At 42.2% G+C, this 475,026-nt stretch overlaps 8 protein-coding genes, 1 long non-coding RNA gene and 1 pseudogene across 17 annotated transcripts; 4 read left to right on the forward strand and 6 right to left on the reverse strand.

The window, feature by feature from the left end:
* The first annotated feature begins 5,886 nt into the window (after positions 1-5,886).
* On the forward strand, positions 5,887-8,192 carry LOC110532221 (tripartite motif-containing protein 35-like). Its single transcript, XM_021615928.2, has one exon. It carries the CDS (start codon positions 6,097-6,099, stop codon positions 7,375-7,377), a length of 1,281 nt encoding a protein of 426 aa, XP_021471603.2. The 5' UTR covers positions 5,887-6,096; the 3' UTR covers positions 7,378-8,192.
* Positions 8,193-12,154: 3,962 nt separating this feature from the next.
* LOC110532223 (thymocyte selection-associated high mobility group box protein TOX) lies at positions 12,155-144,535 on the reverse strand. Of its 4 annotated transcripts, none has more exons than XM_021615929.2 (9): positions 143,941-144,535; positions 87,989-88,084; positions 67,788-67,847; positions 49,633-49,893; positions 26,856-27,083; positions 16,467-16,547; positions 14,588-14,959; positions 14,087-14,223; positions 12,155-13,662 (listed from the first exon to the last, which is right to left on the reverse strand). In XM_021615929.2, the coding sequence occupies exons 1-9, from the start codon at positions 144,028-144,030 to the stop codon at positions 13,620-13,622; spliced, it is 1,368 nt and encodes a 455-aa protein (XP_021471604.1). In that variant the 5' UTR covers positions 144,031-144,535; the 3' UTR covers positions 12,155-13,619. The 4 variants fall into 4 exon arrangements, with proteins under 4 accessions (XP_021471604.1, XP_021471606.1, XP_036844049.1 ...); XM_021615931.2 differs by lacking the exon at positions 87,989-88,084 and adding an exon at positions 142,936-143,037; XM_036988154.1 differs by lacking the exon at positions 87,989-88,084 and adding an exon at positions 139,830-139,894 and having other exon boundaries at positions 143,941-144,534.
* Positions 144,536-220,867: 76,332 nt separating this feature from the next.
* Positions 220,868-249,722, forward strand: LOC110532224 (balbiani ring protein 3). Its single transcript, XM_036986948.1, has 19 exons — positions 220,868-221,021; positions 221,875-222,012; positions 223,495-223,641; positions 223,940-224,077; positions 224,732-224,878; positions 225,173-225,310; positions 225,981-226,127; positions 226,426-226,569; positions 227,683-227,819; positions 233,215-233,353; positions 234,203-234,340; positions 235,007-235,144; positions 235,825-235,971; positions 236,270-236,407; positions 237,521-237,664; positions 238,335-238,481; positions 247,081-247,224; positions 247,938-248,074; positions 249,349-249,722. Exons 1-19 carry the CDS (start codon positions 220,919-220,921, stop codon positions 249,349-249,351), a joined length of 2,514 nt encoding a protein of 837 aa, XP_036842843.1. The 5' UTR covers positions 220,868-220,918; the 3' UTR covers positions 249,352-249,722.
* Positions 249,723-258,447: 8,725 nt separating this feature from the next.
* LOC110532227 (WAP four-disulfide core domain protein 18) lies at positions 258,448-261,936 on the forward strand. 2 transcript variants are annotated; one of them, XM_036988155.1, is made up of 4 exons: positions 258,448-258,783; positions 259,219-259,365; positions 261,216-261,353; positions 261,707-261,936. In XM_036988155.1, the coding sequence occupies exons 1-4, from the start codon at positions 258,636-258,638 to the stop codon at positions 261,841-261,843; spliced, it is 570 nt and encodes a 189-aa protein (XP_036844050.1). In that variant the 5' UTR covers positions 258,448-258,635; the 3' UTR covers positions 261,844-261,936. The 2 variants fall into 2 exon arrangements, with proteins under 2 accessions (XP_036844050.1, XP_036844051.1); XM_036988156.1 differs by lacking the exon at positions 259,219-259,365 and having other exon boundaries at positions 258,475-258,783.
* A 1,907-nt stretch (positions 261,937-263,843) lies between these two features.
* Positions 263,844-276,027, reverse strand: LOC110531189 (annotated as a pseudogene).
* Positions 276,028-277,040: 1,013 nt separating this feature from the next.
* Positions 277,041-331,095, forward strand: LOC110532228 (phosphatase and actin regulator 3). The gene is made up of 12 exons (XM_021615940.2): positions 277,041-277,434; positions 306,952-307,116; positions 307,745-307,909; positions 312,112-312,327; positions 317,255-317,474; positions 318,081-318,319; positions 318,668-318,821; positions 328,438-328,493; positions 329,073-329,134; positions 329,511-329,651; positions 329,997-330,073; positions 330,464-331,095. The coding sequence occupies exons 1-12, from the start codon at positions 277,323-277,325 to the stop codon at positions 330,477-330,479; spliced, it is 1,623 nt and encodes a 540-aa protein (XP_021471615.1). The 5' UTR covers positions 277,041-277,322; the 3' UTR covers positions 330,480-331,095.
* A 7,520-nt stretch (positions 331,096-338,615) lies between these two features.
* LOC110532229 (synaptonemal complex protein 2) lies at positions 338,616-400,861 on the reverse strand. Its single transcript, XM_021615941.2, has 42 exons — positions 400,732-400,861; positions 400,547-400,571; positions 400,310-400,395; positions 399,920-400,014; positions 399,632-399,666; positions 398,682-398,824; positions 397,808-397,860; positions 397,669-397,714; positions 397,447-397,551; positions 396,922-396,982; positions 396,497-396,642; positions 394,531-394,605; positions 391,780-391,881; positions 391,438-391,546; positions 389,932-390,089; positions 386,264-386,347; positions 384,298-384,364; positions 383,983-384,034; positions 383,771-383,853; positions 375,989-376,539; positions 375,559-375,701; positions 375,191-375,227; positions 373,322-373,395; positions 372,965-373,010; positions 372,568-372,611; positions 372,193-372,250; positions 371,791-371,962; positions 371,250-371,314; positions 370,767-370,949; positions 370,246-370,423; positions 369,175-369,464; positions 358,444-358,758; positions 358,057-358,114; positions 349,111-349,239; positions 348,797-348,955; positions 347,901-348,076; positions 346,438-346,532; positions 345,987-346,086; positions 345,605-345,663; positions 340,413-340,491; positions 339,962-340,018; positions 338,616-339,067 (listed from the first exon to the last, which is right to left on the reverse strand). The coding sequence occupies exons 1-42, from the start codon at positions 400,834-400,836 to the stop codon at positions 338,996-338,998; spliced, it is 4,770 nt and encodes a 1,589-aa protein (XP_021471616.2). The 5' UTR covers positions 400,837-400,861; the 3' UTR covers positions 338,616-338,995.
* On the reverse strand, positions 400,862-402,993 carry LOC110533016. The gene is made up of 4 exons (XR_002474918.2): positions 402,848-402,993; positions 402,427-402,464; positions 402,171-402,305; positions 400,862-401,968 (listed from the first exon to the last, which is right to left on the reverse strand). It is a non-coding gene; the product is annotated as an uncharacterized LOC110533016 (long non-coding RNA).
* Positions 402,994-420,641: 17,648 nt separating this feature from the next.
* Positions 420,642-438,063, reverse strand: prdm2a (PR domain containing 2, with ZNF domain a). 3 transcript variants are annotated; one of them, XM_036988158.1, is made up of 6 exons: positions 437,704-438,062; positions 436,981-437,598; positions 436,356-436,465; positions 434,932-434,992; positions 425,066-429,575; positions 420,642-421,772 (listed from the first exon to the last, which is right to left on the reverse strand). In XM_036988158.1, the coding sequence occupies exons 5-6, from the start codon at positions 429,479-429,481 to the stop codon at positions 421,758-421,760; spliced, it is 4,431 nt and encodes a 1,476-aa protein (XP_036844053.1). In that variant the 5' UTR covers positions 429,482-429,575; positions 434,932-434,992; positions 436,356-436,465; positions 436,981-437,598; positions 437,704-438,062; the 3' UTR covers positions 420,642-421,757. The 3 variants fall into 3 exon arrangements, with proteins under 3 accessions (XP_036844053.1, XP_036844052.1, XP_036844054.1); XM_036988157.1 differs by having other exon boundaries at positions 436,356-436,517; XM_036988159.1 differs by lacking the exon at positions 436,356-436,465 and having other exon boundaries at positions 437,704-438,063.
* Positions 438,064-448,737: 10,674 nt separating this feature from the next.
* Positions 448,738-466,756, reverse strand: LOC110532231 (serine-aspartate repeat-containing protein I). Of its 3 annotated transcripts, XM_036988160.1 has the most exons (6): positions 466,270-466,756; positions 452,193-452,320; positions 451,871-452,162; positions 451,417-451,525; positions 450,783-450,846; positions 448,738-450,169 (listed from the first exon to the last, which is right to left on the reverse strand). In XM_036988160.1, the coding sequence occupies exons 1-6, from the start codon at positions 466,334-466,336 to the stop codon at positions 450,113-450,115; spliced, it is 717 nt and encodes a 238-aa protein (XP_036844055.1). In that variant the 5' UTR covers positions 466,337-466,756; the 3' UTR covers positions 448,738-450,112. The 3 variants fall into 3 exon arrangements, with proteins under 3 accessions (XP_036844055.1, XP_021471621.1, XP_021471622.1); XM_021615946.2 differs by having other exon boundaries at positions 451,871-452,320; positions 466,270-466,755; XM_021615947.2 differs by lacking the exon at positions 450,783-450,846 and having other exon boundaries at positions 451,871-452,320; positions 466,270-466,750.
* Positions 466,757-475,026: the final 8,270 nt, after the last annotated feature.

Below are 475,026 nucleotides of genomic sequence, written 5' to 3' on the forward strand. Positions count from 1 at the left end.
ATACAGGCACATGGAGGCCACACACACCAAATCCAGACCTCCATGGGTCGATAAATTTGATTTCCATTGATCATTTTTGTGTGATTTTGTTGTCAGCACATTCAACTATGTAAAGAAAAAAGTATTTAATAAGAATATTTCATTCATTCAGATCTAGGATGTGTTATTTTAGTGTTCCCTTTATTTTTTTGAGCAGTGTATTAAAAAGAACAAAATACTGCAAAGTTTCCTAAGAGCTAGAAGCACAGCAGTGCTCTCGGTCGGCATCATTTTGATCTTGATAAGGAGCCTGTAGTAGGATTATAGAAAAATCCCGTTGGGAAATTAACGTTTTAGTTTCAAAGAAGGCTTCTAAATGTTCAGTGAATGTGAGTATATTTAAGTGGATTAAATTATTTAAAAACTTTCCTATGAACCTAAATGTTGATGAAGCCAAAATCTTGCCAATCCATTCATTATTCTACTAACTTACTCTACTTATTCTGCATATACAGTGCATTTGGAAATTATTTAGACCCCTTGACTTTTTCCACATTTTGTTACGTTGATTAATAGTTTTTCCCCCTCAAACTACACACAATACCCCATACATTTACACAAGTATTCAGACCCTTTACTCAGTACTTTGTTGAAGAACCTTAGCAATATAGCCTCGAGTCTTCTTGGGTACAATTGGCACACCTGTATTTGGAGAGTTTCTCCCATTCTTCTCTGCAGATCGTCTTAAGCTCTGTCCGGTTGGATGGAGGAGCGTTTTCAGGTCTCTCCAGAGATTTTTAATCACGTTCAAGTCCAGGCTCTGGCTGGGCCACTCAAAGACATTCAGAGACTTGTACCCAAAACTATTCCTGCGTTGTCTTGTCTGTGTACTTAGGGACGTTGTCCTATTGGAAGGTCATCCTTAGCACCAGTCTGAGGTCCTGAGCGCTCTGGATCTCTCTGTACTTTGTTCTGTTCATCTTTCCCTCAACCCTGACTAGTCTCCCAGTCCCTGCCTCTGAAAAACATCCCCACAGCATGCTGCTGCCACCACCATAGGGATGGTGCCAGGTATCCTCCAGATGTGACGCTTGGCATTCAAGTCAAAGGTGCCTTTTGGCAAACTCCAAGCGGCGGTCATGCACCTTTTACGGAGGACTGGCCTCTGTCTGGCCACTCTACCATAAAGGCAAAGGGTCTCATAGCAAAGGGTCTGAATACTTATGTAAATAAGGTCTTTGTTTTTTTATTTGTAATACATTTGCTTTCACTTTGTCCTTATGTGGTATTGTGTGTAGATAGATTTAAACAATTTTTTCAAATCTGTTTTAGAATAAGACTAACATAACAAAATGTGGAAAGACAAAGGGACTGTACATTCAAACAAAGAACACCATCACGAATAGTGTTTCACCATTTATTGATTACGGAGACAATAGCAAAGGTATTTGAAGTATCTAAATATAGTATAACCTACAGTACCAATCAATATATTTCAAGTGCCGGGGAGGGCACAATCTTACAGTCCAGTAATGAGAGCGTTACCATCTATGCCAAAAGCCTGAGCCTCTGAAGGAGACATATCAATGCATCCTTCAGTATTCCTCCTTCTTTGTGTGCTTCGTTGTGTGCTCAGACCCCATAGGCATATCAAATGTATCCCACCCTGGTCAGCGATGTGGAGAGACATTTACATTACAGATTTTTCACCTAGTCGGCTCAGGGATTCAAACCAGCAACCTTTCGATTACTGGCCCAATGATCTTAACCGCTTCGCTACCTGCCACCCTAACACTATGTAAGACAAACCACAAAGAAGAAAAAAACAGGCAAATGCAATGTCTAAATCGTGACGACAGGGCTAGTTCAAACTGCAGGACTTGGTGAATAGATCACAGGAGACAAAAGTGAAAGACAATTAATAAATATCCTCAGACAAGCACATGTATCTGTAATGGGTGTTCTTCAATTCTAAAATGCACCAGACTAAGACAATATGTGGTCCCAATGTATAAATACTGACGGCAGGGTTAGTTCAAACTGCAGTCGGATGGTTCTCACAGGTGAGTGAATCAGCCCATGCTTGGTGAATAGCACTTGGTTGATCTCTGGGAGCAGGACACAGGAGAGCTGAATAGGTCATGTGAGACAAAAGTGAGAGACAAGAATGAATAAAATAAATCACAGCAAAGGAATGTCGTTTGTAGCTCGAAAATGAACATCCTGAAAGCTCTGCAATCATCCTACTCCAACTATTGACAGGGATAATGTGTTATTTCTTATTTGTCAGTATGAATAAAATAAGTGGGTCCTGCCTTGATGACTGTAGTATATTTATACTACTTGTCCTATAGATTTTTGTAGTCCTAAATTATTACTTGGAGTAATCTGAAAGCTAAAACGATCATTGTCCCGGAATGACAAGCTAGCTCGTTATAATGCTTTCTGCTCCTGCTAGCTAGCAACAGATCTACTTGTTGTAACTACAGTAGCTAGCTAACTAGCTACATTACTAAGGTTGCTGTGATCTAAGTTGAGAGTCATTTTACAGCTTGCACTGATGGTATCATGTTTCTAAATAGCTAGTTAAATACAAATTAAATAAGACTTTACCTGATAGCAGTTTGATGAACGGAGATCACCAGTCTACTACCTTAGATGCGGATAACGTGATCAGCAGAGATACTACCATGGATAGTACACAAGTTTGAATTGGTTTACATTTTAGTAGGCGGTGGCGTTTGCCTGTCCATCTAGCGAACATAACATCTGCAAGAATTGACAGTGCCAACAAACTGAAATATTTTCATAATAAATAAATATACACAATATGTAAAAACCAGCTCCTCCGTCCACAGAGATCGATCATCTCGAAAACTTAAGCAGACGGCTTCCTACTGCCAATCACCTAATAGTGAACATAACACCCACATCAAACCCATTGATCAAACCACACCCCCAAGATAACTCCCGTTTGTTTCTTCTTCGATAGGGTTTAACAGCAGTTGGAATCCAATAAATGCTGTATTACCACCAGCTACTAGACTGGAGTATAACTCCCTTATATTTTTCTTTAAAAAATAAAATATATAAACAAATACCCAACCATTTAATTCTACACTCACTAAAACCCACCACCCTACTCCACTGTTTAAGTCAATCTAGTCCTCCCTTAGGCCAACAGCCTGAAAGGACGGGACACCACCACTCAACACAGCTGTAGCTCTTCTGACGTCAAGTCTTGTACACTCAAATACCTCTCTGCAGCTGCCACCACAACTTCAATATTCTGTGATTTTTGTTACATCCCTGCAGTATAGTTGATAACCGTTGCTATAAATGCTAAATATCCAGTCATACTGAAGCATATATCCCTTGTTGGCCTATCCCTCTGTACTGGTACAGATCTACTACTCACATCACTCCTCTCAGGATCCCTCCCCCTTGACCCATCTTCCTTTACTTTCTTCACTGCCTCAGCATACCACAACTTCTGCACTATTCGGTCCCTGGTAACCTCAACCTGCCTCTCTCACACTGGGCATTTCTTCTCCTCAGCTCCATGGGCACCCCTACAATTAACACATACCACTACTTACCCCAATGCTACACATTATTTTGTCTCATGCCCATAAGCTTGACACCTGTAACGACGTAATGTATTCGACACAAAAGCTTGTGCGGGATAACTTCTATATCCTAACATCACTTGGTCAGGCAAAGACTCAACATCAAAACTTGAAAGAACAGACGACTCTTCTGTTTTAACACTCACGCTACCCTGTCTGCGTCGCACCAAAGGACGCGCATCAAACATTAAACACGGGGAATCTTCCGCTTCAGTTGGTAAACTTTCACATTTACTGCTACCCCAGTAATCACTCCTTTCAATGGCACCCTTTTCATGAGAGCAAAACAAAACAAAATCTCTTGTCCCCATGTTTAACGCAGAGCGACTGCTTCCTCTGACCAGCAGAAATACATAACTTTCACAAGACCACTTCTGGTTACCTTCACTGATTCCACAGCACCCAACTCTGTTTTCACCCACCCTGAAAACACAAATGGATCATCTAAAAAGGCAAGGGTCCACTTTTTCCAAAAATGTCACTCCTACCGTCACAGACTCATCTTTTTCCTGACCCTCGGTGCAAGCCACGGACTCTGAGAACTTCACCACACTTACCACCTCTGATACTTCGCCGTCATTCACTTCCATTTCTCCTCCTGTCTTTGATCCGGTGTACAGCTCACTCTGCTTACACTTCCTACCATTCTTCTTTAACAAACCATCTCCCCTTTTTCCAATTGAAGCTCACCCTCTTCATTCCCTCTCTTCGACCTCTGCCTCTCTTTTCCCTCCATTCCTCATCCGTACTCCAAGTATACCTTATATCTCCTTTTAATAATACTCCACTTCTCCTAACATACATCTTGTTCTTGCCCTCTCAAATGGACGCCATTTTCTTAGGCCTAATACCATAGGTAGTAAATTGGTTAAATGTACTTTAGTCAGAAAAAGCCCCAAAACTACCACAACTCAGGATATGACCAAGTTGCAGACACAGGAAACAGAAGGTTCAATACACAGAGTAGTTTATGAAACTACAGGAGATGGGCAAAGGGCAGGTCGAGGACAGGCATAGGTTCGTAACCAGGTCAGAGTTCAACAGGTACAGGGCGGCAGGCAGTCTCATGGGTAGGGCAGGCAGAAGTTCGGAAGCAGGTCAGAGTCAGAAAAGTACAGGACAGCATGCAGGCTCGGGGTCAGGGCAGGCAGAAATGGTCAGAACCGCGACGACTAGTAACTATAGCAATAGGAGTATGGAAAAACATGCTGGTAGGCTTGCCGAGACAACAGACAAACAGAAACGCAGGTATAAATACACAGGGGATAATGGGGAAAATGGGAAACACCTGGAGGGGGGTGGAGACAAGCACAAGACAGGTAAAACAGATCAGGATGTGACAAAGCGTGTGCTATCCGACGGGCAAGTACAAAGGCAAACCTCCCGATTGTTCTGGTGAGGTCTCCAACGAGCGCTACTTAAACTCTAGATTGGCTTCTACTGTAGCATTTCTTAATGTGGGGGTGAAAAAACGAACAAAAATCAGCGAGTTCAGCCCCCTTTAAGGAAGGATCACATAATTCCAACCCCCTGAGCAAACATTTGATAGTTGTAGCTGGCAGTAATTTACTAATCTTGGCTTCATGCCTGTTCAGACAACACACTCTAGGTGGCGGTATGCACCCTTCAGTTTGTCTACCGACTGTCAATAAACTCATAGAACTAGAAGAAGAAGACATTGACTACTGTACTTTAAAATTGAGATTGCCCTCAATGGCACTGCTCATAATGTCACAGGAGCCATAATGGAAAAGATGTGGCATCTATCCAACACTTGGGTACACAACTATATATGGTGCCACACCTTTCGGCCAAAGGTCTTCCTCGGGCAGCATTAGAAGGTTAATGTGTCACTAGGTGGAGCATCAACATTACATGATAACTATAGTATTTTTTAAATGGAATCTTTATTTAACTAGGCAAGTCAGCTAAGAACAAATTCTTATTTACAATGATAGCCTACCAGGGAACAGTGGGTTAACTTCCTTGTTCAGAGACAGAACAACAGATTTTTACCTTGTCAGTTTAGGGATTCAGTTAGTTCAACCTTTCGGTTACTGGCCCAATGCTCTAACCACTAGGCTACCTGCCGCCCCGGTATAGCAACAGTATGTATACATATATAACACAAATAAATAATAGAAAGAAAAAGTGTGTGTGTAAAGGTATGTGCTGCATAAAGGAAAGTAAAGTCAAACATGAAAGTTTAGCACAACCTAGAAGCCCCTCCCACCTATGTCTAACAGGAAGAAAGCTGTCGAAAGTGAAAATAGATTTGTTCCATCAGAAGTCATTACAGAGACTGTTTATAACTTTCACTCTCACTGCGACACACAACTGGAATGTTTCTCCTTACAAATACCAAGAGACTAAACAATTACAAGGACATACCATCTAAACTGTCAATTCTAAGCGCAGCTGTTAAAAGTGAAGGTTGAAAAGTTGATCAAAGTTTATTGACTGTATTTTAGCTTCTGGATAATCTACAATGGCAACTCCTGCTTCTGTCCACGAGCTGCTGCTGGACACTCTGGATAGCTTGGTCTCAAGCGAGCTGAAGAGATTTCAGTATCTACTGACTAAGAACATGTTAGATGGCTGGTTTCCTATTCCTAAGAGCCGTCTGGAGAACGCTGACAGGGAGGACACCGTGGAGAAGATGGTCAGTGCCTACAGCCATGAAGGAGCAGTGAAGATCTCACTGACGATCCTGAGGAAGATGGGCCAGAATGATCTTGCTATGAAGCTGGAAAGAGGCACTCTAGAAGAGGTACCAGCACTGAAAAAGACTGTGTCTCATCAAAAGGAAGAACTGAAATCCAATTTAGAGAGTCTTCGAAAGAATCAAGAAACGTACAAAAGCATGGAGGTCCACATTAAGAAGCAACGTGCGGACGCAGAGAGGCAGATGAGGGAGCAGTTTGAAAAGTTCCACCGGTTTCTGCGAGAGGAAGAAGAGGCCAGACTGGTTGCGCTCAGGGAGGAAGAGGAGCAGAAGGGCAGGGCTATTGCCAGCGAGATGGAGAGAATTCTCAAGCAGATCTCTTCTCTTGAACAGGACCTGCAGAAAGACGACCACACATTCCCTGTGAGCTACAAATACCAGAACAGCACATTGCCGGGTACACAGCAGGTCTCAGGGGTGCTTATCGACATGGCCAAACACCTGGGAAACCTGCAGTTCAGAGTGTGGGAGAAGATGAAGGAGATAGTCCAATTCACTCCTGTGATTCTGAACCCCAACACTGCAAACCGCTGGCTCTCTGTGTCTGATAATCTGACCAGTGTGAGATTTAATAACATAGGTCAGCAAATCATTGACAACCCAGAGAGGTTTGCACAGTATGCCAAGGTTCTGGGCTCAGAGGGCTTCAGCTCAGGGAAGCACATCTGGGAGGTGGAGGTGGGGGACCATCCTGAGTGGAACCTGGGAGTAGCTAAAGAAACCATTGATAGGAAGGGGGAGATTCTTGCTTCACCAGCTTATGGAATCTGGGCTATACTGAACAGGAATGGTGTGTATCAAAGTGGAAAGGGTGAGCCCCTTGCTTTTGAGAAGCTGAAGAGGATCCGAGTGCAGCTGGACTTCACCAGTGGGGAGGTGTCCTTCTACGACCCCAAAGATATGACACACATCTATACTCATAAAGACACGTTTGCTGAGAGACTGTACCCATACTTTCTTGTTGGACTGGCTGGTGGTGCCAACAACCCTGATATACATATCTGCCAATCAGAGGTGTCTCTGACAGTAATGGCATCTCAGTGAGGCATGTGATCACATCTTACAATTGAAACTTATCAAAATGAATTCAAAGGCTAGAATCTTGTGCTGAAAAAAAACCCATTTGGGATAATGATTTGAAATAATGCCTTGAACAGAACAGTAATTTAAGAAAATAAATAAATAACATAATTTATGCTTAGCTAATCCCCGTCTGTGAGACTTGTGATGTTAATCGTAGGGGCTCGATTCAATCCATTTTGCTGAAGTTCAGTGCTATATGAAATCTAAAGGTAATTCCAACTGAGCCGGGATATGCAGCTTTTACCGTGAATGCAGTCTCCGTGACCGCGGAAACATTGCCTTTCACATTTCAATCACTCTATAGAGCTGAACTTCAGCGATACGGATTGAATCAAGCCCGAGTTTTGATGTAAAAAATGTGACCAGAATTCAGACTGCTTGATTGGTTAGTGGCTTTCAGTACGACATGATACACATGCATTCTTGTATATTTTTCCCATTGCTGAATTCTAACCTCAGTGTAATAGCATGTTCGATTTCAGGGCTGTGCTGCTAACCTCAAAACATTTGACCTGGGTCATGTTCATTCGATACCAAATGGAAGGAAACAGACTGAAACAGGAAGGTGAGACCTGGACTTTTAGTTTTCTGTTGCAATAGGGGCCCTGGACATATACCCCAGCACACTTATCACATCCCTTCCAGCAGATGCCATTAGAGTATAACAAATGGAAGACCAATTCAAATGGAAAGGTCAAATCAGTTCACCCCAGGAAATAGTGAGCACCAATTTGCTTTTGTGTTTTCTTCTATTAGATTAAAGAGATCCTCTTGTACTTTTGTATACTTTTAGCCAGTAGTTCTGAAAGTAATGCTCATGAGCCTAAAGTTTCATAGTACGCCACATACACTGTGTATACCAAGGAACACCTTCCTAATATCATCATCATCATTATCGATCACATATCTCCCTGTTACAGAACACTTACTGGAGATGAACCTTGAACAGGTTCCTCCTCTGAGTATGTGTTTTATATAGGGGCTTTGGGTTATATGGAAAATAATGAAAAACACGTTCCACGACTCGCCAGCCCCCTTAGAAAAAGTACTTTTAATAGAAAATGACTCAAGTCAAAGTTAGTCACCCAGTAAAATTCTACTTGAGTAAAAGTATTTGGTTTTAAATATACTTAAGTATCAAAAGTAAATGTAATTGCTAAAATATACTTAAGTATCAAAAGTACAAGTTAAATAGTTACATATTTTTTTTTTGTTGTTACGGACAGCCAGGGGCACACACCAACACTCAGAGATAATTTACAAACAAAGCATTTGTGTTTAGTGAGTCCTCCAGATCAGAGGCAGTAGAGAGGACCAGGGATGTTCTCTTGATAAGTGCGTGAATTGGACCGTTTTCCTGTCCAGCTAAGCATTCGAAATGTAACGAGTACTTTTGAGTGGCAGGGAAAATGTATGGAGTAAAAAGTACATTATTTTCTTTAAGAATGTAATGAAGTAAAAGTTGTCAAAAATAGAAATAGTAAAGTACAGATACCCCCAAAAACTACTTAAGTAGTACTTTAAAGTATTTTCACCTAAGTACTTTACACCACTGATCAGAAACGAATATTCAACAATGCCATGGTATAACTAACAGTAAGGCTGCGATTCAATCCAAGTTATAGAGCAGTCTACTGGACAGCTGACAACTGCCTTTTAAAGGTTATTCATGCCGATGTTCTCAGTGTTTACCATGAGTATGATCCTGGCTAACGCCTGTAAAAGTAAGATTTCCCGTGCGCTGCTCTATGATTGAATAGCACAGGTTTGTCCCAGCCAGGCTGTGTAACCTAGGAGACGGGGTGGTCTGTGTCACACGGCCTGTGTCTTTCCTCTCTACAGAGGCTGAGGAGGTGGAGGAACAGAGCAGGAGGTCATGTCCCTCAGGCTGGTCCAGGCTGGTTTGTTCGTACCCAGAGAACATGGCTTGAGGGAGAGGTATGCCGATATTTTGACGCACCTCTTCCACTCGCAAAGACTCCATGGTCTACTACTCTACACGGAGTCTAAAAGATCAATTGTAACAGACTTACTTGTCAGCGCTGACTCTGTCTCTCAGCCCTCCTATAGCACTTTGAGGTGGACACATCAGATGATTTAACCTTTGCCTGGATCGGAGGATTGGACCACGTTCAGTGCCCATGTATTGTGTCACACCTTGCTGTACAGTAGGTTTGGGAAATGTTAGAACAGAACCACTAAGGCCCTGTACACCACTCTGATGTTCAACACATTGGACACAAAGGTTGTGATTACAACTGATCTCTGTTTTGATACGACATAAAGTTTGGGCTCGATTCAATCCGTATAGCTGAAGTTCAGCGCTGTAGCTTGATTGAGTGTTAAAGGCAATGTTCCCGCGTTCACGGAGACTGCATTCAAGTCAAACGCTGCACATGTTGGCTCAATCGGAAATTACCTTAACATTTTCAAGAACACTATAGTGTTGAAATTCGGCGATACAGATTGAATTGAGCCTTTTTGTCTGTACAGAAATCTTCACTCAACCATTTTGTGATGTCTCCACAAAGCTTGTGTTATTGTCCCCCCCCCCCCCCCCCCCCCCCCCAATCTAGACAGGTCTAGATTGGATTACACTAGCTGGCACACAGGAGAACTCAACAATTACAATGGCACAGAAAGCCTTGTTTCGTGAACGTGGGAGGGACAGTACTGTCATTTGATTCTAATCACTCACCTCATCTTCAAATTCACTTAATTTCAATTGGAGAGGTCATTTTTTTATATCGTTGTTTCCTCGATAGGTGAGAAATGCTGTAATGTTGCAAATTACGAAAACAAATGTTATTCTAAAATAATCTGTTATTCTAAAATAATCTGTTAAATCCTGGGAAATGTAAACTGGAAACAAAACTGAAATGTATGTAGTACATATACCAGATACTCTATATAGTATAATGTTACAGGCTTTGGTAACAATATCCTACATGTCTTTACACTCAGTGCTCTTCAGAATCTTTGTACAGCATCACTGCTCTTGTCTGAACTATATATTGACTCATGACTGAAATACAATGTAAATCTATTTTTTTTCATCAATAGCATTTCATTAATGCTGCCTTTAATGCCAAATGTCATTGATGTAACTGCTAATAAATGCATGATGTATTTTCTGCAAAATGTCCCAAATGTCATTAGATATAAGATTATAAGATTAAAGGGATAGTTCAAAGATTTTACAGTATTAGGTGTTATTGTTTAAAAACATGTCCAAAACTAACACTAGAGGGCACTACATCATCATGTTTTACAGTTTCAGGCTGTGTGTCCAAGAGAAAGAAGAGCAAGAGAGAAAGAGAGAGATTCGGACACATTAGTTTTACCTGTTGACAATATTAGGCATTATTGTTTAAAAATATGTCCAAAGCTAACACTAGAGGGCACTATATTATCATGTTTTAAAGTTATAGGCTGAGAGAGAGAGAGAGAGAGAGAGAGAGAGAGAGATAGAGAGAGCGAGAGAGAGAGCGAGAGAGAGCGAGAGAGAGAGAGAGAGAAGGGAAAATATTTTTGCAGAATTCTGCATGCAGTCTCAATTTGGTTTTTGTCCCATTTTGTAAATTCTTGGTTGGTGAGCGGACCCCAGACTTCACAACCATAAAGGGCAATGGGTTCTATAACTATTTTTTAGCCTGATCCTAGTTCGTATGTCAAATTTTATGTTCCTTTTTGATGGGTAAAAATGTCCTCTGTGTACAACGTAAAACACCAACTATTTGCACATAATATGACATTTGAGATGTCTTTATTCTTTTGGAATTTTTGTGAGTGTAATGTTTACCATACATTTTTTTATTGTTTATTTCACTTTTGTTTGTTATCTATTTCACTTGCTTTGGCAATGTAAACATATGTTTCCCATGCCAATAAAGCCCTTATATTGACAATTGAATTGAGAGAGAGAGAGTGAGAGAGATTTGGACACATATTTTTTTAGGTGTTATTGTTTAAGGTGTTATTGTTTAAAAACATGTCCAAAGCTAACACTAGAGGGCACTATATTATCATGTTTTACGCCTTTATTTTACTAGGCAAGTCAGTTAAGAACAAATTCTTATTTTCAATGACAGCCTAGGAACAGTGGGTTAACTGCCTTGTTCAGGGGCAGAACGACAGATGTGTACCTTGTCAGCTCGGGGGATTCGATCAAACGCTCTAACCACTAGGCTACGCTGCCGCCCTGTCTGTTGAGGTTGAGGTTGAGAGGTAGAGAGGTATAGAGAGAGAGAGAGAGAGAGGTAGAGAGGTAGAGCGGTAGAGAGAGAGAGAGAGAGAGAGAGGAGGGATGATAGATTAAATGTATTTTCTAACTCTAATCCATCTGTGAAATTCATAAGTGAGAGCCTGTGTTTTTTTTCCCCAGCTAGGCCTAGCAGTATCAACTCTTATAGTCGTCTAATCTTCATAGTCTAACCTGATGAAAATGAAAACATGCTAAGTGAACAAAGACATCTACATTGGTTCAGACAACTAGCATCTAAATAACTGATATGTGCACATAACAAAACATACAGGATTGGTATAAGCATTGGTTGGGTGAAGTTCCCACCATTGTAAAATCCTCGCGAGACAGTGTGCAAATGCACACATCTCAGAAGGGTGAAAAATTTGGACTCAACCTATCACGCGAGGCTGCCAAGCCTTGAGAGGCACTAGCCTTTCACTCACTCGCTAGTCTCACCATGTAAATGTGATAAACCTAATAAGAACATGTACATTATAAGCAGAGGCAAACTGTTTATTTTCCACTTAATTTTTTTTATTACACACAAAAGAAAACAAAAGAAGCATTGCAACACACAATGAACCAAATGCTGACAAAAAGTCAATGCACCAGGAAGAAGTGATGTACAAATAATAATTATTCAAATTACCATGGAATTTTAATAATAACAATAATAACAATGCACCCTGATGAAAACAAGCCAAAACTTTACTTCATATCATTCATAAATAGATTAGAAATCTGTCAACCGAATTAAATAGCATTACAACATTGTGAAACATGTTCTGCAACTAAAGGAAATGGGTTCTCTCATCGCTGTCTTTACAAATAAAATAAGTCATTTTTGCAGGTTTGTGCGCAAATGAAATATCTACCTGGCAACCATACCATAGAAACTTAAATTGTGCTACAGTGAAAAACTAAAATGTTTAAAGAATTAAATGCATTATTTATTTATTTCACAACAAATTATAAAGATTAAAATCAACACAATTCTAAAACACCTACTAATGAAACTAGTCAAAAACTTTAAAACCCACTGTTATGTTTTTATCTTTAGTAACATTTCACATTTAGCAAGTGGTGTTGGGGAGTGGGGGGGGCATGGTCCGCTGGACCAGGAGAGGTTTAAACTAAGGGAGAGGTTTCACCTTTGACCTCTTCAGTCCAGTAACATCCTGAGGCCAGTGCAGAGGGTGTCCAAAATGGCTCCCTATTCCTCATCTAGTGCACTACTTTTGACTAGAGTAGTGCCCTAGATAGGGAATAGGGTACCATTTCAGACGCAGACACTCTCTCTCAGAGAGCCCCCAATAACAACTGGGGAACTGAATCATTTGCAGTCTTTGTTTTTCTCTCTTCATTAGAGAGGAGTTAGCCTGGTCCCAGATCTATTTGTGCTGTCTTGTCAATTTATATGGCCATTGTCACCATAGAAGTTGCAAAGACAGCACAAACAGATCTGGGATCAGATTTAGTGTGTATTCCCTCACTGAATCCAGCCCGCACAAACATCACATAACCAGACAAAATAATGTAAAAAGCAAGGGGATTGCGGTTAGATACACACATCTGGGCATAAGGGGCCAGGTTCCATCTTGGTAGATATTTACAATCACTCTGAGAAAAGAAAAATGGGACACTTGTGTTTCTCCCCTCCAGACCAACAACGACCCCTTTGTCAAAACAAAGACAGACATTTTTGGGGGGGGGGTTCGTGTATGGTATGTTGATGTGAGCTTAAAGCTCAACCCCCCCACAAAATGGAACATTCATGGAAAAAATAAGCAAGGCTCCTGTCCAGTCTAAGTGCTTGGCAAAAAGGTGAAGTAGTAGCAGTCTTTGGGATTTAAAAAATCCTTCAGAAAAAAACAAGCTGGAGGAAAAAGATACATTGACGTTGTTAATGAATGTTGGAAAACTCCCTGGAGTCTTGACTTATGGAGGTCCACCAGCTTCAAGTGAGGTAGAGAGGCTTGTCCCGAACTCCCATGCCACTGCTGATGAAGAGAACAAAGAAAATATGCTGTTAAAACAGGCAAATGTTGGTCCAGGAACCAAAGCATCGAATAATAGTCTTAAAACTATTTATTCAATTCTGTATGACTTATTTGGTGGCAAAGTAGTTGTGTGTCACTAGCATAGCAGTGGAAGTGAATGAACAGTGACGCTACATGATCTTGTGCTGGAAGAATGCATGCATGCTCAAATGCCTACATTCCATATAACAATGTGTACTAAGTCAAACAAAGGGAAACTTGATTGGATGTCACACTTTCTCACAGTGTAGGGAAAAGTGTTATTTCACTACTACCGCTTTTGAATAAACAGCACGACTCAGCCTCAAGCCTCACTCATCTGCCAAAGCACTATTGATAAAACTGTTCCTCGTCCCAGTATACTAGGTTATCACGACGTGCTCACCTGCAGTGGTTGGGCCCACAGTCCCGGTTGCAGTACTCGCCATCCCAGTCGGGCTTCTGTCCATGCCCTGGGTTGGGCGCCCCCGGAGACTGAGACCCACCCACACTGTTCTGGTAGTCCTGAATGTGAGAGAACCCCTGGAGCAGAAGAGGAAACAGAAGAGTGCTCTCTTAAAAACCACTACCATTTCAAATGTTCCAATGTGGTTGGAGTGCCCAATAGGAAGAGGTTCACGTCCACAGCAGGCAATGGGGTAATGCTCAATTTACTTTAAGTTCAATTCGAAATGCTTCATTTTGAATTGATCCCTAACCCTGGTGCAGATCTAGGATCAGAATGGATACCATGGTCTTTAAGATTTTTTCCTATTATTAATACTAGTCCAATCACCCGGTGTTATGAGATCCTGAAAGTAAACATTATATCAGTGCTCTATCACCTATTTCAAATGTTTCCACAACACTACAGGGCTGACCACTAAAGAAAAGAGATCAGACTAACCTGTTGGCTGAGAGGAGGTGAGTGCAGAGACCCCTGGAGCCCCATTGAGTGTGACTGGACCTGCTGCATGCGCAGAGAGCTCTGGTGCAGGGCGAGCTGGGAGGGATGAAGGGGCGGGCTGATCTGGAAGGGGGAGGGGGGAGAGGCACTCATGCTGGGCGGCAGCATCTGGGATTGGCTGAGGGTCCGGGTCAGGGCATGGCGGGGCGGCCCGGCGAAGCTCTGCAGGTCTGACAGGGGGAAAGAGCCAGGGCCCAGACCGTAGGGGGAGGAGGGCTGCGGAGGCATGCTGTACAAGGGCTGCTTGGGGGGCAGCATGTGGGAGGGTTGGCTGCTTTGGGCACTTTTTGGTTCGACGGGGTCGTCGTAGGTCTGGAGGGGAGAAACAAAAGAAATAGGAAGTAGGAAGAGTTAGAGAAAGCACAAATAGTTATATGTGTAAATGTGTAAAAAATGTCATGATTTCAAATACTGTTGGAGAGTGGACTCTCCCCCTAAAACTAATCTCTCATCTATGGGATAAATTAGTCAAACAGATTCATTCAACTCTTCCCATTATCTTTGACTACAATGGCCACAGCAGAAAGAGACGAGTTTACAAGCCCTAGCCCCAGTCAGTGTTATTCAGGATTGTATTCATTAGGGCACAACATAGTAAAACATTTTAACATTTTGCGTGATGCAAAATGTGAACCAATGTTTCTTATTGGACAAGTTCAGGTAGTACCTCCCCTGTTTTGGCCTATTTGCTTCCGTATCGTACCCTAATGAATGCAACCCAGAACTGCCAGGTCATGTATCATGCGACTTATAGGCAGGCTCCTTATGTATATTGTGGGTGAATCATTCAGAGCAGGTGCAGCCCTCGTCTCGCCCCCGCCCCCCGCCCCCCAACCCAGACCCTATGATGAGCTGTCAGATTGCTTATCTGCACCTATCAGTGTTGATTACAGGGGTAATGGAGCCCATTTGTATGAATTGTGCCGCCATATAATGATCAGTGGACACCATGACAGTTGGATGGGAATAGAGAGAGGGCGTACACACACACACACACACACATAGAGAGAGGGAAATGAGACTGTGTGCCAGGAGAACAAATGGAATGACAAAAGGAATCTCCCAGACGCTACATTGTGGCCTGTTAACGCGACACGGCACTAAACAATGCAATTCCACCATTCCTTCCTTCCTTCCTGTCCATGTTGCTGCACCGGAGATAGGGCGCCATTACTCATAGGCAAAAAGGAGAAAGCCATAAATCTAAATTAGCAGTGGGGTGTCACGCGGAGAAAATGCAACAAAAACCCAATTATGTGTAGTACTGAATTGGATGCACATTCTTGTATAAGCAGTGAAACAGAAGACATGATGGATGCATCAATAACAAGAATAAACCATTAGTTCCATTCATGTGTCTTGTATGAACAGGCATAGCTCAACTGTAGAGAAACATAGGACTATGTCTCGACAGACCAGATAGAATTAACATTTCATGTAACGACAGACAAAGATATTGGCTCAATGGAATACGGTGTACATATAGGGCATACATACATACATACATACATACATACTGAATACACAGGGCATACATACAGTATGCTTCGCAAGCACTAAAATCACTAAACTCCCTTTCTAACAAAGCTTTATAGCTTCATACCCTTTGGTGCATAAGGGAGAGAATAGTATGACCTTCCTCTATCAGAACAACTGTCCCAACCCCCAACCTATGGAAATAAGGTATTGTCCCCATGGTATACAGTATTGTTGCAACACCCCACCTCCACTCTTCTTTAGCCCCTCCCCCGCCATTAGCCAAGATTTTCCATCCAATCCATCATCACTCTAAGCAAGCCTGGTGTGTCATAAGTGTTACCTTGGAAACCAGACTCGCTCTGTACGTGGCAAGGGCTTTCAGGTACTCTTTCTTGGCCGCCTCGGTTCTCCTCTTGTACGCCTGGAAATCAAAGAAGAAGGAAAATGAGAAGAGGTCTACAGACATACTCACAAATGTCTCCCTTTCCATACATCATTTCAAGAGGTCTTCCTCCACAGTCATTTAGTACACACTCTTATCCAAAGCAATTAGAGTTAAGTGCCTTGCTCAAGGAAACAGATAGATATTTCACCTGTCGGCTCAGGGATTTGAACCAACAATCTTTCAGTTACGGGCCTAACGCTCTTAACCGCGAGGCTACCTGCTGCCCACACATTGTTTATATAGAAGAAAAATTAACTCGAACTCTCCATAATTTTAGCGCTACAATAGACATTGCATCACACACTCAAAAGGTTTGTGCAATTCAAAAAATGCCTTCGTGCTCCAATCAAGTGCATCAGTTATGTTTAAAATAATATTGTGTGTCTGTGTTTGTGTGTTCATGTGCGTGTGGTGTTGTCACACCCTGGTCAAAGTATTTTGTGTTTATCTTTATTTATTTGGTCAGGCCAGGGTGTGGCATGGGTTTTTGTATGTGGTGTGTATGTGTGGGGATTGTAGCTAGTGGGGTGTTCTAGCTAAGTCTATGGCTGTCTGAAGTGGTTCTCAATCAGAGGCAGGTGTTTATCGTTGTCTCTGATTGGGAACCATATTTAGGCAGCCATATTCTTTGAGTTTGTCGTGGGTGATTGTCCTTAGTGTCCTGATGTCATTGTTCTGTGTTAGGATACACAAGTATAGGCTGTTTCGGGTTTTGTTAAGTTTATTGTTTTGGTAGTGTTTGTGTTTAGTGTGTTAATTCATTAAACATGGATTGCAATAGACACGCCGCATTTTGGTCCGACTCTCCTTCTCATAAAGAAAACCGTTACAGAATCACCCACCACAAAGGGACCAAGCAGCGTGTCAACAGGCAAGAACAGCCCAAAGTGGAGTACAGTATGGACTATACTTCTTGGGAGGAGATAGACAGGTGGGCGGTCGACCCAGGGAGAGTGCCGGAGCCCGCCTGGGATTCGATGGAGCAGTGCGCGGAAGGATATAGGAGAATGGAGTTTGCGAAGCAAGCAAGGCGGCGCGGACGGAGGCCTCATAGTCAGCCCCAAAAATTTCTTGGGGGGGGGCTCAGGGAGAGTGTGGCAGAGTCAGGAGCCAGACCTGAGCCAACTCTCCCTGTTTATCGTGAGGAGCCAAGGAGGAGACCAGAGCCAGTGTTGGAGGTGAGCGAAACAGAGACTGTGAAGGAGTTAATGGGGAAATTGGAGGAGAGAGAAATGAGGGAGTTGCTGTGTTGGTGTTTTAAACATGGAATTCGCCCGACGGAGCGTGTCGGGGATTTGATGGCACCTGGGTCAGCGCTCCATACTCGTCCTGAGGTGCGTGTTAGTCGGCTGGTTAAGATGGTGCCAGTCTCACGTACCAGGCCTCCTGTGCACCTCCCTAGCCTTGCACGTCCTGTGCCAGCACCGCTCTCAAGATCTCCAGTACGCCTTCACGGTCTAACCCATCCTGTGCCACCTCCACACCCCAGCCCTCCGGTAGCAGCTCCCCGCACCAGGCTTCCTGTGCGTGTCCTCGGCCCAGTACCACCAGTGCCAGCACCACGCATCAGGCCTACAGTGCGCCTCGCCTGTCCAGCGCTGCCAGAGCCTCCCTCCTCTTCAGCGCTGTCGGAGTCTCCCGCCTGTTTAGCGCTGTCAGAGCTTTCCGCCTCTACAGCGCTGCCGGAGTCTCCCGCCTGTTCAGAACTGCCAGTTAGCATAGAGCTGCCAGTTAGCATAGAGCTGCCAGTTAGCATAGAGCTGCCAGTTAGCATAGAGCTGCCAGTTAGCATAGAGCTGCCAGTCTGCAAGGAGCTGCCAGTCTGCAAGGAGCTGCCAGTCTGCATAGAGCTGCCAGTCTGTAAGGAGCTGCCAGTCTGCAAGGAGCCGCCAGAGCTGCCTGTCTGCAGGATGCCGCCAAAGCTGCCAGTCTGCAAGGAGCCGCCAGAGCTGCCAGTCTGCAAGGAGCCGCCAGAGCTGCCAGTCAGCATGGAGCAGCCAGGGCCGCCAGTCAGCATGGAGCAGCCAGGGCCGCCAGTCAGCATGGAGCAGCCAGGGCCGCCAGTCAGCATGGAGCAGCCAGTCAGCATGGAGCAGCCAGTCAGCATGGAGCAGCCAGTCAGCATGGAGCAGCCAGAGCAGCCAGTCAGCATGGAGCAGCCAGAGCTGCCAGTCAGCATGGAGCAGCCAGTCAGCATGGAGCAGCCAGTCAGCATGGAGCAGCCAGAGCTGCCAGTCAGCATGGAGCAGCCAGTCAGCATGGAGCAGCCAGAGCTGCCAGTCAGCATGGAGCAGCCAGTCAGCATGGAGCAGCCAGAGCTGCCAGTCAGCATGGAGCAGCCAGTCAGCATGGAGCAGCCAGAGCTGCCAGTCATCATGGAGCAGCCAGTCAGCATGGAGCAGCCAGATCTGCCAGTCGACCAGACTCTTCCAGATCTGCCAGTCGACCAGACTCTTCCAGATCTGCCAGTCGACCAGACTCTCCCAGATCTGCCAGTCGACCAGACTCTTCCAGATCTGCCAGTCGACCAGACTCTTCCAGATCTGCCAGTCGACCAGAATCTTCCAGATCCGCCAGTCGACCAGAATCTTCCAGATCCGCCAGTCGACCAGACTCTTCCAGATCTGCCAGTCGACCAGACTCTTCCAGATCTGCCAGTCGACCAGACTCTTCCAGATCTGCCAGTCGACCAGACTCTTCCAGATCTGCCAGTCGACCAGACTCTTCAAGATCTGCCAGTCGACCAGACTCTTCCAGATCTGCCAGTCAGCCAGGATCTGCCAGTCAGCCAGGATCTGCCGAAACCACCAGCCAGCCAGGTAGATTCATCAACCTGCCTGAGCTTCCTCTCACTCCTGAGCTTCCTCTCACTCCTGAGCTTCCCCTCAGTCCCGAGCTGCCTCAGTCCCGAGCTGCCCCTCAGTCCCGATCTGCTCCTCAGTCCAGTGGGGTTCTGGGTGAGGACTACTAGGCCATGGTCGGCGGCGAGGGTGGACTATCCAGGGACGCGAGGAGAAGGGACTAAGACATTGATTGAGTGGGGTCCACGTCCCGCACCGGAGCCGCCACCATGGACAGACGCCCACCCGGACCCTCCCTATTGTTTTGAGGTGCGTTCGGGAGTCCGCACCTTAGGGGGGGGGTTCTGTCACACCCTGGTCAAAGTATTTTGTGTTTATCTTTATTTATTTGGTCAGGCCAGGGTGTGGCATGGGTTTTTGTATGTGGTGTGTATGTGTGGGGATTGTAGCTAGTGGGGTGTTCTAGCTAAGTCTATGGCTGTCTGAAGTGGTTCTCAATCAGAGGCAGGTGTTTATCGTTGTCTCTGATTGGGAACCATATTTAGGCAGCCATATTCTTTGAGTTTGTCGTGGGTGATTGTCCTTAGTGTCCTGATGTCATTGTTCTGTGTTAGGATACACAAGTATAGGCTGTTTCGGGTTTTGTTAAGTTTATTGTTTTGGTAGTGTTTGTGTTTAGTGTGTTAATTCATTAAACATGGATTGCAATAGACACGCCGCATTTTGGTCCGACTCTCCTTCTCATAAAGAAAACCGTTACAGGTGTGCACCCACGTGCGTACACATGCGTGCCAGTGTGTGTACATTTCTGTGTGCTTGCATACATTAAAAACGGTAAAATCTTATGTTTCACCGAGATGTGGCTAAACGACGACACGGATAATATAGAACTGGCTGGCCTCTCCGTGAATCGGCAGGACAGAGCAACTACGTCTGGTAAAACGAGGGGAGGGGGTGTGTGTTTACTTGTCAATAACTGCTGGTGCAGTCTAATATTAAAGAAGTCTCAAGGTATTGCTTGCCTGAGGTAGAATACCTCATGATAAGCTGTAGAACATACTATCTACCAAGAGTGTTCTCATCTATATTATTTGTAGACATCTACAGTATTTACCACCACAAACCGATGCTGTGTAAGGCCATAAGCAAACAAGAAAATGCTCATCCAGAAGCGGCGCTCCTAGTGGCCGGGGAATTTAATGCAGGCAAACTTAAATCCGTTTTACCTCATTTCTACCAGCATGTCACATGTGCAACCTGAGGGGAAAAAAACTCTAGACAACCTTTACTCCACATACAGAGACGCATACAAAGCTCTCCCTTGCCCTCCATTTGTCAAATCTGACCATAATTCTATCGAGTTACTTGATCAATATGGAAGTGGTCAGATGACGCGTATGCTACACTACAGGACTGTTTTGCTAGCACAGACTGGAATATGTTCTGGGATTCATCCAATGGCAATGAGGAGTATACCACCTCAGTCACTGGCTTCATCAATAAGTGCATTGACGACATCATCCCCACAGTGACCGTACGTACATATCCCAACCAGAAACCATGGACTACAGGCAACATCCGCACCCAGCTAAAGGCTAGATCTGCTGCTTTCCAGGAGCGGGACACCAACCCAAACACATAAGAAATCCCGCTATATACCCTCAGATGAACCATCAAACAGGCAAAGTGTCAATACAGGACTAAGACTGAATTCCACTACACCGGCTCTGATGCTCGTCGGATGTCGCAGGGCTTGAAAATTATAACGGACTTTAAAGGGAATCCCAGCCATGAGCTGCCCAGTGACATGAGCCTTCTAAACGAGCTAAATGCCTTTTATGCTTGCTTCGAGGCAAGCAAAACTGAGGCATGCATGAGAGCACCAGCTGTTCCAGACAACTGTGTAATCACACTCTCTGTAGCCGATGTGAGCAAGACCTTTAAACAGGTCAATATTCACAAAGCCGCGGGACCAGGCGGATAACTAGGACGTGTACTCAAAGCATGACTAGCAAATGTCTTCACTGACATTTTCAACCTCTCCCTGACCGAGTCTGTAATACCTACATGTTTCAGACAGACCACCATAGTCCCTGTCCCCAAGAAAGTGAAGGTAACCTGCTTAAATGATTACTGTCCCATAGCACTCATGTCGGTAGCCATGAAGTGCTTTGAAAGGCTGGTGAATGCTCACATCAACACCATCATGACGGAAACCCTAGACTCACTCCAATTCGCATACCACCCCAACAGATTCATTGATGACAAAATCTCAATGGCACTCCACACTGCCCTTTCCCATTCTGGACAAAAGGAACACCTATGTGAGAATGCTGTTTAGTGACTACAGCTCAGCATTCAACACCATAGTACCCACAAAGCTCATCACTAAGCTAAGGACCCTGGGACTAAACACCTCCCTCTGCAACTGGATCCTGGACTTCCTGACGGGCCGCCACCACGTGGTGAGGGTAGGCAACGATTCTCGACACCGGGGCCCCTCATATGGGTGTGTGCTTAGTCCCCTCCTGCACTCCTTGTTCACCCATGACTGCGTTGCCAAGCATGACTCCAACACCATCATTAAGTTTGCTGACGACAACAGTGGTAGGCCTGATCACCGACAACGATGAGACAGCCTATAGGGAGGAGTGTGGTGCCAGGACAACAACCTCTCCCTCAACGTGAGCAAGACAAAGGAGCTGATCGTGGACTATAGGAAAAGGAGGACCGAACAGGCCCCCATTAACATCGACGGGGCTGAAGTGGAGCGGGTCATGAGTTCCTTGGTGTCCACATCAATAACGAACTATAATGGTCCAAACACAACAAGACAGTTGTGAAGAAGGCACGACAACACCTTTTCTCCTTGAGGAGACTGGAAAGATTTAGCCTGGGTCCCCAGATCCTCAAAAGGTTCTACAGCTGCACTATCGAGAACATCCTGACCGGTTGCATCACTGCCTGGCATGGCAACTGCTCAACATCTGACCGCAAGGCACTACAAAGGGTAGTGCGTACGGCCCAGTACATCACTGGGGCCAAGCTTCCTGACATCCAGGACCTATATACAAGGCAGTGTCAGAGGAAGGCCCAAAAAACTGTCAAAGACTCCAGTCACCCTAGTCATAGACTGTTCTCTCTGCTACCGTAGGTACCGGAGTGCCAAGTCTAGGACCAAAAGGCTCCTTAACAGCTTCTACCCCCAAGCCATAAGACTATTGAACAATCAAATGGCCACCCCACCCCCCCTTTGTTTTTTCACTGCTGCTACTCGCTGTTTATTATCTATGCATAGTCACTTTGCAAATTACACCGACTAACCTGTACCCCCGCACATTGATTCGGTACCTCCTGTATATAGCCTCGTTATTGTATATAGCCTCGCTTTTTATTTAAATTTTTCTCCTTTAGTCTTTTTAGTAAATATTTTCTTAACTCCATTTCTTGTACTGCATTGTTGGTTAAGGGCCTGTAAGTAAGCATTTCACGGTATACCTGTTGTATTCGGCGCATGTGACAAATACAATTTGATTTGATTTGATTTACAGTGAATACATCATAATGGATTTAAATTCCAGATGGAGCAGCATGGCAGCATTTTGATTGACAGCTGACTCTACAATGCATACAAATAAACACATACAGCCGGCTCAACAAAAATGAGCTGATTAAGAATTTGAGCTGAAATTATATTGTTACAGTATCGGTGCGAGATATTGTTTTCTAGTCATAGGACATAAAAGAGAGGGAGCTAAACTACAACAAGAATATATTTCATAAGGATCTGATTGCAATTTGTGTTTTAGGGTTATTTTAGCTGTGTGGCCTTAACGTTCAAAGTTGTAAGTGGAAATACACACGCAATGCTTTGGTTGAAAATCTTTTGTTGTAGTGCGCACACATAACAACTTCATTGTCCATGTTACAGCGAACAACGTAAATGTGGTTTCTTCACCGTTGAGACGAGCATAGGTTCAAACTGCAGTGCCCCTGGTTGGAGAGCATATTGTGGTGTTAAAGGTCTTGATCAAGGGCCCAACGGTAGGGGAATGTCTTTAAGATGTGAACCCAGCAGCCCTCCAGTTGCCAGGTCAATTCCTCCCTTTATTCCATGACATGAATGATGCAATATCATTCATAACTACATTCATTCATAACAACTGATGCTTTGAAGACCTTGCCTACATACTTACGGACGGACCTAGAGAGCACCAATGGTAATTTATTTATGCTCAGTTCTATGTAGAATATTTGGCTATGGGTTAATTTGTCACACCTCCCTGATAGTTAGTATTCCTTAATTACATTTTTACACAATAACTATATTACTAAAGACTAACGAGAGCAAATGCATGGTGAAAGGTAACATCTCCATGAAAATCCCTTAAATAAACTTCTTATTTTAGCAATTGCTTTTGAGACTGATGGGTGGAGAAGAAGATTAACGATACAGCTTATTTTCCTTAATAGACTGATACAGATACCGTTCCTTCATGTGGATGTGTTACAGTCTGAATTTTAAATGGATCAAATTTGGATTGAAGTGGAATTATGTTTTTAGAGTCAAAAATATATATACAGTGTATATAAAAATGAAAAGTGAACAGTATTCAACCCCATTGTTATGGCAAGCCTAAATAAGTTCAGGAGTAAAAATGTGCTTAATAAGTCACATAATAAGTTGATGGATTCACTCTGTGTGCAATAATAGTGTTTAAACCCATTTATATACCAATGATCATTTTGCTATTTGATTTAGAAATTTAAGACCCCTTGAAGTATCCCCCCCCCCCGAAATATATATATATATAAAAAAAGAAAAATGTATTTGGCCTTTCTACTATTAGCCCATACAAACACACTGAATAACAGATTCACTACATGGAACAACAGAGTCGCAAAACAAATCAAGAGGAAGTTTGTTCCGAAGAGTCTGTCCTATATCTGAGAGATATAAGAGAGATCAGGAAACATTTGTCATTTTTGGCACTTAACAGTCTCAATATAAAGTGCATTCAGAAACTATTCAGACCCCTTGACTTTTTCCACATTTTGTTTTGTTACAGCCTTATTCTAAAATGGATTAGATCATCCCCCCCAACCCATCAATCTACACATAATACCCCATAATGACAAAGCAAAAACTGTTTATATTTTTCTTGTGCAAATGCATTAAAAAAAAGGAAATATAAAATGTACATAAGTATTCAGACCCTTTACTCAGTACTTTGTTGAAGCACCTTTGGCAGCGATAACAGCCTCGGGTCTTCTTGGGTATGACTCCACAAGCTTGACGCACCTGTATTTAGGGAGTTGCTCTCATTCTTCTCTACAGATCCTCTCAAGCTACGTCAGGTTGGATGGGGAGCGTTGCTGAACAGCTATTTTCAGGTCTCTCCAGAGCTGTTCAATCGGGCTCAAGTCCAGGCTCTGGCTGGACCACTCAAGGACATACAGACACTTGTCCCGAAACAAATGCTGCGTTGTCTTGGCTGTGTGCTTAGGATCGTTCTCCTGTTGGAAGGTGAACCTTGGCCCCCAGTCTGAGGTCCTGATCTCTCTGGAGCAGGTTTTCATCAAGGATCTTCCTGTACTTTAATCCGTTCAGCTTTCACTCGATCTTAACTAGTCTCCCAGTCCCTGTAGCTGAAAAACATCCCCACAGCATGCCGCTGCCACCACCATGCTTCACCGTAGGGATGGTGCCATGTTTCCTCTAGATGTGACGCTTGGCATTCAGGCCAAAGAGTTCAATCTTGGTTTCATCAGACCAGATAATCTTGTTTCTCATGGTCTGAGAGTCTTTAGGTGCCTTTTGACAAACTCCAAGCAGGCTGTCATGTGCCTTTTACTGAGGAGTGGCTTCCGTCTGGCCACTCTACCATAAAGGCCTGATTGGTGGAATGCTGCAGAGATCATTGTTCATCTGGAAGGTTCTCCCATCTCCACAGAGGAACTCTGGTGCTCTGTCAGAGTGATCATTGGGTTCTTAGTCACCTCCCTGACCAAGAAAACCATCGTGTTAGTGAGAGTCTCATCTTTCAATAGAAGGGTCATAATAGTTTGTAGGCCAATTTTGTGAGAAGACCAATTTTCGGGATGTCACATGGTCTGACAAACATCGCTCTAGCTCTGTCAGCTTTCACCACAGATGCGGAAGTGTGACATCGGTGGATGTGGTGGATTGAGACGCATCCAATGATCTCTCAGATCTCTCTTAAACTGACATATTTTTATGTGACTTTTGAATGACTACCTAATCTCTGTACTCCACACAATCAATTTTCTGTAAGGAATTTCAAACACAGATTCAACCACAAAGACCATGGAGGTATTAAAATGCCTTGCAAAGAAGGGACCTATTGGTAGATAAAATACATTTTAAATAGCAGACATTGAATATCCCTTTGAGCAGGGTGAAGATATTAATTACACAACATTGTCATTATTTCACAATACTAACCCATATGACAGATCGAAAAGAAGGAAGCCTGTACATAATAAAACAATTCCAATACATGCATCCTGTTTGCAATAAGGCACTAACGTAAAACTGCAGTAAAAAATAATTTAACTTTATGTCCCGAATACATGTTTGGGGCAAATCCAACACAACACATGACTGAGTACCACTCTTCATATTTTCAAGCATGGCGGTGGGTGCATCATGTTATGTGTATGCTTGTCATTGGCAAGGAACAGGGTGTTTTTTGGATAAAGAAAAAAAAGAATAGAGCTAAGCACAGGCAAAATCCTAGAGGATCTGTATGCTTTCCAACAAACTCTGGTAGACAAATTAATCTTTCAGGAGGACAATGACCTAAAACACAAGGCAAAATATACACAGGTGTTGCTTACCAAGATGACATTGAATGTTCCTGAGTGGCCTAGTTACAGTTTTGACTTAAATCGGCTTGAAAGCTGTGGCAAGACTTGAAAATGTCCCCCATCCCTCCCATCTTTGTATCCTACATAATAAAATGTAGCTTCAACTGTTTTCAATTGAAAATCCAGATGACAACAACTGCTGTGGGTGTCGCTTCAGGCAACTTAGTTAGTACCTTGCCCTACAATACAATATAGGGGAAACGTAATATTCCATTCTAGATTAGAACTCACATGATAGGCTCTGCTCTATATCAGCTGCTGTCAGCACAGTTAGAAGGAGGTACACCATTGCAGTGGGTGTTTTTTCTGTCAAAAACAGGTTTGTCTGTAAAACATCTAACTTAATTTGACTACATCAATTACATTTTCTACTGTTGCTGCTACACATGGAGGCTCTTCTTGTGTTTCCTCTTTGGCTCAATTACATTTTTTAATGAATAAAATACATTTAATGAGAGTCAAGGGACCGGGGATAAACAGACTGATTTTCTTGAGAAAAGAGCAGAACTAGCTCATTAAAGGTGAGTTCTATCTGCTAGTGCACGGGCTCCATCTGCTGGGAACTCAGCAATGTGCGTATGTGTGTGTGTACCTGTTTCTGCTCCTCCCCCAGGCTGTCCCACATGGAGGCCACGATCTTGGACACATCCCCGAAGGTGGCGTTGGGGTTGGAGCCCTTGATGGCCGCCTGGGTGTCCCTGAAGAAGAGGGCGTAGGCTGACACGGGCTTCGACGGCTCGTTGGGGTCCTTTTTCTTCTTCTTCTTCTGCGGTTTGGGCTTGGGCTTCGTCATCTCCGAGGAGGGCCGCTTCTCCCCTATCTGGAAGGGCGAGAGGAAAGGAGAGGGGGGGGGGGGGGGGGCAGAGAGAGGATTGTAAGCAACGACTGACATAAAAGTGCTGATCTCAATAAAAACGGTTTATAGTGGTTAGTCATCCTAAAATGATAACAGATAACTGTGGAAGCTGAGATGTAGATGGTACCTTAATCTTTTGTTTTCTAGGTAAATGGTAGGTAAGGGGGCCTGTCATTGTAAAAGCCCTGTATCGAAATAAACAGAACTTGAACCAATCTTCTCACAATGGTATCCCCAACAAGACAGTGGAAAGACAGGTCAGATATTTCCTTGTAGGGAAAACCTTCGACAAGGAAGGAGAGCAACACTGTCGTATTAATCACAAATACGACATCGATGGAACAAGACTGATCGGTCAGTACCCTTCACAAACACAAAGAACAGATTAGAGAAGGAGGGTTCTGAGAAACCAAGAGCCCCTTCTTCTGAGAAGAGAAAGAAAACAAATCAGTTACTGAGAACGAGTTTGAATGGCGGCTGACATTTCTGGACACCTGAGTCTATCTACCTCCCCAGAGTACGGTTACATTTTAGGACACGACCTGAGGTAGAGAGACTGGGCAGAGTGCCATGGTCTGAAGGAGAGAGGAGGACACTAGGTAGAACCTTATCACAACTAAATGCGGTTTTATACTACTCATTCACACTATATGCTTGACTCTGCATTTGTTTTAAATGTTTTCGTTTCTGGGTGAGGAGAGAGGATAAGTGAGTCAATTGAATGCTTGGGATGGTTAGGTGGCCATGTTATGAGTGCCAGATGAGAATATCAAAAGGATTTGAGCAGACGAATTTCAAACTGCAGCTCTAAATAGTAATTTGCAGGATAAGTAAGACCACATGACACCTTCTTGTAAGAGCTAACCGCTTGTTTCATTAAGAATAATCATAAACAGCCATCATAATATATTTTCCACAGTAAAGTACAGCTTTAGCCTATATTTGACATTGAAGTCTATCAAATGTTTATGAATACATTAGTCACCTGGCACATAAAGCTTCGAAGAAGTCAAATCCAGGTCAACTTAGCCTCGGTTTGATTCTTTATGGAAATTTCATTCCTCCTGATGTGAGTAGAGCCCATCAACCATTTGAGGAGAGGGAGAAAAACATAAAGTGGAGTGAGGCTGTAGCTAATGGAGGATGGAAAGGAGAAGTGACTGTGGCTTGATGTGCCATTAAGAGTCCTGGTGACCATAAAGAAAAATAATCACATTTGATAGCCTACATAATTACCAAATATATAATGATCATCTATGATTGTGTGGATTGAAAAATGCATGCATTCTTAATGTAAGGCTGAACCCATGACTCAAGTGACCATTTTAAGGGCTTTTTTCAGGTAGCATAATCACCGTCATATAAGACTGACTATACAATCTATTTATCTCCAAATGTCATGTTTATGTTACCATTGTGTCAGATTTGACAAAATACAACTACTTTGAAAATGTTCTGTGAAAAAAAACATTGATCCATACTGCTCTAGTATTAACAGGCAATCAGGGACACAAACCATGTGAGATAATTCTGAATGATCACTTAACTAGCAACTATCAAACGGCAACTCTAGGATGTTGAAAGCATTCCCATTTCATACAATCATCATTCCTTTTAACTGCGCTTTCTAAACAGAAATGATTGCCTTTGAAACGGCATTGTTTAAGAAACCATTTGAAACAATATCTTCCACACACAGCATGAAATTAGCTAATCAGAATCGGAGACTCGCAAACGCTTTGGGTATAAAAAAGGGTCACTTGAGTCTAACTTTGGATGTGATGTGGATGCGGAAATTAATGAAGATACCCCATTCAAAGTGAAAATGCACTCATGCCTGTTCTCTCTCTCTCTCTCTCTCTGGTTCGGATAGTATACATTTTTTTCTCCGTGAGTGTGTGGTTTCATAAAAATAAAACAATCTTCCACTTTTATGCAATTAGGCAAAAAAAAAAAGCTTTGAAATGACATCTGTTCCCCTCTGCCTTTGATGTAAAAGCTGAATAAATTGGAGGAGAGCTAATGAAATGACAAACTGAAAAGCAAAATAATCTCCAGGAAAAATCATTTATACTTATAAATGGCAAAGCACAGCAACCCGTCAGAGAGAGAGAAAAAAAAAGGAAATTCTCTCATTGCACCATTTTCTCTCTGTATACAGTATGATAGTTGGCTACACTAGATAGAGAAGAAACAAAACGTCAAAGGAACATCGACTCAGATGGAATAGAATACTGAGGAAATGGAACGGATGAGTATCATTTGTAAAGATGGGTAGCCTATACGTTCAAGTGTCAATGCCGTTGTACAGTAAACGCAGCTAACTGATGGCATAAAAGCAAGATGGTCGTTCAAATGAACTGAACCTGCAGTTATAATATGTGCAGTCTTGTTCACAGATCAAAATAGAAATGGCCACTCTCCAACCACTACACCACACAGTCACAGACTGCTGATTGCACTATACTATAAACATATAACAAAATTGTATATAAATGGTAAATAGATTTTCAGTTCGCAAGTCTAGGCCTGGATTTGAAAGTGTCAGCTCTAGGCCCATACAATCAGCATTGCTGTTGTCAGAAATGTGGAGAGGAAGAGAGGGGAAGAGGACGATGGGGAAGGGGGGAGGGGTTGCTGTAATTCTGCATGGACAGCACTGTGCAGAGAAGATGAGATTAGATTTGACAGCCTGATACCTGCGTCACTGTCAAAACTGGAGAGAGGGGGGAGGGAGAGAGAGGGGGGGGGGGGGGGGGGGAGAGAGAGAGGGGGGAGAGAGAGAGAGAGGGAGCGGTTGTTTAATCAGAGGACCCAGCACATACGTATATTTACACATCAAATGAAAAGCAAAATGGAACCCAGAAAGGGTAAGGTTATCTCTAAAACGTCTCCCAAGGGCTGTGTATCGATTTCAAATGGGTGAGAATGTGTACAGTGCCTTCAGAAAGTACATATTCATACCCCTTGACTTATTCCACATATTTGTTGTGTTACAGTCTGACTTCAAAATTGATTACATTTTTTTTTATTTCTCACACAATACCCAACAATGTAAATGTATTGAAAATGAAATACATAAATATCTAATTTCAATAAGTATTCACACCTCTGAGTCAATACTTTGTAGAAGAACCTTTGGCAGCGATTACAGCTGTGAGTCTTTCTGGTAAGTCTCTAAGTGCTTTCCACACCTGGATTTTGCAACTTTTACACATTAATCTTTTCAAAATTCTTCAAGCTCTGTCCAATTGGTTGTTGATCATTGCCATAGGTCTTGCCATAGATTCCAAGTACATTTATGTCAAAACTGTAACTCAGGAACATTCCCTGTCTTCTTGGTAAGCAAGTCCAGCGTAAATTTAGCCTTGTGTTTTAGGTTATTATCCTGCTGAAAGGTGAATTCACCTCCCTGTGTCTGGTGGAAAGCAGACTGAACCAGCTTTTCATCTAGACTTTTGCCTGTGCTTAGCTCCTTTCCAATTATTTTTTATCCTGAAAAACTCCCTGGGCCTTAACAATTACAAGCACACCCATAACATGATGCAGCCACCACTATGCTTGAAAATATGGAGAGTGGTACTCAGTAATGTGTTGTATTGGATTTGCCCCACACCTAACATGTTGTATTCAGGACAAAACAATAATTGCTTTGCCACATTTTTTTGTAGTATTACTTTAGTGCCTTGTTGCAAACAGGATGCATGTTTTGCAATATGTTATCACTGTGTCAACTAGTTTATTATTGTGGAGTAACTACAATATTGTTGAACCATCCTCAGTTTTCTACTATCACAGCCATTAAATTCTGTCACTGTTTTAAAGTCAAATCAAATCAAATGTTATTTGTCACGTGCCGAATACAACAGGTACAGTGAAATGCTTACTTACAAGCCCTTAACCAACAATGCAGTTATAAGAAAATACTTTAAAAAAAATAAGAGATAAGAAAAAAATAATAATTAAAGAACAGCAGTAAATAAAAATATATACAGGGGGTACCGGTTCAAAGTCAATGTGTCAATGTGCGGGGGGACCGGTGTCGAGGTAATTGAGGTAATTATGTACACGCAGGTAGGGTTATTAAAGTGGCTTTGAAATAGTCTGGGTAGCCATTTGACTAGCTGTTCAGGAGTCTTATGGCTTGGGGATAGAAGCTGTTTAGAAGCCTCTTGGACCTAGACTTGGAGCTCCGGTACTGCTTGCCGTGCGGTAGCAGAGAGAACAGTTTATGACTAGGGTGTCTAATTTTTAGGGCCTTCCTCTGACACCGCCTGGTATAGAGGTCCTGGATGGCAGGAAGCTTGGCCCCAGTGATGTACTGGGCCGTACACACTACCCTCTGTAGTGCCTTGCGGTCGGGGGCCGAGCAGTTGCCATACCAGGCAGTGATGCAACCTGTCAGGATGCTCTTGATGGTGCAGCTGTAAAACCGTTTGAGGATCTGAGAACCCATGCCAAATCGTTTCAGTTTCCTGAGGGAATAGGTTTTGAAGAACCCTCTTTGCGACTGTCTTGATGTGATTGGACCATGTTAGTTTGTTGGTGATGTGGACGCCAACGAACTTGAAGCTCTCAACCTGCTCCAGTACAGCCCCGTCGATGAGAATGGGGGCGTGCTCGGTCCTCCTTTACCTGTAGTCCACAATCATCTCCTTTGTCTTCATCACGTTGAGAGAGAGGTTGTTGTCATTACACCACAGGTCTATGACCTCCTCCCTATAGGCTGTCTCATCGTTGTCAGTGATCAGGCCAACCACTGTTGTGTCATCAGCAAACTTAATGATGGTGTTGGAGTAGTGCCTGGCTGTGCAGTCATGAGTGAATAGGGAGAATAGGAGGGGACTGAGCATGCACCCATGAGGGGCCCCCGTGTTGAGGATCAGCGTGGCGGATGTGTTGTTACTAACCCTTAAAATCTGGAGGCTGCCCGTCAGGAAGTCCAGGATCCAGATGCAGAGGAAGGTGTTTAGTCCCAGCGTCCTTAGTGATGAGCTTTGAGGGCACTGTGGTGTTGAATGCTGAGCTGTAGTCAATGAATAGCATTCTCACATAAGTGTTCCCTTTGTCCAGGTGGGAAAGGGCAGTGTGGAGTGCAATAGAGATTGCATCATCTTTGGAGTTGATGCGGTATGCAAATTGGAGTGGGTCTAGGGTTTCTGGGATAATGGTGTTGATGTGAGCCATGACCAACCTTTCAAAGTATTTAATGGCTACAGACGGGGAGTGCTATGGTTCGGTAGTCATTTAGGAAGGTTACCTTAGTGTTCTTGGGCACAGGGACTATGGTGGTCTGCATGTTGGTATTACAGATTCAGACAGGGAGAGGTTGAAAATGTCAGTGAAGACACTTGCCAGCTGGTCATCTCATGCTCGGAGTACACATCCTGGTAATCCTTCTGTTGACCTGTTTAAAGGTCTTACTCATATTGGCTGCAGAGAGCGTGATCACACAGTCATCTGGACCTGCTTATGCTCTCATGCATGTTTCAGTGTTACTTGCATCGAAGCAAGCGTAGAAGTTACGTAGCTCATCTGGTAGACTCATGTCTCTGGGCAGCTCTCGGGTTGTGCTTTCCTTTGTAGTCTGTAATAGTTTGCAAGCCCTGTTTGCAAGCTCAAATCCAACAAGCGTCAAAGCCGGTGTAGTACGATTCAATCTTAGTCCTGTATTAACGCTTTGACTGTTTGATGGTTCTTCGGAGGGAATAGCGGGATTTCTTATAAGCTTCCTGGTTAGAGTCCCACTCCTTGAAAGCGGCAACTCTAGCCTTTAGCTTGGTGTGAATGTTGCCTGTAATCCATGGCTCCTGGTTGGGGTATGTACGTACAGTCACTGTGGGGACAACGTCCTCGATGCACTTATTGATAAAGCCAGCAACTGATGTGGTGTACTCCTCAATGCCATCAGAAGAATCCCGGAACATGTTCCAGTCTGTGCTAGCAAAACCGTCCTGTTGTTTAGCATCTGCTTCATCTGACCACTTTTTTATAGACATAGTCACTGGTGCTTCCTGCTTTAATTTTTGCTTGTAAGCAAGAATCAGGAGGATAGAATTATGGTCAGATTTTCCAAATGGAGGGCGAGAGACAGCTTTGTATACGTCTCCGTGTGTGGAGTAAAGGTGGTCTAGAATTTGTTCCCATCTGGTTGCACATTTAACATGCTGATAGAAATTCTGTAAAACTGGTTTAGGTTTCCCTGCATTAAAGCCACCGGCCACCAGGGGTGTTTGCCTCTGGATGAGCGTTTTCCTGTTTGCTTATGGAGGAATTACAGCTCATTGAGTGCAGTTTTAGTGCCAAGTTCGCTCTGTGGTGGTATGTTGACAGCTACGGAAAATACAGATGAAAACTCTCTAGGTAGATAGTGTGGTCTACAGCTTATCATGAGATACTCTTCCTCGGGCGAGCAAAACTTTGAGACTTCGTTTGATATCAGGCACCAGCTGTTGTTTACATAAATGCATAGGCCCCCGTCCGTGTCTTACCAGAGGCTGCTGTTCTGTTTTGCTGATAGAGTGTATAACCCGCTAGCTGTATGTTCTTAATGTCGTCGTTCAGCCACGACTCTGTGAAACATAAGATATTACAGTTTTTAATGTCCCGTTGGTATGATATACAGGCTTTCAGTTCATCCCAGTTATTTCACAGCGATTGAACGTTAGCTAGCGGAATGGAAGACATGGGCAGATTAGCCACTTGTCGCCTGATCCTCGCAAGGCACCCTGATCTTTTGCCTCGAAATCTCTGTTTCCTTCTCCGGGGGAATCACGGGGATCGGGGCCTGGTCGGGTGTCTGCAGTATATCACTTGCATCCGACTCATTGAAAAATAACTCCAATTTGAGGTGAGTAATCCCAGTTCTGATGTCCAGAAGCTCTTTTCGGTCATAAGAGATGGTAGCAGCAACAATATGTACAAAACAAGTTCTGAACAACACGAAAAAACTAACAAAATAGGATGATTGGTTGCAAGCCGATAAGACGACAGCCTTACCCTCCAGCTCCATCACCTCATGGTAAAATCCCTGAGCGGTTTCCTTCCTTTCCGGCAACTGAGTTAAGAAGGACACCTGTAGCTTTGTAGTGACTGGGTGCATTGATACACCATCCAAAGTGTAATTAAGAATTTCACCATGCGTAAAGGGATATTCAATGTCAGTTTTTTTTACCTATCTACCAATAGATGCCCTTCTTTGCAAGGCATTGGAAAACCTCTCTGGTCTCTGTGGTTGAATCTGTGTTTGAAATTCACTGTTCGACTGAGGGACCTTACAAATAATTGTATGTGTGGGCTACAGAGATGAGGGTAATAATTCAAATATCATGCTAAACACTATTATTGCACACAGAGTGAGTCCATGCAACTTATTATGTGACTTGTTAAGCACATTTTTACTCCTGAACTTATTTAAGCTTGCCATAACAAAGGTTTTTTTTATTTTTTATTTATTTATTTCACCTTTATTTAACCAGGTAGGCAAGTTGAGAACAAGTTCTCATTTACAATTGCGACCTGGCCAAGATAAAGCAAAGCAGCTCGACACATACAATGACACAGAGTTACACATGGAGTAAAACAAACATTCAGTCAATAATACAGTATAAACAAGTCTATATATGATGTGAGCAAATGAGGTGAGATAAGGGAGGTAAAGGCAAAAAGGCCATGGTGGCAAAGTAAATACAATATAGCAAGTAAAACACTGGAATGGTAGATTTGCAATGGGAGAATGTGCAAAGTAGAAATAAAAATAATGGGGTGCAAAGGAGCAAAATAAATAAATAAATAAAATACAGTAGGGAAAGAGGTAGTTGTTTGGGCTAAATTATAGGTGGGCTATGTACAGGTGCAGTAATCTGTGAGCTGCTCTGACAGTTGGTGCTTAAAGCTAGTGAGGGAGATAAGTGTTTCCAGTTTCAGAGATTTTTGTAGTTCGTTCCAGTCATTGGCAGCAGAGAACTGGAAGGAGAGGCGGCCAAAGAAAGAATTGGTTTTGGGGGTGACTAGAGAGATATACCTGCTGGAGCGTGTGCTACAGGTGGGAGATGCAATGGTGACCAGCGAGCTGAGATAAGGGGGGACTTTACCTAGCAGGGTCTTGTAGATGACATGGAGCCAGTGGGTTTGGCGACGAATATGAAGCGAGGGCCAGCCAACGAGAGCGTACAGGTCGCAATGGTGGGTAGTATATGGGGCTTTGGTGACAAAACGGATTGCACTGTGATAGACTGCATCCAATTTGTTGAGTAGGGTATTGGAGGCTATTTTGTAAATGACATCGCCAAAGTCGAGGATTGGTAGGATGGTCAGTTTTACAAGGGTATGTTTGGCAGCATGAGTGAAGGATGCTTTGTTGCGAAATAGGAAGCCAATTCTAGATTTAACTTTGGATTGGAGATGTTTGATATGGGTCTGGAAGGAGAGTTTACAGTCTAACCAAACACCTAAGTATTTGTAGTTGTCCACGTATTCTAAGTCAGAGCCGTCCAGAGTAGTAATGTTGGACAGGCGGGTAGGTACAGGTAGCGATCGGTTGAAGAGCATGCATTTAGTTTTACTTGTATTTAAGAGCAATTGGAGGCCACGGAAGGAGAGTTGTATGGCATTGAAGCTTGCCTGGAGGGTTGTTAACACAGTGTCCAAAGAAGGGCCAGAAGTATACAGAATGGTGTCGTCTGCGTAGAGGTGGATCAGAGACTCACCAGCAGCAAGAGCGACCTCATTGATGTATACAGAGAAGAGAGTCGGTCCAAGAATTGAACCCTGTGGCACCCCCATAGAGACTGCCAGAGGTCCGGACAGCAGACCCTCCGATTTGACACACTGAACTCTATCAGAGAAGTAGTTGGTGAACCAGGCGAGGCAATCATTTGAGAAACCAAGGCTGTCGAGTCTGCCGATGAGGATGTGGTGATTGACAGAGTCGAAAGCCTTGGCCAGATCAATGAATACGGCTGCACAGTAATGTTTCTTATCGATGGAGGTTAAGATATCATTTGGACCTTGAGCGTGGCTGAGGTGCACCCATGACCAGCTCTGAAACCAGATTGCATAGCAGAGAAGGTATGGTGAGATTCGAAATGGTCGGTAATCTGTTTGTTGACTTGGCTTTCGAAGACCTTAGAAAGGCATGGTAGGATAGATATAGGTCTGTAGCAGTTTGGGTCAAGAGTGTCACCCCCTTTGAAGAGGGGGATGACCGCAGCTGCTTTCCAATCTTTGGGAATCTCAGACGACACGAAAGAGAGGTTGAACAGGCTAGTAATAGGGGTGGCAACAATTTTGGCAGATAATTTTAGAAAGAAAGGGTCCAGATTGTCTAGCCCGGCTGATTTGTAGGGGTCCAGATTTTACAGCTCATTCAGAACATCAGCTGAGCAGATTTGGGAGAAGGAGAAATGGGGAAGGCTTGGGCGAGTTGTTGTGAGGGGTGCAGTGCTGTTGACCGGGGTAGGAGTAGCCAGGTGGAAAGCATGGCCAGCCGTAGAAAAATGCTTATTGAAATTCTCAATTATGGTGGATTTATCAGTGGTGACAGTGTTTCCTATCTTCAGTGCAGTGGGCAGCTGGGAGGAGGTGTTCTTATTCTCCATGGACTTTACAGTGTCCCAGAACTTTTTTGAGTTAGTGTTGCAGGAAGCAAATTTCTGCTTGAAAAAGCTAGCCTTGGCTTTTCTAACTGCCTGTGTATAATGGTTTCTAGCTTCCCTGAACAGCTGCATATCACGGGGGCTGTTCGATGCTAATGCAGAACGCCATAGGATGTTTTTGTGTTGGTTAAGGGCTGTCAGGTCTGGGGAGAACCAAGGGCTATATCTGTTCCTGGTTCTAAATTTCTTGAATGGGGCATGTTTATTTAAGATGGTTAGGAAGGCATTTAAAAAAAATATCCAGGCATCCTCTACTGACGGGATGAGATCAATATCCTTCCAGGATACCCCGGCCAGGTCGATTAGAAAGGCCTGCTCGCTGAAGTGTTTCAGGGAGCGTTTTACAGTGATGAGTGGAGGTCGTTTGACCGCTGACCCATTACGGATGCAGGCAATGAGGCAGTGATCGCTGAGATCTTGGTTGAAAACAGCAGAGGTGTATTTAGAGGGCAAGTTGGTTAGGATGATATCTATGAGGGTGCCCGTGTTTAAGTACCTGGTAGGTTCATTGATAATTTGTGTGAGGTTGAGGGCATCAAGTTTAGATTGTAGGATGGCTGGGGTGTTAAGCATGTTCCAGTTTAGGTCGCCTAGCAGCACAAGCTCTGAAGATAGATGGGGGGCAATCAGTTCACATATGGTGTCCAGAGCACAGCTGGGGGCAGAGGGTGGTCTATAGCAGGCGGCAACGGTGAGAGACTTGTTTTTAGAGAGGTGGATTTTTAAAAGTAGAAGTTCAAATTGTTTGGGTACAGACCTGGATAGTAGGACAGAACTCTGCAGGCTATCTTTGCAGTAGATTGCAACACCGCCCCCTTTGGCAGTTCTATCTTGTCTGAAAATGTTGTAGTTTGGAATTAAAATGTCTGAATTTTTGGTGGTCTTCCTAAGCCAGGATTCAGACACAGCTAGAACATCCGGGTTGGCAGAGTGTGCTAAAGCAGTGAATAGAACAAACTTAGGGAGGAGGCTTCTAATGTTAACATGCATGAAACCAAGGCTATTACGGTTACAGAAGTCGTCAAAAGAGAGCGCCTGGGGAATAGGAGTGGAGCTAGGCACTGCAGGGCCTGGATTCACCTCTACATCGCCAGAGGAACAGAGTAGGAGTAGAATAAGGGTGCGGCTAAAAGCAATAAGAATTGGTTGTTTAGAACGTCTGGAACAGAGAGTAAAAGGAGGTTTCTGGGGGCGATAAAATAGCATCAAGGTATAATGTACAGACAAAGGTAAGGTAGGATGTGAATACAGTGGAGGTAAACCTAGGTATTGAGTGATGAAGAGAGAGATATTGGTTGAGTACTCAAGACAATTCAGCTTTTCATTTTTAATGAATTTGTTAAACAAATATTAAAACATAATTCCACTTTGATTTTAGGGGGTATTGTGTGTAGGCCAGTGACAAACAAGTCTACATTTTATTAATTTTTAACTCTGTAACACAACAAAATGTGGAAAAGGTCAAGGGGTGTGAATACTTTCTGAATGCACTTTACCTGTCATGGGTTTGGTGGATGCCAGGAGAACGCTACCTGCCTGAATGGATAGTTCCAACTGTAAAGTTTGGTGGATGAGGAATAATGGTCTGGGGCTGTTTTCATGGTCTAGGCTCCTTAGTTCCAGTGAAGGGAAATCTTAATGCTACAACATACAATGACATTATAGAGGATTCTGCGTTTCCAACTTTGTGGCAACAGTTTGGGGAAGACCCTATCCTGTTTCAGCAAGACAATGCCCCAGTGCATAAAACAAGGTCAATACATAAATGGTGTGGAAGAACTTGACTGGCCTGCACAGGGCCCTGACCTCAACCCCATCGAACACCTTTGGGATGAATTGGAACGCCGACTGCAAGCCAGGCTTAATCTTTCAACATCAGTGCCCGACCTCACTAATGCTCTTGTGGCTGAATGTAAGCATGTCCCCGCAGCAATGTTCCAACATCTAGTGGAAAGCCTTCCCAGAAGAGTGGAGGCTCTTATAGCAGCAAAGGGTGAAGGGACCAAATCCATATTTTTGCCCATGATTTTGGAATGAGCTCTTCGATGAGCAGGTGTCCACATACTTTTGGTAATGTAATGTAGATGTTCAAGGGGGGGATTCAATGTATTTCGTAAGAAGATACTTTCGAGAGCTGTATTTTTGTATTTGTAGTTTTTAAATACCTTTCTACATCATTTTTTAATGCGGTTCACCATTGTGTGGCCCCCTTTCATCCGGCATTGGTATCAGAATTCTGATGACACTATGGTGTGATAAGAGCGTCTGCTAAATGAACTAAACATACATGTGTAAGTAAGAATAGACCATTACAAAGCATGGTGAGTATTATTCTAATGAGCTCATCCCCGTAACAAGGTTTTGTCTAGAAGGGATACAGCTTTTGTCAAAATTGAATTTTTGTAGCAGGTTTAAGAGAACTAGGTCACGCTGTATGTCATCTAGACATGACCCTGAAACGAGGACAATAATAATACTTGTGCTTTGCAGTTAATTCTGGTATGTTCATTTTCACATATACATTTACTGTACATTTTGGTAATTTAGCAGACACTCTTATCCAGAGTGACTTACCGTCAGTGCATTCAACTATGGTAGGTAAACAACAACATATCACAGCCATAACAAGTAAAACATTTCTGTAACCATTACTGAGAATGTCGTTGCTGTTCGGGCCGGCTACTTGCAAATGCATTTCTGTATTTTAAAATACAAAATACATGTATTTTGATTAAATACATTTCAAAATACAAGTATTGGGTAGTTTATTTTGATACATTGATCTTTATGGTATTTTGTAATTGTAGTTTGCCATTTTATTTTCAAATGTTTGCCCATCCCTGGTTATTGTACCCCCTTAGCTCCCTGGAAAATGGACTCTTCCAACAACTGACTTTTATAAGGAGTGCTTAATGCAGATGTTGTCTATAAGCCTTTGCAGGTTTAGAAAAAGCAAAGTGGGCATGGCTTGAACTGTGGTGACTGGTTATTGGTTTTTCCTGGTTATAGATTGGCAGAGTTTTTCCTAGTCAAGTCACATGGTCATAGCCCTACCTATACCAACAAGAGACTGACGTTTATGCTTTAACTATATACCACACACATCTGGAAACTCATGTCATACTGTTCCTCTGTAAGTAAGTCTGACTGAACGTCATGACCCTGAGTATATCCAGGCATATGTGCAGAGAACCACACAAATCAAAAGGAAATACTGTTCAGACCAAACAATTATGAAGAGGAAGTGTAAATGTATGTGGCACATGATATTTAAGACATGATTATATTGGTTGGAAATTAATATCATAGCCCAGGCTCTTTGGCTTAGGAAATTGCAACCAAGGCAGGCATTCGGCAACGGAAAACCTCAGAACTCTTGATGATTTATGGAAAAGATATTGACATCGTTTTCCCTCAAACATACAGCATACAGACAAAACTTGCACACCAGACATGACATCTACCAATAACCTCCATTTAAAAGGATAACAGATTAGGTTGACATGAACTAAACCTACAAAATATGAATGATGGGTTGTGTGTGGCTCTGTTCAAATCCCACTGTGGCACTGATATAAAAAAGTATGCTCTCAATGTAAGTCTCTATGGATAAAAGCATCTGCTAAATGGCATATATATACACATGGTTGGGTACATTACTTTCTAAATGTTACCTGTCCCAAATTGTAAACAGTAACTGCACTTTTGATTACCCAAACTCAGAAATGTAATTGGATTACTTTCAGTTAGTTTTGGATCCATCAAATGCATTTGGTGTGTAACAGACTCGCTCAGGTGGAACAAACTTAAACTTCTGCCTTTTTTTCAATGCTGAATTGAATGTCAGTGAGAACACAGAAAGGTAACACAACGTATTTTTTTTCCACATACACAATTTCTGAATCTAAAAGTAATCTAAGGAGTAATCCTCTAGTTTAACAAAAAGCATTTGTAATCTGATTACAATATTTTTGCTGGTATTACATGTAACCAAGGATGGAAATGTAGATGGCCAGCTAGCCTGAGGCTAGAACTTTTGTAGTAAAAAATGTTCTCAACTAGCCTGATGGCTAGTGCCCAAAATCCTTAAATTCCATTCCTGCATGTAACTGATTACATTGCAACCAAGGCAGGCATCTCGCAATGTAAAACCTCAGAATTCTTGATGATTTCTGGAAAAGATACTGACATTGTTTTTTACATTTAATCAGTTACTCCCAAACCCTGTATATATAATTATATTATGTACAATGGCACTACTGTCAACCCTAAAGGAGACATTTTTAAAAGCCTTTGCCCAGCGGTGGACCTAACTAAGCATAAATTGCTGAGCCCTCGTATTTGATAATGTGGTGAAAACAGTCCTAAGTGAAAACTAATTACATTAACACTTTGCTAACGAGCTGTTGGAGAGGCCCCTGGAGGTCGGCTCTTCATAAAGAGTGGCAAAGCATCTGCCACGCACTTCCTGACTGCTCACATTCTAATTGGCCCCAGTGGGTTTCTGTACACAACCATGTTATTTAGAGGTGGGGGAATTAAATGCTCATTTTCAATCCAGGTAGGCCTACAGTGGATCTGGAAAGTATTCAGACCCCTTGACTTTTTCCTTATTTTGTTACGTTACAGCCTTATTCTAAAATGGATTGAATTACTTTTTTCAGTCATCAACACACAATACCCCATAATGACAAAGTGAAAATAGGTTTTTATAAATGTTAGCAAATGTATTAAAAAATAAAAATAGAAATAACTTATTTACATTAGTATTCAGACCCTTTGCTATGAGACTCGAAATTGAACTCAGGTGCATCCTGTTTCCATTAATCATCCTTGAGATGTTTCTACAACTTGATTGGAGTCCAGATGTGGTAAATTCAATTAATTGGACATGATTTGGAAAGGCACACACCTGTCTGCAGGGATGTTTTTCAGCGGCAGGGACTGAGAGACTAGAAAAGATGAACGGAGCAAAGTACAGAGAGATCCTTCCAACAGGACCATGACCCTAAGCACACAGCCAAGACAACGCAGGAGTGGCTTCGGGACAAGTCTCTGAATGTCCTTGAGTGGCCCAGCCAGAGCCCGGACTTAAACCCGATCAAACATCTCTGGAGAGACCTGAAAACAGCATTGAGTCCCAAAAAGTAAAAAAACCTTGATTTGGATGATATTTTCTTTGTTTTCTATCTGACATGGCACTCTGAATGGAGCTTTGCAGACCGAGAAGCAATACAAGAAGATAAAACTATTACTCAAACATGAACTATTAATCAAATGCTGCTGGGTTTCCATAGCAATAGCCCGATGGAAAAATGTGGACCCTTTAATGGCCATTTGCTATGTTTCTCTGTAAACATCAGACCAGCAGGAGAGATGTCAGGCAACAGAATGTCAGGCAACAGAGGCATCACAGGGCCACAACCTATTGATATCAATCAAACTTTCATTTTCTATTGAAAAAAGAAAGGAAAAACACTCCATAGCAATATTCTGCTGCATATTGACATGGCATATCTGCCTTAACACTTTAAAGGCACAATATGTAATTTCACCAGCCTGCCCCTGCCACTTTGTTTGGAAAATAGAGGAGTGGGGTTAGGTAACTACTCTTACAGTACCACTGTAACTACCCTTCAATTCAAATGTAACTACTCTTAACTACACTCCATGAGATCAACATGAAGCTATGCATTGTGGTGTCAAGACTCAAATTACATTAAAAACATAAATAAACAATGGCGTACTACAACTATACATTTCAGGTTATGACAGGGTAAGCCAGCTGTACTCAGCCAGTGTTTCCCCTGGGATATTTTTCATCAGCGGTGGCAAAGTTAGCGGGGTAGGGTGGTTATCCAACCAATTTTTTTTTATGTCCTACTCTTGGCCGCAGAGACAATATGTTGTTATTTTAAAGCAAATTGCCTGCAATTCTACACAATTTGCCATGGCTTAGGTCGTGCTCTTATGCTATCTCAGTGACTCAAAATATTATAACAAAATCAATGGTGGCCCCATGCCATGCCATTTTAAAAAATGAATATAGGGGAAACACTGACTAAGCTCATAATGCATTTAAAAGGTTAGATGTCTATAAGTTCATAAAGGGACGCATATTTTTTAGTGAACCATACGTTCCGATAACAATGCAAACGATGAGGTCTCCCGGTATCCCTAATCAACTTGGCTTGGCTTATGGCTGTATAGGAGCTAACTGCTCGCTTCCACCTGCTGCTGTAGAAAGCCTAGCTGCCTTGAGCTGCTGGCGTACCCATTAATTCAAGTCAGGGGTTATTTTCCAACTTCTTTCCGCTCCTGCGACGAGCATAAGTGAGCTTAGTCAAAACTATAATCTCCTCCATGTGCACACCTTATGCAACATGCTCTGCCAGTACGACTCATTCCGCTTTCTCTCTGCACCCCTCAATGAGATGGTACAGAGATGGTGTATAACAACATAACAAATTACTAATTGTCAGGATGGGGAGGGCTGTTGTTGGTGCAACAGGCTTTGTTTGGCTGCTGATGTGCACTGTCTCATACGAAAAGACTAGATGGAAAATGTGTGTCAAATTCACTTGTAGCACAGCACCATTTATTTGGATCCCCTTCAAACACGATTTAAAGAAAGGGAAAAGGAAGACAAGAAAATGAGCAACGCTCCGGGTTCAGGCCTATTATTCTCTATAAACTTCACTTATGCTTTGAAATAACATTCAATCAATTCCACAACAGAAATAACAGTCAAGTAAATTGTGTAGGCCCTATTGTGTTCACGCCCCAAAGGACGACACGCGAGATAATGTAAATATTAACTTGCGGTCGTTGGCATGAAGAAATGGTCATGCACTGAATGTGTTATGAAGTCGTCGTTATGAAGCCCTTTCAAATAAAGTGTTACTGGTTGTACAGTAGTCCTACAGTATGTATGCTACACCCTCTCTTGCTTGTAGGCCTACAGCAGCTGTGTTGAGCGAGCGCTACTGCTGGCGAAAGCAGATAGTAAGGCCTAATCCTGCGAACAGATTGTCTAACCCTAACCACAGTCGCTCCCTGGGTGAGAGTGATGGCTTCCCCGTGCGCGGGGCCGCGGCTGCTATTGTAGAGTCACAGAGCGTTTAATTTAAACAAATGACTATAATAATGGCTTGTTGTGTGCTGGGCTTAATTAGCATTTCAAAGGAAATGGCAAGCCCCTTTTAAGTGGGCTTTGTGTCCCACTGTCTATGTGTACTGTAAGCAGGTTCCCCTCTTCAGACTAGCATGGAAAAGCAACATGTTCAGTCTGTGTAGTCTGTCAGTGCCCTTTCTACTCACTCTCTGGGGTGCGTATCAATTTGGTAAATCGCTTCCTTCCCTCTGCTCTTACTTGCTGGATACTGGTGTTATAATTGTACTAGGTTTACGTTAGTTATACTAAATAGTGAGTATGCTTCTCCCTTTTGTGCTTCTTCTCTCCATGATAAAATCTTACCTTAGAGTACTTTACTGTACTGGAACTAATATGTACTGCAACATGAAAACATATAACTATTTTCATCAGGATAAAAAGTGGTTCTCCAAATTCAATTGTTTACTCAATTATAACATACTCATAATCTCAGAAAGTCAGCTATAATGCAATGTTACAAAAACTCTACGACCATGCTGTTTTAAATATTCATTCGTCTTAACAGTCGCCTAAGGTTATTTGAATTAGCAGCATGAATATTCATGGCTGCAATGAATGCTCATTTGTTTTTGATGTTTAATCCTGTAACACACTTCTTCATTTCTTTACTCTCATCCATGCACAAGCATCCAAAAGCAAAGCTTTACTTCTATTAAACACTGAATCATAGTGCCCTGACTATTATTGAGTTCCTGTGAAAGCGAAACAAGATGTCATATATGTTCCAGTTGAAGGCAACGGTGCAGGCAGGTCATATTAGATGTGTCTCAGGCCTGCCCAGACTGTCTGGAATGGGACTTCATTGCTAACTTCACTTCAAACAGCAGAAATCGTCCATTTTTAGCCCCACATGTAATCATTATTATTCATCCTGAGGTTATGCTGTTTGAATATGACCATTCATGTTTCTAAGATCAGATACTGATTTGTATAATATGTGACTGGCTCATTCTGACCTTGTTAAACATTTGATTCGCCTTCCATGTACTATGATTCTGTCAATAACTGCAGCCATCGATACACTTTTTGTGTTGCTGCTTTTAAAATGGTTGTGTTGTTTTTCACTCGCTGTCTATGCCCCGGTCTATGTCCTAAAGGCCAAGTGATGCAATACACATTTCCTTTAACAGATTAAATTAAGTTAAGCTAACATTCAGTGAGTCTGACTAAAATGTATGCCCGAAAACACACAGAAACAGCCACAGACAGTTTCAAAACTAATACTTTGTGTAGATCTAAAACGGGTTATAAAGAACATCTAGAAGTACCAGTAAAACACCCCACATGATTAAAGTGATAGTTCATCCAAATGTAAGAATTGTTTATTGGTCCCTTACCCTGAACGGAGTCTATGGACAAGGAGACAGTATTCCAAACTTGGGCATGTCATTTAAAACATGTGACATTGAGTACATTGACTTCCATTTAAACACATTTTCTAATAAGGATGAACTATCCATTCAGTGTGTTATTATTGGGTAGCAGCATAGTCAACTATTTTTTATTTTGATAAAGCAAGTATGGCCTTCAACAGTCAATAACATTGGCTTTGCATCACAACAGTAATGCCAACTAGACACTATTCATAGTCTAACAATAACACAAATTTAAAGTATTTAGACAACAAGAGATTCCTGAATACGGGCAGCCTGTGGTCTAATGACAGATGCACCCTGCCAAAAATAGTTACGTAGCTCCACATGTTTAACTAGATTGAACAAATCCCCTAATTCGAATAATGTGAGTTCTACATTAACTTGCAGATTATACTGAGCTTTTGTGGCGGTGGGCAGTTCGCCAAACCACCCTCATTATGCTTGTAAGGAGACGTCGGCTGGCGTTCAGTTTTAATATTTAAACGTCCCGGCGTCCCCCTTGGCACTGTGCCTGTCCCCATCCTCGACACATTGCCGCCTGCCGGAGAATTCCCTCCTCTTTTTCAAATAATTCCCTCCTCTTCTTCTTGCAAACATAAGCCAGACGATCCAGGCTCGGGATCTGGTGGCCAGTCAAACATGACGCCCCCCACAGTAGCACACTGAGAAGAAAGCAACGTTGACAGTGATAGGTCTCCATGCAGGCATAATGAGATCTCCATCAAGCTTAGAAATGAAGTATTGTTCAATGTCCCATTCAAACTTTGTGTTCGTCTGCCCTTAGACAACAGAGTTTTGGGCAGGGGGGTCAGAACGTTTCTTGAACATCACACTTGGGTAAACACCTTACATCCTCCTATAACACTATCCAGCTAGCAAATACCTATCGGACCACTAATGGCTATGAGGCAGTACACCACTGTGAGCTGTTATTGTACCAATGTCGATAGACTTTACTCTATAAGTAGTGTCGGCTACTGCCGTCTGACCACTGGAAAGCACATCAGCCAAATGAGTAGTGGGCCGCTGACTTTACCGATAACAAGCCACCGTAAACTTCTAATTAAGGATAACATATCCGAACCATTCCCGCATGTTTTGGAAACTTATTTTGCTGGCTGTTTAAACGTGTGGTATGTCATTATTGTAATTAGCAACAAAGGCAGAGTTTGTTGTCAGCTACTACATACAAATGCATTGTAGAAAGGCAGGCTAAGATTCAAAGTCTCAGATGAAACATACAGTAGCTTGACGTAAATAGGAATTTCATTTAACTGTCGTAAAAAATACTACTACTTTCATATTCAAGTCAAAAGCTACATATCGTATCAACATTTAGTTGCTTCAGCCCATTTTCCCCCCATCTCCTGCAGATCATCCTGTGAATTAGCAGCTAATTATTTAGCCTTCTGAGCAGTCAGAATGAACTGAGAGGGAGGAGCCTGTCAAAGATGAGATTAATTCATAGAAAAAAAGATTACGTTTCTAAATGAGTGGAAGGGTATTATCATGTGCTCCACCAGTGACCAGAGATTTGGGATATTTGTGCCACTGCTCTCAGTAATAAAAAAAAATCAATTTGAGACATCTATGACAAGAAATGAACAAGTGGGCTTATATGACTATGTCTATTTCTAAAATTATGTTGATGCTCATGGTCAGATCAACTGCTGACAATACTGTAATGCCTTAAATCTGGGATGTTAAACTCATTCCACGGGTTCAGTTATTTTTGTGTCTGTGTTTTTTTTTCTCCTTTCAATTACGCCCTAGATAACCAGGCGAGGGGAGTTCCTCACTAATTAGTGACCTTAATTCACCAATTAAGTACAAGGAAGGAGCGAAAACCCGCAGACCCTGGGCCCTCCGTGGAATGAGTATGACACATGTGCCTTTAAAGGGATAGTTCAGCAAACGTACATATTTAAAAATAGTGGCTAGTTTAACAAAAGCAAAAGGATTGCAGTCACTCCTTGTCCTAAAGACTGCTTTAAAGGTAAGACAACACATATTAAGAGTATGTAATTTCCCTGAACTATCTCTTTAAAACTGTTTGCGATGTGAGACCATGAGGTGCATGGAGAATCCTAAAGCAGAGAGAAGTTTCCTGAGCTTTAGCCTTAGGCTAAATGTTGTACTCAAACCAGCAACATCATCCCCAGAGATGAGCAATGTCTATTGCTTCAGCTGAGCTTGTAGTTCTGTATTTGTAAAGGAGTTTACATACCCTGTAGGATAGTTATCATTGCTGATATGAACAGTATGCTTGAGGCATTGCTGTTGAATCAACTAATTTTCTTATCGGTTACAGTACAGCTACAATGAAAGAAAACACTTGACACTGAATTATAATGTTTCAATTTAATAATAATAATGATCAGCATATGCCTTCATCGAATATTAAGGAAACCTTTATGTTTTGCATTCCCCCACGTTGCCAAAACCGCACTTTCTGCCTTTTTCGACACAGTATGTTCCTAAAACACAAATACTGTGCTGTGGCTATGACAAAAATATGAATTTCATCTGTCAATTATGCCTTTATTGGCATGAAATTAAGGTTCATTGACATCATAGGAAAAACGTCAAATGAAACATCCTCATCTTCAATTCCTTTAAGATATTTCATGCTATACGTTTCCATGCCTCTGCCTGAGAAATAAGCTCCTCTTGTCCCCAGAGATAATAAATGAATTACATTTTTTTCCTTATCAGTTATCTTTTTTTCCCAGAGTAAGCTATTACTTGCTCAGGTTGCTAGGCAACAGGAAATATTAATAGTCACTATTATTAGCCAGGCTCCAGTAGAGTAGTACTAAAATGAGGAAGTGGAAAACATGAATGTGTTACATAAATCTTTGGACCGTTCACGGTGTGTGCAAGTCTCTGTTTGTGCAGTGATTTATGGCGATGACGATTCATTTATGTGAAAAGGGGGTGTGAAATAAGAAAATGGAACATTACCCTGAAGGACTACTTGAAAATAAATTATAGCAAAGGTGAAACAAAAGCTGTTAAAAAACCAGGACTCTCTTTCTCAAAGAAATGTTATTGGCCTAATACACCAAGTAGGAAAGAGAGCAGCTTTCTCCCATACGTAAATGTCTATGTTTGTGCGCGTAGGCACATACGCATGGCATGCACATTAACATGCACCAATGCATGCCTCATTCCAATTGTGTCAATTAATGCGGCCTTTGCTATGACAAATAGTAGCTCGAGCATTTTCTGACCACTGGTATAACTAAAGAAAAAAAAAAAAAACACAATACGTAGCCTACTATATATCACTATACCACCCATATTCAGCTCACTGGTATGTTCAACACAGTGACTTAAGCCCAGTCTGCCACACACATAAAATGTACAACATATGCACTTTGATTCCAAAATCTCATAAGACCTGATTAACCAAGGATAAATGCCACGGATGCTCACATTAAACCATGAATATTTATAACCCAAAAGTTATATTTGTGTCAGATGAAAGTATATAAAACTGAATTATTCACACGCAGGTCATCTATAATTCATCTCGTTCGATTTCGTGATTAAAAAACTTGAATGTGTACGCCAGGGGTGTTTGCATGTTCAGTGTGAACCATGTTTAACACATGAAATAGACGCTTACTGGCGTTGGAATGGAGGTCCTCGGCATCCTTATGAAGGAGAAAAGTAGCTGACAAGGGAGAACCCTTGTCTATTAGAGAGTGAATGAAAATGTGCACCGCACAGCTCGTTGCTCTCTTTCTGTGTTCACTTTGAGCGAATCAAATCCTTTTGAGTTTGACGATTTGAATAGACATCTGTCGCAAAAGTCTGGGAGTTAAAAAGCATCACGTGTAAAGCAAAATTGTTGCATGTGTCTGCTGGGGTCTCCGTAAGCTTTTGTTCCACACTCTGTAATAGGCCTGTTAGACGGTTGCTAATTGAAACGAGCGTGTTTCCCTGTTCTAAAACCAGAACATGTCCCTTATGAAGCCACACTGAAAATATGTGGCAATTAACAAAACATTGAATTGAATCCTACTCTACATTGGCAAACAAATACTGGTTATACCTTCATACCAACCCTAACAACAGTCCAGCGACGACAAAACAACCAATTAAATTATCATACATGCTCATAAACAAGTTGTGCAATGCATTATAACTTCATCCTAATGTGTTATACCTGCAGGTTTTAAGAAAAGTGTTAGCAAACGTTACATGGCGATATACATAAACCAACCTGCAGCTCTGGATGAGTGAGGAGGAGGAAGAGGAAGAGACAGAAGAGGAGAAAGACTGTAACTGGTGAATCTTACCGAGTGCATGTTATGCCCCGAGAGAAGATGGCTATCTTGGCTCAGCATGTTGGACATCATGAGGGCTGCGGGCAGCTCCGGGTAGGAGTAGGGGTTGAGCAGGCCGTTGTGGGGCAGCGAGTGAAAGGTGTAGCCTGACTCGGGGTCCATAAGGTGCAGCAGAGAAGGATCAGCGTGGTTGGGGGGCGTAATGGGGGGGATCTCGTAGTCTTCATCCCCTCCTCCTCCACTGTTGCTTCCTCGGCCCTGACTGGAGTAGTTCTGAGAGGGGAGACAAGGTGATGGGATGAGTTTCAAGTTCAAGGTTCACATTTTCAGTTTATTTTCCATTTGTGATGAACACATTGGGAACCTTGCTAACTCGAGTTCTTACGGTAAAAGGTCGAGTTCTTACGGTAAAAGGAGTGATATGGTGAGAGTGTAGAGCATAGGAGTTGAGATAATGAAATAGAGCATAGGAGTTGAGATAATGAAATAAAAAAATAACAGCAAACGCCATCGTTCATGATGCCACAAATTACAGTCATCTATTAGGAGATTAAACTACCATGAATTCACCTGGAACCACAACTGCACATGCTTTACAAGCATTTCGCTACACTCGCATTAACATCTGCTAACCATGTGTATGTGACAAATAAAATTTGATTTGCTTCTCTACGTAGGAAGACATGAATATACAAATCCTACTTTAATAACCAATACTAATGTGCTCACTCAGCTTTTGAAATCTATCCTAGAGCATGTTATAATGCAGAATGATGTAAAGCTCTCTCTGACTAGGGGGCCTCAGTGTCAGCCCAGAAAGCAGGAGCATGTACAAACAAAGAAATCTGTTTGTGATGATGAAAATAATTTACTTCAATGTCTTTTGAAGATTAATGGCTTACTAATCAAGAAGTCAAACAAATCTTTACTCGTGGAGCACTGGCAACAAACACCAGGGTTGCGGTCAATTACTTTAACTCTTTGAATTAAAGATCCTCACATTGACTAACATTTCTCTATGTTCTGATTAATAATGGGATTTCAATCAAATTCCTGAACTGAATTTGGTTGAGATGGAGTTAACTAAATCCCCATGACAGTCTTGACGTCATGAGTTGTATCTAAGGTGACTAAATACCTCTTCTCTCCCTCTATCAGAACAAGGTGAAAAACATTCTCATGATTCTGCATATGCAAATCAGGTGGTAGAGGAGGAAGCCTCACTGTGGTATCTTCAAGGGCCATCTTGACATAATATTATGCTGAGAAATATGGTTTTGCACTCTCAAAAGCACACTGAGGGTATTCACCAGGGAATGAAAAGCAATTTTGTCAGAGGCAATCTGATGCTGACTCCCTTTATAATGACTGGGGAAAATTAATCATCACAAATGGTATTCCAGTGTCAGCCATTCAAGAGCTTTTTAATAGAATTTTTATGATTCATGTCTCGGGGTACACATCAAGCAGTCCGTTCTGCAACATTTCAGAAATCAATTCAATATCATCTTCGTGTAGGCCGTCACCTCGCCTGCCAGAGCAGCCATTTATCTTGCAAACAAATACTTTTAGCAAACAAATGGAAAGAAATACTGAGGAAAATAAAGCCTGGTCCAACAGGCTGTGTTGGTGCATGGAACCAAGATAAAAGGCTGGGTTTTTTTCTTGATGTTTTCATGACATACACTTTACATGTGTACGGGCTGATAACACAATACTACAATTACTATTGTATTCAACTTCAGTGAGAGCTCGTATTCTCACAAAACAGGTTAATGACAACCCATATTTATTTTCTACTTTGTCCATCGGAATTGCCCTTCTCAAAACACTTTCAAACAGTGCTACTATAGTTTTGTCTAATGAGCGAGATAAATATAGCATATTATTGTAATATATAAGGATTTCTTGAAAAAAAGGCAAATATGTCCACTTAGCAAGTATTTTCAAGTATGTCATTTGGGAACACCATAATTAGACTACTGCAGAAAGTCCTATGAATTTATCCGGCTCTAATCAGTCCTATTATTCTCTGAATGAACCTACCAATGGTATTGAAGGGATACTTTATGGGACTCTGTGTGGTTTGTCATAACTTGGCTATACAGTAATATGAGGTAGTTTACTGTGCATTTGAACATGTGCACAACAATGAAAGAACAGCTGTTATTAAGACACGTTATGACATCAAGTATCAATTAGATACTTGTATATAGGATACATTTATTGACTGTTACACTATATGTACAAAAGTATGTGGACATCGCTTCTAATTAGTGGAATCGGCTATTTCAGCCACACCCGTAAAATCGAGTAAACAGCTATGCAATCTCCAAAGACAAACATTGGCAGTAGAATGACCTTACTGAAGAGCTCAGTGACTTTCAACATGGCACCGTCATAGGATGCCACCTTTCCAACAAGTCAGTTCGTCAAATTGGGAACGTCTCGGAGTGGGAAGTGGGAACGTCTCGGAGTAACAACGGCATGTAGAGTGTAAAAATCGTCTGTCCTCGGTTGAAACACTCACTATCGACTTCCAAACTGCCTCTGGAAGCAACGTCAGCACAAACACTGTCATCGGAAGCTTCGTGAAATGGGTTTCCATGGCCGAGCAGCCGCACACAAGGCTAAGATCACCATGCACAATGCCAAGCATCGGTTTGAGTGGTGTAAAGCTCGCCGTAATTGAATGGGATTTATTTTGAGGAACAGACATATACAACAAAATGTACAACGTAGAACCAGAGGATATCATTTGAAAGTATTAATTAAAATGCTTGTTTTTCCAAAGTGGTCCTCGATGGTAAAAACAATAACACATATAATGACAAAAGGCAAGACAAAATGACAAACAACCATAAATACATTCATTTATATTGACATCCTAAAAAGTGTCACTATTCACTGCACTTCTCCCTAACCTTAAAAATCAACCATATTCATTTCACATTAAAACACTCTATCCATTGCACATCATACAGGTAATTCAAATAAATACTCCTGACCAGCAGTAGGGGGCACAAGGGGCAGTGGAGTGGTTTCTCTTTCTCTTTACAAGACATAACACTAGATCTGGTATTGTAACTGTGTTGGTTATCAAGCATATCAATGTGGTTCTTCATATAACCTGGGGCACGATCATTTAAGATGTCAAACATAATGATTAAGTTTAATTAAGTTGGACTCCAAAGGCAACATGCCCACCTCCCGGAAGTCCTGTACCCCTGTGTGGGTCCTAGGGGGGACATTCAGCATATACCTGATAACATTATTTTGCAGGCCCTGCATATAACTTTTTTGATAGCCCACTATACCAAGCAGAGCAGGCATAATCAAAATGACACGGGATCAAGGTTGAGACAAGCAGTTTCTTAACTTTGATGTTAAAATATCAATAATTTCAATTTATTCGCCATTTTAGAAATAATTTCAGCAGCAATCAGGTCTCCAGAAAGGGATTGATCTAGGGACACACCAAAATAAGTTACACTTGTTTTAGGTTCAATCTCCTTGTCTGCATAGTTTACCCTTATATTGTCAGCCCTAAGCAATCTACGTTTTGTTCCAAACAAAATCACTAAAGTGTTTCCCAAATGTAGCGACATATTGTTGTCAGTCAACCAATCTCTAACAAAATGCAATTCTTTACTCAGGGTTTCCTTTATGTAAACTGTATCCATCCCTGATACCAGTATGGCTGAGTCATCAGCATAAAGCACTTTACTGTACTTGGCATATCATTAACGCATATAAGAAATAAGAGAGGCCCTAAAATTGATACCTGCGGTACTGCACAGGATATTTCTTTGGCCTCTGACAGAACATCGCCAACATTACACACTTGTGTTCTGTTGGTCAGATAAGACCCAAACCAATTCACTGCTACACCATTTAGACCCATGCATTTCAGTTTCATCAGGAGAATATCATGGTCCACTGTGTCAAAAGCTTTCTGCAAGTCTAACATGACCATTCCTGTATAGTTCCCCTTCTCACTTTCCTGCTTGTGCGGTCAAAAAGGTGGATAAGGCAAGTATCATTGGAATGAGCATCTTCTAAAGCCAGATTGGACTCTCGAGCAGTGGAAACGCATTCTCTGGAGTGATGAATCACGCTTCACCATCTGGCAGTTCGACAGACTAATCTGGGTTAGGCGGATGCCTGGAGAACGCTACCTGCCCCAATGCATAGTGCCAACTGTAAAGTTTGGTAGAGGAGGAATTTTGGTCTAGGGCTGTTTTTCATGGTTTGGGCTAGGTCCCTTAATTCCAGTGAAAGGAAATCTTAACGCTACAACATACAATGACATTCTAGACGATTCTGTGCTTCCAACTTTGTGGCAACAGTTTGGGGAAGGCATTTTCCTGTTTCAGCATAACAATGCCCACGTGCACAAAATGAGGTCAATACAGAAATGGTTTGTCGAGATTAGTGTGGAAGAACTTGACTGGCCTGCACAGATCCCTGACCTCAACCCCATCGAACACCTTTGGGATGAATTGGAATGCCGACTGCGAGCCAGGCCCAATCACCCAACATCTGTGCCCGAACTGACTAATGCTCTTGTGGCATTAGTTCCCGCAGCAATGTTCCAACATCTAGTGGAAAGCCTTTCCAGAAGAGTGGAGGCTGTTATAGCAGCAAAGGGAGGATCAACACCATATTAATGTCCATGATTTTGGAATGAGCTATTCAACAAGCAGGTGTCCACATACTTTTGGTAAAGCAGTGTATGTTGCTAAGATGTTACGAAACGCTAGCTTCTTTGCTTGTATGGATTCACCACTTCTTAAATGCTTAAAATGGCTAAAGCTTCCCCTGCATTTCATCCAGCTTTTATCCGAACTACCACAACATGTATTTCAGACAATTCATTCTCCAAGATTAAAGTAAATTGATGTAGGATTCATGTTAGAAGATTTGAATGCTGCAAGAGGCGATTTTACAATCAGGTCTTCCATTCTTTTAACAGCTCTGTTGGATGCCCTTGAGGATAAAATGTGGGACAAGGACATTACAAGTTTAATATGTTCAAATACAGATAAATAATTCATATATCTACTGTCTTTCAGGACATTGCGGCTGCGGAGAAAACAGAAGGGGTCAAAACTAAATGTAAAATTCAACCTCGCTACCCAACCATCATGAACCCATACCCAACCCATGAAAGGTGAAATGTTTTTTTTTTTTTTTGCAGAGAGAAAAATGCTTGTAAAGCTCTGAGGACACTACACAACTCCTCCTCTCTACAATTCCATTCCACATGTAGGCTGTCCACATATGCGATAATCTAACACCGGTGATTATATGGATTAATATCAATGTTGAATAAAAATATTGGATAAATCCACTAGTATTCCACAGCATATATGACAGTTGGATTAGGATCGGCTACTCAAACACAACACAACATAACATTCTAGGACTAGATCCAGCAGCCAAGAAGAGCCTCTTGAGCAGAGAGAGGACAAAAACGACACTCGGCAACGAGAACGAGTGCGTGTTTCAGAACGATGGTTAAAAAGACAAAGGACAGTGCTTTGGGGCACGTGACCTATCCACCAGGCTTTCAATTGACACAAAATTCCATTGGGTTTTATGCATCAGCAGAACCAGCCCTCTACAATAGATGGCAATGGCAATAAATGGCCCTCGATTGAAAAAGAGCAGTTGATGGATTTCAGAGCCGGCTGACTGACAGCCAGGTAGAACTGGGATAAGTAACCTGAAAAGGGGGCGGTTTTCACCATCCAATCCCGTGTCAGGGTCACAGGTGATGTCCTTCAGAAGCCGTGGGGAGGGGGAGTGCGGTATCTTCCATCCTGCTCCCCTCACTGGCAATTCCCTCAAATGTCACACCAAAATAGATCTAATTTAGTTGGGTAAAAGACCCCTCTCCACACTCCATTACAGCTGTGTGTGGCCTATTTGAGCTGAGCTCGATCTCCACCAAAACCACATCAAAATAAATTACATGTGGAAGACTTTTGACCAGAGTGGAAAAAGAAACACACCATAATAAGCTGACAGTCCCCTGAAATCTGGCACTAGAATTACCCCCAATGTTTTTGTATGTTTACATCACTTATTTTCTTGATTTCACACCATTTCAGAAGTCACAAGACAGCCATCCTGGGATAACATCAACGTCCTCTGTCGAATACTCGTGTATTTGCCTTTCTCCGGTGGTCGGCTGCATCATCAGATTCATTTACATTATTGCTTCTTCAAAGGACATTCAGCGTAGTACGTGATGGATGTGTTTTCAGAGAGAGTGGTGAAATCAAGTTCACTGCAACGTTACGTCAAAGATAAAAACATTTATTCAGCTCGACTGCTTCACCGCACAGACGTGGCAACGCAATCGTTGAATTTGTCTCGAGCAGGTGGATCGAAATACAATAAATAAAAAGAATGCGACGTACCACCTTAAACCTAAAATAAGTAACAAAGTCATTTTGTGTGGAAGTCAAACATTTGTTGTACATCGGAGGCAGAGACATTGCATATGCTTTACATCGCCCGTCTCCCCTTGTCTATAGCAGGGACACACGCTGTTTAAATGGCCCAAATGTTGATTTAGACAGTCAAAAGCTGTTATTTTTGTGAACATCACTAATGTCATGATACATTTGGTAAAGTAATAAAGAATGTGAATGATCTTGGGTAGATGTTTCTACAACAGATTATAACTATATATGGACATTTATAAATGTATGAAAAGGCTTTATTCCTTCACATTGTTTAAATATTGATGTATATGTTTTATTATACTTTTATTATGTACTAGATCATATGGGTTGAAAAGTTTTTTATTTTCTCAGACGGGGTAATAAGTGTATGTATAAAGAAATAAAGCTCTGACAGACTCCTACAATTGTTTGAAACATCCAGAAAGCATGATCTTTGTCAGGGGCCAAAAACAGGGATATTTGTGGTGCCCCACATTTCCGTATTTCATCCATTCATTGTGGTTAAAATCACAAGAATAAATAAAAGATGTCAGCCTGTAGTCACTCTTCCCACTAGGGGAATGTGGAAGCCCTGGTAATCACATATGGCACAATAGCCTACCCATAATCCTCATTTATTTTTTATTTCCGTGATGTCATTCTCTTTAAGCCGTGGCAAACGGGGTGGGGGGGGGGGGGGGGGGGGGGGGGGGGGTGATCCCTCATGTTCTTTCTCTATGCCCTCATTCCAGTCAGGGTAATAAGAGAACATTGTGATTTACTTCCACTGAACCGCGAGGAGTGCATCAGAGAGAATCTACTGCGGCAGGGCCATTCATATAGATTTAACTTTCCACAGTATTATACCAGATGTCTACACGTCTATTGTATTTCAGGCATGACCTTGGTCTCCATATGATGAGAAAGATCACTGGGGTGGGGGGGGGGGGGGGGGGGGGGGGGGAGCGAGAGAGAGAGAGAGAGAGAGAGAGAGAGAGAGGGTGGGGGGAGAGAAAAAGCTAAAACTATCTAGTCCTCTCTAAATCCCTCCGCAACAGCAATACTGCATATGGAGTGGAGCTGAAAATAGATCCAAGGTTTCAAGTTCTCATAAAAGAGTGCATGAATCATTCAGTTTACTTCCCCTGCTGATAAGGTGGTTTTAAGATGTTAGCACGATGTACATTTAGATGAGGAGGACCTAGCGAGTCACAGTCAAAGGAGGGCGTTCACTAGATCATCCTCATGCACTTTACTCCAGACCTGGGTTCAAATACTATTTGAAATATTTCAAATGCGCATCTGTCTGGAGTACCAGATCTTTTGCAACTATCCTATTGGTTCCATTGTGCCAGGCAAGCTCAATCAAGCCCAGCTTAAAAGCATTTTTAATTATTTGAAATAGTATTTTTGAAGTCTGCTACAATACTAAAGATATTGGGATAGTCTTGTATCGGTCCTGTTGTCTAGTCTAGTAGAACCTGAAACATAAAGGGAAATCTCAGCTAAAACTGGAACGCACTCGCAGAGATTGTGGTGACCCTAGGCCCATTTCTTCTTTCATTTCTACTCCTTCAGAAGCTGATGATAATTGGATTTATTGGCTGACATAGGCTGACCTACATAAGACGACCCTAACAAATCCTCTCAGCGTGGGTGTGGGCATCCTATTCCCTCAATGCTGTCTCAATGTTGTCTCAATGTTGAAGGATCATATTTTTGGGGTGTAACTGCTTTAGAATAACAGTACACAACAGATAGAGCTAGACGATAAGGCTTTCATCTCCACTCTCTCCATTGTTTTATGCATCGCACAAAGTGTTCTAGTTGGGCTCGGGAAAGAGATGTGCGTCACCCTTTCCACATGATTAGTCATCTACTCATGCAACTTTTCACATTACCAAAAAGGAAAGATGATGAGAAGAGACCTGTATATGCACATCCACTGAAGAGGGAAGGGGAGTGTGTGTGTGTGCGCGCGCGTGTGTGTGTGCGTGCGTGTGTGTCTGTCTGTCTGTTGTGCTCAGACTATAAATGGTACACCATGAGTCACCATTAAGTAACTTTGCTCTCACCTCACCATCACCCACATGTGGTGTATGTGCTACCAGAGTGTCTCTGCTCCCTGCGCTGTGAGTCAGTCAGTGGAGATGTGTGTCGGAACAGCGCAGGGCCAGAGAGGCCAAACAACATCTGCACGGACCCTATGGGCAGCGCACTTGACTGGACGAAGCTGCTGTGTGGTGAGAGGGGAGGGATATTGTGTCTACGTTGAGTGCATTATGTGTGTGTCGGTGAGAGGGGTGAATGAGCGAGAGAGATTGGAGAGAGAGAGAGATAGGGGAGAGATGGAGAGAGACAGAGAATAAGAGAGAAAGGGGAGAGAAAGACAGAAAATGAGAGAAAGGGGACAGAGAGAGAGAGAGAGAGAGAGAGACAGAGAGAGACAGAGAGAGAGAGAGAGAGAGAGAGAGAAAGAGAGAGAGAGAGAGAGAGAGAGGGAGAGAGAGAGAGAGACAGAGAGAGACAGAGAGAGACAGAGAGAGAGAGAGAGAGAGACAGAGAGAGAGGAGCCACTTTATCCAAGTTTCTATTCTAATCTAGACCATCAGCAACAGCTCCCCTGTGGTCGTGACTATATAAGAGCCCCACGTTGTCTTGCATTCTCAACAACAAAAGAAACAAAGGCACAAACACAAACAAGCTAAAACTAGCTGGTTCTTAAAAGACCCTGGGTATCTTTCTACAGCAAGGCAGGTTCGGTACAAAAGTGAAAAACGAGGTAACAGAGAAAATAATTTCTCTATCATTCTTTCTCTCCCTCTACACACCAGATCTGGGTTCCAATTCTATTTGAAATTACACTGAGTGTACAAAACATTAAGAACACCTACTCTGTCCATGACATACAGTGGGGCAAAGAAGTATTTAGTCAGGTTATTTTCCTGACACCACACTCTGAGGGCCCTCACCTCCTCCCTGTAGGCCGTCTCGTCGTTGTTGGTAATCAAGCCTACCACTGCTGTGTCGTCCGCAAACTTGATGATTGAGTTGGAGGCGTGCGTGGCCACGCAGTCGTGGGTGAACAGGGAGTACAGGAGAGGGCTCAGAACGCACCCTTGTGGGGCCCCAGTGTTGAGGATCAGCGGGGTGGAGATGTTGTTACCTACCCTCACCACCTGGGGGCGGCCCGTCAGGAAGTCCAGTACCCAGTTGCACAGGGCGGGGTCGAGACCCAGGGTCTCGAGCTTGATGACGAGTTTGGAGGGTACTATGGTGTTAAATGCTGAGCTGTAGTCGATGAACAGCATTCTCACATAGGTAGTCCTCCTAGTGGGTCTAGGGTGTCAGGTAGGGTGGAGGTGATATGGTCCTTGACTAGTCTCTCAAAGCACTTCATGATGACGGAAGTGAGTGCTAGTAGTAGTAGTCGTTTAGCTCAGTTACCTTAGCTTTCTTGGGAACAGGAACAATGGTGGCCCTCTTGAAGCATGTGGGAAAAGCAGACTGGGATAAGGATTGATTGAATATGTCCGTAAACACACCAGCCAGCTGGTCTGCGCATGCTCTGAGGGCGCGGCTGGGGATGCCGTCTGGGCCTGCAGCCTTGCGAGGGTTAACACGTTTAAATGTTTTACTCACCTCGGCTGCAGTGAAGGAGAGTCCACATGTTTTGGTTGCGGGCCGTGTCAGTGGCACTGTATTGTCCTCAAAGTGGGCAAAAAAGTTATTTAGTCTGCCTGGGAGCAAGACATCCTGGTCCGTGACTATGCTGGTTTTCTTTTTGTAATCCGTGATTGACTGTAGACCCTGCCACATACCTCTTGTGTCTGAGCCGTTGAATTGCGATTCTACTTTGGTCCACCACCCAAAGGGCATCCAGACAACTTGACACAACTGTGGGAAGCATTGGAGTCAACATGGGCCAGCATCCCTGTGGAATGCTTTCGACACCTTGTAGATGTCCATGCCACGACGAATTGAGGCTGTTGTGAGGGCTAATGTTCGGTATACTCAGTGTTTTTTGAATACTGGATCTGTGCTTGATTCAGCCTGTCGCAAAGGAACCAATAGAAAAGTCTCAAAAGTGCTTTATTTAGCCTCCTTGCACTCCAGGTAGCAAACGCAAAATAATTCAAATCGTTTTTTAAAAACTCAGGTCTGCTCTCCTTACACTGATTATAACATAGAGAGGAAGTTATAAATCCAGTCTGTTAAAACCCTATTGTAAATGAAACCCCAGTGGGACAGGGACTGTAAAAACAGAGAGGAGGGCGACAGCAACGTAAACACACACTGGCTCCAGTCTGTAATCACCCAAACGGATCACCCTCACCGCTCATTCCAGACCAGTCCCAATCAAAGCATTTCCTGTCCGTCCCACTGGCCTGATATCCAATCAGCCTGATTATTTGGGGCACCACTGGATTCTCAATGCACTGGGCAGACACAGGCTAGAGCAAGGTTTCCCAAACTTGGTCCTGGGGCCCTCCCTGGGTGCACGTTTTCATTTTTGCCCGAGGATTACACAGCTGATTCAAATCATCAAAGCTTGACGATGAGTTGGATTTTTGAATCAGATGTGTAGTGCTACGACCAAAACTAAAATATGAACCCAGGGGGGGCTCCAGGACCAAGTTTGGGAAACACTGGGCTAGAGGAAGGCTCGTATTAGGACAACTACACTACACTACTACACTACCCATGATGCCACAGGTAATATGGCGACCATGATTGTTGATGTAAATCCACAATATGAACTACATTTATTTTACATGTACAGTGCCTTGCGAAAGTATTCGGCCCCCTTGAACTTTGCGACCTTTTGCCACATTTCAGGCTTCAAACATAAAGATATAAAACTGTATTTTTTTGTGAAGAATCAACAACAAGTGGGACACAATCATGAAGTGGAACGACATTTATTGGATATTTCAAACTTTTTTAACAAATCAAAAACTGAACAATTGGACGTGCAAAATTATTCAGCCCCTTTACTTTCAGTGCAGCAAACTCTCTCCAGAAGTTCAGTGAGGATCTCTGAATGATCCAATGTTGACCTAAATGACTAATGATGATAAATACAATCCACCTGTGTGTAATCAAGTCTCCGTATAAATGCACCTGAACTGTGATAGTCTCAGAGGTCCGTTAAAAGCGCAGAGAGCATCATGAAGAACAAGGAACACACCAGGCAGGTCCGAGATACTGTTGTGAAGAAGTTTAAAGCCGGATTTGGATAGAAAAAGATTTCCCAAGCTTTAAACATCCCAAGGAGCACTGTGCAAGCGATAATATTGAAATGGAAGGAGTATCAGACCACTGCAAATCTACCAAGACCTGGCCGTCCCTCTAAACTTTCAGCTCATACAAGGAGAAGACTGATCAGAGATGCAGCCAAGAGGCCCATGATCACTCTGGATGAACTGCAGAGATCTACAGCTGAGGTGGGAGACTCTGTCCATAGGACAACAATCAGTCGTATATTGCACAAATCTGGCCTTTATGGAAGAGTGGCAAGAAGAAAGCCATTTCTTAAAGATATCCATAAAAAGTGTCGTTTAAAGTTTGCCACAAGCCACCTGGGAGACACACCAAACATGTGGAAGAAGGTGCTCTGGTCAGATGAAACCAAAATGTAACTTTTTGGCAACAATGCTAAACGTTATGTTTGGCGTAAAAGCAACACAGCTGAACACACCATCCCCACTGTCAAACATGGTGGTGGCAGCATCATGGTTTGGGCCTGCTTTTCTTCAGCAGGGACAGGGAAGATGGTTAAAATTGATGGGAAGATGGATGGAGCCAAATACAGGACCATTCTGGAAGAAAACCTGATGGAGTCTGCAAAAGACCTGAGACTGGGACGGAGATTTGTCTTCCAACAAGACAATGATCCAAAACATAAAGCAAAATCTACAATGGAATGGTTCAAAAATAAACATATCCAGGTGTTAGAATGGCCAAGTCAAAGTCCAGACCTGAATCCAATCGAGAATCTGTGGAAAGAACTGAAAACTGCTGTTCACAAATGCTCTCCATCCAACCTCACTGAGCTCGAGCTGTTTTGCAAGGAGGAATGGGAAAAAATGTCAGTCTCTCAATGTGCAAAACTGATAGAGACATACCCCAAGCGACTTACAGCTGTAATCGCAGCAAAAGGTGGCGCTACAAAGTATTAACTTAAGGGGGCTGAATAATTTTGCACGCCCAATTTTTCAGTTTTTGATTTGTTAAAAAAGTTTGAAATATCCAATAAATGTCGTTCCACTTCATGATTGTGTCCCACTTGTTGTTGATTCTTCACAAAAAAATACAGTTTCATATCTTTATGTTTGAAGCCTGAAATGTGGCAAAAGGTCGCAAAGCTCAAGGGGGCCGAATACTTTCGCAAGGCACTGTATGTGTAGCAATTAACATCATTGCACTTGAAGTGTGTGGGTGTGAATAATGTGCATCCAATGATAGATAGGAAGGATCAAATGACAGGTGTGATGCTTTTTCTTGGAACATCTCAATCAGGATCATTGAACGAGCCATTAAAAATCCTGGATTCGAATCAAACGCGGCACACGGACGCGAGTCAATAGGGTGAATTAGTGATATTATGAGTTATACTGGTACAGTATGCAGTAGGAAAACACAGGTAACACTGATCAACAACCATGTCATGTTGATAAACTAAATAGGTCACCCGCAAGAATGTCAACTGGTAAACAAACCAAAAATGACAAAGTCCCTTACATGTACAGTAACATCAAACAAATGAATACCTTTGTGAAAAAGCCACTGAGTGACTAGACCTGTTTCCTAGCTTAGAGTCAATGAAAGCTGTTTTTGTTTAGTGGCTTTCTCTTGAAGGGGCCTGAGATACTGTAATCTCCTGTCTCTGTGTTGAAGGGTGCTACTTAGACACAACAAAAAGCCGTGGACACAGTCACAAAGGCGACTCTGTACTAGACTCCACATTTTGTACACAGACGTAGGACACAACATTGATGGGCCATCAAGAGTAACCCACATTAAGGGCAGAACAACTGTTTTGGATCATTCCCCATCCTTTTAAAATAGGCCATTAGGCATACTATATGTGCTTGAATTTGCCAATGATTCCACCTGAAAAGATCAGGAAAATAAAGGCCCTGATATGACAACAACATATACTTTTAAAATCACCAAAAACTGGAGATGCAATAAACAAAAGAAAACAAGGTGATGACTAAAGGGGTCCTGGCTCATATTGCCACATAACTACATCGGAGCCATTATCACGAGCCCATCCTCCCCAATTCAGGTGCCACCAACCTCCTGTGATGGGTTGGAATAATGGTTCATTGTTTAGCTAGCTAGCTACATGTCTAAACAAAAGACTCCACAGATGATTACATGACCCCTTCTAGTTAGCCAGGTGTGTCTGGAGGTGATTACGGCCATATTTTGTATAATAATGATAAAATATTGTATCTGTATATTTGTATCTGGAATTTGTCTTTCAGCATCAGTAGAACCCGACTGACTCTCCTCCACCAGTCATTCAAGGAGAATGGTCTAATGCCTCCCATCAAAAAGAGAGTCGGCCCAAGCAAGCACAGGTCACACCTGAAGCATGAGGACTTGCAGTGAGTTGTGAACTTCGTCAACAACTATGCAGAGGATAAGGCAACAGTATTACCAGGACGCCACCCAAGACACAAACATTTTGGTGGAAAGCTGCTGCCATCTCATGTGACAAAAGCAGCAGTGTGGCGTCTCCACAAGGAATCGATGACAACACTTGGAATGTAAAGCATAAACAACACGTTTTCATTATTTCATTTACCTCCAACATGATTGGCACTACTTTAATTGATCTCACATTATTGTGTATTTTTCACAGGTACATGTAGTCAGGCTGTCTTCCTTCAGGAATCTGTGGAGAAATTGCTGGTGTGGTCAAGGACAGCACTGTGACCGGGGGTCAACATCCCACAACAGGTTGGACTGCAGAATGGTATGGTGCTGATGGAAAGTTATGGCTGGCAACAAAACATGACTGCGTACTTCAGGCCGCAACCACAGATCAAGTAGTACCAGCACTTCAGGTGAATATCATGTTCATTGCATTGTATGAGGTTATTCTTATTATCTATACTTGGGAGGTGAATTGATGTTATGCAAGGTTGTAATGTCATCTACATTTTTTTTGTCTATTTTCCTGTTTTTTACAGCTTCAATGCTCTGGTGTTGTTGTCTGTCACGACTTCCGCCAAAGTCGGCCCCTCTTGTCACACCCTGACCATAGTTTGCTTTGTATGTTCTATGTTTTGTTTGGTCAGGGTGTGATCTGAGTGGGCATTCTATGTTGGATGTCTTGTTTGTCTGTTTCTGTGTTTGGGCCTGATATGGTTCTCGATCAGAGGCAGGTGTTAGTCATTGTCTCTGATTGGGAGCCATATTTAGGTAGCCTGTTTTGTGTTGGGTTTTGTGGGTGATTGTTCCTGTCTCTGTGTTTGTTTGCTGTTTCGGGTTTTCATATTTATTGTTTTTGTATACTGTTCGTGTTTTCATCTTTATTAAAGATGTATACAAATAACCACGCTGCATTTTGGTCCTCCTCAATTTCGACAGAAGAAAACCTTAACAGAATCACCCACCAAACACTCAAAGAATATGGCTGCCTAAATTTGGTTCCCAATCAGAGACAATGATAAACACCTGCCTCTGATTGAGACCACTCTAGGCAACCATAGACTTACCTAGACAACTATACTATACCACAATCCCATAACCTACAAAAACCCCAAGACAAAACACACCACATAAATAACCCATGTCACACCCTGGCCTGACCAAAATAATAAAGAAAAACACAAAATACTAAGACCAGGGCGTGACACCTCTCCTTGTTCGGGCGGCGTTCGACGTCACCGGCTTTCTAGCCATCGCCGCTCCATTTTTCATTTATCCATTTGTTTTGTCTTGTTCCCTGCACACCTGGTTTTCATTCCCCAATCACACTACATGTATTTATTCCTCTGTTCCCCCTCATGTCCTTGTGTGAGATTGTTTTGTGTTTCGTGTCTATGTTGATGCGCTTTACTGGTATGCGTTTATTCCGTGTTTTATTTCACGAGGTATGTTATTGTGTTTATACAATATTATTGTGACCGTTTGCGCGTTTGTACTTTTGCATTGGCTGGAGGTTTTGACGCAGTGGCGTCCGTCTGTTGGTTTCTCCTGCCTTAATAAAGTGTGCGCCTGTTCACAACTCTCTCCTGCTCTCCTGCACCTGACTCCGCTCCCAGTACGCACGCCATTGACATTGTCGCCAAGGAGCGTTCGGACTCAGTCAGGACCAGGTTTCAGCTGCTGCGCAACGCTGACGTCCTTCCTCCCATAGATGGTCTGACTGGACACAACTAGACAAACCTATCTTTTTTTAGAAGATCAGGGAGTTTTGCACATCACAATCTCCCTACCATCAATTGCACATCTCTAGCCATAGCCACAGAAAAACGATATAGTTAGAATTGGTCCGTAGTTGCATTAGTCAGTTTTTTGTCCAAAATATTGAGTCATTGAAACTGAAACAGTGCATCCCGAATGGTTGAAGGCAGCAAACAATGTACCAGGCCAGCTGTGATTTACAACCTGATAGCAATATTTGCTGGACTACCAAGAAATGTATTGTTGAATTTTATTAATCATGCATTGAGCTGTATCCATCTATTATACCAACAATGCCTTACTCTACGCCATGGAATTTTTTGTCAACTATAACTTATTTTTAAAACCTCTTATAAACTTGGTTTTGTAGCATAAACTGGGAATTTGATATGTATGACTGATATTATGATTGTCTTTTTGTTTCATATCTGCAAAGTAGTTCAAATGCTCTCTGTAACACTTTAAAGTACAGTAGGTGCTGATTGACATATGACCAGTCTGACCGACAATAGTGCCGAACAGTTTACAAGCAACCAATGTGTGTCCTGTGATGTCGTCAGGCAAAAGCACGTAGTCAACACGGTAGACCTTGTGCTTCTGCACTGAGCAACCAATAAGCTGCTAAATCTATCCTTCAACCCCTCATTATACGCAGTCAATCAAGACTTAAAAGAAAATACAAACTTACTAGGAAAGGTGGAGAGGGGCTTTGCCTCATGCTCTCCTTCTCTCCCTCCACCTCTCTCTTTCTCTCTCTCCCTCCCTATTCCCCTCTCCCCACCCTCCTTAGCTTTCTCTCTCTCTTGCGCGCTCTCTCTCTGTGTAGGCAAGTGCTAATTGATGAGTAGTTGGAACCTTGTTATGTTTTGTTTAAACACCAAGGCTTTGCCTCAGTATCAACAAAGCCTGGAAGATCTAAACACTGCCATATGTCAACCAAGACGTTCTAACTCTGGCTGTGAGTACTCTGCTCCCCTCCCTCGGGTCCAAACCGCAGGTTGACGTTTATTGTCATGAATCTTGCCCTGGAGGCAGAACTGAGCGATTTCCGCTAGATGGGCCAGCTGCAATGGGCCAGCTGCAAAAAAAAAAAATGGCTATATTGTAAAAATTCATGAACACAAAAGTGTAAGGTTAGAGTTAGGCATTAGGGTCAGTTGTGTGTTTAAGGTTAGGATTAAGGTTAGGGTGTCACGCCCTGACCTTAGTTATCTTTGTTTTCTTTATTATTTAGGTTAGGTCTGGGTGTGACGAGGGTGGTATGTGTTTTTTGTCTTCTCTAGGGTTTTTTGTATATCTATGGGGTTTTAGTATGTCTAGGTATATGTAGGTCTATGGTGGCCTGAATTGGTTCCCAATCAGAGGCAGCTGTTTATCGTTGTCTCTGATTGGGGATCCTATTTAGGTTGCCATTTGCCATTTTGGTTTTGTGAGTTATTGTCTATGTGTAGTTGCATGTCAGCACGCAGTCTAGATAGAGTCAAGGTTTGTTTAGTGGTCTTTCTTTAAAGAAGAATGTATTCATATCACGCTGCGCCTTGGTCTCCTCTATACGACGAACGTGACATAGGGTTAGCTTTAAAATTGTATGACTTTGTGACTTGTGCTAACTTGTGACCACTCTGTAGAGCGGCCTCCAAGATTCATGACAATAAATGTCAACCTGCATCCAAACCACTGGAGTGAGTGTTGGTCTGCTCCTATCTTACACTCCTGGGCCCGTATTCACAAATTGTGTCAGAGTAGCAGTCCTGATCTAGGATCTGTGGCACTGTGGGGATACGGCCCCTGACCTCCCAACATCCTAGTTAGACACAAATCTAACACCTTCAAATACTGTAAAACCTCACAACACCAAGTCTGCTGGAGGAAGTTTGTGTATGGCCTATGCCCTCCAAGGAGCAAATGGGTTTGAGACAAGTAAGTGAAACCCATTTCGGTAACAACAAATCTACACTTTACCTTACCTGGAGTAGGTCACACAGCTATGGGTTTTGGGAACTACCTAAGAACTACACAATAAATAAGCAGTTAGGGCAACCTTTCGGGTGGCATTATTGGTGTTTAACAAACGTATTGAATGTTTCTAGAAGAGAACTACAGCATGGATGACCCCCAGCGGGGTAGTTGCACTGAATCAGTATCATTCCTTTGTTTGTGCTTTCCATACTTCGCTAATAGATATTTGAATGCTTATGTTAAGTCCCCTAATCACCACAAAGAGAATGTCTCTTGACCATAATGGAGGTATAACCTTTAGGATGAACCTTGGACCGGACTACTCACCTGGCTTGGTGACCGAAACTCCTGGTTATTGTCATTCATGTACATGTTGTCACCATCAAACTGTGAACAGAAAAAGAAAATAAAAACATTGTGTGAATAATAAGCAAGATAGCAGTCCTCCAGAGTGGTGCAGCGGTCTAAGGTACTGCGTCGCAGTGCTAGAGGCGTCACTACAGACCCAGGTTCCATCCCATTCTGTCACAACCGGCCCGTGATCGGGAGTCCCATAGGGTGTCGCACAATTGGCCCAGCATTCGGTCGTCAGTTGAACGTTGTTTCCGCCAACACATTGCTGCGGGTTAAGCGTGCAAGTGTTGAATACGCATGACTTGACCTTTGCCTCCCAAGGGTAAAAAATGATTTTATAAATAAGCAAAGAGAAGTAGTGATGGCTCTACGGGAGGCAAGGAGCGTGAGTCTAATGACTTTGTCACATTCACTAAACCTCGTTGCGGTGGCTTCGGTAATTACTGTTCGTCAGTGGGGCGGTAATTAGTTGAGCCGAGTGAGCCCGTTGGGCTTCCCCTGTGGGGTTGTTCATACCGTGCGCGTGTGTGTGTGTGCGCGCGTGCATGTGTGTACACTGTCTCTGTGTGCGTGCATGTCCGAGTGCTGTTGAAGTTAGGTGATCCATGTCTCTCACAGGTAGGTAATAAGGAGTGTTCTAGTCATGGAGAGAACACTTCCTGCAATGCCAAAACACAACAAGTATGTTTTAATAAAGGATTAATACACAAGGGGGCGTGAGTCATTGTGGTTTTAGAACTGCTGTGCTCATACGAGACAAAGCCAAGGCTTCGCACGCCTCTTGGCCTATCAGATTGCATGGCAGAATGTTATGATATGGCCCTAAATGCCTAAAACTGGTTTTAACTCAGTATGTTGCTATGGTTTGCTTAACTGACTGGTCACTACTTAACAACCCCTGGGAAAGATACTCAGAGGCCCGTTTAAGGGCTCTGGGCCAGATATATCAAGCATCTCAGATTAGGAGTGCTGATTTGGGATCAGTTTAGCATTTTTGTTCAAAATTAATAAGATTACATTGACAGGGAGGACCTGATTCTAGATCAGTACTACTATTAAGTTGGAATCGTCCTGCCTATCTGAGGAAAGATTGATGGTTGTGTGCTCAATCACAAAGGCAGTGGTGGAAAAAGTACCCAATAGTCATACTTGAGTAAATGTAAAGATAACTTAATAGAAAATGACTCAAGTAGAAGTAAAAATCTAAAAGTATTTGGTTTAAAATATACTTAAGTATAAAAAGTAAATGTAATTGCTAAAATATACTTCAGTATCAAAAGTAAAATTCAAAATCATTTTAAATTCCTTATATCAAGCAAAGTAGATGGCACCATTTACATTTTTTTTTTTTTAGGACAGTCAGTGGGACACTCCAACATTCAGACATAATTTACAAACAAAGCATGTGTGTTTAGAAAGTCCGTCAGATCAGAGGCAGTAGCGATGACCAGGGATGTTCTGTGATAAGTGTGTGAATTGGACAATTTAAGCATTCAAAATGTAATGATTACTTTGGGTGTCAAGGAAAATGTATGGAGTAAAAAGTACAATATTTTCATAAGGAATGTAATGAAGTAAAAGTAGTTAAAAATATAAACAGTAAAGTACAGATACCCCCAAAAACTACTTAAGTAGTACTTTAAAGTATGTTTACTTAAGTACTTTACACCAGTGACGATAGTCATCTATAGACTCATCTTTTAAGAATTGGGAAAGTTCACAAAGCCCAAACTGAGAACACTACAAAAGAATAAGATGGTAGCAATTGTGATGGTGAAAAAAGTGTTATTGCCCAACAGAAGGGAATGTAAATATATTCCCTGTGCAACCTTGGACTCTCCATAGCACTCAGCTCTGTAGTGAAGCGGTTTGATAAACCTTGACAGTGACCTCACCGCCCATCGGGTAATACAGAAAGTTCATAGACACATATCAACGCCAGCTCTCAAACTGCTGTGGAAGTGCTGAAAGACATGAAGAAGAGCCAATGTTTTCTTGTTTATTGACAAAAGTAATTCTTTGCATAGCGCATATCACCTAGCGCTGTGTAAAATGGAACAGACAGACCGCAATGAAAACATGATCAAACTAGACAGCATTCCATTTCAAATTCCGGAGATGTGGAGATACATGGCGATTCGGTGTGTGGTATTTTCCGAGCCAGAAGACATGGACTGAAGGTTTACTACCTAGATAAACAGAAGAAAAATATCAGGGAACACAAATGGGCCACTACAATTAGCTAAGAAATGATGTCCTGAGAGCACTAATGGATACAATTCAGGGTGAACGAAAACACCCACAATGGAAGACATTAAAAACTATTTCATAAGAGGGGAGAGTGGTAGATAAAGAGAGAGAGAAAGATGTGATAGATACAGTGCCTTCAGAAAGTATTCACACCCCTTGACTTTTTCCACATTTTGTTGTGTTACAGCCTGAATTTCAATTGATTACATTGAGATTTTTTTCACTGGCCTACACACAATACCCCATAATGTCAAAGTGGAATTAATAAAAAAGGAAAATATGAAATGTCTTCATTCAATAAGTATTCAACCCCATTTGTTATGGCAAGCCTAAACATGTTCAGGATTAAAAATGTGTGTAACAAGTCACAAGTTGCATGGACTCACTCTGTGTGCAATAATAGTGTTTAACATGATTTTTTAATGAATACCTCATCTCTGTAGCCCACACATACAATTATCTGTAAGGTCCCTACAGATTCAAACACAAAGATCAGGGAGGTTTTTCAATGCCTCACAAAGAAGGGCACCTATTGGTTGATGGGTAAAAACACAAAAAGCAGACATTGAATATTCTTTTGAGCGTGGTGAAGTTATTAATTACACTTTGGATGGGGTTTCAATATACCCAGTCACTACAAAGATACAGGCGTCCTTCCTAACTCAGTTACCAGAGAGGAAGGAAACCGCTCAGGGATTTCACCATGTGGTCAATGATGACTTTAAAACATTTACATAGTTTAATGGCTGTGATGGGAGAAAACTAAGGATGGATCAAGAACATTGTAGTTACTCCACAATGCTAACCTAATTGACAGAGTGAAAAGAAGGTAGCCTGTACAGAATTTTTTTTTCTCTAAAACATGCATCCTGTTTGCAACAAGGCACTAAGATAATACTACAAGAAATGTGGCAAAGCAATTCACTTTTTTGTTCTGAATACAAAGTGATATGTTTGGGGTAAATCCAATATAACACATTATTGAGTACCACTCTCCATATTTTCCACCATAGTGGTGGCTGCATCATGTTATGTATATGCTTATAATCGTTAAGGCCTGGGGAGTTTTTCAGGATTGTCACGACTTCTACCGAAGTCGTTGCCTCTCCTTGTTCACTCCATTTGACTCTCCTGCGCCTGACTTCCCTGCCACCTATACACACAACTCTGACAGAATCTCTGACCATAAAAATATGAAGTCAGCAGGAGAGGACACGCTCATGGAGGTGGAGGAATGCGTCCGGGAACAAGCGGAGGAGATTGACTGTTTGAGCTCCGTCATGAATCGCATTGTCAAGAATATGGACCGCTGGAGAGACAGGGAGTTTCTCCAGCGCCTCCACTACCACAACCGGGATCTCCCCTGAACGCTTTTTCCCCTCCTGAACCGAACAAGATCCATTTACCCCTACCCACGGGATACAACGGAGATACTGCCGGCTGCCAGGGTTTCCTCCTTAAACTGAACTTGTTTCTGGCCACGGTCTCCCCAGTACCATCGGACCGTGAGAAGAGTTGCGCCCTCGTCTCATGCCTCACCGGGAAAGCCCTGGAGTGGGCCAGCGCTGTGTGTAGAGAGGAGGATGCGGCGTTGGACCATTTTGAGGAGTTCACCCGCCATTTCCGGATAGTATTCGACCATCCACCCGAAGGCAAAGCGGTGGGCGAGCGCCTCTATCATCTGAGGCAGGAGACGAGGAGTGCACAGGAGTTTGCTTTGGAGTTTAGGACCTTGGCTGCCAGCGCTGGATGGAGCGACAGGGCCCTGATCGACCCTTACCGTTGTAGTCTAAGCGAGGACGTCCGTCGGGAGCTGGCCTGTAGAGACACCACCCTCACATTCGACCAGCTGGTGGACATGTCCATCAGGCTGGCTACTTGTGGACGTCTAGATCGGGGTCTGGTTGTTCCATCCTCCCGCACCCTCTCTCCCGAACCTATGGAATTGGGAGGGCTGGTGCGCAGGGAGACCAGAGGGGGTTCCCGCTCAATCACCATCTATGGTCGCAGAGAGCACACTGCTGGTCGGTACCGGGTTGGTTCCTCTGGGACTAGAGAAGGCAGGCAGGGCACTCTGGCATCACCCCGGGTGAGTAGGCACCATTCTCATCCAGAGCCCTCTGTTGCACTAATGTTTGTCTCTGTCACTTTTCCGGATTTTTCCCTGCATTCCCAGTATAAGGCGCTAGTAGATTCAGGCACGGCTGGGAATTTCATTAATAAAAATTCAGCTCATAGTTTAGTGATCCCTATTGTTTCTGTGGATATGCCTTTCACTATTCATGCCTTAGATAGTCGACCATTAGGGTCAGGGTTTATCAGGGAGGTCACCGCACCTTTGTGTATGATAACGCAGGAGGGTCACAAGGAGAAGATTAGTCTTTCCCCTATTGATTCTCCTACGTATTCTGTGGTGCTAGGCCTACCCTGGTTAGCTTGTCATAACCCCACCCCAACTCTTTGAGTTTCTTTTTTGTGAAAAATAAGGATGGAGTGTGTACAATCTGGTGCGTATTCGGGAATGGTGATGAGTGGAAGACGGCATTTAGCACCACCTCAGGTCATTATGAGTACCTTGTCATGCCATATGGGTTGATTAATGTTCCATCACTCTTCCAATCATTTGTAGATGAGATCTTCAGGGACCTGCACGGGCAGGGTGTAGTGGTGTATATCGATGATATTCTGATATACTCCGCTACACGCGCCGAGCATGTGTCCCTGGTGCACAGGGTGATTGGTCGCCTGTTGGAGCATGATCTATATGTCAAGGCTGAGAAATGTTTGTTCTTCCAACAATCCATCTCCTTCCTAGGGCATCGGATTTCCACTGTGGAAATGGAGAGCGACCGCATTTCAGCCGTGCGTAATTGGCCGACTCCAACTACGGTAAAGGAAGTGCAGCGTTTTTTAGGGTTTGCCAATTACTACCGGAGGTTTATCCAGGGTTTTAGTCAGGTTGCTGCTCCCATTACCTCACTGCTAAAGGGGGGCCCGGTGCACTTGCAGTGGTCGGCTGAGGCGAACAGGGCTTTTGGACACCTGAAGACTCTGTTTAACTTGGTGCCTGTGTTGGCTCATCCGGATCCCTCTTTGCCATTCATAGTGGTGGTGGACGCATCCGAAGCTGGGATAGGAGCAGTGCTCTCTCAGCGTTCGGGTACGCCACTGAAGCTTCGCCCCTGTGCTTTCTTTTCGAAGAAGCTCAGCCCGGCGGAGCGAAACTATGATGTGGGGGACCGGGAGCTGTTAGCTGTCGTAAAAGCCTTGAAGGAGTGGAGGCATTGGCTTGAGGGGGCTAAACACACTTTTCTCATCTGGACTGACCACCGCAATCTGGAGTACATCCAGCAGGCGAAGAGACTGAATCCTCGCCAGGCAAGGTGGGCCATGTTTTTCCACTCGTTTTGTGTTTACTCTTTCTTTCTCTTTCAAGGCAGACGCATTGTCTCAGCTGTATGACACAGAGGAGCAGTCCATGGATCCCACTCCCATACTCCCAGCTTCGTGTTTGGTGGTGCCAGTAGTGTGGGAGCTGGACGCGGACATTGAGCGGGCGTCACGTGCAGAGCCCTCTCCCCCTGAGTGTCCAGCTGGTCGTCTGTACGCTCCGTCTGCTGTCCGCGGCCGATTGATCTATTGGGCTCACACGTCACCCTCCTCTGGTCATCCTGGGATAGGTCGGACGATGCGCTGTCTTGATGGGAGGTACTGGTGACCCACTTTAGCTAAGGACGTGAGGATTTATGTTTCCTCCTGCTCGGTGTGCGCCCAGTGCAAGGCTCCTAGACACCTGCCCAGAGGTAAGCTACAACGTTTACCCGTTCCTCAACGGCTGTGGTCGCACCTGTCGGTGGATTTTTTTGACTGATCTTCCACCTTCACAGGGTTACACCACGATCCTGGTCGTTGTGGATCGGTTTTCGAAGTCCTGTTGTCTCCTCCCTTTGCCCGGTCTCCCTACGGCCTTACAAACTGCAGAGGCCCTGTTTACACACGTTTTCCGGCACTATAGGGTGCCTGACGATATAGTGTCTGATTGGGGTCCCCAGTTCACATCAAGGGTCTGGAAGGCGTTCATGGAACGTCTGGGGATCTTGGTTAGTCTTACCTCAGGTTTTCACCCCGAGAGTAATGGGCAGGTGGAGAGAGTTAACCAGGGTGTGGGTAGGTTTCTGCGGTCTTATTGCCAGGACGTGCCGGGGGAGTGGGCGAAGTTCGTGCCCTGGGCAGAGATGGCCCAGAACTCGCTACGTCACTCCTCCACAAACCTTACCCTAATACACATTGAAAAGGAGTATCAGCCGTTCTGGCTCCTTGGCATCAGAGTCAGACCGAGGCTCCTGCGGTGGGCAATTGGTTTCGGTGCGCTGAGGAAACCTGGGAGGCAGCCCACGTCCATAAGGCGCCAGAAAATTGGCGCAGACCGTCGCCGCAGTGAGACCCCGGTGTTCGCCCCAGGGGACAGGGTCTGGCTCTCGACCTGAAACCTGCCCCTCCGCCTGCTCTGCCGGAAGCTGGGTCCGCGGTTTGTGGGAACGTTTAAAGTCCTGAGGAGAGTGAACGAGGTATGTTACAGTGCCTTGCGAAAGTATTCGGCCCCCTTGAACTTTGCGACCTTTTGCCACATTTCAGGCTTCAAACATAAAGATATAAAACCGTATTTTTTTGTGAAGAATCAACAACAAGTGGGACACAATCATGAAGTGGAACGACATTTATTGGATATTTCAAACTTTTTTAACAAATCAAAAACTGAAAAATTGGGCGTGCAAAATTATTCAGCCCCTTTACTTTTTCACTCTCTCCAGAAGTTCAGTGAGGATCTCTGAATGAATAGGTTACAACTGCCCACTAGTTACCGTATTAACCCCTTGTTCCATGTGTCTCTCCTCAGGCCGGTGGGGCTGGCCCGCTCCAGGAGGCTGAAGTGCGTGATGTTCCTCCGCCTCCTCTAGACATCGAGGGGGTACCGGCGTACTCTGTTTGATCCATTTTGGATTCGAGACGTTGGGCGAGGGGCCTTCAGTACCTCGTGGACTGGGAGGGGTACGGGCCGGAGGAGAGATGCTGGGTTCCGTTGGAACACGTGTTAGATCCTTCCATGTTAAAATAATTCCACCTTCTCCATCCGGATCGCCCTGCACCTCGCCCTCCGGGTCGTCCCCGAGGCAGCTGCTGGAGCCGCGCGTCAGGGGCGTGGTACTGTCACGACTGCCTCTCTTTGTTCGGGCGGTGCTTGGCGTTCGACGTCACCGGTCTTCTAGCCATCATTGATCTATTTTTCATTTTCCATTGGTTTTGTCTTGTCTTCCCACACACCTGTTTTCAATCCCATTCAATACATGTTGTCTATTTAACCCTCTGTTTCCCCTCCTGTCTTTGTCAGAGATTGTTTATTGTCAGTGTTGTGTTTATTGTATAGGTGCGCGACGGCTCCTCGTACCCATGTTTGTTTATATTCATTTCTTATTAGTGTTATGGAGTATTACGTGGACATTCATTAAAAGACTCCATTTTACACTCCGTTTGACTCTCCTGCGCCTGACTTCCCTGCCACCTATACACACGACTCTGACAAGGATAAAAAATAAACTGACTGGAGCTAAGTACTGGCAAAATCCTGGAGGAAAATTTAGTTCAGTCTGCTTTCCACCAAACACTGGGAGATTATTTCACCTTTCAGCAGGACAATAACCTAAAACACAAGGCCAAATCTACACTGGAGTTGCTTACCAAGAAGACAGTGAATGTTCCTGAGTGGCCGAGTTATAGTCTTGACTTAAATCTGCTTGAAAATCTATGGCAAGACCTGAAAATGGTTGCCTTGCAATGATCAACAACCAATTTGACAGAGCTTGAAGAATTTTGAAAAAAAACTATGGGCAAAGGTTGCACAATCCAGGTGTGGAAATCTCTTAGAGACTTACCCAGAAAGACTCACAGCTGTAATCACTACCAATGGAGATTCTAACATGTATTGACCCAGGGGGTTGAATACTTATCTAACTAAGATATATTCATGTTTTATTTGTCTTTTTTTTTTATAAACGTTTTTTTTTAAATCCACTTTGACATTAGAGTATTTTGTGAAGATCGTTGACAGAAAATGGCACTGTAGATACAGTAGATAGATGAGTTACTACAGACAGAGCGATAGAAAGAGAGCGAGAGAGAGAGGGAGAGACGGGTTGTGTTCGAATACCAATACTTGCGTTCTAAATAGTAGGCATTTTTGGGATGCGAAAATATAATGTTTCATAGTGTGTGAAATTTCAAAAAATGTAGTATGTTTTAAATGCCAGGATGTCAAATCAAATCAAAATTTATTTGTCACACATGGTTAGCAGATGTTAATGCGAGTGTAGCGAAATGCTTGTGCTTCTAGTTCCGACAATGCAGTAATAATCAACAAGTAATCTAGCTAACAATTCCAAAACTACTACCTTATAGACATAGACACCAGTGTAAGGGGATAAAGAATATGTACATAAAGATATATGAATGAGTGATGGTACAGAGCGGCATAGGCTAGGGTATGTAAACATTATATTAGGTAGCATTGTTTAAAGTGGCTAGTGATATATTTTACATAATTTCCCATCAATTCCCATTATTAAAGTGGCTGGAGTTGAGTCAGTGTGTTGGCAGCAGCCACTCAATGTTAATGGTGGCTGTTTAACAGTCTGATGGCCTTGAGATAGAAGCTGTTTTTCAGTCTCTTCAGTCTCTCGGGGTGAACAGGCAGTGGCTCGGGTGGATGTTGTCCTTGATGATCTTTATGGCCTTCCTGTGACATCGGGTGGTGTAGGTGTCCTGGAGGGCAGGTAGTTTGCCCCCGGTGATGCGTTGTGCAGACCTCACTACCCTCTGGAGAGCCTTACGGTTGTGGGCGGAGCAGTTGCCGTACCAGGCGGTGATACAGCCCGACAGGATGCTCTCGATTGTGCATCTGTAGAAGTTTGTGAAGTTTGTGCTTTTGGTGACAAGCCGAATTTCTTCATCCTCCTGAGGTTGAAGAGGCGCTGCTGCGCCTTCTTCACGATGCTGTCTGTGTGGGTGGACCAATTCAGTTTGTCTGCGATGTGTACGCCGAGGAACTTAAAACTTACTACCCTCTCTTACTACCCTCCCTCTCTCACTACTGTTCCATCGATGTGGATAGGGGGGTGTTCCCTCTGCTGTTTCCTGAAGTCCACAATCATCTCCTTAGTTTTGTTGACGTTGAGCGTGAGGTTATTTTCCTGACACCACACTCCGAGGGCCCTCACCTCCTCCCTGTAGGCCGTCTCGTCGTTGTTGGTAATCAAGCCTACCACTGTTGTGTCGTCCGCAAACTTGATGATTGAGTTGGAGGCGTGCGTGGCCTCGCAGTCGTGGGTGAACAGGGAGTACAGGAGAGGGCTCAGAACGCACCCATGTGGGGCCCCAGTGTTGAGGATCTGCGGGGTGGAAATGTTGTTGCCTACCCTCACCACCTGGGGGCGGCCCGTCAGGAAGTCCAGTACCCAGTTGCACAGGGCGGGGTTGAGACCCAGGGTCTCGAGCTTGATGACGAGCTTGGAGGGCACTATGGTGTTAAATGCTGAGCTGTAGTCGATGAACAGCATTCTCACATAGGTATTCCTCTTGTCCAGATGGGTTAGGGCAGTGTGCAGTGTGGTTGAGATTGCATCGTCTGTGGACCTATTTGGGCGGTAAGCAAATTGGAGTGGGTCTAGGGTGTTAGGTAGGGTGGAGGTGATATGGTCCTTGACTAGTCTCTCAAAGCACTTCATGATGACGGAAGTGAGTGCTACGGGGCGGTAGTCGTTTAGCTCAGTTACCTTAGCTTTCTTGGGAACAGGAACAATGGTGGCCCTCTTGAAGCATGTGGGAACAACAGACTGGGATAGGGATTGATTGAATATGTCCGTAAACACACCAGCCAGCTGGTCTGCGCATGCTCTGAGGGCGCGGCTGGGGATGCCGTCTGGGCCTGCAGCCTTGCGAGGGTTGACACATTTAAATGTTTTCCTCACGTCGGCTGCAGTGAAGGAGAGTCCGCATGTTTTAGTTGCGGGCCGTGTCACTGGCACTGTATTTTCCTCAAAGCGGGCAAAAAAGTTATTTCGTCTGCCTGGGAGCAAGACATCCTGGTCCGTGACGGGGCCGGTTTTCTTTTTGTAATCCGTGATTGACTGTAGACCCTGCCACATACCTCTTGTGTCTGAGCCGTTGAATTGAGATTCTACTTTGTCTCTATACTGACGCTTAGCTGGTTTGATTGCCTTGCGGAGGGAATCGTTACACTGTTTGTATTCGGTCATGTTTTTGGTCACCTTGCCCTGATTAAAAGCAGTGGTTCGGGCTTTCAGTTTCACGCGAATGCTGCCATCAATCGTTCTAATGAACTCGCTCACCGAATCAGCGTATTCGTCAATGTTGTTGTCTGACGCAATACGAAACATATCCCAGTCCACGTGATTGAAGCAGTCTTGGAGTGTGGAGTCAGATTGGTCGGACCAGCGTTGAACAGACCTCAGCGCAGGAGCTTCTTGTTTTAGTTTCTGTCTGTAGGCAGGGATCAACAAAATTGAGTCGTGGTCAGCTTTTCCGAAAGGAGGGCGGGGCAGGGCCTTATATGCGTCGCGGAAGTTAGAATAGCAGTGATCCAATGTTTTTCCAGCCCTGGTTGCGCAATCGATATGCTGATAAAATTTAGGGAGTCTTGTTTTCAGATTAGCCTTGTTAAAATCCCCAGCTACAATGAATGCAGCCTCCGGATAAATGGATTCCAGTTTGCACAGAGTCAAATAAAGTTTGTTCAGAGCCATCGATGTGTCTGCTTGGGGGGGAATATATACGGCTGTGATTATAATCGAAGAGAATTCCCTTGGTAGATAATGCGGTCGACATTTGATTGTGAGGAATTCTAAATCAGGTGAACAGAACGACTTGAGTACCTGTATGTTGTTATGATCACACCACGTCACGTTAACCATGAAGCATACGCCCCCGCCCCTCTTCTTACCAGAAAGATGTTTGTTTCTGTCTGCGCGATGTGTGGAGAAACCAGCTGGCTGCACCGACTCCGATAGCATCGCTCCAGTGAGCCATGTTTCCGTGAAGCAAAGAACGTTAGTCTCTGATGTCCCTCTGGAATGCTACCCTTGCTCGGATTTCATCAACCTTGTTGTCAAGAGACTGGACATTGGCAAGTAGTATGCTAGGGAGTGGTGCACGATGTGCCCGTCTCCGGAGTCTGACCAGAAGACCGCTCCGTTTCCCCCTTTTACGAAGTCGTTTTTTTTTGGGTCGTCGGCTGGGATCCATTCCGTTGTCCTGGGTGAAAGGCAGAACACAGGATCCGCTTCGCGAAAGTCATATTCTTGGTCGTACTGATGGTGAGTTGACGCTGCTCTTATGTTCAGTAGTTATTCTCGACTGTATGTAATGAAACCCAAGATGACCTGGGGTACCAATGTAAGAAATAACACGTAAAAAAACAAAAAACTGCATAGTTTCCTAGGAACGCGAAGCGAGGCGGCCATCTCTGTCGGCGCCGGAAGTCATACTGTTTCGGTTGTCATCCACTCCAAATTCACTGCATGCTATTGAGGAAGAGAATAATCTATTCATAACCATGATCAGATTAGGGGACGTGCTGTACCAAAATGAATGAATGGCGGGAAACAACGCAATTCCACATTAGATGACGCATGTTGATATTTGTAGCTTACTGCATACAATTTTTTACTAAACAGTGTGTTCTAAATAGTACGTTGTTTGATCAGTACACAATATGCAGTTTTAGTAAGTAGTAGGCAACATGGATTTCAGACACGGCCAGGGAGAATGAAAGATACAGAGAAAAGGAGAGGGAGAGAAAGAGAGGGATTCACAATTTACACCAAATTATTGCTAGTAATGACTGGGAAAGGAGCAGTGGCCCGAAGCAAGGGTTGGTTAATGATGCATCTCAAGGAAACCTTGTGAGGATCGACTTGCTTATTCTAATAAACATTAATATTCGTCCCTATAGATTCACCACCCAGACACATAAATAAGATGTCTTTATGACACCTCAGTTTCTTGTCTCCAATAATATATTTAACACATTTTAGCATGGCACGAAACACAATGATAATTAATTTTGGGGGTCAAAAGTTTGGACACACCTACTCATTCAAGTTAATATTATAATTTTGTATTTATTTAAAAAAAACTATTTTCTACAATGTAGAATAATAATAATAATAATATTGAAAACTATGAAATAACACATATGGAATCATGTAGTAACCAAAAAAGTGTTAAACAAATCAATATATATTTTAGATTCTTCAAAGTAACCACCCTTCCCCTTGATGACAGCTTTGCACACTCTTGGCATTCTCTCAACCAGCTTCATGAGGTAGTCACCTGGAGCACCTTGTTAAAAGTTCATTGCATTTATTATTATTATTGAGCCAGTATACAGAAGATATCCCTATTTGGTAAAAGACCAAGTATATATTATGGCGAGAACAGTTTAAATGCCAAGCACCTATATTCTGTTCACTTTGAATAGGTATGATATGTTCAGACATTTATCTTGGTGAAATTATTGGCCTATCTCCTTTCAAAACTGCACAACATACATTATGTGTACAATACCTTGATCAATGAGCGGTACGGGGTGATATAATTGTTTCATGAAAGCCTCTCCAGTACATCAACATATGAGTTGAATTTCATCTATCAAAAACCACTGTAGTCGGCAGTTACATAAAGAGGTGAGGCTGGAAGAGACTCAGTCTGGTCTCATGTCAGGTCTCATAGTACAGTCAACAAATACAACAATTTTTAGATCCTTTTACCCTCTTCTTTTGAAAAATGGATACAAAATGTAAGTCTTTATCTGTGTAGTCACAGTCTTGTCTTTTCAACACTGACTTGGGACGATATCTGACGTTCAAATTGAATCCAACCGACTACCAATCAACCACCAAAAGGCCCCAATACAACAGAGAAAGGTCAGCCATTTTGTGGTTCAACATGGCTGCACATATATTCCAATGTAAGGATTTTTCTCTGCTCTTCTAGCTCTCCTTGCGCTGCCTCTCTCCCTTTTAAAATGCCAATTTATCCTCGGCAGAATGCTATCAGCGCAGCCATTACTCCACATTCACTGCAGAAACCCCTCTCACTCTCTCTCTCTCCCCCTCCCTCCCGCTCTCTCCCCCTCCCTCCCGCTCTCTCCCCCTCCCTCCCGCTCCCTCCCGCTCTCTCCCCTTCTCTCCCGCTCTCTCCCCCTCCCTCCCGCTCTCTCCCCCTCCCTCCCGCTCTCTCCCACTCCCTCCCTCCCGCTCCCTCCCGCTCTCTCCCCCTCCCTCCCGCTCTCTCCCCCTCCCTCTCCAGTGGGCCCCGGCAGTGCTTCCCCATTTCCGGTCTAATTGTGCATTCGGCTCAGACAAGGGGCTCATTAAGCAGTAATTACACACATGTTTTCGGGAAACATCTCAATTTGGATTGCTTTGCATGGTAATTGTTCAGCAGGGACCGCCACTTGCAATGTTTCCCAGTGTGACATGTGGTGGAGAGAAAAAGAGAGAGAGAGAGAGACAGGGAGAGTGAGGGAGAGCATGTATGAGAGATGGAGTGAGAGAGAAACAGGGAGAGAGATTGCTGTTGGTTGCTGTTATTGCTGTTGGTCCCACCATTTATTTATATATAAATATATATATATTTTATATATTTTATTTTTCGATATGTATACTTGACAATGTAAGTAATAATGAACTTGGCATGTCAATAAAGTCAATTGAATTGAATTGAAATTGAGAGAGAGAGAGAACACCATTGTAAATACAACCCATATTTATGTTTATTTATTTTCCCTTTCGTTAATTTAACTAATTGCACATCATATGACATTTAAAATGTATTTGTAATGAGTGTAATGTTTCCTGTTAATGTTATTGTTTATTTCACTTTTCTTTTTAATCTACTTCACTTGCTTTGGCAATGTTAACAAATGGGGGGAGGGAGGGAGAGAGAGAGAGAGAGCGAAAAGTGGAGGGAGAGCGAAACGGGGGGAGAGAGCGAGAGAGAGATGGGGAGAAAGAGAGAGAGAGGTAGTCAGAACTAGGTCAGGCTTTACCATCATCGATGAGCATGGAGCTTCAAAAATAATGAACTTCAACTTTAACTATTTGCACATAATATGACATTTAAAATGTCTTTATTCTTTTGGAACTTTTGTGAGTGTAATGTTTCCTGTTAATTGTATTGTTTATTTCACTTTTCTTTATAATGTACTTTGCTTTGGCAATGTTAACAAATGGGGAGAGGGAGACGGGGAGGGAGAGAGAGAAACGGGAAAAGTGAGACGGGGAGAGAGAGAAATGGGGAGAGAGAGACGGGAGAGAGACAGAGATGGGGAGAGAGAGAAATAGGGAGAGAGAGACGGGAGAGAGACAGAGATGGGGAGAGAGAGAAATGGGGAGAGAGACAGAGATGGGGAGTGAGAGAAATAGGGAGAGAGAGACGGGAGAGAGACAGAGATGGGGGGAGAGAGAGAAACGGGCTGACAGAGAGAGACGGTGAGAGAGAGAGAGAGACGGGGAGGGAGTGAGAGACGGGGAGGGAGTGAGAGACGGGGAGAAAGAGAAATGGGGAGAGAGCGAGAGAGAGATGGGGAGAAAGAGATGGAACGAACTGGGAAAGAGAGCGAGAGAGATTGGGAAAGAGAGAGAGAAGGGGAGAGAGAGGAAGTCAGAACTAGGTCAGGCCTTGCCATCATCGATGAGCGTGGAGCTTGAAAAATAATGAACTCAGAGGTGGAAGTAATGTTAACTAGCTTATACATGTAATATTTACAGAGATGTAATGGTCGAACACAATGTTGCTGTCTTCTCATCTTGGCTTGCGCGATTGTTCAACGTTATATAATTTCCTCTTGAATATCAACACAACTATCTCATAGATCTGGCTTAAAACTTTATTTACAATCCTTACATATACTTGATCTGGATTTGGTTGAGCTCGCCTGGCGCAATAGAACCAATAGAGTAGATGCAAAAGTGCTAACCCTTGGTACTCCAATCAGGCTAAACTAAACGCTCAAAGTATTTGAAGATTTTAAATAGTACTCAAACCCAGGTCTGCTATCCCACCATGACACCAAAGAATCCATTCCTGTTGGTGGGCTAGCCAAGCGTGAAACACAAACACCTTACATAGCCCTACATTACATGACTTCACATTTTACCTTGCAGCATAGGCCTACTGCTGAATGGCAATAAGAAAACAAATAGGCTGATCGATCAGACCACTCAACTGGGTTGTATTTGAGGCACCAATCAGAAAAAGGACTGAGAAACTGAAGGCGTTATGGCGACACGTTGAATGTGTTACTGAAATCTCAATCACAAGCGAGGTGGCCTCGGAACCATTAACATTGGTGGCTACAATGTGTCGCAGTTTACCATGGAAGAAGGAAAATATTTTGACAGTGATTTATTTTTTGTCAATTTATATAAGACAATCTATAAAGAGCAAGTGTATGATACTTGTGACTTTAAAAGCTTTTGCCAGTACAGTACACTAACTCTCCAAAAATAATTCTCTCACCGAGCGGAATTAACAAGCACTGCTCAGCCATTCTGTGAAGAACGGGGTGCGGTGGAGGGACTCATGCAATATGCATGTCGGTTTGAGCACTCTACTCCTCCATCTTCCTCTTCTCCCCTTCTTTTCCTGTGCAATTAACTGAAGGTCCTCGCCAGCTTCAACCTGAAACAATTCCTGAAACAATGTGTGACTGAATTTTGAGAGGGCCCAACCTGTCACAAAGAAAATAAATAAATAAATAAAAAAGGGTTTATTGCACACACACGAACACACACACACACACACACACATGCACAGACACACACCCATATACCGTAAGCCCATAAAGAGTGCAGCCCGTGGCCATGGCGACACACGCTCTGTTGTCGTTAGATAAGGGGAAACGGGGCCTCTTCCTGGGTCTGACTGCTTGATCCTAACTACACAGACAGAGCTGCACCAGCACTGCTAGGTCAAATCCACCAACAGTGCCTCAAATCCACCTTTTGTTTTCTCCTCTCTACCACACAATTCATTTGCGCATGCAAATATTTATTTCTATACCTAGTACACAGATCTATATTACAGATACATTACATGACCAAAAGTATGTGGAGTTGGTCGCCTCTTTGCTGCTATGACAGCCTCCACTCTTCTGAGAAGGCTTTCCCCTAGACGTTGGAACATTGCTGCTGGGACTTGCATCCATTCCGCTACAAGAGCATTAGTGAGGTCGGGCACTGATGTTGGGAGATTAGGCCTGGCTCGCAGTTGGCGTTCCAATTCATCCCAAAGGTGTTCGATGGGGTTGAGGTCAGGGCTCTGTGCAGGCTAGTCAAGTTCCTCCACACCGATCTCGACAAACCATTTCTGTATGGACCTAGCTTTGTCATTAGGGCAGTGTCATTCTGAAACAGGAAAGGGCCTTCCCCAAACTTGCCACATAATTGGAAGCACAGAATCGTCTAGAATGTCATTTTATGCTGAGGGGCCTAGCCCGAACCATGAAGAACAGCCCCAGACCATTATTCCTCCTTCACCAAACTTTACAGTTGGCACTATACATTCGGGCAGGTAGCGTTCTCTTGGCATCTGCCAAACCCAAATTCATCCGTCGGACTGCCAGATGGTGAAGCGAGCATTACACCACTCCAGCCGACGCTTGGCATTGCGCTTGGTGATCTTAGGCTTGTGTGCGGCTGCTCAGCCATGGAAACCCATTTCATGAAGCTCCCAACGAATAGTTGATGACGTTGCTTCCAGAGGCAGTTTGGAACTGTGTTGCAACCGAAGACAGACAATTTTTACATGCTACACTCTTCAGCACTCGGCAGGCCCGTTCTGTGAGGTTGCGTGGCTTTCCACTTCACGGCTGAGACGTTGTCGCCCCGAGACGTTTCCACTTGACAATAACAGCAATTACAGTTGACCGGGGCAGCTCTAGTAGGGCAGATATTTGACAAACTGACTTGTTGAAAAGGTGGCATCCTATGACTGTGCCACGTTGAAAGTCACTGAGCTCTTCAGTAAGGCCATTCTACTGCCAATGTTTGTCTATGGAAATTGCATGGCCGTGTGCTCGATTATATACACCTGTCAGTAACAGGTGTGGCTGAAATAGCCGAAATCCACTCATTTTAATGGGTGTCCAAATACTTTTTAAAATATAGTGTATGACTGTCTATAATTAGCACTCAACACAAGTTAGTAGGGCGAGTATCAAACTGTGTGGCATTATACCCGAATCCCACAACAATTTCAATGAAAAACTGTTTTAACTAACCTTAGGATCAAACTACTACCAGTAAGCAAGGTTGGCCTAATGCTCCAACAAACTGACTTGAAGACAACAATATTCAACTCTATGACAATAAATACAGAGACTCAAAGAGAATATATTCTGTTGGTAGCATTATTTGGTCGACACATCAATGTAGTGCTAACGCATAAAATAATGTTTTCATTCTAAAATAATGATAATTTAAAGAGCAAAAGAAGGATGACAAACTATGGAGGCATGTTTACACTGCAAATATGTAAAAAGAAAATGGCAGCCAGCTGAGATGGTTGTCATCCATCCACTTGCTGTTGCAGTCGAACCACCACAACACAGCCGAGGTTGAACAATAGAGAGATTGAAAGAGAGATTGAAGAGAAAGGCGCTATGGAATGGGGTTGGGTGGGGTGGCGCTAAATAAGGTCTTGTTTTCACTGTGAGCGCGTACAATAGGATAAAAATCTCCCATTCAAGCAACGCTCACAGGTCAATAGTTGAAAGAAAGATGGAATCAGTTTTGAGAGATGTTTTTTTCTTTTTGCCCGATTTGATTTGGCCACTGTGACCATTTTCAACTCTAAGCTTTTCAACTCACTCCCATTATAAAAAATAATAATTTCACAATACTGGTGGATAGAGTTTGGAGTTAAGACAATAGTAGAGAAAAATATGTTCAAAACACAAGGACTAGACAAGATTGAAGCATAAAGAGTATCTAATTCAAAACTACTGCCATAGTATAACAAAAGGCCTCAACAGCCCACAATAGGGGATATGAAATGTAATAGCTGTATAATAAATACAGTTTATATTCAGTGAGTTCTTGGTCTATGTTTGCAAGTCTTTTATGTGTGTGAGGGTGCATGCATCCGTGTGTGCTTCTTCATGAGCTTGAGTGTCTGTTGCTTTGACAGTCTGAACAAGGATGTGTGTATACATGAGAGAAAGTGAACGTGAGTAAAAGAGCCCTTATAAAACATCCCCCTGAGTCCCCTGGAAAATGTGTTTCACCCAATCTGTCTTTACCCATCCAGCCAATATGGCCTCTGACAGCCCACCTATTAACCTGTGTCGGGGGAAACACTTAGAATTAATGAGCAAAATATAACTAGCCTGCCACTTTAGTCTTAGCATGAACAGGGGATAAGAGGACTTCCTTAGGTTCAACTGTGTTAGCTCATATACTGTAGTGTGGGCTAACCTGTGAACTATCAGAAACCTAAACATGAGCATGCATAGGGTAACAAGTGGAGAGGTAGATAAACACTGAACACAGACACTGAACGCCACACACACACACACACACACACACACACACACACACACACACACACACACTGACACATAACACAAACAATTGGTATATCTACTTCACCCATCCACAGACACACATTCTAATGTAACGTTAAGGTGCAGCCATGGAGGGGGAAGGGGATGGTGTAAGTGTGAGCGGGTGTCTGCCATTTCTTTGTTTGTGTGTGTGTTTGTGGGTGTATGTGTGTGTGCACGTGTGCGTGCATGTTTGTGTGCGCGTGTACACGTGTGTGTGTGTGTGTGTGTGTGTGTGTGCGCGCGCATGTGTGTATGTGTCAGTGAGGTTTCTCTGGCGGGGTAGAGGATGTACAGCAGAACCCACTTTTAACTGAATCTGGCAAACAGCGATGGGGAGATGAAGGGCAGAGTGAATGTCACATTACCCCAGCTCTTTGCCTCTGCTCGCCGCAACATCAGATAGGGGGGGGTACGTTAGTTTTTCTCCAGCATATAATTGGTTATCTGAATGCGATCTACTGCTCTCGTGCCTCCCTGCACCATATGAACGTATGAAAGAGAAAAGGAATAGAAAGAAGAGAGGAAAAAAAGCACAGCTGAAGTTTTGACTGTTCTGGCAGTGACAAAAATAAATCATTACCAGCAAGGGAAGCGTATCAGTCTATTTACATCTCAGGCTTCTTTTCTCCCTGCATGGTTCCGTGTGAAAACAACCGAGAACAACCACGGGGGAAACATAAGGGATGGTTACAATGACTACTAGAGTGTTTGGAGTCTCGATGAGTACGGAGCAGTGTGTGTGTGCTTTAAATATGATTTCCATATTTACTATCAATGGGAACCCTCTAGAATATAAATAATTGGAGCACAAGAACAATATAAACATACTCTCAGTGCAACTTCCAGTGAGATGTCCTATAAAAATTACCCGGCCGTATAAAACGTCACAAAGATCCTTTGAGAAAGCCCTACATGTGTTTATGACCGTGATATCCTATTAAATGTATAATAGACAACAAAAGTAGAACATACAAGAAGAGCATATTAGCTAAACTGCTACTCGTTCTCTATGGTAAATAAATAAATGGTGTGTGTACCTGCCCTGCATATAAGTGCCTCTGGGTTTGCTTGTTGGCATGCTAGAGGACCACTAATGTGCTAACTCTAGAGTCTAGGGAGTGTTAATTCATGGATAACAACCTTCTGAACCTACAAGGGGCTCAGTACCAACCCCTGGGGAACACCCTCTGGGGCTTTAGCATAGAGGTAGGAGGCTAGGGGGGCCTTAGCCATATCTCACCCCAGCAGTGGGCAGTCTTTTCCCAGCTGGGTTGGAGCCTGGGGGTGGGGTACCGTGGAGGAGGTGAACACCTCTTCCACCCGCACCGTACCGGGCCTGTGGTGAGAGAGACAGGAGGTAGAGAGAGAACAGAAGGAGGGGGAGGAAAGGAGAGGGAAGCCCTTTAGATCGGCGTTACAAGCAGGGCATTTTCAAAAGGAATATATCAAGCCCCAAAATATACTCCCCTCTCTCACCCTTCCCTCCCCACGCGTGCAGGGGGAGCTGAGGGGTAATGACATGGGTCTCAAACAGTGGTTCCATACAGTGCCACGCTGCACGGGAAAGAATGGAGCTTAATGAGCTGACATCCTCTGCCACCCCCTTACAGCCCTCTTCCCGGTGCCCCCCCAATTCCCAGAAGAGTCGGGTTGAACACTGACACAGAGCCAAGGCTTTGGAGACTAGGGAAGAGCCATGGAGCTCCCAGGCCTCATAGTAGTGGCTGTCTGACCAAACTAGAGCAGTCTATACGGGTTAGGATGAATGATGGAAAAGAGGGATCACTTTGAACTGTAGAGGGGAGAGCAGAGGATACATAATCAAACATACATACACAAACACACACACACAAACTCACACATGAGAACAGACACCTCACTCACAGGCACACACACACACACACACAGGCACACACACAGGCACACACACACACACACACAGGCACACACACACACACACACACACACACACACACACACACACACACACACACACACACACACACACACACACACACACACACACACACACACACAAAAACACACATGAGAACAAACACTACACACTCACAGACACACACATAGGCCTACAATCACACACACACAACCACCACACAAACACAGACCAACACGTGTCATAATGTATGCACACCTCTGAGCACCACACTTATGCACATCTACCAACACAACACTGCTTTACTGTAAAGTAGTTTGGAACACAATTTGTGAAGCCGAGGCACACATACCGAAACTCGGGCCTCAAAACGTGGTGTGGCTGTGGCCTATCACCTTAAAGGACACTGCAAAATAACCAATTGAGGCATTGACAGCTGCCCCATTTCTCGTTTGTCACATGGTTTGTGGGTGAATAAAATGTTAAATAAAGTCTCAGCGGCCTTTTATGTTGCATCACCGGAAACTGAAGATGCCACCCCCACACTGGTACTGCTGAGACTCAATGCAAAAGTACTCTGGTGATACAAAGAGAGAGAGAATGCGAGAGACAAGAAAAAAAACACGAGGCAAAGAGAGGTGAAACCTTCATAAAACTCATATGGGTTCGCAAACGGTTAAGAAAATAGCCTGGTGTTAGCTAATGTAAACAAACTCCATTTGCGAGATCCTCCCTGAGGTAAAAATTAAAGAAGAAAAAAAGACGCTGATTCACTCAGCGTTGGCAGAGGGTAGATGTGTTTGTTTGCCAGTGAGGCTTCCCCTAGGAGAGCTGGCGCGTGTGAGCCCTGGCTACTTATCTACCGGCCTGTCGCCTGCCTGGCTCAATGAGGAGCTCCATTACCCCCTATTGGGAGAATAAGTGGATCAATCCAAGTGGGTCCCAAAATGGAAATCATTTTTAAGAAACTCTTCAAATACAATTTCTTTGAACCTTTGAAGAAGGTTTTACTTGCAATGTTTGTATGATATGGTTACTTCTCATTATTTGAATGCACTTATTGTAGGTCTCTATGAACAAGAGAGTCTCCTTTAATTACTAAAATATAAATGTTAAAAATAATGGGTGTAGTTAGAAATATAGAAGGCACAGGAGATAAAGGACATACCAAGCTATCCTCTGTACTAGACAAAGACGAGACAGAGGGCAACATCACAATTTATCAATTTGAAACAATATGGAGCTGATTGGGTTGTTTTAAAGGCCCATAGCAAATCATTCTAGTGAGTAATTTGTCAGAGGGCTGTACATTTTTTATAATCCTAACTGGAAAGCCCTAGGAACACAAACTTTATAAAATAATAAGAGGCTAATTTCACCTTGGTGATACACTTTCCAAGCCGCTCAATTATTTACAGTTAATGAATATTGCCTCGGGTTACATTTCTTTCAAAGTATCAAAGATCCCTATGAGACAGTAAATCATCTCTGTAAAATACTTTACTAGATTGGTTCAATTTTCAATTATACCCGGTTTAGCAAATATGACTAACACGAGCGGATGTTCGCTTCCATCTCATCTCTTTTCCATACCAGGCGACATATTGATGCTGGCCTTCTAGGTAGAGGTCTTGTGTCCAGTGTTTGTGTTCTTTTGCCCATCTTAATCTTTTATTTTTATTGGCCAGTCTGAGATTTGGCTTTTTCTTTGCAACTCTCAACTCTGCCTAGAAGGCCAGCATCCCGGAGTCGCCTCTTCACTGTTGATGTTGAGACTGGTGTTTTGCGGGTACTATTTAATGAAGATGCCAGTTGAGGACTTGTGAGGTGTCTGTTTCTCAAACTAGGCACACAAATGTTCATGTCCCCTTACTCAGTTGTGCACCGGGGTCTCCCACTCTTTCTACTATTGTTAGAGCCAGTTTGCGCTGTTCTGTGAAGGGAGTAGTACACAGCGTTGTATGAGATCTTCAGTTTCTTGGCAATTTCTCGCATGGAATGCCCTTCATTTCTCAGAACAAGAATAGACTGAAACGTTTCAGAAGAAAGTCCTTTGTTTCTAGCCATTTTGAGCCTGTAATCGAACCCACAAATGCTGATGCTCCAGATACACAACTAGTATAAAGATTGCCAGTTTTACTGCTTCTTTAATCAGAACAACAGTTTTCAGCTGTGCTAACATAATGGCAAAAGGGTTTTCTAATGATCAATTAGCCTTTTAAAATTATAAACTTGGATTAGCTAACACAATGCCATTGGAATACAGGAGTGATGGTTGCTGATAATGGGCCTCTGTACGCCTAGATATTCCATAAAAAATCTGCTGTTTCCAGCTACAATAGTCATTTACAACATTAACAATGTCTACACTGTATTTCTGATCAATTTGATGTTCCTTTAATGGACAAAAAATGTGCTTTTCTTTCAAAAACAAGGACATTTCTAAGTGACCCCAAACCTTTGAACGGTAGTGTATATATATCACTGAGTTAATAAAGCTGCATATAAACATGGTCTTTTTTTTTGTTGCTTTCTTAAGTAAGGCAGCTCAGGCCAGTGCTTCTGTGGTGGTGGGGCAAGCCAGCAGAAAATACGGAGCGTTGCGCCATGATTGGCTCAGTGTTCTGTCACTCATGGGGAAACTACGTCACCGCAAAGTCTAAGGGGAGACCTCGAGAATTCGAGCCCTTTGGGTATTGACATAGGAATACATTAGAAGTGCCCATCCAAGAAGGCTCAAGGTCATTGGGTACAGATAACATTACGTCAAATCACGTTATATGTACAGTAGCTTCGATTGGACTGATCATGTCAACATCATACATTCAAAATCTTAGCTAGCAGTCAGCATCATGAATCAAGTCGACAATCTACTGGCAAATCCTTTTCAAAACCTCTTGTCATATGAAGAGAAATAATGAAGAGAAATTATAGATAAAACGTATCGGTGCACATCGGCCATTGGACATAAACGTTACACAAGAAGTTGGTAATCGCAAATTCAACAACCAGATCAACAATGAGTTTACACAAGGTGAGTCCAAAAATGTCTTGTATGCTGCTGCATCAATTATGTAATATGCCAGGGAGATATGTATACTGTAGCTAAGAAAGTAATACTAAGCGTATGTGGTGTAGCAAGCTGTTGCCCATGTGCCTCACGCTAATTAATCATTTGGTCCCTTTTCCCCTACTGTTCTGACTTGGTGGTGCACGTGCACCTGTAGCCTATAGCCTGTTTTAGAGAAATGTAATCATTGAATATTGTCTGCTTATATGGCCCGTTATTTATCCTACGGGTCTAACTTGGTGTACAGGGAGAATACTGTAAGAACGGCCCATGTTCTGATTTCGATCGCTGTACATTTAAAAAGTGCTGAACAAATAGTTATATTGACAACGTCCATCCTAGCTCGCTCATTAATGTCTTCATAGAAATGACAGATTGCCTCTTGTCCGCTCGTCATTCCCTTATGCCATAGTTTGCACATTTTACATGTTTTTTTATTTATTTAACTAGGCAAGTCAGTTAAGAACAAATTCTTAATTACAATGACAGTCTACCAGGGAACAGCAGGTGCATCAATACCAGTATACAACCGAGTAGGTTAACTGCCTTGTTCAGGGGCAGAACAACAGATGTTTACCTTGTCAGCTCTGGGATTCAATCCAGCAACCTTTTGGTTACTAGCCCAATGCTCTAACCACTAGGCTACCTACCGCCCAATGGTGGTTTCAAATGTGGTTTCAATTGTCAGTAGAAACCACATTTATTTAAACAAGTCAGCCATATCAGCTATGTTTTTTTAAAGGCAGTACTGTTTCGCTGCCAGACAAGGCTCTGCTGATAGCCAGGTGGAGCAGTGGTAAGGTGTTGGTAGTGCTGTTGGGACAGCTTTATGTAGGCCCTAACAGTTTGTGGGCACCGTTATAGTGCAATTAATGTAATGTTTAGTGTTGTGGCTTTGCTGACATGCATAATTTGTTTTTGCCCCACCAAGATTTACATGCTCAAATCGCCGCTGTTCCTGTCACTCAAACTCTAATTCAAATGCTACAGCCTGTGCAGTGGCCAATTCAATTGCAATTTCAACTCATGGGTTGAATGGGAGTCAATTCCAAAATTCTGAATTAAGCCCAACCCTGGCACACATACTATTTGAAATCATTTCAAATACACTGCTCAAAAAAATAAAGGGAACACTAAAATAACACATCCTAGATCTGAATGAATGTGACCAACAGAACAATCCCAATGACCATAACAACTTCAATTAGAGAGGAATCCAGCCCCTCCTGGACCAATAAAGTGAATGATGCTGTAATGTCTGACAGTATCTTTTCTTACAGCTACTTTTCTTTGTGGACCCTGCTGCTCTCTCCACTGAAGTGTTTGTTATATGTTTGCAATGTGCAAAACGTCATAATAATGAGTGACAAAGTTATGTCAGTAGGACTGGGCGGTATACTGGTATTGATGCAAGGACCGGTTTGAATTTTTACTTTACTTTCTATAACAGTATTTGAATGTTTGGTTTGTTAAATGTGATGTGCCGTGTGTAACATCCATTTTTATAGTTTACTAAGGTACTTGACTCATCTCTCTCCATGCCGCTTTCCACACAGACCTAGCCCCACTCAAGGAGCCCATTTGTTGTTTCTCAACCACGAGACACTTGCGTTCAGTCTGCATGGTCAATGCAGCACATGCAACAACATTGATGACAAGATGCTGTTTTTACTTTGCTTCTTAATATAAGTCCACTAGGATTCTATAATTACACTATTAGTTTGTGTTTCTTACATCTACAAACAGCTAGTTTGGGTCTAAATCTTGTTAGCCGCTAATGCTAATTGCTAGCTAGCTAATAAATGTACTGAGTCAGAGCAAACGTAATTAGCTATACAGCCTGATAATACCAGTGATGGTGTAGACGTAAATCAGCATATTGTTTGTGCAACAGTATCTTTTAATTCAAAGCAAGAAAATGTTCTTCTTCGTCTTCTTCTGTGGGTTTTATGGCAGACTACAACACAAAAAGGTGTATTGCCGCCACCAACTGGACGGGTTGAAAAAACAAGGGGGGAAAAAATCCATACGTGATAGGGAAAAGTTACTTAATCCACCCAAATAAAAAAAGTACATTGACAAAACAAAACTAAACTCCCACTTCTTCCTTCTTTTAAATCTCCATAGCTCCCTTCTCAGGCTCTAGGGCCTGAGAGAGTGGTACGGCTTGTGACAATACTCCATGCAACTCATCCGCCGAGAGATCTTTCAGTCCCAGGAACCACTCCGCCGCATCCACAATGATATCTACCTCAATCTCTTTCACCCTTGTCGGGCATTTCAAAGACATGACTTCATGGGTTCCTACAATTGCAACATGTCACATTTTCAGCACTTTTAAAATACATGACATAGCCTGGTTCCTCTCTAGGTTTCTTCCTAGGTTCTGGCCTTTCTAGGGAGTTTTTCCTAGCCACCGTGCTTCTACACCTGCATTGCTTGCTGTTTGGGGTTTTAGGTTGGGTTTCTGTACAGCACTTTGTAACATCAGCTGTTGTAAGAAGGGCTTTATAAATACATTTGATTTAATGACATGATCTTTCGACAACTTGGACATCTCGGCATCTCCCTTCTGCAAACACTTGAAACATGTCCAAAACCTTTACAGTGATCTTGCTGCATTGGTCTTGGGATAAATGCTTAGACTCTGTAGTTTATATACCCCAACTGCACTTGAGTAGGGAGAGACTCCATATCAAAAAACAAAAGAACTGATAGACTCTTCACTTTTTAATCATTCACAACCAGATTCATCCAACGTGCATCAATCACTCCAGGAATATTTTTCATCTCTTCAACATTGACTTCCTACGAGACGCCAGATATTACCCCCTTGAGGGGTGCCCTGTTCCGAAGAGACACACACGACACATCTAACTTGTCAAATCGGATGAGACACAACACACGTTCCTTCTGATCCTCAGAACTACAAAAGATCTAAACAAGTCGCCTCTCGTGATCCTCACAGCCTTCACTTTTCCCAGCACTCTCTCCACCAGTTTGGATATCTCAAATGGATTCTTCAATCCAATCAGCTGCTCATTAATAAACCGTAGTCCTCAGAAGGTCATTCTGAGGACTATACACTACTTTGCTCCGTTTTCCATTATTTTGGACAATATTCCAATTCTCCTTGATTCTACCGCCATTCGATTCACAATCCACATCAGCGTCCGCTTCAACCATCTTAGATGCATGAAATTGTCGATGGTCAAACAGCGATTGATAAAAATACTCAGCCTTCTTATACGCTACCACAGCTGCAAGCCGATGCAAAATATGTTAGCTACATGAAGTAGCTAAGAGAACATTCAATGTAGCCAAAGATTATAGGGTAGCTGTTTAGTCCCCTTGCTTTTTTCAATCTTTACTAACGACATGCCACTGGCTTTGAGTAAGGCCAGTGTGTCTATGTATGTGGATGACTCAACACTATACACGACAGCTACTACAGCGACTGAAATGACTGCAACACTTAACAAAGAGCTGCAGTTAGTTTCGAAATGGATAGCAAGGAATAAGTTAGTTCTAAATATTTCCAAAACTAAAAAGCATTGTATTTGGGACAAATCATTCACTAAACCATAAACCTCAACTACATCTCGTAATGAATAATGTGGAAATTGAGCAAGTTAAGGTGACTAAACTGCTTGGAGTAACCCTGGATTGTAAACGGTCATGGAAAAAACATATTGATACAACAGTAGCTAAGATGGGGAGATATCTGTCCATAATAAAGCGCTGCTCTGCCTTCTTAACAACACTGGCAGGTCCTACAGGCCCTGGTTTTGTCCCCCGAGACTACTGTTCAGTATGTGGTCAGGTGCCACAAAGAGGGACTGGCCCTAAAAAGGACACTGAGAGCTAACAATATTGATGTGCATGTCAATCTCTCATGGTTCAAAGTGGAAGAGAGACTGACTTCTTCATGACCAGTTTTTGTAGTTGAATGTACCGAGCTGTCCGTTTAAAATACTAGCGCACAGCTCGGACACCCATGCATACCCCACAAGACATGCCACCAGAGGTCTCTTCACATTCCCCAAGTCCAGAACAGACTATGGGAGGCGCACAGTACTACATAGAGCCATGTCTACATGGAACTCTATTCCACATCAGGTAACTGATGCAAGTTGTAGAATCATATTTAAAAAGCAGGTAAAAATTGATTGTAAATTAAAGATAAACATTTTTTCTAAAATAATAATTATATTATTGATTGATTGACTATGACTTTTCAAATCACCCAGTATTGCTATCTGCAGCGTTAGTTCTAGATAAATGTTGCAATTCTTCAGCCATTCCTGGACCTGTGACCAAAAACGAGCTACATATGGACAGTACCAAAATAAATTATCTAATGACTGCCTCCTCACAGCAAAATCTGCAGAGCTGGGAAGATTGTATCCCCATATATATATATATATATATATATATATATATATATATATATATATATATATATATATATATATATTCTATTGGTTGCCAGCATTTTGTATAATAATTTAAATTGAAAACATTGAAGTTTTGAATCTGTCGTTGTTTCATAAATCGTGTGCCATGGAATAGGTACATCGAAAATCTCTTCCCAAATATTTTGCAATTTATTTGGCACAGCTGTCAATTTTTGGGTCCCTAAATTAAATTGGTATATGTTTTTATTTATCACAATTTTCTTTAACCATTTATGGTCTTTAATCCAGGGCCAACAGACAAGTTCCTTACTTTTTCCCCCTTCTACTTGCCTCTTCCATTTTTGTTGCAATGCTGCAATTAGTCAGTTGTAATTTTGGGTAGAGCAGAGATTTCCATATGTCTGTGTTAGCTGCATGTGTGACATAATTCCACCAGTCCTATTTATGATATAATTTTCAAAAAGTATACCTTTTTTAAATATTTAATTGAAAAGTACTTTTTTTTTAATCAATTAGTATTTTTGAGTTTAACCACAATATTTGTGGTATTATTTGTTCTGTCTTTTCAGGTAGATTAAACTGAAATTGCAACAAACTGAAATTACAACAAAGGCTTTTTGTTCTTAAACCACGGATTTCTAATCCCTTAATATTATTATTGGATCTAATTTTATCAGCTAACATTTCGATGGCAATAATAAATAGATATGCCGATAGTGGACAACCTTGTTTTACTACTCTTGATAGTTAAAAAAAATTCTGAGATGTAGCCATTATTTACTATTTTACACCTAGGGTTACTATACATAACTTTAACTAATTTTATAAGAGATTCTCCAAAATGTAAATATTCTAGGCATTTATATACAGTGGGGCAAAAAAGTATTTAGTCAGCCACCAATTGTGCAAGTTCTCCCACTCAAAAAGATGAAAGAAGCCTGTAATTTTCATCATAGGTACACTTCAACTATGACAGACAAAATGAGAAAAAAAAATCCAGAAAATCACATTGTAGGATTTTTATTAATTTATTTGCAAATTATGGTGGAAAATAAGTATTTGGTCACCTACAAACAAGCAAGATTTCTGGCTCTCACAGACCTGTAACTTCTTCTTTAAGAGGCTCCTCTGTCTTCCACTCATTACCTGTATTAATGGCACCTGTTTGAACTTGTTATCAGTATAAAAGACACCTGTCCACAACCTCAAACAATCACACTCCAAACTCCACTATGGCCAAGACCAAAGAGCTGTCAAAGGACACCAGAAACAAAATTGTAGACCTGCACCAGGCTGGGAAGACTGAATCTGCAATAGGTAAGCAGCTTGGTTTGAAGAAATCAACTGTGTGAGCAATTATTAGGAAATGGAAGACATACAAGACCACTGATTTTTGCCCCACTGTATAAACCCCTGTCGTACTTTATCAAAAGCCTTTTCAAAATCAGCTTTGAAAACCAGGCCTGGTGTCCCCGATATTTCATAATATTCTATTGTTTCCAGTACTTGTCTTATATTATCTCCAATGTATCGTCCCTGTAAAAAATAACTGTCTGATTAGGATGAATAATATCTGACAATAAACTTTTAATTCTATGCACCAAGCATTTAGCTCAATTTTTTTTATCACAACACTGAAGTGTAAGACGCCTCCAATTTTTTTAAATGGACTGGATTTTATATATACCACTTGGAACCTGTTTCAGTAATAATGAAATCAGACCTTCTTGTTGGGTGATAATCTACCATTTATATAGGAGTGGTTAAAACATGCTAAAATTGGTCCTCTGAGTATATAAAAAAAAGTTTGGTATACTTCCACTGGAATGCCATCCAGCCCTGGAGTTATCCCAGCCGTAAAGGCTTTAATTGCATCAAGAAGTTCCTCCTCTGTAATTTGTCCTTCACATGAGTCTTTCTGTACAGATGTTAATTTTACATTATTAATAGGGAAAAATCCATACAATTAACTTTGGTTAGTGGAGATGGAGGAGACTGAAACGAAAACATATTTCTAAAGTACTTTACCTCCTCTTTTAAAATATCATTCGGTGAATCATGTGTGACACACTGGAGAATTTCTTGAATAAGTTCCTCCGTGCCTGTTACGTTCGTGCGATGAATTAGACCAAGGTGCAGCGTGGTAGGCGAACATCTTACTTTATTTAAAATTAACACCGAAAAACAACAAAATACAAAATGACCGTAAAGTTCTGCAGGCTACCCAGCACCTATACAAAATCAAGATCCCACAACTAAAGGGGAAAAAAAGGCTGCCTAAGTATGATCCCCAATCAGAGACAACGATAGACAGCTGCCTCTGATTGGGAACCATACCAGGCCAAACAAAGAAATAGGAAAACTAGAATGCCAACCCAAATCACACCCCGACCTAACCAAATAGAGAAATAAAAAGGCTCTCTAAGGTCAGGGCGTGACAATGCCTCTATGGTACAGTTTTTATTTCTATCTAACTGTACTGTTAGTCCATCAACATCCTTTGTACAGATGGACTCTTGATCTTTTGTTTTATAGATGAGTACTGAATTGCATAGCCTCTAAAGGCACATGTAAAAGTGTCCCATACAATAAGGGGATCTGCTGTACCTATGTTATGTCGGAAAAAGTCAGTTAAAAAGTATTCTGTCCTAGTTCTAAACAAGTTATCATCCAGTAGGCTATGATTACATTTCCAATATCCTCGCCCACGTGGAAATTCTGTAAGAGTAATATATATGTCAAATACGTGTTGATCCAACCGCATTCTGTCCCCTAGCAACACTTTTTAAATTTTTGGTGCCAGAGAGAATGACATCAGAAAGTAATTGAGACAACCAGCTTGATTAAGCCTCCGCCACGTATATCTCACTAAGTCAGGGTATTTAAGCTTCCATATACCGTTGAAGTCGGAGGTTTACATACACCGTAGCCAAATATATTTAACTCAGTTTTTCACAATTAATTCTAGTAACAAGACCCTGTCTTAGGTCAGTTAGGATCACCACTTTATTTTAAGAATGTGAAATGTCAGAATAATAGTAGAGAGAATGATTTATTTTAGCTTTTATTTCTTTCATCACATTCCCAGTGGGTCAGAAGTTAACATACACTCAATTAGTATTTGGTAGCATTACCATTAAATTGTTTAACTTAGGTCAAATGTTTCAGGTAGCGTTCCGCAAGCTTCCCACAATAAGTTGGGTGAATATTGGCCGATTCTACCTGACAAAGCTGGTGTAACTGAGTCAGGTTTGTAGGCCTCCTTGCTAGCACACGCTTTTTCAGTTCTGCCCACAAATTTTCTATAGGATTGAGGTCAGGGCTTTGTGATGGCCACTCCAGTACCTTGACTTTGTTGTCCTTAAGCCATTTTGCCACAACTTTGGAAGTATGCTTGGGGTCATTGTCCATTTGGAAGACCCATTTGCGACCAAGCTTTTACCTGACTGATGTCTTGAGATGTTGCTTCAATATATCCACATCATTTTCCTGCCTCACGATGCCATCTATTTTGTGAAGTGCACCAATCCCTCCTGCAGCAAAGCACCCCCACAACATGATGCTGCCACCCCCGTGCTTCATGGTTGGGATGGGGTTCTTCAGCTTGCAAGCCTCCCCCTTTTCCCTCTAAACATAACGATGGTCATTATGGCCAAACAGTTCTATTTTTGTTTCATCAGACCAGAGGACATTTCTCCAAAAAGTAAGATTTTTGTCCCCATGTGCAGACCGTAGTCTGGCTTTTTTATGGCGGTTTTGGAGCAGTGGCTTCTTCCTTGCTGAGCAGCCTTTAAGGTTATGTCGATATATGACTCGTTTTACTGTGGATATAGATACTTTTGTACCTGTTTCTTCCTGCATCTTCACAAGGTCCTTTGTGTTGTTCTGGGATTGATTAGCACTTTTTAAACCAAAGTACGGTCATCTCTAGGAGACAGAACTCGTCTCCTTCCTGAGCGGTATGACGACTGCGTGGTCCCATGGTGTTTATACTTGTGTGCTATTGTTTGTACAGATGAATGTGGTACCTTCAGTCGTTTGGAAATTGTTCCCAAGGATGAACCAGACTTGTGGAGGTCTACAATTGTTTTCTGAGGTCTTGGCTGATTTCTTTTGATTTTCCCACGATGTCAAGCAAAAATGCACTGAATTTAAAGGTACATCTTGAAATACATCCACAGGTACACCTCCAATTGACTCAAATTATGTCAATTAGCCTAACAGAAGCTTCTAAAGCCGTGACATAATTTTTTGGAATTTTCCAAGCTGTTTAAAGGCACAGTCAACTTAGTGTATGTAAACGTCTGACCCACTGGAATTGTGATACAGTGAATTATGAGTGAAATAATCTGTCTGTAAACAATTGTTGGAAATATTACTTGTGTCATGCACAAAGTAGATGTCCTAACCGACTTGCCAAAACTATAGTTTGTTAACAAGAAATGTGTGGAGTGGTTGAAAAACGAGTTTAAATGATTCCAACCTAAGTGTATGTAAACTTCTGACTTCAACTGTATCCATTAATTCCAATATATCTATGACATTCATGATTTCCTTAATTGCCTGAGGGTGATAGTTTGTAGTGTGATTTCCTTTCCGGTCCATAGAGATATTTAATACCGTATTAAAATCCCCCAACATAATAACAGAGTCTAGTGTTGCTTGTAGAGTTGATAAATTCTTACATATATTTTCAAAGAAGCTTGGATCATCATTATTTGGACCATATAGGTTAATAAGCCATATCTATTTATTGTATAATTACATACTTAAAATTATCCATCTACCACCTACCTTGGATCAAAATTACTGTTAATTAATATCAACACACCTTTTGAATTTCTTTGCCCATGGGAGAAATATATTACCCCCCCAGTCCATTTTCCACAAAACTTAATCTAAAATTGTTGAATGAGTTCCCTGTAAACAATATATATTATATTCCTTCTCTTTTAGCCAAGTAAACACTGATTGCTTTTTCTTATTATCTGCTAAGCCATTACAATTATAACTGGCTATACTTATTTCACCACTTACCTTAATGAGACACAAGTTTCAATTCTATTTATCAAAATATATGTTTGTAAACATACCATTAAAAAGTAACATGATGATTGAGTGTCTATATAGCTGTACCATGATATTTGCATTGCTACTAAGTAAATCTCCAATTGGTCCGCACTATTCCACCCGCTAAAAGCCCTCTTCATCCCGAGTTGGGTTGTCATCCCAATGCCCGGAAGACCACTCCCAACCCCCCGGATCCCATGGTCCCGGAGAGACCAGGACCCATCCTTCGAAAAGAGCACACAGTGCCACCCACAGAACAGAAGCAGAACAACCAGCAAATGCATTTTCATCGACCTCACATCGATTTTTAATTATATATAGCCATTAAATAAATATATATATTTTTTAAATCATGTTCATCTTATTTTCCATAATTAGGCATTAATATTTGAAGTAATGTAGGGAATTTATGCAAAGGATTTTTACCTCTCACCAGTCTCGCCATTACCATAATTACATTATGGCAAGCAATTATTATATAAGCAAACAATTATTGTGAATCATCCTATATTTTGTCTCTAAAATATTTTACTCCCTCGCAACAGTTGTGGGATACACACTCATACACACTCAACCCCTTTCCCCCAAAACAACCATAGACTCAGATTCACAACAGTTGCACCATCCCAGAACCCAACTCAAGAAAGGTCTTGATTTACGAATGCATATACAGTTGCAGCTGTATGAGAAGGCCTGCAAAACTGTGCAAAAAATGGGCAGAAATGGGGAGATTTGATTAACCATTGTCACATCCTAGATGATGGAGGTCAGATACACCCACAACATGGCCCCCCGTATTGACCATATTCCCAAGCATCTCCATGCAGTCAGACCTTTGATTTTGTGCCACCAGGGCCACAATAATATGCCCCCTCTCTGAATGTCTGAGTGTGACCCCCTCCCCATGGGTTACTACAGCTAGTGTTGCCAGCACTGCCACTGCCTGGGTGGGGGCACCCCACCGGAATCCCCACCGGCTAGGTACAAGGTCATCAAGGTTCTCATTAGCAGCTTTGAGAATTTCCTTGTATATTATGCTCTCCCCTCAGGGGGCTTTGGTTTTGCAGGACCAAACCTGCCAAGCAGGCTCAGAATCTTGAGGGGGCGGTGCTGCTCTAGGTCTCTGACCGCATTTTGGCTTCATACAGGCGGCTTACAGCAGGCCCATAAAATAGTTAGGGACTAGTATCTGGGTCATTCAGGTGTGTGTCTAGGGTATAGGGTTGTGGACCATTCCATCAATATAGGACCATAAATAAATACATTAGATGTATAATTTATATTAAAAAAAATTAAACGCTGTTCCACCATGATAGGACAATAAATAAATACATAAATAAGTATAATGTATAATTAATTATAAAATGTATAGCCCTCATCTGAACAACATGAAAAGCTCTCTCACAACCCCTGCTCACAGCAAAACTTTGGCTCTGAGATATGCAAACATTTCATTTCCCATTCAACGCCACACTTTCCCAAACACCAAAAAGCACACGCCACACCATCCATCCACACATACTGTGCCTTCTTTTTACTGAGTTTTTATCGTGGTTCCTACCCTGTCACAATACCTCCCTTTTGTTTTCATTCATTTTCATGTCAAACAACACTGTTGTTCACAAAGTGATTTAAATCAAATCAAATTTGATTTGTCACATGCACCAAATACAACAGGTGTGCACCTTACTGTGAAATGCTTACTTCCAAGCCCTTAACCAACTATGCAGTTTTAAGAAAATAAGAGTTAATAAAAGATTGACTAATTAAACTAAAGTTTAAAAAAGCTACACAATAAAATAACAATAATGAGGTTGTATACAGGGGGTACCGGTACCGAGTCAATGTGCGGGGGTACAGGTTAGTCAAGGTAATTGAGGTAATACTGTAGGTAGGGGTAAAATGACCACCTACAGTATAATACTATGAGTGCAAAGAGCTTTTCTCATCGGTTACCTTGGAGTCTATAGAGGATAACTGACACAAGAGACTTGATGTGTGGGCCTCCACCCTGTTTCAATTGAAGGTTCTAAATACAGTACATTTTCTACAGTATCATCACTGTCAAACAACCTTTCCAAAGGTGAATTTATTTGTGTGGGTATAATTTTTTAAACTCTGTAAATACTCAAGATAAAAATAATTCCACAGTATCATCACAACTGTCATTATCATAACCATCATACAACATTTGAAAAAGGAGAATTAATTCAGTATGGTTTTGACCAAACTGGCTCCATTCCATGTTACAGTGATGTAACTATTTGCTTTGCAGTATAACACTGTGCCACAGTGGAATTAAAGTGCAAAGGATCACATTCCTAGACAGCTGGTAGTTGTAAATTCCTATCTGGAAAGGGGGATGGCGTTACTTTGAAGGAAAACATATACTTTTTTCATTTCAAACTGCTTTAGGGATTAGGGATTCAGATCTAGAAAAAAATGCATTAAAATAATCCACCATTTGCACGTTTTACATTCACAATGGAACCCCAAGCCCAGCACCCTCCTCTCACCCCCTCCCCCAAGAACACACACACACACACACACACCAACCTGCAGCCATCTGCTCCGTTTGCTCTCTACAATCCTAGCAGAATACATTATTCACCACAATTACATCCCTTCACATCACAGAGACGCAGTCTCTATGAACAGTGAGAGAGAAGATTCAAGCGTGTTTGATTTGGTTTTTGCGTGAAACAAGGTCGTCAGAGAGGGTTCTACCTGTTATAGCTAGTGGGCAAGATGAAAGTCATTGACAAGAAGGTTACTCTGCGAGTGCCCATAATGCACAACGGATGAAAAAGGTTTACCTGGAGCAGGAGCAGGAGCGTGTGTGTGTGTGTGTGTGTGTGTGTGTGTGTTCTTGACTACATTATTGTCTTGACTTGTTTTGCATCCACCTGTTAGTGAGCCAAACCAAACATTTTCCACTGTCTGCTTGTAGCGCTCCTGCCCTGCCATCAACTCCAGTGCAGAGTGTGTGAATCTGCCCATTGGTGTGTCAGGTGCAACATTCAACGCCCTAGTCTTCCTCTGCACTGAACCACACACGCAACACCTTCATTTCATCACAACAACGCACCAATGAAAACACACACACTCTTAGAAAAAAGGGGGGAACCATAAAGGGTTCTTTGACTGTCTATGTGTAGGAGAACCCTTTTTGGTTCCAGGTAGAACCTTTTCACCAAAAGGGTTCTAAGCAGGCACATGCCCCTTTGTCCTCCCAGTTTTCAAAGTGCCCTTTTGGGTGGTGGTATAATCCCCCCCCCCCCCCCCCCCCCCCAAATACATTTTTAAAAATACATTTTTGTCATTGTTGTTCTGAACCCACTACCCGCAAGTCATCATCAAGTTCACCCCCACCACCCAGTCCGTTGGTTGTGCCCGTTTCCCCCAGTCTACCCTGTATGGAGATTGTGCGCATCCGGTATCCAAACATGCATGGCTTGAGAGATGAGGTCACCCATCGAGTGTGTGTAGCTACCTAGTTTAAATATCAACATTACTGCCACACAGCAGCACAACATTTGATAACACTTGATTTAGCCTACATCATCATCAATATTCTGTCTGGTTGGCTGATATGAGCAGCAGAGAGAGGCAGAAAGACATAGAGGTAAATCACAATCTTACTAGTAGATTTACATCAATCATCAACAATCAGCTGATAGTCCACCCTCATTTGATGAGTGTGTTGTTGCAGAAATAAATAGCATTACGCAACAAACTAAAAAATAACATCGCTACAGAGTCATTTGGTATGTAATCATTTTGGCTATTAAATCCAATGTCAAATGATCAACCAATCATAAACATCACATTTTGTAGTCCCATATCCATCCACTGTGCTGGTATGAGGTTGATTAAAACAACTCTACATGGGACACACATTGCCTCCTTAGCATAGATGGCAATAAGCCTCGGGAGTCCATTGAAGTTCACAGTCATTTGACTGTCTGAGTAACAATTTGAATTGGAGAGAAAGTTGCTGTGTCAGGCGATTCACTTGCTTGGTCCTCCCCTTCCTTCCTTTCCTTTCCTCTCTTCCTCATCTCTCCTTTTTTCCCACCCTCCCTCCCTTTTTACCAGATGCTCTCCTGGCACTGCCTCGTGTTTGGCCTGAGACTGTGAGAGGTCACCGGCTGCCTTGTTCTCACACGTGGAGTGTGTGAGTGGGTCGGGGAGTCGCTAACTCAGTGCCAGGCCTCTCTAATGAGTCTGTCAAGCGCTGTTAGCAATGGCGTGCTCCCCTGGCTCACCTCGCTCCCACAGACAGACTATGATTAGCCGGGCCAAAGGCACACCACTGGGCCAGATTAAACAGTCACTGTGCGCACACATACACACAGCTATCATCTCCAGCATTAGCCTGCTTTGATATAATAACTCACACTTGCCCCCCAGAGTAAGGAAATGATGTCACTGGAGTTATGGTTGGATGTAATATATGCTGGCTAAGGCAGGCAGCGCATGTACAGTACTGAAGCTACTTTGCCTTGCTTACATTGCATAGAAAGCCTGCATAGAAAGACAGGTTAGAAGGCGTCTACTGAGAGCTTAACTTAGCGTACAATATACGTCTATGGGGATCAATGGCCTAAATATATAGTAATCAGGTCAAATGCTGATTTAGGATCAGTTTTTCCTTTTACATCACAAATAATAAGATTAAATGGACAGGGGAGACCTGATCCTAGATCAGCAATCATACTCTGAGACACTTGATACATATGGCCCCTGATGTGCATGCAAAACAAGTAGCCCACGCAGGCTTTAATTAATTCGAGTCATGCCCCGTCTTGCACATCATTCAGAACCTGGACTGCTCCTTCTGGCAGCTCTAAACATCCTCATTAAGAGGAATGATTCACTAATTACAGGTAATTACCCATTAAGGAGGAGCGCAGATGAATGGGAAAACCTGTGGAGATGGAAGTGATCTATGTGGTTGTTTTCCCTGGGGGCTACCTGTTTGACCCTTTTTACATGACCAGAACGTGACCTCTGTGAAACCGTACTCAGATTGGTGTAAATTCATAGGCTGGTTCCAGATCTGTTTGTGCTGTATAGCCCACTCCTATATGGTCGAACAGGCTAAGAGAGTTGCTTAATGTAAACCTTGAAACTACCACACAAGAATATACAGTACGCCACCTTTCCAAAAGAGGGGTTATGAGTAACACTAGGCCCTTGGTAAGCCGAACAACATTCTTGAACAATTTTGGAGACAATAAGACAAAGATGAAAGATTGAACTGAAAGCCCACACAGACACCGAAGGGTTAAGTTTCTTATCTTTGCTCCCCAGAAGAAAGTCCCTGCTAGAAGCCACTGTCCACTAACTTCCTGCCCCTCTCTCCATGCCCTATTTTTACTCTCTGCTTTACTGTGTGCAACTGCCAGGGTGTTCCTTGTCACCGACACGTTTCCTGTCATTTCAGTGTTGGCTCACAGTACAGTAGATGTGCTGACCCAATTCAACCGCTTTTCAAGGAGAGTCTCTCGTTCTCGCTCTTATCATGCCTTTACCTCTCTATATCCACTCTCGTCTCCATGAAGCAAGTTGATTAGTCATCATCTAACAATGACCCATGTGAGGAAATACATTTCTGAAATATGCCCCTGATGGTTCAGTTATTTCCACCTATAGGTACATCCATTTTAAAGGTTGTGTTTTTACTTGCACTGCAGTGAAGGCCAACTTTTGAATGCCCCCGACTGTACTATGAGCAACATACATTGTGGACTAGAGAGTTTGAGTTTCTGCGTTGAGGCAAAATAGAACTTTAACTCACTGCCAGATAGTATTTTTGGATCCATGTTATAATTGTCGCTGATACACTATTTATTTACCACATATCAGCCTTCCCAAACATACCAAGTAATGATCAAATCAAACCAATCGTCAATATTTAAATTCAAACCCTTTTCGTGCCTTTTTGTTTCTCGCAAATATTCACAGTCATTATTTTTCAGTTCACTTCCCTTTAATATAGAAACACTTGAACTGGAATATCTTTTTAAAAATAAGCCATTGTTTACAGTATGTTAATCCAGTCATCACACTATTGTTCATTCAATGTATGCCTTGACAGAGAACCACCACCACCCTCCTCCTCTCAACCATATTGATCATGATGCCACAAAAAACAGTGCCTCTCTTCTCTGCCTGAAATGTGCAAAATGTGATATACGGCACAGCACATTGAGTAATTATGTTTTTCCCTCGAGGGAAAATGACGGGGGAAGGGGGAATAACTGAAGTATGTCTGCATTGCAGCCTCATAGCTGCGTGGAAAATAGTATTGTAGACACATTATGAACTACCTGATTTCTGCACTATAAATTATGTGATGCCAAGAAAATGTTATTGAGTTCCATGGGCTGCTTTTAGTAGCAAATGGGACATCAAGCAATATTACCATATTACTACGGTGACTCTTAATAGACACTTTGCTTTAAAAAATGCAAGTCTATATTGCCACCTCTGAATTTTAAAGGAAGTGTAGCACTTATTTCTCAGTGCCAGAAACACATTTAATAGTTACTTAAACTTCATAAAAAGTGGGATACATTTGTAAGAATGAGGCGGGCGAATTGGGCATCTACTCGTCCATCTGCGGGGCACATTTCATCCTTGAGAACTTCCACCGCTATCAACCATGGAAGGAGTGCTTCAGTAAGAAGTTGCTTCTCAAAGTGGATGCTGTCCCTACCATCAATGTGGCTTCTAAAGCATCTCAAACAGCCAGCAGAGGCAGGGCATTATCATGGGCTTCAGTGAGCATGAAAGTCCACCTGGTAAGTGAAATTCAAAGAGCTAGCTTGCTACCTCTATGCTAACGTTAGCTAGCAATAGCCCATTTAGCTCACGTCTTCCATCTAAACAACACTGATAAAACTAACCAAAATGTAAACATGTCTGCCAGCTGTTGGTAGCTAACTGCAGATGCTGTCGTATAGATATTACAAGCCTATGGTAAAGAGTAGATTTGGCCGCAACGGAGGTCACTGTTACTGTATAGAGCAAGTTTTCAATGTGTTTGTAGGGCTGCGCGTTGCGAGCTAAACTGAAATGCATCACTTCGGCTATCGATCTGATTGAAGATCAGGAGGCATTTTGGAGAAGCCCCAGAGCCACGCTATTAAATATCCTAAACATAGCCAGCTAGATGGCAAGCTAAAACCAGGGAAAGAGGGAGGAGATAATTCACTTTCTGTTTTTTATTTATTTTACCTTTATTTAACTAGACAAGTCAGTTAAGAACAAATTCTTTTTTTTTGTGGTTAACTGCCTGCTCAGGGGAAGAACGACAGATTGTCAGCTTGGGGGTTTGAACTTGCAACCTTCCGGTTACTAGTCCAACACTCTAACCACTAGGCTACCCTGCCACCCCATTTTCTGTTTCATCTGCTGCTGGCTTGCTAATGTTCACTGAAATAAATGTATCACATTATTGATGTAATTGTGTCAATATGTTGTGAATATTGTAGAAAAATCCTCACTTGCCACTTACAGCTTACCAAGTACAGTAGGCTACAAGCAATATGTTCCTCCACCGTGTGAGTCATACAAATTACAATCATGCGTTCCGAGCTTTTCGTCAGTCTTCGTGGTTTTTATATGCGGGGAGCACAATTGTACAATTGTAAACTAACAAATCATTAACAAATCATTTTTGTTATGTATATGAGTTCATATACAGTACCAACTACATAAATATCTATTAGGTTCCATTATCTGCCACGTGGACTTTTAACAATGCGAGCACACACATTATCCCTCTCATTTGCCCCAACACAAATATAAAAAAATAACATGGCCACCTGTATGTCCAAATAGGAACATGTGTCAAAGCTACTCTTTTGGTAAAATAGACCCAGCTGGCACCAGATTCATATCAATCAAGTTGACAGACAGCTATCAATGCCAGCACAGAAAAGTGCTGTTTATTGTGGAAAAAAATAAGAAGGTCTAACTGGTTTCAAAATAAAGCTGTTCCAAAAACAGCTGTGAAGCGATAAAGGTCATAAAACATATTTATATGTCAATAAAATGATCCGGCAAAAAAGAACATAAATAAGAAAACATACAGTAAGAGCTGCCCACCAGTCTTGAACAAACAAAGTGGCAAAAATCTATTTCCTTCCCGACAGGATATCCTCTCATGATAGAATTCTTAATGACCACAGCAGCTGAAAGGTGTAAAAAACCTAGCATGTTTCAACTGAGAAACTATCCATTTAGTTACAAATCTACCTGATCTAAGTGTGGTCCTGTTTAGCTCTGTTTGTAAAGCTGACTGCAATATGTCATCAGAACTTACTATTTAGAATATGTGTTGGACGCTAGGAAGAAAATCTGTAACATCAGACACACACGGTCATATTATCTTATCTTATTAAAGGTGGTAAAATGGTGTATTAAAAAAGCATGCATTTTCTGCAAGTGAAACCCTCTTAAAAAATGTCCCCCTTTCTTAGTTCCTCTAAAACCAATGCCATCACTTTCCTTGAGAGGAACAATCTCATTACCTTGTTTTCCTGGCAAGAGGGAATAAATATTATTTTGAGTGTGGCAATCGGCGGGGGGAAATATTCAATCACACATCGCCGGTTCATTTTCCGTGTAATTAAGTCAGTTAAACGTTATAAAAACATTTAAACTCATCAATGACCTTAATCCATTTGCATTCTTAATCATGCCAGATTAACTGTAATAAACTAGTCAGTGTGTGGCAGTGACAGAGCAGCCTATTGTCTGTCTGTCACAGGCGTTTAATTCTGCCATTACATTCCCTATCCTATTAGGCTAATTGGCTCCTCTTTATTAGGGTTTATTTCTCAATCAACAACCAGCTGAGGCTATTAACTATCCATCTCTGAGAAGTGCACTTTCTGCCTTTAAACATCATTGACTTCATGTCGTTTCACAAAGAGAACAGGGTGTGAGTGGCTCAGTTTGTTTTAATTTTAAGTCACGAATGAAACGAGAAATGCTTTGAAATGTTTTGCAGCAGAAAACAACATTTTCTGTTTCTTATTGGACAAGTCCAGATAAGTCTTTCCTGTTTCAGTCCGTTTTCTTATGTTTGGTGCCTAATGAACACAACCTACACAGCACTCATGTTCCATCATCTTCCCATAGGGGGGAATTAAAGTACCGTTCAAAAGTTTGGGGTCACTTAGAAATGTTCTTGTTCTTGAAAGATAAGCGCATTTTTGTCCATTAAAATAACATCAACTTGATCAGAAATACAGTGTAGACATTGTTAATGTTGTAAATGACTATTGTAGCTGGAAACGGCTGATTTCTTTATGCAATATCGACATAGGAGTACAGAGGCCCATTATCAGCAACCATCACGCCTGTGTTCCAATGGCACGTTGTGTTAGCTAATCCATCATTTTAAAAAGCAAATTAATCATTAGAATACCATTTTTCAATTATGTTAGCACAGCTGAAAACTGTTGTACTGATTAAAGAAACAATAAAACTAGCCTTCATTAGACTAGTTGATTATCTGGAGCATCAGCATTTGTGGGTACGATTACAGGCTCAAAATGGCCAGAAACAAAGAACTTTCTTCTGAAACTCGTCAGTCTATTATTGTTCTGAGAAATGAAGGCTATTCCATGCGAGAAATTTCCAAGAAACTGAAGATCTCATACAACGCTGTGTACTACTCCCTTCACAGAACAGCGCAAACTGGCTCTAACCAGAATAGAAAAAGGAACGGGTACAATATTCATGTAAATTTACACTCTTAGGTTTATACCACATGTACCCGTAGGCTTCCACTCTAAAGAAAAAAAAAACGTACAAAATACATACAGAGAACTGATCATATTTATCACGCAGGATTTTGTAATAATAAAATTGCTATGTAAAGAAAAAGAAACAAAAGGGAGGTGGGCCTACACCGCCAACTCCCCATCCCATTCCCCCCAGCCCAACATGTCTCCATCCCCTTATCAACCTAGGATGCTTTTACATCCACCCTCCCCCAAAAAGAAAACACTGCCCATAACACCCCTTTCCTGTGGGCCTGGAAGCAAAGAAAGTAAAAAATATGAAAATAAGTACAGTACCAGTCAAAAGTTCATCCGTTCACCTACTCTGCGTCTCACAAAGACACGGCGGTTGGAGCCAAAAATCTCACATTTGGACTCATCAGACCAAAGGACGGATTTCCACCGGTCTAATGTCCATTGCTCGTATTTCTTGGCCCAAGCAAGTCTCTTCATCTTGTTGGTGTCCTTAAGTAGTGGTTTATTTTCCGCAATTCAACCATGAAGGCCTGATTCACGCAGTCTCCTCTGAACAGTTGATGTTGAGATGTGTCTGTTACTTGAACCTTATTTCTGAGACTGGTAACGCTAATGAACTTGTCCTCTGCAGCAAAGGTAAGGGTCTTCCTTTCCTGTGGCGGTCCTCAAGAGAGACAGTTTCATCATAGCGCCTGATGGTTTTTGCGACTACACTTGAAGAAACTTTCAAAGTTCTTGACTGACCTTCATATCTTAAAGTAATGATGGACTGTCATTTCTTTTTGCTTATTTGAGCTGTTCTTGCCATAATATGGACTTGGTCTTTTACAAAATAGGGCTATCTTCTGTATACCACTCCTACCTTGTCACAATACAACTGATTGGCTCAAACGCATTCAGAAGAAAATAAATTCCACAAGGCACACTTGTTAATTGAAATGCATTCCAAGTAACTACCTCATGAAGCTGGTTGAGAGAATGCCAAGAGTGTGCAGAGCTGTCATCAAGGCAAAGGATGGCTACTTTGAAGAATCTCAAATATAAAATAGATTTAGATTTATTTTAACACTTTTTGGTTACTACATGATTCCAAATGTGTTATTTTATAGTTTTTATGTCTTCACTACTATTCTACAATGTAGAAAATAGTTTAAAAAATAAATAAAAACCCTTGAATGAGTTGGTGTGTCCAAACTTTTGACTGGTACTGTATATGCACTGAGCATACAAAACATCTTTCCATAACAGACTGAACTGTGTAGATGATGTTAAAGAATGGTTTTTAAGCCTTAAGACAATTGAGACATGGATTGTGTATGTGTGCCATTCAGAGGGTGAGATTCAAGGAGCTGTCAATGCAACGCATTACATTTTAACATTCATGCACTTCAAAATAAATGTTGTAACTTTGTCCTAGAAGCATTTAACTGCAGGGCACTCCCACATCATATGAAGGAATGTGTCTACCTGATTTAGGGAACACAGTGAACAGTTGGGAGCTGGGGCCAACTTCATCTGAAAACGTTTCTTTGTCGTTAAATACAGTCTGTGAACAAACAGGATGCCAAGGTCATATTTTTCCATATTCTGTTCCATTTAAAGGGTTGTTATTCACTTAGATCTGTGGACCATACTTTTTTAATGGCTAGCTCAGAATATGAGCTTTCCAAAAGCTGTTTATATATTATAGAGATCAGTCCTTCTGGGAGCCCAGATAATTTATTTATAAATCCCATCATTGGACAGTTTGGAGTTGCCTGGTAATGTATATGTGTCTTTCAAATCTTGGAATGTTCTCAAACCATTACTGTCCATCATATCGACAATGGTACAGATTCCACATGTGGACCATTGCGGGGGATGCAAAAGGCAGCCCTCCAGATCGCAAGGCATTATAGTGAAATAATGGAGTACAGGCATGCCATTTTGATTCCCAGTTAGATAGCTTTTTTATTTTGAGGCTAATATAAATGTTGTGAGCAATACTAGGACCAAAGAGTAGTTTACATTGATTAAGGCACCTCTTCAGGGCAAAAGAAGACACCAAATTGCTCTCTATACTCAGCCAGGGGGCAGAAGAATCACCTGATGGTCACTCTGATAGAGATCCAGAGTTTATCTGTGGAGATGGGAGAACCTTCCAGAAGGACAACCATCTCTGCAGCACTCCACCAATAAGTCCTTTATGGTAGACTGGCCAGACAGAAGCCACTCCTCTGTAAAAGGCACATGACAGCCCGCTTGGAGTTTGCCTAAAGGCACCTAAAGACTAAGACCAAGAAAACAAGATTCTCTGGTCTGATAAAACCCAGATTGAACTCTTTGGCATGAATGCCAAGCATCAGATCTGGAGGAAACCTGGCACCATCCCTACGGTGAAGCAGGGTGGCGGCAGCTTTATGCTGTGGGGGTGTTTTTCAGAGGTAGGGACTGGGAGACTAGCCAGGATCGAGGGAAAGATGAACGGAGCAAAGTACAGAGAGATCCTTGATAAAAACCTGCTCCAGAGCACTCAGAACCTCAAAATGGGGCGGCGAAGGTTCACCTTCCAACAGGACAATGACCCTAAGCACACAGCCACGACAACGCAGGAGTGGCTTTGCAATACGTCTCTGAATGTCCTTGAGTGGCCAAGCCAGAGCCCAGACTTGAACTCGATTGAACATCTCTGGAGAGACCTAAAAATTGCTGTGCAGCAACGCTCCCCATCCAACCTGACAGAGCTTGAGAAGAACTGCAGAGAAGAATGGGAGAAACTCCCCATATACAGGTATGCCAGACTTGTAGCGTCATATCCAAGACTCGAAGCTGTAATCACTGCCAAAGGTGCTTCAACAAAGTACTGAGTAAGGGGTCTGAATACTTATGTAAATGTAATATTTCTGTACATTTTTTATAAATGAGCAAAAATGTCTTAAAACCTGTTTTTGCTTTGTCATTATGGGGTATTGTGTGTAGATTGATGAGGGAAAAAACAATTTCATACATTTTAGAATACGTCTGTAACGTAACTTAATGTGGAAAAAGTCAAGGAGTCTGAATATTTCCGAATACTCTGTATGACCATTCTAGTCTATCAAAAGCTTTTTCTGCATCAAGAGATAAAAAAGTTGACGATTTTAATAGTCGACGATTATACGACAATAAAAAAAATTTATAAACCCGCTTTGGTCTATGTGGACCTCTTTGGGTAATTAAGTCTCAAGACGGGATGACAACATTTTGGAAAGCAGTTTAATAACGGTGTTTATCAAAGATAGGGGGTGATAATGAGAACAATGGGTGGCATCCTTACCTTTTTTTATAAAAGCAAAAATTGTGCTCTATTCACAACTCTCCCAAATGAGCCTTTGTGAATTGCTGTTCTAATCATTTTAAAACACCTAATTAGTTCCTAAATGTCAAATAGACCTCAGGAGGAATATCTTTATTCACGCTATCCAATGCCCTTTTCAGTTCATTGAAGAAGATTTGGGCTCCCAGCGCGGCGGCTTGCTCAGTTGAGAGAAGAGTAGTTCTTAATTATTTTAGAAAGGACTTAGTCTTGATGTGGATTAGGGCTGGGCGATATATTGAATTCATTCAATTAATTCGAATGTATGTTTTTCCACGATATTCCAAATGCCTGTTTCGCTGTATTTAGTTTTCTTTGTATTTTTCGTTTTTATGAGCGTTTATGTCCTCTTGTTGTCATGTTAACTTTTTGGTCTTGTCTCGTTCGCTCCTTCTGTGCTGTGCTCCTTCCCATTTACACCAGAGATCTGTATATAATAACGAGATGCTCATGTCTCAGCCCTAACAATGGGAGTGGTTGTCCCAAAGGCGGGAAGGCAGGTGACACGCTTAGGTTTAAAATAAGAGCATAGAAACGCATTGGGATTATTTTGGACAGACTTTGGCGAGAGTGAAACCTCTCGCTTCGCCTCCATCTCCTAAGAGATCACTTCTTCCTCTCTGACAAACAGTTTCAACTCGCTATTTGTATTTGAGGTTTGGTGCAACAGAATCGGTCATATGGACACCGAAACACTTGGAGACATTATTTTACTGTAATAGAGGAGAAGCTAACTGTTCAAACCATTTCAGCTCCTCAAATTTCGAGCAGACACTACTAAAGCGGACGTACCAATGAACACTCATTCTGGAAAATGTATGCTCAGTTTGTCGCACGCTCATTCCGGCACCATGTATCGACAGCAGCATTTCAGTCAAATAAAGATCGCTATACTAGCTGTTGAGACTGTGTTTTATAAATGTGCAATAAGCATGAAACAATTATATCAGGAATTGGCAACTTATTCTCATTCTGAGAAATACGGTAGGCCACTTGATTTCAACATCTTAACAAAGTGGACAGGCTAGCACGCTGTTCAAACAGTTGGAGACGGACAGAAGATTGTGTTCATAACAATTAAACCGTTTTGCCTTGTTAGCTGAATTCAGAGCTTGTGAAATTATACCTAGACCTAAGTTGGCTAAACTTGAAATATAAATATTAGCTGACTACTCACTAGCACGTGGGCTTGTGCTTGATAGATTGTTTATGAGACCCGTGTTAATTTTCTATAATGCCTGCAACATTATTATTATTATATGTTTTATTTATTGAACCTTTATTTAACTAGGTAAGTCAGTTAAGAACAAATTCTTATTTACAATGACAGTCTACCAAAAGGCAGAAGGCCTCCTGCGGGGATGGGATAAAAAATAAGAATAGTATGCGGTAGTACGCGTGATGTTCAGACAAGCTCATATGTCAAATTTACATTTTCTCAGGAGAATGTTTAACAGTGCCTTCAGAAAGTATTCATACCTCTTAACGTATTCCACATTTTGTTGTGTTACAGCCTGAATTCAAAATGCATTAAATATTTTTTTCTCACACCCATCTACACTTAATACCCCATAATGAGAAAGTGAAAACATGTTTTGAGAAATGTTTGCAAATCTATTCATAATGGAAAATAGAAATATCTCATTTACATAAGCATTCACACCCCTGAGTCAATACTTTGTAGAAGCACCCTGGCAGTGATTACAGCTTTGAGTCGTCTTGGGTATGTCTTTATCAGCTTTACACATCTGGATTTGGGGATTTTCTCCCATTCTTCCTTGCAGATTTTCACAAGCTCTGTTAAGTTAGATGGGGAGCGCAGGATAACAGCATGGGATTCAAGTCTGGGCTTTTGCTGGACCACTCAAGGACTTTCACATTCTTGTTCTTTAGCCATTCCAGCATTGCTTTGGCTGTATGCTTGGGGTCATTGTCCATTTAGAACATAAATCTTCGCCCCAGTCTAAGGTAGTTTGTACTGAAGCAGGTTCTCATCAAGGATTTGCCTAAATGTGGCTCCATTCTTTGTTCCCTCTATCCTTACCAGTCTTCTAGTCCCTGACACTGAAAAGCATCCCCATAGCATGATGCTGGCACCACCACGCTTAACGGTAGGGACGGGTGATGGGCTGTGCCTGGTTTTCTCCAGACATAGTGCTTTGTATTTAGGCCAAAGACTTAAAGCTCATCAGATCACGGAATGTTTTGCCTTAGGATCTCAGAGTTTTTCACGTGCCTTTTTGTAAACTCCAGGCGTGCTGCCATGTGATTTTTTCTCAGGAGTGCCTTCAGTCTGGCCACTCTCTCACAGACCCCAGATTGATGAAGTGCTGTAGAGACTGTTGTCCTTCTGGAAGGTTCTCCCATCTTAGCCAAGGATCTATGTAGTTCTGCCAGCGTGGTCATTGCGTTCTTGGTCACCTCCCTGACCAAGGTCCTTCTTGCATGGCTGCTCAGTTTAGTCGGACGGCCAGCTCTAGGCAGAGTCTGGGTAGTTTCATATTTTATCAATTTCTAATGATGGAGACCACTGCGTTCTTGTAAACTTTCAACACTCTAGAAATTGTTTTATACCCTTCCCCAGACATATGCCTCATCACAATTCTATCTCAGAGATCTAGGGACAGTTCCTTGGACTTTATGGAATAGTTTTTGACCTGACATGCACTGTCAACTGTGGGACCTTATATAGATAGGTGTGTTTCTTTCTAAATCATGCCCAAACAATGGCCACAGGTGGACTCCAATCAATTTGTAGTGACATCTTAAAGATGATCAAAGGATATTGGATGCACCTGTGTTACAGCCTTAAAAAAATAGAGATTTTGTGTCACTGGCCTACACACAATACCCCATAATGTCAAAGTGGAATGATGTTTTCAGAAATGTTTTTGAAAATGAAAAGCTGAAATGTCTTGTTATGGCAAACCTAAATAGTGTAACAATTTGCTTAACAAGTCACAATATAAGTTGCATGGACTCACTCTATGTGCAATAATAGTGCCTACCTCATCTCTGTACCCCACACATACAATTATCTGAATTTCAAATACAAAGACCAGGGAGGTTTTCCAATGCCTTGCAAAGAAGGGCAACTATTATTAGATTGGTAAAAATAAAAATAAAGCAGACATTTAATATCCCTTTGAGCATGGTGAAGTCATTAATTACACTTTGGCAGATGCATCAATACACCAGTCATTAAAAAGATACAGGCTACCTTCCTAACTCAGTTGCCGGAGAGGAAGGAAACCGCTCAGGGATTTCACCATGAAGCCAACTGTGATCTTAAAACATAGTGGCTGTAATAGGACAAAACAGAGGATGGATCAACAACATTGTAGTTACTCCACAATACCAACCTAAATGACAAAGTGAAAAGAAGGAAGTCTGTACAGAATACAAATATTCCAAATATGAATTAAGTTATATATATATTTTTATTTTTTATTTTACAAATGTTTGAATTTTCCTTCCACTGATATTAAAGTATTTTGGTTAGATCATTGACACAAAACAACAATTAAATCCATTTTAATCCCACCATGTAACACAACAAAATTATGGGAAAAAAATCAAGGGGTGTGAATACTTTCTGAAGGCACTCCACATTGTGAAAAACAAAACAGTGTTTCCCAACTCCAGTTTTTGAGTACCTCAGCAGTCCCAGCCTAAATGAATGCTGCATTTTTAAGTGTCACCACTGTGGCTTGTGCCATGTAACCCTTTTCGGAAGTGGCGTAAAATGTGTGGTTAGGGACATTTTGACCCAAAATATGTGGTATTTCTTAAAATGAGTTGATATTCAACTAGAAATATGTCTATATGAACGGCAATCACAATGTTAAACGGTTCATGTTTTTCAGCAAGGGGTAATCAAAAATAACCATGAACACTAGAGAAAATTAAGCATTTTCAATACAAGTAAGATGAGAAGCATGCACATTTGGATGGAAAATTACTGAGGATAATAGTGGACGATATTGCCACTCCTTTTTGTCATATCTTCAATCTAAGCCTACTAGAAAGTGTGTGCCCTCAGGCCTGGAGGGAAGCAAACACACTACCCAAGAATAGTAAAACAAACTTTACTGGCTTAAATAGCCAACTAATCAGCATGTTACCAACCCTTAGTAAACTTTTGGAAAGAATTGTGTTTGACCAGATACAATGCTATTTTACTGTAAACAAATTGACAACAGACTTTCAGCACGCTTATAGGGCAGGACATTCAACAAGCATGGCACATACAGAAATGACTGATGAATGGGAGAAATTGATGATAAAAAGATTGTGGGAGCTGTTTTGTTAGACTTCAGTGCAGCGTTTTACATTATCGATCATAGTCTGCTGATGGAAAAACACATGTGTTATGGCTTTACACCCCCTGCTATATTGTGAATAAAGAGTTACCTGTCTAATAGAACAGAGGTTGTTCTTTAATGGAAGCCCCTCCAACATAATCCAGGTAGAATCAGGAATTCCCCAGGGCAGCTGTTTTGGCCCCTTACTTTTTTCAATCTTTACTAATGACATGCCACTGGCCTTGAGTAAAGCCAGTGTGTCTATGTATGCGGATGACTCAACCCTATACACGTCAGCTATTACAGAGAGTGGAAACACTGCAATACTTAACAAAAAGCTGCAGTTAGTTTCAGAATGAGTGGCAGGGAATAAGTTCTAAATTTTAAAAAATGAACTAAAAGCATTTGTATTTGAGACAAATCATTCACGAAACCCTAAACCTCAACTAAAACTTGTAATAAAAGATGTGGAAATTGTTGAGGTGGACAAAACATGCTGATGCAAGAGTCGCTAAGATGGGGAGAAGTCTGTCCATAATAAAGCACTGCTCTGCCTTTTTAACAACAACATCAACCAGGCAGGTCCTATAGGCCCTAGTTTTGTCGCACCTGGATTACTGTTCAGTCGTGTGGTTAGGTGCTACAAAGAGAGACCAGCACGGCTGACCCTTAAATGAACACGGAGAGCTAACATTAATAATATGCATGTAAATCTCTCTTGGCTCAAGGTGGAGGAGAGATTGACTTTTTGTAAGAAGTGTTGACATGCTGAATGCACTGAGGTGTCTGTTTAAACAACTAGCACACCGCTCAGACACCCATGCATACCCCACAAGACATGCCACCAAAGGTCTCTTTACAATCCCCAAGTCAAGAACAGACTATGGGAGGCGCACAGTACTACATAGAGCCATGGCTACATGGAACTCTATTCCACTTCAGATAACTGATGCAAGCAGTAGGACCAGATTTTTTTTTAATCTATAAAAATACACCTTATGGAACAGCTGGGACTGTGAAGAGACACACCCACATGCACAGACACACATACACATGATAAGCCATGCACTCTACACACACGTACACATGGATTTTGTATTATAGATATGTGATAGTAGAGTCGTGGCCTGAGGGAACACGCTTAATGTGTTGTGAAAAGTGTTATGAAATGTAATGTCATGTAATATTTTAAATTGTACATAACTGCCTTAATGTTGCCAGATGCCAGGCAGCAGCTAATGGGGATCCTTAATAAATACAAATACAAATAGCTATCTTATTTGGCATATTTTACCACTCTACTCAACATAGATACCACAGTCTAAATGTATCAGTATTTTCACATGAAAATCCTAATTAAAATCTAAATGAAGTTTTTATTGAGATAAAGAACATTCTGAATCTAATCACATACAGTACCAGTCAAAAGTTTGGAAACACCTACTCATTCCATGGTTTTAATACTTTTTTACATTGTAGAATAATAGTGACGACATCAAAACTATAAAATAACACATATAGAAAGAATCATGTAGTAACCAAAAAAGTGTTAAACAAATCAAAATATATTTTATATTTGAGATTCTTCAAAGTAGCCACCTTTGCATTGATTACAGCTTTGCACATTCTCTCAACCAGCTTCATGAGGTAGTTACTTGGAACGCCTTGATAAAAGTTTATTTGTGGAATTTCTTTCCTTCTTAACGTGTTTGAGCCAATCAGTTGTGTTGTGACGAGGTGGGGGTGGTATGGGATGAAGGGGACTGCAGAGTGAAGGAAAAGCAGCCAACAAGTGCTCAGCATATGTGTGAACTCCTTCAAGACTGTTGGAAAAGCATTCCAGGTGAAGCTGGTTGAGAGAATGCTAAGAGCGTGCAAAGGGTGGCTACTTTGAAGAATCTGAAATATAAAATATATTTTGATTTGTTTAACAGTTTTTCGTTTCTACATGATTCCATGTGTGTTATTTCATAGTTTTGATGTTTTCACTATTATTCTACAATGTAGAAAATAGTAAAAAATAAAGAGAAATCCTTCAATGAGTAGGTGTGTCCAAACTATTGACTGGTACTGTAAGTATAAAATCGTTATGAAAGCCCCTTTCTTTGACTTAGTTTTGTGGTCTCTTGTTGCCTTCCCCACTGCAGGGTAGTGGTGCAGTCTTCTCACTCAAAAACCGACCATGAAAACTATTGCTAAATATAGCCTCTGAAAGCAGAAACTTGTCAATGCTGATTCAGCCAGACAGGTACAGGAAAGTGTATTCATTTTCTCGTAAGCCAGGAAAGTGCTTTTCAACGTTTCAATACCCCCCCCACTTTGTTCATATTCTTTTGCATTAGGGGCATTTTCAGAAGTCCCTTGAGGTTTTTGAAAGGGAAATAACCCGAATTTTCAAACACTTAAAAACAACCCCCCCATTGATGGCAAGACAAATATAAGACAACTGTGCACTACTGTATGACCACTATAGTCATTACCCATACATACGACTGCAAAGAGAGCCTCATCATTGACAAGCTCTCAACTCACAAACCTATGCGTATGTTTTCCCTCTTCTTTCAACTCGTACACTAAACTACAGTCACTTGGCTAGTACACAGTCCCTTATACAAACAATTACAGATCTATACTTATAGAGGCCTCGTTTTGTGGCCTGAAGCTATAGCCTCACTATTTACAGTACATATCACTCTATCCATCTCTGTTGACCTCAGTTATAAGTTCCCCCGGATGTAGAGAAAGTGTGAACGTTACTATGGGGACGTGGAGTGTTCCACTGCTCTGTGGCACAGTGAGGCTGTTCCATTGTGGCAAGAAAGAGAGCAAGAGAGAGAGAGAGAGCGAGCAGCTGTCTTTACCTTTGGCAGGCAAACAGGCTCATTAAGGGTGGCCATGTTTGTTTTTGTGCCCGATACCTAGCCCTGAGCAAACATTGCCTATCTTCTCTCTGCAGCCCTCACAGTCTCAACATTTCCTTTCCTATTGTGAGGCACTGGCGGTTCGAAGCCAACCGTGCGTTTCTGTGCAAGTCACATGCGCCGAATACAACAGGTAGACATTACAGTGAAATGCTTACCTTAACCAATAATGCAGTTTTAAGAAGAAAAAATAAATTAAGTAACAAAAAATTAAAGCGCAGCAGGAAAATAACAATAGCGAGGCTATATTCAGGGGGTACCAGTACAGAGTCAATGTGCGGGGGCACCGGTTAGTCGAGGTAATTGAGGTTATATAGACATGTTGGTAGAGTTATTAAAGTGACTTATGCATAGATAATAACAGAGAGTAGCAGCAGCGTAAAAGGGGGGGACAATGCAAGTAGTCTGGGTAGCCATTTGATTAGATGTTCAGTAGTCTTATGGCTTGGGGGTAGAAGCTGTTTAGAAGCCTCTTGGACCTAGACTTGGCGCAGTCCCTTATACAAACAATTAAAGGTCTATACTTATAGAGGCCTCGTTTTGTGGCCTGTACCGCTCGTTTTGTGGCCTGTACCGCTTGCCGTGCGGTAGCGGAGAGAACAGTCTATGACTAGGGTGGCTGGAGTCTTTGACAATTTTTAGGGCCTTCCTCTGACACCGCCTGGTATAGAGGTCTTGGATGCCAGGAAGCTTTGGCCGTACTGGGCCGTACGCACTACCCTCTGTAGTGCCTGTAGTGCCTTGGTATATGATATTGATCCGTCCTTTATCCGATGTACAGTTAGTTAAAGTTTTGAAATGGCTTTTCTTCATTTGCTTGTGTTTGCAGATGACATAGGTCTGTATCTATCTTGATTTGCATGTTTGACCTTCTCTGCACTGCCAATGCTTTTACAAATAAGTTTTGTAATACATTCATGAGAGCGTTCCTGTCAATGCCATTCCCCGTTGATGAACTATAGTACAAGTATATAGACTAATAGCTATTGACTTGACATTATTTGACAGAAATGCATGATGCACTTCTGACTTGTAAAAACCCAACCCCCCCAAGCCCCCTTTTCCCATCATTTCATGTCTTGGGAATATATTTCTCCAGAACGAGCCCTCCCCACTTTTTCATTTATTTAGTCTCTTTCCATCGTTCGTCAAGCAGCCGAGTCACAATGCATTCCGAAATGAGTCCTTAATGTGGAATAATGAGGCTGTCATGGCGGAGCAATCTCTGCTTGTTTGAGTTTGAGTCATGTTGTAGATTCAATTAAAATCAGCCGAAGTCAACCTGGCCTCAGGCCAAATCGGTAATGGATGACCTCATTCAAACAATGCCTCTGACATGTTGAAACAATAAGAGGAAGAGCCTTGAGCCAGTTGCAAACCCGACTCTAGTGCGCACAGTAAATGACATTCACTATAGTCTTTCTAGAATAATTAATTTGATGGTGCAAAAGTATTGCCAGTGGATTTAGATCGGGTTCGGCTTCATGAAGAAATATAACACACAGTATAGGCCAAGTCAATCCTTTTTTCAAAACGTTTTGAATATGCGATAGCAATGGACTAAACAAAATCTAATAAAAAGGCTAAAGCATGTTATGTAAGCTAATGAGATTATATTAACAATTCAATGTTTATTTAACTGCTATCTTTTGTCTTGCCCATTCACCCTCTGAATGCCACACATACACAATCCATGTCTCAATTGTCTCAAGGCTTAAAAATCCTTCTTTAACCTGTCTCCTCCCCTTCATCTAAACTGACTGAAGTGGATTTAACAGGTGACATCAATATGGGATCATAGCTTTCACCTGGATTCACCTGGTCAGTCTGTTATGAAAAGAGCAGGTGTTCATAATGTTTTGTATACACAGTGTTCTGAACGTATCACGGAAAACAATCTAGCATATTTTGTACAGCTGTTACTTGTCTTATTGGAGGTTTATTTTCCCACACAAGTCGAAACGGATTTGTTCCAATGTCAAACTTACCGGAATCTAAATCATTAGACAAACATTCCCAAGGCAATGTAAACACATTCAATGTTACAATCTACATGCATGGTTTCTAGGCAATAACTTTGACGCCTGAGGCAAAGGCACTTTCTCCACTTTACTAAGGCGGAGCGGGCCCACCTCCCTCACCCCGTACCCTTGTTATTACTGTAGCAAAATAAATGATTCAACACGGTTGAAAGGCACAACACCCTAGAACAACTAAGACGTTAGCCTTGGAACAGTCGTAAAGCATTACATTGAAAGGAACTCGGTTATTATCAGTCCATAACTGATAATGGAATACAAGTTCTTGAACACCACAAATCCACCCAGCTAGAAGAATCCGGAAGTCTAATCAAATTTTGACGGATGATGAAGTGATGAAAGCAAACAGTACTCATACAGAGTCAGTTGATCTTTAGCTCTGAAGCAGTTTAACACACACACACACACACACACACACACACAGCATGCACTTCATTAAGCTCTGTTCCCGCTGGTCCTTATTCTATTAGAAATTAAAACTCAGGACAATTAGCTCCAGATTGGTCTCAGCTCGGTGCGCAACTCATGCGCTCAAGGCTCTGAGATGACTTAATTACAGTCTCATGTGGAAATCACACGGGGGGGGGTCCTGTAGGGGTCTGATATGTACAGTTCTAATTGGGAAATCGTATTAACTCTATCGTAACACCTGCTCTAATATAATAGGCCCTAGGCCAGTGTTTCGGTAAGAAAGCACCAGTGGTCTGAAGTCCTATGTGTAAACCAAGGACACACTGTATCAAGTGCCATTGTTTGGGTAAGAGTAAACGCTGAGCACTTGCCCGAACGGATTAGTCATTCCTTTAACAGCCGCAATCTCTGAAGCACGGACACGGCTGTTTGTTTGTTTGTTTTTGGTCTTAAACGGTGCCAGCTTATGGGAAGCATGCAGTTCAATGAAGAGGGAAAGTAGGGAGGTTGATGAGAGAGAAAGGAGGATGGGGAGGAAGGGATTAGATGGGTGTCATTTTCCCCTACAACATGATCTCTAATTTCCCACAAAGCACTGGGTAACCTGAGCCAGAGATTAGCCCACATTATCTTGTTCAATAAAATATGACAACGATCTCTTTGTTGACTCCATTCAGTTTCACTTGATATCACATGACCTGTCGGACCGCAAACATTTGCTCCTGTTTACGACAGGAACCTCTTAGCCCACTTTCAAAAAGCGTCTCAGTGTGGGAGTGCTGATTTAGGATTCGTTTTCCTTTTTTGATCATAATGATTTAAATGGTATGGATAGGGAGGACCTGGGATTATATCCACAAAGTGTCTCAAAGAAAGTGTGCTGGGCTAGGCTCAGTTTTGCCTTTTAGATCACAATGAATATGATTGTATGGTCAGGTCCTAGATCAGCACTCTTACTCAGAGACGCTTTATGCATAAGGGCCCCCGGTGCTTTATTTTCAATGAGAGGGCCCAACGATAGCCCTTATTCTGACAATATAATCGATATTGACCTGCTCTTTCTGATGAAATGAGTCAGACATTCTTATTCCACGGGCCTTGTTTCGGATCATCAGAGCTCTTCATTGAATTATTGATACTCATCAAGCCCAAAACAGGACGGTTATTATGTTTTCATAAGCTCTTTTTAGCCTTGCTGGCATTGTACCCTCAAGCCTCTATACTCTCTATGGGTTTTTACAACAGGGTAAGCAACAGAAAGGGTGAAGAGGTACAATTGACCAGCAGCCTATTTTCGTCTATAATCAGTTAGGCTTGATTGGTGTGTATTTTTAGACCTGTGTAGTGAAGTAAATCCCACCAAATATCGTATTGACCTCAGGCCTCATGGTTGCACTGTTTATGAAGGAAAGGACTCAAGAAAGTAAGTAAGGAGTCAAGCATGTTTTGCCATTTGAGTACTGGGTACCAGTGCATACCCAAAACCTGCTGTTCAGTAAATTCAAATGAGTTGGAGTGTTATCTTCCACATGTTAAATCCATTGATACATGGGCAATTCCATGTTAAACAAACCACACAACTCTATGCAAAATGACTAAAGTTCTCCCTCTTTATGTTTGAGGTACATTTTAAAGTGAAAAAATCTGAGTCTCCACATCACTCTGTTACCTTGGAATTGCCCACATATACTATGCTATTTCAGATATTCAAAGTCACCACGTACATTGGAACGTCACGAATTTAGACAACATGAGGTCCTGCAGGACACTGAGCTGCTGAAGAACAGAGATCTAGCCATTTTAGTAAACAATTCGGGTTTTATTTCAGTTTCATATCCAGGCTGAAAGGAGCAACTGTTCAAATGTTCTCATACATTCCTCTTTCAGCATCTCTGTTTCTCTCTCTTCCCAACACACATACACATGCATGTGCACAAGCGTGCACACACAGGCAGTGTTTTTTTCACTACTGTCTACTGTGTGATTAACAGTTCTATAAAAAAAGATATGCTAAGGGACTCTTTCCTGTGTTTGCGGTGTTAACAACAATTACTAAGTTGTCATGGTGTTGTTTCGACGAAACGGAATCAACTGAGCACAACACGGTGTTACACTTTATTTCCTCTGTATGTTTTTCTTACATCCCTCAACAGGATGGCTTGTCTGGCTGAAACTAAACAGCCGGACAAAACAAAGACAAATAAGGCCTCTCTCTCCGTCTCTCTCCCTCTCTGTTCTGCCACACCACTTCATTACAGAAATGCTGTGAGGAAAAAGACGGCTTCTGCTTGGCTCTGCCATACGCTGTAATGTTTCTCTTTGCCCATTGTGAATTCATCTCATCATTAAGTCTCAATGAAGAAGAATGAGCCACAGATTCGATCTCGCTGTCGCGCTGCCGGCGCCCTCTCCAGTGACTCCATTGGATGGGGCTATCATCACCTCGCACAGGCAATTATATCTGCTAGCTAAATATGTCACACACAATAAATCCGGCATTCCTGACAGACGAGGGACAAGGCAGGAGACACAGCCTCGTATAAGAGAGAGGCACAGTCATTCAGGTCCATCTCCTACCTGACAACCAATGGGATCGATAAGCCCAATGGATTTCTGAAGGAGACTGATACTAAATATAACACACATTCTATGTCATAGTGATGGATTGCATGTATGCCATTTATCAAGGCTGAGGGTAACACACCACGAGCTAAACATATGTTGGATGTACAAGGGATGATGCAACACCGCCATTTTGCAACAGAACAGCGCAACATTACGACAAAACGTATCTTTGGTGTCTAGATTTGAGCCTTTTAAATAACTACTTGAACTGTTAGAACAGTTGGATAAAATGTAAGACTTCCCATATGTTTGTTTGTTTGCATTTGGAGCTAGATCATTAATGAATGTAACCTTTTTCGTTGATACCATCCCTCCAGGCCACAGTGCAAACACAGCATTGACATTCACCCGATAATGTTTGTAAAGGATATTCAGAAAAAACAAGTGTGGGAAAGAGCTTTTAAGCCAGACGAAGAGCTTGCCATTGCTTATACTATTTGTACAGGACATACCTCAGGAGGCTGAGACAACTGTGAATGTTTGTCCAGCTCACAGACTCTTCCATACATACACACAGCCCGAGCAGCTTGCATTCCTCCCCATTCATTAATAAATTCATTAATTTCTCGTATTATCTCCCTCTGTTGGTTGATCACTTTAACTAGTGTCGATGTCCCCGCGGAAATGTAATTAACATAATAAAAAAATCTGTTTGCGTCTCAATCCACCGCATCCACCAATGTCGCACTTCCGCATCTGTGGTGAAAAATGACAAAGCTAAAGCTGTGTTTGTCAGACCGTGAGACATCCCGAAAATTGGTCTTCTTACACAACCGTCTGTAGCGTCCGAACGGTTTGGCCTGCAAACTATTATGGAAAAGATGAGACTCTCACGAACACGATGGTGTCACGCCCTGGCCATAGAGAGGCTTTTATTCTCTATTTTGGTTAGGCTAGGGTGTGACTAGGGTGGGCATTCTATGTTCTTTTTTCTATGTTTTTGTATTTCTTTGTTTTTGGCCGGGTTTGGTTCTCAATCAGGGACAGCTGTCTATTGTTGTCTCTGATTGGGAACCATTCTTAGGCAGCTCTTGCCCACATGGGTTTGGTGGGTAGTTGTTTTCTGTATTATTAGTTTCCTTACAGAACTGTTCATTTTCCTCTTTGTTATTTTTTCTTCTAGGGTTCTGATTTTAAATAAATATCATGAACACGTCTCACACTGCGCTTTGGTCCAGTCATTCACAGGAAGAGGATCGTTACAGACGGTGTTTTCTGTTTTGCTCTACGACCCCCACAAGCGTCTTGGGACTCGTCTGAAGTCGGTACAGACGATATGCCAACTTCTGTCTGTAGCATCTGAACAGTTTGGACTAAGGCCCACAGGCCTTAGAAGACTCGTCTGAATATCCCCAGATAACAGTTTAAAAAATGTATGGAAATATACACTGAATATACCCCCCCCGCCCCCCCCCCCGCCCTCAGAACAGCCTCAATTCGTTGGGGCATGGACTCTACCAGGTGTCGAAAGCGTTCCACAGGGATGCTGGACTATGTTGTTTCCCATGGGTCTTAAAATTCTAAATCAAATAGCTAAACAATTCCATATAGCTTAGTGTACATCTTTGACTTTGAAATCCTCTACATTGCAGCCGGACTGGGCAGAATCACTGATCTAAAAATCATCTAGCCTCAGAAGCCCAGGAATTTCTAACAGAATAGTCATATTCCAATAGTCGTGTTAAAGAGGCACAATTTGTAAGGTTGGCTTTGTGAGACTGCAAAACACCTACATCCCAAATATCTGTTCATTATGTGATCAGGATTATCGGTTTTGTCCCTCACCTTGCTCAAACTGATCCCCTCAAATATTCTACACAACTCAACCCCACACACAAATGGCTGAAGGATCCCAGAAAGGTCTATGAACATGTCAAGGCTAGTAGAACAATAGCTTCCTTGTGATTCTAAGACATCCAAAATGTTTGTCCATGCTTCTGTCCTCATGCAGCAAGAAGTGGAACCAACGTGATGGACATACACTGTTATTAGCGCATCCATTTTAACAACCCCAGCTTTTGACTTCTCGGCGCTCGTAACCATTAACAAACATAATCAACGCTTAACACTACACCCAGGGGCCTAACCCACAGCAGTTTCTTTCTTTTCTGCAGGTAAAATTAGAGTGCCGTAGAGTTGCCCCATGGGAGGCTCGTTCTGACGAAGTCTTACTGGAACAGGCCGGCTGGTCTTAATTATGCCAACAGCCGCTCCGAGGAACAGACTACTCCCCCCTCTCTCTCTTACAACAACAGGCAGCAATCCATGGCTGCCAGTCCCACTAATTAGTGCACGGGTATTCATTTTTCTGTCTCTCTCTCTTTATCGCTTTGAATCTCTCTCTCCCTCTCCCTCACACTATCCAACACACAGAGAGACGCTCAATACAAACACTACATGCACAGTACGGACTAGAGGTCGACCGATTATGATTTTTCAATGCCGATACCGATTATTGGAGGACCAAAAAAAGCTGATACCGATTAATCGGCAGATTTTTAAAATGTATTTGTAATAATGACAATTAGAACAATACTGAATGAACACTTATTTTAACTTAATATAATACATCAATAAACATCCATTTAGCCTCAAATAAATAATAAAACATGTTCAATTTGGTTTAAATAATGCAAAAACAAAGTGTTGGAGAGGAAAGTAAAAGTGCAATATGTGCCATGAACAAAAGCTCCACTCCACTCCTTGTGGAGTGCAATGAGAGGCAGGTGGTTAGAGCGTTGGACTAGTTAACTGTAAGGTTGCAAGATTGAATCCCTGAGCTGACAAGGTAAAAATCTGTCGTTCTGCCCCTGAGCAAGGCAGTTAACCCACTGTTTCTAGGCCGTCATTGAAAATAAGAATGTGTTCTTAACTGACTTGCCTAGTTAAATAAAGGTGTAAAAAAATATATAACTTTTTTTTTTAATCGGCCAAATCGGTGTCCAAAAATACCGATTTCCGATTGTTATGAAAACTTGAAATCGGCCCTAATTAATCAGCCATTCCGATTAATCGGTCGACCTCTAGTACGGACTGATCATTCCTTTGCTCTCTCTTCAGGCTGATTTACATAAGTCCAACTCTTAAATAGGACTAATCCCTGTTCTAAGATGAGCTGCATGGAGCTCTTCTATGCTGTAATTACTCTCTTGACGATATTACAGTTGACAACTAGAGGTGTTTTATTAAAACTTGGCAAAAAAGTTCACAAATTCAAATGGATGTCTTCTTGGAGAATCTAAAGCTTGGGGCAGAACAAAATTCGCTCAGTTTGAGGTTCAAAATGAGATGGGGGCCCGAAGACTTTCTCACATCTAACAAAAATAATCTAGTGAGTCTCCTGTACAAAATATCTGCCCCATGGATGATTTCAAATGGTACAAATTCCCAGTAAAATCTCCTTGAAGCACAAGTGATTTACTGCATGTTGTTTCTCCTGGGCCCTGTGTCATGAGTCCACACTGTGGTATGCATGGCCTTCCCCTTCACAGTCTAGAAAAGCAATTGTGATTGTGATGTCTAAGTCAGCAAAACCAGTGAATGGCTGAGGTCAGAGTGAGAACACACTGGCTGAAATCCAAATGGCACCCTATTCTCTACACAGTGCAATACATCGTATGAGCCCTGGTCAAAAGTAGCTCACTATATAGTGAATAGTGTGCCATTTGAGACACACACACTGTCCACCTGCTGTGTGGCACTGATTATTTCAACCCATTCCACTCGCTCTCCCTTCACCACAATAGGGCTTGTTATTAGCTAATAGCTACATTACTACATTTGCTGCCCTAGGATATAAAACCGTACCGTAGCTTGAATTATTTCCTGGCATCTAATGGAATTAACAATATTACAAATGCTTCAGACCAACAAGTTTTGCATTGGTTTCATGTGTGTGAATATACACTGAACAAAAATATAAACACAACATGTAAAGATAAAATAAAAGATCCCAGAAATGTTCCATAAACACAAAAAGCTTATTTCTCTCATATTTGGTGGACAAATTTGTTTACATCCCTGTCAGTGAGCATTTCTCCATTGCAAAGATAATCCATCCACCTGACAGGTGTGGCAGATCAACAAGATGATTAAACAGCATGATCGTTACACAGGTGCACCTTGCGCCAGGGATAATAAAAGACCGCTCTAAAATGTGCAGTTTTGTCACACAACACAATGCCACAGATGTCTCAAGTTTTGAGGAAGCGTGCAATTGGCATGACGACTGCGGGCATGTCCACCAGAGCTGTTTCCAGAAAATGAAATGTTAATTTCTCTACCAAAAGCCGCCTCCAACGTCGTTTTAGAGAATTTGGTAGTACGTCTAACTGGCCCCACAACCGCAGACCATGTATGGCATCGTGTGGGCGAGCAGTTTGCTGATGTCAACATTGTGAACAGAGTGCCCCATGGTGGTGGTGGGGTTATGGTATGGGCAGGCGTAAGCTACGGACAATGAACACAATTGCATTTTCTTGATGGCAATTTGAATGCACAGAGATACCGGAATGAGATCCTGAGGCCCATTGACATGCCATTCATCCACCGCCATCACCTCATGTTTCAGCATGATAATGCACGGCCCCATGTCGCAAGGACCTTTACACAACTCCTGGAAGCTGAAAATATCCCAGTTCTTCCATGGCCTGCATACTCAATAGAACTATCACCCATCGAGCATGTTTGAGATGCCCGGGATCGACGTGTAGGACAGTGTGTTCCAGTTGCCGCCAATATCCAACAACATCGCACAGCCATTGAAGAGGAGTGGGACAACATTCCACAGGTCATAATCAACAGCCTGACCAACTCTATGTGAAGGAGATGTGTCGTGCTGCATGAGGAAAATGGTGGTCACACCAGATACTGACTGGTTTTCTGATCCTAGCCCCTACTTTTTTTAAAGGCATATGTGACCAACAGATGCATATCTGTATTCCCATTCATGTCAAATCCATATATTAGGGCTTAATGAACATATTTAAATTGACTGATTTCCTTTATACTTTGTGCATGATTCACTGATTCACTTTTATAATTCACTGTATCACAATTCCAGTGGGTCAGAAGTTTACATACACTAAATTGACTGTGCCGCTAAACAGCTTGGAAAATTCCAGATAATTACGTCATGGCTTTAGAAGCTTCTGATAGGCTAATTGACATCATTTGAGTCAATTGGAGGTGTATCTGTGTATTTATTTCAAGGCCTACCTTCAAACTCAGTGCCTCTTTGCTTGACATCATGGGAAAATCAAAAGAAATCAGCCAAGACCTCAGAAAAAAATGGTAGACCTCCACAAGTCTGGTTCATCCTTGAGAGCAATTTCCAAACGCCTGAAGGTACCACATTATTCTGTACAAACAATAGTATGTAAGTATAAACACCATGGGACCACGCATCTGTCATACCTCTCAGGAAGGATATGCGTTCTGTCTCCTAGAGATGAACGTACTTTGGTGTGAAAAGTGCAAATCAATCCCAGAACAACAGCAAAGGACCTTGTGAAGATGCTGGAGGAAACAGGAACAAAAGTATCTTTATCCACAGTAAAAACTAGTCCTATATCGACATAACCTGAAAGGCCGCTCAGCAAGGAATATCCACTGCTCCAAAACCGCCTTTACCTTCTCAAGGGTAGGGGGCAGCATTTGGAATTTTGGATGAAAAGCATGCCCAAAGTAAACTGCCTTCTACTCAGGCCCAGAAGATAGGATATGCATATAATTAGTAGATCTGGATAGAAAACACTCTAAAACTAGAAAATTTCCAAAACTGTTAAAATAATGTCTGTGAGTATAACAGAACTGATTTGGCAGGCGGAAACCAGAGAAAAATCCATTCGGAAGTAGGATTTTTGTTGTTGTTGAAGTTTTCTATTCAATGCCAAATTGCCAAATTGCAGTTCCTATGCCTTCCACTAGATGTCAACAGTCTTTAGAAATTGTTTCAGGCTTGTATTCTGAAAAATGAGGGAGTAAGAGCAATCTGAATAAGTGGACCCTGCCGTGTCACAGAGCTTTTTCATGCACGCGACCGAGAGAGTGCCTTTCTTGTTTACCTTTTATATTGACGACGTTATTGTCCGTTTGAAATATTATTGATTATTTAGGCTAAAAACAACCTGAGGATTGAATGTAAACATCTTTGACATGTTTCTATGAACTTTACGGATACAATTTGGATTTTTTTGTCTGCCTTTTGTGACTGCGTTTGAGCCTGTGGATTACTGAATAAAATGAGCGAACAAATGGAGGTTTTCGACTCTAAAGAGAGACTTTATCAAACAAAAGGAACATTTATGGAATAAATGAATGTCTTCTGAGTGCAAACATATGAAGATCATCAAAGGTAAGTGATTAATTTTATCTCTATTTCTGACTTGTGTAACTCTTCTACTTGGCTGGTTACTGTTTGTAATGATTTGTCTGCTGGGCTATGTTCTCAAATAATTGTAAGGTATGCTTTCGCCGTAAAGCATTTTTTAAATCTGACACCGTGGTTGGACTCACAAGAAGTTCATCTTTAAACCTATGTAAAATTGGTTTATCTTTTCTGAATTTTTACAATGAGTATTTCTGTATTAGAATTTGGCGCTCTGCAATCTCACAGGATGTTGGCCAGGTGGGACGCTAGCCCTAGAGAGGTTAAAAGGCCAGACTACGGTTTGCAACACATTGAGACAAATATTGTACTTTTTGGAGAAATGTCTCCTGGTCTGATGAAACAAAAATAGAACTGTTTGGCCATAATGACCATCGCTATGTTAGGAGGAAAATGGGGGAGGCTTGCAAGCCAAAGAACACCATCCCAACCGTGAAGCACGGGGGTGGCAGCATCATGTTGTGGGGGTGCTTTGCTGCAGGAAGGACTGGGGCACTTCACAAAATAGATGGCATCATGAGTAGGAAAGTTATGTGGATATATTGGCTTAAGGACAACAAAGGCAAGGTATTGGAGTGGCCATCACAAAGCCCTGACCTCAATCCTATAGAAAATGTGTGGGCAGAACTTAAAAAGCGTGTGCGAGCAAGGAGGCCTAAGTACCACCAGCTCTGTCAGGGGGAATGGGACAAAATTCACCCAACTTATTGTGGGAAGCTTGTGGAAGGCTACCAAATATTAATTGAGTGTATGTAAACTTCTGACCCACTGGGAATGTGATGAAAGAAATAAAAGCTGAAATAAATCATTCTCTCTACTATTATTCTGACATTTTAGATTCTTAAAAGAAAGTGGTGATCCTAACTGACCTAAGACAGGGAATTTTACTAGGATTAAATGTCAGGAATTGTGAAAAACTGAGTAGGTGTATGTAAACTTAAATATAATATATATATATATATATATATATATATATCCTACAGACAATGATTTACGCGGCCTTGGCTTGGTATATAAAGCAGGCAGACAGGCAGACAGGCATCCAGATGTCAGTTGTCGGAAAATATAGGACCTGGGTGTGGCCTCCACTTAAAGTGTTCAGCATACTGTAGGACAGAAGGACAGCTGCACTGTCTGATTTAGTTATACAAACAGTGGATTTGCCATTGCGTACCCTTATTTCCCAAAACAAACTGAACGTGCTGGATGACAGAATAGAAGACCATACATAATTACAGCTGAACAAAACATCTAGAAGTGGCAGTAGAAAAAATGTAGTTCAACTCCATTATTTTCTATCGTTTACAGACAACCTATGCAGCAATTACTTGATGTGCTGAAAGCAAAGGTAGAGAACACTAAAACATAGTACTGGTTCATATTCCAAAGTAGCACAAAGACGGCAGTAATTACAACGTTTGATGTTATTTCTAGGCTGCGGGAGCACCACAGAGTAAGAGAGACGTATTATCACAGACATTATTCAGAGTTATTCATGGACATGTGAAAGTCTCAACTCCTTACCAATTCTCTTTTCCTTCTCCAGCAGCCCCTCTCGTGATAATTTCACAGAATTCCATTTGCCCTCAAATGTGCACGGTTCAGCTCCACCAGGTAAAATGGCTAGCTATAGGGTGTTATAGACATTATGGAGGAATTGACATGCAATGCTTTGGAGCCATATAAAAATTAAATCTGAAAAAAAGGCTTTACATTTTCTCTCATCAAGACATTTCAACCAATTATGGAGAGTGCCATGGTCAGTTGAACTGAATCATAGGGTCATTGATTAACCTCTTACTGAAATTAATTTCCTTGAAATACCTTTAAAATATGTAAGAGCAGTCACACTAAAATGAACAGTTGTATGCTAAAACAGACCCACACCATTCTTGATTCTCTGGATGCCTCATAAGCATGCTAATTAGTTACCATAACAAGGTTTGTAACCTATGTGGATTTGAAAGTAAGCAGTAAATTTGCTCTGAAAAAATGCTGGCAAAGAAACATACCTTTTTATCTATACCAGAAAATGTTTTATCGTGTTTTCCAATCAAGCTTTGGTGAGACACGTGAGACTTGTTAATTCAAGACCTATGAAAAGAAAAACGTTTCCTCAGGCTGCAAATTGCTTTTCAGGGGGATAGTAAGAAACAAGAATTGTTTATTCTCCCATATTTTCAGAGATGTGATTCGGCTTGAGGATGGATATTCAAGGGGCATATTGCAGCCAGCAAATCTTTCCGGGACCTTTTTTTAGGCAAATCAACTCACCGTTAAGCCAATCATATTCTCATCTCTCCTCCCAAAATACGTCATAGGTTTAACCAGGGATCACAATGTCTAATTAGGAAGTGTGCAACAAAAAACCTAAAACAGCACCTGTGTAGCTCAGTTGCTAGAGCATGGTGTTAAAAATGGGTTTGACTCCCGCTGTGGCCACCCATATGATCATTTATACACGCACTGCTGGAAGTCGCTTTAAATAAAAGTGTCTGCTAATGGCATATTATCTTGTCATGGAAATGAGCAATCATGAGACTCTCTTGCCTCCTTTCCATCTCTGAAAGGGTATGTGTCAAAATTCCTGAGGATCTCGGCAGCAGAGCCCACCTAAAACGATTAGCTACTGATAGATCAGATATAGATATGGCCTACATTAGAGAGGTTGATGCAACTCTTAAATGAGACAGCCAGTTTGACAACGGTTTGAGGATAAGAAACTGACCCTGTGCACCTTGTTAACATGAGATCAGACGGTTCCAATGGTCTCCGTCTCATTTGTAATGCCAGTGAAGGCAGTTAATGTTACATGTGGGGTGATTGTAATCTCGCCTTGTGAGGGACCTCTCAACCAGAAGCATAGGCCACTTTTAAATATTTCAAATAAATACCTGAGATTCAAGGGACCGAAGACATATTTTGGAGCATTCCATTGTAGCCTATTATAGCCAACTTGATGCGTTCTTTCTTCCTGAGATACTGGCCGTGTCCTACTACCCATAATTGCATCCTAAATAGTAGGCCACTGGAGTATGCGAAAACAAAATCATGTTTAATAGACATTTCAAACACAAAGTATACTTTAAATGCCCAGATGTCACACTCACTTTGGCTTTGACAACAGCTGATCAATTAGATATGGGGATGCACTACAGAAATCAATTTATAGTGGGAAACAACGCAATTGTGCATGACACATTCTCAGTATGTGAAAATAGAAGTATGTGCATCTTTGAAAATCGACTATGCTTTAAATGCCAGGATATTATACTCATTTTGGTTTTTCATCTAGTAGAATTCTCTGCACACTTTTCGGGAATTTCACGGCCACAATACATTGGAAAAGGGAGGGCTGAGCGTTTTGATAGATAGCTTCACGTAAACAGCAAAACAACTTGGAGGATGGCGAATAGCGAACTATTTCATCATAACGTTACATCATTGAAAACAGATCTGCAGCCTGCTGCCTGCCGTGCATTTAGCTGGCTACGTGCTTTAGTAGGACTAAAAGTTATAACTGTTTGAACAGTGATGTTAGCTATAGGTTTACTTTCTTGTTGTTTAGCGATAACTTCATATTTGATATTAACCGAGTTAGCGAGCTACTTGTTGTAAATACCAGGGCTTGTGTTCAAACTGTTACAAGGTCTGATGACAATACAAGGCATTTAATTCAGTAGTGAAATCAGCAGGAGAAATGCCACAAGAAAAGGGTTTGAGTAAGTCATGTGGACATAGTTAGTCCTCTTGCCAATGCACTATGCATTGCCACTAGCTGTGGTGCTGGTCACAGCTCCAAAACTCTAGGTGGCTTTCTGCCCTCTCCCTAAAGTTCACAGCCATTAGCTTTGCCCACGACTGCCTCGTGTGAACTACAATCCCGACTTTTGAGTTTTAACGTTTAAAAACGTCAATAATCATTGTTTGCTATCTCGCTTTTGAAACATATGGCCCTTATCTTTCATCAGCGAGAAAGAAGATACACTTACTGTAGTAGTTTTGAACAGATCCATACAGCTATGGGTGTCTCCGTCTGACGAAACTACACTTCCACTACACTTCCTGAGTTACCCTTACACACAGGAGTTCGGAGCATGCTTGATAGCTAATTAGCACATGTGGCTGCCTCGTCTTCCATCTGTTCTCTGTAAACAAGTGCTACCGCAAGCGATGTGGGAATCTTAACAAAACTCCACCCAACAGAAGACACCTTTGTCCAATGACTCTTATGTGTAATGTAATGGAACCGAGAGTCCTGATCAAGAGATAGCTAGTCCCAACACTTCTCTAATCCCCTAGTTCTCCTGATTTGTCACTGTTTATCTGTGTAGTTTCATTGCACATAAGCTGTTATGGTGAAAGTAATGGTAAAATGCACTCGTTAGTGTTTCACCTTCCAATTTTACAAATTATGTGGCAGTCTAGCTATGTTTTGGTTAATGTTGTACTTCATTTTATGCCTGTTAAGAATATATGTGAAGGAGTGTGAGCTGGAGGGGCAGCTGACACCTGCATGGGTGAAAAAGAAGTGGGAGAACCTTGGTCGAAAGTGTTCCACAGGGATGCTGGCCCATGTTGACCCTAATGCTTCCCACAGTTGTGTCAAGTTGGCTGGATGTCATTTGGGTGATGGACCATTCTTGACACACAAGGGAAACTGTTGAGCGTGAAAAACTCAGCAGCTTTGCAGTTCTTGACACAGTCAAACCAGTGCGCCTGGCACCTGCTACCATACCCCATTCAAAGGCACTTAAATCTTTTGTCTTTCACATTCACCCTCTGAATGGCACACATACACAATCCACGTCTCAATTGTCTCAAGGCCTAAAAATCCTTCTTCAACCTGTCTTCTCCAGTTCATCTACAATAATTGAAGTGGATTTAACAAGTGACATCAATAAGGGATTATAGCATTAACCCGGTCAGTCTATGCAATAGAAAGAGCAGGTGTTCCTAATGTTTTGTACACTCAGTGTTACGTGTTAGAAACGTGCAAGTGTATTCCAGAGAAATGTACTGTAATTGGCATAATACGTTTTACAGGCCTTTACATGTAGTATGTTTGATGACTGAGAGCTATTCTTTTGCATATTTTCCAGGAGTTAAAAGCTCTCCCCACCGGAGTCGGCACGAGGGGAGGGGAGTTCACAGCCGCACACTGGAAGTGGTCCTTTTTTTAAACCAAAAGTGGATTTCTGTTTTCTCATTGAAAAGTGTTTCTTGTGTGTAATTAAATCATTTATTTGATACCGGTACATCTACTGTTGTTGTGTTCCATTTCAACATTCAAAAATGCACTCGCACATCTGAGCTATCTTGTTGCAGGTGCATAACAATGAAATATGTTAAAAGAAAACAAGAAACCCGCGCACTGCTCTTGCTAACATCACTTTTATATTGAAGCTTACGTGTCGGCCTCTTGGCCTTTGTTAGAGCTTTTTGCTTGAATAAACTATATTTGGTATAATAATAATTTGATGACATTTCTATCGCGCTTTTCATAATCTCAAGCACAACAAAAGCAAAAAACTAACAAGCAATAGATCATAAGTAGCCTAGCTATAGTTGGCTAGGTCAACCATACATCCTCCAAAGATGGAGATGAAGTGTCAGAGAACTGAAGCAGTGGGGTGTAAAAAGATGCGTCTCTAAAACCATTTTTGTATTCATCTCACAGTGAGACACCATGATTGGGACTCAGAATCATCAAAGATACGGGCAATATGGACAAATAGCCCATGGCCTATTTTGATCCAACATGCTAATTCATCTGACGGGATAGCCTCTCAGAACGAGAGCAGTAGCCTACCTACCGTACAAGGTGATTGAAAATAATCCAAGAAGGTATGGATTACAGCGGCCCAGAGAGGGTCTCAGACCCCCTGAATGAGACATGAGCCCCCCTAAATTAACGAGACGATAACTGAATGAATAGACCCAGAAAAATACTATAACTAAACAAAGCATTTTTGTAATTTCTGTTGACGGAAACGAAATGTTAACTAAATGTTCTCTGTGACTAAAATCTTACTAGTCAGTGGATTTGACAAGAGTTTTTGGAGACATTGAGAGCTTTTCAGTGTTATTTGTTTGGTCTAATCAAAAGCATGCATGACATGAGCAGGATTGTAAGGCTTTCTCATTAAATTGTTGCAATGCGGTGGAAAATATATACCATGCCCAGGTCATTCACGAGTCACCTCTCTGCCAGGCAACCGTTCTCCAATCTGGCGGCAACAAATCAATCATGTGAATAAAGCATGGCTACTCTCCCAGCATGGCTACTCTCCCTACTCTCCCAGGTACAAGCTCCTGGTAGAAAAAATAGCGACATTTGGAGCCACTTTACGTATAAGGTCGATTCAAACAAGACAAGAATGCAATGATTTCCACGGGAAAAGACAGCGTTTGTTATATCGCTGACAGGGACAGGGAGACAGGTTGACAAGTTGACAAAAATACTACCAACCTCAAAAGACATCGGAAAGCACATCATTCCAATATATACGCTCAGGTAATAACAGATTGATAAGACTAGCTAGTTAGCTTGCTGTAACCACTACTTATGACATAACTTTGATTACAACATAGCTACAGTATGTCAAAGGACAGGGTTCCAGACTGCGACCATTTAGTCGCATTTTGCGACCCTTTGACCCTTTGACCCTTTGACATTTTTAATTGGTCGCATCAGTGCGAGCTGAACATTCATTACATGGTCACCTCACTCAAAAGTTTCAAAAAAACTTTTTTTCTGCTAAAAGCATGATTTGGTCAAACAATAAACTGCATTATCCTCATGATTTCTGTAATGAAAGTGCCTACTGTAGCCCCTTTGCCTGTTTCTCTGGGGCCTGCTTCTGTGATGAGCGAGCCACTTGATGTGCACTCTGGGAGAGGGAAAAAAGGTATCAGTTGTATAACACTTCAAAATTAAATTGTGGGAAATACATAGCTTTGGAAGAAACTACTTTAATAATTACATTTTCATCTCTTAATATTGAGCTCAATAGGAACTATTTTACAACGAAGATATTTGATATGGCTTTAAGATACGAAGCCCGCAACATGACACAATTGCGCATTGGCCATTGTGAGTGTAGCGCCTTGCGGTCGGATGCCAACCAGCTGCCATACCAAGCGGTGATGCAGCCATTCAAGATTAGGGCTGTGGCGGTCATGATTTTTTGTCAGTCGGTGATTGTCAAGCAAATAACTGTCAGTCTCACGGTAATTGACCGTTAATCTCCTAGCTTCCATGCATAGCCTACAAGCCACTGATGCAGACTGTGAGTTGTCCTTATTTTAGGCCCTGATATGGCTACGCCTTATGGCTGTGGCCTACAGTAGTTCATTTATCAGACAAGATTTGCTTAGAATTATGTGGAATTATTTTTTATTATTATAGAGTATGAAGAATACAATTGAATTTAGCTGAATAAAATAGAAAGGATGTGCACATGCGACTATTCTGTGTTGAGCAGTTAACAAAGAAATAGGTCCTTAGTATTTATGCAACTTTAGTTGTGATACAAATGTTGGGTTATATGTTTGGATTTTAATAGATTCTAAAGGTTGCACGATGCGACAGTAATGATTATTTGAAAAAAGTGTTGCATGAAAGTCATGAGCTCTGATTTGTTTCTTGTGCAGGCTGCACACAACTCATCAGTCTCTCATTCACAATTTGACAAGCACTTGATAATATTTTCACCAGGCCTCCAATTTCCCGGCAGCATCCCCCCTGTGTGGCCGTAATTCCCCCTAAAAATGATCTTGCTCAAACTTGAAACTCACTTGCCGCCTATGTATGCCAGTTAGGCTCTACACCAGTTGTGAAGTGGATTAATGTGCTTAATTTTAAGAAGTTATGTAGCCACTTTAGTTGTGATACAAACCTTATCAAAACATATAGGCCTATGGGCTAGGCTACATGAGGTGTGCGACTATAATTGGAAAAAGTCTGGGGAAAAAGGCATGCGCTGTTTCTTGCCTTACTGCACACTATGGGCATCATTCACAAGTGATAATACGTCATTCACAAGTGACAGGCTAATATTTTCACCTATCTGACTATTCTGTATTTAATATTGTCTTCACATATACTAAATAATATATATATGAAATTAGTTTTGATTTAGAATGGACCATTATCATGCACCTGTCTCGGAACAGGGGCATGGGAAAAAAAGGTAATATATGCCCATAAATAGCGAATGTAGGACGCTTGATAGGCTACTAATGACAATCAGCAGCATCAGAGCTTGGATAAGCCTAGTTACCGTGACCGTGAATTAGACTACGGTCATGACTCGTGTCCGCCAGTGTGGCGGTAATACGGTCACCGTAACAGCCCTAGTCAAGATGCTATCAATTGTACAGCTGTAGAACTTTTTGAGGATTTGAGGGCCCATGCCAATTATTTTCAGCCTATTTTTTCACGATTGTGTTGGTGTGTGTGGACCATGTTAATTCCTTAGTGATGTGGACACCGTGGAAGTTGAAGCTCTCGGCCCGCTCCACTACAGCCCTGTCGATGTTGTTGGGGGTGTGCTTGGGCCTCCGTTTCTGTAGTCTACCATCAGCTCCATTGTCTTGCTGATGTTGAGGGAGAGGTTGTTGTCCTGACACCACACTGCCAGGTCACTGACCTCCCTATAGGCTGTCTCATTGTCATCGGGGATCAGGCCTACCACGGTTGTGTCGACAGCAAACTTAATGATGGTGTTGGAATCGTGTGCAGCCACGCAGTCGTGGGTGAACAGGGAGTACAGAAGGGGATTAAGCACGCAGCCCTGAGGGGCCCCCGTGTTGAGGGTCAGTGTGGCTGATGTGTTGTCGCCTACCCTCACCACCTGGGGACAGCCCTTCAGGAAGTCCAGGATCCAGTTGCAGAGGGAGGTGTTTAGTCCAAGGCCTGAGCTTAGTGTTGAGCTTGGAGGGCACTATGGTGTTGCGCACTGATCTGTAGTCAATTAACAGCATTCTCACATAAGTGTTACTCTTGTCCAGATGGCAGAGGGCAGTGCAGAGTGCAATAGAGATTATCTATTGAAGAACAAAATTCTGAAAATTCTGGAGCCCTATTTTAACAGTAAAATATAACAACAATACCCTATTGTCAACTCACAATTCATGACAATCACTGGATTAAGTTGCACATCAACATCTTTAATCATGCATTCCTGCTTGGACATGTTAGATGAAACAACTTATTTATTGAATAGCCTACCATCTCAGTGGTCTATTACAGAGCCTAAAGCCCTGTGAATGTCTTTCTACAGTGATTTAAAAAATAATTGTTTGCGTGACATGGAGGAAAAAAATTGGTGTGACCAAATCATGGGCTGGTGACATGGCACCAACTGAAAAAGTTAGTAGCACCACTTCCACCAGGGGAAATGTTAGTCTGGAGCCCTGTCAAGGGTGTGATTTAAAAAAAAATCTGCAGCAGAGTAATGCGTTCTTCTGCCAATTTGGCTGTTAGGGAGAGAATCATGCGCTAGGATGTTAGGCCGAAAAATATGTCGGCAGGACAAGGCTATGTATGTTTGTGCACATGAAAGTCAGTGATTTATGTTTATTATAGATTAATGAAGCAACACAAATGTGATGTAACTAAAAATGAATGGGCATTTAGTTGACTAAAATGGCCCACTGTTTTTGTCATTTTGACAATAACTGGACTAAATCCTTATTCAAATGACAAAAATGTGACTAAGCTTAACAGTATTTAAGTCAAAATGACTAAGACTAGACTAAATCTAAAAAAGATTGCAAAAATGAAGACTGCCCAAAATGTAAGAAAGCCAAACTTTGGAGGGGGTCTCTAAATAATGATGATTTAACCATTATCCTATTTGTTTAAAATGTAAATCGTATGCCAGCTGCTACAGTGGAAAGCTTATTCCAAATGAAACAACAACCCCACCTCTGTGTCATGGTTAAAAACATGTTTCCCCATGTGGCTGCACTCATCATCCAGAGACCGTCCTGTATTTCAGCCCCTTTTCAGATGTCCCAACTGTTCTTTCTACAAAAAAAAAAGTAATTTTGTCAACAAGACTCAAAAATTAATTCAGGCAACAAGAAAGTAGACCCAATGACAATCGCCGAATGTCATAACAGTTAGGTGTTTTGTTACAGATGTCTCTTTCCATTCATTTAACGACGCGAGTGCATATTACTGTTTGGATGAAATTATTATTTTGGAGTGAACGAACATGAGCAGGTATCCTACTTTTTGAAGTGATATGTTTGACAATAAGACGAAACCATGACTGGCTGTGTTCATGCCAAATTAAAAGATAATAAATAAATTAAAATGTTTACCGTTAAATGACACGTCTTTACTAGTAGGCCCATAAAACATTTTATTGTACACGCAAGCGCGTTCACACAGGAGGTCCAGTGAAAGAAAACAGACCACCGAATGTAATTCGCACTCTGGTTATAAATGTTGGGTAACGTGAAAGTGCATTCATTCATCTGCAAGAGCAATGCATTATGATAACAGCGAGATGGTTTATCAAAAGTAACGTTAGCCTAGACTGATTCTAACAGCAATCATGTAGCCTATATATTGTAGCAGGTATCCAACTTGTGTTAAACATAGCCTAAAGCAAAATAGCTAAATGTTCTAGACTAGAATAGTTATATCATATGCCGAAAATGTTGACTGAATAAGATATGTGGTAGAGAAAAGCGTTGTTTAGGCTATGTGGAGGTGTGGGTTGTCAGGGAACGAACATCATCTCAAAACATACTTTTTGTAGAAGGAAACAAATTAAGCTTTTAAACACCACATTCCATAGCCTACACGTGCATTGCGTAAATGTTGCAGACATGCTGAAGAAGAAGCGGGGGCAGGTGAGAAAACGTGTAGTCTTCAAACTCACGGTACTACCGCACGAGGAGGACTGCACTTTGTATTTACCTTGTTCGCGTGGTAATAGTCCAACGAGCTTAGACAACTTGGATCAGAACCCACACTTGACGGGTGCGTAGGATAAAATCTCACGTCCATGTCAGGGTCTGTGAGACTGACGGCATGAAATCAGTTTCAGTGTCTTTGACTTTGACTCTATTGTTTAGCCAGGAGAGAAAGAAAAGGGGGTTGAGGTTCTCAGTGCACTCTTCCCTCACATCCGTTCGCGGTCGAACTTCTGCACCAACTCGCGTCCCGGTGATGCACAGTCCTTTTTTCGCTAGATTACAAGATGCGTCCACTTTGGAGAGCCAAATGCAGTTATCACTCAACCGTAGAACAAAAGTAACTGCAAATATCCAGATCGGTTATACTATTACGTACTCCAGAACTAATTAAATATCCCCCCTTGGTTTATGTTAAAAATATATATTTTAAAAAGCGTAAGACTCTAATAATGTTGCTTCTTTTTCCCCCGCTGTTCTCATACTCCATAGGCTTTGTCACGGAGGTGCATATTCATACATTGGTTCCAGGACAGAGAAGTGGTTGGACTGTTCTCCATATGCCATGCGACCTCTGCTGATAAACGGGAAAAGGGGGAGGGGATATTGGGGGCTGCCTTGACAACCGCTCTCCTTTCTGCAACTGCGCGATTCTGATTAGCTGGAAATGTAGTAGTGTGCACGGCTGTGCATTATAAAGAACCCACTGCTACTACAAGGTCTACTTCTTTCCAAAGGTTCCATTTGTTTTAGTGTGCCAAGCTGAAAGGAACTCGTTTGGACCCACATTCTGCTGTCAATGCATGGTTTCTTCATGGTTTTTATTTATTTTCATACTTAAACACAAACCTCTTAAAGCACATATTTATGCAAAACCTAGAACCAACCATTTATTTCCAATTTAAATGCAGCTAGCATTTAGATTTGGAACCTGATCAAGAAAAGGGTTCCCTTGAAAATGATAATTTCCCTCAGCGGATTCTTCAGTACTGTACCTCATATATTTGTTACTATATTTATTATTACTATTAACTACTATTACTATGTATTAAAGTATAGCTAATTCAATTTACAATGTTTTTAGTAGGCTTTGCATCCTTTATGCAGATCTAAAGTATATGCTGCATGTTACATCCACTTTAGTAATGCATTTGGAGCTGCATTGCTTTTTTAAATCATTCATGTAACCAAATGTCATCCTACGGGTGGCAAAGGGGTAATGCCACATTTATTAAACCACCAAATTAAAAATGAATAATATCCTTTATGACTTTGTTTATAAATTATTGATAAATGCCCTATAAAGCCTTTATAAATTGAAGTTTGTTTAAAGAACAACTGAAAGGATACAGAATTATTATGCAGACAGACTGGTGTGAGACAATGGGGCATAGTATTATACGAACATGTCTCAGTAAAGACCACCTCAAACTCAACCATTTTTGCACTATTCGTCAACAGCAGTATCGTGAGCTTGATCACATTATCCAGCTTTTACAAATACTATTGTTTTAACCCCAGCCACAATACATTTTATTTTGCATTAAAGCGGGTAGTGTTTTTGTTCCATTAATTGCCATAGAGCATTTAGTAATTAAAGGACAATAAAGCTTTAGAAGTAATTCTATTATCTTGTTTGTTTGCTAGCCCATCAATTGTTCTTTAATAATACTGATCATTAGCATTCAGTGGGCAGTGAAGGCTGCTGGGGAAGGGAGCCCTACACATACAGCACTCCACATTCCATTCCCATGAATCTATGGCACTGGGCCACGGAGTTAACCCTGTGTGGCAAATGGCAAATCTATACAGTCCGGTCCACACGACACAATCAGCATGCACCATATGCTCCAGAATGAATCAGGTCCACAACCAATCATAAGGAACATCCATCGTTTACAAATACATTGTTGTTGTCTCCCGTCAAAATAACATTATCACTCGTACATTACCCTATAAGGGGAACATCTAGAGTTTACAAATAAACTGTTGAAGGCCTATCCTAGCAATATAGCATTATGACATAACCTACTGCAACTAAAAAATGTATTAAGATCCACATTCTTTGTTTTTTGGTTGATAAATGCAAATCACAATCATTCTAAGGACTGGTGTGGAAGGCTTGAATGGAAGAAGTCTGCCCTCTCTATTTGTGAACGCTGCAAGCAACAATATACAGTATGGAACAAATTGGGCACCTGAAATATTTACCTACTTTATATAAACATATAGTGCATTTGGAAAGTATTCAAACCACTTCACTTTTTCCTAATTTTGTTATGCTGCAGCCTTATTCTAAAATGTATTAAATAAATAAAAATCCACATCAATCTACGCATAATGACCAAATGAAAAAATATTTTTAGAAATGTTTGCAAATGTATTAAAAATATTATCATTGAGATGTTTCTTCAACTTGATTGGAGTCCACCTGTGGTAAATTCAATTGATTGGACATGATTGGAAAGGCACACACACCTGTCTACATAAGGTCCCACAGTTGATAGTGCATGTCAGAGCAAAAACCAAGCCATGAGGTCGAAAGAATTGTCCTTAGAGCTCCGAGACAGGATTATGTCGAGGCACAGATCTGGGAAAGGGTACCAAAACATTTCTGAAACATTGAAGGTCCCCAAGAACACAGTGGCCTCCATCATTCTTAAATGAAAGCGGTTTGGAACCACTAAGACTCTTCCTAGAGCTGGCCTACCGGCCAAACTGAGCAATCGGGGGAGAAGGGCCTTGGTCAGGCAGCACTCCACTAATCAGGCCTTTGTGGTAGAGTGGCCAGACGGAAGCCACTCCTCAGTAAAAGGCACATGACTGCCCGTTTGGAGTTTGGCAAAAGCACCTAAGGGACTCTCAGATTGAGAAACAAGATTCTCACGTCTGATGAAACCAAGATTGAACTCATTTGCCTGAATGCCAAGTGTCACGTCTGGAGGAAACCAGGCACCGCTCATCACCTGGCCAAAACCATCCCTACTGTGAAGAGTGGTGGTGGCAGCATCATGCTGTGGGGATGTTTTTCAGCGGCAGGGACTGGGAGACTAGTCAAGTTCGAGGGAAAGATGAACGGAGCAAAGTACAGAGAGATCCTTGATGAAAACCTGCTCCGGAGTGCTCAGGACCTCAGACTGGAGCGAAGGTTCATCTTCCAACAGGACAACGACCCTAAGCACATAGCCAAGACAATGCAGGAGTGGCTTCGGGACAAGTCTCTGAATGTCCTTGAGTAGCCCAGCCAGAGCCTGGACTTGAGCCTGATCGAACATTTCTGGACAGACCTGAAAATAGCTGTGCACCAGCCCACCCCATCCAAGAATGGGAGAAATTCAACAAATACAGGTGTGCCAAGCTTGTAGCGTCATACCCAAGAAGACTCAAGGCTGTAATCTCTGTCAAAGGTGCTTCAAGTACTGAGTAAAGGGTATGAATACTTATGTAAATGTCATATTTCAGGTTTTATTTGTAATAATTTTACAAACATTTCTAAAAACCTGTTTTTGCTCCCTCATTATTGGGTATTATGTGTATATTGATGGGGGGGGATTAATACATGTTATAATAGGCTGTGACAAAACAAAAATAAAAAATAAGAAGTGAAGGGGTCTGAATTCTTTCCAAATGCACTGTATAAGCCATTTTGTGCATGGTGCATGATCTGCTACAGACTAGTGGTATGATAATAACAACACAGCGCTGCAGAGTGTATTCTGTACTTTGCCTTGACATGATTGAAAGACAATGGTCCCATGGATAGGCCATTTCAACATCAATGTGCATGCACATCACAGGAGAAGGGAGCACAATCCATCACATTCAGTGAGCTGTCAAAGAGAGCTAGTTCGCTCAACCTTTCCCTATACATTTACACTCACTTGGCCATATAAGATCCAGCTCCTGTTCATATTTTGCACTCCTTTGAGAATGTACAATATATATCACCTTTCATGGCAGTAATCAGCAACGAGACCTATGCTCTGTTGTATTTATCTTCATAAATGCTCACCATTAAACCTACACCTATCTGTTATTGTTTTGATAAAGGTGGTGCTAATTGTTATACCATGAAATCATCTGCATAAAGGTAAGCAGAATTGGCTAAATATATATATATATACAGTGCCTTGCGAAAGTATTCGGCCCCCTTGAACTTTGCGACCTTTTGCCACATTTCAAGCTTCAAACATAAAGATATAAAACTGTATTTTTTTGTGAAGAATCAACAACAAGTGGGACACAATCATGAAGTGGAACGACATTTATTGGATATTTCAAACTTTTTTAACAAATCAAAAACTGAAAAATTGGGCGTGCAAAATTATTCAGCCCCTTTACTTTCAGTGCAGCAAACTCTCTCCAGAAGTTCAGTGAGGATCTCTGAATGATCCAATGTTGACCTAAATGACTAATGATGATAAATACAATCCACCTGTGTGTAATCAAGTCTCCGTATAAATGCACCTGCACTGTGATAGTCTCAGAGGTCCGTTAAAAGCGCAGAGAGCATCATGAAGAACAAGGAACACACCAGGCAGGTCCGAGATACTGTTGTGAAGAAGTTTAAAGCCGGATTTGGATACAAAAAGATTTCCCAAGCTTTAAACAGCCCAAGGAGCACTGTGCAAGCGATAATATTGAAATGGAAGGAGTATCAGACCACTGCAAATCTACCAAGACCTGGCCGTCCCTCTAAACTTTCAGCTCATACAAGGAGAAGACTGATCAGAGATGCAGCCAAGAGGCCCATGATCACTCTGGATGAACTGCAGAGATCTACAGCTGAGGTGGGAGACTCTGTCCATAGGACAACAATCAGTCGTATATTGCACACATCTGGCCTTTATGGAAGAGTGGCAAGAAGAAAGCCATTTCTTAAAGATATCCATAAAAAGTGTCGTTTAAAGTTTGCCACAAGCCACCTGGGAGACACACCAAACATGTGGAAGAAGGTGCTCTGGTCAGATGAAACCAAAATTGAACTTTTTGGCAACAATGCAAAACGTTATGTTTGGTGTAAAAGCAACACCCTGAACACACCATCCCCACTGTCAAACATGGTGGTGGCAGCATCATGGTTTGGGCCTGCTTTTCTTCAGCAGGGACAGGGAAGATGGTTAAAATTGATGGGAAGATGGATGGAGCCAAATACAGGACCATTCTGGAAGAAAACCTGATGGAGTCTGCAAAAGACCTGAGACTAGGACAGAGATTTGTCTTCCAACAAGACAATGATCCAAAACATAAAGCAAAATCTACAATGGAATGGTTCAAAAATAAACATATCCAGGTGTTAGAATGGCCAAGTCAAAGTCCAGACCTGAATCCAATCGAGAATCTGTGGAAAGAACTGAAAACTGCTGTTCACAAATGCTCTCCATCCAACCTCACTGAGCTCGAGCTGTTTTGCAAGGAGGAATGGGAAAAAATGTCAGTCTCTCAATGTGCAAAACTGATAGAGACATACCCCAAGCGACTTACAGCTGTAATCGCAGCAAAAGGTGGCGCTACAAAGTATTAACTTTAGGGGGCTGAATAATTTTGCACGCCCAATTTTTCAGTTTTTGATTTGTTAAAAAAGTTTGAAATATCCAATAAATGTCGTTCCACTTCATGATTGTGTCCCACTTGTTGTTGATTCTTCACAAAAAAATACAGTTTTATATCTTTATGTTTGAAGCCTGAAATGTGGCAAAATGTCGCAAAGTTCAAGGGGGCCGAATACTTTCGCAAGGCACTGTATTTTTACTTTAAGCTTAGATGAAGCATAATGACAAATGGCAATTTGTATTAGCTTGTACTTTTATAACACTTTTAACTTTCCTCGTTCCAATGTGATGAATTTTGCCATGGTCTTTAACAATTGGTAGCTTCATAATCATTACTAAAATCGGAAAGCATGCAAACCTCATTCCTCATCTGCTTTGTCTGAAAGAACATTGGATGCTTTAAGGCAACATTGTTTTATCTTTCACATTAAAATACTAACAATGCTAAAGAGCTCACTCATCCTTTTGCTGTAATATAAATGGCATGGAATAAGATTACATTGTTGCAGGTTTCATCACAGCTCCGCTCTGTGTCCTTGGAAGTATACGTTTATGTGTAGACCTAATAGAGTGTTGAGGAGGAGGAGAACCATTTGTGTCCAGAAATAATTTAGCCATTCATTCATTGTAGCCTTTGGCTCTTTTGTAGAGTTGTCAAAGAACTCGTGACATTAATGGATTACTCATTCTACTAATAAAGTCAGATTTAATCAACAAATACGATAGTCATTTAAAATAAAGTTTTAAAATAAAGTTTGCCAACACAAGTCACTACATATCCAATCGAGCCAAATGGGAAGTTCCAAGACCAGTCAGAAACGTCCAGCTAACGCTACGCCAATGACGCAGGTGGATCTCAAAGCTGAACATGGATCCGAGTTAAAGTAATGATATCCTTCACCACCGTTGTCTTATGAAATGACAGATAGTTCAAACCAGTTATGACTATTCAACAAAACAATAAATAATTTAAAAGTTTCAGTCCAACAAATGACTTAATTACATGAATGTATAACTAGCAAAGAAGCATTGAAGTTGAGGGTGCAGTATTTTAGATTTTTGTCAATCAGGACGAAAACTAGCCAGCTAGTTTAGCCAGGCAAAACCGGGGAAAGCTAGTTTGGGACAGGATAATCTGGGCGCATATGCACACCAGTCTAATTCAGGACACAGACTGTAGTTTTTATGGCCTGATATCGAAAAGTGGCGAAAAGTTTGTTTAAACAATTCAGAGAGTGAAACGAATACATTAGATGACAAATAGTTAAAGATAGCGAATCGATATACAATCCCAAAACAGCTGTAACTGTCAATAGTAAAACAAAGCTTCAAACGATATTTGAGTGAACCTGAATCCAGAAAATGAATGGTGAAGGTGCATCTGGACACAGCAGACTCCTCCTCCTCACCACTCTGTAACTTCCCAAACCTGCATGTTTATGCAATTCTTGGAATTATATAGTTTAATTCTGTTTTATTTGATTTATTTCACCTATTTAATTTATTTTACCAGGTAAATTGACTGATAACTTGTTCTAATTTACAGCAATGACTTGGGCAATAGTTACAGGGGAGAGGAGGGGGGATGAATGACCCAATTGAAAGCTGGGGATGATTAGGTGACAGTGATGGTATGAGGGCAGATTGGGAATTTAGCCAGGGCACCAGGGTTAACACCCTTACTCTTACGATAAGTGCCATGGGATCTTTAGTGACCACAGAGAGTCAGGACACCCGTTTAACATCCCATCCGAAAGACACCCTACACAGGGCAATGTCCCCAATCACTGCCTTGGGCCGTCGGGATATTTATTTTTTGGGACCAGAGGAAAGAGTGCCTCCTAGTTGCCCTCCAACACCCCTTCCACCAGCATCTGGTCTCCCCTCCAGGACAAACTCTGCTTAGCTTCAGAGTTTCATTATGTTAATGTATTTAGTTTCTTGCACTATGCCTGAGAATGAAAGTGAGATTTGATTTGATGAGGTAGAGTGGTGCTTGGAGCGAGGAGGGAGGACCGCGAGGGAAATATGGCGTCCCTTGAGAGGGCAAGAACGAGATGCACAATGAGCTTCAAAAGTTTGGAGCTCACTGTATGTTAGGAGAAGTGCAATAGTATTATAAGGAGGAATGGAGGGGAAAAGAGAGGCGGAGGAGGTCGAAGAGAGTGAGGGAGGTAGAGGGTGAGCTTGAAACGGTTGACAATGGTGGATAAAAGGGAGATGGTTCGTCGAAGTAGAATGTGTAAGCAGAGTGAGCCGTAAATTGGATCGGGGTCTGGAGGTGAAATGGAAGTGAATTATTGGAAGTGGCAGGTGTGGTGAAGTTCTCGGAACCCAAGGCTTGCACCGATGGTCAGGATAAAGATGTTTCTGTGACGGTAGGAGTGCCATTTTTGGAGAAAGTGGACCCCTGCCTTTTGGCTGATCCATACGTGGTTGCAGGGTGGGTGAAAATGGAGTTGGTAGCTGTGAAATCGGTGAAGATAACCCATAGTGGTCTTGTGATCACTGTTTGTGTTTCTGCCAGTCAGAGGGATAGGGAGCTCCGCTCCACACAGATGAGGACAAGAGCTGTGACCTGTTTTGCGCTCAAGAAAAGGGAGCCATTGAAAGGAGTGATTACTGGTGTAGCGGTAAATGTGAAAGTGGACCAACTGAAGGGGAAGATTCGCAGTGTTTGAGATGCTCTTCGCTTGGTAAGACGCAGACAGGGTGGTGTGAGTTGTGAAACAGAAGAGTCATTGTCTGTTCTTGTGAGTTTTGATGTTGAGCCTTTGCCCAAAAAAGTTATCTGGCAGCTTCATTAAATTGTAAATAGTGCAAAACACCAGTCTCAACGTCAACAGTGAAGAGGCGACTCCGGGATGCTGGCCTTCCAGGCAAAGTTGCAAAGAAAAAGCCATATCTCAGACTGGCCAATAAAAAGGAAAGATTAAGATGGGCAAAATAACACAGACTCTGGACATAGGAACTCTGCCTAGAAGGCCAGCATCCCGGAGTCGCCTCTTCACTGTTGACATTGAAACTGGTGTTTTGCGGATACTACAGTAATAAAAGAAAGTAGCAGCTTAGTGTGGGGGTGGGGGTTGCAAATAGTCTGGGTAGCCATTTGATTAGCTGATCAGGAGTCTTATCGCTATCGCTTGTGGGTAGAAAATGCTTAGAAGCCTCATGGACCTAGACTTGGCGCTCCGGTACCGCTTGCCATGCAGTAGCAGAGAGAACAGTCTATGACTAGGGTGGCTGGAGTCTTTGACAATTTTTAGGGCATTCCTCTGACACCGCCTGGTATAGAGATCCTGGATGGCAGGAAGCTTGGCCCCGGTGATATATTGGGCCCTAGGCACTACCCTCTGTAGTGCCTTGCGGTCGGAGGCTGAGCAGTTGCTATACCAGGCAGTGATGCAACCCGTCAGGATGCTCTCGATGGTGCAGCTGTAAAATCTTTTGAAGATCTGAAGACCCATGCCAAATCTTTTCAGTCTCCTGAGGGGGAATAGGTTTTGTTGTGCCCTCTTCACAACTGTCTTGGTGTGCTTGGACCTTGTTAGTTTGTTGTTGATGTGGACACCAAGGAACTTGAAGCTCTCAACCTCCTCCACTACAGCCCCATTCGATGAGAATGGGGGCGTGCTCGGTCCTCTTTTTCCTATAGTCCACAATCATCTCCTTTGTCTTGATCACGTTGAGGGAGAGGTTGTTGTCCTTGTACCACATAGTCAGGTCTCTGACCTCCTCCCTATAGGCTGTATCATCATTGTTGGTGATCAGGCCTACCACTGTTGTGTCATCAGCCAACTTAATGATGGTGTTGGAGTTGTGCCTGGCCGTGGAGTCATGAGTGAACAGGCAGTACAGGAGGGGACTGAGCACACACACCTGAGGGGCCTCCGTGTTGAGGATCAGCATGGAGGATGTGTTGTTACCTACCCTTACCACCTGGGGGCTGTTTAATCCCAGGGTCGTTAGCTTAGTGAGCTTTAGTGATGTGCTTTGAGGGCACTATGGTGTTGAATGCTGAGCTGTAGTCAATGAATAGCATTCTCACATAGGTGTTCCTTTTGTCCAGGTGTGACAGGGCAGTGTGGAGTGCAATAGATATTGCATCATCTGTGGATCTGTTGGTGCGGTATGCAAATTGGAGTGGGTCTAGGGTTTCTGGGACAATGGTGTTGATGTGAGCCATGACCAGCCTTTCAAAGCATTTCTGACTACTGACGTGAGTGCTTCTGGTCGGTAGTCATTTAGGCAGGTTGCCTTAGTGTTTTTGGGCACAGGGACTATGGTGGTCTGCTTGAAACATGTTGGTATTACAGACTCAGACAGGGAGAGGTTGAAAATGTCAGTGAAGACACTTGCCAGTAGGTCAGCGCCTGCTTGGAGTACATGTCCTGGTAACTCGTCTGGCCCAGCGGCCTTGTGAATGTTGACCTGTTTAAAGGTGTTACTCACATCGGCTGTGGAGAGCATGATCACACAGTCGTCCGGAACAGTTGGTTCTCTCATGCATGTTTCATTGTTACTTGCCTCGAAGCGAGCATCGAAGTTATTTAGCTCATTTTGTAGGCTTGTGTCACTGGGCAGCTCTCGGCCATGCTTCCCTTTGTAGTCTCTAATAGTTTGCAGGCCCTGCAACATCCGACGAGCATCGGAGCCGGTGTAGTACGATTCGATCTTAGTCCTGTATTGATGCTTTGCCTGTTTGATAGTTAGAGTCTCGCTCCTTGAAAGTGGCAGCTCTACCCTTTAACTCAGTGTTGTCTGTAATCCATGGCTGGTTGGGGTATGTAAATACAGTCACTGTGGGGGGGGGAGGGGGGGGGGGGACGTCCTTGATGCACTTATTGATAAAGCCAGTGACTTATGTGGTGTACTCCTCAATGCCATCGGAGGATTCCCGGAACATATTCCAGTCTGTGCTAGTAAAACAGTCCTGTAGTTTAGCATCTGATTCATCTGACCACTTTTTTATAGACCGGGTTACTGGTGCTTCCTGCTTTAATTTTTGCTTGTAAACAGGAATCATGGGGATAAAATTATGGTCAGATTTGCCAAATGTAGGGTGAGGGAGAGCTTTGTACGCGTCTCTATGTGTGTAGTAGAGGTGGTCTAGAGTTGTTTTCCCTCTGGGTGCACATTTAACATGTTGATAGAAATTCGGTAAAACAGATTTAAGTTTCCCTGCATTAAAGTCACAGGCCACTAGGAACGCCGCCTCTGGATGAGCATTTTCCTGTTTGCTTAAGGCAGAATACAGCTAATTTAGTGCGGTCTTAGTTCCAAACTCGCTCTGTGGTGGTATGTAAACAGCTACGAAAAATACACATGAAAACTATCTGGGTACATTGTGTGGTCTACAGGTTATCATAAGATACTCAATCTCAGGCCAGCAAAACTTTGAGACTTCCTTAGATATCGTGTACCAGCTGTTGTTTACATAAATGTATTGGCCCCCGCCCTGTGTCTTACCAGAGGCTGCTGTTCTGTCTTGCCGATGGAGTGTATAACCCGCCAGCTCTATGTTCTTAATGTCATTGTTCATCCTGACTCGGTGAAGCATAAAATATTACAGTTTTAAATGTCCCTTTGGTAGGATATATGTGCTTTCAGTTCCTTCCCATTTATTTTCTAGCGATTGAATGTTAGCTAGCAGGACGGAGGGCAAGGGCAGATTAGCCACACGTCGCCTGGTCCTCACAAGGCACCCTGTTCTTTTGCCTCGAAATCTCTGTTTCCTTCTCCAGCGAATCACGAGGATCGGGGCCTGGTCGGGTGTCAACAGTATATGCCTCGCGTCCGACTCATTGAAGAAAAACCAAAGCTTTATCAGCACTATCTTGCACTGTAAGGACATGTCATTAATTTCCTCATAAAAAAAACATCACTGTGAGAACAATAAATACTTTAATAAAATATTACAATGAGAGGTGTTCAACATTCTTTGGGAACAACAATATCCTTTTAAGAGTCATTTCACTTAACTCCCCTCTCCTTCTCTACCTCCCTCCCTCTCCCTCTCTCCATCACTCTCTCACTCTCTCACTCTCTTACACACACACACATTTTGAAGGGTGATGCCATTTCCACTGAACACAGAAGCTGGGGGGAGGGGGGTAAATCAATCATATTTGATTGCATGGTGATGTAGATCATGTTCTCTCCCACCACAGCTTAGAGAAAAGAGACCACATCACCAATATTCATCATTCTCTACACAACGACCACAGTTTTCACTTATCGAAACCTTTCTCTTTACGTGCATAAAACCCAATGAAATTAATTTAATCATAAAACCCTTCTCTTTGACATTCATATCGGGTTGATTGCAAACCAAATACACATTACTCACACACATCCCTGTTTGCTCAAATATCACACAAACCCATTGAATGCCACGGTGATGTACCACACAGACACGTATGAAAACAAATTATTCCCATACAGAAAATATACATGAACTTAAGGTCTGAAAGCCACAGCTGCTTGGCAAGCGCAAACTCCTTTAGTCTTTTATCTTTTTCTGTAATGTGCACAGGTGCTGCTTAATTCAATTGGAGAACGTTGCCATGGTTTTGCATTAATATATTTCCATGTTACCATTACCACTGTTGTCATGGAAATCATAGGACCTATTTAAACCGAATACAAAGATGGTTTGTATGGGGGTATTGCACTCTCTCTGTCTTCGTGTCAAGTCACATGGTATGCAACCAGATTTAAAGCTTGACTTCACTTGTTGTTTTTTACTGAAGCAAATTCACTGTCGTTGAAACTGAGACTGGAATTCAATCAAACTTTAACTGATGTGCCTTGACAAAAATCATATTGTTCCTCCATCAAGTCATGCGGAAATATGTTTCCCCATGATTAAAAACACACATGGTAGGACTGCAATTATACGACAATGTTTATAATCTCAATGTTCACTCTCATGTCAGTCGAAACAATATTCACAAATCTCCCATATTGGTTCATATTGACTTATTTAATACTGGAATTTTTTGATTGACTGAATGCATTTGGATTCACACTGAACAAGCGACCACAACTACAAATAAACAAAGCTAAAAAGGATTTGCTAAAATTGAATTGATACTTCATAAAATGAAGAATCATTATGGTGATCCTTCTTTATTGTATATACAGTGCCTTGCGAAAGTATTCGGCCCCCTTGAACTTTGCGACCTTTTGCCACATTTCAGGCTTCAAACATAAAGATATGAAACTGTATTTTTTTGTGAAGAATCAACAACAAGTGGGACACAATCATGAAGTGGAACGACATTTATTGGATATTTCAAACTTTTTTAACAAATCAAAAACTGAAAAATTGTGCGTGCAAAATTATTCAGCCCCCTTAAGTTAATACTTTGTAGCGCCACCTTTTGCTGCGATTACAGCTGTAAGTCGCTTGGGGTATGTCTCTATCAGTTTTGCACATCGAGAGACTGAAATTTTTTCCCATTCCTCTTTGCAAAACAGCTCGAGCTCAGTGAGGTTGGATGGAGAGCATTTGTGAACAGCAGTTTTCAGTTCTTTCCACAGATTCTCGATTGGATTCAGGTCTGGACTTTGACTTGGCCATTCTAACACCTGGATATGTTTATTTTTGAACCATTCCATTGTAGATTTTGCTTTATGTTTTGGATCATTGTCTTGTTGGAAGACAAATCTCTGTCCCAGTCTCAGGTCTTTTGCAGACTCCATCAGGTTTTCTTCCAGAATGGTCCTGTATTTGGCTCCATCCATCTTCCCATCAATTTTAACCATCTTCCCTGTCCCTGCTGAAGAAAAGCAGGCCCAAACCATGATGCTGCCACCACCATGTTTGACAGTGGGGATGGTGTGTTCAGCTGTGTTGCTTTTACGCCAAACATAACGTTTTGCATTGTTGCCAAAAAGTTCAATTTTGGTTTCATCTGACCAGAGCACCTTCTTCCACATGTTTGGTGTGTCTCCCAGGTGGCTTGTGGCAAACTTTAAACAACACTTTTTATGGATATCTTTAAGAAATGGCTTTCTTCTTGCCACTCTTCCATAAAGGCCAGATTTGTGCAATATACGACTGATTGTTGTCCTATGGACAGAGTCTCCCACCTCAGCTGTAGATCTCTGCAGTTCATCCAGAGTGATCATGGGCCTCTTGGCTGCATCTCTGATCAGTCTTCTCCTTGTATGAGCTGAAAGTTTAGAGGGACGGCCAGGTCTTGGTAGATTTGCAGTGGTCTGATACTCCTTCCATTTCAATATTATCGCTTGCACAGTGCTCCTTGGGATGTTTAAAGCTTGGGAAATCTTTTTGTATCCAAATCCAGCTTTAAACTTCTTCACAACAGTATCTCGGACCTGCCTGGTGTGTTCCTTGTTCTTCATGATGCTCTCTGCGCTTTTAACGGACCTCTGAGACTATCACAGTGCAGGTGCATTTATACGGAGACTTGATTACACACAGGTGGATTGTATTTATCATCATTAGTCATTTAGGTCAACATTGGATCATTCAGAGATCCTCACTGAACTTCTGGAGAGAGTTTGCTGCACTGAAAGTAAAGGGGCTGAATAATTTTGCACGCCCAATTTTTCAGTTTTTGATTTGTTAAAAAAGTTTGAAATATCCAATAAATGTCATTCCACTTCATGATTGTATCCCACTTGTTGTTGATTCTTCACAAAAAAATACAGTTTTATATCTTTATGTTTGAAGCCTGAAATGTGGCAAAAGGTCGCAAAGTTCAAGGGGGCCGAATACTTTCGCAAGGCACTGTATGTTTTACCATACCTACGGTATGTCACTGTACACAATGAAGACAGATATATTGTTTAGTCAATTAAAGTAATACTCTATTGTTACAAAATCGATACCTCTCCACATAGCTACCATTAATGGTTCTTTCAATGCATGTAATGTATTTTCAGGAACCATGTTGTGTAGGATATAAAAAAAGGAGGTTGATGAATGTTTTTGTCTTTTTGAGTGTGCTCATGGAATATCACCTAAGCTACAGTCAGTCACCTCGTCATCTCTTTATGCTTTGTTCACCATGCACTGCAACCTATTATACTTGTATCTAGAAAAAAAACACAAAGTACGTTTACTTTCTTTTATTTGTATTTTTTACATTTTGGTCATTTAGCAGATGCTCTTATACAGAACGACTTACAATCGAAGTACCCACATACTTTACTCCTTGCTCCAAAATTGGAGTGGAAATACAGCAAGAGTCATAACAGCAAGAGGCAGCAGGTTGGTATCTAGGTTGGTAGCTAGGTTGGCGCTAAAGTAGGACCACGGTTCAAACAGTATAGCATTAACGTGCAGCACAGTATCAATGTTGTTCAGGTAGCGAGGCTGAGACTGGGGCTCAGTCCCATCTATGACTGCCTGTTGATAGGGTAGTGGAGCAACTGAGGCATCCTGCCACATGGCTGGTAGGCTTACAGGGTCGACTGTGTTTAACTTGACAGAACGTGCTCTCACTTTGGAGAGGTGGCTAGCATGTCGGTTTGTAGGTAACTTAACGTAGCAGGCGTGAAATAAATGCATGTGCAGCGTTTGCTTAATTCTGGTCCTGGCGAGAGAAAAACAAATGTCTGGGGAGGTCCTCTTCTCCACTGTTCAACCAATCCAGTAAATGTGGAGGAGGAGTTAAGATGGAGTGTTGCCTTGTTATCACAGAAATACTGGTTAACATCCAAAAAACGAAAGTCGCATCACAGGCAAGTTGGAAAACCTCTTCCCATTTCCCCTGAACACTGGATGCATCCGGTTGTTCCTGACCCGCTAAGGGTGGTCTGAAGGTGGTTGAATTTTGTGCAGATGTAATGAACCCTTTTCCTTCCAAGTGGAGATATAACTCTGGAGGCACAAACTGGGGCTTATTTTCTGTAAAGGATAACCCCAGTGGGCAAAGGGAGTCCATTAAAGCCCACACTTGGACTGTTTATGGGCTTTAGAATAGGCTAGCTTGACTTCCTACAACTAGGATGGGACTTTCAACGTGGGTTAACACTCGATCTGATTGAATCGGGGTCTTAGTGCAGTTTGGTAAGAAGAGGGTAGTAGAATCTTGCCATCCTAAGCTGCCAAGCATTTTGAATATGCTTGCTCTCTTTCCCTCTGTCTTTCTGTCTTTCTCTTACACACACACACACACACACACACACACACACACACACACACACACACACACACACACACAAACTGGACCCAAGCACACTCCAAAAGGCAGACATACCCTAGTGTTTCAGGCTGATATTTATCTCTCTTTCCATCATTTTGCTGATAATGAAAAATCTCTGAAACAAAACTTGACACTCTCTGAAATAGAACACACAGCATTCTGTTATTCTTATACAAACACAATGTGACAAGATGGTTACTCCCCCTCTGCAGTGACAGTTCATTCCGGACTAGGGAAAATGTCAAAAATGTTTAGTCGCGCATGAATGGAGTTAATTACAGTCCTCTAGGCTGCCTCCAACTCTGCCACTAATGGTACTGAGCTACAGATAAAATTCCATTTACAAGAATGTTTTAGCTAAATATCTCATTTACGCAATATTACATATTTACGCTGATGTAATTACATTGCCAGTGTTTATCTTCTAAAAGAAGGGCAATTCTGCTGCTGTTAAGATCACCATTCTCTTAAAATTTATTTTAGATTTGTCATTACAGTTATCCTTATCAATTTCATCAGAATCAGCAGTAGTAATGGGAAATAGCAGTATTGTTGTTGATGATTTTGTTGTAGAAGTGTTTGTAGTACCACTGTAAGCAGAAACAACAGTGATAGTTGCATTGAAAATAAATTGTCGTAGGAGTGGTTCAATTTGTAATTGTTTGAGCTTCTACAATCATGAAGTCAAAGTTCTGCAAGTTTTACTACCAATAGAAACAACCATGCTTTCGCTGTCATAGACTAGAACATAGTAACATAGTAAACAAAAATCTGGGAAATTCAAATTAGTATAATATGTTATGTTTGATATGGTTACCAGTGGTTGTCAGTGCCTTTTAAGATAAGGGAGGACCATTTTTTTTTCATGAGCATGGCCTTATTTCTATTGTAGTTTATTGGATTGCTGTCATTCATAGTCCATTCATGCAGTTCAATGTAACAGTGACAGGTTTAGGCTACTGCATGATGCTCAAATTTCCCAATACCCATCATGAGGTTACTACAACCTAGTCCAACCTATGAATGAAAGTTTACAACGTAGGTGCACACAGGTCGAGAGAAAATGTTTAGGTGACAGACAGTGACACGTTCAACAACGAATTGCACACTCTTGCCTGCATCTAGCTGATCTAGGGTGTAATCATTAGTCCAACAGTTGCAAATGGGAGTTTCTATTAGACAATAGTTTATTTTGTTCTGTTTGATTCTGTTTAAGAAACGTTTTTTTTAACAGAATTGGCTGAATGAATACACCCCTGACCATCGGTATACACAGTTCACTTTCATAGCAGCTGTAACTCCCTCCAGTAACCACGAGCACAACTGTTCCTTGATTTTAACTGGCGGTTATATTCTGTACGTTTAGTCAGAATTATCACCTCTGTGAGAACTATAAAATAAATGAAAATACAGTTAAGCACAATCTTACAACTTTCTTGTCCTGTGAGTGACTTATTAGTTTAAATCTGAAGTGCTTATACAGTTGAAGTCGGAAGTTTACATACACCTTAGCCAAATACATTTAAACTCAGTTTTTCCCAATTCCTGACATTTACTCAGAGTAAAAATGTCCTGTCTTAGGTCAGTTAGGATCAACACTTTATTTTAAGAATGTGAAATGTCAGAATAATAGTAGAGATAATTATTTATTTCAGCTTTTATTTCTTTCATCACATTCCCAGTGGGTCAGAAGTTTACATACACTCAAGAAGTACTTAGTAGCATTGCCTTTAAATTGTTTAACTTGGGTCAAACGTTTCGGGTAGCCTTCCACAAGCTTCACACAATAAGTTGGGTGAATTTTGGCCCATTCCTCCTGACAGAGCTGGTGTAACTGAGTCAAGTTTGTAGGCCTCCTTAATCGCACACGCTTTTTCAATTTTCTATAGGATTGAGGTCAGGGCTTTGTGATGGCCACTCCAATACCTTGACTTTGGAAGTATGCTTGGGGTCATTGTCCATTTGGAAGATCCATTTGCGACCAAGCTTTAACTTCCTGACTGATGCCTTGAGATGTTGCTTCAATATATCCACGTAATTGTCTTTCCTCATGATGCCATCTATTTTGTGAAGTGCACCAGTCCCTCCTACAGCAAAGCACCCCCACAACATGATGCTGCCACCCCCATGCTTCACGCTTGGGATGCTGTGCTTCAGATTGCAAGCCTCCCCCTTTTCCCTCCAAACATAACAATGGTCATTATGGCCAAACAGTTCTATTTTTGTTTCCTCAGACCAGAGGACATTTCTCCAAAAAGTACAATTTTTGTCCCCATGTGCAGTTGCAAACCGTAGTCTGGCTTTTTTTACGGCGGTTTTGGAGCAGTGGCTCATTCCTTGCTGAGCAGCCTTTCAGGTTATGTCGATATAGGTCTCGTTTTACTGTAGATATAGATACTTTTGTACCTGTTTCCTCCTGCATCTTCACAAGGTTCTTTGCTGTTGTTCTGGGATTGATTTGCACTTTTCACACCAAAGTACGTTCATCTCTAGGAGACAGAACGCGTCTCCTTCCTGAGAGGTATGACTGCTGCGTGGTTGTATGGTGTTTATACTTGCGTACTATTGTTTGTACAGATGAACATGGTACCTTCAGGCATTTGGAAATTGCTCCCAAGGATGAACCAGACAATTTTTTATCGGAGGTCTTGGCTGATTTCTTTTGATTTTTCCCACAATGTCAAGCAAAGAGGCACTGAGTTTGAAGGTAGGCCTTGAAATACATCCACAGGTACACCTCCAATTGACTCAAATTATGTCAATTAGCCTATCAGAAGCTGACATGATATAATTTTTAGGAATTTTCCTAGCTGGTTAGAGGCACAGTCAACTTAGTGTATGTAAACTTCTTCTACAGTTGAAGTCGGAAGTCAGTAAAACTAGTTTTTCAACCACTCCACAAATGTATTGTTAACGAACTATAGTTTTGGCAAGTTGGTTAGGACATCTACTTTGTGCATGACACAAGTAATTTTTCCAACAATTGTTTACAGGCAGATTATTTTACTCATAATTCACTGTATCACAATTCCAGTGGGGCAGAAGTTTACATACACTAAGTTGACTGGGTTTTCCAAATGGACAATAACCCCAAGCATACTTCCAAAGTTGTGGCAAAATTACTTAAGGACAACAAAGTCAAGGTATTGGAGTGGCCATCACAAAGCCCTGACCTCAATCCTATAGAAAATGTGTGGGCAGAACTGAAAAAGTGTGTGCGGGCAAGGAGGCCTTACAAACCTGACTCAGTTACACCAGCTCTGTCAGGAGGAATGGGCCAAAATTCACCCAACTTATTGTGTGAAGCTTGTGGAAGTCTACCCGAAACATTTGATCCAAGTTAAACAATCTAAAGGCAATGCTACCAAATACTAATTGAGTGTATGTAAACTTCTGACCCACTGGGAATGGGAATGTGATGAAAGAAATAAAAGCTGAAATAAATATTTCTCTACTATTATTCTGACATTTCACATTCTTAAAATAAAGTGGTGATCCTAACTGACCTAAGACAGGGAATGTTTACTCGGATTACATATCTGGAATTGTGAAAATCTGAGTTCAAATGTATTTGGCTAAGGTGTATGTAAACTTCCGACTTCAGCTGTACCATACCAAATGTAATATATCATACTAATTGGAGTCCAGGTTGGAATTCAGACATACTATGATCCTTGGGTTTCCTAGCTTTTTTCCACTGACAAAGAACTTTATCTTGGGTGTCTGTTTCATGCTCTTCACGTATTTACTGTAACATTTGAACATGTTACATGCATCACTGATAACAGAACCGTGGAGGAGTAGAACGTGTAAGGCATACAACAAGGCATACAACAAGGCACATAAAATAAATATCAGTTGACATTAATGAAAATGTATAGAAACGTGTCTGAACATAGAGCGGAGGCAGTATTATTTATTCTTAGAGTGTGTCTAATTGACTAGCTGTTGACAATGGAGCTATTTTCATATACTGTTTCCATTCAGTTCTCTGTTAACGTTGATTTTGCTACCACTTCACCGTTTGCTTGAGAACAAATCAACTTTGTCCTTGAGGCCAGTTTGTATAAACAGGGATGTCACACTCGCTGTTGTATAATAATGAGTATTACATATTGAGTATAACAGTACTGTGGACAACCACCCTTCACAATGTCATGCTTATGAAGCCTTTACAAATTGCACTTTTATAGTGATTCCATTGTTCGAAAACCAATGCTCCACTTGCATAGAAAAACTTGAGTCTTCCTGGCAGAGCACAGGCTAAATGAGGCAAGTTGGGTAAACAAAGCCACCCAACATCCCTCTAATTTTGTCTGATAGTCGGCCTCCCAGACAAACTGGTCTCTCAATAGAAGCTTAACAGCTTTTTATTCCACATAACATATCCTCACTTCATGAGGTGTACTGTATTTTGATGTGCGTGGGTCCAGTTTGTTGTGTGTGTGTGTGTGTGTGTGTGTGTGTGTGTGTGTGTGTGTGTGTGTGTGTGTGTGTGTGTGAAATAATAATAATTGGGTGGATACTTATATTTGTCCAATTTCACCAGTGTTGGGGAAGCTTCTCTGAAAATGTAGTTTCAGAGTAGTACATAAAAAAAAACATGTTTCAAATGAGCTTTATGCAGGTCTGATGATAAAAAAGAAAGAACATTCTTGCCTACTTCACACATATTTTATTTTTGCAAAATAAAGTTGTGTGTCGTTCCAGTAATTAGCTACATGTCTACAAGGTAAAAACAAACAAACAAATTAACTACTAAAAACAACCACCAACAAATGCATTTCACTACTCCACCAACACTGTTTCACACAGGTACAAGTGTTTGCTCGGGGATTCGACCTAGCCAGCTTTCGTTTACTGGCCCAATGTTCTAGGCCATTGTTGCCCAACCCTGGTCCTTGAGTACCCTCTATAGTACACATTTTTAGTGTAACCCTGGACAAGGACACCCGATTAAACTTGTCAACTAATCATCAAGCCCTCAATGAGTTGAATGAGGTGCGTTTGTCAAGGGCCACAACAAAACTGTGTACTGTTGGGGGTACTGGAGGACCAGGTTTAGGAAACACTGCTCTAGGTTACCTACTGCCCTGTGTGTGTGTACGCTGCTGACCACAAATTACAACTTCTTAAATGTAATATCATTCATTACTATTGTCTTCATTAATGATTCTAGCAGGACGTTGTAATACATACACACATGATTAGATAGAGGACATTTGGAACCTCTGGTCTAAAATAATACATTGCACCACAAGACATCACAATAGCCGTAAAAACCTATCCAAGTTATTTCAACAGAGGCATCTACACACTGTACAGCCTCAATGCTGCACAAGGCGTTGAATGTGAGAAACAATTTTATGAGAAATTATGTTATGATGTTATGATACATGAGAATTGTGGTTGACACTTACTGGCAAATGGTAACCGGTGTGTGTGTGTGTGTGTGTGTGCATGCGTGCGTGTGTGTATTTTATTGCCGGTTCTTACATGGGACCTTGATGATTCCACGCAAGGATAGCCCAGAAAGATTTTTGGTATCTCATGTTGTTTTGCCGATTTTCACTTACAAACTTAATTGGGAAGAAGGATGTTTGACATGCTTTTTACATTTGTATCACAAACCATCTTTGAGAAAAAGGAGGATAATGACACCAAGATGTTGTCTGTACCCAGTACGGTTCACAGATTATAGGGTTTTACAGGAGGCATGTATAGGTCTAAAAAAAAGGCCTCTAAAATGGCCCTTTTCATCACGATTTCCTCCCCCCAAAAATGTGTGTTAGGAATGTAAGAAGCATGTCAAACATTCTTCCTACCAATGACGTTTATATGTGAGAATTGCCAGAACAATCTGAGATACACAAAATATTTTCATGCTGTCCTGGCGTGGAATCTATCACCTTCTCTTTTCACACCACCCACGTTGCAATGTCAATCATGATGGCAGTTTAGCCAGGCTTTGACTATCGGTTGCAAGTGTAAAGCTTCATGGACGATATGGGTGCAATACAAGTCAAGCTTACTTGCAACAAGTTGAGCTAAAATATATTGTAGTATTGAACTTATTGTTATCAAGCCAGCACAGCAGAAGCTGTGACTGACTGACTCCTCACATCACTGAGAATTCTATGTGGAAAACAAACAAGCTGACATCCGCAAGGGAAACACCAGTACCTCTTTCACATCCCTGCTTGCCAATTACAGCTTGCATGATTCCTCCCCTAAATGAAGAATTAGCTGAGATGAAAAATGCTTCTTGGCGTGTTGAGAGAATTCATTAGACAGCGAACAAATGAAAATATAATTAATTTGCGTTTTAATCCACCCTTAAACAGAGAGGAATAAAACGCGCTCACAGACATAATTTGGCATTTGATATATGTCGACAGGAATAGAGGGAGGAAATTGTGTCACAATTAAGGGGCTCAATAAGTATTCATACACACTACGTAGACATTCGAGCAGGATGACACTTGTACAGTAAGCAATGAATATCAATGCTGGGTTTAGATCCTTTCTTTGAAGGTTGCATGCATAAAGCCTTCATAACAATAGATGTAAAAATATGAATAACACATTCGCGAAGGCTTAAGTAACATTCATAAAGACCATCATAGTGCATAATGCGTCTCATATACAGTACATATATACACACTGAGTTTACAATACTGAGCTGCACCCCATTTTGCCCTCAGAACAGCCTTAATTCCTCGGGGCATGGAATCTACAAGGTGTCGAAAGCGTTCCAAAGGGATGCTGGCCCATGTTGACTCCAATGCTTCCCACAGTTATGTCACGTTGGCTGGATGTCCTTTGGGTGGTGGACCATTCTTGATACACACAGGAAACTGTTGAGCGTGAAAAACCCAGCAGCGTTGCAGTTCTTGGCACACTCAAACCAGTGCGCCTGGCATCTACTACCATACCCTGTTCAAAGGCACTTCAATTTTTTGTTTTGCCCATTCACCTTCTGAATGGCACACATACCCAATCCATGTCTCAGATGTCTCAAGGCTTAAAAATCCTTATTTCACCTGTCTTCTCCCCTTCATCTACACTGATTGAAGTGGATTTAACAAGTGACATCAGTAAGAGATCATTGCATTCACCTGGATTCACCTGGTCAGTCTATGTCATGGAAAGAGCATGTGTTCCTAATGTTTTGTTCACTCAGTACAGTATATTCGGAAAGTTTGGCTTTTTCTTTGCAACTTTGCCTGGAAGGCCAGCATCCCGGAGTCACCTCTTCACTGTTGACATTGAAACTGGTGTTTTGCGGGTACTATTTAATGAAGCTGCCAGTTGAGGACTGTTTCTCAAACTAGACACTGTAATGTATTTGTCCTCTTGCTCAGCTGTGCCTCCCACTCCTCTTTCTATTCTGGTTAGAGCCAGTTTGCGCTGTTCTGTGAAGGGAGTAGTACACGGCGTTGTATGAGATCTTCAGTTTCTTGGTAATTTCTTGCATGGAATAGCCTTCTGTTCTCAGAACAAGAATAGACTGACGAGTTTCAGAAGAAAGTTATTTGTTTCTGGCCATTTTGAGCCTGTAATCGAACCCACAAATGCCTCAGCTCCAGATACTCAACTAGTCTAAAGAAGGCCAGTTTTATTGCTTCTTTAATCAGTACGACAGTTTTCAGCTGTGCTAACATAATTGCAAACAGGTTTTCTAATGATCAATTAGCCATTCAAAGGGATAAACTTGGATTAGCTAACACAATGTGCTATTGGAACACAGGAGTGATGGTTGCTTATAATGGGCCTTTGTACGCATATGTACTGTAGATATCCATTAAAAGCTGCCATTTCCAGCCACAATAGTCATTTACAACATTAACAATGTCTACACTGTATTTCTGATCGATTTGATGTTATTTTAATGGACAAAATGTTTTGTTTTTCTTTCAAAAACAAGGACATTTGTAAGTGACTCCTAACTTTTGATCGGTAGTGTACGTATCTACGGGGTACATATGTACCTCAATTAACTCGTACTCCTGCTCATCAACTCAGTACTGGTAACCCATGTACGTAGCCAAGTTATCATTACTCATTGTGTATTTATTCCTTGTGTTATTATCTTTCTATTATCTTTCTCTCTGCATTGTTGGAACGGGCCCATAAGTAAGCATTTAATTGTTATTCTACACCTGTTGTTCACATTGCATCTGACAAATACAATTTGATTTAATATTACATGGTACTACAGCTGAAACAGAGGGGCGGCAGGGTAGCCTAGTGGTTAGTGGCTAGTAACCGGAAGGTTGCAAGTTCAAATCCCCGAGCTGACAAGGGACAAATCTGTCGTTCTGCCCCTGAACAGGCAGTTAACCCACTGTTCCTAGGCCGTCATTGAAAATAAGAATTTGTTCTTAACTGACTTGCCTGGTTAAATAAAGGTAAAAAAAAAAAAGAGCTGTACTTTAAATTAGCAAAAATGTGTCCTTACTCGAACCTAACAGTTATCATCAGCTTCCTTTAAATGAATGACTTAATATGCAGGATTGCACAACACAATTAGATAAACAAATTTTTTAAGGTAACTTAGGATATGTATGTACTCAAAAAAAAAAAATGGAATACCAGTGAAATAACATTACCTTAAGCTTGGTGCAATGCATGCATAATAGATTGTTGATTTCACTGTGCATATGGTAGGAGTTGGATTAGCTTCAAAGTGCACAAATTTGCATGATTCGATTTGAGGGATTCTGGAATTACAGAAAACACCACTACCACCCCCCTTCACTGTGCTACAGAAAGGTTTCACATTCCCACAGATGGTGGAAAGCACTGTGGAAATATTACCATTTAGAAACGAAAGAGTAAACACATGAAATAAAAACACATAGAAGATTTTAAGCACAATTGTCATTTGTTCTAAGAAGGGCAAAGTATGTTTTTAAACCAAATAATTAAATCCTATTTCGTAAAAGTAACTTTAAAATTAAAGGTCTAATGCAGAATTTTTTTCCTCAATATCAAATCCTTTCTGGGTAAGAATTAAGTACCCTACTGTGATTGTTTTCAAATAAAATGGTCAAAATTAACAAAAATAGCTTCTTAGTACAGAGCAATTTCTAAGACTGTCAGGGACTGTCTGGGAGTGGTCTGAGTGGGGAGTGAAAAACTGAAAATTAGCTGTTATTGCCAGAGAGGTTTGGAACTCTTTTTCTTATTGGTCTATTAACTCATTTACAGCATGGTGATGTCACTAGACGTGCCAATACGTCCTACTAAAACAGGTGCACATTTTAGGCAAACTTTTCAGACAGCTCTTGCACTAAAAGGGCATTATCATAATTTTCACAATTTCACAGTATTATTCCAACCTCATAGTATGGAAATATATATATAAAACAAAAGAAAATCACATTTTTGACTGCACATTGCTTTAAATATTGCCAATTTTATTAACATTTGTTTTTAGAGAATATGAATTAGAGTAGAATGCCACAGTAATAATGATCAATGCTTTTGGTCACTCAGTCCTACAATTACATACTTTTCACGTAAATGATGCGTTGATGTCAATGAGAGATTTGCACAAAAACTCAGGGTAGCCTGCACACCCAGATCTCAAGTTTTGGATTCCATCCTTAGAGAACCCATTGCATCAGATATATACTGTATGTTTAGTGTTATGACACCTAAGATGTGTCATTCAAAGCAAAAGCTGCTGAACCTTCTTTCCCGTTTGTTCCAGACAACGGAATAACTAGCATTTCCTAGCATTTCCCCAAAAGCTCTTGTCCCTCTCTATCACAGTCAATGTACTGTTTGTTAATATGATATGGTATCTAAATAAGTGTGACGACCATTCAAGCATAGCTTGACTTACAGTGCAACTAAGTCACAAGAATAACTGGTATAAATACAAAGTGATTTTAAAAAAAAGTAAATGGCAGAAATTCATTTTTATCACATTTTCATGAACGCAGACGGTTTGCTCCTTTCCGTGTGACTATTGTCACCCTCATCTTTTGGTTCCATTGTGATCTAGACTTGGGTGAAGGCATATGTCTCTGCAATGGGATTTTCACAGCAGTGTGTACACATGCTTTCATGCAAATGTCATGCCCGTCAATTCAGAGCTGTCCCTCTTCTCAATGGATAACCAGATTATAATTTAGATCAGGTCACCCATCTGTTTGCACACTCCCACACAGAGCGCTGTGTATGGAGAAGTAGTGCCACCTCATCATTTGCCCAACATCCACCTCAAACAATATGAGAGAACAGCCGTCAAAAGGTTTCTTATGCCTGCCTCTCATGGTAATGCTTTTCATTTACGTATATTTTTTGTTGTTTTTTTTCCAATATGAATGGATTTGTCGCTGAGATGACACTCTGAAAATGATACAGGCACGCAAAAACAATTTTTCTAAAGAAACCATGATAGCCTAAATCCATTTTGTCTCTCCAAATCAATTTAGTTTTCGATATGGATGATGTGCAGCTGTATTCTACGCAGTGTTTGACTGAAAAGTAGCATATTTTTAAAACGTGTCAAAATCAACAAAGGACTATAGAAAGGACAACATAAAGATAAGGAATAGGGATTACATACAGATGGAGGATCTTCATTTGAGCCAGTTTGTTACAGCAGGAAAATAATCCTGCAGCAACAGGAAATGCGAATTATTATGTGGATTATAATTATTGTAAATGTTTCGTTAGGGCACGTCAAGCCTGAAATTCTAAATTGAAATTAGAAGCCTTTTTAAAACTAAAATACACTACAAGTTGGCATTTCAGAAGAGTGATAAAATTAAGATCCTACATCTGTAGGGTATGCTGTCAAAGGACAAGACTTACAGTGCTTGGAATTCTGCCTATGAATTGACTACCAGGGTGCAAAGGTGATGCTATAGCATCTTGAGTTTGCCATTGGTAACACAGTCTATTGAAAACTGTGTAAGCTGTTTCCTTACTTGAGCAATGAACACGTCCAAGCAATGGAGGTGGTGGAGGATCCGAGTTGTGTGAATCATGGATAAATCAGAACATTGGATATACTTTACAAGTCCAGAGCCATACATTTCCAAGTAGAGCTCCTGAAAATGTCAGTTCAATTCATTTGAGGAAATGTGGCCAGTGGTTGCACATTCAGATTGATTGTTTTGATGAAGGAGATATTCTTATTCTCCCTCTGTTGGCTTTTCTCCAAAATTATTTTAGATTGAAGGTATTTTAAATGTAATTCAATGCAATTTAATTCAAAATTGGGTCTGTCTTATAGAGACTGAAGAAATCAAAGTGAGGCAAACTGGCCTGAAGTAATACTAATCAGCAGTCTGTTATCGTGGTTGAATCTTGTGAGTGTCCGTCTGGCCCACTGGTCTTGTGATGTTCCAGTCCAAGTATGTCCGGTGTCTTTTAAATCAGCTGATGATCAGGTGCTTTGCAAGTATTTTTAAGGATGAGGGTTTCCCTCTGTGACAGAGGCATTCATCCTCCTACCTTGGAGCTTCTATCTCTCTCTCTCTCTCTCTCTCTCTCTCTCTCTCTCTCTCTCTCTCTCTCTCCCTCTCTCTCCCTCTGTCTCTGTCTCCCTCTCCCTCTCTCTCCCTCTGTCTCTGTCTCCCTCTCCCTCTGTCTCATTCTCTCGTTCTCGCTCTCTCTCTCGCTTGTTCTCTCTGTCTCATTCTCTCTCTGTCTTTCTTTTTCTCTCTCTCTCTCTCTCTCTCTCTCTCGCTCTCTCTCTCTCTCATTAATTGACATCGCAACAGCCTTGGTAACTAATGAACAGAACATACTGTATCTTCCTTGGTCTCCTCACACATATTGTCAGACCTGGCTTCTCATACCATAATTGAATGTATTCTAATGACTGCTGGCCTTACATGAATAATGCAGTTGCACATTGCTGAATCAGAACAGATTAATTTCCATAATAAATGCCCTTAATTAAATACAAGCAATTAAAATAAAAGCCCTATCAAATAGTGCCTGACTGTCAGTCAACACAGTGGCATGTAACTGAAAATGTCCCCTTTCTTTGCTCTCGGTTCGCTCTGTAATACGAATCCATTTAGAAACAGATCAGGTAGCCAGAACCCATGGGACATAGATTATACTTAATCAACTAATTGACACAACAAAGACCTTTTCTAATGTGTGTGTTCAATAAAAAGCTTATGCAGAATGTAATAACGTCTGGGCATCTTGTGTTAATGCTGAATTATTCAAGAGGAAGACTTGTATGTCCAACTATCCAGAATTTGGCATTTGAGTGTTGTTGATCTTTGGTATTGCTGAAAGAAAGAACTCTTATGGTTGCAAGGGTAAAGGCAACTAATATCCAGAACTATTGTACAATAAAATACATATGTAATGATGTGTTGAAACGTGTCTGCACATTGATTGACAAATCAAACCATGACTGCGGATTACTTTATTTGGATAGTAGTCTATATATGATCTCTAGATAATCAAACTATCAACCAACATAGTTATAGCAACTTAAAGGGACATTACACTTCAAAATAAAACATTTGCCGTTTTCTATACCTCATGTAGTCTAATATCAAGACAAAATCCACATCCCATTCAATCGATTGTGTAGATCCAGCTATGTGCCTCAGCCCCAAATGAATCGAAAGCATAAGCACCATATAAGGTACTTATCGTTTCCATTCATTTAGAATTGTGGCATACAGTTGGATCTACAAAACACACTCGGACGTGGATTTATCTCGACAAGAAACCGCATTCGAGATTTTGGAGTGCAATGTCCAGTTAAACTGGAGTGATGTGCAAAAAATACAACATGTTCAGACAGGCTTGACTGTCCTAGTCTAGAATGACCATGTGATCATTCATTTAGCTTCCCAGAGAACTATTTGCAAACACAGTGCCGGTGTCACGTCCTGAGCAAGTTCCTTTTGTATGTTTTTATTTTAGGTTGGTCAGGGCGTGAGTTGGGGTGGGCATTCTATGTTTTGTTCTCGTGTTTATATTTCTATGTGTTTGGCCTGGTACTGTATGGTTCCCAGTCAGAGGCAGCTGTCAATCGTTGTCTCTAAATGAGAACCATACTTAGGAAGCCTGTTTTCCCACCCTTGTTTGTGGGTGGTTATTTTCCGTTTCAGTGTTTTTCACCTGTTTCGGTTTTTCTTTATTCGCTTGTTCGTTTGTTCTCTGTGTTCTGTGAAATAAATATGACGAACACTTACCACGCTGCATATTGGTCCGATATTTCCTACTCCTCCTCAGAAGAGGAAGACGACAACCATTACAGAACCACCCACCACAACCGTACCAAGCAGTGTGGTAACCAGGAGCAGAGGGTTCTGGACTCCTTGACATGGGAGGAGATTTTGGACGGTAAGGGACCCTGGCCTCAAGCTGGGGAATATCGCCACCCCAGGGAAGAACTGGAGGCAGCCAAAGCAGAGCGGCGGCGATTTGAGGAGTTAGCACGGCAGCGCAACAGGGACGAGAGGCAGCCCCAAAAATATATGGGGTGGGCACACAGGGAGTGTGGCTAAGTCAGGTAGGAGACCCGAGCCAACTCCCCGTGCTTACCGTGGCGAGAGGTGGACCGGGCAGGCACCGTGTTATGCCGTGAGTGCGCAGGCTTAGCCCGGTGCGCTACAACGCAGCTCCTCGTATCGATCGGGCCAGAGTGGGCATCGAGCCAGGAGCAATGAAGCCGGCTCAGCGCATCTGGTCTCCAGTGCGTCTCCTCAGCCCGGGTCAGTCAGGAGCTGCCAGAGCCGCCCGTCAGTCAGGAACTACCAGAGCCGCCCGTCAGTCAGGAGCTGCCAGAGTCGCCCATCACTCCGGCGCTGCCAGAGTCGCCGTCACTCTGGCGCTGCCAGAGTCGCCCGTCACTCCGCCGCTGCCGGAGTCGCCCTTCACTCCGCCGCTGCCGGAATCTTCCGTCTATTCAGTGCCCGCTGCAAGGGTCCTCAGTCCGAGGTCGGCGGTGAGGTTCCCCGCCCTTAAGGCGCCACCCAAGGTGGAGCGGGGTCCACGTCCCGCGCCAGAGCCGCCACCGCGGACAGATGCCCACCCAGACCCTCCCCTATGGGGTTAGGTTTTGCGGCCGGAGTTCGCACCTTTGGGGGAGTGTACTGTCACGTCCTGACCTTAGTTCCTTTTGTATGTTTCTAGTTTAAGTTGGTCAGGGTGTGGTCCGATATTTCCTACTCCTCCTCAGAAGAGGAAGACGACAACCGTTACAACCGGCTACAGTTCTACTCTGTCATTCTACACAACAAAGCAACATAGAAATTGAATATGAATAAAATTGAATGGATTATTGAATGGTGTGTGCAGTATTCACAATCTCTAAAAAGTAGAGATGACATTTAACTCACCAAAGCTTGTCAGTGATGAAGGGAAGAAAAAAAGGGTTGGAGATAGATAGAGAAGGGGGGGGGATATTATACCTCCTTTATTTGACATTGACAAACTCACAAGCTGGAGGAGTAACCATCCTTAGTGCTCGTCCTACTATATAGAATGGGGAGGGACTATTGTCATGTACTGTCATGTTGTGTCTTGTTTCTGTCCTTTCCCTTCACCCTGTCTCCCTCTGCTGGTCGTTGTTAGGTTACCTTTTCTCCCCCTCTTTTCCCCAGCTGTGCCTTGTCTCCTCCTAACTACCTCGTTCACCCCTTTTCCCACCTGTTCCCTTTTTCCCTCTGATTAGGTCCCTATATCTCTCTCTGTTTCTGCTCCTGTCTTTGTCGGATTCTTGTTTGTGTTGTTCATGCCTGAACCAGACTATCGTCATGTTTGCTGCAACCTTGTCCTGTCCTGTCGGAACCTGCCGGTCCATCTGAGCCTACGTTTTGTTTTGTTATTAAAGAAGCTCTGTTTACGTTAATTCGCTTTTGGGTCCTCATTCACGCACCGTAACAGAAGAATCCGACCAAGAATGGACCCAGCGACTTCGGATCCTCTCCACTCAGCCGTCGAGATCCAGGGAGCGATGCTAGGCAGACACAAGCAGGAATTGTCTGCTGCTCGGCATGCCGTTGAGACCCTGGCCACCCAAGTCTCCAACCTCACAGAACAGGTTCACCATCTCCGCCTCGATCCACCGGCCACTTCCAGGGCTTTCGAATCTCCGGAGCCCAGAATCAATAACCCGCCGTGTTACTCTGGGGAGCCCACTGAATGCCGCTCGTTCCTCACCCAGTGTGATATTGTGTTTTCTCTCCAGCCCAACACTTACTCCAGGAGCACTGCTCGTGTCGCCTACGTCATATCTCTCCTTACTGGACGGGCTCGTGAGTGGGGCACGGCAATCTGGGAGGCAAGGGCTGAGTGTACTAACCAGTATCAGGACTTTAAGGAGGAGATGATACGGGTTTTTGATCGATCTGTTTTTGGGGAGGAGGCTTCCAGGGCCCTGTCTTCCCTATGTCAGGGTAATCGATCCATAACAGACTACTCTATTGAGTTTCGCACTCTTGCTGCCTCCAGTGGCTGGAACGAGCCGGCTTTGCTCGCTCGTTTTCTGGAGGGTCTCCGCGCAGAGGTAAAGGATGAGATTCTCTCCCGGGAGGTTCCTTCCAGCGTGGATTCCTTGATTGAACTCGCTATTCGCATTGAGCGACGGGTTGATCTTCGTCACCGAGCTCGTGGAAAGGAGCTCGCGTTCTCCGTTGCCCCCCTCTCCGCATCACTACCATCTTCCTCTGCCGGCTCGGGTGCTGAGCCTATGCAGCTGGGAGGTATCCGCATCTCGACTAAGGAGAGGGAAAGGAGAATCACCAACCGCCTCTGTCTCTATTGCGGTTCTGCTGGTCATTTTGTCACTTCATGTCCAGTAAAAGCCAGAGCTCATCAGTAAGCGGAGGGCTACTGGTGAGCGCTACTACTCCTGTCTCTCCTTCAAGATCCTGCACTACCTTGTCGGTCCATCTACGCTGGACCGGTTCGTCAGCTTCCTGCAGTGCCTTAATAGACTCTGGGGCGGAGGGCTGTTTTATGGACGAGACCTGGGCTCGGGAACATGATATTCCTCTCAGACAGTTAAGGGAGTCCACGGCCTTGTTCGCCCTGGATGGTAGTCCTCTCCCCAGGATTCAGCGTGAGACGCTACCTTTAACCCTCACTGTTTCTGGTAATCATAGCGAAACCATTTCTTTTTTAATTTTTCGTTCACCTTTTACACCTGTTGTTTTGGGCCATCCCTGGCTAGTTTGTCATAATCCTTCCATTAATTGGTCTAGTAATTCTATCCTCTCCTGGAACGTCTCTTGTCATGTGAAATGTTTAATGTCTGCTATCCCTCCTGTTTCCTCTGTCTCTTCTTCACAGGAGGAGCCTGGTGATTTGACAGGGGTGCCGGAGGAATATCACGATCTGCGCACGGTGTTCAGTCGGTCCAGGGCCACCTCTCTTCCTCCACACCGGTCGTATGATTGTAGTATTGATCTCCTTCCGGGAACCACTCCCCCCCGGGGTAGACTATACTCTCTGTCGGCTCCCGAACGTAAGGCTCTCGAAGATTATTTGTCTGTAGCTCTTGACGCCGGTACCATAGTCCCCTCCTCCTCTCCCGCCGGAGCGGGGGTTTTTTTTGTCAAGAAGAAGGACGGGTCTCTGCGCCCCTGCATAGATTATCGAGGGCTGAATGACATAACAGTGAAGAATCGTTATCCGCTTCCTCTTATGTCTTCAGCCTTCGAGATCCTGCAGGGAGCCAGGTTTTTCACTAAGTTGGACCTTCGTAACGCTTACCATCTCGTGCGCATCAGGGAGGGGGACGAGTGGAAGACGGCGTTTAACACTCCGTTAGGGCACTTTGAATACCGGGTTCTTCCTTTCGGCCTCGCTAACGCTCCAGCTGTCTTTCAGGCATTAGTCAATGATGTCCTGAGAGACATGCTGAACATCTTTGTTTTCGTTTACCTTGACGATATCCTGATTTTTTCACCGTCACTCCAGATTCATGTTCAGCACGTTCGACGTGTCCTCCAGCGCCTTTTAGAGAATTGTCTTTTTGTGAAGGCTGAGAAGTGCTCTTTTCATGCCTCCTCCGTCACATTTCTCGGTTCTGTTATTTCCGCTGAAGGCATTAAGATGGATCCCGCTAAGGTCCAAGCTGTCATTGATTGGCCCGTCCCTAAGTCACGCGTCGAGTTGCAGCGCTTTCTCGGCTTCGCGAACTTCTATCGTCGTTTCATCCGTAATTTCGGTCAGGTGGCAGCCCCTCTCACAGCCCTTACTTCTGTCAAGACGTGCTTTAAGTGGTCCGTTTCCGCCCAGGGAGCTTTTGATCTCCTCAAGAATCGTTTTACATCCGCACCTATCCTTGTTACACCTGACGTCTCTAGACAGTTCATTGTCGAGGTTGACGCGTCAGAGGTGGGCGTGGGAGCCATTCTTTCTCAGCGCTCCTTCTCTGACGACAAGGTCCACCCTTGCGCATATTTTTCTCATCGCCTGTCGCCGTCGGAACGTAACTATGATGTGGGAAACCGCGAACTGCTCGCCATCCGCTTAGCCCTAGGCGAATGGCGACAGTGGTTGGAGGGGGCGACCGTTCCTTTTGTCGTTTGGACTGACCATAGGAACCTTGAGTACATCCGTTCTGCCAAACGACTTAATGCGTGTCAGGCGCGCTGGGCGCTGTTTTTCGCTCGTTTCGAGTTCGTGATTTCTTATCGTCCGGGCTCTAAGAACACCAAGCCTGATGCTTTATCTCGTCTCTTCAGTTCTTCAGTAGCCTCCACTGACCCCGAGGGGATTCTCCCTGAGGGGCGTGTTGTCGGGTTGACTGTCTGGGGAATTGAGAGGCAGGTAAAGCAAGCACTCACTCAAACTCCGTCGCCGCGCGCTTGTCCCAGGAACCTTCTTTTCGTTCCCGTTCCTACTCGTCTGGCCGTTCTTCAGTGGGCTCACTCTGCCAAGTTAGCCGGCCACCCTGGCGTTCGGGGTACGCTTGCTTCCATTCGCCAGCGCTTTTGGTGGCCCACCCGGGAGCATGACACGCGTCGCTTCGTGGCTGCTTGTTCGGTCTGCGCGGAGACTAAGTCCGGTAACTCTCCTCCTGCCGGCCGTCTCAGGCCGCTTCCCATTCCCTCTCGACCGTGGTCTCACATCGCCTTAGATTTTGTCACCGGACTGCCTTCGTCAGCGGGGAAGACTGTTATTCTTACGGTTGTCGACAGGTTCTCTAAGGCGGCTCATTTTATTCCCCTTGCTAAGCTTCCTTCTGCTAAAGAGACGGCACAAATCATCATCGAGAATGTTTTCAGAATTCATGGCCTTCCGTCAGACGTCGTTTCGGACAGAGGTCCGCAATTCACGTCTCAATTTTGGAGGGAGTTTTGCCGTTTGATTGGGGCTTCCGTCAGTCTCTCTTCCGGCTTTCACCCCCAGTCTAACGGTCAAGCAGAACGGGCCAATCAGACTATTGGTCGCATCTTACGCAGTCTTTCTTTTCGCAACCCTGCGTCTTGGTCAGAACAGCTCCCCTGGGCAGAATACGCCCACAACTCGCTTCCTTCGTCTGCGACCGGGCTATCTCCTTTTCAGAGTAGCCTCGGGTACCAGCCTCCGCTGTTCTCATCTCAGTTCGCCGAGTCCAGCGTCCCCTCCGCTCAGGCTTTTGTCCAACGTTGCGAGCGCACCTGGAAGAGGGTCAGGTCTGCACTTTGCCGTTATAGGGCGCAGACTGTGAGGGCTGCTAATAAGCGTAGAACTAAGAGTCCTAGATATTGTCGCGGTCAGAGAGTTTGGCTCTCCACTCAGAACCTTCCCCTTAAGACCACTTCTCGCAAGTTGACCCCGCGGTTCATTGGTCCGTTCCGTATTTCTCAGGTCATTAATCCTGTCGCAGTTCGACTTCTTCTTCCGCGATACCTTCGTCGCGTCCACCCGGTCTTCCATGTCTCCTGTATCAAGCCCGTTCTTCGCACCCCCGCTCGTCTCCCCCCCCCCCCCCCCATCCTTGTCGAGGGCGCACCCATCTACAGGGTCCGTAGGATTTTGGACATGCGTCCTCGGGGCCGTGGTCATCAGTACCTAGTAGATTGGGAGGGGTACGGTCCTGAGGAGAGGAGTTGGGTTCCCTCTCGGGACGTGCTGGACCGTGCGCTGATCGATGATTTCCTCCGTTGCCGCCAGGTTTCCTCCTCGAGTGCGCCAGGAGGCGCTCGGTGAGTGGGGGGGTACTGTCATGTACTGTCATGTTGTGTCTTGTTTCTGTCCTTTCCCTTCACCCTGTCTCCCTCTGCTGGTCGTTGTTAGGTTACCTTTTCTCCCCCTCTTTTCCCCAGCTGTGCCTTGTCTCCTCCTAACTACCTCGTTCACCCCTTTTCCCACCTGTTCCCTTTTTCCCTCTGATTAGGTCCCTATATCTCTCTCTGTTTCTGCTCCTGTCTTTGTCGGATTCTTGTTTGTGTTGTTCATTGCTGCAACCTTGTCCTGTCCTGTCGGAACCTGCCGGTCCATCTGAGCCTACGTTTTGTTTTGTTATTAAAGAAGCTCTGTTTACGTTAATTCGCTTTTGGGTCCTCATTCACGCACCGTAACAACTATAGCCTAATGTAGCAACAGGCAATCATTGTTGCCCTACAGATGAACTAATTGGCAATAATTGAGTTAAGGTGGAAAACAAATCATGTCATGAGTGCATGAAGTGGAAGGAGCCAACTGATTTATTTTCAAAACAATATAGCATGCCAGACCAAATCAGCTTTATGAGTGGTTTAGGGGGGTGGGGATAACACCACAGTTTTAATTCCGTTCACTAGAGTGGGATTCAAACCAGGCTGATGGTGCGTCAATGATGATAACAAAATGGCATCACAATAAGACTGTCAAAGCTAGTGACTTTTGGTAATTGGACATTAACTTTGTTTGAACTGAGGGCTGAGTTACTGTGCACCGTGTAATCTGAACTGGGCCCAACATTTTGATCCAAGTAGTACACTGTCGTGAGATGTTATGATATACAGTGGGGAGAGTATTTGATACACTGCCAATTTTGCAGGTTTTCCTACTTACAAAGCATGTAAGGTACACTTCAACTGTGAGAGACGGAATCTAAAACAAAAATCCAGAAAATCACATTGTATGATTTTTAAGTAATTAATTAGCATTTTATTGCATGACATAAGTATTTGATCACCTACCAACCAGTAAGAATTCCGGCTCTCACAGACCTGTTAGTTTTTCTTTAAGAAGCCCTCCTGTTCTCCACTCATTACCTGTATTAACTGCACCCGTTTGAACTCGTTACCTGTATAAAAGACACCTGTCCACACACTCAATCAAACAGACTCCAACCTCTCCACTGTATGTCATGTTACTCTTGTTAAAACGTTTTCTGTGGTTATACCCTATTTTGTAATGTAGAATAACTGTAGAAAAGGCTCTAATTGTTCTTATACTTTTTAGGGAAACTGTCACTTAAATTGCACTTTTTGGTTAACTTTCTCTAACTGTAGGCACCTGTGAGCCATAGAGATGTATAGAGATCACAAGTATCAGTCCTTAATGGTGCTGCCCATGTTAAGAGAGGCTTTTGGCACCTGCAACCAATTCCCTTAATAAATACCTGAGTTCCCTTTGTCTTTTAGTTCAGTACCAAACAACCCATGCAGTTCTCCAGCATGTATCCCTTTTATTTGTATTATCTGTGCATCCAATACCCAACCACACACTTGTGGAAATGAAATGAGTAATTGAAAAGATAAAAGTGAAATCTCTCTCAACTGAAACCCCAAGTCTCTCTCCCTATCCTTGTCCTCTAACTGGGACACCTGCACCTGTATCAGCTTCTACCTCACCCAGTACATTCAGAATAGGCAGTCTGTCTTAACAATTAACAATGTTCTCTAAGGTCACACTTTCCATTTTTCTTCTCTGCATTCTCAATCTGACTACTAGCCACAATATGGCAGTAAACCGTCCCTGTAATTGTTGATGAAAACAGTTAATGACTAATACCATTTCCTGTACAGAAGCTGCACAAATGACTCATTGCGAGAACACCATTATAAATGGGTTGAAGGGCATTTGGAGCCGTTGACATTCAACTGTTAGATATTGATTCACATTTAGATTTAGAAAAAGAGTAGCATGATGAAAGTAACAAAAGTTCTATTGGCTCTTGTCCTTTTTATGGCAAACAACTTCACAGACAATACTAATTGCGCTCAGATGAAAGTGGCCATAATTAATCCCCCCCCCCCCCATAATGGCACAGATGCATCCATTTCAAAGAGAGGCTGCAACTTCAGATGAAATTTACTTGATTAAGTGTAAGTGGAGCGAGTGTGTGTGTGTGTGTGTGTGTGTGTGTGTGTGTGTGTGTGTGTGTGTGTGTGTGTGTGTGTGTGTGTGTGTGTGTGTGTGTGTGTGTGTGTGTGTGTGTGTGTGTGTGTGTGTGTGTGTGTGTGTGTGTGTGTGTGTGTGTGTGCAAATATTCAATCAGTATTTCTCATTGTTAAATATCAGGGCCTTCAAATTATTTCAGATTGCCATTACTATTGGAATTACTCTTAGCTGAATTCAAATTGATTGAGAAGCCCACGCTATGGTCTGCTATACAATTCAACTGTTGGACGATATGGGTCCCTTTATGTCTGGCGAAAACCGAGCCCTGCATTCCACGATAAGAACCTCATACCAATGGTCAAGCATGGTGGTGGTAGTGTGATGGTTTGGGGATGCTTTGCTGCCTCAGGACCTGGACGACTTGCCATTATAGAAGGAACCATGAATTATGTTCTTTATCAGAGAATTCTACAGGAGAATGTCAGGCCATCCGTCTGTGAGCTGAAGCGCAGCTGGGTCATGCAGCAAGACAATGATCCAAAACACACAATCAAGTCTACATGAAAATAGTTTAAAAAAGCAACACATTTGAAGTTTTGGAATGGCCTAGTCAATGTCCAGACCTAATCCCAATTGAGATGTTGTGGCAGGACTTGAAACGAGCAGTTCATGCTTGAAAACCCACAAGTATCGCTGAGTTAAAACATTTCTGCTTCGAAGAGTGGGCCAAAATTCCTCCACAGCGATGTGAGAGACTGATCAACAACTACAGGAAGCATTTGGTTGCAGTCATTGCAGCTAAAGGTGGCACAACCAGTTATTGAGTGTAAAGCGGGAATTACTTTTTTTCACACAGGGTAATTGGGTGTTGTACAACTGTGTTAATTCATTAAATATAATAAGAATACATTTTTTGTGTTATTTGTAAACTCAGGTTCTCTTTATCTAATATTATGTTTTGGTTGAAGATCTGATAACATTCAGTGTCAAAAATATGCACAATAGAGAACATCAGAAAGGGGGGAAATACTTTTTCACGGCACTGAACACTAAGTAATTCACTGAGAATTTACTTGTCATTGTCAAGGATTGTGATTTTCCCTGTCAATTATTTTTAATAGCAGGCCTTGTGTTCCCAGGTGACAGCACATCTGGATGACATTAAAATAGAAGCTTGCATCATGGGAAAGTGTCCCATTTATAGTCTATGGCATCACATGGTGTCACATAGATAAGACATGACAAGGTTACAGTATTTTCCATCTTTGTGTATCTGAGAATCTCTTATGCGCCACTTCTCTTCAAATGAGAACAGACCATGAAATGAATTACAGCTATGGAGTTCGGAGTTTAGAGTACATTTGGTCATCAGCTAGGAAGAACTTGACATTGGCAAATGTGCAAAAGGAAACAGAAACCAAACCACATGTATTTTAGTCAAATATTGTGTTATTAAACTAGGCAGCTAAAGTGGTGCTGCCTCACTGGATATCAAATGAAACACTGAGAACATGTTCTTGCCTTCAGTTCTTGCTAATTCTTAATTGTGTCTTACATGCATGATAACATCACATTAATTTACCTGTCATGTTTTTGCATTTAAGAAAGAACAGAACACACAAATAGATAGAAACATTGTGACTCAGTTGTGGTTTGCAACAGTGTTTTATGTAGCTCGTACCATTCTACCAATTCAACACTTGGCCTCTATTCTTGTGTTTTCTTTATGGGGCAAAGCATGGTGGGAAAAGGAGCGGCCAATGTACTGATTACTTGTTGTGGTAAGCGTTTCTATTGTTCCCTGGAACCCAATTATAGAACAAAGGCATGTCTATTGAAAGCGTTTGAGCTCAGGAAATAGTACAACGCAAAGAAGCACAATGTTAATGTGTGCTGCACTTTCCATTGTATACAGCCTGCATATACACACACCTTACATTTATATAATATGCAAGTGCATACTGTGTGTGTTTGCACTTGAAATACCTTTGGGGAAATGTATTTTCTGTGTCACTGTGAGGGGAAATGCATAGCTTTAGATACATAAATCATGTGTTTTAGTCCCAAATATAGCCAACATTTGCTGTTCAATTTATAGGCTGTTTAACGATGTAAACAGATTATTTTGGTTTTGTTTAGTTGACTGTTACAATAGAAATTGGACTTCTCTGATATACACTGTCGATAAAGGTATAGTTTAGCAAAATGCTTCCTTACCATGAAAGCAGTCTATGGACAAGGAGTGACTGCAATCTACAATTAGATTTTGTTAATAAACTAGCCACTATCAACAGACGCTAATATTAGCATTTTGGGACTTTAACCCCATTTAAGTCAATCTCCCCCATTTAGCATGTTTAAAATGTCATTCCCAAATCATCCCAAAATAATTTAAAATCCATTTAACCTGTTGAGTGTAGGGGGCAGTATTTTGATGTTTGGATGAAAAACATACCCAAATGAAACTGCCTATTTCTCAGGCCCAGAATCTAGAATATGCATATAATTGTCAGATTAGGATAGGAAACACTCTAAAGTTTCCAAACCGGTCAAAATATTGTCTGTGAGTATAACAGAACTGATATTGCAGGCGAAAACATGAGGAAAATCCAACCCGGAAGTGCTGTTTTTCCTGAAAGCTCTCTGTTCCATTGCCTGCCTTCTCTCCATTTAAAGGGATATCAACCAGATTCCTTTTCCTATGGCTTCCCCATGGTGTGAACAGTCTTTATACATAGTTTCAGGCTTTTCTTTTGAAAAATGAGCGAGAAAGATCACATTGCGTCATTGTATGGCTGGGTGCCAGCAGCGTTTTGCATGCGCAACAGCTTGGAGCAGACATTTTCTCTCTTTCTCCTATTGAAGAAGCTACAGTCCCGGTTGAAATATGATCAATTATATATTGTAAAAACAACCTGAGGATTGATTATAAAAAACTTTTGACATGTTTCTACGAACTTTACGGATACTATTTGGAATTTTCGTCTGCCTGGTCGTGACTCCTCGAGCCTGTGGATTTCTGAACATAACGTGCCAACCAAACGGAGGTATTTTGGATATGTGTTCCAGTCGGATGGATGTGTTCCAGTCGAATTTGATGATTTCAAAGTTTTCTCTATGAAAAATGTAGTTCATTTAATCTGAATGTCATAAGGTTCCATGACTTTGTCCACACAGTGCACCTGAACACACAAAATAAATGTTGATGAGTTTCATTACATTTTGGGTGTTTATTTAACTTTGGTGCACCTGTGGTGTTCCCGATCAAGAATGACCGGTCATTAGAAATGAATGGGTGAGACTACAATTAGTATATTCAATTGAGTTCAGGCACATGCCCATTCATCAGCTGGACACACTTCCTCTCCCAGACCCCCACATGGATTAAGCACACAAGAGTAATTCCAATAGTAATGACAATCTGTTATAATTTGAAGGCCCTGATATTTAACAATGAGAAATACTGAGTGATTATTTTCACACACACACACGCACACGCACACACACACACACACACACACACACACACACACACACACACACACACACACACACACCTTCTTGGCTTCCATGGCAACCCCCAAGGGAACCTTTCCCCAATATAATCTTTCCTCAACGGGAACCACACCAGTTGGCATTCTCACAAACAATCGCAACATTGTTTCAATAATGTCTAGAACTTTTCTCGCAACTCTGGTATTAAATGCTTTTTTGAGGCCTTGATCACAATTCATTCTGTGGCAGCTCAATGACCAAACGATATACTGTATGTGAGGCTCTTGATCGTATCTTTGATCATGACACTGGTGAGGAGGAGAGAGTCCTTATTCAACTTTGACACAAAGTAGTCTGTGATAAATATCACAACATGTTTCATATGAGTATTTGTTATAGTCAAAATAATCTATATATTATGCTTTTTTACTAAAAAAAAAAGTTGTATGAGCTCAGGTCAATGAGACCTACAGGCCATAAATAGCAAATAGAAGTTAAAAACTTGTAATGTTCACATTAACTTAAGTTGATAAAAAGATCTAACACCACATTAGGTGATAATATATGTATTGTTATGGATATATAATCAGCTTTAATGGGGGCGGACATTTTGGACTGGGAACACAGAATTAATTAACATGAAATGAACACAACAGGATGGTTAAGCAATCCCTATCTATGCAGCATGAATACAGATGTACAGCGCATTCGGAAAGTATTCAGACCCCTTCCCTTTCTCCACATCTTGTTACATTACAGCCTTATTCTAAAATTGATTAAATTAAAATAAAAATCCTTATCAATCTACACACAATAACCCATAACGACAAAGTGAAAACAGGTTTTTAGAAATTGATCATCCTTGAGATGTTTCTCCAACTTAATTAGAGTCCACCTGTGGTAAATTCAATTGATTGGACATGATTTGGAAAGGCACATACCTGTCTATACAGTGGTTCCTCCTTCAAAAGGGTCATCATACTGCAGCACACCTTGCGGGCTGCAGCAGAATTCTATGGCACGTTATTTAATTGTCAGCCATTGTTACCATTAATGCTAGTTTGACCACCAGAGGGCATCTTTGAGAAGCATTTGATAGCCTTCAAAAGTGTCTGTACTAGATAATTTAAAACCTTGTTTTGTAAGAACATAGGATATGGGATTGATTTTAAGAAATTTTGCTTAAATTAATTTGATTAATATTATGGTGTTTCTATTCCAAGAAAAACTAAACCCTCAGGGTTTCAGTTAGGATGGAACGGAAAATATGGCGCTGTACAACGTGACGGTCGGGAGTAGGCTACAGTACTAAGAGCATAACATTTCCACACTCTAATTGTAGTCTAATCAATACCCAAACAGAGATTCAGTGAAAGTAAAAATCTCATTGAATTATCAAGATCAGTCCCCATGCTTGTCTCAGAGCAGAGCAAAACAGTGCTGAAATAGTTGACCACAGCGGGTAGGCTATTGCTTCAAATCCTATTGCTTTTAACGTCAATGTGCTTTTTAAATAAATAACACCAACACCACTTTTAACAGCACATTACTCAACACTAGTGAGACTCATCTCGCCTACGATAGGCCTACAGTATATTACGTGACTCTCTGCCAATAGTTACATTTAGAGGGTTGGAAGATTCTAAATTAATATCTAAGGGGCATTTTTTGTTAGGGAAAATCTGATATGTGAGAATTTCTAAGGGGCTTTTATATCATTCTAAATGAATTAATAATAATAATTGCTTTTTTTTTTAAATACACAAAAAAACCTGTAGCCTAATGTATTTATTTTACTTTTATTATAGTATATAGGCCTAAATCGGGGATTGGCAACTCCAGTCCTCAGGGGCATGATTGGTGTCACACTTTTGCCCCAGCTAACACACTTGACTAATAATCAACTAATCATGATCTTCAGTTTCGAATGAAATTAGTTCAATCTGTCATGTACTGTCATGTTGTCTTGTCTCTGTCCTTTCCCTTCACCCTGTCTCCCTCTGCTGGTCGTGTTAGGTTACCTTTTCTCCCCCGCTTTCCCCCAGCTGTCCCTTGTCTCCTCTAACTACCCATTCACCCCGTTCCCCACCTGTTCCCTTTTTTCCCTCTGATTAGGTCCCTATATCTCTCTCTGTTTCTGCTCCTGTCCTTGTCGGATTCTTGTTTGTTTGTGTCATTCATGCCTGAACCAGACTGTCGTCATGTTTGCTGTAACCTTGTCCTGTCCTGTCGGAATCTGCCGGTCCATCTGAGCCCACCTATGTTTGGTAATTAAAGAAGCTCTGTTTAAGTTGATTCGCTTTTGGGTCCTCATTCACGCACCGTAACACAATCAGCTGTGTTTGCTAGGGATGAGAAAAAAGTGTTACACTACTCCAGCTCCCGAGGATTGGAGTTGCCATCCCTGGCCTAAATCATAATAATATTGCTGGATAATTCTACATTTTTATGACATGCCTGGTTTATTCCGTCTCCACAACAAATATCAGCCTACCATTTATCCATCGCTTATTTAATAGCCAAGCATGCTCGAAAGTAAGTAGGCCGGTAGTGTCACACCCTGATCTGTTTCACCTGTCTTTGTGATTGTCTCCACCCCCCTCCAGGTGTCGCCATCTTTCTCATTATCCCCTGTGTATTTATACCTCTGTTCTCTGTTTGTCTGTTGCCAGATTGTCTTGTTTATGAAGTCAACCAGCATTTTTGTATTCAACTCCTTTTCCCCAGTCCCCCCTTTTCTCGTCCTCTTGGTTTTGACTCTTGCCTGTCCTGACCCTGTACCCGCCCGCCTGGCCACACTGCTTGCCTGCTGTCCTGTACCTTTGTCCCTTTTGCTGTAATAAACATTGTTACTTCGACACGGTCTGCATCTGAGTCTTATCTTGATTCCTGATAGTACGAACTGGCCATGACTAACCCAGCAGACACGGGCCAGCTGAGCAATGCCATCTCCACCCAGGGAGCCACCATCGGCATGCATGAGGAATTGCTTCGTGGCCTTGTGGAGGGGGTCCAAACGTTGGCTGAACGCAATGATCGGGCATTGGACAGTTTGCTGGAGCAATTCCAAGGATTCTCTGGGAGACCGCCAACCACGGTGGTAATCCCACAGCGACTCAGCGACTCAGCTGCTGGCAGCGCCGTCTCATCGGTCACCGTGCCTTTTCAAGAGCCCCGCTTAACACCTCCGGAATGCATCAATGGAGAGCTGAGCACCTGTCGGCGTTCCTAGCTCAGTGTGTCCTCGTCTTCAGCCCTTCTCCTTCCCATCAGATCGCTCCAAGATAGCTTACCTCATCACGCTGATGTCCCGGAGGGCTCTCACCTGGGCTACTGCCATGTGGGAACAACATGCTCTAGTCTGGAGGGGTTCGTGGGAGAAGTGAGGAAGGTCTTTGATGCCCCGTTCTCTGGGCGAGAGGCCGCACGAAAGCTAATCCAGGTTCGGCTGGACTCCCGCAGTGTAACTGATTATGCGGTGGATTTCCACATGTTGCCAGGGAAGATTGCTTGGAATCAAGAGGCACTGTTTGATATGTTCCTGCACCGCGTCTCGGAGGAGGTCAAGGACGAGCTTGCAGCCCGGGAGTTACCTACGGGGCTCAATTCCCTCATCGCTTTGAACATAGGTATTGATGGGCGATTACAGGAACGACGGAGGGAGAGGAAATTGGATTTTGCTCGCATGCCCAGGGGTCCCACCTTGCCTCTGAGTCATCCCGGAAGCTCCCGCGGTCTCATTACTGAGAGAACCTGAGGCTTCCTGACCTCCCCAAAGGGCTGCTGAAGACATCCGAGTCACCGCTTCCTGAGCCTATGCCACTAGAAAGAGCTGGGCTGTCGCCAGCGGAACAGCAATACAGGATCGACACGAAGAGTTGTCTGTATTGTGGGACTCTTGGTCATTTCTTGTCCTTTAAAGAAACCAGGCTCACCAGTAGGAGCAAGTACTCTGGTGGGCCACATAGAGAACGTTCCTGTTTCCCCTGCTCGCACCCCTTTTCATGCCATTCCGCTGTGGAGAGACCTGTCAAAATCTCTCCGTGTTCTCATTGGCTCTGGGGCCGACGAGAGCTTTTGGACACTACCCTGGCGTCCGAGCTGAACATCCCCACTCAGCCCCTTTCCATTCCCATGGACGTTAGGGTGCTGGACGGGCCACTGTGTTTTCCAAGCTGGATCTATGGAACACCTACCACCTGGTGCGGATACGAGAGGGGGATGAGTAGAAGACCCCCTTCAGCACGACCAGTGGCCACTGGTCATGCCCTTTGGCCTCACCAACACCCCTGCTTTGTTCCAAGCTCTGGTGAATGATGTTCTCCGCAACATGTTGAACCAGTTCATCTTCGTCTACATTGATGACATCCTCGTTTTCTCCCGCTCCCCTAAAGAACACGTGCTCCATGTCTGGCAGGTCCTTCAATGCCACCTGGAGAATCAGCTGTTTGTGCGAGTTCCATTGCTCCACCATTCCTCAAGCTACATCCCTGCGCCTTCATCTCCCATCACCTCAACGCCACGGAAAGGAACTACGATGTGGGGAATCGTGACCTTCTCGCGGTGAAGATGGCGTTGGAGGAATGGAGGCACTGGCTGGAGGGGATGGAATGTCCGTTCGTCGTGTGGACTGACCACAAGAACTTGGAGTATCCCCACACTGCTTAGCGCCTCAACTCCAGGTAAGCCAGATGGGCCCAGCTGTTCACACGGTTCAACTTCTCTCTCTCATACTGGCCGGGATCCAAGAATGTCAAGCCGGATGTCCCGCTATAGCCCCACGACCACTACCACTACCTCGGAACTCAAAACCATCCCACTTTATGCCTGGCGACGGCACTCAGCTGGGGAATAGGGAAGCAGGCCAATGAGGCACAGTGTGTCCTGGATTGAGCCCACTTCTCCAGGCTTGCCTGCCACCCAGGAGCCCATTGGACCCTGGCCTTTGTGCGACAGCGCTTTTGGTGGCCTACTATGGTCCTTGACATGTCCACACTCATCGCTGCTGGCACGGTGTGTGCACAGAACAAGACTCCTCGTCAAGCTCCGGCTGGTCTCCTCCAACCTGTGCCTGTCCCCCACCGTCCCTGGTCTCACATCTCCCTGGACTTTGTCACGGGTCTTCCCCCGTCTGATGGCAACACCGCCATCCTGACCGTGGTGGATCAGTTTTCCAAAGCCGCACACTTCATTCTTCTCCCCAAACTACCCTCTGCCAAAGACGGCCCAGCTCATGGTGCAGCACGTCTTCCAGATCCATGGACTGCCCGTGGACATGGTCTCTGACCGAGGTCCTCAGTTCTCATCCCAGTTCTGGAAGGCGTTCTGCACCCTCATTGGGTCATCGGCCAGCCTGTCCTCCGGGTTCCAACCCCAGTCCAACTGCCAGTCGGAGCGAGCCAACCAGAACCTCGAGACTACCCTGCGCTTCCTGGTCTCCGCCAACCCCACCACCTGGAGCCAGCAGCTTGTGTGGGTTGAATACGCCCGCAACACCCTACCCTGCTCTGCCACCGGCCTATCTCCCTTGGAGTGTTGCCTGGGGTTAGGGTTAGCCCCCGCTCTCCCCTGAGCAGGAAGAGGAGGTCGGCCCAGATGTTTGTCCTCCGCTGTCGTCGTACGTGGAGGAGAGCCCGGTCAGACATGCTCAAGACCACCTCCATGCCCTTTCACACATGGTCAAAAGGAACAATGCTATTCATTGACTACAGCTCAACGTTAAACACCATAGTGCCCTCAAAGCTCATCACTAAGATAAGGACCTTGGGACTAAACACCTCCCTCTGCAACTGGATCCTGGACATCCTGACGGGATGCCCCCAGGTGGTAAGGGTAGGTAACATCATATCTGCCACGCTGATCCTCAACACAGGGTCCCCTCAGGGTTGCATGCTCAGTCCCCTCCTGTACTCCCGATTCACTCATGACTCAATGGCCAGGCACAACTCCCAACACCATCATTAAATTTGCAGATGACACAACAGTGGACCTGATCACCGACAACAACGAGACAGCCTATATGGAGGAGGTCAGAGACCTGACCGTGTGGTGCAAGGACAACAAGGCCTCGCTATTGTTATTTATATATATTTTGTGTGCCTTATTCTAATTTTGTATGATTATGATTTGCTGTGTTTCTTAATTGATTGATTGTGTATTCCTCACACTTTTCTGGTCTCCTCGGAAACGGGAGTTGGCCCAGGTCTGCCACACCTGGGCCTGATTCAGTTAACGAGCTCCATGCTGGTTATAATGGAGCTCCCAACTCACTTCTGGACTGTGGGGGAGAGGAGAGGAGAGGAGAGGAGAGGGGAGGGAATTAAGTAGTGGTGGTGAAGAATTGACTGAAAAGGAAGAGTGTTGAAAATTGAAAGGGATGATAAGTGTATGTTATACAAGGATTAGTTTTTTCTTGCTGTACGTGGATTAGTTTTTTCTTAGTGAGCACCTCCCTATGCATGTACAGTTGAAGTCAGAAGTTACATACACCTTAGCCAATTACATTTAAACACAGTTTTTCACAATTCCTGACATTTAATCCTAGTAAAAATTCCCTGTCTTAGGTCAGTTAGGATGACCACTTTATTTTAAGAATGTGAAATGTCATAATTGTAGAGAGAATGATTTATTTCAGCTTTTATTTATTTCATTACATTCCCAGTGGGTCAGAAGTTTACATACTCAATTAGTATTTGGTAGCATTGCCTTTGAATTGTTTAACATGGGTCGAACATTTCGGGTAGCCTTCCGCAAGCGTTCCACAATATGTTCGGTGAATTTTGGCCCATTCTTCCTGACAGAGCTGGTGTAACTGAGTCAGGTTCATAGGCCTCCTTGCTCACACACGCTTTTGCAGTTCTGCCCACAAATGTTCTATAGGATTGAGGTCAGCGCTTTGTGATGGCCACCCCAATACCTTGCCTTTGTCCTTAAGCCATTTTGCTACAACTTTGGACTTATGCTTGTGGTCATTGTCCATTTGGAAGAACCATTTGTGACCAAGCTTTAATTTCCTGACTGATGTCTTGATGTTGCTTCAATATATCCACAATTTTCCTGCCTCATGATGTCATCTATTTTGTGAAGTGCACCAGTCCCTCCTGCAGCAAAGCACCCCCACAAAATGCTGCTGCCACCCCTGTGCTTCACGGTTGGGATGGTGTTCTTCGGCTTGCAAGCCTCCCCCTTTTTCCTCGAAACATAACAATGGTCATTATGGCCAAACAGTTCTATTTTTGTTTAATCAGAACAGAGGACATTTCTCCAAAAAGTATGATCTTTGTCCCCATGTGCAGTTGCAAACCGTAGTCTGGCTTTTTAATTGCGGTTTTGGAGTAGTGGCTTCTTCCTTGCTGAGCAGCCTTTCAGGTTATGTCGATATAGGACTCGCTTTACTTTGGATACAGAAACATTTGTACCTGTTTCCTCAAGCATTCTTTGCTGTTGTTCTGGGATTGATTTGCACTTTTCACACCAAAGTACGTTCATCTCTAGGAGACAGAACGCATCTCCTTCCTGAGAGGTATGATGGCTGCGTGGTCCCATGGTGTTTATACTTGCATACTATTGTTTGTACAGATGAACGTGGTACCTTCAGGCTTTTGGAAATTGCTCCCAAGGATAAGCCAGATTTGTGGAGGTCTACAATTCTTTTCTGAGGCCTTGGCTGATATCTTTAGATTTTTTTTCCCATGATGTCAAGCGAAGAGACACTGAGTTTGAAGGTAGGACTTGAAATACATCCACAGTTATACCTCCAATTTACTAAATGATGTAAATTTGCCTATCAGAAGCTTCTAAAGCCATGACATTGTTTTCTGGGATTTTCCAAGCTGTTTAGAGGCACAGCCAACTTAGTGTATGTACATTTCTGACCCACTGGAGTTTTGACACAGTGAATTATAAGTTAAATAATCTTTCTGTAAACAATCGTTGGAAAAATTACTTGTCATGCACAAAGTAGATGTCCTAACCGACTTGACAAAACTATAGTCTGTTAACAAGAAATGTGTGGAGGGGTTGAAAAACACTTAGGTTGTAGTCATATGTAAACGAATGTGTAAACTTCTGACTTCAACTGTAAAAGTAGAGTATATTTGGGCATTTGTCCCAAAACCACTATAATGTAGGATTTGGCCATGTTTCAAGTGTGCGCAGACAGGTGGGGTGGGGTGGGGTGGGGGTGGGGTGGGGTGGGGTGGGGGTGGGGGGGGGGGGGGGTGTAGTATATATATGGAAGTTTGGAATGAGAAAAAAATACTTTTTAATTTTGTTTCGACTAGCTTATATATGCTGTTGCCTCATAAAATGACAAGGATATGAAGTGGGAGAAAAATAAACAGCCCTCTCCCTAGACTTTGGTATATATTATTTATTGTGCCTATACTGCTTATTCTTTAGCGGTGTAATAAGTAGGCTCCTTGTCAGGGAGCTCTTGTTTCAATCTGTTGCTTTAAATTACGTTTAAACTACTGAAGAGAATAGATTGTTTAGTGTTGACTATTTCTATACTGATTCTCATCTGTCACAAGACTGTAGATGGCATACCAGTGTGATGGATGTTGCTGTTTTAAAAATAAAAACAATATTTAAAAAATTAAGGTTTTCAGTCATTTTCCGCTTGAGCTCAACCACTGGCATTTCTAACTCGGTTTTTTGGAGCGCTTTGTCTCTGTCACAGTTACAACAGCAGCCCTTAGACTGTGGAGGTAATAGTCAACTTCTCTTTACTTAATAGATATTGGTTGCACAGCCAAACTTAAATGGAGGGACTAGCTGAACCTTTTTGTTTTCTGTTGCAAAACGACACTGCTATGGTGTCCCCTAATGAACGGCGTTCTCTTTTTCTCTAGATCTAATCTACAATGCCACCTTTTATTTATTGGATTCATCTCACATGGCAGTATTTAGATGTTGAGGTCCTATGAAGCTTTCAGGGCAGGGTGAACACAATCTTCAGAGGGAACTATTGTAAACTCAGCAAAAAAAAGAAACGTCCTCACAGTCAACTGCTTTATTTTCAACAAACTTAACATGTAAATATTTGTATGAACATAAGATTCAACAACAGACATACACTGAACAGGTTCCACAGACATGTGATTAACAAAAATGGAATAATGTGTCCCTGAACAAAAGGGGGGTCCCAACAAGTTCCCAGACATTTCTGGGGCGGGGAATGGCCCTAGCCCTCACCCTCTGATCCAACAGGTCCCAGACGTGCTCAATGGGATTGAGATCCGGGCTCTTCGCTGGCCATGGAAGAACACTGACATTCCTGTCTTGCAGGAAATCACGCACAGAACAAGCAGTATGGCTGGTGGCATTGTCAAGCTGGAGGGTCATGTCAGGATGAGCCTGCAGGAAGGGTATCACCTGAGGGAGAAGGATGTCTTCCCTTAACGCACAGCGTTGTGATTGCCTGCAATGGCCTCCCGGGTGGCGCAGTGGTTAAGGGCGCTGTACTGCAGTGCCAGCTGTGCCATCAGAGTCCCTGGGTTCGCGCCCAGGCTCTGTCGTAACCGGCCGCGACCGTGAGGTCCGTGTGGCGACGCACACTTTTCACCAGTCCTGTCTGGTCCAGCGACGGTGTGTTTGTGCCCATAGGCGACGTTGTTGCCGGTGATGTCCCTCAGTCCAGCCTCTCTCAGCCTATTGCGGACAGTCTGAGCACTGACGGAGGGATTTTGCGTTCCTGGTGTAACTCGGGCAGTTGTTGCCATCCTGTACCTGTCCCGCAGGTGTGATGTTCGGATGTACCGATCCTGTGCAGGTGTTGCTACACGTGGTCTGCCACTGCGATGATGACCAGCTGTCTCCCTGTCTTAGGAGTCCCACAGTGCGAACATTGCAATTTATTGCCCTGGCCACATCTGCAGTCCTCATGCCTCCTTGCAGCATGCCTAAGACACGCTAGTGCCTAAGACACGCTAGTCCGCAGATGAGCAGGGACCCTGGGCATCTTTCTTTTGGTGTTTTTCAGAGTCAGTAGAAAGGCCTCTTTAGTGTCCTAAGTTTTCATAACTGTGACCTTAATTGCCTACCGTCTGTAAGCTGTTAGTGTCTTACCGACCGTTCCACAGGTGCATGTTCATTATTTTTTTATGGTTCATTGAACAAGCATGGGAAACAGTGTGTAAACCCTTTACAGTGAAAATCTGTAAAGTTATTTGGCTTTTTACGAATTATCTTTGAAAGACAGGGTCCTGAAAAAGGGACGTTTCTTTTTTTGCTTAGTTTATGTACCAACTTCATGCAGTGACACAACCGACTGAAACATGCACACTTTTTTCTCTCCATGTCTACTAAAAGTTTTTAGTCTTTCTCGCTAACATCCTATCATCAGAGAATATTCCCACTGGTGGTGGTGTGGGTGGAGATAAGATTGTCTTCAAGCCCCTTCTGTCTTACATGCACCCTATATCTGTATGCATGGGGGAGGCGGAGGAGGCCTTTTCCACTTTTTATTTTGATTTAAAGGGGTGGTGGAGAGCATCATCACGGAATCTCTTCATCTTCTTGACTTTATTACACATTTGTTTTCATTTTACTTCCAAGGCTTGGGCTGAATAGATTTGAGATTTCCCAAGGGATCTTGGGATCCTCGCCTATATAGAAGATTATGTGGAGGATTTCTAAAAAGCATTGTTATCATCACCGTTATAATCAGTATTACTTTTGAATATTTATTATCATTAGTAGAAGTGGTTGAAGTTATTGTAGTTGTAGTAATATTGTAGCACAAAAAACTGTAGGCCTACAGTAACTGTAATCTGTTACGATACCAGCTAAAATGTTGTAATCAAATTACAGATGCTTTTGAAGAACTGGATGATTACTTCTAGGATTACTTTTAAATACAGAAAGGATGTTTGCGAGAGAAAAAAATGGACACCTTTCAGTCCTCTCAATGACATTCAAACCAGCATTGACAGAAGTTTAAGTTTGTTCTGCCTGAGTGAGTTTGACAACAAGTCAGAGACCACTATGATGACACACCAAATGCATTTGATGTATCAGGGAAAAGAGCAGGAATAGGCTTTTGTAGGCTACAGTCCAATGGTGCGACTGCTGTCAGCATCCAAAGATTATCCAACATGAATAAATGCTTAGAGTTAAGGATGACAGCAGTGGTGTAGCCTACATGCGATACAAATAACTTACTATTGATATCTACATAGCAGCAGTGCGATTCACATCAATGCGCTATCTCATTTAGCTATTAGGGCCTTCACTGGCGTACTACCAGTGGCGGATTTAGGTATAGGCGACATGGGCCCGGGGTGGCATTTTGCCGAGGGTGGCATGGGCGCCCGCACAAAATCATTCGGAATGGTGACATTTGCTCGATCGGTTTTCTATCGCTCATTTGCACATCACGTCAATGATATCATGTCACTATGTGGGACTGTGGGTCAATTAACCTTGTCGGAGTGGACGCCCTGATTCTAGTTTGTGAGCTAGGCAGGCTACTGCCTAGGAAGGTCTCCCACTGAAAAGTACAACATGGGGAGGGTGGCAGGGGTAGGTTGACCTCAGGTCTCCCCACTGGAAGCCTGAGGTAGGGGGATCGGGGGAATCTATCAAATTGCGCACCTCTAACTCTGTACAGTGCTAATGCAATTAGTAAAATCAGTCACACTACGAAATGCTACCAAATTAACCACAATTCTTTCATAATACTGTGAATATGTCGTTTCACAGACTTATTGTTGCATTTTTTTCTGTTTGTGTGCGAAATTATTAATAATAATATTAAACCAGTCTGCACATCACCAAGGTGAATTGGTTTAGTCTTGACTATTGGTTGACCGTGTTGGGGGGATGGGTAATGTATTGATGCTCCAGTGCCAAATCAAAACAAATGTACTTTATTTTTTATTTTCATACATATTGTTATATTTGTATAGTTTAAATGTTATGATTTAAAAAAAAAATGTTATTCCAAATGTCTGAATAAAAATTACAGTTAGTGCAGAATGGTGCTTCTTATTTTTTGGGTCGGGGGGGTGGCGCTGAAGTGGGGGTTCACCCAGGGAACCATGCAAGCTAGAACACCCACTTCGTACCACACACCACCACAGCCCCCGCATACAAACACAGACCTTGCGGGTACACCACTGTGCGCCTTACAAATGGATTGTGGTTGTTGTGGATGCCTGTTCAAAAATGTATATGTGCATTTTAACCAAATAATGGTTCAATTTAAGAAGTTTAAGCTGCCATTGTTTTTGTCAATAGCCAATGAAAAATGTGCTCTTGCAACAGCTACATAGTGCTGATCACAGCCTGTGGAATAAAAGTTTGAGCCAGTGCCTCCCTTCTAAACTCCTCTGTGGTATCAATCAAAAACGAGTTTAATTTAAGAACAACACAAGTGGAGCTTTTATTGTACATCTAACTCGTGCTGATTAAGTCCAACGGCCTAATGGACACATGCTCCGCAAACCTTTTTCCCATGCAAATAGCACGTTTTGGTAGTGCTCAAAGCATGCCATTCCATGAGAGCAGCCTTGTTTTTCAATTCAAAGCAATGAGCCCAATCAGTTCTCCATTGACAACAAAATCATAAACAACAGAGCAGGCTAATAAATCCTTAGTTTTTGAATTATGCTCAGGTAAAACAATTTGACTAATCTATATTTCCAAATTTCCAAGTATTCTTGAAGATCATGAAGGATTAAATTAATTGGATCGATTGGAAATCTGACATACATATTATTATCTGTAGTTAAAAGCAATGGGTTAGAAGAAGCCTACATAACCAATCCATAAACTAAAATGCAACATCCATTTATGGCCAGCTATGTAAACTCTAACATTGATTTATCCAGCAATCGATGTCGTTCAATTGGTAACGTACATTTTTTGTCTTCTTCTAATACCTCTTAAGGGGAAAGTAATCAGATTACGTTACTGAGTTTGGGGTCATCCAAAAGTCACTGATTAACATTTGACAGGTAACTAGTAACTGTAACGGATTACATTTAGAAAATAACATACCCAACCCTGGTAGTGATCATCATCAGCGGGCGATTCCCTGATCCACCTCTACGCAGACGACACCATTCTATATACTTCCGGCCCGTCCTTGGACACTGTGCTATCTAACCTCCAAACGAGCTTCAATGCCATACAACACTCCATCCGTGGCCTCCAACTGCTCTTAAACGCTAGTAAAACCAAATGCATGCTTTTCAACCGTTCGCTGCCTGCACCCGCACGCCTGACTAGCATCACCACCCTGGATGGTTCCGACCTTGAATATGTGGACATCTATAAGTACCTAGGTGTCTGGCTAGACTGTAAACTCTCCTTCCAGACTCATATCAAACATCTCCAATCGAAAATCAAATCTAGAGTCGGCTTTCTATTCCGCAACAAAGCCTCCTTCACTCACGCCGCCAAACTTACCCTAGTAAAACTGACTATCCTACCGATCCTCGACTTCGGCGATGTCATCTACAAAATTGCTTCCAACACTCTACTCAGCAAACTGAATGCAGTTTATCACAGTGCCATCCGTTTTGACACTAAAGCACCTTATACCACCCACCTCTGCGACCTGTATGCTCTAGTCGGCTGGCACTCGCTACATATTCGTCGCCAGACCCACTGGCTCCAGGTCATCTACAAGTCCATGCTAGGTAAAGCTCCGCCTTATCTCAGTTCACTGGTCACGATGGCAACACCCACCTGTAACACGCGCTACAGCAGGTGTATCTCACTGATCATCCCTAAAGCCAACACCTCATTTGGCCGCCTTTCGTTCCAGTTCTCTGCTGCCTGTGACTGGAACGAATTGCAAAAATCGCTGAAGTTGGAGACTTTTATCTCCCTCACCAACTTCAAACATCTGCTATCTGAGCAGCTAACCGATCGCTGCAGCTGTACATAGTCTATCGGTAAATAGCCCACCCATTTTAACTTACCTCATCCCCATACTGTTTTTGTTTATTTTATTTTCTGCTCTTTTGCACACCAATATCTCTACCTGTACATGCCATCTGATCATTTATCACTCCAGTGTTAATCTGCAAAATTGTAATTATTCACCTACCTCCTCATGCCTTTTGCACACAATGTATATAGACTCTCCTTTTTTCTACTGTATTATTGACTTGTTAATTGTTTACTCCATGTGTAACTCTGTGTTGTCTGTTCACACTGCTATGCTTTATCTTGGCCAGGTCGCAGTTGCAAATGAGAACTTGTTCTCAACTAGCCTACCTGGTTAAATAAAGGTGAAATAAAAATAAATAAATAAAAAATAGTAGAAGAAAACCCGGCAGTCATAGAACTACTAGTAGTAGTTGTCATAGTCTTACACTATAACTATACACAATACATAGTTGCAGTGGCAGTAGGGGCTAGAACAGTATAACTACTCAATGCATTAAAGACACCTGCTCTTTCCATGACATAGACTGACCAGATGAAAGCTATGATCCCTTAGTGATGTCACTTGTTCAATCCACTTCAATCAGTGTAGATGAAGGGGAAGAGACAGGTTAAATAAGGATTGTTAAGCCTTGAGATTATTGAGACATGGATTGTGTATGTGTGTGTTAAGGTGAGTGAATGAGGACCCAAAAGCGAACTAACTTAAACAGAGCTTCTTTAATAACCAAACATAGGTAGGCTCAGATAGACCGGCAGATTCCGACAGGACAGGACAAGGTTACAGCAAACATGACGATAGTCTGGCTCAGGCATGAAACACAAACAAGAATCCGACAAGGACAGGAACAGAAACAGAGAGAGATATAGGGACCTAATCAGAGGGAAAAAGGGAACAGGTGGGAAACGGGGTGAATGGGTAGTTAGAGGAGACAAGGAACAGCTGGGAGAAAGCGGGGGAGAAAAGGTAACCTAACAACGACCAGCAGAGGGAGACAGGGTGAAGGGAAAGGACAGAGACAAGACACAACATGACAGTACCCCCCCACTCACCGAGCGCCTCCTGGCGCACTCGAGGAGGAAACCTGGCGGCAACGGAGGAAATCCTCGATCAGCGCACGGTCCAGCACGTCCCGAGAGGGAACCCAACTCCTCTCCTCAGGACCGTACCCCTCCCAATCGACAAGGTACTGGTGACCACGGCCCCGAGGACGCATGTCCAAAATCCTGCGGACCCTGTAGATGGGTGCGCCCTCGACAAGGATGGGGGGGGGGGGGGGGAGACGAGCGGGGGCGCGAAGAACGGGCTTAATACAGGAGACATGGAAGACCGGGTGGACGCGACGAAGGTATCGCGGAAGAAGAAGTCGAACTGCGACAGGATTAATGACCCGAGAAATACGGAACGGACCAATGAACCGCGGGGTCAACTTGCGAGAAGCCGTCTTAAGGGGAAGGTTCTGAGTGGAGAGCCAAACTCTCTGACCGCGACAATATCTAGGACTCTTAGTTCTACGCTTATTAGCAGCCCTCACAGTCTGCGCCCTATAACGGCAAAGTGCAGACCTGACCCTCTTCCAGGTGCGCTCGCAACGTTGGACAAAAGCCTGAGTGGAGGGGACGCTGGACTCGGCGAACTGAGATGAGAACAGCGGAGGCTGGTACCCGAGGCTACTCTGAAAAGGAGATAGCCCGGTCGCAGACGAAGGAAGCGAGTTGTGGGCGTATTCTGCCCAGGGGAGCTGTTCTGACCAAGACGCAGGGTTGCGAAAAGAAAGACTGCGTAAGATGCGACCAATAGTCTGATTGGCCCGTTCTGCTTGACCGTTAGACTGGGGGTGAAAGCCGGAAGAGAGACTGACGGAAGCCCCAATCAAACGGCAAAACTCCCTCCAAAATTGAGACGTGAATTGCGGACCTCTGTCCGAAACGACGTCTGACGGAAGGCCATGAATTCTGAAAACATTCTCGATGATGATTTGTGCCGTCTCTTTAGCAGAAGGGAGCTTAGCAAGGGGAATGAAATGAGCCGCCTTAGAGAACCTATCGACAACCGTAAGAATAACAGTCTTCCCCGCTGACGAAGGCAGTCCGGTGACAAAATCTAAGGCGATGTGAGACCACGGTCGAGAGGGAATAGGAAGCGGCCTGAGACGGCCGGCAGGAGGAGAGTTACCGGACTTAGTCTGCGCGCAGACCGAACAAGCAGCCACGAAACGACGCGTGTCATGCTCCCGGGTGGGCCACCAAAAACGCTGGCGAATGGAAGCAAGCGTACCCCGAACGCCAGGGTGGCCGGCTAACTTGGCAGAGTGAGCCCACTGAAGAACGGCCAGACGAGTAGGAACGGGAACGAAAAGAAGGTTCCTAGGACAAGCGCGCGGCGACGGAGTGTGAGTGAGCGCTTGTTTTACCTGCCTCTCAATTCCCCAGACAGTCAACCCGACAACACGCCCCTCAGGGAGAATCCCCTCGGGGTCAGTGGAGGCTACTGAAGAACTGAAGAGACGAGACAAAGCATCAGGCTTGGTGTTCTTAGAGCCCGGACGATAAGAAATCACGAACTCGAAACGAGCGAAAAACAGCGCCCAACGCGCCTGACGCGCATTAAGTCGTTTGGCAGAACGGATGTACTCAAGGTTCCTATGGTCAGTCCAAACGACAAAAGGAACGGTCGCCCCCTCCAACCACTGTCGCCATTCGCCTAGGGCTAACCGGATGGCGAGCAGTTCGCGGTTACCCACATCATAGTTACGTTCCGACGGCGACAGGCGATGAGAAAAATACGCGCATGGGTGGACCTTGTCGTCAGAGAGGGAGCGCTGAGAAAGAATGGCTCCCACGCCCACCTCTGACGCGTCAACCTCGACAACGAACTGTCTAGAGACGTCAGGTGTAACAAGGATAGGAGCGGATGTAAAACGATTCTTGAGGAGATCAAAAGCTCCCTGGGCGGAAACGGACCACTTAAAGCACGTCTTGACAGAAGTAAGGGCTGTGAGAGGAGCGGCCACCTGACCGAAATTACGGATGAAACGACGATAGAAGTTCGCGAAGCCGAGAAAGCGCTGCAGCTCGACGCGTGACTTAGGGACGGGCCAATCAATGACAGCTTGGACTTTAGCGGGATCCATCTTAATGCCTTCAGCGGAAATAACAGAACCGAGAAATGTGACGGAGGAGGCATGAAAAGTGCACTTCTCAGCCTTCACAAAAAGACAATTCTCTAAAAGGCGCTGGAGGACACGTCGAACGTGCTGAACATGAATCTGGAGTGACGGTGAAAAAATCAGGATATCGTCAAGGTAAACGAAAACAAAGATGTTCAGCATGTCTCTCAGGACATCATTGACTAATGCCTGAAAGACAGCTGGAGCGTTAGCGAGGCCGAAAGGAAGAACCCGGTATTCAAAGTGCCCTAACGGAGTGTTAAACGCCGTCTTCCACTCGTCCCCCTCCCTGATGCGCACGAGATGGTAAGCGTTACGAAGGTCCAACTTAGTGAAAAACCTGGCTCCCTGCAGGATCTCGAAGGCTGAAGACATAAGAGGAAGCGGATAACGATTCTTAACTGTTATGTCATTCAGCCCTCGATAATCTATGCAGGGGCGCAGAGACCCGTCCTTCTTCTTGACAAAAAAAAACCCCGCTCCGGCGGGAGAGGAGGGGACTATGGTACCGGCGTCAAGAGCTACAGACAAATAATCCTCGAGAGCCTTACGTTCGGGAGCCGACAGAGAGTATAGTCTACCCCGGGGGGGAGTGGTTCCCGGAAGGAGATCAATACTACAATCATACGACCGGTGTGGAGGAAGAGAGGTGGCCCTGGACCGACTGAACACCGTGCGCAGATCGTGATATTCCTCCGGCACCCCTGTCAAATCACCAGGCTCCTCCTGTGAAGAAGAGACAGAGGAAACAGGAGGGATAGCAGACATTAAACATTTCACATGACAAGAGACGTTCCAGGAGAGGATAGAATTACTAGACCAATTAATGGAAGGATTATGACAAACTAGCCAGGGATGGCCCAAAACAACAGGTGTAAAAGGTGAACGAAAAATCAAAAAAGAAATGGTTTCGCTATGATTACCAGAAACAGTGAGGGTTAAAGGTAGCGTCTCACGCTGAATCCTGGGGAGAGGACTACCATCCAGGGCGAACAAGGCCGTGGACTCCCTTAACTGTCTGAGAGGAATGTCATGTTCCCGAGCCCAGGTCTCGTCCATAAAACAGCCCTCCGCCCCAGAGTCTATTAAGGCACTGCAGGAAGCTGACGAACCGGTCCAGCGTAGATGGACCGACAAGGTAGTGCAGGATCTTGAAGGAGAGACAGGAGTAGTAGCGCTCACCAGTAGCCCTCCGCTTACTGATGAGCTCTGGCTTTTACTGGACATGAAGTGACAAAATGACCAGCAGAACCGCAATAGAGACAGAGGCGGTTGGTGATTCTCCGTTCCCTCTCCTTAGTCGAGATGCGGATACCTCCCAGCTGCATGGGCTCAGCTCCCGAGCCGGCAGAGGAAGATGGTAGTGATGCGGAGAGGGGGGCAACGGAGAACGCGAGCTCCTTTCCACGAGCTCGGTGACGCAGATCAACCCGTCGCTCAATGCGAATAGCGAGTTCAATCAGGGAATCCACGCTGGAAGGGACCTCCCGGGAGAGAATCTCATCCTTTACCTCTGCGCGGAGACCCTCCAGAAAACGAGCGAGCAAAGCCGGCTCGTTCCAGCCACTGGAGGCTGCAAGAGTGCGAAACTCAATAGAGTAGTCTGTTATGGATCGATTACCTTGACATAGGGAAGACAGGGCCCTGGAAGCCTCCTCCCCAAAAACAGATCGATCAAAAACCCGTATCATCTCCTCCTTAAAGTCCTGATACTGGTTAGTACACTCAGCCCTTGCCTCCCAGATTGCCGTGCCCCACTCACGAGCCCGTCCAATAAGGAGAGATATGACGTAGGCGACACGAGCAGTGCTCCTGGAGTAAGTGTTGGGCTGGAGAGAAAACACAATATCACACTGGGTGAGGAACGAGCGGCATTCAGTGGGCTCCCCAGAGTAACACGGCGGGTTATTGATTCTGGGCTCCGGAGATTCGAAAGCCCTGGAAGTGGCCGGTGGATCGAGGCGGAGATGGTGAACCTGTTCTGTGAGGTTGGAGACTTGGGTGGCCAGGGTCTCAACGGCATGTCGAGCAGCAGACACTTCCTGCTCGTGTCTGCCTAGCATCGCTCCCTGGATCCCGACGGCTGAGTGGAGAGGATCCGAAGTCGCTGGGTCCATTCTTGGTCGGATTCTTCTGTTAAAGTGAGTGAATGAGGACCCAAAAGCGAACTAACTTAAACAGAGCTTCTTTAATAACCAAACATAGGTAGGCTCAGATAGACCGGCAGATTCCGACAGGACAGGACAAGGTTACAGCAAACATGACGATAGTCTGGCTCAGGCATGAAACACAAACAAGAATCCGACAAGGACAGGAACAGAAACAGAGAGAGATATAGGGACCTAATCAGAGGGAAAAAGGGAACAGGTGGGAAACGGGGTGAATGGGTAGTTAGAGGAGACAAGGAACAGCTGGGAGAAAGCGGGGGAGAAAAGGTAACCTAACAACGACCAGCAGAGGGAGACAGGGTGAAGGGAAAGGACAGAGACAAGACACAACATGACAGTGTGCCATTCGGAGGGTGAATGGGCAAGACAAAAGATTTAAGTGCCTTTAAACTAGGTATGGTAGTAGTTGTCAGGTGCACCGGTTGTGTCCAGAACAGCAACGCTGCTGGGTTTTTCACGCTCAACAGTTTCCTGTGTGTATCAAGAATGGTTCACCACCCAAAAGACATCCAGCCAACTTGACACAACTGTGGGAAGCATTGGAGTCAACATGGGCCAGCATCCCTGTGGAACGCGTTCAACACCTTGTAGTGTCCATGTCCCGATGAACTAAGGTTGTTCTGAGGTCAAAACGGGAGGGGGGTCCTAATGTTTGGTATACTATTTATACATTGTGGCAGCCCAGGGGAGTCAGAGGTGAAACTCACAATAAAATAAGACAACAGGAGACCGTTTTGCAGTGCTCAAAACCAAGTTGTTGTTTAATAAAGGTTGGGGACAATGGGGTGGGGAGAAATACAATTGAAATGTCTCTCAGGTAACTCATTCTATTATCGCATACAGGCCCTGCCACTTGGCCAGGAATTTGCAGTCAGAGGTGGAGATGAGTACTAAGACCAGTGCGCCAGGAGATGGGCCCTCCTGTTGAAGACCCAGGCTTGGACCTGCTGAGCCTGGAGCATGTTTTCCCACATCAGAGGCAAGACTCTCGTCATGCATCTCTTTCATGCATTCAATAACTGACTGGTTAAGGGAGTGTTGTTGCTCCCAGGCATACTTTGCCAGGTCCAGCATTCCCCGGGGCCATCTGCTGTACAGCAGTTTGAAGGGTGAGAATCCTGTGGATTCCTGTGCACCTCTCTCATGGAGGACAGAACAAAGGGTATTAGCTTAGTCCCAATTTATTCCTCCTGCGTCAATGGCTCTCCTTAATATTTGATTCAGGGTTTTGTTAAATCATTCCACAAGCCCATCGGTAGCACACAGAAGTACGTATTTTGCTCACCTTTAACATCCTGCACATTTCTTTCATTATCCGGTACATGAATCATGATACTTGATTGGTCAGGACTTCTTCTGCAATCCCAACCCAACTGAATAGAAGGAACAGGCGCTGGTGGCACATAGTGAGATGGCATCAGAGTAGCAGGTGCCAAAGTCCATGATTACCAAGATGTACCTATGTCCTCGATTGGACTTGGGCAGAGGCCCCTCTATGTCCATGGCTAACCTCTGAAAAGGTGTATTGATTATTGGTAAAGGGATCAACTGATTTTGATAGGTTACCTTTGGGGCTGTTTTCTGGAATTCCTCTCACTGCCGGCAGTAATCCTGGACAGCCCACTTCATTTCAGGCTTCATTTTGGGCCAGGATCCGATCATAGGTTTTCCCCACTCCTAGGTGTGCTCCAAGCAAATGTGAGTGTGGAGATGTAACATTTGGGCACTGGGAGTTGTTCCACCATTTCGTCTCCCACTTTCACAACCCGATAAAATAGATTATTTTTTACCACAAAATGTGGAAAGGAACAATCACTCACCCCCTCTACTGGTTTTCCACCGACAGCTCCCACACTCGTCCTCGCCTGTTCCAGGTTGGGATCGGTGAGTTGGGCAGTGCCAAACTGTCCCGGGGAGGTTCCCTTTCCCTCCTCCGCAAAGGGAAACTCTGAAAACATTTTTCCAGGGGTGTTCTCCTCCCTGGGGTTCTCTTCATCTCTGTCGGTGCCAGGGGGAGCCGTGGGGGGATCAGCTGGGGCCTCCACAGAGTCTGAGGAGGTGGGCGGGGAAGCGACGGCACAGGCTGGTATGACACTTCTATGTCGGGGAACCGTTCTCCTTTGCCCAAAGTAAAGCAACTGTTCTCCTAGGGGCTGTGGCCCCTCTGCTCCAGAATCTCTGGAAAATATGGTATGTGGATGGTGTAAATTCTGCATCTATATATGTAGTGCGTATATTCTGTTTATTGTCTCTATATTCTGTTTATTGTGGCAGCACCATTTCACAGAGTCAAATTCCTGTACATGCGAATAAAGGTGATTCTGAATCTTAGTGTTTGTACGACAATTGAAATGCCCTATTCAAGTTTTTTTCACTGACAAAGGGCCTTACTAGCCATATGACAGGAATGGAGTAATAACAAACAAACACGGTATAAGGCTGCTTTATCCCTCAATAAGCTGCATTTCTCACCTCACAGCAATGGGAACCATGTTTCCTACACAGCCAATCACAGCCAATCCCTTACACCCCCTGCATGTCCTGTATCCCTGAATTCCCAATTCCTGGAGATTGATATGACAAGCCCTTTACCATTCAAGTGCCTAACAGTTGTTTGAAGATGCCTCAGGGCAATCTAGGCTCCAAATCTGATTCCCTCTCTGCAAGATGACTGGAATGAGAAGAACATTAGAGTGCAGATAATATGGCAATTGGATTTAGCATGTGGGTCAAATCCAGGGCATGTACAGTGCTGTAATGTACATAACAGAATATTGTAGTGTGTGTGTGTGTGTGTGGTCAGGGGGGGGCAGGTGCATTCTCAAGAGTCAGAGGTCAAATTAGACTTGTTTTGGGTCTGTCGAAAGACAATGGATTCACAAAGCATTCAATAACAAGGAGCGTTGGTTATTACAAGAATAATATTACATGCAGGGAGTGGAGTATTGGTCTAAGTTGAGTTTACTGAATGGTACCATACTCTTCTTCAACCATATACAGTAGTTGCATCGATATCATTCACATAAATTGACATTTCAATCCTTACTTGTTATTAATTGCTTCACCTTTCCCTTTTTATTTTTTTACAATTCAGTACTGGGTCTTTCTATAAAACTAGGATGGCAGTGAGGATTTCCCATGCTGGACAACTTGTTACAGCTGTTTATAAGTCATAGATAATAATCTGCATTTTTTATATGTCATTACATTAATATATACTGTAAGTGGGGATCATAGCTATATTCAATCAAATTCACCAGTTGATTTTAACCATATGTTTAACTTTATCATGTTTGGTGTCTTGACGGATTTGTCCAAAATCAAGTGACATAAAAATGACTTTTCTATCCTTGCATTTATGGCATATCATATATTAAGCATTAATCAGTTAAATTAGACATTGAAATTGAACCCTGAAGAATCCTGGATCTAGCTGTCGGACAGTGTTTTGTGTAGATTTGTGCCCCAGAAATGCAGTGCAACTACTGTATGTAACATTTCTTGTCTCCTTATGTAAGGGGGTAAAAACTGTTTACATGGCGCACAAATCCAAAATCATGTATTAAATTGTTGCAAAATCGAATGCTTCCCACCAAAGAGTCACCGTACCTTGATACTTAAAACCTAAATCGATACTGTCATTAACGTGATTCTTCAATAATTATGCATAGTACTTGTTGGATGTGCATTTGGTTCCCAGCTGATTAGTTACACTGTGATATTTTCACACATCATCATCTAATCCAGGAAGACATTTTTAAACTAGTGAAGACAGTTGTGCCTGAATCCAAGTTGGATCTAATATCCCTAGCAAATGTATGTTGATAATGTGTTGTAGAGCAGGGACACCGAGTCTACTGTGTACAATTGTATAGACTCCCAATGTTATTCTTGCTAATTATTCTGGATATAATGACAACAAATGACATAGCCCACGGGGCTTATTCATGATAAGATCTGATAATGACAATTACGTTTTACTTTCCATGTTACACCTGAAATTTTAAACAATAGAAAGGGCTTAAGGAGCCTACTTGAATTTGGAACTCAGAAATTCAAGTACTGGAATAGGCATACCTTGAAAATTTGACATTTCCTCAATTTGTAGCCAATTGATAAGTTCTCCTGCTCCCTTGTAATTATCTGTGATTTCTTTTTTTATCCGTTTTTGAGAAATGTGGCCATTTTTGCTTGTTTCCCGCAGCTTCAATTGAAGGGTGTTGCGCTACTCTGTTGCGGTAAAACCATGTGTGATTATTATGGTGAGATTAATGCTACCGTTATTCATGGCTTTATGACTGTCGGCCACATAGGCTACAGAAAAATCCCCATGCATCCAATCTATTTAGTCAGACAATGTCCACATCATTCTCACATTTTTTAGAATGTAATAATCATTTGAATATCAATGCATTGGCAAGGCCTAAAAATGCATTATTCTTAAAGTGGTAATGGCCTTCCTTTTGGAAACTTTTGCCATGCTTTTTTTGGGGGGTTAGGGTTAGGGTTAGGGTTAGGGTTAGGGTTAGGGTTGGGGGGGGGGGGGGCTATATGTACAATTAAGGTCCTCAAAAATTACATTTAAGTGCTTGCATTTGATTTGCCAATGTCTGTATGAACCCTGCTTAAAGGATGAATAGTCTTAGTCCTATGTTGTTGTATAGGAGGAGTTATGGGTCAATTTGCATATATTCACTTTTATTAGTGTAAGTACACATGTGGAACTGCATGAAAATCATTTTTTTTGTTTACAACCAGTCTGAAATTTTGAAACGTCTATCCCAACGTTGATCCCACAGATTGCCCCCATTATTTAGGCTATAGAAAGACCTTAAAGTACACATACAAATGCCATACTTACAGTCCTATAATTTCCCCACTCACATACAGTATATTCAACATCCAAAATGACAAGTGAAAATTATATTACGTCAAGGACATGCAGCGAAGCTGTGTTACATGCATGAAGGCAGAAGGCATTCTGCTTTCCCATGATTGAATTCCCAAGGACAGAGAAAAGAGATGGTGGTGGTGGTTTGGTGGGGGAGGCCAGCTAGGTGTCGGGGTAAACGCAACTCACACGAGATGCAAATATCAATGAGGGGAAGACAATTGTGCATCGGGAGAGTCTGGAATATCATGTAAAAGTGGTGCCCTGGGTTGTATTCATTAGACACCAAACAGAAGAAAACAGACTTAAACAGAGAAGGACTACTTGGACTTGTCCAAAGAGAGACGGAAATATATGTTTTCCGTTGCATGCGCTGATGAATACCAATCAGGCAAACAAGATGGAGGAAATTGGCAATAACACATGAAAGTCCTGGCCTACTTCCTGGTTCAAGTCCCATACTGTTTTCTAATAGGTCATTTAAGATATAACCTATGTAAAATGATATTCGTATTTGTGGATTAATTGACGTTTACTCAAAATGAAGGTTTTTGATGAAAGAAAGAAATGCAATTGAAAACCTTCATGAAAGGCATCAAGTTTAAATGAATTCATCCATAAATATGAATATACAATTTTGCATATCTTAAATGACCACATTTTCATGAATTTGATATTAGCTTGAAGCCCATTCAAAAACAGTACAGGACTTGAACCAGGAAGTAGGCAGACTTTCTTAGCATATACCGAAACCAATGTGTATGGCAGATACTGTAGTCTACATGCAAAATAAAATATGTGCTGTGATGTGTGACTGAGAAGATGATGCTCTTACATAAGGCTCTACAAGAGCTAGTCTTGAACAGACTACAGCCACATTTCCATTGGTTACTGACTGTGCACTCTATAAATGCAGTCCTGCACTTTCTTGGCCTTGCAAATTGCATGGCCTTTCCTTTCTTGGAGATAAATTACTCCTCACTGCACCCTGTATAATAACACTGTGTGAGGGATCTGGGGATAGCTGTCAATCAAAATGAACACAGAGAGCTGCTTTCATTGAGACAGACAGATTGCAGCCACTGGCAGGCTTATACAGCCTTATGGGTTCACATATTGCATGTTAATGATATTTTAGGCATTTCTAATATGTTTTTTTCCTACACTGACTAAAGCTGTAAGATTTCAGAATAAGCCTTTATTTGCTACAGTAAAACCTGCGGAAGAGGTAAAAAGCAATCTGTGGCTCCATGTTCAAGCAAAGACAACCATCTACAGGAAAACGGTGGTACTGCAGTGGAATCAAAACATTGGCTCTTTCTCAAGGTTCTTCAATTCCTTGCATCTTCTCTCCTTGCTTCTTTCTTAAAACGCATTGGAGAAGAAGGTCCAAGGGGAGGGACCTTGGATGTTCTCCTCCAATATGGTTGAGAAAGAGGTGAGGAGGCGAGGAAAGGACGCAAGGAATCATGGAAAGATTGAGTTAGAGACAGTTATCAAGTGCACTCATGCATGTTTATGAAAATGGAGATGCCGTTGTTGATGCAAGCCATGAAAATAATCAGCATTGACTGACTGTTCTGGCTCTAGTTATTGTTCATATTCCTGCCATTGAAGTCAAGTGTCAATACATGTAGCCCTACTCTCTAGAACAGAACCACACACATACAATTTCTTTGCAATTAGCTTACAATTAGCAATAAAAAATACATTTTCACTGTCATTTTCATGACTTGGCTAGTAATCGAACAGATGTAATGTGTCATTGTGTACTTAATATCTGTAGTGGCAGCTTTTGCTGTAATAGAACAATGTAGTGCTAACATAGGGTTTCTCTGCTTCTGGTGCGACAGGCAGACACCACTTTCAATCAAGATAAAGGGTCTGAATCAGAGCGACAGGGCAATCTCAGAGCGGAGAGTCCTATCTTCGTTCTAAATGGTTCCCTATTCCCTATATAGTGCACTTCCGTTGACCATGGCCTGGTCAAAAGAAGTGCACAATATAGGAAATATGGTACCATTTGGTACGTACACAAGCCTGGGTCTCATCTTTGGGAGACGTGCTTGTAAGCCTCTATCGCATATTTGGTGGGAAATAGGGGCAAAGATGTTGGATTCATCTTAATTTCCTCTCTAAGGAACAGACAGATCATCTGGAGTGCCTTCCGAATTTTTTGGGCCCGATGACAAAATGCTCTAATAGGCTACAAGATTGATTTGTGGAGCTTTATTGGACATTCTTATTGATTTATAAGCACATCTAAATTATTGCTTGTACAATTATGTCTATGACATGCAAAATAAAAAAATTAAAATTCTGCCGTATAATTATTATGTATCTTTTTTTTTAAATGAGAGCATTATGGAAACTGGACAAATGTCATGGTATGTCAAATAAATGACAAACGTCTGTGGACTGCTGAATTGGAATAAAACAAGATTTTGAACACCAAGGGATTGATTTAATCCATATCGCTGAAGTTTAGCTTTGTAGCACGCTTGAAATGTAAAGGTTATTTCCAATTGAGCTGACATATGCAGCGTTTACCATTAATGCATTCTCCACTAAATATATTTGGGTAACACTTTTATTAAACGGTAATTATTACATTGTAATTACATGTGTACTTACATTGTAACAAGTATTGTAGTTTACTGTCACGACTCGTAGTTACAATGTAATAAAAACATATACCGGGTAGTAATTGCGGACTGTAATTACAGAAGTGTAACAACGAATACTTGTTACTATACTTGTTACAAATGGGCAGGTTTCCAGTGAATTCATCGACTTAGTGTTTTGCTTCTTCTCAGCTGCATCCGATACATTAACAACTGTGACAAAGGTTAGGATCACTTACGGACGAGCTAGGTGTCTGAGAGATTATGGCCTATACTCAATAGGCTCTATACACTTAACCATGAATTTTCTAAATATATCTCTAGTCAACTGTTGTTGCTACTAGCAATTTCCCCCCAAAATAAAGAGTACCATCTGGGTTAACTTGGTTGAGTTTACGAAAACAGATTCCAGATGAGGATTAAGACATTATTTCAAAGCACATGTAATGTTAGTCTAAGTGCAATGTAATTACTAGTTGTTACACAGTATTTAGCTAGTTAAAATGAACTTGTAACTAATGTGTACTTATACAGTCCATTACCCATCCTGACATTCTGGCCCTCACCACAATTAAAGTGTTAAAAAATATTGTATAATGTATATTATTTACAAACAAAGAATTTGTGTTTAGTGAGTCCGCCAGGTCAGTGGGGATGACCAGTCATCTTCTATTGATAAGTGTGTGAACTGGACCATTTTACTGCCTTGCTACTGTAAGCATTTGAAATGTAATGTGTACTTTTGGGTGTCAGGGAAAATGTGTTGACTAAAAAGTAAATTATTTTTTTCAGAACTGTAGTGGAGGAAAAGTAAAAGATAACCCCAAAAACTACTTAAGTATTATTTGAAATGCACTCTCAAACTTTTGTATACATTCAGCCAGTAGTTTTAATGCCAAAAGTGATGCCCATTTTTTGCGTACTACGTCATCAATTTGTGTACTATGTCATCGATTTCGTATGATATGTTACGCCCCCCCAAAAATGTATAATGTGTGTTCAGTTTGTATGATATGTTACGAATCCAATTTGTACTATATGTTACACATTTGTTGTGCTTAAGATCCTGGAGTGCATCTTTAAGTACCTTAGTTTACACCACTGCTGATAGCATCGGTAACGCACCATATTTCAGAGTGCACAAACCCTGTGATATGTGTTAGCCAACTGAGAACCTATCTTCTCGTTGACACAACTCTGCTTAGATCACCAGGTAGTAAGTTAACTGTGGTTGTTTTGTTTACTGAAATGTGTTATGAAATGTAATGTCATGTAAAAAAAAAAAGTATTATACTGTATATAACTTCTTTATGTTGCTGGACCCCAGGAAGAGTAGCTTCTTAATAAATACATATACAAATAGTAGTTTAGCGAGCTAGCTAACACTGTCGCTGCTGGCAAGTACTGAGTTAGCTTGGCTAGTTAGCTAGTTGGTTAATAATGTTAAGTATACATACCTTCGTAGTCAGCTAAATAGGACCACATGGAGTTTAAAGCCATTCTCCAATTTTCTTTTCGGCACTGACGTTTTGACCTGGGTAATTCAGTGGACATTGTTTATGGTCACTGAAGGCACCGAGAGTAAACCGCCAGATTTGGTGGGTACGGTTTACTAAATACTGTAGTAATGTTAAATTGTTAAGGAAAGTTACTTTAACAATCAATTAAACAATTTTGGACACATTGATGAACAGTTATGGTTCAGATTGTGAGAGTAATTTGTGTTTGCCAAATTGTAAGCTTGGTAGAATAATGGTTTATAAATGCACTTAAAATGGTCATAAGTCAAACTCTTATTTCATCATGTAACCTTGCACTATTGAAGAACATTTTCACTTTTGGATGTGATGCAGTGGTGCAATAATTTTTTTATCCCAGGAATTAAGGCTTAAAAGGATCGGCCCCTTTTTATATTTTCGCCTAAAATGACTATCCCAAATCTAACTGCCTGTAGCTCAGGCCCTGAAGCAAGGATATGCATTTTCTTGGTACCATTTGAAACTAAACACTTTGAAGTTTGTGGAAATGCGAAAGGAATGTAGGAGAATATAACTAATTAAAAACAGGTAAAGGATAACACAAACAAAAAAAACAACCTTTTTTGTATTTATTTTTAACCATCATCTTTTAAATGCAAGAAAAGGCCATAATGTATTATTCCAGCCCAGCTGAAATGTAGATATTGGCCACTAGATGGCAACAGTCTATGTAAAATACAATAAAATCTATGCAAAATACAGTGTATTTTAGACTGATCCAATGAACTATTGCATTTATGTTCCAAATTTAGTATCAAGACTGCCCAATTGTGCCTAATTTGTTTATTAATAACTTTTCATGTTCAAAACCGTGCACTCTCCTCAAGCAATAGCATGGTATTCTTTCCCTGTAATAGCTTCTGTAAATTGGACAGTGCAGTTAGATTAACAAGAAATTAGGCATTCTGACAATATCAGAATGTCAATGTCCTGGGAAATATTCCTGTTACTTACAACCTCATGCTAATCACATTAGCCTATGTTAGCTCAACCGTCCCGCAGGGGACCCACCAATCCTGAAGAAGTTTTAATGTCTGCCAATCTGAGCAACAAGCTCGAAATTACAATGGCCTCAAATGTGTCCCTTTGTAAAATAACGGGATCAAGAAGGTCAGACTGCAAAATCCAGACATGACGGATTGACGCGAAATGAAAGAAGTGTTGTAGACGAGACAAAAACATCAAGACAGGAGAGAGAAAGTAAGTTTTGCATGCAATTTGTTTAATTTTGGGGGGAGGTACATGAATTTTGCTGAAGTATTTAGCATAGGAATTTAGCTATCTAGCTAGCATTTGCAAGATACCTAGCCAAGTGTTGGCTAGCTAGTTAGCAAACGTAGCTAGCTAGGTAGCAATGTTAGCTGGTGTTTTTGTTATGCCTACCAAATAGACTAGATAGCTAAGTATTTACCATAGCACATTCTACAGAATAGACTTTCCATGCAATCTGTTGTGTTTTGTTTGGATTAGCAAGCATGCTAGCTAGCTAGTTTTCTAACCTTGACTAGCTAGCTAGCTAAGTTACTTAACCTAAATATGGAAAATAGCTATGCTATGGTCGTTACTTGCTAGCTAACTATGGAGCGGAATAGAACTGGGCTGACATTTTGATGATTTTGTCATAGATTAAACATTTTATCTCAATGCAGTTTTCTGTTCCCAAAACTAGAATATTTTATGAACAGAGTGGACTCTGCCAAAGTTTCAAAAAAGGAAGAGCAAGGGCAAATTTAGTTATTGCACACACGCACTTCAAACACTAGCATTCCTAATGGAAATATGCAAATACATGCTAGAACGTGCTAAAAAGATAATGCTTGGCTCTGCCCACCTCCTTGCTTGTTCTGCCCACTCGACTCACTAGCTTCCCATTGGAAACAATAGGGAGTGGTCTATCTTGGGTTAGTTATACAAATCTTTGGCGTTACTGTAGCACGCACTTGTATAGCTGGATAACACAAGAACTAGCTAGAAAGCATGATGATGATAACTAGTATAGGGTAACATAGTGTCTAATGTTAAATTGTCATACATTCTTCTTCTCTAACACATATTTCCTCATGGTCTCAGAGTCCAGGAAGGGAAAATGCATACAAGAAAGAAGCATATGAAGACAGAGACAGAGTTGTTGATTTCCATTGTTACTGTACATGTCAATAATCTATCTAGGCCACTCACCATTATATAGCCTACAGATTTGTGTCACCACTAGAATAGTTATTTTTATGTTATAACTTTGTTTAATGTAATTAATCAAGTCATTAATATAACAATACAAATGCGTATTATTTAGTAAGAAATGTAAGGTATTGTTACATGTTTGCAATAACATTGACTAAATTAGAAGCTCATTTATTGTTTGCAGGTATTTTCACTTGGTAATGAGTAGTAGGCCTACACTGTAAATAATTATATAGAAATTGCTCAATTCTGTGTAACACCTAGTAACATTGTATTTATGCCGATGTTACATGGACTCTGTGGTGTGCCAGTGTGTTTATTTCTCACTTGGTTGGCGCTTTCCGAAGCTGACGATTAGATTGTCAGGATGGGTAACGTACTTTGCAGGTACACTATAATCACAAGTCAGTACCCCTCAAGATCAAGTTCATTTTAACTAGATCAATCCTGTGTATAACCTACTAATTACTTATGCAGATATTACATATGCTCTGTGGTGTACTAGTGCTAGCAACAACGTTGACTGGAGATATGTTTTGAACAGAGCACATTCATGGTTAAGTAATTAGAGCCTATTGAGTATAGGATATAATCTTAGACACCCAAAGCATCAACAAGGGATCCCAACTTTTGTCACAGTTGTTAATGATTGGATGCAGCTGAGATTAAGCAAATCACTAAGTTGGTGAATTTAGTGGAAACCTGCCAACTTGTAACAAGCATTCGTTGTTAGACTTCAAATCAAATCTAATCAAATCAAATGTATTTATATAGCTCTTTGTATATCAGCTGATATCTCAAAGTCCTGTACAGAAACCCAGCCTAAAACCCCAAACAGCAAGCAATGCAGGTGTAGAAGCACGGTGGCTAGGAAAAACTCCCTAGAAAGGCCAAAACCTAGGAAGAAACCTAGAGAGGAACCAGGCTATGTGGGGTGGCCAGTCCTCTTCTGGCTGTGCCGGGTGGAGATTACAACAGAACATGGCCAAGATGTTCAAATGTTCATAAATGACCAGCATGGTCCAATAATAATAAGGCAGAACAGTTGAAACTGGAGCAGCAGCACGGCCAGGTGGACTGGGGACAGCAAGGAGTCATCATGTCAGGTAGTCCTGAGGCATGGTCCTAGAGCTCAGGTCCTCTGAGAGAGAGAAAGAAAGAGAGAAAGAGAGAATTAGAGAGAACACACTTAAATTCACACAGGACACTGAATAGGACAGGAGAAGTACTCCAGATATAACAAACTGACCCTAGCCCCCCGACACATAAACTACTGCAGCGTAAATACTGGAGGCTGAGACAGGAGGGGTCAGGAGACACTGTGGCCCCATCCGAGGACACCCCCGGACAGGGCCAAACAGGAAGGATATAACCTCACCCACTTTGCCAAAGCACAGCCCCCACACCACTAGAGGGATATCTTCAACCACCAACTTACCATCCTGAGACAAGGCTGAGTATAGCCCACAAAGATCTCCGCCACGGCACAACCCAAGGGGGGGCGCCAACCCAGACAGGATGATCACATCAGTGACTCAACCCACTCAGGTGACGCACCCCTCCCAGGGACGATATGGGAGAGACCCAGTAAGCCAGAGACTCAGCCCCTGTAATAGGGTTAGAGGCAGAGAATCCCAGTGGAAAGAGGGGAACCGGCCAGGCAGAGACAGCAAGGGCGGTTCGTTGCTCCAGAGCCTTTCCGTTCACCTTCCCATTCCTGGGCCAGACTACACTCAATCATATGACCCACTGAAGAGATGAGTCTTCAGTAAAGACTTAAAGGTTGAGACCGAGTTTGCGTCTCTGACATGGGTAGGCAGACCGTTCCATAAAAATGGAGCTCTATAGGAGAAAGCCCTGCCTCCAGCTGTTTGCTTAGAAATTCTAGGGACAATTAGGAGGCCTGAGTCTTGTGACCGTAGCGTACGTGTAGGTATGTACGGCAGGACCAAATCAGAGAGATAGGTAGGAGCAAGCCCATGTAATGCCTTGTAGGTTAGCAGTACAACCTTGAAATCAGCCCTTGCTTTGACAGGAAGCCAGTGTAGGGAGGCTAGCACTGGAATAATATGATCCATTTTTTTGGTTGGCTGCAAACTGTATTTAGCACTAACTGAAGTTTATTTAGTGCTTTGTCCGGGTAGCCAGAAAGTAGAGCATGGCAGTAGTCTAACCTAGAAGTGACAAAAGCATGGATTAATTTTTCTGCATCATTTTTGGACAGAAAGTTTCTGATATTTGCAATGTTACGTAGATGAAAAAAAGCGGTCCTTGAAATGGTCTTGATATGTTCTTCAAAAGAGAGATCAGGGTCCAGAGTAACGCCGAGGTCCTTCACAGTTTTATTTGAGACGACTGTACAACCATTAAGATTAATTGTCAGATTCAACAGAATATCTCTTTGTTTCTTGGGACCTAGAACAAGCATCTCTGTTTTGTCCGAGTTTAAAAGTAGAAAGTTTGCAGCCATCCACTTCCTTATGTCTGAAACACATGCTTCTAGCGAGGGCAATTTTGGGGCTTCACCATGTTTCATTGAAATGTACAGCTGTGTGTCATCCGCATAGCAGTGAAAGTTAACATTATGTTTTCGAATGACATCCCCAAGAGGTAAAATATATAGTGAAAACAATAGTGGTCCTAAAACGGAACCTTGAGGAACACCGAAATTTACAGTTGATTTGTCAGAGGACAAACCATTCACAGAGACAAACTGATATCTTTCCGACAGATAAGATCTAAACCAGGCCAGAACTTGTCCGTGTAGACCAATTTGGGTTTCCAATCTCTCCAAAAGAATGTGGTGATCGATGGTATCAAAAGCAGCACTAAGGTCTAGGAGCACGAGGATGCCATTAAAAGGTAATTTACCACCTTCACAAGTGCAGTGTCAGTGCTATGATGTGGTCTAAAACCAGACTGAAGCATTTCGTATACATTGTTTGTCTTCAGGAAGGCAGTGAGTTGCTGCGCAACAGCCTTTTCTAAAATTTTTGAGAGGAATGGAAGATCCGATATAGGCCGATAGTGTTTTATATTTTCTGGGTCAAGGTTTGGCTTTTTCAAGAGTGGCTTTATTACTGCCACTTTTAGTGAGTTTGGTACACATCCGGTGGATAGAGAGCCGTTACAGAGACTTCTGTAATTACAGACCGCAATTACTACCAGGTACATGTTGTTATTATACTGTACCTATGAGTTGTTACAGTTAACTACAATACTTGTTAGTGAAAGGACACATGTAATTACACTGTAATAAGTACCCCTTAAATGTAAGTGTAACCATATATATATATATATACAATATATTATGGTGTGTATAAACATTATGGACAGTATATCAATAGAAAAGGCATGTACATCAGTAGTTATATAGGATGAGCCTTGACTAGAATACAGTAGACACTGTACATATGAACTGGGTAAAACAGTTTGTAGACATTATTAAATTGTTGGTGGCCCTTGACAAATTGTCAGCTGAATGTTCTGTGAATTGCTGTGTAGTAAGTAACATATGTTGCTACCCCTCTGAAGTCTCAGCTCGATTTTTACCAAATTCCATTTCCCTGAAAAATGCATTTGTATCACTTTATCAACAACAACATGTTATACACTGACTGAACAAAACATTATGAACACGGACTGATATAGACTGACCAGGTGAAAGCTACGATCCCTTATTGATGTCACTTGTTAAATCCAGTTTTTCACGCTCAACAGTTTCCCATTTGTATCAAGAATGGTCCACCACCCAAAGGACACAACTGTGGCATTGGAGTCAACATGGGCCAGCAAAAAAAAAAAAGAAAGTAAAAATAAACATGGGCCAGCATCCCTGTGGAACGCTTTCAACACCTTGGAATGCCCATGCCCCGACGAATTAAGGGCAAAATAACTCAATATTAGGAAGATGCTCTTAATGTTTTATACACTCAGTCTATACTGTATATTCTTAGTAAGCAATAGCCTATCCTCTCTTAAGCTTTTGTTTAGGCAGCCTATACGTTTGACCTAAGTGGAGTTGTCTCAGTCAGGCATATAGAATGTGATGAGTATAGTCCTACAACGTTATTGTGAGAGAATAATGTTAAGCATTTATTTAGTCCGCCAAATTGTTGTCAGCTCTAAGCCACAAGATGTCAGTGTAGTACAATTATGAACTTGTATAGGTCTGCCATTCACGAGCAAGACAGATGAGAGAAAATATTTGATAGAAATGTAAAAAGTTATTTTGGGACATGTATAGGCCTATTTCTTAAGATGAATTACAAGTAAAAAATCATATATCATGTAAACAGAGCCCAACCGTTGCCCAAAAATCAACCAATCAAGAGTGTTATAGCTCTCCACATACTGTACTTTGACACATTTCGTTATGAATCATTATACATTTTGTATTTTCACCTGCAGTTTAACAGAAATCCAGTCAGTCATTGAACGACAAACTCAGTTGAAGACACACTATGGACGTCTAGTTGTTAATTGTTTACATCAAATTTTGGCTTGAATTTTTTTTTCTCACCATTATTTAAACAGGTAGGCAGGTTTACAATTGCAATTGCGACCTGGCCAAGATAAAGCAAAGCAGTTTGACACATACAACAACACAGGATGGAGTAAAACAAACATACAGTCAATAATACAGTAGAAAAATAAGTCTATATACGATGTGAGCAAATGAGGTGAGATAAGGGAGGTAAAGGCAAAAAAAAGGCCATGGTGACGAAGTAAATACAATATAGCAAGTAAAACACTGGAATGGTAGATTTGCAGTGGAAGAATGTGCAAAGTAGAAATAAAAATAATGGGGTGCAAAGGAGAAAAATAAATAAATAAATAAATACAGTAGGGGAAGAGGTAGTTGTTTGGGCTAAATTATAGATGGGCTATGTACAGGTGCAGTAGTCTGTGAGCTGCTCTGACAGCTGGTGCTTAAAGCTAGTGAGGGAGATGTGTTTCCAGTTTCGTTTCAGTCATTGGCAGCAAAGAACTGGAAGGAGAGGCGTCCAAAGGAAGAATTGGTTTTGGGGGTGACCAGAGAGATATACCTGCTGGAACGCGTGCTACTGATGGGTGCTGCTATGGTGACCAGCGAGCTGAGATAAGGGAGGACTTTACCTAGCAGGGTCTTGTAGATGACTTGGAGCAAGTGGGTTTGGCGACGAGTATGAAGCGAGGGCCAGCCAACGACAGCGTACAGGTCACAGAGGTCGCAGTGAATGTTGGCTGTATAGTTCATATTAATACATTTCTCTTTAAGTTTAGGCTAACAATACACCTATTTGCTTTTGCTCATGGGTTTGGGGTGGTGTGCACCTTTCTGTGCAATGACGAAATTCTGTCCTATTTTCTGAACAATATCACTGTCCATTTGGGGGACCACTTTTGGATCCATATATCCTTCTTAATTATTCTCATTACATGTGACCTAAGCAAGTGTTCGGATCCGAACTCGGAATGTAAATTGAGTGGCATAGGGACCCTACAGGTGCATTGTTCCTTGTGCATTCATCTTTTCTATGGTCTCTCCCCAATGATGTGTATAAACCCTGGATTGCTGGTGCTTTGTAATGGCCAATGAGAGGCTTTGAAGCCACTTGGCACTCTCCAGAAAGAGCAGTCCTCCATAGGAATGAATGGAATTCTACAATATTTCAATAAAATGTTTCAAGGGCACAATTTCATGTATTTAAGTATTTATTTGTTGTGGTGGGGGCAGTAACATTAACACTCTCAAAATATAAAATGTTCATGTTCAGTTCAATTAATATAATTTGCATGTGTGCATTAAGGTGTCTGTAATAGAATAGATTTGTAAAACAACCAATGTAGACATTAATAAATGCATTTCTATAGCTTTTTTTTTTTTTACAATGAAGGAGGAGTACCAAAATGGCTGTGCGATGGCTTCAAAGCAGCGCCCCCCTCTTAGTCATCTAAGGTTAATACATATTATGGTCTCCTCCTCTTCTATTAAATTGATTTGGACTGCATTTGCTCTAACAGTCTTGAAGTCAGCATGGACATGAATTTGTCAGCGCGTTGTGCTTTGGTTCTTTTTCTGTTGGCATTTGTAGATTTGAAAATAGTCTCTGCTGCAGAAACGGGAGGCACATCTACAGGTGAGTTGTTCTAATTAGTCTACTTTGCATTATTTGTCATGAAACAAACTGTGACAATTTGATGATTTATTTTAAGAAGTCTGCTACACTTGACTTAGGTGTTATAGTCTACCTAATTGGTTATAAACAATAGCCTATAATTGTGCATAGCCCCTTTGCAACCTATTTTGTTGCAACCTTACAAAGAAATACAAGCCAGCCATTATGACTTTGAAACAATCCAGGCTACCCTTGGCCATCTTACGCATACACTGTCAAATAAATTCTAGTTGTTTCAACTAATTATTATGAAGTAAGTGGTTCCAAAGCCTTTTTCAGTTTATTCAACTTCTAGATAAAAGTGTTACCTGAACTTAACATTTTTAGTTGGCCCAAACTTAGCTCCAACTTGAGAAAACGAATGCAAAAATTCAGTCAACATATGTGTTTGTCAATTTGTCTCATATGTTCATTTAACTAGAAATGATTATTTCTGCATCTTAATAGCACTGTTTGTGTGTCTGTGTGTAACTAGCTGCACAGCCCATTTTAGTTAACATACAATGTTTTCAACCTACTTATTTGAACCAATAGATTGTGAGTGTTCAGAAGGCTGTCATGCATTTTCATGGGTGTTATGGGGGAAACATTGATGATGGGGGACAAATGTCTCCAAAACTATTAATTAGACAATAAATTACTTGGAGTATGACCTACAAACTTTCCAGAGATGCAAATGCATATTTGTCAAATCCATCTCGACACAAATATGACAGATTTTCATGAATTGGTTCAGTCCAAATGTGTCTATGTTCATGTCTCTTTGTGGAAAGTTGGGTTCCCTGACATCTGCTCAAATTGTGTTGTCCCAAAGCAAAGCCTGGAGTGTGCCCTCGTAGACGATGGGGCACGGGGATATGTGCAGAGTTATGTTCCAATGACAGTGACTGCCCCAATGATGAAAAATGCTGCCACAATGGATGTGGGCATAACTGCATTGCACCTAACACAGGTAAGATATGGTCCCAGAGTGACAGATACACCCATCTATTGCATTCATTATTGCTGCATTACCCTGGAAACAAGAAAGCTGGAGATTGTAATGTACATTTCATACACATAGATCAATATATTTCACTTACACTCTCTATAGAGCTGAGAAACTCAATTAAGAAGTCACATAATAGAAAGACTTCATTGGGAAGAGTCAGTGTAGGCTGACAAGTTGCTACCATAAACCTATTTGTAATGGGGAAATGTAGGATCGCTAAAGATCATATTTAGTTGAGAGTGATCAACAAAACATTTAGCGTATACAGTTTATGTTATACACAATGGTTCCAGTATACTAGTTGTGACATTCAAGATGTGGGTTGATGGTCACTAGACTTGATGCTGAATGTTATGGATTGTTCTCATATCTGTTGATAGTGATTGACGCCAGACTGGAGGTCCCAGTAGAAGGACCGAGGACACACTGATTATTCACTGTTGTATTGTACTGATGACATTCTGTGACCACTGTGTGATTCTGTAGCAGCTAACATTTATCGTAACGATCTCCACACAAATATGACAGATTTTCAGAAAATGGTTCAGTGTAATTGTGTCCATGTTCATGTGTCTTTGTGGTAAGTCGTGTCCCTGACATGTCTGCTCAAATTGTGTTGTCTCAAAGCAAAGCCTGAAGTGTGCCCTCGTAGACCATGGGGCGTAGGGACGTGTGCAGAGTTATGTTCCAATGACAGTGACTGCCCCAATGATGAAAAATGCTGCCACAATGGATGTGGGCATGACTGCATTGCACCGTACACAGGTAGGATATGGTCCCAGAGTGACAGATACACCCATCTATTGCATTCATTATTGCTGCATTACTCTGGAAACAAGAAAGCTGGAGATTGTAATGTACATTTCATACACATAGATCAATATATTTCACATACACTCTCTTTAGAGCTGAGACACTCAATTAAGAAGATTTCTGAGAGCCATGTAGGTATTTAGAGTTTTATATATACATATATATATATATATATATATATATACACCATAAACATTTTGTAATGGGGACATTTAAGACCAGTTAAGCTCATATTTAATTTAGAGTGATCAACACAATGTTTAGTACAGAGCTTCTGTAATACACATGATTTCCATTGTTCCTCTTGTGACATTCAAGGTGTGGGTTGATGGTCACTAGACTTGATGATGAATGTTATGGATTGTTCTCATATCTGTTGATAGTGATTGACGCCAGACAGGAGGTCCCAGTAGAAGGACCGAGGTCACACTGATTATTCACTGTTGTATTGTATTGATGACATTGTGGAACACTGTGTGATTCTGAAGCAGCTGACAATGTCACCGCTTTCTGTTTTGACTTCCTACAAATGCAAATGCCTATTTATCGTAACCATCTCCTCACAAATATGACAGATTTTCAGAAAATGGTTCGGTCCAATTGTTTCCTATTCCTCCTGCTCTCTCACAGTGCCGATCCCCCCGAAGGCAGGTCAGTGCCCGCTGCTTCTGAATGTCGTGCCGTCACACAAGGGATGTGTCCGCGATGAGGACTGTCCTAAAGATGACAAATGCTGCGTCTTTCACTCTGACGCCTTGTGTGTCCCACCTGACTTCAGTAAGAACCTGACTGGTTTACTAACAGTGTTCAGAAGGCTGCCATGCGTTTTCATGGGTGTTATGGGGGAAACATTGATGATGGTGGCCAAATGTCTCCAAAACTAATTAGACACAAAAATATTAAGGGTATACTCTGCAATCTTTTCACAAATAAAAATGCATATTTATCGTAACCATCTACACACAAATATGACAGATTTTCATAATTTGGTTCAGTCCAAATGTGTCCATGTTCATGTCTCTTTGTGGCAATTTGGGTTCCCTGACATGTCTGCTCAAATTGTGTTGTCCCAAAGCAAAGCCTGGAGTGTGCCCTCGTAGACGATGGGGCGTAGGGACGTGTGCAGAGTTATGTTCCAATGACAGTGACTGCCCCAATGATGAAAAATGCTGCCACAATGGATGTGGGCATAACTGCATTGCACCTAACACAGGTAAGATATGGTCCCAGAGTGACAGATACACCCATCTATTGAATTCATTATTGCTGCATTACTCTGGAAACAAGAAAGATGGAGATTGTAATGTACATTTCATACACATAGATCAATATATTTCATATACACTCTCTATAGAGCTGAGACACTCAATTAAGAAGATTTCTGAGAGCCATGTAGGTATTTAGAGTTTTATATATATATACACCATAAACCTTTTGTAATGGGGACATTTAAGACCAGTTAAGCTCATATTTAATTTAGAGGGATCAACACAATGTTTAGTTCAGAGCTTCTGTAATACACATGATTTCCATTGTTCTTCTTGTGACATTCAAGGTGTGGGTTGATGGTCACTAGACTTGATGATCAATGTTATGGATTGTTCTCATATCTGTTTATAGTGATTGACGCCAGACTGGAGGTCCCAGTAGAAGGACCGAGGGCACACTGATTATTCACTGTTGTATTGTATTGATGACATGGTGGAACACTGTGTGATTCTGAAGCAGCTGACAATGTCACCGCTTTCTGTTTTGACTTCCTACAAATGCAAATGCCTATTTATCGTAACCATCTCCTCACAAATATGACAGATTTTCAGAAAATGGTTCGGTCCAATTGTTTCCTATTCCTCCTGCTCTCTCACAGTGCCGATCCCCCCGAAGGCAGGTCAGTGCCCGCTGCTTCTGAATGTCGTGCCGTCACACAAGGGATGTGTCCGCGATGAGGACTGTCCTAAAGATGACAAATGCTGCATATTTGACTCTGACGCCTTGTGTGTCCCACCTGACTTCAGTAAGAACCTGACTGGTTTACTAACAGTGTTCAGAAGGCTGCCATGCGTTTTCATGGGTGTTATGGGGAAAACATTGATGATGGTGGCCAAATGTCTCCAAAACTAATTAGACACAAAAATATTAGGGGTATACTCTGCAATCTTTTCACAAATACAAATTCCTATTTATCGTAACCATCTACACACAAATATGACTGATTTCCAGAAAATGGTTCAGTCCAAATGTGTCTATGTTCATGTCTCTTTGTGGCAATTTGGGATCCCTGACATCTGCTCAAATTGTGCTCACAAAGCAAAGCCTGGAGTGTGCCCTCGTAGACCATGGGGCGTAGGGACGTGTGCAGAGTTATGTTCCAATGACAGTGACTGCCCCAATGATGAAAAATGCTGCCACAATGGATGTGGGCATAACTGCATTGCACCGTACACAGGTAGGATATGGTCCCAGAGTGACAGATACACCCATCTATTGCATTCATTATTGCTGCATTACTCTGGAAACAAGAAAGCTGGAGATTGTAATGTACATTTCATACACATAGATCAATATATTTCACATACACTCTCTATAGAGCTGAGACACTCAATTAAGAATATTTCTGAAAGCCATGTAGGTATTTAGAGTAAAATATTTATATATATATATATATATATACACCATAAACATTTTGGAATGGGGACATTTAAGACCAGTAAAGCTCATATTTAATTTAGAGTGATCAACACAATGTTTAGTATAGAGCTTCTGTAATACACATGATTTCCATTGTTCTTCTTGTGACATTCAAGGTGTGGGTTGATGGTCACTAGACTTGATGATAAATGTTATGGATTGTTCTCATATCTGTTGACAGAGATTGACGCCAAACTGAAGGTCCCATTAGAAGGACCGAGGGCACACTGATTATTCACTGTTGTATTGTATTGATGACATTGTGGAACACTGTGTGATTCTGTAGCAGCTGACAATGTCACCGCTTTCTGTTTTGACTTCCTACAAATGCAAATGCCTATTTATCGCAACCATCTCCTCACAAATATGACAGATCTTCAGAAAATGGTTCGGTCCAATTGTTTCCTATTCCTCCTGCTCTCTCACAGTGCCGATCCCCCCGAAGGCAGGACAGTGCCCGCTGCTTCTGAATGTCGTGCCATCACACAAGGGATGTGTCCGCGATGAGGACTGTCCTAAAGATGACAAATGCTGCGTCTTTCACTCTGACGCCTTGTGTGTCCCACCTGACTTCAGTAAGAACCTGACTGGTTTACTAACAGTGTTCAGAAGGCTGCCATGCGTTTTCATGGGTGTTATGGGGGAAACATTGATGATGGGGGACAAATGTCTCCAAAACTAATTCGCCACAAAAATATTAGGGGTATACTCTGCAATCTTTTCACAAATACAAATTCCTCTTTACCGTAACCATCTCCACACAAATATGACTGATTTCCAGAAAATGGTTCAGTCCAATTTTGTCTGTGTTCATGTCTCTTTGTGGTAAGTCGGGTTCCCTGACATGTCTGCTCAAATTGTGTTGTCCCAAAGCAAAGCCTGGAGTGTGCCCTCGTAGACGATGGGGCTGGGGAGTAGGGACGTGTGCAGAGTTATGTTCCAATGACAGTGACTGCCCCAATAATGAAAAATGCTGCCACAATGGATGTGGGCATAACTGCATTGCACCGTACACAGGTAGGATATGGTCCCAGAGTGACAGATACACCCATCTATTGCATTCATTATTGCTGCATTACTCTGGAAACAAGAAAGCTGGAGATTGTAATGTACATTTCATACACATAGATCAATATATTTCACATACACTCTCTTTAGAGCTGAGACACTCAATTAAGAAGATTTCTGAGAGCCATGTAGGTATTTAGAGTTTTATATATAAATATATATATATATATACACCATAAACCTTTTGTAATGGGGACATATAAGACCAGTAAAGCTCATATTTAATTTAGAGGGATCAACACAATGTTTAGTTCAGAGCTTCTGTAATACACATGATTTCCATTGTTCTTCTTGTGACATTCAAGGTGTGGGTTGATGGTCACTAGACTTGATGATACATTTTATGGATTGTTCTCATATCTGTTGACAGAGATTGACGCCAGACTGGAGGTCCCAGTAGAAGGACCGAGGGCAAACTGATTATTCACTGTTGTATTGTATTGATGACATTGTGGAACACTGTGTGATTCTGAAGCAGCTGACAATGTCACCGCTTTCTGTTTTGACTTCCTACAAATGCAAATGCCTATTTATCGTAACCATCTCCTCACAAATATGACAGATCTTCAGAAAATGGTTCGGTCCAACTGTTTCCAATTCCTCCTGCTCTCTCACAGTGCCGATCCCCCCGAAGGCAGGTCAGTGCCCGCTGCTTCTGAATGTCGTGCCGTCACACAAGGGATGTGTCCGCGATGAGGACTGTCCTAAAGATGACAAATGCTGCGTCTTTCACTCTGACGCCTTGTGTGTCCCACCTGACTTCAGTAAGAACCTGACTGGTTTACTAACAGTGTTCAGAAGGCTGCCATTTGTTTTCATGGGTGTTATGGGAGAAACATTGATGATGGGGGACAAATGTCTCCAAAACTAATTAGACACAAAAATATTAGGGGTATACTCTGCAATCTTTTCACAAATACGAATCCCTCTTTACCGTACCGATCTCCACACAAATATGACTGATTTCCAGAAAATGGTTCAGTCCAATTTTGTCCGTGTTCATGTCTCTTTGTGGTAAGTCGGGTTCCCTGACATGTCTGCTCAAATTGTGTTGTCCCAAAGCAAAGCCTGGAGTGTGCCCTCGTAGACGATGGGGCGTGGGGATGTGTGCGGAGTTATGCTCCAATGACAGTGACTGCCCCAATAATGAAAAATGCTGCCACAATGGATGTGGGCATGACTGCATTGCACCGACACAGGTAGGAATGGTTCCAGAGTGACAGATACACCCATCCACTGCATTCATTATTGCTGTATTACTCAAGCTGAGGCTTGTAACGTACATTTCATACACATAGATATTTTTGAGTTGCACCCCCTTTTGCCCTAAGAAAAGCCTCAATTCATCAGGGCATGGGGTCTACAAGGTGTTTAAAGCGTTCCATAGGGATGCTGGCCCATGTTGACTCCAATGCTTCTCACAGTTGTGTCATGTTGGCTGGATGTCCTTTGGTTGGTGGACCGTTGGCGGCAGGGTAGCCTAGTGGTTAGAGCGTCGGACTAGTAACCGAAAGGTTGCAAGAGCAAATCCCTGAGCTGACAAGGTAAAAATCTGTCGTTAAGAACAAGGCAGTTAACCCACTGTTCCTAGGCCGTCATTGAAAATAAGATTTTTTTTCTTAACTGACTTGCCTAGATAAATGAAAGTAAAATATTTCAGGGAAAAGACCTCAATGGAAAGAATCAGTGTACGGATGATTTCCAGTGTTCTACTTGTGACACTCAAGGTGTGGATTGATGGTCACTAGACTTGATGCTGAATGTTATGGATTGTTCTCATATCTGTTGATAGAGATTAACGCCGGACTTGAGGTACAAGGGCCGAGGACACACTGATTATTCACTGTTATGTTGTATTGATGACATTCTGTGAACACTGTGTGATTCTGTAGCAGCTGACAGCCTGTTTGTTTTGACTTCCTACAAGCCTCTAGAGCTGGTGTTTACAGAACATTTGTTGCTGTCTGATTAGAATGTAAAGGGCATGTCTCCAAGATGCCAGTTAGACATTTTCTATGCTTCTGTGCTGGAAGTGTCTCCCTGTTGCAGCTTGTAATAAACTGGATATAATTTTTTTCTAAATAAAAAATAATTAATATTAACCAATCCACCAGTGTATCAAATACTTGTTCTCCCCTCTGTACATGCACATACATTGTACATATACATTTTACATGTATCGATTTATTATGGATAGATTTGATTGACTTTACCTGCGACTGCTTTTCTCGATTGTTATCTTGGAAATTCCTATTACACTTATGTTTCTACTGTATAACTGACAACTTTTAATTTGTTACCATAGTGAAACCCGGTCGCTGTGTCCTGCCCAACGGGACCTACATGTGTGCCGAGTACTGTTACAAAGATGGCCAGTGCCCCGGGGAACAGATGTGTTTCCGGATATGTTGATTCTATGCCTGCAGTGAGCCATTGAAGCTTTATTGGAAGTTCTTATTAGTTATAAGAAATAAGTACAACATACAAATCATTACATGTACAATTATGTCTATGAAAACTGATGATTTTATGCAATAATAAATATGAAAAATGATCATAGCTTTTATGGAAACTGGACAATTTTCATGGGCAGTATGTGAATTGACAAACTCATGTGGACTGCTGAATTTGAATAAAACAAGATTTTGAACACCTGTGCTTGGTTTTTTAGGGGGTTATTTGATACTTGTGTGGTGCTCATGTGAATATCCTTCATTTTCCGGCTTCAGACCAACTGTTCTCAGTTTAAACATAGTGTTTTGTTTTTAATTTCCATGGTTTTTACACCAGAAGGTGATGGTGCAACCTTATTATAGAACATTATAATTAATCAAAAATGCACAAGGAGGTGTGGTATACGGCCAATATACCATGCTAAGGACTGTTCTTAGCACGTGCCTTGACATACAGCCCTTAGCTGTGGTATATTGGCCATTACCACAAACCCCCGAGGTTCCTTATTGCTATTATAAACTGATTACCAACGTAATTGAAGCTGTAAAAATAAATGTTTTGTCATACCCATGGTATATGGCCTGATATTCCACGGCTGTCAGCCAATCAGCATTCGGGGCACGAACCACCCACTTTATAATATAGTTTAACACATGCTTTCGTTGTGAATCTTCACGATGTTGTACGTTTTATTTATTGATAAGATCCATGCTCATAATCATACTGATCATTGCTCATAGAAAATTGGCGAGAGCAAGGAAACAAAGACTGAAGGAAATATTTGCGATGTGATTACACAATGCAGCTGGCTAGATAGACGACTACACGAGACGGAAATATGGCCGAGCTGTTCCCAGTTGAAGGGTTCTGAAATATTATCTCTCGCCGAGTCGAGTTGTGACCGTGAATATCGTCATCCATCTCGGTGGAAACAACTTGGACACACAAAGGGGACAGCCCTGGTGCGTCAGATGCGAGATGATTTGGAGGTAGTCCGCATGTCCCCTGGGGCAATGGTGAGCTACTCTGACATCAAACAGTGGAAGATTTGCATGTTCCTCCGTGGGAGGCGCATGCCCACAATCCACCACTTTGCATTAAATCACTGTGTCCCTGGGCAGTACCATAGGGCAGGGTTTCCCAAACTCGGTCCTGGGGCTCCTCCTGGGTTCACGTTTTGGTTTTTGCTCTAGCTCTACACAGCTGATGAAAATAATCAAAGCTTGATGATGAGTTGGTTATTTGAATCAGCTGTGTAGTGCTAGGGCAAAACCCCCAAATGCGCGCCCAGTGGTACCCATGTTAACAACCATTCCTGAACCTGACTCCAAAAACAAGCCAACGACGGACAGTACCAAAATAGATACTCTATTGATTTTGTTCAATGCCCCATATACTGAGCATTCTTTTTGTAGCGGGAATCTTATATAATAGCTTAAATTGAAAAGAAAGGATTGATGCTTCAATTGTTACTTTGTATATTACTTCAATAAATCTGATGCCATGGTATTGGGATATAGAAAATCTGTTCCCAACTATCTTGAATTTTATGAATTTTATTTTACTACATGATTCCATATGTGTTATTTCATAGTTTTGATGTCTTCACTATTATTACACAATGTAAAAAATAGTAAAAAATAAATAAAAAAACCTGGAATGACTAGGTGTGTCCAAACTTTTGACTGGTACTGTATGTAAATGAGATATTTCTGTATTTCACTTTCAATAAATTAGCAAACATTTCTAAAATCATGTTTTCACTGTCATTATGAGATATTGTGGGTAGATGGGTGAGATTATTTTTTAATGCTTTGCTGGTGGTGAAATTAGCAAAGGGGGGGTGGGGGGATTGGACTGTGAGGTTACTTTTGCATGGGTTGGAGACTCCCAATTGCTAACATGTATAGAGAGCAATAGTAATGGTGTCTCTTTGTAGGGACTAACTCCATCATGGTTCTTTGAACAAAGCCTATGGGAAAATGTATTGAGTTTTTGTAGGGTTTTTGGATAAACGCTGAAAATACGTTTTGTGGTGAAGACAGGTTTGGGAGATCTTATATGTTTTGTTCTATGAGATCATCTTCATCAGCTAATGTCACTTTTTGCGAATTTTGAAGCATTTATGTAATTGAGAAAAGCATTTATGGACTAAAAACATTATGTTACTCAACATAGAGTTTGTCTGAAGTTACTCATCACAGTATCACAACAGCGTGACCGTTTCGGAATATTGTGTGCTTATTGTTTAGAAAGTATTTAGTATTTATTATGCCTATAGTGAGGAGGTCAGAGACCTGACCGTGTGGTGCAAGGACAACAACACCCACTCAACGTGATCAAGACAAAGGAGATGATTGTGGACTGCAGGAAAAGGAGGACCGAGCACGCCCCATTCTCATTGACGGAGCTGTAGTGGAGCAGGATTCAAGATCCTTGGCGTCCACATCACCAACAAACTAACATGGTCCAAGCACACCAAGACAGTTGTGAAGAGGGCACAACAAAACGTTTTCCCGCTCAGTAGTCTGAAAAGATTTGGCATGGGTCCTCAGATCCTCAAAAGATTTTACAGCTGCACCATCCTGACGGGTTGGTATCACTACCTGGTATGGCAACTACTTGGCCTCTACCTGCAAGGCACTACAGAGGATAGTGCTTACGGCCCAGAACATCACCGGGGACAATCTTCCTGCCACCAAGGACCTCTATACCACGCGGTGTCAGAGGAAGGCCCTAAAAATGGTCAAAGACTCCAGCCACCCTAGTCATAGACTGTTCTCTCTGCTACCGCACAGCAAGCAGTACCGGAGCGCCAAGTCAGTTTAAATAGCTTCTACCCCAAGCCATAAGACTCCTGAACAGTGAATCAAATGGCTAATCACTTTGTCAACCACAACATGTTATAGACTGACTGTACAAAATATTATGAAGATAGACTGATATAGACTGACCAGGTGAAGCTGCAATCCCTTATTAATTTCACCTGTTAAAACCACTTCAATCAGTGTAGATGAAGGGTAGGAGACAGGTTAACAGTCAGTCATATAGAATGTGATGTGTATAGTCCTACAACGTTATTGTGAGAGAATAATGTAAGTCCTCCAAATAGTTGTCCGCTCTAAGCTACAAGATATCAGTGTAAGAAAATGATAAAAGCGTATAGGTCTGCCCATCATGAACAAGACAGATGAGAGAGAACATATTTGATAGAAATTAAAAAAATTATTTTGGGACATGTATAGGCCTATTTCTTAAGATGAAAGCCCAACAGTTGCCCAAAAATCAACCCATCAACAGTGTTATGGCTCTCCACATACTGTACTTTGAAACATTTCGTTATTAATCATTATACATTGTGGATTTTCACCTGCAGTTTAACAGAAATGCATTCAGTCATTGAACTACAAACTCAGTTGAAGACACACTATTGACGTTTAGTTGTGAATTGTTTACATCAAATTTTGACTTAATTTCTGGACAATATTACTGTCCATTTGGGGGACCACTTTTGGATCAAGAACACCCCCAGAGGCACAAGTTCCATATATCCTCTTTAATTATTCTCATTACATGTGACCTAAGCAAGTGTTTGGATCCGAACTCGGAATGTAAATTGATGGGCATAGGGACCCTGCAGATGCATTGTTCCTTGTGCATTCATCTTTTCTATGGTCTCTCAATGATGTGTATAAACCCTGGATTGCTGATGCTTTGTAATGGCCAATGAGAGGCTTTGAAGCCACAAGCCGCCACACTGGCACATCCCAGAAAGAGCAGTCCTCCATAGGAATGAATGGAATTGAATAAATGAATAAAATGTTTCAAGGACACAATTTCATGTATTTAAGTAATTCTTTGTTGTGGTGGGGGCAGTAACATTAACACTCTCAAAATATAAAATGTACATGTTCAGTTAAATTAATGTAATTTGCATGTATGCATTAAGGTGTCTGTAATATAATATATTTGTCAAAAAACAAATGTAGACATTAATAAATGCATTTCTATAGCTTTTTTTTTTTTTACAATGAAGGAGGAGTACCAAAATGGCTGTGCGATGGCTTCAAAGCAGCGCCCCCCTCTTAGTCATCTAAGGTTAATACATATTATGGTCTCCTCCTCTTCTATTAAATTGATTTGGACTGCATTTGCTCTAACAGTCTTGAAGTCAGCATGGACATGAATTTGTCAGCGCGTTGTGCTTTGGTTCTTTTTCTGTTGGCATTTGTAGATTTGAAAATAGTCTCTGCTGCAGAAACGGGAGGCACATCTACAGGTGAGTTGTTCTAATTAGTCTACTTTGCATTATTTGTCATGAAACAAACTGTGACAATTTGATGATTTATTTTAAGAAGTCTGCTACACTTGACTTAGGTGTTATAGTCTACCTAATTGGTTATAAACAATAGCCTATAATTGTGCATAGCCCCTTTGCAACCTATTTTGTTGCAACCTTACAAAGAAATACAAGCCAGCCATTATGACTTTGAAACAATCCAGGCTACCCTTGGCCATCTTACGCATACACTGTCAAATTCTAGTTGTTTCAACTAATTATTATGAAGTAAGTGGTTCCAAAGCCTTTTTCAGTTTATTCAACTTCTAGATAAAAGTGTTACCTGAACTTAACATTTTTAGTTGGCCCAAACTTAGCTCCAACTTGAGAAAACGAATGCAAAAATTCAGTCAACATATGTGTTTGTCAATTTGTCTCATATGTTCATTTAACTAGAAATGATTATTTCTGCATCTTAATAGCACTGTTTGTGTGTCTGTGTGTAACTAGCTGCACAGCCCTTTTTAGTTAACATACAATGTTTTCAACCTACTTATTTGAACCAATAGATTGTGAGTGTTCAGAAGGCTGTCATGCATTTTCATGGGTGTTATGGGGGAAACATTGATGATGGGGGACAAATGTCTCCAAAACTATTAATTAGACAATAAATTACTTGGAGTATGACCTACAAACTTTCCAGAGATGCAAATGCATATTTGTCAAATCCATCTCGACACAAATATGACAGATTTTCATGAATTGGTTCAGTCCAAATGTGTCTATGTTCATGTCTCTTTGTGGCAAGTTGGGTTCCCTGACATCTGCTCAAATTGTGTTGTCCCAAAGCAAAGCCTGGAGTGTGCCCTCGTAGACGATGGGGCACGGGGATATGTGCAGAGTTATGTTCCAATGACAGTGACTGCCCCAATGATGAAAAATGCTGCCACAATGGATGTGGGCATAACTGCATTGCACCTAACACAGGTAAGATATGGTCCCAGAGTGACAGATACACCCATCTATTGCATTCATTATTGCTGCATTACCCTGGAAACAAGAAAGCTGGAGATTGTAATGTACATTTCATACACATAGATCAATATATTTCACTTACACTCTCTATAGAGCTGAGAAACTCAATTAAGAAGTCACATAATAGAAAGACTTCATTGGGAAGAGTCAGTGTAGGCTGACAAGTTGCTACCATAAACCTATTTGTAATGGGGAAATGTAGGATCGCTAAAGATCATATTTAGTTGAGAGTGATCAACAAAACATTTAGCGTATACAGTTTATGTTATACACAATGGTTCCAGTATACTAGTTGTGACATTCAAGATGTGGGTTGATGGTCAATTGACTTGATGCTGAATGTTATGGATTGTTCTCATATCTGTTGATAGTGATTGACGCCAGACTGGAGGTCCCAGTAGAAGGACCGAGGACACACTGATTATTCACTGTTGTATTGTACTGATGACATTCTGTGACCACTGTGTGATTCTGTAGCAGCTAACATTTATCGTAACGATCTCCACACAAATATGACAGATTTTCAGAAAATGGTTCAGTGTAATTGTGTCCATGTTCATGTGTCTTTGTGGTAAGTCGTGTCCCTGACATGTCTGCTCAAATTGTGTTGTCTCAAAGCAAAGCCTGGAGTGTGCCCTCGTAGACCATGGGGCGTAGGGACGTGTGCAGAGTTATGTTCCAATGACAGTGACTGCCCCAATGATGAAAAATGCTGCCACAATGGATGTGGGCATGACTGCATTGCACCGTACACAGGTAGGATATGGTCCCAGAGTGACAGATACACCCATCTATTGCATTCATTATTGCTGCATTACTCTGGAAACAAGAAAGCTGGAGATTGTAATGTACATTTCATACACATAGATCAATATATTTCACATACACTCTCTATAGAGCTGAGACACTCAATTAAGAAGATTTCTGAGAGCCATGTAGGTATTTAGAGTTTTATATATACATATATATATATATATATATATATATATACACCATAAACATTTTGTAATGGGGACATTTAAGACCAGTTAAGCTCATATTTAATTTAGAGTGATCAACACAATGTTTAGTACAGAGCTTCTGTAATACACATGATTTCCATTGTTCCTCTTGTGACATTCAAGGTGTGGGTTGATGGTCACTAGACTTGATGATGAATGTTATGGTTTGTTCTCATATCTGTTGATAGTGATTGACGCCAGACTGGAGGTCCCAGTAGAAGGACCGAGGTCACACTGATTATTCACTGTTGTATTGTATTGATGACATTGTGGAACACTGTGTGATTCTGAAGCAGCTGACAATGTCACCGCTTTCTGTTTTGACTTCCTACAAATGCAAATGCCTATTTATCGTAACCATCTCCTCACAAATATGACAGATTTTCAGAAAATGGTTCGGTCCAATTGTTTCCTATTCCTCCTGCTCTCTCACAGTGCCGATCCCCCCGAAGGCAGGTCAGTGCCCGCTGCTTCTGAATGTCGTGCCGTCACACAAGGGATGTGTCCGCGATGAGGACTGTCCTAAAGATGACAAATGCTGCGTCTTTCACTCTGACGCCTTGTGTGTCCCACCTGACTTCAGTAAGAACCTGACTGGTTTACTAACAGTGTTCAGAAGGCTGCCATGCGTTTTCATGGGTGTTATGGGGAAAACATTGATGATGGTGGCCAAATGTCTCCAAAACTAATTAGACACAAAAATATTAGGGGTATACTCTGCAATCTTTTCACAAATAAAAATGCATATTTATCGTAACCATCTACACACAAATATGACAGATTTTCATAATTTGGTTCAGTCCAAATGTGTCTATGTTCATGTCTCTTTGTGGCAATTTGGGTTCCCTGACATGTCTCCTCAAATTGTGTTGTCCCAAAGCAAAGCCTGGAGTGTGCCCTCGTAGACGATGGGGCGTAGGGACGTGTGCAGAGTTATGTTCCAATGACAGTGACTGCCCCAATGATGAAAAATGCTGCCACAATGGATGTGGGCATAACTGCATTGCACCTAACACAGGTAAGATATGGTCCCAGAGTGACAGATACACCCATCTATTGCATTCATTATTGCTGCATTACTCTGGAAACAAGAAAGATGGAGATTGTAATGTACATTTCATACACATAGATCAATATATTTCATATACACTCTCTTTAGAGCTGAGACACTCAATTAAGAAGATTTCTGAGAGCCATGTAGGTATTTAGAGTTTTATATATAAATATATATATATATATACACCATAAACCTTTTGTAATGGGGACATATAAGACCAGTTAAGCTCATATTTAATTTAGAGGGATCAACACAATGTTTAGTTCAGAGCTTCTGTAATACACATGATTTCCATTGTTCTTCTTGTGACATTCAAGGTGTGGGTTGATGGTCACTAGACTTGATGATCAATGTTATGGATTGTTCTCATATCTGTTTATAGTGATTGACGCCAGACTGGAGGTCCCAGTAGAAGGACCGAGGGCACACTGATTATTCACTGTTGTATTGTATTGATGACATGGTGGAACACTGTGTGATTCTGTAGCAGCTGACAATGTCACCGCTTTCTGTTTTGACTTCCTACAAATGCAAATGCCTATTTATCGCAACCATCTCCTCACAAATATGACAGATCTTCAGAAAATGGTTCGGTCCAATTGTTTCCTATTCCTCCTGCTCTCTCACAGTGCCAATCCCCCCGAAGGCAGGACAGTGCCCGCTGCTTCTGAATGTCGTGCCGTCACACAAGGGATGTGTCCGCGATGAGGACTGTCCTAAAGATGACAAATGCTGCGTCTTTCACTCTGACGCCTTGTGTGTCCCACCTGACTTCAGTAAGAACCTGACTGGTTTACTAACAGTGTTCAGAAGGCTGCCATGCGTTTTCATGGGTGTTATGGGGGAAACATTGATGATGGGGGACAAATGTCTCCAAAACTAATTTGACACAAAAATATTAGGGGTATACTCTGCAATCTTTTCACAAATACAAATTCCTCTTTACCGTAACCATCTCCACACAAATATGACTGATTTCCAGAAAATGGTTCAGTCCAATTTTGTCTGTGTTCATGTCTCTTTGTGGTAAGTCGGGTTCCCTGACATGTCTGCTCAAATTGTGTTGTCCCAAAGCAAAGCCTGGAGTGTGCCCTCGTAGACGATGGGGCTGGGGAGTAGGGACGTGTGCAGAGTTATGTTCCAATGACAGTGACTGCCCCAATGATGAAAAATGCTGCCACAATGGATGTGGGCATGACTGCATTGCACCGTACACAGGTAGGATATGGTCCCAGAGTGACAGATACACCCATCTATTGCATTCATTATTGCTGCATTACTCTGGAAACAAGAAAGCTGGAGATTGTAATGTACATTTCATACACATAGATCAATATATTTCACATACACTCTCTTTAGAGCTGAGACACTCAATTAAGAAGATTTCTGAGAGCCATGTAGGTATTTAGAGTTTTATATATAAATATATATATATATATATACACCATAAACCTTTTGTAATGGGGACATATAAGACCAGTAAAGCTCATATTTAATTTAGAGGGATCAACACAATGTTTAGTTCAGAGCTTCTGTAATACACATGATTTCCATTGTTCTTCTTGTGACATTCAAGGTGTGGGTTGATGGTCACTAGACTTGATGATACATTTTATGGATTGTTCTCATATCTGTTGACAGAGATTGACGCCAGACTGGAGGTCCCAGTAGAAGGACCGAGGGCAAACTGATTATTCACTGTTGTATTGTATTGATGACATTGTGGAACACTGTGTGATTCTGAAGCAGCTGACAATGTCACCGCTTTCTGTTTTGACTTCCTACAAATGCAAATGCCTATTTATCGTAACCATCTCCTCACAAATATGACAGATCTTCAGAAAATGGTTCGGTCCAACTGTTTCCAATTCCTCCTGCTCTCTCACAGTGCCGATCCCCCCGAAGGCAGGTCAGTGCCCGCTGCTTCTGAATGTCGTGCCGTCACACAAGGGATGTGTCCGCGATGAGGACTGTCCTAAAGATGACAAATGCTGCGTCTTTCACTCTGACGCCTTGTGTGTCCCACCTGACTTCAGTAAGAACCTGACTGGTTTACTAACAGTGTTCAGAAGGCTGCCATTTGTTTTCATGGGTGTTATGGGAGAAACATTGATGATGGGGGACAAATGTCTCCAAAACTAATTAGACACAAAAATATTAGGGGTATACTCTGCAATCTTTTCACAAATACGAATCCCTCTTTACCGTACCGATCTCCACACAAATATGACTGATTTCCAGAAAATGGTTCAGTCCAATTTTGTCCGTGTTCATGTCTCTTTGTGGTAAGTCGGGTTCCCTGACATGTCTGCTCAAATTGTGTTGTCCCAAAGCAAAGCCTGGAGTGTGCCCTCGTAGACGATGGGGCGTGGGGATGTGTGCGGAGTTATGCTCCAATGACAGTGACTGCCCCAATAATGAAAAATGCTGCCACAATGGATGTGGGCATGACTGCATTGCACCGACACAGGTAGGAATGGTTCCAGAGTGACAGATACACCCATCCACTGCATTCATTATTGCTGTATTACTCAAGCTGAGGCTTGTAACGTACATTTCATACACATAGATATTTTTGAGTTGCACCCCCTTTTGCCCTATGAAAAGCCTCAATTCATCAGGGCATGGGGTCTACAAGGTGTTTAAAGCGTTCCATAGGGATGCTGGCCCATGTTGACTCCAATGCTTCTCACAGTTGTGTCATGTTGGCTGGATGTCCTTTGGTTGGTGGACCGTTGGCGGCAGGGTAGCCTAGTGGTTAGAGCGTCGGACTAGTAACCGAAAGGTTGCAAGAGCAAATCCCTGAGCTGACAAGGTAAAAATCTGTCGTTAAGAACAAGGCAGTTAACCCACTGTTCCTAGGCCGTCATTGAAAATAAGATTTTTTTCTTAACTGACTTGCCTAGATAAATAAAAGTAAAATATTTCAGGGAAAAGGATTTTGGGAATATCAGGCTGAGACATCAGAGGAGTAGCAACATACGTTTCTTACGATACAGCAATTCACAGAACTTTAAGCTGACAATTTGTCAAGGAACACCAACAAAATTCCAACTCATTGTAATAGTAAGACCTCAATGGAAAGAATCAGTGTACGGATGATTTCCAGTGTTCTACTTGTGACACTCAAGGTGTGGATTGATGGTCACTAGACTTGATGCTGAATGTTATGGATTGTTCTCATATCTGTTGATAGAGGTTCACGCCGGACTTGAGTTACAAGGGCCGAGGACACACTGATTATTCACTGTTATGTTGTATTGATGACATTCTGTGAACACTGTGTGATTCTGTAGCAGCTGACAGCCTGTTTGTTTTGACTTCCTACAAGCCTCTAGAGCTGGTGTTTACAGAACGTTTGTTGCTGTCTGATTAGAATGTAAAGGGCATGTCTCCAAGATGCCAGTCAGACATTTTCTATGCTTCTGTGCTGGAAGTGTCTCCCTGTTGCAGCTTGTAATAAACTGGATATAATTTTTTTCTAAATAAAAAATAATTAATATTAACCAATCCACCTCTTTGGAGGACACAAATATTTTGGAGTTTTACAGCTTTTCTGCTGTATATTCATGTATATACATTTTACATGTACATTTTACATGGATATGGGCAGTGTATCAAATCAAAATCGGCAGTGTATCAAATACTTGTTCTCCCCACTGTACATGCACATACATTGTACATATACATTTTACATGTATCGATTTATTATGGATAGATTTGATTGACTTTACCTGCGACTGCTTTTCTCGATTGTTATCTTGGAAATTCCTATTACACTTATGTTTCTACTGTATAACTGACAACTTTTAATTTGTTACCATAGTGAAACCCGGTCGCTGTGTCCTGCCCAACGGGACCTACATGTGTGCCGAGTACTGTTACAAAGATGGCCAGTGTCCCGGGGAACAGATGTGTTTCCGGATATGTTGATTCTATGCCTGCAGTGAGCCATTGAAGCTTTATTGGAAGTTCTTATTAGTTATAAGAAATAAGTAGAACATACAAATCATTACATGTACAATTATGTCTATGAAAACGGATGATTTTATGCAATAATAAATATGAAAAATGATCATAGCTTTTATGGAAACTGGACAATTTTCATGGGCAGTATGTGAATTGAAAAACGGCAGTATGTGAATTGACAAACTCATGTGGACTGCTGAATTTGAATAAAACAAGATTTTGAACACCTGTGCTTGGTTTTTTAGCGGGTTATTTGAGACTTGTGTGGTGCTCATGTGAATATCCTTCATTTTCCGGCTTCAGACCAATGCCTGTTCTCAGTTTAATCATAGTGTTTTGTTTTTAATTTCCATGGTTTTTACACCGGAAGGTGATCGTGCAACCTTATTATAGAACATTATAATTAAGTAAAAATGCACAAGGAGGTATGCAGGTGTCGTTCTGTCCCTGAACAGGCAGTTAACCCACTGTTCCTAGGCCGTCATTGAAAATAAGAATTTGTTCTTAACTGACTTGCCTAGTTAAATAAAGGTAAAAAAATATATGTAAAAAAATACGGCCAATATACCAGTGTACAGATTCCTGAACCTGACTCCAAAAACAAGCCACCGACTGTTCTTAGCACGTGCCTTGACATACAGGCCTTAGCCGTGGTATATTGGCCATATACCACAAACCCCCGAGGTTCCTTATTGCTATTATAAACTGATTACCAACGTAATTGAAGCTGTAAAAATAAATGTTTTGTCATACCCGTGGTATACAGCCTGATATTCCACGGCTGTCAGCCAATCAGCATTTGGGGCACGAACCACCCACTTTATAATACAGTTTAACACATGCTCACCTTGTGAATCTTCACGATGTTGTACGTTTTATTTATTGATAAGATCCATGCTCATAATCATACTGATCATTGCTCACAGAAAATTGGCGAGAGCAAGGAAACAAAGACTGAAGCAAATATTTGCTATGTGATTACACAATGCAGCTGGCTAAATAGACGACTACACGAGCCGGAAATATGGCCGAGCTGTTCCCAGTTGAAGGGTTCTGAAATATTCTCTCTCGCCGAGTCGAGTTGTGTTCGTGAATATCGTCATCCATCTCGGTGGAAACAACTTGGACACACAAAGGGGACAGCCCTGGTGCGTCAGATGCGAGATGATTTGGAGGTAGTCCTCATGTCCCCTGGGACAATGGTGAGATACTCTGACATCAAACAGTGGAAGATTTGCATGTTCCTCCGTGGCAGGCGCATGCCCACAATCCACCACTTTGCATTAAATCACTGTGTCCCTGGGCAGTACCATAGGGCAGGGTTTCCCAAACTCGGTCCTGGGGCTCCTCCTGGGTTCACGTTTTGGTTTTTGCTCTAGCACTACACAGCTGATGAAAATAATCAAAGCTTGATGATGAGTTGGTTATTTGAATCAGCTGTGTAGTGCTAGGGCAAAACCCCCAAATGTGCGCCCAGTGGCACCCATGTTAACAACCATTCCTGAACCTGACTCCAAAAACAAGCCACAGATGGACAGTACCAAAATAGATACTCTATTGATTCTGTTCAATGCCCCATATACTGAGCATTCTTTTTGTAGCGGGAATCTTATATAATAGCTTAAATTGAAAAGAAATGATTGATGCTTCAGTTGTTACTTTGTATATTACTTCAATAAATCTGATGCCATGGTGTTGGGATATCGAAAATCTGTTCCCAACTATCTTGAATTTTATGCGGTAGAGTTGTCAACCCTCTTGACCATAAGTGAAACTGATACATGTTACGATTTATATTGGTCATTTTAAGCCATTTGCGATTAATTCATTCCTTTCTGTTTTAAGTAATTGCCTATTCCATTTTTGTGGCAGAGCTGCGATGAACTGGTTATCATTTTGTATTGAGCATACATTTCCTTACACCGTGATTAGGACTGTGAGGTCACTTTTGCAAGGGTTGGAGACTCCCAATTGCTAACATGTATAGAGAGTAATAGTAATGATGTCTCTTTGTAGGGACTAACTCCGCCATGGATCTTTGAACAAAGCCTATTGGAAAAGTTTTTGTAGGGTTTTTGGATAAACGCTGAAAATACGTTTTGTGGTGAAGACAGGTTTTGGAGATCTTATACGTTTTATTCTATGAGATAATCTTCATCAGCTAATGTCACTTTTTGCGAATTTTGAAGCATTTATGTAATTAAGAAAAGCATTTGTGGACTAAAAACATTATGTTACTCAACATAGAGTTTGTCTGAAGTTACACATCACCGTATCGCAACAGCGTGACCGTTTCGGAATATTGTATGCTTATTGTTTAGAAAGTATTTAGTATTTATTATGTATAAATAGCCCACACTTTAGATGAGGCCACGCAAAAAGACTTAACTGATGATTAGTAAAGTCGTTTATAAAGACCTATATTACATATCTTATGTAATGGTCTTATGAATATTAGTGTAACGATGTGCGCTGAGAGTTGGGAAGCAAGTTCAGGGAGTGAGTGATTTAATCAATCAACGAAACATAATAGAAAACAAGAAACACAAACAACGCACAGACCAAACTGAAACAGAAACAATGACGCCTGGGGAAGGAACCGAAGCGAGTGACAAATATAGGGCAGGTAATCAGGGAGGTGATGGAGTCCAGGTGAGTGTCACAACGCAGTGATGACCGTAACGATGGTGACAGGGCTGCGCCATAACGAGCAGCCTGGTGACCTAGAAGCCGGAGAGGGAGCACACGTGACAGTTCCCCCTCCTTGACGTGCGACTCCAGACTCAGGGCGCAGACCAAGATGACGATCCCGGGGATCAGGAGCAGACCGGTCACCTCTGCTAAGGAGCCGGAACCCGTCGACCTAGAGCGCCAGAGATCTTATAATAAATCCCGCTGTGCCCTCTGACGACCCATCAAACAGGCAAAGTGCCAACACAGGCCTAATATTAAATCGTACTACACCGGCTCCGACGTTCGTCAAATGTGGCAGGTCCTGCAAACTATTACAGACTACAAAGGGAAGCAGAGCCGCGAGCTGCCCAGTGACACGAGCCTACCAGACGAGCTAAATAACTTCTATGCTCGCTTCGAGGCAAGTAACACTGAAACATGCACGAGAGCATCAGCTGTTCCGGACAACTGTGTGATCACGCTTTCCGCAGCCGATGTGAGTAAGACCTTCAAACAGGTCAACATTCACAAGGCCGCAGGGCCAGACAGACTACCAGGACGTGTTCTCAGAGCATGCGCTGACCAACTGGCAAGTGTCTTCACTGACCTTTTCAACCTCTCCCTGTCTGAGTCTGTAATTCCAACATGTTTCAAGCAGACCACCATAGTCCCTGTGCCCAAGAAAAACTAAGATAGCCTGCCTAAATGACTACCGACCCGTAGTACTCATGTCTGCAGCACTCACCACACCAAAAGATCCACAGACTATGCAACCTCTATTGCACTCCACACTGCCCTGTCACACCTGGACAAAAGGAACACCTATGTGAGAATGCTATTCATTGACTACAGCTCAGTGTTCAACACCATAGTGCCCTCAAAGCTCATCACTAAGATAAGGACCCTTGGACTAAACACCTCCCTCTGTAACTGAATCCTGGATTTCATGATAGGCCACCCCCAGGTGGTAAGGGTAGGGGTGCGTGCTCAGCCCCTTCCTGTACTCCCTGTTCACTCATGACTGCACGACCAGGCACTATTCCAACACCATCATTAAGTTTGCTGATGACACAACAGTGGTAGACCTGATCACTGACAACGATGAGACAGCCTATGGTGAGGAGGTCAGAGACCTGACCATGTGGTGCAAGGACAACAACTCCAACTCAACGTGACCAAGACAAAGGAGATGATTGTGGACTGCAGTAAAAAGGAGGACCGAGCACGCCCCATTCTCATTGATAGGGCTGTAGTGGAGCAGGATTCAAGATCCTTGGCGTCCACATCACCAACAAACTAACATGGTCCAAGCACACCAAGACAGTTGTGAAGAGGGCACGACAAAACCTATTCCCCCTCAGTAGACTGAAAAGATTTGGCATGGGTCCTCAGATCCTCAAAAGATTTTACAGCTGCACCATCGAGAGCATCCTGACGGGTTGGTTCACTGCCTTGTATGGCAACTGCTTGGCCTCTGCCTGCAAGGCACTACAGAGGGTAGTGCTTACGGCCCAGAACATCACCGGGGACAATCTTCCTGCCACCCAGGACCTCTATACCAGGCGGTGTCAGAGGAAGGCCCTAAAAATGGTCAAAGACTCCAGCCACCCTAGTCATAGACTGTTCTCTCTGCTACTGCACGGCAAGCAGTACCGGAGCACCAAGTCTAGGTCCAAGAGGCTCCTAAATATCTTCTACCCCAAGCCATAAGACTCCTGAACGGCGAATCAAATGGCTAATCACTTTGTCAACCACAACATGGACTGACTGTACAAAATATTATGAACATAGACTGATCTAGACTGACCAGGTGAAGCTGCGATCCCTTATTAATTTCACCTGTTAAAACCACTTCAATCAGTGTAGATGAAGGGTAGGAGACAGGTTAACAGTCAGTCATATAGAATGTGATGTGTATAGTCCTACAACGTTATTGTGAGAGAATAATGTAAGAAAATCCAATGTTGAGAATTGATTTAGTCCGCCAAATAGTTGTCCGCTCTAAGCTACAAGATATCAGTGTAATAAAATGATAAAAGCGTATAGGTCTGCCCATCAACAACAAGACAGATGAGAGAGAAAATATTTGATAGAAATTAAAAAAGTTATTTTGGGACATGTATAGGCCTATTTCTTAAGATGAAAGCCCAACAGTTGCCCAAAAATCAACCCATCAACAGTGTTATAGCTCTCCACATACTGTACTTTGAAACATTTCGTTATGAATCATTATACATTGTGGATTTTCACCTGCAGTTTAACAGAAATGCATTCAGTCATTGAACTACAAACTCAGTTGAAGACACACTATTGACGTTTAGTTGTGAATTGTTTACATCAAATTTTGACTTAATTTCTGGACAATATTACTGTCCATTTGGGGGACCACTTTTGGATCAAGAACACCCCCAGAGGCACAAGTTCCATATATCCTCTTTAATTATTCTCATTACATGTGACCTAAGCAAGTGTTCGGATCCGAACTCGGAATGTAAATTGATGGGCATAGGGACCCTGCAGATGCATTGTTCCTTGTGCATTCATCTTTTCTATGGTCTCTCATTGATGTGTATAAACCCTGGATTGCTGATGCTTTGTAATGGCCAATGAGAGGCTTTGAAGCCACAGGCCGCCACATTGGCACATCCCAGAAAGAGCAGTCCTCCATAGGAATGAATGGAATTCTACAATATTTCAATAAAATGTTTCAAGGACACAATTTCATGTATTTAAGTATTTATTTGTTGTGGTGGGGGCAGTAACATTAACACTCTCAAAATATAAAATGTACATGTTCAGTTCAATTAATATAATTTGCATGTATGCATTAAGGTGTCTGTAATAGAATATATTTGTCAAAAAACAAATGTAGACATTAATAAATGCATTTCTATAGCTTTTTTTTTTTACAATGAAGGAGGAGTACCAAAATGGCTGTGCGGTGGCTTCAAAGCAGCGCCCCCCTCTTAGTCATCTAAGGTTAATACATATTATGGTCTCCTCCTCTTCTATTAAATTGATTTGGACTGCATTTGCTCTAACAGTCTTGAAGTCAGCATGGACATGAATTTGTCAGCGCGTTGTGCTTTGGTTCTTTTTCTGTTGGCATTTGTAGATTTGAAAATAGTCTCTGCTGCAGAAACGGGAGGCACATCTACAGGTGAGTTGTTCTAATTAGTCTACTTTGCATTATTTGTCATGAAACAAACTGTGACAATTTGATGATTTATTTTAAGAAGTCTGCTACACTTGACTTAGGTGTTATAGTCTACCTAATTGGTTATAAACAATAGCCTATAATTGTGCATAGCCCCTTTGCAACCTATTTTGTTGCAACCTTACAAAGAAATACAAGCCAGCCATTATGACTTTGAAACAATCCAGGCTACCCTTGTCCATTTTACACATACACTGTCAAATAAATTCTAGTTGTTTCAACTAATTATTATGAAGTAAGTGGTTCCAAAGCCTTTTTCAGTTTATTCAACTTCTAGATAAAAGTGTTACCTGAACTTAACATTTTTAGTTGGCCCAAACTTAGCTCCAACTTGAGAAAACGTATGCAAAAATTCAGTCAACATATGTGTTTGTCAATTTGTCTCATATGTTCATTTAACTAGAAATGATTATTTCTGCATCTTAATAGCACTGTTTGTGTGTCTGTGTGTAACTAGCTGCACAGCCCATTTTAGTTAACATACAATGTTTTCAACCTACTTATTTGAACCAATAGATTGTGAGTGTTCAGAAGGCTGTCATGCGTTTTCATGGGTGTTATGGGGGAAACATTGATGATGGGGGACAAATGTCTCCAAAACTATTAATTAGACACAAAATTACTTGGAGTATGGCCTACAAACTTACCGTAACCATCTACACACAAATATGACTGATTTCCAGAAAATGGTTCAGTCCAATTTTGTCCGTGTTCATGTCTCTTTGTGGTAAGTCGGGTTCCCTGACATGTCTGCTCAAATTGTGTTGTCCCAAAGCAAAGCCTGGAGTGTGCCCTCGTAGACGATGGGGCTGGGGCGTAGGGACGTGTGCTGAGTTATGTTCCAATGACAGTGACTGCCCCAATGATGAAAAATGCTGCCACAATGGATGTGGGCATGACTGCATTGCACCGTACACAGGTAGGATATGGTCCCAGAGTGACAGATACACCCATCTATTGCATTCATTATTGCTGCATTACTCTGGAAACAAGAAAGCTGGAGATTGTAATGTACATTTCATACACATAGATCAATATATTTCACATACACTCTCTTTAGAGCTGAGACACTCAATTAAGAAGATTTCTGAGAGCCATGTAGGTATTTAGAGTTTTATATATAAATATATATATATATATACACCATAAACATTTTGTAATGGGGACATTTAAGACCAGTAAAGCTCATATTTAATTTAGAGGGATCAACACAATGTTTAGTTCAGAGCTTCTGTAATACACATGGTTTCCATTGTTCTTCTTGTGACATTCAAGGTGTGGGTTGATGGTCACTAGACTTGATGATAAATGTTATGGATTGTTCTCATATCTGTTGATAGTGATTGACGCCAGACTGGAGGTCCCAGTAGAAGGACCGAGGACACACTGATTATTCACTGTTGTATTGTATTGATGACATTGTGGAACACTGTGTGATTCTGTAGCAGCTGACAATGTCACCGCTTTCTGTTTTGACTTCCTACAAATACAAATTCCTTTTTATCGTAACCATCTCCACACAAATATGACTGATTTCCAGAAAATGGTTCAGTCCAATTTTGTCCGTGTTCATGTCTCTTTGTGGTAAGTCGGGTTCCCTGACATGTCTGCTCAAATTGTGTTGTCCCAAAGCAAAGCCTGGAGTGTGCCCTCGTAGACGATGGGGCGTGGGGATGTGTGCGGAGTTATGCTCCAATGACAGTGACTGCCCCAATAATGAAAAATGCTGCCACAATGGATGTGGGCATGACTGCATTGCACCGACACAGGTAGGAATGGTTCCAGAGTGACAGATACACCCATCCACTGCATTCATTATTGCTGCATTACTCTGGAAACAAGAAAGCTGAGTCTTGTAATGTACATTTCATACACATAGATATTTTTGAATTGCACCCCTTTTTGCCCTAAGAAAAGCCTCAATTCATCAGGGCATGGGGTCTACAAGGTGTTTAAAGCGTTCCATAGGGATGCTGGCCCATGTTGACTCCAATGCTTCTCACAGTTGTGTCATGTTGGCTGGATGTCCTTTGGTTGGTGGACCGTTGGCGGCAGGGTAGCCTAGTGGTTAGAGCGTCGGACTAGTAACCGAAAGGTTGCAAGAGCAAATCCCTGAGCTGACAAGGTAAAAATCTGTCGTTAAGAACAAGGCAGTTAACCCACTGTTCCTAGGCCGTCATTGAAAATAAGATTTTTTTTCTTAACTGACTTGCCTAGATAAATGAAAGTAAAATATTTCAGGGAAAAGACCTCAATGGAAAGAATCAGTGTACGGATGATTTCCAGTGTTCTACTTGTGACACTCAAGGTGTGGATTGATGGTCACTAGACTTGATGCTGAATGTTATGGATTGTTCTCATATCTGTTGATAGAGATTAACGCCGGACTTGAGGTACAAGGGCCGAGGACACACTGATTATTCACTGTTATGTTGTATTGATGACATTCTGTGAACACTGTGTGATTCTGTAGCAGCTGACAGCCTGTTTGTTTTGACTTCCTACAAGCCTCTAGAGCTGGTGTTTACAGAACATTTGTTGCTGTCTGATTAGAATGTAAAGGGCATGTCTCCAAGATGCCAGTTAGACATTTTCTATGCTTCTGTGCTGGAAGTGTCTCCCTGTTGCAGCTTGTAATAAACTGGATATAATTTTTTTCTAAATAAAAAATAATTAATATTAACCAATCCACCTCTTTGGAGGACACAAATATTTTGGAGTTTTACAGCTTTTCTGCTGTATATTCATGTATATACATTTTACATGTACATTTTATATGGATATTCATGTATATACATTTTACATGTACATTTTACATGGATATCGGCAGTGTATCAAATCAAAATCGGCAGTGTATCAAATACTTGTTCTCCCCTCTGTACATGCACATACATTGTACATATACATTTTACATGTATCGATTTATTATGGATAGATTTGATTGACTTTACCTGCGACTGCTTTTCTCGATTGTTATCTTGGAAATTCCTATTACACTTATGTTTCTACTGTATAACTGACAACTTTTAATTTGTTACCATAGTGAAACCCGGTCGCTGTGTCCTGCCCAACGGGACCTACATGTGTGCCGAGTACTGTTACAAAGATGGCCAGTGCCCCGGGGAACAGATGTGTTTCCAGATATGTTGATTCTATGCCTGCAGTGAGCCATTGAAGCTTTATTGGAAGTTCTTATTAGTTATAAGAAATAAGTACAACATACAAATCATTACATGTACAATTATGTCTATGAAAACGGATGATTTCATGCAATAATAAATATGAAAAATGATCATAGCTTTTATGGAAACTGGACAATTTTCATGGGCAGTATGTGAATTGACAAACGGCAGTATGTGAATTGACAAACTCATGTGGACTGCTGAATTTGAATAAAACAAGATTTTGAACACCTGTGCTTGGTTTTTAGGGGGTTATTTGATACTTGTGTGGTGCTCATGTGAATATCCTTCATTTTCCGGCTTCAGACCAATGTCTGTTCTCAGTTTAAACATAGTGTTTTGTTTTTAATTTCCATGGTTTTTACACCAGAAGGTGATAGTGCAACCTTATTATAGAACATTATAATTAAGCAAAAATGCACAAGGAGGTGTGGTATATGGCCAATATACCATGCTAAGGACTGTTCTTAGCACGTGCCTTGACATACAGCCCTTAGCTGTGGTATATTGGCCATTACCACAAACCCCCGAGGTTCCTTATTGCTATTATAAACTGATTACCAAAGTAATTGAAGCTGTAAAAATAAATGTTTTGTCATACCCATGGTATATGGCCTGATATTCCACGGCTGTCAGCCAATCAGCATTCGGGGCACGAACCACCCACTTTATAATATAGTTTAACACATGCTTTCGTTGTGAATCTTCACGATGTTGTACGTTTTATTTATTGATAAGATCCATGCTCATAATCATACTGATCATTGCTCATAGAAAATTGGCGAGAGCAAGGAAACAAAGACTGAAGGAAATATTTGCGATGTGATTACACAATGCAGCTGGCTAGATAGACGACTACACGAGACGGAAATATGGCCGAGCTGTTCCCAGTTGAAGGGTTCTGAAATATTATCTCTCGCCGAGTCGAGTTGTGACCGTGAATATCGTCATCCATCTCGGTGGAAACAACTTGGACACACAAAGGGGACAGCCCTGGTGCGTCAGATGCGAGATGATTTGGAGGTAGTCCGCATGTCCCCTGGGGCAATGGTGAGCTACTCTGACATCAAACAGTGGAAGATTTGCATGTTCCTCCGTGGGAGGCGCATGCCCACAATCCACCACTTTGCATTAAATCACTGTGTCCCTGGGCAGTACCATAGGGCAGGGTTTCCCAAACTCGGTCCTGGGGCTCCTCCTGGGTTCACGTTTTGGTTTTTGCTCTAGCTCTACACAGCTGATGAAAATAATCAAAGCTTGATGATGAGTTGGTTATTTGAATCAGCTGTGTAGTGCTAGGGCAAAACCCCCAAATGCGCACCCAGTGGTACCCATGTTAACAACCATTCCTGAACCTGACTCCAAAAACAAGCCACCGACGGACAGTACCAAAATAGATACTCTATTGATTTTGTTCAATGCCCCATATACTGAGCATTCTTTTTGTAGCGGGAATTTTATATAATAGCTTAAATTGAAAAGAAAGGATTGATGCTTCAATTGTTACTTTGTATATTACAGTAGGGAGAACAAGTATTTGATACACTGCCGATTTTGCAGGTTTTCCTACTTACAAAGCATGTAGAGGTCTATAATTTTTTATCATAGGTACACTTCAACTGTGAGAGGGGGAATCTAAAACAAAAATCTAGAAAATCACATTGTATGATTTTTAAGTAAGTAATTTGCTTTTTATTGAATGAATCCCAATTCAAGCCATCACTCTGGTTGTAATTTTGATGGTGTCCACAAGATGGCAGCAGTGTATGTGCAAAGTTTCAGACAGATAACTTGAAGAATGAGCGAACTACGTGACATTTAGTGTGAAGTCACTCAGGTACATTTTGGCAAATCGTGAAGGAGACATTGGCATTCATATTAAAAAAAATTCTGCAAGAATATCGTCAAATCTGTATACTTGGCCTTTGATTTATCTTTTACAGTATTAGTAGCAGTATTATAAGTTCAACATTTGACAAAGGACCATTTTTCATATCTTCATAACTCTGAATATTCTAATTATTTCTGCCCAAAATGAAAAGGCATGCTGTTGCAAAAGGTTAGCGCCTATATTTTGCGACCGAGACAGGGATACTCCCGTAAAGCCCAGCTCATTGTGAAGCTGATTGAGAGAATGCCAAGAGTGTGCAAAGCTGTCATCAAGACAAAAGGTGACTACTTTGATGAATCTAAAATATATTTTGATTTATTCAACACTTTTTGGTTACTACATGATTCCATATGTGGTATTTCATAGCTCATCAGCTAAAGTCACTTTTTGTGAATTTTGAAGCATTTAATTTAATGTAATACATTTAATGTAATTACACAGCATAGCGTTTGTCTGAAGTTACACATCACAGTATCTCAACAGCGTGACCGTTTTGGAATATTGTGTGCTTATTGTTTAGAAAAGTATTTAGTATTTATTAGGTATAAATAGGCCACACTTTGGATGAGGCCATGCAAAAAGACTTAACTAATGATTAGTAAAGTAGTTTATAAAGATATATTCTTATGTAATGGCCTCATGAATATTATGAAATACTTTACAAGTTGTTTTTGAATGTGTGAATGTGTGAATAACTAGGTAACTAACATTGACAAATGTGGGAGTAATGATTGAGTAAATGATTCATCAAATATTAACCAAGCCATTATAAATGCTTTATTACGTGGTTATTATAAAGTGCTACCGAATACGGTATTTCATTCTTCATGCATTACGTTCTGTTTCAGACTCATGTGGGAATAATTTCCGTTTTGGGCCAATCTCCATGTCATGCTGGCAAGGTGATGAGCTATGGACTGGAAAAATGGGCCGTGCTATGAATTGGTTCCTGGCTGATCTCAGAAGTGTTGGTGGCCCTTGACAAATTGTCAGCTTAATGTTCTGTGAATATCACTGTATAATAGTGTGTATGTTGCTAGCGCTACCCCTCTGAGGTCTCAGTCCGATATTCCCAAATTCCCAAATTCCCCTCCTCGGACATATGCATTTTATCATTATATGAACCACAACATGTTATATATTTTATCATTAGGCAATAGGCTATCTCCTCTTTAGCTAACCTAAGTTGTCTCAGTCAGCCATATAGAATGTGATGAGTATAGTCCTACAGCGTAATTTGGAGGGAAATTGAAATATAGTAATTACTTTGTTTATGGAGGTGTACATTATAAAAGTGATAATGTAAGAAAATCCAATGATAAGCATTTATCTTGTCCGGCAAATAGTTGTCTAATCTAAGTCACCAGATGTCAGTGTAGTCAAAGAAAGAACGCTTATTCATCTGCCCAACATAACCATGACAGCTGAGTAAATGTGTAGGCCTAAAGACCATCCTAAAGGTGAATTATACGTTTTTAACAACAACAAAAATCTTCTACAATATACAGGCAACGGAATCAAACCATTTCCCAAAATCAAACAATCAACAGTGTGCTATCTCTTTACATGGCGCCGGAGGGGAGGGCTGTCTTCTTATTGGCTCTTAACCAACCATTTTGATATTTTTCTATTTTGTTTGTTTTTTCACGTTGTTCGTAACTTGTTCTGTACATAATGTTGCTGCTACCGTCTCTTATGACCGAAAAGAGCTTCTGGACATCAGAACTGCAATTTCTCACCTCAAACTAGACAAAGAGTTCTTCTTCAATGAGTCGGACAGGAGGGATATGCTACCATAGACACCCGACCAGGCCCAGATCCCTGTGATTCGTTGGAAAAGGAAACTGAGATTTAGTGGAAAAGATCAGGGTGCCTTGCGAGGATCAGGTGACGAGTGGCTAATCTGCCCTTGTCTTCCGTCCTGCTAGCTAATGTTCAATCGCTGGAAAATAAATGGGACGAGCTGAAAGCACGTATGGCCTACTGACGGGATATTAAAAACTGTAATATCTTATGTTTCACCGAGTCGTGGCTGAACGATGACATTAAGAACATACAGCTGGCGGGTAACACACTCCATCGGCAGCACAAAACAGCAGCCTCTGGTAAGACACGGGGCGGGGGCATATGCATATATATGTGAAAAACAGCTGATGCACGATATCTAAGGAAGTCTCGAGGCTTTGCTCGCCTGGGGTAGAGTATCTCATGAAAAGCTGTAGACCACACTATCTTCCAAGAGAGTTTTCATCTGTATTTTTGTAGCTGTCTACATACCACCACAGACTGATGCTGGCTGTATAGAGCTGTATACCGCCATAAGCAAACAGGAAATCGCTCATCCAGAGGCGACGCTCCAAGTGGCAGGGGACTTAAAAGCAGGGAAACTACACCAGCTCCAACGCTCATCGGATGTGGCAGGGCTTGCACTTACCTCAATGCACTTATTGATAAAACCAGTGATTGATGTATGTGGCCTAGTGGTTAGAGCGTTGGACTCGTAACCGTTGCAAGATCAAATCCACGAGCTGACAAGCTAAAAATCTGTTGTTCTGCCCCTGAACAAAACAGTTAACCCACTGTTCCTAGTCTGTCATTAAAAATAAGGATTTGTTCTTAACTGACTTGCCTAGTTAAATAAAGTCAAAATAAATGTGCAAGGGCTTGCAAACTTTTACAGACTACAAAGGGAATCACAGCCAAGAGTTGCCCAGTGACAAGAGCCTACCAGATGAGCTAAAGAACTTCTGTGCTTGCTTCGAGGCAAGAAACACTGAAATATACATTAGAGCATCAGCTGTTCCGGACAACTGTGTGATCACGCTCTCCGCAGCCGATGTGAGTAAGACCTTCAAACAGGTCAACATTCACAAGGCCGCAGGGCCAGACGTATCACCAGTACGTGTACTCGAAGCATGCGCTGACCAAGTGTCTTCACTGACATTTTCAACCTCTTCCTGTCTGAGTCTGTAATACTAACATGTTTCAAGCCGACCACCATAGTCCCTGTGCCCAAGAACACTAAGGTAACCTGCCTAAATGACTACTGACCAATAGTACTCATGTCTGTAGCCATGAAATGCTTTGAAAGACTGGCCATGGCTCACATCAACACCATTATCCCAGAAACCCTAGACCCACTCAATTAGCATAAAGCACCAACAGATCCACATATGATGCATCGCTATTGCACTCCACCCTGCCCTGTCACACCTGGACAAAAGGAACACCTATGTGAGAATGCTATTCATTGACTACAGCTCAGTGTTCAACACCATTGTGCCCTCAAAGCTCATCACTAAGCTAAGGACCCTGGGACTAAACACCTCCCTCTGCAACTGGATCCTGGACTTCCTGACAGGCCACCCCCAGGTGGTGAGGGTAGATGACAACACATCCGCCACGCTGATCCTCAACACAGGGGCCCCTCAGGGGTGGGTGATCAGCCCCCCCCCCCTGTACTCCCTGTTCACTCATGACTGCACGGCCAGGCACGACTCCAACACCATCATTAAGTTTGCAGATGACACAACAGTGGTAGGCCTGATCACCGACAACGATGAGACAGCCTATAGGGAGAAGATCAGAGACCTGACCGTGTGGTGCAAGGACAACAACCTCACCCTCAACATGAACAAGACAAAGGAGATGATTGTGGACTACAGGAAAAGGAGGACCGAGCACGCCCCCATTCTCATTCACGGGGCTGTAGTGGAGGAGGTTGAGAGCTTCAAGTTCCTTGGCGTCACCAACAAACTAACATGGTCCAAGCACACCAAGACAGTCATGAAGAGGGTACAACAAAACGTATTCTCCCTCAGGAGACTGACAAGTTTTGGCATGGGTCCTCAGATCCTCAAAAGGTTTTACAGCTGCACCATCGAGAGCCTCCTGACGGGTTGCATCACTGCCTGGTATGGCAACCGCTCGGCCTCCGACCGCAAGGCACTACAGAGGGTAGTGCTTACGGCCCAGTACATCACCGAGGCCAAGCTTCCTGCCAACCAGGACCTCTATACCAGGCGGTGTTAGAGGAAGGACCTAAAAATGGTCAAAGACTCCAGCCACCCTAGTCATAAACTGTTCTCTCTGCTACTGTTCTCTCTGCTACAGTGTTGACCCCCCCACGGCAAGCGGTACTGGAGCACCAAGTCTAGGTCCAAATGTATTTATATAGCCCTTCTTACATCAGCTGATATCTCAAAGTTCTGTACAGATACCCAGCCTTAAACCCCAAACAGCAAGCAATGCAGGTGGAGAAGCACGAGGGCTAGGAAAAACTCCCTAGAAAGGCCCAAACCTAGGAAGAAACCTAGAGAGGAACCAGGCTATGAAGGGTGGCCAGTCCTCTTCTGGCTAAACAGCTTCTACCCCCAACCCATAAAACTCCTGAACATCTAATCAAATGGTTACCCACATTATTTGCATTTCCCCCACCCTCTTTATGCTGCTGCTACTCTCTGTTATTATCTATGCACAGTTTAATAACTCTACCTACATGTACAGTACATATTACCTCAATTGCCTAGACACTGGTGCCCTCGCAAATTGACTCTGTACCGGTACCCCCTGTATATAGCCCCGATACTGTTATTTACTGCTGCTCATTAATTATTTGTTATTCTTATCTCTTACCTTTTGTTTTGGGGGGGGGGGGGGGGGTTCTTTAAACTGCATTGTTGGTTAAGGGCTTGTAAGTAAGCATTTCACTGTAAGGTCTACACTCTGCTGCTTCAGAGTCTTTAAATATTTTTGTCAAATGTTACTATGGAATACTGAAGTATAATTACAACCATTTCAAACGTGTCAAAGGCTTTTATTGACAATGACATGAAGTTGATGCAACGAGTGTTGCAGTGTTGCAGTGTTGACCCTTCTTTTTCAAGACCTCTGCAATCTGCCCTGACATGCTGTCAATTAACTTCTGGGCCACATCCTGACTGATGGCAGCCCATTCTTGCATAAACAATTCTTGGAGTTTGTCAGAATTTGTGGGGTTTTGTTTGTCCACCCGCCTCTTGAGGATTGACCACCACCAAGTGACCACCACCAAGTTCTCAATGGGATTAAGGTCTGGGGAGTTTCCTGGCCATGGACCCAAAATATTAATGTTTTGTTCCCCAAGCCACTTAGTTATCACTTTTGCCTTATGGCAAGGTGTGCTTTACTGTTGGCATGACACAGGACTGATGGTAGCGCTCACCTTGTCTTCTCCGGACAAGCTTTTGTCCGGATGCCTCAAACAATCGGAAAGGGGATTCATCAGAGTAAATAACTTTACCCCAGTCCTCAGCAGTCCAATCCCTGTACCTTTTGCATAATATCAGTCTGTCCCTGATGTTTTTCTTGGAGAGAAGTGGCTTCTTTGCTGCCCTTCTTGACACCAGGCCATCCTCCAAAAGTCTTCGCCTCACTGTGCGTGCAGATGCACTCACACCTGCCTGCTGCCATTCTTGAGCAAGCTCTGTACTGGTGGTGCCCCGATCCCGCAGCTGAATCAACTTTAGGAGACGGTCCTGGCACTTGCTGGACTTTCTTGGGTGCCCTAATGCCTTCTTCACAACAATTGAACCGCTCTCCTTGAAGTTCTTGATGATCCAATAAATGGTTGATTTAGGTGCAATCTTACTGGCAGCAATATCCTTGCCTGTGAAGCCCTTTTTGTGCAAAGCAATGATGACGGCATGTGTTTCCTTGCAGTTAACCATGTTTGACAGAGGAAGAACAATGATTCCAAGCACCACCCTCCTTTTGAAGCTTCCAGTCTGTTATTCGAACTCAATCAGCATGACAGAGTGATCTCCAGCCTTGTCCTCGTCAACACTTGCACCTGTGTTAACGAGAGAATCACTGACATTATGTCAGCTGATCCTTTTGTGGCAGGGCTAAAATGCAGTGGAAATGTTTTGGAGTGATTCAGTTAATTTTCTTGGCAAAGAGGGACTTTGCAATTAATTGCAATTCATCTGATCACTATACATAACATTCTGGAGTATATGCAAACTGCCATCATACAAACTGAGGCAGCAGACCTTGTGAAAATTAATATTCATGTCATTCTCAAAATATATTTGGCTCATGAGACAAATGCAATTGGATTTGATTTGAAACATTTCATTTATGAATCATTATGCATTATGGGATGTCACCAGCAGTCCAACAGAAATCCTTTCAGTCATTGAATTACCATCTCATTTGAGGTTCAGTTAGTGTATTTTTTATTACAGTTTCATTGTATATAGCAAATTTCAGCTTGAATGTTAATAACAATTTGGTGGTGCTTATATTTGTCCAATGTTCAAGTGTGTTTTAATATGCATGTGTGAATGGGAATGTGTTTTTTGCATATCATAACTTTCCCTGATACACCTTCAGAGAGTGGTGTCACAGCCAGGATCTGCTATTATCAACAGCAAGCCGGAAGCAATTAAGGTTAAGGGCCTTGCTCAAGAGCACTTTGACAGATTTTTCACCTTGTAGATTTGATCTCACAACCTTTCTGTTACTGGCCAAACACTCTAGCCCTTAAGCTACCTGACACCCATGTAAATGTTGGCTGTATGGTTCATGTAATATTCATCAATTTCCTATCCAAAACCATACAAATCCTTAGTTTTAGGCTAACAATATTTGCTTTTGCTGATGGGTTTAGGGTGGTGTTCCCTTTTTTTGTCCAATTATGAATATCTGTTCTAATTTCTGGGCAACGTTCCTGTCCATTTGGATCAAGAGCAACCCACGTAAAAAGTTCCATATTGTCTCTTTAATAATTGTTATTAGATGTGACCTAAGCAAGTGTTTGATCCGAACTCGGAATGTAAAATGAGGGACATAGGGACCCTGCAGGTCTATTGTTCCCCATGCGTTGGGCTCTCCTTTGGGGTATGTTCAGTTCGAATAAACGTTTGCTACGTTGCGTGACGGTTTGTACTGAACGACACGTTTCCCCAAAACGTTATTGAACAGACTTTGACGTATGTTTGCTCCATTTGGTGGGTGTGGCGGGTGTCACTCACTGAGATTTAATAAGGTGTGGTGGCATGAAGCAATGAGTTAAGTATTTAAAGGGCAGCGGCCTTGCTGGCGTTCATATATATTTTTTATCAGTTATGCTGAGAGCGTTCTCCAACCCTGGCCTGAAACAACAACCCAACCCCTCCGCGTTTTTCAACTGGTCGTTCAGAACTGCCCCGTTTCCGTTTAATTGAACGATGCCCAACGTTTTTTCATACTGAACGCGGTCCAGGTCTCTCTTCTATGAAATCTATTTGGACTATTTGCTCCAAGTACAGTCTTGAAGTCAGCATGGAAATGAATTCGTCAGCGCTTTGTGCTTTGGTTATTGTTCTGTTGGCATTTGATTTGAAAATAATCTCTGCTGCAGAAACTGGAGGCAATTCTACAGGTGAGTTGTTAAAATTACTTTGCATTATTTGTCACTATTTTTCATGAAACAAAGTAAGGCAATTTGATTAGTTATTTTAAGTAGCCATTTGACATGTAGGCCTACCTTTGTGATGTGAGGCACAAGTGACTAGCCTATATAGGCCTAATTGTGTATAGGCTATTTTGCATCTTATTGTGTTGTTTTACTCACTAAAAACACGAGCCAGCCATTATGATTTAAATTTGCTGGTTGAAACAATCCAGCCTTACACTTGGCCATTTTACGCATAGCCTACACTGAATGTGCAGGTACCGAAAATGAACGAAAAAGCTTCTGTTTTTGTAATCCATTGCCGTAATGTTGCTAGAGTAGCCTACTTTGTAATTACACCTTAATTAACTTGATTTGAGGCCGCCCAAGTTCACTCCAACGATTCCTCCTGCTCTCTCACAGTGCCAATCCTCCCAAAGGCAGGTCAGTGCCCGCGGCTTCTGAACGTGGTGCCATCACAAAAGGGATGCTTTTGCGATGAGGACTGTCCTGGAGATGACAAATGCTGCGTATTTGACTGCGGCGCAGTGTGTGTCCCACCTGCCTTCAGTAAGAAGAACCTGACTAGCTTATTAACCTCATCAGGCCCAGGGATACCTAGCAAAAATCTGTTTTTTCACTACTTTCATTGATCTATATGTACAGCCTTCATATTTAGCCTCACAATTAAGTGTTTTACAATTTTATTTTCAGTACAATGAAAGTATTAGTAGAAATGTAATGAAAAAGAATGACACATTTGTTGCCTTGAGTATCATGAGTATCATGAGTATCATTGACTAATGTCAACAACAGAAAATGAGGTCCACCAAACAATAACCTGATAAAAACATTTTTTTTACAGAAATGTTTTGCTTAGTGAGAACTTCATGTCCAACTAGTCAGTGACAACTGTGTGGAGTTTGGAGTTTGTGACAGCAACAATGTGAGCTTATTACAGTATTATAGACATATGTTCGGGGGTGTCCTATGATCTTTTATGTAGAAGAACCTTTGCTTTCTATGGACTCTTGTGTGGCTTGTGAGCTTCGTAGAGGAAAACAGTGCGTGTTCATGAGCGTCTCAGTTTTTTATAGTGGGGTTCATAATAGTTTGTAGCTCAAACCGTTCATAGTTTACAGATGTTTTTGTGAGAAGAACCGTTTTCAGGATCTGCCCTTGTCTCTCAAACACAGCCCCCGTTAATCGCACAAACTAATGGTTGGTATGGGACCATGTCTGTTCCTACAGCCCTTTGTTCCTTCAATTCCCACAGCCCTATGTTCTCTCAGCCCTAAGTTCCTTCAGCCCTATGTTCCCTCAGCTCTATGTTCCCTCAGCCCTATGTTCCTTCAGCCCTATGTTCCCTCCGCCCTATGTTCCTTCAGCCCTATGTTCTCTCAGCCCTATGTTCCCTCCGCCCTATGTTCCTTCAGCCCTATGTTCCCTCAGCTCTATGTTCTCTCAGCCCTATGTTCTCTCAGCCCTATGTTCCCTCAGCCCTATGTTCCCTCAGCTCTGTTTCCTCAGCCCTATGTTCTCTCAGCCCCAAGTTCCTTCAGCCCTATGTTCCCTCAGCTCTATGTTCCCTCAGCCCTATGTTCCTTCAGCCCTATGTTCCCTCCCTCCTATGTTCCTTCAGCCCTATGTTCTCTCAGCCCTATGTTTCCTCAGCCCTATGTTTCCTCAGCCCTATGTTTCCTCAGCCCTATGTTCTCTCAGCCCTATGTTTCCTCAGCCCTATGTTCCCTCAGCCCGAAATCCCCTCAGTTCTTTCTATCTTCTAAACCCAAATGAGAGGAGTAACCTTTTTTCAAAATCTCTCAATATCTATTATTTTTGGAGGAGCAAGGAATGTACCCGTGGTTCAGATGAGGAAAAACTGAAAACAAATATTTTACATTGTGTATATCTTTCACATCCTTGATGGTCTTTTGGTGAGTTGCTCCAATGTTGCATGAATGAATAAGAACCATCAATAACAGTTAAAGATGCATGTGTTTGTACCTTGCATAGAACTTCTCCGATAAGGCATTACATGTATTTTTACTTAAGTAGATGCAAAACAAATATGAATAATAATCTATCTTAGAAAATAAAATGTGTCTGTAATATTGACAAAAGGTCAAGGTCACAGTGATTGCACATATTCAATAGGTCCCATATACCCTTAACTATTATTACTTAACTATTTGTGTAGATGCTGAAATAATCATCTTTTTTTGTAACCTCAGTGATTACTGAGGGAACATAGGGCTGAGAGAACATAGGCTTGAGGGAACATAGGCCTGAGGGAAACATTGATGATGGGGACCTAATATCTAGTCACAAATATGACAGATTTTCAGAAAGTGGTTCATGTCTCTTCATGGTAAGTTGGGTTCCCTGACACGTCTGCTCTGCAAATTGTGTTTCCAAAGCAAAGCCAGGAGTGTGCCCTCGCAGACGATGGGGTTCAGGGATGTGTGCCGAGTTCTGTTCCAATGACAGTGACTGCCCCAATGATGAAAAATGCTGCCACAATGGATGTGGGCATGAGTGCATTGCACCTTACACAGGTATGATATGGTCCCAGAGTGACAGATACACACATTCATTTTTGCTGCATTATTCTGGAAACAAGAAAGCTGGATCTTGTAATGTACATACACATAGATCAATATATTTCACATACACTCTCTTTAGAGCTGAGACACTCAATTAAGAACATTTCCAAGAGCCATGCAGGCACATAGAGTCTATATATATATATATATATATGACCCTGAGCATTCCAGCTATAGAATAAGAAAGATTCCAAGTCATTTTAATTGTAAAACTTTAATGGGAATAGTCATTGTAGGCTGTTGCTACCATAAACCTACAGTATGTTGCTACTTTATAATGAAACACATTTTTTCTGTTGCCTTAGTGAAACCTGGTCGCTGTGCCCTGCCTAAGGGGACCCCCATGTGTGCTGAGTACTGTTACCATGACGGCCAGTGCCCCGAGGAACAGAAGTGCTGCCGGACAACCTGCGGCCACGCCTGCAGTGAGCCCTGCTCATAGGACAGCAAGGTTTGGGTCTGGAGAGAAGTGACAACACTCATAGACTCCTCAAATCATTTCAATAAAAAAAAGAAGAGTTCTCCTTCAAGAAGAGGAATGCTTGTTTTTTTTTTAGAGGGGGAGGGGGGGGGGGTTGTACTTGTTTGTATTCCAATCAATAAAGCGGTATGTGCAGCCTTTATATACATTCCAGTACATGTATTACCTTGTTGGTGGAAATCTAGTTTCCAGGGTGCCTTTTTATGTCGGTGCTGAGCTACAACGACAGATGATGGAACACACTAAGAATGAAAATTGCTCAAGTATGTACACGTTCCGTCTTTCCACCAGGTCAGGGATTTGTCTGGAGCACTTAGGTTTCTAGTGTTACTACACCTCCCCCAACTCTGCACAACGTTTCTGTGTTCCCTGCCAGTGTATACCCACTTCCCTGTCTAAATGGACTGAGTTCAGCAGAGCTATTAAACCGGACATGACCCTCATTAGCCCTGTTTATACCTGGTTCTAACATGCATCCTTTGTCCTGATCCTGCCCACCACCGGAGGTAGTCAGGCACGCATTTGTAGACGGCTCTGGTCAGTGAAACCATTTAAATCATTCTCATTCTCTTTCTCATCATTATCCTGCCCTCTATCATTTACAGGTGGCACAATAGACTTGTGGCATCAATATGTACATTTAAGTAAACATTATATTGAAAGAATATCAGTCAAATCATTTGCATACAGGGATAGACCAGGAAATCTGGTCACAATGCGTACACCTTGGACAGATAGGAGACACATTTTAATACCACGTGCAGACAGATGTCTGAAAATGTGGGCACAATCTGAATGTGGAGAAGATCAGGACACAGCACGCCTGTTAGCGGCAGGTATAAACAAGGCTTTTTATTTGGAATGCTGAGGGCTTTTTTCCCCCCACTCTAGTGCCAAACACATGCGAGAGGAAATTGCTGACTTGCAAAGAAAGAGACCTCTGTGTGTCTGTGTTCTGTTGGAACTTGGCAGGAGTGAGGCCAAGCTTGTTTATAGAGAAAATAATAATCCGCTCCCTCCCCTTCACATACACACTTCCACAGCTGAGGCAAGTGAGATGGGATACAGAAAGTGAACTGGGTGTATTAAACTAGACTAGGGAAAGTGTCTGTTCCATTTTATCTGATAAAGTAGACCATGATATCTGTTCATGATACATTTCTATCTGAAATGTTCTGTAATGGCGGCAGGTAGCCTAGTGGTTAGAGTGTTGGAGTAGAAGCCAAAAGGTTGCAAGATCGCATCCCGAGCTGACATGGTAGAAATCTGTTGTTCTGCCCTGGTTATGAAAATCTGTTGTTCTGCCCTGGTTATGAAAATATGTTGTTCTGCCCTGGTTATGAAAATCTGTTGTTCTGCCCTGGTTATGAAAATATGTTGTTCTGCCCTGGTTATGAAAATATGTTGTTCTGCCCTGGTTATGAAAATATGTTGTTCTGCCCCAGTTAGCCTAGGAACAAGTGGGTTGTCATTGAAAATAACCATTTGTTCTTAACTGACTTGCCTAGTTAAAGAAAGGTAAAATACATTTTTAAATTTACATCTGCCTGAATAGGTCCATACTGTATGGCTCATCATAGAATTATATCAGCTGTTATGTCGTGAAGACTCCTAAACTGGATTACGGTACAGTTGATCCAATCCAAGCTCAGCGGCCAAGTGTTCATCTATCCTCCAGGAGTTCTCTATCAGTCCAAACGTACTGTTTTGGACTGGGATGAGAGAGTCCACATCATTCTTCAAGTGTGCAATCCTTTTTTCTATGTTCTCCACAAGCCTCCATGTATTTCTTCTTTTGAAACCGTAGGACTTGATTTTTTTTAAATAAATGTTTGGACAGTTGCCAATTTTATTAAAAAGACAAATAGCCCAGGTTACCCCATATCTTCAAACATTCTCATGCTGTTTGGTAAAATGTGAAGAATCAACAGCAGTTTTAGTACACAAAAAAATGAGCAGTCTTAAAAAGTAAAATATATTTGTCTTGGTAAATCAGTTCTTAAACAATGCATGGCAAACTTCTTAAATTTGAGTGGTGGGTATCTGTGCTAGAAAGGCTTACCAAAGTTTCCACCATTTTTAGAACACAAAAACGTCAATAAGAAACACAGACAAAGCTAAGACAAATCTGGTCAAATCAATGGCCGTTTCTTGTAGAGATGGTTGGGTTTTCTTCAAGTACAACCATGTTGACTGGTTCTGTGAGCAATTAACGAAACGTTTACAGAAATCCAACTAACTGGTTATGAAAGTTCTGTAAGTCAGTGCACTTAACTTTTCAACATCAACTTAAAGTACAAATATTATTCCTGTTTAGATTGAAGAGGTGCATCAGATCTTTCTAGAGCAATGGCTCATTACTTTTTCCAGTTACAGATATATCACAGCTTGCTGTGATCTGCTGCCGCGTCTGGCAGCCAACTCCCCCCCCCCTTATTCTCTGTTCAACTACACCAGCAGTAGTAGTGCACTGAAGAAACGCCACCCTTTCTGCTCCTCATGGTGAGAAAATGCCTTAAGCGTCCATCGAATCCATGACACTTCATAAAGACTCATGTCCTCCACAAAACAGAACTGAGAGTTTAGTTTTTTATTGCAGAAGCTTCCCATGTTTAAAGTAGCATCTCACTGAAACTTACCTTCACGTTTCCCAAGTGGTGTAATCACTGACCTCATTGCCCCACCGCAAAAATGTGCTTGATAATGTTGTTAGCTTTAGCATGATAGCATTCTGGCCCATCACAGCAGTGGCACACACCTGAGCCTGCGGATGATTTTGGCTAGCCGTTTGGCCAGGCCCGGGCTCCTCCACCTGGAAGGTGTGGGTCAGGAGGTTGTAGAGGGAGCCGTAACCCACGGCCATCACGGTGCAGGTGAGGCAGATGACGTTGTAGGGCATGCTGAAATCAGGAGTGGGCAGGTTCACCAGCAGAGGCTCCGTGTAGACCCGCATGAAGTAACTGGACTCCTCTTTACACGGGAAACTGGGTAGACAGAAATGAATTATAATAACCTATGAGGGTTGGAGGTCAATTCCATTCAAAATCAATGGAATTGAGGAATGATACACTACTTCCAAAAGAAGATTTATTTGGCCTAATTTCCTTAAAAATTGCATTACATCAGGTGATAAACTAAAACACTTAAGACAACTGCTACGTAAGTGTTCAACCTGTACTTAAAAGAAAATAAACAGCCTTATGACTTACAAGCTGCTGAAAAGCGGGCGTTCCTGGGTGCTGTTGGTATCCATGGCGACAACACTGGGCACAGCCAGAAGAGGACTGGCCACCCCACATAGCCTGGTTCCTCTCTAGGTTTCTTCCTAGGTTTTGGCCTTTCTAGGGAGTTTTTCCTAGCCACCGTGCTTCTTTCTACACCTGCATTGCTTGCTGTTTGGGGTTTTAGGCTGGGTTTCTGTACAGCACTTTGAGATATCAGCTGATGTACAAAGGGCTATATAAATAAATTTGATTTGGGCACGAGAGCGCTGATAACAGAAGACCTGAAGCGAGGGACAACATTTCATCAAATATCTGCTACTGGAAACTTGAATATCTGCAGACTACAAGCAAGTGGTATCTCAATTTTAGCCAAGGCCCCATCTTCATTCAGAATCAAAGTCAAGACAAATATTTTAAATAACTTAATTGAGCTTGATTGAGCTTGCTTGGGACAACGGAACCAATAGCGGAAAAACTGCAAATTGCTAATGGAATTTGAAAGATTCCTAATTGTATTTGAACCCAGTTCTGAAGCACAAATCTAAACGCTATGACAGCAATTACAGGCAAACAACACTTCAAAGTTACGACAAAGAGTACATTAACTGTCCAAGTTCCCATTACAATTGGCATTTCTTTAGACAATTTTGACCCGTAGCATAGAGAAATGCATATCTTCTGTTTCTGTAGACTTCTATAAAGTCAAAGTTATACCCGACGTAGAAGCCGTGGTTGGGGTCGGGGGTGTACTCTGTCCACTTCAGGAGTGCCCTCTCAAACTGCACGGTGACCTCGGTCACAGAGTTAGGAGGCAGCTGGACCAACATCTCCAGCAGGTGGGGCTGAAGGCGGTCTTTGGACGGCTGGTAGTGGATGTAAACTAGGTAGAGAAGAAGAGAGGAAACATATATTTATTTGCACAACCAGGAAAGACAAGCAAGTAAGTAAGAATATACACAAAATATCATGAAGGTGTTCCTAATGTTAAGTTGCACCCTGCAGAACAGCCTGAATTCGTCAGGGGATGAACTCTACAGGGTGTCGAAAGCATTTCACAGGGATGCTTCCCACAGTTGTGTCAAGTTGGCTGGATGTCCTTTGGGTGGTGGACCATTCTTGATACACACGGAAAACTGTTGAGCGTGAAAATCCCAGCAGAGTTGCAGTTCTTGACACAAACCGGTGCGCCTGGCACCTACTACCATACCCTGTTCAAAGACACTTAAATGTTTGTCTTGCCCATGTCTCAATTGTATCAAGGCTTAAAAATAAAGACATTACACACAGAAGATACAATTAAAAACATTAACATGTAGTGTGCGTATCTATTAGTTAGACATTTATGATACTGAAGCATGTTCTCCCCATGTGGGCAGATAGGCCTTTCCCTCAAGAGCTATCAATAGGTAGCTTCTTCAAAGTGCACTTCTTCAAAGTGCACAAATCTAAAAGTTAGTTGATCAAAAAGGAACCGGGGTCATGTTCAGTACGGGACCCAACAGAAAATGTGTTGCAACGGAAAACGAAAACCATCGTTTCATATTAGACTTGGCCAGGTAGTCCCTCCCAGTTTTAGTCCGATTTCTTCAGGTTTGGTGCCTAATGAACAAGACCCAGGCATAGGTGAAACAGTGTCAGCAGGTGAGCAGCAGCAGTACTCACTGGGTTTGTTGTCACGACACTTGCTGGTGTGGTGAGCGTGTGAATGTAGAGGCGCAGGTACCAGGGCACGGTGTCCAGCAGGAGCACAGGGAAGGCCCGGTATGTGTGGTGATTGTACACCAGGGTGTGGATCTCCCCCGTCGGCAGCCCGTAGCCCGCCACGTAGCGCTCTCCGTGAAGTAGAGGGCGCAGCATATCTCCTGGTGGCAGGAAAGGAGGGAGCGTCCATATGGTCAATAATACAAATAGAATTACTAAAATAGAATTTCTATTTGGTCTATATATATATATATAATTTCTATATGGCCCTACATCAAAATTCCTTCATATCAGAAAATCTTCCCTTTTCTGTAACACGTACATTACATGATCATACTTCGTAGTAACTGCAAATTATACTATTGCCAACAACATATTAACATGCTGTTTCTTAGTACCAGCATTGTAATTGGATTGAGCAGTTTTTTAAATTAAAATAAATACACAAGAGGAATAGAGATGTTTCTTATTCCACTTGTGTACGGGAAGTGAACATCTTTTCTGGAATGAAACACAGCCCACATATGGAGTCGTGTCCGGTGTCACTCACTCACCACTCTCGGCTGCTCTCTAGCGCAGCAGCATGTTGAGGGAGCGCATCTGTCCGAACGTTGCCTGGTTGGTGAGGTCATAGACCGAGTAGGTTCTCCGATCCCCCAGCACCACAGCCTGGCTCAACAGGGGTGTGGCTGGACTCAATTCAAACTGCTCCCCCTTTTAAGGGGAAAAACAACAACAATCTATTCCTGCTTAACTACCATAGGAATGATAGAGATAAATAGGTTTTCATTCCACAAATACATGTAGCACAATGTCGCAGGGGGCAGGCTTCAGTCAGGGTACGAGAGAACATCTTGAACAGGGACCACTCTGTGGAAACACCCAGTAACCCAACACATCATGTTCATGTCCTCCATTTTGTATGTTTCTAAATGCAGTGACCAGTCTTTTTCATGGAGCTTAGAAGGGCAATGTCTGTACACCACAGTAGAAAGAAATGACTTTTACATGAAAAGTTATGTTCATTATCCCCTTCATGAAATTCACTTAAAATAAATGTAATTTGAAAAATGTACAATTTTCACTGTGCAAAATATAGCTAGCATGCAAATGCACCTACATGAAGCAGTGTCAGAGCAGAAGATACTGTACATCTTGGCAATACCAGCATGTTTTAGCAATAGTGTGGTGATACTACACTGAACAACAACAAACAAGAATGTTACTGAGTTAAAGTTCATATAAGAAAATCTGTCAATTGAAATAGATGCAATAGGCCCTAATCTATGGATTAGGGCCTATTGACTGGGAATATAGATATGCATCTGTTGGTCACAGATACTCAAAAAAAAGGGAGGTGTGTGGATCAGAAAATCAGTCTGTATCTGGTGTGACAACCTTTTTGCCTCATGCAGCGAGACATCTCCTTCACAGAGTTGATTGTGGTCTGTGGAATTTTGTCCCACTCCTCTTCAATGGCTGTGTGAAGTTTCTGGATATTGGCGGGAACTGGAACACCCTGTCCTACACGTCAATCCAGAGCATCCCAAACATGCTCAAATGGGTGACATGTCTGGTGAGTATGCAGGCCATGGAAGAACTGAGACATTTTCAGCTTCCGCGAATTGTGCATAGAGCCTTGTGACATGGGTGTCACGTTCTGACCTTAGTTCTGTTGTTACAGTGCCATGCGAAAGTATTCGGCCCCCTTGAACTTTGCGACCTTTTGCCACATTTCAGGCTTCAAACATAAAGATATAAAACTGTATTTTTTTGTGAAGAATCAACAACAAGTGGGACACAATCATGAAGTGGAACGACATTTATTGGATATTTCAAACTTTTTTGACAAATCAAAAACTGAAAAATTGGGCGTGCAAAATTATTCAGCCCCTTTACTTTCAGTGCAGCAAACTCTCTCCAGAAGTTCAGTGAGGATCTCTGAATGATCCAATGTTGACCTAAATGACTAATGATGATAAATACAATCCACCTGTGTGTAATCAAGTCTCCGTATAAATGCACCTGCACTGTGATAGTCTCAGAGGTCCGTTAAAAGCGCAGAGAGCATCATGAAGAACAAGGAACACACCAGGCAGGTCCGAGATACTGTTGTGAAGAAGTTTAAAGCCGGATTTGGATACAAAAATATTTCCCAAGCTTTAAACATCCCAAGGAGCACTGTGCAAGTGATAATATTGAAATGGAAGGAGTATCAGACCACTGCAAATCTACCAAGACCTGGCCGTCCCTCTAAACTTTCAGCTCATACAAGGAGAAGACTGATCAGAGATGCAGCCAAGAGGCCCATGATCACTCTGGATGAACTGCAGAGATCTACAGCTGAGGTGGGAGACTCTGTCCATAGGACAACAATCAGTCGTATATTGCACAAATCTGGCCTTTATGGAAGAGTGGCAAGAAGAAAGCCATTTCTTAAAGATATCCATAAAAAGTGTTGTTTAAAGTTTGCCACAAGCCACCTGGGAGACACACCAAACATGTGGAAGAAGGTGCTCTGGTCAGATGAAACCAAAATTGAACTTTTTGGCAACAATGCAAAACGTTATGTTTGGCGTAAAAGCAACACAGCACATCACCCTGAACACACCATCCCCACTGTCAAACATGGTGGTGGCAGCATCATGGTTTGGGCCTGCTTTTCTTCAGCAGGGACAGGGAAGATGGTTAAAATTGATGGGAAGATGGATGGAGCCAAATACAGGACCATTCTGGAATAACCTGATGGAGTCTGCAAAAGACCTGAGACTGGGACGGAGATTTGTCTTCCAACAAGACAATGATCCAAAACATAAAGCAAAATCTACAATGGAATGGTTCAAAAATAAACATATCCAGGTGTTAGAATGGCCAAGTCAAAGTCCAGACCTGAATCCAATCGAGAATCTGTGGAAAGAACTGAAAAGTGCTGTTCACAAATGCTCTCCATCCAACCTCACTGAGCTCGAGCTGTTTTGCATGGAGGAATGGGAAAAAATGTCAGTCTCTCGATGTGCAAAACTGATAGAGACATACCCCAAGCGACTTACAGCTGTAATCGCAGCAAAAGGTGGCGCTACAAAGTATTAACTTAAGGGGGCTGAATAATTTTGCACGCCCAATTTTTCAGTTTTTGATTTGTTAAAAAAGTTTGAAATATCCAATAAATGTCATTCCACTTCATGATTGTGTCCCACTTGTTGTTGATTCTTCACAAAAAAATACAGTTTTATATCTTTATGTTTGAAGCCTGAAATGTGGCAAAAGGTCGCAAAGTTCAAGGGGGCCGAATACTTTCGCAAGGCACTGTATGTCTTTGTTTTAGTATGGTCAGGGCGTGAGTTGGGTGGGTTGTCTATGTTCCTTTTTCTATGTTTTGGGATTTCTGTGTTTGGCCTAGTATGGTTCTCAATCAGAGGCAGCTGTCAATCGTTATCCCTGATTGAGAACCATACTTAAGTAGCCTGGTTTCACTTTTGAGTTGTGGGTGATTATTTTCTGTGTCAGTGTTTGTGCCACACGGGATTGTTTCGTTTGTTTCTGTATTTCACATTGTTATTTTGTAGTTTAGTGTTCATGTAAATAAAGTATCGTTATGGACACTTACCACGCTGCACATTGGTCTGACCTCTCTTACTCCTCGTCAGAAGAAGAGGACAAACGTTACAATGGGGCGATGCATTATCATGCTGAAACGTGAGGTGATGGCACGACAATGGGCCTCAGGATCACGTCACGGTATCTCTGTGCATTCAAATTGCCATCAATAAAATGCAATTGTGTTCGTTGTCCGTAGCTTATGCCTGCCCACACCATAACCCCACCACAGGGCACTTTGTTCACAACGTTGACATCAGCAAATCTCTCGCCCACACGACGCGGTACACGCTGTCTGCCATTTGAAACTGGGATTCATCTGTAAAGAGTAGACATCTCAACCGTGCCAGTGTCCATCGAAGGTGAGCATTTTCCCACTGAAGTCGGTTACAACGGCAAACTGCAGTCAGCTCAAGACCCTGGTGAGGACGATGAGCAAGCAGATGAGCTTCCCTGAGACGGTGTCTGACAGTTTGTGAAGAAATCCTTTGGTTATGCAAACCCAGTTTCATCAGCTCTCCGGGTGGTTGGTCTCAGACGATCCAGCAGGTGAAGAAGCCAGATGTGGAGGTCCTGGGCTGGTGTGGTTACATGTGGTCTGCAGTTGTGAGGCCAGTTGGACGTACTGCCAAATTCTCTAAATCAACTTTGGAGGTGGCTTATGGTAAAGAATGGTAAAGAAATGAACATTCAGTTCTCTGGCAACAGCTCTGGTGGACATTCTTGCAGTCAGCATGCCAATTGCACACTCCCTCAAAACATCTATGGGATTGTCTTGTGTGACAAAACTGCACATTTTAGAGTGGCCTTTTATTGTCCTCAGCACAAGGTGCACCTGTGCAATGATCATGCTGTTTAGTCAGCTTCTTGATATGCCACACCTGTCAGGTGGCTGGATTATCTTGGCAAAGAATAAATGCTCACTAACAGTGATGTAAACAAATTTGTGCATAACATTTTAGAGAAATAAAATGTCCGGGATCTTTTATTTCAGCTCATGAAACCAACACTTTACATGTTGCGTTAATATGTTTTGTTATGTCCTTTTCACACTATCAAGTCGACGTACACTGTACTGGCTCAGATATTTTCCATTCATGTCCACGTTTCCAGCAACTATATGGTGGAGGCATAACCAGGCCAGCGCAGTACAGCTTGGCTCAGCTCAGTATGTGAAAGGGGTATAATACTGAATGAGGAGAGGCCTCTCTCACCTCGTTTGCCCTGGCCAGAGGAGTGCAGGTCAAACACCACGTTCAGTGTCCGTTTCAGCTCCCATGCTGTGGACTTGCACTGCCAGTCCTGAAACAACAGTAGCAGAGTGTCATATAAAGGCTCGGACTAATCAACAGTGACAGGTTTTTCGAACGGGATTACAAGTAGGATGGAAGGTGAAATCAGTGGCTTGGTATTTTCTACAGGATTACTTTAGAAAGCCAACACAAATAAAAGGTTACTTTTCTTTGATATGTCTGACCACATGATAAAAGGTTATAGTATTCCTCATAACTATGTAGCTATAATATACAGTTGAAGTCAGAAGTTTAAATACATTTAAACTCAGTTTTTCACAATTCCTGACATTTAATCCTAGTAAAAATGGTATGTCTTAGGTCAGTTAGGATCAACACTTTATTTTAAGAATGTTAAATGTCAGAATAATAGTAGAGAGAATGATACATACATCTGAAGACTGTATATACATACACCTCACCTGACACACAGGTGTGATGTGTAGAGCCTGGGAGTAGAAGCTGCTGTGGAAGACTTTCTCAGAGTTCATTAGGACTGCCAGACCAGTCTAGAGAAAGGAGATGGGCAACATGAAGAACATGGTTAATCCCCACACACGCATGAACGTACACGCACATAGACTTTAAGTCCATTCCAATAAAAGGATAACACTACATGCTAATGGTTTTAAAATAATCACCTAACCACAAATCAGGGTTTAGTAGGGCACGACGTGCAAAATAAATAAGAGAATGGCCATTTTAGAACAAGTCCAGGTAGTCCTTCCCTCTTTTAGTCTGTTTTTTTTCCTCCCCTGTTTAGTGCCGAATGAACATGAAGAAGGAAGCCTCCGCACCCTTTTTCAGATTTAGTATACTACAATCCTACGCTTTTGGTAAATGTGACATTCATAAGACCATCCAACATAAGACGGACTGGTACCTTGGCGCCGCAGGGAAGGAGTTTCTTCCACGGCGTCAGATTCTCAGTACAAACGATCTCCCGTGGCAACACAGCATTAGCGGAGAAAGCGCTGGTCCGTTACTGTATAGCAGAGGACGTATACAGGACACACATACAGGTGCATGACACACAGGTCCACATCAACACACTTTATGTCACATCACAACACTTAGCATTATGGAGAATTACACATCAACACGGTATAGTACTGTATTATTAAAGATGTGAAACTATCTAATTCCAGAACTGTGTCATGATTCCTTTGAGTGCATATGCAAAGCATTGGTTGGCCCGTGGTCTTGTTCAATAAGGCATACCATAGAAAAGTGTTTCTTATTAGATAATTACAGATGATACCTGCCCATTTCAGATTGTTTTCTTCCATTTGATCCCTTATGAATACGAGCCTGATCTCTGTTCAGAGGCAAGCTAGCTATTGTAGAGACTTGGGTGCTTACTGTCACGAGAATTAGGTTCTCAATGATCATAAACCAATTCATTTAAATTACTCAGTCTGTGACCGGGATTTGTAAGATACTGGTTGGAATGAAAACAGACAGAGGCCCAGTCCACAATAGTCAAATGTTTATTCACGGGAACGTTCTGGTGTGCACAGTACAAAGACCTTCATTTTATAGTGACACACATACTTCCACACAAAACATTAGGTATCATAAGCCCACACTGTCCTGCTACCCAGCCGACAGAGATTAGGGGAGTCCGTGAGAATAGCTTCTTCCCGCCCTCCCTCAAGATAGGGAGAGACCCTGGGAAGTTCTCGGTGCCCCCAGCCAAGGACGCCACCGAATCTTGCTCGGCACCAAATCTTGCTCAGACAGTCTGTTATCAAGATACTAGACATATTGTCACCAAAACATTAATTCTGACTAAGAATTACACTCCCTGATATATAATTCTACTGACTAAAACCAAACACAGCATTAAAATAACCTAATGATTCTAATCAATTCCATACAATCATATGGTTTCAGAGTTATGTTTCACAGTGTAATATTCTAATAATTTATTAAAACATATTCCATTAACACTTACCATTGCCCACGCCTAGAGGCTTGAAGGAGGCACTGGGCTGCACCGTGTTGGTGGAGTCAATGAAATTCAGCGAGGCACAGACGATCCCTGAGAGGACGTTGGTCAGCTCCTTCCAGGCAATGTCCACACTACAAGACAATGGACGAAATTACATCATTCAATAGAATTTCAATGCTAATATAGTTTGGGAGAAATGGCGATGGGTAAAATGGCAGTATCTGCCACCAGTGACAAAAAGACATGGCTGTGAAATGTTGTGACACATTCCTGGTCAAAGACTAAATAGGCCAAATGAAAGTGGTGCAGGCTGTCACTACAAAATGGGTGAGACTAGCGCCACACATACGTATGGATATATTTGACTACCAACCATGATGACAGATATATAGCTGCTATGTTATCTTCAACAGTAAGGAAAGTGAAAATGTGTGGCTAAATATACAGAATATACACACTCACTCAGTTACAGTGTCCTGACACCATTCCCACAGTTCGGCACCAGGGGGCGACGGTAGGAAAGGCTGGCCCCACTGCATGGTCCTCCAGTAGCCCTGAGTGAAGGAGATGTGGAGCTCACTCACAGAGAACTTCGAAATCACCTGGCCCAGAGACTTCGGGAAGAGTTGGTAGTATAACACTAGTATGTTGACTTGGACATAACTGTCGGGCAAATTAGGCATGGGGCCTAAATACTGATGACAGTGAATGCACAGCAAGTTACTCTGATTAATCAGCTCGCAATAGACAATTAATTGGTATATACAGCCTGGAACTAATGCCTGCAAAATTGTATAAATATTCCTTACAAGCCAGAATGTTTAATAAAATTACATTTCAACTTACTCTACCGGTTGTCTGTGCTATTTGTTCTTCTGCTGCTCGAAAATTGATAGAAAAATATACACAGGAAAGTATTGTTTACCCAACTTTAGTTAGCTATTAACGAGAGAACCTATTGAAACAAGCATGCCATGACAATGAACATGGTATATTCTGAACCAGGGGAGGACAGAGAACAATCCACATATTTTTTAATTTTTTAAAATTGAAATAGGAATTTAACATTTCAAAAATAAAAATCACAAAAATGTTTTTTTTAAAGTGTTGATTGTTCTCCGTCCTACCCTGATTCAGAATATACCATTGTCATGGCATGCTGGTTGCAATAGCTAACTAAAAAGTCAGGTAAACAATTTCCTGTGGATATTTTTGTATCAATTTTCGAGCAGCTGAAGGACAAATAGCACAGACAACCAATAGAGTAAGTTTAAAACGTAATTTTATTCAACATTCTGGCTTGTAAGGAACATTTACACAATTTTGCAGGCATTAGTTTGACTGTATATAATCAATGAATTGTGTATTACAAGTCTGATTAGTCAGACTAAGCAACAGTCAACATAGCCTACCAGCACTAACACCTTGTTCAACTATTCAACTCCTCAAGCCATTGATTGATTGGTTGGTTGAATCAAATATGTTTAGTGCTGTACTGGAACAAAAGCCTGCACTGAGGGTCTACACTACAGGACCTTGACTGAAGATGCACTGATGGCTAGTGTCCCAGTGTGGCTACTAGATAGATGACTAGAACATTATGTTATTGACCCAAATATAATTTCAAATCAAACTCTTTACCTTTATTTCCTCGGAAGAAGTCCGTATCCCACAAGGTTCGGAACTGGAAGCTGGCGTAAGTATCCCCAGAATGCAATGGTCTGATCACCAACTCTTCCTGAAACCGGTCTTTTTCGGGCGGTGGTGGAGGGTCGTCTAGGGTTTTCTTGGTGTCGGAGACATGGTCAACTTTGTCGCTTGGAACATCTACTATGTTCGTTTCGAGGGAGTCCCGCCTCACCTCTTCCGCGGCCTCTTGGATTTCGTCTTTTGCGGGAGGTGGTGGAGGTCTGTCACAGGTTTGAACATGGTCAGCTTCGTTGTCGCTTGGAGTATCTGTTAACGATAGATTCGTTTCGACCTCGGTAGCCTCCCATTGCCTCTCCTCTTCCACGGCATGGGTTTGGCCCTCGGCATCTTTCACCTGATTTGTTTCTTGTACGTCTGCTGTAACAAACACGTATACTAATCCACAAAGAACGAACGCCAGCATATATACATTGCACCTGTGCGCTTTCATTTTCCCGACTGCTGAATGACTGCGCCTACTTCCTTAACGGCGTGTCATGTTGACCAATAGGATTAAATAATTGAGTCTATTATGGACAATCATCACTGCGCAAAAGATGCGCATAGTGACTGATCTAAACTTGCTTTGTTACCAGCAATATTTACATCGGATTCATTGTTTGATAAATTTAACATATCATATGTTGATGTAACAGAATAGGATAAATTAATGTAGCTGTGTTTTTCATAGCTACACAGTCAAGCTGAGCAGGATGCTTTATATTGTTGCTTCCTAGGCCTTTAAACCAGTAGCCTGATATACTACATTTCCCTTCATTTCTGTTAGTACTCTCTCTACTTATAGACAATAGGCCTTGGCTACTGATTTCCTTTCAGCCAATAACACTAGGCCTATCCAGCTGTTTTTTCTTAAAGCTGCAGTTGGCAACTTTTTGTGTGACCCAACCAAATTCACATAGAACTGTAGTTATAGATCTGTCATTCTCATTGAAAGCAAGTTTAAGAAGCAGAACGTATGTAAGTTATTTATCACTTGCTAGTTTCATTTTTGCGTATTTTACTGGTATTGTACACCAGCTTCAAACAGCTGAAAATACAATATTTTTGGTTACGGAAAATATATTTCACAGCAGTTTAGATGGTACCATGTTTCTCTACACTAAAATTGCTTGTTCTGTCACAAACCGATATTAGGGAACTCTTAGAATTTTAGCAACAGGAAATGGTGGAGCAATTTCTACAGTGCATTTTTAATCCCTTCAATGCCATTCATAATTACATTGAAATATTAGGATAAATTGCAGTATTTAAAAAAAAAATTAAAAACTTTTCAAACTCATTGTAGTCCTGAGATTTCTTCAATTAACCAATTTAACCACGTCTTGATGTTCTGCTCTATTCACCCTCATCACCATCCATGCTCATAGTATGTGGATATTAAGATCATTCGAATTGGCCAAACCAGCTTCAGAAATCATGAATGCTTTGTTGACATTGATGTGGTGACAGAAAGTACATTAATAAATTCAGATGTTGTATGTAGGCCTAAACGTGTGTTGCTGGTTACAATGGCTGCATTCACACAGGAAGCCTAATTTTGATATTTGTTTCTCACTAATTGGTCTTTTGGCCAATCAGAGCTGAAAAAGATCTGATGTGATTGGTCAAAATACCAATTAGTGGGGGAAAAATATAAAAATGGGTATGTCTGTATAAAACGGCGTATAAACGCAGCCGATGTTGCGAGCAAAACACTTTAAGCCATCCAACTGATATTTACCACATTCCCACTTGGTTATGAACGCAGGAATATAGATGGGCACATCCGTATCACCGCTCCCACGTCCACACGCGCTCCAACATACTAGGAATTTCTGCTCAGCACCCATGGCCCCCCATTAGATGCTCAAAGCCGCTGTTGTCATAACGAATTATATCTGCACTACTGCTGTTTACTTCTGAAGTTGCCTGCCTCTGGTAGGGTTTTCAATATTTTATTCAGAATTCCTGTGCTCTATCCCTATGGCTACATCCGATGGAAATGGAATAGACGGCTGTCTTTTGCAACGAGGCAAATCTCAAAGTGACCCAAACCTACTCACCGAATCCAGCATCGATCTAGTGCACAACACAGGTAAGATAGGCCTACATATTTTGTTGTCGGGATATTCTATAGGCTATGATATTGGAGTTGTATTATAAATCTAATCGCTTTGGTATTGCTAAATGGGATATGAGGACCACATCGGAATAATAAGCACTCCATGCTTCCATTTGACAGCAAAACATTTCATAAAAGTGATTCTCTGAGAATTGAGAGAAATATCCTAACGCGTTTGCCATTTTCATCCAGTACTATTTAAAATGAATGGATGCTCTCCCAAAATACGCTATTTGTGCGTAATGTTTGGAGCCGTATACGCGCATAGCCCAACTGGTTTTGCAGTAAATGTGCTGATTAGAAATTAACTGTAGGCTAGCCTATACTATACTGCAAAGCCTATTTTACACAAACCCATAATATTTAATGTATTGCTACATTTATTTATTGGCCTAATAAGATTGGACGCGAAGATGACACAGCCTACAGTGAAGAAAGCGCTTGTGGTGTGGTCAATCATTTTAGGCGAAATGTCTAGACGCTTTTTTCGTCGCTAGGTTATATTTTGATTCGTTACATTGAGCGCACAGACACTCCCACTGTGCACAGATGTTAGTTCAACGTCTAGTTTTTATTTACATTTGGTTGAGTTGTCAACTAACGTGAAATCAACCAAACATGTGACCCAGTCATTGGATTTAGGTTAGATTTGGGTTAAAATTCCCTTATTGATGACTTTTTGCAAATCCGATCCGTTTTCCAAGTTGATTCAACCAACGCATACATTCTGTTTGGTTGAAATGGTGTGAAAACACGGTTGATTAAACAATGTTTTACCCAGTGGGCAGACATTTAATATGGAATTGGTCCACCCTTTGCTGCCATAACAGCTTCCACTCTTCGGGGGAAAGCTTTCCACTAGATGTTGGAACATTGCTGCAGGGACTTGCTTCCATTCAGCCACAAGAGCATTAGTGATGTCGGGGACTGATGTTGGGCCTGGCTCGAAGTCGGCGTTTCAATTCATCCCAAAGGTGTTTGATGGGGTTGAGGTCAGGGCTCTGTGCAGGCCAGTCAAGTTCTTCCACACCGATCTCGACAAACTATTTCTATATGGACCTTGCTTTGTGCACAGGGGAATTGTCATACTGAAACAGTAAAGGGCCTCCCTCAAACTGTTGCCACAAAGTTGGAAGCACAGAATTGTCTAGAATGTCATTGTATGCTGTAGCGTTAAGATTTCCCTTCACTGGAACTAAGGGGCCTAGCCCGAACCATGAAGAACAGCCCCAGAACAGTATTCCTCTTCCACCAAACTTTACAGTTGGCATTATGCATTCAGGCAGGTAGCGTTCTCTTGGCATCCGCCAAACCCAGATTAGTCCATCGAACTGCCAGAGGGTGAAATGTGAATCATCACTCCAGAGAACCTGTTTCCACTGCTCCAGAGTCCAAAGGCGGCGTGCTGTACATCACTTCAACCAACACTTGGCATTGCGCATGGTGATTTTAGGCTTGTGTGCGGTTGCTCGGCCATTGAAACCCATTTCATGAAGCTCCCGACGAACAGGTTCTTGTGCAGACATTACTTCCAGAGGCAGTTTGGAACTCGGCAGCGAGTGTTGCAACCGAGGACAGATGATTTTTATGCGCTACACACTTCAGCACTCGGTGCTCCCGTTCTGTGAGCTTGTGTGACCTACCACTTCGAGGCTGAGCCGTTGTTGCTCCTAGACGTTTCAACTTCACAATAACAGCACTTACAGTTGACCGGGGCTGCTCTTGCAGGGGAGCAATTTGACGAACCGACTTGTTGGAAACGTGGCATCCTATGACGGTGCCACGTTGGAAGTCACCGAGCTCCTCAGTAAGGCCATTCTCCTGCCAATGTTTGTCTATGGAGATTGCCTGTCTGTGTGCTCGATTTTGTACACCTGTCAGCAATGGGTGTGGCTGAAATAGCCAAATCCACTAATTTGAAGGGGTGTCCACATAATTTTGTGTATATATAGTGTATGTATTATGATTATTTGAACAATTTCCTTCAGCATAAGCCTGGGTTTCGGATAGTAGCCTATATTGGACGCTCATTCCATGGACCCTTGCCCATCCCAACTCAGCCATTGCGTTTGACAGCATCAATTGGTTCCCATGCTGAGCAGATCAAACAGTCCTATGATCAATGACCCTGCGTTCCACATGATGTATAGGATCAAAGACTTCCACATCTGTGCAGCCCTACAGAACATCGATTCACTGTGGCGTGGACCATGCAGGTGTGCACGGGGCACCTTGAGTAATCATTAGACTATTCCCCTTTCAGTTAACCTACCTCTCAGCTGTTTTCACCTCTATGGCTGTTTAATCACTTTCCCATCATAAACAGACATGCCCTCATTCTCTACAATGTTTATCAACCAAGCGTTTTTATTCTCAAGTGCTTTTAGACAACGGCAACAGGCCTAATGGCGTTTTGTTATGATGATGGGCCTATTTTTAACACCGTTGCATAAAATATTTTATTGGACAGTTTAGTGTTCAACAGCCGTGTCTGTTGATGAAGACAGTATGTTTATGGCATATTTATGGATTGAGTGGGTTCTTCTTCACCATTTACTGGTCTCTCACACTCTCTCTCACACACACACACACACACCGGTCAGGTATGCATGATTCACAAAACCACTGTAGTCTATTCATATTTCAACCAGCTATCTGTTTAGATCCTTGTTTCTTGTTGCACATTTACAACTGTCTCTACCATGTTCATTCATCAACCTTACACAGCACCGTTTTTTTATGAAACTGCTCCACTTATGGCTAATCTAATTGTCACAAACCTGTACATTTTTTTTTAACGTCCATTCCCAGGGCACAGCTAATGGCGCATACTGTCAATGCAGTTCATTCAAGAGAACAGTAGCAGCGGCTGGTGACCAAAAGTACACAAGGGTCCGTCCTCAGTTTATCGTCACTGTGTAAGTGTCGCAGAACTCTCGGCCCGCGGTCTTTGCCAAAGGATTACTAAGCCTTTTACGCAGTGGCCTTTGCAGCTGCAGAGACTGACACTGTATTCATCCACTTCGTTAACGCCATAGAGAGAAGACAAAACACGAGGACAAAGACACCGCATTAGCTGTAGAACGTTCAAGGCAATTTGACCCTTCATCCTTGCTGAGGCAATGCACTGTACCACTACATTTGCTTTATTTGAAGGGCTTTGTATTTTATTTTAAGCACAATGGGTGACATGAACGGGTTTAAACAAATACTTACAGCCTGAGATGTTGTTGCCAGGCCAGGATGTTACTTTGAAAGGTTTTGCACCCAGTCTGAAGACATTTGTGGAAAACACTACAGGGTCTTAAATACGCCACTTAGAATGTATATGTAATGCCATGCATGGTTGACATGGTAATGGTTCCCTAAAGCCCCTACCGTTTAATCAGTTTGTTCAGGCACAAGTCTTTTACCCACTCCTGCTAATACCAAGTCACTTTAGTGCAAAGTCTCACTTACTGTAGTCTCTTAGCAATCTGACCATTGAGGCAACGAAGCATGGGATGCTTTGCACCCTAGGAGAATACCATGTAGGGGGTAAGGATTAACAAAAGCTCAGGTGCACAGTGCTCCAGTCGAGAATTGGTCCCTACCTACATCCCCTACACTGTAATTAAGTCCTAGTACACTCAGATCTGGAAGGACTTGACTGGTGTAAGGTGAAGCTCAAATCAAATAAGTTTATTTGTCATGTACACAGTTTACAGCAGGTTTAAAAGGTGCATTGAAATGCTTATGTGACAATTGATAACACTATGGGCTACTGTATGTTTAAGCTTAAACTCTATTGGACCAGTTTGGTTCATTACTGGAGCAGTAGGGAGAAATGAACCGCACAACTGAATAATTTAGGCAAAGAATGCTGGCTTGTATTTTGGGAAAAAAAATACTTACAAAAAATGAATCACCTTTAGTAAATAGTGAAATTTGTACATTGAGCTCAAAATGATTGCAATACATCAGTAGTACAATCTACTTATATTGGCCATATATCCTGCCTATAGTTTACTAGGGTGCACCCAACTCTATCTTAATCTGAGGGTCTCTCAGATTTCAATGTTCTGTAGCAATACAATAAACATGAATCCTCAGAAAAACACAACCCAATTCACAATACTGACTTATAAACCACTATGACATGGAATCAGATGTGAGTGACTATGCCTATCAATAAACACTAAGGTGCTTATAACAACCCCACTGCAATGTATGATGCAATGATGTCTGTCAAGAAAAATTCTACCACACCTTAGTATGGCAGTGCAAATTCAGTGTTCTCCAAGGAAAATAAATCTTTGCATGCAAATATTATTGATGTCCTGGGTTCGGGCAGCTCGCCATCCTTGGTGGAAATGAATCCATACTCAAAAAACCTTACCTGTTTTACAAACAGGATCATATATATATATATATATATATACCAGTACCTTTCATATTACCACTAATATAGTACATTTCATATAACCATTAATATAGTGCTTAGCTTTATCTTACAGGACTAAGAAAATAAAACTTAGTCAAAATGCTTTACACTTTAACTACAGCACTAGGCTCACGTGGACTGAACAATAGACTAGCCCGGGCAAATAAAGTACAAGTGCTTACGAGCACGAGCTTACGAGCACATGTAATTTCTTATAAAGTAATCTAAAACATAAGTGTACCAAAATGGATTATGATACTAGCTAATCACATTTTATAAAAGTCTGAAAACTAAAATAGTTCGCCATGCATGTTCACTAACATTTGCTATTTAAATTGATTGATAGCTGAGCTAGCCTAAATGTTAACGGCTTGTGCGTATGCTTGGTTCAGTATGAACATGCACAAAATGTTAGCAATAGCTTAGCCAGCCTAATCGCTAGCAGCTCGTTCTCCATACGAAAACTCACCAAATCCTAGCGTCAAAATAAACTGCTCGTCATGCAGTTTAAACAATATGATTGGTTACTGGAATCTCACTAGTAATGATAAGTATTCAACATTAGATGACCTGCGTTACAACCTCTCCTCTTGAAGGTATGCACGTCCCGTTGCATCTTCTTGTTGGCTGTATGGTCACTTGATGACATTGCACAGGAAACCCTTTTAACTTCTGATTGATCAAATCCATTCAGTGAACTTGTGAGGGCTGCACTAAACCCTTGGAACAAGGACTGACGAACAAAGGTTAGGAGGTTTCCAAACTGAGAGTACCTTTCTGGTCTCGCTCACTGCCTGAAAGAATCCCAGACAGCGCTGTCAGTTTCCTCATGTTGCTGTTTACTATTATTTTTCTCCAGAGAGAGTCAACTGGAGCATGATCAATGGGGACATTGTCCCTTGTGTTATGTCTCTTCAGCACTTTCAGACATGTCAGGGAGAACAAGTAATTATTTGTCTATGATGAGAGAAACTTCTTCAAGAATGTTCAGGTAAGTTGTTTGTCTCACTGTCAGGTGTTTCAGGTTCTTCAGGTAAGTAGTCAGACTGATGTTCTAACTTCTTCTGCAAGGACTTCTTGGTCTGCTGTAACGACAAGGAAGGTTGCTCAACCTGTGAGTATCAGACCTTGGTAAACCTAACAGGCTTTTGACTTTTTGCATTTTCAATCCTGAAGTCAACAGCAGAATCTGAATGTGTCTCATCTTCTTCAGTCACATCAGTACCTGGAAGAAGGCGTGTGCGAGTTTTTCAGATGTGCTGCGACGCAAACAGGAATTCACAAGGCAGTAAAAGGTCATGGTGCAGTGGACCATCCTTGCTCTCAGGCTTGAATATATATACACCGGTATATCACTTGAACATTTGGTGACTACATAAATGTTGGTTTCCCACTTATCAGCCAACTTATGTTTCCCTCTCAGTTTAACATTTCTCACAAGAACTCTGTCAACAATGTCAAGAGGGAACTCTTGTGACATACCTGTCAAATCTGGCTGTTTTGAGAGCGTTCCAGGTGGCTATCCTGACTCTTCACATACTGTGAATGCAATTTCTTCTGGTCATTAACAGGTAGTTTGAAGGCTATGCCAACTGGTAGTCTAGGTTGTCTCCCGAACATTGGTTCATATGGAGTGTAGCTGATGACTTCATTCTTCATGCAGTTGAATGCATGTACAAGTGGTTTAACAAAGTCACGCCAGTGAGTTTTGTCATGCATGCTCAGAGTACCAAGCATCTGGAGTATTGTTCTGTTAAAACGCTCAACAGGATTTCTTCTTGGATGATACGGCATTGTTCTCACCTTCTTGATTCCAGCAATCTCACACAGATCTTTGATTGTTCGTGATTCAAAATCAGGACCTTGGTCGCTGTGGAGGCGCTCCGGAAAGCCATAGTGCACAATGAAGTGGTCCCAGAGAGACTTTGCTATGGTGCGTGCTTTCTGGTTGGGAGTTGCTATGGCCACTGTGTACTTGGTAAAGTGATCTGTAATTACCAGTATATCCTTTGTTACTACGATCAGGCTCCAAAGAAAGGATGTTCATGCATACTAGCTCCAAAGGTCTGCAGGTCTTAATGCTAACTAGAGGTGTAGCTTTCTCTGGGAGGGTTTTACGTCGCACACAGCAGTCACGGGTATTAACTTTCTCCTCCACAGACATTGACTTCATCTTGGGCCAATAGAACCGGGATCGTATGATATCCAATGTGCGCTCCATGCCCATATGGCCCATATCATCATGCAGACTTTTCAATGCAACTACTCTCAGCTCTTCTGGAAGCACTAACTGCAAAGTAGTGTTGGCTCCTTGCTGCCTTCTCCTGTAAAGAACACCATTCTTTAGCTCAAACTGGTTCCACTCACGTAGCAACAGAGAGAGTTCTGGGAGCTTGGCTCTAACAGTGGGAGGACGTTTCTCCCCTGTTTCCAACTGAGTGACGACCTCTCTGATGCTGGCATCAGCTCTTTGTTTTTCCATCAGCTCCTTCTCTGACAAATGAGGAATGACTGGAAACCCATCTTGATGTTCCTCCTGGCAAGCTTGCCACTTTATGTAACAATTGCTTAACACGAAGGAAGGGCTACTGTATCTTTAAGCTTAAACTCTATTGGAGTAGTTTGGTTCACTACTGGAGCAGTAGGGAGAAATGAAACGCACAACTGAATAATTTAGTAAAATAATGCCGGCTTGTATTTTGTAAGTAAAAATACTTACAAAAAATGAATTACCTTGAGTAAATATTGAAATGCTGAAATTTGTACAATGAGCTCAAAATGAATGAAATACATCAGTAGTACAATCGACTTATTGGCCATATATCCTGCCTATAGAATGCATTGTATAGCGTAGCTAGCTGAGGAAGGCCCAGAAGATTGAAGTAATAGCTGTCAACTTAAACATATCACAACAAATATTATTGGTTACTGGAATCTCACTAGTAACGATAAGTTTTCAACATTAGTTGTGGCTGGAGTCCTTCACGATCTTCTGGGCCTTCGTCAACTAGCTACGCTATGCAGGACATTCGGAAAGTATTCAGACCCTTTGAATTTTTCTACATTTCTTATGTTACAGCCTTATTACCAAATGTATTTAAATACAATATTTTCCTCATCAATCTACACACAATACCCCATAATGACAAAGCGATAGAAAAGGTTTTTAGAACATTTTGCAAATGTATTACAAATTTAAAAAACGTACCTTATTTACATATGTATTCAGACTCTTTGTAATGGGACTCGAAATTGAGCTCATGTGCATCCTGTTTCCATTCATCATCCTTGAGACGTTTCTACAACTTGATTGGAGTACACCTGTGGTAAATTCAATTGATTGGACATGATTTGGAAAGACACACCTGTCTATATAAGGTCCCACAGTTGACAGTGCATGTCAGAGCAAAAATCAAGCCATTTAGGTCGAAGGAATTGTCCGTAGAGCTCAGAGACAGGATTGTGTCGAGGCACAGATCTAGGGAAGAGTACCAAAAAAATGTCTGCAGCATTGAAGGTCCCCAAGAACACAGTGGCCTCCATCATCCTTAAATGGAAGAAGTTTGGAACCACCAAGACTCTTACTAAAGCTGGCTGCCCGACCAAACTGAGCAATCAGGGGAGAAGGGCCTTGGCCAGGGAGGTGGCCAAGAACCCAATGGACACTATGACAGAGCTCCAGAATTCCTCTGTGAAGATGGGAGAACCTTCCAGAAGGACACCAATCTCTGCAGCACACCACCAATCAGACCTTTATGGTAGCGTGGCCAGGTGGAAGCCACTCCTCAGTAAAAGGCACATGAAAGCTCTCTTGGAGTTTGCCAAAAGGCACCTATAAGACTCTCAGACCATGAGAAACAAAATTCTCTGGTCTGATGAAACCGAGATTAAACTCTTTGGCCTGAATGCTAAGCTTCACGTCTGGAGGAAACCTGGCACAATCCCTAAGGTGAATCATGGTAGTGGCAGCATCATGGTGTGGGGATGTTTTTCAGCAGCAGGGACTGGGAGACTAGTCAGGATCGATGGAAAGATGAACAGAGCAAAGTACAGAGAGATCCTTGATGAAAACCTGCTCCAGAGTGCCTGCTGGAGAGACCTGAAAATAGCTGTGCAGCATCGCTCCCCATCCAATCTGACAGAGCTTGAGAGGATCTGAAGAGAAGAATGGGAGAAACTCCCCAAATACTTGTGTGCCAAGCTTGTAGCGTCACACCCAAGAAGACTCAAGGCTGTAATCCCTTTCAGCCACACCTTGACAGGTGTATAAAATCAAGAACACAGCCTTACAATCTCCATAGACAAACATTGGCAGAAGAATGGCCTTACTGAAGAGCTCAGTGACTTTCAATGTGGCACCTTCATAGGATGCCACCTTTCCAACAAGTCAGTTCATCAAATTTTTGCCCCGCTAAAGCTGCCCTAGTCAACTCTAAAGTGCTGTTATTGTGAAAATGTTTAATAGCAACAACAGCTCAGCCGTGAAATGGTAGGCCACACAAGCTCACAAAATGGGAGAGCCAAGTGCTGAAGCACGTAGCACGGAAAACATGTCCTCTGTTGCAAAACTTACCGAGTTCCAAACTGTCTCTGGAAGCAACGTCAACTTAAGAACTGTTCGGCGGGAGCTTCATGAAATGGGTTTCAATGACCGAGCAGCTGCACACAAGCCTAAGTTTAGAGGTGTAAGGTTTGCCGATATTGGACTCTGGAGCAGTAGAAATTTGTTCTCTGGAGTGATGAATCACACTTCACCATCTGGTAGTCCGATGGATTAATCTGTGTTTGGCAGATGCCAGGAGAACACAACCTGCCCAACTGCATAGTGCCAACGGTAAAGTTTGGAGGAGGAATAATGGTCTGGGGCTGTTCTTTATGGTTTGGGCTAGGCTCCTTAGTTCCAGTGAAGGGAAATCTTAACGCTACAGCATACAATGACATTCTAGACAATTCTGTGCTTCCAACTTTGTGGCAACAGTTTGGGGAAGGCCCTTTCCTGTTTCAGCATGACAATGCCCATGTGCACAAAGCAAGGTCCATACAGAAATAGTTTGTTGAGAGCGGTGTGGAAGAACTTGACTGGCCTGCACAGAGCCCTGACCTCAACCCCATCAAACACCTTTGGGATGAATTGGAATGCCGACTGCGAGCCAGGCCTAATCACCTAACATCAGTTCCTGACCTCACTAATGCTCTTGTTTCTGAATGGAAGCAAGTCCCTGCAGCAATGTTCCAACATCTAGTGGAAAGCCTTCCCCGAGAAGTGGAGGCTGTAATAGCAGGAAAGGGGGGACCAACTTCATATTAATGCCCATGATTTTGAAATGAGATGTTCGACGAGCAGGTGTCCACATACTTTTGGTCATATAGTGTAAGTACTGCTGATGACTCACCAATTCTGAGTCAAGAGGGGCAGTTACTCTAAAAAGGTGCTTGAGACGAGGTGGAGTATCAGGGGAGTTTCTCTTTTCAGATAACTCTTGGCAGTTGCAAAGCACTCTGGATAATGCCTCATATACGCTTCCTCCATGTAGATCCTCTGTAGCTCAGTTGGTAGAGCATGGCACTTTGTGTTTAATTCCTGGGACCCCCATACTTAAAATGAATATATGCATGATTGTAAGTTGCTTTGGCTAAAAGTATCCTCTCACTGGCATGTATTATTATAATCTGATATTTTAAACTGAGATTTTCTGACTCGTAAAAAAGCGTGCTTTTATTATGAAGAAAAACAAATTGATTACTGATGTAAAAGGTTTGAGTCATGCTCACACATCATTACCGTCCCATTCACTCTGTGAATGTAGACGAGAAGTTTATCAGAAGCCTAAAATAATTTGCCCCCACACTATTAGTTTGACAGTATGCAAGACTCTACAGACTAGCAGTTAGTTGAACATCTAAAAACGTTCAATAAACCCTCTACTGTGGACTATCCAAATAAAGTGATACCATAAAACCTTTCACTCATTCACGCACACACACCTCACCATTCAAACCCTTCAGAATCTGCTCAAATGCTCACTGATCAGTAAGTTCAGGTAGGCCTCAGCACTTAAATCAACAAAGGAAAGTAAGAGTGGTGCTCAACAACAAAGACAGGAATCCAAAAATGGCCTACCCATACAGGAAAAACCTCCAATAGTGGACTATTTCATGATAAAATGTGTTGAAGCCCTCAAAATAACTCAAGGAGAGATTTATTTAATCTTAGAAGGCTCTCATTCTTTATTCCTTTAAATGGACAGAACAGGGTCATATTCACGAAAAGGAAGAAAACAGTCCGACACTGGGATTTACTTTCTGAAGTCATCCAATAAGAAACACACTTTCGGTTTCTGTTGCTCAACATTTTGGTATAGTGTGCCCTAATGAATACGACCCAGGTATACTGTTCAAAGAGCTGCCTGTCTGCCTCCTCTTCCCCCACCTGACTAAGTTCCCACTTCATACATCTTTTCTCTGCGTCCTGCTCCTAAGAACCAGGGCACCAAATAAAGGAGATAAGGGGCCGTATGTATAACGTCTCAGAGTAGGACTGCTGATCTAAGATCAGGTCCCCCACCTGTCCATGTAATCTTATTTTTTTTGTGATCTAAAAGGAAAAACTGAACCTAAATCAGCACTTCTACTCTGAGATGCTCGATACTAGTACTATTGATACTAGTCCTAAGTCCTATTTGCGGAAAAGCAAATGCCAGTAGTAAGAGGCAATAGGAAAATCTCTGATCTGGGGCCCATGGTGAAGTCCTTACTGGAAAAGACAGGACGGCAGCAGTGAGAAAATGTCTCCCAGTAGGAAAGAAATCCTGACACCAGCCTGGCCCTGTAGTCAGGAGCACTGAACTAGAAGTAGTCCTGTTTGTGCTCAGTGCTGTCAGTCAAGTCGTGCAGTCTATGGACTGAAAGTTACAGCAACGCTAGTAGCCTTGCACTTAAGTCTTCATCTGTTTAAAAAAAAATGTTTGCTTTCAAGTGCAATTGTAAAGAGAAACCGGGCATTAAGACTAATACGCATTTGTGGATAACTCCAGTTATCTGTGACACTTGAAATACTGTCGGATTGTAGCTTAATTCTGCTCGTTCACGTTTCCACAGCATGTTTAGCACGTTTTGTGTTCAAAATATGTCTGAAATGTGGTAGCCTATTATAAATGTAAGTTGAATGAAACCAAATGCTTTGCTTCGCTGCTCTCTCAATTGGACAATTTTTGTGAAAGTGACCTACATGCTACTGAGCAAAAATATAAACGCAACATGTATTTAAGCAGATATTCACACCTCAGTAGTTTTATATATTTTTTGTATTACTTTTTGCTAGGTATTACTGCACTGTTGGAGCTACAAACACAAATATTTCGCTGCACCTGCAAAACACATCTGCAAATCTGTGTACAGTCGTGGCCAAAAGTTTTGAGAATGACACGAATATAGATATTTTTGTCAGATGTTACTATGAAGTACAATTTACAAGCATTTCATAAGTGTCAAAGGCTTTTATTGACAATTACATGCAGTTGATGCAAAGAGTCAATATTTGCAGTGTTGACCCTTCTTTTTCAAGACCTCTGCAATCCATCCTGACATGCTGTCAATTAACTTTCGGGCCACATCCTGACTGATGGCAGCCCATTCTTGCATAATCAATGCTTGGAATTTGTCAGAATTTGTGGGGTTTTGTTTGTCCACCCACCTCTTGAGGATTGACCACAAGTTCTCAATGGGATTAAGGTCTGGGGAGTTTCCTGGCCATGGACCCAAAATATTAATGTTTTGTTCCCCGAGCCACTTATTTATCACTTTTGCCTTCTGGCAAGGTGCTCCATCATGCTGGAAAAGGCATTGTTCGTCACCAAACTGTTCCTGGATGGTTGGGAGAAGTTGCTCTCGGAGGATGTGTTGGTGCCATTCTTTATTCATGGCTGTGTTCTTAGGCAAAATTGTGAGTGAGCCCACTCCCTTGGCTGAGAAGCAACCCCACACATGAATGGCCTCATGATGCTTTACTGTTGGCATGACACAGCGCTCACCTTGTCTTCTCCGGGCAAGCTTTTTCTCCGGGTGCCCCAAACAATCGGAACGGAGATTCATCAGAGAAAATGACTTTACAGCAGTCCAATCCCTGTACCTTTTGCAGAATATCAGTCTGTCCCTGATGTTTTTCTTGGAGAGAAGTGGCTTCTTTGCTGCACTTCTTGACACCAGGCCATCCTCCAAAAGTCTTTGCCTCACTGTGCTTGCAGATGCACTCTTACCTGCCTGCTGCCATTCCTGAGCAAGCTCTGTACTGGTGGTGCCCCGATCCCGCAGCTGAATCAACTTTAGGAGACGGTCCTGGTGCTTGCTGGACTTTCTTGGGCGCCCTGAAGCCTTCTTCACAACAATTGAACCACTCTCCTTGAAGTTCTTGATGATCCGATAAATGGTTGATTTAGGTGCAATCTTACTGGCAGCAATATCCTTGCCTGTGAAGCCCTTTTTGTGCAAAGCAATGATGACGGCACGTGTTTCCTTGCAGGTAACCATGCTTGACAGAGGAAGAACAATGATTCCAAGCACCACCCTCCTTTTGAAGCTTCCAGTCTGTTATTCAAAACTCAAGCAGCATGACCGAGTGATCTCCAGCCTTGTCCTCGTCAACACTTGCACCTGTGTTAACGAGAGAATCACTGACATGATGTCAGCTGGTCCTTTTGTGCCAGGGCTGAAATGCAGTGGAAATGTTTTTTGGGGGATTCAGTTTATTTGCATGGCAAAGAAGGACTTTGCAATTAATTGCAATTCATCTGATCACTCTTTATAACATTCTGGAGTATATGCAAATTGACATCATACAAACTGAGGCTGCAGACTTTGAAAATTAATATTTGTGTCATTCTCAAAACTTTTGCCCACGACTGTACGTGACCAATACATTTTGATTTGAGTACCTCAGTTTCACATTGACTTTCCATTACACCACGCTCTCTCTATTTACCACCTCCCCACGTCTCCATTTTTCTTATTCATTCCATCTCTCCCTTTGGCAACTATCTATCCTGCTGCTTCAGTGTGTCTCAGTAACCCTGATTGTGCCGTCTTCCTCTGCACCTAGCTCTGTTGGGTGACCCACACTCTCGCTGCATGCCATGTCAGGGTAATTGACGCGCCAGAAGCAGGATATGACTCATCCCTTGTGTTGCTAAGTGGCTGCTGAAAAGAGCACGGCCACTACAGGGTGGGAGGGGGGCCACTCTCTGACTCTCTTCCCACCTCATTTAGATCTAGCGGCTGTCTCCTGGGACTCATTTAACTGGAGGACTTGGTGGGTTGACAAACAGACAGATGGGTAGACAGACATGCAGATGGACAGGCAGACTGACAGACGGCCAGGCAGATGGGTAGATAGCTGTAGATACACTGACCAAAAATATAAACTCAACATACAGTTCATATAAGTAAATTGAAATAAATAAATTAGACACTAATCTATGGATTTCACATGACTGGGAATACAGATATGCAACTGTTGGACACAGATACCTTAAGAAAAAGGTAGGGGCTTGGATCAGAAAACCAGTCAGTATCTGGTGGGACCACCATTTGCCTCATGCAGCGTGACACATCTCCTTCGCATGGAGTTGATCAGACTGATTGTGGTCTGTGGAATGTTTTCCCACTCTTCAATTGATGTGTGAAGTTGCTGGATATTGGTGGGAACTGGAACAGGCTGTCATACACATTGATCCAGAGCATCCTTAACATGCTCAATGGATGACATGTCTGGTAAGTATGGGAGCCATAGAAAAATTGGGGCATTTTTAGCTTTTGTGCATTGATCCTTGTGACATGGGGCCGTGCATTATCATGCTGAAACATGAGATGATAGCGGCGGATGAAGGGCATGACAATGAGCCTCAGGAACTCATCACGGTATCTCTGTGCATTCAAATTGTCATCAAGAAAATGGAATTGTGTTCGTTGTCCGTAGCTTATGCCTGCCCATACCATAACCCCACCGCCACTATGGGGCACTCTGTTCACAACATTGACATCAGCAAACAGCTCGCCCACGTGACGCCATACATGTGGTCTGTGGTTGTGAGGCCGGTTGGACGTACTGCCAAATTCTCTGAAACGACATTGGAGGCGGCTTATAGTAGAGAAATTATCATTCAATTCTCTGGCAACAGCTCTGGTGAACATTCCTGCAGTCAGCACGCCAATTGCACGCTACCTCAACTTGAGACATATGTGGTGTTGTGACACAACTGCACATTTTAGAGGGGCATTTTATTCTCCCCAGCATAAGGTGCACCTGTGTAATGATCATGTGGTGGATGGATTATCTTGGCAAATGAGAAATGCTCACTAACAGGTATGTAAAAAAGAAATGGGCAGAACATTTGAGAGAAATAAGCTTGTGCATATGAAACATTTCTGGGATATTTTATTTCAGCTCATGAAACATGGGACCAACACTTCACATGTTGTGTTTTATATTTTTGTTTCAGATACATCTATCGACACACTGATTGATAGCCCATAGGCCGCCTAAAGACTATTTCCCAAAGTAACAAAACAATTCATCAATGATGGACTTTGGGTGAACTATTCCTTTTAATCACATTTCTATAATGGAACCAGAGCTGCAATTCACGAAGCTGTCAGCTCGTGACTCATTCATCTCGGCCGGACCAAAACCAGGAAGTTAGTCAAGGCCACCTGTTTGTAGCAGCAAAAAATCTCTTAATTTCCCTCTTGAGCCACTCATATTCTCCATAGAGGGAGGAGAAAGACTTACTAGAGGAACTCCTGAGGAATAGCAAAAATGAATCCCATGCAGGTTAAAACCTCATAAGGAACGGGTCCTTTTTTTTTCAATTTTTGCCTAAAATGACACCCAAATCTAACTGCCTGTAGCTCAGGCCCTGAAGCAAGGATATGCATTTTCTTGGTACCATTTGAAAGGAAACACTTTGAAGTTTATGGAAATGTGAAAGTAATGTAGGAGAATATCACATATTAGATCTGGTAAAAGATAATACAGAGAAAAAAAAAAACTTACAAAAAATTTATTTTTGTACCATCTTTGAAATGCAAGAGAAATTACATAATGTATTGTTACAGCCCAGGTGCAATTTAGATATCGGCCACTAGATGGGAGCAGTCTATGTGCAAAGTTTTAGACTGGTCCAATGAACCATTGCATTTATGTTCAAAATGTTGTATTAAGACTGCCCAAATGTGCCATTTTATGTTCAAAACTGTGCACTCTCCTCAAACAATAGAATGGTATTATTTCGCTGTAATAGCTACTGTAAATTGGATAGTGCAGTTAGCTTAAATTCTTGTTAATCTTTCTGCCCATATCAGACATGTCTATGTCCTGGGAAATGTTCTTATGTACAACCTCATGCGAATCACATTCGCCTACGTTAGCTCAACCGTCCCGCAGGGGACCATTCAATCCTGAAGAAGTTTTAAATGTTTATTTTTAATGAGCAATCTGGGCAACGACTTGTACACTTTGTCCATGGACATACATTTCATCAGTTGGTTGTAAATGTAGCATCTACTTTCAAAGTGAGTGATGTCTCTTCTCAGCTTGTCACAATGCCTGTGGTACAGATGAAGGATCTTCATTTGATCACATTGTTGCAGGATAACTTTCCTGCAATGCAAGGACATTTGTAATGCATATATTTGAGGTTTAAGAAGGCTATGAAGTTTGTAATTTCCACTTTTAAATTTTAGCCTTGATTTTCTTTTATGACAAATGTATCAACACCTACAAAAATGTTCATTTAATTACAATCCACATAATTCACATTTCCTGTTGCTGCAGGATTATTTTCCTGCTGTGGCAAACTGGCTAAAATTGATGATCCTACATATGTACAGCTCATCACAGCTTGGTCAATAAGAGTAAGTCCATAGGACCATCTACAGCGTCTGTCACATGATTATCACCACCAATTGTGAGCGGAAACTTGAACGTTGTGAAAATGTTGTGCAACTTCCAGCGTGCGTTTACAGTGAACACTGAGGCTGTGAATTACATTGTGTTGTATGATGCAAGAAACCACGTTACATTTAATTATTATTATTATTATTACCATACAGCTAATTAATGTAGGCAACCCCTCTTTTTGGCTTATTTGCATATTCAAGACTGTCAAAATACAACGCTCCTCCTTTAATCAGGAAGACTTCAGGAAGCTTTTTACATGACTTGCTTTTCTAAGACCGCTTGAAATGTAGCCTACACGTTTTGTGCTCTTGTAGAAAGCAGTAACTCCCCATTGCTGACATAATACTTATCTATAACTGAGCTAATAACTCACTAACAAGCAAAGAATATCAACAAATGTGTACACGCGGCTCTGATCTGAAAAGCGCACTCGCACGTGATTGAAAAACCGCTTGGGGTCTACACCGCCAATATAATTATACTCCTTTGCGCACTGGCTCGAACTACAACAAAACCAAACACAGTCTTGCAAATGTAGGTTTGTTTTGTTACATTGAAAAGGGTCTGGTATAATGTTGCTTCGATCACAGAAAAAAACGTAAGTCTATATTGTGCAAACTAATGGGTGAAGTTCAATCTCTTGCGTCTCTGCGTGGCATGGCATTTCTTCTGCACTGCAGTCGTGGTGGAGGTGCGAGCCCCGCGAGTGCTGTTTTAGAGGGAACATTGATCATCACTACTATCATACTGTCCACACTGACACCACCTCACTCTGTTCTTACCTTTCAACTTGTACTGTAACACTACTGCATGTTGTACTGGGACATTGTAATTACAAGAACTGCAAGTGAAGTAAATGGGACAAACTGTTAGTGTATGCCTGGTCGAGCACAGCTCACTGTGGGATCGCTGTCTTTCTCCACACATGAAAATGAAACGGCAACAACAAGCCTTCGTGGTTAGAGCATTGGGCCAGTAACCAAAATGTTGTTGGATCTAATCCCTGAGCTGACAAGGTAAAAATCTGTCGTTCTGCCCCTGAGCAAGGCAGTTCACCCACTGTTCCCCAGGTGACGAAGACTGGATGTCTATTAAAAAGGCAGCCCCCCAAACCTCTCTGATTCAGATGTTTTGGGTAAAATGCGGAAGACACATTTCAGTTGAAGGCATTTAGTTGTACGACTGCCTAGGTATCCCCCTTTGCCTATGCCCTGAGGTTGTGGATGCAGATTAGGCATTTGACAGTGTGTGAACTGTGCCAAATGACAGGGAATAAGCATTGGCGTGTGTGTTTGCGTACGTGTGCATAAATGTGTCTGTGTGTCCATGCGTCTATACGTATACATGTGCTTGGGAACGTGTGTGTGTGTTGATGTGTTGGAGAACTAGCACGACTACCTGAGCTTGTGCAATACAGAAAAAAATCACAGCCGGAATCAGACTGAGTGGGAAAGCAGCCAGGCAGTTCAGCAATAGCCCTGTGAGACTGTCTTGGAACTAGGACCCGAGCAAAGCGAAACACATGTCATGTGTTATAAAGGGATAGTTCAACCAAATTACAAAATTAGACATTGGTTTTCTTACCCTGTAAGCAGTCTATGGACAAGGTATGACAGCAATCAATGCTTTGGTTTAGTTTCCCCGGCACTGTTTCCACATGGTAATGTTTTAGTATTTGTGGCAGAAATCCAATTCAAATCATGGGACTGATATTAGGATATTTTGTGCATCATGTTCATCTATAAGTGACTTGTTGAGCTTCACAATCAATTTGAAAAAATGCTAATATCGGTCCCATGATTTGAATGGGATTTCTGCCACAAATACTAAAACGTTAACATGCCGGGGAAACTAAACCAAAGCATTGATTGCTGTCACACCTTGTCCACAGACTGCCAAACCAATATGTCATTTGGGTGAACTATCTTAAGGAATAAAGTAATGGAACTAAAGAAAGTTAGGTTAAGTGTAGTCAGGAGGCCATGCTACAGTAGAGCAGAGAGAAGAGGAAAACTATAGTTTTGGCCCTTGCACAACAGAGGAGGAGACCACCTCTGCTTGTGTGAAAAGCCAGAGAACTACTGTAGAATTTCCCTCCTGGGCTTTCTGGCCTACATTGAGGGATAGACTGTGAAGCTGTTGTAAATAGACACGTATTAAAAGTTACCTAAGGTCTATTGGATAGTTTCCGTATTCATCAACATTTTTTTTCCCCCTTGTATCATTTCATTAGTAATTTTCTAATCCGAAACCAAATCTTGGATCGGTGAAAACCATATGGTACAATTGAAGCCCACGGGAGGCTTGGTAGGAGGTTTGCTTTTGTAACCGGTGTGAAATGGCTAGTTAGTTAGAGGTGCACGCTAGTAGTGTTTCGATCGCTGACGTCACTCGCTCTGAGAACCTTGAGGTAGTTGTTTCCCTTGCTCTGCAAGGGCTGCAGCTTTTGTGAAGCGTTAAGTAACGATACTCTGAGGGTGATTGTTTTTGATGTGTGCAGATGGTCTCTGATTAAAGCCCAGGTTCGGGTGAGGAGAGAGATGGAAGCAACACTGTTACACTTTCACCTATCCAGTCCTTTCCAATCGATGAGGACAGTGAACATGTAGACTAATGAGCCCCCCCACACACTTGGTTTTGGCTGGTATTAGAGGCCAACCCTAACTCCCATTTATGTTGAAATTCCACTTCTACCCTACCATTTGAAATGTATGCATGACTAAGTGAAAATTCCTCTTAAGTGGAAGTTAAGATTCACCCGCCCAAGTATAGCCTGAGATTCCCACTCCGACGATGTGTGCGTGTGATTCTGTCAGAGATAGATGATCAAGGGAGAGGGAACTCCCCTGTCCCTTACTCAAATAAACAGTGTCTGGGCTGGGAACACAAGGCTATAGAGAGAGGGGGAGGACTGAAGTTAGAACAATGAGCCCAAGTCGGGCTAGGTAGAAGAGGTAGACAGACTTCCCACTCAAGGGATGCCAACATCAAATCATTACAGAGGGAGTGTAGAGGAAGCCCTTTCAGGGTAACTGTTAGCTTGATAAGCACTTACAGTAGAGCAGTATTGAACACAACGATCCTTACAGGCCCTCTCTTGAGATGGTAAATTAAATACATTGCTGTATCAGATGACAGTAATAGAAGGACTTCGGTTGTAAGGGAGATTAATATATCTATTCATTGTCTCACCGGACTGTTTGGAGTACGTGGGAGAATGCAGGGCAGTCGTGTGTGTGTGAGAGAGAGAGAGAGAGAGAGAGAGAGAGAGAGAGAGGTATGCCGGCATTGTATGAATGGTGGGCATTCTGTATTCTTTCAGCACCATGGAGAGCGGAACACTCGCATTGCAGTGGCACTCTTGGGACGGTATTCACAAAGCTTCTCAGAGTAGGAGTGATGATTTTAGGATGAAGCCCCCCCCCCCTGTCTTATTCATCATGGTATGAAGTGAAAAAACGGATCCTAGAGCTGTACACCTACTCTAAGACACTTAGTGAATACGGGCCCTGAACCCATAGGCCAGGCTTTAGACTGGAGTACATGGAATAATTACCCCTCAGTACAGGTTAGCTTTAGGCCTAATCGAACTTTGATCGAGTACAGGCTTAACTGAATGAACAACAAAGACATAATGTAACATGACATTTTATTAAATAGGTTGGGGAATGGCCTCGTCTCTGAGAGAAGATCTTTGGAGCTAGATGATGTGATGGCAGGTAGCCCTATGTGGGGAAGCTGACATCAAAACCCTCCACTGTGGGAAAGGAGTTCCAATGACTGGCCTTGTGGATGGTTTATCGAAAACTTTTGCTGAAAAACAGCAAGTGAGAGAACAAGGGTTAGTTTACATATAACTACAGACCAAGATTTACGCCCATTGGGTGAGCGAGAGATGTCTCAAGTTTTGAGGGAGGGTGCAATTAGCATGCTGACTGCAGGAATGTCCACCAGAGCTGTTGCTAGAGAATTTATTGTTCATTTCTCTACCATAAGCCGCGTCCAACATCGTTTTGGAGAATTTGGCAGAATGTCCAACCGGCCTCACAACCACAGACCATGTGTAAACACATCAGCCCATGACCTCCACATCTGCCTTCGTCACCTGCGGGGACTGTCTGAGATGATCAACCCGGACAGCTGATGAATCTGTGGGTTTACACAACAAAATAATTTCTGCAAACCTGTCAGAAACCATCTTAGGGAAGCTCATCTGCACGCTCGTTGTCCCCATGAGGGTCTTGACTGCAGTTCGACTTTGTAACCGAATTCAGTGGGCAAATGTCATCTTCAATGGCTTGTTGAAGTGTGCTCTCGGTTTCAACTGTACCAGGCAGACAGCGTGTATGGTGTCGTGTGGGCTAGTGGTTTGCTGATGTCAATGTTGTGAACAGAGTGCCCCATGGTGGCAGTGGGGTTATGGTATTGGCAGGCATAAGCTACGGACAACAAACACAATTGCATTTTATCTATGGCAATTTGAATGCACACGTGACGAGATCCTGAGGCCCATTGTTGTGCCATTCATCTGCCGCCATCACCTCATGTTTCAGCGTGATAATGCACAGCCCCACATTGCAATGATTTGTACACAATTCCCAGAAGCTAAACATGTGCAAGTTTTTCCATGGCCTTCATATTCACCACACATGTTATGTTTGGGATGCTCTGGATTGAGGTGTATGACAGCCTGCTCCAGTTCCCGCCAATATCCAGCAACTTCACCCAGCCATTGACGAGGAGTGGGACAACATTCCACAGGCCACAATCAACAGTCTGATCAACTCTATGCGAAGGAGATGTGTAGCGATACACGAGGCAAGTGGTGGTCACACCAGATACTGACTTTAAAAAATATATATATAAATATATACTTTTAAGGTTTCAGTGATCAACAGATTCCTATCTGTATTCCCAGTTATGTGAAATCCATAGATTAGTGCATTATGAATTTATTTAAATTGACTGATTTCCTTATATGAACTGTAACTCTGTAAAATCTTTGAAATTGTTGTATGTTGTGTTTTTTTATATTTTTGTTCAGCGTAATATTATGTGGGCTAAAAATACAAATGAAAAAACATTTAATATTTTCCTTAAAATATACATATTTTTAGAATGCTAATGTCACGGTCCCCACTGAAACAAAAATATTTAATTTCATCATCATTGAAACATTGAATTGAAACACTGTAGAATTCTGTTCATTCCTATTGAGAACTGCTGTTACTGGGGAGTGCCAATATGGCTGACCGGTGGCTTCAACCCCTCTCAATCATAGGAGGTTGGTGGCACCTTTAATTGGGGAGAACGGGCTCGTGCTAATGGCTGGAGCGGAGTCCATGTGTTTGGTGCCATTCCATTCGCGCCGTTCCAGCCCTTATTATAAGGCGTCCTCCCCTCAGCATCTTCCACTGCTTTCAATGGACAATTCATAGCATCAGCAATCCGGAGTTTATATACATTATTGGTTGTGACTGTGTTAGGAGAAGGAGGTAGAGAGATTTGAACTGTTGCCTGGGTTTATCGGTCTATATGTACAAACACATGGGTTTGTTCTCCCAACCCACTCAGTTCGTGTATCTGTCTTCTTATGGCAAACCCGACACGTTGCTGACACGCACATTCACCACACACCGCACGCACACTTGCCATTTTAATACAGTTATGTACTTACTGTCTGTGAAAGCTAAGCATTTGCTCACTAACACTCACTAACCACTGCCTGCTGTATTCTGTCCAACTGAATGTGCCATGCTCTTATTTGGTGCATGTGTTTGTTGAGTTAAAGCATTGCAATCCAATACATTTTTATTCAGAGACACTTTAGCTCATAACAAGGTAGTACTGTACTTGCATATAGTGGAGTGACTTTGTCAATATATTATTTTTCACTGCTCAACATATTTCTTACGCTATTCTTATTTGTGGATGTATGTGACTGTTAAACCAGTATGAATGAGAACCCTTCCACTTACAGTACCAGTCAAAAGTTTGGACACCTACTCATTCCGGGGTTTTTCTTTATGTTTTACTATTCTCTGTATTGTAGAATAATAGTGAAGACATCAACACTATGAATTAACACCATATGGAATCATGTAGTAACCAAAAAAGTGTTTAAACTAATGAAAATATATTTTATATTTGAGATTCTTCAAAATAGCCACCCTTTGCCTTGATGACAGCTTTGCACACTGAGCATTCTCTCAATCAACTTGATGAGGTAGTCACCTGGAATGCATTTCAATTAACAGGTGTGCCTTGTTAAAGTTCATTTGTGGAATTTCTCTCCTTTTAATGCATTTGAGGCCATCGGTTGTGTTGTGACAAGGTAGCGGTGGTATACAGAAGACAGCCCTATTTGGCAAAAGACCAAGTCCATATTATGGCAAGAATAGCTCAAAGAACCAAAGAGAAACGACAGTCCATCATTACTTTGACTGACCTTTCATGTCATTATCTGGAAAATGTCAAGAACTTTGAAAGTTTCTACAAGTGCGGTTGCAAAAACCATCAAGCGCTATGATGAAATTGGCTTTCACGAGGACCACCACAGGAAAGGCAGACCCAGAGTTACCTCTGCTGCAGATGACAAGTTCATTAGAGTTACCAGCCTCAGAAATTGCAGCCCAAATAAATGCTTCACGAAGTTCAAGTAACAGACGCATCTCAACATCAACTGTTCAGAGGAGACTTTGCGAATCAGGCCTTCATGGCTGAATTGCTATAAAGAAACCACTAATGTAACGCTCGTCTGACGAAGAGGACCAAAGTGCAGCGTGGTACGTGTTCATCATAATTTATTTAAACTGAACACAAACAAAATAACAAAGTGGAACAAAACAAAACAGTTCTCTGGTGCAGACACAAAACAGAAAACAACTACCCACAAAACACAGGTGGGAAAAGGCTGCCTAAGTATGATTCCCAAGCAGAGACCACGATAGACAGCTGTCCCTGATTGAGAACCATACCCGGCCAAAACATAGAAACACAAAATATAGAAATCAGAACATAGAATGTCCACCCAAATCACACCCTGACCAAACCAAAATAGAAACATAAAAAGGCTCTCTAAGGTCAGGGCGTGACAACTAAAGGACACCAATAAGAAGAAGAAGAGACTTGCTTGGGCTGAGAAACATGAGCAATGGACTTTAGACCAGTGGAAATCTGTCCTTTTGGTCTAATGATTCCAAATTAAAACTTTTGGAAATGTCTGTGAGACGCACTTTAGGTGAACAGATGATCTCTGCATGTTTGGGAGTGAAGATAAAGCAGCCAACAAGTGCTCAGCATATGCATATGTTTCAACTGCTACACAAATGTGCATAACACACACATACACCCGAACACTTCTGCATGCACACACATACACACACACGTTTTCATCTTTCAGGCATTGACCTAAATCAGTGGAATAACTGCAATCAATTACACAAGAGCACCCACCCACCTGAGCCTGCTAGTGTACAACTGCCAAGTAGACCAAAACCACCACCATTCACAAGAAATCTGAAAACCTAAAGTATGTGGTGCTGTATTCATTATACAGAGGCAATTACATTTTCAGGGGGCAGACTTGTCCATTAGTCAGTATTAGTTTTTTTTTTTTTTATGTCCTGCATCCTCTTTTTATATGTTTAGTCACAGACATGAACAGACACTTGACTATTTGAAACCAGAGAGCTGAGGGTGCTCTCTCGATACAAATCTATTCTTAGTGCCTGAGCCTATTGTGTGAGTGACAGGAGTTGGGCACGAAAGACACTTTTAGCACGACTAGCTACATCCAACTGGTTTAATCTGTTTGCTTTCAGGGAGATGCTGGATCATTAGGGTGGTATGATCAGTGTGTGTTTTGCGTGCGTGCCTGTGTGAGCGAGAGAGTGTTACAAACACACTACAATTAGGAGTGTGGCTCTGTGTTTTTTGCCTGTTAGGCTCTGATCTTACTGTGTGTGAATTGATTTCCTTACTATTTCCTTGTCAAAGACCAGCCATGGTCAGTGTGTACAGTACACTTCCAAAAGGGCTGTCCCTATTAGGATAACTATTTTGGGTTCCATGTACTGTAGAACCCTCTGTGGAAAGGGTTTTACAGGGAACCCAAAAGCGTTCTACCTGGAACCAAAAAGTGTTCTTCAAGGAGTTCTCCTATTGCGACAGCCAAAGAACCGTTTTAGGTTCTAGATGGCACTTTTTTTTCCTAAGAGTGTACAGATGTAGGATCTTAATTTGAACCAGTTTGCTACAGCAGGAACATTATTCTGCAGCAACAGGAAATGTGGATTATCATTCATAGAAATGTTTAGGTGTTGATACATTTTTTTGTTAGGGCAAATCAAGTCTGAAATTTCTAATTGGAATTACAAACTTTAGAAGCCTTTTTAACTCAAATACAGCAACAAAAGAGTGACCAAATTAAGATCGTATGTTACGTGATTTAACCTTAAAGCAGCATGCCAGGTTCAGGCCATGAGACAAATTGTGGGTGCGTGTGTGCACATGTATTTGTGTGTATACATCTGTGTTTGTGTACAGTATATGCATATGCCTTGTGTGTATCAAAACCAACGTAGCGCTTATCCTATGCAGATACAAGACAAAGGGCAGAAATAAGCCTCCTCGAAAAGACATACAAACAGGACTTGATCCTAAGTGTTTCTTTGTGAGGCTGCCTGCAGTAGTCGGTCTATTTGTGTACTCCCCCACCAGTCCTCATTCTTAACTCAAACATATGGTAACAAACAAGGCCCTCGGGCACTTACTATTGGCTGCTCTCATTGCTGACATTGTTTCTTAAAGCTAGTAGCCCACACATATGAGAATACACCACATAAGGCCGGGTTCTCAGACTCCGGAATAACTGAGTTATTCAGCTGATTTAGGTAAGACTACTCCTGAACTGAAAAGCATATTCAATGCAGAATCTCTTAAGTCCAGGCCGTATTCATAAAGCGTCTCAAAGTAGGATTGCCTTTAGATCAGTGCCTTTTTAGATCCTAATTAATTAAGATTACACAGACACCAGGGACCTGATCCTAGATCGACACTCCTACTCTATGAATACGGGCCAAGGAGTAGAATACATGTAGTTGATATTTGTGATATTGCTCAATCTCACATACAACATCCACTCACCCATTGACTTTGCATAATGATGCAACTCAAAATAGCTTTGTATGGAAGGGTCTACTGTTTAGTCATTTGTTTATTGGGGGTTTGATACATTTTTATTCCCTGTAACTATATTTGCCATTTATACAATGTTATCGTTCAGTGTTAAGCAATAGCATTGACCAACCAGTTGCTAGTGTGGACACTCCACTCTTCATAGAGACCAGCTGGCTCTGAACTCTGCACCTTCCTTTGTGTTGTAGGTGCTCTCTAGTCTCGATCAGATCACATTCCCTCTTAAATCACTCTGTGGCTGCTCACTAGGAAGCATAGACACAGTCAGTCTTTCTCTCTCTGTTTCTCTGTGTGTGTTCTGGTAGTTAGCTGTGTGCTCTGATTGTGGCCGCCCCGTAGGCGGTAGGCCATGGACAGATGGCAGCAAAGTTGCAGTGCTGGGGGTTGTGTGTGTGTGTGTGTGTGTGTGTGTGTGTGTGTGTAACTGAGGAGGTTAGCTGGCATGGCAGTGGGTAAGGAGGTGGACTGTTCAAGGGCACATTCTTAGTCCCCTGGTGAAGGAAAAATGTAGCTTTGAACAGGAGTCAGGACTGAACTGAGAAGACCCTGAATCCCAAATCAACTGCTAGCCCCTACCCCCTATACACTTGGATATATCTGAGACAATTGGATAGGTGAAAGTGATAGGCCAGGTGGAATTGTCGCCATATCAGAGGGCATGATGAAGCCATTGACACACATACATTTTCTAGGCAGCCATATCCTGAGCTGTGAATAGATTTCTGGAGTTTTTTTGATCCATTAGTTTTCACTGTGGGATTGGAGCCATGTTACTCTACAAGTAGCCTCTGTCGAGTCCCCAACAGCCAGATGTTCCGGTTTTCAGGGGAAATGGAAAGATCCTGTGACACTCCATCTTAACTCCTCCGCATTTACTGGATTGGATGAACAGTGCAGAAGAGAACCTCCCCCGACCATTTTTTTTCTTCTTCTGGTCAAGACCAGTATGTAGGGGATCTAGGTTCAGGCATGTCTTTTACACCTGCTACGTTAGGTTACTCTACAAGGTGTGTGTGTGTGTGTGTGTGTGTGAGTCTGACCTCCACCGACTGACATTGCACCACAAAGTGCACTTCAACAATGCCCTTGTAATACGGACGTACGGCTGTTTTTATAATATAATTGCACCTATAAACAGCCCACCTTTCAATTCCACCTTAGGACCGCAGACCGTGTCTGTCGTACTATGTCAGTCATGTTTTATGTCTGTTGACTTTTGTCATTAGATAGACAGTTGTAAATTCATTCCAATTATTTTTTGGAGATTTAGTGTTATGTATGAGTGTGATATGGCAGGTTAAGTAGGACCAATACAGAGCAGGGTCATGTTCATTGGGACACACAACTGAGAACATTTTTATAATGATTTGCAAATTCAAGTAGTCCCTCCTGGTATTTGTCAGTTTTCTTCTGTTTGGTGCCAAATTAACACAACTCTGGTCTTCAAGTGTGTGAAAAGTGAGGGAGTTACCATTGTAACTAATTCCACAATTTGAAGAACCCTTACCACAGCATCCACACTAAAGGGTATTCATTACAACATAATAAGGCCTAATTCAAGCATTCTTTTTTCATTGTTTTATTGTGACGGTACAGCAGTAACCTCTCACAACACTGTCAGTCACGCATGAAAATATCTATTTTGCTCTATATCTGACCGTCACACTTGATTGTGCACTTGGCCTTGAATCAAAAATACACTTAAGTCACAGGAAAACAAAATGTATTATCATCAGATATTCAGCTAGCAATAAAGATAGCTACGTCTACCCCCCCTAAAATACTAACATCTTTTAAATGTTAAAATATTTTGAATCTGTCCTCTCATATTTCCATGAGTGACTATCATTATGACATTTGCTTTGTTCTCCTTACTTCCTCAGCAAAAGACTACAGGATGAGTGGATGGCTGTGGAGCTATACAAAGCAGGCTTGCTGGTTAAAATTCCGGTTTTGAATTTGCTGACAGCATGGTTTAACAGGGTGGGGTTCCTCCCCAGTGACATGCAGAAGCACAGTGGTTTAGTAGAATTGGACTATTTATCGAATCCCTGAGTTTAGTAGACTATGATTCTTTATTGAATCCTCAGTAACATGGCGACTGTCTACATAATATAAAACATCTAGCAAGTCTGAGAACTAGAATAATTTATGCACAATATACTATGAAAATGATTGGACTCAAATGCTGCAAACAATTAGAATTCCCCTTTTTTCCCCACAAAATGTATTTCATCTAAACTTTACAGTTGGGAGTGTTCCAGACTTCTCGTGCTTGTATAGGCTGTTAGTCTGCTCGCCTAATACACACTGTTTGTTGGACTGCAAAGAAAAGGTGTGCTGCCTAAACACGATACATTAATTTAATTAATCCAAAGTTTACGTCAGCATATTCATTTAAATAGTATTGTTCATCACGGACCTTTTCATGATGGAAATGTATCATTTTTAAATATATATATCTATCCATCCCCATCCTTTGGGACAAAAAGGCTGAGCTTTCTCCAAATTCAATGATATGTGACTACATTTAAAAAATACTTGATATACATTATGAATTGCTGGACTCTGATTGGCTGCTGGAGATTCTCCTTCCGTATGGCAACAGCCTGGAATCCCCCCCCCCCCCCCCCCCCCCCCCCCTCTCTACTCCTGTCCCCCCTCCCCTTTTCTACTCACAGACCTCCTCCACGCTGCTTACCCTCCCTCTTCCTTGGGTGCACTTGGACTGCTCTGCCTACGAGGGGGCTCCTCTCCACCGACTGACTGCAGCATCTGGATGTGGTCACCATGGCAACAGCAATGGTCCAACCCCCCACCCTCCTTCTCCCCCCTTTTCTAAGCTCGCTGTGCTAATGCTCGCCGCTGCACGTCTTCAGGCTTGACCTGGATTCCGTGGTGTGCTGGTGTTTCCCCATTTATTTGGGGTCCAATGCCAGAGCCCGCTCCTCCCCCACATCCCATCCCCAGGCCATGAGTTTGTAAGAATAGAGAATATAGTGTCGCTTACAGCATCGGGGCTCTATCCACCCTCCCTCTCTCCCACTCTACTCACACAGAGCCTCAGTGAACTGAGGTCATTTCCCCGTTTTGATTAAACTGCCACCTCTGCTGAATAAAGAAACCAAAATGTCTGCCTCCTGTCTGTTCCTGTTGTAGTGGGTTTAGTCACACTTTTTCGGCTTGGATTTTTTCTGGTCTATTTACTGTAAATTTTAATATATGCCCTCTGTGTGTTTGAGATTGAATGTTAATACAACATGACAGTCCGAACACATGTAAGTCAGTATAGCTGTTGTGTGGGCGTGTGGCCCTGTCTTTCATTGAAACCCATGTTCCCTTCTGATGTTGAGGAGCTCTTGATGTGGGAATGTCAAATCAGTCACCACAGTCAGTTCATCACATCGGACTAATCGATGGAGCAAGATGATCAGCGATGCAGTTTTCCTGTACATACTCTGCTTATGCCTTCATGAGAAACTTGTTTGGGTTGATGCACCTGCTTTTTCTCTTGTGAGCTGTGGCTTTTCTATTTGGTGCTTGCTGTCTTGCTGTAGGGTTTCTCCTCAAGTCTTAAAGGGGAAAACCATATGAGACATAGGGATGGCACGTTCTCGATGTTCATAAACTATTTTCTCTCTTTGTTATTTCCATTGAATTGAAATACGTTTCATTTACTTAATGCATTGAGTGAACAATGACACCATGGCATGATTTTCCAAACCATGAAATGTTCATATATGATGGGATTATTTGCATATTTAAATGTTAACACATTTCTTTCCTCCTACCCATGCCTCTCTTCACCCATCTCTCCACATCCCTGTCTCTACCCCTTCCTTCCTTACTCTGTTCCTCCTCTCTTTTTTTTCTCTCTCCTCCCTGTCTACCCCCACACCTCTCGCCCTGGTTGCAGTGGAGGTGATGGACCAGCAGAGGGTTCTGCATAGTGGCTGCCTGGTATCGGGGGTGCACACCCCGCCCATCCGCCGCAACAGCAAGCTGGCGAGCCTGGGGCGCATCTTCAAACCCTGGAAGTGGAGGAAAAAGAAAAACGAGAAGCTGAAGCAGAGCTCCACAGGTGAGAGACTCATCGGTAAACTACACAAACACGCACACTCACCTTTTCCTCTTCCCTACCAAATTAGGCCAGGCGTAGCATATTATGAGTAAATGCACTTGGGTAATATCCCAACTATTTAAAATGGCTTTCTCTCTCTGTCAACTTATTACAACCCCAAATAGGACTTTTGCATATTGGTCTCAAGTTTTGTCAGATCAGTACATGGTCATGAAAGAAAGGAAATGAGGAAAGGAAGCCATTTTAGGATATAATGTAGTCATGTCTCCTTAAACGGATGGGTTGCTACCCACATTAACAATGTTCCAACATACACATGCCAGAACAGGCTGGTGGGAGGAGCTATATGAGGACCGTGCATTGTAATGGCTGGAATGGATTGAATGGTACGGTATCAAACATGTCAAACATATGGAAACCACATTTCAGTCATTAAAATGAGCCCGTCCTCCTATAGCTCCTCCCACCAGCCTCCTCTGACACACACAGCATACAGCATAGTGCTGTTGCCCTAGGACTGGGATTTCCAAGACTAGTAGTCATGCTATGGAGATGATGAGTGTGAAATAGAGGGTAAACATGGTTGTAAAACTAAGCTGTGTATGTTGTCTCTATGTTCTCCGTGCAGATGTGGCATTGTCCAGTGGGTGTCTCTCTCCAGAGCCCGGTTCCCCCTTGCAGGGCCCCTCAGATGGGACATGCATGTTGGGGGGGTTTGGGGGGTCGCTCAATGCCACTCTCACAGTCAGCAGTGTGGAGTATTTGGGCCCCGAAGAGGAACTCCCCCCGCCAGGTAGGACAGCCCACCTCCATGGAAAACCAAGGCTTAATCCCAAATTGTTGCCTAGATCCTACGCTTTATGCACTTGTGGAGATCTAAGAAGATTTGATTGGTATAATGAAGCTTCTACCTCTTAGCCTATCATAGGGCAAGGTTGAGCTATAGTCCTCACCATATATTTGGACAGTGAAGCTAAATGTTTTAATTTGGCTCTATACTCCAGCATTTTGGATTCAAGATGACATTTTGAATATGAGGCAAAAGTATCGAATGTCACGTTTTCCAAGTCCTCCTTTCAAAGAAGATACAGCGGCAAGAGAAAGTATGTGAACCCTTTGGAATTACCTGGATTTCTGCATACATTGGTCATCAAATTTGATCTGATCTTCATCTAAGTCACAACAATAGACAAACAGTGTGCTTAAACTAACAGACAAATTATTGTATTGTTCTTGTCTATATTGAATACATAATTTAAACATTCACAGTGTAGGTTGGAAAAAGTATGTGAACCCCAAGGCTAATGGCTTCGCCAAAAGCTAATTGGAGTCAGGAGTCAGCTAACCTGGAATTCAATCAATGTGACGAGATTGGAGTTGTTGGTTGGAGCTGCCTTGCCCTATAAAAAACACACACAAAATGTGAGTTTGCTATTCACAAGAAGCATTGCCTGATGTGAACCATGCCTCGAACAAAAGAGATCTCAGAAGACCTAAGATTAAGAATTGTTGACTTGCATGAAGCTGGAAAGGGTTACAAAAGTATCTCTAAAAGCCTTGACGTTCATCAGTCCCCGGTAAGACAAATTGTTTATAAATGGAGAAAGTTCAGCACTGATGCTATTCTCCCTAGGAGTGGCTGTCCTGCAAAGATGACTGCAAGAGCACAGTGCAGAATGCCCAGTGAGGTTAAGAAGAATCCTAGAGTGTCAGCTAAAGACTTGTCCTCTGGAACGTGCTAACATCTCTGTTGACGAGTCTACGATACGTAAAACACTAAACAAGAATGGTATTCATGGTGGGGCACCACGGAAGAAGCCACAGCTGTCCAAAAAAACATTGCTGCACGTCTGAAGTTTGAAGATGTGCAACTGGATGTTCCACAGTGCTACTGGCAAAATATTCTGTGGACAGATGAAACTACAGTTGAGTTGTTTTGGAAGGAACACACAACACTGTGTGGAGAAAAAAGGCACAGCACACTAACATCAAAACCTCATCCCAACTGTAAAATATGGTGGAGGGAGCATCATGGTTTGGGGCTGCCTCTGGGCCTGGACAGCTTGCTATCATCGACAGAAAACTTGGGAATTCATTTTAGCCTAACATTCTCCTGCAAAATGTCTTGATCTGTTTGCCAATTGAAGCTCAACAGAAGTTTGGTGACGCGACAGGACAACGACCCAAAACACAGAAGTAATCAACAACAGAATGGCTTCAACAGAAGAAAATACACATTCTGGAGTGGCCCAGTCAGAGACCTGACCTCAACCCGATTGAGATGCTTTGGCATGACCTCGAGAGCAGTTCACACCAGATATCCCAAGAATATTGCTGAACTGAAACAGTTTTGTAAAGAGGAATGGTCCAAAATTCCTCCTGACCGCTGTACAGCGTTGATCCGCAACTACAGAAAACGTTTGGTTAAGGTTATTGCTGTCAAAGGAGGGTCAACCAGTTATTAAATCCAAGGGTACATACTTTTCCCACCCTACACTGTGAATGTGTACACGGTGTGTTCAATAAAGACATGCAAACGTATAATTGTTTGTGTTATTAGTTTAAGCAGACTGTGTTTGTTGTGACCTAGATGAAGATCCGATCAAATTTGATGACCAATTTATGCAGAAATCCAGGTATTTCCAAAGGGTTCACATACTTTTTCTTGCCACTTGCCACTTTCGATATCTGCCGAGATTCTATTTTATGCCAGAGAAATGAAAAAGTTTAATTTTACACATGGAATTCATATAAATTGCCATCCAAAACAGCAATTGTCCAAGAAATATGCGTACAATGTGGATTTCTTACATTGTGTAATTAAAGACGCATCATGAGAATGGCCACAAGTGTTCAAATCAGCATGAGATTCCCTTTTTTTGTCCTATTTATTGAAAAGCAGTTATCGGTGGAGTTATCTACTGATATAGCGGTAAAAGCCGTGCTTGACTTGAACTGAAATAGGTGCCGGTACTGTTTATATTTAGGTGCAGGAGCTCCATAATACTTTTGAACAGGAGCTCAAGCAGTAGGAAATGTAAGGTGTCGGTACTCAGCTCCGGTGAGCTCCTGCCCAAGTCAAGCACTGGGTAAAAGGCCAATATCGGCCGATAATATTGGTGAACCAATATATTGGTCGGGCTCCAATCCAGTTAGATTAATTTTTGAGTAATCACTGTGAGGGGGCCATAGAATTTGACTAAATCCTTTAGTGTTTCTTTTTTAGGCATATCAAGGGGATTTAGAAAACAATGTTGTAACCACCATTTTCTTTTTTTGAAAACAATTACGTTTTGACAACTTTACCATAGACTATTACAATATAAAGTACCAGTCAAAAGTTTGGATACACCTACGTATTCAAGTTTTTTAATTATTTTTTTTATTTAAAAAAAAAAACTATTTTCTACATTGAAGAAGAATAATAGTGAAGACATCAAAACCAATGAAATAATACATATGGAATCATGTAGTAACCAAAACAGTGTTAAACAAGTCAAAGCCACCCTTTGCCTTGATCACAGCTTTGCACACGCTTGGCATTCTCTCAACCAGTTTCATGAGGTAGTCAACTGGAATGAATTTCAATTAACAGGTGTGCCTTAACTTAACTATAGGATTTTTTTTCCTTCTGAATGCGTTTGAGCCATTCAGTTTTGTTGTGACAAGGTATGCAGAAGATAGCCCTATATGGTAAAATACCAAGTCTATATTATGGCAAGAACACCTCAAAGAAGCAAAGAGAAATGACAGTCCATTACTATAAGACATGAAGGTCAGTCCGTATGGAAAATTTCAAGAACTTTTAAAGTTTCTTCAAGTGCAGTTGCAAAAACCATCAAGCGCTATGATGAAACTGGCTTTCATGAGGACTGCCACAGGAAAAGAAGACTGCAGAGGATATGTTCATTAGAGTTAACAGCCTCAAACTGCAGCCCAAATAAATGCCTCACAGAGTTCAAGTAACAGACACATCTCAACTGTTCAGAGGAGACTGCATGAATCAGGCCTTCATGGTCGAATTTCTGCAAAGAAACCACTACTGAAGGACACCAATAACAAGAAGAGACTTGTTTGGGCCAACAAACACAAGCAATGGACATTAGACTGGTGGAAATCTGTCCTTTTGGTCAGAGTTCAAATTTTAGATTTTTGGTTCCAACCTCCATCTCTTAGGATGATCTCCGCATTTTTCGTTCCCACCGTGAAGCACGGTGTGTGGGTGCTTTGCTGGTGACATTGTCAGTGATTTATTTAGATTCAAGGCACACTTAGCCAGCATGGCTATCACAGCATTCTGCAGCGATACACCTGTTTTTCAACAGGACAATGACCCAACACACTTCCAGGCTGTGTAAGGGCTATTTGACCAAGAAGAGTGATGGAGTGCTGTATCAGATGACCAGGTTGGACCGCAGAGTGAAGGAAAAGCAGCCAACAATTGTTCAGCATATGTGGGAACTCCTTCAAGACTGTTGGAAAAGAATTCCAGGTGAACCTGGTTGAGAGAATGCCAAGAGTGTGCAAAGCTGTCAAGACAAAGGGTGACTACTTTGAAGAATCTCAAATATAAAAAAGATTTTTGATTTTTTGAACTGCATGATTCCATGTGTTATTTCATAGTTTCGATGTCTTCACAATGTAGAAAATAGTAAAAAAAGAAAAGCCATGGAATGAATAGGTGTGTCCAAACTTATTTTAATGGACAAAAAAAAGATTTTCTTTCAAAAACAATGGTATTTCTAAGTGACCCTAAACTTTTGATCGGTTGTGTGTGTTTCTTATAAATATGATTCACAGTGGCTATTTTAGATGTATAAAAGTCCCTCAAAATGAACCACATGATACTCCCACGACCCACTAGGGAGCAGTGGAGACATCTGAAAACAACCCCCAGTGGTGATGAAACGGCATCATTCATCACTGACAACTGTCACTGTAAATGTTGTCCTGGCGTTACGAGATTAAACTTAATTAATTGAACACGTCTTTCAGTGGCTGAGCCTCCAGGGGACTGTGAGCCAGAGGGAAATAGCAGTCAAAATACAGAGGAAGAGGGAGAGGAGGAGGCGCAGCCTGGTGCCGATGCTTCTGAGGAGGTCCAGGAGGGAGGAGAAAAGACGGAGAGGCAGGAAGAGGAAATACCTCGAGGAACCACACCACCTCCAGTAGCGGCCAAACCGGTGATGCCACAGATGAGCAGTGGCGATGGTAAGAAGGCTAGTTAAGTGTACCAGGGTTGGGGTCAATTCGAATAGAAGAGAGTCCTTTCAGGAAGTGAACAGACATTCCGATTCCAAGTTTTCCTTTAATGAAAAGCATTGGGAAAATGTGGAATCAGAATTTCAGTTTACTTAATGAATTAATTTATTTGAAATGGAATTGACCCACAACCTGATGGTGTACTAAGAGAGGACCATAATGCCAAAACACTGCACTGCACACTCCGAGGAGTAGTGTGGACCCCACATGTACAAACACACACTCACAATACATACAGTGCCTTCAGTAATTATTCACACCACTTGAATTTTTCCTAATTTTGTGTTACAGCCTGAATTTAAAATAGATTAGAGATTTTTTTGTCGCTGTCCTACAGACACAATACCCCATGTCAAAGTGGAATTTAGTTTTTCACAAATGAATTAAAAATGAAAAGCTTAAATGTCTTGAGTCAATAAGTAATCAACCCCTTTGTTATGGCAAGCCTAAATAAGTTCAGTAGTAGAAAGTGCTTAAGTCTCATAATAAGTTGCATGGACTCACTCTGTGTGCAATAATAGTGTTTAACATGATTTTTGAATGACTACCTCATCTCTGTACCCCACATACAATTATCTGTAAGGTCCCTCAGTCGAGCAGTGAATTTCAAACAGATTCAACCACAAAGACCAGGGAGGTTTTCCAATGCTTCGCAAGGAAGGGCACCTATTGGTAGATGGGTAAAAAGCAGTGCTTGAAGAATTTTAAAAGTAGAAATGGGCAAATGTTGCACAATCCAGGTGTGGAAATCTCTTAAAGACTTACCCATAAAGACTCACAGCTGTCATCGCTGCCAAAGGTGCCTCTACAAAGTATTGACTCGGGTGTGAAAACTTATGTAAATTAGATATTTCATGTTCAATACATTTGCAAACAATTCTAAAAACATGTTTTCACTTTGTCATTATGGGGTATTGTGTGTAGATGGGTGAGAAAAAAACATACAGTGCCTTGCGAAAGTATTCGGCCCCCTTGAACTCTGCGAACTTTTGCCACATTTCAGGCTTCAAACATAAAGATATAAAACTGTATTTCTTTGTGAAGAATCAACAGCAAGTGGGACACAATCATGAAGTGGAACGACATTTATTGGATATTTCAAACTTTTTTGACATATCAAAAACTGAAAAATTGGGCGTGCAGAATTATTCAGCCCCTTTACTTTCAGTGCAGCAAACTCTCTCCAGAAGTTCAGTGAGGATCTCTGAATGATCCAATGTTGACCTAAATGACTAATGATGATAAATACAATCCACCTGTGTGTAATCAAGTCTCCGTATAAATGCACCTGCACTGTGATAGTCTCAGAGGTCCTTTAAAAGCGCAGAGAGCATCATGAAGAACAAGGAACACACCAGGCAGGTCCGAGATACTGTTGTGAAGAAGTTTAAAGCCGGATTTGGATACAAAAATATTTCCCAAGCTTTAAACATCCCAAGGAGCACTGTGCAAGCGATAATATTGAAATGGAAGGAGTATCAGACCACTGCAAATCTACCAAGACCTGGCCGTCCCTCTAAACCTTCAGCTCATACAAGGAGAAGACTGATCAGAGATGCAGCCAAGAGGCCCATGATCACTCTGGATGAACTGCAGAGATCTACAGCTGAGGTGGGAGACTCTGTCCATAGGACAACAATCAGTCGTATATTGCACAAATCTGGCCTTTATGGAAGAGTGGCAAGAAGAAAGCCATTTCTTAAAGATATCCATAAAAAGTGTTGTTTAAAGTTTGCCACAAGCCACCTGGGAGACACACCAAACATGTGGAAGAAGGTGCTCTGGTCAGATGAAACCAAAATTGAACTTTTTGGCAACAATGCAAAACGTTATGTTTGGCGTAAAAGCAACACAGCTGAACACACCATCCCCACTGTCAAACATGGTGGTGGCAGCATCATGGTTTGGGCCTGCTTTTCTTCAGCAGGGACAGGAAGATGGTTAAAATTGATGGGAAGATGGATGGAGCCAAATACAGGACCATTCTGGAAGAAAACCTGATGGAGTCTGCAAAAGACCTGAGACTGGGACGGAGATTTGTCTTCCAACAAGACAATGATCCAAAACATAAAGCAAAATCTACAATGGAATGGTTCAAAAATAAACATATCCAGGTGTTAGAATGGCCAAGTCAAAGTCCAGACCTGAATCCAATCGAGAATCTGTGGAAAGAACTGAAAACTGCTGTTCACAAATGCTCTCCATCCAACCTCACTGAGCTCGAGCTGTTTTGCAAGGAGGAATGGGAAAAAAATTCAGTCTCTCGATGTGCAAAACTGATAGAGACATACCCCAAGTGACTTACAGCTGTAATCGCAGCAAAAGGTGGCGCTACAAAGTATTTACTTAAGGGGGCTGAATAATTTTGCACGCCCAATTTTTCAGTTTTTGATTTGTTAAAAAAGTTTGAAATATCCAATAAATGTCGTTCCACTTCATGATTGTGTCCCACTTGTTGTTGATTCTTCACAAAAAAATACAGTTTTATATCTTTATGTTTGAAGCCTGAAATGTGGCAAAAGGTCGCAAAGTTCAAGGGGGCCGAATACTTTCGCAAGGCACTGTATTTAATCCATTTTGAATTCAGGCTGTAACACAACAAAATGTGGAATAAGTCAAGGGGTATGAATACTTTTTGATGGATCATACCTGTACAGCCAACACAAGGTTCGAGCTCAAGTTAACAATGACAATTCGTATTCCAAAAACTAGCATACTTACTACCATTACCTGGTTTAGGTTGGCAAAGACGACACTACTTCAAGTCTCAGGCCAGGTGGCAATGTCACCACAGGATGGCTAGTAGCTTATTATCTTTGTAGCTCAGTTGGTATAGCGTGGCGCTTGTAATGCCAAGGTAGTGGGTTCGATTCCTGGGACCACCATGCATGAAATGGGCTCCCGAATGGTGCAACGGTCTAAGGCACTGCATCTCAGTGCAAGAGGTGTCACTACAGTCCCTAGTTCGAATCCAGGCTGTATCACATCCGGCCGTGATTGGAGTACCATAGGGCAGCGCACAATTGGCCCAGCGTCATCCCGGTTTGGCCGGGGTAGGCCCGTCATTGTAAATAAGAAATTGTTCTCAACTGACTTGCCTAGTTAATTTAAATAAAAATGAATGCACACATGACTGTAAATAACATACAGTTGAAGTTGTAAGTTTACATACACCTTAGCCAAATACATTTAAATTCAGTTTTTCACAATTCCTGACATTTAATCCTAGTAAAAATTCCCTGTCTTAGGTCAGTTAGGATCACCACTTTATTTTAAGAATGTGAAATGTCAGAATAATAGTAGAGTGATTGATTTATTTCTTTCATCAGATTCCCAGTGGGTCAGAAGTTTACATACACTCAAGCAGTACTTGGTAGCATTGCCTTTAAATTGTTTAACTTGGGTCAAACATTTCAGGTAGCCTTCCACAAGGTTCCCACAATAAGTTGGGTGAATTTTGGCTCATTCCTCCTGACAGAGCTGGTGTAACTGAGTCAGGTTTGTAGGCCTCCTTGCTCGCACACGCTTTTTCAGTTCTGCCCACAATTTTTCTATGGGATTGAGGTCAGGGCTTTGTGATGGCTACTCCAATACCTTGCCTTTGTTGTCCTTAAGCCATTTTAAGCCACACATTTGGAAGTATGCTTGGGGTCATTGTCCATTTGGAAGACCCATTTGCGACCAAGCTTTAACTTCCCGACTGATGTCTTGAGATGTTGCTTCAATATATCCACATCATTTTCCTTTCCACATGATGCCATCTATTTTGTGAAGTGCACCAGTCCCTCCTGCAGCAAAGCACCCCCACAACATGATGCTGCAACCCCTGTGCTTCACGGTTGTGCTTTTTCCTCCAAGATAATGATAGTCATTATGGCCAAAAAGTTATATTTTTGTTTCATCAGACCAGAGGACATTTCTCCAAAAAGTCAGATCTTTGTCCCCATGTGCAGTTGCAAACCATAGTCTGGCTTTTTTATGGCGGTTTTGGAGCAGTGGCTTCTTCCTTGCTGAGCGGCCTTTCAGGTTATGTTGATATAGGCCTCATTTTACTGTGGATATAAATACTTTTGTACCTGTTTCCTCCAGCATCTTCACAAGGTCCTTTTGCTGTTTTGGGATTGATTTGCACATTTCGCACCAAAGTATGTTCATCTCTAGGAGACAGAACATGTCTCCTTCCTGAGCGGTATGACGGCTGGTCCCATGGTGTTTATATTTGCGTACTATTGTTTGTACAGATGAACGTGGTACCTTCAGGCATTTGGAAATTGTTCCCAAGGATGAACCAGACTTGTGGAGGTCCAACACTTTTTTTTTTTTTTTGGAGGTCTTGGATTTCGTTTGATTTTCCCATGATGTCATGGGAAAGGCACTGAGATTGAAGGTAGACCTTGAAATACATCCACAGGTACACCTCCAATTGACTCAAGAGGTCAGAAGCTTCTAAAGCCATGGCATTATTTTCTGGAATTTTCCAAGCTGTTTAAAGGCACAGTCAACTTAGTGTGTGTAAACATCTGACCCATTGGAATTGTGATACAGTGAATTATCAGTTAAATAATCTGTCTGTAAACAATTGCTGGAAAAATGACTTGTCATGCACAAAGTATATGTCCTAACTGACTTGCCAAAACTATAGTTTGTTAACAAGAAATTTGTGGAGTAGTTGAAAAACAAGTTAATGACTTCAACCTAAGTGTATGTAAACTTCCAACTTCAACTGTATATTAACACTAGTGCAAACAGCTAACTAGCTCACATATTGTACATAAACAACATATTAAAGGACCACACATCCATACACAAAGAGGATATGGACCACATACACACGCACCCACCATTAAACTAAAATCTCTCTTTCTCTGCCTCTCAGACCCATCCGCTGTGCCCTCACACTTGGTCAACTCTTTCCTGCCTAAAGAGCTGCCCAGGACTCCCGAGAGCCTGGCCCCCATGGTGGCCCTGCGAGGGCCTGTCTCCAACCCCTCAGGGTCTCCTCACCTCGCCAATATTATGCACCTTCCCATGCCCCCTAGCTGTATCATGGAGGAGCTACAACGAGCCTTTGCCTCAAAGGCGAACCGGCAGGAAAGGTGAGCAGCACAGCCCATTCACTGCAAACAGACACATAACCTCACCATTATGTGACGGGGAGTTCATGTTGTCTCTCATGTTCTGGAACTTAAAGCCTGTAGGTATAAGGCTTTATAACTTGTTATAAGCATGTATGAGCCTTTATAATGTCTTATAATAAGGCTTATATTATATGTCTCTCTATGTATACATGCTCATGGCAAGTCTTTACCATGCATTATAACTGGATAATAATAGGAATGGGAAGGTGCATAATATTGACGACGTGAGGAGACCCTGAGGGGTTGGAGACGGGCCCTCTCAGGCCCACCATGGCGGCCGGCTTTTAAGTAAAGCGTTATTTAATCCCTCATTGATGTTATAGTCGATTTCAGCGTACATCCGCCATGTTGCATGTTCACTCCCCCATTGAAGAATCCGGTGTTCACTCCAATGGTATATTTACCTAAATGCTCACCTACTGTCTCCATGTTAACTCCTACCTGTGTGTTACCTTTCAAATGGACCTGCACCGCCATGCTCACCCATCCATAAACCCCCTCTTGTGCTGTTAACCCCTGTGCTGTTAACCCTCATGCTCCCTCCTCCCTCCTGTGTTCCCTCAGTGTGCATGGGCCTGCTGAGCCGGGCTCAACCCCGTGGCGGCGCTCTGATGGGCGACTCTCTCGCTCCTCCAGCTCGGAGAATCCATCGATGGCGAGCGGCGGCGTTGTCGACTGGCTACACCAAGCAGAGAGGAAGGAGGCGGAAGAGAACAAGGAGAACATGCGGCTGGACCAGTGCTTCTCCGACGCCTCGGGCCTCCCCCATGATCAGGATGACTGGAACGACTCCGTCATCTCCGGTGGGTCTTTTTTTAAAGGAAAGATTGCATTCAACGATATCCACCAAATAAACAACATATTAATTATATCCCCCTTCCCAAGCGATATATAACAATTCAAAAGTAGACTTTAATTTTTAAACATTCTAACTCCTGGGCTCAACATCGGGGGGGAAACCAGACGAAGGGTTGAGACGGTTGAACGGCGGTTCAGCAATTTTAAGACATTGTTTTTGGGCATTATGGACTCTCCTAAACTTGAGACCTGCAAGTGATTTGAGGTTTGAGTTGAATGTGCACTTTTTAGGTTAGGTTTCTGCCCTGTGAGAGCAATCTCGAAGTGATCGCTGACGTCCTGTGTGTATGCAGGTACACTACCTCGCAGGCTAAGGAAAGAGCTCTTGGCAGTGAAGCTTCGGAATCGACCCAGCAAAGAGGAGCTTGAAGACCGGAATATCTTCCCAGCGCGGACCGAACAGGAACGTCAGGAAATACGCCAGCAGATCGAGATGAAACTCACCAAGTAAGTGGTGTCATCTTCACCCACCCCTTTCTCAATGAATCTTTCCTTAATTCTTCACATCCTCTCGCCGCCTCCTCTAAAGGCGCTGGAGAAGAAGGTCCAAGGAAAGGGACCTTGGACCTTCTTCTCCAATATGGTTCGGAATCACGCAAGAAGATAGGATTCAAGGAATAGTGGAATTGATAAAAAGCCCATCTAGATCACATCTAGTAGGCCTACTGCAAGGACTCCCTTCATTTTCTACATATTTCCTACGCTTTAGTGCCCTCAAACTCAACTCTAGACCTTGAAGCCAGTTCCACTGCTTGTTTTCATTGTTCCCCTCTAATCAGGGACTGATTTAGACATGGCACATCAGGTGGGTGTAATTAATTATCAGGTAGAAGAGAGAACCAGCAGGCTCAGGACCTCGTAGGGTAAGAGTTGAATACCCCTGCTATAATGGATGGATGCAAACCTGGGTTCAAATACTATTTTAAATCTTTCAAATACTTGCCAGATGGGAAGGGTTTGCAGTTTCGGAACTATTCTACTGGTCCATTTTTAGCACAGATAAAGTATCTGAAATGATTTAAAATATGACTATTATACTGGTCCATTAAGCACAGAAGGTATTTGAAATGATTTCAAATAGTACTTGAACTCTGGTCTGGATGGACAACATGAACCTGAAGGCTCTTTTGGGACATAAGACCACACTATTGATATTGATTGTGTATAAAATGTCAATGTAAATACAGATAGAAATCTGTGAATGTCCACGAGAGAAGAGTCTGAACAGTGATAGAAGAGGATGAAACTATACGCTTACTGGTAGTGGCAATGCTGGAGTCGGTGGGGGTTTTAGAGTGGAGGTGAGAAAGACAATCTGAGGAGAATTATCCTCTCGCCTTGCATTGACTTGATTTTGCGTCGCCCCGTGTTAATCTGGCACTGTTCTGTACATTCTTTGGAATCAACGCTTGGACTTGGCCAATCCTAAATAGTGTCTCTATTGTGTTGGGGGGATTTTAAAGCAGCCAAGTGCTAAACCTGCTGATTGACCAAATCAAGGTTTTGACAAAACCAATCCTTAGTTGAGGGAGTCAGATGAGTAATTACACTGAGTGGTTTCATGGCCAATTGGAGTAAAATCCTGCAAACTCTAAACTTCATTGTTGACGTGGTTATACAAGTAGAATGTGGCGCACTGTGATAAAATACCCAGATTCCTTCTCAAGAGCAAAAACTATGTATGATTTCAAGAATGCTACTGGAGGGTTAGAGATAAGAAATCATGCATTTCCATTTTTCTATTGACTCCTTTTTGTTGGTGTACTGTTTAGTTGTACTGTCCATGCCATTTCACACAAGACATTCAATCACAGGAAGTTATTAGAATTTGAACACAACCTCCAGGAACAGTCTTCGCTATGTACAGGCCAGGGGGGCACTGTAGATATTAACATATGGACTCGAGACTTCCAGAATAGTAATGGAACAAAACGCTTCTCTAAACCAATAGTTATTGTACTGTACTGTTTCACATTAGCAGAAAACCACAACAGTTCGGTATGAGCACAGAATGTGAAGGCATTTCAGGACTATTCCTATTCCTGTGTCAAGCTGGGGTACACCACTGTGTTATGTAACCAGCCACATATTATTATTTTAACAGGGGAAACTTATTGAGACCTAGGTCTCTTTTACAAATGTGCCCTGTAATAACGCAGTCGAGTGCTACTCACCTTCGAGAAAGCGATTTAACAGTTGGAGACTCCCAGGAAAACAATCGACCTCGGGCTATTTTTAGTTCCGCTCAAACTAACAGGATACTCAAATTGTAATTTTGTCACAGGACAACAAGAGAATGTATTCACTACCAGCTGCAAACAAACACCTTATGTAAAAGGCCACGTCAGAGCAGCAGTGGCAGCATGACTTGTAAGAGGCTTGCGTAAGAGCCCCAGGGTCAGGCAGTGTGCTTTGTGAAGACGAAATTCCTTTTGCATGGGAGTGAGATGTGGAGCTGTCTGAGGAAGGTCGCATTGAGGTCGCCATTGTAGGCTTGTCACACAAAAGAGCATAGATGGTAAAACTAGCATCAAACATAATAATTTGCTGTGTGATCTCATTGAAAGGGGTGCACACAATGCAATTGCGAGTTGTATTTGTAACTGAATAATATGCCTTCCATTCTATTTGAAATATGATAGTTATTTTGCTCACTGCTCAATGGTCTCTGCCATCGAACTGCATTGGGATCTTGGAAACCAACTGTGTGTCCTATAGGCACTGAATTAGACCCCATTTGAGATGAACTGGTAAACATATTTCAGGGGGACCACTCTACCTCTAACATTTCTCCCCCTAAATGTCTGAGTTTTGACTGTTGAATTAAGCCTGATTTATGATGTGATTTGGAAACTAGAATCTGCACACACAGTGGGCCTTCAGGACCACGAGTTGGAGACCTGTGTGAGCACTGTGGGAGAGAACTCACAGGAGCATAGGGCACCACCCAAGCAGTCGGTCCCAATTTGTTCCCTACATCTTCCCCTAGGCCGTCTGGTCTGAGGCCTACAGATCAGAGATTTTCAGATCTGTACAGTGGAAGCGATATGATGGAAGCAGCACTACATTGCTCCTACCTATCCAGACCCTTCAGATCAGCAAACATTGAAGGGTTAGGACCAAGGGGTAGCGGTAGGGAGTGATTTCGGACCGGCTGTAGGGACTCTTATCTCAGTATACTATCATTTGTGCTCCCATCGTCTAGTCAGTTAGGGCTGTGGCGGTCACAAAAGTTTTGTCAGCCGGTGATTGTCAAGCAACTAACTGTCGGTCTCATGGTAATTGACCGTTAATTAACAAACACATTTAGTATCTCCTGGCGTCCACTACAAGCCACTGATGTTGACCTTTTAAAAAGTATAATAAATCCATGTAATATAGCCTACACCTATCACAATAAATCCATTATTTATTTTAGACGGGTCTAAAGAAGCATGATATGAAGAAAATGTAGTCTATTTCAGAAGAACAGAATAGTATGCTATGCCAAATGGCTGTGGGCTACACTAGTTCATTTAGCAGACAAGATTTTCTTAGAATTCTGTGGCATTAGGATATTTTCTCCAAATGATTTGAGGGAGTGCGCACATGTGGTTATTCTGTTTTGAGAGGTTAACAAAGAAATCGGTACTCCTTTATGCTTCATTTTAGAGGTATTAATGTAACTTTAGCTGTTCTACAATCGTTGGGCGATTATGTTTTGAATTTTAATACATTGTTAGGCTGCATGTTGTGACTAATGAAAAAAGTTGCCTGAAAGACATGAGCTCTACTTTGTCTTTTGTACAGGCTGTAACACTACATCAGTCACTCAGTCACAATTTGACAAGCACTTGATAATGCCTCGAATTTCACGGCGGCATCCCCTTTGTGTGGCATAATGCACCCTAAAAAAATCCATGCCTTTTCAGGCCAGTGGCTGTTGTGCCCTTCACGCTCCATCACGTGATCGGGTCTTTCTCACAGGCTACAAGTGAAGACGGCAGGTGTGGGGCGACAGGCAGCCTAGTGGTTAGAGCGTTGGACTAGTAACCGAAAGGTTGATCGAATCCCTGAGCTGACAAGGTAAAAATCTGTCGTTCTGCCCCTGAACAAGGCAGTTAAACCACTGTTCCTAGGCCGTCATTGAAAATAAGAATTTGTTCTTAACTGACTTGCCTAGTTAAATAAAGGTAAAATTAAAAAAGACATCAGGGACGCAACTGCGCACGTCCTTATCCAATTCCGAGGTGCATATTGAAGATATGTCCGCATTTACTTTTTGTCAGCCAACAAGATGAGTAGGCTTAACGTACAGCAAAAGCATTAGCCTATGTCAATTTTATATCCCCCATAGTACAAAGGTCAATGTTTTCTATTCTGTGCGAGAATGAATGAATGAATAAATAAATATTCTAAACTAGCTTAAAATAGTCTGGGACAGTTGTGGGATGCGATAGATCCCAAATTAATACAACCACTAGCATCAACTTTTTTCCTCAACAGATCACTGAGCTCAAAATGTTAATAAACGATTAGGCTATATTATTCACCTTAAGCGCAGCAATGCGCATATGGTAGTAGGCTATAAGCAAGAATGTTCCATTAGCGGAAAACATTTAGAATGGACAATTATCATGCACCTGTATCAAAACGGCCAGCTGGAAAAATTAATGTCATCTATGCACTTAAATAGCGAATAGAGGACGCTTTTCCCCGTGGTTTATTTTCATGCCAGCCAGGTAGTCTATACTCCTGTTGTAAATATAAGCAATGTGCTTAATATTAGGAAAGTTGAAAAATAAACATAGTAGGTGTCACACCTGATCCTGCTCCCGCTCCCCGTACCCGTGTGTTGACGCTGTTCTTGTCTTGGTCTTTGTCTGTTTCCTGATTTAAATGTTGACACCCCGTCCCTGCTTCTCATCTCCGGTGTCGGTCCTTACAATCGATCTAGCCTAAGGAAAGCTGGTCCTCTTTTTAGTAGAGGCCATCACTCTGTTTTCTTGCGCAATTGCATAGCCTATTGAAATGTTGCACAATGGACTCTCATGAAGTGTTTGATTAGATTGTCTAAAACATTTGCATTGATGTCAGTGATTAGAGGGACAATAGAGTGCTGAGTACCAGGCAGTTAGCAAGTTTGGTAGGCTACTGATGACCATCAGCAGCATCAGAGCTTGGAAAAGCATAACTATCATGACTAAACGGTCCCGTGGAATTTGACTGCCTTTGACTGCCGGTATGGCAGTAATTCGGTCAACGCAACAGCCCTAGTCACAGTTACCTCCAGACAAAAGAGACTACATGAAAAGGTCCACTGCAAATATTGAGACTTGTAAACATTTTGATTCGCACACTAGAGTAGACATTTGAGCTGCTTATTCCTTCTTTACGTGGTAACACTAGTAGTATACAGTGCATTCGGAAAGTGTTCAGACCCCTTCCCCCTTTTCCATATTTTACATTACAGCCTTATTCTAAAATTGATTTAAATATAAAAAAACTCCTCAATCGACAAACAATACCCCATAATTACAAATCGAAAACTGTTTTTAAAAAAATGTTTATTACAAATAAACATACCTTATTACATAAGTATTCAGACCCTTTGCTATGAGACTTGAAATTAAACTCATGTGCATCCTGTTTCCATTGATCATCCTTTCAACTTGATTGGAGTCCACCTGTGGTCAATTTAATCAATTGGACATGATTTGGAAAGGCACACTTGTCTATATAAGGTCCCACAGTTGACAGTGCATGTCAGTGCAAAAACCAAACCATGAGGTCGAAGGAATTGTCTGTAGAGCTCCGAGACAGGATTGTGTCGAGGCACAGAGCTGGAGAAGAGTACCAAAAAAATTCTGCAGCATTGAAGGTCCCCATAAATACAGTGTTCTCCATCATTCTTACATGGAAGAAGTTTGGAACCGCCAAGACTCTTCATAGAGCTGGCCGCCCGGCCAAACTGAACAATTGGGGGAGAAGGGCCTTGGTCAGGGAGGTGGCCAAGAACCCGATAGTCACTCTGACAGAGCTCCTCTGTGGAGATGGGAGAAGCTTCCAGAAGGACAACCATCTCTGCAGCACTCCACCAGACGGAAGCCAAACAGGATGCTCTGGTCTGATGAAACCAAGATCGAACATCTCTGGAGAGACCTGCAAATAGCTGTGTAGCGAGCCTCCCCATCTAACCTGACAGAGCTGGAGAGGATCTACAGAGAAGAATGGGAGAAACTCCCCAAGTGCAGGTGTGCCTAGCTTGTAGCGTCATACCCAAGAAGACTTGAGGCTGTAATCATTGCCAAAGGTGCTTCAACAAAGTACTGAGTAAAGGATCTGAATACTTATGTAAATATGATATTTAAATGTAAAATGTTTAATACATTTTCAAAAATGTCATTATGGGGTATTGTGTATAGATTGATGGGAAAAAACAATTCAATACATTTTCGAATAAGGCTGTAACGTAACAAAATGTAGAAAAGTCCAGGGGTCTGCACTGTATGTGCCAGTTTGCTGTGTATGCTCCATATTTTGGTGACACTGCACTTTTTTAGAGAAGGGAAAGCCCAACTATATTTAGCCCTGAAGATGGCGGAGAAGAGGGAAGCTTAGCAGAGGAGTAAAGCATATTTCCCCAGAGTACCCTTACTGAAAGGCAAAAACACTCCATCACTCCCGGCTTAGATCTCCCTAACGGCTCCGAGCTTAGATTTAATTTAAAACATTTCCTAGTCTCTCCAGATAAGAGAAACTGCCAGTTGTGGTGGGAGCAGAAAAAAAGATGCTGTCCTAGCTTATCACTGGGATAATGACACATTCTGCCCGTTATCACAGTGTGAAATAACCCGTCTATCAATAGTGCTCTCTGCCATCCACTTCTGCTGCTACGGCGGGGATATTCTTAGCTCAGATACTATTGAATAATGCATCCCGGTGCATCTCGCTCTGTCTCTGTCTGCAAAATGTGTGTTGTTGGGGAGAAATGGTGGGGAAAGTGCAATATACAGTAGGCCAGAATGCAGATGTTTTTTTTTATTTTGAAGGAGAGTGGAATTCCAAACTCATTCCTATTTTTATGACAGGATGGGAGAGAAGCAGGGAGACAAAATATAGGGCAGAAATGAGTAGCGTTTATGCCGGGATAGAACCGGGATCCCCGCTGCAGGGGAATCAGGCCTATATGGTTAGAGAAGCGAGAGCGTTACACGCTTGACCAGACTACGGGCCAGCAAAAGATGTGTTCTGCGGAGAGCTGGGTTACTGTGACTGCTCACTGCAGTTTGGCTGTCAATTTGTGGTTGAAGGATAAAAGAGACCTAATGCCTGCTTTAACTGCCTACTCAAAGTTGACTTTCCTTTTCTTTCCGGGCACGACTAGCATGGCTTTATATTTATCCTAGTAGTGTGTTATAGGCTATATGTTATACTACTAAGGATTCAATCCAAACGGGTTACATGACAGCTCACTACGGACCTTTTAATGGTAACTTACGCTTCAGTGCGTAAACGAATGCGATCTCTGAGTGTTTGGGGGAAAAAATGCCTTTAAAAGGGGTCATCACTAGTCATAAACCCACGTATTACTACAATCTGATCTTAAAATCTTTTATTTATTTTCTACGGTATAGCCAATTTTGGCTGTGGCTTATCTAATGGGAACCTTTTAAAAGGAACATTGGCAGCTGTGTAGTAGGCACTAGTTAAAGGTAATTTAGGCTTAAACCAACATGCGCAGCATTTACCATGCGACCTCAGCGAACATCTGTCAAAAATGCCCAATTGAATCCAGGCTACAGTGTTTGTAAACTCGTGCTGACACAAATTATGTCATTGTAGGACAGTGGGTAGGCTACCTTATACACCTGCAGCATATACTGGGTATTCATCTCATGTTCTATGTTCAAGAAAAACAGTATCTAAACTGTATTGTATTTTAGACAGCTGTCCTTCAGTCAATATAGGCCTATATAATTATAGGGTAAGAAACATCAAAACATAAATATTTGTATGAGCCCTCTGTCTCTTGACTTTACCTTTCCAAATCCCCCAAGTTAAGATATTATTTGTTGCCAAGAAAAGTAAATGTTCTAATCTACACATACACACAGCTATGATTAGGCAGGCCTACATTGCAACATAATACCCACTGGTGGGTTGCTGAGGTGTACTGTAGTAAGGGTTCCCTGGGAAGAATCCATTGTATTAGATTTCCATGAGAAACGTGTTGCTAAGCAACCCATCGACCAGGTCAATATCATGGTGATATAGCATCCATTGGGGCTTTGAGAGTGATTCTCCATTTCATCTGTTGAAAATTTTATGCCACCACATCTGTTGGAATGCCTTTCTCATTCACTCGCACTGGACTGGCAGATGTGGGATATAGATGATGGCTCTTGTGTTGTGAAGTGCCTTTTTTGGTGATTGGAAAGTAGACCGACGTGTTCAAAAATAAATGTCTTAGACAAAACAAGCTTGGTATGAAGTGGGAAGATCCGTGACAAAACTTTACATAAATGAATGTAGGCTACAATACAATTTATTGAATAAATAGTAGCCCTAGATATTAAACACAGGCACTTTGTAACTTGTTCATTCTGAGCATGATCTCAAAAAATACACATAACATGAGCTAATATTATTTTTCCTTGGAAAATGTATCAATCGGACAAAGGGAAACTTGTATCAAATTAATGAATTATTCTGCAGTTATTACTAGTCGCAAGTCTAAGATTTCCTGCTGTTTAAATGTAATTTCAATTATTGATATACCTATTGATTCTCATAAATGTATTAATGCTGTAGGTCTATAAATGCACAACTGACAGCCTACCTCATAACCCAAACTCAATAATCTAGCATATAGATTTAATAACCTACATTTCATCATCTTGTAATGATCCAATTAAATACGTTTAATCATGCTTGTATTCAAGAAAATGACACTCAGTATATTTGCATTGCATTATTAGCATTCACCATTAGCATACTTTGCTTATAAATGTTAAGGTTCCAGCACCTTCATCTTTTCAGAGGTAGTGAGCAGCACGTGGCGAGGTCAACGCGTGCGGCTTCAGGGTGCGTGACCTGACTTTGGTCCTCACTCAGTGCGTTGGACTTTTGAAGGTGATCTGGGGCAAGGCGTGCTGTGAGGTTGTGCGGGTCTTGATACCTTCATCTTTCGGGCGGTGGGTTTGACCCATGCTGTGTGGAGCTGACCCCTATCTATTATTGATATTAAAGTCTTTGAAATGTTCCCTTGCACAGGTGACTCCAAAGCCATTTTGGTTTATGTGGATTGTTTGAAGCGTTGATAGTGAGGTATACGCAAACGTGAATTAGTCATTATTTTCTATTGTATGAGCCTGTATGATCTTATTAATATGCAATCATTATTAAATAAAATAATTTGATTGTTTAATTACCAGTTTGTGATATAGATGTGTAGCTACCAATGTCAGAAATACATTTTGATAGGGTAATTGTAACCTATTTTACTGTAGGTAAATTGTAAAAAAGAAGCAGCTTTGTGATAATGAGAAATGTAATTGTCTGAATAGCGATGGGGGATACCTTAAACGGAAATCTCGTATGCACCTCCTCCTGACAACAAATTATGCATGCAGTCGGAAAAAGGAGGCAGTCTGAGTAGCACATCACGACCCAGTTCAAAAAGGTTGCTGCGTGTGTGTGTCGCGTAGACTGCAAAGGATGACAGTGAAGCGAGCAGCTGCACAGGCAACAGCAGATGACAGTAGATAGAGCTAGTGTTTGTTCCTAGTCTCTCTATTTCAAGATTTGAGACAATAGTATAAGGCAGCCAGAGCTCAACAGTAGCATAACGGAAAATACCAAAAATTGGCACGTCTGTGGGTATTCCAGATGTGGGGAGTGTCTCTACCAAAGCATCATAGTCGGGGTCTAGACGCGAGATGGAAAGACAGGGAGTTCCCCGATAGAACAACTACATTGAGAAGAATTGATCCGGCGGACTTGGTTTAAAAGTTACTTCTTGGATGTTGACGAAGCTTGAATCGAAAATGGTTCAGAACGTGGTTCTGGTGTTTTTTCGCAGGAGACTCAGCCAGAGACCAAATGTGGAAGAGTTGGAGAGTCGGAATATCCTAAAACGTGAGTTGTAAAATTATTTTAATATCTGCTATTTTTATATATATATATTTTCATTAAGCTATGTGAAATTCATGCACAATTTCTGAATAAATCTACCAAGGTAGACAATAAGCCTACATAAATGTATTATGATAAATACATTCACTCATGTAAAATTCAGGAGGCGGAACAGATAAGCGCACATCGTCTTCCAACATACATAACCCAACTTGATGTTGGCCAAAATGTTGGTGATGGCATTCTCAGGAGACCATTTTATTAGGATCTGGATCTGACCCTCAGTGGAACAAGATTCACACTCCTGTAAGGAATTATGTTTTAAACTTTCAAATATATCCCCATGGATTAGACTTCATTCGTAATGTCTGAAGCCTGTGTCTCTACAGTCACAGAGTGGAACACAGTGGGACACTCTTTCACCAGTAGATAAGGTTTAGGGTCAAACAGTGATATGTAGATTAGAGGGAAAACAGTGATGAAAACAAGTGACATCATTATTGGGAAATGTTTTCCAACCTCTCAAGTGTTCTTATCAGTGTCTTTGTCATATCACTAATTATTTTCTTCTCCTTGGTTTAGAGAGAAATGACCAGACAGAACAAGAAGAGAGGAGGGAGATCAAACAGCGGCTCAACAGAAAGGTATGTTACACCATTATTATACAAATTAATTACTCTAGTATTATTACAGTAATGCAACCTGCTGACATCAGATTTATTTCTTCTGACTAGTACTTGTTCTGTTTGTATATTTTGTGTTAATCTCATGCTGTGCACTAGATAAATATTTATTTTGCTCTGGATAAGAACATAAAAATATGTACATTGGTCCTAAAAGACCTTGTATGGCAAAATCGTTACTTTTCTGGGAGCAGCATTTTGATGCAAAATCACAAATGAATACAGGAAAAAGTCAAACATGGGTAGCTAATGTAGTCCTTATTCAACCAAACATGTGCCTGTGAAATGACTGTACTCATTCATACCAATGCCTCTCTGTTCCCATGGTGTATTTCAGCTCAATCAGCGGCCCACAGTTGACGAGCTACGGGACCGAAAGATTCTCATCCGTTTCAGTGACTATGTAGAGGTGGCCAAAGCTCAGGATTACGACCGAAGAGCAGACAAGCCCTGGACCAGGCTCTCTGCAGCCGATAAGGTGCGTGTCATTGGTGTCAAAAACAAGGAACCCTTCTGCAGCATCTCTTCCATTTCACATTCACCACTTAAAGTGGCTGGCACATACCCTTATCAGAGCATGTTGTGATGTAGGGCCTATTTATTAAAGGCCTAAAAGCATTGAGTTCTGGAACTGTGAAAACATACTGTTGTCCTTGCTACCACCTCCATAGCGCCAGCATGTCTCACTGTTATGGCTAAGACCTTGTCATATTTTTTTTTTACTACTCTCAAACTACGTGACAATTTTCGTGGGTTAATGTGCGATGTCCGTCTCCGCTTAAAGGATGCTCTCTAGTCTAACGCTCGTTGTATTCCTCCACAGGCGGCTATCCGAAAGGAGTTGAACGAATTCAAAAGCACCGAGATGGAGGTGCACGCCTCGAGCAAGCACCTCACAAGGTAAGTGGGTGTGATTGCTTCTATTCTCTGCTGCGGCTGCCTCTATTTTTAGCTCCCCAGAAAAGATCCACAGAGCTAAAGATCGATGTGCATGCTTAAAAGGGGGAGGAGGGGAGTCCTTGCTTACCTTCCCGGGGGCCTGATATTGGAAAGAAAAATGACAAATGCTGTCTGTCCCCAATTAAGCATGTGCGGTAAACGAAGATCCTCTAATCAATTTGTGAGTGACCTAGGGAGACAGCGGCCCCACTCACCCGGCACACAAAGCTGTGCTAAAAATAGCCCAAGATTGATGAATAGCTGTAATCATAACTGGAGTGATTACAAAGGCACCTTCTGTGCTCACGATCAGCCCCCCACTCACTCTTTCACCTCCCTCTCCTTTTGTAGGTTCCACAGGCCGTGAATACGAAGGGGAGTTTCTTCTGTGAAGAAATAATGCTGAGCCTAGAATTTTCGGTTGCTGCGTCGGTGGCGGTTAGAAACTGCCGGAGCCCGGAGGACATTCTTCCAGAGCCCATTCCTTTGTCTGCAGGGTATCCTCAATTCCTCCAGCGCGCCCCTAGGTTTCGTCGAGGGGAGGTGGACAGACGGTGATGTTTGGGGGTGTGACAGTGAATCCCGGAGGCTGTGTCTCCAACGTGGGAGCTGACTGGAGGAAGAAGACTAAAGGCAGAACCTCGAACTCGGACTCCGTCTATCTGCCCGTCGGTTAAGATGGAGCTGAGGGAAGAACAATGCCTGTGTGTGCGGGTTTTTTCAAACTGACTCCTTTGAGAATGTGGTTGAATGCGTACAGGGAAGATGACGTTGTGCATGTGACCAGCTTCACCTTTTTTTTTTTTTTTGAATAACGTGTCACTTGAGGGGGATGGGGGGAGGGGGGGGGGACTGTGGTCGGCCGTGGGTGAATTTCGTACCAACTGTATCTGTCAATCTGAACCGGACTGTCAATGTTTTCACTCAAGAGAGAACCTTTGTAAGCACTACTTGTCTTCAAAATACAAGGTCTTCAAAAAAAATGTATGCATCTTATTTTTGGTAATCACCATTTTTTAAAAGTATTAATAAATGGATTGCTAGGTAGCTGAACAGGTAAAAGCCTCAATCCAGCCTTCCCCTTTGTATTGCTCAGAAAGTAGCAAGATACCGTAGTAAGCAGAGTGAATGTGAGATTCATGGGTCTGACAGGCAATATGAGAAAATATACAGCAGGGCTCTCCAACCCTTTTCCTAGGTTTTCGCTCCAACCCTAATAATTACCGAGTTGATAAGGGTCTTTCTAGAAATATAGGGGCCAATATGTGACATCAGGGTAAAAATGTAAATGGTTTGATATACGATTTTCTTGCAGCTTCACGGGTAGTTACAGGAATAAATGTCTAGGTAGGCACAAAACCATAACTTCACCTAGCAACAAAACATCTACATGTCACAAGAAACATGGACACTGAACGTTTCTTTGTCATGCCTAGTTGCCAGCTCTTTTTGTGCTTTAGTCAACTTCTCTATCATTTATAGTCATGCTAAACATTCCTGAAGAATTAAAAAGATAAACAGTATTTTTATGTTTTAGTAGTTGATATAATATCATATACTAATACAATGGGTTCTGTCAAATCATTGACAATAATGAAATCATTATAATCAGTAAACCCTTCAAGCATTGTGTGTGTGTTTGAAAACTAGCTGTCAAATTATTGCTTCCTTTGTCCTTGTTTCCTCCACTGCTTGTCTCGCCTTGAAAGTGCATTGTAGCCTATGGGGAGGAACCTTCACTCCTCTCCCCCAATGTGCTGTGAGAGGGAGGTGAGGAATGGGCGAAACAAGGGGAGAATCTCAATTGCATTTCCTTGATTCCTCAGGTCCTCTATCCTCGGCTGTCTCAAACCATTGGATAAGAAGGTGAGCGTGGAAGGACTGCTGACCATCTCATCCAATGGGTTGACAACGGATGCGACGAATCAATGAAATGTGATTGCGCTGGAGGGAAGGCTGCCGTCTTATTAACCGTCTTAACCAACAACGCTATTTTTTGCATTGCTCGTAACTTGTTTTGTACATAATGTCGCTGCTACCGTCTCTTATGACCGAAAAGAGCTTCTGGACATCGGAACTGCGATTGCTCACCTCAAACTGGACGAAGTGTTTTTCAATGAGTCGGACGGGAGGGATATAATACAGAAACCCGACCAGGCCCAGATCCCCGTTATTCGTAGGAGAAGGAAACAGATTTCGCAGAGAGCGATCAGTGCCTTGTGAGGAGTGGCTAACCTGCCCTTGCCTTCCGTCCTGCTAGCTAACATTCAATCGCTGGAAAATAAATGGGACGAACGGAAAGCACGTACATATTACCTCAACACCGGTGCCCCTGCACATTGACTCTGTACCGGTACCACCTGTATATAGCCCCGCTATTGTTATTTACTGCTATCCTTTAATCATTTGTTATTCTTATCTCATTTAAAAATATATATTTTCTTAACACGGAATTGTTGGTAAAAAACTTCTTAGGGCTGCAATCCCGTTAACGGGATCGATATGACAACAGCCAGTGAAAGTGCAGGGCGCCAAATTCAAAACAGATCTCATAATAAAATTCCTCAAGCATACAAGTATTTTATACCATTTTAAAGGTAATCTTGTTGTTAATCCCTCAAGTGTCCGATTTCACATTGGCTTTACAGCGAAAGCACCACAAATTATGTTAGGTCAGAGCCAAGCCACAAAAAACACAGCCATTTTTCCAGCCAAAGAGAGGAGTCACAAAAAGCACAAATAGAGAAACTTAATCACTAACCTTTTGATCTTCATCAGATGACACTCATGGGACTTCATGTTACACAATACATGTGTGTTTTTGTTCGGTAAAGTTCATATTTATATCAAAAAATCTCAGTATACATTGGGCGCGTTATGTTCAGTAGTTCCAAAAACATCGGGTGAATTTGCAGAGCGCAACAACAATTTACAGAAATACTCATAAATGTTGATGAAAATACAAGTGTTCTACATGGAGATATACTTCTCCTTAATGCAACCGCTGTGTCAGATTAAAAAAAAAAAAAGCTTTACAGAAAAAGCAAACCATGCTATAATCTGAGAACAGCGCTCCGAGAACAAATACATATCCGCCATGTTGGAGTCAACAGAAGTCAGAAATAACATTATAAATATTCACTTACCGGTACCACCGGTACCACCTTTGATCTTCATCAGAATGCACTCCCAGGAATCCCAGGCCCACAAATGTTTGATTTATTCGATAATGTCCATAATTTATGTCCAAATAGCTACTTTTGTTAGCGCGTTTGGTAAACATCAAAACTCACGAAGCGCGTTCACTAGTTGCAGACAATGTCCAAAAAGTTCCGTTACAGACCGTAGAAACCTGTCAAACGATGTATGGAATCAATCTTTAGGATGTTTTTAACATAAATCTTCAATAATATTCCAACCAGAAAATTCCTCTCTCTTCAGAAAAGCAAAGGAACCTCATGTGAAATGCGTGTGACCAGCGTGTGACTGCTGGCAGACCTCTGACTTAATCCACTCTCATTCGGCCCCACTTCACAGTAGAAGCCTCAAACAAGTTTCTAAAGACGTTGACATCTAGTGGAAGACTTGGGAAGTGCAAGATTACCAATATCCCACTAACTTCAATAGGGGCTGAGTTGAAAATCGACCAACCTCAATTTTCCACTTCCTGGTTGGATTTTTTTCTCAGGTTTTTGCCTGCCTTATGAGTTCTGTTATACTCACAGACATCATTCAAACAGTTTTAGAAACTTCAGAGTGTTTTCTATCCAAATATACATATATATATATATATATATATATATATACTGCTCAAACAAATAAAGGGAACACTTAAACAACACAATGTAACTCCAAGTCAATCACACTTCTGTGAAATCAAACTGTCCACTTAGGAAGCAACACTGATTGACAAATTTCACATGCTGTTATGCAAATGGAATAGACAACAGGTGGAAATTATAGGCAATGAGCAAGACACCCCCAATAAAGGAGTGGTTCTGCAGGTGGTGACCACAGACCACTTCTCAGTTCCTATGCTTCCTGGCTGATGTTTTGGTCACTTTTGAATGCTGGCGGTGCTTTCACTCTAGTGGTAGCATGAGACGGAGTCTACAACCCACACAAGTGGCTCAGGTAGTGCAGCTCATCCAGGATGGCACATCAATGCGAGCTGTGGCAAGAAGGTTTGCTGTGTCTGTCAGCGTAGTGTCCAGAGCATGGAGGCGCTACCAGGAGACAGGCCAGTACATCAGGAGACGTGGAGGAGGCCGTAGGAGGGCAACAACCCAGGAGCAGAATCGCTACCTCCGCCTTTGTGCAAGGAGGAGCAGGAGGAGCACTGCCAGAGCCCTGCAAAATGACCTCCAGCAGGCCACAAATGTGCATGTGTCTGTTTCTGACCGTTTGAGCAGACTCCATGAGGGTGGTAGAGAGCCTGACGTCCACAGGTGGGGGTTGTGCTTACAGCCCAACATCGTGCAGGACATTGGCATTTGCCAGAGAACACCAAGATTGGCAAATTCGCCACTGGCGCCCTGTGCTCTTCACAGATGAAAGCAGGTTCACACTGAGCACGTGACGCCGTGGAGAATGTTCTGCTGCCTGCAACATCCTCCAGCATGACCGGTTTGGCGGTGGGTCAGTCATGGTGTGGGGTGGCATTTCTTTGGGGGCCGCACAGCCCTCCATGTGCTCGCCAGAGGTAGCCTGATTGCCATTAGGTACCGAGATGAGATCCTCAGACCCCTTGTGAGACCATATGCTGGTGCGGTTGGCCCTGGATTCCTCCTAATGCAAGACAATGCTGGACCTCATGTGGCTGGAGTGTGTCATCAGTTCCTGCAAGAGGAAGGCATTGATGCTATGGACTGGCCCACCCGTTCCCCAGACCTGAATCCAATTGAGCACATCTGGGACATCATGTCTCGCTCCATCCACCACCACAGACTGTCCAGGAGTTGACGGATGCTTTAGTCCAGGTCTGGGAGGAGATCCCTCAGGAGACCATCCGCCACCTCATCAGGAGCATGCCCAGGCGTTGTAGGGAGGTCATACACACTACTGAGCCTCATTTTGACTTGCTTTAAGGACATCAGGAGCATGCCCAGGTGTTGTAGGGAGGTCATACACACTACTGAGCCTCATTTTGACTTGCTTTAAGGACATTACATCAAAGTTGGATCAGCCTGTGGTGTGGTTTTCCACTTTAATTTTGAGTGTGACTTCAAATCCAGACCTCCATGGGTTGATAAATTTGATTTCCATTGATAATTTTTGTGTGATTGTTGTCAGCACATTCAACTATGTAAAGAAAAAACTATTTAATAAGAATATTTCATTAATTCAGATCTAGGATGTGTTATTTTAGTGTTCCCTTTATTTTTATGAGCAATATATATATATATATTAGCAACTAGGACTGAGGAGCAGGCAGTTTACTCTGGGCACCTTTTCATCCAAGCTACTCAATACTGCCCCTGCAGCCATAAGAAGTTAAGGGCTTGTAAATAAGCATTTCACTGTACACCTGTTGTATTCAGCGCATGTGACAAATACAATTTGATTTGATATGCAATTTACATTTTCCCAAGGACAGAGGAAGTAAGTATTTGACAGCCATGCAGTCTGTTATTTTTTAAATCATCACTGTATGTCTAATAAGTCACTTTATTTAATGAAAATAAATTATCAAAACAAATATTTGAGTAATTTCCCTGAGACTCCTTTGGCCCTTGAAATGCTCAGTCTGATCATGTGCGCATTAAACACATTTTAAGATATTTACATACACAGCCCTGATTGGCTGATAGGATGGTCTAGAACCCATCCCCTTACCCAGATGAACAGTCATTGGTCTATTATAACCAGATCACATTGTTGTGACACCATGTGGGCCAAAAATTCCATACCACCTGAACATTATAATTTTCTCAATTTCAGTGTTATTTTGACCTTATAGTAGGGCCGGAACGATACCAGTATTGCGATACTCGTTTGTATCGTGGCAAGGAAACAAAAACACTTAGCGAATTTAACTTCTTTAGGAAAACAGCCCTAATGTTGGAAACTCCAGAGTCACATTTATTTATTTTACTACTGCCATGGAAAAACATTGCGATCTTAATATCAACCTGGCCCTACCTCAGTGTGTGTGTGGAAATATCATTAAAAAAAAACTGGAAAATCACCTTTTTAACTGCACTGCCCCTTTAACAGTGTTATACCGTGCCAGACTAACTGATCGCACTACCATAATACTCATGGCCTTCCCAGAAACAACCCCTAGCCCCTACTGCCCAGAGTCTAGACACTTGTGGAGATCTGAGAGGGATTGATGGGTGGTAACATGGTGAGCTGCACCGTACCCTCTAAAAGGCTTGGTGGAATTTTAGCGGTATTGCTGACACCTGTCCAATCCTCTCAGATCTCCACAAGTGTCTAGGGGTAGGGGCTGATCCTGGACAGGACCCCACAATCCTCCGGGTATGTGGTGGACCTACTGCACGACTTGAGGCATTGGTTGGATTTTTCATTCCATTTCTATACACACACGGATTTGCACAGGTGCAAGCTGGACGCACCCTATCAGGCTGATAAGACAGTTCTGAGTAGCTGAAGACCTGCTGTAAACAGTGAAAGGATATATTTAACATGTCTACTATTCACACCCTTGCTTAATTCCAGCTAGTTAGATGTGCAACCACTGACTAACTATAGCTATGGGAATATCTATAGTCTAGCAATAGATACTGTTGTTTTGGCTGCATGGCATCATTGAACAAGATTAGCAATGGTTAGTTAGATACCTAGGATATACCAGTCAGCTAACCATTTACTGTAACAGCAGTCACACTAAATCTTACGCAGAAATGAAGAAATCATACCTTATTTTGGCACTGTAGCTCAATTAATGAATAGATTCGTAGAATGGAGTTAGAAGGGTGAACTCCTACTTTGAAAGGACAGAAAGTGTTGGCTGTGCACTTAACCAATGACATGTATTCCACATTTAACCCCACCCACGTGAAAATCTAAATATCAAGTTGTTTTTGGGGTTTTATACAGAAAAACAAAAAACAAGCCTTTAATATTTCAATTAAAAAATGAATAAAGAAGCTGTTTTCATGTTCCGATTGCTCCATTTTAATTTGGAAAACAAAATCTACATTTACATGAACCGTAATCTTACCTCAGGAATCTTGACAATGTTGTCCACGACATAGGCTAATTATCTTGACTACCGTAACAGACACAAATGTTTTGTTAATTCTCCAGATCAACATTAATTCCCGCACTTTGGTTGCTGTTCAATCGTGTGCAGAATCACACCTGCTCTTGACTGTCATTCAGAAAATCCTTTACCCATGTAACTAAATAGCTAGACATCTAATGCGCATCAAACAACTATTATGCATTATTTGATTCATCTGGTTAAAGTTGGTCTTTGTTAGAAGCATTAGATTTTGCAATCCATACATTATTTGGGATATGTGTGCCCATAAACTGTTTTCACACCGTAACATAGGGAGACATTACGAGGTTAGTGCACTTCCGAGATCTCCATACAAGAGCCCAACAGCAATATTCAGGAATTTTACAGGATCAAATTCAATGTGTAAATTAAATTGATAAATGCTTAGTATATGATATGACAAACAGCAGTATCATAAATCTAAGGAAAGAAAGGTAGTGTTTTATGAAGACTCCAAGCATGAGAAAGGGTTTAAACATGGGTGATTCAACTCATTATGTTGAATGTATCTATGTCCCCCCTTTTATATCCTAAATGTATTCACGTGAAAAAAAAGGCTAATTATTATTGACTTTAACAGCTCCAAACAGATGTTCACTACAAGAAATGCTCACTGGTACCCTAGTTTATAGAAAGACCCAGAAGCTGAATCAGGTTAGTTACAACTGTGGTTGGAGCGAAAACAACCTACAGGAGGGTAGCTCTCCAGGAACAGGTTTGGTGAGCCCTAACATACAGCGCATTCGGAAAGTATTCAGACCACTTGAATTTTTCCACATTGTTACAGCCTTATTCTAAAATGGATTAAATGTTTGTTTTCCCTCATCAATCTACACACAATACCTCAGTGACAAAGCAAAAACAGGTTTTTAGACATGCTTGAAAATGTATAAAAACAACGGAAATATCACATTTACATAAGTATTCAGACCCTTTACTTAGTACTTTGTTGAAGCACCTTTGGCAACAATTACAGCCTTGCGTCTTCTTGGATATGACGTTACAAGCTTGGCAGTTGTATTTGGGTATTTTCTCCACTTCTCTGCAGATCTTCTCAAGCTCTGTCTGGTTAGAAGGGGAGGCTCGCTGCACAGCTATTTTCAGGTCTCTCTAGAGATGTTTGATAAAGTTGAAGTCCAGGCTCTGGCTGGCCACTCAAGGACATTCAGAGACTGTCCCGAAGCCACTCCTGTGTTGTCTTGGCTGTGTGCTTAGGGTCGTTGTCATGTTGGAAGGTGAACTTAATACACATTTTTGTTTTAAAAAGTTTAATAAACTTAGGCAACCTTAACAGCAAACAAATAGCAGGCAACCTTGTACAGATAAAATGCCATTCAAACAATGTTCACAGAAATGCATTATTTATATTGAAAATACTACTCTTATGGAGAGACAGTTAAAACTATAAAAAGTTATTAGTGTCAAACATCACTGCAAAAATACAAAAATGATCTGATATTTTTTTTTAAATATAAATTCACATTTGATAATTTTTTAAATAAGGCATGTATATATATTTCTTTAACTTATGCTTAATATATTAAATTTGATTACAGCTAACGTAGAATGACGGGCAAACTTCACAGAACACAAACATATCTTATAAATGTGCAGAGGTACTTGATTTGGGTTTAAAATCTTGGTCCCTCTGGCAGGAAAAGAGCCTGTAGTCCTCTCCTCACACTCATTATCTCCTCGTCTTGCTGAGGAGAGACACACAAAAACACAGCCCTCAAATACACTTGCAACACCTCAGGGGATGCAGTCTCAGTCTGCACTAATAAAGGTAGCACTTTTGAGTAGGACTTTCAAAAGAGGGACCTCTTTAATATTAATATCCCATAAATCTAAGCTGGGGGGGGGGGGGGGGGGGTTCTACTAAACTATATGTAATTGAAGGACATAATTTAGCTGATTGATTTTTAATTTTAAGACCCCTAGAAGTATATAAAAAATATATTTTTGGCCTTACTGCTATTAGCCCATACAAACGGATTGAATAACATATCGTCCCCCCCAAAAATCTGAAGGAAGTTTGTTCTGAAGTGTATATATATATAATTTATTTTTTACATGTATTTAACCCCTTATTTGTGGCACTAAACAGTCTCCAGATTTTCTTTCATTCATTTTTTCAACTGGTGCCGGGTAACCTTCAGACGAGTCTTGTGAGGCCTGTGGGCATTCTAGAGCAAAACAATCGACGTGTTCGTGAGAGTCTCACCTTTCCACAGAGGGGTCATATTAGTGTGTAACCCAAACTGTTTGGACGCTACAGACAGAAGTTGGCATATCAGCTGTACCGACTTCAGACGAGTCCCAAGACTCTTGTGGGGGTCGTAAGAGCCTCATCTTTCCATAGGGGTCATAATAGTTTGTGGGCCGAACCTGTTCGGACACTACAGACAATTTTCGGGATGTCTCATGGTCTGACAAACGTGTTGTGAACTGAGATGCATCCATTACAAAAAAACATATCTCTAGCTTTAAACTGACAGATTTTTTTTTAGGGGGATTTAATGCCGTGCGGTGGAAAGAGAGATGGGTCTAATTGTTTTTTAGTGCCTTGCCTAGTCACAACTGTCATTTCCACTCACCATTTCCTTGAAGAGTCTGTCCTGAACTGATTTCATGTCTTTCCTCATCAGGCACATCTGAACCCACAGTGGGTGACAACAAATACTTGTTAAGGTTTGAACTCTTCACAGTGGCACACGGCAGAGAAAATGGGGATAAGCATAATGCCATACTGCACAACACAGGACTGAAATCCTATTGCTTAAAACTGAGCTCAGATGAGCTGAGTTTCTGGTAAAAAACAACATTGTAACAGGTACGCCTGTGAGACATAAGGAATGCATGTTGATCAAAACATAAGGTGACATGTACTTTAGATTTCGTGGGTCGGCTGTTCCTCTTTCCCTATTCTCTGTACTTGTGCTGTATGGAATTGTTGTGTTTATGATCAACATAGTGGGCTACAGTTTATATGAAGCGGGAGGCTACAGTGTAGATGAAGTCTAGCGCTAAAGTTTGGATGATCCACACCTGAGAGGTGAAGATCCTCTCCTCGTACTCCAGGCTGTGACACACATCGGTCTGGAAGGTACTCTTGAGGCTCTGCAGTCTGAGGAGGGCAAAGAATGAAAAAGGTGAAGAAGAGCACATGAAAGAGCAAATGAGCCATGGGTGAGAGAGAGCGTGCGAGAGAGGGAGGAGAAAATGAAATATAAAAATACTAAACCTTTACCACTATCACATTTGTGTGTTTTTGTTGTATTGTAAATAAAAAAACACCAGTTGTTCATAAATAATAAAAAACAATGAGGGACATGAATGTATCAGGGACATGACCTCACAGTGGTGTTGCATTGTTTTAAAGTAGAGAAGTCAGGTTAGAACTAGGACAATAAACTGAAAATTATTGACACTGACCATACCGATCACTTATTGCAGGAATTTTGCTGATATCGTTCATTACGAAAAGTAGCCTATACTAGAGAACTGTAAAGTTTGAAATGAAATAAGTTTGATAATATGGGGCGGGGCGATTGTTACAACCATCAAACTAGTAAATCATGTCACATGCACCGAATACAACAACCTCACCGGGAAATGCTTATTTACAAGACCTTAACCAACAATGCAGTTCAAGAAAAAGAGTTAAGAAAATATTTACTGAATAAACTAAAGTTTTAAAAAAAAGGCTATATACAGGGGGTAAAGGTTAGTCGAGGTCATTTGTAAACTGACTATGGATAGATAATAAACAGAGTAGCAGCAGTGTAAAAACAAAGGGGTGGGGGTCAATGTAAATGTTCGGGTGGCCATTTGATTAATTCATCAGCAGCAGTCTTATGGCTTGGGGGTAGAAGCTGTTAAGGAGCCATTTGAACCTAGACTTGGCGCTCCGGTACCGCTTGCCGTACAGTAGCAGAGAAAAGTCTATGACTTGGGTGACTGGAGTCTGACAATTTTTGGGGCCTTCCTCTGACACTGCCTAGTATGTAAGTCCTGCATGTCAGGAAGCATGGCCCCAGTGATGTTCTGGGCCGTACGCTCTACCCTCTGTAGCGCGTTACGGTTAGATGCTGTGCAGTTGCCATACCAGGCGATGATGCAACCGGTCAGGATGTTCCTGATGGTCCAGCTGTAGAACCTTTTGACGATCTGGGGACCCATGCTAAATCTTTCAGTCTCCTGAGGGGGAAAAGGTGTTGTCGTGCCCTCTTCACAACTGTCTTGGTTTGTTTGGACCATGATAGTTCATTGGTGATGTGGACACCAAGGAATTTGAAACTCTTGACCCGCTCCACTTCAGCCCTGTTGATGTTAATGGGGGCCTGTTCCGCCCTCCTTTTCCTATAGTCCACGATCAGCTCCTTTAGTCTTGCTCACATTGAGGGAGAGGTTGTTGTCCTGGCACCACACTGCCAGGTCTCTGACCTCCTCCCTATAGGCTGTCTCATCTTTGTCTGTGATCAGGCCTACCACTGTTGTCGTCAGTAAACTTAATGATGGTGTTGGAGTCATGCTTGGCCATGCAGTCATGGGTGAACAGGTAGTGCAGGAGGGTGACTAAGCCAGACTACGGTTTGCAACTACACATGGGGACAAAGATCGGACATTTTGGAGAAATGTCCTCTGGTCTGATGAAACAAAAATAGAACTGTTTGGCTATAATGACCAATGTTATGTTTAGAGGAAAAGGGGAACGCTTGCAAGCTGAAGAACACCATCCCAACCGTGAAGCACGGGGGTGGCAGCATCATGTTGTGCGGGTACTTTGCTGCTGGAGGGACTGGTGCACTTCACAACATAGATGGCATCATGAGGAAAGGAACATTTTGGTGGATATATTGAAGCAACATCTCAAGACATCAGTCAGGAAGTTAAAGCTTGGTCGCAAATGGGTCTTCCAAATGGACAATGACCCCAAGCATACTTCCAAAGTTGTGGAAAAACGGCTTAAGGACAACAAAGTCAAGGTATTGGAGTAGCCATCACAAATCCCTGACCTCAATCCCATAGACAAATTGTGGGCAGAACTGAAAAAGCATGTGCGAGCAAGGAGGCCTACAAACCTGACTCAGCTACACCAGCTCTGTCAGGAGGAATGAGCCAAAATTCACCCAACTTATTGTGCGAAGCTTGTGGAAGGCTCCCTGAAATGTTTGACCCAAGTGGAGGTGGTCCCTGCACAGGGACAGCTCAGCGGAAATTTCAGAGCGCCACCTATAGTACTTGAGTATAGTACTCGATAAATCTCAAACTTTCATAAAAATACACATGCAAGGTACTGAATTAAAGCTACACTCGTTGTGAATCTAGCCACCAAGTCAGATTTGTAAAATGCTTTTCGGCGAAAGCATGAGAAGCTATTATCTGATAGCATGCACCCCCCCAAAATACCAGCACGACACGTAAACAACAGATTTTGCGGTAGCCGGCGCTACCCAAAACGCAGAAATAAAATATAAAACATTCATTACCTTGGACGAGCTTCTTTGTTGGCACTCCTATATGTCCCATAACCATCACAATTGGGTCTTTTTCCCGATTAAATCCGTCATTGTATACCCAAAATGTCATTTGCTGAAGGCCAGTCTGATGCTGCAAAAAGCCCATTTACAAGACGCAACGTCACTTTTTAAAATTACAAAAGTCGCCTATAAACTTTTACAAATCACTTCAAACGACTTTTCTAAACCAACTTTAGGTATTAATAAACGTTAATGATGTATCAAATTGATCACGGGGAGATCTGTATTCGATAGCAGCAAGTCTGGAAATCATCGTCCATTTTTTCAGTTTCACAACATACTGTGGTGCACCTCAAGAAAGGAGGGGCTTATTCGTGTTGTAACCAAGGATAAATAAAACAGAAAACGACAGCAATGGCGACATCGTGTGGAAGCTGTAGGCGTTTACAGGGGGTCCTCATTTATTTTAGGTCGCATTTAACAATACATTGAATGGCGGACGAATATTTTTGTTGTTGTTTTTGGTAAACAGTTTTACCAGGGATTTTTACTCCTAAACACGTTCTGTTATAGCCACAGACCCGATTTAACCAGTTTTAGAAACTTGTTTTCTATCCACACATACTTATCATATGCATATACTATATTCCTGGCATGAGTAGCAGGACGATTTTTAACAAAAAGCTGCGAAAATTTGCATCATCCATAAACAATTTAAAGGCAATGCTACCAAATACTAATTGAGTGTATGTAAACTTCTGACCCACTGGGAATGTGATGAAAGAAATAAAAGCTAAAATAAATAATTCTCTCTACTATTATTCTGACATTTCACATTCTTAAAATAAAGTGGTGATCCTAACTGACCTAAGACAGGAAATTCTTAATATGATTAAATGTCAGGAATTGTGAAACTGAGTTTAAATGTATTTGGGTAAGGTGTATGTAAACTTCTGACTTCAACTGTATATACACCCTTATACAGTACCAGTCAAAAGTGTAGACACACCTACTCATTCCAGGGTTTTTCTTTATTTTTTACTATTTTCTACATTGTATAATGAATACAACATTATATCAAAATAATGAAATAACACATTTGGAATAATGTAGTAACCAAAAGTGTTAAACAAATCTAAATATATTCAGAATATATATATTTTTCTTGCCTTGATGACAGCTTTCTTGGCATTCTCTCAACCAGCTTCATGAGGTAGTCTCCTGGAATGCCTCGTTAAAAGTTATCTGTGGAATTTCTTTCCTTCTTAATGCATTTGAGCCAATCAGTTGCACTGTGACAAGGTAGGGGTGGTATACAGAAGACAGCCCTATTTGGTAAAAGACCAAGTCCATAATATGGCAAGAACAGCAGTCCATCATTTTAAGACATGAAGATCAGTCAATCTGGAAAATTTCAAGAACTTTGAAAGTTTCTTCAAGTGCAGTCACTAAAACCATCAAGCGCTATGATGAAACTGTCTCTCATGAGGACCGCCACATGAGAGCTGCTGAGGATAAGTTAATTAGAGTTAATTGTACCTCAGATTGCAGCCCAAATAAATGCTTCACAGAGTTCAAGTAACAGACACATCTCAACATCAACTGTTCAGAGGAGACTGCTTGAATAAGACCTTCATGGTCAAATTGCTGCAAAGAAACCACTACTAAAGGACATCAATAAGAAGAGACTTGCTTGGGCCAAGAAACACGAGCAATGGACATTAGACCTGTGAAAATCTGTCCTTTGGTCTGATGAGTCCAAATTTGAGATGCTTGGTTCCAACCTCCATGTTTTTGTGAGACACAAAGTAGGTGACGGATGATCTCCGCATGTGTTGTTCCCACTGTGAAGCATGGAGTGGGAGGTATGATGGTGCTTTGCTGGTGACACTGATTTATTTAGAATTCAAGGCAAACTTAATGAGCACCACTACCACAGCATTCTGCAGCGATACGCCATCTCATCTGGTTTGCGCTTAGTGGAACTATCATTTGTTTATCAACAGGACAATGACTCAACACACCTCCATGCTGTGTAAGGGCTATTTGATCAAGAAGGAGAGTGATGGAGTGTGACATCAGATGACCTGGCCTCCACAATCACCCGACCTCAACCCAATTGAGTTGGACCGCAGAGTGAAGGAAAAGCAGCCAAAAAGTGCTCAGCATATGTGAGAACTCCTTCAAGACGGTTGGAAAAGTATTCCAGGTGAAGCTGGTTGAGAGAATGACAAGTGTGTGTAAAGCTGTCATCAAGGCAAAGGGTGGCTACTTCGAAGAATCTCAAATATAAAATATATTTTTATTTGTTTAACACTTTTTTTGGTTACTACATGATTCCATATGTGTTATTCATAGTTTCGATGTCTTCACAATTATTCTACAACGTAGAAAATTGCAATTAGCACAATTTTTAAGAACTTTGACCCAGTTTGAGATACTTTTCTTTAGTTCTAAACAGTCATGTGAATAGTCATGCTATGACCACATCCCGGAGAAACAAATAACTCAGTTCTTTTGAGACAGAGATCCGGCCTCATTCACAACAGAGATACTTGTATTTTTGGTCACAGTTAATTTCCCCCAGGTTAAAAAAATGATACAATGTGTTATGTGGTCCTTTTGTAATGGAGCAGGGGAGGACTAGAGGCTAAATTGCAATCTTTGCAGTGTGTCCGTTTGAGCGGGGGGGGGGGACAACATTTTCCCACCTGGGACTTTTCACTCCTTGAATGTGGCAGAAAAACACACACACACCTTCTAGTCTCTTTCTCCTGGTAGGAATGGAAAGCCACAGACTGCTTCCTCCAGTATGTCTAAGGAGAGAGAAGTGAACTGATAACACTGATTAAATCAACATACAGTCAACTAAAGCATGGGAGGATTTCCCATAGACAATCCAAACCTGAAAGGGTTGGAATACCGGTATACGGCATTGTCAGGGAGGCCTCTTACTATTAAATACTGTTAATGTAGGAGTTTAACAATGTTACATTTGTTGTGCTAGGTTGATTTACCATTTTAAAAGGAACTCATATATCCATATTATAAGGGCCCTGGTCAGTTTCCACCACATACATGCGACCAACTGAGCGTCTGCTAAATGACTACAATGTCAATGTAATGTAAGTAATCCTACAGTCAGTTCCTTCTCCATGTTCTTTAGAGTGGATTCGTCCTCCTCCAAGTTGTTGATCTCCTTCAGCAGAACACCCCTGACCTGTTCCAGCTTCTGAGACCTACACACACACAGACAGGGGGAGGAGGAAGGGGAGAGATATTGAGGAGACCAAGAGAGATTACATGTCCACAATCTGTCAGAAATTGACATATTCTTGTATACTACACAATGCAATCTTTATTGGTCGATTATACAGACAATGGACATTTGGTAATTCACAGTACCCAGCCCCACCACACACACAACAGAATGGGAGCAGCACAGGGTCAGCCACAGAGCAGCGCCCTTGGGGCAGGTAAAGGGTTAAAAGTGCCTTACTCAAGGTTACATAGGCAGTCAGTGGCACCTGAGATATTGATGTCAGCAACCCTGCTGTTGCCAGTTCACTATTTAGTGTACACTAACTGACCTGTAGTTTTGAACCCTCATGCTGATGGAAGAGACGTGCTGCTGGACGGTCTTCAGAGACTGCTTGGTGTACAGCTCCATACGTCTGGAGCGATTCTGACGCACGTAACAGAGGTAAGTAGAACATATTTAGGGTCTCCCATAGAATACAAAATCCTATTCACAAAGGCCAAATCACCTTTAAGTGACATCAAACCAAATATGGAGATTTTGAAAACGCCAGGAAATTTCAACAACTGAACACATGCCCCATTCACTTCCATTGATTGTTAGCTAGTGGTGGCTAAAGTTAGCTGAAGATTGTAGTGGCTGGATTACAGTTTCTCCTGGCTCAGAGACTACTTTCAAGGTAAGGAATAATCTAACATTAAGTTGTAAAATCCTGGATTTTCCCTTTAAAGGCCTACGGAACTTTTGCAGGGGAGCTACACCGGGGCATCACCTTGTCCCTCCTCACCTTGTTTTGGGGCCCGTGGTCCACCCTGGATAATATTTTGTGTAGAAGGTCTGAGAAGCTCAGTTCCGGTGACTTTTTAAAAGGACTTTCTCATCCAAAATGAATTAAAATAAAATGATGCTGACACAATTTCCACCTCCAGAAATTAGCTGTGTTGTCAAGTGTTGTTGCCATGCTATGTTGTTGTCTTAGGTCTCTCTTTATGTAGTGTTGTGTTTTGTCTACTATATATATATATTTTATCCCAGCCTCCGTCCCCACAGGAGGCCTTTTTCCTTTTGGTAGGCCGTCAGTGTAAATAAGAATTTGTTCTTAACTGACTTGCCTAGTTAAATAAAATAAAACATTTAAAAGCCCAAAAACATATTGGTAAAACATTTTGTTAAAATGATTCCTTAGCTAGATCCCAAATGTGATCCTTTAGAGGGTCCAATGTAGCCGTTTTAATCCATTTTCTTTTATAATTTCTGGGTACAAATTAAGTACCTTACTGTGATTGTTTTCAAATAAGATGGTCAAAAAGAAAGAAAAACAACTTCTTAGCAAAGAGCAATTTCTCAAGCTAAAATGTTGCTAGGACTATCTGAGAGTGGGTGGAAAACTGAAAATGTGCTGTTATTGGCAGAAAGGTTTATAATTCTATTTCTTATTGATCTATTAATTAATTTACTGCATGCTGATGCCACAACTCCCTCCCAACAAACAGTTCTTACACTAAAAGGGCATTATCATCAATGTCTTGGAGGTGATATTTGTGCATCTGTAACTTTCTCACTCATTATTATTCACAAATCATTCAGGACTATCCGTAATCATAGTAGTATCCACATGAATGTAAAAACGTTTAGAAACATATCCTCCTGTGAGTTTGTGTCCAACCAAATACATAGATATCCTTCCCATTGAAGTCAATGGGTCAGTGATGGGTGGACCAGCAGCCATATTGAGTGTACCCATAGCAGTAAAGCGGGAAGTTAAAAAAGCATTCTATTTTCTATGGGTGCAACCTGGAATTTCCTCTGGAGCTCGGAGCTGAACTGGCGACACATGTTGCCCATGTCGTGAGGGGAGCGACCCAGCTCACCCTCCACCTCGGCCTCCACGTCGGCCTCCCAGCTGGATGACGTCACCATGTGGGACGACACCACCCGGCTCAGGTCCCCCTCCGGAGAAACGTCCATGACTAGGAACAACACACAAATGTAGGCATATACAGTTACGAATACACACACATGCAGTCATGAACAAACATATAAAGATCAATAGTATGCTAACAATAGCACCCACCCCATCTCACACACATATCTACTGGATGTGCAAGTGCATCCTTCTCCAAACTGCTCAGAGTTAAAGCTGCAATATGTAACTCTTTGGGCGACCTGATCAAATTCACTTAGAAATCTGAGTTATAGACCTGTCATTCTAATTGAAAGCAAGTCTAAGAAGCAGTATATCTGTTCTACGTGCTCCATTTCTATGCTTCCCATTCTTAAGTTTAGTTTTTGTGTCTTTTACTTTCGGTTTCGTACACCAGTTTCAAACACATGAAAATACAATATTTTTGGTTATTGAAAATATATATTTCAGTGATTTAGATGCTACAATGATTATCTATACTTGCTTGTTTTGTCACAAACTGAAATTAGACAAACTATTAGAATTTTAGCAACCAGGAAATGGCAGTGCGATTTTTGAATATTGCACCTTGAAGATAAATATAACTGTTGGTTTGACTAATCATTACTATAACTATGAATTCAAAAGCAGTGCCTTTTGTGAGACCTAGAGCTTGTTCTGGAAAACCATGGGGGCAGGTGGAGCTGTTTGTCCTAAGGTTTTGTAGATCGCCGTACCCATAGAAATGCATCACATTTAAGTGTTCTATTCAAATCTATGGCTGTACCTGTGTCACGAGCGCTCTTGCTGCTCTGGATGTGGTGATATATTTTCGTGGTTGCCAGCGAGGCCCTGTCCTTTGTTCCATTTCCTTTCTTCTCCTCTTCGTCAGAGCTGCTCTGTTCCTCCCATGCCTGGGCCTGAGCGTGGAGGTTGGGCTTGGCTGCTGAAGTGGAGGGAAAGAATTGAATGAAAGAGAAATTAGTTGAATAAAGGGCTATTTTATGAAGTGAGAACTGGTTCTCCAATTATGTGAACATGAAAACCATATATTGTTGAAAGAATATATATATATATATATATATTAAATGTCGTTCTCACTGGGTTTAAACAGTTTCCTAGGCCTCATCTTGACCGCCTGCCTCCCTCTTCGTGTGCCGCTCTTTCCCTCCTCCTCCGAGTTACTGGACGAGGGGCGGGAGTTGTGGCGCTTGCGCCCGGTGCAGGGACCTATGAGAGGGGAATCAAACGATTGAACCAGACCAAACCAGTAGAGCCTGACCAATAAACTGGTGAACTGATATTATCTGCCAATTATAATGGTTGCCTGAAGAGGGCGCTCTACGGCTGCTCATAGAACATCATTCAGCCCTAGGTCACGACGTGAGAGGAAGTGGTTTGGGGGAGTGGTTTGACGGTGAGTAGATCGCAACAGCCAGCGACAGCGTACTTGAATAAGTCAATTATCAAAAGTACACTTCACCAACCAAGAACACCAGGGGTGTAATCATTAGCCAAACAGTTGCAAAACTAAAACGAGAGTTTCTATTGGACAAATGCAGGAAGGTCCTTCGTTTCATTAGGTTTAAGAACCTTTTTTTTCAACAGAATAAACATAATGAAGACGCCCCTGTACTCATCACATTTACACTTAATTAACGTTAGCTGGCCAGCAATGTAGTTATGCTCTATCTAGCCAGTAAGATACTGTAGTTAGCCTAGCTCAGGGGTCTCCAACAGGTTGATCACGAGCTACCAGTTCAATTTTTTTGAAAGTACATGCAATTCTATGTTCCACTGCAAACTGTCATAAAGAAATTTCACAAGTATCAGACTGCGCAAGCTCCCAGCTATTATCTTATCCAGTGTTTCCCAAACTTTTTATAGTCCCGTACCCCTTCAAACATTCAACCTCCAGCTGCATACCCCCTTAGCACCAGGGTCAGCGCACTCTCAAATGTTGTTTTTTGCCATCACTGTAAGCCTGCCACACACACACACACTATACGATACATTTATTAAACATAAGAATGAGTGTGAGTCTTTGTCACAACCCGGCTCATGGGAAGTGACAAAGAGCTCTTATAGGACAAGGGCACAAATAATAATCAACAACTTTGGTTTGAGTTCATTTGCACACAAAAAAATCATACAATGATGGAAAAAACAGTGTGTTGTCCTTGTTAATGCAGACAGAGAAAAGCTCCAACTTGTCCTGCACATTGAATATAGTTGTGGAGAGTCCCTGTAATCCTAGATTCAGATCATTCAGGTGAGAAAAAATATCACCCAGATAGGCCAGTTGTGTGAAAAATTGATCAACATGCGAGCGGTCAAACAAGTGAAAATTATGGTCAGTAAAGAAAACTTTAGGCTCGTCTCTCAATTAAAAAAAACGTGTCAATACTTTGCACCTTGATAACCAGCGCACTTCTGTATGTTGTAAAAGCATTACATGGTCGCTGCCCATTCCAATGCATAGTGCAGAAAATAATGAGAGTTCAGGGGCCTTGCTTTAACAAAGTTAACCACTTTCACTGTAGTGTACAAAATGTTTTTCAAGCGGTCAGGCATTCCCTTGGCAGCAAGAGCCTCTCGGTGGATGCTGCAGTGTACCCAAGTGGTATCGGGAGCAAATGCTTGCAAGCGCGTTACCACTACACTATATCTCCCTGTCATGGCTTTTGCGCCATCAATACAGATACCAACACATCTTGAGCACCAAAGTCTATTTGATGTCACAAAGCTGTCCAGTACTTTAAAAATATCCTCTCCTGTTGTAATGGTTTCCAGTGGTTTGCAGAAGAGGATGTCTTTGTTAATTGACCCCCCATAAACGTAATGGACATAGAGTTGAAGTCAGAAGTTTACATACACCTAGGTCAGAGTCATTCTACAAATTTCACTCCACAAATTTCTTGTTAACAAACTATAGTTTTGGCAAGTAAGCTAGGACATCTACTTTGTGCATGACACAAGTTATTTTTTACAACAATTGTTTACACACTGATTATTTCACTTATAATTCACTGTATCATAATTCCAGTGGGTCAGAAGTTTAGTATAAACACCATGGGACCACGCAGCCGTCATACCGCACAGGAAGGTCTCCTAGAGATGAACGTACTTTGGTGCAAAACGTGCAAATCAATCCCTGAACAACAGCAAAGGAGCTTGTGAAGATGCTGGAGGAAACAGGTATAAAAGTATCTATATCCACAGTCAAACAAGTCCTATATCGACATAACCTGAAAGGCCGCTCAGCAAGGAAGAAGCCACTGCTCCAAAACCGCTTTTTGGAGAAATGTCCTCTGGTCTGATTAAACAAAAATAGAACTGTTTGGCCATAATAACCATTGTTATGTTTCGAGGAAAAGGGGGGAGGCTTGCAAGAGCCGAAGAACACCTTTGCTTGCTGCAGGAGGGACTGGTGCACTTCACAAAATAGATGGCATCATGAGGAAAGGAAAATTATGTGGATATATTGAAGCAACATCTCAAGACATCAGTTAGGAAGTTAAAGCTTGGTTGCAAATGGGTCTTTCAAATGGACAATGACCACAAGCATACTTCCAAATTTGTGGCAAAATGGCTTAAGGACAACAAAGTCAAGGTATTGGAGTGGCCATCACAAAGCCCTGATCTCAATCCCATAGAAAAATTGTGGGCAGAACTGAAAAAGCGTGTGCGAGCAAGGAGGTCTACAAACCTGACTCAGTTACACCAGCTCTGTCAGGAGGAATGGGCCAAAATTCACCCAACTTATTGTGGGAAACTTGTGGAAGGCTACCCGAAATGTTTGACCCAAGTTAAACAATTTAAAGGCAATGCTAACAAATACTAACTAACATTGCCCACTGGGAATGTGATGAAAGAAATAAAAGCTGAAATAAATCAATCTCTCCACTATTATTCTGACATTTCACATTCTTCATTTAAAGTGGTGATCCTAACTGACACAAGATAGAGAATGTTTACTAGGATTAAATGTCAGGAATTGTGAAAAACTGAGTTTAAAGTTATTTGGCTAAGGTGTATGTAAACTTCCGACTTCAACTGTATACCAAGAGCTGTGCCAGGCCAGCCAAGTCTGTTGACTCATCCAGCTGTGACGCATAGAATTCACTGGCTTTTATGCGAAGTAGTAATTATTTCAAAACATCTCCTTCCATGTCACTGATGCGTTGGGAAACAGTGTTGTTTGATGAAGACATTGTCTGTGTAGTTTTTTGGGCCTTTTCCCCCAGCATTGTCCCAGCCATATCCGCGGCAGTAGGAAGAATTAAGTCCTCCACAATAGCATGGGGCTTGCCTGTCCTAGTCACTCGGTAGCACACAATACAAGACGCTTCTAGCCCCTTCTTATTAAATGGTATCTGTTGCCTTTATACATGTCTTACTACTCGAAAGTCGTCTTAATTCTCGCTCAAAAAACTCCTGAACAGGCAGTTAACTGTTCCTAGGCCGTCATTGAAAATAAGAATTTGTTCTTAACTGACTTGCTTAGTTAAATAAAGGTTAAATGGCCCAACGTCCCTGTCTGTTGTTCAGTGCTTTCCCGGGTAAGGGGGCAGTAGCTCTTCGGCTGCATCAGATTCACAACTGCCAGTGTCCATGCTAGCTGGGCGAACAACAAATGTAGATTTACTGACTTGTGGAAGCAGCACATCTAATGCTAGCATCAGTAAATCTACATTTGTTGTTCGCCCAGCTAGCATGGACACTGACAGTTGTGTCGTCGACAACCAATATGTATGTGTCTCTATTAATTTTTTTAACCATTTGTGTCCCGATTCAGGACGCAAGTCATGACTTCACAGGAGAGCCTTTTGAACATACTTACATACTACATAAAAATATTAAAATCAAAATGCGTTTTTTGGCAGAAATGCCTTCTCGAACATGTGAACTTTTATGTGCCTTAATATCAAACTTGTATGTCATCTGTAAATATGAATACATTTGTTAAATTACAAGCCTAGTTGGCTTAGCCACAGAGAAAAAGCAGCAACCTTCCTGCTAGCGATGATTGGCTGAGATAATCAGTGAGCTGGACATGCCGAGAGATGAGTTTGGATTGGTCTGCAGTGTTGCATCTTGTGTCTATAAAATGAGCTGCTCATAATGCGTAGATAAATCCTTTCTACTGCATTTAAAAAAAAAGATATACTGTTAGCCATGGAGAACTGCAAATATGTTGCTACTGCTCTCAATAACATTGTTGCCCTGAATTTATCAGGCATTATCGACAAAGGTCACTATGAAAAGGTTGCGATGGACTACTTTCTGGACGACGAATGCTGACTCTCTCTCACTCTGAAAATAACATGTTTTGAAATCAGCGGAACACAACGGGCCAAACAAGCTGTGCAAACTAAACGGAAACAACACAGGGTGTCTTATAAAAGGGGTTGCAGTCTCCCGTAAAGCTTTCATCCATGTATACAGGTAAGAATCTAACTACAGATTCAGATATTATACGTTTCTAATTTTGTCAGAAAGTTGTTTTCATTGCAAGCTAAAGCTTGCTGTTAGCTAGCCAGCTGGAGATCAATGGCTTGCTTGCTAACTAATAACATTAAACCTAACGTTATTTGGTTAACTTTAGCTTGCTATTCCAATCGGTTTGTATTGCTAGTAACGTTACTCTATGGATTGGGATTATAGTTAATTCATTAGCTAGCTAATGTTAACGTGACATGTCTAAACAAAATATCCAAAGTTAAAGCTTGCTGTTAGCTAGCTAACATTAGCGGAGGTTAGGTGGCTGGCTTGCTAGCTAACATTAACTTGTGTGTACGAGGTGTGTGTAACGTTAATTATATTTTCACAGAATGCCATTTTGCATTGCTAGTTATAGCCTGTTAGCTAGCTAACTAGCTAACATTGAACCTATTGGTTAACTTCAGCTAGCTATGACAATTGGTTTGTATTGCTAGTTAAAGCTTGCTGTTAGCTAGCCAGCTGACATTAGACCTATTGGTTAACTTCAGCTAGCTATGACAATTGGTTTGTATTGCTAGTTAAAGCTTGCTGTTAGCTAGCCAGCTGACATTAGATGGCTGGCAAGCTACAGTAGCTACCGTTTACCTGTATGAACTGTGTGTAGTGATGTTATCTCAAAATGCCATTTCGCAACTATTGTATAATAATGCTAAAATATTTGTATCTGGAATCTGTCTTTCAGCATCAATCACTCATCATCATAATCCACCAGTCATACAGTCATCAAAAAGAAAGCTAGCACAAGCAAGCAAAGGCAGCAGCGCAGTCATCAACTACATGCACCATTTCCTCACCAACTACGGAGTTGGGAAAATTTGTGTGGACCTGTTTTGTGATAACTGCAGTGGCCAAAACAAGAACAAGTTTGTGCCTGGTGGACCATGCCCAAGCTCCACTACAATCTGGACCTTCACTTCCTGATCACAGGCCAGACCAAGTTTTCCCCCCGACTGCTGCTTCGGCCTCATCAAGCAGCGCTTCAGAAAGACCAGAGTGAACACTTTATCTGAGATTGCTGATGTTGTGAAGGACAGCACTGTGACAGAGGTCAACATCACACAGCTGGTTGGACTGGAGGATGGTACGGTGCTGGTGGAAAGCTATGGCTAGCAACAACACCTGACTCTGTACTTCAGGCCGCTGCCACAGATCAAGCAGTACCAGCACTTCAGGTAAACTGGGGAGGTGAATTGATGTTGTGCAGGGTTGTAATGTCTTCTGATTTTTTGTTGATATTCCCTCTTTTACAGCTTCAATGCTCTGGAGCCTGGTGTCGTTGCCAAGGAGCGTTCGGACTGTCAGGACCAGGTTTCAGCTGCTGCGCAACGCTAACATCCTTCCTCCCATAAATGATTTGCCCTTAAAAGCACCACCTGGACTGGACACAGCTAGACAAACTATCTTTTTGACAAGATCAGGGACTTTTCCGACGAAGAGGCTATGGACATCACATGCCCTGCACCAAAGTCAAGGACAGGACAGAAACAGGCTCTCCGAATAGATTCCCTTGTTCATGCGTGGTTTGGACGGACCAGTCATCAGCACTATCTGCAGTGTCTCTATTCACATGACTCTCTCCTAACACACACACCATAAGTTGCTGCTACTATTTTTTTGTTTATCTCACTATTCAGCCACTTTACCCCAGATTGCATACATATAACTCTCATCTATCACTGATATCATTATTGATATTGTTCTTGTACATACTGTATATTTTATTTATATTGACACTATCTTTTTCTGATATTGCTACAATGCAAGTAACCATTTGGCTGTACCTTTTACACCTTCTGAAGAGACCATCCAGTTAGCAAGACTGAGGAAAATATTGATAGCTAAAATTAATATTGATGTGTGATCGTAACACGATTTTGTGACATACCACAACAATATCATGTGACCGTATTAAGTGTCCACCACATAAATATATGGCGCATGCATCTGTTAATGCACTGTGCATTGTGCAAAAAAAAAAAAAAAACATTAAAAAAAAACTCAGGTTTCATGGCCTTATCACATAGTATTCCATACATAAGTTAAGTGCATGTGTAACAGTATATAAAGTATGCTAATATAATGGTGTGAAGGCATTTGGGCAATGGTGTAAAGTACTTAAGTAAAAATACTTTAAAGTACAAATTAAGTAGTTTTTTGTGGTATCTGTACATTACTTTACTATTTATATTTTTGGCAACTTTTACTTCACTACATTAGTAAAGAAAATGATGTACGTTTTACGCCATACATTTTTCTTGACACCCAAAAGTACTCGTTACATTTTGACAGGAAAATTGTCCAATTCACACACTTATCAAGAGAACATCCCAAGTCATCCCTACTGCCTCCGATCTGGCACACTCACTAAACACAAATTCTTTGTTTGTAAATTATGTCTGAGTGTGCCCCTGGCTCTCCGTCAATAAAAAAAAATGAATAATACAACTGTGCCATCTGGTTTAATATAAGGAATTTGAAATGATTTCTACTTTGTGGCAGACGGCAGGGAGAGGTGAGGGGAGTGGTTATTGAGGGGAGATATCTTGCAGCCTGCTGGCTCCAGCCCCGAGCCTTATATGGACTTCCTGCCCCAACGAGGCGAGCAACTGCAAAGTAGGCTTACCTGGCAGAAGTATATCATGAGTAAGTATAGCATTTGTATCTATTTATTATTTGCAAACTTTGCAATGAAATTAGCAGCAGCAGAACCATCACTAGACCAGCAGATTAGACGGCACATTCCTCAATTGCTAGATGTGCAATTTAAAGTGTTAGTTTTCTTCCACCCCAAAGAAGGTATTCTGATGCGATTTATGCTTTAACATGGACTCAGAACATCCAATTGTATTGTTTCTCTATGAACCATTGTAATAGAGAGTGAAAAACTAAAAAATATATAAAACCAGTTCAAATAAAACTGAGAACATAAGTTTGGAAAATATAAAACATTATTTAGGGTAAAAAAAAAATAATGTTTTTATAGGGCCCCCTTGGAGTTGTTTAACCATTATTTTACCAGATATATCTTGTACACTAAAGACCCAGGGGAGAGAAGAATGTAAAAAAAATGTAGCTTGCGACATGTTTTATTTAAAAGAAATAGCTCTCATGCTAGAAAAGGTTGGAGACCTAGCTAGCAAGCAATCTGCTACTTATGTATGAACACTCATCCTTGATCCAAAAATAACACGGTTACTGTATGGGCTTATTATGTTAGTGAGTTTATTTATTTAGTTTTCCGAAGTGTGCAATCTGCATAAAGCAGGCCATGTGCTTGCAATCATAAGATTGTTAGCTAGCTAAATTAGAATGTGTGACTAAAACCAGTGTGGCAAGCATTTTCAGTCATCAGCGCATGCCATTTGCAGTTGAACTATATAGCCAATAGATTTTGTATTGAATAACAATGTAACTGACATGATGGTTTCAGCAAGAAAACATTGTCTTAACGAACAGCTAGCACATGCTTGTCATAACCATTAAGCTATAAAAGAACATAACACACTTTAATTGCAAGGTTGCCATAAGGTATTTGTTTTCGTAAAAAGCACTGTAGTGAATCCACTCAATAAAAATGCTGACGCTGACACCTATTTGGTGACATTACAAACTGCATTTCACTGAATTGGTTGTGAACTTGTGACTAGCGACGTTTCAGATTTACTTTGAGAATAAGTTGAATTAATTCAGCCCATGTTTATTAGTGTGCTTGTGGTGCTTCAGCACAAACACTTCTGCATTATTATCCACTGCCATAGATGTTTAAATTGTACCTATACAAATGTAAATTGAACAAGTGTTTTGAATTTAGTTTGATATTTATAAGAGGATATAGTTGTTTTTGGTGGTCATCATGTAAACCCCCACAAATATCTTAAATAAGATGAACTGTAATATTTAGAAATCATAATTTAATCCTTTACAGCAGGGTTTTCCAACAGGTGGTTTTACTTGGCACCCTATGTTTTCTGTGCAAAAAATTATAATATTCATTTGGAAATAACACCAGGAAATCAGCTTCAAGTGATTTGAATTTTGGAAATCCGTTTCCAAGTTTTCCCACACATAAGAGACACGTGATCGTATACAAATGTAAGCTAGTTTTGAAACTAATATGTTTTAGTAAAATATTTTATCCGTTTGGGCTTATTGTGGTCAATTTGCAGTGTATAAATTTGTAATTATGTTCCGGCCTCAAGGCCATCCGCTCAAGAGAAAATCGGCCTGTGGCTGAATCTAGTTGATGATCCCTGATTTAGAGCACAATTTGTGCCTAAAAAAAAAGTTTTTCATTCCAACTCTAAAAGAACAATATATTGGCAGATATATAGGTAATTGTTAACTTTTGCCTCCCTAAAATCATTATCGGACCCAAAAATCCCAAATTGATCGGGCTATAATAAACCAGCCCAGACGATGCTAGATTACAAGATCAGCTGAATGAACAATTTCTCCACATTATTACCACCCATCTTTCTCTTTGTGGACACTGGTGTTAATAAGATAATTTTCTTTCAGAGCGTTACAGCTGTGGTCTTTTACCTGACAGGTGAAAGCTGCGTTGATCCAGCTTGTGCCTTCGCTCAGAGTATGGGGTTTTCTAGGGGAAACACAGTCATACGTTAACCCAGAAGTTTGCGTTAGAAATATGGTGTTGGTCCTTTTGACCAGATCCCTATGGTCATAAATTGTGCACTACATAGGGAAAAGGGTGCTATTTCAGACACAGCCCTACAGTTATTTCCTGGTTATGAAGTGCTCGGGCAGACACTGCAAATTAGTGCCTACTACCCATAAACCCTGTTTCCCGGACACAGATTAAGCCTAGGTCTGGGCGACAATGCATGCTCATTGGAGAATCTACATTGAAATAACTTTTTATTCTGGGACTAGGCTTAATTCTCGCAAACTGGCCCTTAGTATCCGTACCTCCAGTGCGGTTGTCAGGGCTGCCGGGTTGACCACCTCCACTCGGGTCGATGACATCTCTGACCTGGACGAGGACTGGCTCAACTTCACTCTGGAGACAAGTGACTCCTTGTCGAAGGACTCGGGCAGGCCCAGCTGGCCTGGGGAGCCAAAATGGAGGGCGAATTGATCAGTCTCTCCTGGAGAGGGCTGTGATTGGAGAAGAGGGGAGGGCAGCACTGACTTCTGGAGGGCCGTGGAGGTCAAGAGGAGCTGGGAGGGAGGGCAGAGGAGGGGAGACTGGGCTGGGGAGAGAGCAGGCTGGATTGGGCTCAGCTGGGGTGGCAGAAAGGAAGAGAGAGTGAGATATGTAGAGTATGTGGGAAGCCAATTGAGTTGGTCCTACAAATCATACATTTTTTTAAATAATATTGATAACTTAAAGATTGTACAGTTTCTTTCAATTTTTGCCTAAAATGACATACTCAAATCTAACTGCCTGTAGCTCAGGACCTAAAGCAAGGATATGCATATTATTGATACCATTTTAAAGGAAACACTTTGAAGTTTGTGAAAATGTGAAATTAATGTAGGAGAATATAACACATTAGATGAAGTTTACATACACCTTAGCCAAATACATTTAAACTCTGTTTTTCACAATTCCTGACATTAAATCCTAGTAAAAAAGCCCTTATTAGATCAGTTAGGATCACCACTTTATTTTAAGAATGTGAAATCTCAGAATAATAGTAGAGAATAATTTATTTCAGCTTTTATTTCTTTCATCACATTCCCAGTGGGTCAGACGTTTACATACACTCAATTAGTATTCGGTAGCATTGCCTTTAAATTGTTTAACTTGAGTCAAACGTTTCAGGTAGCCTTCCACAAGCTCCCCACAATAAGCTGGGTGAATTTTGGCCCATTCCTCCTGACAGAGCTGATGTAGCTGAGTCAGGTTTGTAGGCCTCCTTGCGCACACACGCTTTTTACATTTTCTATAGGCTTGAGGTCAGGGCTTTGTGATGGCCACTCCAATACCTTGACTTTGTTGTCCTTAAACCCATTTGCAACCAAGCTTTAACTTCCTGACTGATTTCTTGATGTTGCTTCAATATATCCACATAATTTTCCTTTCCTCACGATGCCATCTATTTTGTGAAGTGCACCAGTCCCTCCTGCAGCAAAGCACCCCCAAAACATGATGCTGCCACCCCCGTGCTTCACGGTTAGGATGGTGTTCTTTGGCTTGCAAGCCTCCCCCTTTTCCCTCCAAACACAACGATGGTCATTATGGCCAAAGAGTTCTATTTTTGTTTCATCAGACCAGAGGACATCTTTGTCCCCATGTGCAGTTGCAAACCGAAGTCTGGCTTTTTTATGGTGGTTTTGGAGCAGTGGCTTCTTCCTTGCTGAGCGGCCTTTCAGGTTATGTCGATATAGAACTTGTTTAACTGTGGATATAGATACTTTTGTACCTGTTTCCTCTAGCATCTTTACAAGGTACTTTGCTGTTGTTCTGGGATTGATTTGCACTTTTCACACCAAAGTACGTTCATCTCTAGGAGACAGAACACGTCTCCTTCCTGAGCGGTATGATGGCTGCGTGGTCCCATGGTGTTTATACTTGTGTGCTATTGTTTGTACAGATGAGTGGTGCCTTCAGGCGTTTGGAAATTGCTCCCAAGGATGAACCAGACTTGTGGAGGTCTACAATTTTTTTTCTGAGGTCTTGGCTGATTTCTTTTGATTTTTCCATAATGTCAAGCAAAGAGGCACTGAGTTTGATGGTAGGCCTTGAAATACATCCACAGGTACACCTCCAATTGACTCATGATGTCAATTAGCCCATCAGAAGCTTCTAAAGCCATGACATCATTTTTTGGCATTTTCCAAGCTGTTTAAAGGAACGATCAACTTAGTGTATGTAAACTTCTGACCCACTGGAATTGTGATACAGTGAAATAATCTGTCTGTAAACAATGGTTGGAAAAATGACTTGTCATGCACAAAGTAGATGTCCCAACCAACTTGCCAAAACTATAGCTTGTTAACAAGACATTTGTGGAGTGGTTGAAAAACGAGTTTTAATGACTCCAACCTAAGTGTATGGCAACTTCCGACTTCAAATGTAAGTACATTATTTACCTTCAGAGGTGAATGTATTAAACCAGTTGCCATGATAAGTTTGTTGTTGTGCATACTCCTCAAACAAGTGTGGTATTTTTTTCACTGTAATAGCTACTGTAAATTGGACAGTGCAGTTTAGATTAACACACATTTAAGCTTTCTGCCCATATAAGACATGCCTATGTCCTGGAAAGTTTGCTGTTACTTACAACTGTCATGCTAATCACATTAGCACACGTTAGCTCAACTGTTCCGGTATAGGGACACCGATCCCGAAGAGGTTTTAAAAAAGGTAGTGAAAGATTATCACACCTACTTACAGCAAAATTGTAAAAAAAATAATTCTTAAGGTTTCACGAGAAAATCAATTCATCCCAAATGATGAGGAATAGCCCATCGCTACAGTAGAATCACATCTGTCACAACAGTAGTAGACATTCTCATTAAATGTGACTTGTATAGGGTGAATAGTAAAATATCTTCGGCAGCGAGAAAGAATCACAGCCATAGCCTACAGTTCGATCTACAGTTTTCAAAACATTTCAATACTATCGTGCAACATGCAGGATGCAACATGCAACATGTAGGCTACGTTCAGTTCGTACCAATACCAGCTACACACACAGCACACAATAGGGATGGGGGGAATTGACATGTGAATTGTTTCCGCGGGCTACGGTCACACTTCCTCAATTCAACAACTATCAAGTAAAAAATACACCTATAAATTCCACCTCAAAGTTTTTTCCTTCACTATTTGACTGAATAATTCAACTTCTGTCGATTGTGGGAAGAAAATCTATCCATTTCTCCAACTGTTTATTTTTGTAGACAAACAGAAATCCCAATGAACAGAATATATTTGGTGACAGAGGGGAGGTACGTGCAGCAATGTTGCCTCCCGCTGCTGGGAGTACACGGGCTGGCTGGGCACCCTGACACTGATGGCCCAAAGTAGAGGGAATTAGGGGAGAGTGCCAACCAGTTGTGCAGGCCACATAAAGGGAGCACCATGGCACACCGCAAAGAAAACCGAGAGAGAGGCAAGGAGTGAGCCTACGGACGGGAACGAAGCTCCCGGGGGTAAGGAGCTGAATCTGAGAAGGACTGAGCCAAACCTAAGTTATTTTGTTGTTGACTAGTAAAGTTGTGTTTTCTGACTAGAACCTCCCCGTCTCTGTGTTCATCTCTGCACGCTCAACCCAAACACCCCGCGGTTTACCAGATACGGTGGAGAATGCGGGCAACTCCGTAGCTTTGGGCGCCGTGGGGTTGTGGTAGCGCAACTCATGACTCCAATATTAGCAGGCAGTGTTTAGACTGTCCACTTTGAAGAGCTGAGCTATATAAGGAATGGAACATATAGGACCAGGTCCCCGCTACCATTATAACCTATACAGCTGTCAAATGTGGGCGCTAACAAGCAAGAACTGAGATGGAAAGATAATGGTGGAGAAAGGTCAAGGGAAGCTATTTTCATATAGAGGGAGGGGACTCTATACGTTACGCAAAGACAGAATACTATAAAGGCAGGACTCTGTAATATGAGAATTTAGTCTTTTCCATGGAAGGGCTTGGCTATGTTACATCTGTAATAAAGTCTAAATTGAATTCACAAGTTCCGGTATCTGTGCAAATATTTAACTAAAGATATTCCACAACAGGGTCAAGCGTACCGAGATTACCATGGAGGAACTGGTGGCTCAGTTTATCCTCAGCCAGCAGAAGCAACAGGCGCTAGAGGAGCAGCGCCAACAAAAGCTCAGACTGGTAACGGAGGTAGCCCAGTTGAAGGGTGGGATGGCTCAGGAGTCTAGAGGAAGATGACGTGAAGATATATTTGTGCACCTTCAAGAGGATGGAGCAGAAGGAAGGATGGCCCAAGCGGGCTAGCCCTTTGGCACACTGTCTCTCCGGGAAGGCCCAGAAGGCCTACATCGACTTGAACGCCGACCAGACGGCAAATTATGAGGGACTCAAACGTGAGATCCTGAGCCGTTATAGATTCAGCCACGCACGCCGTGCACAACTGGTCCAACACTGGGACTTTGACTCCACTATCTCCCCCCGTGCCCAGATGAGCAACCTGGTGCGCCTTGCCAAGGGCTGGCTACTGACCAAAGTACCATCCAGCCCAATAATCGATAAGGTCGCCCTGGATAGTTATCTTCGGGCCCTCCCCTACAAGATAAGGAAATTGCTGACCGCGGTGGAAACCCACCAGAACCTGCTAAAAGAGGCCCGGATGAAGAGTGGACTCGGGGAGGAGGAAGAAAAGCACAGAGAGGAGAGGGTCTGAAGGGCTCCCGGATAGAACCGGCCGTGAAGCGGGAGGGTGACCCAAACCGACGACAACATCCACTGCTGGACCTAGATCTGAGGTGCTGCTATGAGTGCGGTGAGCCAGGACACGTTGCATGTTGTTGCCCTGGCTGGGAGGAGTCCATGCCCTCCGCATCCCCCCAGCTCCGGGTAGACCCGGATGGAGAGTTATGTCACCTCCTGTTCGGCGCAGACCCCTCAAATTGTTCCAGTACGAATCAATGGCGTCGACACCAGCGCTCTGCTGGACCCCGGCAGCATGGTGACCCTGGCCCAACCGCAGTGGCTCACACGAGAGGGAAAAGACGAACCGGGGGACGAGGAGATGACAGTGTCATGTGTACATGGGGACACAACGAGGTACCCAACCATGCCGGTGCGGATAACCACCCCAAGCGGGGAGTGCTAGATGCGAGTGGGGGCTGTTCCTAACCTGCCTAGTCCCTTTCTCCTCGGTAGAGATTGACCTCTCTTCCAGGCACTGTGGAGGACGGACCCTGGGGAGGCACGTGAGCGAGGTAGGAAGGAGAGGAAAAAGGACGGTCGCCTGCGCAACCCACTCCCTGCTGCGCGAGTTGTCCACTGGGGTTGAGTCGTACCAGGAGGAGGGAGACAACCCCGCACCGGGAAGCGAGCCATCGTCCAAGGAGGACCTCAGGCTCCCCTTTATGGAGATGGAGGCACCCGACGGACCACCCAACACGGGAATCCTCACGTGACAGTTCGGGATTGTCCAGTTAGAAGACCCCAACCTCCAGAATGCAAGGGACCAGGTAGTCACGGTGGACAGCGCACTATCAACCAGGGTAAATGAGTGGCGCTACCCCCACTTCACCATCAAGCATAATTTATTTTATCAGGTCGTAAAGTACAAATGGGGAGACGAAAGACTTGTTACTCATACCCACCCAGTATGTTAGAACTGTCTTGCAGCTCACCCACACCCACCTGCTCAGGACACACTTGGAGGGCGCACCGTGGAGGACTACTGCCGTACCTGCCAGGAGTGCCAGATCACTGCTCCGAGGGCACATTATAGAAACCGTTTGGTTCCCTTGCCCATTATAGGGGTGCCATTTTGAGCAGGTGGCGATGGATCTGCTGGGTCTGTTGGTGAAAACCGCAAGGGGACACCAATACATCCTGGTAATCATGGATTAAACCACCTGGTATCTGGAGGTGATCCTGCTACGCATGGCGGCAGCGCAAGGTATCGCACGGGAGCTCTTTCATTTATTCAGCCAGGTGGGTATTCCGCGAGAAATCCTGACGGACCAGAGCACTGCGTTCATGTCTCATGTAGTGAAAGATGTCTGCAATCTTTTACGAATCAAACAGGTGAGGACCAGTGTGTATCATCCACAAACAGACAGGCTAGTTGAACGCTTCAATAAGACCCTAAAGCAGATGCTGAAGAAGGTCACCGAGAGAAACGGAAGGAACTGGGACCAGCTGCTGCCCCAGTTGATGTTCGCAAGGTACCCCAAGTGTCCACTGGGTTCTCCCCCTTTGAGCTTATGTATGGCCGTGGACTGCTGGGCCTAGCCAAGGAGGTCTGCGAGGACCAACCAACCCCCCCCCTTACAGCGTGGTGGAACATGTGGAGGACATGAGAATGAAGGCGATTTGGCCAGTGGTGAGGGAGAACATATCCCAGGCGCAACGCACTTAGGAACGTGTATACAACCGGGGGGCCCAACCACGAGAGTTCCACCTGGGTGAGAAGGTCTTGGTGCTGATCCCCACAAAGGAGAGCAAATTCCTGACTATGTGGCATCGTTGAGCAGGTAGGCGACGTCAATTATAAGGTCCGCCGGGCGGGGAGGAAACCCCACCAGCTTTACCATGTGAACCTACTGAAGTGGCACGCATGAGAAGCGCTGTGAGAAACATGGACCTGGCCACAGCAGAACCCACCCTCTGTCGAAATGGGGGAAGACCTCAGCCCGCCCCAACGACAAGCGCTCTGAGAGTTGGTCCAGCAGAATACGGCCGTGTTTTCTGAGGTGCCGGGGTGCACAGATCTCGTGGAACATCATATCCACACACGTACTGGAGAAAAAGTGCATAAACAGACATACCAGAAGCCCAGAGGGCGGCGGTCCAGCAGGAACAGGGCTCCAGCAACCTTTCAGCGTCCTGCACCCGCACTGTGAGTAGGCTGCTGCTTATTGGGATGATATAATCGTGCACAGTGACATTTGGGAGTCCCATCTCTGAAGGTTACAGGCTGTGGATGTGCTGATCGCGAACCCCCAAAGGTGCAAGCTGGACTATGCCAAGGTGGAGTACCTGGGCTATCAAATAGGCTTTTTTTTTGCCGCCATTAGGGAATGGCCAGAGGCAGTTGAAGTCGTTCCTGGGATTACCAGGCTACTACAGTCGATTTGTACCTAACTCTGCCCCAATAACTTCTCCCCTCACTGACATAACGAAGGCACGCCTACCCCAGAGGGTGCGATGGACGGATGACACAGAGGCAGCTTTATAGGCCCTGAAGGATGCGCGTTGTTAGCACCTGGTACTCGTCGCCGAAGACTCCTGGTCCAGACAGACGCGTCTCACACGGGTAGGGGCCGTCTTGTCTCAAGAGCAGGGAGGAGAGGAGTTTCCCCATCATGTTTGTCAGCAGGAAGCTCCTCCCGAGGGAGAACTACTCCATTGTCAAGGAGTGCCTCACTGTGAAGTGGGCACTGGACACCCTCAAGTATTACCACCTCAGGAGGAAGTTCACTCTAAATACTGACCATGCCGCCCTTGTGTAGACGGTAAGAGGTAAGGGCACAAATGACCGCGTCACAAGCTGGTTCCTGTCATTACAGCAATTTTCTTTCGGTCATCCACAGGTTGGGGGCCCAGCACAGCAATGCTGCCACCCTCTACAGAGAGAGGCAAGGAGTGAGCCTATGGAAGGGAACGAAGCTCCCGGAAGCATGGAGCCGAATCTAAGAAGGACAGAGCCAAACTTAACCAAATAACTTATGTTTATTTTGTTGCCAAAAAAAGTAATGTTTTCTGACTAGAATCTCCCTGTCTCTGTGGTCATCTCTGCAAGCTCACGCAACACTGCACTGTTTACCACAATATATATATATACAGTCGTGGCCAAAAGATTTGAGAATGACACATTCATTTCCACAAAGTTTGCTGCTTCAGTGTCTTTAGATATTTTTGTCAGATGTTACTATGGAATACTGAAGTATAATTACAAGCATTTCATGAGTGTCAAAGGCTTTTATTGACAATGATATTAAGTTGATGCAAAGAGTCAATATTTGCAGTGTTGACCCTTCTTTTTCAAGACCTCTGCAATCCGCCCTGGTATGCTGTCAATTAACTTCTGGGCCACATCCTGACTGATGGCAGCCCATTCTTGCATAATCAATGTTTGGCGTTTGTCAGAATTTGTGGGTTTTTGTTTGTCCACCCGCCTCTTGAGTATTGACCACACGTTCTCAATGGGATTAAGGTCTGGGGAGTTTCCTGGCCATGGACCCAAAATATTGATGTTTTGTTCCCCGAGCCACTTAGTTATCACTTTTGCCTTATGGCAAGGTGCTCCATCATGCTGGAAAAGGCATTGTTCGTCACCAAACTGTTCCTGGATGGTTGGGAGAAGTTGCTTTCGGAGGATGTGTTGTACCATTCTTTAAACATGGCTGTGTTTTTAGGCAAAATTGTAAGTGAGCCCACTCCCTTGGCTGAGAAGCAACCCCACACATGAATGGTCTCAGGATGCTTTACTGTTGGCATGACACAGGACTGATGGTAGTGCTCACCTTGTCTTCTCCGGACAAGCTCTTTTCCGGATGCCCCAAACAATCGGAAAGGGGATACATCAAGAGAAAATGACTTTACCCCAGTCCTCAGCAGTCTAATCCCTGTACCTTTTGCAGAATATCAGTCTGTCCCTGGTGTTTTTCCTAGAGAGAAGTGTCTTCTTTGCTGCCCTTCTTGACACCAGGCAATCCTCCAAAAGTCTTCGCCTCCCTGTGCGTGCAGATGCACTCACACCTGCCTGCTGCCATTCCTGATCAAGCTCTGCACTGGTGGTGCCCCGATCCCGCAGCTGAATCAACTTTAGGAGACGGTCCTGGCGCTTGCTGGACTTTCTTGGGCGCCCTGAAGCCTTCTTCACAACAATTGAACCGCTCTCCTTGAAGTTCTCGATGTCCCGATAAATGGTTGATTTAGCTGCAATCTTACTGGCATCAATATCCTTGCCTCTGAAGCCCTTTTTGTGCAAAGCAATGATGACGGCACGTGTTTCCTTGCAGGTAACCATGGTTGGCAGAGGAAGAACAATGATTCCAAGCACCACCCTCCTTTTGAAGCTTCCAGTCTGTTATTCAAACTCAATCAGCCTGATCGAGTGATCTCCAGCCTTGTCCTCGTCAACACTTACATCTTAACAAGAGAATAACTGACATGATGTCAGCTGGTCTTTTGTGGCAGGGCTGAAATGCAGTGGAAATGTTTTTTGGGGCTTCAGTTCATTTGCATGGCAAAGAAAGACTTTGCAATTAATTACAATCACTCTTCGTAACATTCTAGAGTACATGCAAATTGTCATCATACAAACGGAGGCAGCAGATTTTGAAAATGTATATTTTTGTATAATTCTCAAAACTTTTGGCCACGACTGTACAGTACCAGCCAAAAGTTTAGACACACTTCATTCAAGAGTTTTTCTTTATTTAAAAAATTTCGTAGAATAATAGTGAATAATAGTGAAGACATCAAAACAATGAAATAACACATATGGAATCATGTTGTAACCAAAAAAGTATTTGAAGAATCTCAAATATATTTTGATTTGTTAAAGAAGGCACCCTTTGCCTTGACAGCTTTGCACACTCTTGGCATTCTCTCAACCAGCTTCATGAGGTAGTCACCTGGAATGCATTTCAATTAACAGGTGTGCCTTGTCAAGTTCATTAGTGGAATTTATTTCCTTCTTAATGCGTTTGAGCCAATCAGTTGTGTTGTGACAAGGTAGGCGTGGTATACAGAAGATTTGGTAAAAGACCAAGTTCATATTATGGCAAGAACAGCTCAAATAAGCAAAGAGAAACTCGGAAAATTTCAAGAACTTTGAAAGTTTCTTCAAGTGCCGTCGCAAAAACCATCAAACACTATGAAACTGGCCCTCATGAGGACCGCCACAGGAAATGAAGACCCAGAGTTACCTCTGCCCGAGAGGATAGGTTCATTAGAGTTACCAGCTTCAGAAATCTTCAACTAACTGCACTTCCGATTGCAGGCCAAATAAATGCTTCAGAGTTCAAGTAACAGATGCGTCTCAACATCAACTGTTCAGAGGAGACCGCGTGAATCAGGCCTCCATGGTCGAATTCCTGCAAAGAAACCACTACTAAAGGACACCAATAAGAAGTGACTTGCTTGGGCCAAGAAACACGAGCAATGGACATTAAACCGGTGGAAATTTGTCCTACGGTCTGATGAGTCCAAATTTGAGATTTGTGGTTGCAACCGCCGTGTCTTCGAAATGCAGACTAAGTGAAAGGATGATCTCCGCATGTGTGGTTCCCACCGTGAAGCATGGAGGAGGAGGTGTGATGGTGCTTTGCTGGTGACACTGTCAGTGATTTATTTAGAATTCAAGGCACACTTAACCAGCATGGCTACCACAGCATTCTGCAGCGATACGCCATCCCATCTGTTTTTTGTGCTTAGTGGAACTATAATTTGTTTTTCAACAGGACAATAACCCAACACACCTCCAGGCTGTGTAAGGACTATTTCACCAAGAAGGAGAGTGATGGGAGTGATGCATCAGATGACCTGGCCTCCACAATCACCCAACCTCAACCCAATTGAGATGGTTATGGATGAGTTGGGGCACAGAGTGAAGAAAAGCAGCCAACAAGTGCTCAGCATACATGGGAACTCCTTCAAGACTGTTGGAAATGCATTCCAGGTGAAGCTGGATGAGAGAATGCCAATAGTGTGCAAAGCTGTCCATCAAGGCAAAGGGTGCCTACTTTGAAGAATCTCAAATAGAAAATATATTTAACACTTTTTTTTGGTCACTAAATTATTCCATGTGTTATTTCAGTTTTGATGTCTTCACTATTATTATACAATGTCAATTATTATTCTACCATTTTAATTTTTTATTTTTTTTATTTTTTTTACAAATAAAGACAAACCTTAGAATGAGTAGCTTTGTCCAAACTTCTGACTGGTACTGTATATATTATTTTTATGTATTATTTATGTATTATTTTTATGTGTCAGAAGGCCCATTGGTGCAGTATCAGCCTTGAATCTTACCTCTAAGGCACTGGGTCTCTGGGCGCGGAGGCCAGGAGTCTTGCCAGTGGGAGTAAGGGATGGGAGAGAGGGGAGGGATGGGAGAGAGGGATCCTTAGCTTTGCGGTCACTCTTCCTCCCAGGGGCGCTGTAGAAGGAGGAGGGCTGGAAGCCCGCGCTGCTGCGAGGGTGTTCGGGGGGCAGCTCCAGGGCAAGGGGTGAAGAGGGGCCGCTGGCAGGGGAGGCGGACAGGGAGCCCTGCGGGGTGAGGGGCGACCGGGGTAAGACTATCAGCGACCTCTCGGATGCAGCTATGTGGGGGTCAAAACACAACCGCAGATGCTCAGACAGCTGGCCAGGGTATTCGAGGTCAATAGTACATAGATACTTTTCCTCATCCACTTACAGTAAATATGTTTTATATCTACTACACCCCTCAAATTCACATCTGGACCTTGAAGCCAGTTCCACTTCTTTTTATTATTATTCCCCTCTAATCAGGAACTGATTTAGACCTGGGATACCAGCTCGGTGCAATTATCAGGTAGAACAGAAAATCAACATTTCTTCGGACTTCGCAGGGTAAGATTTGAATACGCCTGTACTACACTGAAGTTAGTGTTCGATTCAATCCGTAGCCCTGAAGACCTGCGCTACTGTCGAACAGAAATGTAAAGGTCAATGTTCCCATGTTGGCGGAGACTGCATTCACAGTAAACGCTGCATATGTAGGCACAATCGCAAATTACCTTTAAATTGCACTACAGAGCTGATCTTCAGTGCAACATATTGAATTAAGCCCTTAGGTTTCTTAAAGTGATTGCACCAGGGATAAATAACTAAGGGGTGAATCCTAACTAAGTCCAATTTTCACTTAGTCATGCATTGATGTCAATGAATAGGAGAATAAGTGAACATTTTCCAGCGATTGCATAGTGCCAACAAGAAAACAATATGATAATTATTTTCAATGATTGTAGACAGAACCACCGAATTTGAATCATTATATGGACAGAATACACAGGTGAAAACCAGTTTCAACTGGTCCTTGGTTGGTGTAGGTGGGCTGGGTTTGCCGTGGGTTTGCCTTACCTCTCATCCTCTCGATGGCAGGCGGGGAAGGATTGAAAGAGGCCAGCCGGGCAGCCCAAGAAGACTCTTTCGGTACATTCGTCTGTTCCTTGGCCGGGGTGGTTGCCTTTTTCTTCTTCACCTCGACAGCCTCTTGGCAAACCTTCTCAATCTTTTCCGCTGGTCCGATGGAGCGCTTCTGTTGGGAGAAAATAATCCCATAACATACTTTTATTACAAGTTGGTCATGTAAAAAGTGGTAAAAAAACAACTATCCATTATTTATTCCACAGCAACTAAATGTATTGTGATCTGATTGATTTTAGTCTGCCATCTAAACTAAAATATAACAATGTAACTGATTTCACCTTTATTACTTACTACCAACCAAAAAATTATTATGTCTAGAAGAAGCGTAACGTGAACTCGGAGATACATTGCCTATATTATTTAATGAATACTTTATTTCATTATTCTATTTAAATCAGTAATAGAGCCTAATCATGGGGAAAGGGCATATGTGTGAGGGAAGAAAGCAGGACCTTAGGAGCTGGCGGCTCTTCAGTCTCTGATTGGCTGGCGCTGTCGGGCTCCCTGTAGCTCTTGGCATTGGTGGCGGCGGCTCTCTGGGGCCTCCTGGCTGCTTGACTGGTCCCTGCCGCCACCAGTGCCGCTCCACGGTTCTCTTTCTGCTCTACACTTCTCTCCTTCACCCTCTGTCTCTTCTGAAAGGCGAGCATGACACACTGTGGCTGACAGAGGCAATGCTGACTGATACAACCATACAAGTACAATTCCACCCATCACTCACCCATTGATTTGGATGTGGAAGCCCATTTTAGGAATCCTATTTCTAGGTTGCAACAGAGCAGTAGTAAGGATGAAAAGTTGATTAACTCACTTTGGATTCTAAGGTTTCAAGATACAAGGCTGGTTCCGATTCCCCATCCCTTCTACCCGAAGTGTGCACTAGCTCATTGAGATTCCCCCTCGTTGATTTAAAACCATTGGATTGTCAGTCTCACCTTCTTTGGCTTGGCTTTCTCCTTCACAGGCTTGGGTGAGCTAGGTGGTAAGTCTGGGGACTCATCTAAAATAGAAAAGAGAGAGAGATAAGGTAGCGGCAGGTCGCCTAGTGATTAGAGCGTTGGGCCAGTAACCGAAAGGTTGCTGGATAGAATTCCCGAGCTAACAAGGTAAAAATATGTAGTTCTGACCCTGAACAAGGCAGTCAACTCACTGTTCAACAGTAGGCCGTCATTGTAAATAAGAATTTGTTCTTAACTGACTTGCCTAGTTAAATAAATAAAAATATTAAAAGGGTGTAGGCTATGTTTGACTAGTGAGTTCACTCAACGTAACAGACACAGACTGATTAAAACTATAGGACCAAACCATACAGTGTTGGCTTGGATTTATTCTTTTCACATTGTCCTTAAATTTCCAGCACAGTTCCAGCAACTATGGTGGATGCTTAACCAGGCCAGCCCAATACAGTTTGGCTTGGCTCGGTTAGGTTTGGCTCAGTAGTGTGGAAAGGTTAAGTGACGTATCGTGTGAGCGTACATGTGGTGTTGGGGGCAGGAGGGTGGAGCCGGGGCTGACGGCTGTAGTCGATCACTTTGGGCTTGGGCTTCCTGCTGGACTCTTTGAGCCAGCTGATCTCCATCATGGCGTCTGTGTCTGTGTCGCTGAACAGGTGCTTCTTCACGTGGCGCCGCGGAGCTGCTACCTGGGACTGCATCGACAATTCAGTGAGGTGCATACACACATGGGTACACATACGCAGGTTTACAAATGTATACATACGCGCACACACAGTCTCACACACACACACCCGACAAGAGTACAGACACCTTCACACACCGAGATAAGAGAACCACACACACACACAAAAGGAGGCAATCTCCATCTCTCCATTCAAAAGTTCTCCCATCATATTGTGTCAATTAGTGTTTGCCTCCATACCTTGACTGCTTGGCCCTTCTTGGCAGTGCTGGGGAATGCCCAGGAGTTGTGAGTAGCACTAGGGGAAAAAACGGCAATGAATCACATCACATTGACATGAGGGATTATTTACCGCAACACTAGAAGACACTATTACAACACAGATGAGACCCAGGGTCTTTCTCAATTAATCTGTCCTTGATTCCTAACATCCTATCTCCTTGACTCCATCTCAACCATATTGTAAGAGAATCTCCCCAAGGTCCCTCCCCATGTCTTCTCCAATGAGTTTTGAGAAGGAGGCAAGAAGAAAGGATACAAGGAATCAAGGAAAGACTAATTGAGAGAGCCCCATCAGATGTAACCAAATGAGTACTGCCTTCAAATAGCTCCTACCTGCTATCAATGGCAGAGGTGTCCGAGGACATTTTCCCCTCCCCCTAAAGAGAGCAGAGAATTAGAAACCATCATCCACCTGTGCATGAGAATACTATATGGAATCATTTCAAATATCTAAGCTGTGCTTGATTGAGCTTGCCTGTTGCGATGGAACCAATTGAAAAGGCCTGGGTTCAAATGCTATTTTAAATCTTTCAAATGCTTCAAGTATTTGCTGTAGCCTGCCTGGAGTGCTAGGTGGGTGGGTTTGCACTTTGGGGATGCTTCTATTGGTTCCATTGCAACAGGCAAGCTCAAACCAGCACAGCTTAGGTATTTGAACCCAAGTCTGCTAACAAATAGTAGGCCTAATTCATTAATTGGATTTATGTAGATCAAATATATATTTATTTACCCCAGTGGTCATAGATGTATCCACTTTGAACGCAAAGACGTCATCTCTACACAAAGAAACAATGGATGAAATCAACAATACCATTCACAAACAGGAAATAAGAATCAACATTTTAGGCATGGGATCAGGACAAAATAATAAAACAATTATTATTTTGTCTAAAAGAAATAGGTAAGTTTCTATGATATTTGAATAGAGGATGTCCTGATTAAAATTCCTGATTAATCAAATCCCCCGAAATATAGATTTAGCTAAATTCATTTTTCAGACAAGTTGTCATGGGTTATCAGATATAAGATTCACTGGTTGTGTTGCAGCACGGGGATAATTTGAATGAAACTGGACAAAAATAAATACCCTTGTTGTTCTGCAGAGGGCTTCTTGGAGTTAGTGTAGGACTTCATATATCCCGGTGCTTTTGCCCTTCCCACCTATGAGGGAGAGAATTCAGGCACTAGCTTGTGAACGCATGAGGGGAAAACACGTCTTATGCAACCCTAACAAATCCTCCAAATCAAATTGTATTTGTCACTTGAGCCGAATACAACGGGTACCGTCCTGTGAAATGCTTACTTACAAGCCCTTAACAATCAATGCAGTTTTTTTTTTTATTGTTAAGAAAATATTTACTAAATAAATGAAAGTCAATGTGCGGGGGTACAGATTAGTTGAGGTAATGTAGGTAGGGGTAAAGTGACTATGCATAGATAATAAACAGCGAGTAGCAGCAGTGTAAAAATAAAGGGGGGTGTCAATGCAAATAGTCCAGGTGGCCATTTGATTAATTGATCAGCAGTCTTACGGCTTAGGGGTAGAAGCTGTTAAGGAGCCTTTTGGAGATAGACTTGGCCCTACGATACCGCTTGCCATGCAGTAGCAGAGAGAACAGTCTATTATTTGGGCGACAGGAGTCTTCAACCATTTTTTGGGGCCTTCTTCTGACACCACCTAGGATAGAGGTCCTGGATGGCAGGAAGCTTGGCCCCAGTGATATACTGGGCCATATGCACTACCCTCTGTAGCGCCTTACGGTCGGATGCCGAGCAGTTGCCATACCAGGCGGTGATGCAACCGGTCAGAATGCTCTCGATGGTGCAGCTGTAGAACTTTTGAGGATCTGGGGACCCATACCAAATCTTTTCAGTCTCCTGAGGGAGAATAGGTGTTGTCATGCCCTCTTCACAACCGTCTTGGTGTGCTTCGACCATAGTTTGCTGGTGATGTGGACACCAAGGAACTTGAAACTCTTGACCGCTCCACTACAGCCCCATTGATGTGAATAGGGGTGTGTTCTGCCCTCCTTTTCCTGTAGTCCACGATCAACTCCTTTGTCTTGCTCATGTTGAGGGAGAGGTTGTTGTCCTGGCACCACACTGCCAGGTCTCTGACCTCCTCCCTATACGCTGTGTCACCGTTGTCTGTGATCAGGCCTACCGCCGTTGTATCGTCAGCAAACATAATGATGGTGTTGGAGTCGTGCTTGGCCACTCAGTCGTGGGTGAACAGGGAGTATAGGAGGGGACCAAGCACGTACCCGACGGGCCCTTGTGTTGAGGATCTGCGGGGTAGCAAAACAGTCCTCTAGCGTAGCATCCACGTCATCTCACCACTTCCTTACTAGTCACTAGTACTTCCTGCTTTAGTTTTTGCTTGTAAGCAGAAATCAAGAGGATACAATTATGGTCAGATTTGCCAAAAGGAGGGAGAGCTTTGTACGCGTCTGTGTGTGGAGTAAAGGTGGTCTAGAGGTTTTTTTTTTCTTCCTCCTCTGGTTGCACAGGTGACATGCTGGTAGAAATTAGGTCAAATGGATTTAAGTTTGCCTGCATTAAAGTCCCAGGCCACTAGGAGCGCTGCTTCTGGATGAGCAATTTCTTGTTTCCTTCTGGCCTTATGCAGCTCGTTGAGTGCGGTCTTAGTGCCAGCATCGGTTTGTGGTGGTAAATAGACCGCTACAAAGAATATAGATAAACTCTCTTGGTAGGTAGTGTGGTCTACAGCATATGATGAGGTACTCTACCTCAGGCGAGCAATACCTCGAGACTTCCTTAATATTAGACATCGCGCACCAGCTGTTATTGACAAATAGACACACACCACCACCCCACTTCTTACCAGAGGTAGCTGTTCGGTCTGCTACCACGTTCTGCTACCTAAATTCATACAATTAAAATGAATATTACTTATTCTGTTTATCAATCAGAAAACAACAGCTCAGGCACTCACCATCGATGGCGGCAACCAACTCTTCTCCAAAACAGATCTACCACAAAGGAAAGAAAATTGTAATTATTACACTACAGCCAGGGATTGAACCCCGGTCTCCGGGGGAAGGGAGTGTGTAGTGCTTTTCACAATGCAAATAGTTTAACATCCATCTGTAATAGGCATTTTATTACATTCTCTGATGAAACTGACTCTACATTTTTTGTTAAAAGATATACACGAATTTGCAAATGGTTGTCCTCAAGAGCTTTTGACAGTGATTTGGTGGTACCCGGAAAGGAAATGTTTGGGAACCGCTGCGCTAGACCAAACTTCTGCACATCATTCTACCATGTTATATGTTCACTTGGTTTTGTTTCCTGCAGTACCTGTTGCTGCAGTACCTGTTGGTGGGTGGAAGGGGCCAGCGAGGGACAGACTCTACAGGGGATTTAATGGTGGTGGATGATGTGCTATTCTCGTAGTGGCTGGAGATTAACCTCATCATGGTGCCCGTCACCACCTCCTCTCTCTGCAGAGGATGAGGGGAACATGTGAGAAAGGGTGTTTTATTGTTATTATAACTCCAATATACTATTACTACTACTAAACTTGAGACACTGATAGACCAATGCTATGGAATGGTTATACTACTGTGCCATTGTACAAAAGCAAGGGAGCAAGGTGCAACCCATTGGCTACAGTTCACTGCCTCCATTTAATAAGGAAGCTCCAACTCGGACTGGGACGGGGTATTCAAACAGCTTTGCGCCAAGCTCAATTTCCTATTCAATTGCTCTTAACACTCTATATCCTCACCTTGTCTTTACTGGAGTTTGACCCAGTGGCCTTAACCTTGGAGTTAGGTGTTGCCCTCTCCTGTATATCTTTAGCTGGGGTGGGTTTGACAGGGGCTTTCCCTGGGGTGGCTTCAGTTTCCTGAGACTTCTGGCTCTTAGGTTTCCCCTTGGTCTGACCAGGCCTTCCTGCATCCTGCCGTGACACTTTGGCACCTCTCCCAGTGGGCTCACCTCGCTCCTCAGGCCCTCTTCCTCCCTGGGCTCCATCTTGCTCCTCAGGCCCTCGTCCTCCCTGGGCTCCACTTTGCTCCTCAGGCCCGCTTCCTCCCTGGGCTCCAGCTCGCTCTCGGGACCCTCGGTCCTGTGGCCTACCTCGCTCCTCAGGCACTCTGATCTGGACTCCAGCTCGCTCCTCGGGCCCAGTACCCCGGTCCCTCTTGCGGAGGACCTCCTCCAGGCGCTGGGTGAGCTGGGCGTGGAGCTGCTTGTGGCTGACTGCTGACCCAGGGACCGACCCAGAACCTCTCTGGGCCGATGACGGACGCTCCTGTTGCTCTACGTTCTCAAGTTCTGGAGACCGGAGAGAAACACTTTCAGTAAAACCTCAATGTAGACCTTATTCACAGATGAACACTAACATAAACGGCTAGTGCAGGTAGCTAATGAACGGGTCGTCTTTTAAAACCATGGCAGACGGCAATGAAAATGCATGAGCAATGTTCTTCTGAGTTCTTCAAATCGAATGATATTGTCTGTGTCCGAATACCCATGCTAGTGTACTACATAGTTAAACTGCATACTATGTACTTATCGTCGCACACAATTTAGTATGTACCATTTAGTAAAAAGTATGCAGTATGCCATGGCCGCAATGCAGTTGCAGCTCCTGACTGGGTGAGTAGGTAGGGCGGGGCCGAGGCGGGTGGATTTTATCAAATTCAACAGACATGTATCACATTAACCAGCCTGATAATGGTTCATTTCCAATTAGATTGATTTCTCTAAACTCTAAATAGAATAGGAATGGAGTTATAGGCCTACTCAGGCTGGTTATAGGCAGACTACCACATTCAACCTATACCATAGCATCTATCCTATTTAAAAAGTACTGAAGAAAGAAACAGAATTTGGATCCATTTCAACATATTTACTACTGAAGACATGAAGGTCAGTCAATCCTGGTAAGTTTCTTCAAGTGCAGTCGCAAACACCATCAAGTGCTATGATGAAACTGGCTCTCATGAGGACCGCCATAAGAAAGGGAGAACCAGAGTTACCTCTGCTGCAAAAGGATAAGTTCATTAGAATTACCAGCCTCATAAATTACAGGCCAAATAAATGCTTCAGAGTTCAAGTAACAAACACATCTCAACACTGTTCAGAGGAGACTGTGTGAATCAGGCCTTCATGGTTGAATTGCTGCACAGAAACCGCTACTAAATGACACCAACAACAAAAAAAGACTTGCTTGGGCCAAGAAACACGAGCAATGGACATCCTAAATTGAGATTTTTGGTTCCAACCGCTGTGTCTTTGTGAGACGCAGACTAGGTGAACGGATTATCTCTCCATGTGTGGTTCCCACCGTGAAGCATGAAGGAGGTGTGATGTGCTTTGCTGGTGACACTGTCTGTGATTTATTTAGAATTCAAGGCACACTTAAACAGCATGGCTATGAGAGCATTCTGCAGCGATACGCCATCCCATCTGTTTTGCTACTAGTGGAACTATAATTTGTTTTTCAACAGGACAATTACCCAAAACACACCTCCAGGCTGTGTAAGGGCTATTTGACCAAGAAGGAGAGTGATGGAGTGCTGCATCAGATGATCTGGCCTCCACAATTCCACGACCTCAACCCAATTGAGATGGTTTGGGATGAGTTGGACCGCAGAGTGAAGGAAAAGCAGCCAACAAGTGCTCAGCAAACGTGGGAACTCCTTCAAAACTGTTGGAAAAGTATTCCTCATGAAGTTGATTGAGAGAATGCCAAAAGTGTGCAAAGCTGTCATAAAGGCAAAGGGTGCCTACTTTGAATAATCTAACATCTTTGGACAAAGTTAAAACAGAGCGGGGCTGTTCTAGATTCTCCTAGGCCAACGCATGTACAGCATTAGTACAGTATGTATGGCTTATCATGTAGGAAGTGCATTGGAATGAGAGCCTTGGGGCTACTGACGAGGTGTGAGCCAGCACAGAGAATAAGGGAGAGAGGGAGAGCGTGAATAAACCTCAAGAGATTAATAAACCTCAACATGTCGGCTAAAGCGATTGAATTCAGGAATGCATTGTAGGCTAACCAATACCAAACGGCAATTCAGTGAAAATAAACATCTCATTGATTTATCAAGACCAGTCCCCATGCTTGTCTCAGAGCAGCACAAAATTATGCTGAAATAGTTGACCACACGTGGGTAGAATATTGCTTCAATATTGCTTCAAATCCTATTATAACAATTGGATGACTTTGGGAGTTTCAGTAAGTAACAATGTGTTGCCTTCATTAGCCTACTTTATTCAAATGTGTCTGTTATTCAGTGATATTTATTCCCATAGTAATTCCATCCAGATGTGGTTGAAGGAACTGGACCAAGGTGCAGCGTGGTAAGCGTACATTTTCTTTATTAACTCAAAATGACGGCAAATAAAACACTACAAAACCAAACCATGAAGCTCAAAGGCTATGTGCCCTAAACGAAGTCAACTTCCCACGAACACAGGTGGGAAAAAGGGTACCTAAGTATGGTTCCCAATCAGAGACAACGATAGACAGTTGTCCCTGATTGAGAACCATACCTGGCCAAAACATAGAAATAGAAAATCATAGAAAAACAAAACATAGAATGCCCACCCCAACTCACGCCCTAACCAAACTAAAATAAAGACATAAAAAGGATCTCTAAGGTCAGGGCGTGACAGTTAGAAAACAGTGCATTTGGTGGACTCACAGGGACCAGGCCAATTAGATTTTTGATGGTAAATTTAACTATTTACAAAGAAAAAGGTACATCAAATATTGTAGCCTACACCTTATGGACTGCTATGTGTTCCATAATAATTCACCACATTTCTTTCAAGGTAGGATTACAGCAATATTGTGTTATGTTTAAGCCTATTTACATGTATATTTCTAGTATTGTACCTAATGTTGGCTGTTAGGCTAAATGTCTTTTTTTCTTCTCCAATTGCAGACAATGACCCAAAACACACTACCGCCCGGGTTTGCATTACAAATGAGGGCATAAACTGGGACAAGATACCAGCAGAGTAACTTTCTAACCTTTCAGTCAGAAATTAAAAACACACATGATATATATGGAAAAATACAAGTTTAAAAACGTTGACCAATCGATTGGTTGAAAGAACAGATGACTCTTGGTTGATCAAGATTCATTTTAGTCGGGGACAACCCTACACTATTTGTTTGTGTTTCTTACATCTGCAAACAGCTAGGTTGTTTTTTCTTAGCAAGTTGAGCCTAAATCTTATTAGCCACTAATTCTAATCGCTAGTTAGTTGGCTTGCTAGCTAATAAAATTACTGAGTCAGCACAAACGTAATTAGCTAAACAGCCTGATAATACCAGTGATGGTGTAGGCTCTAAATCGCAAGTCAAATTGCAACATTTGGTTAAAAATAAGGCCTAGATTGTTTGCCCATATCGTGCAACCCTACGTGGCAGTGTGGAAATTATCTCAAATGAGTGCAGGAAATGCAGAAATTGATAAATGCTGCATTTTCGGGGGGCTTGAAGTTGAATTGAACAGCATAAAACAATCAGAATGGAGAATGACCCATTGAAATCACTTAGAATGTATGTGTTACCACCCTAGGGTCACGCACTACTCATTTTGATGTATTCTTTTTTATATTGTTAGACCAGAAATGTTTGTGTGTTATTACATAAAGGAATAACTATTGGATATCAGAGCAGCGGTAACTCACCAGCATCAACACCAGGAATATGACTTTCCCAAAGCAGATCCTTTGTTCGCACCCCCCAGGGCAATTGAACTGATTCCTGAAACCCACCTAAAACATCGCCGGTGAAGGAAAGGTACTCGGAGTGGTCTTCTAGTCTGATTTAGGAGGCACGGACACCACCCACCGCTTCCGAGTATATTACTCGCTAATGTTCAGTCTCTGGATAATAAAGTTGACGAGCTCAGGGCGCGGGTCTCTTTCCAGAGAGACATCAGGGATTGTAACGTATTCTGCTTCATGGAAACATGGCTCTCTCAGCATATACTGCCCGAATCGGTCCAGCCAGCTGAATTCATCAGTCCATCGTGCAGACAGGAATAAATATTTTTTCGGGAAGAAGGGTGGGGGTGTATGTTTCATGATTAACGACTCATGGTGTAATTGTGATAACATACAGGTAACTCAAGTACCTTTGTTCACCCAATCTAGAATACCACCCAATCAAATGCCGACCGTAATATCTCCCAAGAGAATTCTCATTGGTTATAGCCACGGCCGTCTATATCCCCCCTCAAGCTGATACCACGACAGCCCTCAAAGAACTCCACTGGAATTTATGCAAACTGGAAACAACATATCCTGAGGCTGCATTTATTGTAGCTGGGGATTTAAACAAAGCACATTTGAGAAAAGGGATGCCGAAGTTCTATCAACATATTGACTGTAGTTTTCTCGCTGCCAAAACACTTTTCTCGCTGCCAAAGTTGCCAAAGTTGTAGTAACACTGTTACTACAACTTCCAAGATGCCTATAAGGCCCTCCTCAGCCCTCCTTTCGGAAAATCTGACCACGACTACATTTTGCTCCTCCCTCCCTATAGGCAGAAAATCAAACAGGAAGTACCCGTGCTAAGGACTATTCAACGCTGATCTAACCAATCGGAATCCACGCTTCAAGATTGTTTGATCACGCAAACTATGTTCCCGGGTAGCTTCCGAGAATAATATTGACGAATACACTGATTTGATGACTGAGTTTATCAGGAAGTGTATAGGAGAGGTTGTACCCACTGTGACTATTAAAACCTACCCTAACCAGAAACCGTGGATGGCAGCATTTGTGCAAAACTGAAAGTGTGAACGAGCACATTTAACCATAGAAAAGTGACTGGGAATATGTCAGAAAACAAACAGTGTAGTTATTCCCTTCACAAGGCAAATCACAGGCAAAACATCAGTATAGAGACAAAGTGGAGTCGCAATTCAACGGCTCAGACACGAGACGTATGCGGCAGGGTCTACAGACAATCACGGACTATAAAAGGAAAACCAGCCACGTCGCGGACACCAACGTCTTGCTTCCAGACAAGCTAAACACCTTCTTTGCCCGCTTTGAGGATAACAGTGCCACCGATGCGGCACGCTACCAAGGACTGTGGGCTCGCCTTCTCCGTGGCCGACGTGAGTAAGACATTTAAGCGCGTTAACCCTCACAAGGCTAACGGCCCAGACGGCATCCCTAGCTGCGTCCTCAGACATATTCAATCTCTCCCTATCCCAGTCTGCTGTCCCGACATGCTTCAAGATGGCCACCATTGTTCCTGTACCCAAGAAAGCAAAGGTCACTGAACTAAATGACTATCGCCGCGTAGCACTCACTTTTGTCATCATGAAGTGCTTTGAGAGACTAGTCAAGGATCATATCACCTCTACCTTACTGTCACCCTAGACCCACTTCAATTTGCTTACTGCCCCAATAGATCAACAGACGATGCAATCGCCATCACACTGCCCTATCCCATCTAGACAAGAGGAATACATATGTAAGGATAATGTTAATTGACTATAGCTCAGCATTCAACACCATAGTACCCTCCAAGCTCATCATTAAGGTCAAGGCACTGGGTCTGAACCTCGCCCTATGCAACTGGGTCTTGGAATTCCTGACGGGAAGTCCAGGTGGTGAAGGTCGGTGGTGAATGTAGGAAACAAAACCTCCACCTCGCTGATCCTCAACACTGGGGCCCCACAAGGGTGCGTTCTCAGTCTCCTCCTGTAGTCCCTGTTCACCCATGACTATGTGGCCAAGCACACCTCCAACTCAAATCATCAAGTTTGCAGATGACACAACAGTAGTAGAATTGATTACCAACAATGACAGCCTACAGGGAGGAGGTGAGGGCTCTGTGAGTGTGGTGCTAGGAAAATAACCTCTCACTCAATGTCAACAAAGGAGATGATTGTGGACTTTAGGTAACAGCAGAGGGAGCACCTCCCTATTCACATTGACGGGACCGCAGTGCAGAAGGTGGAATGCTCCAAGTTCCTCGGCATACACATCACTGACAAACTGAAACGGTCCACTCACACAGACAGTATGGTGAAGAAGGCACAACAGCGCCTCTTCAACCTCAGGAGGCTGAAGAAATTTGGCTTGTCACCTAAAACTCTCACAAACTTTTACAGATGCACAATCGAGAGTATCCTGTCAGGCTGTATCGCCGCTTGGTACGGCAACTGCACCAGCCGCAATCCAGAGGGTGGTGCGGTCTGCCCAATGCATTACTGGGGGCAAACTACCTGCCCTTCAGGTCACCAACAGCATCCAATGTCACAGGAAGGCCAGACAGATCATCAAGGACAACAACCACCTGAGCCACTGCCTGTTCACCCTGCTATCAACCAGAAGGTGAGGTCAGTACAGGTGCATCAAAGCTGGACCGAGAAGCTGTTTTTCAGTCTCCATCTCAAGGCCATCCGACTGTTAAATAGCCATCACCAGCACATAGAGGCTGCTGCCTATATACATAGACTTGAAATCACTGGCCACTTTAATAGATGGAACACTAGTCACTTTAATAATGTTTACATATCTTGCATTACCCATCTCATATGTATATTCTGTATACTATTCTACTGTATCTTATTCTATGCTGCTTTGACATTGCTCGTCCATATATTGTTATATTCTTAATTCCACTCCTGCACTAGATTTGTGTGTATTGGGTATATGTTGTGTAATTGTTAGATATTACTTCTAAGATATTACTGCACTGTTGGAGCTAGAAGCACAAGCATTTCGCTACACCCGCAATAACATCTGCTAAACACGTGTATGTGACCAATAAAATGCATTTGATAAAGCAAATATATAACTTTTATTATTCAAAAGCATAATACTGTAATACAGTCTATATTTACTTTTTTAAATACTGTAATATTATATTTGGGCTATATCGCCCAGCCCTAGTTCAATCAAAAGACCTGATTAACATGACCTCAATAACGCAGCAACATGCAGAAATATATATATAATATTTTGTTTAAAAGCTCTGATGAGACCAAGAGAACAATAAACACTTTTCAATGAAAAAACAGAAATCCACTTTGGGTAAAAAAAAAAATTATAATAATTTTAAACACTTCTGTTTTCAAAGATGTAGCCTACGTACGATGCAATACTTGTGATCATTTTAAGGAGAACAAAAACGACTTAGCCTACATTTGAACACCACCGCAAAAGCTGAACATGGTCGGTCAATCAACAATGGCCGCAGCGTGAATAAAGTCTATTGGAGACACTGTGCATGCATGGTTCTCATGAGACATTTCAGTAATAGCAGCAACTGTTATGAGTCTGTCGATGAGTGTGGATTTAGTAAGGCGATTACTAAAGCTTACCTAACTACCTACTCATAAATGCTCATAAATCTAAATTCAGTTACATACTGTATTCCTATCAACATTTTTATAATTCTAAAAGTATTTATTTGAAGTTGAACTCTTTTTTAAAAACTAAATAGGCCCTGTACATGTTGTGAAAATAACTGTAGAATACTGTAGGGGATTGGGAGGAGGAAGTTCTTGGGGCAGATTACCTGGTTTGGGCAGTGCCTTCTGGAAGCCTCTCTGTACCGGCAGCAGCATCTCAGATACAGACACTTTCCTCCAGTGGGAGAATCTGTTCGAACACACACAGAGATGCACGCACGCACACACGGTCTCAAAGCTCCTCTATGAGTAAACATGTCTGATTCAAAATCAGATTTTAAATCAATTGTAATTTGAATGACAGAGACCATGTACTTACATAGTACTCTCTGTTTTCATGGTAGGCTGGGAGTCAGGGACAATGCTGCTGTCTGTTAGATAGAATGAGGGTAAAGGGAAATAAACGGTGTGTTTACAGTCATTACATTTATGTTACATTTATGGGAGATGTATTACAGAGAAAATGTAAATGCCCAAGTGACTGTCACAACCTATCTACATTTGTTTTTAAATGACATGTTGTCATTAAGCAGACACTTATCTAGAGCGACTAAATAGTCAGTGCATTCAATTTAGTTAGGACAACCATATCACAGTCATTGTATACAGTATATAAAGTGTGAAGGAACTGTACCAAGAAGCTCCTCTTCCTCTGCCTGGTCAGTTTGGACCATCTCCACCACTTTGTCCACTGGGATGTGCTGCAAGACGAGTACCGGTACAATAATTAAACTACTGCTACTGCTCCTCGTTAGTCAGCTACAACTAATAATGATAGACTTATAGAATTACCACTACAGATGCTACTACTACAACCATAGCTATATATAATGTGGCGCCGGACAACTTGACCTGGAAGATTTTAATTTACCGGCCATTTGAGGAATTTACCGAACCCATATGCATTGGGTGCATAACTCATTATGGCGTCCACCTACGGTGCTCAAAATGGCAGAAATCTGATTTAGATGATGATAATGCATCTTAACAGAACAAGTAAGGAAGCAGCCAATAAATGCAATTTGCAGGAAAACAGTGCACCTGACAGCGGTTCCATATGTGAGAGATGCAAATCTCTGTTAAACTTAGAAAGAGGGGGGTGTGAGTATAATTTTTCTTGAGTAGAATTTAAAATGTTAAGACAATTCTTGCACATTCATTGTGTGAATCGCTTGCCCGTGGATATTTTTTTTTTAAACCAATTCCCCATTACATGTCACCAGTAGTAAATATACCCATCATGTATCATTCTCATTCTCGGAGTGGAAACGTTGTTTGCAGAGTTCACAACCTGCTACACTTGTGAGAAAGAAGTTTTAGTTTATTTCATAACCATAATTTACAAGATTTGTTTTTTGTTTGTTTGGAGTGCTCCATGTAAGCAATGAGTATGTGTCAGGTTTCTCTGTCCTGATTATTTCGAGGGAGCGCAAGCGCCTGAGCACACATAGGAGTACCTCGCCTGCTGCACAGAAATGTAGGATTTTGTATTTTATTTTTTACATCCACTGCAAATGAGAATATTTAAAACATGATATATACACAGTATATATATATTTTTTTTTTTTTGGGGGGGGGGGGGGGGTATTTTACCCCCTTTTCTCCCCAATTTTGTGATATCCAATTGTGATCTGGTCTTATCGCTGCAACTCCCCAACGGGCTCGGGAGAGGCGATGGTCGAGTCATGCGTTCTCCGAAACATGACCCGCCAAACTGCGCTTCTTAACACCTGCCCGCTTAACCCAGAAGCCAGCCGCACCAACGAGGAAACACCGTTCAACTGATGACCGCAGTCAGCCTGAAGGCGCCCGGGCCCCCCACAAGGAGTCACTAGAGCGCAATGAACCAGGTAAAGCCCCCCCTGCTAAACCTTCCCCTAATGACGCTGTGCGCAGCACTACGGGTCACGGCCTGTGGTGACACAGCCTGGGATCGAACCCAGGTCTGTAGTGACGCTTCAAGCAATGCGATGCTGCGCCACTTGGGAGGCAAATAATTATATATTAAATCTATAGTTTCTCACCGTAATCGATTTTGAAAATCGTTCCAACAATCTCCCCGTTGATAATCACCAATCCTCAGTATGAAAGAGCAATTAAAGTTACAGAACTAATGCTCCATTGGCCTATAGGCTTTGACTTCCATGTGCTCATTTCTTTAGCATCCAATGGATCACGGTGTATCAATTTCCATTAATGAATAAAAAGCATTATTTTGCAATGGGATTTTCTTCCTCCCGGTCATTTTGGCCAGCAACAGTTTTCATTTATTTTTAGGGGGGCAAAAGCCGGTAATTGCCGGCTAACAGAAACCCTGCTATAAAATGTATAATAATTACTCCAATATTACCATTGTTGGAATATCGCAATGTCACTACTATTAGGAGCGTACTGTCCAGGCGGTGGACTTGTACATAAAGCTGACGCATGCTACAGGAACAGGAGATTGGCCCAGAGGACAGTAGCCTTTCTGGCACGGACAAGGCTACCTAGAACATACTTACTACAACTATTGCTACAGCTACTAGTACGATTATCAATTAAAAACTACTATCCGTTGTACTACCACTCCTAACAGTTAGGAGAAAGACCAGACCAACCCTGCGGTATTTCTCTGCCACAGGTCCAGCTTTGGTGTCCTGCTTGGTAGCTTTGCTCTGTGATAGAGCAACCACCGCATCCATCTGGGGAAAAAAATAATAAACTTTTAGGAGCAAATCCCAACTTCCACTCTGTCATATACGAGAGATATTTCAACTGGCGTTGGTGTTAGGACTTCCCCCTCAGTGCTGCTGCCTATGCTACAGGAGGGTTTAGCTTCCATCTAGTCTCAAGTACATTACTCTAAGGGACAAATCCTTACTTAAATTTAAGTTGAATTTTCACTTAGTCTCCCATTGGTATCGATGTGTTAGGGTGAGAATTGCAATATCTATGTAATGGCAAAGTGCATCTGGAATTTTTACTCAAATCTCCCATTGACAGTGAGAGATTGACTGTCAGTTACACAAAATAGTTACAGTGCCTTGCGAAAGTATTCGGCCCCCTTGAACTTTGCGACCTTTTGCCACATTTCAGGCTTCAAACAAAGATATAAAACTGTATTTTTTTGTGAAGAATCAACAACAAGTGGGACACAATCATGAAGTGGAACGACATTTATTGGATATTTCAAACTGTTTTAACAAATCAAAAACTGAAAAATTGGGCGTGCAAAATTATTCAGCCCCTTTACTTTCAGTGCAACAAACTCTCTCCAGAAGTTCAGTGAGGATCTCTGAATGATCCAATGTTGACCTAAATGACTAATGATGATAAATACAATCCACCTGTGTGTAATCAAGTCTCCGTATAAATGCACCTGCACTGTGATAATCTTAGAGGTCCGTTAAAAGCGCAGAGAGCATCATGAAGAACAAGGAACACACCAGGCAGGTCCGAGATACTGTTGTGAAGAAGTTTAAAGACGGATTTGGATACAAAAAGATTTCCCAAGCTTTAAACATCCCAAGGAGCACTGTGCAACCGATAATGTTGAAATGGAAGGAGTATCAGACCACTGCAAATCTACCAAGACCGGGCCGTCCCTCTAAACTTTCAGCTCATACAAGGAGAAGACTGATCAGAGATGCAGCCAAGAGGCCCATGATCACTCTGGATGAACTGCAGAGATCTACAGCTGAGGTGGGAGACTCTGTCCATAGGACAACAATCAGTCGTATATTGCACAAATCTGGCCTTTATGGAAGAGTGGCAAGAAGAAAGCCATTTCTTAAAGATATCCATAAAAAGTGTTGTTTAAAGTTTGCCACAAGCCACCTGGGAGACACACCAAACATGTGGAAGAAGGTGCTCTGGTCAGATGAAACCAAAATTGAACTTTTTGGCAACAATGCAAAACGTTATGTTTGGCGTAAAAGCAACACAGCTGAACACACCATCCCCACTGTCAAACATGGTGGTGGCAGCATCATGGTTTGGGCCTGCTTTTCTTCAGCAGGGACAGGGAAGATGGTTAAAATTGATGGGAAGATGGATGGAGCCAAATACAGGACCATTCTGGAAGAAAACCTAATGGAGTCTGCAAAAGACCTGAGACTGGGACGGAGATTTGTCTTCCAACAAGACAATGATCCAAAACATAAAGCAAAATCTACAATGGAATGGTTCAAAAATAAACATATCCAGGTGTTAGAATGGCCAAGTCAAAGTCCAGACCTGAATCCAATCGAGAATCTGTGGAAAGAACTGAAAACTGCTGTTCACAAATGCTCTCCATCCAACCTCACTGAGCTCGAGCTATTTCGCAAGGAGGAATGGGAAAAAAATTCAGTCTCTCGATGTGCAAAACTGATAGAGACATAACCCAAGCGACTTACAGCTGTAATCGCAGCAAAAGGTGGCGCTAAAAAGTATTAACTTAAGGGGGCTGAATAATTTTGCACGCCCAATTTTTCAGTTTTTGATTTGTTAAAAAAGTTTGAAGTATCCAATAAATGTCGTTCCACTTCATGATTGTGTCCCACTTGTTGTTGATTCTTCACAAAAAAATACAGTTGTATATCTTTATGTTTGAAGCCTGAAATGTGGCAAAAGGTCGCAAAGTTCAAGGGGGGCGAATACTTTCGCAAGGCACTCTACATACATCTCCAGTTAGGATTGGGACACTACTGAGTAGTACAGTAAATACAATAAAATAAAAAACAGTGCATTTGGAAAGTATTCCGATGCCTTAACTTTTTCCACATTTTGTTACGTTACAGCCTTATTCTAAAATGGATTAAATTGTTATTTTTCCACATCAATCTACACAAAATACCCAATAATGACAAAGCAAAAACAAAATTATGAAATATCATATTTACATAAGTATTCAAACCTTTTACTCAGCACTTTGTTGCATTACCTTTGGCAGTGATTACAGCCTTGAGTCTTCTTGGGAATGACCCTACAAGCTTGGCACACCTGTCGTTGGGGAGTTTCTCCCATTGCTCTTTGCGGATCCTCTCAAGCTCTGTCAGGTTGGATGGGGAGCATTGCTACAAGGCTATTTTCAGGTCGCTCCTGAGATGCTCGATCGGCTTCAAGTCCCGGCTCTGGCTGGGCCACTCAAGGACATTCAGAGACTTGTCCCAAAGCCACTCCTGTGATGTCTTGGCTGAATGCTTAGGGTTGTTGTCCTGTTGGAAGGTGAACCTTCGCCCCAGTCTGAGGTTCCTGAGCAAACTGGAGCAGGTTATCAACGATCTCTTCGTACTTTGCTCTGTTCATCTTTGCCTCGACCCTGACAAGCCTCCCAGTCCATGCTGCTGAAAAACATCCCCACAGCATGATGCTGCCACCACCACGATTCACCGTAGGGATGGTGCAAGGTTTCAACGTAGTGATGTGACGCTTGGCATTCAGGCCAAAGAGTTCAATATTGGTTTCATCAGACCAGAAAATCTTGTTTCCCATGGTCTGAGAGTCTTTTGGTGCCTTTTGGCAAACTCCAAGCGGAATGTCATGTGCCTTTTACTGAGGAGTGGCTTCCGTCTGGCCTCTCTACTATAAAGTGCTGCAGAGATGGTTGTCCTTCTGAAAGGTTCTCCCATCTCCACAGAGGACCTCTAGACCTGACAGAGGTCACCTCCCTGACCAAGGCCCTTCTCCCCCGATTGCTCAGTTTGACCGGGCGGCTAGCTCGAGTCTTGCTGGTTCCAAACTTCTTCCATTTAAGAATGATGGAGGTGTGTTCTTGGAAACCTTCAATGCTACAGATATTTTTTAGTACACAATCCACAATCCGACACAATCCTGTCTCCGAACTCTATGGACAATTCCTTCAACCTCATGGCTTGGTTTCTGCTCTGACATGCACTGTCAACTGTGGGACCTTATATAGACAGGTGTGTACCTTTCCAAATCATGTCCAATCAATTGAATTTACCACAGATGGACTCCAATCAAGCTGTAGACACATCTGAAGGATGATCAATGGAAACAGGACGCACCTGAGCTCAAATTCGAGTCTCATAGCAAAGGGTCTGAATACTTATGTAAATAAGGTATTTCTCCTAAAATGTCTAAAAGCCTGTTTTTACTTTGTCATTATGGGGTATTGTTTGTAGATTGCTGGGGAAAACATGTCTCAATCCATTTTAGAATAAGGCTATAACGTAACAAAATGTGGAAAAAGTCAAGGGGTCTGAATACTTTCCTAAGGCACTGTATATCTGTAATTAATGCATGAATGTAAATGTAACTCCATTTCTATTTCCTTCTGCACCTGCTCCCTCCTGCTGTGGCTCAGTGTAATGCCAGGGGCGGCATTGTAGTAGGGTTTGGCCGTCCTCAGCTCCCCCAGGCCCGACTGGCCTTGCCTCTCACACGACCTGACCAGCTCTATAGCCGGCTTCACTTTGGGCCTGCTGCCTCTGGGAGTGGCTAAAGTAGGAGGGGAATCCATCAAAGACCAACAATAAAAACGCACAGACACACACACACACACACCATTCAACAAAGAGAAAGCAAAAAGACAAATCGCTTTCAACAGAACTAAATAACAAAGTAGTGTTCCATTTTACTCTATTCCACTCTATTTAGGTTGAGGCAGATGTACACTACAGGCCAAAAGTATGTGGACACATTATCGTCAAACATCTCATTCCAAAATCATGGGCATTAATATGGAGTTGGTCCCCTTTTGCTGCTATAACAGCCTCCACTCTTCTGGGAAGGCTTTCCACTAGATGTTGAAACATTGCTGCGGGGACTTGCTTCCACTCAGCCACAAGAGCATTAGTGAGGTCGGGAAATTAGGCCTAGCTCACAGTCGGCGTTCCAATTCATCCCAAAGGTGTTCGATGGGGTTGAGATCAGAGCTCTGTGCAAGCCAGTCATGTTCTTCCAAACCGATCTTGACAAACCATTTCTGTATGGACCTTGCTTTGTGCTGGGGGGCATTGTCATGCTGAAACAGGAAAGGGCCTTCCCCAAACTTTTGCCACAAAGTTGGAAGCCCAGAATCATCTGGAATGTCATTGTATGCTGTAGCGTTAAGATTTCCCTTCACTGGAACTAAGGGGCCTAGCCCGAACCATGAAAAACAGCCGCAGACCATTATTCCTCCTCCACCAAACCTTACAGTTGGCACCATGCATTCGGGGAGGTAGCATTCTCCTGGCATCCACCAAACCCTTATTGTCCATCAGACTGCTAGACGGTGAAGTGTTTCCAGAGAAAGCATTTCCACTCCTCCAGAGTCCAATGGCGGCGAGCTTTACACCACTCCAGCCAACGCTTGGCATTGAGCATGGTGATCTTAGGCTCGTGTGCGTGCGGCTGCTCGGCCATGGAAACCCATTTCATGAAGCTCCCGACGAACAGTTCTTGTGCTGACCTTTCTTCCAGAGGCAGTTTGGAACTCGGTAGTGATTGTTGCATCTGAGGACAGACGATTTTCATGCACTTTGCGCTTCAGCACTCGGCGATCGTGTTCTGTGAGCTTGTGTCGCTTACCACTTTGAGGCTGAGCCGTTGTTGCTCCACTTCACAATAACAGCACTTACAGTTATCAGGGCAGGTGTTCTTGGAAAGATGGCATCCTATGACGGTACCACGTTGAAAGTCACTGAGCTCTTCAGTACGGGCCATTCTGCTGCCAATGCTTGTCTATGGAGATAGCATGGCTGTGTGCTCGATTTTATACACCTGTCATTAACGGGTGTGGCTGAAAAAAATAGAATCCACTAATTTGAAGGAGTGTCTACATACTTTTGTGAGGGGTACCCACATGCTGCCATAACAACGCTAAAGGGGCTGGCTCCTGTCCCCCTCCCTCCTCCGCTGCTGGTGATGAACGTGCTGGACTCAGACACCCTCCTCTTGGCTGGAGTCACCATCTGGGATAACAAACAGTGTGTGTATGTGTGCATTTCATTATAAGACCATACTCAGTTAGAATATCACACAAGCCACCAATGGTATGTACTAACTGGTGTTCTGCAGTCTTTGTTCACTTACAGTAAGTAGTACACTGTGCCAAGCTTTACATGGCATTCAATACTCCACACCAGCAATGATTTCCTGCTAACTCAGATAACTAGCTAGTTACTTCCCAGTGGTTATCAGCCACCTGTAAGGGTCCAGAGGGGCGAGGGGGTAGCAGACAGGGGACACTGTCCCTCTCTCTCTCCACGTCAGCGTCGGGGGACATCTGACTCTCGGGAACAAGAGCCTGTTTGGATATAACTGTCTGTCAGTCTCACTTTCTAACATTTCCCAGGCAATGCAATCACATAGCGCAAATACATTGGTATGCATGGTGGTTGGAAGACATTTGCTGTGTGTTGGAACACCAATACTGTTTTATATTCAAGGAATAACTCACTCAAAACCCCTAATTCCTCTGATTTACATTGTTAAATAACGCAAATATGCCAATTGTTTCTGCATTTCGCCGTTATAAGTTAGGGAGCAACACGAAAATTGTTGTGGAAATCCGCAATGCTCAAGTGGAATACAAAACCCAAAATGCAATGCTCTCTCTAGAAAGGCTGGCTAGCCAGGTCATTTTTAAACACATGTAACTGCTATTTCCTGCAATCTAGAGCTAAAATAAATACCCCATTAGGCTGTGGTGCTTGGCAAAGTAAAAAAATATATACATCACCAGTAAAAAGTTTGGACACACCTACTTGTTAATTTTTACTATTTTCTACATTGTAGAATAATAGTGAAGACATCAAAACTATGAAATAAAACATATGGATTCATGTAGTAACCAAAAAAGTGTTAAAAAGCTTTGCACATTCTTGGCATTTTCTCAACCAGATTCACCTGGAATGCTTTTCCAATAGTCTTGAAGGAGTTCTCACATATGCTAAGCACTTGTTGGTTGCTTTTCTTTCACTCTGTGGTCCAACTCATCCCAAACCATCGAAATTGGGCTGAGGTCGGGTGATTGTGGAGGCCAGGTCATCTGATGCAGCACTCCATCACTCTCCTTCTTGGTCAAATAGCCCTTACACAGCCTGTGTTGCGTCATTGTCATGTTAAAAAAACAAATGATAGTCCCACTAAGCCAGATCGGATGGCAAATTGCTCCAAATCAAATCTAATTTTATTTGTCACATACACCTCCATGCTTCACGGTGGGAACCACACATGTCGACATCATCCTTTCACCTAATTTACGTCTCACAAAGACACGGCAGTTAGCACAAAAAAATCAAAAAATTTGGACTTTCACCGGTCTAATATCCATTGCTCGTGTTTCTTGGCCCAAGCAAGTCACTTTTTCTTATTGGTGTCCTTTAGTAATGGTTTTCTTGCAGCAATTCGACCATGAAGGCCTGATTCACACAGTCTCCTCTGAACAGTTGATGATGAGATGTGTCTGTAACTTGAACTCTGAAGCATTTATTTGGCCTGCAATTTCTGAGGCTGGTAACTCTAATGAACTTATCCTCTGCAGGAGAGGTAACTCTGGGTCTTCCTTTCCAGTTGCGGTCTTCATGAGAGCCAGTTTCATCATAGCGCTTGATGGTTTTTGCGACTGCATTTGAAGAAACGTTCTAAATTCTTGAAATTATCTGGATTGACTGACCTTAATGTCTTAACCTCTCTAGGGTACGTGGGACGGTAGCATCCCACCTGACCAACATCCAGTGAAATTGCAGAGTGCCAAATTCAAATACAGAAATAATGATTATAAAAATTCTGAAAACATACAAGTGTTATACTTCGGTTTAAAGATTAAGTGCTTGTGAATCCAACCACAGTGTCAGATTTCAAAAAGGCTTTACGGCGAAAGCATACCCATGCGATTATTTGAGAACATCGCCCAGCAGACATATCATTACAAACAGTAACCAGCCAAGTAGAAGTTACACAAGTCAGAAATAGAGATCCAATTAATCACTTACCTTTGATGATTTTCATATGGTTTCACTCAGAAGACATTAATTTACTCAATAAATGTTTGTTTTGTTCGATAAAGTCTCTCTTTATAACCAAAAACCTCAGCTTTGTTTGTGCATTTTCTTCAGTAATCCACAGGCTCAAACGCAGTAAAATTGATAGAAACATGTCAAACAACGTTTATATTCAATCCTCAGGTTGTTTTTAGCCTAAATAATCGATAATATTTCAACCGGACAATAACGTTGTCAATATAAAAGGTAAACAAGAAAGGCGCGCTCTCGGGATTGCACATGAAAAAGCCATTATTTTAACAGTTTTGGAGTGTTTTCTATCCAAATCTACCAATTATATGCATATCCTAGCTTCTGGGCCTGAGTAGCAGGGAGTTTACCGTGGGCACGCTTTTCATCCTTCCTTACTTGAGCTGTCCTTGCCATAATATGTACTTATTCTATTACCAAATAGGGCTATTTTCTGTATACCACCCCTACCTTGTCACTACACAACTGATTGGCTCAAACGCAAATGAACTTTTAACAAGGCACACCAGCTAATTGAAATGCATTCCAGGTGACTACCTCATGAAGCTGGTTGAGAGAATGCCAAGACTGGGAAAATCTCAAATATATTTTGATTTGTTTCACACTTTTTTGGTTACTAAATTATTCCATATGTGTTATTTCATAGATTTGATGTCTTCACTATTATTCTACAATGCAGAAAATAGTAAAAAATTAAGAAAAACGACTGGTACTGTATATATATATATATATATATATATTCGTTTTTTGCAACAAAGTCCACAAGGTAGGACAGCGCCAATCTTATAGTCTTTGGGGAGAACCCTGTATGAACTATCATTACAATCCGAGAGCGCAGATTTTTTTGCCTTTCCACTGTAAAATTTCTGTCTACTTGTAAGATGAACAGGGAGTAGAATACACAAGATGCAAATTCTTACCTGGGAGCAGTTGTCATCCATAACAATCTTGACTGTGGTCTTCACGACAGAGGTTCTTCTCTTGCCCACAAACGACTGACAGGAAACAAGGAAACAGGCCTTTGTATCAGTATATCACCCCCAAGATATGCAGACTATTTGGAAAGTATTCAGACTCCTTGACTTCTTCCACTTTGTGTTACGTTACAGCCTTATTCCAAAATGTATTAAATACATGTTTTCCCTCTTCAATCAACAGACAACAACCCCATAATGACGAAGTGAAAACGGGTTTTTAGACATTTTTTCACATTTATTAAAAATAAAAAACTGATACTTTACTTAACTATTCAGACCCTTTGCTATGAGACTCAAAATTGAGCTCAGGTGCATCCTGTTTCCATTGACCATCCTTGAGATGTTTCTACAACTTGATTGGAGTCCACCTGTGGTAAATTCAATTGACTGGACATGATTTGGAAAGGCACACAATGTCCCACAGTCGACAGTACATGTCAGAGCAAAAACCAGGCCATGAGGTCAAAAGAATTGTCCGTAGAGCTCCGAGACAGGATTGTGTCGAGGCACAGATCTGGGGAAGTGTACCAAAACAATTCTGCAGCATTGAAGGTCCACAAGAACGCAGTGGGCTCCATCATTCTTAAATGGAAGAAGTTTGGAACCACCAAGACTATTCATAGAGCTGGCCGCCTGGGCAAACTGAGCAACCAGGGGAGAAGGGCCTTGGTTAGGGAGGTGACAAAGAACCCGATGGTCACTCTGACAAAGTTCCTCCGTGGAGTCCCTCTGTGGAGATGGAAGAGTCTTCCAGAAGGACCACTATCAATTCAGCACTCCACCAGTAAAAGGCACATGACAGCCCGCTTGGAGTTTGCCAAAAGGCACCTCTGGTCTGATAACCAATATTGAACTCTTTGGCCTGTCTGGAGGAAACCTGGCACCATCCCTACGGTGAAGCATGGCGGTGGCAGCATCATGCTGTGGGGATGTTTTCAGCGGCAGGGACTGGGAGACTAGACAGGATCGAGGGAAAGATGAACAGAGCAAAGTACAGAGAGATTCTTGATGAAAACCTGCTCCAGAGTGCTCAGGACCTCAGACTGGGGCGAAGGTTCACCTTCCAACAGGAAAAAGGCCCTAAGCACACAACCAAGACAACGCAGGAGTGGCAGGAGTCTTTGAATGTCCTTGAGTGGCCCAGCCAGAGCCCAGACTTGAACCCTATCAAACATCTCTGGAGAGACCTGAAAATAGCTGTGCAACGACACTCCCCATCCAACCTGACAGAGCTTGAGAGGATCTGCAGAGAAGAGTGGGGGAAACTCCCAAATACAGATGTGCCAAGCTTGTAACGTCATACCCAAGACGCAAGGCTGTAATCATTGCCAAAGGTGCCTCAACAAAGTACTGAGTAAAGGGTCTGAATACGTACGTAAATGTGATATCTGTTTTTAATTTGTAATAAATTTGCAATATGTTTTGCTTTGTTTATTAGGGGGTATTGTGTGTAGAGTGATGTGGGACAAAAACTTTTAGAAATGATCCATTTTAGAATAAAGCTGTAACATAACAAAATGTGGAAAAAATCAAGGGGTCTGATTACTTTCCGAATGCACTTTAAGCCTCCAACAGTTAGGCCAAAAAACACATTCATTATCATGGATTGATTTGTGAAATCTGCGGGGGAAAAGCTGTAAAAAAATATTTTATGATCAGTTTTGCCTTGTAGTTCACAAAGAATAAGATTACATAGGGCCACAGTTCTCAGGCTTAGGGGCCATCTTGTCTCCTGTTAGCAGGGTAGTATTCACTAGAAACCAAACAGAACAAAACCTGCCGAACAGGAGAAGGACATACCTGAACTTGTCCAATAAGAAACTTTTTGTGTTGGAAAACGTTCGTTGCAAAATGTTTTCCTACGGTGCGCACTAATGAATACACTGCGGTAGATATAAACGCTACCTACTTTGTTCTTGTTTCCGTAGACGCTCCTGGCTGCCTGCATGATGTCCAGGGAGGAGCTGAAGTGGATGGTGAGGTGGGAGCCCTCCACCCCACTCACACACAACGGCTCTGTCAGCTTTAACTTCAGCACCCTCCTCCTACCCTCCTCTGGACAGAGAGCACACATGTGAAAGTAGACAGCAGGGTGTTTCCCGAACACACACAAGGGCATTTTCAGTGCACACACACCAGGGCGTTTTTAGTAATATGAAATGTGCAGAAACTTTGCAGATATAAATGTATTGAATAGAGTTGATGCCATGGCGGACAGTCATATCTGTTCTATGCAACACATTCTTTCCACCCTACTAGATGGGCATTAGATGGCTAGCTTTGACTTGTGGGCTGAGAGAAAAGGTGAGTGTTTGTCCATATACGTTTGGTTACCTGTGACCGTGTAACTGTGGACTTCATTCTCAGGGATACAGGCTGTGTCCCACTGACCCTCCTGTGGAAAAATTCCAATACAAATTTTTTGCTGACCTGCAAGGGTAACCAGTCCTACCACTGATCCCCCTAATTCTGAATCTATCCTATCCACCTAACTCGGACTCTAGACTCTGAGGGAAAGTCAATTCCAAATATAGCACGTAATGCTGCCAATGGTAGAGTGAATAATTGATGCCTATATTATACTTTTTCTATTTTGTATAATCTGTAAGCCATGTGGCTACGGCAAGTAGATTTGATCAACATTCAGTTCAGGACTCATTTCACTTTGTGCATTACTGTACGTCAAATAAACCTTGGTGATGGTCAGTAAGGGGTGGTTTCCTGGATCCAGATTAAGCATAGCTCTGGACTTTAATGGAGATTCTCCATTGAGAATGATTTAAAATCCAGGACTAGGCTTAATCTAGGTCCGGGAAACCACCCCTTAGTGTTCACAGTCATGTCAAGTGTCAGCGGTACCTGTGCATCCTCATCGGCGAGAGAGAAGTAGAAGGAGACGCTCTGACTTCCCAGGTTGAAGTCGATCCAGAACTCCTCCAGTTTCTCATCAGCGGGCATCAGCAACTGGGGGCACACATCACAGTTGACTCAATCGGACAAATTGAACATCTCTTAAGCAACTGAAAAACATTTGGTTTGCATGCATTAACTGTGTGTGTGTGTGTGTGTGTAGGGACTGACCTCATGTTTATCCAGAAACACCTCCAGACAAGGGTAGGAGAACACTCTGGGAGAGAAATAACAGGCATATGTTGTGATATAGTAGTAGAGCCGTGTGAGTTTTACAGTATGATCACTAATCAAATGTATGTCTGTGTACCTTCTCCCATCTCCCTGCATCCCATTCAAAAGGTTTAGAAACCTGCGGCAGTCCTGCAAAGACACGTTGCATTGTCCCATTAAGCATTATAGAATAAAACGTACATAACTGAACTTGACACAGATGTCAATTCAACCAGTTGTGTAAATTACTTAAGTAAAAATACTTTCAAGTACTACTTAAGTCATTTTTTTTAGTATTTGTACTTTACTTTACTATTTATATTTTGGACAACTTTTACATTTACTTCCCTACATTCCTTATGAAAATAATGTACTTTTTACTCCATACATTTTCACTGACACCCAAAAGTACTAGTTCTATTTTGAATACTTAGCAGGACATGAAAATGGTCCAATACACACATTACCAAGAGAACATCTCTTGTCATCCCTACTGCCTCTGATCTGGCAGAATCACTAAACACAAATGCTTAGTTTGTAAATGATGTCTGAGTGTTGGAGTGTGCCGCTGGCTATCCGTAAATTAAAAAATAAAATGGTGCCGTCTGATTTGCTTAGTATAAGGAATTTGAAATGATTTATACTTTTACTTTTGATACCTAAGTATATTTTAGCAATGAAATGTACTTTTGATACTTAACATTGAAAACCATAACATTGAAAACCAAATACGTCTAAATGTAGTATTTTATTGGGTGATCCACTTTTACTTGAGTCATTTTCTATTAAGGTATCTTTACTTTTACTTAAGTATGCCAATTGTGTACTTTCCCACCATTGAATTCAACGTCTATTCCACGTTGGTTCAATGTAATTTCATTGAATTGAAACAACGTTGATTCACCCAGTGTGGCCAGGTGGGATGTTGTTTGAATCCCGGCCTGGGTTTTGCTATAACGGCCAGGCTTTACCGTCTCAAACTCAGAGTCCTGAATTTTGCTGAAGGTGCTAGCAACAAACTCCATGGAGAACCAATCGTCAGCCAGCTCCTTCCTCTGGGCACGGGTGGTCATCCTGCACAGGGCTTCCATCAAGGCTATCTGCAGGTCATAATCTACAGAGAAGAAAGAAAAAGAGAGAGAAAAGGGGGGGTGGGTAGCGAAAGAGAGCGAGAAAGAAAGAGAAAAGGAGGGGTGGGTGGGTAGAGAAAGAGAGTGAGAAAAAGAGAAAGTGGGCGAGAGAAAATGTTTGTATATGTGTGTGGCCTCTAATGTAAGCATCCCACTGGGCAAAAACTGGTTGAATCAATGCTGTTTCCATGTCATTTCAACAAAATAATTAAATGTGATGATGTTAAATCAGCGTGAAAAACTGATTGGATTTGCAAAAAGTAATCAACGTAAAGGAATTTTGTATTTTTTTCACCCAACTTGTGTATCGGAGGACGCATGACATTCAACCTTCGTCTCTCCCGAGCCCGTACGGGAGTTGTAGCGATGAGACAAGATAGTAGCTACTACAACAATTGGATACCACGAAATTGGGGAGAATAAGGGGTAAAAATATTTTTTTAAATTTAAAAAAAAAAATTATAAACAAATTCTTTTTTACAATGATGGGTTAGGGTTAAAATCCTCCCCTGGCAAAATCCTCCCCTAACCCGGACGACGTTGGGCCAATTGTGCGCCTCCCTATCACAGCCGGTTGTGATACAGCCCGGGATCGAACCAGGGTCTGTAGTGACGCCTCTAGCATCATGCCTTAGAACGCTGCGCCACTTGGGAGCCCAAAATGACATGGCCCAATGACATAGGGAAATGTTTTGCTGATTTCACATTGAATTTACATTGAATTTCTCAACATAGACTATGGTTGAACAGGACACTGGAGGGGCAGAACAGGACACTGGAGGGGCAATTACCTCCACCCTCTACAATTCGACTGGCCAGGTTGTTCCTGTGGAATGAAGCAGACAAACCAGTCAACCAATCAACCAACCAACCAATCAATAGAATTCACGACATGCCTCGCTCATATCAATATCATATTGAATTATTGATATAGGTACCCACCACTAGTTATTATCTACTGTGGGGTTCTGTTGATACAGGGCATTACAGATGGCCACAGTGAGATGATAAATAGAATACACCCATCATTTGAAGTAAAGAATTGAATGTATCAGGATACAGCCCTCTGCGTCACATACATTAGATCCGAGGCCTCTTGAGATGATAAGATCTTCTTCTCCTTTTTGAGCTCCGCTGGGATCTTATCCAGAATGATGTTCAGTTTCCGAATAGCCTGTAAAAAATGACATGGACTCAAGTCAATGTACCTGAAAAGCACGTTTTAAAAGTCATTCAAAAATGATATTGAAGTGTAAAACCATGACACTGAGCTACACTATCCCATTCAGAGACTTGGGCAATGAGACCCAAGTTGGTTCATTTGCCTCAATAATGCAAAAAATGATATAATCCATTATAGTAGTAACTTATGCAGCTGAACCCACGTAGATTGCTTTATATGACATATTCTTTATACACTTCATAAATGTGGCATTATTTTGGTCAACATTGAAATAACTCTCCCTCACCTCTTTCTGGATCATTATGTGGATTCTTGGGTCTGCAGCCAGCTGGCCAATGAGATGTAGAAAGCATTCAGTGACCTCATATGTTCCTAAAAAAAAGAATCAGTCATAAATGTAGTTAATTTAATGTATTGGACAAGTTATCAGTTAAACACAGACATGCTTGTGTCCTAGTATGTTTTATGATAAGACAATAGGAGCAAAAACTTCAGGATAAGTTTTTAAAAAGTGCACACATACCCTCTAGACTTGTTTCATGAACAACCTATTGGAGGAAAAACAAAGCTGCAGATAATGGTAGCTAAAGTGCAAATTTAGAAGAAGAAAAAATTGCTAGAAAATAAACTACTTAAGTTCTTTAACTATATTATAAACAGCAATTGTCTGGTCAAGCACATTTGACTATTTCCACATTCAATGCTCACCATTACAGAGTCAAATAAGTCTTCAGCTAGGTTCAGCAAGGTCTCATTCCTCTGTGTGCATGCCTCGATCCACAACAGCCTTGCTTTCTCAAACCACTGCACCATGTGCACACAGACAGATACTCACTCAATCCACCACTCAATATAAATATATTCACATAATGTATAGCTCATACAACAAACATAAGCCTGCTATAATATGGTTATAAATGTAGGGTGGCCATATACGCAGTGGCCAGTTTATTAGGTACACCAACCTAGTACCGGGTCAGACCCCTTCTTTGCATCCAAAACAGTCTGAATTCTTCAGGGCATGGAAACATTGTTCCAATTGGTATCAAGGGACCTAACGTGTGCCAGGAAAACATTCCCCACACCTCAAAACCATCACCAGCCTGTACCGTTGACACCAGGCAGGATGGGGCCTTGGACTCATGCTACTTACGCCAAATCCTGACTCTGCCGTCAGCATGACTCAACAGCAACCGGGATTAGTCGGACCAGGCTGTTTTTCCACTCCTCAATTGTCTATTGTTGGTGATTGCGTGCCCAATGGAGCCCCTTCTTCTTGTTTTTAGCTGATAGGAGGGGAACCCCACTCCTGGTGTGGTCGTCTGCTGCAATAGCCCATCTGTGACAAGGACTGACGAGTTGCTGTTCTGGACAACCACAGTTGTACTGTGTTGTTATTTGCCTGTTTGTGGCCCGCCCATTACTTGCACGATTCTTGCCATTCTCCTTCGAACCTCCAATCAACAAGCTGTTTTTCGCTCACAGTACTGCCGCTGACTGGCTCTTTTTTGTTTGTTGCACTATTCTCGGTAAACCCTAGACAGTGTTGTGCATGAAAAGCCCAGGAGGCTGGCTGTTTTTTAAATACTGGAACCAGCACTGACGATCATACCACGCTCAAAATTGCTTAGGTCACTCGTTTTGCCCATTCTAATGTTAAATCGAACAGTAACTGAATGCCTCTGCCTATCTGCCTGCGTATATAGCAAGCAACTACCACGTGACTCACTGTCTATAGGAAAAAAATGTTTTCATGAACGGGGTGGTATACCTAATACACTGGCAACTGGGTGTATAATAGGGTTGAAATGCTTATCTTTTTGACAAGACCTTGGAGTACCATCCCAGATAAGCCTTGACCTCCAGGTAAAGCCAGGTTTTTCCCAAATTTGTGCAGGATTGTGAGTCCCAAACAAGCATGCTTGACATTTCTGTGATCTAATTCCTAAACAAAGAAAATTAGAACCACATAAAACACTAAACCAAAACATGGAAGAATGTGAATAGACTGTCCTTAGCTAGCTACTTGCAAATAAAGTACATTTACTCACAAGTAACAAGTGGGATTACTCCTGGGCAAAAGCATCCAAAGACATATAGAACTTGTGAGTTGAGCAGAAGAATGTAACGTTACAGTCCATCCTTACCCTACTAACAAGTTTGTCCAATTTGGCAAGGAATTGTTTGGAACATCTCCAAGTTGTTCCCTCATCATCTTGCAAGAAGTCACCCAATGCCTGAAAATTGCTGTTCTTAAGCACCTCATCAACCAGCTTCTCCAACTGCAAGAACAGGGTTAGCAGATACATGTCATCGCTAGCTAGCAGATACCAAGTTTAAATTAATAGAACTAACGTTACAATTTTCACATACTAGACATACTTTGAACCGTTTTTTTTTTACCTGTGGGTCCTGAGGTGGCGCCATCATACATTCATCCACTGTGAAAGATCATTAAATGAAAGTGGATCTTCTTTAGATAAGTGTAATCCTTAGCTAAAGCTGGCTAGCTTACAATAAGTGTCATGCTGTGTTGTCACCACAGACGTAAAAAGCAGGTTGTCACTCAGATATAAGATAGCTAACCTTAGCTAGCGACGTTAGCCACCTAACGTTAACAGTTAACGTTACCGTCGCTAGCTAAAGTTGACAATTCAGAGCATAGCGTTAGCGTGTTCATTTCCCTGTACATTGAGCATAACAACATTACACACTTCATTTTGTAAATACACAATGGTGATCGTAAATAGTGTGACTGAATACATTTAGTTTTTGACAAAATAGATGTTATTCTAGCTTGCAAACGATCAACATTGCTAGCTACCTGTCAGTTTTCCTCAGTGAAGTTGTGAGTCGAGTGATGGATGCTGGAGCGCGCGAAAATAATGGTAGACCAGCATGCGCACGGTGTGTCTGGTGCGCAGATACTGCTCACAAAGTGCGTCTCCTTTCTCTCGAAGTGTACACTCGTTCACTACTTCACACAAATCTGAAAGCACTGGATTAGTGGAGGCATTGGCTAGCTAGACGGAGTTTCCAACATCACTATACCAGTCAAATCAGTTAAGTATCAAAAGTAAATGTAATTGCAAAAATATACTTAAGTATCAAAAGTAAAAGTGTAATTAATTTTAAATTGCTTATATTAAGAAAACCAGACGGCCCAATTTTCCTGTCTTTATTTTATTTACGGATAGCCAGGGGCACACTCCAACACTCAGACATAACAAACAAAACATTTGGGTTTAGTGAATATTGTCAGATCAGAGGCATTAGGGATGACAAGGGATGTTCTCTTGAAAAGTGCGTGAATTGGACCATTTTCCTGTCCTGCTAAGCATTCAAAATGTAACAGGCACTTTTGGGTGTCAAGAAAAATGTATGGAGTCAAAATTACATTATTTTCTTTAGGAATGTGGTGAAGTAAAAGTTGTAATACATATAAATAGTAAAGTAAAGTACAGATACCTCCAAAAAACACTTAAGGGTTTAGTGATTCTTGTCAGATCAGAGGCAGTAGGGATGACAATACTTTAAGGTATTTTTACTTAAGTACTTTATACCACTGGTGAGCAGCTTGCTCTGGCCAGTGATAGTCTGGACGTTTTAAAGTTGTTTTGGTGTTGGTAGAATTTACGGTTTTGGCGCTACAGGTGGCAGCGCAGTAGAATAATAATTCTAATTATAAGTATGAACAGTTTCTAAAGTTGTGCTTTGCTTCCCGTAAGATCACCTAAATATTGTATGCTGATGACTCCAGGTGAGCAATCAGAGCTTTTGAGGATGACTGGGTGAGAGATAGTAAAATGGGTAGTTGAGTGAGAGGGGTCATTCCACCAATTCGGTGCATTTTGAGAAGTGTAACTTGGTCAAAGAATACTTTTTGTTTCGCCTAATTTTAACAGTCTGTCATAAAGAGCACATGTTCAACTTGATAAAAACAAGTTTTTCCTATCAAGAGGTTAAACAAAATAATGACCATAGTAAGTGCCAAAACAAAGTAACAGGGTTGAGGATTTCATCTTAAATCAGCCATAAATCCCCTTGTGACAGGGGGATGGAAGCTTGTTGTGTGCATCAGGAAGTGGCAATTGAATGCAAGCTTCACCCCAAAAAATGAATGGTTAAAAGATGTATTGCCTGTCTACCTATGGGTAACAGGGTTGACCTGTTAAGCTCAACCCGTTCAGTTTTCCACCACAAAACACCAGAAAATGGCCAGGCATTAATGCTTAGGCGTTAATTATCCAAACACATTGGCACAGCATCAGTGAGATTTGAACCTACAATCTTCTGTTTTCTTTCCATGGAATTAGTCCACTCCGACACCAGGATGGAACTAGCATACCATGTTTTTTAAATCATACAAAGCTGTTCATTTTAGTCTATTAAAACAGACCACATTTCAAAGGAAACAAGCACTCATTAGGTGGGTGGGTGGAATTAGTGTGCACGGCCAACACACCTGAACACACTTAACAGGGGCACGCACAATACCATCGGGGGTACGACAAATACAAATCAAGGGCCAAAGTATTGACACGTTTTGTTGAATTGAGAGGCTAGCTTAAAGTTTTCTTTACTGACCATAATTTTCACTTGTCTGACTGCTGGCATGATGACGAGTTTCTCACACGACTGGCCTATCTGGGAGATGTTTTTTTTCCGCCTGAATGATCTGAATCTAGGATTACAGGGACTCTCCGCAACTATATTCACTGTGCGGAACAAAATTGAGGCTATGATTAAGAAGTTGGAGCTCTTCTCTGTCTGCATCAACAAGGACAACACACAGGTCCTTCCATCATTGTATGATTTTTTGTGTGCAAAAAAATCGGATAATGTCTCATGTGATATAGCGAAGCACCTGAGTGAGTTGGGGGCGCAATTACCCAGGTACTTTCCCGAAACAGATGACACAAACAACTGGATTCGTTATCACTTTCATGCCCTGTCTCCAGTCCACTTACCGATATCTGAACAAGAGAGACTCATCGAAATTGCAACAAGCGGTTCTGTGAAAATTGTATTTAATCAGAAGCCACTGCCAGATTTCTGGATTGGGCTGCGCTCATAGTATCCTGCCTTGGTAAATCGCACAGTTAAGACACTGATGGTCTTTGCAACCACATACCTACAGTATGTGAGAGTGGATTCTCAGCCCTCACTAGCATGAAACCTAAATGCAGGCACAGACTGTGTGTGGAAAATTATTTAAGACTGAGACTCTCTCCAATACAACCCAACATTGCAGAGTTATGTGCATCCTTTCAAGCACATCCTTCTCATTAACCAGTGGTGAGTTATTCACAATTTTTGATGAGCAAATAAGGTTTTATATGTAAGATGGTTAAATAAAGAGCAAAATTATTGATTATTATTATATTATTATTGGTTCCCTGGTCCGATAACGAGACGGGTTGTGACAAAAACTCACTCGTTCTTATGTTTAATAAATGTATCCTATAGTGTGTGTGTGGCAGGCTTACAATGATGGCAAAAAACAACATTTGAGAGTGCGCTGACCCTGGTGCTAGAGGGGGTACGCAGCTGGAGGTTGAATGTTTGAAGGGGTACGAGACTATAAAACGTTTGGGAACCACTGTGATAGAGGATAGAGAAAGTTTTGTTGATGCTGAGAACAGAATGTATACGTTTTAAAATAACATTCGTAGAACATTCTCTGAACGTTACTAAAGTTCTCTTGTGTTTTTTATGTAACGTTTTCTTAATGTTCCGTGAACAATTTAAGAACATGGCTTTAAATAGAACCATGAAAAAACCTGTAGGAAACATTATGCCAAAGTACTGAAATTTCCACAGAAGAATTCTGTTTCACAACATTCTCTGAACTATTTGAGAACATCCCCAAAGTCAAACCAGTTGGAGAACGTTCCTAGAACATTAACAAAATTGAAATGTAACTATGTTTGAACTTTTAGGAAACATGTTAAAGTAATGAAATACCAAGAAAATTACTTTAGCAAGTCTTTATATTCAGATTGATTCAATTCTCCATATGGTCTTTATTAACGGGCACTTCATTTAATATAACAGACTTTTAACATTCAGTATTGGTGCACAATTTCTACTTAAAATATCAAAGGGACGCAAAAGGCACTCTTTTCGTGGAACAACCCAGAGATAGTTCTATGGATAGTAGGAGAAAGCCTAATCTACAACTATAAGTTGTCCTTTCCATCATATAAGGAAAAATATCAGACAGTTCCCATTCCAAAGGTCACGTGGGTAGCTCTGCATTCACCAAACATAAGAACCAAACCTCTTTACTTTCACCAAAATAATTTGATTAGTAGGCCTACACCTCCTTCAGTTAATTTTATAATTACAGGAACATTTCATTCAGTTTAATTTAGCTCATATAGACAAAAATAGTTGTTGACTACAATTTGACAGAAACATTTGTGACCTAGGCTATGGTTGTGAACAATGTCCACAACACTGTGTAATAAAACATACAAAGACCACAAACATCTAAGTCTAGGGAAATAACGCCCCTTAACAAATGTTACATTAACAGATAAGTTTTTCTTCCACTTTTATGCAAAAAACAAAGGTTCAGGCACAAATTAAAACTGAACACATACAAAAACGTTCATGTATTTAAAGTGAGGCAATTTGGATAGAACCATAAACAGATGTAAAAAAATATATATATAAAAAACTATTTCTGATTTTCAAATTAATATATTTTTTGCAATCAGTGTGTGATGATTCACTCTTGATTAATTAAGTCTAGTTTACAATGTTTGTGAACCAGTTTAGGAATATTCCATCAATATTTACATAATCCTGTACATGACTAGAGTGTATCAATGTCACAGTGTTCATTGTGTGTGTCTTGTGGCACACACCCAGAAGTTAGCTCTACAGTACAAGCCACCCTCACAGCCACCCCACCCTCACAGCCACCCTTGGCAGAACGTCCAACCGGCCTCACAACCACAGACCACGTGTAACCACGCCAGCCCAGGACCTCCACATCGGGCTTCTTCACCTGCGGGATTGTCTAAGATCAGCCACCCGGACAGTTGATGAAACTGAGGAGTATTTCTGTCTGTAATAAAGCCCTTTTGTGACAAAAAACTCATTCTGATTTGCTGGGCCTGGCTCCCCACCCATGGCTGCACCACTGCGCAGTCATGTGAAATTCATAGTTTAGGGCCTAATGAATTTATTAGAAATAGGAATGACTTCTATTTTAGCCCTTGGCAACGAAGACGCTCGTTGGCGCACACGAGCAGTGTGGGTGCAATAATTGAATAACATGGAGTACTAACATTCGGAAAGTATTCAGACCCCTTGACTTGTTCCACATTGTAAGTAACCTAATGAATGTCGATCTAACTGCCATGAATGCCTCTGCTGATCCTATAGCGACTGTATGCAGTAATCATTTGCCTGTATGCAGTAATCAAAATGCATACATAGTCCCGCGAAAAAATATGCCAGCCTATGGAAATCAAATGCCCGTTCAACTGATTTATTCTGCCTCCGAAGATGTGACTATGTGGACTACAGATAAGAGGCCTGTATGATTTGAGGTTCAAATATGTCTAAAATCCTCTTTTTACTTTGTCATTATGGGGCATTTTGTGTACAGTGATGAGGAACATGTTTTATTTAATCAATTTTAGAATAATGCTGTAATGTAACAAAATGTTGGAAAAGGTCAAGGGGTCTGAATACTTCCCGAATGCGCTGTACGTTATCGTGGACTATTTTGAACACTTTTCTGGGATGTTTGATTGTTTTCATTGCTTTACTGGGAAGCTTAGCAGAAGTAGACAAGCTCATGTTATTTATGTTAGTGCAGGGTGAGCTTCACACAGTGGACTTCCTACCAGGGCACACCACCTCAGTGCTAACAGTATCACTTTGGTTCATTGGAAAATGATTACAACAGCTATAGGATCAGTAGAGGCATTCAGGGCAGTTTGAGGGACTTACATTAGGTTACTTAAATTGTGTCTTCTAACGCCCTTGGGATAATGTACATTTGCTGAAGCATTATGGAAACTCAGTGACACAATGGTAGGGATTAACTGAGCTGGGCCTGAATCATTGATAAGTCATTGTCTCAACGCAGCCTTATAATGCTGTGAAAGGATCCAGGAACCCAAATTATTTGGGTGGATCCCATCCACCTTATAAATCGAGGTTTGTTTCCAGAAGTTATCAAAAATGTTATACTGACAGAACTACAATAGTCTCGTAGCCAGTTATGGAGGGCTAAAAGTAATCTGAAACGTTCAATGCCACGATTTAGGAAGAGTATAGGGCCAGATATTGTGGGGCGTTTGTTGGTGTCAAGCAGAGACCCAATCAGTTCTTTAAAATCCATCTTCAGCTGTTCTGAGCTGCCCTTCATAATGTCATTGAATCCCACATGAACTATGATGGACAACATTTCCTGATGTAGGTTTTTGCTCCTGGGACTGAGACTTTCTCACCATTGAACTGCCCAATACAACAGCCGGAGAAAGGGATGGAGAAATCTGCCCATCCCTACCCTTCACACAATTCGTTGAACCTTTCGTGGGCCCACGAGAACATAACATTTTCATTATATGGATAGTGTTTATTTAATCTAGAACTGTTGAACATTTTTCCCTTATTCAACAATTATAGGAATACTGACCTCAGTGTCTCCAGTTTACAGTGTGGATTCCCCAGTGCATCAGAGAGCAGCTTCACTCCTGAGCCTTGTAGGTGATTGCCACTCAGGTCCAGCTGTCTCAGATGTGAGGGGTGTAACACCAGAACAGAGACCAGAGAAGAACAGCCTCCCTCTCTGACCTTACAGCCTGCAGAGTTGATCATCATTTTAGTCAACACACTACTACGCTCAGGGAGAAATGCTGTTCAACTGATATTAATGTCATCACATTTACAAAATGTTTATGTCATAAAGTATTTGTATTATATGGAAAATTAACAGAATTCCCAGGTTTTGGGTGATAATAGTCTCGGATTATACTCTTTTCCCAGTAAAAGGCCATGTTACACAGCCATGGTTACAGTAAATATTTTTGCTCTACAATATGCAGACAACTGACAACTGTTACACAATGCATCATACTTACATTGGCCTCTATAAACACAGGGACAATTATTACTTGTTGAACAATTACAGGAATACTGACCTCAGTGTCTCCAGTTTACAGTGTGGATTCCCCAGTCCATCAGAGAGCAGCTTCACTCCTGAGTCTTCTAGGTGATTGAAGTTCAGCTCCAGCTCTCTCAGGGCTGAGGGAGTTAACATCAGAGCAGAGGCCAGAGCAGCACAGCCTTTCTCTCTGACTTTACAGCCTGACAGCCTACCGAGTTGCTCATGATCTTAGTGAACATACTACTACCCTCTGGTGGTGTAAGGGAGAAATGCTAGCTATGTTCTCCCCATCATTATGAGCTCATACCAGTACCATATGCAGCTCACCTCTGTGATCTTACCTGTTCAACTGATATTAATGTCATCACATTTACAAAATGTTAATGTCATAAATTATGTTTATTCTAATTAGAAGTGTATAATCCATTTGTTTAGGGTGGTTGAACAGACACCACAGGCTTTTGGTGATGTTTACTATATACTCAGTTACAGTGCCTTGCGAAAGTATTCGGCCCCCTTGAACTTTGCGACCTTTTGCCACATTTCAGGCTTCAAACATAAAGATATAAAACTGTATTTTTTTGTGAAGAATCAACAACAAGTGGGACACAATCATGAAGTGGAACGACATTTATTGGATATTTCAAACTTTTTTAACAAATCAAAAACTGGGCGTGCAAAATTATTCAGCCCCTTTACTTTCAGTGCAGCAAACTCTCTCCAGAAGTTCAGTGAGGATCTCTGAATGATCCAATGTTGACCTAAATGACTAATGATGATAAATACAATCCACCTGTGTGTAATCAAGTCTCCGTATAAATGCACCTGCACTGTGATAGTCTCAGAGGTCCGTTAAAAGCGCAGAGAGCATCATGAAGAACAAGGAACACACCAGGCAGGTCCGAGATACTGTTGTGAAGAAGTTTAAAGTCGGATTTGGATACAAAAAGATTTCCCAAGCTTTAAACATCCCAAGGAGCACTGTGCAAGCGATAATATTGAAATGGAAGGAGTATCAGACCACTGCAAATCTACCAAGACCTGGCCGTCCCTCTAAACTTTCAGCTCATACAAGGAGAAGACTGATCAGAGATGCAGCCAATAGGCCCATGATCACTCTGGATGAACTGCAGAGATCTACAGCTGAGGTGGGAGACTCTGTCCATAGGACAACAATCAGTCGTATATTGCACAAATCTGGCCTTTATGGAAGAGTGGCAAGAAGAAAGCCATTTCTTAAAGATATCCCTAAAAAGTGTTGTTTAAAGTTTGCCACAAGCCACCTGGGAGACACACCAAACATGTGGAAGAAGGTGCTCTAGTCAGATTAAACCAAAATTGAACTTTTTGGCAACAATGCAAAACGTTATGTTTGGCGTACAAGCAACACAGCTCATCACCCTGAACACACCATCCCCACTGTCAAACATGGTGGTGGCAGCATCATGGTTCGGGCCTGCTTTTCTTCAGCAGGGACAGGGAAGATGGTTAGAATCGATGGGAAGATGGATGGAGCCAAATACAGGACCATTCTGGAAGAAAACCTGATGGAGTCTGCAAAAGACCTGAGACTGGGACGGAGATTTGTCTTCCAACAAGACAATGATCCAAGACATAAAGCAAAATCTACAATGGAATGGTTCAAAAATAAACATATCCAGGTGTTAGAATGGCCAAGTCAAAGTCCAGACCTGAATCCAATCGAGAATCTGTGGAAAGAACTGAAAACTGCTGTTCACAAATGCTCTCCATCCAACCTCACTGAGCTCGAGCTGTTTTGCAAGGAGGAATGGGAAAAAAATTCAGTCTCTCGATGTGCAAAACTGAGAGACATACCCCAAGCGACTTACAGCTGTAATCGCAGCAAAAGGTGGCGCTACAAAGTATTAACTTAAGGGGGCTGAATAATTTTGCACGCCCAATTTTTCAGTTTTTGATTTGTTAAAAAAGTTTGAAATATCCAATAAATGTCGTTCCACTTCATGATTGTGTCCCACTTGTTGTTGATTCTTCACAAAAAAAATACAGTTTTATATCTTTATGTTTGAAGCCTGAAATGTGGCAAAAGGTCGCAAAGTTCAAGGGGGCCGAATACTTTCGCAAGGCACTGTACATAAGTTCAACTGTACATTGCAGGAACATTTACTAACTGACCTCAGTGTCTCCAGTTTACAGTGTGAACTCCCCAATCCATCAGAGAGCAGCTTCACTCCTGAGTCTTCTAGGGGGTTGTTACTCAGGTCCAGCTCTCTCAGATGTGAGGGCTTTAACATCAGAGCAGAGACCAGAAAAGCACAGCCTTCCTTTCTGACTTGACAGTCTGACAGCCTGCAGAGTTTATCATTATTTCATTAAACACACTACTACCCTTTGGTGGGAGAATGTTAGTTGTATAGTTCTCCCTCTTACCAACATGATGGACTGCATATGCAGTTGTATCACCCCTGTTACGTGTATGATATAAAGACATGTAACCATTTGTAGTACATCTCTGTGAGCTAGACTGTCAAGTACACTTTTAACCTCACTGAGTATCCTCACATTGTATTTACATTAATGATGTTCTGTCTATACAAAACATCTGCCTGGAACGTTAGAACAATGATAGACAAAGATTTTGTCCCACATCCTGAGAGGCTAATGAAAATCAGGATTCCTCTCAACAAGACTAGGCATGCCACAATAATCAGTGCCTACGCAGCTACATGACCAATCCCTGACAAAGTGAAAGAGCAGTTCTACTCAGAGCTAGACAACATAACCCAATGAACTGAGTAAACTATCAGATAATAGCCTCGTCATCACAAACACCATCTTCAGGCAAACAGACAAGTACAAAACTACATGGATGCACCCAAGATCCAAGCACCGGCACCTGATAGATAATATCATTGTGTGTCAGCGAGACAATAAGGACGTCAAGAGCTCCGATCGATGCAAGATCAATGGTGGGAGGGACTAGCAGAGCTCACACAAATGTATGCAGACACACTACACCAAACAGTTATTTGAATGTTTCAAAACCATACACCGGCCAGTGAAGTCTGGCACATCACCTCTGAGATCAGCAAATGGGAAAACCTTCCTCAGAGATAAGTATTGCAGAGAGGTGGGTGGAACACTTCAGTAAACTCCTGAACAGATCATCCTTTGCCGACTACTTAGCCATAAACCTGATGCCCCAAAAGGCCATACAACATATCCTGGATGAACCACCTACACTCGGCTAAACTGAAAAAGATATCAGCATGATGAACTTGGGGAAAGCACAAGGAAAGCACAACGTTATTCCTGCCGAACTCTATAAAACAGCTGTGCCAATTTTAATTTGATGCATGCTCTTCAACCAATTACTGCCTGCACCCGCTCGCATCACTACCCTGGACGGTTTTGACTTAGAACATGTGGACAACTACAAATACCTAGGTGTCTGGTTAGACTGTAAACTCTCCTTCCAGACTCACATCAAGCATCTCCAATCCCAAATTAAATCTAGAATCGGCTTCCTATTTCGCAACAAAGCCTCCTTCACTCATGCTGCCAAACATACCCAGGTAAAACTGACTATCCTACTGATCCTTGACTTTGCCGACGTCATTTACAAAATAGCCTCCAAAACTCTACTCAGCAAATTGAATGTAGTCTATCACAGTGCCATCCGTTTTGTCACCAAAGCCCCAAATACTACCCACCTGTGATCTGTATGCTCTTGTTGGTTGGCCCTCGCTACATATTCGTTGCCAAACCCACTGGCTCCAGGTCATCTATAAGTCTTTGCTAGGTAAAGCCCCGCCTTATCTCAGCTCAGTGGTCACCATAGCAACACCCAACCGTAGCACGCGCTCCAGCAGGTATATTTCACTGGTCATCCCCAAAGCCAAAACCGCCTTTGGCCGCCTTTCCTTCCAGTTCTCTGCTGCCAATGACTGGAACTAATTGCAGAAATCACTGAAGCTGGATACTTATATCTCCCTCACTAACTTTAAGCATCAGCTGTCAGAGCAGCTTACCACTGCACCTGTACACAGCCCACCCAACTACCTCATCCCCATATTGTTATTTATTTTTGCTCTTTTGCACCCCAGTATCTCTACTTGCACATCATCATCTGCACATCCATCACTCCAGTGTTAATGCCAAATTGTGATTATTACCTCCCGAATCTTACTACATTTGCACACACTGTACATAGATTTTTTCTATTGTGTTATTGACTGTACGTTAGGTTTATCCCATGTGTAACTCTGTGTTGTTGTTTTTGTCACACTGCTTTGCTTTATCTTGGCCAGGTCACAGTTGTAAATGAGAACTTGTTCTCAACTGGCCTACCTGGTTAAATAAAGGTGAAATACATTTTTTTATTTAAAAAATATATGCATTAAGTCTGAAGGACAGAGGTGAGTATGTTTTTACGTTTTGATTCACAGTCAGGACTTTTCTTTCAATGTATTGTTTAGCTGTTATCAAATGCAAATAAACATGTGGATCTATTGAACAATAGCTAACCCTTATATTTAAAAATGACAGGAATATTGACCTCAGTTTCTCCAGTTTACAGTGTGGACTCCCTAGTCCCTCAGAGTCTTTTAGAGGATTGTAGCTCAGGTCCACCTCTCTCAGGTGTGAGGAGTTTAAAGCAGATGCCAAAGCTTTACAGCATTTCTCTGTGAGGTCACAACTTTCCAACTTATTTGAAAAGTCAAATGTCATGTCACTTAAGAGAAAAGATGAATGACACTTTGTTTCATGTTATATATACAGTGTGGTCTGAAATTATTGATAAAGATGAGCAAATATAAATAAAATAAATTATTTAATTTCTGAGCTATAATGTATGCTAAAAAAATGAGAATGCATGAGCAGAAAAGAACCCCATACCTACTGTAAAATATCATGGTAGACCTTTGATGTTATGGGTCTATTTTGCTTCCATTGGTCATGGGACCCATGTTAAAGGTCAACGGCATTATGAATTTTAATCAGTACTCGGATAGCCAAAAACATTGTTGCCTCTGCTACGCTGCAAGTGGATCTTCCAGAAAGACAATAACCAAGCGTACATTAAAATCCACAAAGAAATGGTTCATTTGCCACAAAATCAACATTTTGAAATGGCCATCTCAGTCTCGGGACTTGAAACCCATTGAAAACCTGTGCTTTGAATTTAAGAGGGGCAGTCCATAAGAGCAGACCAAGGACATCAAGGATCTGAAAAGATGCTTTATGGACGAATAGTCTAAGATCCCTTCCAATGTGTTCTCCAATCTCATAAAACATTTCAGAAAAAGGCTCAGTGCCGTTATCCCTGCATGGTGAGGTATTGAAAACAGGGCTGTCAGTAATTTTGACCCCTACCTTTTTGAGAAAAAAAATATTACTTGTTAAACAAAATCTCTTTCTCTGAGCAATTGTATTAGTATACAATAATATAATTTCCCAATTTTGGGGGGGCATACAATATAGCTACGTATTTGAATGTTGTATTATATACAGGCATTTTTACTCATCTTTATCAAGTGTGTCAATAATTTCAGACCCCACTGTACATACATATATTTTTGTTGTTATGACTATAACTTTGAATAGCCATGTACTGTACTTACTGAGCTGTTCTGTAGGCTTTGACCACTGGCAACAGCCTCAAAAGACCATCTGACCTGGAGTATTTTCTCAAGTCAAACCCATCTAGCTCCTCTTCTGATGTAAGCAACACAAAGACCAGAGTGGACCACTGTTCAGGAGACAGTTCTTCTCTGGAGACACTGCCTGAGCTCAGGTAGCTTTAGATCTCCTCCACTAGAGAATGGTCATTGAGTTCATTCAGACAGTGGAACAGATTGATGCACCTTCCTGGAGAGAGATTCTCCCTAATCTTCCACTTGATGTACTTGACTGTTTCAGCATTGGTTTGTGAGCTGATTTGTGTCTGTGTCAGTAGGTCTCGTAGGAGAGTATGATTGGACTCCAGTGTGAGGCCGAGAAGAAAACGGAGGAGCAGGTCCAGGTGTCCATTCTCACTCTAAGGCCTTCTCCACTGTGCTTACATTGAGGCAAAATGTAAGATTGTTTTTGAATGGCGTAAGTACTTCAGAGGTTGATTCGGGTTGAACCATTAGATTCCCACCACTGTTGTTGAATGTGAGAAACACGTATACAGCAGCCAGAAACTCCTGAATGCTCAGATGCACAAAGCAGTTCACCTTCTGCTGGTACAGCCCACTCTCTTCTTTAAAGATCTGTGTGCACACTCCAGAGTACACAGACTCCTCGCTGAGGTCAACGCCACACTCTCGCAGGTGTTCCTCATAGAAAATCAGATTTCCTTTTACCAGCTGTTGAAATGCCAGCTTTCCCAGTGACAGAATGCTCTCTTCATTCCAGTGTGGATGTGTCTCATCGTTCCTATGATATTTCTCAATCATCTGTTTTTGACTTAGTGGTGGGTACCACGGTTTGAGGTCAGGTGCTATGGGCCAGGACATATTGTAATCAATAGGATGTGTAAATAGCCACTACTAAACCCCAGCAAACTTTCATAACAGCTAACCAAAAACCATCCTTATCATGTACAAAATTGCATGGCCAAACCAAGTCAACTGGATATACAGCACTTGGTTTGAAGGTACTTAGGGGTGATCTGGCTACAAATTCAGGTTTTTGGATGTCGCAGGATAAGGATGTTGTCAGCTCCTGCAACAGGACAATGATGCACCTGTCAATTGAAACAGATCTGAAATTAAATTGCAGGATAATTATAACAGAGCAGGAGAGCTTATAAATCATCGAAAACCGTTCAAATCCCAAACAGAGGTGCTCTTCCAGTACTTTCTTAGTGCCAAATTCAAGTCCAAGCACCTTGTACGTATCCTGTAGTACCAAGAACACCAACACAGAATCAACACTTGATTAACTTAACATTCCCCATTTATTTTGAACACAACTAAAAAAAAAAAAACATTTCAGAAATGTATGCGACAGTGCAAATCATACACAAAAGAACCGTTCAGGTTGATACATGATTTAAATTAATAAATATACACGACTTACTTGACACTTTGAGATGCTACAAGCACTTTTCACAGTTATATAACATAGTCCACATATCTGACACTCAAGTCAGTCTGCTATGAAACGGGGGAAACTACACCAATCCCAGGTTACAACAATCTTTCTAGGATTAAAACAAACAATGAATACTGTTTTACAAACATTTATCCCAATTCTAAAACAAAACATACCCTGTTTTGGTTACCCATCTTTCTCTGATTCATTTTGTGAGCCAACAGTGAAACTTCGATATGTATACTATACACAGTATGCATGTTATCTATTTAAGTTTAGAAGCTATGTTGATTATTCTTCCAAGTATATTAATCAAACTTTTGCCACATGTATATTATCAATCAAGACACAGGTTCATTCTATGAATAACACAAGTTGCCAGTAGGTAACATTTTAACAAATAGTTTTTTGTTAATGTTTTGTATTAACCTAAAAACACAGAAAACTGCTTATACACCCCAATGTCAGGTGAATGGATTGAATGAAATGAAAGAACCACATTTCTCCAGTAATTAAAACATCCCCAAAACCCTCTTCATTCAAGAGCAAGATAAACATTAACAGAAGATACTGTAAAGTATATCTGTATGACGGAATTCAATAATAGTACACTGTCCATTCGATGACTAATGCCTCTAGAAAACTAAAGTTTGATATTGCTCCTATAGCCTACAGGTGTTTCTTTGTCTATGAATTTGAGAGGGGTTACAATTCACCAGCCCCATTCCTCAGCTGTATACCAAGACAAGTGGAGGGCTGCAGTTTTGCTGTAAAACAAATCCCAGAATGTAGCTTTAATATGGGCCATTTCAATATTTTCCATGAACTTACGCACCTCGCACATTTTCTTTATGACCCCAACAGCAGCAAGTTATCGATGGGGCAGTGTGTATGCAAAGAAGGTTCCCATTATAACATACTTTTACTCGTCTCAAACTATTTGAAAGCAAGCAAAACATATGAAGAACACCTGAAAAGCACTTTTATTTGCCTTTGTTGTTTTAATATTGATAGGAGTGAAGGACGAAAAAAACAATTAAATTTTTTTTAATTTGGGATGAAATTGTGTAATAAAATAATTTAAAACATTTTTTTCCCTTTCCAAATCTCAAGTGCTTAAATCTTCACTTGCACCCAATTACCAACTGAAAAGTGAAACGTCATCGACAAGAAAAAATTAAGTCTTTTTAAATTCTCATGGCATAGCCAGAACATTTCAGTCATTAGAAAAGGGGATAATAGGAGACCATTTATAATTACTGTCGAGAAATTGAAATTAATTTAAGCCCCATTTACTGTAGGTTCCTAGTGCAGGTTTCTTGTCTCCCATAATCCATTAAATTAAACTCATTACATAACATTTTTCCTAAAACATCTCTAAATAATTGATTCCCTTTAAAGATGGAAGTGTCACTGTCCGCCCCACAGCCGTTGTTATTGCTTATGTCGACGAAGCAGAGGTGGGAAGTGTATCAAGGGGGAAAAAAATACAGTGTTGTTGTTTGCAGTAACTTCTTTGTTGTTGTAATATTGTACATGAACGTGGCAGCTTCACCCTTAAGGATTCTAGCTTTAACTAATAAATAGGATGACCACATAAAATATGCAAAAATGTTCCACTCGTCGTTAACAATTGTTACTGGGATGTAATGCTTGATATTTGAAGAAAACAATTGATCAATTACCAATTGTCTTAACATAATATGAAACCATCTCCACATGCATAAATATTGTTCCATTGTTAACCTTTTTCACCTTCCAAGAACAAGAAGTCCAATAAATTAAACTGGTTAAGCCATTGCTCGTAAAAACACTAAAAGTGCCAGATGTTCATCAGTTAAAATTCACTTTTTTTTCATGGAATTAAAGTAGTCTGGGATCTGTTCTATTGTAATTTCAATTATTGATATCTATACAGTCAAACATTTGGACACACCTACTCATTCCAGGGTTGTTGTTTTTTTTTTGTGCCATTTTCTACATTGTAGAATAATAGTAAAGACATCAACACTATGAAACACCACATATGGATTCACTTAGTAATCCAAAAAGTGATTCTTCAAAAGTAGCCACCCTTTGCCTTGATGACAGCTTTGCACTCTGGGCATTCTCTCAACCAGCTTCATGAGGTAGTCACCTGGAACGCATTTCAATTAACAGGTGTGCCTTGTTATAAGTTTTGTGGAATTTCTTTCCTTCTTAATGTGTTTGAGCCAATCAGTTATGTTGTGACAAGGTAGGGGTGGAATACAGAAGATAGCCCTATTTGGTAAAAGACCAAGTCCAAATTAGAAATATATTTAGAATCGTTTTTTGGTTACTACACGATTCCAAATGTGTTATTTCATAGTTTGATGTGTTCACTACTATTCTACAATGTATAAAATAGTAAAAATAAAGAAACTCTTGAATGAGTAGGTCTCCAAACTTTTGACTGGTACACCATATATATATTTAATTATTGAAGAATAGAACTTACAGTAGAAATGCTTTACAAGCTTAGCACAGCTGTCTACCACAGCTCAAAATATGCCTTTATTACTCAATTGTTTACAAACAAAAACGTAACAATGAATTGCTTCAAAATATTAAAGGATTTGGCTTTGTGCAGCGTAATATATCTTCCGTAATCCACAATTAGGTTTCTGCAGGTTTGCATGGGATTGAAAAATGTGCCTAAATTGACCTAATTGTATATAAAAATGTGCAAAAACTCCTTGATTATGGCTGTTTAGCTTAACTGGTCATAACAACCTCTCCATTGTTCACATAGTCAGCTGACTGAACAGGAAGTGCCTAAACAAGTGGAAGGGCTGCCATTTGGTTTTTGAAATCTACTGTCAAAAAAACAAAACAGCCGCCCTGCCTCCTAATTTAGTATACAGCGGAGGGATGGGGCTAGGGAAATGTAGCCCTCTCAAATTCATACACACTGATCTAAATGCAAGGACTGACGGTCCATGACAACCACATCAGTTAATTTGTTTGTGATGCTTTTTTGTTTACAATTACAAACTTATAATTTGGACTATGATTGGGTAAGGCAGTTAATGCCATACGCTAATGCAGGTATGTAGAAGTTATATTCTTCAAAAATCATGGTCTGTATATAATTCATTTATAGATATATCAATCCCAGACTCTAGCTTTAAGGGCCATCAAGATGTTTAATTACTTACAGAATTCACCTTTAAAGCGGAGATCCACATTGGGCGAAACAGCACCACAGAGGTTTTGCAATGTTAATTGTTTTCTTAGCTCACGATGAGTTATAACTGTCTTTGAATTTGCATACAAGCTATATGGAAATCCCTGTGAACTAAGCATTGCATGTAATGTGAGTATGAAGCCTTGCCTAAAATAGTTCACATAATTCAATTCAAGTTATATTGTAACAATATCAATATCGAATATCCGTGTTTGACATTGAATGAAAGATTTCAGAACATAACTTTTTAGTCTAGGTTTTTATAGGGCTTCGAATCACGATATACGTCATTTAAAAAAAAAAGTTCTCTAAATAAGCTTTGTTGTACAATTAAAGGTAAAATACCCTGCATTTAAAACAGCAGCAATAATCTAAAGAATGCATGGCTTGTGAAATTATACCTAGAGTACATATACTCCTTCCACACCCATAAGACCCACTAATAATGTCATTATTTAAATTGCTTTTCTGCAATAATCACTGATCTGGTTTTCAAGTCTTTCGTTAAAAATGTAACCAGAACCATGCATAATGCCCATTCACTAATAATGAGCAACTTCTGTAGGAGGCATTATAGAAAATTATTAACACTGGTCTCATAAACAAATCTCTCAATGACAAGTCCACGACGAACAGTAGACGGGGGTCCCCGTCGGTTTGAGATAAGTATCTCAAACAGACCATTTAAAAATGTTTTAAAAAAACTTGCCATTTCCTCAACGAGGATGATGTCATCTTCCTGAGGAGGATGAGCTGGCCAATCAGCGGTCTACTCGCATGAATCATTTTAATGACTGGTATACACCCAGCTGCTTTTTAACATAATTCAAAAGAATTGGAAGAAAAAATATTCAACTCGTATTGTAATTAAATATAGATCATATTTCATAGACATCTGGAAACACTGGACAGCTACTTTAAAAAAGGTAGACTTTGGACAAAAACTCTAAAATAAACAGCTTTAAACTGTATAACTGATGCACCATAACAATGCACCATAATTCCAAGGTCATGTAATGCGTTAAAATATATACTGATGAATAAGACATTTGGCTTTTGAAGTTCCATTTCTTACCAATCTCTACAGCTTCCGTTGAAAAACAAAGTGTGAAATGACGTCAACACATACTGGAGGAGTTACTGGCGAGCTAGAAGTGGCTAACAAACTAGCTACGTCGGTCACGCCGCGCATGATGTGACATTGACAATTGACAATGACATTGATTAACCACCCAAGGCACACCCAATTTCTGTTTGACAATAAGTTGGACCGTTTATCGCACCCAAAGTCAACCGTTAAAGCAAATTTCCTGCCATTATTTATGAGTGTTCATATGCTATCTGGGGCTCCCTAACCTCCAGGAGGTCCCCATTAGAAACATTACTTTACTATAATAGAGGAGATTAACCTTTTTATGTGTTTTGGTTTCCATATGACATATTGTCAGACCAAACCTAAAATGCAAATGAGAGTTGAAACCACTGTCAGAGAAGAAGAGGTGATCTCTCATCTTTGTCGTTGTGAGTGCCAGGGGGCTGGGCTTGGTGTGTGTAAATGCAAAGGTACAACAAAAAATGGATTCATGAGATACAGGCATTTGGAATATCGCGCTAGACATACATTCCAATTAATCTCATATCGCCCAGCTCTAGGGTTTTATACTCACATTCCATGCATTGTTTACCTCTCAGGGCTTTCCTTGGAGCTTGTATTAAAATTCTAAGACAGCCACATAACTCCTCGAGGTATGACAATTATTACGATTACGTTAAACATTTGGAAAACTATCCTTTTAAGAGATCCAGAGTTTCACTTGTTGATGATCATTCAAACCTAAAAAGTGTGGTTTGAAATTGGACAGACTGAGTGAGAAAGGGGCAATCTAGTACTACAATAAACTGGTAGCATGCATTTAGGTTCCAAATAAAAAAGGCCACATAACAGTACACATATAGCTAACTGAAAAAAAAAATGTAATAACTGCATGCCCCTATGATTGCCACTTGCAAACCGCACTAGTTATTCATAGGGATGGGCTTTTTTAATTATTTTTTTCAGATAATCATCAAGATGACTTGTTCTGTGATGCACGTGCCCATCACAGGTAAAGTTTCTCAAAGTGCACAGCAGTCTTTTCCAAACATTCTGTGAAAAGGACAAGAAATGCACAACAAAAATGTTCTCTGAAAGCCTCCATACATTGTCCGATTGCACCTACCCACTGCTGCATTCGCCAGCTCTTCTTGCATTTGTATTTCTTTCATTAAGCCTCCACAAATGTATCATGATCCTCAACTTTCCACTGTCTGAAGCAGTCCATTGGATGAATCTCAAATTGAAGGATCCTGAGAATATAAAAATTAAATGTGAGAAAAGGTGCAACTTTAATTAATCCCCCTTAATTACAAGTGTACACTCGTCAGTCAAATAGGGGGTGCCTTTATTTGTCGTGTTTCACACATGTACATGGGTGTAACCTGTACACGTGTGAGGTGTGAAATGCAAATGTACTTTTTGCATATCCCACTCCAAGACACTGATCACCGCCAGGGATCAGCCATTATCTGTGTTTTCCATCAGCGCTAGCCATCGGCTAAATAGCTGATAAGACTCATTGCAAGCCGGCTACTTTTTGCACTTCATTAATTAACTAGGCTTCTTTTCATATAAAAAAAGTTTCAATTCGCTAGTCAGACAAGTCAGAATAGCCTTCTCCCGGAATGAACGATATGCATCTTCTAGTGATCTATTGATAGGACAGGGAAAAACTGCTGGTTTGTCAGTCCCCTGTCTGTCCCTCTCGGTACCAGTGTTATGTGCGCTGTGGTTGACTTTGGTCAACATTTATTTTCACAGAGGGAGAGCATGATGCTTCTTCATTGTCTCCTGTGAACTCATTTTTAGGTGTTGTGTAATGTAAGTGGTAACTATGAGTGGAAATCCACCGAATTGTTGTTTTGTGCCACATTCATTTATTTTCTTTTGCATGTTTCATAGGCCTACACAGCCACGGAGTCAAGGCGCAGAGGCTACATGCTACTGTGCACTTTGATTGACAACAGAACAAGTGTTGACTAGTTCAGTGCCAGGTTCCCAACTCCGGTCCTCTACCGCACTCAAAAGTACACAATTGTGTTGTAGCCCAGGACAAACATACCAATGGACTAGTTTATAAAAGGTGTCGAACTGATTTAATAAACAGTTATTTGTCAACGGTATTGCATCGGGACAAGTAAACCAAATATCTTGTTTGTATTTTCATAGGAAATCGAAACCCATGTGGATACTTGCCAGTGACCGCTAAGGACTCTCAGTGTGATGAGTTGTTTGTGAACGGCTCTTTTTGAACAAAACTGCAGATAAATGATGAAAACATTTGATGAAGATGTTGAATCCGCACTGCGGGAACAATAAATAGGTAGTGGCGAAAGGGACTCATTCAAGTCCAAAATATGAAAAAGAAAACACATGACATTATTATATATATTGATATAGGCTTACTGATTTGATTAAAGTGTCGACAATGGAGTAGTCAACATGTTAAACACGTGCTTCATTCTTAAATATAGTCATGCTACCTAGCTAGCAACCTGAACTTGACAACTGACTAAACTACGCACAAATGTGGATGGCACAGGAATAACTGAGAAGGAATAGGCTACTGAGAACAAGTGTGTGTAAAGTTACCTGAACAGTACAGATTAGTTAGTGTTTTCACAACATTGTTGGACGTTAAAGTTAAAAAAGCTATTTGTTCTTTGAATCCATAGAGCCAGTTTTTTCTTCCTATAGTCACACTCATTTAGAATGCCTGAAGCTTTAACAGTACTTAAAGCTGTGTGTGTGTCCGTGTACTGTGCACATGTATCACAAGAACATTGATAAGAGGGAGTAGGCCTACTTAAACATTGGGAGCATTAATAGCTGTATGTTAGTGACTGTAGTATTGTTTAAGGTGAAAATGCTATTAAAACATTCTGATGTAGATAGTGTTTCCGTAACTTTTAATCAAAGCATAGTATGCCTGTAACTCAAGGCACTGCTTTGAGTTGCCTTGCTAAAGAACGATGTAATGAAATCCACATGGGCTGATTCACTTGACCCCTTCTTAATACAGCGCTCTGCCCTACTCATTGATGTACCTTTACCTTGTATTTTTTTACTTGACAATTGGTACTGGTGTTTTCCCTAAGATTTAGAAAGCGTCACATGTCCTCCCCCTACATAAAAGGCGGAGATCCTTCTGACTTAGATAATTACCACCCAATCGCCAACTTATCTTGCCAAGTTAAGGTATTAGAATCCCTGACCAACTCAGCTAAGAACTTTGGTAACTTCACTCTATTCTAAATATGCACCAATCTGGTATTAGATCTGGTCAATGCTGTTTCAGCCACTATGCTTGTTTTAGATTGAATTGCCTAGATCATAAAAAACAACAACATTGTGCTGCTTTATTTACAGACCTTTCCGAGGCATTCGACACCATTTCTCGTCAAAAACGGTCTGAAATGGGCCTGGATGAGAGGTCTTGACAGACAGGACACAGTGTTTGCTTTCTGATGGTGTCAAATCTAGTTTCCTCGATATTACGAAAGGTGTACTGCAGGGGTAGATTTTGGGAGCTGTTCTCTTTACTATTTATTTAAATATTATTGGTCTATGTATTAAATCCAGTAATATTCATCTGTATGCAAACGATACGGTTATGTATGCCATTGCACCGACTGTTGACAAAGCTAAGTTCGAGCTGCAATCTGATTTCTGATTTTGTTATATTACAGAAAGCTCTTGTTGATTAAAAACGTTTACTTAATGCAGGCAAAGCTAAATATATGTTCTGTGATTCACAGAACAATTTCTCAGATGGTCTACATATTCACTTATTGGATACTTCGCTCATGGAGCCGGTCGCTGCCTATAAATATCTGGCCGTTTGGATTGATAAAGATCTAACGTTAAAAAACAACAACTGATGAGCTAGTTAAAAAGCTAACGTTTAAAGTGGGCTTATATTTTAGAAACAGATGTTGCCAATCTATGAACAGCAGGAAGCAGATTGTGCAGTCAACTTTCCGGACAGTTCTTGACTATGGTGATACTATTTACCAGAATGCGGCAGCAACTACTCTTAAACCATTGGATGCATTCTTCGCTTTATTACAGATGACAGTTTTAATACTCATCACAGCATCCTGTATCAGAAGGTCGTCTGGGCTTCACTAAACTCCCGTAAATCACTTCATCACTTCATTAGCCCGGAACTCTCTGGCTGGCAACTTTTTCTATTTGGCTGGCTACTCCATGTACTTGTGGAAACCACTGCATTAAGGGTTACGTGTGCCTTGCTCAAAGGCAGATCGACAGATTGCACCTAGTCGGCTCAGTGATTCGAACTAGCAACCTTCCGGTTACTGACCCAATGCTCTAACTGCTAAGCTACCTGCCACACTTGTTCACTCATTCCTCATGTATTCAAAAGTATTGGATTGATGCAAGCATGGCTGGAGATGAATCTCGACCATATTCCTCACACCAGTCCGTTATTTTTAAATCCATGAGGGGGAATGTATGAGTGCACACTTCGGGAGAAGGGTAGAGAATTGTAATGTTAGCCATGATTTCATGCATAGAATACCTGCAGATCCCCTGGTGGCTCCTGACTGGTCAGCTGTTCTTCCTTTGCTGAATCTGTGACGACAATCTGCTGTAGACTGCGGGTCACTGGTCCCCTCACCCTTCCACTCTGACTGCAGGGGTGCTCATCCACCTGTGGTGGTTGTTGGTGGGATTTCACCATTGTAATGTTAGAACGAATTTCCTTCACACCATGCTGCATCCTACTGCCTTGACGTTGTGGGGAGTTGAAAGGGCGAACAAGAGACAGCGCAGTCAGTTTGGGTGCCTCCTGCGGTGTTTGGACACTTGCCATTGCAATGATGGCTTTACTTTTTTTGTTTGACAGGACTTTATGAGCTGGTAATATGGCTGTCCTCTTTGTTGGACTTGAACTATGGGCTCTGCTTTTCTGTTCATGGTCAGATTTCTCTTCCAAATGATGGACTTCTCTGCGAAGGTGGCCGTTATTTTCCTTAGTGTAAGAGATACTGCCATCTTTTCTTTTCTTGGCCTCTTTGGCAGCAGGTTTCCTGGGGCAGACGGCCATGTGCTTGGTCCGGCTGCGGCGGTATGTGAATTCTCTAATGCAATGCGGACAGACATAGATCTCTTGCTCCTCATGGACTAGAGAAGAGGTTTTCTTTGTCAAAGAGGTAGACTTACTCCTCTGTGAAATGGCCCTCTGTACCAGCTGTTTTTTCCTTTTGTTGAGTGCATTAAGCTTCAACTTGGCAGGTGGCTCCTGATAGAGTTTGGGACGATTTGTTTGACTTGCCGTGTGTAGAGCATTTTGGCCATTTGTGGAATTAGTAGAGGACAGTACTCCATTTTGGGCTTTTGCAAAGTGACGAAGAGGAATGGGGTTCTTATTGGGTGTATAGCGTCTTTTGTCACTGGCATTTGCACAGGCAAGAATGTGTTTGTGCAGCTCTGGCATGTTATCAAAGCTTTTGCCGCATTTAGTGCATCGGATAGCAGTGCTGAAGGTTTGTGGGATGTTGTGGGTGGTGAAGTTGGTAGCTGATGCTACAGAGCCAACAGGTGTCCGGTTGTGATAGGGAAACGGAGGCGGCTTAAAACTGGGATAGTGTTGGTTGATGCCAAGGCAAACATCCAGGCCTTTGGGTTTGCTTCCCTCAGAAGCCATTATCTTTATTGTGGTAAAGAGTTCCTCAGTAGCGTCGTCTAATTCTCCCTCATCTTTTATGACAGGTTTATTGGACTCCGCCATGGCACAGTAGGACAAAGCCTCTGTGCTAACTTTTGTTGCATTGTTATAGTTCTGGGGTCGTAGCTTGCCATTTTCTTCCTCTGTGTATTTGCATTCCTGGCCAGGGTGCAACTCCTTTTGATGATGTTTCAGGTTGCAAAGATAAGCAAATTCCTTTGTACATGCGCAGCAAACATAGCTCTTGCCGACGCCATGGAGGGTTGACCTGTGATCAAGCAATGCCGTGGGCTTTCCAAAGAGTAGCACACAGAACTCACATTTGTATGGCCATTCATCAGAATGCTCACTTACATGATGACCCAGTTCCTTCATTGAATGAAAAAGCTTATCACATACATTGCATATGAATTCCTTAGTGAAAGTGTCTTGTAGCTTGGAGAGGGTCTCATTTGAGGATTCTTCCACTTGACTTGTGCCCTCAGAGGGTGGCGGCGTTTTAGAGGGGCAGATAGATATGTCCTCTGATACTACCTTTTGGTTTGATTCCGTTTTAATAATGGCAGGAACAGGGGAGGAAATGGATTCTTGACGAGTTGGACATTCAGATATGACTGCAGACAGCGTTGAAAGGGTAACCGATTGCTCTAAAGAAGATACTAAAATAGTAGGGTCAATGGTTTCATGAGGCAAGGACAGAGGCTGCTGCTGATTTATGACAATTTGCGCAGGTGCTGTGGATTCAAAATTATTCTCTTGGAAATCAATTGTGGTAGGGACAAGGTTCTCTGGGGTTTCAAGAGCAACTGTGCATTCAATTAAAACAGTATTACTAGTAATGTCAAAGGAGTTGATAAGGGAATCGTTTAGAGTTAAAGCTGGAGAGCATGTTGGCACTTCAAATCCAATGTTGGATTCAACTGTGGTAGTGTTCAGAGCTATTTGATTTAAAGTGTGATCTGTGAGAAACACATGCCCTTGTAGATTGAGAGTTGGGTCAAGGGGTTTAGAGATGGCAATTTGGCTTGCAGAATTAGAGGTAGCCCAATCTGGCAAAGCAGCTCTCCACTCACACTCAGCTGAATTCAATGAATCTTCTGTGCAGATTATTAAAGGATTAGGAGATATCTTAGAGGCCAATACTTGAAGGATAGGTTGATTTGTGGAATTGCTAGAGGAAGATGTTGGTGGTGCTAAAACAGTAATTAGCGACGGAGCAGTGGGTAAGATTGGATGTGGAGATGGGGAAGCAAGTGCTATGGTGCATGGTGAGATTGATTGCCTGGGGACTGAAGCTAGAGAGGAAGGGGATGGACTAAGTGCTGCAGAGGGAAAAGTTAATCCGAACACCTCGCCTTCAGTAGCAGGTGACATATCCGAAGCAGTAACTATGGCAAAGTCTGTAACTAACGGTGCATCATGATTTTCTAATATACTTAATTCTTGCTCTGCAACAACCTCTAGGTTTGCGTACTCATTCATCAGCACCTTCTCCAACATGCTGGTGTTTGGCTTCCTCTTTTTATTTAAGGGCTGTGGAACTAAAATTCTCTTTGCTTCCGAATCTGCACTCTTTCTGTGCACACTCAAGTCCAACACAGCTTCCCGCAGGGCTTCGTCTTCACTTTTCTTGACAGCATTTGAGAGGTCCAAAGGTTGCTGGTTGCAGGAACAACCCCCACTCATTGGGGACCATCCCTCTGGCAAGACACGAGTTGTCATTGCATCGTTTACTGGTGGACTTTTGGAGATCTCACTCTCATCATTGCTGGATAAACTGCATGCGGGTGAACTGCATTGGCTCTCTGACGTTGGGGCATTGACAGCAATAGAAACACCCACATCGGTTGTTGTGCTTTCAACATTCGACATAGGGCTTTGTGGTGAGTTTGGGGGAGACCCGGTCCTTCTTTTAAACCTCCCCAATCCTGCTGGGAGGACAGTCAGGGAAAGTGGTGAACACAGCTTCTGGCCTTCTGTGATCAGGGCAAAGCTGGGTTTGAGGCCATCTTGCATCTGTAAGAGCTGTTTCAGCTTAGGTGACAGATAAACTGTTCTCTCTCTCTGAAGGATAGTAGACTCTGTGTTCTGAGGAATGAGACTTTCTATCAAAGATGACACAATTGATGAAGAAGAGGACAAAACTTCCGATTCTAATTCCGTTTTGATTTGGGGTAGAAGAGGTGGTGTGGCAGTTCTCCTTTTTGTCAAGGGTTGACCAGATATCCCTTTTCCTGTGTGAGTAGCAGTCTCTACTTTAAGAGCCTGACTGATCTGGGCAGGATTAATAATCACAGCATTTAGTCCGACTAAAGTAGCAGATCCAGAGTTCACTTCAACTACCTCACAGCCGCTGACAGTGCTTGTTGATACAATCTTCCCATCTATATAAAAGCTGAGGTTCTCAGAGATGTTACCAGAGATATCCAGCATATATTGCTCCTCTTGGTCACTTTCGATCTCAAGAACTGCTACTGGGCTTGTGTTGTTGGTATCCTGTTGAGATTTAATAGGGGGTAGCTTTGGATGTTTTGCTTCCTGCAACAGTGGGGGTTCCTTACCTTTGAGCCGGAGATGGCGCTCGTGGATCCTGCGCTGATGTCGTCGCATGTTTGTATGCGTGCTAAAAACCTTTTTGCAATACTTGCAAGTGTGACCACCCTGTAATTCTCCATGTTCATCTGACATAGACGCCTGTTCTCTGTCTGCCAAAACAGAGGCACTGGAGCTACTTGGAGAAGACACACATTCTGGACCGTTGCGCTGTAGGGCAGAACTTGGAGGCTCCACAGGCTTTATTAAAGATCCAGGCCTTGCCTTTGCATTTTCATGTCTCCTCTCATGCCGTCGCCGGCCAATTTTTGAGCCAAAGGACTTGCTGCAGTACTTACACTTAAATATGTGTGTGTGGTGGTTAGCTAAGGTGTGGATGTGTATGTGACGTTCTAAGCCTTGCTTGCTGGTAAAATTTCTTTCACAGAATTGGCAGGGAAATGAGTCCTGGAGCTCTACATCAGGGTCATGGTCAGGATCCTCTGGGAGCTCAGGGGTTGCTGAATGGGAGACCGATCCTAAATCCTGCTTCAGGCCACAGCCTTTGGCCTCAGGTTTTTGGCAACTTGTGTTTGAATCTGCCAGCTCATCCGTTTCCATGGACATTAAATAAAGACTGCAGTGAGTTTCCTCAAGCTCCTTATCTTCCATCTCCTCCTCTAAATGGTCATCGTCTCCCAACTCTGAGATGTATAAAGTGTGAGAGTCTTCCATGGCCTTGGGAAGCTGCGTACTCTTCTCTTTGGAGTCCTCTGACACAGCAAACTTTTGTAGGGATCGGCAGGTGGGAGAACCTCTCAGCTCAGACCTGATTGAACAGATATACAAATTAAGATCCTGTCATTTAATATCCATTTAGCCCCATATTGACTGCTCAAATCACACTAGTCAGGGCTCAACATTCCTATTTGCCTGCTTGCACGACAACGTCTTCCGAACCCCCAGTTAATCAAACTTTCCACTGGCCTGCTCGGTGCAGTACATTTTAAAACTCTAAAACAGGAAAAATATATATATGTTCCATTTATATTTATCAAAGGGTCAATGTGTAATTGGTACATACATTTCTGGACAACTATAGCTTCAAAACAAGGGCTGGGTATTGCCAAGGATCTCACGATATGAGCACGATACTTAGGTGCCAATAAGATATGTATAGGGAAAGGCCATTTGAATTCAATCACTTTTTGATAACACCCCTTTTTATTTGAACGAAACCTTTCATACAAAATGTGTCCTTGTAGAAGATGTGTTCAGAAAGTGACTTTTTGTACCTGAATGCCAAAACAGTCAAGAGATAAAGGTGCTCAAAGTTGACTTATTTTACATACCCCAGACATCCATGCCTTATTCATCACGGGAAAAGTTAAACGGTTGAGATTGTTATCATTTAAAAGCTTACAAAACAGGGTTGTCAAACTATTTCATAATTTCTTGATTATTATATTAAATTTATGAAATGTATGTAATTTGTTTTTACCATGGGGAATGGAAACACTTCAGGAATTAAAGCTAATAGCTAATTAAAGCTATTCAATCCACTAATACTAAACATGCTTGTAATATAAGAAACACCTATTTTTTGAATTTTGATCTTGAAATTTTTTTATTAGAGTTATGGGGAGCGCCATCTTGAATTGCCATAGTAATGACTACCATGTCTCATTGGTAGGAGTGAATAAATTGTGAGTTTTTGCGCGGAGAAAAAAAACAATTTGATTTATTTCATTAGTCTCGACATAGAACTCGTCGGGTGATTGGTTGAGCCTTAAGTGCGTGACATCACTCTGAGCACTTATCAAAACATGGCGGACAATCTCTCTCACCTCAGATCTGAACCCAGTAGTAACCACCAACTTCAATAGCTATGTTTCCATTAACTTGTGCAGTGATTTTTTTGTTGACATTTAGAAAGTTTGCATTGAAAATATGACAATTTCCTTCTAGGGTGCGTTTCCATTTACCCATCGTGTCGATCAAAACAGCTGGATGAAATGGCGTCACACCTAAAAAAATATATATAATAATTACAACCTAGTGTCCAATAAAGAAATGTAGTGGTTGAAGTGTTTCCATTGCCCATTTTGGCAAATTACTCATTAATAAATTGCCGACATGTACAATGGGGCAAAAAAGCATTTAGTCAGCCACCAATTGTGCAAGTTCTCCCACTTAAAAAGATGAGGCCTGTAATTTTCATCATAGGTACACTTCAGCTATGACAGACAAAATGAGAAAAAAAATCCAGAAAATCACATTGTAGGATTTTTAATGAATGTATTTGCAAATTATGGTGGAAAATAAGTACTCGCGACAAATCTAGCGACTTTTTCTGGTGTTATTGGAGACTGACGTGAAAGCACGTATCGTTCTTACACTTCGAGGGCCCCACCCCCGTTCCAAAACACTCACAGGCCAGTACCTCCCAGCTGCAGTCAGAGCAGGAGATGTTCACCCCTCCGTGACCAGACTGCAAATGAATTGCGCATGCGGGAAGCCGCCGCTGGCTGATCCTGCCCTGGCTTACATTCAGGGCGGGATGTAAATGTGCTAAAACAAAATAAAAAACTCAAAATTAAAAATTAAAATAAAAAACTAAGTAACTCCGCCAGAGTGTCTCCTTTGGGTCACTTGCCGGTCCCAAGCCCGGATAAAGGAGGGTTGGAATTGTGACATAAAAAACAAAAACAAGAACCGACAGAAGAAAGTTCATTTGTAGTTCTAAACAAATTTATGGTGTTTTTTACTCACTTTTTGTCTCTCCCACGATATTATTCCTCTCTCCTGCAGCGTCCATCACAATTACACGCACATGGCCAATTAGGCAAATTAATCGATGACATAATTTAGCAACTTTCAGGACAGCCAATATCTACTTTCCTTACTGAGTGAAGAGTTGGCAACACGGACTGGGATTAGATAGGAGACTACAATAGACTACATGGCAAAGAAGACTACAATAAACACCCCTGAACACAAATGATTGTGTGTGTGTGACAGTCAAGAATCGAGGGATTACACTGGCCATGAAGTAGCCAACTAGCTAGCTAATCGTGGATGCCAAAAAAAAACACAGCTATCTAGTCTTTGTAGGTCAAGGGCACACAGGCTACACTAGCCAACTGGTTAGACATGATTACACCATGGGCAACAATAACTGGTGACTAGTTCCTTTTCAGGCAACTATTTTCAACTTGACCATCGCATTTAGGAGGATAGGTCATTACTGAAATGCAGCTAGCTAGATCACTGGCCAGGCAGTAGTCACTAACTAAATCGTGGACGCATGACCCATTCTTTGATACATATGGGTTAACTTGCTCATTATCAAGCAACATGTAAAGATGGTTTGTGGAAAGGTAAATATATTTTTTTGAATGATCGCACGGTGAAACTAAAATAGATATGTAGCTACCTGGTGAGGCTTTCATTTACTTCACTAATTAATTTGGTGATCAAACTGAGTTTCCCAAGTCGTTTGATCGGTGCAAGACAACTGGGAACTCAAGGTCAAATCATGACGTCAGTAATCCTCAAGTCAGATGTCTGTCTGAGCTCTATAAAGATGTCAGAATTCCGAATTGAATGACCCCCCCCCAGAGTTCCCAGTTGTCTTGAACATGGTATAACAAGACAGATGGCTCTGTAGAGCAGTGGTTCCCAAACTGAGGGGTCGGCAGGGGGGGTACGTGTAGGCTTACACTGACGTTTTGATAACCGTGTAAATCTTTAGGACAAGGTGACTTATCAATATAGTCGCCTGTATTTAAGTGGCCCAGCCAGAGCCCGGACTTGAACCCGATCGAATATCGTCAGTCCCATCCAACCTGACAGAGCTTGGGAGGATCTGCACAGTAGAATGGCAGAGACTCCCCAAATACTGGTGTACCAAGCTTGCAGTGTCATACCCAAGAATATTCTATGCTTTAATCGCTGCCAAAAGTGTTTCAACATAGTACTGAGTAAAGGGTCTGAATACTTATGCAACTGTGATATTTCAGTTTCTTTTATAAATTAGCAAACATCTCTAAAAAAAAGTTTTTGCTTCATTATGGTGTATTGTGTGTAGATTTTAGAATAAGGCTGTAACGTAACAAAATGTGGAAAAGGTTGAGGGGTCTGAATACTTTCATTAATATACAATACCAGTCAAAGGTTTGAACACACCTACTCATTCAAGGTTTTTTATTTTAGTTCACTATTAATTTACAATGTAGAATAATAGTGAAGACAAACTATGAAATAACACATATGGAATCATGTAGTAAGTAATTAAAAAAAATAAAAAAAAGTGTTAAATCAAAATACTTTACATGAGATTTTTCAAAGTAGACACCTTTTGCCTTGATGACAGCTTTGCACACTCTTGGCCTTCTCTCAACCAGCTTCATGAGGTAGAAATTCCGCAAATTAATACCTTTGAGCCAATCAGAAGTGACAAGGTGGGGTTGGTATACAGAAGACAGCCCTATTTGGTAAAATATCAAGTCCATATTATGGCAAGAACAGCTCAAATAAGCAAAGAGAAATGACATCAACTGTTCAGAGGAGAATGCTTTAATTAGGCCTTCATGGTCGAATTGCTGCAAAGAAACCACTACTAAAGGACACCAATGAGAATAAGAGATTTGCGTGGGTCAAGAAACACAAGCAATGAACATTAGACCGGTGGAAATGTCGTTTGGTGTGATGAGTCCAAATTTGAGATTTTTGTTTCCAACCGCTGTGTCTTTGTGAAATGCAGAGTAGGTGAATGGATGATCTCTGCATGTGTGGATCCCACCGTGAAGCAGGAAGTGTGAAGGTGCTTTGCTGGTGACACTGTCAGTGATTTATTTAGAATTCAAGGCACACTTAACCAGCATGGCTACCACAGCATTCTGCAGCGATACGCCATCCCATCTGGTTTGCGCTTAGTGGGACAATCATTTTTTTTTCAACAGGACAATGACCCAACCCACCTCCAGGATGTGTAAGGGCTATTTGACCAAGAAGGAGAGTGATGGAGTGCCTCATCAGATGACCTGGCCTCCAAAATCACCTGACCTTAACCCAATTGAGGTAGTTTGGGATGAGTTGGACCGCATAGTGAAGGAAAAGCAGCCAACAAGTACTCAGCATGTGTGGGAACTTGTTCAAGACTTCTGGAAAAGCATTCCAGGTGAACCTGGTTGAGAGAATGCCAAGAGTGTGCAAAGCTGTCATCAAGGCAAAGGATGGCTATTTTGAAAATATATTTTAGATTCTTCATTTGTTTAACACTTTTTTGGGTACTACATGATTCCATTTGTGGTATTTCATAGTTTTGATGTCTTCACTATTATTCCACAATGTAAAAAATAGTAAAAAATTAAGAAAAACCTTTGAATGAGTAGGTTTGTCCAAACTTTTGACTGGTAAAGTAATGTACTATCTAGACGAGAGTAGCTATTTGGCTAACTGTTAACTTAACTATTTAGAAAAGTAAAATAGCTACCCTGACAGTCTGCATTAATCCTTTTTGCACTAAATGTTTTGACTCATCACATATGCTGCTGATTCCTAGTTATATGTACATATCAGCGGAGGCTGCTTGGGGGAGGACGGCTCATAATAATGGCTGGAATGGAGTCAATGGAAAGGCACATGTTTAATACCATTCCATTAAACTCCATTCCAGACATTATTATGAGCCGTCCTCCCCTCAGCAGCCTCCGCTGATATGTACATATAACTAGGAATCAGCAGCATAATATGGACTTGATATTTGTGCACTGCTACATATATACCTCAATTACCTTGTACTGGTATCCCTTGATTATAGCCAAATTATCATTTCTCATTGTGTATCTATTACGTGTTTTACTTTTCTATTTACTGCATTGTTGGGAAGGGCCCATAAGTAAGCATTCACTGTTGGTCCACACCTGTTGTTTACAAAGCATGTGACAAGTAACATTTTATTTTACTGGTGAGCCTATATATTATTTGCAGTTACACCTCATGGATGTGAAATACAGATTAAATGCTTGGTATGTCACATGGTCTTGAAAAACACCTACTTACATTTGTATTTTCAGATAAGGGTGACCTAAACTACATTTTTTGTGTTACAAACCTGAGGATAGATATGATAAAACACATTTCAATTAGATTTAGGTTGAAGTAGTCCACCGCATGCTTACCATCTTCAGAATCGGTTCACTGCATCATTTTTGACTTTGCTTGTTTTGACCAGGCTTCTGTCTGTAAGAAGTGACAAACACATATATGAATAAAGAAAATAGTAAGAGACTAGCAGCAAAACACCATTGTACGACCTGACAATCTTACTGTAGTAGAAACAGCAGTGTTTCTTTGCAAGCTCGCCTTGCTCTTTTGAGCCCCTATACAAGAAAATGGCAACGCAATGATGGCAGAGAAAAACAACCAGAACTACAGTTTGAAACATTCTGTCAGTGTCTAACATCGGGGTCAGCAACACATGCAAAGCAGGACCAGGGGAGAAGCTTTTGTCAAGGTCATTTGGACTGATTAGTAGGCTATTGTAACAATTTTACAAAATGTACAGTAAATTTGGCAATAGTTTGGATGATGAATCCCTAACGTTAACTGTTTGACAGTACCAGTCACATTTGATTAGGAATGTATGAAAGTTACCATGACTAAAATGTTTTGTAGCAGAAAGGCCTTTGTTAGCTAATTCAATTGAAATCTAACTATTAGCTAATGAATGCACTTGTCAAGACAAAAGACAAGGGCAACTAACGTTAGATATCGAGGCTAATGCACAGACTAGTCTCTAGACAGACAAAAAAAAGCTAACTAGATAGGGCTAGCCATTATTGTTAACAACGGGGCTCATGCTTCACGATAGGGCCTAGTCATCAGACCTTACAAAATGTTATCTGAATGTTAATAATGATTTATTTTCATGAGATTGGTGATCACTTGAGTTAATGCAGCTAAATTAAGATTGAGGCCCAGTCGACACATACCGTGCCATAGCAGAGCCTGTGCTGTACTGTTACCTCGTCCAAAAACCAGCCCTAATTGTATGAATAGATAACTATAGTTAGATACCAAATCAAGTTTCATATCATAATGCTCTATCCACATATTCTTGTTGGATCGCCTGCTGCATCACTTTAACGTTAACTATCTATCTCCAAAACAAACCAAGTTTCCGATATTGACATACTAACTAGCTAGTTATTTCAACACGGTTACCCTACGTAAGATATCATCAGCTGCACATTAGTCGCATCAACGTCACGGTTAGCTAGCACTTCCAAGCTGGCTAACGAGAACACCTCGAGCTGTAGCTATCAACTCAAAAGGTCACTTGGCTGCAAGCTCATTGCGGACCCATTCCACTCGCCAGTTAGCTAACAATACAGCTAAAACACACCGATAATCATTCTACAGCCAATCTACCAGCTGTCATTGACCGTTAACACAACAAACGTGTGGCTAGCTAACGAATGCTTTAGCTAAAGTTAGCTAACTGAGCAATGATAAGAGGTCGATGACATTACATGCACTTGAATGCAGTAGCTGCTATGCAGTTGATATTCTTAGGGTATTTACAATTTTTCAAAATACTTTCCTGTAGATTAATCTTGAATAAAGCTTAGGGTATTCTTCAGTTGTAGGCTTGCATCTGTTATTGTCTTCCTTATGGTGCCATAACAGAATTGTTTCCGAAATGTTCATTGGCTGCAATGTGGAGGTCAGAAATGTAGGACCAATCAACAATAGGTTTGTTGGGCTACGAGAGAAAAAAAGTCAGGGCTATATTCAAGATGTGCTGACGTTTTGCAGCATTGCCAGTGCCTGGTCAACACACAGTACACATTACAACAGTGCAATAAATCAACTTATCCACATGTGGATTGCAATTTCATTCCAATTTGCAATAAATGGCCACTATAACATAAAAATGAGCTGGAGTGAACAATAAATAATTAGGCCAGTGTTTCCCCTGTTATTGCATAGGTGGGACTGCCCTTACTAATACAGTTTGGCTTCTGTAGGTTGGTTTGACAACATTGACAAGTTTGGTGCCTAATTGTTCTAATCAGCTCATCAACAACATAGTCAAATTGACTGCACATTCAAATAGACCCAAGATAAAATGATGCATCTGGTTTGTCACCTCTAAACAAAAATTCCAACAACGCCTTCCTGAAAGCTGCAACTGACCTAGCAGGACTAGTATTTTTTAGACTCACCAAATCTCTTATTTCAGGGGTAATCAAATCCGTGCCTTTGAGGTCAGCAATGCTGGTCATTTTAATCAAGTCATTGTAATGTCATTGACTAATCAAAGCCCACTCACCTGGGGCCTCATTTATAAATGTTGCGTAGGCACAAAAGAAGGCGTATGCCACTCTCTTACGCAATTGGGTAACTGTGACAATCAAATGAGTGGGTATAAAAAGGCATGCAATTACAATGCAAAATGACGCACAATGGCTGCTTTTGCACCGTTCGGAAGATTTGGCGAATGGAAGAATTCAGAGTGCGAATTTTCAGAGAACAGCAAAATTTACTGGCCATTGATGATGAGTGGCTTATGAGCCGGATCCGATTACCAAGAGCTGTTGTCTTTGATATCTGTGCTGTAGTGGGCCCAGCTTTACAGAGAAGGACCTGCACTTCAACTCCCATTTCAACTCCTTGGCAACCTCGTTAATCGCATCGATGGTGTCTCTTTGCGTTTGCAGGACTGCATCTGTGAGGACACTGCTGCTGGAGGGTTGTGACGCACGAGGTGCAGTGGAGACAGGGGGCTGGGCGACTCAGCTCCTGCTCAGCTGCAGCACCACCGACCCCGCTGAACACAGTGACTAAAAACAATAGAAAATGTCCCCATTGTTTGTGTAAATAAATGTTTAAATACAACTTGAATGCATTTGGTTTACTCTTCAAACGAGGGAATACTAATTACATACCTGGATCATCCGGTGTGTCTTGCATGTCCGTTTCCCCCTCCACCTCCGTCACTACTCAGGAGGGATTCCCCTATAATACTGGCAAGACGCCCATCAAGGGGGTTGAGCTACGGTGTCCCTGTCCCCCGCCTGTGGCACAAACACTTTGTCTGTGTAAGGCTATGCGCCTTATGGCCTCCGCTTTTATGTCGGACCACTTTTTTTCTGAGAGGGTCCGACCTTCTGAGCCAGCAGCAGTAACAGCGTCCGCCACATGCTGCCACTAACGCCTTGTTGGCATTTGTAATGCCCACACTGTGTCCACCAAACAATATATTTTGTCTTGCTTCAACTTCCCCTACAATAACTTTTATTTCACACTGGGTGAAATTATTTTTTTTAGCCTTTCTGTCGGGATTTGCCATCATTGTCATCATGCAGTCAAGTATGGATGAATATTCATTAAGGGTATTTCACTATTTATAGGCAACTATGGGCGTTAAAAGGGTGGGACAAGACGCTCGCTCACGCGCGCCAAATTTAGAGTTGATTGTGATTTATACATGGGACTTATGTACACACTGTGTTATAAATCCGAATATTCGTCCTTACGCCACCTTTTGACGTGAATCCTCCACACAGTTTCATAAATGAGGCCCCTGGTGTCCCAGGTCTAAATCGGTCCAGGTCCCAAATTCGAGAGAAGGATGAAAACCAGCAGTTCTGCAGACACTGATTAGACATGCATTAGCTTCATTCTCCACCTGAGTGCACTATGTCCCAATGTATAGAAGAAGATTGACATCACTTTCTCCGTCTGACAGATGTAGTCTGCAGCATCAGATGCTGTCAAAGAATACCTTGCTTTGTTTGATAATATATAATTATGTGGCTCATTATACAATTGCAGATAGTAGAAAATAACAGTAAATGTTATAAGTAAAAGTGGTTAACATTTGGAGGCTTGTTGAATCGGTTGTATCCTAGATAGGTCTACACTTACATTGACCTTTCTTTCTTCACAAACGTATATTGTGTCAAGTAGTCTACAATCAAACACTGGATAACTTATGAGTGTTTATTTACATGTAATATTTTGTAAACATGCAATATTTTTAGCAGTACCGTATGTTCCTTTGGTGGATTCATTTTCGTAGTTTACAGACAGAAAAGAAAGGAACAAACACAGCAGACCAATTTAACCCACAATGGCTGTTTGGGGAATGTCTTTATTGCGTCCAACACTTACCAGACCTGTTTTCTCAACAATTGTCAATTGAGCCACAAGCTGCCTTGCATTAATCCAGCACCTAAAGAACACTGATAGAGCAGCTGTTCTCATGGCATATCTCCCGCTTTCATATTCATGTCAACATACAGAACATTCTTTGCGAGGGCTATATGAATATCTGCAAATGTGAGACTGTCATATCGTTGGAGACGCTTTTTATCATGTGATCAATGAGGAGGCGGGGTTCTTTTCATGTTGTCGGTCAGTTGGTTATCCACAGGGGGTTGTTCCGATATCAAAACCCTGTAGGCCAAACTAGACATTGTGATGGTAGTACGAGGCCGTGACTGGAGCTGCTGCTGCTCTCACACACTTGACTGTAAACTGGGCTCAAGAGCCTGACCTCCCCACCTTTGCAATGTAAGCAAAAGTAGCCTGAGGTGCATGAGGTGCATGTGCCGGTTGACTAAAGGGGATTCCATGGAGAAGAAAGATATAAAAAATATATAAACTATGGCACAATTGTAAACTCTGTCAGTATGGATGTACTTGATGTGTCAGTCTCACAACGTTGGAGCATTTTTTGTGTGATGTGTGGTAGAATTTGACTCAATAGTTCTGCGTTTGCTTATGGTTCACGTCTCGCGAGTATATTTGTTGTACATCAATCGATTATTGTAACTTAATTAAAAAAGCATCAGAATAATACATAATCATTTATTTATTTTTTAAGCAAGAAAAAAAGCTATACTTTCATATAAAAGTCTCACATTGTGCAATTGGGCTCAACCTCCCTTGACTTGTCAAGTTGAGTTACAGGGATCAAATGTTGCCACCACATGTCGAGACGAGTGCATGCATGCCATCTTTTGTGACTTCTAAGAAACGGGTTTAACCATAGAACTAGTTTTACACACTACTACTTTAAGGTTAACACACTACTTTAATACTTCTTCTACATCAGTAAGAGGGCAGGACCCAATATATACTGACCCGAAAGCAAAGTTCACCCAATTTTAAAGGTGCAATATGTAACTTTTTGGGCGACCGGACCAAGCTCACATTCTTATTGAAAGCAAGTCTAAGAAGCTGTAGATTTGTTTTATGTGCGCTATTGCTATGCTTCATTTCTTCCATTTCGTTTTTGTGTCTTTAACTTTTGATTTTGTACACCAGCTCTAAACAGCTGAAAATATTTTTGGTTATGGAAAACATATTTCACTGCGGTTTAGATGGTACAATGATTCTCTACACAATGACTGCTTGTTTTGTCACAAACTGAAATTAGGTGAACTATTAGAATTTTAGCAACCAGGAAATTGCACCTTTCAAATAGGCTACTCTCACAGATCTTGAGGCTGAATATGACTTACTAGGACTTTATGGGGCAAAGGATGATCTAAGAAACGGAACTGTTGTTGTAGAAATCAGTAAAACTGGGATGAAATATGCCACTGATTTAAATGCATGGGAGAGTATCCTGTCGAGGCAGATACAGGCTTGTGGCAATGACACATGCACCAAACTGTAGCCACAGAAGTGTGGGGGGCCGAGGGCCTACAATGCCACTGTGTATCAGAGCCCCATCAATGTACAGTGTTTTGGCCAAACAATAGGCGTCTCTTACAGACACTGAGTGTCACACAACGGCCTCCCATGCCTCTCATGACAGTACAGTCATGTCACTAGAACAGAAAAACACTTCTATATATCCCAGCCCACCAGATGTGCAGCCAAAGGACGCTCCCACACGAACGTGCACAAAGACATGTACGTGCACAAAATCACACACACACTTATACAAACACACATACCACCTGTCCTGGAATCCTATTTTGATGGTAGAAAAGCTAGGTGTTGTCCGGAGTGGAGGTTGGCTCACCTTTTCATTTTTTTAAACGTCGCAGACACCCCGGTATATTGTATCATACATTGGGCTTAAGTTTCCTAAGTCCCATGGTCCTAGTTCCCTTAAAACAACAAATTTACATGTACTGTACATACACACCACAAGCAGTGCTCTGCCTGTCACGTCTCCCATACACACAGACACATAGACACATGTGCATGCGCGCCCATGCACAAACACACACACCCTCTGCCCCAGCTGTCTGCTGCACTCAAGGCCTATGGGCTGACATTCTCTCCATTACATCAGGATCTCATGTACTTTCACATTTAGGCATGTGTCACTCCCTCTCATGTGCACACGCTGGCCCATCAAGCCCACGGCAGAGCAGGCCAGGCATTCATGCCAACTCCATGTGGAGGATATGGGCATACTAGCCACATCCATGGAAAAATGCACACATTCTTGACATGGATGAACTGCTGACACAGGGAAATATGTGCCCACTTAAAATTGTAATGTACATTGGTCCAAATGATGGTCGGGAAATATTCTGTTGTTTTTTGTCATGTAAAATAGATAGTATTGTCTGCTGGGACTTTTAACGTGAAATTATCTTTATAATGAATATAACCTCTATGCTATTTTTTTGTTATTTTTGCCACATAAGTAAACATCAATTAATTATTGTATATTTTAAATACACATACACAATGTCATACACAAGTAGACCGGTATAAAATGTTTTCCTTCATAGTTTCCCTCAAACTCAATTTCCCCCAAATCAACTAACATCCTTCGTTTTGAAGAATCAATGGATATAACTTTTGTTATGCTCCTTCCGTTATCTGCCTCAGTGAAAATCGATTCATACAAATTATTAATACATTTTTGTATATTTGAAGTACACAAATACAATGATATACACTGAACAAAAATATGAACACAACATGTAAAGTGTTGGTCCCATGTTTCATGAGCTGTAAAAGGGGCTGAGGGGCTGGCTTACTGGGGCTCTCTCATACCATCCCTGGGAGGGGTGCGTCACCTGAGTGGGTTGAGTCACTGATGTGATCATCCTGTCTGGGTTGCCGTCCCCCCCTTGGGTTGTGCCGTGGCAGAGATCTTTGTGGGCTATACTCAGCCTTGTCTCAGGATGGTAAGTTGGTGGTTGAAGATATCCCTCTAGTGGTGTGGGGGCTGTGCTTTGGCAAAGTGGGTGGGGTTATATCCTTCCCGTTTGGCCCTGTCCGGGGGTGTCCTCGGATGGGGCCACAGTGTCTCCTGACCCCTCCTGTCTCAGCCTCCAGTATTTATGCTGCAGTAGTTCATGTGTCGGGGGGCTAGGGTCAGTTTGTTATATCTGGAGTACTTCTCCTGTCCTATTCGGTGTCCTGTGTGAATTTAAGCGTGCTCTCTCTAATTCTCTCTTTCTTTCTCTCTTTCTTTCTCTCTCTCGGAGGACCTGAGCCCTAGGACCATGCCTCAGGACTACCTGACATGATGACTCCTTGCTGTCCCCAGTCCACCTGGCCGTGCTGCTGCTCCAGTTTCAACTGTTCTGCCTTATTATTATTGGACCATGCTGGTCATTTATGAACATTTGAACATCTTGGCCATGTTCTGTTATAATCTCCACCCGGCACAGCCAGAAGAGGACTGGCCACCCCACATAGCCTGGTTCCTCTCTAGGTTTCTTCCTAGGTTTTGGCCTTTCTAGGGAGTTTTTCCTAGCCACCGTGCTTCTACAACTGCATTGCTTGCTGTTTGGGGTTTTAGGCTGGGTTTCTGTACAGCACTTTGAGATATCAGCTGATGTACGAAGGGCTATATAAATACATTTGATTTGATTTGATTTAAAAAAAGATCCCAGAAAGGTTTTATACGCACAAAAAGCTTATTTATCTCAAATGTTGTGCACAAATTTCTTTACATCCCTGTTAGTGAGCATTTCTTCTTTGCCACGATAATCCATCCACCTGATGGGTGTGGCATATCAATAATATGATCATTGGGAACAATAAAAGCCCACTCTTAAACGTGCAGTTTCGTTACACAACACAATGCCACAAGTTTTGAGGGAGTGTGCAGTTGGGATGTTGACTGCAGAAATGTCCATCAGAGCTGTTGTCAGAGAATTTTATGTTAATTTCTCTACCATATGCCACCTCCAACATCGTTTTAGAGAATTTGCAAACCACATGTATGAACTGCAAAACACATGTCTGAAGTCATGTGGGCAGGTGGTTTGCTGATGTCAACGTTGTGAACAGAGTGCCCCATGGTGGCGGTGGGTTTATGTTGTGGGCAGGCATAAACTACGGACAATGAACACAATTGCATTTTATTGGTGGCAATTTGAATGCACACAAATACCGTAACGAGATCCTGAGGGCATTGTAAGACCCATTTTTTAAAGTTCTCTTTGACCAACAGATGCATATCTGTATTCCCAGTCATGTGAAATCCATAGATTAGGGCCTAATTAATTCATTTAAATTGACTGATTTTCTCATATGAACATGTTCAGTATACATAACTAGTACTGTAACAAGTAGTTATGTTATAAAATGTATTTTTTTATTTTTAGGATGAACATTTGAATAAATGTTTTACAATATACAATACACACAATATACCAGACGATCACACCACAGATATCAGCAATCACGACAATACAAACAAAAGCTACAACTTTTATCGAAACAATAGAAGTATTTACCTACTGTCAAGAGTTTAGATCATAATTAACAGAGTACACCAAGTTATATTCGTACAGGGAGGAGTTAACAATACAATATTATCATGTTATACTCATATAAAAGACAATGTCCTCCCCTCTTCCTTACCAAGTAGGTCAATTATTTAGCATGAAGAACTGTTGAGATCTGTTAGAGCTTGGCATTTTCCATCCCTCTTTTCAACCGCGGAGGCCCAATCTTTGTTTATCACAGCCATTGATCGCTCTAGACTGGCAATATCTTGAAAATATGATAACTACATTTGTGGTGAGAGGATTGTGAGAAATGTATGTACAGTGCCTTGCGAAAGTATTCGGCCCCCTTGAACTTTGCGACCTTTTGCTACATTTCAGGCTTCAAACATAAAGATATAAAACTGTATTTTTTTGTGAAGAATCAACAACAAGTAGGACACAATCATGAAGTGGAACGACATTTATTGGATATTTCAAACTTTTTTAACAAATCAAAAACTGAAAAATTGGGCGTGCAAAATTATTCAGCCCCTTTACTTTCAGTGCAGCAAACTCTCTCCAGAAGTTCAGTGAGGATCTCTGAATGATCCAATGTTGACCTACAGTGCCTTGCGAAAGTATTCGGCCCCCTTGAACTTTGCGACCTTTTGCCACATTTCAGGCTTCAAACATAAAGATATAAAACTGTATTTTTTTGTGAAGAATCAACAACAAGTGGGACACAATCATGAAGTGGAACGACATTTATTGGATATTTCAAACTTTTTTAACAAATCAAAAACTGAAAAATTGGGCGTGCAAAATTATTCAGCCCCCTTAAGTTAATACTTTGTAGCGCCAACTTTTGCTGTGATTACAGCTGTAAGTCGCTTGGGGTATGTCTCTATCAGTTTTGCACAAAAAAAGTCTGATTTCTGTTACAAAAGTAACAGTCAGTATCTGGTGTGGCCACCAGATGCATTAAGTACTGCAGTGCATCTCCTCCTCATGGACTGTACCAGATTTGCTGTGAGATGTTACCCCATTCTTCCACCAAGGCACCTGCAAGTTCCCGGACATTTCTGGGTGGAATGGCCCAAGCCCTCACCCTCCAATCCAACAGGTCCCAGACGTGCTCAATGGGATTGAGATCCGGGCTCTTCGCTGGCCATGGTAGAACACTGACATTCCTGTCTTGCAGGAAATCACGCACAGAACGAGCAGTATGGTTGGTGGCATTGTCATGCTGGAGGGTCATGTCAGGATGAGCCTGCAGGAAGGGTACCACATGAGGGAGGAGGATGTCTTCCCTGTAACGCACAGTGTTGATTGCCTGCAATGACATCAAGCTCAGTCCGATGATGCTGTGACACACCGCCCCAGACCATGACAGACCCTCAACCTTCAAATCGATTCCACTTCATAGTACAGGCCTCGGTGTAACGCTCATTCCTTCGACGATAAACGCAAATACAACCAGAGACAAAACCCCAACTCATCAGTGAAGAGCACTTTATGCCAGTCCTGTCTGGTCCAGCGATGGTGGGTTTGTGCCCGTAGGCGACATTGTTGCTGGTGATGTCTGGTGAGGACCTGCCTTTACAACAGGCCTACAAGCACTCAGTCCAGCCTCTCTCAGCCTATTGCAGACAGTCTGAGCACTGATGGAGAGATTGTGCATTCCTGGTGTAACTCGGGCAGTTGTTGTTGCCATCCTGTACCTGTCCCGCAGGTGTGATGTTCTGATGTACCGATCCTGTGCAGGTGTTGTTACACGTGGTCTGCCACTGCGAGGACGATCAGCTGCCCATCCTGTCTCCCTGTAGCGCTGTCTTAGGCGTCACACGGTACAGACATTGCAATTTATTGACCCTGGCCACATCTGCAGTCCTCATGCCTCCTTGCAGCATGCCTAAGGCATGTTCACACAGATGATGAGTCATTAGAAAGGCCTCTTTTAGTGTCCTACGTTTTCATAACTGTGCCCTTAATTGCCTACCGTCTGTAAGCTGTTAGTGTCTTAATGATCGTTCCACAGGTGCATGTTCATTAATTGTTTATGATTCATTGAACGAGCATGGGAAACAGTGTTTAAACCCTTGACAATCAAGATCTGTGAAGTTATTTAGATTTTTACGAATTATCTTTGAAAGACAGGGTCCTGAAAAAGGGACGTTTCTTTTTTTGCTGAGTTTATCATACATTTGCATACATACATGTACAAACTTTATTACATTAATGCCAGGATGCAATACGATCGCGTGCTGTAGCGTGCTTGACATTTAAAGGTAATTTCCGATTGAGCTGACGTAAGCAGTGTTTACCGTGAATTTCAAACTCTACGAATGTGGGAACGTGCATTGTCAACAACGCCTGGTCGGAATTGAACCCTGGCCTATAACACTATCACATTTCCAGTCACAAATTAACTCACTTCTGCATAGTGGGTGCTGGATAATCTAGGGTACATGTATTGCTTTTTCTCCACAAGATCTATTGGGACTTTCTATTGGAATATTTCTGCTTGCCTGGGTTACTGTAGTGCTGCATATTTTCCTTCTGTTCTGCCATCCTGAGTCTACAGGCCTGTGAAACAGTCCGTCACCTAGTGAACAGGACAGGGGCCTGTGGTCGGGGGCTGTGCATGTGAGTGAATAGTGAGGTTGGGGGGGGGGGGGGGAACCATAAAAACCCAGGCAGGAGGGCACAAGCACAAAGCTTTATTTCACACATACACACACACAAAGCCCATGTGTGTGCAGACGGACATGATAGATTTTTTGTGTGGCTGTCTGTGCCTCTCTGGGCTTCTGCATGAGTGCTGTTTTTGTCTTTGTGTGTGACCTGCACACGTGCGTGCGTGTATTTGTACAGTATGTACTCGCGTGTATACAGTGCATTCGGAAAGTATTCACACCACTTGACTTTCTCCACATTTTATTACGTTACAGCCACCATACCCCATAATAACAAAGTGAAAAAAGGTTGAGACATTTTTACAAATGTATTAAAAATAGAAAACAGAAATACCTTATTTACATAAGATTCAGACACTTTGATATGAGACTCGAAATTGAACTCGATCGATCATCCTTGAGATGTTTCTACAACTTGATTGGAGTCCATTCAATTGATTGGACATGATTTGGAAAGGCACCTGTCTATATAAGGTCTCACAGTTGAGAGTGCATGTCAGAGCAAAAACCAAGCCATGAGTTCGAAGGAATTGTCTGTAGAGCTCTGGATTGTGTTGAGGCACAGATCTGGGGAAGGGTACTAAAAAATGTCTGCAGCATTGAAGGTCCCCAAGAACTCAGTGGCCTCCATCATTCTTAAATGAGTTTGGAACCACCAAGACTCTTCCTAGAGCTGGGCGCCCGGCTAAACTGAGAAATCGGGGGAGAAGGGCCTTGGTCAGAGAGGTGACCAAGAACCCGATAGTCACTCTGACAAAGCTCCAGAGTTCCTCTGTGGAGATCGGAGAAACTTCCAGAAGGACAACCATCTCTGCAGCACTCCACCAATCAGGCCTTTATGGTAGAGTGACCAGACGGAAGCCACTCCTCAGTAAAAGGCACATGACAGCCTGCTTGGAGTTTGCTAATGTCTAATATAATATCTAATTGAACTCTTTGACCTGAATTCCCAGTGTCAAGTCTGGAGGAAACCTCGAACCACCCCTACTATGAAGCATGGTGGTGGCAGCATCATGCTGTGGGGATGTTTTTCAGCGGCAAGATGATCAAAGCTAAGTACAGAGAGTTCCTTGATGAAAACCTGCTCCAGAGTGCTCAGGACCTCAGATGGGGGAGAAGGTTCACCTACAAAAGGACAACGATCCTAAGCATTCAGCCAAGACAACGCAGGAGTGGCAAGTCTCTGAATGTCCTTGAGCGGCCGAGGCAAGTCCTGGACTAGAACCTAACCTAACATCTCGGGAGAGACCTGACAATAGCTGTGCAGCAACGCTCCCCATCCAACCTAACAGAGCTTGAGAGGATCTGCAGAGAAGAATGGGAGAAACTCCCCAAATACAGGTGTGCCAAGCTTGTAGCATCATACCCAAGAAGACTTGAGGCTGTAATCACTGCCAAAGTAAAGGGTCTGAATACTTATGTAATATATTTATATTTCAGTTTATTCTTTTTTTTTTTTTTACATATAATTTATACAAATCTGTTTTTGCTTTGTCATTATGGGGTAATGCATGTAGCTTGATGAGGGAATTGTATGATTAATTTTCCATTTTAGAATTAGGCTGTAACGTAACAAAATATGGAAAAGTCAAGAGGTCTGAATACTTTCCGAATGCATTGTATGAGAGTCAAGTGTTTGTCTCTGTACATTATAATGTATACAGTTCTGGTGTACATCTGCATTGGATATGTCTTATGTGTATGTGAGTGTATGCATCAACATGAGGCCAGCCCAGGAAGTGACTCCACCCTGGAGCAATGTACAGAATTTGACGTAGCACCTCCTGTGGGTCGTGGGGGGAAGCCCATTTAGGCTACATGTGTACTGGCAGGAGAGCAGAGCTGGTGAGCTTCACAACAGCCAATAGCTTCTCCATCTTCTTCCTCTCAAAAGACTCCATTGTTCCCAGTGTGGAGAGAGAGAGAGCAGAGCTAAAGGGGGCTGAAGCTGGCGGACTGGGGCATTGGGCGTTGGGACGCTGCCTAAAACCACATGGAGGAGAGAGCAAGACACAGGCCAGCTCTGTGTGCTTCACAGCTCACTGTTGGAGTGCTGCCCCAAGTTAGCAGTGTCGTATGAAAAACTCCACGACACATCATAAAAAATACACACCTAACTGTCAGAGAACCACCCTGGGTGTCGACAGCCAACCAACGGACTTAACGGTCTCAAGCAACCCATACAACCCCCCCGGGGACTGCATTTGACTGTTGTTTGTCTTGATTTACTGGAGCAGTGTTGTAATTTTGTGCATTACCTGACTGGACCAATCAGCTTTCGCCGCCGACTTCTGCAAGCTGGGTAGTGGTGTGTGCTACTTTTACACTAAAGTATATGGGAAACAGTTTGAGGTAAAAATCGCAGTGTCATGAGCTAATTAATTCCTTGCTCTTTCACCACTACTTATTTGGTGTTCGACATTCTAGGGAGAGTTACTTGTGAATTGTTTTACTTGATAGAAAGTGTCATGGAAACAAATTTGATAAGCAACAGCTAAGAAACAAAGGAGCAACGAAGACAATACAACATTTAAATCATACCAACGCATACTTAAAAAAAAAAAAAAACTGTCGTAAGCCAGTGTATATTTGTGGAGTGTTTTCACTTTTTTTTTATTGAAACAGTATGAACAAACACACTGCAATTAAATAAAAGGACTTGAAGAAATCAGACAGTAAAATGAAAGACCTAGAGTTGATAACATGGAGCAAAAGCGGAACAGAAATGTCGTCGCAAACGATTGCAGTGTCTAAAGCGGATTCATTAAACAATTATCATCCCTCATTCAGTGCACTTATTAACTGAGTTCTTAATGCAAGCGGAGCTAAGCTGAGACTGAACGATTTTTACACCCGTTAATGACTACTAACGGTTATGAAGAAAATGTGTGTATTTTTGCTTGGTATACTCTATCCCAACTAAAGTAAGCAGAAGTACGGTGGATACATGATAAAAGACAATGCTAGCAGAATGGGGGCTAATAACCACTACCTGTACATGGAACACATTTTTTGGTGAAACCTGAAGTCGTCAAAACTGTCCTATTGGAATGGGTGGCAGTTAAAGTACAGTCAATTCACATGAATGTACTTCAATAGTAACATCTCCAAACTATCCATGGAATACCAGAGACAGTGGCACAAACCCTTCTGCTAAATTTCACAGATATGTACTAGGTTTTTATGTCAGTGTTAAAGCTGGCAGAATGTCACGTTGCACTTGCAAATGAGCCGTCTTTTCATTGGCCCCTCGCTAACCCTCAGGACATGAGCACAATGTCGAAACAACTTCTGCATACAGTGCTTCATATAGTTGTTGGAACATTTCTGTAGTGAGGGACTCATTGGCTAGGTGTTAAGATGACAAAATACTAATGTGGTTGGTTTTTCAGAGGGATTTTCAGTTAGGTCCATTGGCCACAATAGCCTTTGGCTGCTTTGCAATGTTCCATATACTGAATGCTATAGTGAGCAACTGCAACATATGATAAAGTAATAACTATAGTCCCTTTGCATGGTATATACACCCCGTGGAATTCACAACATTCTCTCCCATCTCCTTTTTTCCATATTCCCATTTTTTCTTGTATAGGTCCTCTTCACCAACTCTGATGCACATCTGTGTTAATGTACACACCCTTGCATAAGAGAGAGCGTTTTCTACCACAAGTGAGATAATCCCTTACTTATTTTTACAAATCCAAATGAAAGACCCTGAAATTCACTTTGACATCCTGTGGGCAACCTTTTCTTCAGTTTGGTTGTTGGTATGGGGGTTTGCTGTGTGGTTGTACAGGACCGTTGATGTCAATGGCTCCGTCTTGGGATTGAGTGAGAAGAGGAGAAGTGGGCAAACATCCTCCCACACACACCTTCCCCTCCTTTTGTCAACAGTCCAAGATCCTGGTTAAGTTAGAGTGCTGGTAGAATGCTTGTTTAATGACAGGAAGTTACATGGATCAGAATTGCCAGAACTTTTTGGGGACTTCCTGTCTTGCAGCCTTTCTCCTCAGGGGCTGGGGGATGAAGCGAGAAGGAGAAAGAGAGTAAGACAAATAGGCCAACACACACAAATATCTGGTTATGCCTCATAAAAATGTCAGTCGATGATTGAAGATGGTTTGGAAAATAAAATAATAAAAAATACTTGATTTATGATTTTAAAGATAACACAGCACATACAGAACATTACTTTTAGTAGATACTGTCGTTTTTAATGAAATGTCATCATTCATAAATATAAGGAGTCTCTATTGACCCCAAAATGAGGAAATAAAAACATGGATTCATGTAATTTAATTAATTCACACACCTCAATATACTGGGTGTTATCTTGGTTATGGACACTGTACAGACATTTTGGGCCTGGGATCAGGATATAGCTTGTTTTGTATGGTTTTACATAAGGAGAAACAGACTTGAAATCCATGGAATTTGTGAAAGTAAAATGTATTAAATTCCAAATCTAGTCAATTCATACAAAGCGTTTCAAAATGGACCAACGACAACAACAAATATCTTTGAATTAGTTATCGAGATAGAACACTCAAGAGGACAGCCTTGAACCATGGAGAGTCAGGGGGTTAAGATGGTTAACTGGGAAACAATCAAAGAGAAAATGATAGAAACCAAGATGCTCCTTCTTTTGGCAGCCCTTTTCTTAGCAGCAGCAGCAGCAGCAGCAGCAGCCGCCCTATGGCATAGAAAACGCTCCCTGTTAGCAGGCAAGCACATCCCCAGACATGACAGCATTCTCAGAGGAAGGGGTGTTGTAGAGAGTACAGCAGCTGTCTGTTGGAACATGCTTCTTGTTCCCATTTAAAAAGTTAATTAACACAACTTCATTTTCCAAGAAATTCAGACACTTCTATTTGAATCGATGATTCAAATATATTATGTTCAGAGGACCAGTTATGGTTGAAAAGTGATGCAGGTTGTGTATTATCTATTAAAACACATTCTTCGTAACAACCCGTACACCAATTTCACCATTGTGGCTTAAAGGGATAGTTTGGCCCTTTATCTACATCCCCAGAGTCAGATGAACTCAGGATACCATTCTTATGTACTGTATCTGCATGCGTAAGTTGTGGAAATGTAAGAGTATTGTGCATGGTTTTATGGTAGCTTCATGCTTCTACAGCATTCTTAGTCCTCTAATGAGATCATGACAAGGCAAACAGGACATGCACACTGTGTATGTGTGCACGTGCATGCCTGCACCCAATCTAGTTCCATATGAGTATCCCTTGGAGGTACTTACGAGTATTTGCCCATTCTCCTCACCACGGCGATCACCACGGCGATGACAACGATCACTGCCACCAATGCACCAATCCCAATACCAACCACTTGTCCAGAGCCCATACCCTCTGTGGAAGGAACACAAAGGTTACTCCACCAGAGTGACCTCAATAGGGACACAACAACACGTTTGGTGAAAGAACAGGAAGGAAACCGAGAGAAGGAAAAGATAGATGTAAAGAGGGAAAGACAGAACAAAGACAAAATCAACTGAAAGGAAATAATTAAAATTAAGGGAGAATCGGGCAAAGCAATCTCATGGTGTCTTGTGCTCTACATATCATTGGCCTCTATTTGATACCGCTATATGGGAGCAGACAGACTGTAGCATTGGGAGGGTTTCCTCAGTTTCATGGTCTCTCTATATCTATCTATTTACAGATATCTCCTGTCCTGAGATCCTCAGTACTTACCCTCTGGTTCCTCCACCTCCACCACCTCCTTAGCCTCTGCAGCTGTCGTGGCCTCGGCTTCGGGCGCCGCCGGGGCCTCGGTGTGGATGGCAGGGGGGTTAGTTGTGGCCGCCTCCTGCTTGGCAGCTTCAGTGGTGGGGGCAGGGGCTTCGGTCTCCACAGGAGCGACCTCCGTGGCAGCAGCCTCAGTAGCGGCGGTTTCTTCTCCGGCAGGGGTGTCCGTTACGACATCCTCGGCGGCAGGGGTGTCCGTTACGACATCCTCGGCGGCAGGGGTGTCCGTTACGACATCCTCGGCGGCAGGGGTGTCCGTTACGACATCCTCGACCGCAGCTTCGGGTTCAACTGAAGGGGCATGCGTGACTACGGGATCTTCCTCTTTGAGGGCCTCGGTGGCCTCGGGAACAGCAGGGGAATCTGTCACCAGCTCTACTGGTGTCACCAGTGTGCCTGACGAGAAGCAAAGAGAGGTCAGAGACTGGTAGAAGCAAATAAACAATATTCACACACTCTGAAGAGAGAGACTACATTTGTTGATGACATACTGTACATGATCATTTATTTTTTTGTGTGATGTTAATATCCTAAACAGCAGCTCATGGAGTCCTATTCACCATTTGGTTTCTCTGTCATTTCACAATAGTTTTGAAATGTAGTAGCTGGAAAGAGAGAATGACGGTTGGAAAGTACCTCATTGTAAGGGCATGGTGAAATAATTTGAGAGAAAAACTACGTGAATATTAACATTCTTCCTTGACATTATGTTCCCAGTAATTTTCTCTCCCAGCCTAAGGCTTGACTCATCAGTAGCAGTGAGAACATGGCTGCCACATCCCATGACTGAACAAACATTGGTCCTTCCTCCCTCCCTCCTCCCCAGTCCCACCCACCCCTCTCCATCCTGTCTTGGGCTGTGTTTGCGCACTCGCATGCCCCACCCTCTGCCTCATTTGCTGTAAAATGGAGTCTCCACCTTAACAGGCCCTAGATAGGGACGGCAGGAAGTCAGCAGATGAGGGCATACCATTAAAACACCAAGAGGGGTAAGAAACAATGGACAATTCAGTATAAAACAACACAACTACAGTAGATGCTTAACAGTTGTTGCGCATTGCTTGAGAAAACGGGATCCAAATTACTCAAATGTGTTGGAATGAGTTGTTTGTGATGTTACCAGAGAGACCAAAGATCTGCACGATCTCAACCTAAATAAAAATCCTCTCATCTGGCCATTTTTGGATGGCAATAACAGTTGGAAAGGAAGCTCTTTGAGCTGAGCTCAGTGGAACGTCAATGCTTGTAGTGAAATGTACTATAATCTATCCTATAATTGTATGAACCCACTTGTAATAAGAATAGCCTCTTTGTTCAAAGGGTTGGACCGCAAAGTAGAAGCTGAGTGAGACCTTACTGTAGCGCTCTACAAATCAAGTCCTATCTGTGCCTGTTCCCTTCCAGACCACAACTTTGCTTGGACAGCGCAGCTTCGAAATTATTAAGTAGAAGTCCATTTTAGTGGAGGACTGAAATTATGGTAAACTTGCAAACTTGCAACGTGTTCTGCTGCAGTCTCTCCTTTTCCCTGAGAGTACTCTTTGCCCCTTTCAAATCTGCAATATGAAACTTCTCTGAGCTCAGATCTGTCTTAACTTAGAACCTGACATCATTTCTATGCCGTTTCACAGTGATTCTTCAGAACCCTTCACAACAGAGAATGCTTTACGAGGTTAAAAATAACTCTCTCTCTCATTGTCCCACAACTGCCCCATTATTCTTAGTCACCTATTTGCTCAAATTCTCATTTGCAACAAGCAAGTTTAAATAGAACTTGCTTGATTGTTATAATGAAATAAAATGCTTGTTCTCCAATGACTTTGCTGTTTGTTTGGAAAGTCTGATGATAAAGTGCCATTATGTCCGCTGCTCATAATAAGCTCTAAGTACTATTTCCTTCCAACTGTGCTGGCTAATACAGCTGTGCTAGTGAGTAAGAGAACAGGATTGTTGCCCTGTCTCCTTCTCTCTCCCTCCCTCCTTACCACTATGCTTCTCGCTCTCTCTCTCTCTCTCTCTTCTCCCCATCTTCTCCCTGCCATGCCCCCAACCCATGAATTAAGATGCTCCTGATAAAGATTTTGGGAATGCTGTAACGTTAGCTCTGCAAGAGTAGAGCGGGGCGAGGTGGAGAGGGCGCAAGAGCGGTGATAAAGGGTTGATTGAAGCCGGAACGATATAGAGCCCAGCGGCAGCCACTTTCATTTATTCACTCTCTCACTCATCCTGCTCCATGAACAGGGGCCTAGTTCCACAGTCTGTCTCAGGTTTAATGTCCCATTATAGCCTGACCTCAGAGCAGATGTGGTTGTGACAGAGGAGGCTGGTGGGGGGAGCTATAGGAGGACGGGCTCATTGTAATGGCTGGAATGGAATTCATGGAATGCTATCAAACACATGAAAACCAAATGTCTGACGCTGTTCCACCTATTCTATTCCAGCCATTACAATGAGCCCGTCCTCCTATAGCTCCTCCCACCAGCCTCAACTGGTGTGCGAGTGTGTGTATGCTTGAGTTTCAGTGTGTGTGTGTATCATCAGCTCCCTAAATCACCTCTGTGCAGTAAAAGTCTGTCTCGATGACCCTGCTTTAAAATTTCTCTCAAACAAGATCCTTGGGGAGGAGGGGGACCATAAAAGGCTGGCAAACAGGCAAACAGGCGAGAGTGAAAAGTGAGAGAGTGACAGAATACTGCAAAGGGCCGGGAGAAGCGGTGGGGCCCGTATTGGGTCGGGATCCTGCCTGTCGGACAGTAATGGCATCATGAGGGAGAACAACAGAGAGGGGGAGAGAGAAAAATATACATTGTGAGAGAGGGAGAGATAGCAGGACAGATCCATCACCATCAGCTGCCACTGAGGGCCCCCCCCCCCCCCGGTGTGTGTGTGTGTGTGTGTGTGTGTGTGTGTGTGTGTGTGTGTGTGTGTGTGTGTGTGTGTGTTGCATGCATGTGTGTTGCATGCGTGTGTGTACGTTTAGGGGGGAGATAGGCCTGTGCTAAGCTATCTGTAGACAGGTCTGCAGATGTATGAGGGAGTGTGTCTGCTGTGGTCCCGGAGCCAAAGAATGTTGTTCCTTAGCTGGGGAGGTATCCTCCCATCCCATCTCATCACGGTATGGCCTAAGCAGAAGCGCTGGCCTCCCATGCTAACCGTATGAGTTGCACTTTGAGTTGAGCAGGAGAGGTCTGATAGCCAGAGTGGAATATTCCCACGGGCTGTTATCTTAGACGCAATAGTGTCCACATACAGGCCATGTTTTTTTCCTCGAGTAGAGATATCCCACTGGGCAAAAAAACTAGTTGAATCAACGTTGTTTCCACATAATTTAAAACGTTAAAAATCAAGGTGATGACGCTGAATCGTGGAAAACTTATTGGATTTGCAAAAAGTCATCAACATAAGGAGATTTTGTATTTTTTTCAGCCAACTATTAATCTCAATCCAATGACATGGTGACATTTTTTGTTGATTTCACGTTGAATTCGTGTTAGTTGACAACTCAACCTAATGTCAATTTAAAAAATAGACTAGTCCTCTTCTGGACAACACAGCTGAGGCCGCCGATGGCACACGACTTCTATCAAGCCGTATATCCTGTGAACTTAAAAAATATATAGGCTAAATATCACCAATATATCTCAAGCTGACTGCTGCAAAATATTGAGTCACCAAAACAAATATAGCGATAAATCCAGTGAAACTCATGAATCTATTATTAATTCAACTTTAACAGCACATTAAGTTAACCCCCCTTTTCTCCCTCCTCTTGGCAGCAGCTAATAGGGATTCTTTATTTTTTTATTCATTTAACCAGGTAGGCCAGTTGAGAACAAATTCTCATTTTCAACTGCGACCTGGCCAAGATAAAGCAAAGCAGTACGACACAAACAACAGAGTTACACATGGAATAAACAAACGTAAAGTCAATAACACAATAAAAAAGTCTATACATAGTGTGTGCAAATGAAGTAAGATTAGGGAGGTAAGGCAATACATAGGCCATAGTGGAGAAATAATTACAATTAAGCAATTAAACACTGGAGTGATAGATGTGCAGAAGTTGAATGTGCAAGTAGTGATACCGGGGTGCAAAGAAGCAGAAAAGATAAGACAGGGCTTTACCTAGCTAAGACTTATAGATGACCTGGAGCTAGTGGGTTTGGCGACGAATATGAAGCAAGGGCCAGCCAATGAAAGCATACAGGTCGCAGTGGTGGGTAGTATATGGGCTTTGGTGACAAAACGGATGGCACTGTGATAGACGGCCTCCAATTTGCTGAGTAGAGTGTTGGAGGCTATTTTATAAATGACATCGCCGAAGTCAAGGATCGGTAGATAGTCAGTTTTAGGAGGGTATATTTGTCAGCATTAGTTAAGGATGCTTTGTTGCGAAATAGGAAGCCGATTCTAGATTTAATTTTGGATTGGAGATGCTTAATGTGAGTCTGGAACGAGAGTTTACAGTCTAACCAGACACCTAGGTATTTGTAGTTGTCCACATATTCTAAGTCAGAACCGTCCAGAGTAGTGATGCTAGACGGGCGGGCAGCAATCGGTTGAAGAGCATGCATTTAGTTTTACTTGCATTTAATTAAGAGCAGTTGGAGAGTTGTATGGCATTGAAGCTGGTCTGGAGGTTTGTTAACACAGTGTCCAGAAGTATACAGAATGGTGTCGTCTGCGTAGAGGTGGATCAGAGAATCACCAGCAGCAAGAACGACATCATTGATGTATACAGAGAAAAGAGTCGGCCCGAGAATTGAACCCTGTGGCACCCCCATAGAGACAGCCAGAGGTCCGGACAACAGGCCCTCAGATTTGACACACTGATCTCTGTCTGAGAAGTAGTTGGTGAACCAGGTGAGGCAGTCATTGGAGAAACCAAGGCTGTTGAATCTGCCGATAAGAGTCAAAAGCCTTGGCCAGCTCGATGAATACGGCTGCACAGTATTGTCTTTTATCGATGGCGGTTATGATATGGTTTAGGACCTTGAGCGTGGCTGCGGTGCACCCGTGACCAGCTCGGAAACCAGATTGCACAGCGGAGAAGGTAATCTGTTTGTTAACTTGGCTTTCGAAGACCTTGGAAGGCAGGGTAGGATAGATATACAGTGCCTTGCGAAAGTATTCGGCCCCCTTGAACTTTGCGACCTTTTGCCACATTTCAGGCTTCAAACATAAAGATATAAAACTGTATTTTTTTGTGAAGAATCAACAACAAGTGGGACACAATCATGAAGTGGAACGACATTTATTGGATATTTCAAACTTTTTTAACAAATCAAAAACTGAAAAATTGGGCGTGCAAAATTATTCAGCCCCTTTACTTTCAGTGCAGCAAACTCTCTCCAGAAGTTCAGTGAGGATCTCTGAATGATCCAATGTTGACCTAAATGACTAATGATGATAAATACAATCCACCTGTGTGTAATCAAGTCTCCGTATAAATGCACCTGCACTGTGATAGTCTCAGAGGTTCGTTAAAAGCGCAGAGAGCATCATGAAGAACAAGGAACACACCAGGCAGGTCCGAGATACTGTTGTGAAGAAGTTTAAAGCCGGATTTGGATACAAAAATATTTCCCAAGCTTTAAACATCCCAAGGAGCACTGTGCAAGCGATAATGTTGAAATGGAAGGAGTATCAGACCACTGCAAATCTACCAAGACCGGGCCGTCCCTCTAAACTTTCAGCTCATACAAGGAGAAGACTGATCAGAGATGCAGCCAAGAGGCCCATGATCACTCTGGATGAACTGCAGAGATCTACAGCTGAGGTGGGAGACTCTGTCCATAGGACAACAATCAGTCGTATATTTCACAAATCTGGCCTTTATGGAAGAGTGGCAAGAAGAAAGCCATTTCTTAAAGATATCCATAAAAAGTGTTGTTTAAAGTTTGCCACAAGCCACCTGGGAGACACACCAAACATGTGGAAGAAGGTGCTCTGGTCAGATGAAACCAAAATTGAACTTTTTGGCAACAATGCAAAACGTTATGTTTGGCGTAAAAGCAACACAGCTGAACACACCATCCCCACTGTCAAACATGGTGGTGGCAGCATCATGGTTTGGGCCTGCTTTTCTTCAGCAGGGACAGGGAAGATGGTTAAAATTGATGGGAAGATGGATGGAGCCAAATACAGGACCATTCTGGAAGAAAACCTGATGGAGTCTGCAAAAGACCTGAGACTGGGACAGAGATTTGTCTTCCAACAAGACAATGATCCAAAACATAAAGCAAAATCTACAATGGAATGGTTCAAAAATAAACATATCCAGGTGTTAGAATGGCCAAGTCAAAGTCCAGACCTGAATCCAATCGAGAATCTGTGGAAAGAACTGAAAACTGCTGTTCACAAATGCTCTCCATCCAACCTCACTGAGCTCGAGCTGTTTTGCAAGGAGGAATGTGAAAAAATGTCAGTCTCTCGATGTGCAAAACTGATAGAGACATACCCCAAGCGACTTACAGCTGTAATCGCAGCAAAAGGTGGCGCTACAAAGTATTAACTTAAGGGGGCTGAATAATTTTGCACGCCCAATTTTTCAGTTTTTGATTTGTTAAAAAAGTTTGAAATATCCAATAAATGTCGTTCCACTTCATGATTGTGTCCCACTTGTTGTTGATTCTTCACAAAAAAAATACAGTTTTATATCTTTATGTTTGAAGCCTGAAATGTGGCAAAAGGTCGCAAAGTTCAAGGGGGCCGAATACTTTCGCAAGGCACTGTAGGTCTGTAACATCTCCCCCTTTGAGGAGGGGGATGACCGAAGAAGCCTTCCAATCTATGGGAATCTCAGACGATACGAAATAGAGGTTGAACAGGCTAGTAATAGGGGTTGCAACAATTGCGGCGGATAATTTTAGAAAGAGAGGGTCCATATTGTCTAGCCCAGCTGATTTGTAGGGGTCCAGATTTTGCAGCTCTTTAAGAACATCAGATATCTGGATTTAGGTGAAGGAGAAATGGGGGAGGCTTGGGCAAGTTGCTGTGGGGAGGTGCAGAGCTGTGCAGAGCCCCAACCGGGGTTGGGGTAGCCAGGTGGAAAGCATGGCCAGCCGTTGAAAAATGCTTATTGAAATTCTCGATTATCATAGATTATCGGTGGTGACAGTGTTTCCTAGCCTCAGTGCAGTGGTCAGCTGGGAGGAGGTGCTCTTATTCTCCATTGACTTTACAGTGTCCTAGAACTTTGGGGAGTTTGTGCTACAGGATGCACACATTTCTGTTTGAAAAAGCTAGTCTTTGCTTTCCTAACTGCCTGTGGATATTGGTTCCTAACTTCCCTGAAAAGTTGCATATAATAAATACAGCAATATGAATTGAGATGGCTTAAAAGGAGCCACAATAAATATATCAAGTTAAAGTCCAGAAAGCCATCAAATGATACCATCAGTTCACTGTTTTATAGGTTTCTATGCAGTCATGTGTTTTTTTCTTTCTTCTCTTCACTGTGTCTGGGCCTGTGGTGTAGGTGTAAGATGAGTGAGACATTCATGTTCATGCTGACAGTGAAGACACACAAGCCCTTGGTTTGGCTATGTTGTGGAGGTGCCCCCTTGGCCTAATGGCTGGACTGAATTACCCTCTGTCAGTGCCTGCCACACCAAACTACACCTCTGTCTGGGGCTACTGCGTTCACAAGCTAAAATAGCCCCCACCTTGGCTGACTCAAACTCAGACAGATCTGTATTTTCTCTCCACACAGATTTGGCATAAAACAGGCAAGCCTACATCTTCAAACTTGAAACTTTTGATAGCTTAAAAAAAGGCATGCTGGTGACGTAAGAGATGCTTTCCTGAGTTGATTTTACAGCACACGTCTCATACAGTGCATTTGGAAAATATTCAGACCACTTGACTTTTTCCACATTTTGTTACATTACAGCCTTATTCTAAAATGTATTAAATTGTTGTTTTTTCCCTCATCAATCGACAAACAATGCCCCCATAATGACAAAGTAAAAACAAGTTAAGACATTTTTTGCACATTTATTACAAATAAAAAACTGAAATATCACATTTACATAAGTATTCAGACCCTTTACTCAGTACTTTGTTGAAGTACCTTTGGCCGCGATTACATCCTCGGGTTTACTTGGGTATGACGCATGATGGCGCTGACAGAGATGGTCGCCTCGCTTCAGGTCCTTAGGAAACTATGCAGTAATTTGTTTTTTTTATGTATTATTTCTTACATTGTTAGCCCAGAAAATCTCAAGTGTTATTATATGCAGCCGGGAAGAACTATTGGATATAAAAGCGACGTCAACTTACCAACATTACGACCAGGAATACGACTTTCCTGAAGCAGATCCTTTGTTCAGACCTCCACCCTGGACATGGAATCTTATCCCAGAGGCCAACCCAAAACAATGCGGTCGTTGCAGGGGAGGCAGACGGAGCGGCCTACTGGTCAGACTTAGAAGGCGAGCACACCATCCACCGCTTCTGAGAATATTACTCGCCAATGTCTAATCTCTAGACAACAAGGTGAACGAAATTAGGTTACGAGTTGCATTCCAGAGAGACATCAGCGATTATAACATTCTCTGTTTCATGGAAACATGGCTCACTCGGGATATGTTGTCAGAGTCGGTACAGCCACCCGGTTTCTTCGCACATCGCAGTGACAGAAACAAACATCTCTCTGGTGAGAAGATGGGCGGGGGTGTGTGCCTTATGATTAACGATTCATGGTGTAATCATAACAACATACAGTAACTCAAGTCCTTTTGTTCACCTGACCTAGAATTCCTTACAATCAAATGCCGACCGCATTATCTACCAAGAGAATTCTGTTCGATTATAGTCACAGCCGTGTATATCCCCCCCAAGCAGAAACCACGACGGCCCTGAAAGGACTTCTATTTAAACTGGAAACCATATATCCTAAGGCTGTATTTATTGTAGCTGGGGATTTTAACCAAGTTAATCTGAGTCCAAGGCTTCCTAAAATCAGCATATTGAATGCGCGACACAAGCTGGTAGCATTCTGGACCATTGCTACTCTAAAGCCCTCACCTACCTTCCCTTCGGCAAATCTGACCATGACTCCATTTTGTTGCTCCCAGCCTATAGACAGAAACTAAAACAGGAAACGCCTGTGCTCAGATCTATCCAATGCTGGTCTGATCAATCGGATTCCACGCTTCAAGATTGCTTCGATCACGTGGACTGGGATATGTTCTGGGTAGCCGCAGACAATAACATTGATGTATATGAAGACTCAGTGAGACAATTTATTAGCAAGTGCATCGGTGATGGTGTACCCACTGTGACTATTAAAACCTTCCCTAACCAGAAACGGTGGATTGATGGCAGCATTTGCAAAAAACTGAAAGCGCGAACCACCGCTTTTAATCATGGCAAGGCGACTGGAAACATGACCGAATACAAACAGTGTAGCTATTCCCTCCGCAAGGCAATCAAACAAGCAAAGTGTGAGTATAGAGACAAATTAGGGTCACAATTCAACGGCTCAAACCTTAGCATGTAGCAGGGTCTACAGTCAATCACGGATTACAAAAAGAAAACTAGCCCTGTCCCGGACATTGACGTCATGCTCCCAGACAAATTAAACAACTTCTTTGCTCGCTTTGAGGACAATACCGTGCCACTGACAAAGCCTGTGGGCTCTCCTTCTCCGTGGCCAGCGTGAGAAAAATATTTAAACGTGTTAACCCTCGCAAGGCTGCCGGGCCAGACAGCATCCCTAGCCGTGTCCACTGAGCATGCGCAGACCAGCTGGCTGGTGTGTTTACGGACATATTCAATCAATCCCTATGCCAGTCTGCTGTTCCCACATGCTTCAAGATGGCCACCATTGTTCCTGTCTCCAAGAAAGCTAAGGTAACTGAACTAAATGACTATCACACCGTAGCACTCACTTCTGTCATCATGATGTGCTTTGAGAGACTAGTCAAGGATCATATCACCTCCACCCTACCTGGCCCTGGGTCTTAATCCTGCCCTGTGCAACTGGGTCCAGGCCGCCCCAGGTGGTGAAGGTTGGAAACAACATCTCCACCCCGCTGACCCTCAACACTGGGGCCCCATAAGGGTGTGTTCTCAGCCCTCTCCTGTACTCCCTGTTCACCCACGAAATCATCAAATTTGCATATGACACTACAGTGATAGGTTTGATTACCAACAACAACGAGACGGCCTACAGGGAGGTGGTGAGGGCCCTCGGAGGTGTCAGGAAAATAACCTCTCACTCAACATCAACAAAACAAAGGAGATGATCGTGGACTTCAAGAAACAGCAGAGGGAGCATCCCCCCATCCACATCGATGGGACAGTAGTGGAAAGGGTATAAAGTTTTAAGTTCCTTGGCGTACACATCACGGGCAAACTGAAACGGTCCACCCACACAGACAGCATGGTGAAGAAGGCACAACAGCGCCTCTTCAAACTCAGGAGGCTGAAGAATTTAGGCTTTTCACCTAAAACACTCAAAATTTTACAGATGCACAATCGAGAGCATCCTGTCGGGCTGTATCACCGCCTGGTACAGTAACTGCTCCGCCCACAACCACAAGGCTCTCCAGAGGGTAGTGCGGTCTGCACAACGCATCACCGGGGACAAACTACCTGCCCTCCAGGACTCCTACAGCACCCGGTGTCACAGGAAGGCCAAAAAGATCATCAAGGACAACCACCACCCGAGCCACTGCCTGTTCACCCCGCTATGTTCCAAAAGGCGAGGTCAGTACAGGTTCATCGAAACTGGAACCGAGAGACTAAAAAACAGCTTCTATCTCAAGGCCATCAGACTGTTAAACAACCATCACGAACAGAGTGGCTGCTGTCAACATACTGACTCAAATCTCTGGCCACTTTAATACATTCAATAAATAGATTTAATAAAAGGTATCACTAGTCACTTTAAATAACGACACTTTAATAATGTCTACATATCCTACATTACTCATCTCATAGGTATATACTGTATTCTATACCATCTACTGTATCTTGCCTATGCCGCACGGTCATCACTCATCCATATATTTATATGTACATATTCTTATTCATCCCTTTACATTTGTGTGTATAAGCTAGTCATTGTGAATTTGTTAGATTACTTGTTAGATATTACTGCACTGTCAGAACTAGAAGCACAAGCATTTCGCTACACTTGCATTAACATCTACTAACCATGTGTATGTGACCAATAAAATTTGATTTGATTTTACAAGCTTGACACAACTGTTTCTCCCATTGTTCACTGCAGATCCTCTCAAGCGCTGTCAGGTTGGATAGGGAGCGTCACTGCACAGCTACTTTCAGGTCTCTCCAGAGATGTTTGATTGAGTTCAAGACCGGGCTCTGGCTGGGCCACTCAAGGACATTCTAAGACTTGGCCCGAAGCCACTCCTGCACTGTCTTGGCTGTGTGCTTAGGGTTGTTGTCCTATTGGAAGGTGAACCTTGGCCCCAGTCTGAGGTCCTGAGTGTTCTGGAGCAGTATTTCATCAAGGATCTCTCCGTACTTTGCTCTTTCCCTCGATCCTGACTAGTCTCCCAGTCCCTGTCGCTGAAAAACATCCCCACAGCATGAAGCTGCCACCATCATGCTTCTCCGTAGGTATGGTTCCAGGTTCCCTCCAGATGTGACGCCTGGCATTCAGGCCAAGGAGTTCAATCTTGGTTTCATCAGACCAGAGAATCTTCTTTCTCATAGTCAGTTCATTAGGTGCCTCTTGGCAAACTCCAAGTGGGCCGTCATGTGCCTTTTACCGAGGAGTGGCTTCCGTCTGGCCATTCTACCACAAAGGCAGTGGTGGAAAAAGTACCCAATTGCCATACTTGAGTAAAAGTATAGATACCTTACTAGAAAATTACTCAAGCAAAAGTCACCCAGTAAAATACTTTTTGAGTAAAAGTCTAAAAGTATTTGGTTCTAAATATACTTAAGTATCAAAAGTAAAAGTACAAATAATTTCAAATTCCTTATATTAAGCAAAGCAGACGGAACCATTTTCTTGTTTTTAAAATGTATTGACAGCCAGGGGCACACTCCAACACTCAGACATCATTTACAAACAATTTGTTTTTAGTGAGTCCGCCAGATCAGAGGCAATAGAGATGACCAAGTATTCTCTTGGGTGTCAAAGAAAAAGTAGTGAGTAAAAGGTACATTATTTCTTTAAGAATGTAGTGAAGAAATAGTAAAAGAGTGCACCAGAGATGGTTGTCCTTCTAGAAGGATCTCCCATTTCCACAGAGGAACTCTGGAGCTCTGTCAGAGTGACCATCGGCTTCTTGGTCACCTCCCTGACCAGGGCCCTTCTTCTCCGATTGCTCAATTTGGCAAGGTGGCCAGCTCTAGGAAGAGTCAATGCTGCAGAAATGTTATGGTACGCTTCCCCAGATCTGTGCCTCGACTCAATCCTGTCTCGGAGCTCTACACACTATTCATTCGACCACATGGCTTAGTTTTTACTCTGACATGCACTGTCAACTGTGGGACCTTATATAGACAAGCATGTGCCTTTCGAAATCATGTCCAATCAATTGAATTTACCACAGGTGGACTATCAAGTTGTAGAAACATCTCAAGGATGATCAATGGAAACAGGATGCACCTGAGCTCAAGTTTGAGTCTCATAGCAAAGGGTCTGAATACTTACGTAAATAAGGTATTTATGGTTTTATTTTTTTAATATATGTGCAAAAATGTCTAAAAACCTGTTTTCGCTTTGTCATGATGGGGTATTGAGTGTAGATTGATGAAGATAAAAATGTATTTAAGCGATTTTAGAATAAGGCTGTAACGTTACAAAACAGTTAAACAGTCAAGGGGTCTGAATACTTTCCGATTGCTCTGTATGTGGTGTGTGAGGGCACACTTGAATCACTTTACAAGCAGGCATGGACAGATGGCACTGACCCGGGTCTGTAGCCAGATGTGCTGGAGTGAGTCTTTTAAAGGAGAGCGGCTCAGACAAAGCTCATTTTGAGCCAGGAGGGGCTTGGGAGAGGAATGCATAGGTAGTCAACTGGGTAAAAATAATTAACAGGCTCATTTCGGAGCATGTGCAGGTTTTTCTACTTATTTGATTCATGTTATTTTTATTTTTATTATCAGGGCGTGGAGCAGAGAGGAGCAGCTTTAAGAGTTGACGCTCTTCAGGCCTTCGTGAAAAGGGCTGCGTCTGGTCGGTAAAGGTTGCCGTTTAAAAATAAACCCCCTTCAACTGTGCCCTGGCCCGGCCCTAGACTCATCAACCGGGAGTAGGGGGAACAGTAGGAGAGGAGGGGGCGGCCGGAGTGGGGGTTGAGGGGGGCTGGTAAAGCTTGATACCCTGCCAAAGATGGGTAAATGTGGAGGGGGCGGTGGGCCATGGCAGTCTAACAACATGCGGTAGAGGTGGGGCAGCAGGCAGCAGCCCTCACTGTTAAGCCCTCACTGTTAAGCCCTCACGTAGCCGGGTGTTCTCTCTCCCAGTCACATCCATATGACAGTCTTAAATATAGAGCTACTTTCTATTAATACCCACACACAAACTAGTCCTTCTGTACTCTGTCTCTGCTCACTTTTCTCCCTCTCTCCCTCCCCATGGGGAAATGATTTCCTACCTAGGACTTGCAAGGGAGAGTGGGAGAGGGAAAGAGAAAGATAGGGAAAAGGGTAGGGTAAAGATAGGGTAAAGCTTTCGGATTAAAGTGTACAGTGTGTATATTTGGTCAGACCCGAGCACTGTTTGGTAGCCTTCCAAAGGATATTCCTTTTTCTCCCTGCCGGCGGCCAAGAAATCATGAGCACGAGGCACAAGACCTCGCACCATTACATCACATTCCCCCTTGTGTCTCCGAATCCAACTTTCCTCCTCACCGAGGCTTGGGGAAGGAGTGTGGGGGGAGGGAGAGAGAGGGAACTGTTAGAATCGACACAGACTATCCACCCAGTCGCCCCTCTTTATTACATTAACACCCTCGGCCAAGGCTCTTCTTTTTCCATTCAGGATGATCCAAAGCAATTCACTGCTAAATGAAACGCACAACTTATATTTAGAGGAGAATTACAAGAGGCCAATACCACAGCTGTACACATTTCAAATGAAAAAATAACTACTGTGAAAAACAAAATAAACATCAATCAAACCAAAAAGGTGTTTTCACTTTTCCTTGAGAGAGAAACTTTAGAACTAAGGACAAAGAACTAAGAGCAGCCTCAAGATTCAAATTCACGACGCGGCAGGATACAAGCCAAACAGACAAAGGGTGTGTGAGTATGATAAGAGATGTGTGGTGTGGGAGTGTGAAAATCAGGCAGAGTGGCCAGACAGAAAAGACAGTGTGCCATGAGGGCTCGAGCCCTGGTTGTTGACTTACTTGCGTGTGCGACGGCACAGAGGTGGCCGACCAGGGCCAGCAGAAGCAGCAGCTGAACTTTGATCATGATGTCAAGTAGTCTTCTCCTCTGGTTAATGGTGTACAGAGACCCCCAGGGCAAAGAGCAACACTAGACCCTTTCACACACAGCACCACATGCACTGGCGTCTCCAGGGAGATAGCAAAAAAAGAAATGTCTTGAGGAAAAAGTTTCCAAAAATGTCCCAGGGAACTTGTTGTAGATAGAGACACGGACGGTCAGCAGCAGTAACGGCAGACAGCACGGCTTTGGCGGCTGAGGGAGAAAGGCGTGGAACACTTGATGGATGTCGACAGGGCAGGAGAGAGAGAGCGAGAGAGAGAGAAAGGATCTGGCCGGCTACTTGGTAGAATGGAGAGAGACAGGCACAGGGCAAGGGAAAGAGAGAGTGTGAGTGTGTCGGGAGTGGAGGACGGGTGCTGGTACTTTCGAGGGGGTGTGATGGTGAGCGGGGGGCTGGGCAGTGTAAGGTGGTCTCTGCCCCGGTGCTGCCTCCCTACTTGAACAGTCCAGTCAGCTACTGACTGCCCTGCAATACCAGCAGCACACACAAAAATATATTAATAAATACACCAATATATTTATACACACAAGGTAGACACCACAAAAACATACACAATTAGTTGCATGCAAATATACCCTCAAAAACAGACACTTTCTGTGGACATTTTGTGTGGACACTTTCCACACAAAATAAATAAAAATGCAGCACAACAGAAAAACAATTTCATTCCTCAGTTTTGACTAAACTTTTACAAATGAATCAAATAAATACCTTGAGTCAATAAGTATTCAACCCATTTGTTATGGCAAGCCTAAATAAGTTCAGGAATAAAGTTGCATTGCCTCTTTGTGCAATAATAGTGTGATTTTTGAATGACTACCTAATCTCTGCACACCACACATACAGATAATTGTAAGGTCCCTCAGTCGAGCAGTGAATTTCAAACACAGATTCAACCACAAAGACCAGGGAGGTTTTCCAATGCTTCGCAAAGAATTGGTAGATGGGTCAAAATTGAATAGGCATTGAATATCCCATGGTGAAGTCATTCATTACTTTGCATGGTGTATCAATACACCCAGTCACTACAGAGATACAGGCATCCTTCCTAACTCAGTTGCCGGAGAGGAAGGAAACCGATTTAACCAATGGTGACTTTAAAACAGTTACAGAGTTTAATGTCTGGATCAATAACATTGTAGTTACTCCACAATACTAACCTAATTGACAGTGAACGGAAAGAAGCCTGTGCAGAATACAAATATTCCAAAGCATGCTTCCTATTTGCAGAAAGGCATGAAAGTAAAACTGCAACAAACAATTTTTTGGGGGGGGCAAATCCAAAATAACACATCACTGTGTTTTTTTGTTGGTGGTGCATCATGTTATGGGTATGCTTGTCATTGGCAAGACAGAAGAAAACCTGGTTCAGTCTGCTTTCCAGACAAATTCACCTTTCATCAGGACAATAACCCAAAACACAAGGCCAAATATACACTAGTTGCTCACCAAGACATAATTGAATTATTATTAATTTTTTTACCTTTAACTAGGCAAGTCAGTTAAGAACAAATTCTTATTTTCTGGCCTTAAACTGACCCAGCAGACATGGACCAGTGCCGCCACGCCCTCATTGGAAGGCCTGAGGAGTTGCTTCGTGGGCTCATGGAAGGGTTCCAGAACTTGGCCGAACACCATCACTGAGCATTTAACACATTGCTGGAGAAAATCTGTGGGGTATCCGTTAGGCAGCCTACCACAATGGTGGTAGGTGTACATCATAACACTGATAGTGTACATCATAAAGCTGATGTCCGGCAGTGCACTCGCCTGGGCCACAAAACAATCCGCCATCTGCTTCACTCTGGAGGAGTTTGTGGGGGAGGTTCGGAAGGTGTTTGATTCTCCGTTGTCCGGGAGAGAGGCTGCTCGCAATCTGCTCCAGCTACGTCAAGACTCTGGTAATGTGGTAGACTACGCGGTGGATTCCCCCACGTTGGCAACTGAGAGTGCTTGGAACCTGGAAGTGCTGTTCGACATGTTCCTACATGGAGTATCGGAGGAAGTAAAGGACGAGCTTGCAGCCTGGGAACTACTAACGGATCTCGACTCGCTCATCGCTTTGACCATTCAGATCGAAGGAAGGAGAGGAGATTCCACCTCGCCTCCGAGGTATCCCGGAAGTCTCCAATGGCTCTGTTGCCGAGAGAACCCGAGGTTACCGGAGTTTCCCCGAGAGCCTCCGAAGACTGCCGAGGCTGTCTCCAGCTGAACGGCTATACAGGCATTCTCACTAAGAGCTGCCTGTAGTGCGGGACAACTGGCCATTTCTTCTCCACCTGTCCACTAAAAGACCAGGCTCACCGGTAGGAGCGAGTACTCTGGTGGGCCATACGGATAACTTTTCCTCTCCCATTACTCGCATCCCTTTTCATGCCATGTTGCTGTGGGAGAACCAGTCGAAATCTCTCCGGGTACTCATCGATTCTGGGGCCGATGAGAGCTTCATGGATGTGGTTTCTGAGCTGGATATCCCCACTCAGTCCCTCTCCATTCCCATGGTCGTTAGAGCACTGGACGGTCACTCTATAGGAAAGGTCACCCACAATACCAGCCCTATCAACCTACGTGTGTCAGGGAACCACAACGAGATGATCCAGTTCCTGCTCATTAAGTCTCCTCAGTTTCCCATGGTTTTGCTATTAGCCAGGAAAATCCCCTCATTGACTGCTCTGCCGGTGCAAATCATGGGCTGGAGCTTGTTCCACCCAATGCCTGAAGTCAGCGCAGCCTGCTCCGGGGCGTCTTCCTGGGGGCTCGGAAGTTGCCCCGGACCTCTCCGCCATTCCCGCGAGTACCAGGACCTCCGGGAGGTGTTCAGTATGGCCCGGGCCACTTTGTTGCCGCCGCACCGACCATATGACTGCGGGATTGACCTTCTCCCTGGCACCACTCCGCCCCGGGGACGACTGTACTCTCTGTCGGGTCCGGAGACCAATGCTATGAGACCTACATTGAGGACTCTCTAGCTGCTGGGTTCATCCATCCATCCTTCCGTCTCCCCTGCCGGCACAGGATTCTTCTTTGTTGAGAAGGACAAAATCCTGCGCCCGTGCATCGACTACCTGGGTCTGAACGATATCACGGTGAAGAACCGCTACCTCTCAGCTCCATCATCCCCTTTCTCAATTAATGAATTGCTGCAGGGAGTGTACCATCTGATGCTGGGAAGGTGAGAGCGGTGGTGGATTGGCCCAAGCCTAGCTCCAGAGAACAGCTGCAACGTTTCCTGGGATTCTCCAACTTTTATCGCCGCTTTATCCAGGGCTACAGCACCCTGGCTTCCCCCGTTTGCACTCACCTCTCCCAAGGTTCCGTTCACGTGGTCCCCAGCTGCTGACTGGGCATTTCTGGATCTCAAACACCACTTCACCACTGCTCTCGTCTTGGTTCATCCTGAACCATCCAGCCAGTTCGTGGTGGAGGCCGATGCTTTGGATGTCGGAGTGGGAGCTGTTCTGTCCCAGCAGTCTGCCCTGGAACCTGGAATATCTCCGTAACACCAAGTGCCTCAATTCCAGGCAAGCTAGGCGGGCCCTACTGTTCACCTGGTTCAACTTCTCCCTCTTATACCGGCCAGGATCCAAGAATATCAAGCTGGATGCGCTGTCACGCCGCTATAGCCCCACGGCTACTACCCCGGAACCTGAGACCAGTGGGGGTTCGGCTAGGAACAATGCAGATTGAGTAGGTGTGTCCAAAGGTTTGACTGGTACTGTACATACATACCCCACCAGACACACCAATATGGATTTCTTCACGATACACAAACCAAAAGCAGATTCAATGCATCGCTCAGTTATGTACAGGGCCATGTCATAATGGAATTCTCTGCCACCAGAGGTTACTCGAGAAAAAAGCAAGTTTAGCTTAAAAAAACAAATATTGTATCACAACGGTACTGTACATAAGAATAGTGTGTAAAGAGTATTTTCTTGTCTCTGGGTATCTTTCTAATATATAACTCTAATTATAAATATAATATGTTGTTCTTGTCTAGAACTGTTTTGTACTTGATCATTGTTTGTACATTTTATGTGGACCCCAGGAAGAGTAGCTGCTGCATGTGCAGGACTTAATGTGGATACTAATGTGGATAATTTAAACACAAAACATTTACACTGAGGGGAGAAATACATTCTAAACAACGTTTTTCAATGATTTGCAAGCATTTCAATTGGATCAAAATGACACGAAGAAAGATGTCATCACGCTCCATCATCCGATTGTGATGTTAGATTCAGCTAAATGGCGAGTTTTCCCCATTCATTTGATTAAAATTAGTGCCCATTACTTCTATGAAGTCTATATGCATTACAATGTTCTTTTAATAAATGTCTCTTGTGGTTTGACTAAATGGTTTAGGATAACATACATGCTTTGCTGACAGAGAGTTGCTTCCACTGGGTTTGAACATGTTTTGACAATGAAAAAAGAACAGTAAATTCAGGTAGAACAGTGTGACTTTAACACGTTCGAGCAAGGTGGTCCAAAGAGTTTATATTGAATACAGTAGAGCGCAACAAACTCTAGTTTTGCACACTAGCGACATCTGTTGGACAAAAATAAGCATGAAGTGTAAAGGTTAGAAGGTGAGGAAACGAGATAATATTTAGGTCGTTCTCTTTGATGTGTCCCTTTGATGTTTTAAGTAGACATTGTGCACCAATATTGCGCTTTAAAAGCCTGTTATATTAAATTAAGTGTCTTTTAATATAAACCACATGGATAATTCAATAAATCAGATTTTTTTACATGAACAAAGGCTTGCTAAACTGCCAAAATTCACAATTTTGACATGTCCCTCTGTCAACCGTGTCACTTCTCGGGAGATTTCAACCCACTTCATCCAAAAACGCATCCAAGTTTCACCGTCATTGTAAAGCCCTAGTTATTTTGTTACTTTGACAAAAGTAATTTCTGAAGAATATTATTTATTTCATGTGATTAGTGATTCATTTACGTCTGTCCCTCATTTTAAGGTCAAACCTGTTACGTGAACTAAACTCTCGTTTTAATATGGTTAAAGTATTTGTTTTAAAATATTCAAATCACAGTGTAAAAGCAGGTGAGCTGGATTTATTATTTTGGGCAATAATCTGGTGTTTTGTGGTTCTTGTGAAACTTGCATTCAATTGCCACGCTGTGTTCCACACAACAAGCTCTATTCCCCCTGTCACAAGGGGATTCATATCTGATTTAAGATTAAATCATCAACCCTGTTACTTTATTTGATACTTATTAGGCACTTACTATAGTATTTCTTTAAATTTGATTTAACCTCCTGAGCTAGGAAAACATGCTTTTTATGAAGTTGAACATGCTATTCATGACAATGTTAAAATGTACCAAGTTACACTTCCCAAAAGGCACCGAATTGATGGAACGACCCAGTTGTCAACATTTTGTCAGCTCAAGAGAGAAAGGGCAGGAGGAGCAGGAAGAAAATACAAGGGAAAACATGAATTTATGTAACTGTAGCACCCAAGTATCTTGTGTAGCACATTTTTATCACTTTCTACAAAGAACAACATGGAAGTAAATGAAGAAAAAAAAGGTTCACTTGACATTTTAATAAACATTGAAACAATTATATCGGACTGCAGTACACGGAAGCGTCACACAAAAAGCCAATGCATTTGATCACATATGATATTTACAGTATATAGGTATATACATACTGTGTTTCTCTTGGAGGAATACTGAAATACTTTCCCTCTCTCCATTTTCTCTCATTCATGAGTCCCATTGCTGAAGGGTAAAGGGATGATTGAAATTACATACAGTATTTACAGTAAGCACAATAACACAGACATACAATATACTGTATATGCTAATCATTCTTCTTCAATGAAATGCTGTCTGAAACCTTGCGACTCAACTGAGTAAGTGTATTCAAAGACACAAGAGCACTTTAGGGTCCCGTTTCAAAATCATCATCATCATTACAGTATATATTCGTTAAATACTGATTTACATTGTTGAATGGATACGATTTCAATTCTGTAATTGTAGGTATACTAACGGGATAGCGAGAGGAAAAAACACACTTGTACACAATGACAAATGTAAGTAACGCAGTTCAAATGCAGTTAATTTGATAAGTTTGTCTGTTCATTCCTTATTTATCCTGCATTATCTACCATTCTCTCTTTCTCTCACTGAGCTCTTTTTATGATTCAATTAAGGGGGAGGTTAGACCTAGCAGTCCAACCATTTGATTGATGCTACCATACCACATTGTCCAGCAATGTGCAAAAACTGCTTACCCTCTCCCACCCTATGACGAGGCACCTTGGAATCATTGTGTGTCCCCATCCAATGCCCATGACTGGATTTCACCTGTGTTTTGAGGGGTCAAGAGTGTTTTAAGAGTCAATGGCTGCATTACGATTCTCTACCCCACTGAATACAGATGTCAATTCAACGTCTTCCACGATGGTTCAAACCTAATTTCATCGAAATTATGTGGAAACAACACTGATTCAACCAGCGTGTTCCCAGTGGTACCCTTCTCCAGCAATGTTCACTCAATAATTCCTCCTCGATTAAAAGCCTTGGATTGGTGCAAGCATGGCTGGAAGAGTTTCCACCATATTCCTCACACCAGTTGATTCCTTTTCAAGCTATTAGGGGCGAGTGCACGATTGCACACGTCGGTAGAAGGGTAGAGAATCGGAATGTAGCCAATCTGTAACCGACTCTAGCCCAGTGGTCATTTAGTGAACAGGATAACAGGCCACTTTCTTTTTGCAAGAGACAGGCCAAATGAATCTAACCCTCAACTGAAGTCAAGTTCTAGTATTCTTGTTCACCAGCCAAATTCACCTGGTACAAGAGACTTAAGTCCTAAATCCACAGCATTTCACTTAAATTTACAGTACCTTCAGAAAGTATTCACACCCCTTGACAATTCCCACATTCTGTTGTGATACAGCCTGAATGTAAAATGGATTTAATTGAGATTTTTGTGTTACTGGCCTACACACGATACCTAAGTGGAATTAGGCTTTCAAAAGCTGAAATATCTTGAGTCAATATGTATTCAACCCCTTTGTTATGACAAGGCTAAATCAGTTCAGGAGTAAAAATGTGCTTAAGTCATAATAAGTTGCATGGACTCATTGTGTGCAATAATAGTGTTTGACATGATTTTTGAATGACTACCACATCTCTATACCCACACATAGTTTCTGTAAGGTCCCTCAGTTAAGCAGTGAATCTCAAACAAAGCCCAGGGAGGTTTTCCCAATTCATCACAGAGGACACCTATTGGTAGATGGGATTTTTTTTTGAAAGCAGACAATGAATATCCCTTTGAGCATGGTGACGTTTTTAATTATACTTTGGATGGTGCATCAATACACCCAGTCACTACAAAAATACAGGCGTCCTTCCTAACTCAGTTGCTGGAGAGGAAGGAAACCGCTCAGGGATTTCACCATGAGGCCAATGGTGACTTTAAAACCATTACAGAGTTTAATGGCTGTGATAATAGAAAACGGAGGATGGATCAATTACATTGTGCTTACTACACAATAATAATCTAAGTGAAGAGAAGGAAGCCTGTACAGACGAAAATATTCCAAAACATGCATCCCATTTGCAACAAGGCACTAAAGTAATACTGCAAAAAAAATGTGGCAAAGCAACTCAGTTTTTGTCCTGAAAACAAAGTACTATATTTGGGGCAAATCCAATACAACACTCTATATTTTCAAGCATAGTGGTGGCTGCATCATGTTGTGGATATGCTTGTAATTGTTAAGGACTGGGGAGTTTTGCCAGTTTAAAAATAAGAAACTAAGCTAAGCACAAGAAAATCTGGGTCAGTCTGCTTTCCACCAGACACTGGGAGATGAATTCACCTTTCAGGAGGACAATAACCTAAAACACAAGGTGAAATCTACACTGGAGTTTATTACCAAGAAGACAGTGAATTTGGCAGAGTTATAGTTTTGACTTAGATCTGCTTGAAAATCTATGGCAAGACCTGGAAATTGTTGTCTAACAATGATAGTGGGCAAATGTTGCACAATCCAGGTGTGGAAAGCTCTTAGAGACTTACCCAGAAAGACTCACAATCGCTGCCAAAGGTGAGTCTACAAAGTATTGACTCAGGGGTGTGAATACTAATGTAAATGAGATATTTCTGTATTTCATTTTCAATAAATTTGCAAACAATTCTAAAAACATGTGTTCACTCTGTCATTGTCGGGTATTGTGTGTAGAATGGGTGAGAAAAGAATCTATAGACTTCATTTTGAATTCAGGCTGTAACACAAAATGTGGAATACGTCAATGGGTGTGAACACTTTCTGAAGGCACTGTAGATTATAATGTGGTACATTAGGCGCATATTTCGACCACAGTGGTCGAAACACCTGCCAACAGGTACAGTAAACGAGACACAAACCCATTTGACCTTCCAGTAACGTACAAAAGCAAATAGGGGTTATTCAGAAATAAAAAAAGAGGAAACAGGGACCCTGAGGACTTGGTACCATGGACTTTCTAACAGGACAGTCCTGATGAACGCTAACACACACGTGCGCTATCACACATAGGCGCATGCACTCACACACGCACACACTCAGAAAAAAACACAGAGATAGCGAGAACAAAAGAACTGTAGACACCACAACAATACCAG

Source organism: Oncorhynchus mykiss, chromosome 9 (genome assembly GCF_013265735.2).
Source record: "Oncorhynchus mykiss isolate Arlee chromosome 9, USDA_OmykA_1.1, whole genome shotgun sequence".
Taxonomy (NCBI): Eukaryota; Metazoa; Chordata; class Actinopteri; order Salmoniformes; family Salmonidae; genus Oncorhynchus; species Oncorhynchus mykiss.

Excerpts from the sequence above, each read along its gene's own strand:
- LOC110532231 (XM_021615946.2), bottom strand. The coding sequence starts at position 466,336 with ATGATCAAAGTTCAGCTGCTGCTTCTGCTGGCCCTGGTCGGCCACCTC. Across the intron at positions 450,847-451,416 it reads AGGAGAATGGGCAAATACTC|GGCGGCTGCTGCTGCTGCTG; the intron begins GTAAGTACCTCC and ends TCTATGCCATAG. Across the intron at positions 450,170-450,782 it reads CCAAAAGAAGGAGCATCTTG|CCCCTGAGGAGAAAGGCTGC; the intron begins GTTTCTATCATT and ends TTCATCCCCCAG.
- prdm2a (XM_036988159.1), bottom strand. The coding sequence starts at position 429,481 with ATGGAAGACTCTCACACTTTATACATCTCAGAGTTGGGAGACGATGAC.
- LOC110532227 (XM_036988155.1), top strand. The coding sequence starts at position 258,636 with ATGAAATCTATTTGGACTATTTGCTCCAAGTACAGTCTTGAAGTCAGC. Across the intron at positions 259,366-261,215 it reads GTGTGTCCCACCTGCCTTCA|CAAAGCCAGGAGTGTGCCCT; the intron begins GTAAGAAGAACC and ends GTGTTTCCAAAG. Across the intron at positions 261,354-261,706 it reads GTGCATTGCACCTTACACAG|TGAAACCTGGTCGCTGTGCC; the intron begins GTATGATATGGT and ends CTGTTGCCTTAG.
- LOC110532221 (XM_021615928.2), top strand. The coding sequence starts at position 6,097 with ATGGCAACTCCTGCTTCTGTCCACGAGCTGCTGCTGGACACTCTGGAT.
- LOC110532228 (XM_021615940.2), top strand. The coding sequence starts at position 277,323 with ATGGCTACATCCGATGGAAATGGAATAGACGGCTGTCTTTTGCAACGA. Across the intron at positions 318,822-328,437 it reads ATCGAGATGAAACTCACCAA|GAGACTCAGCCAGAGACCAA; the intron begins GTAAGTGGTGTC and ends GTTTTTTCGCAG. Across the intron at positions 329,652-329,996 it reads GGCTCTCTGCAGCCGATAAG|GCGGCTATCCGAAAGGAGTT; the intron begins GTGCGTGTCATT and ends ATTCCTCCACAG.
- LOC110532224 (XM_036986948.1), top strand. The coding sequence starts at position 220,919 with ATGGACATGAATTTGTCAGCGCGTTGTGCTTTGGTTCTTTTTCTGTTG. Across the intron at positions 238,482-247,080 it reads GTGTGTCCCACCTGACTTCA|CAAAGCCTGGAGTGTGCCCT; the intron begins GTAAGAACCTGA and ends GTTGTCCCAAAG. Across the intron at positions 247,225-247,937 it reads CTGCATTGCACCGTACACAG|CAAAGCCTGGAGTGTGCCCT; the intron begins GTAGGATATGGT and ends GTTGTCCCAAAG.
- LOC110532223 (XM_021615929.2), bottom strand. The coding sequence starts at position 144,030 with ATGGACGTGAGATTTTATCCTACGCACCCGTCAAGTGTGGGTTCTGAT. Across the intron at positions 67,848-87,988 it reads AAAGACTGCCCACTGCTGGG|TTTGATGGTGACAACATGTA; the intron begins GTGAGATATGGC and ends TTCTGTTCACAG. Across the intron at positions 13,663-14,086 it reads TGTGGGCCCAACCACTGCAG|CAGTGGCATGGGAGTTCGGG; the intron begins GTGAGCACGTCG and ends TCTCTTCATCAG.
- LOC110532229 (XM_021615941.2), bottom strand. The coding sequence starts at position 400,836 with ATGGTGCAGTGGTTTGAGAAAGCAAGGCTGTTGTGGATCGAGGCATGC. Across the intron at positions 373,011-373,321 it reads CCCTCTGCAGAACAACAAGG|AGATGACGTCTTTGCGTTCA; the intron begins GTATTTATTTTT and ends TTCTTTGTGTAG. Across the intron at positions 372,612-372,964 it reads ATACATCTATGACCACTGGG|GGGGAGGGGAAAATGTCCTC; the intron begins GTAAATAAATAT and ends TGCTCTCTTTAG.